The sequence below is a fragment of the Loxodonta africana genome, chromosome 25 (assembly GCF_030014295.1).
Source record: "Loxodonta africana isolate mLoxAfr1 chromosome 25, mLoxAfr1.hap2, whole genome shotgun sequence".
Lineage (NCBI taxonomy): Eukaryota > Metazoa > Chordata > Mammalia > Proboscidea > Elephantidae > Loxodonta > Loxodonta africana.
In genome coordinates this window covers 17,559,137-18,135,852 of record NC_087366.1, presented here as the reverse complement: position 1 = coordinate 18,135,852, position 576,716 = coordinate 17,559,137, and the positions used below count along the sequence as shown (strand labels likewise).

The window sequence follows — 576,716 nt, the reverse complement described above, 5'->3', positions numbered from 1 at the left end:
GAGTGAATGTTCCAAGAGACAGGAAGTAGAGCACACTGGTTTCTGAAGGCATGGGCCTGAAAACAGCACAGTATTACTTTTGCTGTATTCTATTGGCCAAACAGTCCCAGAGCCCACCCAGATTCAAGGGAAGGAAACAAACTCACCTATTGAGAGGGAATGTCAAAGAATAGGGCCATCCATAATGTGTCAAGCTCTGCGTCCAATCAAACCCCTTGCAATCCTTCCCCTGCTTCTGTGCCTTCTTACATGCCTCTGTTTGGTCTCGAATGTTTTTCTCCATCTTGTTCTGTTTTATGCTCATTCTTCAAGATTCTGTTCAAGACTTATCTCCCAAAAGCTTTCTTGATCCTGTCCCCTTGGGGTGTAACAAAACATCATAGTTAGCATTTATTATTCTGTATTGTAATTGTCTGACGGCACTAGGTTTTATTGTAATTGTTCAGTGGTATGTCTTAGCCACGAGACTCTGAGTGCCATGAAGGCAGGACTGTGTTTTATTCATTGTGGTATCCCCAGAACCAAGCACAGAGCCAGGTAAAGGACCTCAGTAAACATTTATTGAATAAGCTAATATTTTCTTATTTTAACCTCTCAATGGCCTATAAGGTGGAAGAAGTTGAGTATGATTCCTATCGTATTGCCCCCAACTTCCTTATCTTAGATTTAAAAAACAAACAAACATGACAAAGAGTAATTAAAGACCTTACCCAGAGTCACTCAGCCAAGAAGATAACCAGTTATAGTCAGTAGGACTTCAGTACCCTAAAGTAAGTTGAACATCAACCATTTAGGGGCAAAGCCAAGAGGACTAAAAAAAAAGCCCAACCATGAATGATTCAGTTGTTAAGCAGAAGATGCCTCTGGGGTTATCCACTATATTCTGTGTTTACTGGGAGAACACAAATGTTCTTCTGTATGCTGCCAGGAAACAGATAAATAACACAAGAAGAGAAGAAGGATGGTCTGATAGAATCTGCTGAAAAAGAGTGGGCATGGCGCAGCGCTTTGTGCAGAAAGGAAAGTTGAATCTAATGTAGACTCACAAAATGACTGTGGGAGAGCGAGAGTGTGCTAGTGATTCTCAAGTGACTCCTCAGGGCAGAGAGAAGAAGTTATTATCAGGAAGAGAGGCTGGGTCTAGAGGGGCAAGTGTTTGGGTCAATTGGATAATTCATCAGCTTTAAAACCTCAACTAAAACATCCCTCAAGGACGTTTGACTTCCTGTGCTCTGATTTCATGCTTAACAAGTCCCTTCTGTTCCCTAATTTGGTTTCATATACATCTCTTTATTAGGTAAATGTTCTCCTGGTAGTAGATGTGGGTAGCCCAGTCACTGGAAAGAAACCTTCCTCACTGTAAATCCATACACTGGTATTGTAGCTTTCAACCAAGTTTCTTTTCAATTTGGTTAGCTTGACAAAATGCCCTGCACATGGACGAATTGATTCTTGATTACCTTATTTTTTAAAATCACACAAATAATTCATATATATTTTCTCATTGTAAGAGAGCTGAACAATTGAAGTAAAGTGTACATGAAACCCCCTTTCACCACCATGCCCTCAGCCCATTCCCATCCTCATAGATCATCATTGTTAGGAATTCAATGTGCTCCCTTGAGTCCCCTTTCTCTGCATCTGCTTATAGAGAAGTGTGTTTGTTTATATATTAATAAATGTCCCTTCTGATTTTTATACAGTTGGATCACACTACACATTTTCCTTTTTTATTGACTGTATGCCATCAAGCTCTTCCTACATTGTTCTACAAAACTCTGTCTTGATGTTTTTTGTGATTGCATTTTTTAAATAGAATTATGTAATTATTCCCTTTCGATGGATAGTTTTTTCTTTTTACTATTACGAACACTACTGCAATAAAAACTTTTGATCATACTTTTTGGGCACATGTAAATGTTTTTCTACAGGATATATTCCTAGAAATGGAATTGCTAGGCTTGATAGGCAGAATAGCGGTACACCATTAGGACGTCTTTAGGCTAATTCGCAAAACCTGTGAATATGTTAGTTTACCTTTCAGTAGAGATATTATCCTGGATTCAGGTTGGGCTCAAAGTCATCATCGAAAACAAAAACCAAACCATTGTCATCAGGTTGATTCCGACTCATAGCGACCCAACAGGACAAAGTAGAACTACCCCGTAGGGTTTTCAAGGCTGTAAATCTTTATGGAAGCAGACTGCCACATCTTTCTCCCATGGAATGGCTGGTGGGTTCAAACCTCAGAACTTTCCCTTAGCAGAAGAGTGCTTTAACCACTGCACCGCCAACAGCTTAAAAAAAAAGTTGCTGTCGGTTCCAACTCATAGTGACCCTGTGGACAGAGTAGAACTGCCCCATAGGGTTTCCAAGGAGAGGCTGGTGGATTCAAACTGCCCACATTTTTGTTAGCAGCTGAGAGCAACCACTGTGCCACCAGGGCTCCAAAGACAAGGGTGCCAGCACAGGGGTCCTTAAAAGTGGAAGAGGGAATCAGCAGACCGAACCAGAGAGACGACAGCATGCGAAGGACTAAGCCAAACATTGCTGGGTTTGAAGATGGGGGAAGAGGGCCACAAACCAAGGAATGTAGGTGGCTTCCAAAAGCAGGAAAGGGTGAGGAAATAGATTCTCTTCTAGAGCCTCCAGAAGGAACATAGCCTTGTTGACTCTTGGTTTTAGCCCAGTGAGACCCAGTTCAGAATTCCAACCCCTAGAACTATGAGGTAATAAATTTATATAGTTTTAAGCCTCTAGGTTTATGGTAATTTGTTATAGGAGCAGTAGAAAACTAAAATTCTGGGTCATAGGAAATCTGTAGTTAAAATTTTGATGGATAATGAAAATGGTTTTCACACACTCACGCACAAAGCTTTTGTAATTTTATCACCAGTGAACAAGAATGCCCATTTCCCCACAAGCTCACCAAATACTGGATTTTATCAGTCTTTTTAATTTTTAGCAGTATAATGGGTAAAAAACTTTATACAGCTTTGTTGTTGAGATTGAGAATTTTCTTATATGCCTAGTTCCATATCTACATATTGGATGTTTATTTCTTATCAATTTTATACACAGTTAATGATCTTTTTTTCTTACTGACTTACAGGTGCTCTTTAAACATTGCTCCAAATCCTTTGCCTACTATAAAAAAAAAAAAAACCCAGTGCCATCGAGTCGATTCCGACTCATAGCAACCCTATAGGACAGAGTAGAAATGCCCCATAGAGTTTCTGAGGAGCACCTGGCGGATTTGAACTGCCGACCTCTTGGTTAGCAGCCGTAGCACTTAACCACTACACCACCAGGGTTTCTACTATATATGCTGCAATTACCTTCTCCCAATCGGTCACATTTGTATTAACGTTCATTGTCCTGTGGACGCTTTTTTATTTTTATTTAATTACGTCTGCCAGACATTTCTTTGGTGACTGGGTCTTGGGTCTTGTTTAGGAAGGAAAATATCTTAACTAGAAAAACTGCAGACATGGACTGTCTGACCTTAGTAATAAACAGCTTGAGTAACCTTGAGCAAGCCTCAACACTTATTTGAGCCTTAGCTTCCTTATCAGAGTAATGGATGTATTCATTTAAAAATTATTTACTGAGAACCCACCTTATGCCATGCTTGCCTAGATGCTGGGGAGTCGTGAATGCGTATGACCTTCAAGGTACATACTGTCCAAAGGGAGAAACAGACAATGAAACAGCCATACCAATAACAACCGAGAACCATGTGCTCTGGTAGAGGTCTGCGCAGAATCCCATGGAAGTACAAGGGAGCAATCTCCCACCCAGACCACGAGGCTCCATTGGGTTTGTTCAGGTGAGGCAGGAGAACAGGAAAACGACACTGGGCTGACAAGACTGCAGAAACAGAGGCTTGGGGGCAAGAGCAAGGAATGCCAACAGTTGATAGACTAAGGGCAATGCCGGGGGTGAGGGATGAGTCTGGAGAGAACGCTGCAGCTCATATCACTCAGGTTCGACTGTTTCCTGACGACACTAGAAAGCATTTGACGTTTGAAGTAGAGGAGAGCGAGTTTGGACTGGCCTTTAATGGAGACCACTTTCGCTATTCCGTGGGGCTGACAAGGGACACCATCTGAGGCAGGGAGGCCAGTGAGGAGGCTGTTGAACTAACCCAGGAAGGAGATGATGAGAGCTCGAAGTGGCGGCAAAGGAGATGACACACTAGGCAGGTTTGAGAGATTTGTGCCTGGCTTTCCCACCATTCCTGCGTGCTCTGAGTTAAAAAAATTTATATATATGTAGTGTTTTTCCAGGTTAAAATTCTTTGGAAGCTACAAAACCCCCTCTTAGGGGTGCAATTGCAGGTTCTGTGACAGGCTGGTGAGTGGAGATATTTCTGAAGAGAGAATACTTTCCAGGGAAAAATGAAAATCACTATACTTAAGGTATAAGATCATTATATATTCAGATTGGGCTCATTTTGTGCTTCATATTTTGATTTTTTTTATATGACTAAGAATAGCCCAAGCGACAGCCTGTCTACCCTCCCCTAGCCTCCTTTGTTGTTAGCTGCCGTCAAGTCACTCCAACTCATGATGACCTTACGTACAACAGAACAAAATGCTGCCCCAGTCCTGTGTTATCCTCACAATTACCAGCATGTCTGAGTCCATTGTTGTGGCTACTGTGCCAATCCATCTCATTGAGGCCTTCTCATGTCCTCGCCGGCCCTCTCTTTCACCAACTATGATGTCCTCCTTTAGCAATTGATTCTTCCTTATGACATGTCCAAAGCAAGTGAGCCAGACAACATTCTGTTGTGATCCATAAGGTTTCTAGTGACTAATTTTCAGAACTAAATTGCCAGGCCTTTCTTCCTAGTCTTTATGACATGTCCAAAGCAAGTTAGCCAGACAACATTCTGTTGTGATCCATAAGGTTTCTAGTGACTAATTTTCAGAACTAAATTGCCAGGCCTTTCTTCCTAGTCTTAGTCTGGAAGCACCAATGAAACCTGTCTACCATGGGCCACCCTGCTGTTATTAGAAATACCAGTGACATAGCTTCTAGCATTGCAGCAACATGCAAGCCACCACAGTAAAACAAACTGGCAGATGGGTGGCAGCCTTGCTTCCAACCAGCCCCTTATTCCTTATGTGGATTATCTTCCGTTGGTATAGATTAGGAAAGAACAGGGCTTATTTTATGTCTTTCCTGAGATTTCAACTGAGCAACTGCTTCTCCTGGGCACTCTCAGCTCTGCTCTTGGCCATCTTTCATCTCACTGCTGTTCACTATCTAGAAATCCTGAACCAGTTGATAAAAGTCTGCTTCCTCCACCAAAGATTCCATGAAGGCATGAATGTGGGAGAAGACCACTCCTCTGCTATTTTTATACCCCCTTGTTCTACATAACACCACATTGCAAAGTGATATTGGAGTTTCATACTTGACTGAAGCATTGAATTAGCCAAAGGGAATTACAGTATAGAAGAACAAAACATTAGAATTATAGACTAAATATGATTTTTACCTTGCTCCAAAGGACAAGTGCCTACATCCATTTTGCCTCTATCCTCAGCTCTGTTTCCTGCTTCCTGTTCCCAAGTGAATGACCAAACAACATGGAGGGGAGGATGTGTCCTTTGCCAGGAGCAAAGCTGTCTTTCCTTGCCACTGGTTTATTCTCTCAGCTCTTTGTTTCAGTCAGAAATGGGAGAAGTATTGAATGGCATTTCCCAGGGTCACTGCTGGCTAACAGCATCAACAGCTAATGTTGTATAAATCCATCCCAGGCAATGTGATGCATTAAGTGGAAGCAACTCGGTTAACATTTCCTCCCTTCCCTGGTTTTTCCACTTTATTGGGCCTGTCCTGCTATGAGAAGTGGCTCTATAGGACCGAATGTCTATCTGTGCGCACCAATAGCAACTGAAAGTGACTTCCATCTTAAGGCTGTTATTGACTCACTGGGGCTGAAGGCCCTTATTGGGCCTTCCAAAGAAAACATTGAGTTTGCTAACAACATGAGTTTATCACCCACTTGCATACGTTTATTAATTTTCTAGGACTGCCATAACTAAGTTCCACAAAGTGGGTGACTTAAAACAGTATAAATTTATTGTCTCACAGTCCTGGAGGGTAGGAGTCTAAAATCAAGGTGTCCATAGGGCCATGCTCTTTCTGAACACTCTATGGGAAGATCCTTCCTTGTCTCGTTGCTGTCAATCCTTGGTGTTCCTTGGCTTGTTAAATTCATCACTCCAATCTCTGCCTTCGTCATTGCATGACTGTCTTCTTTCTGTGTCTATGTGTCTCTTCTCTTTGTTTTGTAAGGACACCAGTCATATTGAATTAGGGTCCACCCTACTCCAGTATGATCTCATTTTACCTTAATTAATTACATCTTCAAAGACTCTATTTCCAAACAAAGTTACATTCACAGGTACTAGGGTTAGGACTTCAACATATCTTTTAGGGGAACAGAATTTAACCCATTACTCTAGGAAAAAGACAAGAGACATTTCAACTGACATTGTTACTATTTGATTGACATTAGTTTCGTCTATTTCTATTTCTCATGGTTAAAAGCAGTAGCTGAGTCATGGGTGCTTTGGAATAAAGATGCCCAGTCCCACTCATGGGACATCTGGCCTTAGTTGGCAATATGTAGAGTGGGTGAAGAAAAAACTGGAAATGCACTCAGAAAGTTGTAATAATAATCATCATTCACAATGTGTTATCCTACTTGATCCTCAAATGAGGTAGGTGTTGTTAACTCTGTTTTAGGGATGAGAAAACTGATGCTTAAAGGCTTTAGTAAGTTGCCCAAATTCATACATCTTGGTGGGAGGGGGTGTATGGATTTATGTGATTCAAGGCCTAAATGTTTCAGTATCCCATACTGGATCCTTGTGTCCCACTGTCCCTGGCCAAGGAGTGCCACTAGCCAAGAAAGCCAGTGATCAGGTCCAGGTCAGCTTTGAGTTTGGTTTTGTAGAAGGAGAGAAACAAGATCTGGAAACAGGAAGGAGCAGCGTTTGGTGGTAGAGGGTGGGGAGGTGGGAGCAATCACTTATAATGTCCTGGATGTTAAGTACACCTGTTAAGAAGATAGCATTAACCCTAAAGATCCCACCAAGGGAGGAGCTCCTGCATCCACCATTTCCTCAGGGAACTTTAGGGTTTAACCTGTGATCAGCTGAGTATTATGGACTGTTAACCTTTGGGTCTTTAAATAGCCACAGCCTCCATTACAATGGTCTCCAGTTTCATTAGGAATTGGGAACTGAGGAAAGACAAGACTAAGTGGGCTGGCTGACGGAAACCTACCCTTCCTGTTAGAACTTGAAAGAGTAGCCCATGTCACCACCAGGAGCACCAGCTGGGTGCCATGAGGCTATTTGAAGCTTGACAGCCTTTGCTGAATTATTAATGATCCTCACTACCTTGGGACCTCCCCCTTGTTAGCAAATTGCAATCCATATCAAAATTTAAAGAGGAAAATGAGTGTAATCTCTCTCCCTATTATTACCCTCTTCTTTTGCCATCTGAGCTCTAACTTTTAACTCAATCAGCCTGAAAGGCTTTCTTGGGAGATGGCACAGCTCAGAGAGCCAAGTCCAGGACAGGAAAGCCAAAGGCCACGAGTGAGACCATGACCTAAGTCCTGAGTCTATTAATGGAGTCTGTGTAATTCTGGCTGACCAAGTGCTGACAAACTCTAACGCGTTGAAACATGTATAAAGAAATGTTCTTTTACTGGGATAGCAATGGCCTTGAGCTGTCTACCACAGCCCAGAGGTTGGCTTAAAGCAGAGGGTGAAAACTTTTAGGTTGTGGATCCAGTTTGGATTTTGGACGTTTTAGTTAGCCTGCAGAGTAGTTTGTTTTGTTTTGTGTTTTTATGAGAAGAGTTACTAAAATGTAAAAAATCAGGAGATTTTCCAGAAATACCTGATTTTCTGGCTTCTTTTGAGACATCGTAGGACTTGGGCTTTGTCTGTACGTGGTAGCATTTCCTGGAGCTGATAGTGACTGTTCCTCTAAATGAGGCATGGCCTCTTTGCCTTGCCGTAGTTTCCACCAGTCCCTGTTATGTTAGAACCTGTGATGCTTGGTCTCAAGAAGGGATGGCAAACAAGTTTTCCACGTGCGAACTAAAATCCATTAGTGGGGCTGCCTGCAGTACCATTTAGATCTGAAGTCAGCTGTGGTAGATTGCTTTCGAGTTTGCAGTTGTTCACCTTCCCTCCCAATTGCTCAAAACCTAATTAACCTTGATATCTACTTCCATATTTACCTTCTATATCCTTTGGCCTATGGCATTGATTCTAATTTACATTTTGCATTTATAATGCCGATATTCACCAGACCCTTATAGTCCTTGATTAACCTGGTTGTCTTCTGAACCATCTGGTGGGAAGCATGGTAGTTATTCTTATTTAAGATATTCAAGGTTTGATTTGTTCATGGACCATATTTGTTTGAAAATATCAGTGATATACTAAATTCCAAGAGTAGGAATTTTTATAGTTTGGCATCTTTCAGAATTTTGGATGGTACTGTCTGTTACAACCCCAGGTCATCCCTCTGGATATAAAGAGCATTTTTACCACCTGAGAGACACCTCCATACCATGTCCCATCACAGCATCTGACAGGCATTTTGAAGGACAGAGACCAAAACTAAATGCGTGATGCTTGCTGGTGAACCACCATTTTAGGAGACGTTGGTTTTAGGGCAGAAGCTGGGCCCCTGGTGAGACTCCCTCTGCTCTCGGGACACTGGGGTCTGCTGCTGCACATGCACCCTGGGATCCTCAAGGATTTGGAAATGCCACGTCAGTGACTCACAAGGACAGGCAGGATATGAGGTAGGAACCACTCTACGTTTATGATAACTTCCATTCCCTGTGTTCCTCCATTATTTCAAATTGCTTTTTTTTTGAAGCTGAGCTTTTGATCTAGCCCCTTTGGATAATGGAAACCCATTCCATTGACTTAAAACTTGTTTGTTTTTTAAAGAAACTCTACTGGATCAGAGAGGCCTTGGTGGTTCAGTGGTAGGATTCTTACTTCCTGGCAATGCACCTCAAGTGCAGCCACCACCCTTCTGTCAGTGGGGGTTTGCCTGTCACTATGATATGAAACAGGTTTCAGTGGAGCTTCCAGACTAAGACAGACTAGGAAGAGAGGCCTGGTGATCTACTTCCAAATATCAGCCAATAAAACCCTATGGATCACAACGATCCAATTTGTAATGCATCATGGGGATGGGGCAGGACCGAGCAGTGTTTTGTTCCATTGTGGATGGGATCCCCATGAGTCAGAGGCTGACATGATGACAGAATCTCTGACCTTATAAAGTGGGTCAGGGCCCAGCAGGTTTACAGTTGTTTCCCAGGGGTTGAGGAGAACTTTAAAGAGCTGTTTGGAGTGGAAGCAGTGAGGCTAGAGGTTATTCTCATCTGCAGAGGAATCTGTACCCAAAGACACCAAATCATTCCCAGTGGCGTGATGAGGGTAGCCCTTTCCACACCAGTCCCACTCAGGACCAGCATTGCTTTGTGTTTTTTACAACCTCCCTATGTTAACATAGGAAGCTCTGGTGGTGTAGTGGTTAAGAGCTACAACTGCTAAGGAAAAGGTCGACAGTTCAAGTCCATCAGGTGCTCCTTGGGCAAGTTCTAGTCTGTCCTATAGGGTTGCTGAGTCAGAATCGACTCATGGCAATGGTTGGGGTTAATGTTAGCATATGAAATGGAATGGAACTCATAAAGATCGATATCCTAGGTATTAGTGAGCTGAAGTGGACTGGTATTGGCCATTTTAAATTGGACAATCATATAAGCTATGCCAGGAATGAAAAACTGAAGAGGAATGGCCTCACATTCACTGCCAAAAAGAGCTTTTCAAGATCTATCATGAAGCACAATGCTATCAGTGATAGGATAATATCCATATGCCTATAAGACCAGTTAATATGATTATTATTCAAATTTACACACCAACCACTAATGCCAAAGACGAAGAAATTGAAGATATTTACCAACTTCTACAGCCTTAAATTGATCAAACATGCAATCCAGATGCATTGGTAATTACTGTTGATTGGAATGTGAAAATTGAAAACAAAGAAGGATTGGTCCTTGGAAAATATCACCTTAGTGATAGAAATGACCCCTTATATGGCATAGTAGAATTTTGCAGGACCAATGACTTCCTTATGGCAAAGACTTTTTTTCAGCAACATAAATGGTGACTATACAGGTGGACTTCACCAAATGGAATACACAAAAATCAAATCAACTACATCTGTGGAAAGACACAACGGACAAGCTCAATATCATCAGTCAGAACAAGACCAAGGGCCCGGTACAGAACAGACTATCAGTTGCTCATATGCAAGTTCAAGTTGAAGCTGAAGAAAATTAAAACAAGTCCACGAGAGCCAAAGTATGACCTTTAACATATCCTACCTGAATTTAGAGACCATCTCAAAAATAGATTTGACACATTGAACACTAATGACTGAAGACCAGATGAGTTGTGGGATGACATCAAGGACATCATACCTGAAGAAAGCAAAAGGACATTAAAACCAAAAAAACAACAAACAAACTCATTGCTGTAGAGTCAATTCTGACTCATATAGCACAGAGTAGAACTGCCCCAGAGGGTTTTCAGGGAACGCCTGCCTGGTGGATTTGAACTACCAATCTTTTGGTTAGCAGCCGTAGCACTTAACCACTACGCCACCAGAGTTCCCAAAAGGACATTAGAAAGGCAGGAAAGAAAAAAAGATCAAAATGGATGTCAGAGGAGACTCCAAAACTTGCTCTTGAATGTAGAGTAGCTAAAGCAAGTGGAAGAAATGATGAAGTTAAAAAAAAAACAGAGCACAAGATTTCAAAGGGCGGCTAGAGAAGTAAACTATTATAATGAAATGTACGAAGACCTGGAGTTAGAAAACCAAAAGGGAAGAACACATTCGCCATTCCTCAAGATGAAAGAACTGAAGAAAAACATGCAAGCCTCGAGTTGCAATACCAAAGGATTCTATAGGCAAAATATTGAAAAACACAGGAAGCACCAAAAAAAGATAGAAGGAATACACAGAGTCACTGTACAAAAAAGAATTGGTCAATGTTCAACCATTTCAGGAGGCAGCATATGATCAAGAACCAAATGTACTGAAGAAGCTCAAGTTGCACTGAGGCAACAAGGAAAAGCAAGGCTCCAAGAACTTATGATACCAATTGAGATGTTTCAACAAATGGATGCAACACTGGAAGCGCTCACTCATCTATGCCAAGAAATTTGGAAGACAACTACCTGGCCACCTGACTGCAAGAGATCCATATTTGTGCCCATTCCAAAGAAAGGTGATCCAAAAGAATGCAGAAATTATCAAACAATATCATTAATATCACATGCAAGTAAAATTTTGCTGAAGATAGTCAAAAACAGTTACAGCTGTACATCAACAGAGAACTGCCAGAAATTCAAGCTGAATTCAGAAGAGGACATGGAACGAGGGATATCATTGCTGATGCCAGATGGATCTTAGCTGAAGGCAGAGAATACCAGACAGAAGATTATCTGTGTTTTATTGACTATGGCAAAGGCATTTGACTGTGTGGATCATAACAAATTATGGATAACATTGCAAAGAATGGGAATTCCAGAACACTTAACTGCACTCATGCAAAACCTGTGTGTAGACCAAGAGGCAGTTGTTTAAACAGAACAAGTGGATACTGTGTGGTTTAAAGTAAGGAAAGGTGTGTGTCAGGGCTGTTTACTTTTGCCATAGTTATTCAATCCATATGCTGAGCAAATAATCCAAGAAGCTAAACTATATGAAAAAGAATGGGGCATCAGGATTGGAGGAAGACTCATTAACAACCTGCGATATGCAGATAACACAACCTTTCTTGCTGAAAATGAAGAGGACTTGAAGCACTTACAGATGAAGATCAAAGACCACAGCTTCGAGTATGGATTACACCTCAGCATAAAGAAAACAAAAATCCTCTCAACCGGGCCAATAATCAACATCATGATAAACAGAGAAGAGACTGAAGTTGTCAAGGATTTCATTTTACTTGGATCCCCAATCAACGCCCATGGAAGCAGCAGTCAAGAAAACAAATGGTGACGTATTGCGTTAGGCAAATGTGCTGCAAAAGACCTCTTTAAAGTGTTAAAAAGCAAAGGTTTCACCTTGAGGACTGAGGTGCACCTGACTCAAGCCATGGTATTTTCAGTAGTCTCACATGCATGCGAAAGCTGGACAATGAATAAGAAAGACTGAAGAAGAATTGATGCCTTTGAATTATGATGTTGGCAAAGAATATTGAATATACGGAGGGCTGCTGAAGAATGAACAAATCTGTCTTGGAAGAAGTGCAGCCAGAATGCTCCTTAGAAGCAAGGATGGAGACACTTCATCTCATGTACTTTGGACACGTTATCAGGAAGGACCAGTCCCTGGAGAAGGACATTATGCTTGGTAAAGTAGAGGGCAGCAAGAGAGGAAGACCCTCGACGAGATGGATAGATTCAGTGGCTGCAACAATGGGCTCAAACATAGCAATGATTGTGAGGATGACACAGGACCAGGCATTGTCTCATTCCATTGTATGAGCCGGAACTGACTCAATGGCACCCCACAGCAACAACAACATGTTAACATTTTTAAAGCTCCAAGACCATTGGTAAATTTTTTTCAGGGACAAGGGGCACCTCAAAGCACCACACTCAACATGGTGTTCCCACCTCAGCTATCAACTACGGTCAAATTACCCCACTTCTCTCCTTCAGTGGGCATCACCTGTTTCCTATCCAGGAGGAATGGGAGTACTTCCTGTTTAAGAGGTTCCAACCCACTCACTCTACAATGGCAGCATTTCCTGTCGCTTTTTCCCTCAGAGGCTTATTGAGGTATTACTCGGGATGGACCAATGCCTGGCTGCCCCTTACCCTCATCCCCAGCCCCACATGATGAAAATAATTAAAAAACCATTCCTAATATTCTACATACGCTCTAGAATTGATAAAGTGGTTTCACACATATAATCTCATTTCTCTTTACTTTGGCATCTTTTTTTAATTCTGCTTTAAATGAAAGTTTACTTCAGCATCTTTTAAGGCAGGATTATGGGTGGTACAAATGGCTAACTTGCTGGCTGCTAACCAAAAGTTAGATGTTCAAATTTGCTCAGAGGCTCCTTAGAAGAAAGTCCCGGCAATCTACCTCTGAGAAGTCAGCCATTGAAAACTCTACTGAGCAGAGTTCTATCCAGACACCTATGGGGTCGCCAGGAGTCATAGTCTGGTTTTAATGTACAAGAAAGCCATGACTACCACAGGCTTCAGGACTTGCCCAAGGCCTCACTGCCATGAAGCAGCAGAGCCAGGATTTAAGGCAGGCCTTTCACTTGGAGTTCCTTCTCTTCCCAATATGGTTGGCCTCCTGAGGCCTGTGAAGTCTCATACGTACAAAGACCCTACCTTGGGGTTGCCCCCAGCTCCCATTTTCTCTCCCCAGCTGGTCCTAGATTAGCCTCCCAGCTCAGTTGGCTTCAAATACAATAGGAATCCCTCTTTGGCCTGGACTCTTACAGAGCATATCTTTTAAAAACTCTGCTTCTTTTGCAGTCTTCTCTGATGGAGGGTAAAGGAAGTGGTGGTTTTCTCTCTTCCCCACTTCCCTTTGTGTGTCTTCTCTTCCCCAAGTCTTTTCAATGACTCCTTACAACCCACCTGATATACCCATACTCTTCAGCCCTCCATGTAAGCCCTTCCTTCTAACTTGTTTCTATTTGTACCACTCTTTCTATGAACCCTGCATTCTAGTCGTCTTTCTTTGCTCTGTGTCCCTTACTTTCAATTCAGGGCTTAAAGGTCCTGCCTCTCTAAGGTGCTGCCCCTGACCCCTCACTTTTCTTCAGGCCCAGAGCACTTAGTTTGTAACCTTTATAAGTCATCGCAGCCTGGATTATCTGATTAGTTTTCTGTATGTGCATACGCGCATGTGCTCGCCATTACTAGTGAGGATAATCCTTGAGGGAAGGAATCCAATCTTGAACATCTTCGTGTCCTGCCTTATGCTGGTCCTTGCACACAGCTGATGCTGAAGAATTACTGGCTCAGTGACTGAGTAATCATATTCAGGACCTTGGCTCTGACGGTTGCTTCATTGACAACCAGACTCACAGTATGTATAGAGCTCAAAGAACCCTGGTGTCTACCTCCCAGGAGGGTTCCCCAACAACGCCTATGGTGTGTGGTGCCTGTCACAGAGTACACAAGGCCCAGATGGTCTCACTACTCATCAGTTATCCAAAATAGCAAGGTGCATGAAGAAAGATTTAAAAATTTATTGACAGATTATCTGAGATCTAACTGGGAAATATAGTAAGTAGTGGCTACTATTATGATGATTCAGCCTATAAGTATTATAACCCAGGGATAAAGTAAAAAATCAGAGCCCAAATTAAAGGAAACCCATCCTTTTTCCCCTTTTCTCTTAATCCCCTCCTGCCTCTAGCTGGTTAGGGGCAGAGGGATGGAGAAGGAAGACAAAGAGGCTGAGAGTGAGGCACAGGTGCATGAACAGGCACAATAATTATCTCATTAATATCACAACCAGTTGGAAACACGCTCATTTCAGAGGGCAGGGCGGGCCAGACTCCTCCCCTGGGTCTCCCACCAGCACTGCAACTCCTCTGCACCATGAGGCTGGCTCGCTTTCTTTCTCCAGCCCCTGTGGTTGTAGGGGAGCCACAACCACAATAGAGCCCCCATCTAATGCCATCTTCCATTCTCACCTTCTTCTAACTGCTTTAGGTTCTGGCGTAACAGGAGCTAACATTAGCCGTCATATCTGCTGCCTTATTGTAGGGCAGGCTGTACTAGAGTCTCCTCTTAGAGATGAAGGACCGACATGTGTGGACGAAGCTAAACAGTGAGGAAAAAAGTGAGAGGAGATCAAGCTCTCAGGGATGCAAGCTGCCCTTGAAGGAATCCAGAGTCTTCCACACTGGCCCCCTCACTTCTTGCCTCCAGTCTGCAGAAAGGTGAGGTGTCCCCACACTCCTTGTAGGTTGAGAGCCTGCTCATAGGTATGTACTGTTTCTACCAGGCCACACTGATTCCTTTCCCTTAGGGAAAGCCTCCGGGGCCTCCTCTCCCCAATAAAGGAACAGAGACAGCCAGGCTGTCGGGAGCGACTTGCTCAGAGTTACCAAGCATATTGGTGGCCCGTCCAGTCAGGATTTATACCCAAATCTGCTGATGACAGTGCCTGTCCTCCAACTACCAGCCCAGGCGGTTAAGTATCTCTTGATGGCATGCTTTTCTCTTTAGCTCCTGTGAGGGCACCTAATTGATGTTTTCTTATGTAATTAATTACTTTCTAGGTCATATGCTCCTACAGACTCACTCTCACTGTTGCCAGCATTTACAGCTTCCTTCACGGATTTCCTAGGAAATGCATATGCCCTGTCATTTAGCAAACGCCCACATAGGTAGATGGAGCCCTGGTGGCACAGTGGTTAAGTGCCCAGCTGCCAATCAAACCCACCAGGAGCTTCGCTGGGAGAAAGATGTGGCAGTCTGCTTCTGTAAAGATTACTGCCTTGGAAACCCTATGGGGCAGTTCTACTCTGTCCTATAAGGTCGCTACGAGTCGAAACTGAATCAACGTCAATCTGTTTGGGTCATAAGTAGGAGAGGCCTTTGTTATGTTTGTCAGTCTCCAGCCCCGTTCACAACTAGTTTTTCAAAACGAAATGAAAATGTTATTAAGCATGCTCGAAACGGAAGTCTAAAGAGGCCATTCCATCTATAAAGTTGTTTTCCACTCATTCAGCTCTGTGGCCCTCAGAGGGTCAGGGAGTGTGCGGTGGAAACCAGGGCTTCGCTGTAGCATTCCAGTTACGCATCCCAGTTACCTGACCTGGAAGAGCACTGGAGAAACAGCTAGAGAGCAGGGATAAGGAGGCTGGAGTGGTGGAAGGAGGTTTTATACAGTAAGGTCGAGGGATGTAAGTTCTATTCCTCAGTAGACATTGTATAGGATAGTAGACATATCATGTACCTCGTCTGCGCTTCAGTTTCTTATTTTGTAAAATAAAAAGATAATAATTTTAAATTGCTTGCCTGATTAGTAAGTGCAAAATTTTTTTAAAGCTTTTGGGTGTTCAGGTAAGCTGTGACCTGTGGTTAAAATGGGTTTAAGAGGGTGTATTCTGGCTATATGGAACCCTGGTGGCACAACAGTTAAGCACTAAGCTGCTAACCGAAAGGTCGGCAGTTCAAACCCACCAGCCGCTCCACGGGAGAAAGACGTGGCAGTCTGTGTCTGTAAAGATTACAGCCTAGGAAACCCTATGGGGCAGCTTTACTCTGTGTCCTGTAGGATCGCTATGAGTCGAAATCAACTCGATGGCACACAAGTCTGGCTATACCTCCTAATAATTATGTGACCTTGGCCAAATTACTTAACCTCGCTAAACCCCACTTCCCTCAACCAGAACAAGGGAACATGAATTAGTACCTACCTCATAGGGTTGTTGCGAGGTTTAAATGCGTCAATGTATATAAAGCACTTAGCATATGCCTGGCATTTAATAGTAATAGAACAAAGATGAATTCACTCAGATGTCTAGAGTTCTGGGACTAGTCCATTCATGCCTCATGGCATTTGACAAGCTGATCCTAAAATTTATATGATAAGCAAAGAACAAAGAATAACAAAGGGCAGTTTTGAAAAAGAGTAAGGTAGGAAACTTGCCTTACCAAGTATCAAGATTGTTACAGCGCTGGAGCAATTAAGGAAACCCTGGTGGTGCAGTGGTTAAGAGCTATGGCTGCTAATCAAAAGGTCAGCAGTTCAAATCCACCAGGCGCTCCTTGGAAACTCTACGGGGCAGAATCGACTTGACGACAACCAGTTTGGTTTTGGTTTTTGGGTAGCAACTAAGATATAGTAATTAAGACAGATGATACTGGTGCAGGCATAGAAAAGTAAACCAATAGAATAGAAAGGGGAAAAAAATCAATTTACACACAAATGAAAATTTGATACAATAGATTAGGAAAAAGTTGAACAATTTGTTATCTATATGGAAAAGAATAAAAACATTACACACACAAAATCAATTCTAAGCATATCAAAAAGGTCTGCGTGAAAGCAAAAATGTAATGCATTTAAAAGAAAATACAGGAAAGCGCCTATGACTTCAGGGCTAGGAAAGGATTCCTTGGACAATTCAGAAAAACATAAACCATAAAAGAAAACAGTGACAAATTTGACTACATTAGTGTTAAGTTTAAAACATCTTTTAATGAAAAACACCATAAACAAAGATTAAAAGGTAAGCCTGAGACCAGGAAAAAATATCAGAAATACAAATAACTGATGCAGGCCTGGTATCCAGGATTTTTAAAAAACTACAATAAGAAAAAAAAAATAGAAAATGCCAAAACAAAATGATATTTATTAATTACCAATAAACACATGAAAAGATGCTCAAGGTCCCCAAGAACTAGTAAACAACAATAACCCACTGCTGTCGAGTCAATTCTGACTCATAGTGACCCTACAGGACAGAGTAGAACTGCCCCATAGAGTTTCCAAGTAGCGCCTGGCAGATTCAAACTGCTGACCTTTTAGTTAGCAGCTGTAGCACTTAACCGCTACACCACCAGGGTTTCCATAAACAACAATAAGATACCATTATTCACTCATCACGTTGGCGGAAACTAAAAAGCCTCATCATAACAAGTGTAAACAAGGATATGAATAGATGAAAATTCTCCCACACTGCTTGTTAACATTGTTACAACCACATTGTGCCAAAGATTCCACTTCTAGGCATACAATCTAATAAAATTCTTTGTCATCTGCACAGGGAGATTTATGAATGAATGTCGATTGCAACATTGGTGATAATAGAAGGAAAAAAAAGAAGAAACTTCCTAAATGACCATCTAAACAAACAAACAAACAAAAAAAACCCCATTGTTGTCAAGTTGACTCTGACTCATAGCGACCCTATAGGACAGAGTAGAATTACCCATAGTGTTTCTAAGGAGCGCCTGGTGGATTTGAACTGCTGACCTTTTGGTTAGCAACCATAGCTCTTAACCACCATGCCACCAGAGTTTACAAATGACCATCTGTAGTGAATAAATCAGCTGTGGCAAGAGTTCTACAATGGAGTACTATGTAGGATTTAAAATCAATGTACTAGAATAACATGCATTAACATATATAAATCTCAAAAACAAATTGCTGAAGGAAAAATTGCAGAAGGATAGATATAATAGAATACCATTTATATAAAGCTTAAAAGGATGTAAATGAGTCCTATTTGTTACTTACAGATTTACACATAAAACACATGTGGAGAGTAATATAAAACATGAATAGGAACGATTTAGAATGATGGCTATCTGTGGAGTGGCTCAGAGGAAGGCTACATAAATTATCGTTGTAATATTTTATTATTAAAAAACTAAAGCAAATATGTCAAAACATTAAGATTTGATAAAGTTAGGTGGTGGACAGACAAGTGCTCAGTATGTTATGTTCTCTGATTTTGTACATTTTTACAAAATTTTGTAATACCTCAAAAAATATTTTTCTGATTGGTTTTACTTTCAACCTAAAGGAAGGTGAGAGTATAAATGCTTGCTAATAAGGTCCTGATGTATGACCTCTGTCCAATAGCCCAGGACAACTGTATCGCTAGCACCTAACACAGTGCCCGGTCCCACGTGAGGGAGTAATAAGTAAAGATGGAAAGAACGAAAGAAGGAATGAATGAATGGATGAATGTCCTGACCTTGGAAATAGAGACTGAGTCAGATGTACTCCATGCTCTATCGTTAAATCACACTTTGACAGTCCTTTTCTTCCCATCCACTCTTACTCAGCCTATGTTGCCACGGAGTATAATAATTCTGCCTCAGAAGAAAGGCCTGGCGATCTGCTGACAAATCAGCCACTGCAAACCTACTGGGGCACAGTTCCAGTCTAACACACATGGGGTCACCAGGATTCGGGGTTGGCTCTACGACAACTGGTTTACAGAAATTCAAGGGCATTGCATTTAGGGGCCATTGCTTGTGGGACAGCAAGGGGCTGCCATTCAGTCCTGGTCGTGCTCTGAATTCATTGATTTTCTAGCATTGTGGGCTGCTGAGAAGAATGATTCTCTCTCAGAACAGGACACTGGTGTCTTTCTCTTATCATAGTAATAATAATAACCAAAAAACCAACCCAAGGAAATAAAATCACCAGAGAGGACTTCCTCTTTAATTAAGGAATTCTAACGAGTCATAGCCCACCAAGCATGGGACTCAACTCTCCCTTGTAAATAGAGAAGTGTGAATGTCGTGTATGTTTTCTTTTGCAGCCCTCCTGCTGCTTCCCTTTCTTTTACTTCTCCTGGTGCTGCTGCTTCCCTCTGTACGATATGTCCACCAATGTGAACCATATGACATAAAACAGAGAGAGAACCAAAACCTTGTTATCCACCTAGGCAGCAGGAAGTCTGAAGATTCTTTATTTGTCACCCAAGAAAAAGTAATACAACTAGGTATCTTGACTGGTTGGTAAATGGTGCTAATGAAGGTGAAGTCCTAGATTCCATCCCCCAAAAAGCCATGTTGATTTCCTCTGTGGTGGTGCAAATGTTAAGTGCTCGGCTGCTAACCGAAAGTTTGGTGGTTCAAACCCACCCAGTGGCTCCGCAGGGGAAAAACCTGCTCCTGCAAAGATTGCAGCCTAGGAAACCCTATGAGGCAGTTCTATGCTGTCATACGGGGTAGCTGTGAGTCAAAATCGACTCAACAGCGTGTAACAACAACATAGATACAGAGGGCATCCCGAATGCTGGCAAATGTATTGGCGTCTATACAAGGGGGTCAGACAGGGCAGAGTGGCATGAGCCACGTCAACTGCACCACCACCACTGGAACTCCAAACTGCCCCTACCCTGATGAGTCTGTGGATTCCTGCCATGAAGATGGGAGAGTGTCCCACACGGGTTAAAAGGAGGAGTGATGTCCCAGATCACCTACAAAATGTGAAACTGAGCAAGTGGTCTGGGTGGAGATTCCCATCTTTACTGCTAAGGAGGAGAAAACAGAGACTTGGTCATTTTCACTGTCATTGTATGATTTTTCTAAATCCTACGAGGAAAAATGAGACACACTCAAGCAAAGAGAAATTTGGGCTGAACCTCAGGAGGAAAAAATCATCATGGTGAAATCCATTAGACTGTGTAATAGTTTCCCAAGAGGAATGACGTAAACCTCATCTCCTCAGTTGTTTAAATTTAGACTGAACCATGCACTTGTGAGCAGACCCCAGGGAACAATCCTGCATTGAAAAGGGGATTGGGAAAGTGATAGGCCAGATGACCTAATAGATCTTTTCCAACTTAATTTCTAGCATTGTGGAATCCTAATTAAAATGAACTCTATTGCCTATTATGAACCCATTACATTAATATTTTGCAAGGTCTCCAGGCAAAGCCAGAGGGGTTTCAGCTTTTTTTGTTTCAGTAGCTCCAGAGTCCACAGGCCACCTTAACCGCATAGTTGCTGCCCGAGCACAAGATTCTCGTGGCTGATAATTAGACTTACACTCTCTGAGAACGTACTATGAACTAGCATTGTATTCAAAGGAACCCAGTAGAATGAGAAGCATGCTTTGATAGCCTTTGAGATGTGCAGTAGCAACAAATAAATATATAATAAATAATGATACAACGGTGAACTGGCCCTATGATGGCAGCAGATGTCACCATGTCACACCCAGGGCTAAAACTGCCTTCTCGCATACAGCCCTAACTTTTCCTCATAGCTTCAACTGATGTTTTAAAAAATACATTGATATCTAGAGAATTCTTCACGGGGTACCGCCATCATAGTCCTGTTTGCCCTGTTCTCCATTAATATAGCCTCTCTTCCTTCACAGGAAATGGACTTTATTGAGGAGCTTCCTACAGGGCCCCTGGTAGGTGGGCTGGGGCTGGTCTGGAAACCACCAGTGAGGGGACAGAGGTCAGTTTGGCCCCCAAAGTAGCAGCAGTTTAGGGAAGGTGGAAGAGATAGGTGGCTTAATTGTCCCCATGTGGTATTTCAAGGGTCACTGGGTGGTGCAAATGGTTAACACATTTGGTTGCTAACCAAAAGTTTGGAGGTTCAGGTCCCCCCAGAGGTGCTTCAGTAGAAAGGCCTGGAGATCTTCTTCCAAAAAATCAGTCACTGAAAATCCTGTGGAGCACAGTTCTACTCCGACACATATGGGGTTGCCATGGGTCAGAATCAAAGAGCATTTCAGGTGAATGCAGCTGCGAGGTAAGAAGAAAGTGCGGTAAGATTCACCTGGTAAGTTATTTTTTCAGTTTTGTCCCATCCTGAAGATCCCCAAAAGGCTCTTAACGGGCCACAGAACTCTACCAGCAGGAAGCAGACACTGGCATGCATCAGAGAATGCTGAGCCATAAATGTATATTAAATTTATAATTTCAAGTCTAATTAGCCTGCAGGAAGTTTCCATGGAAAGTGGAAATATCTCTTTGCAGTGGCACAAGATCATGGCATCAGGTAGGGAGGCGGACTAGGAAACCTATTCTTTTAAGAATCAGCTTGTATCATCTCCACTATGAAATTGTCCTTGACTTTGGCAGATCCTAGGTGGTCCCACCTCCATTGTATAGTATTTCTAGTGCATGATTAAGGAGTACTGGTGGCCCAACGGTTAAGCACTGGGCTGCTAACTGAAAGGTTGGTGGTTCGAACCCACCCCGTGGCTCTGTGGGAGAAAGACCTGGTGATCTGCTTCTGTATAGATTACAGCCATGAAAACCCCCACAGGACAGTTCTACTCTGTCTCCTGGGGTTGCTGTGAGTTGGAATCAACTCAACGGCACCTCAACACCGACACAGCGCACACTTGTCAGTGTACATGTCTGTGTCCTACAGACAGGGGTAAGATGCATCGGTTTATGGGTTTCCCTCAGAGTATAGCTCAATTTCTGACATAGAAGGCATTTAACAAAATTTATTGCATTATTACAGAGATATCTTAGAACTTTGGTTTCTTTAACTGTAAAATGGGCATAATTATACACTTCAAATGCTAACTCAGATGGCTGTTCTGAGAGGACTGCGTACAGGAGCAAGTAAAGCACACAGGTCTGTGGCCAACACATAATAATGTGTAGTTCCTTTCTCCACATTTTTGGATTGTTTCTGGTTCTGATATCAGAAAAAGGTGCTTTTTAAAATAGTTCAGACAATGAGCAAATAAACCAGAATTCTCCCCATTTGTGGTCTGAATTTTGCATTGCAGGGTTTTATCGCTATGAGTCGGAATCGACTCAACGGCAGTGGAGTGGGTGGCACAGGTCAGTGTTTTGAACCTAATTAGCATGGCGCAAGTTGTGCCAGCTCCAGCTCAAATTCCTGGGCGTTAAACCTTCTCCTCATTACCTGCTTGGCCAGATAGAGACCATAAAGGAGTGAGATTCCTGAGATGTTCAGACTTGATTCTATTGCAGACATTCATGAAATAAACTTGAGAGTGAATAACTGATTATCAACAGGGATGGCAAAAATGAATATTGGAAAGTCGCCCTGATGATTGTTAGAATTTTACCTCTGTTGGCCCAGAACGCCTCCAAGCATTTCCTGAAAACTCTGGAGATGCCTCAGTTCTTCTTGGATGCTTTATTCTTACAAAACAAAAAGTACTTACACATCAACTTATAAAGGAAGTTGATGCAGTTAAGACACCCTGAGGTGTGATGCTGGGTTTGCGGGACCATCACGTGACTGGTGGGTGGGAACTCACATGTAGAATTGCCTTCTTCCAATCAAAGCCAAGATTTGGCTTCCCCACTGGCTCTGGGTTTACCTCTCCCAGGTGCGCCCACATCATTGCATGCCCTGGAGGTCGGTCTTCTCAGCTGTCCTTTCATTGCCATACCAGGCGCTGCACTCATAAGAAGCAACAGAGGCCTAGAGGCCGAGGGAACGCTGCCAGCACCCAGTTGCCCCCAAGGACATTTCAGAGGTCTAGTCTGCCCTTGCTCTGTCAAGAGCTGGGTACCTGACAATGGATGGGCCTCTCTACCCCAACCCCATGCCCAACCAGGTCTCTTATTCCTTAGTTTTGGTGCTCTGGGTTCTCCAGCTCTTCTATGGTCTCATCTCCCCCATATAACTAGGTTTTCCTGGAACCAGTGTGCAACTGCCTTCTCTCTTTGGTGTTTTTAATTCCAGTTGAACTCCTGACTTGGGATAATGAATTGTCATTGTTGGAATTGCCTCCTTGGAGGGCAGAAACTTCCCTACTCAGGCTCTGTTGCCACAGCTGCCCTCTGCTGGCCATAATGGTTACCGAGGTCAAACTGGAAGGGCCACTTTTCACCCATAGTATGTAACAGGAGCTGTTGCTTTGCTTTTTCCTATTTTTCATGTTGTCTGTTCTCTTATTTTCTTAAAAAAGTTGGTCGTACTGTCTCAGAGGTTTCCAAAGCAACATTGAAACGTCCCTCTTCTTCATGCTCCCCATAACCATCTCAAGGATCTTCCATAAAGCATCCTCTGTGGCATCCAGGACTGGCCAGGCACTTGGTTAAATAGATCCTTAGTGGCTGAAATGAGAAATTGTCAAAATGGTAGAGCTCCCTGGAGAACCGTGTGGGGTGTGTGGTTTGTAAATTGAAGGGCTTTCCATTGGAACAGGGTTCCTCAACATTGTTACTATTGACACTTTGGGCCAGATAATTCTTCGTTGTGTGGGTCTGTCCCATGCCTTATGGGATATTTAGCAGCGCCTCTGGCCTTTATCCTCTAAATACTAATCGCACACCTGCCCAAGTTTTGACAAACAAAAACGTGTCCAGACATTGCCAAATGTCCTGTGGGGGTAGGATGGGGGCCAAATCACACCTGTCAAGAACCCCTGCATTAGGGTGATAGGGCAGAAGACCAGGAAGGACTCAGATGCTAGAAGGCACAAGTCTGTACTCCGGGGCCAGTCAATGTTTTGAAGGGCATCCTAGTTTATTTTGGAGGTTGAGCCCCAGCTGCTAAATGTGTTGGAGAGTGTGTGTATGGGGACGGGGGCGGGGGAAGTGGTTGACTATTTCTCACACAGGCTTTCAACTTCTCCTTTTGTTTTCTGCTGCCTGCTGTCCTCCAGCTCGTGATTCTGTTGGGCCTGAATTCTGACTCTTGACCCTTTGGGAGCCTCACTTCTCACTGCATCCTGCAGCTGCTTCCCCCCCTCAGCACCACTGGTGCTCAGGGCAGCTGCTTCTCCATCCTTCTTCCCCAGTATTACTCCTCTGTCCACTTACTTTCTTTCATAGATTTGTTCAAAGTCTCTTGTCTGAAAAGCACCTCTCCCCTTCAATATATCAGTGTGAGTTTATACCTTTACTATATCTTTATAATCATTTTGCTGCAACTGTTGGTTATAATCAATTCTCTCCTGAGTCTCAGGAGAGCAAGAAGTTAACCATATGGAGCTGATCAGCCATCTTTAACCAGAAGTCCTTCCTCCAGCCACATTTAGCCTCCGTGACATCCCCACGGCACCCTGGGCTTACTCTCAATTTCATTTGCTGGCCTGTGCTAAGACTGTCTCTTGTCTATCTTCCTGGCTGGACTGTAAGTTTCTTGAGTACAGGCATGACGTCTTTTTCATCCTTAGCCTCTCCAGTGCCAAGCAGAGAAGTATTCACAGTGTGTTATTGTTGGGTGTCATCAAGTCAATTTTCCATTCATAGCGACCCCGTGTGACAAAGTAGAGCTGCCCAATAGGGTTTTCTAGGCAGTAATCTTCATAAGAGCAGATCCCCAGGTCTTTCTCCCATAAAGCCACTGGGTGAGTTCTAACTACCAACATTTTGGTCATCAGACAAGTGCTTAACCATTGCACCATCCAAGGCTTAGAACCTGTTCAGAATTTGCATTTCTAACAAGTTCCCAGGGATGCTAATACTCCTTGCTGGTTAGGGACCAGTTCTGAGAACCACTAATAGAGCAGTGGTTCTCAAAGTTTATTGTACATAAGAATCACCTGGGGATCTTGTTAAAATGTAGATTCTGATTCAGTATATCTGGTTTGGAAATGCAAATTCTCAGCAAGGGTTTGAACCAGAATGAACTGGTCTGAAGCCCCCATACCACTAGGGCTCCTTTCACAGTGCATAAGATGTGCTTGATAAGGGATTAGTGAACGGGCAAATAACTGCAGCTTTGGGGAAAAAAAATTCCTTAATTTAAATTCAGCAGAAATAGAGTTTTTTTAACTTGAAGAAAACTGAGAACAAAAGACTTTTGAACTCCTTATATATGTTTTCTCATCAAAAAGCATAGCTTTGCCTTACTTTGTCTGAACCTAACATTTGGCCTCTGGGGTTTACTCGAATCTTGGACTTGGAAGCTCCTGGCCTGTTTCTGGTCGGCTACATTCCACAATGGGAAGAAGCCTATTCCTTTGACATTGTGGTTGGTGCCTCATGTGGATATTCCCACAACACTGATGCTGCACATTAGGGACATATCTGGAGACACAGACACATTTTTTCCAGTTGTGACTAATGGAATATTGATGTTGTCCCCTTAGTCAACCATCTAAATAGAAAGCACTATGAGCTAAGAGGATAAATTGAAAATATCACTCTGTGGAAACAATGTTATTTGGGAGCCAGCCCATCTTTGTGGAAATCACTCAGAAAAATCAGACAAGTTCTTCACACTTTTATATTTGAAGAACCCGCATCATTATTGACTTCGATTAATACTTACTGGTGTGTAGTACAATTCATTTTTTTTTCTCTTCCCCAGGACTTTTGTGAAACTTCAGAACTGTTACCTTACAGATGAGGGAGCAGAGGTGTAGAAAGATTCAGACCACAGGGTAAATTCATTGTAAAGTGAGTCTAGAATGCATAGATCTTCAATATCCAGCTGCCTCACTGAGAAGGGCTATGCTTTCCTGTCAGCTTTGTGGGCTTCGCCTCACCTTTGCATGTCCCTCAGACAAAATGAGCCACCTGGTAGCTATTCCTCACCACTCGGAGAAGCCAGCTTTTGAAACCAAGAGCGAGCAGGCTTTCCTGACACATGTCACTTCTCTCACTGAAGGGAGACGTCCAAGGCTGCCTAGATTGTCCGTTGGGACATGTCACAGTCTAGATGGCATATGAAAGACAAAAAGCTTGCTCGTTATCTGCCTTTCACCCTACAGAGAGGCAGCCCTGGAAGTGCTGCAGGCCTGGCTGTTGTCCTAGCGGTGAGACGCTGCTTCACATATTAATTGGGAGAAACATATGTAGCATTTCTAAGCCAAGGGCCAATTGTAGCTGTGGCAGCCACACAGGAGAGAGTGAAAATTGTAGCTGAAAGGAGATTGGTCAAGGTTTAGAAGCCAGTTCCTAAGCTCAGATACTAAGATTGAATCAATGAGATCAAGAATGCCCACCTCGTTCTGGCTCACCTACCCCACCTCGTTCTTGCCCACCTACCCTACCTCGAACCTCATGCCCACCTGTGCTGTAATTTTGTAGCTGTGTGTGGATTCCCCACCCAATCTGAGGCTTCTTGCGCTAGAGCTGATGTTCTCATCCTCTGCTCTGTAGCAGTTGAGGTGGGCGAGGAAGGACTGGGAAAGCCAGTGGCCAATTGACAGGAGTTTCTCAACAGAAACGTGGTAAAGGCCAAGGGAAACTAGAGGATGTGACCACTATGCAAAGAGCACACACACCTGGGCCAAAGCAAGCCCCGGGATCAATGCTCGCACCTGGAAGTGCTGCTGAATGATGATATGAATTGCAGGCCCATTCCCGTCCTCCTCCTCTGCTCTGTGGACATGACTTTCTGTTAGCATTTATAAGGGGGAACTTATCCAAGGTCAGGGAGAAAAGTCAGATTGCCTCCTGCCCCTTACTAGCTGTGTGGCCTTGGTCTAGTCCCTTAACCTCTCTGAGCCTCCCAATCCTCAGTAAAAATGAGAATAATACACGTTTTATCTGTGATGTAGGGTTCTATAAGATACTGACTGTTGTATAGGAAAGCATGCGGTACAAATATGACTGATGATGATGATGCTTTTATGACTCAGCTACGACAAGGTTGAATTCTTGCTTTCCATATGAGAGACCTTGATTTGATTCCTAGCAAATGTACCTGAAGAGCGGCCACTGCCTGTCAGTGAAGGCTTGCATGTTACTATGATGATGAGCAGGTTTCAGCAGAATTTTCAGATTAATACAGACTAGGAAGAAAGGCCTGATGATTTCCTTCTGAAAGTCGGCCAATGAAAACCCTATGAATCACAACAGTCTCATCCTGTTACTCGTGTGGTCACCAGGAGTTGACAACAGACTCTATGGCAGCTTACAAAGACAACATATCAGGCATACCCTTAAAGTCTCAAGCTGAAGTTAAGGGATACAGGACCCATTAGGAACCCATGCACCATGATCATCCGTAATAATCATAATTATAAGGATTTGCTGCCCTTCTTCAGCCATTACTGCTCTGTCATGTAGAGGGACTGGGGTGCACCACCCATCATCCTGTTGTTAGGTGCCATCGAGTTGGTTTCAACTTATAGCGACCCTACATACAACAGAACGAAACACTGCCTGGTCCTGGGTCATCCCCATCACCCTAAAAAAAAAAAAATCGAGTTGGTTCCAACTTATAGCGACCCTACATACAACAGAACGAAACACTGCCTGGTCCTGGGTCATCCCCATCACCCTAGCAGATCTTTATTAAGTACCTATGGTATTTCCGGAGTCTTTGGGAGGTGCAGTTAATGCACTCGGCTGCTAACCATAAGTTGGAGGTTCGAGTCTACCCGGAAGCACCTAGAAAGAAAAAAATCAGTCACTGAAAACCCTACGGAGTATAGTTCTACTTTGATGAGCATGGGGCCACCAGGAGTTAGAGTCAACTCCACAGCAACCATTGGTTTTTGGGGGGTTTTTTTGATAGTGTTTCTACCACTGGGACAGACCTTGTGGAAGACATAACAGTAGACTGAACACAATCCCTGCCCATAGAGAATGAACAGTCTAAGAAGACAAGAAGAGTAAATACAGCATTCTCTAGTCCAGGAGTTTTTGGAAAAACCATGTCTTCTTGGGCACCGCAATGGCTAGAAGGTACGTTTAATACTGATCTGCAGCCCTGTCTCCTGTACATCACTCTTTGATGAAAGCTTTCTTTTCTTCTTAACAGAGGTGAGAAATGACCACATGCCTCAGATTTCTTTTAAGTAAAGTGACCTCCCACCCTGTTGCTCAGGATTGTCTCTGTGAGTTCTATTTATCTACACCTTGAAGTGAAGTTGAACAAATCCTCTCTCTTCCTCAGGTCTGTTGTCTGGGTGCCAGTGACAGCCCCCTGGCGCATTGCTCCTGGATCCTTTCCTTGCCAAACCCCTGTTTCCAGCTCCTTAAGCCTGTGCCCCATGACACAGGATGGGGTATTCTCTCTACTCTCCTTCGAAGTTGGCCTGTGTGTTCTCTACCCCTATTAAAATGCAACATGCAAAAAGCTAAAACCAATAAAAGATTTACACAACAGTCTAAGGCAATGGGGGATGTGTCACAAGGTGGTACATGATTAATTGCCAGCTGAACTGTACAGACAGCCTCGTTGCTATAGGAGCTGAGCCTTCTCAGGCCCTTTCCAGAAGTAAGCAGAACGTGCATTATGAGCAAGCATAAATGAGCAAGCAGGCTGAGGGAAAAGAGGATCACCTCAGGTCAGAGTGGGCAGAGGACAGCTAAGGAATTTGCCTCTGAATGACCAGTAACTAATGATGCCATACAGGGAAAACTGGGCCACAAAAGGATATTGTGATTTTGATAAGTCAAAAAGAGTTGAACACTGGCCATTTCATACAGTTCCATTTAAACATTTGGGGGTTTGGTAAACATTTTTAGACTAGGAAAAGTTAATGTGGTTCTTTATTTGGCTTTGCAGATAAATCGAGAATATAGTTTTGATACCTCATTTGGCCATTAGTACTGAGAGCTAACAGAGCATACTTACTATGTACTGTACCTACTTACACACTACATGAATTGTCTCATTTGATACTCACAATAGCCTCTGAATGTATTATTCTCATTTTTTATAGGAAACTGAGACTCAGAAAGTTTAAATAACTTGCCCAAAATTATGCCTCTAGTAAGTGGTGGAACTGAGACTGGGACTTGAACCCAGGGTGGATCTGATTCCAGAATCCACATCTTGAATGCAATATTGTCTCACATCTATCAGTCATTGCTTGATTGCCCAAACCTAAACCACTCAGTCGGCTTTCCTATTTATAGCTGGTGTTCAGCAAATATTTATTGAATTAAATGCAACATACACTTAAAGGTTCGGTCACCACGACCTCCACACGAGTGATTCTCAGATTGCTGTGTTAGTGTTCCAGGACTATCATAACAAATTACCACAAACTTGGTGGCTTAAAACAACAAAAACTTATTCATTGACAGTTATGGAGGCCAGAAGCCCAAAGCTGTGGTGTCAGCAGAGCCGTACTACCTCCGAAGGCTCTAAGGAAGAATCCTTTCTTGCATCGTCCAAGCTTCTGTTGGCTCCTGGCAAACGTTGGCGTTTCTTGGCTTGTAGCTGCTTACTCCAATCTCTGCCTCTATTTTGCATGGCCTTTATTTCTCTGTGTGTCTGCGTATCCTCCCTTCTTATTATAAGGAAACCAATCATTGGATTTAAGGCCCACCCTAACTCAGTATGATCACAACTTAACTAATTACATCTACAAAGCCTCTATTTCCAAAGAGACATTCTGAGGTTCCAGGTGGACATAAATTTTTAGGTGACGCTTATTCAACCTACTACAGTATACACTTATTACCCCTGTAAACCATGTACCACTCTTTGCTTCTCTTTACCTGGTTACTGGACAGCTCTGAACTTTACTTTCTCTTCTATTAAATATTTAGTGAGCACATACTACGTGGAAGGCCCTGTTTGGGAGAGCTCTTTCTGATTATCATGTCCTTAGTTTGTTTAAAAAAGAAAATATGTATACATATTTTTTCTTTTTAAAACAAACTAAGGACATGATAAGCAGAAAGAGCATATATATATATATATATATATAGACATCCATTATGTGCATATCTCTGTGTCCTGAAGACACAGAGATGAATGATGTCTTCTGCTTTCCATGAACTCAGGATCAAGCACGGGAAATAAACAAGAAAATCACTGTCCAGCAGAGTGGATTGGAGCAAATAACACAGGAATATGTGGTATGCACTAGGTAGAACGGAGGGAGAAATGATTAACTTAGGGGAGTCAAGGGATCTTCACAGAGAGAGCCAAGCTTGATGGCTCTATAACCCCAGGACATAGAGCCAGGCATGCAGTAGGCATTGAATACATTTTTATGTATGGAGTCACATTGACTAAACTGAAGATACCAGAAGAATAAAGTGGAGTTTTCAGGAAACATTTCAGGAAAAATGAGGAAACATTTCAAATGGACATAACATTCAAATGGACAAAACAGAAAATCACTTAAGTATGAAAAAAACACAGCAAGCTGAGGAACTCAGGAAATTTAGTGTCATCATGGCATAAATTTGGAGCAGGCATGACGTGGAATGTGGCTGGAGAGTTGACGTGTCTCAGCGGATGTTCTCTGGTGGGCGGTGGGGAGTCCTGAAGGGTTTTGATAGAAAGGCATGAGATCGGGTTTGCTGAGTGTGGCGCTGGCCAGTGTGACATGGCAAAGGAGGTGACGAGGTGACTATGCTGAATGAGAACATTCCTTGCCAATCTAGAGCAAGCACAGGATTGGCAGGGGCAGCAAGGGGCAGCAAGGGGCAGAGCCGAGTGCCATGCAGGAAACAAGGAAGGGGAGAAATTTTTCCAAGGCCACAAGCCCAACCTGCCCTGCCTGATTTCTTTCGGACTGCTCGGACTTCTTTCTTTACTGGATATTTAAATTTATATTCCACTTGCCAAATTTGAGATGATATACAATAAAAAAAAAAAAAATTATATATATATATAGCAAATTTATTAAAATAGAAATCAATTTATAAGATATATATGGAGAAATCAATATTCTAAAACTGCAGACAAGACCAGTATCATTACTATTGTCATTGTTAGTTGCCGTCGAGTCAGCTACAACTCATGGCGACTTTTGTACCACAGAACAAAACATTGCACGGTCCTGTGCCATGCTCACTATCTTTGGTATGTTTGGGCCCGTTGTTGTAGCCAATGTGTTATCCTATCTCAAAGAGGGTTTCCCTCATTTTCACTGATCCTCTACTTTACCAACACGATGTCCTTTTTTAGGGATTAGTCTTTCAGTTTGTTTCTAAGCTTTATTAATGTATGTGTGTGTGTATATATTTGAATATATGTATGTATATTTGTACGGCTATATATTATTAATATTTAACACCAATTTACAAATGAGGATATTGAGGTTCCAAGATTAAGTTTCCAAGCAACCAAAGCCAAAAAGTAAACCTCAGAGTTATTCAGTCCGCATCAGTTTTTGAGAGATACAAAATTTTTCCTGGTACTAAATTCTGAAACGTACTTTTAAAATCGGCCCTTATTCAAGGTGCTAACTTTGACACTAACTGCATTCAGGTCTGTCCTCAAACTCCGTCTGCTCTAAGAGCTCTTTCCTGGCTGCCAGGTATAAAATGGCACCCAGTGCTTGGAGCTAAAGGAAAGGAGCTCCGATTCTCTACTGTGCCTGGACCTGTTTTCTTTTGATTACATTATAAGATTATACCCTCAACCGCTGTCAGTTATGGGTATGAGCAATAGCACATGAAGAATCTCTCTGGATCTTCCCAAAAACTGCTGTTGGAAAACTCATTCAACAAATACTGAGTGCCCACTCTGAGCAAGACACTGTTTTAGCAATGAGCATTCAGCTCATGGAAACTGTATTCTATGGACGAGGCAGACAACATATAAACAAATAATATATTATGTTAGGTAGCAACAGGCACTAGGCAGAAAATAAAGCCGGGGTAAGGGAGAGTGTGTGCACTTTAGGTGGCTTGCTCAGGAAGTGCCCCTTCTTTACCTGGCTCACTTTTCATCTCATGTCCTTTTTATCTGACTACATCACCTTTTCCTTAGCAACAGAACACAGAATAAACATTACAGTACCAAATATTTCTCCCTGAGTTGACCACTAAGGGTGGCAGGAAAGTGTTCTGTTACTATTTGGGGCAGAGGCTTCTGCCAATATCTTCATAACAAAAATAACAGCCCACACCAGCCAAGTCATTTCAACAGGAAATCTAATCTGAACCTAAACTGCTAAATCCAAGCCCCTTCTGTATCCCCTTCCAAGGTGCCACAATAGCTACCATTTGTGGGGCACTTAGATCACACAGATTAGCTCATTGAATGAGATGCCAGGTAACCACACAAGGAAAGAGGCAGCAGAGCATATGCTTAGAAGCCTAAACTCTACAGCCAGGCTGCCTGGGTCTATATCCCAATCCCAAGACTTCCTTCTAAAGCCAGTTATTTAACCTCACTGAGATCAGTGTCCTTGTCTTATATCTCATAGGGTTATCGTGAGGATTAAACTACTTAATATATAACACTTAAAAAACATACGTGGCACATAACACTCAATAAGTGTTTATATATATATATACATATACACGGAAACCCTGGTGGCCCAGCTACCCTGGTGCTACGATTGCTAACCAAAAGGTCAGCAGTTTGAATCTGCCAGGCACTCCTTGGAAACTCTATGGGGCAGTTCTACTCTGTCCTGTAGGGTCGCTATGAGTCAGAATTGACTCTATGGCACCGGGTTTGGTTTTGGTTTTATATATATATATGTGTGTGTATTTATATATATACACACATACATATATATGTGTATTTATATATATACACACACACATATATGTGTGTATTTATGTATATACTTGGCTATATGTTTGAACATATATATGTATGTATGGCTATGTATTATTAATATTTAACTCCAATTTACCCTACTTACAAATGAGGATATTGAGGCTGCAAGATTAAAGAATGCGCCCAAGGGCATACAGATAGAGGGCAGAAGATTTAGGATTTGAACCGAGGTTTCCCTGACTGCCTGGTCAGTGCAAATGGCCAGTATGCTTGGCTGCTAACAAAGGTTGAAGGTTCAAGCCCACCAGACATACCTCAGAAGAAAGGCCTGGCAATCTACTTAAAAATCAGCCTCTGAAAATCCTATGGGGCCTCTATGAGTTGGAATTGACTCGACAGCAACTTGTTTTTTTTATTCCTTAGACTCCAAACTCCAAACATGTTCTTTCTGCTCTGACTGCCCCCATCACTCTTAATAGAAATTAAAATAATGCTATCCAAACAAGACCCAGAGGCAAATAACCATCAGGAGCATTCATGGGAAACTGAGACCATAATTTAAACTGATGAATTGATCAATCAGCAATATTTATCAAGTGCTACTGTGCTCAAGGCCTTCCACTCAATACTCAGTGGTAACGAGGCAAATGGATTTTCCCTTTGTGTGATAATTCACTTCATTCCTTCATTTGTTTGTTAGTATAATATTTACTGAGCTGTGGGGAATTCATAGGGGATGACGAAATAATACTGTACTCAATCTTGGGGAGAAGAGGGCAGAAAGCATGTAGAAATGACAAACCAATACAGAATATGACCAGATGCTCAGGATGGTGGGCCAGTTACAACAGGACTGGAATGAGAGGTGGGAGCATGGTTGGACCAGTGGGGACTGATCATGAGACTCTGGTCTAGACCTTGGAAGTGACCATCATAAATTAGCCAGGAGCTCTCTAAAGCAAGATGGTAAATTGAAGGCCTAGAAGGGGAAGTTGTCCTAAATAAACTACATGCTAAAACATCACAAATTCAGTGGATGTTTTGAAGGTAAGCTTTTATGTGATGGTTCTATGTTCTGTAAAATATTTTTTAATCTATTAGTATTTCCATAGTAAGAAATCTGAATTTGATACTGTCATTCTAAATAATTTTTTCCTTTGGTTCAGCAAGTGTATCACTCAGGGTTTAGTCAGGAGACAGAAATCACACCAGTAATTTTAACAGTAAACTTAAAATGAAGAATGTTAACTAGATGTAGTTGTTAACTGGATAATTAAAAGTACAAAAAGAACTCTGCAGTATCATGGAGGTAGCAACTGTAGGAAGCAGCTCTCACCTCTGGGCCTGGGAGAACAAGAGAAGAGGTTAGAATCATTAAACCTTAGAAGGTGGAGGAGGCACCAAAAGACTGGGACCCAGACCTCTGAGGAGAGGCCATTGGCCTGTGCTGGTACCTCTTGGGAACGCAATGAGCCTGGTGTTGAAAGGGTTAGAGAAAAGGTTGGAGAAACTGGATCCAACTAAGGCTTCAGGAAGGTGAAGATGCATTGATGAAATGATGCTCATCAGAACAAGAAGCAGACAAGAAACTACAAGAAGCAGACAGGAAGAAGACTTACCTTCCTTCCTCGAGCTTTGCAGCCTCTTTAGAAAGAGGGTCCCTTTAGCAGAGACTAAGAGAACCAGTTGGCAAAGCAGAAATACAAAGATGTATACTAATGCAATACAAAGATGAATATGGCATTATTTTACACGTCTGTCTTCCCTTTTAGAAGAGAGGACAGACATGTAAACCAGGACATACAATAGGTTAATACCAGAAGACTGCACAGGCTCTAGGCAGCACTGAATTAGAAGTGATTCTTAAGGGAGCAGATAGAAAAGCCTTTCTAGATAATTCTTAAACTGAGCCTTCAAAAATGAGCTTTGTTAGCCATGTCAACAGGCTCACTGAGGAGAAGATTTCACACAGGAGGAGCAGCCTGAACCAAGGCATAGAAGCAGGAAACAATCAGATGCATTCAGAGAACACGAAAATAATTTGGCATGGCTGGACTGTGGGGCATGAGAAATGGAGGATGTGGTAGGAGATAAGGTTGATGAGGTAGTCAGGGTCCAAATCATGAAGACTTTTCTATGCTTGCTGAATAGATTGAACTTGAACTGTACCCCACAAGCAGTGAAAGATTCAAATTAGGGACAGGAGAGGGGAAGGGGAGGTGGACAATGAAAAAGAAGACAGAAGAATTAACGCATTTGAATTGTGGTATTGGGCGAAGAATATTAGAAAGGACAGCCAGAATGCTCCTTAGAAGCAAGGATGGTGAGACTTCATCTTTGATTTTGAACATGTCATCAAGAAAGACCAATCTCTAGAAGAGGACATCATGTTTGGTAACATAGAGGGTCAGCAAAAAATGAGGGAAACCCTCCATGAGAGGGCTTGACATGGCAGCTGCAACAATGGTCTTAAATATACCAACAATCGTGAGGATGGCACAGGACCAAGCAACATTTCATTCTGTTATACATAAGGTCTCCATGAGTTGGAGCCGACTTGATGGTAACTAACAACAACAACAACAACAAGGGCAGAGTGGTGTTTTTGAAGAACTCCTGATTCATTATGGAGAATGGGTCATAGAAGAGCAAAGGAGGCCAGTGAGGAGGCTTGTTGTAATATTACAGTTGAGCAATGGTAAGACCCTGATCTATGACAGTAGCTGTGGGAATGGGGCTGAGGGGATGGACAGGAGAAAAGCTAATGGGGTAGATGTGAGAGAAGTGGGAGTGGGGGTGAGGAAAAATATACAAATCTGAGATGACTTCTGGGTTTCTTGTTTGGGTCACTGGGTGAATGGTGGTACCATTTTCCAAGGCAAGAGGCTGACAGAGGTTGGATGAGGGAAGAAATAAAAAGATTAAGATCGTGATTTTAGCTTTGAACACATGGCTTGAACAGTTCAAGTGATGAGAAGGTTATTGCCTTAAAAGGCAGTCGAGTTGTTGTTATCTTTAATAAAACTCTGTAGTGCAGATGACATCAACTGCTGCCTTCATTAAGAGGTGTTGCTCATTAAGAAGATGAAAACCATTCAGCAATTCCAGGAACAATCTCTGGGATCTTTGACACTTACAGAAGATGTCATCATCATTTCCCATATTATCATTTTTTCCCTTCTGTCCACATAAAGATGTTAAGGCCTGTGTGGGCAATATGGTAGATGACAACAAATATACACATGAGAATGGGCTGGTCCTGGTGTCTAACGACTAATGATTAAGTACTTAATGTAATTTCTGACCTGAATCTCCTCCTAAGTCCAGAAAATTCTTTTTAATTTTAATGTTTTATATTGTGCCTGAAGTGAATTAAGAGCTCAGATGATGATCTTATTGCTTTTCTTAAGTTCTTGGAAGTGACTGCTGATGCATTTTAGTCAGCTACTAACATAATTAGAGCCACATTTTCTTTTTCTTTTTTTTTTTTAAATCTTCCATAGCGAGGTAGCACGTATATACATAGAAGTAATAGAAAGTCAGCACTACAATTTAATTGTTCTCCTTAAGGGTTTCTAGAAGGTCTCCAAAGAGCTTTGTCTTATTTTTATTCACTCAAATTGTCTTTTACATGCAACATTGCTGCTTGAAAGAAAGTTGTAAGATATAATTTGGGGGCATGCAGAGGCTCTCTAAATGTCCCAGAAGGAATAGGTCCACCTCATCTATCCTTTCCCTCTACTCCTCTGACTTCCTTTCAGGCACACATTGACCTGTCCAGCCAGTCAGCACTATTCTCTCTGCAAAACCTGGTTCAAAACCACCTCTTCCTCCCTAACTACTCAAGCCCACAGCGATCCTCTGAGCTCCTGCAACATCAGTACTGAAACTCCCTTAGCCCTTAGATGTCAATAAAGAGTATCATATTCTATCTTTCTACATGTATAATCTGTCTTCCTGAATACAGCGTAAGCCCCAGGACGGCAGAGGTCCTCCCATGTAGCGCTTCATGTACCTGGTGCGTGTAGTAACAGGTTCTTGATAAATTACTTCAGTGGAAGCCTTGACCCATGTCTTCCTAGGGTAAGCCATAGAGGTCATCAGACATTTATTCTGTGACTAATCTCTGGCCTTTCTGCTGTTTTCCTCCAGGTAGTGACACTAGTGTCCTCTTTATAGCCCTGGAGGATCTTGCCACAGTACAGAAAGCATTGAGTAAACTGCTTCCTTTCTTTAATCACCCTGTTCATTTCATTTATTCCGCCCCATAGGTGAACCACTTTTTTAAAATTTACACCATATTTACTCTCTGTCTCCCAGTGACACGACACACACACCTCGAGGCTACACATAGTCTTGACAAATGGGGTGCACTACTGCTCTCAGAAGGCAATCAACAGTCATAAAAGTTAATGTGTTTAGTCCATTAAAAAAAAAAATCTCCCCACACACAATGCTGGCTTGGAAATTGGTGTATTCACCTTATGGCCTCATTTATTAGCCAGAATGGTGCCCTGTTTGATTTCTGAAATTTGTTTAGGGACATTAGCAAAGCACTCCTGGGTGTCACTCACTGGTGACTTACATACTAATCTTGTACCCAGGTCCTGGAAATGAAGACAAAAGAATTTTCTATGTCTTCTCGGGCATAATTTCTTCTCTTTTTATCTATCTAGTTGCTGACTATTTCTCAAGTTAGTTTATATTTATAGCTGCAGATTTTCCAAGCGTCTCAGCAAGTCTGTGTTAGTCTATTACACACACTTTGGGAAAGGCAGGGCAGTTACTAAGTGTAGAAAGAGACTATCTGGGGACATGATGGTTCCCTAGAAGAGTTAAAGTCATAACTGAGCTCTAATACGACACTGTTATTGTTAGGTGCGGTCGACTTGGCTCTGACGTTGTGACCCCAAGTACAACAGAATGAAACACTGCCGGGTCGTGCGCCATCCTCATAATTGTTGCTATGTTTGAGCCCATTGTTGCAGCCACTGTGTCAATCTATCTCGTTGAGCGTCTTCCTCTTTTTACTTTTAGAGAGTTTTCCTCTGAAAAATAAGAAGAGAAAAACACTAGCTTCTCTTTCTTTTGAGCTGCTGGCCATTAGAAATAGAAATAACTTGAAAGGGTAGTTGAGAAAATATGAGAAAACCTGTTTACTGTCCATTGTTTCTACATATGGTATCTTACCTTTTCTTTTAACCCTGCTTTTTAGCAATAACGTGTTGGGAATGAGAATATTTTTCTCTGTCCTGTATTTTAATTGAACATCTCCTATATGTCAAATGATATACTAGGAAATTATTCTCTAATATGGAGTTGAAATTTGCACCAATGAATTTTACTTGTAATACTTGCTGGGCTACGCCAGCATTGTTATCAATTTATAGCTACTTATTGATGAGGTTGAATTTGGTAAGTCCAGGGGTTGTTTGGACTTTAGTGGAGATTGAGCCAGTGGCTTAATGATCTGGTTTTTCTCCATCTCTGCATTCAGCTTTCCATGGAATAAGATTCATCTTAAAGCTGTCTCCCCTCATGGTGTCAACATGGCTGCAGAAGTTCCAGGCATCATATCCATGGAACATACCATCCAGAAAAAGAGAGTATTTTTCTTTCCAAATATTTTAATAAAGGTCAAATGTCCATCCCTGAATTAATGACTGTGGCTTGGATGATGGGCTCTGCTGATTGGCTTAATTAAACTAGAGCCCATTCCTGGAGCTAGAGGTACGGTTAGCTTCTCCTGAGGTATACTCAGGCATGCTCCTGAGGTATATGACATGAGGCATGAGGGAATGGTAAATACCTGAATAGTATCTAAGATACTGTTTGGAAGAAATAAGAGAGGGAGGTAAAAAAGTGTAGGTAGACAGTCAATCCTGTGGTGGCTTGTGTGTTGCTGTGATGCTGGAAGCTATGACACCAGTATTTCAAATACCATCAGGGTCACCCATGGTGGTCAAGTTGCAGCGGAGCATCCAGACTAAGATAGAATAGAAAGAAAGGCCTGGTGATCTACTTCTAAAAATTAGCCAATGAAAACCCTATGGATCACAACAAAACATTGTCTGACTCGCTTCGTTTGGACACGTCATCAGGAGGTATCAATCGTTAGAGGAGGACGTTGTGTTTGCTGGAGTGAAAGGCCAACGAATGTGAGGGAGACCCTCAGTGAGACGGATTGGCGCAGTAATCACAACTGTGGACTCAAACATCCTGAAAATTGTGAGGATGATACAAAACTGGGCAATGTTTTGTTCTGTTGTACTTAAGATTGCCATGAGTCAGAGTGACTTCAGTGGCAGGTATCTGTCTCTGTCTGTCTAGGCAATCAGCAAACCAAATATCTCCTGCAACCATCCCTCATTCTCATATCCTATTGCTCCAGGCCAGTCCTTATCACATCATGCCTGGGTTATTTGGGAATTTCCAAGCTGAACTCACTTATGCCTCTTTGCCATTAAGCCTGTATTAATTTATTTAGGTGTTGCTCACTCTTCTGTCTCTTCCTGTTACCTACATTGCGTCTTTACTTCCTCTTCTTAGGCATGTTCTGGGATTCTGTGTATGTTCGAATACTCTCTGTAGTATAGATTAGACCTCTCTTCCCTACTGGCAGTATTATTTTCCCATCTCCTTTTTCTTTAGCTAGAGTGTTCCTCAGCCATCTGCCAATTTTGCCTGTCCTATGGTGCTCCGAAAACATACCCTTCCTTTCCTATTCACTCATGCAGATGAAATGCAGATAATGAAGCCACATGCCAGAACACAGATAAATGGTGCCAAGACTAAATTTTAAATTTATTTTTGAGTCAAATGTAAACTGACTTGAGTTTACAGTTCAGAAATGGCTATGGTATATTTCCTCCACTTCAGTTCCTTTACACCTCTATTTGACCAGCACTAGCTCAAAACTGCCTTTCAAAAGTAAGCAAATCAACAAAAACTCAGACGATTGAATCTTGAATTCATGGGCTTGAACGAGAACCACAAATCTCACAATGAAATCAAGTCACATGAGAATCTAATGCAAGCTGGGATATGTAAAATATCTTGGTAATAGGAGCTGAGATGCTTATCTGACTCTCAAGATTGGAACTTTCTCTCTTAGGAACTTAGATTCCTCTAGGGTTTGTAAATCAGATGTGAAAATCTCTTTGGTAATTGTGGAATAGATTTGGGGCATTTTTCAAAGCCTATTATTATGACCATCATCCAAGAAATGCTCCTTTCAGATACTTCTCTGGCTTTGGGTCATTTCATTCAGTGAATTTTTCCTAACAACTCTTCCCCATTCTTCCAAAAGCAGTTTTCTGAAAAATCTATTTTAGAGACATAGTCAGAAATGATAGAAGTCAAGGAACTCATCAGAAAGAACAGATGGTTGCTTTTTATGAGAAAAGAATCCTTTAAAAACTTCTATTCAGAGCATTAACCAAGAGAGACTTTTCCAGTAAGGCCCAGGAGTTGGGTTTTTGTTAATGTTAATTTAAAAGATTTGAGTTCATTGTCAGAAAGTCTTTATAAACCCTGTAAGACGCAATGTTGTCAAATAGGAGGTTTGGACGAACCGACGGACGGATAGGTATGTGATAAAACAAATAAACTAATATATTAAAGATCAAATCTAGTGGTGTGATAATGGTATTTACTGTCTAATTCTTTCAACTTTTCTGTATGTTTAAAATTTTTCAAAATAAAATGTGGAAAAACAGGGCCTTGAACAACAGTAAGATAGGTGACACCATAGAGAGGTAGTACATGGACAGACCCTTGGAAGAAGCGGATAGCCCATATGGGGTTTTGGGGGTGGGCACTGGACAGAAGAAGAGGAAAGTAAACATCAAATAGTTCCTGTGAGAGACTATCAGAAGAAAGACAATAGATACAGCCAATGAAGGACAGATTCCCTTCATCACCATTCCTCCCAGTACAATCAAACTCCCCTTCTCTGAATTCTCTGGCAGGAGGGAACAGAAAGCCCTGAGCCCTGTGCCAAGTGCTTTGCCTAGATTGTCTCCTTTACTTTTTGCAGAAGCATGAAAGCAGGTTTTGTGCATTTGTTTTTTTTTTTGTTGTTGTTGTTTTGCCTTCATAGCATCTTCAGGTAAAATCATATCGGTTTCCCTAGGAAGACTAAATCTCCATCACTTTTAATGAGTTAGTTTATTCTTATCCTCACCACGACTCTATGAGGTATGTACTACTGTTTCTCTATTTTACCAGTCAAGAAGCTGACATTTAAAGGCACATAACTTACCCAGACTTACCCAGCTAGTCAGTGCCCAAGAGAGGACTCGTGTAGGTTATGAAGTCAGAGAGAATAGAGTACAAATATTGAATGACGACTTGAACCATGATACTTAATCCCTCTGAGCTTAGGTTTTCTTATTTTTATAATGAGAATTACACTGCATTTGTCATTTAGAGTTTTTTTGTTTGCAAGCAACAGAAACAATACTCACTGATCAAAATTACAGGAATCTGGAAAGTTCTACAGGATTCAGGTAACAGCAACTAATGAACACTTTCTCCTAGGCCTCCATGCTGAGATAAATCAGCTCTAGTTTTCTGTCCATGACTGACTGTGCTCAAGGTTCAAGTTCCCTGGAGAGAACATCCTCTTGGCCTCACTTGTATTTCTTGTCAACATCCTTAATCAGGTAGAATAGGCCACCAAGGTTTGAACCGCCAACCTTTTGGGTGGCAGCCAAGTGCTTAACCACCATGCCACGAGAGCTCCTTCTGTAAAAAATTTAGACTTGGAAACCCTATGGGGCGATTCTACTCTGTCCTATACGGTCGCTATGAGTCAGATTGACTCAATGGCGAACAACAACATTTAGAAAAGTGAGGGGAGGGTTAAGGAAAAACAACAAGGGATGAGGGAAGCACCCCAGGATGAGGAACAGCTGGTAGCTTTAGCAGAGGGCTGTCTGTCAAGGGCTGGAACGTCAATGTTTCCAAAATAGTGGTTGTGGCAGACATAGCCAACTCTTGCTCAGCAAGTGGGGAGCCAGGGAAATAAAAACCCTGCTGTTTCTCTCAGCTCAACCTCTAATATAGTGGCAAGGCCTTTAACTGGCCAAACCTAATCAGAGGACAAGGAAGCCTGGTTGACGCAGTTCACATGAGTCAGCTTCCAAGGATGCAAAGCCAGGTGGAGAAAGGCAGGGATTAAACCTGGGAGCACACTTCACCTCAGCTTCCTTCTGTCTGATTCCCAACACAGAGGACCCACAGAGGGAAGAATTGTATCAATTCATTCCTCCACTACTATGGACTAGGAAGGATTTCATCTGTCACAGTGATGACAACACTGGTTCAAAGGGTGTAGCCATGAAGTAACCATAATTTTCCCACCATTTCACTAGAAAGTGAAATAAATACAGTGGCAGTCATCACATTCAGGACAAAATGCTAGGCTGGAGGTGCACATAGTTTATACAATGCTTTTTCATCTTGCCAGTGGTTACTCCAGATACATAACATCATATTTTCCAGTAATTGAAATACAGGTATGGGTCCAAAAAGGAGGGAATACAAGTGAAATGATATGTGTGTGTCAGCCATTCACATGCCACTTGCATGAAAAAATTACAAAACCACCAGCTCAACTAAATACCAACTCAGAGAAAGGAGTTTTCTTCACAGTGGAGATGTTTCCAGGGAGAGACAGACACAGTTGGAGAGTACAGAGGAAATTCTTTTCTTTCCCCAAACCACCAGATAAAAAAAAAAAAAAAAAAACCACAGAGGTCTATAAATTCCTACCTCCAAAGTGTCTGGACGATAGGACATTACAGAAAGCAATTGCTCCCTTATTCAAAGTGAATTCAGGGAAGAATTGCACTTCCCGAGACTCCTGCATTGCCTACCAATTTTAAGGGTAAAGAAATAGTGAGAGCATTTAGACATACAAGGACTGCAGTCTCAGTAATTGAAGTCAAAGTAACTCCCTACCTTTGAGTGAGGATGGCTTCAAGATGACTCCAGCCCTAGCCATCATCGTCCAACTGCAACCACACAAGAGACCTTGAGCAAGAACTGCCTAACTGAGCAGTCAACCCCTCAAAACAGTGAGAGATAATTAGTGAGTGTTGTTGTTTTGAGCCACTGAAGTTTGGGGTTATTTGTGACCTAGCAATAGATTACTAGAACACTCTGTTGTGCCCCCCACAGGCATCTAAGGACAATAAATTACTAGAAAGGAAATGCCCTACAGTAGTTGATTATGCTGACATGTGCCAAAAGCTGGAGTTAGAAAACCAAAAGGGAAGAACACACTCAGCATTTCTCAAGCTGAAAGAACTGAAGAAAAAATTCAAGCCTCATTTTGCAATAGTGAAGGATTCCATGGGGAAAATATTAAATGAGGCAGGGAGCGTCAAAAGAAGATGGAAAGAATACGCAGAGTCATTATACCAAAAAGAACTGGTCAACGTTCAATCATTTCAAGAGGTAGCATATGATCAGGAACCTGTGGTACTGAAGGAAGAAGTTCAAGCTGCTCTGAAGGCATTGGTGAAAAACAAGGCTCTAGGGATTGAGGGAATGTCAACTGAGATGTTTCAACAAATGGATGCAGCCCTGGAAGCTCTCACTTGTCTATGCCAGAAGATTTGGAAGACAGCTACCTGGTCAACTGACTGGAAGAGACCATATTTATGCCTATGCCCAAGAAAGGTGATCCCACCGGATGCTGAAGTTGTGAAACAATATCATTAATATCACAGGCAAGTAAAATCTTGCTGAAGATCATTCTGAAGCAGCTGCAGCAGTATATCAACAGGGAAGTGCCAGAAATTCAGGCCAGATTCAGAAGAGGACGTGGAACCACGGATATCATTGCTGATGTCAGATGAATCCTGGCTAAAAGCAGAGAATACCAGAAGGATGTTTACCTGTGTTTTATTGACTATGCAAAGGCATTCGACTGTGTAGATTATAACAGATTATGGATAACATTGTGAAGAATGGGGATTCCAGAACACTTAATTGTGCTCATGAGGAACCTGTACATAGATCAAGAGGCAGTTGTTAGAACAGAACAAGGGAATACTGCCTGGTTTAAAGTCAGTAAAGGTGTGCATCAGGGTTGTATCTTTTCACCATACCTATTCAATCTGTATGCTGAGCAAATAATCCGAGAAGCTGGACTATATGAAGAAGAACAGGGCACCAGGATTGGAGGAAGACTCATTAACAACCTGCTTTATGCAGATGACACAGCCTTTCTTGCTGAAAGTGAAGAGGACTTGAAGCTCTTAATGATGAAGAACAAAGATCACAGCTTGGTGGGCAGGGCCAAGATGGCTGACTAGGCAGATGCTACCTCGGATCCCTCTTCCAACAAAGACTCAGAAAAACAAGTGAATTGATCACATGCATGACAATCTACGAACCCTGCCCATCAAACACAGTTCTAAAGAGTTGTCCTCAGTGACAGGTGAGCGAAAAGCTGCGCCCTGAACCAGCAACTGCTTCTGGAACCCGCAACTCACCCCACAGCCTTGAGCCCCTGCAGTTCCCTGGTGCCGAGTGGTGGGGCTGATTGCGGCTTGCTGATGCGGGGCAGGCACGGGACACAGCCCTAACCCCTAGCCCCCTGGGGTAACCTCCATAGAGACTCAGCCAGTGCAAGCAGGCTGCGCACTGACAGGGCCCAGGAGAGAACGAACAACCACGGAGAAGCAGCCATTGTTTTTGGAGCCTGGAGCCAGCATCCCAGTCAGAAAACCTTCGCACCGGGCTTTGGACTGGGCACAGGGGAGCTGAGCACGGCATCCTGAGACGGCACAAACATGGAGCACAGCCCTAGCCCCCTGAAGTGACCCCAGGGGAAGCCCAGCCAGTGCATGCAGGCAGCACAGTGACGGGGCTGACAGGAGGAGAAGTCACTGGGAGGCAGCGACTGATTTTGGAGCTGGGAGTACAGCATCCCAGCCGGGGAACCTTGGCGCTGGGCTTTGGACTGGGAGGGGAAGAACGGACCACGGCTTCTGAGACAGCACAAGCACCGAACGCAGGCCTGACCCTCAGGGGCAATCTCGACCCAGCCAACACACACAGGCTACACACCCCTCGGGAATCTCAGATAAAACAGTCATCACCAAACAAGATAAGTAACTTTGTCTATATTCCTGGTATTCCTGGGTGTACTCTCTCCTATCTATCTGATCCCTCCCCTCCCCTTCCCAGGCAGCTTCATTAACACTGGAATTTCCTGGGCCAGAAAGTGAACTGCTCTGTGTTTTTTTTTTCTTTGTGTGTTTGTTTTGTCTTTTCCTAACCCATTCTCCTGGCCTGAGAGAAGCAGCTACAAAAAACCCAGGGACCAAGAATCCTTCCCTGACTTCCCGAAATTGGAAGAAAAATACAGAACCAGCTCCAGCCAAGCATTTATGATCCACAGTCTTGGGCTTTCATCCCTATGGGGAACAAGGTGGCTATTATAATGCAAAGGTAATTCTGATAGTGATCTAACTGTAATTGTTTTAGCGGATTCCTGGAAAGACAAGTTTCCCAGGTCTGAGATCTCTGCGTATTCAACAGAGCCCTCACTGACCCACAACGGGGAACTGAGGGCTGAAGCTCCACCCAAACCACCTAACCTCCTGCCATAGCGGTCTGAGGATAGTGACATCTACCAATCTGTAGAGGTACATGCATTGGGTGCCTAAGGTACAGCTGCAGAGCCCACCCACCAAAGTGCTTTAGGAATAGAGACACACCTACCTCACTGGCACTTGGGGGAAGCCTGTCAGCATCCTGCCCCCCCTTGAATGTGACCCCCTGCTCCTGCTAGAATCTGGTGCACACAACTATCACCACTACTCCTCTAAGCAAATAGGTGACAGTCTACGCCACACACTTGGTGACCCCAAATAAGATTCTACTCAAGAATAGTGAATGGACTCTTAGGCCTATATTTCTGGTACCAGCCCAAACCACCTGGTAAGAGGACATAAGTGATTCAAAGCCTACAACAATCAAGACAGCGCAATCTAGTAGCCCATGTATGTATATTAAAAGAAAACAAAACAAGATGAGACTCAGTGAGCAAATATAAAATAAATTATTACAATATCTTATAGATGGCTTGGAGACAACAGTCGATATCAAACCACATAAAGAAGCAGACCATAATTGCTTCTACAACTCCCCAAATTAATGAATCAAAATCTTTCCCAAATGAAGATACAAACCTGGAATTGCCAGATGCAGAATATAAAAAGCTAATTTACAGAATGCTTCAAGACATCAGGGATGACCTCAAAAATGAAATAAGGCAATCTACACAAAAAGCCAAGGAACACACTGATAAAGCAGTTGAAGAAATCAAAAAGATTATTCAAGAACATAGTGGAAAAATTAATAAGCTACAAGAATCCATAGAGAGACAGCATTCAGAAATCTAAAAGATTAACAGTAAAATTACAGAATTAGACAACTCAATAGGAAGTCAGAGGAGCAGAATTGAGGAATTGGAATACACAGTGGGGGAGTTGGAGGATAAAGCAATTGACACCAATATGTAGCTAAAGAAAAATCAGATAAAAGAATTTTAAAAAAATGAAGAAACTCTAACAATCATGTGGGAGTCTATTAAGAAGAATAACTTGCATGTGATTGGAGTTCCAGAACAAGGGGGGATAACTGAAAATATAGAGAGAATAGTTGAAGATCTGTTGGCAGAAAACTTCCCTGACATCATGAAAGATAAAAAGGATATCTATCCAAGATGCTCATCGAACCCCATATAACACTGATCCAAAAAGAAAATCACCAAGACATATTATCATCAAACTTGCCAAAACCAAAGATAAAGAGAAAATTTTAAAAGCAGCCAGGGATAAATGAAAAGTCACCTACAAAGGACAATCAATAAGAATAAATTCAGACTACTTGGCAGGAACCATGCAGGCAAGAAGGCAATGGGATGACATAAATAGAGCTCTGAAGGAGAATAACTGCCAGCCAAGAAGCATATATCCAGCAAAACTCTCTCTCAAATATGAAGGTGAAATTAAAACATTTACAGATAAACACAAGCTTAGAGGATTTGCAAAAACCAAACCAAAGCTACAAGAATTACTAAAGGAAATTCTTTGGTCAAAAAATCAATAATATCAGATACCAGCATGACACAAGATCACAAACAGAACATCCTGATATCAACTCAGATAGAAAAAAATCACAAAAACAAAATAAGATTAATTAAAAAAAAAAAAACTGCTCAAAACAGGGAATCATTGATGTCATTATGTAAAAGATTACAACAATCAAAAAGAGGGACTAAATACAGGAGGCATAGAACTGCCATATGGAGAGGAAAACAAGGTGATATAGGATGATACAAGTTAGGTTTTTACTTAGAAAAATAGGGGTAAATATTAAGGTAACCACAAAGAGGTCTAACAATTCCATAACTCAAAATAAAAACCAAGAAAAACATAACGACTCAGCAAACATAAATTCGACTACTATGAAAATGAGGAACACACAATTTACAAAGAAAAATCTCTCGGCACAAAAAAGTAAGTGGAAAAATGAAACTGTCAACAACACACACAAAAAGGCATCAAAGTGACAGCACTAAACACGTACTTATCTATAATTATGCTGAATGTAAATGGACTAAATGCACCCATAAAGAGACAGAGAGTCTCAGACTGGATAAAGAAACACGATCCATCTATATGCTGCCTATAAGAGACACAACCTTAGACTTAGAGACACAAACAAACTAAAACTCAAAGGATAGAAAAAAATATATCAAGCAAACAACAATCAAAAAAGAGCAGGAGTAGCAATATTAATTTCTGACAAAATAGACTTCAAAGTTAAATCCACCACAAAGGATAAAGAAGAACACTACATAATGATAAAAGGGATAATTGACTGGGAAGATATAACCATATTAAATATTATGCACCCAATGACAGGGCTGCAAGATACATAAAACAAACTTTAACAGAACTGAAAAGTGAGATAGACACCTCCACAATTATAGTAGGAGACTTCAACACACCACTTTTGGAGAAGGACAGGACTTCCAGTAAGAAGCTCAATAGAGACACTGAAGACCTAATTGCTACAATCAACCAACTTGACCTCATAGACCTATACAGAACACTTCACCTAACAGCTGCAAAATATACTTTTTTTTTCTAGTGCACGTGGAACATTCTCTAGAATAGATCACATATTAGGTCATACAACAAACTTTTGCAGAATCCAAAACATCAAAATATTACAAAACGTCTTCTTAGACCACAAAGCCATAAAAGTGGAAATCAATAACAGAAAAATCAGGGAAAAGAAATCAAATACTTGGAAACTGAACAATACCCTGCTCAAAAAAGACTGGGGCATAGAAGACATTAAGGAGGGAATAAAGAAATTCAGAGAATGCAACGAGAATGAAAACACTTCCTATCAAAACCTCTGCGACACAGCAAAAGCAGTGCTCAGAGGTCAATTTATATCGATAAATGCACACATACAAAAAGAAGGAAAAGCCAAAATATAAGAACTGTCCCTACGACTTGAACAAATAGAAAGCGAGCAACAAAAGAATCCATCAGGGACCAGAAGAAAACAAATAATGAAAATTAGAGCTGAACTAAATGAAATAGAGAACAGAAAAACAATTGAAAGAATTAACAAAGTCAAAAGCTGGTTCCTTGAAAAAATTAACAAAATCGATAAACCATTGGGCAGACTGACTAAAGAAATACAGGAAAGGAAACAAATAACCCGAATAAGAGACGAGATAGGCCATATCACAACAGACCCAATTGAAATTAAAAGAATCATATCAGATTATTACAAAAAATTGTAGTCTAACAAATTTGCAAACCTAGAAGAAATGGATGAATTCTAGAAAAACACTACCTACCTAAATTAACACAATCAGAAGTAGAACAACTAAATAGACCCATAACAAAAAAAGAGATTGAAACGGTAATCAAAAAACTCCCAACAAAAAAAGCCCTGGCCCGGATGGCTTCACTGCAGAGTTCTACCAAACCCTCAGAGAAGAGTTAACACCACTACTACTAAAGGTATTTCAAAGCATAGAAAATGATGGAATACTACCTAACTCATTCTATGAAGCCACCATATCCCTGATACCAAAAACAGGTAAAGACACCACAAAAAAAAGAAAATTACAGACCTATATCCCTCATGAACATAGATGTAAAAATCCTCAACAAAATTCTAGCCAATAGAATTCAACAACATATCAAAAAAATAATCCACCATGACCAAGTGGGATTTATACCAGGTATGCAAGGTTGGCTTAATATTAGAAAAACCATTAATGTAATCCATCACATAAATAAAACAAAAGACAAAAACCACATGATCTTATCAATTGATGCAGAAAAGGCATTTGACAAAGTCCAACACCCATTCATGGTAAAAACTCTCAGCAAAATAGGAATTGAAGGAAAATTCCTCAACATAATAAAGGGCATCTAACAAAGCCAACAGCCAACATCATTCGAAATGGAGAGAGCCTGAAAGCATTTCCCTTGAGAACGGGAACCAGACAAAGTTGCCCTTTATTACCGCTCTTATTCAACATTGTGCTAGAGGTCCTAGCCAGAGCAATTAGGCTAGACAAAGAAATAAAGGGCATTCGGATTGGCAAGGAAGAAGTAAAATTATCTCTATTTGCAGATGACATGATCTTATACACAGAAAACACTAAGGAATCCTCCAGAAAACTACTGAAACTAAAAGAAGAGTTCGGCAGAGTCTCAGGTTACATGATAAACATACAAAAATCACTTGGATTCCTCTACATCAACAAAAAGAACATTGAAGAGGAAATCACCAAATCAATACCATTCACAGTAGCCACCAAGAAGATAAAATACTTAGGAATAAATCTTACCAAAGAGGTAAAAGACCTATACAAAGAAAACTACGAAGTACCAGTGCAAGAAACTAAAAGGGACCTACATAAGTGGAAAAACATACCTTACTCATGGATAGGAAGACTTAACATAGTAAAAATGTCTATTCTACCAAAAGCAATCTATACATACAATGCACTTCCGATCCAAATTCCAATGACATTTTTTAAAGTGATGGAGAAACAAATCACCAACTTCGTATGGAAGGGAAAGAAGCCACAGATAAGTAAAGCATTACTGAAAAAGAAGAAGAAAGTGGGAGGCCTCACTCTACCTGATTTTAGAACATATTATACAGCCACAGTAGTCAAAACAGCCTGGTACTGGTACAACAAGAGGCACATAGACCAATGAAACAGAATTGAGAACCCAGACATAAATCCATCCACATATGAGCAGCTGATATTTGACAAAGGCCCAGTGTCGGTTAATTGGGGAAAAGATAACCTTTTTAACAAATGGTGCTGGCATAATTGGATATCCATTTACCAAAAAAATGAAACAGGACCCATACCTCACACCATGCACAAAAACTAACTCCAAGTGGATCAAAGACCTAAACATAAAGACTAAAACAATAAAGATCATGGAAGAAAAACGTTAGGAGCCCTAATACAAGGCATAAACAGAATACAAAACATCACCAAAAATGACGAAGAGAATCCAGATAACTGGGAGCTTTTAAAAATCAAACACCTATGCTCATCTAAAGACTTCACCAAAAGAGTAAAAAGGCCACCTACAGATTGGGAAAAAATTTTCAGCTATGACATTTCTGACCAGCACCTGATCTCTAAAATCTATATGATTCTGTTAAAACTCAACCACAAAAAGACAAACAACCCAATCAAAAAGTGGGCAAAGGATATGAACACACACTTCACTAAAGAAGATATTCTGGCAGCTAACAGACACATGAGAAAATGCTCTCGATCATTAGCCATTAGAGAAATACACATTAAAACTACGATAAGATTCCATCTCACTCCAACAAGGCTGGCATTAATCCAAAAAACACAAAATAATAAACGTTGGAGGGGCTGCGGAGAGATTGGAACTGCTGGTGGGAATGTAAAATGGTACAACCACTTTGGAAATCTATCTGGCGTTTTCTTAAAAAATTAGAAATAGAACTACCATACAATCCAGAAATCCCACTCCTCGGAATATACCCTAGAGAAATAAGAGCCTTTACACGAACAGATATATGCACACCCACGTTTACTGCAGCTCTGTTTACAATAGCAAAAAGCTGGAAGCAACCAAGGTGTCCATCAATAGATGAATGGTTAAATAAATTTTGTTACATTCACACAATGGAATACTATGCATCGATAAAGAACAGTGACGAATCTGTGAAACATTTCATAACATGGAGGAACCTGGAAGGCGTTATGCTGAGTGAAATTAGTCAGATGCAAAAGGACAAATACTGTATAAGACCACTATTATAAGTTCTTGAGAAATAGTATAAATTGAGAACAAATTCTTTTGTGGTTACGAGAGGGGGGAGGGTGGGAGGGTGGGAGAGGGTTATTTACTGATTACTTAGTAGATAAGAACTACTTTAGGTGAAGGGAAGGAGAATACCCAATACAGGGAAGGTCAGCTCAACTGGACTGGATCAAAAGCAAAGAAGTTTCCAGGATAAACTGAATGCTTTGAAGGTCAGCAGAGCAAAGGTGGGGGTTTGGGGACTATGGCTTAAGGGGACTTCTAAGTCAATTGGCATAATAAACTCTGTTATGAAAATATTCTGCATCCCACTTTGAAGTGTGGCGTCTGGGGTCTTAAATGCTAACAAGCAGCCATCTAAGATGCATCAATTGGTCTCAACCCATCTGGATCAAAGGAGAATGAAGAACACCAAGGTCACACGATAAGTATGAGACCAAGACAGAAAGGGCCACATGAACCAGAGACTTACATCATCCTGAGACCAGAAGAACTAGATGGTGCCCGGCCACAACCGATGACTGCCCTGACAGGGAGCACAACAGAGAACCCCTGAGGGAGCAGGGGATCAGTGGGATGCAGACCTCAAATTCTCATAAAAAGACCAGACTTAATGGTCTGACTGAGACTAGAAGAATCCCAGTGATCACGGTCCCCAAACCTTCTGTTGGCCTGGGTCAGGAACCATTCCGGAAGACTACTCAGCAGACATGGAAGGGACTGGACAATGGACTGGAGAGAGATGCTTATGAAGAGTGAGCTACTTGTATCAGGTGGATACTTGAGACTGTATTGGCATCTCTTGTCTGGAGGGGAGATGGGAGGGTAGAGAGGGTTAGAAACTGAGAAAACAATCACAAAAGGAGAGACTGGAAGAAGGGAGTGGGCTGACTCATTAGGGGGAGAGTAAATGGGAGTATGTAGTAAGGTGTATATAAGCTTATATGTGACAGACTGACTTGATTTGTAAACTTTCACTTAAAGCACAATAAAAATTATCTAAAAAAAAAAAAAAAGACCACAGCTTTTGGTATAGATTACACCTCGACATAAAGAAAACAAAAATCCTCACAACTGGACCAATAAGCAACATCATGATAAATGGAGAAAAGATTGAAGTTGTCAAGGATTTCGTTTTACTTGGATCCACAATCAACATCCACGGAAGCAGCAGCCAGGAAATCAAAACACGCATTGCATTCGACAAATCTGCTAAAAATGACCTCTTTAAAGTGTTGAAAAGCAAAGATGTCACCTTGAAGACTAAGGTGTGCCTGACCCAAGCCATGGTATTTTCAATAGCATCATATGCATGCGAAAGCTTGACAATGACTAAGAAAGACTGAAGAAGAATTGACACCTTTGAATTGTGATATTGGTGAAGAATATTGAATATACCATGGACTGCCAAAAGAACGAACAAATCTGTCTTGGAAGAAGTGCAACTAGAATGCTCCTTAGAAGCAAGGATGGCAAGACTGCGTCTTACATACTTTGGACATGTTGTCAGGAGGGATCAGTGCCTGGAGAAGGATATCATGCTTGATAAAGTAGAGGGTCAGCAAAAAACAGGAAGACCCTCAACCAGATGGAATGACACAGTCGCTGTAACAATGGGCTCAAGCATAACAAAGATTGTGAGCATGGTGCAGGACTGGGCAGTGTTTCGTTCTTGTAGTACATAGAGTAGTTATGAGTCAGAATCAACTCAATGGCACCTAACAAGCACAACAACAGTTGATTATAAATGCACTCAATTTTTCCCATTAGATTGCTATTTGGTCTTTATGGAATCGGCATCTGATGGAAGCCTGAGAGACCCTTTAGTTATCCCATGGTTTCTTCGTCTCTTCCCCCTTCTTTTTCTATCCCCTGCCGTCCTGGCCTGACGGAACATGCTCCTGGCTCCATCTGGACAGGTTCTGGTGGAACCCCACACTGGAGTACCTGGTAGAAGAAGGCTGAGGCCTTTGGTATTTTTCAAGTAGTCTTTATAAGATGAGCAGACCTCTCTCAAGTTAACATGAATTTCCTCTCATCCTATAACATAAATGGTCTTCTTTCCTTCCTACCAGATGAGAGGAGAAAACCTTTCTTGTCACAAATGCAGCAATTGTTAGTAAACAGTATATGTTATTGTTGTTTGTGCCTGACTCAGAGTGACCATATAGGATAGAGTAGAACTGCCCTCCAGGGTTTCCTAGGCTGTAATCTAGGAGCCGATCACCAGGTCTTTTCTCCTAGGGAGCTGCTTGTGGGCTCGAACCATTAACCTTTCGATTAGCAGCTAGCGTTTAACCATTGAGACATCAGGGCCCCTTCAAACAGTATATAGCCTGTTCTATTGCTTAGGATCTATTTTTTTCCACAAAGTAACTCCTCAGACTAATCTCTCAGATAGACCTTAGACATTGCATTCTGTAGGAAAACTTCCTTGACTACCTCCCCCAGCTCTGAGGTTGTGGCTACTTTATGTTTCCAGCCTAGGTCCACCCAGAACCATAAGAACTCCTATTGAGAAATTATTACACTCTGCTGTTTGTTTTCTCTCTCCCACACTCAACTATAAGCCTTTTGAGGGCAAGGTCTGTGTTTCAGTTATTCTTCATTGTATCACTCAGCACCAGGCATAGTTCCCAGCACCTAGTAAGAACTCAATAAAACTTTTCCAATGAAAAATAAACTTTAAAAATTACCGAGTTGCTCCCTTTCCTTCAGGTTGGAAGAATATCTACTCTATTTCCAATGATCTCTGGAAGAAATTCTATTAGTTTGCTTGGTATATGTTTCTGATATTTTGATCTATAATTACAGAATTCAACCAGTCCAAAGTTTCACCAAAATAAGAAGACCAACTGTAGAGCGATGAGTGATACATTGCATGTGTCTCTATGCTATTGCTAGGGTTGCTAGGAAGGCCTTTTGCAGGTCCAGCTTAAGGTTATCTTCCTGTCCTTTCTGCTCCCTTGGCCCTAATCTGGTTTTTGGAGCAACATAGGTTAAGTCTCAGTCTTCTTGTTCTAGCCCACAAAATGATCCATCCATTAGGAAATCATATCTTAGAAATGACTCCCATCAAAATGGACATCCTCCACAAAAAGGATAATGCATTAAGTCAGTCAATATTTGGCTCAAAATTGCTGATCAGACAGGCACATTTTGAAGAGGAGTACATGTGGTAGGTGGAAGAAGGGCCCATCTGGAGTGTAGGGTCAGAAGTCTCAACGGAAAGGAAGTCTCAATGGTCAGAGAAGCAAGAGTCTCTGAGCACCTGGAATGTCTCTAAAAGGAATAAGAAGTCACAAAACAGGAAAGTGGGCAAATGTTGAACACAAGTGAGGTAGGCAGAATAATGCCTCCCCCAAAGATGGAACCTGTGCAGACCTTACTTACATGGCAGATGGTCACTGAGGTTGCAGAAGGAATTAAGATTGCTAATCACCTGACTAAGTAGCCAACAAATATTACTGCTTTGGAAAACCTATGGGGCAGTACTACTCTGTCACGTAGGGTCAATATGAGTTGGAATTGACTCAATGGCAATGGCTTTAATCATGGGACTATAAAATAAACAGATAATCCTGGATTATCTGGGTGGGTCCAGTGTAATCATATTACAAGTAGAAAAACCCAAAACCCCTTGCCGTCGAGTTGATTCCGACTCATAGCAACCCTATAGGACAGAGTAGAGCTGCCCCATAGAGTTTCTAAGGAGCGCCTGGTGGATTCAAACTGCCAACCCTTTGGTTAGCAGCTGTAGCACTTAACCACTACACCAGCAGGGTTTCCACAAGTAGAAAAGCTAGGTATATTTGACGTGAGAAAGATCCAGTTCCCTATCGCTGACTTTAAAAATGGAGGAAGGGGTCCACAAACCAAGGAATACAGATGGTCTCTGGAAGCTGAAAAGCCAGGGAAACAGGTCCCTCTCTCCTAGAGCCTTCAAAAAGGAGCACAGCCCTGTCAACACCTTAATTTTAGTCCAGTGAGACAGTGATGGACTTCTGACCTACAGAATTATAAAATAAATTTGTATTGTTTAAGCCACCAAGATTGAGGAAATTAATACAACAGATTGACCAACAGCTTCACTCACTTCGTGAAGCCTACTTCAAACCATATCTTCTATTGAGACCAGATTTCAAATAGAAGGTCCTATGAAATAAGCCTCCTAACATTCAACCATGTTCTGATAATCTCAGCCATTTTAGGGCAAGACCTCTAAGTGAAGAAAACTAAAGCAACGTGTTATTCCAGTGGTATTTTACACAAATATCCTGGTGACCTGAAGGTTAGCACCTTTGCTCAGGGGAGGGTGGGACAGGGCAAATGTTCTAATTCTGTCGTGCTCACCCTGGGAGCCCCAATCCTACTTCAAAGTCTAGAAACTTTCCCTCCCAAGTTCCTGGCATCCAGAACATAGGATATGCTCTAGGCAGGCAATCCAATCCTGAATACAGGGGAGCCTTTACCCAGGACAACTTCAATCATTTTCTGTCAATATCATTTAGTAGCTATGGAAAACAAACAACAGGTTTGTAAGAGATGAAGCCTACTTTAGAATATATTATTCAAAAGATAAACCCCAATGTTCCTGTGGTACATGTATCTTTGATCTGTGCAGGTATTTCTCCTCCTTCAGACTATGTGCAGATATGAAAAGAGACAAAAATGCATAAAATAAGGAATCAGTTCTGATTTACTTATGGACTTACTAAGGAGAAATGAGGATGATTCGAGGCCCTGGGTTTAGATGGTCTCTTTCTCCTTGTGCTGGGGAAAGAAGAGATCGCTCACTCCCCATCCCCCCATCCATCCCCAATCAGTATTGAGTAAATTTCCCAGGTCCTCTGGCAATAGCCCTTGAAAAAGCTCAGTCATCAGCTGTGGAATCAGCTGTTTGTTTCCTTTCTCCAGCGTAGGGAAAACACTAGGAGATAGTAGGGAAATATAAATCTCCTTTGTCTCAGTACAGGAGTGGAAAAAACGTAATTCTCTTGTTTCTCTTTTAGTGCCTTTGGACTCTCTTCCAGTGTTGGACACCAAACAGGTAATCTACAAAAACTTGTTTGAAAAAATTCTTCGTACTGACTTAACAAAAAAGAAGAAAATGTGGAATACACCCGGGAAACAAATTTTCTAGTTATCCTTATCTAAGGGAATCAGGTCCAAGTCAGTGCTGACTCGGCTAGAAATTCAGAAGTGAGCAGTCAGTCATTCAGCGAGGATGGCCTACTCAGTATAGCATTAAAGCTAGTGCTGTACAGAATTAATCCCTCACAAGGAGAAGCCGGAAATAGGAAAATCAGTTTCCTGAATGAGAAGCAAAAGAACCTTTCTAGGCTGGGGGTTACGAAGAATATCCTTGCTTGAGTCTATTCCTGAAAATGGGATATGGCAACCATTTAGTGACTAACCAAATAACAGTGAATAGTAACTAAAAGGAGATGATCTGTTTAAGAAAAGCTGAGAAGGGGTTATTGTTGTTAGGTGCCGGCCAGTCGGTTCTGACTCATAGCTACCTTATATGACAGAGTAGAACTGCCCCATGGGATAATAATCCTTACAGGAGCAGTTGTTTTCTCCTGTGGAGCTGCTGGTGGTTTCAAACAGGAAACCTTTCAGTTAGTAGCTGAGCCCATAAGCTTTGTGCCACCAGGGCTATTTTAGATCATATAAAATAAGTAGCAAATGACTGAATGGTTTGTACATGGATCCATCATTCAGTGACATTGAAGAAACGAGAAGTGTGGCATCTCCACTGGTGGAAGCTGTGTGTGTGTGTGTGTGTGTGTGTGTGTGTGTGTGTGTGAGAGAGAGAGAGTAACCGAGAAACTTTCCCCCAGATAATTAGATTCTTGAAATTTTAGGGTAGCATACTTTTCTCTTCATCCCCTTCCTAATCTTTCTACACATTTCCCAGAATTCTTGGGAATATATAAAATACAAGAGCAAGCACTTTTATATTTCTACCCATAGATAATATGCTTTGCCTGATTCTAAAGGAAGGATGGGTGTTGCCTTCTTTCTTTCCTCTCTCTTAATCTTTTTTCTTTTGGTGACCCTGGAGTAATTTTTTATTCATGCCAGATTTTATTTTCTCCACTTAGACTGCCAAAAACTTTTAGGCCCACTCAGTCTTTCAACTCTACCCACTCTTCATGGTATATTTCTGAACTACACTCCTATTACAGGAATAAGGCAAAATCATTAATAATTCCTCATCTGCTAATTCTTAAAGATACTAAAAATAGGAGGAGATATATTTCATGTTTAGTTTAGTTTCATGTGAAAGGGTACTAATTCTGGCTAAAGCCAAAAAAAAAAAAAAGGTGGGAGAGTTATTTAAAAGGTATTTATTAGCTGGGAATTTGAGGGGCAAAACTGGAATCAAAAGATAAAATTTTATCACCAGAAATCTTGATCTCCTTCCATCTCTCAATTTCTTGCACAATAGTAGAAAACCCAAGGGATCCCAGGAATTGTGAACATAACCAAGTTCATGCCCCAGGAATGATCTAGTTAAGAATTTACTGTCAGAGCCACCACTGGACCTGTTGCTAATATGTCTGAAATTGCCATAACTAGACACTTCCTGCTGTCATTGGATGTTTCTAGTCTACCACTGTGGTGGCAAATAATCACTATTCTTTCAGCATCTTTACATCACAAACTTTGTATTTGAAGTCTTGGATGGGAGAGTCTGATCGACTGAGAGTCAGACTGATTGACCGAGTCATAGCTTCCAGACGGTAGGGAGAGAGAATGTTTGGTCCCTTTAGTTACTTAAGCAGGAGGCAGTACTCTGCCCCCACCTCCTGCCAATGACCCCACATTAGGAATCTCGATTGAAAGAGGATTTGGATACTGGGAAGCCAAAGAGAGACAAATACCTATTATATGGACTCACTTCTTGTGTTGGACAAGGTATCTGTCAAGAGATCCAGCTCATATCTTCTCAGTTAGCAACCCAAGGAGAAAAAGAATGTCACTGTAATGATTTCTATTCGTTAAGCTCAGGAAGAATTTGATTGACCCTATGTGGGTGTTCATTGCTGCACCAATCACTGAGGTTATGAGAATTGGGTATTTTGACTGGTTCGGCCTGGAAAAACACATCCACATTTGTGACTGCAAGTAGTTGGGAAGGCACCACAATTGAAAGGCATTCAAAAACCCATGAAGTGAGGGGAGAGTGATTGCCCCAGGGAAGATACAACAGAAGGCAAAAATATAATGTACATTTTAAGAGATCTCATAATTATGTGATCTATATTTTAACAAACATTTCTTTAAAAAAATTTAGCTTTTATACCTTTCTTTCTCAGTCACCTGAATATCACCATACACTCTCAGATGTCATTACTAATGGACCCCATATTTCATCAGGTAGCTGTTTAAAACTGTAGGTAAGGCTTCAGCCAACGGACTAACTGGTATGGGATTAGCCATGAACTGTAATAAAACTGGACAAAATATATAAGGCAACCGTTTTCAGGCAGTGGATAATATACAGTGAAAAACTATATCCCTGAGAGAAGAAAAACTCATAAGGTGAGCCCCATGATTGCCATATCTCTCTGCTTGGGGACTCTTCAGAGTTTTGAGATGTTGAATTAGTAGGAATCTTCAGGCAGAGAAGGGCACTGGAGAGGCAGGAGCTGCACAGAGAGGAGATTCAAAAGTCTGGGTGGGGGTTCCCCATGAGTCATTGGTTAAGGACTGTGCATGAGATTACACTAGGTTTATCAGAGAGCGGCTGTTATAAGATTGAGAGGAGAAAGGGATATCAGAAATTGAGCAGTGCTAGGAGATGTTAGAGTGCTGGCCCACCCAGAGTGTAGACGCCTCATTAAACCCTGGGTATTCAGTTGAAACACCGGAAAGGCCATGTTTAGAATGTATCAGGTGCTTCTCCGTAGGCTACGAGAGTTCTCACAACATGACAACTTACTTTCCCCAGAGTGAATGTTCCGAGAGAGAAAGAGAGAGAGAAAAAGTACCAGAGATAGAAGCCAGTCTTTCTATAATCTAATCTTGGAAGTGACATCCCATCATTTTCTCTATATTCTATTTGTTGGAAGTGAACCACTAACTCCAGCACCCACTCAAGGGAAGGAAAATTAAACTCGGCCTCTTGAACCATGTAAACATATTGTTAAAACCACCACAAGAAGAAAGGAGAAAAACTATATGGTCCTCTCCATAGATGCAGGAAAAGTATCTGATAAACTGCAACATACATGCCTAATAAAAACTCTCAACAAACTAGGAATAGAGGGAAAACAGCTCAACAAAATATATACCAAAAATCCATATCTAACATACTTAACGGTGAAATATTAAAGACTTTCCCTCTAAGATCTGGAACAACAAGAATGTTCACTTTTAATACTTTATCTAATAATATGCTTCAGGTTTTAATCAGTTAAGAAAGGCAAAAATAAAAAATTTTATGTAATTAAAATTTATAGATTCTATGCAGTCTAAATCAAAATTGACAAGGGAATTTTAAAACAGAAATGTATTTTAGAAATTGACATGGAAATAAAAAAGACCTGGCATAAACAAAAAACAATTTTGAAAAAAGAACAATCTTGGAAAAGTTTTATTAGCTTAGGTAAAGTAGTCAAGATAGTATGATATCAGTAGAAAGAGTGACCTGCAGATCAAAGAAAGAGAATGGACTGTCTGGAAATAGACCCACAAATACCATGGTCAATTAATTTTTGAAAAAAAAAAAGAGTCAAGATAATTCAATCAGGAAAGGATAATCTTTACAAAAATGGTGCTGAAACAACTGGATATTCACATGAGGGGGAAGAATATCACCCCCTGCCTCACACCATACCCCAAATTAATTTGACCTAAATATAAACCTAAGATGATTAAAAATTATAGGAGAAAATCTTTGTAATCATGAAACAGACAGAGGCTTCTTAAGGCACAAAAAGAGTTACCATAAAAGAAAACCCTGATAAAGCTGATTTAATAAAATTTAAATTCATGTGCACTTTGAAAGACATCATTAAGCAAATGAAAAGGCAAAGCACAACTGGGTCAAAATAGTCACAATGCACATTACATATCAAAGGACTTGTATACAGATTATGTAAAGAATTATTCCAAAATCAATAAGAAGAAAATAAGCAACTCAGTTTTTTAAAAACAGGCAAAAGAATGAACACTTCACAAAAGCAAATACATGAATGGCAAACAAGCATATGAAAATGTTTCCAACATCATTAAAACTATAATGAGATATCACTTCCCACCTACTAGATTGACTAAAATTAAAAACTGACAATACAGTACTGGCGAGGATACAGAGCAACTTTAACTCTTACAGTATGCTGGACAGTATATAAAATGATGCAGCCATTTTAGAAAACAGTTTGGGAGCTTCTTGTAAAGATAAGTACGGGCTTACTAAATGACTCAGCAACTTGATGGCTAAGTATTTACCCAAGAAAAGAAAAACACATGTCTACGCAATAATTTAGATATGAATGTTCATAGGAACTTTATTCATAATAGCCTCAAACTAGAAACAACCCAAATGTGCATTAACAGATGAATGGATAAATAAGCTGTGTTATATCCACATGATGGAATACCATTCAGATAAGGAACAAACTACATGGATGTATTAGTTTCCAACTGCTGCTGTAACACATTACCACACACTTAGTGGCTTAAAACAACATGAATATGTTTTGTTACAATTCTGGATGTCAGAAGTCCAAAATGGGTACATTTTGTTGTACATAAATAAAACTGACTTCTAAAGCTAAAGGTAAAAGCTAATCAAGATAAGACTTCAAAAGTTCTAACTTATTTTCTATTATATTTTCACATCTTTACTGATTATTTTTGATTCATAGCAATCTGATTTTTGTGTTTTTCTCTAAAATAATGAACTGGACTACAAACTGAAGAGTGTAGACAGTCAAAGGATATATGTTGTTTGGTTCCCCACCCTCTTCCCGCCCCAGATTAAATGCAGACTTCAGCCTAGTCAAGTTTAGTCACACAAAATCCATGGACGAGACATCTTCCACTGCTAAATCTTTAATCTCTTAATAGAGTGCCTCAGCTTCTGAATCTATGCATTAAAAAAAAAAAAAAAAAATTTTTTTTATGCATCAGACATTACATATTCCTGTTACTGTATACTGAATAGCAGATTATTTAAAAGTCCAAATAAAACTCCATTTTCAAACTATTCATACATTATAAATGAATTCTAAAGTGCTGTGATGACAACGTGCTGTTTATAATTTGCCATTTTGTTTCTTACCTAATTATTTTAAAAGTTATAGCTTTGATATTTTGGATGTGAGGCAAAATCCTATTTTATTTTTTAAAAAGTGCTGAGAATTTTACCCAATACAAGCAAATTTAAGGTAATTCATGTGGGAGTAAAATGCTTTAAATTACTCAAGAGCTATGATTATTGGAATTAGTTCTTCCTTTTCAAAGAAGTGCCTTTGCTGTGGATGAAGGCAGATCCTGGCTGAGGGCTTGTGATATCAAATTAATGATTATAAAATGCCAGAAAAAGGCAGAGGAGGTATCGTCCCAATGCTCAGAACAATGGTAGCAACTAAGCCTATGAAGCTATTTTGGTCAGATCTACTAAAAGAAATGAGTCTATAGGAATAAAACAAGATAATTTAAGCAGAAAATAGTGCATTTGATAAAGTACATGCTGAGGTGAAGATCTGTTATATTATGCAATGCAGAGCAGGAGAAGAGTGGATATAAACCCAAACAATAAGGCTGATAGTAGACTGGCGGGTCTTTTACAACATAGCACTTGGAACCAGACAGACAAGCCCTGCTGGAGTAGTGGTTAAGAGCTTGGCTGCTATCCAAAAAGTCAGCAGTTCAGATCCACCTGCTGCTCCTTGGCAACGCTATGAGGCAGTTTTACCCTGTCCTATAGGGTTGCTATGAGTCGGAATCAACTTCACGGCACTGAGTTTGGTTTTTCGGTTTTGCTGCGTACTAGCTATGTGACTTCTGTATGTTTCAGTTTTTGTATTTCAAAAATGGCTCTAATAATATTCCTTGTCTCCTAGGATTAATGTGAAGATTAAATGAGATAATGTGAAGATTAAATGAGTGCACGTAGTCACTCAGTAAATGTTTACACATAAATGGTTACTCATCCCTCAATAGCAGTGCAAACACTTAACACACGCTCAACTGCTAAATGAAAGGTTGGAAGTTCGAGTCCACCCAGAGGTGCCTCAAGAAAGAGACCTGATGATCTACTTCCAAAAAATCAGCCACTGAAAACTCTAAGGAGCACAGTTCTACTCTGATACACATGGGGTCACCATGAATTGGAGTCAACTTGACAAAAACTGGTCTGGTGGCTTCAGCAGCAGGCTAAAAGAAAACAATCAGTATCTACCTAATAGGTTAATCTTGGTACAGGATGTTGCAAATGTCTTTCTTTCTGGCATTTACAAACTCGTAAAAATCAAGGTTTATGGAAAGGATGCCTGTCCTTGTGCTAGCTATACTTCACAAGGCCCAAATGCCCCAAAGCAAACCTTATACTGTACCCTAGATTTTCTTGGATCCGACCATTTACACTTTAGGAAGAAGTCAGAAGCAAGGTGAGTTTCTTCTGAATAACAGAGAAGCTGTCCTGTGTGCTGTGACGATGATGGTGACAGTGGCAGAGGTTTCCCTAGCCAACTTGACTATTGATGGAAAGTGAGTTTTTTGTTTTTGTTTTTTGCAGAAAAGAACTTCAAATTCTCCTGGACTCCAGATTTCCTGGAGCCATGAAGGTTGAATAAGCCCCTGAAACTATTGCCCTGAGATAATCTTTAAATTTTAAGCCAAAAATAAACCCTGAAATCTTCTTAAAACCAAACAACAGTTTAGCTTAACTAGTAAAAATCGTCTGCCTGAAGCATTACGCTCTTTTACAAACTATTTATATGGGATCAAATAGACAACAACAACTCGAAAGATGAGGCAGGAGCCTTAGGGGACAGTGAGTTTACGTTAACAGGGAAGGAACAACTGAGAAAAGGAGGGTGAGAATGGTTGCACAACTTGGAGTGTTGAAATGTACATGTAGAAACTGTTGAATTAGGTGTACGTTTCCTTGTGTATGTTCTCAACAACAACAAGAAAATAAATAAAATTATATATAAAAATATATATACTTTTTTTCCCCTGATCCCTGAAAAGCCTGAAGAGAAAGATAGGAAAGTGAACAGGCTCGAGATCTGGATGATGCCCACATCTGTGGCTACAACACACTCTTCTAATTGTTATGTCAGTGCAAATTAAATTTAATGCTTACAATATGCCAATGTCTGCACATTTTTATTTCAAGCATGAAATAATTTAATTATGACAGGCAATTAAAAAGGTGACTACTATATTTGTGTTTCTTTAAGAGACAGGCTGATTTTCTCATGCATTATGGCATGTTGTATGTGTGTGTGTATTATGACATAGGAAGTGGTGTCCTTTATGGAAGAAGTATGTAGCTACTGTGTTGTTAAGAAAAGAACTGCTGAATCTTATTTTATTAAAAAAAAACAAAACTTTTTTTGTTTTTATATATTTCAAACCATGATTTGCCTAAGATTTTTATCAAAACAACACTTTACTTTGTAAACTATCAAATAATAGAGATGAACTTCAGGAGACCAAGAAGGCTGACTAGGCAGAAGCTCCCGCTGACCCCTTTTGCAACAAAGACTTGGAAAAACAAGTGAATCAATTACATACATGGCAATCTATGAACCCTGACCAAGAAACTGAGAACTAGGGAATTGACCTGAGTGACAGGGGAGCGAGAATCCACTTGCTGAAGGAGCCAGCAGTCCCAGAGACTGGCGAGCCGCACCTCAGCCCTGAGCCCTCAGGGGAGCGAGAATCCACGTGCACCAGAGCAATGAGCAGTTCTGGTGACCGGAGTGCCGCCCCGCAGCCCTGAGTCCTCAGGGGAATGAGAATCTGCACGCTGAAGCACGGAGCAGTCCCGGAGATGGTTTTTTTTTTTTTCCTAATCCATTCTCCTGGCCTGGAAAAGCAGCAATTAACAATCAGGTGAAAAGTCCTTTCCTGATTTCTGTAAACTGGAATAGCAGTACAAAATCAGCACCATCCAGGCATAAGAGATCCACAGCCTTTGGCTTTCACCTCTACATGGAACCAGGTGGCTATTTTAATGCAAAGGCAATTCTTTTAGAGATCTGACTGTAATTGTTGTAGCTGAGCAGTGGAAAGGCAAGTTTTGGAGGTCTGATACTGCTCTACCTATTAAACAGAGAGACCTCACTGATCCACAGCAGGGAGCTGAGGGCTGAGGCTCCATCCACACCACTTAATCACATGCTAAAGGGGTCTGAGGATAGCGATGCCTACCAATTTTTAGCAGTACAAGCATTGGGTGCCTAAGGTACAACTGCAGAGCCCACCCGCCAGAGCACTCTAGAGAACATAGATGCTCCTTCCTCACTGGCACTTGGGGGAAGGCTGTCAGCACCCTGCCCTGCTTGGAGTGTGACCCCCTGCCGCTACTAGAAACTGGTGCATACAACCATCACAACTACTCCTCCAAGATAGTAGGGGAGAGCCTATACCACACACTAGGTGACCCTCTATCAGGACACCTGAGCTGATTCTACTCAAGAATAGTGAATGGACTCATAGGCTCATATACCAGGTAACAGCTCAAACCAGCTCATAACAAGACGTAAGTGATTCAAAGGCTCCAACAATTAAGTTAGTGCACTCTAGTAGCCCATCTGAGTGTACTGAAACAAAAAAAAAACAAGAAGATAAGACTCAGTAAGCAAATATAAAATAAATCATTACAATAACTTATAGATGGCTTGGAGACAGCAATCGATATCAAATCACATAAAGAAGCAGACCATGGTTGCTTCTACAAACCCCCAAATCAAAGATTCAAAATCTTTCCCAAATGAACATACATTCCCTGAATTTCCAGATGTAGAATATAAAAAACTAATATACAGAATGCTTCAAGACATCAGGGATGACCTCAGAAATGAAATAAGACAATCTACAGGAAAAGCCAAGAAACACACTGATAAAGCAGTTGAAGAAATCAAAAAGATTATTCAAGAACATAGTGAAAAAATTAATAAGCTGCAAGAATCCATAGAGAGACAGCATTCAGAAATCCAAAGATTAACAGTAAAATTACAGAATTAGACAACTCAATAGGAAGTCAGAGGAGCAGAATCAAGGAATTGGAATGCACAGTGGGGGAGATGGAGGATAAGGCAATTGACACCAATATAGTTGAAGAAAAATCAGGTAAAAGAATTTTAAAAAAAGGAGAGAGCCTAAGAATCATGTGGGACTCTATCAAGAAGAATAACTTGCATGTGATTGGAGTTCCAGAACAGGGAGGGATAACAGAAAATACAAAGAGAATAGTTGAAGGTTTGTTGGCAGAAAACTTCCCTGGCATCGTGAAAGATGAAAGGATATCTATCCAAGATGCTCGCCGAGCCCCTACGAGATAGCTCCCAAAAGAAAGTCACCAAGACATATTATCATCAAACTTGCCAAAACCAAAGATAAAGAGAAATTTTTAAAAGCAGCCAGGGATAAATGAAAAGTCACCTACAAAGGACAATCAATAAGAATAAGTTCAGACTACTCAGCAGAAACCATGCAGGCAAGAAGGCAATGGGATGACATATACAGAGCTCTGAAGGAGAAAACCTGCCAGCCAAGAATCATATATTCAGCAAAACTCTCTCTCAAATATGAAGGTGAAATTAAAACATTTACAGATAAACACAAGCTTAGAGAATTTGCAAAAACCAAACCAAAGCTACAAGAATTACTAAAGGAAATTCTTTGGTCAAAAAATCAATATCAGATACCAACACAACACAAGATCACAAAACAGAACATCCTGATATCAACTCAGAAAAATCACAAAAACAAAATAAGATTAATTTTTAAAAAAACTGCTCAAAACAGGGAATCATTGATGTCATTATGTAAAAGATTACAATAATCAAAAAAGAAGGTCTAAATACAGGAGGTATAGATCGTCCACATGGAGAAGAAACCCAGGCGATATAAGATGATACAAGTTAGGTTTTTACTTAGAAAAATTGGGGTAAATATTAAGGAAACCACAAAGAGGTCTAACAATTCCATACTTCAAAATAAAAACCAAGATAAACATAACGACTCAGCAAAAATAAATTCAACTACTATGAAAATGAGGAACACACGATTTACAAAGAAAAACTTCTCAGCACAAAAAAGGAAGTGGAAAAATGAAATTGTCAACAACACACACAAAAAGGCATCAAAATGACAGCACTAAACTCATACTTATCTGTAATTACGCTGAATGTAAATGGCCTAACTGCACCAATAAAGAGACAGAAAGTCGCAGACTGGATAAAAAAAACACAATCCGTCTATATGCTGCCTACAAGAGACACACCTTAGACTTAGAGACACAAATAAACTAAAACTCAAAGGATAGAAAAAAAGATCAAGCAAACAACAATCAAAAAACAGCAGGAGTGGCAATATTAATTTCTGACAAAATAGATCTTAAAGTTAAATCCACCACAAAGGATAAAGAAGGACACTACATAATGATTAAAAGGGCAATTTCCCAGGAAGATATAACCATATTAAATATTTATGCACCCAATGACAGGGCTGCAAGATACATAAAACAAACTCTAATAGCATTGAAAAGTGAGATAGACACCTCCACAATTACAGTAGGAAACTTCAACACACCACTTTCATGAAGGAAAGGACATCCAGTAAGAAGCTCAATAAAGACAAGGAAGATCTAATTGCCACAGTCAAACAACTTGACCTCATAGACTTATACAGAACACTCCATCCAACAGCTGCAAAGTGTACTTTCTTTTCCAATGCACATGGAACATTCTCTAGAATAGACCACATATTAGGTCATAAAGCAAGCCTTTGCAGAATCCAAAACATTGAAATATTACAAAGCATCTTCTCAGACCATAAGGTCATAAAAGTAGAAATCAATAAGAGAAAAAGCAGGGAAAAGAAATCAAACACTTGGAAACTGAACAATACCCTGCTCAAAAAAGACTGGGTTATAGAAGACATTAAGGAGGGAATAAAGAAATTCATAGAATGCAGTGACTGAAAACACTTCTATCAGAACCTTTGGGACACAGCTAAAGCAGTGCTCAGGGGTCAATTTATATCAATAAATACACACATACAAAAAGAAGGAAAAGCCAAAATATAAGAACTGTCCCTACAACATGAACAAATAGAAGGAGAGCAACAAAAGAAACCCTCAGGCACCAGAAGAAAACAATAAAAAATAGAACAGAATTAAATGAATTAGAGAACAGAAAAACAATTGAAAGATTTAACAAGGCCAAAAGCTGGTTCTTTGAAAAAATCAATGAAATTGATAAACCATTGACCAGACTGACTAAAGAAATACAGGAAAGGAAACAAATAAGCCAAATAAGAAATGAGATGGGCCATATCACAACAGACCCAACTGAAATTAAAAGGATCATATCAGATTACTATGAAAAATTGTACTCTAACAAATTTGAAAACCTAGAAGAAATGGATGAATTCCTAGAAACACATTACCTACCTAAACCAACACAAACAGAAGTAGAACAACTACATAGACCCATAACAAAAAGAGACTGAAAAGGTAATCAAAAAACTCCCCCCCCCCACCCCCCAAAGCCCTGGTCCTGACGGCTTCACTGCAGAGTTCTACCAAACTTTCAGGGAAGACTTAACACCACTACTACTAAAGGTATTTCAAAGCATAGAAAAGTACAGAATACTCCCTAACTCATTCTATGAAGCAAGCATATCCTTGATACTAAACCAGCTAAAGACAGCACAAAAAAAGGAGATTACAGACCTACATCCCTCATGAACACAGATGCAAAAATCCTCAACAAAATTCTAGCCGATAGAATTCAACCACATATCCAAAAAATAATCCACCACAACCAAGTGGGATTTATACCAGGTATGCAAGGATGGTTCAATATTAGAAAAACAATTAATGTAATCCACCATAGAAATAAAACAAAAGACAAGAACCACATGATTTTATCAATAGATGCAGAAAAGGCATTTGACAAAGTTCAACACCCATTTATGATAAAAACTCTCAGCAAAATAGGAATAGAAGGAAAATTCCTCAACATAATAAAGGGCATTTATACCAATCCAACAGCAAACATCATCCTTAATGGAGAGATTCTAAAAACATTCCCCTTAAGAGATGAACTTCAGAAAAGTGATATTTTCCCAGCCAGCCCTTGGTATATTCTCATGTCTTTTTACTGTTTCTATGTTTAGTTCTTCAGCTAGTTATTCCTTCAAATATACCTAAGACAATATAATTCCACAAATATAATTATAACCACTGGGGGCATAGTGGTTCAAGGGTAGAATTCCTACCTTCCTCTGGGAGACCTGGGTTCAATTTCAGGCCAATATACCTCAGGCACAGCCACTGTCAGTGGAGGTTTGTGTGTTACTATGATGCTGAACAGGTTTCAGCAGAGCTTCCAGACTAAGGCAGAGTAGTAAGAAAGGCCTGATGATCTACTTTCAAAAATCAGCCAGTAAAAACCCTACAGACCACAGTAGTCCGATCCACGACTGATCGTGGGAATGGCACAGGACCAGGCAGTGTTTCCTTTCATTGAACATGGAGTCACCATGAGTCAGGGGTAGGCTCAACAGTAGCTAACAACAACATACAAATTATAACTATATATCCCATCATCTTCCTAATGTTTAGTATTCATATTATTCTTAATTCTTCCAATAGTTACTTTTTTAATGTTAAATAATGTATTAAAATTATTTGTTTCCCATTCTGCATCCCACTTTGAAATGTGGCATCTGGGGTCTTAAATGCTAACAAGCGGCCATCTAAGGTGCATCAATTGGTCTCAACCCACCTGGATCAAAGAAGAATGAAGAACGCCAAAGTCACACGATAACTAAGAGCCCAAGAGACAGAAAGAGCCACGTGAACCAGAGACCTGCATCATCCTGAGACCAGAAGAACTAGTTGGTGCCCGGCCACAATCGATGACTGCCCTGACAGGGAGCACAATAGAGAACCCCTGAGGGAGCAGGAGATCAGTGGGATGCAGACCCCAAATTCTCATAAAAAGACCAGACTTAATGGTCTGACTGAGACTGGAGGAATCCCGGCGGCCATGCTCCCCAGACCTTCTGTTGGCACAGGACAGGAACCATCCCCGAAGACAACTCATCAGACATGAAAGGAACTGGACAGTGGGTGGGAGAGAGATGCTGATGAAGAGTGACCTAATTATATCAGGTGGACACTTGAGACTGTGTTGGCATCTCCTGTCTGGAGGGGGGATGAGAGGATAGAGAGAGTGGGAAGCTGGCAAAATTGTCACGAAAGGAGAGACTGGAAGGGCTGACTCATTAGGGGGAGAGCAAGTGGGAGTACCGAGTAAGATGTATGTAAACTTACATGTGACAGACTGACTTGATTTGTAAACATTCACTTGAAGCTCAATAAAAGTTAATAAAAAAAAAAAAGAGATTGACTCAAGATACATTGTATACTAATCCTGCCTCATTAACAATAAACAAAGACAATCCATTCCCAAATAGGATTAAAACTACAGGCATAGAGGATAAAATTTACAACACATATTTATGGGGGAATACAATTCAGTTCATAACAATAACCCTGATACCAAAACCAGACAAAGACACCAGAAGAAAAGTAAACTAGATGTCAATATCTGTTATGAATACTGATGTAAAAATCCTCAACAAAAAACCAGCCAACACAAAATAAACTCTATTATGAAAACATTCTGCATCCCACTTTGAAGTGTGGCATCTGGGGTCTTAAATGCTAACAAGCGGCCATCTAAGAGGCATCAATTGGTCTCAACCCATCTGGATCAAAGGATAATGAAGAACACCAAGGTCACACAACAACTATGAGCCCAAGAGACAGAAAGGGCCACATGAACTAGAGACTTACATCATCCTGAGACCAGAAGAACTAGTTGGTGCCCGGCCACAACCGATGACTGCCCTCACAGGGAGCACAACAGAGAACCCCTGAGAGAGCAGGAAAACAGTGGGATGTAACCCCAAATTCTCATAAAAAGACCATACTTAATGGTCTGACTGAGACTAGAGGAATCCCGGCGGTCATGGTCCCCAACCTTCTGTTGGCCCAGGACAGGAACCATTCCCAAAGACAACTCGTCAGACATGGAAGGGACTGGAAAATGGGTTGGAGAGAGATGCTGACGAAGAGTGAGCTACTTGTATCAGGTGGACACTTGAGACTGTATTGGCATCTCCTGTCTGGAGGGGAGATGGGAGGGTAGAGGGGGTTAGAAACTGGCAAAACGGTCATGAAAGGAGAGATTGGAAGGAGGGAGCGGGCTGACTCATTAGGGGAAGAGTAAATGGGAGTATGCAGTAAGGTGTATATAAGCTTATATGTGACAGATTGACTTGATTTGTAAACTTTCACTTAAAGCACAATAAAAATTATGAAAAAAAAAAAACATTATTTGTTTCCACCAGCTTTCTCCTCTATCATTCCAATTCAGAATGTGACCTTACACTTCCCTTTACATTTCTGCCTCCACACCACATTCCATCTTCTGTCAATTACATCTTATTTTACTTTGTCAAACATTTGTTAACAACTGCATGTTGTCCTGTAATTGCACCAATGCTCCTGCTTTTTCCATGGATTGACACTGAAATTTGAAAATGAATAAATTGTGTTTATACTACTATAAACAAACAAAAAAACAAACCACTGCCATTGAGTCAATTCCAACTCATAGTGACCCTACAGGACAGAGTAGAACTGCCCAAAGGAGCAGCTGGTAGATTCGAACTGCCAACCTTTTGGTTAGCAGTTGAACACTTAGCCACCGCACCACCAGGCTATAAGTCAGAACTGACTTGATGGCAATGGGTTTCTAGACTAGTAAAAACCAACCATATAAATACTGTTTATTGTTTGGCCAAATGGTGTATTAGGATTACTTTTTATTTCCTATAGGTTCAATTTCAGGGTTCTTGAACCAATTGAAAGAGACTATTCATATCATCAAAGCCAAATAAACTTTCTTCCATTTTGTCATTTGCCTAAATTATTGACACATCATGATTTGTTTCATATTTTGCCATACTTTTCTTATAGAGTTTTTGTTTTTCCTAGAGCCCTTCTTTCCCGTCTTATTCTGGGGAAAGAGTAACTTCAAGTTTTTATTAGTTTCCTATTACTGCCATAACAAAATACCACAAAGTAAATGACTCACAGGAATTTATTGTCTTATAGTTCTGAAGACTAGAAGCAGAATTCAGGACAAGACCAAATTCCACGCTACACTCTCTCTCTGTCAGCCTTAGGGGATGATCTTCCCATGTCTCTTAGTTTCTGGCAGCCCCAGGCATTTCTCGGCATTCCTTGGATTGTAGAGGAATCCTCACATAGTGTCCTCTCCCTGTCTGTGACTGTTCCTGTCTATTCCTGTGTCTGTCCTTCTCTTTTTTATAAGACACGACTCAAAAGGGATTAGGATTACTTCCAATCCTACTCTGGTATGACTTCATTAATTTAAATGATAACATCTGTAAAGAAAAATCCTATTTCCTCTAATAAGACCACATTCACAGGTGCAGGGGTTAGGACTTTAAAATACCTTTTTGGGAGCACAATTCAACCCCTAACATCTCAATTATTAACAATTTCAATCATACATCTTATTCCATTCACATTTCCCTCCTGGTATTCCCTGACATTTTGTTCCAATCTGGAGTAGGACACTCTGGATCTGCTGCAAATATCATCCTGTAAATTCCCATTGTCTTTTTACTTGGTTGAATTCACTGTTTCTTGACTCTCCCACATGTTTCTTTTTCTTCCTTATTCCAATTATGCTGGAGTACATCCTCCAATAGCTTTCTCCAACAAGTTGCTTTCAAATTACATTTTCTGGGTGCTTTTATGTTTGAAATATCTTTCATCTTCTCTCATTTTTGGCTGGAAATAGAATTCTAGGATGAAAATACTTTAGAGTCTTTAAAGCAAAGCATCTTTTGTTTTCTAGCATCCAGTGTTATTCTTCAGAAGTCTGACCATTGTCTGGCACACAATCCTTTGTGCATGAACTGTTTTTTAATCTTTGAAAGCTTTGGGGATCTACTTTTTGTCTGCAGTGTTCAGTAATTTTACGAGGCTGTATCCACGTGTAGGTCTTTTTTTGTTTATTGTACTGAACCTGTTACATATTCTTCAGTTCTAGAAATTCCTCTTCTATTTTTAATATAATTTTTTCTTATCTCTCTTCCCTTTTTGTAAGACCATTGTTAATAGAATGTTTTCTTGCATTGATCCTCCAGTGTCACATTTTAAAATTCTCAAATATTCTATATTGAGAGGTGGGGCCAAGACGGTGGAATAGCCAGACACTTCTGATGATCCTTCTTACAAAAAGACTCAAAAAAACAAGTGAAACTATTATATTCATGACAAGCTATCAGCCCTGACCGTCAAAGGCAAAGTTAGAAAACAGACTGAGCAGCAGGGGGAGGGAGAGATGGTTCAGGAGTGGAGAGTAGTTGCCAGATCTCAATTGCCAGGATCCCTCAGGCACCATTCCCAGAAGCAGCTGCGGTGGGTTGGTAGTAGCATTCGGCTGCAGTTTCCTCAGGGAGAAACAGCCAGCCATACAGCCTACTCACACCTCCGGAACCAGAGAAGAATGGTGCTCTCAGCAAAAGCGAAGTGCTCACATACGTTTTACTGCACCGCCAGCCCCCAAGCTGGCTTCAGAGGCTGTTGATTTCCTTGGGCCTAAGATAGGCCCTGTTGAATGCCAGGAGTGATTCTCCCGGCCTTGGAGAAGGAATAAATTCACAATTGCAGGTGAAATATAATTTGCAAGCTCTGCTATCCTGGGGAGCTCCAGAGAGAAGTGGCTCCTGTTGAGGCATCAATAGTCCATGGACTTTGAATACCTTTTCCCCACTGCATGGACCTGTGTGGGCCTATTTCAGGAGAATAGGCCATTGTTGGCAGACTGCAATTGTGTCAGCTGTGCAGTAGAGAGGTGGGTATTTGATATTTGACACAACTTTGCCTATTAACTAGGACCTCACCTACCCACATCAGGGTCATAAGGATGGGTGGCTCCACTCAGGTCGCCAGCCACCCACAACAGAGGTCCAAAGATAACTGGCACCTCCCAGTCCTTACAACCAGAAGCACTGGGGGCCCATGGTCCATCTGAAGATCCCACCCACCTGTACACTTTAGGGAATAGGGACCCACTTTCCTCACAGACTTTTGGGGGGTGGATATCAGCCCCCTGCCTTATTCAGAGCATGACCCCCTGCTGCACCCAGACACCAATACCTACAAAAATCACCCCTGCCCCTCTAAGACTGCAGGACAGAGCCTGTACCACGCACTTGATGACTAGCTACCTGGACACCTCAGCTGAATCCATACAAGAAAAGTGAATGGACTCCTAGACTGATATACCTGATAAGAGCTCTAGCCATCTGGTGACAGGATGTCCAAGCTTCAAAGGTGAAAATAATCAAGATAGCTCACTCAAGCAACCCATTTGGGAATATCAAAACAAAACAAAGCAAGAAGCTAGGATACATTAAGCAAACATAAAACAAACTAATATTATAACTTATAGATGGCACGGAGATAACAGTCAATATCAAATCACATAAAGAAACAGACTATAATCGTTTCAACAAGCTCTCAAAACAAAGAATCCAGGGATCTTCTAGATGAAAGTGCCTTCCTGGAATTACCAGATGCAGAATACAAAAGATTAATATACGGAACTCTTTAAGACATCAGGAAGGAGATGAGGCAATACACAGAACAAGCCAAGGAACCCACAGATAAAGCAGCTGAAGAAATTAAAAAGGTTCTTCAAGACATAATGAAAAATTTAATAAGCTGCAAGAATCCATAGAGAGACAGCAATCAGAAATTCAGAAGATGAATAATAAAATTACAGAATTAGACAACTCTATAGAAAGTTGGAGGAGCAGAATTGAGCAAGTGGAAGGCAGAAATGGTGAGCTTGGAGATAAAGCACTTGGCACTAATATATTTGAAGAAAAATCAAATAAAAGAATTTTTAAAAAGGAAGAAACCTTAAGAATCATGTGGAACTCTATCAAAAGAAATAACCTACCAGTGATTGGAGTACCAGAACAGGGAGGGATAATAGAAAATACAGAGAATTGTTGAAGATTTGTTGGTAGAAACTTTCCTGATATCGTGAAAGATGAGAAGATATCTATACACAATGCTCATCAAACTCCATATAAGGTAGATTTTAAAAGAGACTCACCAAGACATATTATAAACAAACTTGCCAAAAACAAAGATGAAGAGAGAATTTTAAGTGCAGCTAGGGATAAACAAAAAGTCACCAACAAAGGAGAGTCAACAAGAACAAGCTTGGACTACTCAGCAGAAACCATGAAGGCAAGAAGGCAATGGCACGACTTACATAAAGCATTGAAGGAAAAAAAATGTCAGCCAAGAATCATATATCCAGCAAAACTGTCTCTCAAATATGAAGGTGAAATATGGACATTTCCACATAAGCAGAAGTTTAGGGAATTCATACAAATCAAACCCAAACTACAAGAAATACCAAAGGGAGTTCTTCTGTTAGAAGATAAATAATATCAGGTATCAACCCAAGACTAGAACACTGGACAGAGCAATCAGATGTCAACCTAGACAGGGAAATCACAAAAATAAATCAAGATTTAAAAAACGTTCACAACAGGGAAACAGCGATGTTATTACATAAAAGAAGACAATATTAAAACAACAGAGAGGGACTAAGAAATGTAGTCATAGATCTTTCCTATGGAGAGGAAGACAAGAAGATATAAAGAAATAAAAGTTAGGTTTAAACTTAGAAGAAACAGAGATAAATATTAAGGTAACCACAAAAGAGACAAACTATCCTACACATCAAAATAAAGTACAAGAAAAAAATAGAGACTCAGCAGAAACAAAATCAACAACAATGAAGAAGAGGAAAAGACAATATATAAAGATAAACTACTCAGTACAAAAAATTAAGTGGGAAAAAGAAACTGTCAACAACACAAAAAAAGACATCAAAATGACAGGACTAAATTCATGCCTATCCATAACTATGCTGAATGTAAATGGACTTAATGTACGAATGAAGAGACAGAGAGTGGCAGAATGGATAAAAAAAAAAAAATGATTCACCTATATGTTGCTTACAAGAGACACACCTTAGACATAGAGACAAAAACAAGCTAAAACTCAAAGGATGGAAAAAATATATCAAGCAAACAACAATCAAAAAACAGCAGGAGTGGCGATATTAATTTCTGACAAAATCTTAAAGTTAAATCCACCACAAAGGATAAGGAAGGACACTATATAATGATTAAAGGGACAATATACCAAGAAGATATAACCATATTAAATATTTATGCACCCAATGACAGGGCTGCAAGAAACATAAAACAAACTCTATCATCAGCATTGAAAAGTGAGATAGACAGTTCCACAGTAATAGTAGGAGACTTCAACATACCACTTTCAGTGAAAAACAGGACATCCAGAAAGAAACTCAATAAAGACATGGAAGATCTAAATGCCACAATCAACCAACATGACCTCATAGACATATACAGAACACTCTGGCCAACGGCAACCAAGTATACTTTCTTTTCTAACACACATGGAACATTCTGTAGAATAGACCACATATTAGGTCATAAAGCAAGCCTTTGCAGAATCCAAAACATTGAAATATTACAAAGCATCTTTTCTGACCTTAAGGCCATAAAAGTAGAAAGCAATAACAGAAAAAGCAGGGAAAAGAAGTCAAACACTTGGAAACTGAACAATACCCTCCTCAAGAAAGACTGGGTTATAGAAGACATTAAGAATGGAATAAAGAAACTGATTGAATGCAATGAGAATGAAAACACTTCCTATCAGAACCTTTGGGACACAGCTAAAGCAGTGCTCAGAGGTCAGTTTATGTCAATAAATGCACACATACAAAAACGAAGGGCCAAAATCAAAAAATTATCCCTACAACTTGAACAAATAGAAAGAGAGCAACAAAAGAAACCCTCAGGCACCAGAAGAAAGCATATAATAAAAATTAAAGCAGAATTAAATGAAACAGAAAAACAGTTGAAAGAATTATCAAGACCAAAAGCTGGTTCTTTGAAAAAATTAACAAAATTGAAAGACCATTGACCAAACTGACAAAAGAAAACAAGAAGAGGAAGCAAATAACCCGAATAAGAAATCAGATGGGCGATATTACAAAGGGCCCAACTGAAATTAAAAGAATCATATCAGATTACTACAAAAAATTGTACTCTAACAAATTTGAAAACCTAGAAGAAATGGACTAACACAAACAGAGGTAGAACAACTAAATAGACCCATAACAAAAGCAGAGATTGAAAAGGTAATCAAAAAACTCCCAACAACAACAAAAAAAAGCCCTGGCCCGGATGGCTTCACTGAAGAGTTCTACAAAACTTTCAGAGAACAATTAACACCACTACGATTAAAGGCATTTCAGAGCATAGAAAAGGACAGAATACTACCAGACTCATTCTATGAAGCCAGCATATCCCTGATTCCAAAACCAGGTAAAGACATCACAAAAAAAGAAAATTACAGACCTATATCCCTCATAAAATTGGATGCACAAATCCTCAACAGAATTCTAGCCAGTAGAATTCAACAACATATTAAAAAAATAATTCACCATGACCAAGCGGGATTCATACCAGATATGCAAGAATGGTTCAACATTAGAAAAACAATTAGTGTAATCCATTATATAAATAAAAGATCACATGATTTTATCAATTGATGCAGAAAAGTCATTTGAGAAAGTTCAACACCGATTCATGATAAAAAGTTTCAGCAAAATAGGAATAGAAAGAAAATTCCTCAACATAATAAAGGGCATTTATACAAAGCCAATAGCCAACATCATCCTAAATGGAGAGAGTCTGAAAGCATTCCCCTTGAGTTGGGAGCCAGACAGGGATGCCCTTTAACACCATTCTTATTCAAAATTGTGCTGGAGGTTCTAGCCAGAGCAATTAGGTTAGATAAAGAAATAAAGGGCATCCAGATTGGCAAGGAAGAAGTAAAAGTATCTCTATTTGCAGATGACATGATCTTATACACAGAAAACCCTAAAGAATCCTCAAGAAAACTACTGAAACTAATAGAAGAGTTCAGCAGAGTATCAGGATATAAGATAAACATACAAAAATTGGTTGGATTCCTCTACACCAACAAAAAGAACATCGAAGAGGAAATCATCAAATCAATACCATTTATAGTAGCCCCAGAAGATAAAACACTGAGGAATAAATCTTACCAAAGATGTAAAAGACCTATGCAAAGAAAACTACAAGGCACCACTGCAAGAAACCAAAACAGACATACGTAAGTGGAAGAACATACTTGCTCATGAATAGGAAGACTTAATGTTGTAAAAATATCTATTCTACCAAAAGCGATCTATAGATACAATGCAATCCTGATCCAAATTCCAACGACATTCTTTAATGAGATAGAGAAACAAATCACCAACTTCACATGGAAGGGAGAGAGGCCCCGGATAAGTAAAGCATTGCTGAAAAAGGAGAACAAATTGGGAGGCCTTACTCTACCTAATTTTAGAACCTATTATACCACCACGGTAGTCAGAACAGCCTGGTACTGGTACAACAACAGATACATAGACCAATGGAACAGAATTGAGAATCCAGAGATAAATCCATCCTCATACGAGCAGCTGATATTTGAGAAAGGCCCAAACTCAGTTAAATGAGGGAAAGACAGTCTTTTTAACAAATGGTGCTGGCATAACTGCATGTCCATCTGCAAAAAAATGAAACAAGACCCATACCTCACACGATTCACAAAAACAAACTCAAAATGGATCAAAGACCTAAATATAAAATCTAAAACAATAAAGATCATGGAAGAAAAAATAGGGACAACACTAAGAGCCCTAATACCTGGCATAAACTGTATACAAAACATTACTAACAATGCAGAAGAGAAACTAGATAACTCCTAAAAATCAAACACCTATGCCCATCCAAAAGGGTAAAAAGACTGCCTACAGACTGGGAAAAGTTTTTAGCGGTGACGTTTCTGATCAGCGCCTGATCTCTAAAACCTTCATGATACTGCAAAAGCTCAACTACAAAAAGACAAACAACCCATTTAAAAAAGGGGCAAAAGATATGAACAGACACTTCACTAAAGAAGACATTCAGGTAGCTAACAGATACATGAGGAAATGCTCACGGTCATTAGCCATTAGAGAAATGCAAATCAAAACTACAATGAGATTCCATCTCACTCCAACAAGGCTGGCATTAATCCAAAAATCACAAAATAATAAATTCTGGAGAGGATGTGGAGAGATTGGAACACTTGTACACTGCTGGTGGGAATGTAAAACAGTACAACCACTTTGGAAATCGATTTGGTGCTTCCTTAAAAAGCTAGCAATAGAACTACCATACGATCCAGCAATCCCACTCCTCAGAATATATCCTAGAGAAATAAGAGCCTTTACAGAAACAGATATGTGCATACCCATGTTCAATGTGGCACCGTTTACAATAGCAAAAAGATGGAAGCAACCAAGGTGCCCATCAATGGATGAATGGATAAACAAATTATGATATATTCACACAATGGAATACTATGCATATATAAAGAATAATGATGAAACTATGAATCATTTCATAACATGGAGAAATCTGGAAGGCATTATGCTGAGTGAAATCAGTCAGTTGCAAAAGGACAAATATTGTATAAGACCACCGTTATAAAAACTTGAGAAATAGTTTAAACATAGAAGAAAATATTTTTTGATGGTTAAGAGAGGGGGGAGGGAGAGTGGGAGAGGAGTTTTCACTAATTAGGTAGGAGATCAGAACTATCTTAGGTGAAGGGAAAGACAGCACACAATACAGGGGAGGTCAGCACAACTGGACTAAACCAAAAGCAAGGAAGTTTCCTGAATAAACTGAATGCTTCCAAAGCCAGCATAGCAGGGGTGGGGGTTTGGGTACCATAGTTTCAGGGGACATCTAAGTCAACTGGCATAATAAAATCTATTAAGAAAACATTCTGCATCCCACTTTGGAGAGTGGCATCTGGGGTCCTAATTGCTAACAAGCAGCCATCTAAGTTGCATCAATTGGTCTCAACCCACATGGAGCAAAGGACAATGAAGAACACCAAAGACAATAGGTAATTATGAGCCCAAGAGACAGAGAGGGCTGCTTAAACCAGAGACTACATCATCCTGAGACCAGAAGAACTAGATGGTGCCCAGCTACAACCGATGACTGCCCTGACAGGGATCACAACAGAGAACCCCTGAGGGAGCAGGAGAGCAGTGGGATGCAGACCCCAAATTCTCATTAAAAGACCAGACTTAATGGCCTGACTGGGCCTAGAAAAACCCTGGTGGTCATGGTCCCCAGACCTTCTGTTAGCCCAAGACAGGAACCATTCCCAAAGCCAACTGTCCAGACAGGTATTGGAGTGGACAATGGCATAGAAAATGATACTGGTGAAGAATGAGCTTCTTGGATCAAGTAGACACATGAAACTATGTTGGCATCTCCTGTCTGGAGAGGAAATGAGAGGGCAGAGGGGGTTAGAAGCTGGCCGAATGGACACTAAAAGAGTGGAGGGAAGGAGTGTGCTGTCTCATTAAGGGGGGAGCAATTAGGACTACATGGCAAGGTGTATATAAATTTTTGTATGAGAGACTGTCTTATAAACTTTCACTTAAAACACAATAAAAATTTTTAAAAATTCTATATTTTCTATCTCTTCAACTTTTTATTCTACATTCTAAGAGATTTCATCCACTTTAATTGTTAATACTTCAATGGAATGTTTAATTTCACTCTTTTAATCTCTCAGAGCTCTTTCTCCTCTGATTGTTTCATTTTGGAGACCATCTGTGTCAACTATGGGAGTGCACTGCTCAGATTTCCCTTCAAACCTGCTGAGAGAAGTGTAGTTCATTGCTATCTCCAGATGCAGTACCTTGGGCCCTGAAGAGTCATGGCCCAGCACTCCCTGGGAAGGTCTCAGCTGATGGATGAGCATGGTGAGGATTCTAGAGCTTGGCCATTTCTGGCCCCTATAGGTAATCTTTCTGCCAGAGCTTCCCCACTGGGCCCGCTAAAACTGACTCAGAACTGTACTGCAGTCTACCAATTCCCTTTCCTTCCCTCTCTCCTTTCAAAGATGTTAGACCTGCATTGCAGCTTGAAGGCTTTCTCTGACTACTTCTTTTCCCTTTCCCCTTTATCTTTCATGGATGTTGCCCCCAGTACATCTCTTCTTGGCTTCTGCTTCCTAGAAGACTAGAACTGACACAGCATTCTATTATTTCTTTATGAATATACCATCTCTCTGAATATATTTTACTTATTCCTATAGCTCCCAATACACTTTCCAGCGTGCATTTTACCTAGTTTAATGAACTAGCTGGCTTAAGTAGATTCCATTTCAGTAAGCTGAAATTAACCAGAAAAATAGGTGCCATCAACACAACAAAAAGGTAAGGGAGAAGGCTAGATGCACACTCCCTTCCCACCAAATTTCAGAGAAGGAAAAATGTTAATAACACTAAGATAAAATAATAATAGTATGTGAAAGTATGATTATATTCTATGATGAATTCAATTGTATCTCCCAAAAATGTGTGTCAACTTGGCTAGGCCATGATCCCCAGTATCGTGTGGTTGTCCTTCATTGTATGATCCGATGCAATTATCCTATATGTTGTAAATCCTAACCTTTATGATGTTAATGCAGTCCTGATGGTGCAGTGGTTAAGAGCTTGGCTGCTAACCAAAAGGTCAGCAGTTCGAGTCTACCAACTGCTCCTTGGAAAGCCTATGGGGCAGTTCTACTCTATCCCATAGGGTGGCTATGAGTTGGAATCAACTCAATGGCACACAACAACATGATGCTAATGAGGCAGGATTAGAGGCAGTTATGGTAATGAAGCAGGACACAATCTACAGGATTAGGTTGTATCTTGAGTCAATCTCTTTTGAGATATAAAAGAGAGAAGCGAATAGAGAGGAGAGGGAACTCCTATTGCCAAGAAAGAAGAGCTGTGAGTAGAGTGTGTCCTTTGGACCCAGGGTCCCTGCACTGAGAAACTCCTAGACCAGAGGAAGCTTGAGGACAAGGACTTTCCCCCAGAGCTGGCAGAGAAAGAAACTTCTCATAGAGTTTATACCGTGCATTCAGACTTCTAGGCTCCTAAACTGTGAGAGAAAAAAATTCTGTTTGTTAAAGCCATTCACTTGAGGTATTTCTGTTATAGCAGCACTAGATAACTTAGATATATTCCACCTGTTACTACATAAAATTTTTATATTTTGTGAAAAGATCATCCAAATAATCTGCAGTAGGAATCATGCTATTCCTATTGTAGTACATGCCCAAGTATCACCTTGCCACTGGATTATACGGTTTTTGAGGGTAGAGATCATTTTGTCTCTTCAGTACCTGATAATAATAACGATAGTAATAGCTGTTATTTATTGTGTGATAACTATATAGCAGGTAAAAGGTAAGAATTTTATATCCATTGTTTTATAATCTTTGAAAAGAACACAGTTTTATAGATCTCACTATATCTCCAAGAGGTTCTATAAATGGCCCAAATTCACACAACTAGGAGGAAAAACACATTTGCCTGCCTCCAGAATTTATACTCTCAATTATATCCATATATATCCTCTGCTTGTGCCTAACACATAGAGGACACTCAATAGCCATTGATTGGTTAATTGAGGTATGTACATATACAAACAGGCAATAAAAATCTCATTTAATAGCATGTGATATGTGTTCTGGAGTCCCTGGGCGATGCAAACAGTTAAACTGCTCAACTGCTAACCAAAAGGTTGATAGTTCAAGTCCACCCAGAGGTACCTTGGAAGAAAGACTTGGTGATTTACTTCTGAAAAATCAGCCATCGAAAATTCTATGGAGCACAAAAAGACAAATAACCCAATCAAAAACTAGCAAAGGACATGAACACGCACCTCACCAAAGAAGGTATTCAAATGGTCAACAAACACATGAAAAGATGCTCAATGTCATTAGCCGTCAGGGAAGTGTAAATCCCTAAAACCATAATGAGATACCATTTCACTCCCACTAGGATGGCTAAGATAAAGGAAACAAAAAATGGAAAATAGCAAGTGTTGGAGAGGATGTGGAGAAATTGGAACATTCATCCATTGTTGCTGGAAATGCAAAATGGTACAGTGCTTTTGGAGAACAGTCTGGTGGTTCCTCAAAAAGCTAGAGGCCTTGCTGCCATGTGACCCAGCAATTTCACTCCTAGATATATACCCTAGGGATTGAATAGAAGTGACATGAACAGATATATGCACACCTATGCTCATTGCAGCACTGTTCACAAAAGCAAAAAGATGGAAACAACCTAAGTGCTAATCAACAGATGAATGGAGAAGTAAAATGTAGTACATACATACAATGGAATACTACTCAGTGATAAAGAAAAATGAGTTCCTGAAACATCTTCGAACATGGATGAATCTGGATATTATGTTGAGAGAAGCAAGTTACTCACACACAAAAAGAACAAATATTGTATGTTCTCACTTTTATGAAACTACATGATTAGGTAAATATACAGAAACTAATTGTTTTTGTTATCTAGTGCTACTATAACAGAAATACCACAAGTGGATGGCTTTAACAAGAAAAGTTTATTTTCTCACAGTCTAGTAGGTTACAAGTTCAAATTCAGGGTGTCAGCTCCAGGAGAAGGCTTTCCCTGTTGGCTCTGGAGGAAGGTTCCTTGTCATCAATCTTACCCCGGTCAAGGAGCTTCTCAGGCTCAGGGACCTCAGGTCCAAAAGATGCGCTCTGCTTCCAGTGCTGCTTTCTTGGTTTTAGGAGGTCCCCAGCTCTCTGCTTGCTTCCCTTTCCTTTTTACCTCTTCAGAGATAACAGGTGGTACAGGCCACACCCCAGGAAAACTCCCTTTATATTGGATCAGGGAGGTGAGCTGAGCAAGAGTGTTACATCCCACCCTAAACCTCTTAACATAAAATTATAATCACAAAATGGAGGACAACCACACAATAGTGGGAATCATGGCCTAGCCAAGTTGATACACACATTTTTGGGGGGACGTAGTTCAATCCACACTAATATTCATTAATGGTTATCAGGGATGGAAGGGGGGAGAATGGGATTCACTATTTACATAGTAGATACTTGGTATTTTGGGTGATAGAAAAGATAACACAGAATGAGGGTGAAGTGTACACAGCTTGGCAAAGATAAATGATGTCACAGCATATATATAATTTTATAACAACAGCAACAACAACCAAAAAATATATGTGCAGGTATATATGCATGTATGTAGGCATATTTGTGTATAGGTATGTATGTGCATATGTATAGATGTATATATATAGATGTATGTATATATACATGCATGTATATGTATGTGTGCCTATATATTCATACATATAATAAAGCATTTAAGTGGCACAGTTACAGATACTTCTTAGACATAACCAAATACCTTGCAGGATTGGTTTTCTGGGTTTGAAGCTTAGGACCATAGTCTTGTGGGACAACTCATTCAACTGGTAAAAAGTAATTCATAAAGTTCATATCCTATATTGTAGTTTGGTGAGTAGTGTCTGGGGTCTTAAAAGCTTGCAAGCAGCCACCTGAGATACAACTATTGGTCTCTACTCATCAGGAACAAAAGATAAAGAAGGAAACCAAAGGCTCAAAGAAGAAACTAGTCTACAGGACTAATAATCTACATGAACCATGGCCTTATCTACATTGAAGACGGTAAGAACAGTGGTATCCGGCTACCACTACCAATCGTTCTGATCAGGGCCACAATACATAGACCCTGATAGAATGGGAGAAAATGTGGAACAGAACCTCAAATTCTTTAAAAAAGAAATCCAGACTTACTGGACCAGTTGAGACTGGAGGACTTTCCAAGACTACTGCCCTGAGGTATTGTTTAAACTTTGAGCCAAAAATAGCCCCTGAGGTCACATTTTAGCTAAATAACAGATTAGCTGACAAAATGAAGAATATCACACATTTGTACTGTGCGCCTTTAAAAAAAATTGTCTATATGAGACCAAATGTCAACAATTAAAACAAAGAAGAGAAAGTAAGGGGAGAGGGGAACTAGATTAATGGAAACAGAACAGAAATAATGAGAATGTTCACACACTGTGAAGAATGTAACCAATGTCATTGAACAAATTTGTGTAGAAATTGTTGAATGGGAACCTAAACTGCTGTGTAAACCTTCACAAAAAACACAATCAAATATTATTTTTTAAAAAAGGAAAGAAAAGAAAACCCTATGGAGCACAGCTCTACTCTAACACATGGGGTCACCATAAGTCAAATTGACTCAATGCAACTGGTTTTACCATGTGTTCTATAGATCTGTGACGGTGAAGGATGGATGTTAAGGGCTAAGGAAGCCTCGTGCCTTCTGAAATGATTTTCCTGGGAAGAAGCACACTTTATCAAATCTTCAATTTCAAATGATATTCCCTGGCCCTCTGGAGCTCTAATAACAAGTAGCTTTTTTATCTTTGAAATACAAACACTCATTAGGAGACAGAACATAACAAGCCTTTTATTTTCCCTCTTATAACACGTTGTCTAGGGCCTCTGTGGGAGAGGAAGTAATGCATAAACATATGCATGCTTGCTCTCTTATAGGAAAACAATGCTATTTACCTGAGCTTCTCCTCATGCCCCCCAGAGAAGTAATTAAACCAAATTATTGACCCCTTTCTGGAGTAGCTCATGAAGCAGTTTTCTTTCTATAAAGGAAAGGTTTTGGAAAAAAGAAACTGTCATTGGCCCAGGGTCATCATAGATCAGTTTATGCGGAAAATTTACACGGGAGATTTGACAGCATCTTTTGTGATCTAGTTTTTCCAATATTCAGAAACGTGAACTTTTATAACAACAAATCCCTTTTTGTTCTTGGAATTCCTTTGTGCATGGCACATAAGTCATCAGAGACTGCTTGTCATGACAGATATGCTTGCATTCAGCTGTTTATCAGAGGGTTAGGATTTGCCCAGGGATTGAATACATGACTCCCCTCACTCTTTAAGGGCTAGTATTGTTATTTAGAAGCAAAAAATACATTTGTCTCCTTATCTTCTCTACTCCAGGCCCATAATGCTACAAAATGCAGGCTCTCCTCCCTCACCTCACCCCTTTAAGACAGGGAGCAAAGGCCTTGAGATTAGAGGGTGTCTGTTTGAGAAATAGTGAAGAGACTGGTGTGGTTAGAGGAGAAACAGGTAAAAGAGACATAGACTCGGCTGCTAACCAAAGGGTTGGCAGTTCAAATCCACCAGCCGCTCTTGGAAACTCTATGGGGCAGTTCTACTCTGTCCTATAGGGTCGCTATGAGTTGGAATCGGCTCAACGGCACTGGGTTTGGGGGTTTTTTTGTTTGTTTTATTAGGGAGGTGGAAACCCTGGTGGCGTAGTGGTTAAGTGCTATAGCTGCTAACCAAAAGGTCAGCAGTTCAAATCCACCAGGCGCTCCTTGGAAACTCTATGAGGCAGTTCTACTCTGACCTATAGGGTCGCTATGAGTCAGAATTGACTCGATGGCGAAGGGTTTGGTTTTCTTTTTTTTAATCAGGGAGGTAACAGGGGTTGAGTGCGGAACCTAGAGACTTAGTAAGACAGAGAACAGGGGAGCCTCCAAATCTGCAAACAAAATAACAAGAAATGGGCCAGAGCACAGAAACAAAGCCATTCCCCAGAACAATGGGGCAAGGTATCTAAAAATAGCCCACGAACTTCTTTAAAGTTGCCTTCCAGAATCAACTGGAGAAAACCAGGCCCAGAGACATGGGCAGAACATCCACCCGTGACCACTGTGTGACTTCCACCAGGGGCAAGGAGGGGCTACAGCCCCAGCTGGGGAATCGAACCCCAGGAAGCAAGAGGCTGCACAGGCGCGACACCCCGTACTAAGTGCTGCTATGAATCCCAGAGGCCCCTGGGACAGGAGCCATCTTGGAAAGCTACTGCTCCAGCACCTTAGTTAACATATCCCCACCTGTGCCTATGAATAAACACGAATCATTTCCCACCCACCCACCACTGCCGTCAAGTCGATTTGGACTCATAGCGACCTGTCCTATAGGGTCGCTATGTCCCACCCAAGAACTTTAAAAAACTCCGCCCATCTTTTGTTCCGTGAGATGAGGGTAAGCATTGCTCTAGGCCCTCCTTGTCTCCGCTTGCAAGCCTCTTCGGTAAAGCTTTGCTCATGTGGAAAATTCCCTGCCTTACCTGCTCATTCTTGACCAGTGAGAGGCAAGAGCCTTATTCCAGTAACACCTTCAGAAGTCACCAGATTAGCAGTCACAACCCCAGAACTGAAGTAGTGATCCCAATCCTCAGAATTGAGCTGTGCCATGGACAAGCTGCTGGCATGCAAAGGATGTTTGGAAACCAAGGCTGACTAGTGCCTGGGTACCATTCCAGTCGGTGGCCAATCTAAGTGACGGCAGAAAACAAAGTTGATGCGATGCTCTCGACTAAAGATGCGGTCTAGGCTGTCCCTTTCAGAGTGTCATGTCCACTAATCCGGACCTTCATGGAGATTTTTTTCTTTTTCTCAAACCTGACTAGACGCAAGCAAGATGTTTAAAATTTAAAACATTTTTCTAAGGCTTGCTATGAGTGTCTCAGGTGGCACCCGTCCACGCCTGCCTTCCTGTACCTGGTTGCCATGCCTTGCAAAACTGAGGAAGTCAAGGATTTTCTGCTTACAGCCAGGTGAACGGATGCCAAATCTGTCAAGATCAAGAAAAATAAGGACAATGTGAAGTTTGGTGCACCAGATAGCTTTATACCTTGGTCACACATACAAACGGAAGGCAGAAATTGAAGCAGTTCCTTCCCCCCAGGTTTGCCACTGAAGGAGCTGAAATGAACCAGACAAGCTGATTTGAACTGTAGTAAATATTTTAAATTAAAAAAAAAAAAAAACTTTTCTGAAAGATGAAATTGATCTGAAGGACAAGGAGATATTTTCCAATGAATTTGAAATTTGTTCATTCACTTTACAAATATGTATTGGTTACCTACCACCTTCAAGACACTGGGCAAGCAGCCAGGGTCAAATGGGGTAAATGAAATAAGATCGATGTGATCACTGCCATCAGTAAGCAATAAGAGGCAACACATTATATAAACAAAGATGAATTACGAAAGCAAGGTTCAGAGATCTATGAGAATGAGTAACAGGGGAAGCAATATCACTTGGGGGAGACAGAGAAACCTTCCCTTAGAAAGTGGCATTTAGGCTGAGCTGAGCTGAGCTGCAGTTAAGGAAGGAAGATTTGAGAGATGAATCCAGCTGGTGTGAAAGCCCCATGGTGAAAAGGAACCCGAAAGAAAGCCGGTGAGTCTGGAGCAGAGCACACACAGCAGAGTCTAGAGTTCTTCTCCCCGGGCCCCCTGGTAGTATCTGAAAGGCAGAGACTTCTATGACCACACAGAGCTAAATAAACCTCAGTTATGAAATGCTTGCAACCCACTGCTTTTAGACACACACTGCATACACAGCCATTTCCCGAGGTGCCATAGCACAGCACGGAGGGGGACTGCGGGCTCTCTCCTATAGACGCACTTGCACTCATGCAAAATGACATACATGTGATGTTATTCACTGCAGCATTGCCTGTCCTACCAAAAAATCAGATACAACCCACATTTCTATCAATAAGGGAAGCGTTAAATAAATCAAGGTACCTCCACACAATGGACTAACAAGTGGCTGAAAAAGAATGACTCTTTACAGAAGCATATGAAAAGATCTCTAATATATACTATTAAGTGAATAAAAGGTAGGTCCAGAAAAATGTGGGCCGAGTGTGACCACTTGTATTAAAAAAAAAGAAGAAGTGTACAAAGTAAAGAATATATTTGCATTTTGGTTGTATTTGCATAAAGAACTCTTGAAGGGTGCCCAGAAACTATTAAGAGTGGTTACCTGTGGCAGTGATGGGGGTGGGGCAGAGGGCCGATGAGGATGAAGGTGGGAGTGAGACCTTTTATTATATACCTTTTTATGTTGTTTTGGTTTATGACATGTGGGAATGTATTATCTATTCTGAAAATAAAATAACTTGAAGTGGGCCCAACAACCTCATTTTGATTCCCAGCACTGCACTGTTTATTAGCTGGGTAGGGTTCTAATACTGTCTAACTCTTCAGTGCCTGAATTTCCTCCTGGGTAAAATGGGGTTGATAATAGTTCCTACCTCACAGGACTGCTTTGAGGAGTAAATGGAGTAATACATTTACCGCCCTTAAATCAGTGTCCAGTAAGTGCTTAGTAGATCTTGGTGATCAACATGATGATGCTACAACCCAAAATATGTACTATTTCAAAAGGTATATGTGGCTTTCTCTGGTGATTGGCATTATGGGTATAATTGTGAGGGTTTTTTTTTTTTTTCATTGTGTTTACAGTATTTCTACATTCTCTATAAAGATCATGCATATGTGATGAGAAAAATCAGTTTCTAGAAATAAAAACAAAATTGTCAGTTCTCAGTCCTAAATACTGCCCACTGGGTTATGCCTTTGCCGGTGCCCTTCGAGCCAGCTTGACATACCCACTCACCTGCACTCTCAAGATTTTGAGATAATTATCCCTGAGGGTCGTACTCCAGTTCCCTGGCTCACTCTTGCTCCGAATCAGTCCTGCTCTGATTTTAGGATCCCAAATTCAGCCTTGCCTCTGGCTTTTAGAACTGGTATTTGCATTTATTTACCATTTGAACCTTGATTTTACATACCCGTGGGTGGGAATTCTCTTCTAGCTGCTTGTTATTAATTGCCATGGAGTTGATTCCAATTCATGGGGACCCCATGTGTGCAGAATGGAACTGCTTCATATAGTTTTCAAGGCTGTGACCTTGTGGAAGCAGATTGCCTCGCCTGTCTTCCGAGGTGTCTCTGGGTGGGTTCAAACCACCAACCTTTCAGCTAGTAGTTGAGCACATAACCTTTTGTGCCACCCAGCAACTCCCTTTCTCATTTAGTTCCCAGGGAACCAGCCCTGACAGTGCACACTTAGCTGCCCCCGTGACTGTGCCAACCCTGGCTACCCTCTAAGTTGGGGAGTGTTTAGAGGATGTCATGGCTGGGTATTGTGGAGTCTATTGTGACTCATAGCAACCCCATGTGACATAGGGTTTTCTTGGCTGTAATCTTTTCAGAAGGAGATCTACAGGTCTTTCTCAGGCATAGCCACTGGGTGGATTCGAACCGCCAACCTTTCACAGCCAAGCACTTAACCATTTTGCCACCAGGGTTCCTTTTTGGAGAATAGGATATTAATATAGTTCACATTATATGCAGAAGATACAATTATGGGCACAATGTAGGAGGTGGCATCTGGGCATGATTTCTAACCAAAGAAGTATGGAATTTATAAGAGAGCTGTTTGACTTTGTAATGTGACATGATAAGCATACCTTCTTGTAAAAAGCCTTTTACAAAAAAAAAAAAAAAAATCAGAATGGCACAACACCAGGCTGACAGTAGAGACAATTCCATCAACAACTGCTAGAACTGTTCCATGCAGCAGTCAAGGATTGCTTAATTTGGGGGAAAAACAAATGATGGAAGTGTGAGGATGAGAGAAGCATATGCTGATTGCTTAGGGTTTTAAGGAAAGAAGGTGGATGAGTTAGGGGGATGAGTTTGTCTTTAGCCTAAGACTACTGTTGGATACAACAGCCAGCGAGAACTTGTCCTGAGACTTGGTCCTACCTAAGATCTTATCCACGTTCTCTGCATTTCCAAGAAGCAGGGAAAATGAGACATCATGATGGTATTTTTTGACAAACACACTGATCAACAGGAAGAATTTGTGCACCAACATATGCTTGTTGTTGTTAGGTGCAGTCTAGTCAGCTCTGAGTCAGAGCTCCTGCACCATCCTCACAGTAATTGTTATGCTGAGCTCATTGTTGCAGCCACTTTGTCAATCCAACTCTTTGAGGGTTTTCTTCTTTTTTGCTGACCCTCTACTTTTTCACCAAGCATGATGTCCTTCTCCAGGGACTGGACCCTCCTGATAACATATCCGAAGTAAGTGAGACAAAGTCTCGCCATCCTTGCTTCTAATGAGCATTCTGGCTGTACTTCTTCCAAGACAGATTTGTTTGTTCTTCGTCCATGGTATATCCTATATTCTTCACCAGCACCATAATTCAAAGGCACCAATCCTTCTTCAGTCTTCCTTATTCATTATCTAGCTCTTGCATGCTTACGCAAAAGGCGATTGAAAATAACCACAGCTTGGGTCAGGCACACCTTACTCCTCAAAGTGACATCCTTGCTTTTCAACCCTTTAAAGAGGACTTTTGCAGCAGATTTCCCCAATGTAATACATCCTGCAATTTCTTGACTGCTGCTTCCATGGATTTTGACTATGGATCCAAGTAAAATGAAATCCTTGAAACTTTCAATCTTTTCTCCATTTATCATGATGTTGCTTATTGGTCTTGCGAGGATTTTTATTTACGTGGAGGTGTAATTCACACTGAGAGCTTCAAGTCCTCTTCACTTTCAGCAAGCAAGGTTGTGTCAGCTGTATATCACAGGTTTTTAATGAGTCTTCCTCCAATCCTTATGCTGCATTCTTCTTTATATAGTGCAAATTCTTGGATTATTTGCTCAGCATACTGTTTGAATAACTATGGTGAAAAGATACAACCCTGACACACACCTTTCCTGATTTTAAACCACACAGTATTCCCTTGTTCTGTTTGAATGACTGCCTGTTGGTCTATGTATAGGTTTCTAATGAGCACAACTAGGTGTTCTAGAATTCCCATTCTTCGCAAGGTTATGCATAATTTGTTATTAACCACACAGTTGCATACCTTTGCATAGTCAATAAAACACAGGTAAACCTCTTTGGAGCCCTGGTGGCACAGTAGTTAAGAGCTCGGCTGATAACCAAAAGGTCAGCAGTTCAAATCCACCAGCCACTCCTTGGGAAAAATATGGGGCAGTTCTAGTTTGTCCTATAGCATCACTATGAGTCGAAATCAACTCAATGGCAATGGGTTTGGAAGCGTCTTTCTGATATTCTCTGCTTTCAGCCAAGATCCATCTGACATCAGGAATGATATTCCTTGTCCCATGTCCTCTTCTGAATCCAGCTTGTCCATGTACTACTGCAACGGCTTTTGAATGATATTCAGCAAAATTTTACTTGAGTGATATTAATGATATTGTTCAGTAATTTTTGCATTCTGTTGGATCACCTTTTTCTGGAATAGGCACAAATATGGATCCCTTCCAGTCAGTTACCAGGTAGCCATCTTCCAAATTTCTTGGCATAGATGAGTGAGCACCTCCAGATGTTTGTTGAAACATCTCAATTAGTATTCTTTCAATTCCTGGAGCCTCGTTTTTCACCAGTGCCTTCCATGCAGCTTGGACTTCTTCCTTCAGTACCATTGGTTCTCAATATATGCTACCTCTTAAAATGGTTGAACATTGACCAGTTCTTTTTGGTACAGTGACTCTGTGTATTCTTTCCATCTTCTTTTGACGCAAAAATATTGTCATTCAATATTTTTCCCGTAGTATCCTTCAATATTGCAACTAGAGGCTTGAATTTTTTCTTCGGTTCTTTCAGCTTGAGAAATGTCTAGCGTGTTCTTCCCTCTTGGATATCTAACTCCAGGTCTTTGCACATTTCACTATACTTTACTTTGTCTTTTCAAGCAAAATGTATAGGTTTCTAATGAGCACAACTAAGTGTTCTAGAATTCCCATTCTTCGCAAAGTTATGCATAATTTGAAATCCTTTGGTCAGCTCTTTTACTTCCATTCACTTTTACTACTCCATGTTCAAAAGCAAGTTTCAGAGTCTCTTCTGACATCCGTTTTTTTTTTTCTTTCTTTCTTTCCTGTCTTTTTAATGACCTTTTGCTTTCTTCATGATGTCATCCCCCTACTCATCTGATTTTCAGTTACTAGTGTTCAATGCCTCAAATCTATTCTTGAGATGGTCTTTAAATTCAGATGGGATATACTCAAGATTGTACTTTGGCTCTCATGGATTTGCTCTAATTTTCTTCAGCTTCAACTTGAACTTGCATATGAGCAATTAATGGTCTGTTCTGCAGTTGGCCCCTGGCCTTGTTCTGACTGATGATATTGAGCTTCTCCGTTGTCTCTTTCCATAAATATAGTCAATTTGATTCTTGTGTATTTCATCTGGTGAGGTCCAGCTGTATAGTCACCATTTATGTTGTTGAAAAAAGGTATTTGCAATGAAGAAGTCATTGGTCTTACAAAATCCTATCATGCAATCTCCGGTGTCATTTCTATCAAGACTGTATTTTCCAACCACTGACCCTTCTTCTTTGTTTCCAACTTTCACATTTCGATCACTAGTAATTATCAATGCATCTTAATTGCATGCTTGATCAATTTCAGACTGCAGAAATTGATAAAAATCTTAAATTGCCTCATCTTTGGCCTTGGTGGTTGGTGCATAAATTTGAATAATAGTCATATTAACTAGTCTTCCTTGTAGGTGTATGGATATCACCCTGTCACTGACAGTGTTGTTCTTCAGGATGGATCTTGAAATGTTCTTTTTGATGATGAACATGATGCCATTCCTCTTCTTTTGTCATTCCCAGTATAGTAGACCATAGGATTGTCCAATTAAAAATGTCCAATACCAGTCCATCTCAGCTCACTAATGCCTAGGATATTGATTTTTATATATTCCATTTCATTTCTGATGACTTCCAGTTTTCCAAAATTCATACTTTGTACAATCCACGTTCTGATTATTAATGGCTGCTTGCAGCTGTTCCTTCTTATTTTGAGCTTTGTCACATCAGTAAATGAAGACCCTGAAAGCTTTACTCCATTCACATAATTAAGGTCAACTCTACTTTGAGGAGGCAGCTTTTCCCTGGTTGTACTTTGATTGCCTTCCAACCTAAGGGGCTCATCTTCAGGCACTATACCAGATAATGTTCCGCTGCCATTCATAAGGTTTTCACTGGCCAGTTTTTTCAGAAGTAGACTGCCGGGTCCTTCTTCCTAGTCTGTCTTAGTCTGCAAGCTCCTCTAAAACCAGTCCACCACGGATGACTCTCCTGGTATTTGAAATACCAGTGGTGGCATAGTGCCCAGCATCACAGCAACACGCAGGCCACCGTGGCATGACAAACCAACAGATGTGTGGGGAACATATCATGTTCATGCTTACAGTATTTTCCCAAATTTTCTAGAGAATGCTTAGCTTTAAATTGGTAATGGAATTTTCTTTTTTTTCATGGGCATATTTCCCCCAGTATAAATACAAATCCAGCCATTATGAAAGCAAAAATATATATTTTTGTTTTCATGTGTGTGTGTATATTTTATTGAATTTTTGAATAAGAGTAGCATAAGGTGTACTTAATATAGGGAATCATGGTAAACAGAATGCAAAGCTGTAGAAATTCAATTTTGATGCCCAACTAATAATAGTGGTAATAATTAATCAACAGTTCTAAAGTGCTCTGCAAACAACCCTACATGACAGGTGGATTGAATACCTGATTTTGCCTTACAGTTATTTCCTGAGTATCCTCATAAAAAAAGGGAAAACATATAAAGCCACAAAAGAAAATAAGAAGAGAAATAACACTTACCAAGTACTTGATGTATACCAGCCCTGTGCTAGGAGTATTACATGTTGCTAGCTGCCGCCGAGTCACCCACTACTCATGGCAACCCCAGGCCCAATAAAATATAAAGCTGCCTGGTCTTACACCATCCCCATGATCTGTTGGTAATCAGGTCTTTGTGATCTATAGGTTTTTACTGGCTGATTTCAGAAGTAGATCACCAGGCCTTTCTTCCTAGTCCATCTTAGTTTGGAATCTCTGCTAAAGCCTGTTCAGCATTATAGCAACATGCAAGCCTCCATCGTCAGATGGGTGGTGGCTATGTAAGAAATGCATTGGACCTTAACTCTTTCAGTCTCCACAGTGGCCATATAAGATGGGTACTAGTGTCCTGATGGAGCTGTGGTTGTACAGTGGTTAAGAGCCACAGCAAGCTACAGCTGTTAACCAAAAGATTGGGAGTTCAAATCCACCAGCTGCTCCTTGGAAACCCTATGGAGCAGTTCTACTCTGTCCTATAAGGTCTCTATGAGCCAGAATTGACTCAACGGCAATGGGTATGGGTTATACTATTTTTATTCCACATTTATTCATTGAATAAAGTTTTATTGAGTGCCCACTGGGTGCCAGACACTGTTCTAGGCACTTGAGATACATCAGTGAACAAAATACACAAAAATCCTTGCCCCTATAAACTCCGTTTGATAGAGAGTGTGGCACTGGAGACTCTCAGACAATACAGCTATAAATAGAGGTAATATATTGGAAGACAATAAGTACTATGGAAAAATAATAGACCAGAGAACAGGGCAGTGGGAGTCTGGGGATGGAGTTTAGTGTGCAATTTTAAATTGAGTAGTGATGGTAGGCCTTAATGAGAAGGTGATACCTGAAGCAGCTGAAGAGGTTGGCCATGTGGATGCTTGGTGAAGAGGACGCCAGGTAGAGGGAATAGCCATTGCAAAGGCCCTAAGGCAGGAAGGTTCTTTTCTTGAAGCCTTCAATGAGCAGCAGCAAGGCCAGAGTGACTGGGCAGAAGGAAGAAGAGTGGGCATAGGGAGGAGGTCAAGTGGTGACTGGGAGCCAGATTCTGTGGGGCCTTGCAGGCCTATGGAAGGAGGTTGGCTTTTATTCTGAGGAGATGTATATCATTGGAGAGATTTGAGCAGATGAGTGACATGGTCTGATGCACATTTTTAAATAATCACTCGGCTATTGTGTGGAGAATAATATTTGCCTTACGTATATTATCTCCTTTAATGAAACAGTTCTCTGAGGTTTCTAGGATTCCTGTTTTACATACGAGAAGGTGAGGATTGGAAAAAAAATCAAGTTAACTTTTCCAGGAGCAGCAGACCCAGGAATCAAACCCAAGCCTAGCTGACTTTCAAGCCTGGGCTTATTTCATAACTGCCTTGAAATAATAGCTTCTAGGTTCACATCAGTTCATGACAACTGGAATACAGATCTTAGGTGTAAGAAGAAGTAAGTTCTAACTGGCTTGATAAGTGGAGGGCAACAACAACAAAAAATAAATTCATGGACTAATTTAGCAAATAACATTGAACCTTTCCTGTGTTCATGATCATCTTGTAAAGTATTGGGAGGTATAGTCTCATCCCTTAGGCAGCTTGTGGTCTAAAAGGGGAGAGTTAGATACTAACGATAAGTATAACAAATAATTATGGTAATCATTAAAGAATCTGTAGGTTTCAGTGGGAATCAAATGGAAGTGGCTGATTCTAAGGGAGGGGGCATATAGTGTGTGGCTCTTTGCAGTTGGCAAAACATTTTCTCACATCTAATATCTTTTTTTTGTTTTAGTTCCCTGGCTCTGAGTTTAATTCAAATGGATTGAAAAGGAAAAAAAAAAATTTTTTTTTTCTCCTAACGTGTTTTCGGGAAAAAGGAAATATTTTCTTATTCGAGGCATTCTTTCTGGATCTTGCCACTAACTTTAGTTTTGCGGTTTCAGTCTGTTGCACTCTTCTGTCTGGGATGCAATGCAAAATATTAGAAACCCCCCCAAAAAACAGAAGGGAACAGAAGGCTGTCTGTGTGTGCCCATGGTGTCAGCGAACTATTTTGTGCTACGTGTGCGCGCGCGTGCACATGCCTGCGCATGTTTTGCGTGTGGGCGTGTGCGTGTGTGCGCACACATCTCAGATTCCATGAGAAGCCGTTCAGATCACATATTTTGTAACGGGCCTCCCCAAGGAAAGGCTTTTGTTTAAGAAGCTTAATCAGCATCACATAACCATGTTGGAGCTGGTGCCTCTATTGGATGAATGTTCATTTTACTTTTCCACTTTCCCCCATGTGAACTCTCAGCTCTCTCTTACTTGTCCATCCTGCTGTCTTGCTGATTCCCTTGGGTCTGATCCTCTCAAGATTCCCCTGCCAACCATGAGAGAGAGTGTCATGAAGCGAAACCCTGATGGGTTTTGGACAGTTAGCCTATCCTGGTTAGAATTCCTGGTACTACAATTAACTAATAAACTCTGTAACACTGGGAAATCCATGAACTTGCCTTATAGAAATATCTACTTTGCAGGGTTGTTGTATTAAATAAGATAAACTATACAATAAGCCTGGCCTATAACAATTGCCTGATGAGTGTTAGTTATTTGCGGAATTATTTTAGAGGCATTATCTTTTCACTTCTGAATTTATGGCAGTATGGAGTGCTGGGTCATTGCTTCGGCCAACAATAACAGCCTCCCTCCCTTTGAGGAAGAACTCCAGAGGACTGGGCTGCTGGTTCTGTTTATTATCCCTGCTGGAAGGGAGGGGGGCAGGAGGCTGGGGAATCACAAACCCCTTGCTGGGATTTCACCTCAGCCGGTTCCATCAGTAGCTTCACTCCAGGGATTACATAAATATTTTGTGTTCCCAGAACCTCACTCTGGGCACCGTCCCAAGGGAGCTCAGTCTAAAATGCTGTGTCCTCAGCAGTCTGGGTTCAGACTTTGTGAGGCAAGAGAAACTGCAGGAAACAGAGGAGCCTTCCTTCGAGTGTTTCTAGGGAGATAATGAGCACATCACCATCGTTATCAATAAGCATTTACCGAACATGCCCCCCACCCAGAATAGCATATTAGCTGCCCAAACCATCCAGTCCTTGGGATCAGCCTGGTGCTGTTCCTGTTAGTTTCTGTAGAGTCGATTGCAACTCATGATGACCCCATGTGTGCAGAATAGAACTGCTTCATAGTGTTTTCAAGGCTGTGAGCTTTTGGAAGCCGGTCGCCAGGCTGGGTGAGTTCAAACTGCCAATCGTTCATCTGGTAGCCAAGTGCTTAACCATATGAGCCACCCTGAGACTCCACTGGGGGCGGCCTACCAAAACCCATTGCCGCTGAGTGCATTCTGACTCCTAGCAACCCTATAGGACAAAGCAGAATTGCCCCATAGGGTTTACAGTAGCAGACTGCCACATCTTTCTCCCTCAGAGTAGCTGGCAGGTTCGAACCACTGACCTTTTGGTTAGCAACCACTAAGCCACCAGGGCACCTGGGGTTGGCCTAAAAGTGAAAAAAAAAAAAAAAAACTAAAAACCCAGTGCCATCGAGTCCATTCCTACTTACTTATTCCCTGCTCCACTTTGTGGTCACAGTTTCTTAATATCCCTTTTCCATGGTCCTCTAACTTGAGACAACAAGGACAGGCATCAACCCTTAGTGTTGGAGACGGCTGCTCCCTGATAGAGTTGACCACCAGCACATGGACTAGAAGCATGGGCTCAAGGAAGAAGCAGAACCATACTACTCAGCAGAACCCACAAGCTCTGCAACAGGGAGTATTGGAAGTTGTGAGACACACCAGGAAAGCAGAGTCATGGCCACACAAGCAGGGTCAAGATCTGAAGAGAAGGGCTTCCTTGGGTCAGGCATCCATTCCACAAACATGCAGAAACCATCCCTGTGGGCTACAGAGCTCCTAGTCTGGAGCCTGGAGAGGGGAGGAGGAGGGGTGCAGGTAAAACAGGTAAGGGAATAAGTACAAGACAATGAGATGTGTGCCACAATAGAAAAGAATGTACAAATGCTCAGGGAGGCCTGTGGAGGGTCAGGTTATCCTCACCACACCAGAAAAAAAAAAAAAAAAAATCCACACTTTCAGGAGTGCACTTTGGTGGGATCTAGAAAATAAGTAGTTACCCCAAAGATTTCAAATTCATTGAGCTATAAACTCCTGCAAGGGCAAGGAGTAAGCATCTTTGATTTGCTTTGTATTGTATCTGTCATAGAGTTGAGAACCTATGAACCTTGAATACAGTGGATCTGCTCCCATAGTAAAGAAAGAGTTGTTTGCTGGCTGTAGGGGTGAGTCGTAAGGTCTCATTGGCTCAGGGCTGACTGAGTCATCTCTCTACCTTCCAAATAATTTTCAACCGTCTTCAAAGGTGATTCAGGCTAAATCAGCTAAACATTGGGCTTTAACCTGTCTGTCCACAAAGTTGGAATTAGAACCCTACCCTCCCTCACAGAAGCATCAAGGAGGCTGCTAGTCTTAGAAAGACGCTTTGTGCTTCCACAAAGAAAGATATTTTGCAAGTTTGAGGCTTTATCCTTTGCAAGGTGTGACTCAGTAAGGGCATCGTTACACGAGGGGAAGAAAACCGCCCCGAGACACATGAGTTGGGAGAATGTGTTCAAACATGTCAGAAATAGACCAGAAGGTCATCCTCAGAAATAAAGCCCGGAGCGAGCAGGGTGCTGGAATGCATACCTAGAGTGGAGGCAGACTAAAGAGATCTTCTCTTCATACTCAGATAAAATCAGACCCCGCTAGGGTCATGTGTCTAAATTCCCGGAGCTACAGCTAAGAAGGCCAGCGGAGTTTGGATAGGCTTCAGAGGAAAGTTGTCAAGGTGATTGAAGGGCTGAAAACTAATACCTACGAGAGGAGGTGAGAAACTTGTCTGGCACAGACTGGCTGTGCGATTTTAAACAAGACACTTCCACTCAGAGGAGCTCCTTTCTCTTGTCTACAAAATGAGGATGGTGGCCTGGTTGAGTGTCCGATCCTTCCAGTCTTAACAATATTTTTATAGTCCAGAAGAAGCAAAAGCTAATCAGTATCTATTTCAGTTGGATGACCAACATTTACACATCTCTGTGTTCCTTATTCAAGATAGAGTAAGAGAAAAACGGTGAAAATGCAGATCAAGATATTTTACAGAAGCCAAAGCAATGCAGACAGCTTATTCCAATCAAATATGAAGAGAAAAATTCAGAAAAATAAAAGTACTTAAGCTTTCAAGTTTTTGCTTAAGATGACATTTTGGTCCTCATGTTTTCATAAATTATAAGCTGACTCTCCCACCTAGAGTTCTCTTCCCTTTTCTCCATCCATGTCACAAGATCTTCTGGTTTCCTCCACTTGGGTTAGGTGAGGTGGGAAGGATAATTGATCTGCTCTCAGGAGAGATACCAGTTATCTGTACCTGCATGCACTGATAACAATTCACCCTTGGAACAGGAAGTTCCATGTAAAAAGGGGAGGAGAGATGTACAAGCAGATACAAGGATGCGTTGTTAACCAAAGACTGCCTCCAGCTGTAGTCTGTTTATCTCCAAGAAGCCCTAAAATGTGACACTGCCCCAATGGTACTAATCTCAGGATTCTACCCCAATCCCTCTCCATTCCCTATCTCTTCTTCTCTCTAGAAGCCAAGGATTGGGAGCAAGAGCATAAGAAAAGTGGAAGGGTCTGTGACAATAGTTGGAAAGGGGAACCTTAGAGCCTATGACTTTCATTCATTGGCCACTCACTGCCTGGTGTGTGAGTGACTCAGCTTGGTTTAAAGGCACAGGGCCAAGTGGATTGAGTGTGGAAGACCAGAATCATGGCCATGTGGATCTCACGCCCTGTGTCCAAATGACCACCTTCTGGTAGTAGTGGTCTTAATCTGAACCGGTGGTCCTCAACTGGTGGCTGCACATTAGAATCACTTGGGGAGCTTTTTAAACAAACTCTGACATCCAGGTTCAGTTCAAGATGAATTAAATAGGATCTGTGGAATTCCAGGAAAAATTTCCTTACACTACAGACTGTACCACAAACTACTATATGCTTCCAGTCAAATGAACCTAAAACACACAAAATATCAGAAGATTCACAAAGGAAGAGAAAAACCTCACCTTGCAATACCACATCCATAACATGTAATATTCACCACATATTTGTCATAATGTAGTGAATTCTGTGTTGCTCTGTTGCTGGAAGCTATGCAGCCAGTAGTTCAAATACCATCAGGGTCACCCATAGCCAGCAGGTTTTGGCAGAGCCTGTAGACCAAGGCAGACCAGAAATAAATACCTGGAGATCTATTTCTGCAAATTAGCCAGTGAAAACCCTATGGATCACAGCAGAATAGTGTCCAACTCACTTACTTTGGACAGGTTGTTAGGAGGAAGGCATGATATTTGGTGAAACAGAAGGCCACAAGGGTAAGGAAGACCCTCCGTGAGATGGACTGGCACAGTAACTGCAGTGATGGACTTGAACATTCTGGTAATCGCCAGGATGATGCAGAACTGGGCAGCATTTTGTTCCGCTGCACATACAGTCACCATGAGTCAGAGTTGACTCAACAGTATCTATCCTCTACCTGTCTATAATATTCTCGAGATCTGCTTGTAGAAACGCTGTGTTGCTCTGTATTCACGTTAAGCATGCTTTTATACAATACCCTTTGACTTCCTTAGTGATGGGCTGCAGACAATTTGGTTGCAGATCAGTCTTGACATCCATTAATCTGTTGCTGCTTCTCCCAACCACTGTGATTTTATCACACTGCCTGGCACTTAATAGGAGCCAGTGGTGTCACTAGGGGGTTGCAAGAGGTGCAGGCCATACCAGGTGACAGTGTCAGGGGGATGACATCAAAACGACTGTTTATAAAAATATCACTGTAATTAGTTGTAACAACAAAAACATTTTTCATAAGCCCAGCTTACATGTATCAATATACCTACAGGACTAAAACTCTGTTCTAATTTACTTTTTGAATCTTCTAATGCCCTCTGGGCAGAGCTGTCACTATTACTCAAATACGTTGATGCTTCAGATCACACAGTTTCCTCTGCACATGCCCTTGTTTCCGTTGCTGCCGGTGTCTTTATACTCACTGATTTTGTCAAATTTTCTGTTTTTTTAGCTACAATATTCTGGTAATTAGTATCTGTAAACCTATATCAATAACTTTTTTGAGAAGAAAGTAGCGATAAAGGAAAAGGAGTGATATAAGGGAATTAGAAGTAACATTAGTACAAAAAACTTTACTAAGGATTCTGTATGGTCTGGTACGGGAGGAGGTCCATGGGGGGAGGGGTTGCCTCACTGGGTGACACCCACCCTAGTGACACCACTGGTAGGAGCTCGTCATGTTTTAGTTAGCTGAAGGGAAATCCTTGATCTTACCCCTGAAATTTTCAGCCTAGATCCTTAGATGGTCTTAGGGTAATTTCCTCAAAACTTAGAATAGTGATAGCTCTAAGTCATTCTTTCCTATCCATCAGGTCTACTGGCTACGGTCTAACTTTACAGAATTTCATTTCCATCTGTAGTTTTCCTGCCCTACCTCATCTGTCAGACAAACAAAAGGCTCACATTTGTATTCTCACCGCAGGATATTTTCCCCTGTCTGTCTTTATATGCATCATTAAATAGTTTAAGGTCAATTGCAGAAGAAACAAATTGCAATCATGTTCACTGTTTCGGGCAAATTTGGGAGCTGGGCTCTTGGATTCCATTTAAACCTGGTTTCGTTGCTGTCATTGTTGTTGAACATCCCTTTGCAGTCTGACTGTAGGTGCTGGCTGAAGGATGGGGCAGGAGTGTAACTCATCAAAGTATCAGCTGGCTTACAGATCACCAAACATATTACGGCAATCATTAGTACCCACTTAAAACCCCTGTTTCTCACTCCTATTCATCTTTGTTCAAGTTTTTGCTCTATTCATTACCTTCCTCTTCCTCCCACCAACTCTTGGTCATTCTTCAAGGCATCTCCTTCAGAAAGCTTTCTTTAGAACCTCAGTGTCCCAACAACATCTGCTGTTCCTTACTCTGACAACAACTACCACTGAATTTGAACTCCCTGAGGACAGAAATTATGTTTATTCACTTCTAAATTCATAGCATGCAGTAGATTATAGATGCTTGATAACTTTCAATAAATACATGAGTTCAGCATTTAATTGCCTGCCATCATTCAAATATATGATATTCCAAGAAAAGAGCATTTTTTTTTTTTCCTACTATCCCCTAAAGAAAATAAAAGTCAATCTTCTTTGCTATGAAAGTTCCCAGGCTGGGATCTTTGACTCCCTCCTCTCCCTGTAGTGTGAATCCTTTCTTCTTTGGGATAGCTCGTAGTCATCCTCAATTCTCCACTCCTTCCCTGTCATCCTAGGCCTTCACATTCTCACCTCACCCCTTCTGTAGTATGGCCCTCCTCACCTGCCTCCCCTGTTTGTAGTCTCTCTCACCTCCAACCAGCTTTGCAATCAGTTTCCACACTAATCTTCATAAAGGTGAAGGCTTGCTCTTGCCTTGCCCTTGCTCAAGAACCTATCTTGGCTCCCAGTTAGTGGTTATTTTTTTCTAAAATGCCTCTCTTATTAATTATCTGACCTTATTCTATCAACCTATCCTAAATCTATTTGCTACCCTCCTTCTTGCTCCATCCGTATATCACAGATTATCCACCGCAGTTTAGCCAGGTGTTTCCCTTTCCATGCCATCTACATGTCCACGCCTCTCCCACTCCACTCACTCCTGACATGCCAGGGTGAATTTTCAGTTGTGTGCCTTTGTTCACATTCCTCGCCCAGCAAACAATTCCATCACCTCTACCACATGCCCGATACCTTATCTATCTTACAAGGTTCATCTCAGCTCCATCTCTTCCAGGAAATCTATTCTACTACTCCAGCCCCCACGCATCTCTTCACTCCCTCGTTTCCCTCTTTGTTATTAGCTGGTACCATGATTGCTTATTCTTCTCTATATATTGTTAGTGTCTTTTCCCCAACTCAATTCCAAGCTTCTTAGACAATGTCTAACATTTCTCTATATCCTTAACTTTGGCTCACACAGCACATCCAGCTAACTTACTGGCACTCATGATCTCTCAGGAAGGAAAACATGCCTTATTCACCACAACTGATAGAAATGTTGTGAGACATCCATTTGAAAGGATATAAAACACTGAGCAACCAGCTCTCAACTCATATAGGAAAAACAAAATTGGTCCATGTAGAAGGATCACGTATATGATGATTTTGATATAATTAAGATACTTATTGGACCAATTATTTTGATGGAGCTCTAAATAATAGTTATAATAATAGTAATGATAAACTGCAACCATTATTTCTATTCAATTAATACATATGAGAGCTTTTAATGAGCATATACTATGTGCCGACATTGGGGTAGGATAGAGGTAGGGGATTCCACAAGTGCATAAACTGTAAGCACATAATAACACTACCAGGTTAAAAAAAAAAAACTGTATGTAATATAAAAGCAGCAAGTTTTTTACTTAATTTAAATATATTTTGGCTTATGGTTTACGGAAGGACTCATGGAATCAGGGTCTTGGCACAGACTACAGAGTTTTGACAGGGAGAGATAGGACCTTGCAGGGTATTGGATGGGGTAAAAGGAAGGGTGGAATAAAGTAATAATGGTAGAAAAAAGAAAAAAGGAGCAAATTGCACGGAATTTAAAACCACAGAGTGTTTTTAGAAAATAGTCATATGCCATTTAGTGAACCATACGGTATTGGCAAAAAAGGTGGGAGGAGCAGTCAGAAAATATGGAGGGGTAGAAAGGTACATTGGGACCAGATGGTGGAGACCTCAAGGGTTCAGTTTTTCAGGTAGGAAAAAGCAACCCATTGAAAGTTTTTTAAGCAAAGCCCTGATAGCAAATTCTTTCAGGATTTTTGGGCACAATTCCCTTCAGAGAGTTGGAGAAGTAAAAGCTTGGCCTAAGGCAAACAATTTCCTTTTTGCTTGAAACGTTAGACCTAAAAAAAAAAAAAAAAAAAATTGTTAAATAAAACTGAAAATTGTTGAACATCTCGGACAGCTAGCAGTTTGTTCTCTAATGCGTGGGATTTTGCTAAAAGGTATAATATTTGCATGTTTCCAATGTTGTCTTAGAAGCACATGGCATGTTTGTGAGAATGCAAATCTCTTCGGGTGTTTCCTGGCTAGTACAGGGCGTACTGTCCTTTGGGGAGATGAAGGTCTAGAGCCCGAACTGGGGCACACCTACACTTCCCAGGGTTGCAAGGATTGATGATGAAAGGTGGACCTTTAGCAAGATTGCCCGCTAATATAAAAATAAATCAAGGAAGTCGAAACCAAAAGAATTCATTTTCACTGACAATTCAATTTGCATTTATTTATTCAGAATTAATATTCACTAGAAGTAGCAATTTGTGTTCATTTTCTTTGAGTCATTAAAATAAGCAAAGCCAAAGACGCCCAGGTATCAACTAGAGCACTTAGCAATTATTGCATCATGGCTATCCTATAGCCCTTCACAGAAGCTCATTTTATTATAGTTACTGAAGACGGTCCTGGCAGTTCGAGGGTAGTGGTTGGAGAACTAGTGGTTCTAAGTGGCTTCTGCTTTCAGACAGACAGGGGGAAATGACACTGCAATGCAACTGTTTCAACCCAAAAGCATTTCAACACCTCGCCTAAACTAGTGGGGAGATTAAGATAACATTATGTTATTGTGGGGTACCATCAGGTTGATTCTAACTCATTGACACCCCCATGTGACAGAGTAGAACTGTCCCATAGGGTTTTCTTCCCTGTAATCTTTATGGAAGGAAGCCGCCAAGTCTTTCTTCCTGGGAGCCACTGGGTGGATTCAAACTGACACCTTTTGGTGAGCAGCTGGGAGCTTAACTGCTTGCACCACTAGGGCACCTTAGGATAATATTATAATAGTGGTAATTTTTTTTTAACTTTATTTTGGCTTATGGATTATGGAAGGACCCTTGGAAACAGGACTCTATACAGGATACCGCATTTTGATAGGGAGAGGTAAGACTTTGCAAGATATTGGGGATGAGGGAAAGGGTAGAGAAGAAGAGCAGAGTAATAATGCTAAGAAGAGCAAATTGCATGGGATTTGAAATTACATGATAAAATAAGAAATTTTCATATGTCAAGAAAATGTATGGTTAATTGTCCAATTTTAAGCATGAATACTTTAAACTTTAAGGAACTGTACTTACCAGAGTTCCATGAACTATATTTTGTGAGCTACCTCTTGAATTATTGATCACTGAAGACAAAGTTGAAGACCTATATTTAATAAAGCCATCACCTATCTGTCAGTTTGCCATACAGTGGTGACTTGCATGTTAACTGTGATACTCGAAGCTATCCCACCGATATTTCAAATATCAGCAGGGTTACCCATAGTGGGGAGATTTTAGCAGAGCTTCCGTACTAAGACTAGGGAGAAAGGCCTGGTGATCCACTTCAGAAAATTATCCAATGAAAGCATTATAGATCACAACTGAATATTGTCTAATATAATGCTGGAAAATGAGCCCTGTCGTAGATTGGAAGACACTACACCACAGCCACAACAAAGAACTCCGATACGCCAATAATCCTGAAGATGGTGCAGGACCGGGCAACTTTCTGTTCTGTTATATGTAATGTCACCATGAGTTAGAGCCAATTCAAAGGCAACTAGCAACCACATTCAATAATGCAGGAGGAGAAGTGAAAGGACAGTTAAGAGATAACTCTAGTGTGTGTTTTGGAGCTTGCCAGCCCTAAGAGTCTGAGCTTGGCTTCTTCTTGGAGGAGAGCCATGCGGGTCCTTGGGGAACTGGAAGAGGTTGTTCTTGACTTATATATTCTTGGCTTAGATGCCTCATCTTAGAGTCCTTCAAGTTCAAATCTGACCTAAGAGACGTGCTCTTTTTCTGCAATCGCTGCACCCTGCAGTGTTGTACACACAGTAGGTGTGCAAAAATATTTTCTTCAGCGAAATGAATGCCCAGAGACTTCAACTTCACTCATTTAAGTGATTCTGAACTTGAATGAAGAGATCACCATGTTTGCCTTAGATCCCTGCTTTGTTTGCCACAACAACAAGAGAACAAGCCCGTTGCCAACGAGTTGATTTCGACTCATAGCAGGAGCTAAAAGCTGAATGCTGACAGAGAGATTCTCTTTGTTGATTTGTTCATAGTTACCTGAGTTTTTGTTTGTTTGAATGTTTGTTTTACCTTGTTTTTGTTAAAGCTGGAATGGTTGCCAAGGTAAAATAAGAATTCCATCTTTCCCTGGGAGTTGTGTCCATTCTTCCAAATTGCCCTGAAAAACACAATTACTAGTTTTAGCAATGTCTGAAAAATCCTCCCTCTAATGTATTGCTGCTAAGGAACACTGAGGAAACCCTGGTGGCATAGTGGTTAAGTGCAACCGCTGTTAACCAAAAGATCAGCAGTTCGAATCTGCCAGGCGCTCCTTAAAAACTCTACCGGGCAGTTCTACTCTGTCCTATAGGGTCACTGTGAGTTGGAATCAACTTGACGGCAGTGGGTTTTTTGTTTTTTTTTTTTTAAGGGACGCTGAGAACTTCTTAAGCCTGGCCAATATGAAAGATCTAGAAAGAAATATAATGAGAATATCTAAAAGAATTTGTTCTCCAGAGCAAACTGGCCTGTTAAAGGAGGTAATAGCTTAGATATATTTTAAGTAACCATTTTACAGGGGAGTTACTTAAACTCTCATTGCCTTCATTTCCTCATCTGTAAAATAGAGATAATAAATAGTGTTGTGGGAATTCAATGAGGCAATACATATAAATGCTCAGAAGAGAGCCTGGCATATAATAAGGTATCAATAAATGTTAGCTACCACTATTTTTATTAATATTATTTTTTCCGAACTTGTGAAATAAATTTATGCAATAGCAACCACCTCTCTTTGGGGATTTAGAAATAACACCTACCATTTATTGAGCATTTATTATGTTTCTCACAACAATGCTATGGGAAAGGTATTATCGTTCTCATTTTCAATCAAGAAACTGAGGATCAGAGAAATTAAATAACTTGGCACACCTTATAAGGGACGGAGCAGGAATTTGAACTCAGGATCAAATGACTCCAAAGCCCATTTTTGCACCCTACTCTGCTACCTCTTTAAGATACTGAGAAAACTGCTTTGTATGCCAGCATATAACTAAACTCAGCTGAAGATAAACACATAGGCCAAAGACCTCTCTTCCTTGACTCCTGTCTCAAAGGGTAGATTATTTGGTACCACTTAAAGAATTTCAGCTTAACACACTGGGAGTGGCTAGCTTTGTGTCTCTGACCAGGGGAGGTCTGTGTAATTCAAGTCACATGTGGACATTTTCACTCCAATTATCATGTCAGTTCTAAATCTGTTAATATGTCACAGAGGCACAAGTTAAAACCCAGGAAAGAACTTGAGCTGTTACTGTTCCCAAGTAGAAACATCCTTAGAAGCTTATCTGAACAGAAGGCTAATCTGAAACCTTGGAGGCTTGCCCGGCCCCAGTTTCCTGTCTAACTGAAAGCAGAGAGGCCCAGACATGGAGCCAAGAAGTTCGCATTTGTGGGATTAGCAACCTAAATTCGAGAGAGAATTTGGATCAGTGAGACCAAATGCAGTGCCATGGATTGAATTATGTCCCCCAAAAATGTGTGTATTAACTTGGTTAGGCCATGATTCCCAGTATTCTGTGGTTGTCCTCCATTTTGTGATTGCAATTTTATGTTAAAGAGGATTAGGGTGGGATTGTAACACCCTTACCAGGTCACATCCCTGAGCCAATATAAAGGGAGTTTCCCTGGGGTGTGGCCTGCACCACCTTTTATTTCTCAAGAGATAAAAGGAAAGGCAAGTAAGCAGAGAGTTGGGGACCTCATACTACCAAGAAGGCAGCTCTGGGAGCAGAGTGCATCCTTTGGACTTGAGGTTCCTGCACTGAGATGCTCCCAGACTAAGGGAAGACTGATGACAAGGACCTTCCTCCAGAGCCGACAGAGAGAGAAGGCCTTCCCCTAGAGCCAGCGGCCTGAAAATTTGAACTTCTAGCCTACTGGGCTGGGAGAAAATAAACTTCTCTTTGTTAAAACCATCCACTTGTGGTATTTCTGTTATAGCAGCACTAGATGACTAAGACATGCAGCCTGCAGCCAGAGGCACGCTGGAGTCAGTACCCCAGTGGGCCAAAAAGAAGAGGGAAAAACTTACAAGAAAAATAAGGTAAGTGCTGTAAGTGAAAGAAAAACTAAATAAAAACCCCCCAATTGGCAGAGGACACAAATCCCCCTTGGAATTATTTTTTTTTAAGTGTTCTGCTATCTTTGGCATCCAGAAAAGATTCTTTGCTCTCCATGATAATGCTATACCTAACATGTACTGCCCCCATGTGTCTGTCAGTTTGTCATACTGTGGGGGCTTGTGTGTTGCTGTGATGCTGGAAGCTATGCAACCAGTATTCAGATGCCATCAGGGTCACCCATGGAGGACAGATTTCAGCTGAGCTTCCAGACTAGGACAGGCTAGGAAGAAGGACCCGGCACTCTACTTCTGAAAAGCATTAGCCAGTGAAAACCTTATGAATAGCAGCAGAACATTCTCTGATATAGTGCTGGAAGGTGAGCCCCCCAGGTTGGCAGGCACTCAAAAGATGACCGGGGAAGAGCTGCCTCCTCAAAGAAGAGTCGACGTTAATGACGTGGATGGAGTAAAGCTTTCGGGACCTTCATTTGCTGATGTGGCACGACTCAAAATGAGAAGAAACAGCTGCAAACATCCATTAATAATCGGAACCTGGAATGTACAAAGTCTGAATCTAGGAAAATTGGAAAACGTCGAAAATGAAATGGAACACATAAATATCGATATCCTAGCATTAGTGAGCTGAAAAGGACTGGTATTGGCCATTTTGAATCGGACAATCATAGTCTGCTATGCTGGGAATGACAACTCGAAGAGGAATGGTGTTGCATTCATTGTCAAAAAGAACATTTCAAGGTCTATCCTGAAGTACAAAGCTGTCAGCGATAGGATCACATCCATACGCCTACAAGGAAGACCAGTTAATACGACTATTATTTAAATTTACACACCAACCACTCGGGCCAAAGATGAGGAAAAAGAAGATTTTTATCAGCTGCTGCAGTCTGAAATTGATCAAACATGCAATCAAGATGCATTGATAATTATTGGCGATTGGAATGAGAAAGTTGGAAACAAAGAAGAAGGATCAGTCGTTGGAAAATATGGCCTTGGTGATACAAACAATGCCAGAGATGGAATGATAGAATTTTGCAAGACCAACGACTTCTTCATTGCAAATACCTTCTTTCACCAACATAAATGGCGACCAAACACATGGACCTCTCCAGAAGGAGCAAACAGAAATCAAATTGACTACATCTGTGGAAAGAGACGATGGAAAAGCTCAGTATCATCAGTCAGAACAAGGCCAGGGGCCGACTGTGGAACAGACCATTAATTGCTCATATGCAAGTTCAAGCTGAAACTGAAGAAAATCAGAGCAACTCCATGAGAGCCAAAATATGACCTTGAATATATCCCACCTGAATTTAGAGACCATCTCAAGACTAGATTTGACGCGTTGAACACTAGTGACTGCAGATCAGACGAGTTGTGGAATGACATCAAGGACATCATCCATGAAGAAAGCAAGAGGTCACTGAACAGACAGGAAAGAAAGAAAAGACCAAGGTGGATGTCAGAGGAGACTCTGAAACTTGCTCTTGAGCATCAAGCAGCTAAAGCAAAGGAAGAATTGATGAAGTAAAAGAACTGAACAGAAGATTTCAAAGGGCCTCTCGAGAAGACAAAGTAAAGTATTATAATGACATGCGCAAAGAGCCGGAGATGGAAAACCAAAAGGGAAGAACACGCTCAGTGTTTTTCAAGCTGAAAAAACTGAAGAAAAAATTCAAGCCTCAAGTTGCAATACTGAAGGATTCCATGGGGAAAATATTAAACGACTCAGGAAGCATCAAAAGAAGATGGAAGGCATACACAGAGTCATTATACCTAAAAGAGTTAGTTTATATTCAACCATTTCAAGAGGTGGCATATGATCAGGAACCGATGGTACTGAAAAAAGAAGTCCAAGCTGCTCTGAAGGCATTGGTAAAAAACAAGGCTCCAGGAATTGATGGAATATCAATTGAGATGTTTCAACAAACAGATGCATCACTGGAGGTACTCACTCATCTATGCCAAGAAATATGGAAGACAGCTTCCTGGCCAACTGAATAGAAGAGATCCATATTTATGCCTATTCCCAGGAAAGGTGATCCAACCAAATGTGGAAATTATAGAACAATATCGTTAATATCACACGCAAGCAAAATTCTGCTGAAGATCATTCAAAAACGGCTGTAGCAGTATATCGACAGAGAACTGCCAGAAATTCAGGCTGGTTTCAGAAGAGGATGTGGAACCAGGGATATCATTGCTGATGTCGGATGGATCCTGGCTGAAAGCAGAGAATACCAGAAGGATGTTTACCTGTGTTTTACTGATTATGCAAAGGCATTTGACTGTGTGGATCATAACGAACTATGGATAACACTGCGAAGAATGGGAATTCCAGAGCACTTAACTGTGCTCATGAGGAACCCTTACACAGATCAAGAGGCAGTTGTTCAGACAGAACAAGGGGATACTGATTGGTTTAAAGTCAGGAAAGGTGTGCGTCAGGGTTGTATTCTTTCACCGTACGTATTTAATCTGTATGCTGAACAAATAATACAAGGAGCTGGACTGTATGAAGAAGAACGGGGCATGAAGATTGGAGGAAAATTCATTAACAACCTGCATTATGCAGATGACACAACCTTCCTTGCTGAAAGTGAAGAGGACTTGAAGCACTTACTAATGAAATCAAAGACCACAGCCTTCAGTATGGATTACACCTGAACATAAAGAAAACAAAAATCCTCACAACTGAACCAATGAGCAACATCATGATAAAGGGAGAAAAGATTGAAGTTGTCAAGGATTTCATTTTACTTGAATCCACAATCAACAGCCATGGAAGCAGCAGTCAAGAAATCAAAAGACGCATTGCATTGGGCAAATCTGCTGCAAAGGACTTCTTCAAAGTGTTGAAGAGCAAAGATGTCACCCTGAAGACTAAGGTGCGCCTGACCCAAGCCATGGTCTTTTTAATGGCATCATATGCATGTGAAAGCTGGACAATGAATAAGGAAGACCGAAGAAGAATTGACGCCTTTGAACTGTGGTGTTGGCGAAGAATATTGAATATATCATGGACTGCCAAAAGAACGAACAAATCTGTCTTAGAAGAAGTACAACCAGAATGCTCCTTAGAAGCAAGGATGGTGAGACTGCGTCTTACATACTTTGGACATGTTGTCAGGAGGGATCAGTCCCTGGAGGAGGACATCATGCTTGGTAAAGTAGAGGGTCAGCAAAAAAGAGGAAGACCCTCAATGAGGTGGATTGACACAGTGGCTGCAACAACGAGCTCAAGCATAACGATTGTAAGGATGGTGCAGGATCGGGCAGCGTTTCATTCTGTTGAGCATAGGGTCGCTATGAGTCGGAATGGACTCTACAGCACCTAACAACAACAACAACATGTATTGAGCATTAACCTCATTCACGATACCGTGCTAAGTACTTCACACATATTATTTTAATGATGAGTGATTACAGTTCAGGTAGATCGTTGTAGCCGAAAAGGCCATGGTGGAGATTAAGGGCTTCCAGAGATGGTGTTATTTTGGCAGAATCTTTGCTAAAAAAGCAGCCACCCCCATTCTTGGAGCAGCACCACCTCACCTGCCTGCACCATTTTCTACAATCCAGCATGAGGTCACCTTGAGCCAAGATGCTTAGTTGTCACTGTGCCATGGCCATGGCTGCAGGAATAGCCTCGCTCGCCTACCCCTGGGAAGCAGAACTCCTGATGCACGCAGCACTTCACACTCCGCCCCCAGCAGATATTCCCAGCATAGCTTCAGCCCCTTCCCAATGCAAGCTCCGTGTTCTGGCCGCACTTTTAACCCCACAAATCAAACCATGTCACTCTTCTGCTGAAAATGCTCCTGTTGCTTCCCACTGCTCTTAGAACCAAATGCAAGGGCCTTGGCATGGCCCATGGCCTGGCTCTTCCTCCTCTGACTCCTCTCTGAATAGTCTCCCCAGACTTACCATGTCCCAGACACACTGGCCTCTGTGCCCTGGGTCCTTATTGGCTGACTCCTTATCATGCAGGTCTCAGCTCAAATGTCCCATCCTCTTTCCTGGCAACCTTCTGGAAAAGACAGTGCCTTCCCACTGGTGTTCCTCCGTATATTTTCCTGTTTCATTTCCTTAAGAGAAGTATCAGTATATCTTATTTATTTGTGTACTTCTTTATTATCTATATTTCCCACTGGACTGTAAACTCAGGAGGGAAGGACATTGTTTATCTTACTCCTGGCCCATGGCGGTCCCAGGACCCAGACTGGTTCCTGACATTTAGTAGCAAGTGCTCAATAACTTTGAAGGAATGAACAGAATCACTTATGCACTGTTCTCTGGACATGCCTGCCCTGCCCCTTTATGCTTGTTTCAGTTAGGATGCTTTCAGCCACCAGAAAATCTTGACTCACGGAGGCTTAAAGAGTAAGGAAAGGTATTATATCATCACATATTAAAAAGTCCGGAAATGGGTAAGATTTTGGACTGGTATAGCCAGAGTTTGAGACCTGCTGCTTGGCCATTCTCTTGTCTTCTTTCATGTATTAGATGAAGTTTCAGGAATCATATTTAGACAGAATAATGTCCACGGGGGAAAAAAGGACCATCTCTTCATGCATTGATTTCTTGGAATTGAGGAAGCTTTCCAAGGTACTCTGAAGAAGACTTCCCTTCATGCCTCTTGACCAGAATTTAACTATGTGCCCATTTCTAAATCTAACACAGGAAGTAGGACTGCCATGATGATCTTAGACTAACTGGAATCTGAAACTGGAGATGGAATCCTGTGAGCAGAAGTAGATACCTGACTATATCAAGGCTGGGAAGGAAGAGGTGAGGGGACTGGACTTTGTGTGGCTGCCAGCAGTGCCCTACATAGCCCTTCTTGTTTCAGGTATGTAGTATCCTCAGCTGGGAATGTCTTTCCCACCTTGTGCGCCAGATGAAATCTTACATTCCTTTAAGTATCACCTCTCCAGAGCTGAGTCCTGATGTTCCCAAGGAAACTAACTTGGTTCCTGTTTATGTCCCCATATCACTTTAAATCTATCTCTGCTGCAGCAGTTGGCACAGTGGTTAAGAGCTCGGCTGCTAACCAAAAGGCTGGCAGTTCGAATCCACCTGCCGCTGCTTAGAAACCCTATGGGGCAGTTCTACTCTATCCCATAGGGTCACTATGAGTTGGAATCAACTCAACGGCAATAGGTTTCTTGTTTTTTTCTACTACGGCACATACATTTTCTTTAAAAACAGGAACAAGAAATACTTATCTTTTTTTTACACACATCTCTCTCAGCTAGGCTATGAGTTCTTTGATCAGAGAGACCTGTGTTATACAATTTTGTATTTCCAGCACTTAGCATACTTCCTGGAGCAAATAGTGGTCAATAAATGTTGGATTGAAATGATTTCTGAATTTCTCTTATGAAATTCTGTTGCAACATTACCTAGGACGGGGACCGGTGCAGGTTTGGTTTAAAGGGGAGGGAGAGAAAGGAGGATGACTCTATTGGGTATTAATTTTTAATTAATTTTTAACCCACCTAACTCAGAACAGAGGATGTAAAGGGGCAGAGGTGCTGTGTGTAATGTGCTGTGCTGAACGTTACGTTTCCTGTGCTCCCAACAGCACGTGGACTCTGTGGTGATGCAGGTTGTGACCTCATACGCCCGTGCTCTGATTTAAAGACAAACATGTTTCCCAACGTGTCCAGGGCTTTGGCAGAGAAAACACAGCTCCCCAAACTCAGGTCATTCTAGTACAGCAATAACCAGCTGGGTTTTTAGCAACTTGGATGAAGCCATCTGTTTTCCTAGCCCACATAAAAATATGCACAAGAAGGGTGCAAATCAGCAAATCTCCAGCTTCCAGAGGCCCCAGCTGGGATGCACCCTCCCTTTGGAGACTACTGAAAGGTAAATCCTATGTCTAAAGACACAGGGCCAGCCGCAAGGCTAAGGAGCTCAGTAAATCCAGACTCTGTCATCTCTTTTCTGCCTTTGCCTCAAATAGGACCCATCTGGCTCCCTGGTCACGTTGCCATTGTGCTTGTGTTGGGGGCACCTCGGAACATGCTGAGTGCCCGGAAAATTACCAGAGGCCTCCTGCCTCTCTGGCGGGGGCCCCGGGAACTGGCCACATAGGAACTTGATTCTCTGATGCTCTTTGGTCCTCTGCCTGCCTGGTCAACCCTCGTGCTGCTCACATTTACGAGCTTGGTAAGCCCAGGGGTGGGAATAGAGGGGCTTTTTGTGTCCTGGTCTCAGAGAAGGGAGCCCCTGAGCTTTCCCCACATACCCCCTTTCCTGGCTGCAGCATCTCTCCCCTACCCTCCACATCACAGAAGAGAATTTAGAGCCTCCTTGGCTCTCTAGCTAAAACAGAGGACAGTAGATTTCACATGAAAACCAGAATAAAATGATGGTGCTGTTAGCCAGCCACCCAGGTGCAGGCGGGTTTTGGCAGCAGGACCCAGCAGTGATTTAGAGGGGTCCGTCTTGGAGTCATTACAGTTGATTGTCACAGCATTACAGGCTCATCGGCAGGCAAGGAACCAGCTCAAAATCCCCCGGGGAATTTCAGATGGATTAATAAACAAAGCGGCATGCATGTAAGGCAGCTGATTCCCTATAAAGAAATGATCCCATTATTCTTTATGCCTCACTTTTGGACCCAGCGCCTGTTTTACACTCTCCTTCACAGCTCAGGAGGCAACTGTCCAGCAGAGCTCTGGGTTGGACGAATGATTTTGTTCTTGCTTTTATCTAGTAACACAAACAAGTTCACCTCAGAACTAGTGGTGTTTGCATGACTCCCAGCTCATGTCCTAAAGATACATTTCAACCTGGTCATCTTCTTGACTTGGGGGCATTCTCTAGTAAGTTGAAATTCTGCACAGAAACACTGATACGGTCTTCACAATGGTCGCGTGAATGTCATCACCACCGGTTTACACGTAGAAAGCCCAGGCACAACTGGGAGCTTAACTGACATCATAAATAAAAACAAAACCAAAAACCAAACCTGTTGTTGTATAATTGATTCCCACTCACAGCAGAGCCCCTGTGTTACAGTGTAGCACTGAGCTCCATAGGATTTTCTCGGCTATAATTTTTACCGAAGCAGATAGCCAGGACTTTCTCCCACAGTACTGCTGGATGGGTTCAAACCACCAACCTTTAGATTAGTAGCCGAGTGCAAACCATTTATGTCACCCAGGGACCTTTAAACAGAAACACCATAGACTCTGTTCATTAGTGTCGAGGAAAAAAGAAACACAGAACTGAGTTTGAACATAACTTCCCTTTTCAGGTTCTTTTTCTTTGATTTTTATACTAAGGTCTACATCCTTAAGCCTGAAAAGCAGGAGTTTTCGCAGAAAGTATCCTGCTGTTTGGCATCCATTCCCTGCCTGCTCCCACTGCCCCACACGCCCTGCTCTTCCATACAGAGGAAGAGATTTGTGTATCTGCTAAATCCATGCCATTCTCTACCATCTGTACCTGGATTCTTCTTTCCTTGCCATTTGTGAATTTCCATTTCTTCTAAACCCTTTCTGCTTTACATAGCCCCAAGCATTACAGGTTAATAAAAAAATCAAGACCTTGACTTTATAATGCTTTCTAAAAGTAGAAACTAAGTGAATTAATAGCTATGCAGCGGAATAAAAAGTTTTTCTGAGCTGTTTAAAAGTAATGATTTAATTACCGTGTTACTCCTTAAAGATATTTTACTTTTTTTAGTGCTGTTTCCTGTTTAAATTTCTCAGCGTGGCTGAAGAGTTTATCATACCAAGTCCAAGCTTTCAGTATTTAAAGCTGTATGAAAGTAATGCAGAAAATAATTTGATAGAGTTGGCTTGCTGCCAGCACTTAAGCTGGCCAGGCAAGCCCTCTGAGGAACACTTTATAGCAGGAGTTGGCACACTTTTTCTGTAAAGGGGCAGAGAGTAAACAGTGTAGCTCTGTGGGCTACAGGGGCCCTGTTGCAACTACTTATCTCTGCCTTCATAGCAGAAAAGCGGCATAGACTCTATATATGCAGATGAACATGGCTGTGTTCCAATAAAACTTTATTGACAAAAGCAGGCCATGGATGTGATTTGGTTCACAAGTTTTAGCTTTCTGATTCCTGGTTTATAGCAAATCTCTAATAAAGTTTCTTCTTTGACTAACTAGTGAGTGGGTGCTTGCTACACTAGAGTCATTCTATCGGGATAAGACATCCTCACACGAGATGGTGGCCAACGTACAACATACGATGTTTTTTTTTTTTCATCTACCCTATAACAATGATAATAATTGACAGTTTAACAGCTATTTTCAGCTTAGAAAGTACATATCCACTTGAATTTCAAATTTCTGTATTTAATCTCGGCATAAAAGAGGTTATTTATTATTTTGTGCTTCCAGTTTCTGGTAATAGCAGGTAAGTTGTCCAGCTCTACCATCCTATTGAAAACAAACAAAGATGTTGAATATAATATAAAAAGCACGCACTTAATTGCATCCATCAGGCGCTGCTTGGAAACTCTACGGGGCACTTCTACTCTGTCCAATAGGGTCACTGTGTGTCGGAATCAACTTGACGGCAATGGGTTATTTTTTAAATGCATCCAAGAGCTAACAAGGTAGAAAAGAACTACCAGAACTAAGTGGACAGGAAATATGAAGCAAGCACAGAGGCAGCTTTTGCCCTGACAATATTTGCTGACTTTGGCAACATTGAACTTTCATTTTGGTGATTTCATGATGTGAACAGGATAGAAATCAAAACTTAGGGCGAACGCAAGGCAGAAAATCTGCTAAGAAATCCTCCCACAGTAAACTTTAACCTTTAATGGGATGTAATTTTTTTTTTTTTTACCCTGGTGTAAGAGGGAGCCAGAAATGGACCAGCCTTCCTACAAATAAGCAGATGGACTTCTCATCCACAGGTGGCTCAAGGATCCTCAAGCTTGAACTTGGTAGGAGCGGAGTTCCTCCAGACATCTTTCAGAAGCAAGTATAGATTCTCTATTCTTACAAATGATTTTTAAGCACATGGACCAAGCGTATAGTCAAAGAATTAGGTACAGAAGTAACCAAAGCATCAGAAAGTCAGTTGAAACAAAATTGCAAATACTCTCACTGTTAGAATTATCAGATACAGGCTCTAGAGCAAGAGTGCACATGATGCTTAAAGAACAAAAAAGCAGACTTGGTAGAAGAAAAGCATTAAAAGTGACAGAGTAGGTTTTTTTTAAAGAATCAATACAACTTCTAAAAAGGGAAAATAAAGCAACCAAAAAATTCAAAAGTTAATAATTTTTAATAGCGTATTAAACCCAAAACCAAGCCCCTTGCCGTTAAGTCAATTCTAACTCATAGCGACCCTGTAGGACAGAGTAGAACTGCCCCCTAGGGTTTCCAAGGAACGGCTGGTGGATTCGAACTGCTGACCTTTTGGTTGGCAGCAGAGCTCTTATCCACCATGCTATCAGGGCTCCATAATAGCCTATTGGACACTACAAAAGAGATAATTAGATATTAGCCCCATTTTTTAAAAGAAGTGTTCAATATCCCACAATTAACATGTGAAAAGGCCCAATAAATGATACATTTCTTTCCTCTAAACTAAAATCCCCTGAAAGTTTTTAATATGTGTCCAATTTTATGATAATTGTGTTTATATCACATGTGATTATATTCTTGGGGAAAAATCTCTTCTTCCTATCTTTCAGTTCACAAATCATCCCTTTTGTTGTGTCAATACATAGTCGAATCTTCTACTGAAATCTTAATTTCAGTTATTACATTCTTCAGTTCTAGAAGTTCCATTTGATTCTTTTGTAGATCATTTTCAATCCAGTTTTGAAGCCACATTTTGCTCCCTAACTATAAACTCCCCATCATGTCACTGGGGCGTGGATACCATTGTCTTATCTATGAAATCTGGTCCTATGGCCAAATTCACTTGATCTACCACAAAGGACATCAAGTTCTTACCTTTAGCTTCAGTTTGTTCTAGAAAACAAAACGAAAAAAGAAAAAAGAACAACCTGTCACTGATCAAAGGGCGATTGTGTTGAATAACCAAACATGAACAAAGCTGAATATAGATGGGGGAAAGCAATGAAAGACATGTCAATGAAAATATTTCTTCATCTAAAATAATTGAAAACTCTATGCATGAGGATTTTTATTCTAGTAATAGCCCCACAACTGAGGAAAAGGGCTGCTTAATCATATTCCCCAAACAGCCTTGACATTTCCCTCAGCCTTGTGTTTTTTGTAGACTTCAAGGCCCCCCACCCCCAACACCATTGTGTGATTAACTTCACTCTGAGCTCCATCGAGATGCCTTCACAAGGACCCTAAGGACTGGTTTGACCAATTCAATAGGGTTTTTTGTTTCTTACTTCCTGTAATAAACCATAAAACATTTTAACTCCAAACTGACTCAATTTTGTGTTGTTCTTGTCACAAATTTTAATTCTATATATATATTTCAGTCCCACTAAACAATTAATCGACTCGACAGCAATGGGTTTAATGGGTTAAACAGTTAATATGAGTTAGATTTACCATTTACTTTTTCTATTGCTGTACATCCTTCTTGGATTTCTAGAATAACTTTCCGTTTATCCAAAGAATTTCCTTTAGTATTTCCTTTAGTGCAGGTCTCCTGGTGAATAATTTACTGTTTTCCTTTGTATAGAAAGATGATTATTTCTCTTTCATATTTGAAGGATATTTCATTATATAAACAATCCCAAGTTGGCATTTTTGTTTTTCATTTTTCTTTCAGCACTCCATTGCCTTCTGGCTTTTTTTTTTTTTTTTTCTTTTGAGAAATCGATTGTTAACAGTCTTATTGCTGCTTCTTTAAAGGTAATGTATCTTTCTTCTCTGGGTGTAGTTTGTAGCACTTCTTTGATAACTTTTATCAGTTTTGGGAAAATCTCAATCATAATCTCTTTGAATATTGTTTCTGCCCTAGTCTCTTTCTCCCTTCACACCTTCAGTGACTCCAATTATATGTCTGTTGGACTTTTTCTCCATGTTGCACATACCTGTTATGCTGTTTTCTGCATTTTTCATCCTTTTCTCCCTGTATTGCAATCTGAATATTTTAATTGACCTATCTTCAAGTTAACAAATTCTCTTTTTTGTAGGGTCCAAAATACACATAAGCCCTCTACTGAAATCCTAATTTCAGTCATTGTATTCTTCAGTTCTAGAAGTTCCATTTGATGTTTTTATAGATTTCATTTCTTTGGTAAAATTCTCCCTCTTAACATTTGTTTTTCTTCAACACATTAATCTGCTTTTTAAAACTTCATTTCTTATGGTTCTAATTTTGTTTCTTGGTGTGCCTGGTAATATTTTATTGAATGCACACATTATTTATGAAAAATGGCAGATGCTCAGAAGGATCTTATCTTTCTCCCGAAGGATTTTTCTTATTCTCTGGAGGATGGCTGTAGTAAAGAAGATCACCTCAATAAAATCAGGAACTGAACTGACTCAAGTGATCTTTGTAAGGGCATGCATACCTTTGACATACCAATTGACAGTCTAAAGTTTTTACTAGAGCCCTTCTTCCTTGGAAGATCCTTGGCTCCATTTTTTATCTCTTCAACCCATCAGACTGTCCCAAACTTCTTTTGCTTTTTATCTGCTTCCTGCTTGACTTTTTAGCCTCTTGCCCTGTTGTTGTTGCTGTTGTTAGGTACCATCACGTCAGTTCCAACTCATAATAACCTTATGTACAGCAGAACCAAACACTGCCAAATCCTGCGCTATCCTCACAATTGTTGCTATGCTTGAGCCCATTATTGTAGCTACTGTGTCAGACCATCTTGCTGAGGGTTTTCTCTTTTTTTGCTGACCCTGTACTTTACCAAGCATGATGTCATTCTCCAGGGACTGGTCCCTCATGATAACATGTCCGAAGTATATGACATGAAGACTCACCATCCTTGCTTCTAAGGAGCATTCTGGCTGTATTTCTTCCAAGACAGATTTTTTCATTCTTCTGGTAGTCCATGGTATATTCAATATTCTTCACCAACACCATAGGTTAAAAGCCTCAATTCTTCTTTGCCCTTCCTTATTCATTGTCCAGCTTTTGCATATATATGAGGTGGTTGAAAATACCATGGGTTGGTTCAGGCCCACCTTAGTCTTCAAAGTGACATTTCTGCTTTTTAACACTTGGAAGAGGCCTTTTGCAGCAGATTTGCCCAATGCAATATGTCGTTTGATTTCTTGCCCTGTGTGCCTTAACAATTTAACAAAGCCTCTAGGTGAAAAGCAGAATATCCTTTTCACCTCTCTTCTTTCATATATTTTGGCCCTTCAGACCCTGCCTCCTTCTGTTCCAATTTTTCTCCTCCTGACTATGTAAGATTGCTGAAGCTCTATGGGATTGTCTGCCTCTTAGCATCCATGGTGTGCCCAGGTTCTCAGTCTTTCCTTCCATGTCATAAATTAGCAAATTCCCTAAATGTGGCTCAGATAATGTAGGGCTCACCTCAATCAATTTCTGTCTTCTGTGGTATCTTGGGTCCTCAAGTCCTGGTTATCTTGGCTGCTCTTTGATTCCTTATAAAAATATGTATTTTGTACTTGGTGTTTTATATGGATTTTCTAGATGTTTTCAGGAGACCTGATCTGTTGCAAGAAACTCCACCATAATCAGAAGTATGATAAGCTTCCTGTAATAAAAGCACATACTTTTTATCTTTCTGCTCCCGTATTTCTTCTTTTGTCAGGTACAATTGGCTCTAGGTTTCCTCTTGGATTCATGACAATCTTTTCCCAGTATTTCTTAAGTGTCTAATAGCTTCATTACTTTTGAACTGAGCCTACCTAGTTCATACTTCTAAATACGCCCGGGTCTTTAAATAAGAGAATATGGCTCACCACGTACTTCCTGAGGCGTGGGATTCTGGTCCAATGTCTGGAAAGACATACTTCTTTAAACACATTTTCAAGTTTAAGGTTAATCTCCACTAACTTCTAAATTCCCCAATTTAGCGACGGTCTTCCCACTGTTCAGAGATGTAGCTTTCTTATTTATTCTGTAAACATTTGTTTGGTCCCAACAATTTCTTGGGAATCTCCTCTTTTTAGCCTATAATTTTATTACAAATGCCTCAAAATTAGGAAAACACAAGATTCTTTGTAAATCTGTTTCTATACTCTTTGCTATCCTTGTCTTTCATTTATTACTCTTTTAAAAGTTACGTTTTAACTAACTATATTGAGAATTTATCCACTGAAACCTATTTATTACAGCTCCATTGGTGCCACATTAAAAAAAAAAAAAAAAATCAACTAAAATATTTCATTCAGTAGACATTGCATTGAGCCTAATATAAAATGCATATATTGAAGCCATAATGTACTGTTGTGTTGTTGGGTATGGTGGTTCTTCATCTGTTGCTGATAAACATGAAACTGTTATTAAAAAAAAAAAAGCCACCCGCAGCTGCTTTGAAAGTCAACTGACATTTTGCTAATTAGCATTTATTTACAATAGTTGAATAACAATATCAAATTATAATAAGGAACGAGCAGTTAACATTAAAAAAAAAAGGCTGGTGACATTAAGTTTCTTCGTGTGGCATCTAGTTGAAAACAGAAATTGTTTCAGGGATGTAAAAGAGGAATCATTGAAACCTGTTTAAATGTAAAATGAACTAGAGACAGGAGAGATTTCACATCTGTGAGGTTAAGATGTGGTTCTTGCGTTTTAGAACGGAACAGATGTCCTAACTGTTAGTGGAGTGGCCAGGTAAGCAAAACGAAAGAATAAGAAGGAGGAGCAGATGAAACTATTTCCTGATTACTGGCTTTTTAACCTGTGCACACCAAATCATCGCTGGCGTTTTCTCAGTGAGCAGATTCCAAATGACGTGGATGATCGAAATTAAGATGTCACTTTCAGCTCAGGCTCCGAACTGTTTTAACCATTCACATCTGGGCATGAAGCAGGCAGGGAGCGAGGGGAAAGGGGGCCAAATTTTTTCAAGAACATTTTGACATATAAAAACTTGACATCAGGAAAAAAAAATGTCACAGTTATGATCTCTTGCTTGCTTGTTTCCTCCTTCTCTATGACCTTTAGGAACCCAGAAAATAAAAACTGAAAGTGACTAAGACATTCAATGAAATACAGCCTCTGATATGTTACCAAATTTCTAGTTGATAATAAGTGCTGTTATCAATACATTATAATTTCACCAGAATCCATAGAGAAGCTCATTTGCCACCTCTGTATTTAGACCCTTTAATTAGCACTGGGGATCCCTGGTGCCACAGTGGTTAAGAGCTCAGATGCTAACCTGAAGGTTGACAGTTGGGCTCCACCAGCTGCTCCTTGGAAACCCTATGGGGCAGTTCTATCCTGTCTTATAGGGTCGCTATGAGTCGGAATCGAGTCAACAGCAACAGGTTTCTTCAGTTTGGGATTAACACTGGAGTCTCTGGGTGATGCAAACAGTTAAATTACTTGGCTGCTAACTGAAAGGTTGGAGGTTGAAGTTCATTCAGAGGCACCTTGAAAGAAAGGCCTGGTGACCTACTTCCAAAAACTCAGCCATTGAAAACCTGTGGAGCACAGTTCTACCTTGACATACATGGGGTCCCTGTGAGTAGGAAATAATGGCAACTGGTTGAATTAGCACCAGTGTGAAATGTTTGTTGACAAAGGAGAAAAAAAAATGTTCTGCTAGTTTCCATTTAGGAGTTTTAAAGCCCTCTCCAGCCTGGAGGTCCAGTGAGTCTGAGTTTTCATCTTAACAAGAAGGGCACAGCACTGCTTCCTCTCTCTTGAAAAGCACTGACAAGCTGGTTTTGTCTCACACTCACAATACTCTCTAACATTATTATTTTCTTCCAGTAGGAAATTAAAATGTATTGCCATAAATAGCTAATATTTCCATGATTGTAAGCATGTGAACAGCTATGCATTGTGAAATTAAATATCTCTTTTCTCATATTTCTACACGTAGGTTTAGTATGATTTTCCTGCCCAGCCATGATTCCCACCTGACAAGTAGGATAAGAATTAGTGATTCAGAAGACTGCCTGACACTACTGGGTGGAATCTTTGATTCTGCCTGTCTCACAGCTGATGTAAAAATTGGAGATACAGATATATAACTGTTAAACAAGGAAAAAAAAATCCATAAGCTTTCCAATTCTCGGGGTTATCCCCAGTCAGGTACAATAACTGACCAGAAGTTCAAAGCCAGCTTTTTAAAAACCACCCTCTTTTACTGAAAAAACAAATTTGATGAGAGACTAAATGCTGATTGCTTAGAGAGGTTTCACTCCACTGAAGCCAATAACTGTAGCTTAAAAAGAAACGGTGGCTTTATATTTTAATTATTAATTTCACTTTAACTGATGTGTTCTGAATCTCCCAGAAAGACTGGTTGGCTGAAATCAAGTGAATTGTTTCCCTTTCTGTGTATATAAAATCCTAGTAAATAAAATATTTGTGCTATGAAATATTTCTCTTGCAAGTATGATTAACTAATACCCACCAGTTTTCCTTAGGATTTTAGATGGGAGGATTTTAAAAATAATTAGTCACGTGCCATATGATAGCAGGGTACCATCTTATTTTGTTCACTGGCTCTCCTAATGTATTGGGTGTTAATATTCTTCCAGCTGGCTGTTGGCTTCAAGGCATGGAAATGTTTAATTTTTATTAAACAATTCCTCTCCTTACTAGCAACTTTTATCTGAACTCTGGATAGGCCTGAATTTCCCAACCCTTATGCTGATACACAGGAGACCAGTTACTTGAAAAATAAATTATATTTTTTCATACTGAAACATCAACCATTTTATATTAAATCAAACTGTGCCAAGAACTCTACTGTATACAGTCAATTCTAGTCCTTCGTGGAACCCATATTTATGAATTTGCCTAAAACCAAACCAAACCCGTTGCTGCCGAATGGATTCTGACTCATAGCAACCCTATAGGACAGAGTAGAGCTGCCCCATAGGGCTTCCAAAGAGCAGCCGGTGAATTCGAACTGTCAACCTTTTGGTTAGCAGCCAAACACTTAACCACTGTGCCACTAGGGTGCCAATGAAGTTGCCTGCTCACTAAAATTTATTTGTAACCCCCAAGTCGATACTCGTGGTGCTTTCATGGTCATTCATGAGCATGTGCAGAGCAACAAAAAATCTGAGTCACCCAATGTGCATGTTCTCAGCTAAGATCCAACAAGACGACACCCTGTCTTCTTGTTACAGCTCTCATATTGTAAACAAGTTATCTTTCGTGGTCTTTTAATTCCACATTTTTCACATATTTATCCTTGTTGTTGATGACTATGCTGTTTAAAACGGCCACTAAGCATAGTGCTGAAGTGCTAACTAGTATCCTGAGTGCAAGAAGGCTGCGATGTGCATTACAGAGAAAACACGTGTGGCATGAGTTTCGGTGCTGTTGGCTGTGAGTTTCATGTTAATGAATCAACAGTATACATTAAATAAGATGTCTTTAAACAGAAACACACACAAAACAAGATTATGTACTGACTGGTTGACAAATAATGTTGTGACCAGAGGCTCACAGGAACCTAACCCCATATTTCCCCTGGGAGCAATGGCTTAGCATTTACAACTCAACTTTTACCCAAATCCATTGCCATTGTGTTGATTCTGACTCATAACAACCATATGGGACAGAGTTGAACTGCTTCCATAAGGTTTCCAAGGCTATAAATCTTTAAGGAAGCAGACTGCCACATCCTTCTCCCGTGGAGCAGCTGGTGGGTTCAAATTACCAATCTTTAACTTAGCAGCCGAGTGCTCAACCACTGCATCACCAGGGCTCCTAATTCAGTGTTTATGGCAACTTTATAGGACATAAATACCATGAATAACATTAATTAACTATAGTATCTTCTTAAATGTAACTTAATCCCTCAACAATCTTGGAAATGAGGCATTATTATTTCTATTTTACGTATTAGGACACTGAGTCTCAGAAAGGTTAGAGAGGAGCTCAGAGGGACTCAACCGGAAAGAAGCAAAAGATGGCTTAAACCTCACTCTTATGATTCCAGTGCCAGTGCTTTTTCTACCACATGACAGTTTACTCATGTCAATTAGACAATCAGCAAGGTAGTTGATATTGTTAAGGCTCATATATGAAGCTCTTATGCTTAAGTTTCTAACTTAGTTTTGAGCCATGCTGCTTTTTTTGGAAACCCTGGTGGCATAGTGGTTAAGAGCTATGGCTGCTAACCAAAAGGCCAGCAGTTGAAATCCACCAGGATCTCCTTGGAAACTCTATGGGGCAGTTCTACTCTGTCCTATAATGTCGCTATGAGTTGGAATCAACTTGGCAGCAATGGGTTCGGTTTTTGGTTCGGTCTTTTATTTGAACGGATCTTCTTTCTTCCTAAAATCAAAACTGCTGCTGTATGCTTCATTATCACTAGAACAGCCAGAAAAGAACAGTTAGGCCCCCTGTTTAAACTGTTGGCAGCTTAGGAGGTATAGGAATAAAGTAGGCATATCTGCTATTGAGCTCTCAAATTCAAAAGTCGAAGTACATACAGAACCCAAAATGATCTCCTGGAGTTAACAAGAACTCTCTTAACCTGCTACACATTATTGATCTCTCTCTTTTTCTTCCTGCTTTCCCTCCCAAAGTCAAGCACATTTTACATTTTTTAAAGTATTCCTATATATGGAGTTATGATCTTTAATATTTCAAACACAGTGAAAACTAGCCCATTGAAGAAAGTGGATCACGGAGGACGGTGTGAGCTTCCCAACCTAAGCAGCTCTCTCGAATTCTTTTTTTTTTTTTTTTTAAATGCTGTAAGGGGTCACTTTCACTGGAGGACATGAGTGATTTTGTTAAGGAGCAGTTTAAAACTCAAGCTTTAAAGCAAAATTTTGTATATCCAAACTGTCCCTAGAAACACTCCCACTGTGACTGCTGGATGGTCTGGTTCCATGAAGCAGAACTGCAGAATTTTAGAGATGGAAAGATCTCAGCCCAACTTCTAATCAGATGCTGTATTTACCTCTACTTCACAAAATGAAAGGCATGTCCAAAAAAGAAGAGGGACCCAAGATCACTGTAGGATGCTGGCAGTAGGGCCAATATATTTAGGCAATAGCTGAAGGAGGAAGGAGGAGAAAGAATAGAGAGAGTAAAGAAAAGAGGAAGGAATGGGGGAAGAAGGGAGAAGAAGGTCAATAGTATTTATTGTGTACCTATTTTTGCCAATAGCTTTACTAATTAGACTATATAATTTATCTCAGCAAACCACTAATGAAAGTATTACATCATATATTTAGAGTTGAGGAAACTGAAGGCCAAGGAATGTAAGCTCGTATATTTCTCAGTACACTGGGAAAAAGAGGCGGGGACAGGAGAGGTGGAATTTCACTTGAAGGGGACTCTGGGCAAAGAAAGGATATGTGTGAGAGACTCGCACTTACTACATGCTTCCTACCTTTCACTACAGGGCTATAATGATGGTATCATGGCTATACCAGTGAGTTACAGAGATCCTGTCTGTGGCTCTGGGTTAACACTGACAGAAGTTAATTTCTTCTTTATTTGTCAGAGGAAAAAGGAATAGATTTATAGTGTTTTCCCTTCTACAAGCTCTAACTATTATATTAACATCTCCTTTAACTCCTCACCAATTATGGGAAGTGATATACAGATATGGCAGAAAATGATATAATACTGTTATATAATGTTAAAATGAGGAGCCCTGGTGGTGCAGTGGTTAAAGTGCTGGGCTGCTAATTGAAAGGTTTGCAGTTGGAACCCACCAGCTGCTCAGAGGGAGAAAGATGTGGCACCCTGCTTCTGTAAAGATCACAGCCTTGGAAACTCTATGGGGCAATTCTGTCTTACAGAGGGGTAGCTATGAGTCAGAATCTACTTGACAGCTGTGGATCATGTTAAAAAGGAGGAAAATAGCAACTCAGTCCAGGAATTGTTTGTACCCAGAGATGTGAGTTTTGATTACTCTGATTTTAGCTTGTAGAACAATAGATGCCAGGACTGCTTGGTTTAATCACCGATTTCAGGAGAAGAGAGACGACTCCTGAAGTACACTGTGTCTGCAGTTTGTAAGCAGGACTTTGCTGACACATTTTCTAAATAATGTAGAAAAAGTGAACCAACCCACAACCTACTTTCTTCAAGTCCATTCTGACTCATAGCAACCCCATAGGTTTTCCAAGGCTGTAAATTTTTATAGAAGCAGACTGCCACATCTTTCTTCCACGGAGCCTCTGGTGGTTTCAAACCACCAATCTTCCACTTAGCAGTCCAGCGCTTTAACCACCACATCACCAGGACTCCTCAGAAAAAAAGAAAACCAAACCAAACCCACTGCCATCAAGTCAATCCCGACTCATAGCAACCCTATAGGATATAGTAGAACTGCCCCATAGGGTTACCAAGGAGCAGCTGGTGGATTGGAAAGGCTGACCTTTTGGTTAGCAGCCTAGCTCTTAACCACTACGCCACCAGGGCTCCAGTCAGAAAAAGTGAAGGGCACTCAAATTCACCAGTGTCTCTTGCCTCAAGACACACAATTGTTTTTTCAGGATCTCAGATGTAATGTCGCGATGCTTTATGCAGACTTTTCTGGAGCATGTCAAGCAAATCGTTTAATGTCTCTGTGTTTCCGTTTCCTAGACAATAAAATGAAAAAGATGGACTGGATCTCTAAGGCCCATGCAGCCTCCAGCCTTCCACGGTCTTCTGAAAGTTCTGTGGAAGCAGTGCTGAACTGGCTCTTGATTTTTATGCACCAGTGCAGGGAAATATTTACACACAAAATTTTATCATGATCGTCAACTTTCACAGAGTATCTGTTACATGCTAAGAACTGCACGTATATTGTTTTGTAATCTTCACTCCAAGCCTTAAGGTAAATATGATCTCTAATACACTAAAGAAGACATTGCACCAGTTCAGGAGTTATTTGACAAGGAGTTTTAATTTGGGGATATGTTTTAAATAGGAGTTTTCAAAGCTGATTTACCTCAAAGTGTTTTTCTTAACTCTCTTTATTTAGGATTATTCACAAGACAATCATTGTATTTTCAAAGATATAAAGGTAAACACTTTCTCAAGGCTGCACAATCCTCAATCTGTCTACCAGGCAGGTCCTTATCTTACCTTCCCCAAAGAGAATGGACCACTTTATTCTTGGTGTCCCTTTTGGGAGACATACCTCTGTTCCAGCACCTATAACATTTTATGTAATTTAATCATTACATGCCAATCCCCCCTTACTAGATACTACCTGTGAATCCCTCAGAAAATTTTTTTTGTTTTTATTGGGAAAGAATATGTTTACATGTATTGCCCCCATCAGCTCAATAATGCCTGATATATAGTAGGCATACAATATATTTTGAATGAATTAATTAATCAATAAAATATTGATAAATTAGCCTTCAAGGTATTGTATAAACCTGAACTGCAAGCAAAAAATTTGAGTGTATTTTATCTTTACTATATTCACATCAACATGTTGGGCTGGTGGGGAAAGCACCCTTAGGAATTCCTTCCTTTCCGAGGTCCCACACTTCCCCTTCTAGTTCAGAAAACTCTTGTCTTTCCACTTAACTTCAAACCATCTAGCTATGCTCTGATTCCCAAAGTTCCTGCTTCACCCCTTTCTGTGTTCTACATCTTTGTCTCTTCCCTTATTATTGACAACCAGTTGGGCGGTTAAGCATTGCTCTGCAGCTTCCGTTGACAAGATCATAGACATTGGAGATTGTTATGGATTGAATTGTGTCCCTCAAAAATATGTGTTATAAATCCTAACCCCTATATCTGTGATTGGAGCCCTGGTTAAGAGCTCAGCTGCTAACCAAAAGGTTGGCAGTTCGAATCCACCAGCAGCTCCTTGGAAACCCTATAGGGCAGTTCTACTCTGTCCTATAGAGTCACTATGAGTCAGAATTGACTCGATGTCAATGAGTTTTTTTGGTCTTTATACCTGTGGTTATAATCTCATTTGGGAATGGGTTTTCTTTGTTATGTTAAGAGACAATATCCGTGTAGGGTGTGTTTTAAGCTAGTTACCTCTGAAATATAAAAAGAGCAGATTAGGACAGAGAAGTAAGCAGAGATGGGGGAAGATAGATGCCACACCACATAAAGATCACCGAGGAAGCAAGGAACAAGGACCTTTGCCCAGAGCCAGCAAGCACACAGAGAGCCTTCCCCTAGAGCCAGCGGCCTGAATTTGGACTTCCAGCCTCCTAAAGTGTGAGAAAATAAATTTCTACTTGCTAAAGCCATCCATCTGAGGTATTTCTAGTGTATATAGCAGCACTAGATAACTAAGACAGAGATAAAGACAGTTACCATCATATTTCAGCTTATATCATTATTTCCTGATCGATCAACATAAGATATTAGATTAGTTATTGAATATCTGCTAAAATAGGCTATGATTCAACTTACTTAAACCATTCTCCCCACTTCTCATCCTCCCTCTTCCCTATATATTTATTATTTTTATTTACTTAACTGGATAGAGCTAAGCCTATTTTTTCATCAGGTATAAACTCTGTCTTAGTTTATACCTTCAATTCACTGGAGTACATCCTTCAGTAACTTCTAAAGAAAGGTGCAAGTGAGGTAGATTTTTAAGGTACTGGTATATCTGAATATGTTTTATTATTAGATTGCCATGGCCTTGTAGTCTAAATTGAAATTATTTCCCTCATAATTCAAAGGCATTAATCCAGTTTCTTTTAGCATTCACTGTTACTGTTGCAAAAAAATTTTTTTAATTATTTTATTGTGTTTTAGGTCCAAGTTTACAGAGCAAATTAGTTTCTCATTCAAAAATTTATGCACAAACTGTTTTGTGACATTGGTTGCAATCTCCCCAATATGACAGCACTCTCCCCATTTCCCTTTCCACCCTAGGTTCTCTGGGTCCATTCATCCAGTTTTCCTGTAACTTCCTGCCTTCTCATCTTTGCTTTTGGGCAGGTGTTGCCCACTTGGTCTCATACACTTGATTGAACTAAGAAACACTTTCTTCATGTGTGTCATTATTTATTTTAGAGTCTAATCTTTGTCTGAAAGGTGGAGTTCAGGAGTAGCTTCAGTTCTGAGTTAGCAGGGTGTCCAAGGGCTATGGTCTTGGAGGTTTCTTCAGGCTCTGTCAGACCAGTAAGTCTGGTCTTTCGTTTTGTTCTGTAAATTTGATTTTTTTTCCCTACATTTTTCTCCTTTTCTGTTCAGAACCCTCTATTGTGATGCCTGTCAGAGTGGTTGGTGGTGGTAGTCAGGCATCACCTAGTTCTTCTGGACTCAGGGTGATGGAGGCTGTGGTTCATGTGGTCCATTAGTCTTTTGGGTGAATATTTTCCTTGTGTCTTTGGTTTCCTTCATTCTTCTTTGCTCCAAACATGATGGGACTGGTTGATGCATTTTAGATGGCCACTCGCAAGCTTTTAAGACCCCAGATGCTACTCACCGAAGTAGGATGTAGAACATTTTTTTTATGAACTATGTTATACCAACTGATCTAGATGTCTCCCAAGACCATTACCCCAGCCCTCAGCCTCAATAACTCAGTCCCTCAAGGTATTTGCATGTGTCTAGGAAGTTTCTATGACTTTGCCTTGGTCAAGTTGTGCTGGCTTATCCTATGTTGTGTGTCTTTCCCTTCACCAAAGTTAACTCATCTACCATCTAATTAGTGATTTCCCCCCCTCGCCCTTCCTCTCCCCTGTAACCACCAAAGATTGTTTTTCTGGGTGTGTGTAAACCTTTTCTTGGATTTTGTAATAGTGGTCTCATACAATATTCTTCCTTTTGTGATTGACTTATTTCACTCAGCGTAATGCCCTCCAGAGTCATCCATGTTGTCAGGTGTTTTGAGGATTCATCATTGTTCTTTATCGTCACATAGTATTCCATTGTGTTATGTACCATAATTTGTTTATCCGTTTAGTTGTTGATGGGCACTTAGGTTGTTTCCATCTTTTTGCTATTGTGAACAATGCTGCAATGAACATGATGTGCATATATCTATTCGTATGACAGCTCTTATTTCTCTAGGATATATTCCTAAGTGTGGGATTTTTGAATCATATGATATTTCTGTTTCTAGCTTTTTAAGGAGGCGCCATATCTTTTTCTGTAGTGGTTGTACCATTTTACATTCCTACCAGCAGTGCATAAGAGTTCCAATCTCGCTGCAGCCTCTCCAACGTTTGTTATTTTCTGTTTTTTTTTTTTTTTTTTTATTACTAACAGTAATGCTGGAGCGAGATGGCATCTCATTGTAGTTTTTATTTGCATTTCTCTAATGATGCAGAGCATTTCCTCATGTGTCTGTTAGCTGCCTGAATGTCTTCTTTGTTGAAGTATCTGTTCATACTCTTTGCCCATTTTTCAACTGAATTATTTGTCTTTTTGTTATTGAGGTGTTGAAGTGTTCTACAAATTTTAGAGATTAGACCCTTGTGGGATATGTTGTAGCCAAAATTTTTTTCCCAGTCTGTAGGTGTTCTTTTTACTCTTTTGGTGAAGTCTTTTGATGAGCGTGTTTAATTTTAGGAGGTCCTAGTTGTTTTTTCTGGTTGTTTTTTTGTTTGTTTGTTTGTTTTAGTTATCTAGTTTATCTTTTGGTGCATTGTTAGTTATGATTTGCATTGTATTTATGCCATGTATTAGGGCCCCTAGCATTGTCCCTAATTTTTCTTCCACAATCTTCATTGTTTTAGGTTTTACGTTTAGGTCTTTGATTCATTTTGAATTAGTTTTTGCTGTCCTGTTTCATTTTTTTATAGATGGACATCCAGTTTTGCCAGCACCATTTACTAAGACTGTCTTTTCCTCATTTAATGGACTTCAGTCCTTTGTCAAAGTTCACCTGACCATAGGTGGATGGATTTACATCTGGATTCTCAATTCTGTTCCATTGGTCTATGTATATCAGTACCGTGGCTGTATAGTAGGTTCTGAGATCAGGTAGTGCGAAGTCTCCTATTTTGTTCTTTTTCTTTGATAGTGCTTTGCTTATCTGGGCCTCTTTGCTTTCCATATAAAATTGGTGATTGATTTTTCCATCTCTTTAAAGAATACTGTTGGCGTTTGGATCAGGACTGCATTATATCTGTAGATCATTTTTGGTAGAATTGACATTTTCACAATGTTGAGACTGTTGCAAAATTTGAGGTCAATCTGGCTCTCATCCATTTACATGTGGCCTGCTCTCCACCCCCCAGTCCTGCTCCCACTGCTGGGCACTTTATGATCTCATATCCTGAATTTCACAATGATATTTTGGGTTTTATGTCTAGATGTAAATAATCTTTCATGGATCCTTCTTGGCACCCAAACATTCTATTAATAGAAATTTTGTAATTCTCTGTTGTCATTGCACAAATGTCACCTTCTCAGTGAGGTCCACTGTGACCATCCAGTTATCCAACTAAAAGTTGTACATCTGCCCCAGCTCCCCCCTTTCTTCCTTCTTTGCCTTATTTTCTATATACCATGTATCAACCTCTAAAATACTGAACAATTCAGTTACCTATGTTGATTACTTTTTCTTTCCCACCATTAATTAGACTGTAAGATCCAGGAGGGCAGGGATTTGAGTGTTTCATTCACTGTTGTATTCCCAGTGCCAAGAAATCTTCTGGGCACATAGTAGGTACTCAATAAATATGTGTTAAATAAATCTTAGTTTCGGATACAAGAAAGAGGCAATAAAAGCTCCATCAGCAAGTGTAAGGCTTGTCAACTATCAGACTTCATGTTAGGTTGAGCATATGGGTAGCTGTCCATGAAAGAAGTTAGCCATTAACACTGGGAAATTCCCAAATGAGAGGCTGGAGAAGAAATTACCCGGGCATGCAAACACCCAAATTGGCCCCAGGAAATTCATTCAGAAAAGTAATTGAGATATAAAAGTTTAGAGTATTGTAAGTAAATATCTTTAAAAATAATATATGTGTGTGTGTCTGGAGAGAGAGAGAGAACAGAAAGAGAGAGAATAGGGATCAGAAGTAACGCTACTTAAATTCTCACCCTCTTTTGCTGGGTTGTTCCTCCCCCGTTAACATAACTCACTGCACCCTATAAGCTTCCTATCTAACCTTTCAAGTTGCTGTTGTCACTTTGATCTCATATAGATAGTTCCTAAAAGAACATAATGCTCAAGACAGATCCTTTGGACTCTTTTAACCATTTGGAAATACTACTTTAATTTAGGCAGAGGTTGCTTTAAAAATCTTATATTTGATAAAATTATTAGCATTTCTGCTACCTAGGCAACAAAGTATGCACTGCCACTAACATCTTTTTCATTTTTAGCAAAGTGAAATCTTAAAAATCTTTTAATAAACTTGTAAAAATAAAAAGCAAACTTAAATATCTTCCTTTCTCATAAAGAGAGAAAAAAGTGCATAAGTATAAACAGTTTCATATATGACCATGTTTCTTGGAGAAATAGGACAAGTTTAGAGAGAGAGAGAAGGGTGAATTTTCAAAATAAAAAGCATTCTGGACCTCCAAAACAATATACTTCTAAGTTTCAATGTTTGACTTATTCCTTGGTGAGAATGCTGACCAGCTAGACATATTGCATGTTCAATACACGTATACACACATGCACAGTTTTTTTTTAGATTGTGGAAACAGTGCATTTTATCATAGAAAACTTGAAAGTCTTAAACATGTATAAAGAATTGAACTAAAATACCCTAACCTAAACACCAGAGATAATTTCTCCAGGGTATGGTTTTGAATTCTGCACTTTTACTTAAAAATTATATTGTGAGGATTTAGCACACCCGTAAGGTTCTTCAAAATTGGAATTTTATGGTAGCAAATATTTCATCTCACCAATGTCCCAGAATTTACTTAATCATTTGATTCAACCATTTAATATAATTTGCATTTAATTTCTTTTCAGTTTTGGGTATTATAAACAAAATGTAACAAGCATCCTTGTGCAAAAAAAAAAATGACCTGAGGTTTGTTGGTTTCTGGAAAATACTGCCAAATATCTCCCTAGGAAGCCTACAGTACTGGACGCTCCCCGCAGCTACAATGACAGCATCCACTTGACCCTCACTAGGCCTGAGTTGGCAATTAAATAGGTTAAACATGATATGTAGATTTGTGAGATCTAGTATGTGTATTGTGTCATTTGCTACATACATTGAATTATTTAGGTATATCTAAAATTGATTACGGTGTGACATATGGGATAAGGTACGGATATAGTTTGACATTTTCCAGACTTCTGATTATCTATATTCCATTTATTAAAAAATCCATCCATTCCTTTGTTTCATGTTGTTGCCTTTGTAGTATTTCAAGCCTTTTTATGTGATAGACTGGTTCTGTTTTGTTTTGTTTTTCAGACTGTTCTCTTTTATTGATCTATACTTGTGCCCATACCACTCTCTACTCTAGCTTTTCAATATATCTTCTGTCTAACAGAATAAGTTCACCTTTGCCCATCAGTCTTCTTCTTTCAGATTTACTGTTGCTATTCTTACTCATTTATTCTTCCAGAGAATCACCTACGGGAAAATGTCATTGTGAGTTTATTTGGTTGCATTAAACCTATAAATTAATGTGGGAATAATTGATATTTTCAGGATAGTTCACACAAACATGCTGTTTGTCTTTCCATTTATTTAATCCTTATTTTATGTTTTTTGGTAGAGTTCTGTGTATTTTTCACATAGGTCTGACACATTTCTTATTAAGCTCATATTTCTAGGTGTTTTATATTTCTATTACTATGCCGAAAGAGATCTTTCCCTGGTTATATTTTCTGCTTCTTGCTGGTATGTTTGAAGTACATTGGTATTTGTAGTCATTCATCTTGCTGACCTCTCTTCTAATTATTTTTAGCTGATTCTCTAGAGTTTTCTAGGTATATGATTACATCATCTGCAAATAATAACTTTGTTCCCCCTCTTCCAGTAATCACACTTCATATTTCTGTTTTCTGCTGTGATCAAAACTTACAAATAGTATTAATACAATAGGAGTGACAGCAGACATCCTTGCTTTGTTCCTGATGTTAATGGAAATGTCTCTAATGGCATTTTTCCAATGCGTAATTTTTTTTAATGATACGAGGTGTCAGTGTGATATATTCTTTAAGTTGTTAAGGAAGTATTCTTCAGTTCATAGGTAACAGAGATTTTTCCCATTAGAGTGATTGTAATACTTTTATCCGTGTCATTCAAAATCTGATGATCATATTATTTCTCCCATTTAATATATCAGTATGATAGAACAACAATCAAGCTTCTAATATTAAACCAAACTGATATTTTCTATTTGTTTTTGGTGGAGTATTCTTTTCAAATATTTTTTAAATTCAAATGAATGGTAAATTTAGAATTTTAAAATATATTAAGTATTTTCTTTTTATCCTGTCTTTGTTAGGTTTTATTATCAATAGTCCTAATAGCAGTTGTAATAAGTTCCTCAAGTTTGCCCTAAATACTTAACATGAATTTTCTTATGTAATTCTTACAACGTCTCTACAGATCAGATAGAGCATTATGTATATTTTGCAGATAAAGAACTGAGGCCCCGAAGAGGTTCTGAATTTGTTTAAAATCACACAGCTTGAGAGGAGAGCCTGTCTCTACAGCTTGTGCTTCATAGCATTGGGGAGCTAAAAATGAGTTGGGTAGTTTTTCGTGCTCTGGGATAGAGTTGAGAGAATAGGAAAAATCTGTGCTGTGAAAGTACGAAAAGACTAACCCATGTAAGGAGGCAAAATGAAGCTGTGAAAGCACATGGCAAATGCTGGGTTGAATTCTGGCTCTATCCATTCCTTAGCAAAAAAAAAAAAAACCAAACGCATCGCCGTCAAGCCGATTCCGACTCATAGCCACCCTATAGGACAGAGTAGAACTGCCGGATAGAGTTTCCAAGGAGCGCCTGGTAGATTTGAACTGTCGACCTCTTGGTTAGCAGCTATAGCACTTAACCACTATACCACCAAGGTTTCCCATTCCTTAGCAGCACTCACTAAAAAAAAAAAAAAAAATAGAAGCTATAATCATTTAAAAACTTCTTGCCCCAGAGCCTTCTTTGACAACATTTTCCCTTTGTATTATGGCTCTTTCTCTAATTTTTTCCATAACACCCTTTTGCCCATGAAATCATTGATTTTATCTAGATAAAAAAATGTTTTATTTCCTTTGTTGTTAGCTGCCATGAAGTCGGCTCTGGACTCATAGCATCCCTGTGCACAACAAAACAAAAAGCAGTCTGGTCATTGCAATTCATAGGTTTTAATTGGCTGGTTTTCAGAAGTAGGTCACCAAAACTTTCTTCCTAGTTTGTCTTAGTTTGGAAGCTCCCCGAAACCTTTTCAGCATCATAGCAACACACAAGCCACTGCCAACAGAGACGTGGCAGCTGTGTGTGATGTGCGTTGGCTGGGAATCAAATCTAGGTCTCCTGTATGGAAGGCAAGTCCTATGTATTTTTCCCTTATAGTCTTAAAAATTCTTTGTATCTGCTGCACAGCCTCCTTATTTATTTTATTTAATTGTGAGCTCCTTTTTTCTCTTAGATTTACTAAAAACTTGTCTATTATTTTTAATAAACTTTATTTTAGAATAGTGTGGTAGGCTGAATAATGGTCCTCCAAAGATGTCCACATCTTAATCCCCAGAACCTGTGAATGTGACCTTATATGGTAAAAAGGACAGTGCAGATGATTAAATTAAGGATTTTATGATGGGGAAATTATTCTGGATTATCCAGGTGGGCCCAGTATAATCACGGGACCCTCAGAAAAGGGACGTAGAGAGGTCAAGTAGAGGAGAAGACAATGTGATGACAGAAGAGCACTTGAAAGGATGTAGCTACAAGCCAAGGAATTCTGGCAGCCTCTAAAGGAATGAAATCTCTCCTGAAGTCTTCAGAAGGAACCATCCCTGTCGACACCTTCATTTTAGCCCCATAAGACTCATTTCAGATTTCTGGCCTCCAGAATTGGAAGAGAATAAATATTGTGTTGTTTTAAGCCACAAAGTTTGTGATAATTTGTTATAGAACCAATAGAAAACTCATAGAAAGAATTTCAATTTGCAGAAAATTGCGAAGATAGTACAGAATGTCCACACATCCCACACTCACTTTGCCCTATTGTTCATATCTTACATGTATGGCACATTTATTTGCACAAGTAATGAACCAACACTGACACAGTATTATTAATTTAAGATCTGTACTTCATTATGTTTCATCAGTTTTTACCTAAAGTCCTCTTTCTGTTCTAAGGTCCCACCCCAGACACAACATTACATGTATTTGTCGTATCTCCTTTAGGTTCCTCTTAACTGTGACAGTTTCTCAGACTTCCTTGTTTTGGTGATCCTGACAGTTTGAGGAGTACTGGTCAGGTATTATTTAGAATGTACCTCAGCTGGGATTTGTCTAATGTTTTTCTCGTGACTAGACTAGTGTTACAGGTTTTGAGGAGGAAGACCACAGAGCTAAAGTACTATTTTCCTTCCATCATTTAAAGCATGTACTATCAATATGACTTATCACTCTTGATGTTGACCTTGCTTATTTGACTGGGGTAGCGTTTGTCAATTTCTCCACTATGAGGTTAGTTTTATTCCCTCCCTTTGTCCATTGTTTTTCAAACCTATATCTTTTTTATTTATTTGTCAGTTCTACTGTTTTTATACTTTATAATTAATTAATTTGTATTTTACTTTGATTAATTCCTTCTGTCATGCTTGAGGTTCCCTTTCTTTTTATAAATTCTAGAGTTAAATTCTAAAGTTATTTATTTTATTTTATTTTATTTAATTACTTAAAGCATTTAAGTACACATGGCCTCTAGTTGGCAACAGTTTTTTTTTTTTTTAACATTTATTATTAATTTCCATATTTAAAGCATAGTGATCAAAGACCATACTTTATATAACTTCTGCAGTTTGGAAACTTGGTCAGTTATTATTTTTACCTATTACATGATTACTTGCTGTAACTCTTCCATGAATAATTTGAAAGAAGTTTTGTTTTCCATTTGCAGATTATAAACTAGGCTCTACATGTTGCATTGAACAGGAATATATCAATGGTAAGGTAATCAATGCTCACCATTGACTATCCAGCTCCTTGAACAGAGCCTGATACATAGTGGATCTTCACTAAATAATTGTTGAATAAATGAGTACAAAATTTTGACATCCCTAATTGTGTCTACCAAAATGTCTCCAGACATGGCCAACTGTTCCCCCGAGGAAAAAATTGACCTGCTGCTCTAAGGTGATATGATTATCCACACAGAACTTGAGAGAATCTGCACAAAAAGCATCAGAATTAATATTTGAGTTTAGCAGTTAGTTGATAGATATAAAATCAATAAACAAAACAAGATTCCATTTCTATACACATTAATAAACATTTGGAAAACATAGTTTTAAAATAAATACCAACAACAACAGCAACAAAATTATAAAGAGTAAATCTAATAAAAGATGGGTAAGAACTTTATCATGAAAATCATAAAAATATGATGAGAGGCATTAAAGACTTAGGAACAAAGAGATTTACCACGGCTATGCGTGAGAAGACTTGCCATTGTTGAGATGTTGTTGCTTTCCAAATTGATCTGTAAACACAATAAAATTTCAATCAAAACTCAACAGGAATTGCTGTGGTGGCCATACCAATCTACAGGTGTGTTAAAACTCAAAGAACTGCACATTGGGGAGTGGAGGTAATCAATTTTACAGTCTGCTAATTGTAAAAATAAACTCAACAGGAAATTTTATGAAACTTGACAGGCAGATTCTAAAATTTATATTGAACAACACAGAATAAAGACAGTTAAGACCTTTTTGTAGAAGAACAAGTTAAGGGTCTTGCTGTACTGAATGGCAGGTTTTACTCTAAAGTTATAGTAATCAATAATGTAGGCAAACACAGATAGATAAATAGAAACAGAAAACAAAGAGATACTTCATTTACAAACCTACACAGGTATGGAAACTTGATACACCTTGTCATCATTTATCAACTGTCTCATTTTCCAACATTTTGCGTTTATGACGATAGTAAAAAATCTACTATCCAACTATTTTGCACACTAACAACATACATCTGGCAGTAATGAACATCAAAGTACAAGGCAAGAGTAAAACTGGCTTTAGAGAGGAGAGGGCCAAGATGGCAGAGTAGGCAGATGCTTCTGGTGAACCCTCTTACAACAAAGACCCCAAAAAACAAGTGAAACGATTACATCTATGACAAGCTAGAAGCCCTGAACATCAAAGGCAAAGTTAGAAAACGGACTGAGCAGCAGGGGGAGGGAGAGATGGTTCAGAAGCAGAGAGAAGTTGCCTCAGGCACCACTCCTGGGAGCAGTTGCAGCAGGGCTCGTGGTAGGATTCAGCCACAGTTTCCTTAGGGAGAAACAGCCAGCCGTACACCCTACTCACACTTCCAGAACCAGAGAAGAATGGTGCTCTCAGCAAAAGCTAAGTATTTGCATGTATTTTACCACATTCCCAGCCCCCGAGCCAGCTTCAGGGGCTGTTGATTTCCCTGGGCCTGAGATAGATCCTTTTGCACACTCTGAGCCATTCTCCCGACCTTGGAAAAGGAATAAATTCACAATTGGGGGAAAGATAATCTGCCAGCTCCATTAACCTGGGGCGCTCAGGACAGAAGCAGCTCTTGTCCAAACATAAACTGTCTGTGGCCTTTGAATACCTTTCCCCCTTGCATGGACCTGTGTGGGCCAATTTCAGGAGAATAGGCCCTTGTTGACAGATTGCAACTGTTTCAGCTGTGCAGTGGAGAGGTGGTGGGTGTTTGATGTTTGACACCGTTTTGCCTATTAAACACTGTCCTCACCTACCCACATCAGAGGCATAAGGACTGGTGGCTCCACTCAGGTCACCCAGCTACCCGTGACAGGGGTCCAAGGATAACTGGTACCTCCCAGTCCTTACAACCAAAAGCATTGGGTGCCCAAGGTCTATCTGCAGAACCCACCCACCTGTGTGCTCTAGGGAACAGGAACACACTTTCCTCAGAGACACTTGGGGGATGGCTGTCATCCCCCTGCCTTGTTCAGAGCATGATCCCCAGCTGCAACCAGATACCGGTACCTACACCAGTCACCCCTGCTCCTCTGAGACTGTGGGACAGAGCCTGTACCACACACTTGATGACCAACTACCTGGACACCTGAGCTGAATCCATACAAGAAAAGTGAGTGGACTCCTAGGCTCATATACCTGGTAAGAACTCTAGCCATCTGGTGACAGGACATCAGAGCTTCAAAAGTGAAAATAATCAAGCTAGCTCACTCAAGCAACCTATTTGGACATATCAAAACAAAACAAAGAAAGAAGCTGGAATATAGTAAGCAAACATAAAAAGAGTAACGCTGGCTTTAATGATTAAGGTTACGTGTCAACTTGACTGGGCCATGATTCTCAGTGGTTTGGCAGTTATGTAATGATGTAATTTGGTAGTTATATAATGATGTAGTCATCCTCCATTTTGTGATCTGATGTGGTCATCCTTCATTTTTACATAACACTGATTTCATGTAACGACCTGTTCTTTAGACCATAACCATGCCGATAAGTGAGGAGAGGGTGTATACAGCTGAGGTGGTTTTTAAAACTGTGGGTGTAGGATATAAAATCCTGAGGTAAATGGACACATATCTTGAAAAATTCCTTTTATGTGTTTACTATCTCTTTTTCCATTAGAATGTAAGCTCCATGAGGGCAGGGATTTGTCTGTTTTCTTCACAATTATATCTCCAATGTCTAGAACAATCTAGATATGTAGTAGATACTCAGTGGATGTTTTTTAACTAATACTGAAAAGATCCATTTTATTATTTTCAATTGTTTTTCCTATTATTATGTAACAAAATATCACAGTGTCTATGAAGGTTTTTTTTTTTTTTAAGAAGGTTTAGAAAACAATATTTCTCTTTTTTTTATATTTCCCAAGAGCTCAAAACTAATATAGCCAGATACAGTTATGCAATAAATACCCCTATGTCAATATTTTCTGGTTGTTGTGTGCTGTCAAGTCTGTTCTGACTCATAGAGACCCTATAGGACAGAGTAGAACTGCTCCATAGAGCTTCCTAGGCTGTAATCTTTGTAGGGAGCAGATCGCCAGGTCAGCTGGTGGGTTCAAATTGCCATCCTATTAGTTAGCAGCCTAGTGCTTATCAGTGTGCCACCAAGATGCCCCTGTAATAAAACTCTACATGCAGATATTCAAATTTACAAAACAAACAAGTGAGGAAATTTTTATTTTAAAGACTTTTCATACTACTAAAATCATAGATTTCCTTTAAATATTTACATAAAAATATGATTCAACCCATAGAAGCATAGGAATAAGCCTGATGTGCAAAGTAAGGTAGCTCACCTGTATTCCTTATGAGAATTTGAATTAAAATAGTACAAGTAGTCCCCCGACTTAAAACAGTTTCACTCCAACAACTACTTCATCATAAATCGGCTCTGCCTTAAGATGAATACCTATTTTTTTTTTGTTTTTTAGTTTTCATTATTATTGCCTTTTGTTATCTGTATCTTTATAAATCCAGCCTTTGTCTTTGGGGATTGGAAACATTACATCTGACAATGATAACATCAGTAAATTATGCACTGCAAAATTGTATGTAGTACATATTACTGACAAAAAGTTGTTTAAAAAAAAACAAAAACAGATGGTCATAAGTAGGGCTCATAGAAACCCGAAAACATCGTAAATCGAAGACTACCTGTACTATCCTATAGGAACTTAATTCTATGAAAATCTTCTCTTGGATACTTCCAGCAATATAGTTCTATTTTTTGATGTCCTTTTTTTTTTTTTTTTTTTTTAGCATATTACGTTGTTCCTGGTTGTGCTGCTTTATTCACCATACAAAGAGTGCTCTTGTTCAGAAGAAAAAAAAAAAAAAGGCTTCTTGTCTTATTAGTTCATTCAAGGTAAAACAGCATGGCATAGCACTTACAAGTGCAATTCTGAAGTCAAAATGCGCTTTCTAGCTATGTGACTTTGATCTATTTGCTTAACTTAAAAGCAGGAATAGTCATAGTACCTATCTCACGAATAATTGTGAAGATTAACTTGGTTAATACACACGAAGTGCTTAGAAAAGTGCCTGAAATAAATATGTAACCAAATATTAGCTAGAAAAAAAGAGAACATTATAACCAGATCATTACACTTCATAAACAGGTAGAATTAAATGATAGCGGTGAGACAAGTCTGCCTGATAAAACTCCACGGATCTGTTGTTAAGGTAATAGTACTAAGATTGATTCATGTTGTGCTTACACAGTGTCAATATTTTGTCAAAATTGAAAAAAGGCCTGTCGACTCTTCATTTTTCCAATATCCAAATTCAAACATCAAAAAATCGACGTAGTATTTCTGTTTTCTGTTCAATGTTCCATGTCAGTTTCCTCGCAAATCCAAGAAAATGGTTTTATTTATGTTTATATCCCTAGCCTTGAGCACAGTGTCCGGACGTAAACCAAGGGTTTGTTGTGAAACACAGATCTTGCATATGGCAACTATGATGCACTTGGCAACATTAATTTATGCGTTAATTTATTATTCATTTGTTAAATGTTCATTAAGGGCACATTATGTGCCAGGCACCGTGCTAGACAGATGTATAACCCTCCTATCATCTTTAGTGTTTGGTTTATCCCTGATTGGCATACATTCTTCCAGGATAACCAAGCGAAAATTTGGCTATGCATATTTAAAGACAGAACAGATATATGGGAACTGGGGAGAGCTGTGTATGGGTGAGCCCACCTGAGTCCAGCACCTAAAGCCTTGTAATCCTAAACCTTCAAGCTATGCTCCAGAGGTGACTGCTAAAGTGCTAAGAGGATCTTATCCATTGACTCATTCATTGGCTCAACAAATATAGCATATATTGAATGCTGACTCTATTCCACAAATGTGCTGGGCACATTATAGATTCAAGGGGGAATAAGCCAGGCATGATTCCTGCTTTCCTGCACTCACAAAGCTTAAAAACTATTGGGAGTGTCTTAGGCTGTGTCCTCTACAGCAGAAAAACCAATGAAGCACCATCTATATATGCAGAGAGAGAGAAAGAGATCAAGGAAATGGCTCATGTGCTTGTAGAGGCTGGGAAGTCCCAAATCCGTGGGTCAGGCTGGAGGCTTCTCCCAACTCACATAGCTGCAGGGGCTGGTAAGCCCAAGATCCAGAAGGTGACAAATTCCAAGACTGGCAGGTAAACTGCCAGCTCAAGACTCAGGAACTAGAAGTCAGATGAACGGGAACCAGCTGCAGGATCCAGAGGGAGCAAAAGACCCCAGCATTGCCAGAAAGTACACCTATATTGGATGCAGACCACACCCCCAAGGCGACTCCCTTTCAACTGATTGGCTACTCACAGCGGATCCCATCATGGAGGTGATCATATTATATCAAATCTCATCACGGAAGTGATCACTCCATTATACGACTGCTAAACTACATCATAACTGCCAAACCACTGAGAATCATGGCCCAGGCAAGTTGACGCACAACCTTAACAATCAAAGGGAGATACAGATAAGAAGAGTATCAGGGGTGACTTCCCTGAGGAGCTGATGCATTTGTTGACATATAAAGGAAGAGTAGAACTTAGTCATGCAGAGAGAGAAAAGGAATGGTGGGTGGAAAATACCCCAGGCAAAAGAAACTGTAGGCTAGAGAGAGTATGACACATCAAAGGAACTCAAAGAAATTTATGGCTAGAGCGTGAAGGATGACAGATGAGACAGGACCTTGACTGTAAAGAGCTTTTAAAAGCTGTAAATTGCTAATGCAGTTTATCATTTTAATGCTAAATCCTTGGAGTTATAAGTTCTAAAGCACTATGTAGCAAAGGTTGTAATGGATAATTATTGCTCACTTACATTATAGTTCCTCAACAAATAATTTGCTGTTGTTTTTGAGAGTTTGCAGCTTTTATTCTTAAGAGAATCCTGCAGGACAAAGTGTTACACATTTCATTATTCAGCACTGCTTCTGATTGGGTAGATCATGGTTCTTGTGGATACGTGAACAGTAGCACTTTATGTTCCTGAGTGATTTTGCTCACATTCAGAATGGTCACCTTAGCTGACTCAAGCATGGCAGTCATCAGGCCAGCACCAGGCTGAACCCGTAAATGGGACAGTCACTTAACACGAGGAAAGACATTCACACATGACACCCTCAACCAGTCCACTCTCTCACATGTATAGGTCTAAGAGAGTTGTCTAAGAGAACCAGGTAATATTAAATATCTCAATTTAAATCCATTAACCCTCCTGGATAATTGAATCTATCTACATGTTTCCCAAACATTATTCATTCATTTATCAAGAATTTGTTAGCCCGTATTGCTGCCAAGTGCTACCAACTTATTCATACTTCCGAATCCGAGAGTTATCTTTTCCATTACAGGGTCTGAGCACCTCAGTCAGCTGATTTATCATGTTCAAGATCTGAAACAGTGAATAGTGATATAGCGATTTGGCAAATGCCTGGAAATGGTTCCCTGAGCCTTTCAGGTTGAATACAAACACCTAGTATTGAAGGTCTTCCTTCATCTAGACGCAACAAGCCCCCTCCCCATACTGCACAACAGGCCCCTTACCTTCCAATCACTCTAACATTTTACTGTCTGGTGAGCAGCCCAGCATTATTTCTGGTTCCACGCTTCCACTCTAGCCACTGCCTCGATAGGAAGATAATCCACTTCCTCTGTGCCGATCCAAATCCTACTTTCCTTCAGGGTCCGACTACTCTGAGCAGTGCATCCTTGGTGAATCCAGGGCATTTGGGGGCTGGTACCCCTCCCAGATTCTGGGTGGTCTCTTGGTGCTTCATGGGTTAGTCTAAAAATGATAGAATGAATGTCCACTCCTGGAAAGAAAATCCCTTTATGTTATACAGGAATCCCTGAGTGGTGCAAACAACATGCCTGGCTACTAACTAAAAGGTTGGAGGTTCGAAGTCCACCCAAAGGCATCTAAAGAAAGGCCTGGTGACCTACCTCCAAAAGATCCCAGTCGTTGAAAACCCTATGGAACACAGTTCTACTCTGGCACACATGCGGTCACCATGAGTCAGAATCTACCAGAGGGCAACTGCTTAATTTTATAGACTAGAAAACTAATATCAAGAACAATTGAATGTCCTATTCCAGAAAACAAAGCAGTAGCACTAGAAATAGGAGGTAGTTGAGCTTAGTGAAAAGCACTTGGTTCTCTAAAGATCTGAAATAGTAAATAGTGACACAGTGATTTGGCAAAAGTCTTGAAATGGTTCTGTCAGTGTTAGAAATGTCTAAATTTGAATCCTGCTTTGGCAACTTACTAGCTGAGAGACCCCAGGCAGGTTACTTCACTTTCCTGAACCACCTTTTTCTTACTTATAAAATGAGAAGAATGCTATCTTCTTTTCAAGATTGTTGTGAAAATAAAAGATAAAGTATATAAAACGTCTGACAAATACTACATTGAATTGTAGGATCCTAGTTTTTTCTTAACTTTATAATAGAAAAATGTGTGCCTTTGTCTACAAGACTGCAATTTTCTTGAAAGCAGGATCTGTGTCACATCAGGCCACTATATTCTCCGTAACATTCAACACAGTGCAGAGCATACGGTGTGAGCTTTAGAGATATTTTTTAAATGAAAAAGATTGTTCTTTCGAAGGACAACACAATGTAAGTGAATGTTCCTGGAAGTACAGCATTCACTTAAGCGAACAATGAATTTAAACCTACTTCCTTGTTTTTCCCATTCTTATTGCTCCATTATACCTTCTTCTTTTTTTTCCTTGTTTTTCCCATTCTTATTGCTCCATTATACCTTCTTCTTTTATATACGTTTCCACATGTGACAAAATATTCCATAAACAAATAAAATGTTAGTAATGTGTGAGACTTCTAGACTGTAAGAATGTAGTATTCTTGAAAAAGACTTCAGGCTTGTATAGTTTTAATTCATGGAAAAAGTCATTAAGTTCTTCTGCATGTTAATCTGTGTTTTAGCACACAAACCCCAGATAGCAGAATCAAAAAGATTTCCAGAATCATATCACAGGGTGGCTTCTAAGTTTACTATGGCACAGTGCCACTTACAGGGTGAGAAAAAGTTGACGGTTTCCCATTGTGTGAAGTCACATGCACAAAGTTCTTTCGTCCAAGTGGCCCTGTCATGTGAGACTGCTAAATATTTTTCACTTGGCCTTCCATTCAAGTCCAAAGTGTCATACCCTTAGAAACGACCTGATGTATGAATAATGGAAACTGGAACTGAAGTTCAAAGGAGCCGCCGGTTTGTAAGAATCATAGTGTGACTACAGAACCAAACACAGACATCTTCAAAGCTCGCTTAGTGTACACAAAATGAGGAAAATTCAAATTAAGAGCCAAAGTCATTTCCAGGATAAGTGGTGAAAAGTGAGTACTGATGAGATTATTGGAGGTCAAAGAGTAAATCAATTTGAAAACAGGGTTTGGATCAGAATAGAGTTCATAGCATTTTAGGACTTATTCATTTCACCAAAAAGAAATAATAATAAGCTCATAATTTATTAGAGAGTAGATTTAAAAAGAAAAAGGAGATGTAATTTCTTACACGGCATGGGAATTAACTCATGTAACATTTTTCCTGTTTTAAAAAATAATCAAAGATGAGGAGTTATTGCTTAAAGTGTACTGAGTTTCTGTTTGGGGTGATGGAAAACTTTTGGAAATGGATAGTGATGATGGCAGCACAGCATGGTGAGTGTAATTAATGTCACTGGATTGTCTCTTAAAAGTGGTGAGAATGGCAAAATTGTTTGTTGTATGTATATTTACCATAACAAAATGTTCAAAAAGAAAAAGGAATCAGGTGGACACTTGAAACTGTGTTGGCATCTCCTATCTGGAGGGGGGATGGAAGGATAGAGAGAGTTGGAAGCTGGCAAAATTGTCACGAGAGACTGGAAGGGCTGACTCATTAGGGGGAGAGCAAGTGGGAGTATGGAGTAAGGTGTATACAAACTTATATGTGACAGTCTGACTTGATTTGTAAATGTTTACTTGAAGTTCAATAAAAGTTAAAAAAAAAAAAAAAGGAAAAAAAAAGTTGCCAAAGATTGTTGAGGAGGAATATTATTTTGTAATTCCTGCTTTAAACAACATCGTTTTTGCCTGCCTAAGCATTCCTTGCCTCTCAGACCAGAGCCAGTTCCTCTAGAGCCATTTAATCGTGTGAGCCCACAAAGGCCTGTGTCCACGAGTTTTATTCTGTAGATCCTCACCCAGCCCTCATGAATGCTTGGTTTGGCACTGCTCTCTTAGCAATTCTGCGTCTACTTACCCAAGCTCCTCCTTTCCACCATTAACAAATCTTCATTAAACTTCAATTTTCAGCCATTTAGACTCTGACTACACATTTTAGAATATGATCTAGCTCATCTATTTGTCAAAATTAGATGGTAACTTTCTCAATAAAAGATAGAATTATTGTGACATATCACCACCATTTACATCAGTTAAAGCAGTATTCTCTAAGGAAAACAGCCTGCATTTATACAGTTGCCATGGGAAAGGGAGAAGATTTCTTGAGAAGAGACCATGTTCCAAGTCCTTATTACATTCTCTAAGAGAAATAGAAGAGAGAGAAATTGTAAGCAGACGAGATGTTCCTCTGGTGGTATTAATTATGGAAATTATTTCTGGGGCCCTGATGAAATCTGCTGGATTTCATCTGCTTTCCTGGCTCATGGAGTGAATAGCTCTAAGGCCACTTTGTGAGAAGCATGACACAGGTCTTCCACAAATCTCTAGGAAGTGTCCAACATTGCTAATCATCTAGTCCTTTCTTATTACCCAGGAGGTCACAGGGAACCCAGATCCTCTTTTCACAGAGCCCCTGTGAATATTGGTCTTATTAGTTTAAAAATGATGATGTCAGAATTTCTAAAGAGAGTAGTGATCTGGTTGAGGAAAGTGGTGTTTCTTGATCCTGAATAAATTTTCAAAGAAAATTGAGAAGATATCAGCTGTCCACTTCAAAGAATGGTGTTTGAAAAGCTTATGGAGATTAAGTGGTTCAAATCTACCCAGAGACACCTAGGAAGGTAGGCCTGGTGATCTGCTTTGGAAAAGTCACAGCCTTGAAAACCCTATGGGTTTTCATGGGTTGGAATTGTCTGACAGCAACCAACAACAACAGAAACCCCAGCGGAGCCCACGGGTGGTACAAACAGTTAACACACTTGGCTGCTAACCGAAAGGCTGGAGGTCTGAGTCCACTCAGAGGCACCTTAGAAGAAGGTCTGACAATCTACTTCAGAAAAATAAGCCATTGAAAACCATATTGGAGCACAGTTCTACTCTGACAACACATGGGGTTGCCATGAGTTGAAGTCAACTCAGTGGCAACTGCTTGAGGCTTTTTGATTTAGAGACCCCAGTATCTCACATACACTGGCTTGTATTCCTTTTCACCTCCTTGATAATAAACCTACTACCTCCCCCACAATCAATCAGGCTGAAAAAACCTACTTCACCACAGTTCGAAGAACAGTTCATGCTGTGTTAATGTAGGTAAATTCCAGGAATTATATGCTTTTGCATAGTCCCGCTTTGCCCAGTTTAAAAAAAAAAAAAAAGAGCCTTTTTTTTTTCTTTCCTTGTATTTGGCACATGGAGCTAAGACCAATATGATGCCTTTAATATTTTATATTTGAATCTGAGTTTGTATTGCTCTTTATAGCTTACAGTGTGCTTTCTTTTATGTAGGCTTGTTTCTCAAACAGAGATAATCTGCAATGTGACAGAGGACATACAAGACCAAAGAATTAGAAGCATCAATTCACTTTCCCGCTGGTAAGACATTTAAAAATGTTATTTATGCATTAAAATAAACATCAATCTATTATGAAATACAATGTATAATTCACATAAATTTCTCAGATAAAACATGAGACTTCAAAGAAATGTCATGCCTGAAACTGGTAGCTGTGAGCTTTATCTGAAGCCTCCTAAAAGCACTAAGGGTATTAGGTCATAAATTTGAGTATCATGTATAAGCATTTTTCTTATTTTGTCTTTCCAACAAAATGTACAGGTGATAACTTGTTTATCATTATCATTCTCACTTTACAAAACACAAAACTTCTCCAAGTCACACTGCAACAAGGAAACAGCTCATGAAATTTTAGAGGCTGGAATGTCCCAAGTCTGTGGATCAGGATAGAGACTTCTCCTGCTTCGTGTAGCTGCAGGGCTTGGGAACCCAAGATTAGCAGGTTGGAGAGCAGGGCTCTTGCTCACAGGCTGTGAAGACCAACAAATCCCGAGATTAGCAGATAAGCTGCTAGCTCAAGTCCCAAGAGGTGGAGGTCAGAAGAAAAGGAGGCAGCTGCAGGATCTGGAGCAGGCAAAAGCCAGAATGTCCACTTATATTTGGATGCAGGCCACAAGCACAAAGAAACTCCTTTTCAATTGATTGGCTACTCACAGCAGATCCCATCATGGGAGTGATCACATATAAACACTCAGAATCATGGCCCAGCCAAGTTGACCATCTTAACCATCACATCTACACTGGTGTCTAGGTTGTGGTAGATTGAATAATGCTCCCCCTCCAAAGATGTCCACTTCCCAATCACCCAATCCTGTGAATATGTTACCCTGCATAGCAGAAGGAGCTTTGCAGATGTGCTTAAATTAAGGATTTTGAGGTGTAGAGATTATCCTGGATTATTCAGGTGGGACCAGTGTAATCACAAGGGTCATTAAAAGAGGGAGGCAAGAGGGTCAGAGTCATAGAGAGAAGATGTAAGGATGGGAGCAGAGGTCAAAGAGGAAAGAAGATGCTACATTGCTGGCTTTGAAGGTGGAAGAAGGGGCCACAAGCCAAGGGAAGCAGAAGCCTTCTACGAGCAGGAAAAGGCAAGAAGATAGATTTCTCCCCTAGGATCCCCAGAAGGAATGCAGCCCTGCCAACATTTTAATTTTAGCCATGTGAGACCCATTTTGGACTTCTGACCTCCAGAACTATAAAAGAATGAATATGTGTTGTTTTAAGCCACTAAGTTTGTGGTAATCTGTCACGGCAGTAATAAAAAGTGAATATACCTACTACGACTCTGAAGTCCCCAAATTCTGTTTTCTCTCATCCTTGTGCCTATTATAAATGGTCACTTTATGACTTTGTTTTAATAATTTTATTTTATCAATACACATAGATTTTAGTTCCATTAAAAATTTCATAGCTTTTTAATTCCAGTAAAAGACAAATAGAACAAAAAAAATTTTAAGTCAAAATGTAATAAAACGTCAGCCCCTTTTCCTACCTATCTCTACATCCCAGTTCCACTGTCCAGGTGCTACCACTTAAAAAAATTTTATTTTTGGATAGCAGAGTATTTGCATATTTCCTGCATCTTCTCAAATAACATGCCTACAGTGTACTGTCATCTCTTGATTTATAAATGTAGACATTACCTACTGACTTCCAATTACAGTAAATGAGAAATTACCTCTATTTTCAGCAATCATGTTTTCAATATCCAAGTGCTCTATCTTGCTCTCTGACTTTAACAGTTTTTACAGTAAACTATTCTTCTTAATAGATGCAATGTCTTTTCCTTCTGAGACTGTACATTACAATTATTTTAAATTTTATTCTGCTCCTTGCCTTGCTTCTGTTTTATTCATTTTTTTTCCTCCTACTTATTTGTTCTCTTTTCTGTCCTTCATGTTGAAAACTCTCTTCAAATGTCTGTGATCCTTGACTGTCTGTTCATATTTGGGAACAAGGCACTGAAAAGTTGGCTGGTAGTTCATATCATTGCAGAGTGATTACGGCCAATTGGCACTTTTGTTAGGAAAATTCATACATCAGTATCTTCGAGTCTTTTCTCTGAGGACACTCAGTTTCTGTAGAGAAAAATTCTTCCAATTCCAGCCTGGTTTTGTGTCTGTGTATGGAGGAGTGGGGGTAATATACCTGACTGCTGGCTTTCCAGAGCCTCTGGGTGGTGTAAACTGTTAATGTGCAACTCAGAAGAAAGGCCTGAGAACCTACTTCTGAAAAGTTGGCCATTGAAAACCCTATGGAACACAGTTCTACTCTGGCATACATGGGGCCACCATGAGCCAGAATCGATCCTATGGCAAGTGGTTTTACTGGCCTGTTTGGGGTTCCACGGCCAATTATTTACCTTGCCTTCCGCTGTGTGCCTTTCTGAAGTCCAACTATCCTGCTTAAAAAACCACATGGAGAGGTCCTGAGACTTCATAGAGTACGAGAAGGGCCCAGCTGAGCCCAGCTTCTAGCCATCCCCTAAAAGACGCCAGGTATGTGAATGAAAATGTGTTGTGCCTTCCAGACCATGCCAGCCTGGCGGGAGTCAGGACCGGGCAACGTTTTATTCTGTTATATATAAGGTCACCATGAATTGGAACTGACTCAACGACTAAAAATGATAATAGTTGTAACATATATTCACTTGTATTATTTTATTTCCTAATTGTATTTTTGTTTGTAATTGGTCATTTGCTCTGATTCCATTCTCCTTCTCCAGGTTATAAACTGCTGGTCTCCTACAGTCACCTAACTGCTAACAGGCCAGGAAAGGGCCTAGGGATGTAACAGATTTTCCTCCAGTGGCACCTATTTCCAGCCTCTGGCTTCATTTCCGCCTTTCTCAGCCCCTGGTGACTTTCAGAGTACTGCCAGGCAGTGAGCCTTCTCAGCCGCGTTCCTTTCTGCTGGGACTTGGGTCACTGCTCCCTTGTCTCTGTTATCCTCTATCTATGAGAAACTTGCTGTCATTTCTTGCTTGCTTTTTTATTCCTTTATTTCATTTTAGTGGAGCTCTTATAGGGAGATAAGATAATGACGAATGTTTGAGTTTTAATTCCCCAGTTTAACTGGAAATCAGATGCATTTGCTTTGGGTGGGGTATACAAAACTCTCAGTTACCATGTCTCCTAATTTCCTTAATAAAGAAGGTCGATATGAGTATCTGAAATTTCACAGCTGGGGAAATGTAAATTTAAATAAAGTAAGTAACTTGCCAAATATCACACAGCTGATATGTGGTGAAGCCGGGATTTGAACGTAAGACCCTTAACTCTAAGCCCAAAGCTCTTTAATAATAATAACAGTATAGTGAAACCTGTGAGAGCCAGAACTCAACGGGACTGCCTTGTTTTTCCCGGTCTCGGAAGTTTTTTACCTTTGACAGGGTGTAATCTTTCCATTTTTCTACCACTCTCTATTAGTGGAAAATATTTTAGTTTTCTTTCTCTGACAGGTTTCCACCTTACACAGGTTCTGGCTTTTGTGGATTTTACTGTAATACTTTTAATACACTTAGTACATATGATGGGCAAACTAATACCTGTACCCTTTGCTGTCAAGTGGATTCTGACTCATAGTGGCCCTATAGGACAGAGTAGAGTTGCTTCATATGGTTTCCAAGGAGTGGCTGGTGGATTTGAACTGCCAACCTTTTGGTTCACAGCTGTAGCTCTTAACCACTACACCACCAGGGTTTCCTGGCAAAATAATAGCCCGCTCCCTCCAAAGATGTTCACACCCTGGAACGTGTGAATATGTAAATTATAATTATTTTAAATTTTGTTAATGTTGCAGATGGAATTAAATTTGCTTATCAACTGAATTTAAGATCGGTATATTATCCTGGATTATCTTAAGTGTCCTTATAAGTGCAAGAGGGAAACAGAAGTTCAGAGTAATGCAACGTGAAAATGACTTACCCTATTCAGCCTATACTTGCTAGCTTGATGATGGAGGAAGGGGGATCACGAGCCAAGAAATGTGGGCGGCCTCTAGAAGCCAGAAAAGGAGACAGATTCACATCTGGAGACTACAGGAAGGATTGCAGCCCTGACAACATCTTGGTTTTAGTCCAGTGAGGCCTGTGTCAAACTTGTGATGTCCGTAACTGTAACATAATAAACTTGTGCTGTTTAAGCCTAAGTTTTGTTAATTTGTTACAGCAGCAATGGAAAACTAATAAACCATGTACCAGGAATTGTACTAGCGATTTATGTATATTAACTTATTTAATCCCTATAAAAATCCTATGAGGTATGTACATTACTATTGTCCCATTTTTATGATGAGGAAACTATGGCATAGAAAATATGACAACATGTCTAAAATATTTGAACAAATACATCACAGCAAAAGATTTAAATGCCAATAGGTACATGAAAAGATGCTCAACATCATTAGTCATCAGGGAAATACGAATTGAAATAATAATGAAGTATCCTACATACCTATTTGAATGGCTAAGATTAAAAAGACTAAAAATATTAAGCACTGACAAGGCTATTGAGCAAGTGGTGCTTCACATGTTGCTGATGTGGAGTGTAAAATGGTAAAAATCACTAGGAAAATGGTTTTTTTAGCTCCTTAAGAAGGTAAACATACACTTACCATAACACCCAGCATTTCCGCTAGGTATTTACCAAAGAGAAATAAAAGCATGTGTTCTCACTGAGACTGACATGAAAGTTTCTGGCAGCTTTATTCACAATAGCCCAAAGTGGAAATAACTCAAAAGTCCATCAACAGGTAAATGGAAAAACCACAGTTGGTATATCCATATAATGAACTACTTCTCAGCAATAAAGAAAGGAATACTGGAACATGTAACAAAGTGAATGAATCTCAAAAGCTTGCTAAATGAAAGAAGTTAGGTGCAAAAGAGAATATACTATATGATTTCATTTACGTAAAATTCTAGAAGAGAATATCTAATCTGTAGTGATAGAAAGCAGAGCAGTGGTTGCCTGGGTTGGAGTCTTGGGGAGATTAAATGCAAAAGGCAACAAGGGAACATTTTAGAGTGATGGAAATGTTATCTTGATAGTACTGGTGGTTACGTAGGTTTATATATTTGTCAGAACTCATGGAAATAACAACCTTAAAATGTATGCATTTCGTTACGTGTAAATTATACCTGAGTAAAATTGGTTTTTAAAAAGTTTACAAAGTCGCACAGCTGAAGTGGTATATAGGGCTAGGATTTGAAACCAGACCCTCCAAATTTAGAGTCTGTGCTCTCACCCCTACATAATGCTACCTACCTATCAATGCTATTTGGGCACTATAACAACCCAAATAACAATCCCTTATTGTATGGATTAAAATTTTTTCAAACTTCTTCCATCAAGAGGTGGGGTCTATTTCTTCTCCCTGTGAATCTAGTCTTGCCTGTGGCCACTTTGACTAACAGTCTTAAAAAAAAAAAAGAAAATTGCCTTTGAGCCAATTTTGACCTATGGCGACCCTATGAGTACAGCACAATGACACGATTCCAGTCTTGGACCTAACCTTTAAGAAACTGGTAGCTTCTACATTTGTCTCTTGGAGCCCTGGGCTACTGTAAGAAGTCCAACTATTCTGCTTGAAAATCCACATGGAGAGGACTTGGGACTTGATAGAGTAGGAGAAGAGCGCAGCTGAGCCCAGTTTCTAGCCATCCCCTAAAACACACTAGGTATGTGAATGAAAATATGTTGTGCCTTCCAGACCAGACCAGCCTCTCAGAAGTCAGGACTGGGCAACATTTCATTCTGTTATATATAAAGCCGTCATGAATTGGAACCAACTCAACAACTAAAAATGATAACAACAGTTCTAATGTATTTTCATTTGTATTATTTTATTTCCTAATTGTGTTTTTGTTTGTAATTGGTCATTTGCTCTGATTCCACTCTCATTAAACAATATTCTGATACATCATTATTCCCTAGGTACCTCAATATCAGAAAGAACAGCAAGGGCAAAAAAGGTTTCATCTTGCATGCCAGCACAGATTGATGATAATGACTGCCTGGAGAAAGACCTTAAGAAGGAAAAGAGTGCTATGCTTGATTAGCAATGTCTGCCCTGAACATGGTAGTAGAAATTGTTGGGATATTTGTCAGGTATTTGATATCCATGTCTTAAATAGAATACACAACTATTCTAATAACAAGAAAAGTATAAACAAGTTAAAAAATTACTTCCCAACTTATAAACCAATGATTTGTGAGTTTCATTAACCCAAATCCATTTTCTAAAGTATAACTGCACTTTGTAAAATGAAAAAAAGAAACAGATTCCTAAGCTTCACAGAAAAATGGAATCTTTTTTTTTTTTTTTAAATAAATCCACTAGTACTGGTCTCATGAGTAGGCAAAATAGGCCTCTTTCTACAAGGGGAATATTTTAGTTGTCTAGTGCTGCTATAACAGAAATACCACAAGTGGATAGCTTTAACGGACAGAAGTTTGTCTTCTCACGGTTTAGGAGGCTATAAGTCCAAATCCAGGACACCAGCTCTAGGGGAAGACTTTATCTCTCTGTCAGTTCTGGGGGAAGGTCCTTGTCATCAATTTTCCCCTGGTCTAAGAGTTTGTCAGCACAGGGACCCTGGGTCCAAAGGATGCTCTCCACTCCTGGCTCTTCTTTCTTGGTGGTAAGAGGTCCCCCTCCTCTCTTCTCATTTCTTTCTTTTATATCTCAAAAGAGATTGACTCAAGATACAACCTAATCCTGTAGATTGCACCCTGCCTCGCTAATACAACTGCCTGTAATCCTGCCTCATTAACATCATAAAGGTAGGATTTACAACACAGGAAAATCACATCAGATGTCAAAATGGTGGACAACCACACAATACTAGGAATCATGGCCTAGCCAAGATGACACACATTTTTAGTAGGCACAACTCAATCCATAACATGGAGATTTAAGGAACTTGCCCCCCATATCTCTCTCCTACAGTCTTTTCAAGATATGAAAGTTTACAATTAGAGAATCATTTATTTGGATTCTAAAAGCTCTTAATAAGTCCTTCACTAAAAGACAAATAGCCCTGTAAAGGGATGATACTTTAGAGCTTATCAGCTAGTTAATTAGTTGACTGCCAGTTAAGAAGGAGATGGGAAAGTGAAGGTGGAGGGATAGGATGGGAGGATATGAAAAGTCTTAAGAAGGGGAGTCTACCGTTCATCTGTCATTTTGTTGTACTGTAGTGGCTTGCATGCTGCTGTGATGCTGGAAGCTGTGACACTGGTATTTCAAACACCAACAGGGTCACCCATGGTAGAAAGGTTTCAGCAGAGCTTCCAGACTAAGACAGACAAAGAAGAAGAACCTGGCAATCTATTTCTTAAAAAATTGGCCAGTGAAAACTTTATGAACAGTAGTGGAACACTGTCTGATATAGTGCCAGAAGATGAGCCCCTCAAGTTGGAAGACACTCAAACTATGAATGGAGAAGAGCTGCCTCCTCAAAGTAGAGTCAACCTTAAAGACATGGATGGAGTAAAGCTTTTGGGACCTTCTTTTGCTGATGTGGCAGGACACAAATATGAGAAGAAACAGCTATAAACACCCTTTATCAGAACATGGAATGTATGAAGTACAAATATAGGAAAACTGGAAGTAGTCAAAAAAATGAACTAGAATGCTTGAAGATCAATATCCTAGGCATTAGTGAGCTGAGATGAACTGGTATTGGCCATTTTGAATTGGACAATCATATGGCCTACTATGCTGGTAATGACAAAATGAAGAGGAATGGCCTCGTATTCATCATCAAAAAGAACATTTTAAGGTCTATCCTGGAGTACAATGGTGTCAGTGGTAAGATAATACTCATATGCCTACAAGACAAAAACAAAAACAAATCCATTGCCGTCCAGTCTATTCTGACTCATAGTGACCCTTTGGACAGAGTAGAACTGCCACATAGGGTTTCTACGGAGCACCTGGTGGATTTGAACTGCCAGCCTTTTGGTTAGCAGCCGTAGCTCTTAACTACTATGTCACCAGGGTTTCCACACCTACAAGGAAGACCAGTTAATACAACTGTTATTCAAATTTACACACCATCCACTAATGCTAAAGATGAAGGAATTAAAATTTTTTTTTACAAACTTCTACAGTCTGAAATTGATCAAACATGCAATCAAGATGCATTGATAATTACTGGTGATTGGAATACTAAAGTTGGAAACAAAGGAGAAGGATCAGTAGTTGGAAAATATGGCCTTGGTAATAGAAACAACTCAGGAAATCTCATGATAGAATTTTGCAAGACCAACAACTTACTCATGGGAAATACTTTTTTTCAACAACATGAACAGTGACTATACACCTGGACTTTGCTGGATGGATACACAGGAATCAAATTGATTACATCTGTGGAAAGAGACAATGGAAAAGCTCAATATCATCAGTCAGAAGGAGGCCAGGGGCCCACTGCAGAACAGACCATGAATTGCTTATATGCAAGTTCAAATTGAAGCTGAAGAAAATTAAAACAAGTCAACAAGACCCAAAGTACAACCTTGAGTATATCCCATCCAAATTTAGAGACCATCTCAAGAATAGACTCAATAACTCAATACATTGAACACTAACGACTGAAGACCAGACAAGGTGTGGGATGACATCAAGAACATCATACATGAAGAAACCAAAAGGTGATTAAAAATGCAGGAAAGAAAGAAAAGACCAAAATGAATGTCAGAAGAGACTTTGAAATTGCTCTTGAACGTAGAATAGCTAAAGCAAATGGAAGAAATGATAAAGTAAAAGATCTGAACCAGTGACATCACTAGGGTTGATGTCACCCATTGCAGTAACTCATGGTGTCACTCCCTGCCCCCCCCCCCATGGACCTCTCTCATACCAGACTGCAGAGAATCCTTAGTAATATTTATTTTCAATTTTAATCAAAGAATAATATGTGATAAATACAGCTGTAAATTGCTTAAATGTAGTATTTCTTAGATTATATGAATAGTAACAACAAAATTGTTTTGTAAAATCTTTCTACATTGAATTATAACATTATTAGTTACAATATTATTAGAATCTGAGCAGAAGCCTTTTTGTATTTTTCTCCTTCTTTTCCTTTAATTACTGTTTCATTCTCAATAGAGTTATTGATATATGTTCACAAATACTAATTACGAAAATATTGTAACTAAACACCAGAAAATTCAACGAAATCAGTGACTGTAGAAACACTGGCAGCAAAGAAAACAGCCGGTGCTAGTAGTGTGCACAGACGAAACCACGTGATTCGAAGCCTCATTGTAACTGAGTAATAATGACAGCTCTGACCGGAGTGCATTAGAAGGTTCAAAAAGTAAATTAACATAGAGTTTTAGCCTTATAGGTATATATTGATACACCTAACCTGGGATTATGAAAAACATTTTTGTTGTTACAACTAACTACAGAGATATTTTTATTAAAAATATTAATTTTTGCTGAAACAATGCACAAAATTTTATAGACAGTCATTTTATTGTCACCCCCTCTGATAGTCTCACTGGATGTAGCCCACCCCCACACACACCTAGTGACACTACTAAGATGAACAGAAGATTTCAAAGGGATGCTTGAGAAGACAAAGTAAAGTATTATAATGAAATGTGCAAAGGCCTGAAGTTAGAAAACAGAAAGGGAAAAACACACTCGGCATTTCTCAAGCTGAAAGAACTGAAGAAAAAAGTCAAGCCTCGAGTTACAATTTTGAAGGATTCTGTGGACAAAATATTGAATGATGCAGGAAGTGTCGAAAGAAGATGGAAGGAATATACAGTCACTGTACCGAAAAGAATTGGTTGACGTTCAATCATTTCAGGAGATATCACATGATCAAGAACCGATGATACTGAAGGAAGAAGTCCAAACTGCAGTGGAGGCATTGGTGAAAAACAAGGCTCCAGGGATTGACAGAATTCCAACTGAGATGCTTCAACAAATGGATGCAGCATTGAAATCACTCACTTGTCTACACCAAGAAATTTGGGAGACAGCTACCTGGCCAACAGACTGGAAGAGATTGGTATTTGCGCCCATTCCAAAGAAAGATGATCCAACAGAACGTGGAAATTATTGAGCAGTATCGTTATGTCACATGCTAATAAATTTTTGCTGAAGATAATTTAAAAACAGTTGCAGCAGTGCATCGACAGGGAACTGCCAGAAGTTCAAGCCAGATTCAGAAGAGGAGTTGGAACCAGGGATATCATCGCTGATGTCAGATGAATCTTGGCTGAAAGCTGAGAAAAGCAGAAAGATTTTTTATTGACTATGTGTTTACCTGTGTTTTATTGACTATGCAAAGGCATTCAACTGTGTGGATCACAACAAATTATAGATAATATTGCGAAGAATGAGAATTCCAGACCACTTAATTGCGCTCATGAGGAACCTGTACTTAGACCAAGAGGCAGTCTTTCAAACATAACAAGAGAATACTACAAGGTTTAAAATCAGGAAAGGTGTGCGTCAGGGTTGTATTCTTTCACCATACCTATTCAATCTGTATGCTGAGCCAATAATCCAAGAAGCTGGACTGTATGAAGAAGAACATGGTGTCAGGATTGGAGGAAGACTCATTAACAATCTGCATTATGCAGGTGACACAACCTTGCTTGCTGAAAGTTGTAAGAAGGGTCCCTGTGAGTAGGAACCAACTGAACGACACCTAACAACAATGACAACAACATATCACTAGCCTCAGCACCCCCTGAGAACTTGTTAGAAATGCAAATATCTTCTCAGTTTCCCCAGACCTACTGAATCCAAAACTCTTGGGGTAGAGTCTACCTATCTTCATTTGAATAAGCCCTCTAGGCAATTTTGCTGCAAAATAAAGTTCGGGATCAGCTAATCTATACCTTGAGTTCTTTTTCTTCCCCTAGTGCAGTGGTTCTCAAACTTTTGCACACAGCGTTATCACTAGAGAGCTTATTAAAACACAGATTTTTGGGCCCCACCTGCAAAATTTTTAAAGTAGGTCTGGGGAGAAGCCTGGAAATTTGCATTTTTAACTAGTTCCCAGGGATGCTAATATTGCCGGTCTAGGGACCACATTTCAGAAAATCATTGCCCCAGGGGTCTTAGCTCCATAACTACCAATTCTCTTCCTGCTACCTCTCCCAATTAGACTCATTTGATTCTTATTGCTAATTTAATAAAATATTTTTTCTAGAAATCTCTGTATATAAACATACGGGTATATACATATTTCTTTCCAATCCAGAATCATCACCAATTTGACATGGGCGTATACTAATTGTTATTACAACTAACTATAGAGATGTTTTTATAAAAAATAATAAATAAGTGTTTGAAAGCCAAGATCTGATGCTAGGCTAGTTTTTCAATCCCAACCCTGCCACCCCCAGTTCAAAATTTCAATAGCTAGTCTATCTCTAGGATATTCTACAGACCCAGAAAGAGAAAAAAACCCACTGTTCACCTTGTAAGCGCTGCTTTTGCAAATAGCAGTTCAAAGTTCCTTCGGCTTCTGCTCTAACCCCAGAATGAGGAACGTACTAGGCAAAATACGGCCCTTAAAGACATACAAGAGTCAGGCAGGAGAGATGGATAGGAGAGTTGGGCACAAATGAGTGAGCAAACATTTCTGAGAGTCAAATATGTTTCTTTGAGGTGAAGGCTTTTTGTCATAGGTTGAAGCAGAAGGGAGAGACAATTTAACACCATAAAATCTCGTAGTTCAATTCATGGCTCCAAGATCCCCCGATTCAAGTGGAAAAGACAGTGGCCACCATCTTCCCTTCCTGCTTCAATCCATTGCCCATGGAGTCAACCTGGGCTCATGATGATCTAAACACATGACAACCCCAACTCATGGCAACTTCATGTGTGTCAGAGTAGAACTGTGCTCCATAGGGTTTTGAGTGGCTGATACTTTGGAAGTATAGTCAGTCCCTAGGTTATAGATGTCTGACTTACATACAACCTGTGGTTGTGAACCAACCCCCGTAAAGCCTATTATATTAACAATTCAAGGTACATATGATAGTCTGTAATAACAAACGGGCACTACTTTGCAACAAGTATCAAAACATTATTATTATTATTACTGTATTATTATGTTAAAGATGTTTTAGTGTATCTAGAAGTTCTTCTTTAATGTTTTTTATACATAGAAAAGTACACTATATACCATACACTAAGACAAACACTGGAGCCCTGGTGCCACAGTGGTTAAAAGCTCAGCTGCTAATCAAAAAGTTGGCAGTTCGAATCCACTAGCCACTCCCTGGGAACCCTATAGGGCTGTTCTACTCTGTCCTATAGGGTAGCTATGAGTTGAAATCCCCTCAACCGCAATGAGTAAGACAAGCATTTGACTGACGTTAGATACGAACCGTACCTAATTATTCTGAACATACAAATTTGACTTAAAGGCAGATTTAGAAACAGAGCTTGTTCATAATACAAGGACTGCCTATAGACAGCTAACTTTTTCTTCAAGAAGCCTCTGGATGGACTTGAACCTCCACCCTTAGGTTAGTAGCAAGCAAGTTTGAGCCACCCAGGGACTCCCATTCCTACTTAGTTGTATTTAAATCCACTTCTTTGCCTGCAGCATAATCAAGGTCCCCAAAGCCCAGGATTCCATTTAGTTTTGCTCTTTACCTGGCTTCCTGAAGAGAAACAAGCCTTTCTTTTGCTTAATTAAACAGAACAATTACTTCAAGTCTGCAGGGCACAGCCACACTCTCAACTAGGCAAGGAGCTACTCCAGAGAACTGCTTACCCCAGATTTGGCCTTTTTTTTTTTTTTTTTTTAACAATATTCTATTTTGTTAAGTGTCCCACGTGGCTTGGGATGAAAGTATCAACCAAATAACATGCTGATTATTAGTTATTACAATTATTTGGATGGCTTAGCATCATTTATTAATACTTCCAAGCATTGCTGTTATTAGGATGGTCCTAAGAGTTCCTAGAAATAGGACTATTTTACTTAAGGCAACGTTACAAAGACTTCTTTGTGTGAAACACCACTCCTATTGTTATTACAGTAATAGGTAGGGATTTCTTTCCTTGTGTTCTTCAAATATTTGCTGTGATTCTCTACCTCCACCTTTGTACTCTGCCCAGCACTGAGCACAATACCTTACTCTTCTTCATAGGCAATCAATAAATATTTATTGAGTTGAACTGAATTAAAATAGTTTGTTCTTGTTAGGTGCCATGGGGATGGCTCCGATTCATGGTGACCTTCCGTATAACAGAACAAAACATTGCCCATTCCCATGCCATCTTCATGAACACTGGTATGTTTGAGCCCATTGTTGCGGCCATTGTGTCAATCCATCTCGTCAAGGATTTCCTTCATTTTCACCCATCCTTTTTTTTTACTAGCCAGATATGATGTCCTTTTCTAGGGATTGATCTTTCCTGATGATGTGTTCAAAGTAAGCAAGACAAAATTGTAGACTTTCAAAAAAAGATTGGAATGATGTCTTTTCTACTTCACTCTTCTCTGTGAAACCAACAATAACAAAACAAAAATAACACACCACAGAAAAGAAGGTGAAATAAGGAAGGAACAATGCCAGGAAATGATAATCTATGGAGAATGACTGTCAAATATGGTAAGTAATATGTGGGCCAAACATAGAAACCAGAGCAAGAATGGACACAAACCATGACAGATCTTGGGAAGCATATGTGGCTGGTCCATGCTGAGGGGAAAAACTGTTATTTACTTATTTGTATCAGTAAGTCTGGTAGAGTGGAGGTGGGTTGTGGGAGCATCCCAAATGTGGCTTAACACAATAGAGTGGCTAATGGAGGGACTGAATGATAATATGTGAGGACCTGCAAATTCTGCAAAAAAAGCTATCCGTTTGACGGAGTGGATGAGAGAAGGCAAATGACAACCAACTCTGCTACTGCTGATAACTGACAAAGAAAAATGATCACAAATAATTATTAAATCACCATAAAAATAACCATAAACAAACAAAACACCATGGCATTCTGGAGATACATGGACATTCCAGTTACTCCAAAGGTGACTCTAGAACACAGAATTTGAGAACACGTAGTGGAGATATACATGTGGCGAAAGAGTGTGATAAAGTCCTAAAACCATATACTAAACTCAGACTACCTCTGGTTCTACTCAGTTCCTGAGCTCTTCCCACAAAACCTTTTGAAAGTAACTGTCCTGAAAAAGCTGACTTCATTCAAAGTTGAGTCATAAGCAGAAGGCAGCCAAAAAGAAAAAGGTACATGGCAAGCAAAAATAAGATAAAGAACATTGACCAGAAAAAGACTCAGGACACAGAATACGTATTTCCTCCTGATATCGTACAAATTAAAGAAACTGTGGTCTTTCAAAATATGATATGAAAGAGGAGATATGTGTTCAAATATAAGGTGAAAGAACAGTAAAGAAGCTAAAGAGTGAACAGGAAGATACAGAAGACAATGAAAAGCTACCCTTGCTATACTTGAAGAAAAGAACAGAATAAATGGGAAAGAAAAAAGTGATAAAAGGTATAATAGAAAAAGCTTTAGAGAGTGGCAAAGACCTGAATCTGCTCACTTTCTTGAGATCTCTGTTCAAGTTTTGTCTTCTGGTTGGGGCTTCCCCTGATGGCCATATTTAAAACAGCAACCCCGTCCACTGAGTTCTATCTCCTTTTCTACTTTATTTTTCTCAATACAGTATCTGAGATGAAAATTACACTGAATGGAATTAAAGCAACTTAAACATATCAAAAAAAAAAAAATCAGTGATATTTGAAGACCTAGCATTAGAAACTATCTAAAATTAAACAGAGATCAGGGAAGACTTGGGGAAAAAATTAACAGAACAGCAGCAGTATATGTGTAATTGGAGGCCTAGAAGCAGGGGGGAAGAAGCTGAAAAAATATTTGAAGAAATAACGGCTGAAAATTTTCCAAATTTGATGAATACTTCAAATTTCCAAATACAAGAAACCCAACGAAACACTGATAAAAGAAACACAAAGAAAACCACACCAAGGCACATTATAATCAAATCATTGAAAACTAGTGATAATAGAAAAGCTTAAGAGCAGTCAGAGGGAAAAAAGACACAATGTAGAGAAGAACAAAAATAAGATAGCAGACCTATTGTCAGAAACCATGCAAGCCAGAAACAAAGAGGTGATGTCTTTAAAGTACTGAATGAAGAAAAGTGTCAACCTGGAATGCTATAATCTACAAAAATATCTTTCAAAAATGAAGATGAAATGAGACTTTTACAAGGCAAACAAAAGCTGAGAGAATTTACTGTCAGCGGACTTACACTACAAAAATTGTGAAAGGAGGTTTTCAGGCAGAAGGAAAATGATGCTAGAAGAAATTTGAATCTACACAAAATAAAAAGTACTGGAAATGGTAATTAAGTAGGTAAACATAAGGGACATTTTTCTAACTTTCAAAATCTGTTTAAAAGATGATTCACTGTATAAAGCAGAAGTAATAACAATATACATGTGGTGAACTAAAATACAGCAAGTCCCTGGGTTACAAACCTCTGACTTGCCCCTTAATGTTGTGTAATTTTGCCCTCACTTTGAAACAATTGAACCAACCCTACATACAACAAATTCTTTATCACCATCACCCTCAATTGTTGCATGTACAGTTTTTAAATCATTGAAAAGGCTTTGAGCCTTTTTTTGCACTAAAAGAAGACTAAATAAGAACCGTATGCACCTGTTCTGACTTACCTACAAATTTGATTTAAAGGCACCCTTAGGAACGTAACCTGGGGACTACCTGTATGTGACAAAGATAGCACAAAAGGATGTGTGTGCGGGGGGGGGAAAGGGGAATGGAAGCATACTGTTGTAAGATTCTTACAATGTATGTGAAGTGTTATAAAGTTATTCAAAGGTGGACTGTGATTAACAGAAAGATGTATATTATAAGCCTTAGGGCAACCACTACAAAAAAAGGACAAATAGTTAACAAGCCAATAGTGAATAAATGGAATCCTAAAAATTAAAAAAAAAAAATGCAGAAAAAGGAACAAAAAAAATAGATGGAACAAATAACAAAAGGGTAGATTTAAAGCTAATCATATTAATAATTGCACTAAATGTAAATGGCATAAAAGATTTATACAAGAAACCCACTTTAAATATATAGATAAAAAAATATATAGATACGTATAGATTAAAAGTAAAAGAATGAAAAACACTAAAGAATGCTGGAGTGGCTATATTAATTTCAGACAAAACTGATTTCACAACAAGGAATATTACCAGGAGTAAATAATGCTTTTCCATTTGTTGTATGACTCTGTTTAATTTCTAGACTCTTGGAAAGGTTGTTTTTGACAATTATGTGCAGTTTTATTATTGTTTTTTGGGGCCAGTGTTTATTGAGCTACTCATTAAGCCATTCTAGGAGTCCCATCTGCTACTTAGAGTATTATAGGCATGATTGTTGAATTTATTAAATGTCTTTTCACAGCAGCTTTGATATGATAATATATTTTTCCCTTTTTGTACTTATGAATTACGTTGATACACTTACTAACTTGCAACCGCCTTTGCATTCCTTGAATAAGTCCTAATTATCCGTGTTGTTTTATTCTTTTGTTACAACGCTGGATTCTATTTGCTAATTTTTTAAAAAGAATTTTGCACCCATACACATAAGTAGATGACAGTATTCTGTTTCTCTATCTTCCTTACAAAGTTTTTTCGCATCCATACACGTAAGTGAGATTACAGAGTTTTTTCTGTTTGTTTCTGTACTTTCTCTACAAAGTTTTATTATTAAAGTTGTACAAACCTTATAAAATAAATCAGGAACTTTGTATGTCTTTTCTATGGCCTAGAATCATTTAAATAACATAGGAACTAGGAGTTCTTTAAAGGTTAGATTTTAGCTATGAATCAGTAGGTACCATTTTAGGTGAAAGATCTTTTTGACCTTTTCAGTGTCTTCTGGGATAATTGGAAACCCTGGTGGTGTAGCGGTTAAGTGCTATGGCTGCTAACCAAGAGGTCGGCAGTTCAAATCCACCAGGCACTCCTTGGAAACTGTATGGGGCAGTTCTACTCTGTCCTATAGGGTCGCTGTGGGTCGGGATTGACTCGATGGCAGTGGGTGGTCTGGGATAATTGGCCTATTGGAAGTTTTTCATATCTTCTTGATGGGTTAATTTTGGTTATTTATATTTTACTAAGAAAATTTTCATTTCTTCTAGATTTGTAAATTTGTTGCCATAGAGTTGCATGTAATTCTGTCTTAAGGTGTTTTTAATTATTTGTTTCGTTTTCTTTCTATTTCTCAATTCTAATCTAAAAAAAAAAAAATTTTTTTTTTTAATCTCCTGTGTGTTTACTTCTACTCTTATTTTCTTAACCAAATTTGCAATAAGTTTATATATTTTACTGGCCCTTTTGAAATAACAGCATTTGGCTTCATTTATATTTCTACTAATTTTTAATTCCCATTTGGTAAGGTTAAACTTTGACCTCTATAAATTCTGTCTTCCTAAATTGTAAAAAAAAAAAAAAAAATTCTAATTTCCTGGATGGACACCAGGTGTCCATCTTTTATCTTTCTTACTTAATAATAAAAACATTATGGCTATGTATTTTTTCACCTAAATACATTTTTTTTTCTTTTTGCTGCAGCCCATAGTTTCAAGAAGTGTTCTCCTTTTTTATTGCTTTCTATTGTTTATTTTTTGCTTTCTATAGTTTATTCTACAGTTTGTTTTAGTTAGCTGTGTGATCTTTTTGATGTACTGGCTATTTTGAAATTTGTTTCTTTTTCTTTTTTTAAGTTAATTTTTTTTAATTCCTTCACCATAAACAAAAACTCGCTCTTTTCCAAACAATGACTCTCCCTTTCTACCTCCCTTCCATCTCTGTCAACCACTAATAAAACTTTAATCTCTACACATTTTCTTATTCTAGGTATTTCATATAAGTGAGATCATACAATATTTGTCCTTTCATGATTGATTTATTTCACTTGGCATAATGTTTTCAGGTTCATCCACATTGTAGCATGTATCAGGGTTTCATTTCTCTTTAGGGATGAGTAAAACTCCATTGTATGTGTGTATGTGCATTTTGTTTATCCAGCCATTGGTTGATGGACATTTACGTCATTTCACTTTTTGGCTATTGTAACGCAATGAACATTGGCATATTAGAAGTGTGTTTCTTAATTTCCAAGTAATTAATGTCGTTTCTTTTTGGTCAGCATTTATTATTTATTCCTAATTTATTGAGTTATTTCAAACCCTAACTTACAAAGTTTTCTTTATGGATATGAACATGATCGATTTTCGTAAATATTTTATGGTCATGTGAAAAAATACATATGTATATACTTACCACTGTCGGTTTCTAAAGTTGTTCTCAGTATTAATCAAACAGGATTTTTTGATGTACTATTCACTTTTTCCTCATCCCTATTTTTATTTGAGTACCAGATTCTCTGATTCTGGAAGAAGTATACTGACATGTCTTACTCTAATTGCATTTGAAATAGGCTTAAATGGGTTCCAGTACATTTGCTATTTGTATCTGGTTCCTATGCTATTTGGTGTAAGCAAGTTTATGACTGTTATAACTTCCTCATAAATATTGCACTTTTTATCTTCACATTATGCTAATTTGTAACCTGGTTAGTGCTTTTTAACCTTACGTTCCACCTTGCCTGATTTTAATATTGCCACTTCTGCCTCTTATTTATTTTTTATTTGCCTTATAACTGTTTTCCCATGTCTTTATTTTAAACTTCTCAGAATCACTTTGTCTAAAATGTTCTTGTCATGTTTGGGATGCCCCTAGAGTTTTCAGTTATTCCATTGTGACAGTTGCCTCTTTTGTAAATACGTCATTAAATTATACACATGTACAAGTCATAAGACTCTATGTAGTTTATTGAATTTTTAAAACATGAACCCACTCCTGGAACCACTCCCCAGATCAAGATATAGGACATTACCAGCACCCTTTAGAAGGCTCTCATGCCCCATCCCTGTCCATCAATTGCAAAGGTAACCACTACTCTGACTTCCTTAATCATAGTCTAATTCTCTCTGTTTTGAACTTTGTACAAATGGAATCATATTGTAGGTACTCCTTTGGCTGGTTTCTTTGGCTCAACACTATGTTTGTCCATTTCATCTAGGTTGTTGTATATAGTAGTTTTTACTGTTTTTTATTGCCATGTAGAGTTTCATAGTATACCAACATTTCTTTAACCATTCTATTGTTGATAAACATTAAGGTTATTTTCAGTTTTTGACAATTATGAATTACATTTCTGTGATAACTTTTATACATGCTTTTAAGTGGATATATGCAGGTTTTGATTCAGCATTTCTACTCCCAGATATATGTTGTTGTTGTTAGTTGCCGTTGAGGTGGCTCCAGCTCATGGCGACCCTGTGTATAAGAGAATGAAACATTGCTGGTCCTGCGCCATCCTCATAATCATTGGTATATTTGATCTCATCATTGCAGCCACTGTGTCTATCCATACCACGGAGAGTTTCCCTCATTTTCAATAACCTTTATCTTTACTGAACATGATGTCCTTTTCTAGAGATTGGTCTTTCCTGATAATGTGTCCAAAGGAAGCAAGACAAAGTCTCACCAACATTTCTTCTAAGAAGCATTCTGGCTGTACATCCTCTAAGACTGATCTGATTTGTTTGTTCTTCTGGCAGTCCATGGTATATTCAATATTCTTCTTCAACCCTACAGTTCAAATGTGCCAATTCTCCTTTGATCTTCTTTTTCATTGTCCAGATTTCACATGCATATGACGTGATTAAAACTACATGGCTTGGGTCAGGCATACCTTAATCTTCAAAGTGATATACCTAAGAGAAATGCATAAAAATTCATAGAGCTATACACTTACATGTGCTTTTCTGTGTGTATGTTACACTTCAATAAAATGTTTACTTAATAAAAGATAAAAGAGAGAATGCAAACAAAAAACAAAATTGAAAAGGAGAAAAAATATTAAACTCAACAGAGATGTTAAAAAGTGATAAAAAGAATTTTATAACATTTTAAAACCTGTAAGAAAAACACAAATTCCAAGAAAGTACTAGATGCCAAAATTAGTCCGGGAAGAAAGAGAGGACTTAAACAGACCAGTGAATACCAATAATTGCTTGTTGAGATAGCATTTAAAAGACAGACCATCCCCTCAAATCATAAGCACGGATGAATTTATACGTTATTGTTACCAATAGTTCAGAGAATAGACAATTTCTATCTTATGCAAGCACTTACGGAACATAAGAAAGAGATTACCCTGCTCATTTTGTGAAGCTGCTGAAAACTTGACTTCATAAGTAGGTAGAGATAACACACAGACACAAGTATACAAAAGAAAATTATAGGCCTATTTCACTTATGATCATAAATTCAAAAACTCTAAATACAATGTTAGGTATTCCGTCTATTCCTGGAATGAAGGGATGGTTTAACATCAGAAAATCTGTGAACATAATTCATCACATTAGTAGACTGAAGTCTAAATATTATATGATAATACCAACTGATCTAGGAAAAACATTTGATAAAGCATAAATAAGTCATACCTATAGGGTCACTATGAGTCAGAATCGACTTGAGGGCAAGACGTTTGGTTTGGGTTTTGCTTATTTATCATAAACTATTGGCAAACGAGGAAGGGAAAAACCCTCTTTGTTTTAGTTATCTAGTGCTGCTGTAACAGAAGTTTATTCTTTCACCATCTCGTAGGCTAGAAGTTCAAATTCAGGGTTTCAGCTCCACGGGAAGACTTCCCTCTCTCTGTCGGCTCTGGAAGAAGGTCTTTGTTATCAATCTTCCCGTGGTCTAGGAGCTTCGCAGTGCAGTGATCTCAGGTCCAAAGGACACACTCTGCCCCTGGGACTACTTTCTTGGTGATAGGAGGTCCCCCTGTCTCTCTGTTCCCTTCTCTCTTTTATATCTCAAAAGAGATTGACTAATCTTGCAGATTGAGTCCTGCCTCATTAACATAACTGCCTCTAACCCTGCCTCATTAACATAACAGAAATAGGATTTACAACATACAGGAAAATCACATCAGATGACAAAATGGTAAACAATCACACAATACTGGGCATCATGGCCTAGCCAAGTTGACACACACTTGGGGGGACACAATTCAATCCATAGCACTCTTTAATATAGTAAAGTTTTATACTGAAAACCCACAGCAAAAACTATACTTATGAAGACACTCCAGATGCAGTCTCTGTAAAGACTAAAAAAGAAAATGATACTCATTATCACTGCTCCCTAGAAACCCTGGTGGCATAGTGGTTAAGAGCTACACCTGCTAACCAAAAGATTAGCAGCTCAAATCCACCAGGCACTCCTTGAAGCTCTATGGGGCAGTTCTGCTCTGTCGTACAGGGTCACTATGAGTCAGAATCAACTCAATGGCAATGGATATCACCACTACTGTTTAACATAATACTGGAGGTCATTTTCAATGCTACAAAAAAAAAAAAAAAGAGGGAGGGAAAAGACATGCAAGCATTGGAAGGGTAATCGAAACCCTCACTGTTTGCATCCTGAGATGAGAAAGGACTTCATAAAAAATTCAGACAGATGACATTTTGAGAGAAATTATTTTCATTACCTAATACCGATAAGGGACCTACACCCAGCATTTACAAGGGACTCTTCAAAAATCAGCAAGAAAAATCCAGGAACTTTAGTGGAAAAAACAGGCAATTTGCAGAGAGGGAGTCTAAAAGGCTAATGAGCTTAAAAAATGCTCAAATTCATTAGCTATAATAAACCTTACACCTATTTGCGTGGAAAAATCCAGAGAGCTGAATAATGCTTAATTTTGCCAGGGATGTTGAGAAGAATGCTACTTAGAAGTAAGGATGGTGAACCTTTGACTCACTCACTTTGGATGCATCACCGGGAAAGATCAATCGCTAGAAAAGAACATCGTGTTTGGTAATGTAGAGACTCGGCAAAAACGAAGGAAACCCTCAGTGAGATAGACTAACACAATAGCCACAACAATTCACTGAAGCATATCAAAGAATATTAATTAGCACCATTATGCACTGGTGGTGGGAATATAGACTGTAGGCATTCTGGAGAGCCACCTGGCAGTATGTTTTCAAATTAAATATATAAGATAACCCAGCAATTCCACACCAATCTATGTATATATATAGGAAAGAAATTCTCACAGAAATCTGCTAATAATGGGATGTTTATACTTGGGTTGGTGGAGAGTGGAAGATAATCTAGTCTGCATGTCCAAAACCGAATGGGATGGAGAGGCAAAAGGTGTCGGATACACCACAGAGTATGACTGAGCAGTGAGAAGTTAGGGACTAAATGGACAGCGGGCAACATGAATGAATATTCAATACATGACATGGAATGAAAAAAAAGAAGTAGAACATGACTCATTACACAACGCCATTTACATAAATTAAAAATACACGTATACAAAACAAAAATACACAATTTATAAGAATACATACAAGTCAAACATATTACAATGGTTGCTCACCCTGGGGAAAGGAAACTTGAGTGGGGAATTTGGATAAAAAGAAATAAACAAGCCAACTGACTAACAAACAAGAGAGAAACCAAAGATGATAATGCACTGTGAACTAAGAAATATTACGGACTGAAATTTCTGCCTTTGGGTTCCCCTGTCCAAACAACAGCAGTGACAATAATAAAAACAAAAATAACAAAGAGCATGAGGTTAAAGAATAGCAGGGATGCCAGGTCAAGTATATTTTGGTGACTATGGTCAAGAGTGGCTTTCATTCTAATGGGAGGAAGTCACTGAAGGGTTTTAAGGAGTGAGTGATAACTCTTTATAAGGACCACTGTACAATGAATGGAGGAGACGAAGCAGGGATACCAACCAGGAGACTCTTCCAGTGGCTCTGGTGGGAGACGAAGATGGCTCTGATTAGGGTAGCAACAATGGAGATGGAGAGAAGTGAGCACATTCTGGCAGGGGCAGATTAACCAGTAAGAAAAGTATGCACGGGCTAATCTGTAGTACACAATTTCACCTGTTTTTCACCAAGTCAAAGACATAGTGAAACCCATGTGAGGGCAATCTGTCCCTGCTTGGGACACATACTACTGAGTGACCTTAGACATTACCAAATGAAGAGAAGAATCAGCCAGCAAAGCCCTGCCCAAATTCCTCATCCACAAAATCATGAGCTATAATAAAAGGGCAGTTGTTTTCAACTACTAAGTTTTGGGGTATTTCGTTACACAGCAATAGTTCACAGGAAAAATGATCAAAGGCATTCCCATTTCTGCTGCCACTGGGATTTTCCAATGCTTCCTGGCAACCTTTCTTTCTAGTCTTCCAGATGTGATACCATAATTATCCTGCTCATGGGCAGGACAACTGAAAAAATTACGGGGGTGCGTCTTTACTTGTTACATCAAATCTATGTTGTTGCTGTTAACTGCTGTCGAGTCAACTCCAACTCATTACAACTCCGTGTACAACAAAACCAAATGTTGCCTGGTCCTGCGTCATCTTCACAATCGCTGGCATGTCTCAGTGCATCATTGTGGCTGCTCTGCCAATCCTTCTAGCCAAGGGTCTCCCTCATTTTGGCCCTCCACTTCACTAAACATGATATCCTTGTCCAGCAGCTGATCCCTCCTAATAACCTGTCCAAAGCAAGCTAGTCAGACAATGTTCTCTTGTGATCCTTAAGGTTTTCATTAGCTAATTTATGGAAGCAGATAGCCAGGCCTTTCTTCCTAATGTGTATTAGTCTGGAGCGCCACTGAAACCTGTCCACCATAGGTGACCCTCCTGGTATTTGAAATACTTAATGACATGCTTCTAACATCATAGCAACACACAAGCCACCACAGTATGACAAACTGAAAAAGGGCGGTGGCGTCAAATCTGTAAATACAGAGAAGTGTGAAATCGGAACTGCCAGCATTCTCAGCTCAGGTTACTGCATCTGGGCTGCTGATGGTGATTCACTGCGTTTAAAAGAATGTATAGGTGATGCATGGCACACCTATTTCAAAAATTAAACAGCCTGAAGTCTTTATGCAGTAACTAGATATTTGTGTAATTCTTCTTCTATGCAAACTATCTTTCCTGAAACACTGCAGCACCTAGAATACACGTGATTCAGTGGGCACATCACAATGAAGATATTTTCTGAAATGTCGGGCACTGTGTTCTAACTTCAGGATAACAGAATGTGTTAACCCAGTATGATAACTAAACAGCACTGATGCTTCTCTCTATGAGGCTGGAACTCAGCTAAAAATGCCAGCTGTCCCTGAGGCTCCAATTGCTTACTACTCAAGAACAAATTCAATGTACAAAATTGAACTGTGCACACACTGGCAGAGAAGCCTTTGACAATACTGCAGATTTGAGAGTTGCTGGAACTCTCTCTAATGCCTTTCAGATTAAAATGCTACCATTTATGATCATTTTGAAGCTTATTTTCCAGAATCAAAGTACTGAGGGGTTTGTTTATTCATTATTTGTTTGAGTTTTGGTACTTATTACAACCTCCTTTATCTAGCAGTTTACAAAAGCAATGTCGAATGCTAATACTTAGATGATTTGCCAATACTACGAAAAATGCCAGATCCTGTCACTCCTTTCATAAAAGCCCCTAATGGAGGTTCATTGCAAACCATTTACACTGGCCTAAAAACTCTGGCATGATCTCTGCTGACATTTTTGCCTGATGCTCTCTCCCTCTTCACTATCCTCCAGTCACAGGGGCCTTTATTAAGAACTTAACTATGTGCCAAGCTGTGTGCCAAGTTCTTTAGATGCATTATCTCATTGAATATTCATAACAACTCTGGGGAAGAGTTTTCATTATTGCCACTTTATAGGTAAGTAAATTGAGACTCAGAAATTATGTAACTTGACCAAGGTGACATAAATACTGAGTGTTGGAGACAGATATTTAATCCTCTGTGCATTGATTTAACTCCCAAATGTCTATCTTCCCTGAATTCCAGACCATATGTCCATCTGCTTTCTTGATATCTCCACTTGAATGTCTAACAGACATATCAGTCTTAAAATGCAAGTAAGCCCAAGTCAGAAATTCGGATTTCCCCTTTGCCCTCCCAGTCTCCCTAATCTCAGTCAATGGCACCACCTGGGTGCTGAAGACAAAAAGTTTAGGAATAATCTTTCATTTCTGTCTTTCCCCTCAGTACCCACATCCTATTTAACAATTCATGTCAATTTTCTCTCCAAAAAATATCCAGAATGCGAGGATGGATTACCTAATAACCTGATTTTCAACACATGAGGTGTGTACCTTGCTTACTGGTTAATCTGCCCCTGGTCTTGTGCCATCTTCATAACCGTTGGTATGTTTGAGTCTATCGTAATGTCCATCTCATTGACAGTTTCCTTCATTTTCACTGATCTTCTACTTTATCAATCATGATGCCCTTTTCCAGTGATTGGTCTTTTCTGATATGTCCAAAGTAAGCAAGCCGAAGTCTCATGATCCTCACTTTTAAGGAGCACCCTGGTTGAGTTTCTTTTAAGACTGATTTGTCTGTTCTTCTGGCAGTCAATAGTATGTTCAGTATTCTTTGCCAACACCACCATTCGAATGCATCAATTCTTCCGTCTTCCTTTTTTATTGTCCAGCTTTCACGTGCATATAAGGTGATTGAAAAGGCTATGGCTTGAGTCAGGTGCACCTTAGTCATCAGAGTGACATTTTTACTTTAAAACTTTAGAAAGATTTTGTGCAGCAGATTTGCCCAATTCAATACATCATTTGATTTCTTGATTGCTGCTTCCATGGATGTTAATTGTTGACTCAAGTAGAATGAAATCATTGGCAATGTGGGCTTACTCTATATTAATCAGCAAGCAATCAAAAATTATCTCTATGTTAGAACTAGAGAATTACAAAAAGGATAGGAATTCAAGATAGGGGAAGAGCATGGTTCTATATAATTAATGTCATTAGAACTTGACATGAGTATTCTGGCATCATAAGTTAAAAACAAGGGGAAAAAAAGGAAAGGAGGGAGGGACAAAAATACAGAAGGAAGGAAAGAAAAGTTTTTGGAATATCACATGAGGGACAACAAATGATTTGTTAGAAAATGTCCTTATTTATATGAAAAAAATGCACCAATTAATTTTATAAGGCTACTTGCTGGTATTATCTTCAGTAAATGCCAAGGGCATAAGCCTTAGGCATAATTGAATGCAGTTCTTTAGTGGGTCAAGATCGTGTGTTCGAATGTGATCCAAGAAAAAGAATCTAGATTACTGAAAAGTGTGGGTGGATAATCTCAAAAGGAATTTGACAGTTTCTCAGAACATTTTCTAAGCCTGGGATATAACTGCCAATCCACTACATAGTATAACTTTCTAATGACTCTAAGACCAAAAAAAGAAAAGTGTCACTGTTGGCTAAGCCCTGACAAAATATTACTTTTTCTCTCTCCCTTTTAAGTAGCCCATAGTGTTCACCAGAAACTTTTGTCATTGCATTCCCTCACAACATTGCTATGTCCTATATTAAGGCCTTTCTGGAATAATTGCTTCTTGCAAACATATGAAACATATTAAACTGATAAAGTATCTCTACTCTTAAGCATAGCAGTTGTAACTCTAATCATTTATAATCAAGAACAATTCCTTGCACACATAGATGATCAATAAATATGTGAATGTCAAAGACCCCCGTGTATTACTTTTCTCCCACATACTACAGGTTGAAAGAGTTGGTCTTCTAAGTAATTTGCATTTGAATAATAATAAATTTGGTTTTTCAGATCAGTATGATATAACTAGTTTTACATCCTAGACTTAATATAATTAGAGTCAAATGCAAAGAAAGATGACATTTTAGATGCAGCAAACTTAACTAAATAAAAACCTTCTTGAAATTAACTTCGACCCTGTTAAGTCTGATTTTTTGTGCTGTTTGATTGTTACAGACTTTCACTTATAGGGAATGAAAGGCACTTCCTGGTCTTGGAATGTTACTTTACTTTGGAAACTCCTCTCTCAATGATATGTACACGATCCTTACCTCAAACTATAAACCAAAATAAATTCCAGAGGAATTTAAGAGGTAATTGTAGAAAATGAAATAACTTTTAAAACCGGAAAGAAAATTTAGGTGAATATTTAGCTTACTTTTGAGAAAAGAATATAAGCATAAAAATATTTTTTAAAAATTATAGATGTTATGACACAAAAGTTAAATTCTTCTGCACATGAAAAATACCTAAAGGCAAACAAAAAAGTAAAAATACATTTTCATTAATATGTAAAGATTTAATAGCCTTCATTTGTAAGGTAACCTTATAATCAATAAGAAAATTAATTCCTCAGTTAGAAAAATTAGCAAAGGACATTGACAATTTTAAGAAGGAAAGATAAAAATATCCATTAAAGGTTTTAAATAACCAGCATTAATAGTAATAAAAAAATGGAAATTAAAATGAGATACTGTAGCACATAGTTCAAAAATAATAATACTTAATACTGGCAAGTGTGTAGATTTTCTGGAAAGCATTTTGGCAGCAAGTACCAAAAACCTTTAAAAATTTCCCAGCCCCTCTAGGGCAAGGATATATGCACAAAGATGTTTCTCACCATGTTATCTATAATGACGAAAGCTGAAAAAATTTAGATGTATAGAACAAAAAGGAATGGCTAAAGTGATTAAACCATGTAATGGAAGAAATTTCGATGACATTGTGAAAACATGAAAAAAATTTATATGAAATAATGTTAAATAGAAGCAAAAACCTGTGTACACAGCTATACATACATCATAATTTCAGTTATCTAAGACCCCAACATCTGTGTTGTTGCTAGGTGCCATCAAGTCAGTTCTGACTCGTAGCAGCCCCATATGCAACAGAACAAAACACTGCCTGGTCCTGCACCATCCTCATAATCGTTGTTATGCCTGAGCCCACTGTTGAAACCACTGAGTCAATCCATCTACTTGAGGGTCTTCCTCTTTTCTGCTCACCCTCTACTTTACAAGTATGCTGTCCTTCTACAGGGCCTGGTGCCTCCTGATAACATGTCAAAAATATATGAGACGAAGTCTCGCCATCCTCTCTTCTAGGGGACATTCTGGTTGTACTTCTTCCAAGATGTATTTGTTCATTCTTCTGGCAGTCCACTGTACATTCAATATTCTTCACCAGCACATTTCAAAGGCATCAATTCTTCAGTTTTCCTTATTCATTGCCCAGCTATTGCATGCATATGAGGTAATTGAAAACACCATGGCTTGGGTGAGGCGCACCTTACTCCTCAAAGTGACTTCTTTGCTTTTTAACACTTTATAGAGGTCTTTTACAGTATATTTGCCCTGTGCAATTTGTTGTTTGATTTCTTGACTGCTGCTTTCATAGATGTTGAGTGTGGATCCAAGTGAGATGAAATCTTTGACAACTTTAATATTTTCTCTGTTTATCGTGATGTTGTTTAATGGTCCAGTTGTGAGGATTTTTGTTTTCTTTATGTTGAGGTGTAATCCATACTGAAAGCTGTGGTCTTTGATCTTCATCAGCAAGTGCTTCAAGTCCTCTTCACTTTCAGCAAGCAAGGTTGTGTCATCTGCATAACGCAGGTTGTTAACGAGTCTTCCTTCAATCCTGACGCGACGTTCTTCTTCATACAATCCAGCTTCTAGGAGTATTTGCTCAGCATACAGATTGAATAAGTGTGGTGAAAGGATACAACCCTGATGTACATCTTTCCTGACTTTAAACCACGGACATCTATATAGGTTAGAAAATTTCAGGAGAAAATATACCAAAATATTAATTCTGGATTGTACTGACATAAATGATTTTTTTTTCTTCTTGGTCCTTTTTCCAAATTTTCTACAATGATCATACATTATTCTCCTAAATTTTAAAAAATACCTTATGAAATAAGAAATGAAATGCTGGAACTAAATGGCAGATTCCAGGATGCTTCCATAGACACATTCCAATCTTTCTAGATGAGTTATCTCCCAGCACATTGTCTGTGCTCTCTGGTGTGAGGTCATGTGCCCTTAAGCTGCTCTCAACTTATCTCCCCAGAGACAAGTACATTTCAGTGATGGCTGATACCATTCCTCTAACCCGCTAACCCAGTGCCGTCAAGTCAATTCTGACTCATAGCGACCCCATAGGACAGAGTAGAACTGCCCCCATAGAGTTTCCAAGGAGTGCCTGGTGGATTTGAACAGCCAGCCTTTTGGTTAGCAGCTGTAGCTCTCAACCACTATGCCACCAGGGTTTCCCCATTCCTCTAAGACCACCTAAATTACTAAAAAAGCAAGGTCAAACCTGAGGGGTCAGATCTGTGGATTGTAGTAAGAAAAAAGGATAGTCTGCCACAAAGAAATAGTTAAAGGGATCACTGTCAAACTTCAGAAACAAACTTTACACTTGGTATCCTCTCCCAGAAGCCTTCCTTGGATCCCCGCCCCCAGCCCTCTGAGGGTTTGGAGTTCCTCTTCTGGGCTCTTCTGATGTCCTGACTTGACCTCAGCATTTACTGCATTGTACTGAGATCATCTGATCATCTGTCTTTCTCCCCTTGGCTGGAATTTCTTGTGCATAGGTCTCTGTTTTACTCATCTGTCTGACCTCCGAAACCAGTGCTGGGCAATCAGAAAAACATTTCTTGCCTTAGTGGCTTCCTCTGAATCTCAACCCTTAAAAATTAATCTGATTGAGCAGTGAAAAAAGTATCTTGAAGCTAAGATTAGTGAATGATGCTGAATCCTGCCTGCTTCCTTAACAAGGCATGGCAAATCGCACGTATATGAAATTGGTGGTTTCAGATTATTCTGGCCAAAAATGGCTGTATGAAACCTAAACCTTGTATCATGATCACATGTTCATTTACGACTCTTCCTGCCCATCAACAGACTAATCATTAACTTAAGTAGACCCTTCTTTTAATAACTTTGCTTGGAAATGACTGCATAAAACCATGAAATGGAGTTGGAAGTATCTCATTTCACTGAAACTGGACCAACTTTCACTGGCACACAAGAACTGCTGTGGTCACTGATTTTTCTAGTGTCTAAAGCCGGGGGCGTCTTCTCTGTCAGCTGCCTTAAATCCATTGCCTTCTAGTGGATTTCGACTCATAGTGACCCTATAGGACAGAATAGAACTGCCCCGTAGGATTTCCAAGGCTGTAATCCTTACGGAAAAAGACCGTGGAGCGGCTAGTGGGTTTGAACCAGGGCTTCAGCCACTGCTGTACTGGTGGGTCTCAGAAGTGATGGGAAACCGGCATCATTAGCATTGCCTGGGAATGCAAATTCTCAGCAGGAGTTCAAGCCAAACCAGTTTGAGGCCCTGGTTCCAATCGCTGACCTTTCAGTTAGCAGCCAACTTCTTAGCCATCACACCACTAGGGCTCCTTGTTGGCTGCCTTAGGCCGTCTCTTGTGGTACATTCAGGCTGAGGTGACGTTGAGGTCTATTGCCTAGAGGAATTCTGGGAGACTCTTCAAGCAAGTAAAATCCTTCCATTTGGGGATTGCCTATATTAAGGCATCAATGCTGTTTATCCTGCCTAGAAAACCTTCCCATGCCTGTCCATCTGGAAAACCAGGGTCCTTGAAGGGTCTTCTCTGTGAAGTCCTGCCTCACCACTCCTTCCTTTGAGCCCCTACTGGACCTTGAATCGGTTTCTTCCCATGTCTGTTTTTCTCACTGGATAGTAAGTTCCTTGAGGGTAGGGATAATATTTCACAGATATTTGTAGCACAATGCCTGGAACAATCCGTCAATAATGAATTACATTGAACTACTGAAAAAAAACAGCAAATATTTTTGTTGTTGTTGTTGGGTGCTGTCGAGTTGGTTCCAACTCATAGCGACCCCTATGCACAACAAAACGAAACACCAGCCAGTCCTGTGCCATCCTTACAAGCATTGTTATGCTTGAGCCCATTGTTGCTGCCACTGTGTCAATCCACCTCACTGAGGGTCTGCCTCTCTTCCGCTGACCCTCCACTTTATCAAGCACGATATCCTTCTCCAGGAACTGATCCTTCCTGACAACATGTCCAAAGTATGCAAGACCGAATCTCGCCATCCTCACTTTCAAGGAGCACACTGGCTGCAGTTCTTCCAAGACAGGCCTGTTCGTTCTTTTGGCCGTCCATGGTATATTCAATAGTCTTTGCCAACACCACAATTCAAAGGTGTCAGTTCTTCTCCAGTCTTCCGTATTTGTTGTCCAGCTTTCACATGCATAGGATGCGACTGAAAATGGGTCAGGTGCACCTTAGTCTTCAGGGTGACGTCTTTGCTTTTCAACACATTAAAGAGGTCCTTTGCAGTAGATTTGCCCAGTGCAATGCACCTTTTGATTTCTTGACTGCTGCTTCCACTCATGTTGATCGTGGATCCAAGTAAAATGAAATCCTTGACAATTTCAATCTTTTCTCTGTTTATCATGCTGTGGTTTATTGGTCCATTTGTGAGGATTTTTGTTTTCTTTATGCTTTTTTTTTTTTTTTTATGCTGAAGTGAAATCTGTACTGAAGGCTGTGGTCTTTGATCTTCATTAGTAAGTGCTTCAAGTCCTCTTCACTTTCAGCAAGCAAGGTTGTGTCATCTGCATAACGCAGGTTGTTAACGAGCCTTCCTCCAGTCCTGATGCCATGTTCTTCTTCATATAGTCCAGCTTCTCGGAATTATTTGCTCAGCATACAGATCGCATAAGTATGGTGAAAGAATACAACCCTGAGGCACACCTTTCCTGACTTTAAACCACTCAGCACCCCCTTGTTCTGTCCAAACAACTGCCTCTTGATATATGCAAATGTTTTTAGTGCTTATTATATTTTTAGAATCACTCCAGAGGTTATAACCACTTGCAATAGAACTTCAAGCTTTTTCTAAGTCATTGTGTGGTTGGTAGGAATAACACACCTGGGTCTGAATCATAGCTCTATCACTTATTAGATTTATATGCTAGCAAGTTAATGTCTCTTGAGCGTCAATTTCCTGATCTATTAAAAAAAAAAAAAAAAAAACCCCAGTGCCGTCGAGTCGATTCTGACTCATAGTGACCCTATAGGATGGAGTAGAACTGCCCCATAGAGTTTCCAAGGAGCGCCTGGCAGATTCAAACTGCTGACCCTTTAGTTACCAGCCATAGCATATAACCACTACGCCACCAGGGTTTCCTCCTGATCTATAGAATAGGAATAATGATAATAGTATTGTTGTTGGGATTAAAGGAATGTATGCCACTCTCCTGGTACATAAAAACCAAACCCACTGCCATCGATCTAGAGTAGAACTCCCCATAGAGTTTCCAAAGAGTTCCTGTTGGATTCGAACTGCCAACCTTTTGGTTAGCAGTGGAGCTCTTAACCACTGCACCACCAGGGCTCTTGTCCATCGGGATTCTTAATTTTTCTGTCAGACTTCATGATCCTCTAGAACAGGGGTTGACAGATATTTCCTGTTAAACTTTGCTGGCCACATGGTCTCTGTTGCATATTCCTCTTTGCTTTTGTTGTTGCTGTTTCTGTTTGTTTCTTCACAATCCTTTAAAAACGTAAAACCATTCTTAGCTCATGGACTGTACAAAAAAAACACTGTACAAGGATTTGGCCCATGGTTTACTGTTTGATGACCCCTGCTCTAAACCAGTAGTTCTCAAAGTGTGATCCCTGACCAGCAGTGTCGGCATCATCTGGGAACAAGTTAAAAATGCAAATTCTTGGGCCCCACCTAAGAACTACTTAATCAGAAACTCTGAAGTTGGGCCCAGCACTCTGTGTTTTAATAAGCTGTCCGGGTGATTTTGATGTAGGCTGTCAACCTTGCTTGCACAGGAGAATCCCCCGGGGAGTTTTAAAACATTTGAGTACCCAGGCCTCACTCTATACTAATTAAATCAGAGTCTCTGGGGGGTGGGACACAGGCATAAGTGTTTTCTAAGCCCTCCAGATGATTGGATGTGCAGCTTCTGTTGAGAAACCCTGGTGTAACCTGCTGGGGACAGCTTTAGCATCTGCAAAGAAAGATTCAGTGCTAAGAATATTGCCAAGGTGTCCATTACTTTGATCCATTACTTGGCAATCTCTTCTTGTTATGTTAATTTCTTGACAAACTCACACTACAAGCGATTATTCAAAAGGTAACTATTCAGTACTACATATAAAGCACTGTGTTAGTTGTGCTGGGGATAGTTTTAAAAGTATATTAATATGGTGCCTTCTTTCTTCAAGGAATTTGAATATAAAATGGAACTTTTCCATTTCAAAGAAGCTCATAATTTTAGTTTTACAAGGAAGGACAGACTCCAGAAACATTAGCCATCTTAATTTTCTCACTGAGCCTAAACCTGAGGAATTTCTTCTCTGGTATGTTTCCCAAACTTTCTCACCAGTGCTACCATGGGTGGGGTCTCAGTCTTTATTTTCCAAGTGGAGTAAACTGTAGGGTGTTTCGTTTTTGTTTCAAAAACACATTTCCCCATAAATGTTCTATGGAAAAGCCTTGGTATGGTTTTATATTGGTAAGGTCATTGTAAAGTGCCACTTTTGACAAATGACATCAGCTTGCCCGCCCTAGCCATAAACCATTTTAGACCTTTGATGCATAATTTGGCCTCAGGTCAAGGTGGCGCAACATGAGCCAGCAGAATATACAGCACGGTGTGTCCTCAGCAGCTATCTTAAAGTTCAGCAAAACACATTCCTGTAAGAGAAGCTCATCTGCAAAGCAAGGTCAAGCCTGATGGTCATCAGGGCAGGATCCCTGAACTGGAATTGCTCCTGGCCTGAGGCGCTTTTGACTTGCAACTCTGCTATGCTGGACCCCCTGGTTGTCTACCCTATACCATTCCCCCCTACTACCACCACTGGCACCTCCTCTTTGCTATAAGTATTCCCATTTTGTTCTGGAATCAGACATCCAGGTGTTTCAGGGAGATTGGCCTTCTGTCCAGTCTGAGGTTGAATCTTGATCATTTAGGTAAATCATGGTAATTCCATTTCCTTTGGCAGTGAAATTCCATTCCTTTGGTTTAAGAATAAGCACGTGACCCACAATTCTGGCCAATCACACCTGAGAGGGAGTTTTCATGGGGAGCTTCTGGAAAGCTATCCTTGCTATTCACAAGGAATGCAAAGAAGGATGTTTCTTCTTAGACCTTTGGATGTAGTTTTGTGAGGATATAATTCTTACAGCTGCTGCAGCCACACCTCAACCATAAGAAAATGCCTGAAGCCAAAAGCCAACACAGTGAGGATGCTGTATTAGTCTGGGTTCTCTAAAGAAGCAAAACCAGTGAAGTGTGTGTATGTGTATTGCCTGTTGCCGTCGAATAGATTCCAACTCATAGCAACCCTATAAGACAGTGTAGAACTGCCCCATAGGGTTTCCAAGGAGCAGCTGCTAGATTTGAACTGCCGACCTTTTGATTGGCAGCCAAATGCCCCACTTCACCACCAAGGCCCCTCTTCATGTATATATAAATATAGAGAGAGAGAGAGAGAGAGATTTATACACAGGAAATGGCTCACCTAGTTGTAGAAGCTGGAAAGTCCCAAGTCTGTGGGTCAGGCTGGAAGCTTCTCCTGACACATAGCTGCAGGAGCTGGCAAACCCAGGATCAGCAGGTAAAACAGAAGGCTTCTGGCTCACAGGCTGCAGAGACTGACAAATCCCAAGATCAGTGGGTGAGCTACTAGCTCAAGTCCCAAGAACCAGAGGTCAGGTGAGGATCCACAGGGAGCAAAAGCAAGCTTTGCCAGAGAGTCCACATGCAGGCCACACTCCCAAGAAAACTCCCTTTCAACAGATTGACTGCTCATAACAAATCTCATCATGGAAGTGATTACATTATGTCAGATTTCATTATGGAGGTTATTACATCATTACATAGCTGCCAAACTACATCATAACTGCCAAACCACTAGAATCATGGCCTAGTCAAGTTGACACATGACTTTAACCATCACAGATGGTATAATAGAAAGATAGAAAAAATCTGGGTTCCTGATGAACTTGTTGAGCTGCTGAATTGAAGACCCCAAAGCCACCTGACCTCAGAATTCAGCTAGTGGGGTAATAAATATCCTTATTATCTAAATTACTTTCAGTGAATTTTTCTCTTCTACAGTCAAAACCATCCTAACAAAAACCATCCTAACAAATACATCTGTTGGCCACATAACCAGATGTGAAAGAAATCTTGTTTTATAGTTAACGTCTGATTATTCCAAGAACGTGCACATTAGCACTGGGGATTTTTCTGTCAGGAGAAAGATTCCTTACTCATTCCTTTCTTCATTTTCTTCGTTACTGACACAGCTTATCTCCAATACAAAGCTATGTCTCACTGAGTACTTTACCTCTCCCACTCTTATCCATTAAGACCTGATGAGCCTTTAACATGGATATTACATGAATATAAAGTAGAATGGATATCATTCTTCCGTCAGTTTGCTGTACTGGGGTAGTTTTCGTGTTTCTGTGATGCCAGAAGCTCTGCTGTCAGTATTTTAAATACCAGTGTTGTCACCCATGATAAACAGGTTCCAAGAGCACATCTAGACTAAGACAGACTGAGAAGAAAGGCCTGGTGAACTACTTCTAAAAATTAGCCAATGAAAACACTATGTATCACAACAGAACACTGACTGACCAATTGGCTTTGGACAAGCCATCAGGAAAAATCAAAATCACTCAAGGAGAAGATCATGTTTGGTGAAGCAGAGGGCCACCAAGGGGGAGGGAGACCCTCCAGATGACGGATTGCCACAAAAGCTGCAATGATGGACTCAAAGATGCCAGCAATTGTTAAGGTGCTGCAAGACCAGGCAACATTTCACTCCTTTGTACATGGGGGTCACGATGAGTCGGAGTCAACTGTAAAGCAGCCAATGACAACAGCAGAGCAGAATGGCGGTCACATACCCACCAAATGTAGATACGACAAAGGGTGCAGACGCAGCCTTGTTATTATTTGTTTGTGATTGTCAGCCTTGTCATTGTCGTTACCACAGCTACCAGTCTGTGCTTCTCAAATGGTTCTCCATCTGCCCAGGACTTAACGCATAATAAATGTTCAATAAACGTTTGTTTGGATGAATGCACGAATGAACTCTAATTGCAAATAGTATGTCAAGGAGGATTCAGAGAGCTTGAGGATATTTGAGGCTAAGGACTAACTAGTCTTTCTCTGTCACGTCTAGTTAACACCAGAAAGAGAAACACAGTAGCTCAGTTTTTAAGAATAAAGTGCCCTCTCTCTCCCTTTCTCTTGCACTCTGTTTGGAGGTGTCAGAACTTAAGTGGTATGATCCTGTGAATATTTTTAAAACCAATGTTTTCATGTCTACAAGATCCTTCTTTGAAGTCCAAAGAAATCCACCATTGCCAGTTATAAGCCTCTGACACACCAGGGTGCGTGCATGTGTATGCGTGTGTGTTTGCATTTGGGATGGATATTCATTTGTGAATAGCCTGGGGGGCACAAGCAGTTTGCAATCGACTGCTAGCCTAAAGGTTGGCCATTGGAACCCTCTCACTTAGCAGCTTCACAGAAGAAAAGCCCGGTGAACAGATTCCATTCAGTTACAGCGGAGAAAATCCTATGGAGCTCAGTTCTATTCTGTAACACGTGGGTCGCCATGAGTCAGGGGAGGAGTCAACAGCAGCCAAAATCAATGACAATTCAGTTCGGTAGGTTCTATAGTAACTAGTTGATTGGATGACATTCAAGGCACAAACTGTATATAACATTGCTTTGAAGAAGTGCCTTCTCTATTGGATGACGTTCAAGGCACAAACTGTATATAACATTGCTTTGAAGAAGTGCCATTATTGGAAACAGTTCATCCACAGACTGACTTTGGTAGCTACAGTAAGGAAAAGTTGGCTGAGTTCATGGTCCTGTGCATCTTTCCCCAGAGAAGGGCAGATTTGTGACATCCAGGGTGAGCCCAGGTAGGGAAGAAAATGTCCTTCCACTTTCTTGTTGAAACTTCATCATCTGTCTCAGAGAAAGGAGCCTGCTTCCTGCTAAGATTAAATGTCTCAAGAACCAGATTCTACTCAAAGATCGAATGACCTCGAAAGAGAGAAAGGAGTGTCTTGCTGAGACCAGACTCTTCTGAAGCTAATTCTGCCTCAGAAATTAGTTTCTTGGTGGACACCAATTCTGCAATAGTCCCATGAAGGAGAATATGCTAGAACAAAGGAAATGGATGTGTTAAGTGTGTTTCCTGAAGACTCTTTTCATGCATGTGAGGATACAAAAATTATTGATTAAACCCCGTCGATTAGTATTAATCCTCCCACAGCAGATTGCGTCCATCTCTACCTAACACTTACTTCAAGTTTCCTTACAAAATAGTGAGTTGCTTATACCTCTGTCTTCTTCCATTAAATTGCAGGTACTTAAAAGTCTGGTCTATGTTTCAAGTCTTTGAACCCCAGTGCTGGAAATACGTTCTTACAGTAGCAGGCACTCTGTAAATATTTTGAAATTGAACTAAATCATTATGTAAAAGTGAAAAGGCCCAGACTCAGGCAGTTGACAGGTCTTTACTAAGCCTAAAAGAAATAAGTCAGAGGCTGTAAATAAAGATATTTTGCTTATATCACGCGAAGAGACTAGGATTTGGAGCCAGATGGAGCTTGTTTCAAATTCCAGCTTTGTTGCTCACTAGTTATTTTACTTTGAGTTACTTACTTAACCTCACTGTGCCTCAATTTCATCCTCTGTAAAATGGGAGTAAAAACAACTTGCTCAATGAGTTGTTGGGAGGATTAAATGAGGTGGCATAAATAAAATAAAAGGGCAGTGCCTGGTGTATTTGGTATTCAAAATCTGGTTTATTCCTTTCTGTGTTAGACTTTCATGGAAGTTTATGTTTAAGAATGATGACTTTGGCCACGGGTAGGCATTCAGTATGAAAGGAACAACTGAAAACTATAATGGCTGATGATATAATTATTATGTTAAGAAGATTGTTTATTATAAGTCAGAATAAAAATATGAAGGAATGTCATTACATGGTTTGAAAAAGATGTCCCTCTTTCAAAAACTACGTTTTCGAAGTTATTTAAAAAATTTTTTTTCTCTTATTTTTCTTCTGAAAGTTAGAAATAATGACAACTGAGAACGGTCTTTGCAATATATCCTTACAGATAAAAGAGAACCAACGAACCCAAACTGAAATCAAACAAAGCAGGGATGTCCTCAAGAGTCTGCTTTCTTATAGGTTGGGAATAACCTTCTATGGTTTTGGTAGACAAAGTACGGTTAGTTTCTTCCTTGATTTCCCAAGAGAAAAAGAGTCTTTTCTTCCCATTGGACCTGAGATGTAGCCATTCATTCATCCAGCAAGGTTTCTGACTGGGCCTTCTGCTTCACTCTACTGCTGTGTGTTGAGGGGCTGTGGTCTCCTCCTTTGAGAAGCTCTCACTATGAGAGAGACAGATGGGCAGACTAAGAAGTGAAATGAGCATTCAGAGATTCAGGATGGTGGTGTTGAGAGAAGCATCTCTGCCTGGGGAAGATAAGGAGGGCCTCACAGAGGGACTACAATGAAATTCCATTTTGAGGTATGAGTAGGAGTCTGTCTGCTTAAATGATATAGAAAGCCCAGGTGAGGGGTACTGAATTTAGTGTGAGGAATCAGGGGGACCTCCCTGAGGAGGAAGTCTGAGCAGGGATTTGAAGGAAGAATGGCAGCATGGAACCCCATGGTGAAAGCAGGGTAGTTGAAATGTCTTAACATACCTGGACTGTAAGATTCCAGGCAAGGAGACACAGGAAATGAAGCTGGAGGTGTTGGCAAAAGCAAGGTCATGAAAGGCCTTGTTGGCCAAGCTATGGAGCCTAGACTTGATCCTGCTGGCAGGATATAATTTTAAACAGATAATTGGCCTTTTCATATGGTGTGTGGGGGGTAGACTGAGTGTGGCAAGGCCAAGGGGCAGGGAGGCAGGCTAGGATATTGTCACAATATCCACGCAAGAGATGGTGGGTGCTTAAGCTGGAGCAAATAGAGAAGGAATGGAAAGGAAGGCTTATTTTAGGAGGTAAAAGCAACAAGATTCTGGTGACGGTGTAGAGAAAAAAGAGGGAGAGAGGAGTGTTGGGAAACTACTTCAATATTTAGCTAGAGACAATGAGGGCCTAAACTGGGGGAGTTCACACAAGGACAGAGAAGATGGGGCAGATTTGCGGGGACTAAGTTCTAACTGGGGGTCAGTGGTAAGATTCTCCTCTTCCATGTGGGAGGCCAGAGTTCAATTCACAGCCGATGAACCTCACGCACGGCAACCACCTGTGGGTCCCTGGAGGCCTGTGCATTGCTATGGTGTTGAACGGGTTTCAGCAGAGCTTCCAAACAAAGAGGGACTAGAAAGAAAGGCCTGGGGAGCTAACTCAGAAAACTGACCAGGTAGCATTTCTTTCCACCATTGTGCATGGAGCCGTCAGGGGCTTACTCGACAGTAGCTAACAACAACAACAAGTTCTAACTGGTTGGAGTGGTGAGAAAAAAGAAGGAATGATTAACGATTCCAACCTTGGGCGACCCGGTAAAATACTAACTTAATTTACAGTTAACAGCCTGCGTTAAATTAGCCTTTGACATAGTCTATTTTAGCTGCGTTGACTCCTGGAGTAGGATGGTTTAGTTGACCCTGTCCTCAATCCTCCTGCCCACCCTTTCCACTAGAATGATCTCTTTTTATAAAAGTAGCTTCCGTGATTGATCACTGCTCACAATACTAAGCTCAAACCCTCTTTGGAAGTGTATGGGTAATAAACAAAAGTGAAAACATAAAACCAGCTTCAAATCTAGATTGCCACTTACTAGCGTTGTGACTTTAGTAAGTGACCTAAACTCCACAAGCTTCCATGTCCTAGTCTGTTAAGTGGGTAAAATAATAATACTTTCTTCATGGAGGTGCTCTGAAGACCATATAGAAATGACGCAGGCCAAACACTTAGCACTGTGCCTGACACACAGAAAGCCCTCAATGCACATAAAATGTTGTAGTCATTGCTATTCCATCTCCATATCCAATTGCAAAGTCCTGTTGGACCTAAAACAACTTGGAGGCTATGGGGAAACAGAGTTAACAGCAGCAGTGAGGGGCAATACTGCAGGCTAATTTCCCTCTGGAGTCCCTGCATGGTACAGTTAACACTCCCAGCTGCTAACTGAAAGGTTGTAAGCTCAAGTCCACCCAGACGCACCTTGGAAGAAAGGCCTGGTGATCTACTTCTGAAAAATCAGCCATTGAAAACCCTACGGAGCACAGTTCTACTCTGACACACACAAGATGACCATGAGTCAGAATCGACTCAATGCCAACTGGTGAGACTCCCTCTGGCTCTTCACTTAGGGAGCATGAAGGAAGAATTATGGCCCTAGAGTCTGAAAACCCTGGGTTTAAATGCCAAGTCTTCTGCTGACTAGCTTTATGGCCTTTTCTGCTTCTTAAGACCCAAGAGGGCATAACAGCAGACCAGTCCAGTAGTGTGGGGGGCACTAGTCCCAATACTCCTCGTACAACTTTGTCACTGAGTTTTACCTGTCTTTGGAGGAGTTGCATACAGTGGAAGGGGCAGCTCTGCCCACTTGGAGCCCAGATCCACAGAAACAGCCTTGAATCCCTGATGCACAGGAATGTGCTAGCACCAACTGGGATGACACAGAACTGCACTCCAGAATGTTTAGGGTCCCGGATAATAGAACGAACACATATTCCATATCAGAGCCCACTGATCACTACAGGGAGGGGTATCCCCTGCAGCGTGCTCCTTCCTTCAACTCTCACTGGATGTGACACCACAGAGGGCTCATCTTGGTGGCCATTCTGAACCTCAGGCAAACCTCAGGAAGAGCAGGTTACGGCTGTGGTGCTGTGACAGGGCCTCACAAAGGGACTTCCTAACAGGCTCAAGCTGTCCACAGAAGGTCACAGCACTTCTAGGGCAGAGTGGAATGACTTTGACACTGTCAAGTTTAAATAAGTATTTTATGCCCCATGGACTCAGTTAGCAATGGTGATGTCAAGTACTTAAAGGTGTGGTGCTTGATCTAGATATATTTTCTGCAGGGAAACATTTAACGAAATCTATCTGGCTGGCTGTCTAGAGATTAAGAAATCAAAGTCTGAAACCACAGGATTTTAATATTTCTGAGGTGAGCTAACCCAAGTTTTGAAGAACATATGAAACTACCCCTCTCTTGCAAAGGCAGTGTAACAGCTTCTATGGTTTTGTTTGTTTATTTAATTCCCTTATAAGCACTCATTAGTTTGTCACTGTGTTGTATTTTGTCTTCCTTCAAAGGAATTCCATAGACTGGAAGAATATGTAATACATATGCTCTAAATACACAAGAGCAACCAAGAAAATCCTATGGGGCAGTTCTGCTCTGTCACATGGGGTCGTTATGAGTCGGAATTGACTTGAGGGCACCTAACAACAGCAATATAAATATTCACCAGAAGTATTCAGACATATTAGTCACAAACGTGGATGTTCCACAAGCTAACAGTGACCCGCACACTTTTTAAAATTTAAACTTATCACTGACATTAAAAACTGGGAGATTTCACATAAAAATCCAGTGACAGTCTGAAGTGTCTTCTCTTTAAGATCTCTACCCAATTCAGGTTTTCAAAGCAGAAATGATACAGTATTATTACTGGAGTGACAGTCAAATCAATGTTAAATATAACAATAATCACCCTCGAGGTTGTCACACCAACAAAAACACTTAAATATTCCCAGTATTTCACACTAGAACACATACCTTTAGTACCACTCTGCTAGATACGCTGATAACAAAGGTCCAAGGATTATCAACATGATCTATGAATATGTATCTCTCTACATGAATAAATATATACACACATACTTTTTTAAAAAAAGCAACTCTAAACGTGTTATTTATAGTACAAGCTGAAGCACCGAGTAAGCTCGCAGTAAGCAGAATGCGGGTTTGAACTAAAAACCTTGAGGGCCACTTCTAACCCCAGTATCCTATACTTCTCTAATTGTTCTCAGGGAAGAACGCTTGAAGGAGTGGACTGTTTTTCAAACACGTTTTTCTTCGACTATAAAAGGAAAATGTTCTTTGTACAAAATGTGAAAAATAGATTTTAAAAAGCAACCATTCAAAATCCTAACACATAGAATTTGCCAGTATAAACATTTTAATATTTTTCTCAAATCATGTATGTAGGTATTTTAACTTATTTATAACCATACTATAAAGAAATGTGCATATTTATATATACATATGATCGTGTTGTTGTTGTTGTTGGGTGCCGTCGTGTCGGTTCCGACTCATAGCGACCCTATGCACAACAGAACGAAACACTGCCCGGTCCTGTGCCATCCTTACAATCGTTGTTATGCTTGCAGCCACTGTGTCAATCCACCTCGTTGAGGGTCTTCCTCTTTTCCGCTGAGCCTATACTCTGCCAAGCATGATGTCCTTCTCCAGGGACTGATCCCTCCTGAAAACATGTCCAAAGTATGTAAGATGGCAGTCTCGCCATCCTTGCTTCTATGGAGAATTCTGGTTGTACTTCTTCTAGACAGATTTGTTCCTTCTTTGGCAGTCCATGGTGTATATTCAATATTCTTTGCCAACACCACAATTCAAAGGCGTCATCTCTTCTTCAGTCTTCCTTATTCATTGTCCAGCTTTCACATGCATATGATGCAATTGAAAATACCATGGCTTGGGTCAGGCGGACCTTAGTCTTCAGGGTGACATCTTTGCTCTTCAACACTTTGAAGAGGTCCTTTGCAGCAGATTTGCCCAATGCAATCCGTCTTTTGATTTCTTGAGTGCTGCTTCCATGGTTGTTGATTGTGGATCCAAGTAAAATGAAATCCTTGACAACTTCAGTCTTTTCTCCATTTATCATGATGTTGCTCATTGATCCAGTTGTAAGGATTTTTGTTTTCTTTATGTTGAGGTGTAATCCATACTGAAGGTGGTGGTCTTTGATCTTCATTAATAAGTGCTTCAAGTCCTCTTCACTTTCAGCAAGCAAGGTTGTGTCATCTGCATAACGCAGGTTGTTAATGAGTCTTCCTCCAATCCTGATGCCCTGTTCTTCTTCATATAGTCCAGCTTCTCGGATTATTTATTCAGCATACAGATTAAATAGGTATGGTAAAAGAATACAACCCTGACGCACACCTTTCCTGACTTTAAACCAATCAGTATCATCTTGTTCTGTCTGAACAACCGCCTCTTGATCTATGTAAAGGTTCCTCATGAGCACAATTAAGTGTTCTGGAATTCCCATTCTTCGCAGTGTTATCCATAGTTTGTTATGATCCACACAGTTGAATGTCTTTGCATAGTCAATGAAACACAGGTAAACATCCTTCTGGTATTCTCTGCTTTCAGCCAGGATCCATCTGACATCAGCAATGATATCCCTGGTTCCACGTCCTCTTCTGAAACCATCCTGAATTTCTGGCAGTTCCCTGTCAATATACTGCTACAGCCGTTTTTGAATGATCTTCAGCAAAATTTTGCTTGTGTGTGATATTAATGATATTGTTCTATAATTTTCACACTTGGTTGGATCACCTTTCTTGGGAATAGGCATAAATATGGATCTCTTCCAATCAGTTGGCCAGGAAGCTGTCTTCCATATTTCTTGGCATAGACGAGTGAGCACCTCCAGCGCTGCATCTGTTTGTTGAAACATCTCAATTGATATTCCATCAATTCCTGGAGCCTTGTTTTCGCCAGTGCCTTCAGAACAGCTCGGACTTCTTCCTTCAGTACCGTCGGTTCCTGATCATATGTCACCTCTTGAAATGGTTGAATAGAAACTAATTCTTTTTGGTATAATGACTCTGTGTATTCCTTCCATCTTCTTTTGATGCTTCCTGGGTCGTTTAATTTTTTCCCCATGGAATCCTTCACTATTGCAACTCGAGGCTTGAATTTTTTCTTCAGTTCTTTCAGCTTGAGAAATGCTGAGTGTGTTCTTCCCTTTTGGTTTTCCATCTCCAGCTCTTTGCACAAGTCATTACAATACTTTGTCTTCTCAAGAGGCCCTTTGAAATCTTCTGTTCAGTTCTTTTACTTTATCAATTCTTCCTTTTTCTTTAGCTGCTTGATGCTCAAGAGCAAGTTTCAGAGTCTCCTCTGACATCTATCTTGGTCTTTTCTTTCTTTCCTGTCTTTTCAGTGACCTCTTGCTTTCTTCATGGATGATGTCCTTGATGTCATTCCACAACTCGTCTGATCTGCAGTCACTAGTGTTCAATGGGTCAAATCTATTCTTCAGATGGTCTCTAAATTCAGGTGGGATATACTCAAGGTCATATTTTGGTTCTTGTGGCCTTGCTCTGATTTTCTTCAGTTTCAGGTTGAACTTGCATATGAGCAATTGATGATCTGTTCCACAGTAAGCCCCTGGCCTTGTTCTGACTGATGATATTGAGCTTTTCCATCATGTCTTTCCACAGATGTAGTCAATTTTATTTCTGTGTGTTCCATCTGGCAAGGTCCAAGCGTATAGTTGCAGTTTATGTTGGTGAAAGAAGGTATTTGCAATGAAGAAGCCGTTTGTCTTGCAAAATTCTATCATTCGATCTCTGGCATTGTTTCTATCACCAAGGCCATGTTTTCCAACTACTGATCCTTCTTCTTTGTTTCCAACTTTCACATTCCAATCGCCAGTAATTATCGATGCATCTTGATTGCACGTTCCATCAATTTCAGACTGCAGCAGCTGATAAAAGTCTTCTATTTGTTCACCTTTGGCCCTAGTGGTTGGTGTGTAAATTTGAATAATAGTCCTATTAACTGGTCTTCCTTGTAGGCGTATGGATATTATCCTATCACTGACAGTGTTGTACTTCAGGATAGATCTTGAAACATTCTTTTTGACGATGAATGCAACACCATTCCTCTTCGAGTCGTCATTCCCAGCATAGTAGACTATATACTATGCATATATATAAAATTTTATATTCTTGTTTATATTATAATGGATCATAAACATTATTCTGTATAATTAAAAGCTCCTTAGCATGGTACATGTTAGTGTACATTTTTGATTATTTCCTTACGATAAATTCCTAGAAGAGTAGTAATTGCTAGAGCAAAGAGTATACCAATTTCTAAAGCTTTAGATACATACTGATAAATTTACTCTATCAGCAGGGTATGAGAGTGCCTATTTCCCTGAACCTTCCTCAACTCTAGAAAAAGTAATTTTTAAAAAAAATCTCTGCCAATTGGGTAGGTAGAAATTGGTGTCATATTTTTTATTTACTTTCTCTGCTTTTTAGTAAATTGAAATTTTTCATTTAGTTTATTAACAATTTATATTTCCTTAGTCAGTCACAAAAGGACAAACATTGTATGAGACCACTATTAAAAGAACTCAAGAAAAGGTTTGAACACAGAAGAAAACATTCTTCAGTGGTTACGGGGGTGGGGAGGGTGGGAGAGGGGTATTTACTAACTAGACAGTAGACAAGAATTATCTTAGGTGAAGTGAAGGACAACACACAATACAGGGAAGTCAGAACAACTGGACTAAACCAAAAGCTAAGAAGTTCCCTGAATACAACCAAGCACTTTGAGGTACATAGTAGCAGTGGTGGGGGGCTGGGGACCATGCTTTCAGAGGACATCTAGGTCAATTGACATAATAAATTTTATTAAGAAAATGTTCTGTATCCTCCTTTGGCGAGTGGCATCTGGGGTCTTAAAAGCTAGCAAGTGACCATATCAGATGCATCAATTTGTTCCAACTCATCTGGAGCAAAGGAGAATGAAAAACACCAAAGACACAAGAAAAGATATTAGCCCAAGAGACAGAAAGGGCCACATAAACCAGAGACTCCAGCAGCCTGAGGCCAGAAGAAGTAGATGGTACCCGACTACCACTGATGACTGCCCTGACAGGGAACAAAACAGAGAGTCCCCGATGGAGCAGGAGAAAAGTGGGGTGCAGAACTCAAATTCTAGTAAAAAGATCAGACTCAATGGTTTGACTGAGACTGGAGGAACCCTGGAATTCATGGCCCCCATATTTTCTGTTAATGCAAAACTAAAACCACTCCTGAAACCAACTCTTCAGATGAAGATTAGACTAAACTATCAGACATAAAATAACACTCGTGAAGAAAGTGCTTCTTAGTCATTTAGTCATGAGGCTAAAATGGGTAGCTCCCATTAGAAGGCCAGATGAGATGGCAGAAAGGGACAGAAGCTGGTTGAATGGACATAGGAAATCCAGGGTGGCGAGGAAGAGTGTGCTGTCATATTACAGGGAGAGCAACTAGGGTCATATAACAATGTGTGTATAAATGTTTGTATGAGAAACTATCTTGAACTTCAAACTTGCACTTAAAGCAGAATTAAAAATAATAATAATTTGTATTTCCTCTTTTTTGAATTTTTCTTCATATCCTTGATGAATTTTGTATTGAATTTGTATCTTTTTCTTATTGACTTATAGGACTCTACATATTCACCATACTAACTGTTTATCAATCAAATACGTTGTAGCTATTACACTAATGTGTCATGTGCTTTTCATTTTTGTTTATGATGTTTTTCTGATATGCAATTGTTTTATGCATTCAAAACTAGCAGTCTCATCTTTCATTATTTCTGCTTAAATATACCTTGCCTATTTCAAGAATAGAGAAAATGTTACCTATGTATTTCCTTTTATTTAAAAGAATATAAAAATGGCCTTATTTCCCACATTTAAATATGTCATGCAGAATTCCTAGAAACACACTACCTACCTAAACTAACACAAACAGAGGTAGAACAACTGAATAGACCCATAACAAAAGAAGAGATTGAAAAGGTAATCAAACAACTCCCAACAAAAAAAAGCCCTGGTCCGGACGACTTCGCTGCAGAGTTCTACCAAGCTTTCAGAGAAGAGTTAACACCACTACTACCAAAGGTATTTCAGAACATAGAAAAGGATGGAATACTCCCAAACTCATTCTATGAAGCCACCATATCCCTGATACCAAAACCAGGCAAAGACACTACAAGAAAAGAAAATTATAGACCTATATCCCTCATGAATGTAGATGCAAAAATCCTCAATAAAATTCTAGCCAATAGAATTCAACAACATATCAAAAAAATAATTCACCATGACCAAGTGGGATTCATACCAGGTATGCAGGGAAGATTCACTTTAGAAAAACAATTAATGTAATCCACCATATAAATAAAACAAAAGATAAGAATCACATGAGTTTATCAATTGATGCAGAAAAGGCATTTGACAAAGTTCAACACCCATTCATGATAAAAACTCTCAGCAAAATAGGAATTGAAGGAAAATTCCTCAATATAATAAAGGGCATTTATACAAAGCCAACAGCCAACATCATCCTAAACGGAGAGAGCCTGAAAGCATTCCCACCGAGATCAGGAACCAAGCAAGGATGCCCTTTATCACCACTCTTATTCAACATTGTGTCAGAGGTCCTAGCCAGAGCAATTAGGTTAGATAAAGAAATAAAGAGCATCCAGATCGGCAAGGAAGAAGTCAAAGCATTTCTATTTGCAGATGGCATGATCTTATACACAGAAAACCCTAAAGAATCCTCAAGAAAACTACTGAAACTAAATGAAGAGTTCAGCAGAGTATCGGGATACAAGATAAACATACAAAAATCAGTTGGATTCCTCTACACCAACAAAAAGAACATCGAAGAGGAAATCACCAAGTCAATGCCATTCACAGTAGCCCCCAAGAAGATAGAATACTTAGGAATAAATTTTACCAGAGATGCAAAAGACTTATACAAAGAAAACTACAGTACACTTCTGCAAGAAACCAAAAGAGACTTACATAAGTGGGAAAACGTACCTTGCTCATGTATAGAAAGACTTAACATTATAAAAATGTCTTTTCTACCAAAAGCAATCTATACATCCAATGCGAATCCGATCCAAATCCCAACAACATTCTTTAATGAGATGGAGAAACAAATCACCAACTTCATACGGAAGGAAAAGAGGCCCTGGATGAATAAGGCATTACTGAAAAAGAACAAAGTGGGAGGCCTTACTTTACCTGATTTTAGAACCTATTATACTGCCGCCGTAGTCAAAACAGCCTGGTACTGGTACAACAACAGATACATGGACCAATGGAACAGAATTGAGAATCTAGACATAAAGCCATCCACATATGAGCAGATGATATTTGACAAAGGCCCCAAAACAGTTAAATGGGGAAAAGACAGACTGTTTAACAAACGTGCTGGCAGAACTTGATATCCATCTGCAAAAAAATGAAACAAGACCCATACCTCACTCCATGCACAAAAACGAGCTCAAAATGGATCAAAGACCTAAATATAAAATCTAAAACTATAAAAATCGTGGAAGAAAAAATAGGGACAATGTTAGGAGCCCTAATACATGGCATAAACAGTATACAAAACATTATTAAGAGTGCAGAAGAAAAACTAGATAACTGGGAGCTCCTAAAACCCAAACACCTATGCTCATCCAAAGACTTCACCAAAAGAGTAAAAAGACTACCTCCAGACTGGGGAAAAGTTTTTAGCTATGACATTTCCGATCAACGTCTGATCTCTAAAATCTACATGATACTGCAAAAACTCAACTACAAAAAGACAAGTAACCCAATTAAAAAATGGGCAAAAGATATGAATAAACACTTCGCTAAAGAAGACATTCAAGTAGCTAACAGATATATGAGGAAATGTTCATGATCATTAGCCATTAGATAAATGCAGATCAAAACTACAATGAGATCTCATCTCACTCCAACAAGGCTGGCATTAATCCAAAAAACACAAAATAATAAATGTTGGAGAGGCTGTGGAAGAGATTGGAACACTTATACACTGCAGGTGGGAATGTCAAATGGTACAACCACGTTGGAAATAGATTTGGCGCTTCCCTAAAAAGCTAGAAATAGAACTACCATACAACCCAGCCATCCCGTTCCTCAGAATATATCCTGGAGAAATAAGAGCCTTTACATGAACAGATATATGCACACCCATGTTTACTGCAGCAGTGTTTACAATAGCAAAAAGATGGAAGCAACCAAAGTGCCCATCAACGGATGAATGGATAAATAAATTACGGTATAGTCACACAATGGAATACTACGCATTGATAAAGAACAGAGAGGAATCTGTGAAACATTTTATAACATGGAGGAACCTGGAAGGCATTATGCTGAGTGAAATTAGTCGGTTGCAAAAGCACAAATATTGTATAAGACCACTATTATAAGAACTTGAGAAATAGTTTAAACTGAGAAGAAAACATTCTTTTGTGGTTACGAGAGGAGGGAGGGAGAGAGGGTGGGAGAGGGGTATTCACTAATTAGATGGTAGATAAGAACTACTTTAGGTGAAGGGAAAGACAACACACAATACAGGGTAGGTCAGCACAACTGGACTAAACCAAAAGCAAAGAAATTTCCTGAATAAACTGAATGCTTCAAAGGCCTGTGTAGCAGGGGCAGGGGTTTGGGGACCATGATTTCAGTGGACATCTAAGTCAATTGGCATAATAAAATCTATTAAGAAAACATTCTGCATCCCACTTTGAAGAGTGGCGTCTGGGGTCTTAAATGCTAGCAAGCAGCCATCTAAGATGCATCAATTGGTCTCAACCCACCTGGATCAAAGGAGAATGAAGAACACCAAGGACACAAGGCAATTACGAGCCCAAGAGACAGAAAGGGCCACATGAACCAGAGTCTACATCATCCTGAGACCAGAAGAACTAGATGGTGCCTGGCTACAACCAATGACTGCCCTGACAGGGAACACAACAGAGAACCCCTGAGGGAGCAGGAGAACAGTGGGATGCAGACCCCAAATTCTCATAAAAAGACCAGACTTAATGGTCTGACTGAGACTGGAAGGACCCCGGTGGTCATGGCCCCCAGACCTTCTGTTGGCCCAGGACGGAAGCCATTCCCGAAGCCAACTCTTCAGACATGGATTGGACTGAACAATGGGTTGGAGAGGGATGCTGGTGAGGAGCGAGCTTCTTGGATCAGGTGGACACTTGAAACTGTGTTGGCATCTCCTGCCTGGAGGGAAGATGAGAGGGTAGAGGGGGTTAGAAGCTGGTGAAATGGACACAAAAAGAGACAGTGGAGGGAGAGAGCAGGCTGTCTCGTTAGGGGGAGAGTAATTGGGAGTACGTAGCAAGGTATACGTGGATTTTTTATGTGAGAGACTGACTTGATTTATAAACTTTCACTTAAAGCACAATTAAAATTATTTAAAAAAAAAAAAAAGTCATGCACCTGGAATTTATTTTTATGTATTGCTCAAGGTAGGAATATAATTTTGTTATTTCACAAGTTGTTGCCAGATTGTCCTAGCATTATTTCATAATCTGTCTTTTCCCATTTATTTGGATTTTCACTGGGATTATACACAATGATAGTGTTCTAAAATTTTCTGTGAGCTTGTTAAATCCCTTTATTATTCATTTCCAGTTTTATTGCATTGTCATCAGAGAATGTGGCCTACACATTTTTCCACTTTGGGGAATGTATGAGGTGTGTTGCAAAGTAATTTTTGCTACTAATAAAACATTTAAGCTGTGAATGGTGTACATTTTTATAAATTAGAATGTGTTTGATGTCTCACCAGAAATATCATTCTCCTTCACTAGCATTCATCACAGTGGGATGGACAGGCGGAAGTTATGTGGAATCAGATCAGTGTTGGGTTGCAGCTGTTGATGTCCCTTGCCTTGGTGTCCATGAAGCCTGGTCATTCCAGGCTTCTTCTTAAATTTTCATAAGAACTCAGAGATTACAATGATGCTTGCCATGATGCTCCAGAGATGACAATTACAATTTTCTTGATCCTTTTGACTGAAGCTAGTATGATTAAGAAAGGCCTGACTAAAATACCATGTATATCCTTCAGGAGGAGCCCTGGTGGCGCCGGGGTTAAGCTCTTGGCTGCTAACTAAAAGGTAGGTGGTTCGAATTCACCAGCTGCTCCAGGGGAGAAAGATGTGGCAGCTCGTTTTTGTAAAGATTACAGCCTTGGAAGCCTTATAGGTCGGTTTTACTCGTCCTATAGGGTCTTTGTGAGTCCAAATCCACTCACCGCCAAAGGGGTTTGTATCTTTAGAGCTGGAGGAAGGGACACAGGCTCCAGATCGGTAGTCTGAGGGGATGGGTATGGAACTTTATTTAACATAGATATCTAAGGCAGGCAGCTTGGCAGAGCGGAGCCCTCCATTGAGCAGCTGTGTTTGTGGGGTAGCTCACAGATGGGCCAGGCCCTCTCTAACAGCCCCCTGAGAGCTGGAGGTGAGCAGTACTGCAGTGGGATCTGCAGTCTGATCTTTGTAACACGGTAGACTTCCTGGAAGGAGTTCTGGTAGCCCAAGGGCTAAGCCCTGGGCTGCTAGCCGAAAGGCTGGTGGTTTGAACCTAGCCAGCCAGAGAAAGACCTGGTGATCTGCTTTGGTAAACCCTCTAGGGTAGTTCTACTCTGTCATGTGGGGTCCCTGTGAGTTGGAATCCACTCAATGGCGGGAGGTTACACCAAGATTCCACTGCAGATCCGTTTCTCTTGCTCCTCTACTCTTTCTCTTGCATTTGGTGAATTGAGCATCCCTCTTCCTTTCTTGGAAACCCGGTGGCTTAGTGATTAAGTACTACAGCTGCTAACCAAAAGGCCAGCAGTTGAAATCCACCAGGATCTCCTTGGAAACTCTATGGGGCAGTTCTACTTTGTCCTATAGAGTCGCTATGAGTCGGAATTGACTTGACAGCAATGGGTTTTTGTTTTTTTCTTTTCTGTAAACTGAGCCTCGCTTTGCTCAAAGGGGTTTGGTTTCTTTGCTCAAAAAGACTATCTAGCAAACACTCTTTAGAGCTTCTGGAATGTGGTAGCACCTCAACTGAGTTTCTTGGATGGTTCAGATTTCTCCCCGTAGTTTTATTTCATTTAAAGTGGACCTTGAACAGTATAGGGGATGGTGAAACCCTGCCTGTGCTCGAAGCACCATCATTATTGGAAAATTATTTTTTCCATTTTAATACTTTTTCTCATTCAAAACTAACATGTTTTGATTTTTAAATAATACCCCATTATTGAACCTACTCAAGCAATTCGGAAAAATTTATAATAAAATCAGTTGGTAGAAATAACAGGACATTTTTAATAGCTGAATAAGCCAAACCAAAAAAATAGCTGAACAGCATTATTAAATATAACTTGGGTACACTTGAATAATAATGAATTTGAGCATTGAGCCAAGAGTCATTTTATTATTTTTCTCTTCTTGGCCTTGCTTTTATATAACTTAATACCTTTTGACATATCCAAATTAAAGGTACCAGGAAAGCAAGACAAAATACATTGTTTATAATTTCAATACAACAGTAAACAACAGACAGTTTCAGACACGACATCCACCTGCTTACTTTCATTGTGAACTGTAACATTTAGTTCCACGTAAAATGTGAAACCAAAATTTTCCTTTCTGTTTTTTCAATACTACAAGTATGATAATTTAATCAAATTGTTAGATATATTGCTATTAGCCACAGAGGAGTTTTAATTCGATCAGGCCATATAGCTGTGTAGGCACACTGGAAGAAGCCCAGTAGAGGTCTGTGAAGTACTTCACTCAATATCAGAGGAAATCCTTGGGGTCAAAGGATTGGGATTACAGCTGATACCTTCCCAATTCTTGGTACGTATGTCTTTCCTCTAAATGTACAATTTTTCTCATTTGTTTATTGTGGAGGCTGAAATAACCATTAAGAAATCAATTTTGGTCAATTTCGAATCTGAGCATTTAAAGATGTCCAAATTAATCCCCGATGAAAGAGGACCAAGGCTGTGTTACCAAATTCTGTGTTAAATTGAAGGGCAAACTAAATACAAGTAGTAGCCAAACCGAGGTCATTTTTCTCATCTCTGCAAATTAGCCGTGTGTGTGTGTGTGTGTGTGCGTGCGTGTGTGTGTATACGTGTGTGTGGTATTTTAATGCTTGTAAATGAAAAATAATCATAGAATTTTCAGAGCTAATAATTCTCTGAATTCCCTACTGTCTTTCGAGGTGGAAGAACAAAGAAATAAATTAAACTATCAGAAAATTTTTACCTGGGTCTACTAGCTATACTTTAAGCATCTCCCTGACTTCCTCCTTTATCTCCCAGTTTCTCTTTGTGGGCTTCACGGGAGCCTTAAGTGGGGAGTGATTTAGTAAGCACGGAGTTTTTGGGTTTTGGGGGGGGAGGTGGGAGGGGGTGAAAATGTTCTGGAATTAGATAGTGCTGATGGTTGCTCAGAATGTGAATATACCAAAAACCACTAAATTATACAATTTAAAGAATACTCTTTCCTGGTGGTCCATTAGTTAAGCACTTGGCTGCTAACTGAAAGATCAGTGGTTTGAATCCATGGGAGAAAGATGTGACAGTCAGCTTTCATAAAGATTACAGCATTGGAAACCCTACGGGGCAGTTCTACCCTATCCTATAAGGCTGCAATGAGTTGGAATTGACTTGATGGCAATGAGTTTTTTTTTTTTTGTATTAGAATTAGTTAACTAGTTTAATAAAGGAAACCTCAAAGGCTTAAAAAAAAATTCAGAACTTCAAAAGAAGAGGGGGAGCAAAAGCTTGATTCTGATGCGGGGGTTTGGAAAACTTCTTGGAAGAGACAGCGTTTAAGTGAGACCACAAAGAATAAGTGATAATACAATAATGGCCATTTACATTGCATCCATATCTGCTCTGTAAATGTCCAGAGAGCAAACTCTTTCTTTCTGACTCTTATTGTACATATCATGGCCCTGTTGTTATAGATGAAGTAGCCAAGGCTCAGAGAGGTCAAGAGAGCTTACCCAAGACACAGTGCTAGTGAGTGGCATGGCAAGAGCGGGGTTGGCTGAGAGGAAAGATCTTGAAATGTGTAGAGGATGAGTAGTCCATGCAGAGAGAATACCACGTGCAAGGGCACAGGGTAGAAAGTAGCAGAGTATGGATGGAGATCAGCCAGTCAGCCAGGTGGCTGGGCTAGCCATCCAGCTGGCATTTGGGATGGGAGATCAGTCTGAAAAGGCAAGCAGAGGTCAACTTACAGAAGATTCTGTGTGGGCAACACAGAGGTTTAGACTTTCTTCTGTACTCATCAAAGAGCTGGAGCCAAGCCTTTTAAGCAGGAACCTGAGATCTGTGTTTCACAGAAAGGACTCAAACAACAACAAGGATGATGTGTGGCAGGAGATCCTGAAGTCAGGAGACCAGTCAAGAGTCCTGGAGAGGAAATGAAGGCCTGGACTGGGTTTTCAAAACTAAATAAGGAAGACAGGAGGAAACTAACAAAACCACCAATCGAATTGGCGAAAGCACTTGAAACGTTTGCTCTAATGCTTACCTTCCATTGACCCTTGGCATTTTGAATAAGCCAAAGCTCTTCTTTATCAATAGAGTTATTTTGGACCAAGGACTGATTTAATTAAACTGAGTGCTGAAGCATGGAAATGCTGTCTCGTTCTAAGCCTTCTAGCCACCTTTTGCTCTGTAATCTCCTACCTTGGTTAATTGTCCCATGGCTAGGAGAACCAACAGGAAGCTTCTGATTGCCTAGCAGGTGTCATGCTCTGACAGTGCTAATTCTCTTTTCTTCATCTTGGACCCTCATGGGTTATAAAGACCACGTGGGGGAGCTAAGAAGGTGGAAAGGGTACCAAGGATACCTACCATTCAGGGGGCTCCCAGAAGATAAGGTTGTTCTTTTTTCTATTCCCACCTCCCAGAGTCACAAAGCTCTGGTAGCCACCATTAGTACGAGGTAGTAGTTAAGCACCCAAACTAGCATCAAATCCCAACTCTGTCACTTATTAACTATATAACCTTGACCTTGGCCTAATTACTTGAATTCAATATTCTTCAGATTACACATCTGTACAAGGGAGATAATAATAATAACAACAGTATCTTCCTAGCATTGTTGGGAGGCTTAAATCAGTTTAAATATGCAGGGGAGTTTAGAAAACTACTTCATACATGCTAATAGCCAAAAATTGTTAGAAACTCTTGCTCTAGAATTTTTCAACTTCTTTCCCCCTTTTTTAGGGTACGATCCGAATACAGTAGTTTGCTTTTATGTCGATGGTAGCAATGTGTTCGGTTATCTCTTAAAATAATTTAATTATTACTAACTGTATTTGAAATCAGCCCGTAACATCAGAACCATTACATCTTTTTAAAAATGTATCACAATCAGTGCTTAAGTTTAGGGAGTCCTTGCTTAAGAATTCTATGCTGAATGGAGCTGCAACTTTATTTCTTGTCTTTACCTCCTCAATATTGTAACATTTTCTGAAAAGGATTAGGGGAAGGAAAGGGCATTTTCAAACAGGTAAGGTGTTATTTTTTTGTTTCTGCTGCTTCTGCCTCTCATCTTTCCCTTTCCTTTAGCCACATTCACCTGACTTCATCAGAGTTGCTGAAATTTTTTATGTTGATATTTGCTTTTCATCACCACTAAGAGGAGTCCTGGGTGGTGTAAATGGTTAACATGCTCAGCTACCAAATGAAAGTTTGGGGGTCCCTGACAGAGTGGGAGAAAAATTGCAGAATGAAAACTCAGATTCACAAGAAAGACCAAACTTACTTCTCTGATAGAGACTAGAGGAATCCCCGAGACTATGACTCTAGGACACCCTTCTGAACTGGCACTGAAGCCATTCCTGGAGACTTCCCTTCAGTTAAATCATAGACAGGCCCATAAAATAAACGATATCACCCGAGAGGTGCATGCTCCATAGACCAATCAATTGTCCAAGATCAAAAGGGCAACATTTGCACAATGGCAAAGATGAGAAGGCAGGAAGGAAGATGGAAATGCAGGGAGTGCTGGTACATTGTGGGGAATAAAACCAACGTCATGAACACTTTATGTACAAACTAGTGAATGGGAAACAACTTTGCTCTGTAAACTTTCATCTCATGCACAATAAAAAATTTAAATAAATAAATGAAAGGTTGGAGGCTACAGTCCATCAGAGGTGCCTTGGAAGAAAGGCCTGGCAATCTACTTCCATAAATCAACCATTGAAAATCCTATGAGCACAGTTATACTCTGACACACATAGCCATAGGGTTGCCATGAGTTGGATTCGACTCCAAAGCAACTAGCTTGGCTTAAGAGGTGCCCACATAGCAACTTAGCTGGTTGGTCTATCAACCTCTAAGGGTGTATTGAGGCCCTGTTCTTGGGCCTGGGCTCTGTAGAAACAACAAAGTCTTCTGTTCTCAAAGAGATTACAGTCAATTGGAGACACAAGACTAATGGGTGAAATAACAATGCTATTTGCGCATATAAGCTATGAGCAGGACACTAAGCAGATCTCAGTAAGAATCAGATGACGAGATTCTGGGAATTCATCTGTTACACACACAGTGGTGGAGCTGTTGTGTGACCAGGGAAAATAGGTCTCCATACTAGAAAGCTAACTTCTAATATCTGGGCAAAGAAAAGGCCAAGATGCAAAGAGGAGAAAGCAGACATCATGACAGACTTAGTTCACCCCTCATGGGTGTCTGGAGCTCCCCTCCCTCATCTTGGGTTTTCCCTTTTTGCTGTGGCTGAGTGAGCCTCACTTCTTGGTTATGGGTTCTTTTCACTCCTTGCTCCATGTGACTGCTTTCCATTTTCCATCTAACAACTACCCAAATTTTGAAAATGAGATTAAAGGAAAAACATACCCTAACTATGAAATAGATGTAAGAACCATAGTTTTCAAACCTAGAAAAGCAGATTACTCAAAGTAATTCATGCATCATTGAGAGGCCAGTTAGGAATCTTTAGCAAACTGTTAATACTGACTTTAACTATCCACTCTGATTTAGACCTGAACCATTCAGAAGGAGCTATGTGGTGTTACCAGAATTAACTATGATAAGTAAAAAATGTAAACAAACCTCAATCCACAACTGCTTGTTATGTGCTTTCCAGCTCCCCAATCTCCCCCTCCCCCCCAAAAGTTTTAAATAGACACACACACACACACACACACACACACGCTATTCAGTCTCCAACCTCTACCTACTGATCTTTTTCTTTTTTTTTTTAAATAATTTATTTTATTGTTGAAAATACACACAACAAAGCATATAGCAATTCAACAATTTCTACACGTACAATTCAGTGACACTGGCTACATTCTTCAAGTTGTGCAACCATTCTCACTCTCCTTTTCCAAATTGTTCCTCACCCTTTAACATAAACTTACTTCTCCCTAAGTTTCCTGTTTAATCTTTCAAGATACCGTTGTCAATTTGACATCACATGGATTAAAAAAAAAAAAATGCCCATTGCCGTTGAGTCAATTTCAACTTATAGCAACCACACAGGACAGAGTAGAGCTGCGCCAAGGAGTAGGTGGTGGATTCGAACTGCCTATCTTCTGGTTAGCAGCTAAGCTCTTAACCAGTGCGCCACCAGGGGTCCTCCATATAGATAGTTCTTTAAAAGGGCACAATGCTTAAGGTAGGCATTCATTACTAATTAAGCTAAACTGTTGTTTGGTTTAAAGACTTCAGGGAATATTTTTGGTATAAGATTTAAGGTTTAAAGATTATCTCAGAGCAATAGTTTCAGGGTTTATCCAGCCTTAATGACTCAAAGTCTGGGCTCCAAAAAAATTTTAAATTCTTTTCCACATTTTCCCCCTTTTGCTCAAGATTCTTCCGTTGAATGCTTCATCAAAATATTCGATAATCTTAGCTTGGCATCATCCAGTTCTTTTGATCTCATGGCAAAGGAGGCAATTGTTCATGGAGGCAATTCTAGCTGCTGGCTCTGATGGAAGAGTTATCATACAAGATGTGAAAGGATCCCCAACAGTGTAAGACCATAAAACTCCAGTTAAGTACAGAGGACTACGGATACTCCAAAAGTTCAGAAACTCGGAGAGCTGGGATTTCTGAGATAGGCCTCCACTGAGGATCTAGGGTTTGAGCCTGGCTTTGAAAAAATAAGTAAAATTGAAGCAGACAAACAGAGGAAACTGAAGAGAAATGGTTAAGAGTGTGGACTCTAGGATCTGACCAGTAAGAAGGAACCTTGGCTCTGCCGTTTGGCCTTGCAGTAAGTACTTCCTTCTCTGCCTCTGCTTCCACATCTGCACAAGAATGATGATAATATTAATACATACCTGATTGTATTGCCACGGAGATGAGGTGCGTTAGTTCCTAAGCATTAATGATGTAATCCTATGCTGGACACACAGTAGACACTAAATCGATACTAGGTGTTACTGCATGGAACAAATGTGAAGAAAACACATTTTGGAGTAGTGCTTATGTTAGGATCACTTATTTGTGAATAATCCTGTCAAATGTACTCTAAACCTGACTACTTAGAAAAATTAACTTGATTAGAAAAACTGCTTTAAAAAAAAAAACACACAATGTAATTCTTTTTGATTTATATGAGAAGGTATGGGAGAGGAGTATATTGCTTCTACTGTCTTTCCCCCCACCCCCAATCAACTTGCCTTTCCTTGGTTTTCTTTCTATAAACCAGATGTAAGAAAAAAAAACCAAACCCACCGCCACTGAGTCGATTCCGACTCTTAGCGACCCTGAAGGACAGAGTCGAACTGCCCATAGGGTTTCCAAAACTGTAAATCATTATGGAAGCAGACTGCCACATCTTTCTTCTGCGGAGAGGCTGGTGGGTTCAAACCGCTGGCCTTTTGGTTAGCAGCTGAGAGCTTTTAACTACTGTGCCATCAGGGCTCCCTTCTTTCTATAAAAAAAAAAGTCAATGGTAAAGGTAAGCTATACTTAAAAGGAACAAAAAACTCAAATTTGTATGTTATGACTGATCCTATAGAGCCAAGTATTTATAGGCTATAGTTTTAGGAATAAAAGATAATTCATTATGGTAGTGGTGTTTTTGAAGATTAAAATTTAACTTTTCTGGGCAAAAAATAATATCAATTTTTGAAAATCATATTTAGAGTGTTTGAAAATATGGAATTCAGAGACCCTAGTGCTGCTAAAGGGCAAAGAGGTGATGTTTTTATTACTTGATACTGGGGAAAAAAAAAGTCGTTCATTCTTTTTATGTTAAGTGTGTATATATCCATTGCTGGCGAGTCCGTAATGACCCCTAGTGACCCTACAGGACAGAAGAGAACTGCTCCATAGGGTTTTCAAGGAGCGGCTGGTGGATTCGAACCACCAACCTTTCTTTGGTTAGCAGCTGATCTCTTAATCCCTGTGCCACCAGGGCTCTAAGTATGCATATAGTCATTTTAATAACTATAAGTAGCTAGAGAGGTTATTCCATGATAACATGGCTAGTGGATTTAGCTTATGCTGACCAAACAGATTTGCCAGCAACTCCTGCGGTAGTCAATACAGGCCCTAAGGGCCCATCCTGTCTGCCTCCTGCCCCTCTGGCTCTGCTCCTTCTACCCTCTCCTCTGCTGGTCCTGGAAGCCCCAATAGTCCCACTGCCCTAATTTGGTGGGGAAAGGGAAAGAGATGTGTTGAAGGCATTCCAGGTGAAATGAGGAGCCAGTTAAATGCTACAGAAATACTAACATCAAAGAGGGTTTACTAAGAAGCAAAACCATTGTCATAGAGTTGATTCTGACTCATGCTGACTCTATGTGTTACAGAGTAGAACTGCTCCATAGGGTTTTCCTGGCTGTAATCTTTATAAAAGCAGTTTGTCAGGTCTCGTAGGAGTAGAGACGCAAACTGCTTGAGCCACCCAGGCTCCTTCTTGGCCCCTCGTTTACCTGAGCCCTTCCAAGGAATTTTTGTAATTTTGTCTTCTTTTTCTTAAAGGCAGCTCCCCAAACTGTAAGAGCTTCAAGCCCTACAAAACGTGGATTGCTTCTGGTCAGCACTGTCATTTAATTACAGGATTGTTTTCACGGGACTTTGCAGGCTATCTTGAGACCTTCGCCATCATAGAAAATATTGCTTCTAAGGGATAGTTTCTACTGAGAAACAAGCAATGCTTACTAACAGCATATGATCTGTTCTCAGCCCTGGTAAACTTGTCAGGTCTGTAATTAGGCACTTAATAATGTTTGCTGATTCGGCCATCTATTGGTCTGTACTCGTCGGGAGCAAAAGAGAAAGAAGGAAACCAAAGACTCAAAGAAGAAACTAGTCTACAGGACTAATAGCCTACATGAACCTTGGCCTCATCTACCCTGACACCAGAAAAACTAGATGGTGTCTGGCTACCACTACTGACTATTCTGATCAGGACCACAATAGATTGGCTCTGATAGAATGGGAGAAAAATGTGGACTAGAACCTCAAATTCCTAAAAAACAAACAAACCAACCAACCAGATTTACTGGACCGGTTGAGACTAGAGAACTCTCCAAGACTATTGCCCTGAGATACGCTTTAAACCTTGAACTAAAACTAGTCCCTGAGGTCACCTTTTAGCTAAATAACAGATTGACTTGCAAAATAAAGAATACCACCCGTGAGTACTGTACTCTTAAAAAATTATTTATGAGACCAAATGGCCAAAATCACTTTAAAACAAAGATGAGAACATAAGAGGACAGGGAAACTAGACTAATGGAAATGGAACAACCAGAACGGAAATATTGAGAATGTTCACACATTGTAAGCAATTGTAACCAATGTCACAGAACAATTTGTGCAGAAATTGTTGAATGAGAACCTAAGCTGCTGTGTAAACTTCCACTGAAAACACAAAGAAATATTATTTAAAAATATGTTTTTTGGTTGAATAATGATGAAATGAATGGGGGGAAAAGCACTTAATAAGTGCTTCTGTCTTCATGATGGGATTATTATGATTTTTATCAGTCTTCATATGTAGCTGAATGTTCTAAATGTCTACACGTACCATTTATAATAATTAAAAATTAGCTTTAAAAGTTCATAGTATCAAGCTGGCTGAATGGACACGGACATAGACGGTAGAGAGGAGTGTGTTGTCTCATTGGGGGAGAGCAACTAGGAGTATACGGAGTATATAGCAAGGTGTATATAACTTTTTGTCTGTGAGACTGACTTGGTTTGTAAACTTTCACTTAAAGCACACACACAAAAAAGTTCATAGTATCGATGTACTTTCATCTAGGCAAGTATGAAGTGCTTTCTCTGTGGCCTTCTGTTAGTTCCAAGGATACCAGGTCAAAGGCTACCCATAGTTCCAGCTCTCAAGAAACTTACAATGCCAAGTGCTGTTCTCAGCCCTGAAGAGATAGAATACAACACAAATCAGCATTTATAAAGCTGTTCTATTCAGGGTGGTCTATGTAGATGAGGGAAGGAGAGAGGAGGGAAAAGGACAAAGCTTGTAGTCCTCAAGGATTCTTTTGTATAAATACAGATATGTAGACACACACACACATCTTCTTATATTTCTCTCATTTTACCACAGAAGGTTTCAGGCATGGCCTAAAAAACTGAAAGGGTGACTACATTTGGATGAACTCAGCAGTTATGGGTTGTTTTTTCCTCTGACTTTAAGAGCGAAAGTAAAGAGGGAAAAAGAAAGTCTACCAAATTTTGAGTTAAAATACATTTCTGAAATAATAGCTCACATTTGCTGAGTTCTTATCATGTGCCAGACACCATACAAAGTCTTCTACATGCATTACCATCTCATTTTATTTTCCTTTTACTTTCACAACAAGCTCATAAAGCAGGCACTATCATTATCAGTCCCATTTCACAGATACGGAATGGAAAGTTAAAAAAAATCAAACAAGTGGCCTAAGGTAATAGAGAAGGTGGCTGACAGCACCTGACTGGAATCCCAATTTGTCTTCCCTCCCTTCTTAACTATGCCCTCCCTCCCCACCTCCCATCCCCGTGAAGTGTTTGGGTTTCAAAGACAAAAACGAACTAGAATGTAGATAATTTTTTAATGGAAATAAAGGGAGCTTCAAGAACAATGTGATACTAGCCTTTTAAGTTGAAAAAGGGAGAAAACTGGAAAACAATTTCTTCAAAAAGGCCGACTTCCTACTCAGTAATGGGTGATTACTAACTTATTTTATGAAATTAGGAATTTGCTTTTCAATTGCCTCATCACTGTCACAGCTCTGGTGTCCTTTTTCATTTTCCAAGTTCATCTTGACCGAAAACTAGGAAATGATTGGATTTGTGTGCAATCCCTGAGGCCCTGGGAAGGATCTTTTGCCCTATTGTTTTCTCGGGTGTCCTCACTGAGGGCCTGACATTCCTTGGTTTTCAGGGCACTGAAGGAGCAGGGAAGCGCGGGGAAGCCGCACAAAAAACATCCAAACGCTATCCAAGCAGAAAGATCAATTCAGTAGGCACACGGGACACCCAATATAACCGGGAAGAGGAGAAAAGTACCCTCTCCCAGAGTGGAAAATTGCTTGACCTCCTGTGACGGTCCATAAAGAACTGGAGATATGAAGTGGTGGACAGCGATCTCCTGTACCCCCAACCATCCCGGACGCGCCCAGCAGACGAGGCCTCGGCTTTAGGTCTTAGGAGGCCAGGAAGAGGGGAAAGGGAAGCGCAGGGCGCGAGGCCGGCGGCGCACCCCTCTCTTTACCCCTAGAGTTGCCTCGGCCGAGTCGGCGATATTTCATTCATCTTTGCAGCGCAGCGGCTCCCGGGCAGGGCGGAAGCGGATTGTCGGCGCGGCCCAGGGCCGCAGGGCTGCGCCCGCGGGTCCAGCTCGATCTGGGAGGGGAGGGGGGGCGCGGCGGGCGGAGGATGCCCGGCCTTCTCTCCGTTCGGTCCCGCCGGACGCAGCCCCGCGGCAGGGCCCAGAGGCTGGCCGGGATTTCCCGCAGAGCTCGGCCCGCCTCGCTTCCCGAGCCTCTGCCCAAAGCCGCGGCGTGTCAGGCCGCTCCCACGGCGTTTCCCGGGTGACAGGCCCAGGAAGGCCGGTCGGGACGGAGCCTTCCAGCTGGGGTCTCCTCTCCCACTCACCCGCCGGCGTGGGGTGCGCACCCTGGCGAGCGCGCGCACCCCCACCCACACACATATACCCGCCCTCGCCTCCCTCCCGTCCCTGCAGCCCCAGCAGCAGCCGAGCCCGCACGCCCAGTCCCTTCCTCTCGGGTGCGCGGCCCCCTCGCAGCCACCGCAGGCCCCTCCCCGGGGGAGGGAAGCGGGACGCGCGCGGGAGCCCGGCGCGGGGAGGGACCGGCGGTGGGGGAGTGTCTGGCTGCCCCCGCCCCTCGAGTGAGTGACTGGGCGAGGAGGTCTCCTCCTTCCCTCCCTTCTTCCCGGTCCCCACCCTCGCTCGCTCCCTGCCCACTCCCGGGGGGACGTTCAGTGCCGCGGCCGCTGGGGCCGCCGCTTCTTTCACACTTTACTTGGGAGCTGCGCGCCGCGCTCAGTTACTGGAGAGCTGGGCGCGCGCCGCCGCCTCCCGCACGCACGCACGCGGGCCCGGCTCCGGTGTTTTCGGCTTGTACTTCAAGCAGCAGGGAGGAGGGGGAGACCCGGACACACCGTGGGGAGGAGGAGGAAGAGAAGGAGGGAGGAAGAAAAAAGGCGAGGAGGAAAGGGGCGGGGGGCGGGAGGCTTGCAACCTTCAGCCCCCCCCGCGAGCGCCCAAGGTAAGCGAGAGCCCATCGCCAGCCCGGGGCGGGGGGAATTGGCGGCGCTGCCCGCCCGGCTCCGCTCTCCCGGCACCCCCGGCTTGGCAGGGAGGGAGGCCTGCGGGATGTCCGCCGCGCGGAGGGGATGGGAGCCGCGGTCCTGGCGCTGGCGGCTTGGGGCCCGGGCCGGGGCTCCTGCTGGTGCGGGGCTGGTGAAGCTGCAGCAAGGACGGAAGCTGGGGTGGGGGGAGCTGCCGGGGGCGTCTGCTTGCTGGGGCGGAGGGACTAGAATGCGGTTGGGGCTGCTGACGACTTTCGTCACACTGAGGCCTGGGTGGCTGGTGTTAGACACCCCTCCCTTCCCACCCGCACTCCCCGCCGCCCTCAGCCTTCTTGCTCCTCTCTAGCTTTGCATGTAGCCACCGTACTTTGCAAGCCAGAGCTTGAAAGAAAAAAAACAAAAATTCAGAATCCTTTGCTAAGTCTCCAAGTCCCTTCTCCCGCGTTGACTGATCGATGTGTTTGTGTGGGTGGTGTGATCCCCGGGATTTCTGAAGTTTTGACCTTTTCGGGGTGGCTTGTTTCGGTGCATCCGTTTGCCCACTTCAGTGTATTTATTGTTCGTGCCCGTGCGAGGCAGCCCGAGGGTGCTTAGTTATTGTACACGGAGCAGATTTCACCCCCCTCTGCAGGCAGTTCGCGAAGTGCCGCCGCCGCGGCTGCCTTTGGTCTGCTGGTTAGTGCCCTTCCCCTATCATCCACCCTGCCCCCTCCCTCTACAGAGGGATTTTTTTTTTTTTTTTCCACGTACTGTTTGAGTGAGAGAAGTCCCTGAACTTAAGGGCTCTCGTCTCCCATTCATTCCTCTTCTAAAGCTCTGAATTGGCTCAAGCATGTTGGTAAAATTTGGGGGTGGCTTGCTTTGCTCCAAGCGTTGCATGGTTAAAGATATAAATATACACACATAAACACGCATTAATCCTAAGAGATGACAAGCACAGAGAGTGATTTGTTTCCAAAAGGAAGTTGACAGCCTATGAGCTATCTGCCATTGCATGTGGCTAAGGAAAATTGTTTTAAAATAGATACCTCCGTAAGTTCAGCTATTGGAATAACTCTGAAAGTGATACACCCAGAACCTCAGTAAAGACACACACATACTCTGACTCCGGCTCGAGGTGGGGCTGACACACCATAGATTACATATAGTACTTTGTCTTTTTTTTTTTTTTTTTTTTTAGGAGACAATATGGACAGTTTGGGGAAGTGAAAAAAAAGTACATTACACAGACTGTCGTTCAAGGGGGTGGATTCAACTCTACCTAATAAAAATAATCTTTCAGTTTGGTAGAGTTGGGATGTGCTAGGGTGGGAAGAAAAAACACCAGCAGAGTAATCCTGGGTTACTGCCGCTGCGTTTGAGGGGAGATGTTATTTTTGGAGGGTCTTCAAAGCCAAAATGCTCAATTTGGGGGTTTTCTCTGCTTTTCTGTTCTCCTAGAGCTGGGTTGTAGGAACGTGTTCTGTGTTGGCTCTCTGAAAATGCAATTGATTAGACTTGAAAATTAATTTGGGCTGGATCACCTCATTTTGTTTTGCTACTTAAGTAGGAAGTGCTAGAGATAGGAAAATTGATTGTATTTATCTGCATTAAACCAGTGCAGGGACTAGCACCTCACAGAGGCAGCACTGAATCCTGTCTCCCCTAAGGTTTCCTGCTGTGCAAACCTGATTAAGAGAACAGCCCTGGATGGGCTACTAGGGAACACAACAATCCGAAGTGCACTGGGCACTTGGGTGGTAGATACCTGAGAAGGGTTAGGGTGTTTCTGTTGTCAAGCACTATCTCCCTTTGGGACTTTTTCCCCTCCCGGGAAAAGGGACCAAGAAAAATGCCCTTGGTTGGTAGGAGATCTCAGATCCCCCCAGTGTTAAAAGTTCACCCCAGAAGTGTCCTGAAGCTCTAGCTTTTCCTCTTCAGAACTGACTCAGTTTCACTCTGAGTTGAGACAACTGGTTATTTTATTTCCTTGGCTTGTAATTTATCCCTAGCCCCTCTGTCATCTCACTTTGTCATTTAGCATGGATTTCTGAGAATTAATAGGCTCCTGCCTGAAGTGGTTTGAGCTCCTTGGAGAAGCACAGGGTATAAATCAAGAGCTTGCCCATTAATTGGTATTATTTGCTATGACTGATTCCCAAACTCTGCCAAGGAGGGTGTTTTGCATTATTGTAAGTACCATTTCCAGGTCGATGTTGCCCCAGCACTGCTTTGGTTTTGCAAACAGGCAAACCTTGACTGTTACATCTCAGTGGCTCCTTTTTCCTGCTGGATATTTGTGCCAGAGAAGGAGACAGACACCCCAGGCTGGAAGAGGAGGTATCCTGCCTCTGATTAGGGCAAGATGTAAAGCAGGAGACTCATTTGCAGAGGATCCTAAGCCTAACGGCTTCACTTGAACATACCCATCAACTTGGAGCCATAGGAGGCACTTTCTGTGGCCCACACATTTAAGTACATAGGTCATGACGTTCTGTTGTCTTCAGAACTTCCAGCTGTGTTTCAAGGATGTCCCTAAGGAGATAATGTGACAGTACTTCTGGAGGGAGAGTAATTCTGGAAGGAGAACTCTTGTTGAGAAATTGGTCAAACCTCACTACCTGTGATACCAGGTTGTTGGAATCAAATATAGGGAGTGGGGGGTGGGGGGTGTTACTTGGAGCTACATGTAGTTCCCCTGCTGTTTGCAGACATCTACAATGTGTGGGTGCTGCACACACGTTGTAGTTTAAACTGATAAATTCTAGACCTCTGAGAGTGTGGAATGAAAGCTTACCAGAATTGTTAGGGGGAGAATGGGTTGTAGGGCTCCAGCAAGCCCTCTGAGCAGCACATCGTTGATTGATTATCAGTCCAAAGTGAATGTATGGTATGTCTGATAATATTATGCAAGCTTATGTGAAAATAATTTACATAGAAAAGTTGATTTGCCGTCAACTTTTTAGGAACATTGACTGTGCAAATCAAGTTATACGCCTAAACCAAACCAAACCAAACCAAACCAAACCAAACCAAACCAAACCAAACGCACTGCTGTCCAGTAGATTCTGACTCACAGTGACCCTCTAGGACAGAGTAGAACTGCCCTGTAGGCTTTCCTAGGCTGTAAATCTTTGGGAAAGCAGACTGTTAGATCTTTCTCCCTTGGAACGGCTGGTGGGTTTGAACCGCCCATCTTTCGGTTCGTAGCCAAGTGCTTAAACCCCTGTGCCACCAGGGCTCCTTTTAAGTTATACATCTAGTAAATAGCAGTTTACTCAGAGATTCTTTTTATTGGGTGGCTCAGTCTTAGTTTCATGAAAATACACTTTTAAAAAAAAATATTAATTTGGCAATGGAGATAGTAGAACCTCTGTCCAAGGGTCGGGTGGGTTATATGAGATAACGTGGTGTGAGGACCCAGCATAGGGTACGCACTGGCTTATTAGTTTCCTAGGACTGCCATAACAAAATATGACATCCTTGGTGGCTTAAAACAGCAGAAATTTATTCTCTCACAGTTCTGGAGGCTAGATGTCTGAAATCAAGATGTGGGCAGGGCCATGCCCTCCCTCTCCCCCGCAGGGCTCTAGAGAAGAATCCTTTGCCTCCTACTAGCTTCTAGTGGTTGCCAGCAATCCATGGCATTCCTTGGCTTATAGACTCATCATTCCTATCCCTGCCTTCGCTGTCATATGACATTCTCTGTATGTCTCTGTCACTGTGCCCAAATTTCCCTCTTCTTATAAAGATACCAGTCATATTGGATTTAGAACCCACCGTAATCCCATATGATCTTATCGTAATTACTCTGCAAAGATCCTGTTTTCCAAATAAGGTCATTTTCACAGGTTCTGGACCAACAGGAAGTTTTAGGGACACTGTTCAATCCATTGGAGCCCTGGTGGCACAGTAGTTTACAACTCAGCTGGTTGAATCCACCAGCTGCTCTTTGGAAACCCTGTGGGGCAGTTCTGTTCTGTTCTGTCCTTTAGGGTCACTATGAGTTGGAATCCATTCAACGGCAACAGGTTTGGTTTCATTTTTTTGGTATTCAGTCCAGTATAGTGGGTATTCAGATGTTTCCTTTAGAAGTGTTCAGTGACTTTTTTTTTCCCTACTTTATAAAGGTATTTTTATTTTATTGTGTTTTTATTAAACACGTGTGTTTTGGGCCATTTTATGGTCCTTCTTTGAGGTTTCATTTTGGAAGTCCCGTAGCAGGGAGAAGTAAAAGTTGTGCTTAATTAGGTTATGGTTAAAACATGAAGAGCAGATTGCAGTAGACCAGTATAAAATACTGTTGAAAAAACTGAGATGACAGGGATAGGGCTTGTATGCAGGAAGAATTACAACACAGAGCACTATTTTAAAAATAGTGACAGTGATGATTTTAAGGAATCATAATTCAAGAGCTTATCTGAAGTGGTACGTAAATTATATACATACATATTTTTAAAGTAGGCAATTATTTAGCTTGACTATCTCTGTTCTGGAGTTTAGTTTTACAAGTTACAGTTGCAACAAGCAACAACATGACATGCCGTGATTATGCAATTATGACAGGTGTGGTTGAACATAAACTGGGCCAGGCTGTCCTCGCCATAGAAAGTAACACGTTGAGTGTCTGCAGTCACCAGGTAGTAAGACATTGCTTTACTTTTTTTGTTAAATTATGTTCCCCTAAGTGGTTCGGTGATAGCATTCTCACCTTCCGTGTGGGAAGCTCAGGTTCGATTCCCAGACAAGGTACCTCATGTGTAGCCACTGTCAGTGGAGGCTTGTCTGTTGCTGTGATGCTGAGCTTCCAGAGACGACTATGGACTAGAAAGAAAGGCCTGGCAATCTACTTCCAAAAACCAGCTGCTGAAACCCCTGTGGATCACAGTCATCCAATCCCATTGTGCATGAAGTCGCCATGAGTCAGGGGCCAACTCAGTGGCAGCCAACAACAACAGCAAAGTCTGTTCATATGAAGAGCACTTCTTTACACTTGGGAAAGGACGTACAGCTTCCCCAGTCTGAAATGGAAGCTCATAGGATTAATTGACTAAGCTACGAGAAGGCAGGGCTGTCTTGCTCATCTCTGCAACCCCCAGAGCAGCCTGCACACTACCTTACATTTGGAAGTCGCTTAATGAGCGATTGAATTAGATGAACTTAACCCAATTAACTAGAATCTGTAATGTGTCAGAACCTTCTTGGAAATGCATTAGATACAGACTTAATTCTTAATAAATCTGTGGTAGTTTATTAAGAGTCCCATATTTTACCTCAGATAGGATTTTTTAAAAGTTGAAAAATATCTGACAGGAAAGTAAACATACCAAGCATGATGTCTTCTCAAATTACAGGAATTTCTAGTTAGGAGTGTCTTGATTTGGAATATATATACTTTCCAAATGTGACGAGTATTTCTTCCGCCATAATTTTAACTCTGGTCTTCAAGTTATTTGAGGGAATCTGTGAATAAAAATGCCTCATATTTAGAGTGTGCTTCGTGGTTTTCAAAGTCCTTTTAGGTACCCTGTCTCATTTGACATTCTGCTGTAACCATAGCAAACAGGGTTTTCCATCCTGGGACCTCTCCAAGAACGTGTCTGGATCCCGGAATGGCAGAGAGGTCCCAGGAAAGTTCAGGTAACCCCACACTTGATTTATTAGGGCAGAGTAGAACTACCCCATAGGGTTTCCAAGGCTGTAATCTTTACAGAAGCTGACTGCCACGTCTTTCTCCCTTGGCCCAAAGGAGGTGGTAATCAATTTTCACTGCTGCTCCCTCTAAAAGAACTACAAAAGTAAAGCCAAGACCTGCTCCACGCAGTGAGTTCTCTCAGCTCCCAACATCCCAGGTTCTCCCACTAAATCTGTTCTCTCTCTGGGTGAGCTTTTTCCTCTTACTTCATGTTTTTCTCCCCACAGATTTCCATGCATGGACCCTCCTGCTCCTTATCCCACCACCTTTAACGTTTGCCTTCAAGGCTTAGGTTTTATGTATGTGAACGATCTTTTCAAATATTTTAACTCTGTCTCTAGACCCACTTTCTCTCTGACTCCTCCCACCTCTCTTCCCAACAGTAGACTTCCTGCTCTCAGCCCAGCTTCTCCCTTCTGCCCTCAGGGCCCCACTGCTGCTGGCCTGGTTTGCCCCACACCTCCTCCCTGATTACTCCCACCCACTTCTCTCCATCAAGCCTTCAGATCTTCCAGCGCATACCTGCCTCTGCCTGTTCCACAGACTGGTGCCATCTCAGCAGATGTGTTTACAGCATTGATGGGTTGAAGTTCACATGCTTTCTGCCTTGTAGAAAAATGGAATTAGAGCCCGGCCTCCCCCAGTTGAGGATCCTTCTGCCTTTGTTATCACTTTTGATTCCACTGTGTTATATTTTTGACTTTTCGAGGCTCTTAAGCCATTTCATAATAGCTGAAGTACTTTGCTTCTTCCCTTCACTTAGCTGTTATATCCTTTGTTGGATGGTAGATAAAGGAGCTATCTTGATGATTATTGTTATTTTTAGAGATTTGGACAACACGTCTTGAAAAACATGGCAGAGATTTTCATAATTGCACACTGAGAGGCATTACTGTGCGTCAGAATCTACTTACTAATCACAGAAGAAGAATGGTGTATAAGATTTCAAGTATACCCATGGTCACCCTCATTACCTTAGGTTTCTATTCTGCTTTGGTTAAATAAATGTTACTGTAACTTGAACCAAAGTTTTTTCCGTTTGTTATGGTTCTTATTGTCCTCCATGAGAATTTTATAAGCTCATAGGACACATTTATGCTGAGCAAAAATTCTTTAACTAAGAAAATGTTCTCCGTTCTACTTTGGTGAGTAGCACTGGGGTCTTAAAAGCCTGTGAGTAGCCATCTGAGATACTCCACTGATCTCACCCCTTTGGGAGCAAGGGAGAATGAAGAAAGCGAAAGATACAAGGGAAGGATCAGTCCAAAGGACTAATGGACCACAACTACCATGGCCTCCACTAGACTGAGCCCAGTACAACCAGATGGTGCCTGGGTACCACCACTGACTGCTCTGACAGGGATCACGGTAGAGGGTCCCAGACAGAGCTGGACAAAAATGTAGAACAAAATTCTAACTCACAAAAGAAGACCAGACTTACTGGCCTGACAAAGACCGGAGAAACTCTGAGAGTATGGCCCCCAGACACCCTTTTAGCTCAGTAATGAAGTCACTCCTGAGGGTCACCCTTCAGCTAAAGATTAGACAGGCCTATAAAATAAGACAACACTAAAGGGGCACATCAGCCCAGGGGCAAGGACAAGAAGGCAGGAGGGGACAGGAAAGTTGGTAACAGAGAACTCAAGGTCAAGAAGGGACAGTGTTCACATGTCATGGGGTCATTAACCAATGTCATAAAACAGTATGTGTACTAACTGTTTAATGAGAAGCTAGTTTGCCCTGTAAACCTTCATCTAAAATATAATTAAAAAGAAAAAAAATTCATTAGCTACGACCTAGCATTATTGCTTTCTCATATGTTTGTCATCTGTGTTGGCCCTCCCTGTCAGTCCTGTCAGTGGGGGAAAGGGTAGTAAACTGAGGACTACTATGGGAAAAACGTGTCCCATTGACTCGCTGCATATGAATTTGAATTGGTCTTATGTAAAACTGCACTTCCAAAGTAAATCCAACATTAGTTACGCAACATCCTGAGTGCTTCAGGGCTTTTGGAAAAAGGTGCTTTAAAGCCGAGAAAGGAGTGATGGTTTTTAAGTGAGATTTCCCTTTCTTTGATGGATCCACATTTTAATTGGGTACAGTGGATACTGCAGTAGTTTTATTTGTTAAACCATATGCTGGGATGTATTCTACCTCTTTTGATAGCTATGGTTTTCCCCACATGAGCTGGGCAGGGAAAGGGGAATGAGAAGTTGGTAGTCTTTACTGGAGCGTGGAGATGTGTTTCATACCCTACATCACAGATGCAAGTGGTAGGTGAGACATGCAGGACAACCCGAGAAATACAGTTTGTATTGCAGCCACTTCTCAGAGCTTCTCCCAGAACCCCAGAGTTGACAGGGAGGTCTGCCTGTGGTTGTTTACAGCGCAGTAGAGCCCCTGTATCAACACTAATATTTCTTTCGTGAGAAGGCTCAGAGGCCATGTGTAGAATAAGGTGCTGTGAGGCTGTGGAAACCCAGGTGGCGTAGTGGTTGAGAGCTATGGCTGCTAAGTAAAAGGTCAGCAGTTTGAAACCACCAGGCGCTCCTTGGAAACCCTATGGGGCCGCTCTACTCTGTCCTATAGGGTCACTATGAGTTGGAATCAACTCAGCGGCAACAGGTTTGGTTTCTACATGTTTTTATTTTTTTGGTGAGGCTGTGGTTTGCGGGGGCCTTCATGAGAGAACTTGTTAAAGACACAGATAGTTAATATAAGCAGGAGGGCCACTTCGGTAGCTCTATATATGGAAGTCCTTTCAAAAGCAGTTTTCCTGAAATGATTTTGTAGCAGTTCTTAAAATTAAAAAGTTATAAAGGAAACCAAAGATGAGAAGGCAGGGAGGGACAGGGAAACCAGATGAATGGAAACAGGGAACCCGTGGAAGAAATGGGGAGAATGCTGACACATTTCGGGCATTGCAACTAATGTCGCAGAACAATTTGAATATGAATTATTGACTGGAAAACTAATTTGCTATGGACACTTTCACCTAAAGCCCAATAAAATGTTAAAAAAAAAATTGTAAAGGAATAAGTAACTTATATGTCATTATGTCATTATATGTCTCAGGCAGATACTTTTTTGATGAAGGAAGTGAAAATCCAGGAACCTCTCTGAGTTTTGGTTTCTGTGCTAGGAATCCATGACCGTGGAGATACAGCCCCCACAATAAATCTTGTGCTTACTCTTGATGGTCTCCCCAGTTCCCATACCTGCTGGCTTTAGGATAGCCTTCCTCTGCTGCTTCTCTTGGAAACCAGGCTTCGTAAGTGTCAGTTCAAACCCCATCTGCTCCAGGGGTCCTTCTCTAACCGTGGAGCGCTTTCTACCTTACCTTCTGTGGACTGGTCTTACACTTATTTGATGTTTACTTATTTTCTTTTGTTATAAGTTTTGATTTTCATTTGTGTATGTTTTTTGTTGCCTACCCCCTCCTCCCCGCCCAAGTTATGAGCTCCTCTCTCACATCCATTGGGCCTTAAGAGTAGATTGGGATGAATAAGTAGCTGCTGGTTGTTTGGAAGCTGGTCATTGACAGATAGCCTGAAGGTTGGAATTTTTCTGTATGAGGACCTTGGTCCCGTTTTAAACTCTGTTTAAATGAGAAAGTGTAGGATGGAATGAGAAAAAAATAAAGGGATTTTTTTTTTCCATCATTGGCCCGAGTTAAGGCATCTAATGTTTCTTATTCACTGAGATAATTTATTGAACAAACATTTACTTTGTGTCATCTCTGTGCCTGGCACTGGAGAGATGCTGGAGATGCAGAGATAAAAAGGCCTGGAACTCCCTTTGTGGAGTTATTTCTCAGACAAGAGCAGGAATTGACATGCAAACACATAGTATGTGGTGAACAGACAAAGGCGCTTTGGAGTTGAGAGAAGAAAGCACCCAACTCTACCCAAAGGTGTGGCGAGTGTACCTCCCAGTTTCTCTGGGACATCCTGGTTTATGACCATTGTCCGGTATAGTACTCCCTTTAGTCTCAAAAGGAGCCCTGGCGTTGAAGCGATTAACTGCTCAGCTACTAACTGAAAGGTCTGTGGTTTGAACCCACCAGCCACTGCATGGAAGACAGATGTGGCAGTCTGCTTCTGTAAAGACTATACCGTCTGAAACCCCAGTGGGCAGTCCTGCTCTGTCTTGCAGAGTTGCTAAGAGTTGAAATTGACTTGATGACAACAGGTTTGGTTTACTCTCAAGGAATCCCTGGGTAGTGCAGATGATTAAAACTCTGGGCTACTAACTGAAAGGTTGGAGGTTAGAGTCCTCCCAGAGGCTTCACGGAAGAAGGGCCTGGTGATCTACTTCTGAAAGATCATAGCCTTTGAAACCTTATGGACTATACTTCTGCCAGGACACACATGGGGCGGCCATGAATTGGAATTAGCTCCATGGCAACTGGTTTTGTTTTTGTTTTTTACTCTCAAAAAAGTCACAGTTTAGACAATCAGTTATATGGTCCCTCAACAAAGAGAAGTCATAGAAGACTTCATAGAGGTGGAGGTATTTGGCCTAACACTTGAAAGATACACTGGAGTTCTCTACAGTACTGGTTACATTTCTAGAAATATTGGGGTACTAACATTGGTCTAAGGAGCCCTGGTGACACAACAGTTCAGTGCTCTGCTGCTAACCTAAAGGTTCGCAGTTCAAACCCACCAATCGGCTCTGTGGGAGAAAAACTTGATGATTGGCTCCTGTAAAGATTGCAGCCTAGAAAAATGGGGCAGTTCTACTCTATCACGTCAGTTGCTATGAGTCAAAATTGAGTAAACGACACCTATCAACAACAACAGCATTGGTTTACTAACCTTTTATTTTTCTCATTTTACTATGGAGTCAAGTGACAGTGTCACAGTCCACAGGCTAGTTCATGGATTGGCATTTGGAGATGAAAGGGTTTGGGGACAGATGGAAGATGAAGTAGGGCATTCCAGGCAGATGATAAACAATAGTGTGAAGACATGCGAATATGGGTCAGTGTGCCTGGAGTTTTATAGTATGTGATGGAGCGTGGTGGGAGCTGAGACTGGATGAACTATGCAGCGTCTTATAGGTCATCTTAAAGAGTTTGGATTTATTACCCAAAATGTAAGCAATGGGAGGCCCTGAGAGATTGCAAACGGAGGAGAGACATAATTCGCATAGTAGATGATTCCTATAGGCGTCTGCATAAAAGACTGGAGGAGGACTGAGGCTGGAGTCAGAACAAGTGAACTCTAGAACCAGCTGAGGTGAGAGATGCTGAGTGGTGAATTAATACCTTGAAATTGGAGAAAAGGGAATAAAAAGGAGAGGTACATAGGAGGCAAATAGGGTCGCTATGAGTCGGAATCAACTCGACGGCAGTGGGCTTTTTGGTTTTTTTATAGGAGGCAAAAATGACAAGGCTTGGTGACAGATTAGGCATGGGGAGTGATGCGTGGGTAAAGAATAATCCCAAAATTTCCAAATGGATCATACTGCCACTCACTGAGGTGGGAAATACAGGCATTGGGAGGAAAGACAATTGGTATAGGGTATGTCATGTCAAAAGAACTCAGAAGCCTATTTAAAAAATTTCTTACTGGCCAAGATAGAATAATTTAAGCTTCAAAAATAAGCAAGTAAGTAAATAAATGACTACAAGGGATCGAAACACATCAGTTGTGTTAAAACCGGTGAGTTCATAATGATACTTAAAAAGATGTAAAAGAACCTACTCATTATCTGAACACTGGTAAATTAAGAAAGCCAAGCATTGACATTCCTATACAAACTGTACCTCAAAGTAATCAAATAGCTATGGTTAAGTTTCTTTTGATAGAAAAATTCCAGCTATTATGCAGAAGAGATGATAGAGTATCACCATTTTGCAACCATTACTGTGAAATCACAGATCTAGGTAATGATCATCTTTTGTCTGCTAACCAAAAGGTTGGCAGTTTGAATCCACCAGCCACTCCTCAGAAACCCTTTGGGGCAGGTCTACTCTGTCCTGTAGGGTTGCTATGAGTCAGAATTGACTCGACGGTGGTGGGTTCGGTTTGTTTTTTTTTTTTTTTTTGTAGGAAAACTTTACAATGGAAAGATCAGGCTGACAACATTTGAGTACACTAATCAATCTTAAATTAACCTGGGGAGGGGAATATTAAGGCATTGTAGACCTCCTAACGTGATGTAATTGGAAGTATAAAATAACGCTTAGGATATAATTTTGTCAAAATACCAAACCTGAATCTGATCAAACTTCTAGTTTACCAGTTCACAGGACATACAGGAAACTCTGGAACATAATAAAAAAAAAAAAAACAGCAAGGAAGAAGATGCGGCCAGCAAACTACAGAATGCAGAAAATTTTATACAACAAATCCCTCTTTCTTTAACAAATAAACAGGTAGGGGAAAAAAAAACTTATACTGGGTCCCTGGGTGGTGAAAACAAGTTTGTGCTTGACTACAAGCCTAGAGGTTGGCAGTTCAGACCCACCCAGTGGCACTGTGGGAGAAAGGCCTTCTTAAAGATTACAGCCCAGAGAAACCTATGGAACAATTCTAGTCTGTAACATGTAGCGTCACCATGAGTCAGAATCGACTTGACATGAAAAAAGTTGTTTTTTGGGGGGTGACAGCAACAAGATTGGTTTTTTGGAGGAGGATGCCATACTAATTTGCATCTGTGGGTACTATGCTATTTTGCATTCTCACTAGCAGAGTATGAGGGTGCCTCTTACCCTACAGCCTCACCAGTAGACGTGTTGTAAAACCTTTGGGTCTTTGCCATCTAATAGGTGAGAAATGACACTGTTAGAATTTTAGTTGCCGTTTCTGTTCTTATGAGATGGGTTGAGCTCCTTTTCATATGTTTAGGGGCTGTTTGTGTTTCTTTTTCTGTAAACTGTCTCTCATATTTCCTGTCCATTTTTTGAGATTGTAGGTCTTTTTTTTCTTTCTGTTTATCTTTGGAAGCTTTTTATATATTGTGGATATTAGCCCTAATATTTGCCAAAATTGTGCCTAGTGTAACATTTATTTTTTTATTCCGATTATGGTGGTTTTTTTAATGTAAATTTTTTTTCTTTGATGCAGTCAGTTTTATGGAGTCTTTTCCTTACTGCTTCTTGGTTTTGAGTCCTAGTTAGAAAACTTTTCTTACTCCCAGGTTATAGAGCAGCACTGTGCCATAGAAAGATAATACGGGCCACATTAAAATTTTAGTAGCCACATTAAAAAATCAAAAGACACAGGTGAAATTAATTTTAATAATATATTTTATATAACCCAATATATTAAAAAATCAATATTTTAAAATTACTAATACCATATCGTGCATTCCTTTTTTATGCTACATTTTCAAAAACTCATTTGTATTTTCTACTTTTAGCACATCTCAGTTCAGTCACTCAATTTCATCATAAATACTTGATTTGCCTTTAGAGTTCATAAAATTTCCAGTTGAAAAATAAATTCACTTAACCAAGTTATTCCAGGCATACTTAGAAGTTTTCCAGTAACTGAACTGAATATCAGTTTTTCAATTAATTAACATTAAATAAATTAAACATTCAGTTTCTTAGTCTCACTAGCCACATTTCAAGGGCCCAGTAGCCATATGTGGGTAATGGCTATCTGTTTGGAAACACTGGTGGCGTAGTGGTTAAGAGCTCAGGCAGCTAACCCAAGGTCAGCAGTTGGATCCACAGGGTGCTCCTTGGAAACCGTATGGGACAGTTCTCTGTCCTATCAGGTTGCTGTGAGTCGGAATCGACTCCATGGCAATGGGTTTGGGTTTCTTTTGCTTTTTGGACAGCACAGTTATTGTGGACGTCACCCATATTTTCTTTTAGTACTCATGTGGTTTTGTCGTTAACATGTAAATCTGTGACCCATTTGGAATTTATTCTGGTGTGTGTGGTATGAGAAATGAATCCGGACATGTTTTTTCATGTGGTTGTTGGAGTATCACAGCCACTTACTAACAAGTCCACCTTTTCCTCACTGATTTACGATGTGCTGCTATCATATACTTAATTTTCATAAATAATTCACTGTATTTCTGGATTTTATATTCTTTTATTGGTCTGTCTCTTCATATGCCAGGACCCTGCTATTTTAATCATAGAGACTGTATAATATGTTTTAATATTAAGACCATGATGAGATACCATTTCCCATCTACCAGATTGACACAATGTCATTAACATCAAGTGTTGGGCAAGGACATGGAGCAAAGGAAGTATGCATACACTGCTAGTACAGTGACTTTGAGAAGAAGTTTGAAGTACCCCATAAAATGGTACTGCTCTCCTTAGGTTTCAGGCTAGCAGAGTGATCTGGGTGGGAGCAGCCTTGTCTAATAACTTTATTTGCCCCACCAATATTATCATTTTCTATATATGCTTGGTTGTGGAAAAGTTGGTAAGCACTACCTGAGAGAAACTCTTGCGCAAGTACAAGCAGCACTGTGTAATAGCAAAGCACTGGAAACAGCAGTATATTGAATAAAGAAATTGTGGGGCGTTCATACTAAACAGCAGTGAGAGCAAACTGCTATGTGTGTCAGCAGAGATGGATCTCAAAGTATAACATTGAGTGGAAAGCAAGATAGAAGAATAATGCAGTATGATTCCATTGGTGTAAAGACCAAAAAGTGCTAAAGCAGCATTATCATTTAGAGATAGATGCACATATGGGAAGACTTATAAAGAAAAGCAAGGGAATAATTACCATAAAACTCAGGAGGATAGTGTCACTTCTCGGAGTGTGATTGGGGAGGGCTAAAAGGTACTTGTACTATTCTGTAGGTGGGTACATAGACATTCATTGTGTTTTTATACGTTAAACTATACGTGTGTTGTGTGATTGTTTCATAGTAAAAGAGAAAGTGACAAAGATCTGTATACAGGGATGGGCTAACCAAAGGTCAAATAATTAAATTATGCTAGAGAAAAACTTCTGTTAGATGTGAAACACTTGGATCTTTTTATTTCTTACTTAGTGGCAATGATTATTCATTCGGTGTATGAAAGATTAGAGCCAGAAATTTGCTCATACTGCCTGAGTGAGACAGTGAGAAATATTTTATGGCATACACACACAAGCGACCGTTGTATCACCAGACATGCTGCAAGCAGAGTCATGGGCACTTTGACACCCAGTAATTTTGTTTGTACCGTTTAAGTAAAATGTCATCATGGCCAAATTTAAAAATTATCCTGAGAAAGAAACTTTTTAAAGGGATAACATCATAAATAACAAATGTTTATTAAGTGTATATTATATGCCAGATGCGGCATGTACATTAACTCATTTAATCTGGGTAATAGTCCTGTGGAGAATGAGCTACGGTGTTCATCTTACAGATATACAGACTGATTCTCAGAGAGGTTAAGTAACTTGTCCAAAGTCACACAGGAAGTACGTGATGGAATATTAATACAGATGCAGCCCCAGCCCCCAAACCCATACTTTCGACTTCTGTTCCAGACTATTTTGTAAGAACTTCGAGGTGCTGATCCATCTGTTTGCTCAGTGGAGGCCTATCACAGAAAGTTAGTATTTTCTACCCTTGTCTTAACATTTCAGAGAAGGAAATCCCTGAATATATTGTGGAAGTTCTGCACAAAGTCTAAGTGAATTTTTAAGATCTGTTTAAGCTTGCTTCTCTTTAGTAATGGATTCGTTTCATAGGGCTGCTGTGCCAAAATACCATAAATTGGTTGGCTTATAAAAACAGAAATTTATTGTTTCACTGTGCTAGGGAGTCCAAAATCGGGGTATTGGCTATGTTGATTCCTTGGGAGTGCTCTAAGGGATAATCTGTCCCATGCTACTCTACTAGCGTCCTGCGATGGCTGGTGTTCCCTAGCTTGTACATCACTCTAGTCTCTGCCTCAGTCTTCACATTGCTGCTGTTCCCCCCCCGCTCCCCCCCCCCGTGTCTTTCTGCCTTTGTGTCTCTTTTCTTTTATAAGGACACCCCACTGATTGGGTTAGGATCCACTCTACTCTATTATGACCTCCTTAATTTCACTGATAATGCCTTCAATGACCCTATTTCTAAACAACATAACATTCACAGGTACCAGGGGTTAAGACTTCAGCATACCTTTTTGGGGTATACAATTCAACCCATAATTAGTAACATTAAGTGGTTGCTCTCTACCCTTTTGTATGCTTTGTTGTTTCATAGACTTGGTGGCCTTAAAGAATTTGGTTGACTGGGTAGTGGGAGACGTGCTAGAGTTTCTGTTTGTTTGCTTTCTGATATGAAGCCGTCCTCAGTTTTCCTTCTTCAAAATTAGCCCAACCCCAAAACCTCTCCTGGCTATTCATGTACAAAAAACCTTGGCAGCCCATTTTCCCTTCTTGAGTTGAGATTATATGTGTCTGTATCTCCAACTTGTCAAAATTTTAAAACCTTGTTTTCTCTTGATTCTTCAAGTGTTACTTTGTGTATCCCATATTGTGATAACAGCAAATGAAACGTTTATTCCCTGGCCTCTTACCTGAGTCTTTATTTAGCATGTTATTATCAGAGCCTTGTTGTTAGGTGCCATCGAGTTGGTTCTGGCTCATAGCAACCTTATGTACCACAGAACGAAACCCTCCTGGTCCTGTGCCATCCTCACAATTTTTACTATGTTTGAGCCCATTGTTAGAGCCACTGTGTCAGTCCATCTCATTGAGGTTCTTCCTGTTTTTCCCTGATAGACTTGTTCCTTCTTTTGGCAGTCCATGGTATATTCAGATATTTAGTATATTCAGATCCTGTGTTTCCCAAATTGCGATATTGGTAAATGTAGCATTTATTCCCCTGGCCTTTTATCTGAAACTTTGCCTGGCATGTTATTATCAGATCCAGGACTAATAATTCTTATTAGGGTTTGAGGTTATATCGTGTCTATCTTTACAGTTTCCCCATTCCTACTACCCTTTCTTTCCACTGGTATTTTTACCAGAGAACACAGCCCATGAACCAAATAAGGTGGGAAGGAGCATTCAAATGAGTATTTGGTTGCTAGGGAAACTGGTTTATTCAGGAATTGTGACTTCCCAAAGTTCTGTAGAGATTATCACAGAGCTACTTGGAGTCTCTCTCTGGTCATGCATTCCTCCTAGATTGGTGAGCCTCTGGCTTTGGAGCTGCCTGGAGCCCTTCAAGCTGTTCAGCCTCCTTACTTGGGGACTGTTAGACTTGCTGTTTCAAGAGAGTCTATGTGGCAAAAAAAATTTTTTCTAATAAAAATGAGGGCAGTGTAACAGTGAAGATGGCGAATTCTCAACTCATCTTCTGATCTCTGAAGTGTTTGTGTGTCTCTCCAAGCCCCAAGAGGACAACCATTTTTATGTCTTCCTTCTTTTTTCATTATATTTGAGATTTTACCAAGTTTGTCCTAGGTTCAGATGTCAAGGAAAATGCTTTCTCTTCACGTAATCTCAAATGAGAGTTTTATGATACTGTGTCCGGTGATAAAATCCTTTAAAGTGTTTGTTCACTTGTATCATAACACCTAAGACTACTCAAGTTAAAAATGAATCAGAATCAAATAAATTCCCATGATTTAGCAAGGAAGTAAAATGAGTATATCCACAAATGAAATGGGTGTGAGACATATCTTGGTTTTCTGCTCCTTGGTGAGATTACCATACTTTTCACAAATAACGTGCCCACGTAAATAACACGCCCTTCCTGTTGCTCCCCTCCCCTCCCCTCTCCCCACCCCCAATGTACAGCATGCCTAGGAAAATAATGGGAGAGAGGATCGCGTGGCCGGCAAAAAACGTGTAATGCTTGGTTATTCACATAAAAGTACAGTATATAATTACCACTTTTCCAGGCTCTTCTTTGGACCTTAGATGTTGTCATAAATGTAAGGATTGAGGAGTAGAGTGAGGATGGGGGAGTAATGTCCATGGATGAGAAACACTTAGGAACATGAAAATTTATAGTAGATTTGTAGCAGATTATTTGTTAAGTGGCGTAGAGGATCAGAATTGTAAGGGCAGTTCATCTCAGTTAGAGCTGATTGTCTTCTCCATATAGCCTGAAGACAGCTTCGTAACTTACAGGAATACATTTGGGATGCATTGTCCTGATCGCTCCTTTAAAGAGCTGTTCAGTAGGATCTGGAGCTTAACTCTGTCCTTTACACTGTAGGTTAATGGGCCAGCTGCACCACCATCACCAGGTGCTGTGAAGTCAGTTCCGACTCATGGCAACCCCATTTGTGTTAGGGTAGAACTATGCACCATGGGGCTTTCAGTGACTGACTTTTCTGAAGTAGATTGTCGGGCCTTTCTTCCAAGGTATGTCTGAGTAGACTCGAACCTTCAACCTTTCGGCTAACAGCCGACCGTATTAACTGTTTGCACCACCCAGGAACAGGCCAGCTGCCTGTGTGTGAAAGGGTGGGAGAAGCTTCTAGCGCATATGGTCTGAATTTGGATGCATTTGTGAGTATAAGTGTTTTTTTTTCCTTTCTACACTGCCCCCCACTCCGTGGAATTGTGCCTTTGATGTAGAGCTAACTGTGGCTGTAACATTTTACATGCCTAAAATGAATAGGAAAGAATTAAATAGGTACTTAACTGGCATTTCCCATAATTGAATGAGTATACAGTTGTGTTCGTGTAGTAACGTTTAATATGAAAAACTTATAAAATCTCTCAGGTAAGATATTGTTTCTAACTTAAACGACACTTTCCCCATAGGTCACATCTGGTGCTCTGCCAAGTCCACTTATAGTTTGGGATATGCATCTGTTAAACAAATTGGTGTACCTTAGTGTAGAAATCCACAAGCCCCCTCCTCCCCCACCCTTCTGCAAGCAAATAAAATACATCCTCTTGGGTTATTTTGAAAGCTCTAATAAATTCTTACCTGCTTACCTTAGAAGCATAGTGCTTTTTTTGTTTGTTCTTTGACTGGAACATATAAGGAAATCTACCAGGTCTTTAGCAAATCATTCAAGACTAATAGAATACAAAATGAAAATGATGTTTGGTATGGCTATTTTTTTTTTTTTTAAATCAAGTATAAAGAAATCAAAAACAAAAGGTTATATAACTTCGTAGCACTGATAGTCACGATAAGCAGGAAGCGGTTTGAAGAGGACCCCCGGTCTGGTTTTTCACTCCTTGGGTACAGGGATTTCATCCCACATGTGCTAACAGATGTCAGGTGAGGAAGGAGGGCCATAACCCTCCACTATCAGGGTAGAAATCATCAGGCGGGCCAAGGGAAGTCTGGGTTCTCAATTGTCTTTTTACTCACCTGGCCTCTTACTTTCTTAACCTGGGGTAACAGACACAAGAAAGGGCAGCTAGACCATTAATAACTCAATAATAATAATTTTAGGCAGGTAAGAATGAGAAAAGTGTTGTAAATAGGAATTGTAACAATTATTTCCTTGCTGAGTAGGTAGATAAAGACCTGGGCTGATCGTTAAAATTGCTCTACTGAACCTGGAAAGTGGGAAGTATTAATATTGTTACACTGCAGTGGGGAATGGTTTATTTTTGTTGGTGGTGGTTTATTTGCAAATCAAACAAAGCCTGAACCGCAACCTTACTTTTCATTAACTGGATGGAAAGTTGAACGCACAGAGAACGGGCAGAGTGATTCATTCTGAGCAGCGGCCGTGGGCATGAGGGTTTGTGCTTGTGGCAAACCCTGTCCCTAAAGAGGTTTCTGTGACCCACCATTGATACTTATCCTATCAGGGAGAAATCACTGCTATACTGGATATTTTTGTTGCCTCAATTTTTATCATACATTATTTTGAATCCAGATCAATGAAGCGCTATTATTTGAGTCATTTGCTAGGTAGGGCCTGCAGTGAGTTTAGGTCCCCTTGGTGGTGCAAATGGTTTGTGCTTGGCTACTAACCGAAAGGTTGGCAGTTTGAATCCACCCAGGGGTGCTGTGGAAGAAAGGCCTGGCAATCTACTTCCATAAAATTACAGCTGCTGGAAACTCTATGGAGAGCAGTTCTACTCTGATATACTCTGGGTTGCCATGAGCTGAAACTGACTGACTCGATGGCAACGGGTTTGTATTTTTTTTTTTTTTTTGAATGAGCTTTGCTAAGTTGCGCTCCAAGTTAAAATATTTATCATTAAAGAGGAATTTTTTTTTTTTTAATAGGTGTTTAGGTTATGTATGAGGAATCCGTGATAAGCATTTAGGAATAGTAACTGGGCTGCTGAATAATGGTAGAGTGTGAAGGCGTGTTCCCCTGAAGGGTTTACCATCCTTTGAGGATAGTCTGACATTTGAAGAAGCACTTGTCAGGCTGGTCAGGTTTCACTGCCTTTTCTCTCTCATCCCAATCTGATGAAGTCTCTTGCGTAACGAAAATGGCAAATTACGGTCCTTTTATGTAATTCTAACAATGCTCCATCAGAAATTTTTAGAACAAAGTCTGTGTCTTAATAACACAGCTATGCTCACAGTGACCTAGTGGGTTTGAATGTCAGCATTCTTTCTGTATTAGACAACCAAGAGTTATTTCAGCTGGGAAGGTGATATACGGGTAGTTTCCAACATTCCCATCTCCTATTCAGCACTTTTTTTTTTTTCATTCTTAATTTTCAAAGACTGTTTGCTTCGGAATGTTTTGTAATGTTGGGATGACCTCAGGCCAGGAGTTGGCCAAACTAGGGCGGGATCTTGCTGTAGTTTCTTCTTGGTCCAGGTGAGTCAGAACTGAGGGGGCCAGAAATAAATCTGCTCTATTTGTGCTTTTCAGTGAGTAGGTTCCTCTTGGAAACCCTGGTGGTGTAGTGGTTAAGTGCTATGGCTGCTAACCAAAGGGACAGCAGTTCAGATCCACCAGGCACTCCTTGGAAACTCCACGGGGCAGTTCTACTCTGTCCTATAGGGTTGCTATGAGTCGGAATCATCTCAGTGGCACTGGGTTTGGTTTTTTTTGGTTTTAGGTTCCTCTTATGTTTGAGGGATTCTGTTCTTCAGCTTTTGTAGAAAGAAATCAACACAAAGTATAAGGGGGGAAGCAAATGAAATGAGGTAATGATGGAATGTGTGTGGAGGTGTGGGAGTATGAGCTTGAAGTGGGGGTTGGTTTGTTTTTAGTTCCTGTCCAGTGGATTCCGACTTACAATGACCCCACCTGTGCAGAGTAGAACTGCTCCATAGGGTTTTCAAGGCTGTGACCTTTCAGAAGCAGATTGCCAGGCCTGTCTTCCAGGTGCCTGTGAGTGGGTTCGAACTGCCAACCTTTCAGCTAGTAGTTGAGTACCTAACTGCACCACCCAAGGATGGGAAGACTGCAGAGAATCTTGGGCAGGTGGATTTTTAACACGAGCCCCTTTCAGATGTTCTGTTAGACTAAATGGATTCATAAAAATGAATCTTGGTAAATTAAAAACAGAAACAAGAAGAAGAAAGAAAGCAGTATTTGTCAAAGGAACATAACTTTCTCTGTCGTGAATTAATAGCTCCTTCAGTCAGTTGCTGTGGAGTTGACTCCCACTCATGGTGTCCTCATGTGTGTCAGAGTAAAACTGTGTTCCACAGGGTTTTCAGTGGTTGATTTTTCAGAAGTAAATCATCTGGCCTTTCTTCCCAGATGGCTCTGGGTGGACTCGAACCTGAAACCATTTGGTTAGCAACCAAGTGCACCATCTGGGGACTCCCATTAGCTCCTCCCCCAAACCAAACCAATCCCATTGCTGTTGAGTCGATTTTGACTCATAGCGACCCTATAGGACAGAGTAGAACTGTCCCATAGGGTTTCCAAGGCTGTAAATCTTATGGAAGCAGACTGCCACATCTTTTTCCCTTGGGGCAGCTGGTGGGTTTGAGCCTTTCGGTTAGAGGTAGAGCGCTTTGACCACTGTGCAACCAGGGCTCCTAATAGCATCTTAATCAAACCAAAAAAATCAAACCCATTGCTGTCGAGTCGATTCTGACTCATAGTGACCCTTTAGGGCAGAGTATAACTGTCCCATAGGGTTTCCAAGGAGTGGCTGGTGGATTGAAACTGCTAACCTTTTAGTTAGCAGCCAAGTTCTTAACCACTGTGCCATAATAGCTCCTTACAGGATACAAATTAATAATTCCTTGCAGAGTGAGCACTTTGGTCCACATGCCCTACCCTGTCTTTGTAACTTCATTGTCTACTTCATACACCATTTTGTTGTTGTTGTGTGCCATCCAGTTGATTCTAACTCACAGCGACCCATGCGACAGAGTAGAACTGCCCTGTAAGATTTTCTAGGCTGTAATCTTTACGGGAGCAGATCTCCAGGTCTTTCTCCTACGGAGCCGATGGGTAGGTTCGAACCGCTGACCTTTCGGTTAGCAGCTGAGTGCTTAAATGTTGTACTGCCAGGCTCCTTAGTACACCATTAAAAAAAAAAAAACAGACTTGTTGCCGTCGAGTTGATTCCGACCCATAGCGACCCAAAGGACAGAGTAGAACGGCCCCATAGGGTTTCCAAGGAGTGCCTGGTGGATTCGAACTGCTTACTTTTTGGTTAGCAGCCATAGCTCTTAACCACTACACCACCAGGGTTTCCAACTACACCATAGGCCTCAAGAAATATGTCTGAATTGAATTAAATGTTACAGTGATTCCAGGGGCTGTGGGTATTCATTGTTTCATTTCCCTTCCCTGTGGGTTACTGGATAATATGGTTCTAAGATGTAGTCCCAGTGGCTCTGCTCTTATTTATGGCCTTCCTCTACCAACAGAAGAGAATCAAAACACTTATATAAATTTGTATAATGTCAAGGAAAGACATATAGCAGAATAGGTATAAAATATGAAAAACAGGCCAATTTATAAGAAATAAAAGTGATAGATTAGAAATGCTCTATGGAGAAGAAAACGTAGGGACAGTAGGAAATTTATTTTTTCAATATAATGGGAATGAAGTATCTGTTATATTGTGAAATAATATCTAGCAAATATATTGCATGGTTCTCATTGAAAAATTTATTTTTCTGGTAAGTAAAAGAAAGAACAAAGAACGATGTTAGATACAAGATCTGTGAATCATTTATTTATCTAGGGAAGTATGACTTTGGAAGCAATGTCCTGGTAATTAACTGTGTCCAGATAGGCGAAGGAGGAGCCCTGGTGGTGCAGCTTCTAACCCAAGTTCGATTGTTTGAATCCACCAGCTGCAAAGCAGGAGAAAAATGTGGTAATCTGCTTCAGTAAAGATTATATCCTTGGTTGAGAAGGGAGAGTGTTGACGTGTTGTGAGGTTGGTAACCAGTGTCACAAAACAATATGTGTACTAATTATTCTAGTTCTGTAAACCTTCATCTAAAGTACAATTAAAAAAAAAAAAAAAAGATTATAGCCTTGGAAGCCCTATGGGGCAGTTCTACTGTGCCCTGTAAGGGCTGCTGTGAGCAACAGTTGACTCAGTCAACTTAAGGAGCCCCAGTGATGCAATGGTTAGGCACTCGGCTGCAAAACAGTAGGTTGATGGTTCATACCCACCCAGGCTTTCATCCGTAAAGATTAAAGCCAAGAAAACCCTGGGGCAGTTCTGCTATGTCATATGGGGTGGCTAGGTGTCGGAATTGACTTGACAGCACCAAACAACAAGGATGGATAGATGAAGGTGTTCCAGGAGTGTAGAATTTCTCTTGGGTGGAATGGTTTTGATGAGATAAAGGATGATTTTCAGGTGAATGTCTTGGATTTCATACTTTGATCATAACATTTGAAGATGTTGATCGATTTTGGTCAAATTTAGACTAGTGCAAGAAATATCTGAGATTCAGTCTGTGGTTTAGCATGCGATCTTGAAACAATAGTTTCCAATTGGCTTTCCATCTTACTTTCAAATTAGGGTGTGAACAATTCAATGCTATCTTTTCCTTAAGCCAACCTAACCAAAAGTTATGTGAGTTTCTTTTAGAATGCCTCATTCTGAGTTTATTAGGAAAAGTTACCAGGTTCTGGATATTATTTCATAAGCTAAAATGCGACTCTGGTTCACTAGGTTTGCCTTGCAGGGTTCCGGACCTGTGTGAGAGATACAAAACTTACTTGATGCTCTCTTGGTGCTGATAATATAGTTAAAAAAAAAAAAAAAAATCATGGAGAGATGAGTGTATATTTAGAAAGTACTTGATTATGGCTGGTCATCATCTAATAAAATCTCAAAGAGAACCGGGATGGAAAGGTTTTACAATCTACTTTTGTAGAAGTACAGGTGGCTTTTTAATGTGATGGATCCCTTGGTGAAGATTATATCATTGAATGTTTTTTTTTTTTTTTTCAATTTTTATTGTGCTTTAAGTAAAAGTTAACAAACCAAGTCCATCAAATGCTTTTTTATATTTCCACCTTTTAGTTTAGTTATCTTACTTCTTTGACCCTATTTCCCAGTATTTCTGTCAGATAAAATAAGGGTTTTCCTGGGAAACAATGAAGCCAGGTTTAATTACCACTTGAAATAGAAGTCTGCATTACCACCAGTCTGTTGTTTGGTGCTGCTGTAACAGTAACACCACAAGTGGCTGGAAATTTATTCTCTCGCCGTCTAGGAGGCTAGTAGTCCCAATTCAGAACACTGGCTCCCAGGGAAGGCTTTCTCTCTGTATCGGCTCTCTATCTCTCTGTTGGCTCTAGGGGAAGGTCCTTGTCATCAGTCTCACCCTGGTTGAGAGTTTCTCAGCGCAGGGACCCTAGGTCCAATGGACACAATTCCGCTCCTGATTCTTTGTTCTTGGTGGCATGAGGTCCCTATTTCCCTGTCCATGCTCTCTTCATTTATCTCTTGTGAGATTAAAGGTGCTGCAGGCCACACCCTAGGAAAACTCCCTTTATGTCAGATCAGGGATATGACCTGAATTAGGGTGTTACGTCCCACCCTAATCCTCTTTAACATAACCTAGTCTTGCCTTATTAACCACAGGCAGAGACTAGAATTTACAACACAAAGGAAAATTACATCAAATCACAAAATGGAGGACAGCCACACAATCATGTGGGAATCATGGCCTAGCCAAGTTGACACACTTCAATCCATAAAACCACCCCACTGGTAGGTTGAGGGTGCCCTGGTGGTACAGTAGTTAAGAACTCGGCTGCCTAATCAAAAGTTCCACAGTTTGAATCCACCAGCCGCTCCTTGGAAACCCTATGGGGCAGTTCTCTTCTGTCCTATAGGGTCGCTATGAGTCAGAATCCACTCAGTGGCAACAGGTTTGGTTTTTTGGTAGGTCGAGGTGACGTCACCCATCATGATTGTCAGCAGACCAACAGTGGGTTTTCTAGTGTGAGGGACCTGTGCTTGGAGATACAAATGATAGATTCAGGGTAATGTGAACGTGTTCCCATGTTCGGGAATGTCCTCACAGATGGTGGACATTCCTTAGGGGAAGATTCATCCACGGTAAACAATACCTAGCTTCTCATTTGTGGGGGCAATGGTGGTTCAGTGGTAGAATTCGCAGTCTCCGTGTGAGAGACCTGAGTTCTATTCCCGGCCAGTGCACCTCATGCATAGCCACCACCCATCTGTTTATCAGTGGTGGTTTGCGAGACCAACTCGGTGCACCTAACAACAACCTTTATTATAATGTCTCCTGGTTCGGACTTTGAGACTGACCTCTGATGGCCTAGACAATGTGGAGTCCCTTGAGTGGTACAAGGAGCCCTGGTGGTGCAGTGGTTAAGAGCTCACCTGCTAACCTAAATGTTGGCAGTTCGAATCCACCAGCTGCTCCTTGGAAACCTTATGAGGGCAGTTTTACTCTGTCTTATAGGGTTGATATGAGTTGGAATCGACAGCAATGAGTTTTTGGGTTTTTTTTGTGGGGGGAGGTTGGCTGGTGCAAACAGTTAAGCACTAGGCTGCTAACTGAAAGGTTAGAAAAATCTGCCATTTAGAACCCTGTGGAGCACAGTGCTACTCTGACACACATGGTGTCCCCATGAATCAGAGTCACCATGACCACGACTGGGTAGGAACTTACTTATTTGCTTGTTTCTTAAAGAAGCACAATAATAAAGACAAAGACATGAAAACAGAAATGGCCTATGAATCAAACAGCTAAAACGAGAGGAGAGTTAATATCCAGAAATATGTTATGTAAGGCCCTGCCTGATTATATTAAAGGTAGTCTGCAAATCTGGCCCCAAGTTTCCCGGTAGCCATATGAAAGGAGGAAACACTATCGGTTATAAGATTCGTTATGAGATAGCTGAATAAGTGCAACTGTGCTTGCTGTTCAACACAGAGAAATTTCTCCTTATGAAGGGGACACTGAGTGATGACAATTTAACTTGGCTTAGGAAAATCCAAATTTCTTCCCAAGCCTTTTCTCAAAATAATTCTGTTGATTACTCCAGGCAGGAAGCAGTGGCAGACACCACATTTTATACCATCCAGAGGGATTAACTCTCAGGATACAGCCAATTCTAAGACCCCGAGAGCAAATGAAAGAAAATCTAATCTCTGCTGTTTTCCCCATTATCTCTTCAGTGGGCTCGTGTTGCTGAGGTGATCCTGTGGTGCTCACCTTGAGCAGTTTCTTAACGTTCTTTAAGGGAAGGAGTGATTGGGGCTTCAGCCATGCTGCAGTATGTGTGTATATTCATATATAACACAATGTATGCAGGAGATAATTTTAAAATGCCAATCTTTGTAATCAGATTCCAGAGGTGAATTTCATCCTCAATCCTAATAAAAGTTTTACACTGTTTTTGCAGTCAGCTCTAGAATTTATTTGAATGAAACCTCATGGTATTAATGATGACCAAAATAAGGGAGTGAGTGTTTGTATATAACCAGGATAACCTGTTGCCATCAAGTTGATTCTGACTCATGGTAACTCTGTGTTTGTCATTGGGTTTTCAGTGGCTGATTTTTCGAAAGTAAATTCACCAGGCCTTTCTTCCCATGTGCCTTGAACCTACAACCTTTGGGTTAGTAGCTGACTGCATTAACCATCTGCACTGCTCAAGGATTCCCTATGATCAGGATGAAAAACCACACTGAACCCATTGTCACTGAATTGATTCCAATTCATAACCACCTTATAGGACAGATTAGAACTGCTGCACAGGGTTTCCAAGGAGCAGCTGGTATATTCAAACTGCTGACCTGGTGGTTAGCAGCCCACAGGTTCCATATTAACATGTTACCGATGCCAGAGCTCTTTTTAGGTTCATAAATGTGTTTGAAATCTGTAGACTGTTTCTTGTTTCGACTAGCTACAGTTTGGCAGTTACTCTCTGAAGTAGCTAGGGCCTAATCTGAGTTTCCAAGGAGTAGGTTTCTGAAAAACACCCAGTACCCTGAGGGAGGCATGAATTTTGTGGACATGCTTGGCTGTCTTCACTGACCACTAGTTTACCAAGAGCACAGTGGGAACCTTGGAGAGGAATGCAGGAAGTGAAGTGAGAGGGTGTGTCAGCTTTACACTTATTCCTAGAACCTTGTGAGACTTGTCTCTGCCTCTGAAAATATGGCCTCTGTGTGTGTGTGTGTGCGCGCGCGCATGTGCATGCGCACGCGCAAGGGCACCCTCAATCCTGTTTTTCAATCTACACTTTGCCGGAGAAGTCGAAAGGAAAAGGAAGATGGAGGAGTCCCAAAGTTAGAGACCAGGAGCAAGGGAAGGTCACTTGGCCTCCAAATTTACCCATTTTCCTAAATAAAAGTCCCCTTTGCATGGAAACTGTTGGTGTAGTGGTTAAAAGCTACAGCTGCTAACCAAGAGGCTGGCAGTTCGAATCCACTCCTTGGAAACTGTGTGGGGCAGCTCTACTCTGTCCTGTAGGGTTGCTATGAGTCGGAATCGACTCTACGGCAATGGGTTTAACGGGTTGTATATACACTACATTTGGCTGCTAACAGAAAGATTGGCAGTTTGAACCCAAGAGGCACTCTGTGAAAGATGTGGCAGTCTGCTTCCATAAAGATTACAGCCCTGGAAACCCTATGGGGCAGTTCTACTCTGTCTTATAGGGTTGCTGTGAGTCAGAAACAACTCGACAGCAATAGGTTTAGTTTGGTTTTATACCATACATAGGAGCACTGATGGCAGCTAAAGTGCTCAGCTGCTAACCGAAAGGTCAGCAGTTCGAACCCACCAGTGGCACCGATGTGGCAGTCTGCTTTCATAAGGATTTACAGCCTTGGAGACCCTATGAGGCAGTTCTACTTTGTCCTGTAGGGTTGCTTATAAGTCAGAATTGACTTGACGGCAGCAGGTTTCGTATACATTGTAGTTGCTTTCTCTTTCTTCCCAATTAAATCTCTTGGCTGTTGTGTACCTTTCTTGAGTAATTTATAATAATAATATAATACATACACAATGAAAGCTATTGCTATAGAAAATGTGACTTGAGAACTGTAGGGCCTGGACATCTTTCACTACTCCCCTAGAGCCTAACACTGGGCCCAGAAGTTAATAGGGGGCTCAGTAAATGTGTGTTGAATTAATCTGGTTATAGGCCCTGGGAAAACCATCTTTGGGGTGCTTCGGGAAGAGAGTTGAAACATGACTCAGCAGAGTACCTACCCATAATGCGCTGGTCATACTGTGGGAATGACGGTCTGTGGACACCAAAGCTTGAGCATGTGAGCCTGAAGTAACTGGCAGAGCCTTTCAAATGGAAAAAGTCATATTAGAAAGACAAAATTGGAAACTTTAACCAAATTTTTTTTTTTTTTATGGGTTTGGCAGCAAATGTGTCAATTGCATGGTCTTTTATTTTTATTCTCTTACACAGAGCTTTATTTAGCTTCTCAGGTTGACTTCCTTTTTGTTGTTATTGTTTCTTTGTTAAAACCTGGGGAAACTTTTATTTAAGCTTTATAGATTAGGAACCAAAACGAATATTCCTAATTACTAGTTTGCTGATTCTCTTGGCTACCTTTGGATCATTTCTGTTACGTTTCTTCTTTGTGGAGGAAAGCTAAGCATCTTCGCCTCCATTATTTCATTCCTTAGCCTTTTAGATAATTTGTTTTGTTAGATCAGAGGTGCATTTGATGAAAATCAATACTTTTGAAGAAGATTAACACTTTGATGAAGATCAATACAACATGCTAGGTGTTGGATTGGCCAAATGTGTCATTTGACTCCTATCTTTTTGGAATGTTCATTTTAAAATGATGATACATACAGTCCTGTGGTTCTTTCTAGCCCTTACCCAGACATGAGCCTGTTCTAGGCACTGGAGATACAGCATTGAGCATGGCATTGAGGTGCCTGCTGTCATGGAAGGTACAGTTTGCTTGGTTACTTCGAGATTTCTTTACTTGGTATCAATTGCTTTTGGATTTACTGAGGCAGGACAGATATTTAGAGGATCATAGACATTTTGAAGGGAGCCCCTGGTGCAAACAGTCAAGCACTCAACTACTAGCTGAAGGATTGGCATTTTGAACCCACCTAGATAGGACAGATAGACTTGGCGATCAGCCTCTGAAAGGTCACAGCCTTGAAAAGTCAATGGAGTGGTTCTGCTCTGCGCATATAGGGTCGTCATGATTCAAAATCAGCTAGATGGCAACTAACAACAAAAACAACAGATGTCTTCATGACAGAGTAAGGTGGAATAATGGGCAGTAACCAGAAAGGCAGGAGGCAAAGCTCCAGTGTCAACTTTGCTACTAAATAGCAATGTGACCTTGAAAAATCGCTTAGCCCCTTTAGACCTGTTTTCTTATGACTCATCACCAGATAATGGTGGACTAGTACTTGGTTTTCTGTAACTTAAGTAACATCAGAATCACCTGGGAAACGTACTGAAATGATAATTCCTGGGCCCTGCCAACAGATATTCTGTAGTTCTGGCATGGGGCCCAAGAATTTGCTTTTCTTGCCTTTTCTGATGGAGGTGGCCTATGGGCCACCCTGTCAAAAACATATGGTTTTGGGCAGTATTTTGCAAACTGTGGGAGGTGACTGGTTAATGAATCATGAAATCAATTTAATAGATTCTGAAAAGCCTGTAGAAAAAAAAAATGAAACAGAAGAGAAAATATCAGAGGCATCGTGTCGTGTGGTAAAGTTAGAAAGCCGCCTTCTAAATTTTTAGAATTCTAAATTTCTTATGGCAGCACCCCACTTCGAGGCATCTAGAAAAGCCTGTTATGCTTACTCACTGCCAGTTGACTTGAATGTGCTAATAGGTTTGGAATTCTTCTTTTTCCCCCGAGGTGAATTTATGGTAGAGATAGGAATTTTAATACTGAGAATGTTACCAGAACTGCCCCAGGATGTTGTCTGTTATCATTGAGTGCCATCAAATTGATTCCAACTCATAAGAACCCCATGTGACAGAGTAGAACTGCCACATACGGTTTTCTAGGCTGGGTTGCTATGACTTGGAATCAACTCGATGGCAATGGGTTTTTTGGTTTTGATAGTCTTTACAGGAGCAGATTGCCAGATCTTTCTCCTGTGGAGCTGTTTGGTGGGTTCAAACTGACAACTTTTTGGTTAGGGAAAAGTGAATGCCTAACTGTTTTGCTACCAGGACTCCTTACCCAGGATAGAAGTGTTGATCTCACTACTGCAGAGGAAACGTTTTTTTCAGTATCATCACGTTGAGTAAGAAGATCATTGCTAAGCCTTCTCAGGAATGTAATAGGAAGCCCTACTCCTTTCTACTTACTGAAGACAACTTGGATAATAAATAAATAAATGTCAGTCCCAGTCCAAAGAGATTGCCAGATATAAACTCCATTTTCTCAAGAGTAAAATCATGTTCCTAAAAAGAGACGATTTATTGAAAAAAATCTAGATGGTTACTCTTGGCAAACTGAATGTCTCTGACTTTGCTAGCATTTGCTCAATAAATATTTTTTTGGGTGAATACTCTCTAAATTCTAAGAGAAAAATTCTAATTTTTAGCATCAATTCTAAGATGGTAAAGCTTTTCTTTCATTCATTCAGTGATTTGTTCTTTGAAGGAATCATAGTTTTAATATTTTGTTTTCATTATAGTGAATGATTTTAATTTTGAGAATGACATTATATTAGGAGGTAGTTGGCAGATATCATTAATTTTGTTTTATTTTATATTTTTCTCCCCATTCTCTCGTCTGTCCATCCCCTGATAACTACTAATTTTCTCTTGTTTAGTTGGATTTACCTATCTTAGATATTTCATGCAAGCGCTTTTGTGGCCCTTTGTGTCTGATTTATTTCACTCCATGTTTTCAAGGTTCATTCATGTGGTGGATGTATCAGAACTTCGTTTCTCTTTATTGCTGAATAATACTCCATTGTATGTATATATATATTTTGTTTATCCATTCTTCAGCTTAGGTTGTTACCACCTTTTGGCTACTGTGAATAATGCTGCAACGAGCATTGGTGTACATGAGTTACTGATGTCAAGCCTTTTAGGAATATACCTATGGGTGGAATTCCTGGGTCATATGGTAATTCTATGTTTAACTTTTTTTTTTTTTTAATTTTTATTGTGCTTTAAGTGAGAGTTTATAAATCAAGTCAGACTCTCATACAAAAATTTATAAATACCTTGCTATATACTCCTAATTGCTCTCTTCTTAATGAGACAGTACACTCTTTCCCTCCACTCTCTTCTTTTCGTGTCCATTAGGCCAGCTTTGGACCCCCTCTACCCCCTCGTCTCCCCTTCAGACAGGAGATGCCAACACAGTCTCATGTGTCTACTTGATCCAAGAAGCTCACTCTTCACCAGCGTCATTTTCTATCCTATAGTCCAGTCCAATCCCTGTCTGAAGAGTTGGCTTTCGGAATGGTTCCTGTCTTGGGCTAACAGAAGGCCTGGGGACCATGACCTCCGGGGTCCTTCTAGTCTCAGTCAGACCATTAAGTCTGGTCTCTTTTACAAGAATCTGGAGCCTGCATCCCACTGCTCTCCTCCTCCCTTAGGGGTTCTGTGTTGTGTTCCCTGTCAGGGCAGTTTATGTTTAACTTTTTGAGGAACCGCTATACTATTTTCCACAGTGGTTACATCCTTTTACATTCCCACCAGCCGTGTATGAGTGTTCGTTTCTCCATGCCCTCACTAACACTTGTTATTTTGTTTTCTGATAATAGCCATCTTAGTGTGTACTAAGTGGTATCATCTTATTGGGATTTTGATTACGCATTTCCCTCATGACTAATGATCATTAATTTTACTTTGTTGATTATATGTACACGTATGCATATATCCAGATGGGAAATGTTGTCTTGAAAGTAACTTTAGTGATTTTGAACTTTTTCCGAAGAAGCTGCCATTATTTAAAAATTAACAGAAAACAAGACTATCCATCGCCAAATGCTTTTGAAACTCTTTTAAATTTGCCTTTAGAGCTAGCTTATGACCTTCATTGTTATGGAAACAATGTTATCTAACGTGATTACCCACCTCATTTGCCATACTTGGCTCTGAATGCCTGTTGGTTGCTCCCCAAAATCAAATGCATCTTCAGGGAATGACGGTTTACTGTCACTGGGATATTGGAATGGGACACAGACTCTGAAAGCAATTCAGAAAGAAGACTTCAAACGTATTTGAGCAATTGCCGTTATTGTGTTACAGCAAGAAGTGTTAGCTTCTGAAGGTGACCGCTTTGAAAGGCCAATACTCTTAAATGAAAAATTTCTGAAGCATTTGTTTAAAAAAAATAAACAAAACAAAATCTGGTTACACTTGATGATTTTGATTGACAAGTTGCTAATGAAAGGTCTGGGAAAAGGGAGATCTGGAATTAAGCCAATTTAACTAGTGATAAGGACCTGAATAGGGCTTGTCTGTGTTCAAGGAACGAATGATTGAATGAATGGAAATCATCTTTTTTGTGTGTGAATACTGGCATTCTGGCAGATTTCCACTCTACCTGTATGCTTTTGGCTCATGAAAAAGAGCAGTGCTTGAACAGTAAGAGGGAAGGGTAACTGTCTGGGCAAGGCAGGGCATGCTGCAAACTAGGCGGATTATCGTCAGAGCACTTTTCAGTGAAATGAAGAGCTGCATACAGAGAATATGGCCTTTGCTAGCATAAGGAAAAGCAGTCAAAATTTAGAGCTGCTTCCATAGCGACAATGCTATTTTTCAAGTACAGTTAGAGCCTCGGTACACCCCTCCCCCAAAGACATCCGTACGTCACGACAGCGCTCAGGGTGGTTATGGAATACTTGCGAAGCTTTTTAAATTAATTTTTTTTCCTCAGGACAGCCTGTTTATTGCATATTACTAATAAAGTAAAATTTCTGCAAATTATAGACCTCAACAATGAAGACCTTAGGGTTGATATTTTGCTTAAAATAGCTTAAGCAGGGCTTTTAAATTTGCGGGTTTTAACAGATATTACAAAAGGAATTCTTGGCACTTATGTGTAATCTAATTTTGGATCTTTGAAATCAAAATATAGAATTATCAAGTAAAAAGAAAAGACTTCCACTAGCCTCATGATACTTTGAAGTTTCAGATATTTCATCTGCATCAGGCAATTTCAAGCCTCTATTCCTAGTTACCAAGGTTGCCACCTCCCGTCTCGGAAAGGTGAAAGCAGGTGTTTTCTTCTGTAGTTTGTGGTTGAATACCACCAAGAGAATTGGGAAGAAAAGAACTAATGAACTGTGTTGGAATAAAGACAGGTCTGACAGGTGACCGAGCATTGTCCTCCTCTATGTGTGGGAATCAGCTAAGCTCTTGGTTGGCCTTTCTCTTTTCCTTCAGTGCCTTTGGCTCAGGTGTTGGTTAAGGCGGTGAAGTAGCCTCTGGTTGGCCATTCCCAGTCTTGCCTAACCACCCAGACTGTTCTAAGCCAAACCAGTGGATGACTGGGCTGAACTGTTTTCCCCTTTTCCATCTCTGCCTGCAAAGGAGCTGACCCTTCCAGGTTCTGTCTTCTTTGTGGCTTGGTGTCAGACGAGACTTTGGCCCAGTGCTAAGATGAATCAGGAAAAGAGTCTCCAAGTAGAATTATCATAACCTGTTTTTTTGCAGCCCTGTGGGGAACTGCTGGATTTAGGCTGAGCTGACTTAGGTTTGCTCTGTTGGGCTTGTAAAATGGCTCTCAGACTGGTCCTACCAACCTCAGAAGTTGTGATCAAGAGACAATTGTGTTTACAGCATACGTTCCTCCTGTAGATTCATTTATTTTGCACATAGATTTTTCTCATTTAGTCTGTACATCTGCAGGTGATAGGTGAGGTTGAGTTTCATGACTCCTGTTTGTTGAGGTTCAGAGAAAGGGCCAAAGACTATCCTGGCCACATGGAGAGTCTTTAGGGAGACCAATGCTGAATTCAGTAGGTCATGCCATCTTTCTTACATGTTCTGTTATGGTTAGTTTAATTATTATAGTATCAGAATGATTTTATTGGGATGACTGTATGTTTTATTATGAGTACAGCTTTTCACAAAGTTTTATTTATTTATTTAGTTCAGATTTTCTCTGTGTAATTGAATGCACCCTGGAGTCTGTCTCTAACATGTCTGAGGGATCTGTTATCTGGTCCTGCTGGAGAGGTGAATCAACTTTATAATGAAGGGGACAGAATGAGAGTGTTGACAGTCCTGGGTTTGCAGAAAGCCCAGCATAGGACTGCACCAGCTGTGTGGCCTTGGGTTATTTAACTGATCTTTGTGAACCTAACTTTTCACCTCTGTAAAACTGTAATAGTAACGTCTTCCTCACTGGCTTATAAACAAAAAAACCAAACCCGTTGCCGTTGAGTCAATTCCGACTCATAGCGACCCTATTGGGCAGAGTAGAACTGCCCCATAGTGTTTCCAAGGAGCACCTGGTGAATTTGAACTGCCGACCTTTGGGTTAGCAGCTGTAGCTCTTAACCACTCTGCCACCAGGGTTTCCCACTGGCTTATAGTAATTGTTAAATGAGAAAACATATGTAAAACACAGTAACGGGCACATAGTAACTTCTTAGTAAATGGTAGCAGTTAATCAAATGTTTTTGTACTTTAGTAATGCAGTTTCCTGGGGTAGTTTCTGTGGGGGAAATAACTTGTTACCAGCTTACTAAGAAGGTGGTACTGGATGCATCATGGAATCATAAGAAGTTCGAGCAATAAAAGATCTTATTCATTCGTTCATTCATTCTACATACCAGGCACTTGAGACACAGCAGTGAACAAGACAGATAAAAATCCTGCCCTCGAGGAACGTACACTGTAGCTGGGGGAAATGTACAGTAAACAATAAACACAATAAATAAGTCAGCTGTGCAATTTGTTGGATAGTGATTAGTACCATAAAAAAAGAAAATAGAGCTTAAAGGGGATGTGATTTTTTTTTTTTTACAATCTTTATTGTGCTTTAAGTGAAAGTTTACAAATCAAGTCAGTCTCTCACATAAAAACTTATATACACCTTCTACATACTCCCAATTACTCTCCCCCTAATGAGACAGCCTGCTTTCTCCCTCCACACTCTCTTTTCGTGTCCATTTTGCCAGCTTCTAACCCCCTTTACCCTCTCATCTTCCCTCCAGGCAGGAGATGCCAACATAGTCTCAAGCGTCCACCTGATCCAAGAAGCTCATTCCTCACCAGCATCCCTCTCCAACCCATTGTTCAGTCCAATCCATGTCTGAAGAGTTGGTTTCGGGAATGGTTCCTGTCCTGGGCCAGCAGAAGGCCTGGAGGCCGTGACCACCAGGGTCCTTCCAGTCTCAGTCAGACCATTAAGTCTGGTCTTTTTATGAGAATTTGGGGTCTGCATCCCACTGTTCTCCTGCTCCCTCAGGGGTTCTCTGTTGTGTTCCCTGTCAGGGCAGTCATTGGTTGTAGCCAGGCACCATCTAGTTCTTCTGGTCTCAGGCTGATGTAGACTCTGGTTCATGTGGCCCTTTCTGTCTCATGGGCTCGTAATTGCCTTGTGTCCTTGGTGTTCTTCATTCTCCTTTGATCCAGGTGGGTTGAGACCAATTGATGCATCTTAGATGGCTGCTTGCTAGCGTTTAAAGACCCCAGACGCCGCTCTTCAAAGTGGGATGCAGAATGCTTTCTTAATAGATTTTATTATGCCCATTGACTTAGATGTCAAGGGGATGTAATTTTAAATAAATTTACTTGGGAGGGAAGCATTTAATCAAAGATTTGAAGATGATAGAGTTAGCCACGCACACCTATTTGGGAGAAGAGCATTTCAGCCTTGTGAACAGCTCTGCAGAGACAGGCTGGTGTGTTTGTGAACTTCATTAAGGCCAGTGTGGCTGGAGGGGGTGAGCAAAGGGAAGAAGACTGGGAGGTGAGGGCACACGGACCAGAATATGTAGGGCCCTGGAGGCCGTTCTAGACTTTGATTTTCACTCTGAGAAAGAAGGTGATTGGAGGATTTTGAGCAGGGGCTGCTGTTCTTAGCTGCCGTCGAGTCCATTTCCGTTTCAACTCATAGTGACCCCATGTGACAGAGTACAACTGCCCCATAGGGTTTTCTAGGCTGTAATCTTTACCGAAGCACATCCCCTGGTCTTTCTCATGTGGAGCTGCTGGGTAGGCTCAAATGGCCAACCTTTCAATTAGCAGCTGAGTGCTTAACCATTGTGCCACCAGGGCTCCTATTGAGCAGAGGAGTGACCTGATTTGATGTAGCTTTAATAGGATCTCTCTGGCTTCAGTTTGGAGATACAGTGGAGATGGGGAGGAGTGGCTCTTGGCAGTGACCCAGTCTAGTCTTTTCATGTTAGTTAACACAGAATTGGAGTCAAGGTTCAAATTCTAGGTCTGCTACTGTAAGACCATGGACGTCAGAGATCCAAATACAAAGAAAATCTTCAGGGAAATCCTGAAACTATCCTGTTGCTCTTTGAGAGCCAGGATTATAGGCTGTGCAAGGAAGAAAAAATACTGATACCGTTTATTTTATTAACAATGTATCTTTGGGGGATAAAAGCTGAGGCATTTTTGTATTCTAAATTACTTTAGGGGTATTTGTTCATATAGCTTTGAGTTTATAGATGGATACTTAAGAGATGGGATTTCATTAGGTTGGCTGACATTTTATTAGACTAAAATTCTCTGGATCTGGTTAGCTGTAAAGTTAGCTGTCAAGCAGTATGGAACCAAAATACTTTGTTTTTATGTTGTTCAGTTTTGACTCATAGCGACACTATCTATGTACAACATATTGAAACACTGCCTGGTTCTGCACCATCTTCACAATTGTTGCAATGTTTGAGCCCATTGTTGCAGCCACTGTGTCAATCCATCTCATTGAGAGTCTTCCTCTTTTTTTGTTGACCCTCTGCTTTACCAAGCATGATGTCCTTTCCAGGGACTGGTTCCTCTTGATAACATGTCCAAAATACATGAGACAGAGTCTCTTCATCCTCACTTCTAAGCAGTATTCTGGCTGTACTTCTTCCAAGGTAGATTTGTTTTTCTCGCGGTCCATGGTATATTCATTTTTTCCACCAACACCATAATTCAAAGATACCAATTCTTCGTTGATCTTCCTTATTTATTGTCTGGCTTTCACATGCATACGAGGGGATTGAAAATACCATGGATTGGGTCAGGTGCACCTTAGTCCTCACAGTGACACGTTTGCTTTTTAACAGTTTAAAGAGGTCTTTTGTAGCAGATTTGCCCAATGCAATATGTCATTTGATTTCTTGACCACTGCTTCCATGGGTCTACTCTGTCCTATAGGGTTGCTATGAGTTGGAATCGACTCGATGGCAGTGGGTTTGGTTTTGTTTTTTTTTGGCTTCCATGGGTGTTGATTGTAGATCCAAATAAAATGAAATCATTGATAACTTCAGTATTTTCTCCATTTATCATGATGCTACTTATTGATCCAGTTGTGAGGATTTTTTGTTTTCTTTATGTTAAGGTGTAATCCATACACAAATGCTTTAGTGGTATTAAAAAGTAAGGTTTGTGATAATACATCATTTTACCTACAGAAAGATTGCACTGCTAAGGTATCTAATTTTAGACTGTTAGGAGGAAAAGAATGACTTAGTTTGGTAGGCTTGCCTTCCCGTTGGGGCTTTTTCATTTTTAATCATGGTCAGTATTTGATACCCTCAGTCTTTCTGCCTTATCTCTGCCCTGAAGAAGCTCAAAGAAATGTCTTACTTGGCATCAAAATGCCTGTTGTTTAACCTGAAGTGGCTAAAAAAAAAGTTAATGCCTAAAAATAAGATTAATCCCATCTCAGTTATAATTTTCCAAGTGTTTTTAAACCCATTTTTTTTTTTTAAATAAGGAAACCTGTAACAAATGCGCATATGACAAGCTGGGGAATGAGTGATTATCTAGTTTTTTATCATCTTGGTTTTTTTGTTTCTTTCTGCCCCTTTGCCTGCCTTGTAACCACAGTTTCATCTCCCTCTCTATGTTGTTGTTGGCTGCCATTGAGTTGATTCCGACTCATGGCAACCTTATGTACAACAGGACAAAATATTGCCCAGTGCTGTTTTGGTTTTTGGTTTGGTGTCATCCTAACAATTGCCATCATGTTCGAGTCCGTTGTTGCAGCTATTGTGCCAGTCTGTCTCACCGAGAGTCTCTTCATGCTCTCATTAGCCCTTTGCTTCACCAAACTTGACGTCCTTCTCCACTGACTAATCCCCTCTGATGAGCTATCCAAAACAAGCAAGTAATACAGTGTTCTGTTAAAATAAGGGTTTCATTGGCTAATTTTCAGAAGTAAATTGCCAGGCTTTTATTCCTAGTGTGTCTTAGTCTAGAAGCTCTGCTGAAGTCTGTCATGAGTGACTCTGCAGGTATTTGAATGCCACTGGCGCAGCTTCCAGCATCAAGCAACACAAAAGTCCCCACAGCATGACAAACTGACAGCCCTCTGTAATTGGGTGAAAAGAGGGAAAAAGAGATGAAATTCATGTTTGTCCATTTTCATCCATTACCTTCACAGTTTTACTATATGTTTGTGCATTTTCTCTCCATTTTCCCCCCGACTTGCTATTATATTTCTGTTTGATTGCATTCATAAGGTATTTGATCGAAAGGTGGCCATGAGAAAAATAAAATTCCTCCAGGCTTTAAAACAATATTTGACATATGCTGGCATTAGGAAAATGGTTGTTGTATTTCTAATAGTTTTCATTTTAACATTTCTTCCCACTTTCTTCCACCCAGTTTTACAATTAAACCAGGAGAGCAAATGTATTAGTTTCTGATAAATATGTATTTGGGAGGATGGAGACCTCTTTGTCTTAAGTTCTCCTTTTCTGTTTTTTAACTGCTTAGATGGAGTTGCAGGTTTTAAATATTGAATCACAGTTTACTTCCCCCATTGGTGAGAAATTGAAGATGGTGAGTCAGGATGAGTAGGAACTATTGTTTCCAGTGGATCTGTCTGCAGTTTGGGGATGGTTTCTAGTTTCATCTTTGGAACAGTAATTAGTATAACAAATATCTGTGACTTGAGCCAATGATCATTGTGGTGCTTTATAAAGTATGCGGCAACATGAGCAGAAGGCATTCTGGAAGCCCCGTGAATGTCTGTTCTTATGGGTGCCTGTGTGTGTATACTCCTGTGGATGAAATTGTGTAAATACCACTGGATACTCAAGGCTGACCCTGACAAGAGCCACAAGAGAGGTATCAATAAGTGTGTGGGAGAAAGAGCGGGGGCTATTCGTGAAAGAAGTGTGATGGGATGGCTTTGTTGGCTGATGCATGGGATTTCAATGGATCAGGGCTGCAGGAGAGGAGATACCAGGCAGAGAAAAGAAAGATCAGTAGTATAACAGTGGGGCAATATGGAATGTTGGCTGTTCCCATTGACCGTGGTGTCCTCTTTTGCTCTTATCCTTTCATTTGCCTTTCAAAAGCCATTTCAAGCATCCTCTTGTTTTAGATGCATTCCTGAGAAAGACTTTGTAGCTTAGTGAGGTGGACGTTGGAATCTAACACTTAACTTGTTGTGCTCTTTGGCAAGTTATTTAATAATTAGTGAAATTGATTTAACTCTGTATGTCAGGCAGTGTTCTTAGTGCCTCATATAGGTTTAGTCTTTTAACCATTACAACATCCCAGTGAGGTAAAAACCGTTGTTATTCCTGTTTTACAGATGGGATCATTGAGGTACAAAAAGAATAAATAACTTGCTCAAGGGTGTACAGCTAGAAAGTAGCAGTACTGGGAGTTGACCTTGACACTTTTGACTCCAGAAGCTGTGCTCTCAAACATTGCACTATAACCTTGTTAGGCTGCTTGGGTAGGATTTTATAACACATTCAGCACGCTCTTCAGCCTTCAGTATATTCTTGGTAATTGGAAGTTATTGCCGTTATTAATGTTTACTGTCTCCAGTTTGAGATATTTTTCTTCTTGTACATACCTCTCTGATAGCATTCCTTGCACTGAACCGTAATTGTTAACTTGTCTGTTTCTTACATTAGCGTGTGGACTTCTTGAGGGCAGGAATCAGGGGCGGATTACCCAATAAGCAAGATAAACACGGACTTACCTACTAATCTGTAGCGAGCAATTCCACATGGATTTCACCACACCAAATTAAAGTGAAACCCATGTGAAATTGTTCACTACGGACTAGTAAGTAAGCAGAAGTAAGCCTATGCTTAACTTGCTTACTGAATCATCTGCCCCTGGCAGGAACTCTGCACTCAACCCCTGTCACCTAATGGCACAGTAAATGCTTGCTGAATGAGTGACTACATAAAACGTTTTGGCTGCCATGGATGGTCCTGCTGCAGGAAAAACAGCACAGTGGGGTGGTTCATACCCAGGACTATAAGCCATACAGTAAGGAGCGCTCGTGGCACAATGGTTAAACACTTGACTGCTTAACCGAAAGGTTGTCAGCTTGAACCTACTCAGTAGCTCTGTGGGAGAAAGGTCTGGCAATCTGCTTCTGTAAAGATTACAGCCTAGGAAACCCCGTGGAGCAGTTGTACTCTGTGATGTGGGGTCCCTGTGAGTCTCAATCAACTCAACAGCACACAACAACAACAAGCCACACAGTGCAAGGTTAAATCCAGCCCCTATCACTCACTGGCGTTGTGATTTGTGCAAATTATTTATCCTCCCTTAAGCCTACATTTCTTTGTTTAATAGGGGCAATAGAGTTGTTATAAAGATCCAAGGAGATAACACAGGAATTTAATGAACTGCCTAGTCTGTGGTAGTAAATAATTCCTATTATTAGTACTGAGTAACTGCTGGAAGTCAGGTATTTTGCTCCTTGGTAGGGGTACAGAAACAAAGATTCCTCTCTTAATCAGAGAGCCCTGGTGGCACTGTGGTTAAGAGCTTGGCTGCAAATCAAAAAGTTGGCAGTTCGAATCCACCAGCCTCTCCTTGGAAACCCTATGGGGCAGTTCTACTCTGTCCTATAGGAATCAACTCAACAGCAGCGGGTTTGGTTTTTTGGTTTTCTCTTAATCAGGGACTTCATGGTGTCCTGGAAGAGCAGAGTTGTACCCAAACGCATTATAATGGTGTGCAAAAATATGCAGAATAGACACAGCTGAGATAAACTGTGTGTGTGTGTGTGTGTGTGTGGTGGAGGGAGGTAAAGAGCGGTCAGCTTCTTGATAAAGGAGATATCTAAGTTGGGTTTTAAAAAATGGATTAAGAGTACTTAAGGCAGACCAGGAATGAAGTCCTCAAATGCCAGGATTGTGGACTTAATTGAATAGGCAATGGGGAGCCACTGAATTTTTTTGAGTAGGAGAGTGACATCAACAGAACTGTCCTTTAGGAAGATTAATCTGACAAAAATATGTAGGATGAGTTAGTGGGGAGTGAAGTGAGGAAATAAATATCACATAGACTTTTAGTAGAACCTCCTACACGGGATAGAAATCTATTCTGCAGCACCCTTATAGATGGTCATCCATCTGATGCTGGAACACACCAAACAATGGGAAGTCCGCTGGCTTCTGTAGCAGCTCCCTCTTGGCTCCCTCCCTCCCTCCCTCCCTCCCTCCCTCCCACCTACTTACCCATCCATCTATCCATTCACCCATCTATCATTTTTTAAGAGTTTTCTATGTGCCAGTTACTGGGTGGGCTAGGTGCTGGGAGTATAATGTTGACTACAGTTTAGTCCTGCCCTTGAGTATATCACAATCCAGTGGTCACATTTGATGTCTGTTATTGAATAATTTTTATTTTTGGAAACTCCGTTTTTTCTTAGCCTGAGACAAAATGTGCTTCCTTTTAAGCTTCTCTTCTATTGGTCCTATTTTTCTCTCATAAAACAGAATGAGTATACTCTTCTTTTATGTGACTACTTTTATCATAACTGCAAACAATATTATGGAGCTCCTTAATCTTCTCTTCTTTTAGAAAATCACCCCCCGTTCACTTAAGAGTTCCTCATAAAGCAAGATTCCTAGAACTTAAGGACTATGGGAGCTGAATGGGACTTTAGAATTCATACCTCAACTCTCATTACCTTACAGGTAGGATCTGAGTCACAAATATGTTGTGACTTGCCTAAGATCACAGAGCAAGTTAGTGACAAAAGTAGGACAAGAACTCTGGCTTTCAGGTGTCCAGACTTGCAAGACTACTGCTTTCTCAAACCTTCTATCCTGATAACCCTTCTCATTCTGTAAATTTTTACTATCTCTCCTAGAATGCAGAACCAAAAGTTGTGTGTGGTATCTCAGATGTGCTTTGACCTCGGCAGAGCGCTGTGATGAGAGTTAATAAAGGCCAACATTAACAGAATGTGCTGGGCCTCATGCCCGCCTCATCACCTGCATATTCTCATCCAGTCTCCTGACAATTCTTATAGGGTGGGTTTGTTCTTCAATTTCAAAATGAGGAAACCAAGCCTCAGAGGAGTGAAGAAATATCCAGTCCGAGGCCACACAGCTTGTAAGTAGAAGCACTGGAAATGGAACTGAGAGCTGTCCAACCCCAAAGTCAGTATGCTGACCCTCTGCCACAGAAGGGCCATTATTCCCTATGATCTTCAACTGTATGTTAAAGAAGTTTGCATTAGCCGAGCACAGTATTTGTCAGCATGTGTTGAGTTTGTCGTCATCAGAATGCCCAACCCTTTATTACACGAATGGGGCACAGTTAGATGGTCTCCATCCTGCATATATGGAATTTTTTCTTTTTAACCTAAATAAACTCATTGCCATCAAGTCAATTCTGACTCATATGATCCTGTAGGACAGAGTAGAACTACCTCATAAGGCTTCCAAGGCTATAAATCTTTCCAAAGCAGACTGCCACATCTTTCTTCCACGAAGTGGCTGGTGGGTTCAAACTTCTTTCGGTTAGCAGCTGAGTGCTTAACCACTGTACCACTAGGGCTCCTTTTTAATCTAAATAAGAGGTCTTCATTTTTATTTCTGTCTGGGACGTTGGTGATTCAGTGGTAGAATTGCCAACTTCCATGCGGAAGACCCAGGTTCGATTCCTAACCCATGTACCTCATGGGCATATGCCACCTGTCTGTCAGTGGAGGCTTGCATGTTGCTATGATGCTGGACAGATTTCAGCAGAGCTTCCAGACTAAGACAGACTAGAAAGAAAGGCCTGGTGACCTCTTCTGAAAAGCAGCCAGTGAAAACCCTATTGATTGCAAAACTTTGATCCCCAACCAATCATGGGTCCAATCCTCAACTGCTCATGGGGCTAGTGAAGGTCTGGGCACCATTTTGTACTGTTGTGCATGGTGTCACCATGAGCCAGGGACTGACTAGATGGCAGCTAAGAACAACAACGTTTTTATTTCTATTAAATGGCACGCTGTTGGTTTTGCTCAGTCTTATTGGTTGAGAGTGGAATGAGGCTCATGAATTAGGTCAGAACAGTTGGGTGTAACGCACATGGGTTGGAACCCGTATGAGGAGCTGCAGTGTTCTGAGATGTCAGTCAAGATCAGTTGTCCTGATCTGTGTGGAGGTGAGATTAAGTGACACAATATACATAGAAGGATTTTGTAAACTGGCAAGTTGATGCCAATCCTGATGTTTAAAGATGTGGACTGTGGCCTGCCTTGCCCTTAGGCTCCAGCAGACTTGCTCTTCTCTATTCTTGCCTTCCTCACAATTTTCCCGATGCTAGGAATGCACCTTACTTTCCTTCCCCCATCCCTCAAAGTGTTACTCAGCCTGAAAGGCCAAGGAGAAACCTTCGCTTACTTTATGCCAGAATTAATTTTCTTGCCAGTGCACGTTCATACAACTTTGTTTGCAGAAGTGGTATAGCTCTTATCTCAATCTGCCTTGAATTAATACTTGTTATTTTTTTTATGCTCAGATTTCCACCCCCTAGCCTGAGATTCCTTGAGAATGGAGACCATATACTTTGTGTCTTTGTGAACCTTCTCTCCCCCAGAGTGTATAAAGAGAGTCAAGTGGTGTGGTTCAACTGGGTCTTTCACATTGAGTTTGAGTTATCCCTTCCATAGTTATGTAATCTGCAGCTTTACTCATTTACCTACTGGCGTCATCCCCATCAAGATAAAGATGTTGGAAAGGACAGGAACCCAGGGCTGAGCCAAGGAGAAATTTTGACCCTGTGCTATGAAGTTCTTCCTCCAAATTATTATCCAAGCAGGAATTAACTCTTGGGTTATTGTTATGCAGTGGTGACTCCTCAGAACAGTCTTACTCTCCATTTGTCTTTCCGTTCAGAATTTCCCAGGATGACTGCAGGAACCTCCTAGTGGGCGTTCTTCTGGTCTTCTCCCACTTTTCCACTCCAGCTTATTCTGCACACACGGCCAGAGTGGTCTTTTTAAAAAAACCTGTCTGATCATGTCACTTCCTCCCACTAAAGCCCTTCAGGCGTGCCCCATTACTCCCATAGCTGACTTTCTCACCAGCCCATCTCTGGACATATTCTGCTGTGTTCGTACTCTTGGACTTTTAAAATTCCACGAATGCTCCTTGCTTCTTCCTGCCTCAGGGATTTTACACAGGCTCTTTCTTCTTTCAGACATATTCTTCTCTCATCCTTTAATTTGCTAACTTCTACTTTCTTGATTCTTAGCTTAAATGTCATTTCCTCAGAAAAGTCTTCCTGAATGCCCCTTCTCATAGTTCAGAGCAGTGACTTACTTAATGTAGCCCTTGTAGCCATAGCCTTTGTGACTCCCACACAGTGATTGGGTAGGACTATGCAAATAAAGTATGTGGACTCTGTGATGGCTAAGATTATGTGTCACCTTCACTGGGCCATGATTTTCAGTCTTTTGACAGTTATGTAATGATATAGTCATTCTCCATTTTATGATCTGATATAGTTATCCTCCACTTTGTGATATGTTATAAATCCTAGCCTCTATGCTGTGGTTATGGTCCCAACTGGCAGTGAGCTGTTAATGAGGCAGGATTAGGATGAGATGTATCTTGAGTCAAAACATTACTAGAGGGTGTGACTCAAGTCACCACCCGTACCCCAGTCACCCCCCTTACCACTCTTTTTCGAGTGAAGTCCTTACTTGAGTCACACCTTTTATCTTACGAGAGATAGAAAGAGAAGCGATCAGGCGGAGGGTGGGGAGAACCCACTACTCCAAGAGGAAGAGCTAGGAGTGGAACACATCCTTTGGACCCAGTATCTCTGTGCTGAGAATCTCCTAGACCCAGGAGACAGAGAGCTGTAACACCAGAGACAGCACAAGATGGTGAAAAGCAGTGGCACGACAGAAAACTGGAAGCAGCAGAACCAGGAGACCGGTACAAGATGGCACAGGGGGCTTCCTGGCCTACGGAGCAAGGTGGCTACAGTGGGTGTGCCAACCCATTGAGCAAGAGAGTTGATTGCCTTTGGCTGAGGCTTGTTAGTGGAGTAGGGTGCACCTGGGCACTTTTGGTGGCCCCGAAGAGCTTTGTAATACTTGCCTGAGCAGGGCAGAGGACGGGCCAGCCCAAGAGACCTGAGGGGCCAAGGGCTGAGAGCCAAGGGCTGAGAGCCAAGGGCCAGAGACAGGTCTTCTTGTGCTCATGGCTGGGAAGAGGCTGTCCTGATTAAGAAATGTATCCTCAGTTGTCTCTGATCCTGAATTGTAACCTGTTACCTCTCCAATAAACGTGATAATTGTGAGTATTGTTTGAGAGTTCCGTGTGGCCATTGTATCGAGTTATTGAGCCCAGCAGAGAATTAAAGAGTGCTGTTGGAGGGGTGGCTGGTGTCAGAATTGATGAAAAGATTGGAGAGAGGAGGTGTGTCTGACCTCTGCTTCATAGGAATCAGCCTTGAGCTGAAGCGGATAACGATTCTCTCTCCTTCCTCTTGTGAAGCTAGATGAGAAGGTTCAGTGCGGCTGCCATGCCATTTTGACACATGGCATCTGGTACTTTCCCGTCAAAACGTCTCAAATTATTTGTATGATTGTTTGCTTGTTGCCTGTCACTCCCACTAGACTCTAAACTCCCTGAGGGCAGCAATATGTTAACCAAGGCACACCGGGTGCTTAGCACAGTGCCTGACACATTGTAGATGCTCAATAGGTAATGGCCAAATAAACGGAAGTATGAATTCATTCATTGCCCGATACTTCCTGAGCTCCTCTGCGTGCAGGGAGCTAGGGCTCCATCAGCTCCCAGTCCACGTAGGAGACTCCAGTAAGTAAACAGACCACAGGAAGATGTCACTTTGCTAGCAAAGTGAGTTCACAGTTTTCTGAGAGTAAAGACAATGGGTTTCTAGTTCTGCCTTGGGGCTGGCAAAGGTGTAGTAAGGTTATGTTTGAGCTGAATCCAGTTCTTATTTTGCTGTCTTATTCACCAGGTCTCAGACTGCCAGATATACTGCCAAAATCTTGCCACCCTAAGTGGACCAGGCTTCTCCTACTCACCAAGAACTCTGTTTAAAACAGGATGTAAAGTTAACTTGACATGATATTCTTAGTGAATTCTTGTTAGTGCCTAGTGCTTACAAGAATCTGTTAAAACCACTTTTCCGCATTGACAGAAATCTGTCTACTGGGTTTAGTTTCCTGAATCTACCCAACTTGGGAAAAAAAGAAAAAATCTGACATGTCTACTTTTGTTTGTAGGAACTTCTCTTGTTCTTCTTAGTGACTCCCCAAAGAGTTCTCAGAGGATCTCGGAGGTCAGGATCTCCTTATCTGGCTGGGATTCCTTTTTTTTTTTTAAACTCTTAGTTATTTTGCTTTTCACTTTTCACTACTGCTCCGTCCTTCTGGGTCCAAAGACCATTTAATGGGGCAGGCCCAGAGAGGGAGTTAGGGGTAAGACAGTGAGCATTGAGTGGAGTCTGGAGGCCTGGAATGCTCTTCATCTGGGTAATGTTGGGCAAGTGATTTAATCTTTCTTGGCCTTGGTTCCCCATCTGTTAAATGAGGCGCTTCAAATGAATGCACTCAATGGCTCCCTCCAGCTCCTGGTGTTAGGAAGCTCCGGTTTCTAATACAGGGATTCCCCAGCTTCAAAATAGAGGCTGAGGAGCTCTGTCTTCTCTTTGAGGGGTGTGTCTTACCTTCCCCATTGTTTCCATTCCCCTTGCTTAGAAAAATCTGTTTTGGTTCTCTCCTCCTCTTCCCCTCAGACTTAGCTCATTTTGGATATGGCCATCTTAACATTCTTACAGGTTTGAACCACTCTTGTGTAGTGACCTTATGACCACTTGACTCCAGTGCTGGAGTGCTCAATTACTTATCTAACACAGGATCAGATTGCCCAGGTTTAAGTCCTGGCTTCGCTACTAGCCCCTGTGTGACCTTAGGCAAGATACTTAACCTCTTCGAGTCTCAGTTTCCTTGTCTCTAAAATGAGGATGTTGTGAGGTGTCAGTACCTCATGGAGCACAAAGTTTCTGTCTCAGTTTCCTTGTCTCTAAAATGAGGATGTTGTGAGGTGTCAGTACCTCATGGAGCACAAAGTTTTGTTTTAACTACTTCAGAACAGCATCTAGTCTGGTGAGCACTCTTTAAAAGTTAGCCATTTTAATCATTGCCTCTCTTTTCATTATCTAACCATTGGACTTTTCCCAGCAGACCTACACTGCATTCTTTTGATGTCCCATTTGGTATATCACTGAGCAGGGGACTGGGCTTAACACTTTGCAGGTAGACAGATTTGCTGCAGAAAGAAGCATTTTGAATCTGGACGTTACTGCAATGAGTACCTTAGAGGAAGAAGAAGGTATGAGGCTGGGAGAGGCCAGAAGACCTGATTCTTTTTCTAAATGTTGCCAAAGGTGGTCTACCAGCTGAGTCCCTTTGTGATCAGAGCAGCTTCTAATGGGAGGGAGAAGTCCACTGAGAATGTGGAGAAAGCTGGTCACATCTCACATTGTGTCAGAATTAATAAAAGGTACCCCCGCCTCCCATTAAATACGATTTATTTTTAATGATTTGAGCATCGAGTTGCAGTTGACTGTTGGCAGAAAGTAATGTTTTGTAGACATTTAAGCAAACACTTGTTAATTTTGATTTCCTTTTGTATCCTGGAGCTGATTTTTTTAAACTCTGGTTGTGAATGTTCTTATAAACCCCTTGCTGTGGAGTCAATTCCAACTCATAGTGAACATAGGACAGAGTAGAACTGCCCCGTAGGGTTTCCTGGGAGTGCCTGGTGGATTTGAATTGCCTACCTTTTGGTTAGCAGCTGTAGCTCTTAACCACTACGCCACCAGAGTTTCTGAATATTCCTATAGGTGGTTGAAAAGCTGGTGGCCCCTGGCCCTGGGCCTGTGCCTCTGGTGGTGAATAAGTGGGTCCTGAAAGGGGAAGAAGCTTGGTCTGAGGTGAGCCTGGGCTGAGGTAAGGTTGCTTGCCTGAGGATCCAAATACAGGAAGTGACACTTTCTCAGCATCATTATTAGGAATGTGACAAACAGCAGGACCTGGTTAGGAAGATGGACTGAAGGCAAAGGCTGTGGCCTACCTTCTCCCGTCACCTTGCCCTCAGGCTTACTGAACACTGACGTGGTTCCCCATCCGATCCTGCCCTCCGCCACCAACAGACACTTAGTCTCAGTGACTCAAGAGCAGAAATGTCATCACTCATTCATTCATCTAATATTCATTAGGTGCCCATTGAGTGCCATACACTTGGGTCACATATGACACTCATTAGGTCCTTGAGGAGCTCACAGTCCATTTTTCTATTTATATCACCGCTTGTGAAGATGGCACTTAACAAGTTGCTAACTTTGGAAGAATAACTAGATTCTGGGACTGGAGAGACATTGGTGTCTTTTTAGCTCCCCTGCGTGTGTTATTCACATCATTCTCCTTACCTCCACGCTTGTAACTGGTTGTAGGAAAGTTCTTTGCATTAGTAAATGACGTATTTTTTTTTTCCTTAAAAAAAAAAAAGAATCTTTGCAATTCTCCAATTCTGAAATTCTGTGATTGTATGATTCTAAGTTAATTTAAGAAAGCAGGCAAATAGCTTAAATGTGTCTCCATGGACACTGTGGATGCTGTGCTGAGGGGCCTGCTTAGTCACATTTGGCACCATCTGGTGTAAAATAACTACTGGATGTTGGTCCAAGGGTAACTCAGGTACTTAGAGGGATCTGATACTCTTCTCATATTCAGTTGAAAAAAGTTCTAGCAGCTTAGCGTAACCACTAGGCAGCATTAGATTTGCCAAATAAAATATAGGACATGCAGTTAATTCGAATGTCAGGTAAACAACAAATAATTTTTTCTTAGTATAAATATGTCCCATGTGATATACTTTGGAACATAAAACAAAACCAAACCCATTGCCATCAAGTCGATTCTGATTCAGTGACCCTAAAGGACAAAGTAGAACTGCCCCATATGCTTTCCAAGGAGTGCCTGGTGGATTTGAACTGCCAACTTTTTGGTTAGCAGCCATAGCTTTTAACCACTGTGCCACCAGGGTTTCCATTTTGGAACATACTTACACTAAAAATTATCCATGGTCTGTGTGACATTCAGATTTAACTGGGTGTCTGTTGTAGGGTTCTCTAGAGGAATAAAAAAAAAAAAAAAGGATTTTTTTTTTTTTTTTTGAGGAATAGAACCAGTACATACACGTATGTATACATATATAGAGAGAAAAAGAGGTTTTAAGGAATTGGCTCATGTGATTGTGGGGTGCTGGCAAGCTCAAAATCTGTGGATCGAGAGACAGACTGGAGATTCCTGCAGTCTTAGGTCTCAAAATTGTAGGTCAGGTGATGAGAAGAGTGAAGAGTACAGGCATTCTGGCAAAATGTCTGTAGTCTGGAGGCAGAATATAGCCTAGGGAAAACTTCTTTTTTGCTCATAAAGGCTTCAGCTGGTTGCATGAGACCCACCCATATTGTGGAGCGTTATCAACTTTACTTAAGGCCAGCTGATTTACTCTCATGTGGTTAAGCATTAGGCTATAGGGTCAGTATGAGTCAGAAGCAACTCAATGGCAATGGGTTTGTTTTTTTTGTTTTAACTACTTCAGAACAGCATCTAGACTAGTGTTTGACCAAACAACTGGGCACCATAGCCTAGTCAAATTGACACATGAAATTAATCATCACAGTATCCTTTTTTGAGGAGGGAGAGGGGTTAATGCAACCCTAGTCAGCACCTATCTATAATCTGTGATCTTGGGAACGTACCAGTACAGGCAGTAACACTGCACTGAAGTGTTTATTAAATGATAAGAAACTGCTTCAGTCAGTTAACCCTGCTTGATGTTCCACTGAATGTTCTCCTCTTAGCTCCCATTCTCGATAAAAAACCAAAAACCAAACCTGTTGCCATCAAGTCGATTCTGACTCATAGTGGTCCTATAGGACAGCGTAGAACTTCCCCATAGGGTTTCCAAGGAGCGGCTGGTAGATTCAAACTGTGGACCTTTTGGTTAGCTGCCAGGCTCTTAATTCTTGATACAAGGAAATGCTATTTTAAACGTGACACATTTTACTGTTTGTAAGACTTCGATTAATCTTTCTCTTTCCTCCACTATTAATGTGGTGACCAACAACAATTCTATTAAGATTCTTAAAATGCTCATAAATACTATTTGTATCTAAATCAGCGGTCACTTTTATTTTGAAAAATAGGCTTTTTTAATGAAATAATACTTGGTGAAATTTGAATTTACGGCAATTCATGACTGCTTTTTTGGCTCTGTTTTCTTATCTGATAAAATAGCTCTGTAATTTTTATGGGGTCAAGAGCTGTTAACTCAAGCGCACACCGGGATCTATTCCCCAAATACCAGGTTTTGTACAGCTCATCTTTGGTTCTCATTAGCCTTGGAATATTCATAATTATACCCATTCCTCATTCCTTCTTTTGGGATCTGGTGCCTCTGTGAGAAGGAAGGAAAAATACAGCCCCACATCCTTGCAAAATTTATAGACTTTCGGTGAGTTAAGATATTTGCTGAAGTCCGAAATGCAGAACATGAGAGGGTTGCAAAATCCTTAATATTTTTAGGGACTCCCCTGCTTTGCTTTTGCTGTTTTTAGTTAAGGAAAGGAAAATTAAAAACACAAAAACAAATAAACAAAAAAACCCAGCTGCCGTAAAATCAGTTTCGACTCATGGTGACCCCATGTGTGTTTCTGAGTAGAACTCTGATCCATAGGGCTTTCAGCGACAGACCTTTTGGAAATAGATAACTAGGCCTTCTGTCTGAGGCACTTGTGGATGGATTCGAACCGTGAATATGGAGTATGAATTTGCTATTTTTTATTATTGTGTTTGCTATCAAAAGCCAAGTCTCAGAACCTTTTTTTTTTTCTTTTAAACCTTCATTTAGTCACAGAATTTTTGATACTGGAATACGTAATTGGTAGTATCCAATCCTGCCCTGGTGGTGCAGTGGTTAACAGCTCAGGCTGCTAACCAAAAGGTTGGCAGTTCAAATCCACCAGCTGTTCCTTGGAAGCCCTATGGGGCAGTCCTACTCTGTCCTATAGGGTTGCTAGGAGTCAGAATCGACTCGACAGCAGTGGGTTAATCCAGACCCAGGAGGAGCATGTGATTGTTCTTGCAAGTTTGTAGAGTGAGGAGCCCTTGTGGCGCTCTTTTCTGAGCTGTCCCCAGATACAGATGGATGGGCTTTTTTCAGGGGTCTGGGGTCACCCTCACCCTGGGCATTCCTTAGGCAGGTGTCTGCCGTGGTCCAAGGCTGCAGTGCGTGGCCAGCCTCACTTGGCCTTAGGTGGCATGACAGGTCTGGCAGCTCTTCATCTGGTGGGAGGTTAAGAGGTGTGTGTGTGTGTGTATGTGTGTGTGTGTGTGTGTATGTGTGTGTGATTGTCACCCATGCCCTGGAATTTTCCCTCCACTGGTCCAAAACCATAGCCATGGGAAATCCTTTCTCCCTCTGCACAGGCTGCCAAGAGGGGTGCCCAGGGCTCTCTGTGGGATGGCAAAGAGAAGAATAGGTATGCAGGAGATTTTCTTTCCCAATCCCCTCTTTCCATGGGACCCAGGGAGGACTACTTTAAAATATGCAGTGCATATGTGGTGACACCTATATGCTTATCTCTGCAAAGTGCAGACTTGAACATAATTACCTGCCCACATAGGTGTTTCCAGTGGTTCTTGTTACCTAAGGACGGACTGACCTTGGGATAACCTCAGGTTACGTAGTATTATATGGAAACACTTTATGACCAGTCTCTTTATCTTTCTAGACCATTGCTTCCGATAGAAAGATAAATGCAAGCCATGTATGTAATTTTAAAATTTCTAATTGTCACATTATAAGCAGATTAAGTTAGTTTTAGTAATATATTTTATTTAGCCAAGTATATCCAAAATATTATCATCATGACGTGTGGTACTAGGCACACTCCCTGCACTCCATAGCCGCATGTCGCTAGTAGCCACCATATAGGACCAAGTAGTTCTAGTCTCCTGACCTTCATCTCCCATGTGGTCCCTGCCCCCACCTTCCCTTTAATCCTACTAACAGTGCCTGTTTCATACTTGGGAACGTTTGCACAAGCTGATCCTCTCTCGTACCTGAGAAATTCCTGACCTTTAATACTTTTATCACCTTTTCTGAGAACCCTTCCCTGATGGCCCCTGGACAGCCTTTAACTCAGTTACTGAAGTCACTCCTGAAGTTCACCCTCGAGCCAAAGGTTAGGCATGCCTATAAAACAAGCAATAACACACGTGAGGAATGTGCTTCATAGTTCAGTGAAGTGTATGAGATTAAAAGGGCGCACCACCCCAAAAACAAAGATGAGAAGGCAGGAAGGGACAGGAAAACTGGATGAGTGGAAATGGGGAACCTAGGGTGGAGAAGGGGAGAAGGTTGACACATTGCGGGGTTGGCAACCAATATCAGAAAACAATTTATGTATTAATTGTTTAATGAGAAACTCGTTTACTCTGTCAACGTTCACCTAAAGCACAATTTAAAAAAACTTAAGCACTTAAAAATAAAATAAGAATCTTTCTCTGAAAGCCCCTCCCTGCCTACCCCCCTCACCAGGGCAGGCATTGAGAGGGCACCATCCCCAGTGCTCCTGTAACCCTTCACTCTCCATCAGGATGCCTCTCTCTGTATTGTAATTATTTTCCTGATTCTGTATCCATTCCTCACTAGATTGTGGCAGGGACTGTTTCCTATTTATTTTTGCTTAATCAGCCCATAGCACAATGTTGGATTATAGTTGGCATTCAATGACTCGTAAATAAATACTGGGGTAAAAGCACCAGTGTGGTAATGATAATAACAGGCATCTGCTGAGCATTTACCAAGGCCTGTGTGGTGTCAAGCACTTTGTATACACATGGTCTGATCCTGACATTAGTGTGGCAGGCAGATACTGTTGTCTCCATTTACAGATGAAGAGACTGAGGCTCAGTCAGTCAACTAGTAAGTGTTTATTGATCATTGGCTACAGGCCAGGTGGTATGCTAGACCTTAGTGGCTCCAGCAGTGGACAAAAAGGACAGAGAAAAGAGACAGCCCCTTTAGGGCCTTCTGTCTGGTTGGGGGAGGCAGGCTGTAAGTATACAAGCAAAGAAGATCGTTTCAGATAACTGAAAAATGCCAGGAAGACAATAATAGGGTAGAGTGACTGGGATGGGGCGGACCTCCCTGAAGAGGCGACATTGGGGTGAGAACTGAATGACGAGGAGGAGCATCGGTGCAGAAGTCTAGGGGAAGAGCCAGGATGAACAATTTGTGTACAGGACGTCACTGGGAACAAGCTGGGCACATCAAGGAACAGAACTAAAGTGTTCATTGCTGAATTCTGGTAAACAAGGAGAAGAGTTGAGGGAATTAACGTCAGAAAGGAAAGCAAGGCCTTGTAGGGGTTTGTTGAAGGAGTTTGAATTTTATTCTAAGTGTCCTGGGAAGCTATTGGGCTTTGAGCCTGGGAGTGGCATGATCTGAACTTAAACTTTAGAACGGTTACTTTCCTGGCTGTATGGAAGGTGGTTTATATTACTGGGTGACCATTGGTATGGAATAAATGAGAGGTAGATAATGGTTTCAACCAGGTTTGGAACAGAGAAGGTGAACACTGGTCAGATTCAGGAATGAGTACTTACTGATGGAAATTATGAGGAAAATCAAGAATAACTCTCTGGGTTTATACCTGTGTCACTGAGAGATGAGAGACATTTGTGATGACTTTTTTGTGTGTGTGTGTGTGTGAAAATGTTTACAGCAAACATATACCAGTTTGAGACTTCCTATATGTACAGCTCAGTGACATTGGTTACATTCTTCAAGTTGAGCCACCTTTCTCGATATCCTTTTCCAAATTATTTCACCATCATTAACACAAACTCACTGCCCCCCGCAAGCTTCTCATCTAACCTTTCCAGTTACTGTTGCCACTTTCATGACGTACAAATAATTCTTTAAAAGAGCACAGTGCTCAAGGTACATATTCTTTTCTAATTAAGCTAAATTATTGTTTGTTTTAAAGATGATTTCAGAGGATAGCTTAGATTCAAAGTTTAAAGATTTCCTCAGGGCAGTAGTTTCAGGGCTCATCCAGCCTCAGTGGCTCCAGAAAATCTGGTATCCATGATAATTTTAAATTCTGTTCCACATTTTCCCCCTTTTGATCAGGATTCTGTTGTAGAATGTTTGATCAAAACATTCAGTAGTGGTAGCCAGGTACCATCCAGTTTTTCTGGTCTCATGGCAAAGGAGGCAGTTGTTCATGGAGGCAGTTAGATATGCATACCAGTTCAATTTGAGGTGATTTTGCAGGGAGGGGAATCCATAGCTCTGGTCTGATCATGTTAAGCTTGGGATGGATATATGTTGAAGGGACATTTGGATGTTCCACTACTGAGCTCAGGGAATTGGCCTGGGTTTCAGGGATACACGTGAGAGTCATTTGTGTATCAATGGTGTTTGGAATAAGATATTGACCCAGAACTGAGCCCCAAGACCCTCCAAATTGGAGGGGTTGGGTAGAAGACGAGGAGATAGCAAAGGACCCTGCAAGAGGAACCAGTAGGGATAGAAGCAAAGCCAGAGAGTGTGGTATTACGTGGGCAGCAGATGGAGTATAATTTTCTTCATTGGGAAGAACAAAATCTGAAAATTGTGTTTTCCAAATGAAACAGAAGAAGAAATGATGAGTTGCCACCTGTGTGCATAGAGGTAGAGTAACATGTGACAAAAAAAGCATTGCCATTGTTGTTGGCAAGAGATAAGAATGATTTTAGCTGCATGGTGGGGACCAAAGCCTAATGGGGTGTGAGAAGAAGAGACTAGACTGTAGGATAATTGCAGGAGAGAAGTCCTTGGTGTAGGTAAGAAGGAGTGGAGAGACTGGCCCAAGAAGCAGGGACACTGTTTGCATTGTAACAGGTCAGAAGGTAGAGCGTGGAATAAATGCAGCTAGTTTGGTGGCATTATTGTTGGAAAGATGGAGGAGTTCTTATCTTATGGCACCTGTTTTCATCATAAGGAGCCATGGTAGTGTACTGGTTAAGCACTTGGCTGCTAACCGAACCACCAGCCGCTCCAGGAGAAAGATGTGGTAGTCTGCTCCCGTAAAGACTGCAGCCTTGGGAATCCTATAGGGACAGTTCTACGCTATCCTGTAGGGTCGCTGTGAGTCAGAACCAACTCCTCGGCACATAACACATCAACATTTTCATTGTGTGTGTTATGATATTGGCCTAGGGCATGGGTGCAGCCTTTTAGGTTTGAGGATGCAGGAGCAGTCAGCACAGAGAACGGGAAGTGCCTGTACAGTGGAGTGTCATAGATGTATGGCAAAAGTGAGGGCCATCAGGAACATTCAGCATAAAGAAGAGTTGTCACTTACCTGGGTTGGAGGCTGAGTGGCCTTGGAACCCAGTTCTTCCTAACTGGAAGAAGCCTGCGGCTTAGCTGCATGCTTCCCCGAAGGCCAAATAGTCGATTTGATCAGTGCCATGCTGCTTAGTTAAGTTTTCCTCCCCTTTGCCCTTTCTGTAATTTCTTCCACCCTCTCACCCCTTTAGCTTTCCCTTACCCATTCACTCCACAAAGGCTTATTGAACACTTAGCAGTGGCAGACTGTACTGTGTGCTGGGACTACAGCTGTGACAAGGCAGACAAGGTCCTCGGTCTCATGAAACACCAGTTCTAAGAGAGGACGGGAGCGGGAACCAAGTAAAGAAATAATTCACATGATAATTTCAGATACTGTAAGTGGAGTGTGATTGAGTGACTGGGATGGGGGGAAGGGCACTTTAGAAGGTCTCTATGAAAACATGACATTTGAGTTGAGACTTGAAGCATAGGACAAAGCCAGCCATGAGGAATGTGTGACAGCGAGGAGTCCCTTTCTGTCCATTGCGGGAAAGAAGAGACTAGATGAAAGAGAGAGCCTGTTGGGACCAGGGTGAGAAAACCTTTTTGACTTTTTTTTTTGTTGTTGTTCAGATAACTAAAATGTTAAAATGTTTAAATCTCATCATGGGAAAAAAAACTTTTTTTCCCCCCTCTCCTACATTTCAACAACTCTTCATTTAGGGAAACAAAATCATGCTGGAGACACAAAAAGGGGGTTTGGCATGCGGATCAGGCCCACTCCAAAACAAACTCAGAAAATTGACCTGAAACACAAAATCACATGTCTTTTTTTCCGTAAAGCCAAACAAACTACGGTAAATAAGGAAATCTTCCTCAGAGGTGCACCCAGACCTCCCCTTAGCTATTGTTTTTCTTCTTATCTTAACTCTGTTTGGTTCCTGTCTTAGCTGAGAGCTTTGTTTTCTTCTGATGCCACACCCTGAGTATAAAGATGGCAAGTCGCTGTGGCATAAAGGTGGGCGGGAAGAATCCAGGTGTCAAGTGGTTTGTGTGCTCACTGGGTGGAGCCTAGCAAGTGCTAATATTTATCCTGCAGCTATAACACCATTTTATGGACCTTTCAAAAAGGAAAGCTAAAGAGTTCAGCCTCCCAGGAGCTCTCAAAAATCTTGCTCTCCTCGTTCCTGATAAATACAGTATAGAATTTAGCTCAATTCCAAGCTTTCTGTTGCCCTGGGAGTCTTGAGCAGGTGCTACTCGGAGAAAAAGTGTTTCATTTGCCAATTGTATTTCCAGCTGAGGAATTCGAACTTTGGAAAGGATCTTAGAGCTCGTCTGGGAGGTCCTGTAGTTCCCCTTCCTGGGACAGTGCTTTATCTGGTGACTTGGTGCCGGAAGAGAGAGCAGACTGGCTCCTCTAGTAGTCCCTTAAGGCGAGGTGCTTCCCAACGCTTTTTCACTTGACAGCACACATAGAAAATGATAGTACTGGTGAGGCACGTTGGGGTACACAGACGAGGTTGCTCAAAGCCAGGAGGTTCAGGAGGGGCACAGGGCAGAGGGGATAGAGTCTCCGTGCACTTATAATCCATTGGTGACCTTCTGGTTGGGAAGCTTTGCTGACGGATCGTACTACTTCGTTAGATTGCATGCTTCTTGAGAGGAGGAGCTGTTTTGGTCATTCTCGAATACCTCACAGGCCCTGGAAAAGTTCTTAAGGGTACTGAATCTCTGTTACGGGTGATGAAAAAATTTGGAGAGGGATGTTGGTGATGGTTGGACAACAGGGTGAATGGAATTAACGTCGCTGAATTCTACACATAAAAAACGTTGAAGTGGCAAATGTTCTGTTAAGTGTATTTTTATCACAATAAAAAATTAGAAAAAATAAAAAGTTCTTTATAGCTGATAGAGAGTCCATGAATATGGTTACCTTAAACGCCGCCACAAGGATACCTTGAGTGGGAAATAGCTACAGAGAATTCTTTCTGAGCTTCGCTCATAACAAAAGACATATTGTCGGGCTGCCTCCTGTTCTTTTCTTCTGTCTGTCATGTTTGTGGCATCCCTGGGTGATGCAAATGGTTATTAATGCATTTGGCTGATAACCAAGAGGTGAGAGGTTCTAGTCCACCCTGAGGCACCTTGAAAGAAAGGCCTAGCAGCCTATTTCCAAAAAATCAGCCATTGGAAATCCTGTGGATCACAGTTCTACTCGGACACACCTGGGGTTGCCATGAGTCAAAGTTGGCTTGAAGGCAACTGGTTTTGGTTGGTCATGTTTGTGCAGTTAGGCTCGGAAGTCACACTTTGCAGGTTTGAGTCTTGCTCTGCCACTTTTTGGCTCTTTCACCTTGAGAAGACTGCTTCATTTCTCAAGGCCAGGATTTCCTCACTTGTACCCTAAAGACAGGAGCCCTGGTGGCACAGAGGTGAAGCATCCAGCTACTAAGCGAAAGGTCGGTGGTTTGAACCCACCAGCTGTTCCATGGGAGAAAGATGTGGCAATCTGCTTCCGTAAAGATTACAACCTCAGAAACCCTCTGAGGCAGTTCTGCTCTGTCTTATAGTGTCACTATAGTTGAAATCGACTAGTTGGCAACAGGGTACCCTGAGAATAATAGTGTTACCTAATATGTGATAAAATCTGGACCCTACCCCAGGGCTATCAGATTCCAAAGCCCTGGCCCTAAATTACTCCTTAAATTCCCCATGTAGAAGCATTTTATCAACACCACCAGATTTATAAGACACTGGAGAAGTCAGAAATTACATTCTTTGAAAGATTTTGTGATTTAGTTAAAATAGATATTGGCCAACAATGCCTAGATTTGTAAAGCACTTGAGCTCAGTCAACATACATTAGCGGGCATTCATCTTGTGGTTTGGAGTTACAATAACGGCCAAAAACAAAGATGGTATGAAAGAGTGGAATACAAAAGTGAACGTCTTGTGGTTGTTGGAAAAAAATAAAGTGAAATGAAAACTCAGCTTGGTAACAAATTTCTCTAAAGGAGTTGAATCCAGAAAATATTAGACACTTTTCTTGCTTGTGTGTCTTCTGTTCCAATTGGGGCTGAGTCTCATGAGAGTGAAGAACAAGGTCCAAATCTACTAAGCTGGATTTTGAGTCCCTGGGTGGTGCAAACAGTTAAGCGCTCAACTATTAACAGAAAAGCTTGCTGTTCAAATCTACCCAGAGGCACCTCGGGAGAGAGACCTGGCGATCTGCTTCTGAAAGATCACAGCTTTGAAAACCCTATGGAGCAGAGTTCTTCTCTGATACATTATGGGGTCGCCTTGAGTGGGAACTGACTGGACAGCAACTAACGGCAGCAAGTGGCTGTTGAGAAGTGATTTCCCTCTTCACAGTACATGTTGATTCCTTTGGTAGAAATTAACGTGATTGAGGTTTGCTTTTAGATGAATTGTTGTTGTTAGCTGTCCTTGAGTTGGCCCCTCCTCAAGGCGACACCATGCACAACAGGATCAGACCGTTGTGATAAGATGAATAGCACCAGAAAATATGTCTGTTTCCTTCTCCCCTTTTTTTAATATTAGAGGAACCTGTCTGAATATTTTGCCTTGGGGAAATCTGATAATTCCGAAACCTTCTTTGAAAGAAGTTTGTTAAGAAGTTGAACAAACATTTCGGTATAGGAAGTTTGGAAAAAACATCTCTTGAGAGTTTAAAAGGCCACAATATGAAAATCAAATATGCGTATACACACACGCATATACACACACGTAGATGTACCTGTAGATGCATACATGTGTGCATATGTGTATATATGTGTGTGTGTGTGTGTTTTGTAGAGCTTGTGAAGTGCATACCGTTTAAAAGTATTATTAAGTTATGCATTCAGGCTTCATGTTAAAGAAATATTAGGAAACCTGGTTTACTCCAATTAAAGGGACCCCAGCTGCTCGCCAGATTCTTTGTTTTCTGAGAAAATCAAGTCCTGGAAAGGTTATAATTCCTTTCGAATGTTGGTGCCAGAGATACATCAAAAAAAGAGGAAAAAAATCTTACCATGTTCTCTGCATATTTTGAACCGAAGGGTCCTATTTGTTTTTTTGGAGGGCAGGGGGTGGTTAGACTCAAATGTCCTTGGTAAACTGAAATTCCACCTACTCCCTTTGGGGAGGCATCAGTGAAGTACCTTCTTAAGATTCTAAGTCTTCTGATAGAAGTAAGCTTATTCTTTTGGTTACTGGAGATTGCTATTTCCAGGATACATATGATTTTTACCTCAATTCATCTTCCTCTTGGTTTCTGTGATTTTGTTATTTTTAATGAATAACCAAGTTTTTCCTCACTCCCTGTTTAAATGCTGTGTCTTTTCCTTCTCTTTCTCCATTAATTAATTCTACAGCTCTTTTCTTAAACCTTTCCTACCCTAGAAGACAGTTTTTATTATATAAATTTTTTTATTATAAATCATATTTACTATTTTTATTATAAGACAGTAATGTTTTTTATGTTCTTCTGAAAAAAAAGGGCAGAGAGAGACATTTGATTTGTCTGCAAATCAGACCTGCCTCCAAATCAGATGTTTGATTCCAGGCTTGCTTTTTGTGTTTTGAAACACAATTCAAGTTCATTAGCAAGTTGGTGAGTTCTTGTATTCTTACTCAACCTAAAGGAACCTTTGTGGTTTGGGTCCCAATTCTAAAGTAGGAGGGCAATAGCCATGGTAGTAATTGAAACATTACTGTGTGCTTATTGGGTGACTTCTTTTAAATCTCACACAGCAGTCCTGTGAGACAGGCAGATCATCTCACTCTATAGATGAGTAGGTAGAGCTAGTAAACTTAACCACTGTCTTTATACTAAGCGCTAATATTGTATTGTCACTCTACGGTTCAGAGCTAACAGGGTGTTTATTTGTGTATTTGGTTCCATGGTGGAATTCTCACCTTTTGTGCGGGAGACTGAGGTTCAGGTCTTGGCCTGTGCACCTCATGTACAGCCACCACTTGTCATTGGAGGCTTATGTGTTTCTATGATGCTGAACAGGTTTCAGAGGTGCTTCCAGACTAAGATAGACTAGGAAAAAAGGCCTGGTGGTCTGCTTCCAAAAAGCAGCCAGTGAAAACCTTATGGATTCCAACACCCTGGTCATGGGGATGGTGCAGGGTTGGGCAGCCATTTCCTCTGTTGTACATGAGGCCTCCGTGAGTGGGGGCTGACTTCACTTCAGCTAACAACAACAACGTAAGCCCAAGATAATCTTAGCTGTTTTTGACCCAGTTTTGACTTGGGCATGCCACAGAATTTGACAGTAGTAATTAAAAGAAATATGTAGGTCCCTTTTGCGGTGGTTCAAGTCCAGCAGGTATTGAGGGCTTACAGGGCTTACTACTCATCGGTAATATGATGAGTGGGTATTAGTAAATGTCAGAGTCAGACTCCTGGACTCCGTTCGGTTATGCTGTCGACGAAGAGTGCAACAACCCTGTGGTTAAGAGCACAATGGACTTTTCAGGTCAAACAGAACTTGATTCACATCCTGACTTTGTCCCTGCTCTTGTATGACCTGGTAAGCTAGTCAACCCTTCTGTGCCTCAGTATATTAATCTGTAAAATAGGAATAATAACACCTATCTATGGCTGTGATGATGGTTAAAATTAAATGGGAACGTGTATGTAAATTGCTTAGAGCTTTGCACATAATAAATATTCAATAAAATGATAGCTGTTAATAATAATTGTCATAACCATAGAATTTCAGAGTTGGGAAGGATCTTAAGGGTCAGACAGAATTTAGTGTAAAGATCTGATTCTACTATCAGTATAACCTTAGCCAAGTCATTTTACCTCTGAGTTTCCATTTCCTCACCTGCATAATGGGGGTAGTATTTAGCACGGGACTACAATAAAGATATGTGAAGTGTGACATTTGTAAAGTTTGACCCCTTCCTTTTGGCTGACAACCTCTGGGGACAGGGCAGCTCCAGGGAGCTAGAAGTGATTAAAAAAAAAAAAAAAAAAAATTTTTTTTAGAAAGCTTTATTTATATTGAACACTAATTTTCCCGTGAGGTTTACTGATTTGACTCTAATCATGTGATCTGAGTGATTGAGGGAGTTATTTTCCCCCTCAGGGTCATGATTTTGGTTACATCTAGAAATACCACAAAGATCCCAAACCACTTACTTGATTTAAGATTAAGGTTCTTATCCTTTTACAGTTGATTTCTTATCTCTCTATTCCTGGATACATTCTGTGCTGAACAAAAATATTTGCACACGTGGGGGAAAAAAAATTCTAAATCAGAGGAACAGGACAGGCGGCGTACCAGCTTACATTAACGTGTAAGTTAATTGGGTGGCCCAGTGACCTGATGGGTTGTTGCCAGTGATTCAGAATTTAATATGGAGATCATCACCGTTTTAAATGATTTCATGGTAATTGTGACATTGTGGTTTATTTTTACCTCTGCTGCATTCTCCCTGCCTGCCCAACTTCATATGAAGCATGATAGTTTGAAGTCAGTAGTAACCATAGTGATATGCTGGGCTTTGGGTGTAAGAAAATGTAAGCAAAGCAGCCAGATAAAAGACTTGTACCCTGCATTTTCCTGAAGGGAGTTCCATGCTTGTCTTCCCTGAGGTTTAGGTGCAAAATCCCTTGAGCAGACACTTAGCATTTCTACTCCTTAACAATCAGATTTATTTATTCCTGGGGGCTGTTCCTGTGTGCCCTGCGTGAAGCCTCTGGGTGAGATTATTATGTGTACTGTTAGATCTTACCTGAGCAGCTTCTCGCTGTTTTGGAACTGGGAGTGCAGTAGCCATTCTGGTGTGAATAGTTACCCACTTTTAAAATCCAGTACTCTGTTCGCCACTGGATGCCGGGTTTTACATTCTACCAGCTAACAAAACTGTAAATACCACGTTAACTTTTCTCTCTTCTTGCTCAGAAGGAGACATTACCAAATTTAAAGAGACGCTTCCTCTTCTCTAACAATCATTGTGAACATACGCCATGCAGTGGGCTCCTGGAGCCCTCAAAGCAAAATTTCCTCTAGAAATACAAAAAAAAAAAAAAAAAAATTTTTTTTTTTTAGACCAAGCCAAATCCATTGCCGTCGAGTCGATTCAGACTTAATCAACACTGTAGGACCAAGTAGAACAGTCCCACAGGGTTTCCAAGGCTGTAAATCTTTACATAAATAGACTGCCACATCTTTCTCCCACGAAGCCAGCCTGTAAAAAATATAGTTTATCTCCTTGGTGTTATTTAAGGGACAAAGGTAGAATTCTTGACTCCAAGTTCTCTTCCCCATTAATTATGCTGTTGGTCAGGTGGTTCACATCTCTCCTCCTTACCCCCTGTGGTTCCCTGCAGGGATAGTACTTAAGTCCCTGATGTTGTTAGCTGCTGTCTAGTCCGCCACTGACTCCTGGCGACCCCTTACATGATGGAAGAAAACACTGTGATCCATCGGGTTTTCACTGAGTAATTTTCAGAAGTGGATCTTCAGGCCTTTCATCCTGGTCCGTCTTAGTCTGGAAGCACTACCGAAACCTGTTTGGCATCATAGCAACACAAAAGCTGCCACTGGCAGATGGGTGTAACTGCTCTTGAGGTGCACTGGTCAGGAATCGAACCTGGGTCTCCCACATAGAAGGTGAGAATTCTACCACTAAACCACCAAGTGCCCTTACTTAAGTCCCTAGTACTTTATTCCATTATTTCCCTTTAACTAGCTCTCTTATCCAGAGCTACAGAAGGGTTGTCAGGGCAGGAGTGGGTTACTTTTGGTCTAGAGCCCATTAAGTGAGGCATGCAAATTTGAGCAAAGCTTGAAGCACGCTGCACTCCGTTACCTTTGGAGACCTCCTGTCCAGGCGAAAGGCCTAATCCTGAGATTGGGGCTGTATGTGGGTAGCATTTTCCATAGTGACCAGAAGTAAATCACGGCCTTTTAGACAGAGCTGGTAATTGAAAATTTTTGCAATTAAAGAAAAAAAAAAATTATTTCTTCTGGGGGAGTCCAGCCTCCTAAAATGCCTTTCATCCCAAGTTGGCTGACCTATCCTGCGTGGAGGGCTGTGTTCCCCACTAAAGACAGTCTTGGAACAAGATCCCAGGGCCTAATGGTCATAGTCTTTTGCAAGGGAGGATTTTGAATCTTTCTGCAGTACTCAACAAACACATAATAAGAATGAAGTAGAGTTTATACTAAGTACTGAGGTATGCCACCATCTCTGTCAGTTTGTGGTGGCTTGCATGTTGCTATGAAGCTGGAAGCTGTGCCACCAACATTTCAAATACCAACAGGGTCAGCCAGGGTGGACAGGTTTCAGTGGAGATTTCAGACGAAGACAGCTTGGAAAGAAAGGCCTGGTGACCTACTTCTGAAAATTAGCCAATGAAAACCTTATGGATCACAACAGAATATTGTATGATCTTGTGATGAACCTCAGATTGGAAGGCAGGGTATAATAGCCGCAACAATGGAGTCAAACATGCCAGTGATCATGAAAACTACACAGAGCCAAGCACCATTTTGTTCTGTTATTCATAAGGTGGCCAAGAGTTAGAGCCTATTTGACTGCAGGTAACAACCACACAGAAGTGTGACATAGTCCCTTATTGAGGGAGGCAAAGAGAATGCTTCCAAGTGAAGAACATTCCTTCTTCCTTTCTTGTATCCTTGGTGTGTAAGCACATAGTATAAATAAATAATTTGTTGAATCGTCATGTATAGAGTGATTTGTGCTGTAATATTGTATGTGAAACAGTACGGGAGAATAGACAACGGATTAGTACTTCCACGTGGTATGGAAAGACCTTCCAGAAGAGGTAATGTTTGAGTTGGATCTTGAGGGACAAATAAAGTTTTGTGAAAAACTTGACTATGTTAACCTGTTTTTTTTTTCATTTCACAGTAGACTGTCCCCACTCACTGACTCTTTTTTCTTTTTCCTTTCCCTGGTTTATATCCTCAGCTTTAATTTCTTTTCTAACTAATTTTAACTTGTACAATCATCCTGATAAAATCACCTACAGATGTGTTTGTAAATGCGTTAAAAACAGGCTTGCTTTCAGATTAAAGTTTTTAGAATATAATATTTTACAGTGAAAAATCTGTCAATTTTCTGGATCCTTTTTACATGGCGTTCCTGTACTCTAAATTAAAAAGCTCTTTGTTTTTAGGCCTGGCATTTGTTTCTATTGGCAGGGTAATTACAGTACAGGGGGACACTCACTGAATTGGAACATACTTGCTATAGATGTTGAAAGAAAATTTGTTCTTTTGAGGCAAGGATGGAAGAAAAGTCACAGACAGTGTGGGCAGGCTTTCCGGAAGGGGCAGGATGATGGAATGAGTTCGTCCCTGAGTGGGGAACTGTAGTTAGTGGAGCCTCATGTTCCTTACAGGTGTGTTTAGTCAAATGCAAATTTTGGTCCCTAGAAAAAAATTGTTATGTGAAGATAATAGAGAGAAAGGAAAACGAAGGGGAAAAAAAGGTGTGCAAAGGGAACATACAGATTAAAAGAGACCCCAGAAACTTGTCAACCAATTACATGTATGGACCTATTTGGATCCTGATTTTAACCAATTAAAAACAAAATCAACTATTTTGAGGCAGTTGGGGTAAATTGAAGACTAACTGGATATTTGATGATTTTAAAGGTTACTTTTTTGCGATGTGATAATGGTGTTGTGGTTATGTCTTTTTTAGTGGTCTTTTTAGAGATAGATACTGATATTTAGGGATGATATAATAGAAGTGGATAATTGTTGAAGTTCATAGATAGGTACAGCGGGCTTCATTATATGGTTCTCTCTGCTTTTGATTATGTTTGGAATTTTCCATAGTAGAAAGTTAAAAGCAAACAAACAAACCAAACAAACCAAAACTTTTGTCTGTAGATGGAAATGTGCATTTTTTTCAGGGCTAGGCTATGGCTTTGCTTGGTGTTTCAATAAGGTTAAGATCCACCTCATTGCACACTGTCTTTGAACGATCACATCCTTGGTGTTTTTCTCTACTTACCTGTTTGATTTTATATCTTATCTCACCCACATGTTTGTTATTTTATATCTTATCTGTAGTCCGCAATTTTGTCCTATGTTTCAGCCCTGTGAGTTCGTTTGTCTGTTCCTTGTCTTCACTAACACCTCACATACGACACGTTCGGGTGAATGGTTTTCCATTTACCCAATGACTCTTCAAGTCAAATACCTTTGAATTAGCCTCCATTTCACTTTTTTCCTTTCCTAAATATGCACATCCAAATAGTCATCAAACTTTTGAGTATTTTACTTCTTAAATTATATAAATCATCTTCTTATCTGGTTTACCAGGGTCTTCATTGAGACCCTCACTATCTCTCACCTGGCTATTGATCTATCAGTGTAAACCTCAGTAATCTGCTTGCCCTGGTCCCTGCTGTCTACAGGAGTAATGTCACTGACGCAAAAATCTGGTGTCTCACTTCTCTGCTGACATTGGTGGCTTAGAAGGTTTTAGGTTTTAGGCAGACCTTCATTATCCAAGCCTTATCTACTTCCCCAGTCTCACTTCCTGACACTCCTTCCACAAGCCTATTAAGACAGTGACATTTTTGTCACTCCTAGGCTTTGCTTACATATTCACTCTGCCTGGAAGTCACTCTGCTTACCACCACCCTGCCCTACCCATCTTGACAACGTGGGAAATACCACGTTATCCTTCAAGTCAAAGAATGACCCTTCTCTCTGAGGCTTCCCTCATGGTTCCCCAGAGCACTAAGGTGCTTCTTCTCAGTTGTTCACCCTACCCTTTACATATACTGCCATTAAAGTTGTTTTTGTTTTTTTAATTGCCTCTTAATTGTTTATAGGGCTGCAGCTAACCTGTCCAGTCCCTTCAAGGCATCTTTGAGAATACCTAGCTCTTGCTCAGTACTGACAGTATGAGTAGTCAATAAATATTTGCTGAATGCATGTTGACCTGGGTCTTCGCAGACTCTCCCTGTCCTATTCTTTATGTCCAGTTCTTCTGCTCCTTTCCCTTCCTACATGTGGATGCCACCATGACAGTAGACCATATGCTTTTTTTTTTTTCCCCTCTTGGATCACATGTCCTGAAGAATGAAGAGGTGTCCTGACTACCTGCTGGGAGGGGTAGGTGAGAGACATTTTTCAAGAAGTTTTTCTTTGGTGACTTGTTTATGGTTTTCCCTTTTAGATTCCTCTAAAAAAACAAAACCTGTTGCAATCATGTTTTTTCTGACTCGTAATGACCCCATGTGTGTCAGAGTAGAACAAACTGTGCTCCATGGGATTTTCAGTGGCTGGTTTTTCTGGAGTAATTCTCCAGACCTTTCTTCCAAGGTGCCTCTGGATGGACTCAAACTTCCAACCTTCCATTAGCAGCCAAGTGTGCTAACCATTTGGAGCACCCAGGGCTTCTCTAGTTTCTTTTATTCCCTCCCATTTCTTATTGACCCCTTTAAAATATATGTGTAAAGGCTTTGAAAGAAGACTGCTCTTTTCCTAATCTTTGTGCCTAAATATATGATTTTTTTAAGTGGTTAAGGCAATCAAATTTTATTTTTAATTCATTTCATAGTGTTTTTAGCAGTGAAAGTAGGGGTTCAAGTAGATATCTTAATACTTAGGAACCACTGAAGTCTTGATAGTGGACCTATTTTCCCAGGAAATTAAAATTTAAATCTTCTGAGAACAGTTTTAGTCTGAAAAGGTTTTGTCAATGATCTCAACATTATACATGTAATACCAGTCAAAATTAAGATCCCTATCTCCAATATATTTATAAGCCTACAGATTAGCAACTGTCAGTTTGTATCTAATTGTGTGACCATATATCTCTGCACAGCTTCCCTTCAGTGTTTAATAACCTCATCATGTCAGGTCTATGATAGAGAAGGCAGAGTGGACCAGCCCGTATTAGTCCTGAAAGTAGGAGGGAGGCTTGCGTTGGATTTTGGCAATCACAGAAAAGTTTCCCACCTGGTGTACAGGGTATGGATAACAGACTGAACACAAGATGGAGGGAGGGATTTTTAATTAATTAAATTTTTTATTGCGCTTCAGGTGAAAGTTTACAGAGCAAATTAGTTTGTCATTAAAAAATTTAAGCACAATAGTTTTGTGACATTGGCTGCAATCCCCACGATGTGTCAACACTCTCCCCTTCTCCGCCCTGGGTTCCCCATTCAGAGGGATTTTTATGATAAGACTGTGTATGTGGTGTCTTAAATTTCAGGCATTTGAGTCAGTTGTTTGGAAGGTGGCACAGCGAGGTCATTGATGGATGCCTAATGTGGTCATGATGGGATGGTATGTGGGTTACCTTGCAGGAAGGTCACATAAAGAGTTGTCATTCAAGGTTCAGTCGGAAAAGCACCTCTTTAGTAGATTCACTGGGGTCAGTGATACGGAGAGCAAAGCCACCAGGCTGTGTGCAGGCTTGTCAGGAGCCCTCCAAACCTAGTGCCCCTCCAAGCAGGATTCTAAGATCTGCCCTTTTGCTGGACTCTTCTTCTCCCAGTCAGAACTTGCTAGATGACTAACAGTATATCCGAGAAGGGTGTTAATGGTAGAATATTGCCCAATCATATATGCATTTTAATGTATGTCAGCAATGCCTAATACAGAGAATGAGAAATCTGTGAGTTTCATGATGACCAGTGTTGTTGTGTGCCGTCCCACTCATACTCATTGCTGTCAAGTTGATTCTGACTCATAGCGACCCTATAGAACAGAATAGAACTGCCCCATAGGGTTTCCTAGGCTGTAACCTTTACGGAAGGAGCCCTGGTGGTGCAGTGTTTAAGCCCTTAGCTGCTAACTGAAAGGTCTGCAGTTCAAACCCACCAGCCGCTCTGTGGAGAAAGAAGTGGCAGTCTGCTTTGTAAAGATTCCAAAAACCAAACCCGTTGCCGTCGAGTTGATTCCAACTCATAGCAACCCTAAAAGAGAGTAGAACTGCCCCATAGGGTTTCCAAGGCTGTAAATCTTTGTGGAAGCAGATTGCCACATCTTGCTCCCACAGAATAGCTGGTGGGTTCAAACAGCTGACCTACTGATTAGCCGCCGAGCGCTTAGCCAGGACACCAGCAGCCTTGGAAATCTTATGAGGCAGTTCTGCTCTGTCGTGTAGGATTGCTTTGAGTTGGAATTGGACAAACGGCGATGAGTTTAATCCTTATGAGAGCAGATCACCAGGTCTTTTCTCCCACAGAACTGCTGGGTGAGTTCCAGCTTCCAACCTTTAGGTTAGCAGCTGAGTGCTTAATCATTGCACCACTAGGTTCCTTATGATGACAAGTAGCAGATGTGATTTTCCCAGTGAAATATGTGCTATGTAGGTTGTGGCATCCCAAAACGTGTACACACAAACACGTGCGCAAGTGCACACACGCACACAGAGCCAGATAAAGGTTATCACATCAGAATAAACATATGGCCAGACTGCCTGTCCTTTTGTTTTAACATTCCTGTTCTCTACCATGTCCCTATCAGTTTTACACTTAATTAAATTTCCTGTGGACGAAAGTCTTTATAAAGGTCAGGGAAAGAGACGAACTCATTTTATGTGTTAATAAGTTCTTTTGCTCTTTAAAATAAGAACTGAGGATGGAGAAAAAGAAGTTTCAGGTAACCTCTGAATTCACTAGTATGGAAGTTGGCTTTTATTAAAACTATGATTTTGAAAAATTAATCACATAAAAATAACTGTCATATCTGTTTTTTTTTTTTTTTTTTGGTAATTTTATATTTTAACCTAACTTTGGAACCTTAATTTTAATTTCAATAGTTGTAGTATTGTGCTTTGTGGCTCTAAGACTGCTGTGTGTGTGTGTGTGTGTGTGTGTGTGTAAGAAAGCTTTTCTCTAAAGAGTTAGGCATGGGTGTATAGCATGCTCAAGAACAAATGAGTTAGAAATTAGCTGCAGAATTTCCTTCCAAGTGAGACTCTTACACATTGGAGGTCTCATGTGCTCCAAGTTCAGAAAAAGGACTTTAGCAAGATATAAGCATCTGAAAACTGAAGTTTTCCATGTTTATAAATTCAGTGAGCAAGTGTTCTATTGAGTGATTACATCCTATGTAAATAGTTTTGTTTTCAGAAATAAATGTTAAGGTTAGTTGGTTACTGGAGATGGATAAAAACGCTAATCCATCTACAAGTCATCTTTTGCGTTCCCTGGAAGGAGAAGTATTTTTTGGTAGTGAAACCTCAAGCCAAAGCCAACTACTGAAATGAAATTTCTCTCTGGTTAGTGTGTGGGATGCATTTTAAGCGTCTATTTTTAAGCGCCTATACTTGTGCATGGAGCCCTGGTGGCGCAGTAGTTAAGAGCTCAGGCTGCTGCCCAAAAGGTCAGCAGTTAAATCCACCAACCACTCCTTGGAAACCCTGTGGGAAAGTTCTACTCTGTCTTATAGGGTCGCTATGAGTTGGAATCAACTTGATGACGATGGGTTTCTTTTTTTCATGTGTATATGTGGTGTAGAAGTGTAAATGTTGTGAAAGCTTTTGTGGGGGAGCGTGCTTCTTGTTTGGAGTTCTTGGGTGGTATAAATGATTAACGGTTAATGCGCTTGACTGCTAACCCGAAGGTTGGAGGTTCAAGTCTACCCAGAGGCACCTCAGAAGAACGTCCTGGTGATCTACTTCTGAAAAAACCAGCCATTGGAAAACCTATGGAGTACAATTCTACTCTGGTACACATGGGGTTGCCATGAGTCGGAACTGATGCTACTGTAACTGAGTTTACTTCTTATTTAAGGGACTATTTGGATTGGCAGGAGAGCAGTGAGGGTTGATGGTATTGCCATGTCTGCTGTGAAGGCATTATTCCTTTTGAAAGGATTTTGGTTTCCAGAGCCCCCAAAGTCCGGTGCAGAGCAAAATTTTCCTTCTTTGCAAGTGTGGGTTTAAAAAACAACTCTCCATCAGTCTGAAGGGAAAACCCACTTCTCATCTCGTTAGTGGCGTCACCATTAGATGTGGTTCATTGGCTACCATTGTGTTTGTCAGAAACAACAGAGTTGATTGTACCCAAAATGAACTCTGTGTTTTCCTGCCTGTGAAATAGGTCATATTTGCCCCATGTAATATCAACCTGACCCCATCACGCGGCGAGAAGAGGGTGTAACCCCTTACCTTTGTTCATTGCATGTAGGAAGGGGCTTGACTTGTACTTTTTATGATATGCTGCGTAGTTGATGGCTCAGAGCAAACTTTGGTTGGTCTTTTTGTAGACAAATACTACAGAGAAGTTCTATAAATCAGTCTTTTTATGGTGCTACACAGGATTGATCAAATGATTCAGGGTATCAGGGTAAAAGCAAAACCCATATCATCCTTGTTTATTCTCTCTGCCAATGCCCTCTTGAGTCCCGTCTGTCTTTCTTGTGACCTGGCATAGTTTTGTTATAAAATCTCGATTTGATGAGAAAGTTTTTAAGGCCTTTAAAAAATTTAGTAGCTTTGCCTCACCTCTGTTGTTTGTGCCTTAAAAGCTTTCCCTGGCCTCGTGAATGGAAAACTTTCAGTCCAAAGGGAGCACAAAGCCATTCTCTGGGAGGATTGCTGTGTTCCAGAGGCAATGGGTCTTAGTCAACAAGGGCCATTCTCTCCTAAACTGTAAACAAGCTGGGCTACAAAGAGCTATAACCTGTTTCCAGAAAGATCTTACTACTACGAAGCACACCTTGAAATGTCTCTAAGTGCTGAGGACCACAGCCACATCGCTGTGGGGAGGGGGAGCCAGAGTTGTGGTGCAGCCAGGCTTCATCTGTGGAGCAGAGGAGAGAGAGCTCAGTTATCCCGCTGACTTTTGCCTTCAGACTTTTCTGTCTGTGCAGCCCCAGGTAGGTAGATGCAGCACTGCCTTGGGTGCAGGTGGAGTAGAAAGCAGTATCTTACTTCATTTTGTGGTTTTTTCTTTGTCTTTCACTACATTTTGCAGTATTGACTAATACATAATTCAGTAACACATTTTTGCTAGATCGGCCTTTCTACAGGAAACTCACGTAGACGTTGGTCTGGGTTTCAGTGTTCCGTCTTGTCACTAGGTTGTTGAATGTAGTGATGTTTATATCTTCTTTTATGTTCCAAAGCCTTGACTTTGCTTGATACTGCCACCTATTTGCACTTTTAATCTCTGAAGAAATCTCAACCAAAACTGGCTCTTTATTAGGGTGATTGTTTATATGTGCCACATATGACTTGTTCTTCAAGAAAAAGCTGTTTTCATGTGTGAAACCTCAGGGATTAAGGGGCACTGGATGTCAGATACTTTCCAGCTTTTGTCTACATAAATTAAAGGTTGAATGAAGCTGCTTTCCCTGCCCTGCCCAGAATGCACTTTTAAAACAAACAACAACAAAAAAAGGGGGCGGGGGGAGGGCTCTGAAAGAGAAGAGAGATTACATTTAATCTGTCTTTCCAGTAGGTGAAGAGGTTGCAAAACTTGTCTCAGACACCTGCATTCTTTGGAGGAAATCAAACAAACAAGCAAAAAAACCAAACCTGTGCTGTTGAGTCAATTCTGAGTCATAGTGACCCTATAGAACATAGTAGAACTGCCCCATAGGGTTTCCAAGAAGTGACTGGGGGATTCAAACTGCTGACCTTTTGATTAGCAGCCGAGCTGTTAAGCAGTGAGCCACCAGGGCTCCAGCTGGAGGAATTAGGAGTTGGTAAATATGTTTCTTTATACAGACCGTTTTAAGTTAGTTAATTATATTTTTGTTTCAAACCGTCCAGATTTGGAAAGTAGGAGTTAGAGTTAAGTGTAAGGTGTCATGTATGTCTAATAATACAACTTTATTCTGTCATCTGAATTTTGAATTTCTCAAGATTCCACTGTTACAGACAACAAAGATGCTTATAGGTTTGTCCCTGGTCTTACGACCTGACATTTTAGAAGGTCAAAGGAACCCTCTCCAGACTTTCACTGCCATTGTTGTGGCAATGGGCTAGATGGAACATTGATCTCATCCTGAGTGGTTTTTTGGGTTCTCCTTTGTAGAAACTGGCCCTTTGTGGAGACCTCCTTACCCATCTGTTAACGAGATCAATTCTGTTCAAAGTGGGCCATTCGGAACACTTGGGCCATTCAGAAGAGACATCATCATACCCAGGCCTATATGTAAACTCGTTTCCCAGTGTTTCTTTGCCATTTCAACTCATCAAAGACAACTTCTCAAAGCCTGGGTGTTAGAAAAGTTGGAAGGAGCCTTGGAGGTCTGATTCAGCCACAAATATAAGGTGACCTATCCTGTGATTGATTTTTATAAATAAAACCTACTAGGGCAGTGCTTCTAAAATATCCGTGTACATACAAACGCACATTCTGAGATCAGGGTAGTCCTGAGGTGCTGCGTTTTTAACAAGTTCTCCATGTAAATCCCAGTCCTGTTGGTCCCCAGTCCACACTTTGGGTAGCAAAGTATTAAAAGGTGAGACATCCAACTCTCCCTCATCCCCTAACTTAGGAACTCTCCTTTTATGTAGTCTTCCTTATAGATGTTTTGCTGGTTGTGAATATTTCCCCCCATGGGGATAGCAGGGAAAATACAGCCGTAAATGGCTACTTATTTTGTTCTCGAATTGCCAATATTAAGGTTTACTCTCAAATGCTTTCAAATTACAACTTAAAAGTCTCATGTCATTCTTTTTTAATTGAGATATAATTCATATAGCATAAAATTCACCATTTTAAAGTGTCCAATTCAGTTACTTATGTGGATGTACAACCATCATTCACTACCACGTAATTCCAGAACGTTTTCATCGCCCCAAAAGAAACTCCTTATTACTCCCTATTTTCCGCTGTCTCCAGCCCCTGGGAATCACTATGTACTTTCCGTCTCTATAACTGTGCCTCTTCTGGACATTTCATATACATATAATATGTGGCCTTTTTATCTACTTTCTTTCACTTGGCATTTTCAAGGTTCATCCATGTTGTAGCATCCATGTATCAGTGCTTCATTCTTTTTTATGGCCGAGTAATATTTCATTGTATGGGTAGTAAACTGCATATTGTCTATTCATTTATCAGCTGATGGACATTTGGGTTGTTTCCACTTTTGGGGTATTATGAATAATGTTGCTATGACTATTCGTGCACAAGTTTTTGTGTGAATGTATGTTTTTAGTTCTCTTGGGTATATACCTAGGAGTGGAATTGCTGAGCCATAAGGGTTCAGATTTCTCCACATCCTTGCCATTTGTGTCTTGCTTGTTCACGTCATATCTTGAGCACCTATGGTCCCTGAATAAATATTTGCTGAATGAGTTCATGAATGGGTGAATAGATAACGTTCAGACTTTGGGCTATTCAGAGTATATTCGTTATTTTGTTTTCATTGTCAGTATTTTAGTAGTTCCTGGAAATACAGTAAGAAGTTATATAATTCACTACGTACAGGCATAGAGTATATGTAACTGAAACCTGGTTATCGCTTGCTGTGGGTTGTTAGATTGAGACCTGATCTCTTCAGTGCTTCTTGCTTAATTGTAACTTTCTCTTTAGCTAACCAAGTTAAATAATTTCCCGTCATAGCTAACAGTTTTGTATTTTTCCAGTTGGGTTTTTGAATATTGGAAATGGAATTTGAAAATTTTACTTCTGAGTTAGAAACTTGATTTTCAAAAAGGTTTTGGTATGTTTATATTCTTTCGTGGTGAAGATACTCCTGCTTTTCCTCTTTTGGAAACTGATATGATTGTAAAAGTCCCAGATGTGATATTTTTCATGTTAAAATTCTCTTAAGTTTTACTAACTAGACAGTAGATAAGTGGTAACTTTGGTGAAGGGTAAGACAGTACACAATACTGGGAAAGTCAGTACAATTTGACCAAGGCAAAGTCATAGAAGCTTCAAAGGGAATGAATTACTGGGCTGAGGGTTGGGGACCATGGTCAACTGGCATAACGTAGTTTATAAAGAAAATGTTCTACATCCTACTTTGGTGAATAGTGTCTGGGGTCTTAAAAACTTGTGATCAGCTATCTAAGATACTCTACTGGCCTCATCCTGTCTGGAGCAAGGGAGAATAAAGAAAACCAAAGACGCAAGAGAAAAATTAGTCCGAAGGACTAATGGACCACGAGTACCACAGCCTCCACCAGACTTGAGTCCAACACAACTAATTGGTGCCTGGGTACCACCACCGACTGCTCTGTCAGGGATCACAGTAGAGGGTCCCAGACAGAACTGGAGAAAAATGTAGAACAAAATTCTAACTCACAAAAAAAGACCAGACTTTCGGGTCTGACGGAGACTGGAGAAACCCCAAGAGTATGGCCCCTGGACACCCTTTTAACTCGGTACTGAAGTCACCTCTGAGGTTCACCCTTCAGCCAAAGATTAGACAGGCCCATAAAACAAACAGTAATACACGCAGCTTAACCATGTATACAAGACTAAATGGGCACACCAGTCCAGGGGCAAGGACAAGAAGGCAGGAGGGAACAGGAAAGCTGGATGAATGGAAATGAGGAACCTGAGGTCGAGAAGTGGAGAGTGTTGACATGTTGTGGGGTTACACAAAACAATATGTGTAATAATTGCTTAATGAGAAACTAATCTTCTCTGTAAACCTTCATCTATATAGCACAATAAAAAAAGTTAAAATTGTCTAAGTTTTAACTCAAACCTATCTTTTTTAAAAAAATATTTTATTGTGTTTTCTGTGAAAGTTTACACAGCAAATTAGGTTCCCATTTGACAATTTCTACATACATTTTTTCAGTGCCATTAGTTACATTTTTCACATTGTGTCAACATTCTCTTTAGTTGTATTCTGGTTGTTCTGTTTCCAGCACTCTAGTTTCCCTTCCCCCTTATCGTTTCATCTTTGCTTTTTAGAGTAGTTGTTGATCTTTAGTCTCTTATAGCTGGTTTTTTAATGGAGCATCATATTCACAGACAGTATCCTTTATTTTGAGTGCCAATCTGTTATGTTGCTAAAAGATGATCTCAGGGGATAGTTTCAGTTCCAGGTTTAGACAGTGTATCAAGATGATAGTCTCAGGTAGCCCTCTAGTCGCAACTAGTCCAGTAAGTCTGAACTTCTTAAGAATTTGAATTTTGTTCCACGTTTTTCTCCCATTCTACCAGAGTCCATCTGTCATGGCCCTGATCGGAATGGTCAGTAGCGGTAGCCAGGTACACTATCTAGTTCTTCTGGTCTCGTGATGAAGCCATGGGTCCTGTAAGCTATTAGCCTTGTAGACTAGTTTCTTTTCTGAGACTTTGGTTTCCCTGTTTCTCTTTTGCTCCTAATCTTCACAGTCTTTCTTGAATCTGTCCAGGAATACTTTATATTTTTATCTCCTGTATGTAATTTTTATGTTAGCTATATCAGTTATTGTATTGCAATCCTTTACGTGCTCATCTTTTACCTTCTGATTATCAGTTCTTTGAAGATAAATACCTTTCACATATGCTGTTGTCGTTACTTTCCATCTAGTCAGAGCCGATTGACAGCAACTCTGTGTACAACAGAATGAAACATTACTGGGTCCTGTGCCATCCTCACAATCGTTGTTATGCTCGAGCCCATTGTTGCAGCTACTGTCAGTCCATCTTGTTGAGGGTCTTCCTGTTTTTTGTTAACCCTCTGCTTTACCAAGGATGATGTCCTTTTCTAGAGACTGATCCCTCCTGCTTAACATGTCCAAAGTATGTGAGACGAAGTCTCGTCATCCTCGCTTCTAAGGAGCGTTCAGACTGTACTTCTTCCAAGACAGATTTGTTCATTCTTTTGGCAGTCCGTGGTATATTCAATATTCTTCACCAACACCAGAATTCAAAGGTGTCTGCCCAGCTTTCACATGCATATGAGGCAATTGAAAACACCATGGCTTGGGACAGGCACACCTTAGTACTTAAAGTGACATCTTTGCTTTTTAACACTTTAAAGAGGTCTTTTGCAGCACATTTGCCCAGTCCAATACATCTTTTGATTTCTTGACTGCTGCTTCTGTGGGTGTTGATTGGTAATCCAAATAAAATGGAATCCTTAACAACTTCAGTATTTTCTCCATTTATCATGATGTTGCTTATTGGTCTAGTTGTGAGGATTTTTGTTTTCTTTATGTCGAGGTGTAATCTGTACTGAAGGCTGTGGTCTTTGATCTTCATCAGTAAATGCTTCAAATCCTCTTCACTTTCAGCAAGATAGGTTGTGCCATCTGCATAATGAAGGTCGTTAACGGGTCTTCCTCTTAATCCTGATGCCCTGTTCTTCTTCATATAGTCCAGCTTCTTGAATTATTTGCTCAGCATACAGATTGAATAAATATGCTGAAAGGATACAACCCTGATGCCCACCTTTCCTGATTTAAACCACGCAGTATCCCCTTGTCCTGTTTGAACCACTGCCTCTTGATAATGTGTACATGCTCCTCATGAGCACAATTAAGTGTTCTGGAATTCCCATTCTTTACAGTGTTATCCGTAATTTGTTATGATCCACATAGCTGAATGCCTTTGCATAGTCAATAAAACACAGGTGAACATCCTTCTGGTATTCTCTACTTTTAGCGAAGATCCATCTGACATCAGCGATGATGTCCCTTGTTCCACGTCCTCGTCTGAATCCAGCTTCAGTTTCTAAGTGTGTCCAAGTGTGCCTAGTACAGTGCTGTCCCATACCAGCAGTAAATGTTTACTAAAAGAATGAACGAGTGGTTTGAACATTTGAGAAGAGAAAAGAACAAACTAGGCAGAAGTCATCCAGGGCAGCTTCGTAGAGAAGGTGATGGTGGTCATTTGGTTTAGTACTATTTCTTGCCCTATACTTATAATAGCATTGCCCTAGTATTTTAGAGATGTAAATAAATGTTCCATACAATAATAATGTTTCTGCATCAACAGTAAACTGAAGATACGTATAGAGTAATTCTTAATTCTTACTCATAGGAAAGAACTTGGAGACCAAGAAGTGACTAGAATTTTATCTGTAGTTTCGAAAGGTAATTTGGTGTATTTGACAAATACTTATTGATCAAAAATGGTTAACACTGGTTATCTGCTTTCAAGGGGCTCTACAGCAGGACCCCTGGTGGTGCAGTGGTTAAGTACTCTGCTGCTAACCGAAAGGTTGGCAGTTTGAACATATTCAGCGGCTCCTTGAGAGAAAGACCTAGTGATCTGCTCCTATAAAGATTTATGGCCTAGAAAATCCTATGAGATAGTTCTCTGACACATGGAGTCGCTGTGAGTTGAAACCAGCCCCTAACAACAACATACTCTGCAAACGCGTAGATCAGTCAGACTGCTGAGTGTGACTGTGATGGAGCAAACACGATGCTGTGAGAACCAAAGGAAAGAGACATGATGTCAGCTGGAGGTGGTAACTATTTGGATTAAAAAAAAAAAAAAACCAAACCCATTGCTGTCAAATCAATTCCTCCTCAGAGCAACCCTAAAAGACAAAGTAGAACTGCCACAGAGTTTCCAAGGCATGCCTGGTAGATTCGAACTGCTTACCTTTTTGTTAGCAGCCATAGCTCTTAAACATTATGCCACCAGGGTTTCCAAACTAGTTGGATAGAAATACTTTTTACATAGATTCCGTTTCTCTTGCCTTCTTAAGCGACGTCAGTCTCCGGCAGGCAGCTTGACCTCTCTGTGAACATCCTGATGGACATTGGTTATTGGGCTTCATCGCTGAAAGCGACTGTCCTTGTACCGCCTTTCTCAGACTCTCTGGACTCTCGCGTCTGCTCGTGGTTCTTTTGTGCCTCTTTGATGTTGCCAGCTGTCAGTGTGCTTGGTTCCCCTATTCTCACTCTTCAGTCTGATTTGTTATGGGCTGTAGCACAAATAAAGGAAAAGTGAGATTGCATCAGCTTTGTGTCCGGAGGCGTTTTTACAGGAGTGACCTTTAGTTTAAAGATCCTTTAGGGAGTAATAGCCATTTTTATCGTTTAAAAGTGTGTTTACTTCCTGAATGTATATTCACTTATTTATTTATAATGTCTTATAACTTCCTTCTATTAAGTACTTAATAAGTGCTTGATGGGGTCATGCCAGTTGCTTTGTAGCCATTGTTTCAAATCCTCCCAACCCTCCTACAAGGTGGTTGGTGTTTTACCAATTTGATGGAAGAGGAAACTGAGGTTTTGAGAGATGAACTAACTTTGCCTGGGTCTCATAGCTGGGAAGCAGCAGAGCCCGATTCCACCCCGGCCTGACTCCAAAGCTCAGCTTCTCTGAACTGGTTCATTCTGCCTCTTGGTAGGTGGTGTTGAGTATCCTGTGCTGGATGTGGCAAGTACATGACTGAGGGAGCACCCACAGGGTGCTGACTGTTGGTGTGTGCTGTGGAGTCGATTCCAACTCTTAGAGACCTTATATGATAGAGTAGAACTTCTCCATAGGGTTTCCTCGGCTGTAATCTTTACCGGCGTAGACTGCCAGGTCTTTTCTCCCTTGAAGTGGCTAGTGGATTAGAACTGCCAATCTTTAGGTGAGCAGCCAAGCACTTAACTGTTATGCCACCAGGGCTCCTTGGAGCTATGAGTGAAGACCACGCATTTGAGGGACTGGATAACTGATCCCATAGACGTAATACTACTATTTCGTTGTGCAGAGTACAGATTGTTCCAAAGATGCTGGCCCTTTGTTCAATCCCCTGCTATTATTTGTTCCAAAGGTATGTAGGGGAAGGTTTGTCAGTTTTCATAGTCATTCATTGATCATCCAGTTCAGCCTTCCTGAGTTCTGGGTCCAAATTACTGTGCTGGGCCCCATGGGGGAAACAGATAGAAGGAATCTTTCCTAAAGGAGTTAATATATATACTTCTATATCTAGACCGGAGCCCTGGTGGCACAGTGGTTAAGAACTCAGCTGCTAACCAAAAGGTCAGCAGTTCGAATCCACCAGCCGCTCCTTGGAAACCCTATGGGGCAGTTCTTCTTTGTCCTGTAGGGTCATTATGAGTTGGAATCGACTCAACGGCAATGGGTTTTATATCTAGAGTATTTGAAGCAGTTAAAACTACATATTATGCCTGGCACATGTCTTCTAAATAGTAAATTCATATGGTTTTTACTCTGCCATAGTTTGAAACAACTCCAAAAGTATTTCAATTTTTATATTTTCATTCATTTATACCAACTCTGGCTTTTAAAACAATCTGGACTGTTGCCAGCTATCACAAGAGTTTGGTTGTTTTATCATGACGAAGTTAATATTAATGCATTTCTAAATATATGCCATACAAAGATTTTTGAAAGAATCCAATTTAGAGAATTCAGAGCTTCAAGGGCTTTAAAGTTTGTGTCAGGCAATCAACTGACAAGAAAATGCAGGAACTCCAAAAAGAGAGACATTAACTCTTGCTTAAATGATTTTGAGGCAAATTTAAAGAAATAGGAATTAGGGTTGTATTCACATTTTTATTACATTTCTTGGTTTGAGAGAGAATTCTATCAAAGATTTTTCCTATTCCTTGCACAAAATTAAGGATCTGTTTTTTAAAAAAAGAAACAGACTGTCTTAGTAGTTATCATATTTGCTTAAACATATCTCACTGCCTTCTATGTATATCACATTGTGCTGTTTGTTTATGAAGAATTTTTGTTTCTGTATATTGACCCCTTTCTGGGAACGTTGACACTTTAGAGACTTTTCCAGGGTTCCAAATTTTTCATGTCAGCCATTTCCCATCTTCACCAGAAGAGTATTTTAGAAAGTGTCCTGAAGAGTAATTTATTTAGCAAATAATCTGACATTCAAGGAGTTCATCACTCTAACATAATGGCTATGTTTTTCCAATGTGTGAGTTGTTTCTGAAGAGGGTGAGGAGTAAACCAGACTTTTAAAGTTTGCCTTATTGCTTTTAGGGCCGGAGTGTACAAGGCATAAGGAATTGATGCCAGTTATAAAAGTGTCTAACTTGGGCTCGTGGAATATCAAAACTGTGCTCAGCCTTCTTTTTTTATTTCCCAGTGACTGAATGGCTTCCCTTCTTATAACAGAAGTTTATTATGCTGTATATTGGTTTAAGATCCCAAAGATGCCCCAGGATTGTTACGACCCATATCCGTTCATTAACATTTTCTACCTTTTTAAGATTCATCTGTGTTTTGGTAAGCATGTGTTGAACACCTTCGTTGCATCGGTCACTGTGCTAGGAGTTGGTGATAGACTTTTTTTTTAAACTGAGTACAAGAGAGTGTCTGCTTTTGCAGGGCCTGCGTATTTTACGGGAGCCTGGGTGGCGCAAATGGTTTGCAATCACTAATCAAAAGGTTGGTGGTTGGAAGCCACCCAGCAGCTCCACAGAAGAAAGGGTTGGTGAACTGCTTCCATAAAGGTTACAGCCAAGAAAACCCTATGGAGCAGTTCTACTGTGTAACACATGGAGTCGCCATGAATTGGGAGCAACTCGATAGCAACAAGTCTTTTTTTTTTTTTTTGGCTTGTTTTGTGGATTTTGTGTTGTCTAGTTGTAGAGACAGACACATCAATGGGCTGTTAGAATACACTGCAGGAAGTACAGGGAAGATCCCGAAGCACACAGGGCTGGCAGGTCACTGAGAGGATCACAAAAAGCTTCCTAGAAAACTGATGCTTTGAGCTAAGTTGACCTGGCAGGGAAGAGAGGACATAATAGCTTTCGTATCCATTCCCTCTCTTTTATTTTTGTTTCTTTCAGTTTTTCTCTGGCTGCTTCCAGTTTCCTTAGCCTCCCATAGCTGCTCAGTACATCTTCTCCTTTCACCTATTTCTTCCAGCTTTTTTTGTTGTTCTTTGGGACTTTTCTACACTGGGACTCCACACACGGCCTCCTCCCACATCAAGGACAGGAGAGCGAGCAATGGAACACACTGAGAGAAAAAGCTATTTTCTCTGTGGTGGAGTGGAAATCCTCACTGCTTTTCTCTAGAGATTCAGCCACAGATTTTCTTCCGAATCATGTTGGCAGGTAGTAATAGAAATGGGTTAGAGGTGGGAGACTAGTAAGGAAAAAAGTCACTCAGTCTGTCCCCAAATCCCTGCTTTCACCCTGCTCATTCAAGCAGAAGCTACCGTTGTCGAGGGATGCCGGACCCCATTATGGCTGTTCCCATCAAAAAGAAAATGCAGCTTCCATAGACGGTCAATAGAAATTGAGTTGTGGGCGTGCCCACAGGAGGAAACAAGGGCAGTGATGCTATAAATACCATTGACTATGCTCCCATCACCCTTTTTGATGCTGTGTTTACTAAAACCCTGTTACTCTCAGCAGAGAGGAAATCAAAATGGGAAGGACTACCCACTTTTTAAAATAGTATCACTGCCCCTTCTTCACCTCACTACAGGCACCCTAAGTCTGGATTAGTTTTACTGCATCTAGAGCTGTGTGGTCAGTGTTTTCTAAATCATATAAGACCCTGGTGGTCAATAGAACTAACGTATATGAAAGGCTCTGCAAATAGGTAGGTAAGTGCTGTGTAAAGAGTTGCTGGCGACCCCATGTGTATCAGAGTAGAGCTGTGCTCCATGGAGTTGGATGATTTTTCAGAAGCAGATCACCAGGCCTTTCTTCTGGCGCACCTCTGGGTGGACTAGAACCGCCAACCTTTCGGTTAGTAGCTGAACACATTAACCGTTTGCACCATCCAGGGACTCCAAAGTGGTAGATACATATCAGTTATTTGACATCTGTGACCAGCACATGCTCTCAATATTTCCTAACTCTCTGTTATGGATTGAAGTATGTTCCCTAAAAATGTGTGTCAATGTGTCTAGGCCATGATTCTCAGTATTGTGTTATTATCCACCATTTTGTCATCTGATGTGATTTTCCTAGTGTTGTAAATCCTACCCCTCTGATGTTAATGAGGCAGGATTAGGGGCAGTTATGTTAATGAGTCAGGACACAATCTACAAGATTGGGTTGTATCTTGAGTCAGTCTCTTTTGAGATATAAAAGGGAGAAGTGAGAAGAAAGACAGAGGGACCTCATACCACGAAGAAAGTAGTGCCAAGAGCAGAGCATGTCCTTTGGACACCAGGGTCCCTGCTCTGAGAAGCTCCTAAGCCAGCGGAAGGTAGATGACTATGACCTTCCTCGAGAGCCCACAGAGAGAGAAAGCGTTCCCCTGGAGCTAGCGCCTTGAATTTGGACTTCTAGCATACTAGACTGTGAGATAATAAACTTCTGTTTGTTAAAGCCATCCACTTGTGGTATTTCTGGTATGGCAGCACTTAGGTAACTAAGACACTCTCCATTACTGTTTGACGTTGAGAACAGGTGACTTTCCTTATCTCCAGCTGTGGAGAAAATACTGATGCTAGCGTGCCTGCCGTCATCTTAAACTCTACAAGAGCCCTCTGAGAATCGTTGCTATCGGTAGTATTTTCAGTGTCAGCACATCACCCCACCCACTGACCCAGGAACACCCACCCACTTGTTCTATTGGCCAGACCTCTTGCTTAGGACCCCAGAGTACTTGCTAACCAAGGCTTGAACTGGCCCATTCCTTGTATGCAATGTGGTGACATAGCCCATCTACTAGACTATTCGAATGCCAGTAGAAGAGGCTTCCTAGTGCCTTACACACCCTGTCTTTGGTCTTCTAGACAGAATTACTAATGTCCACCTTCTAATCACAGTATTGGAGAGGAGGGAAACACCACCAAATGCAGTGGCGCCAAGATGTTGGGCTTTAAGCACGCCACGTAGGCAGGTTTGTGTCTCCTTGTCCTGTGGCAGTACAGCCAATAAATCTCCTGATCCTTGTGGCCACCCAAAAACGTGTCTTATTGGTGAGCCCATTTCCTACACAATAGGGCCAGAGCCACCAGCCAGGAGTCTGCTGATGTTTAAGAAGGATGCGTGTCTGGCTGCTGCATTTCCTGTCTTGTAGATTGATGATCTTTGGCTGTTTTGCTGATATCATTGTACACCTGTTTTTTGGAGTGAGTGTAACAGGGAAGAAGAATGGTTAATCTAACAGGAACTCATTACACTATGAATGATGAAGGGTAGGCTCCTATTTTATTCCTGTTTGATTTGTTTGCTTCATTGGGGAAAGCAAATGATCGCGTCACCCTATGGAGAATTTCACTTTCTCTTTGACATACGAATAAACAGCCTCCCACGTTTCATTTATTTTTGCCACTGCTAGAACGGTTGATTAAACAAAACAAAACACATAATGCTGCTTTCCTATGGCATGACCTTCACTATCAGGTAGGGGAGGGAAATCAATACAATATGTATATATTTTTTAAGAAATAAAAGAACCTTAATAAATGCCCATTAGAAACTAACAAATTAGTTGCCGTCGAGTCAGTTCCAGCTCATGGCGACCCCATGTATGTCAGAGTACAGCCGCTCCATAGAATTTTCAGTGCCAGATTTTTCAGAAGTAGATCATCGAGCTTTTCTTCTGAGGCACCCCAGGTGGATTCTAACCTCCAGCCTTCTGGTTGGCAACCTCCAGGGACTCCGTTAGAAACCAGGGTCCATTAAAATGAGATGGACCAGCAGATAGCAAAATAAAACTGAGCAACAGGGAAGAGATCATGAGTCCGTATTTTATTGTTTATAAATGTGTCATGGAGATGAGGGTTCAACTTTCTTTAATTCATTAAAACAGAACATAAAAGTGTCCCCTTTTCTTCTCTTGTCTTCTTCATTTGGCAGAATGTACCTAGTAATGGGTACATTTGTTCATTTCCAGTAAAGCCTGTGTTCAGTCTATGGCATATAAAATAGATGTCAGGTGTTGGTTGTTATAGGGTTGTATACTATTTACCAGTTGCCATCAAGTTGACTCTGCCTCGTGGCGACTCCATGTGTGCCAGACTAGAACTGTGCTCCATATGGTTTTCAGTGGCTGATTTTATCAGATGTAGATCACCAGCCCTTTCTTCAGAGGTGCCTCTGGGTGGGTTAGAACCTCCCACCTTCAAGTTAGCAGCTGAGCATGTTAACCATTTACACCACATAGGGACTCCTTGGAAGTTTATACTAAAAACCAAACCAAACTCATTTCTGTCCAGTCAATTCTGGCTCATATCCACCCTATAAAGTAGAGTAGAACTGCCCCATAGGGTTTCCAAGGAGGGGCTGGTGAATTCGAACTGCCGACCTTTTGGTTAACTGCCAAACGCTCAAGCAGTGATGGCAGCCAATTTGTGTTTTCCCAGACAAAATCCTAATTGGCAATTTTGTGGCCTCTGGATCTGAGTAATGTGCACACTCCCTGTTTATATCCTTTGACACTCAGGTTTTTGAAGTACAGCAAAAAGACCCCTGTGCATTGCAGTTTTTCCACTGCAGGCCAATATCAATTTGTAATTAGCCAAACCTGACTCGGGCTCATGTCTTAAGGGTATGGAGTATTTGGCAACGAAGGACCCCAAATAGAAGGTCTCTTGACATTCTGTGGCTAAATGACTGAACCCTGAATTATTGAACCTTGAATACAGCATTCATATTCTGAAATTATTGCTTGTGGTTGAAAGCAGCTGCTATGAATATTTGGGGGAGGGAGTACAGTGAGATATAAAATAAATAAAACTAAATAGTTAGACTTAGTCCATCAAAAGAGTAATTATAGGGAAATGTTTCTGGCAAACCAGGTAAAAGAAACTGATCTCCCCCAGGACAACATCAGGAGAATTATTGTGTTCAGGTTCAGGAGAGTCATCAGGCCGGCCTTAGTGGATCAATGGTATTAACTCACTCATGGACTTGTAATGAAGGTCATCTGATGCCGTTGTGGGTCCTGTGTGCCAGCCCTCTTGACCGTGGGCTGGAGGTGGTGGTGTCAAGCATGGATGTATGTTTTTCTTTCTTTTTTGTCCTGTTCTGCTTAATTTTTTCTTCTATTCATAACTTTTTATGGTCTGGACAGAAGTTTCTATTTAAAAATAACCTTTATTCAGAAGGTAATTTTACCCAAATTATGGTGTAATTATACTATCAACATTTGACCTTTTTAAACAGCCTCTAATAATCAGAAATTTTCAGCTGCACTTTTGGCAAGAGTTTTTTTTTTTAATATAATTCCCACAGTTCTTTCATCCCGCACACTTTTGTTTTCTAATCAACTTGTCACATAACAGGTATTTAATGATCTACTTTGTGCAAAGGATTTCACAGGACCAAAGATATCGAAAGCATGACTTGTTTTGAAAATTCTATAAATGAATTAGGACTGCAAGACAGATGCGCAAAAGTTAACAATATAAAACGATGGTCGGGTGATGTTCCAAGGGTGTGTATATAGTTATTTCCTAAATGAGAGATAAACGCTAACCTCAGAGGGAGAGACCCCTGTGGGCCAGCTTAGACTGAGATGGAGAGATGACTGCAGACGTGTAGCAACGTGGATAGGTGAGGAATGGGCCATGTGGACACGTGCTAATGAATTCAGAGAAGGAGGAAGATTCATGTGGCCTGGAGCAAGTTTCTTTAGTGGTGATGAGATTTGTAGATCTTGGAAGATGGGTAGAATTTGAATAACAAGGAAAGATTAATGTAGAGAGCTTCAAAGACTCTGAGAAGAGGCAGTGAGAATATGAAAATAAGGGTCAGTAGCTAGAGAGTAGGCTGGCTAGAGCAAGGTGCCTATAGAAAGCTAGATGAGATTGGAAATGTAGATGGAAGTCAAATGTTGGAAAGTTTTGAGTTCCATGAGAAGGAGTTTAGACTTTCTTCCAGAGACATTCATTCATTCACTTATTTATTTATTCAGCACTTATTCTGAGCCAAGCATTGTTAGGAGCTGGGAACAAGAAGTGAGGAACAAGAAACAAACCATCTATGTCCCTCAGGGAGTTTACAGTCTAGACTAGTGGAAGTGATAGACAGGTATTTAAGAATTAAGGCTCTTGCAGTGCTGATGAAGGGTTGTGAAGGGGTAATTATCAGGTGCTCTGGGACCTTTTGGGAGGGATAGCTCACCCAGACCAGAAGAAAATAGCCAGGCAGAGGTGAGGAGGGAGAGCCTGCCAGGCAAGATGGTAGCACGTGCAGAGGTTGGAAGACAAAGAGAGCCCACTGCTCGCCATTTTGAAGAGACTTTATTGAGTTCCTACTCTTTGCCTACCATGGCACCCAACATTGCAGGTGAGGCAAAATACAGGACATGGTTCCTGTCCTCAAAGCATTTCCTATCTACGGAGAGATGTCTAAGAAAGACCAAATGATTGATGTTATAATAAGAGTTTAGGGAAGAGAGAAAACTAAGAGAAGCCATGGAATACATGGAGGCTTCTTCCTGGGGAAGTATAGTTGTAAGCAGAGTGGAGAGGTGAGGATGTGAACAGAGTATTGAGGAAGAAAGGTGGTCTGTGACTCCCACCTGATGTGATGCAGGCTAGTTACCTGAGACCAGTAAGGAGAGGGGACAATGGGTCAGCTGGTCTGGGTCCTGGCCCTGATCCTGGGGAGACCCTGAGAAAGTCATAGAAACTCTTTAATCTTCAGTTTTCTTGTTTGTAAAACTACAAACTTAACTTCAGTAGTCCCTGAGGACTTGTCTAGTTGAAAATCCAGGGTATCTCAGACTTTATCCTGGAGACATTGATAAGTCACGGAAAATTTTAGACCAAGGCAAGGACCTGACAGAATCAGTGCGTTAGGAACATTAATTTGTCTTTGTTATAGGGATTATATGTGATAATTATGAATTTATGAAAAATAGGGAGTTGCTGGGTGGTGCACACTCAGCAGCCAACCGAAAAGTTGGCGGTTTGAGTCCATCCGAAGGTCCCTCAGAAGAAAAGCCTGGATATCTACTTCTGAAAAATCAGCCACTGAAAACCCTATGGAGTGCACTTCTGCTTTGACATACATGGGGTCACTGTGAGTCAGCATTGACTCACTGGCAACAGGACACAGGCATAGGTTTTTACTAAGAACTTTAATCTTGTCCTGGTGCTTTTAAAACTGGTGGTAGGACTGATGTTTGTTGAACATTACCATGTGAGTTTTTGTCTCTTTCAAAAAAGCCAAAGACAAATAAACGGCAATGGGGTTGTATATATATGATGTAGAAGAAGCTGATGAGTAAGTGAGAGGTTTTAAGGCTAGGTCCAGAAAATGATAAATGATCTACAAAGTATTATTTGAATCTTTAAGATTCCTTAAACTTTTTAAGGAGATGACAGAATTAGAAAACTTGTCTTTTATTTTTGCAGTACTGTTCCTGGGGTGGTAATGGCAGTAATGTGATGGGGTGGGGGTGGGCTGAAATCCTCCCAGGCACAGGGACATTAAGCAGTTGGTCACATATACCTTTGTCATATTTAGGAATGTGGCTGACACAACCTGGCCACCCATTGCATGTCCCACAGAGATGACAGCTGGGGCAAAGGCCTTGTTAGAGTAGGATGTGATCAAGGTCTAAATATAACTCATTTCCATTATTTGTTTGTTTATCGAGTGCTGTTGAGTTGATTCTGACTCATAGTGACACTGTGTGACAGAGTAGAACTGCCCCATAGGATTTTCTTGGCTGTAATATTGACAGAAGCATATTGCCAGGTCTTTTTCCCAGAGAGCCACTGGGTGGGTTTGAACCAACAACCCTTTGGTTACTAGCAGAGTACTTAACCATTGCACCACCATGGCTCCTTCATCTCTGCTATCCCTTTCTCCTATGAAAGGGTTTATCGTCTAGACATGCATTTAATGCTCTATTCAGTTAAAGGCAAAACTTTCATGTGTCACAAGGGAAAGATTAGTCCAAAGGACTAATGGAACACAACTGCCACAGCCTCCACCAGACTGAGTCCAGCCCAGCTGGATGATGCCTGGCTACCGCCACTGACCGATCTAACGGGGATCACAACAGAGAGTCTTGAACAGAGGTGAAGAAAAATGTACAACAAAATTCAAACTCACAAAAAAAGATCAGACTTATTGGTCTAACAGAGACTGGAGAAACTCCAGGAGAATGGACCCTGGACACCCTTTTAACTCAGTACTGAAGTTACTCCTGGGAGATTCATCCTTCAGCCAAAGATTGTTGTTATTGTTAGGTGCCATTGAGCTGGCTCCTATTCATGGCAATTCTGTGTACAACAGAATGAAACACTTGCCAAGTCTTGCATCATCCTCACAATTGTTGTTATGCTTGAGCCCATTGTTGCATCCAGTGTGTCAATCCATCTCATTGAGGGTCTTCCATTTTTTCGCTGACCCTTTACTTTACCAAGCATGATGTCCTTCTCCAGGAACTGATCCCTCCTGATAACATGTCCAAAGTATGTGAGACGAAGTCTTGTCATCCTCACTTCTAAGGAGAGTTCTGACTGTACTTCTTCCAAGACAGATTTTTTCGTTCTTTTGGCGGTCCGTGGTATATTCAACATTCTTTGCAAACACCACAATTCAAAGGCATCAGCTCTTCTCTCTCTTGTTCATTGCCCAGCTTTCACATGCATATGAAGTGATGGAAAACACCATGGCTTGGATCAGGTGCATCTTAGTTCTTTAAAGTGATATCTTTGCTTTTTAACACTTTATGAAGAGGTCTTTGCAGCAGATTTGCCCGATGCAATGTGTCATTTGATTTCTTGACTGCTGCTTCCGTGGGTATTGATTGTGGATCCAAGTAAAATGAAATCCTCGACTACTTCAGTCTTTTCCCCGTTTATCATGATGTTGCTTATTGGTCCAGTTGTGAGGACTTTTGTTTTCTTTATGCTGAGGTGCAATCCATACTGAAGGCTGTGGTCTTTGATCTTGAGTAAGTGCTTCAAGTCTTCTTCACTTTCGACAAGCTGGGTTGTGTCATCTGCACATAATGAGTCTTCCTCCAATCCTGATGCCCTGTTCTTCTTCGTATAGTCCAGTTTCTTGGGTTATTTGCTCAGCATACAGATGGAATAAATATGGAGAAAGGCTGCAAACCTGATGCAACCTTTCCTGACTTTAAACCACGCCGTATCCCCTTGTCCTGTTTGAACGACTGACTGCCTCTTGATGTATGTACAGATTCTGCATGAGCACAATTGAATGTTCTGGAATTTCCGTTCTTCGCAGTGTTATCCATAATTTGTTATGATTCACACAGTCGAATGCCTTTACATAGCCAAAGATTAGACAGACCTTTAAAACAAACTAATACATGTAGCTCAACCATGTATACGAGAGATTAAATGGGCATACCAGCCCGGGGGCAAGGACGAGAAGGCAGAGGGGACAGGAGAGCTAGACAAATGGAAATGGGGAGCCCGAGGTAGAGAAGGGAGGAGTGTTGACAAGTCTTAGGGTTGGCAACCAGTGTAACAAAACCATGTATGTATTGTTTAATGAGACTAATTTGCCCTGTAAACCTTCACCTAAAGCACAAGAATCAAACTTTCATGTGTCAAACTAGAACTGGGTGGGTCTGTTGAAGCGTCTCAGCACATGAGGTGCTGGTTGATGCCTCTTGATATTCAGCTGCGACTCCCTGTGAGTCAGCTGCAGTCCTGTTGCTCTACCCACTTGTCCAGTTCTACTGGGCTTGCCACTGGGACCTCTTTCCCTAAGTGCATTTTGCTGGCCAAGTAGGAAAGAACATCATGTTCCCTGGTTATGCTACTTCAATGGGAGAACATTGGCCTGATTCAAAATAATTATTTTAGAGTAGATAGCAATTTTGGGTAACATTTACAATGTCAGAGTAGCTCTTAACCTGTAACCCTATATGGTCTCTAATAACTTTTCAGTGGCTGAAAAATAGTGGCAAGACTGGGGAAGAGCACCTTGCCCTCACTTTTATGTTTTTATTATCTCAAAACCTTCTGAGCATCCCAGAAACGACACTAGGTACAGTGGAAAGAATCTTCAGAGGAAAGCCATGAGCAGATTCGCCCAGAGCAAGGGAACATCTGCTGGTACATTAGCTGACCTTGCTTTGTCCTCCTAGGGATGATCTCTCAGCTTCTTACTTTTTGTTTTCTTTAAATAGATGATTGCACAGAATGTGTTTTTGGCTGAGCTCTCCAGAATCGATGAAGTTTCCAAAAGTCTTGTGTGTCTCATGACAGCAGCATGAGAACAGAGGTGCCTCCCCCCTCCCCACTCAGTAGGTTAAAGAGGCATTGATTTGTGCTACCTGCAAATGGTATTTACGGTTTCAATTTGCTTAGTCTTCTAAAAAAAAAAACAAAAAACTAAGATATCCTTAAATAGTTCTTTGTCAAGGAAAGCTAATCAACAATTTACATTAATCGAAGTGAGTTTTCAGGGCATTTACGTATTTTGGAATCTGTGGTCCCTGGTGGAATGGTGAGAAAAAACTAAGTTCTAAAAAAAATGATTGTTGAAATAAATACATCTCACGATTTTCCAAGGCATATTAACCAAAACGGTTGTCCTTGAGTTGATTCCAACTCATGGTCACCCCATGTGTTACAGAGTAGAATTGCTCCACAGGGTTTTCTTGGCTGTAATCAGATCGCCAGGCCTTTCTTCTGCGGTACTGCTGGATGGGTTTGAACCACCAGCCTTTAGGTCAGTATGGAGAACAAACCATCTGTACCAACTAGGAGCCCTCGGGGACAGATTAGTGCCAATCTTAAACCAGTTGCTGGGGAGCTGATTCTGACTCACGGGAACCCATCTGTATCAGAATAGAACTGTGCTTCATATCGTTTTCAGTGGCTGATTTTTTGGGAAGCAGATCACCAGGCCTTTCTTCTGAGGTACCTCTGTGTGGACTTGAACTTCCAACCTTTCGGTTTGCAGCTGAGTTCATTAACCGTTTGTGCTACCCAGGGACTCCAAGCCAACCTTACAAGTGCCAAAAACATTCAAAATTTTATTATGCTATTATAATATTACCTGTTGCCATCACATAGATCCCGACTCATAGCAACCCTATAGGACAGAGTAGAACTGCCCCACAGGGTTTTGGAGGAGTGGCTGGTGGATTCTAACTGCCGACCTTTTGGTTAGCAGCTGAGCTTATACTAATATTACTTTATGTCAAATTTTTAGGGGTTATGTATTGAACATAATTTTAAATTTTCTATGATGGCGCCAATTCACATTTTGAACTTTAGTAATTGGTGACGTACTAATAAAGTCGTTGCCCACTCAGGAGGCTGAAGACATGGGCTGAGCAGAGCTCTTTCTGTAAAGGTCCCCCATGCCTTTTTATGAAAAGAGGTTGCTAAGCAATTACTCTATTCAACATCTGTTGCAGACCTACTGCGTGCCTGAGACTGTGCTGCAGTGAATGTTGTTGTTGTTAGGTGCCATTGAGTTAATTCAGACTCAGGGTGTCCCCATGTGTTACAGGGTAGAACTGCCCCACAATGTTTTCTAGGCTGTAATCTTTACAGAAGCAGATGGCCAGGTCTGTCTTTTGTGGTGCAGCTGTGTGGATTTGAACTGCCAACCTTTTGGTTAGCAGCCAAGCACTTAACCCTTTGCACCATGAGGGCTCCTTGGAGGGAACATAAAACCCAGAAAAACCAAACTCATTGCCATCTAGTTGATTTCGATTCATAGCATCCCTATAGGACAGAGTAGAACTGCCCCATAGGGTTTCCAAGGAGCAGCAGGTGGATTTGAACTGCTAAACATTTGATTAGCAGCTGAGTTCTTAACCACTGCGCCATCAGGGCTCCAGAAGGAATATACCAAACCAAAAACCAAACCTGTTGCCGTGGAGTTGATTGTGACTCATAGCAACCCTATACAGTGGAATAATTAGGACATGGTCATGACTTTGGGCCTTGGAGGAGACATATAAACACACAATCTCAGTAAGTTATAAACTGCACACTCATGGAGGCTCTGACAAAGCTTGGTAGAACTCACTGACCTTCAACTTGTCTGCACACAGCCTTTGCCTTGGGACCCTTGGGATGTGCCACATGGAAGCTGCAGAAACATCTTGTACTCCCCAGGGCTGTTTGCAGGTGCTGCACAGGGGCCAGGTGCTTCTCCTGTCCACAGAACTGCTGGCTCCTTGTTTCTGTCCGTGTCCAGTCAGCCTGCTTATCCTTGGTACAATTCCTAAGAACCATCAAGTGGCCACAATTAAACACTGTCATCTCTCCATCTCTTCTTTATAGTTTCTTTGCTTCTGCTTCTTCCTTCTTAAAGTTTATCACCATTCCATTAAGTAGTAGTGGCAACAGTGATGATAATGACAATAGCAATCACGTATTGATTGCTTACTGTGTGCCAGGTACTGTCCTAAGCAATTTTCATTTTGATGTCTTTTTTTGTGTGTTGCCAGCTTCTTTTTCCCACTTGATTTTATGTGCTGAGTAGATTTTCTTTATATATTGTCCTTTCCTCATATTTGTTGTTGTTGATTTTGTTTCTGCTGAGTCTGTATTTTTCCCTTGTGTTTTATTTTGATGAGTAGAATAGTTTGTTTCCTTTGTGGTTACCTTATTATTTACCCTTATTTTTCTAAATTTATAACTAACTTTTATTTCTTTGTATCGCCGTATCTTCCTCTCCATATAGAAGGTGTATGATTACATTTCTTAGTCCCTCTTTATTATTTTAATGTTGTCTTCTTTTATATAATAACGTTGCCATTACCCTGTGTTGGGCTTTTTTTTTTTAATTTTTTTTTAATCTTGCTTTGTTTTTTTTTTTTTTTTCCTTTGGATTTCCCTGTCTGGGTTGACTTCTGGTTGCTCTGCCCAGTGTTCTAGACTTGGGTTGATACCTGATATTATTGATTTTCTAACCAAAGAACTCCCTTTAGTATTTCTTGTAGTTTTGGTTTGGTTTTTACGAATTCCCTCAACTTGTGTTTCTCTGGAAATGTCTTAATTTCACCTTCATGTTTAAGAGACAGTTTTGATGGATATATGATTCTTGGCAGGCAGTTTTTTTCCTTCAATTTTTTAAATATGTCATCCCATTGCCTTCTTGCCTGCATAGTTTCTGCCAAGTAGTCCGAGCTTATTCTTACTGGCTCTCCCTTGTAGGTGACTTTTCTTTTATCCCTCACCCCTCTTATAATTATCTCCTTTTCTTTGGTTTTGGCAAGCTTGATTATAATATGTCTTGGTGACTTTCTTTTAAGATCTACTTTATGTGGAGTTCAATGAGCATCTTGGATAGGTATCTTCTCATCTTTCACTGTATCAGGGATGTTTTCTGCCAATAAATCCTCAGCAATTTTCTCTGTATTTTCTGTTATCCCTCCCTGTTCTGGTACTCCAATCACTCATAGGTTATTTCTCTTGATAGAGTCCCACGTGATTCTTAAGGTTTCTTTATTTTTTTTAACTCTTTTATCTAATTTTTCTTCAAATATATCAGTGCCAAGTGATTTATCTTCGAGTTCAGAAATTCTAGCTTCTACTTGCTCAATTCTGCTCCTCTGACTTTCTACTGAGTTATCTAATTCTGTAATTTTATTGTTAATCTTCTGAATTTCTGATTGCTATCTGTCTATGGATTTTTCCAGCTTATTGAACTTTTCATTATGTTCTTGAATAATCTTTCTGAGTTCTTCAGTTACTTTTTCTGTGTGTTCCTTGGCTTGTTCTGTGTATTGCCTCATTTCCTTCCTGATGTCTTGAAGGGTTCTGTATATTAAACTTTTGTATTCTGCATCTGGTAATTCCAGGAATACACTTTGGATTCTTTGTTTTGCGAGCCTGTTGAGGTGATCATGGCCTGTTTCTTTATGTGACTTGATATTGACTGTTGTCTCCAAGCCATCTATAAGTTATTGTATTAGTTTATGCTTGCTTACTGTGTTGTAGCTGTTTGCTTTGTTTTGTTTTGGTATACCCCTATGGGTTGCTTGAGTGAGCTAGCTTGATTATTTTCTCCTTTGGAGCTCTGGTGTCCTGTCCCCAGCTGGCTAGAGCTGTTATCAGGTATATCAGTCTAGGAGTCCATTCAGTTTTCTTGCGTGAATTCAGCTCAGGATTCCAGGTAGCTGATATCAAGTGTGTGGTACAGGCTCTATCCTACAGTTTTAGAGGGGCAGGGGTGATTGGCATATATACCCGTATCTGATTGCAGCAGGGGGTCACGCTCTGAACAAAGCATGGGGCTGAGAACCGACCCCCAAGTGTCTCTGAGGAAAATGTGTCTCTGTTCCCTAGAGCGTGCTGGTGGGTGGGCTCTGCAGAGGGACCATGGGCACCCAAAGATTTGTTGTAAGGACTGGGAGGTACCAGTTATCCCTGGGCCCCTGTCGCGGGTGGCTGGGTGACCCAAGTGGAGCCACCAGTCCTTACATCCCTGTTTGGGTAGGTGAGGACCTTGTTTAATAGGCAAAGCAATGTCAAACATCAAATATCCACCTCTCCACCACGTAGCTGAAATGGTTGGAGTTTGCCGACAAGGGCCTATTCTCCTGAAATAGGTCCACACAGGTCCATGCAGAAGGGAAAGGTGCTCAAGGTCGACGGATGGTTTATGCCTGGGCAGGAGCCGCTTCTGTCCTGAGCTCCCCCAGTTAATGCAGCTAGCAAATTATCTTTCCCCCCCAGTTGGAAATTTTTTCCTTCCCCAAGGCCGGGAGGACGCCTCCAGGTGCTCATCAGGGCCTATCTCAGGCTTAGGTATTCAGCTGCTGAAGCCAGCTTGGGGGTGGGGGAGGACACGGTAAAATATACGCGAGTACTTAGCTTTTTCGGAGAGCACCCTTCTGCTCAGGTTCCAGAGGCGTGAGTGGGCTGTGTGGCTGGCTGCTTCTCCCTGAGGAAACTGCATCCCAACACTAGGACCAGGCCGCCACCGCAGCCACTCCGGGAATGGTACCTGAGGGCTTCCCGTGATTCAGGTCCAGTAACTCCTCTCCACTTCTGGACGGTCTGTTCTTTCCCCTGCCCGTCAGTTCATTGTCTAAGCTTGCCTTTGATGCTCAGGGCTCCCAGCTTGTCATAAATATACTTGTTTCACTTGTTTTTTCGGGTCTTTGTTGTAAAGAGGGCTCGACGGAAGCGTCTGCCTATTCCACCATCTTGGCTCCTGCAATTTTCATATATGATCTCATCTTCTCACAAAATTCATGAGGTTTTGTGGAGTCAGTAACTTGCCCAAGGTCACAGGACTCCTTTCTCTCCTCAGGGAAACTGCATCAGCCACATATTATTGGATGTAATCTTTACATCTTTAGAACTTTTATGAGTATGCCTCTGCATGTGTGTGTGACAGAAATAGACTAAGTCCTTCATCAACAAAGAACTTTTATCTGTGCTTTCTCTAAGTTTTCCAAATCCGAGGTGTTTTGGAGCTTGTACATTTCAGAAGGCAGAATTTCAGGTAGCCATGGCTATCCCCTAAAAAAAAAAACCCGATGCCTTTGAGTTGATCCTGACTAATAGCAACCCTGTAGGACAGAGTAGAGCCTGCCCCACAGGGTTTCCTAGGAGCAGCGGCTGGTGGATTCAGACTGCCAGCCTTTTCGTTAGCAGCCAACCACTGCACCACCAGGGCTAGATTCACTTATTCCAGTAAGCAGCCCTCTGCCCAGCAGGATGGTGGCGGGTGTACCGAATCACTGAACCATCGCTGACTTCTCCTTAGACCTGGAAGAGTGTGCCTGAAGCAGAGCACAGGGAGAAATCGTAGACTAGAGTTTGCATCAGTCTCTCTCCTGGTGATTTTATTTTCATAGGGAGGGATAAAAGGAAGAAAGAGGGTTGGGGGCGGGGTGGGGGGGGGGCAAAGGGCTATGTGTTAGATTTTTGAGGATAGAAATGTTTTCCCATATCTAGGATTTAGGTCTTTTCTAAGTGTTACTTCCTTGTTTGTTTAGAAGCATTTAAAAATGTGAAATTAAATATTTCTGTACTCAAGTATCAGTACCAAAGTGTCCTCAAATGAAATGTACTCCCCGACTTATGATGTGTTTGAGTTACAACAAACTGCACTTAAAACCATCTGTTTTATTTTTTTGTCCATCTTATCCTTAGTAATATGTATTATATGTTGTTGTTGTTAGGTGCTGTCGAGTTGGTTCGAACTCATACATGTAATGTTAAAATATATCTGTAAGTTTATATGTAATGATGTAATGTTTCCAACCCCAAGGAAAAATGGAGATTGGATTTATAAAGATACTGATAATAAAGGGCAAGAATAATGAAAACTAAAAAAAAAAAAAGTGTTCAATTTATGCCAGAACTGACTTATGGCGGAGTTGTTGGAATGGAACCCTACCATAAGTTGGGGACTACCCGTATAAGCAAAAATTGGTTTTGTAAATTATTCTCACATTTGGTCCTCATGGTTAGCTTAGATAATTTATATCTTTTCTAGCTGTTGATCGTATTTCCTTTTATCTGCCACAGTAGCCAGAGTTTGGAGTCCCTGGGTGGTGGTTCAAGTCCATCCAGAGGAGCCTCAGAAGAAAGGCCTGGTCATCTGCTTCTGAAAAACCAGCCGTCGAAAATGCTGTGGAGCACAGTTCTGCTCTGACACACGTGGGGTCCCCATCAGTCAGAATCGGCTCAACAGCAGCTGGTTTTAAGGTTGAGGTACAAGCAGCGTCAGCGGGATGTTTAGGAGTTGAACTGAATCAAGATGTGGAACACACTAGACTTGTAGGAAAGTTGAGGCTTTCTTATTCTTCGGTGAAAGCATCACAGGTGCCTTTCAGATAGGTTCATGGGACACAGGACCAACGGTGTTAACGCTTGCGCTCTGGCACCATGTGGGGAGCGTGCGGGCTACTGAGGCGTTCACCCGGCTGCACTTCTCTCTTGTAGTTTATGGTGTTAAGAAGGCTCAGCAGCTCAAAACTGACATGACAGCCGTTTCAGTGTCATCGTCATGAGCAAGTACGCACTGAGGAGCTGCTGAGAGGAGCGTGTTACGCTGCGTGTTCCTGTGGCTCTTGTTGGATAAAATAAACCCGGGCATGCACTCATTTAATTAGCTTGATGTATGCTCTGACTTTCCGGAAAATCTCTGATCCTTTCTTTTCCTGCAGGTCATCGTAGTCATTACAATTTTATTTTGCTATATTGTGTTTTTGGTCCAAAGGCTAATCCTTCAAGGACAGAAATCATGTCTTTTTTTTTTCCCCTCTTTGGCTTTGAAGAAACAAATTTATTCTCGCACAATTCAAGAGACTAAAAGTCCAAATTCAGGGCTTGGCTCTAGAGAGAAGTCCTTCTGGTAGCTTCTCTAGCTGGCAAGTCTTTGGACTTCCTAGGTTTATAGATTCATCTGCCTCCTTGTCAAGCAGTGCTGTCTGCCTTCTGTGTCTGTCTCTGTGTCTGTGCTACTCTTTATAAACTCAAAAGTGATTCGGTTTAGGGACCTCAGCTGATTGGTTACATTAGATTAGATTAGATTATGGGTGATGATTACATTATATGACATTATAGAATGTAATTATATTACATTACATGTAAGGTCATTACATTACATCCACAGGTACAGAAGTTAGGATTCCAACATGTATTTTAGAGGGCTACAATTCAATCCATAACATATGTATGTACTACATTTTATTTATCCATTCCCCTGTTGATGAACCCTTGGGTAATTTCCACCTTTTAGCTATTATATGAATAATGCTGCAATGAATATTGATGTACAAGTTATCTGTTTGAATTCTTGCTTTTAATTCATTTGTGTATATACCTAGGAGTGGAATTTCTGGGTCATATCAACTTTCTTTTTTTTTAAATAATATTTTATTGTGTTTAAGGTGAAAGCTTACACAGCAAATTAGGTTCCCATTTAACAATTGGTACACAAATTATTCAGTGATATTGGGTATATTTTTTCATAATGTGTCGTCATTCTCATTCATTCCATTCTGGTTGTACATTTCCAGTTCTCTAGCTTCCCCGTATCTATTGTTTACAAATATATTTCAACACGCAGAGCACCCAGGATGCTCTTCATTGACTCTTCAGGAAGGATCACTACTTGAAATAATTTCTTCTTTTGGATTTTCATATTTGTGTAGAGTACAATCAAATTGTGCTTTTTAGCAATTTGTACCTATTCCACCTTCATTTTGTGGTCATTTCTGGATTTTTTTTTTCTTTCCCTTTCTATCTATTGTCTCATTTTTCTCCATCCATTTCCTGAATGCTAGTGGCCTGGGTATGCTTGGGTTAGGCCAGTGGGGCTGCCTGCAGGAGCCCTCTGGGCAAGGCCAATTCCACCCAATGCTCATTAAAAGCCTTGGGCCTGGCAGGTAATGACCTGCACCTGGCATAGCAGAGCACACACACAGCAAGAATATTACCTTGCATTGATAAGTGCTTTTCGATGTATTTTCATTATCTACTTAGATTTTCTAAACAATCCAAAAAGCGAGAGAAAACAGGTGCTGCTATTATTATTTTTAGAATATTGGCAAAGAAATCACATGGATTTGTCCCGAATGACATGATGAACAAGCAGCATGGCTGTCAAGAGGCTGTCTTCCTGTACCTTGACATGCCAGTCGAGAGTGTTCTTACATAAAAAGTGGTACAGAACCCCCCTGCAAACACACATGATCCCAACCCTCCCAGCCCTGCTGACACAGGTCGATACCAAAACCAAACCCACTGCTGTCGAGTCGATTCCGACTCATAGCGACCCTATAGGACAGGGTAGAACTGCCCCATAGAGTTTCCAAGGAGCAGGTCAATAACTGCCTGCAATACCCCTGGTATTCCGGGTCTTGGGGGAGTGGAAAGAGTAAAGAGAACTCAAAGTCTGGGAATATCTGCCACTGGCCTTGATCACTAAGAAGCTAATTTAGAAACAGTGTAGTTCTTCTCCATCAGTTCACCCTGGTATGGATGGGTGCCTGAAATCAAGACCTGGTGTTTGCCTCTCTTGCCTTCCTGGAAATAGTGTCAGCTATGCATGAATGCCTGTGAACATACACAGGTGATGCAAGAGTAGAGTTTTCAAGTGAAGGATAAAGGCACCAAACTCTGAAATCCTTAGCTGAAGAACAATTCTCTAGCATATTTCCTCAAACTTTCTCTAGCCATCTCCTCCCTACAAGAAACATTTTTAAAATTAATTTTATTTACTAAAGGCAGGATAGGGAAGAGGAAGTTGAAGAGCTAAGCTTTGTTCCTTTTCTTGACTTAAGACCACAATTGAAATCAGCACCCTCTGACCAAAACATCACTGGCAATCATCTTTACACCTCTTAGGGCTTCTTGAGAATTTTGCAATTTGAGGCTTGCAAAAGTTTGTCGGAATTGGATAAGTGTTGAAAACAGTGTAGGTGCTTACGTTGAGTCTGGGTAAGAAATGGCCTTCTCAATACTTGTAATTTCATCCTTAACATCACTTCGTGAACGTATGTTTAGGTCAGTCATAGGGTCAAAGAAAGAGGCTCAGAGAGTTGAAGCCCCAGCCTTGTTACCGCTGCACGTGAGTGACGGCAAGACCAGAACTTTGTGTTCTCACTCCCACTCCAGTGCCCTTTCCACTTGCCACCGTGCCTCCTCGTCACCACACCTTACTACAGAAATCCAGCAGAAATGTATCATCTTGCGTAGGACTTGTTATTGTTATATTCCTGAGAGCTACCTCTGTACGATTATTATTCACAGAAGTGAGAGTTTTTCCATAAAGAAGGTAGAAGCCAAGATCCACCTCTCTTTGGCGTTAATAGCACACTGTCGATTGTCCTGCCGCTGAGTGAGGGTTGAACATGTTCTGTTATGCCAGCAATTGCTGGGTAACGGGAAAGTTTGACTCTTCCAGATTATCCTCCTGTCAAATGTGACATCTCTGTAGGTATTATTTTTAACATTCACAATGCAATGTGAAATGGTGTTAACAGTACCCCAAGGACACCAAAGCTTCAAGATTAGAAAACACTTTAAAGCTCCCTTTCTTCTTCCCCCTGGTGGGCTGCTGTATTAACACTCATTATAGTGAAACACAGCAGATGGGCAAACAGACTGATTAGTTATTTATATATATATATATTTTTTCCTTTATAGCACTTAGATGTTGGCTCTTTCTTCAGTCAAAGAAAGGAGTTTTTAGACGTCTCCTTTTGATTTCCCTTTTTAAATAAGAGGAAGAAAGGGGGGCCCTTCGCTCTTGATCTGTTAATAATGCAGCTATATACTTTTCTTAACTGCTGGCTTCATAGCTCTGTGCATACCCATTGCAATCAGAATTTGATTTCTTTCCAGTCCTCCAAGCCTCATGTGGTGTACTCATGTTCATTCTAGCTTAGGATTTCTTTATGGAGTTTATCACTTTTAATTCTTTTTTTTTTTTTTTAAGTGTCGTTCTTGACTATCACAAAGAATTTTTTGCAGTATTTTTGGCTTTGCCATCCAAAATGAAATGAAAAGGCCTATGACTAATTAGTGGAAAGTGAAATTACCCATGATGTTATGTAAATAGAAATATTTTCCTCTAGCCTGTTTTAAAAAAAGGTCAAATGACTGTTTGATTTTTCTCAAAAACATAATTTGCTTATTTTTTTCCTTCCCAGTTTAAAAAAAAAAAAAAAAGTGGGTCTTTTGATGAAGCCATATATGTACGCTTTCAATTTAAAACTTAAGGTTAAAAAAAAAAAAGCCATTATAATCTTTCCTTATAAAAGGACAGAGGTATTAGGCATATGTAATATATATTCATATAAAAGTAAGGGATTAATTTGTGGGGAGAGAAGAACTTTCTTATGTTGCAGGAGGAAGCATTCTGGGACATTAATTCCCCTTAAAGGTTAGCTTGCTATGGTGTGATACTAAAGTATTGCCTTGAGAGGCTTGAGGCACGTGTAAGGAGAAGAAAGATAAACATAATGTTTTTTAAAAATTTAAATTGGATTGAAATAAATTCATTGATGTATTTTATCAAAAGTGGGGAAAAATCCTATAAAGATGGCATTAAATCAGGGTAGCTCATGACATTGTGAATCAGAATTAAAACTTCTGATTACATGGTTGGAAACCCTGGTGGCGCAGTGGTTAAGAGCTATGGCTGCTAACCAAAAGGTCAGCAGTTTGAATCCACCAGGCGCTCTTTGAAAACGCTATGGGGCAGTTCTGCTCTGTCCTGCAGGGTCACTATGAGTCAGAATCAACTCGACAGCAACAGGTTAATTACATGGTACAGATAAAGTAGCTGCTTTAGGATAATTTTACACAAAGCCATAGACAATTCATTGGAGCCTCATTTTTCAGAGGAACCAGATGATCTTATACAGAGATTATTTAGGTGAAAAAAAATCATCCTCAGTGGGAGTTAGTATTAGAAGACTGCATTGAACATCAAAGAGATGCTTCGGTTTAATTCTCACACTGTGATCTGCGAGTTCAGAAATAGCATCCTGTTAATAACAATACGTGAAAACGAGACTCTCAGATCTGCTTGGTATTGTGGTCTCCTCATGCTTGTTTGCACCATCCGACTTACCTCTCTAAGTGGCGTGGTTTCAGGGAGGGAAATGAATAGGAAGTGTGGGGGGTTGGGAGCGAAAGAAGCTGAGCAAAGCTAGTGGAAAAATGGAAGCTAAAAAAAAAAATTCTAGGGTTAGTATGAAGGATAGTACAAACCAAAAGGAAACATTTTTGAGCAGGTTTTTCTAGCTTTCTTTAAGGGGACAGACCTGCTCACTTTCAGATGTCAGGTAGATGGAAGTCAAGTGAGAGAATTTTCAGTAGAAATGAAACCTTAACATCACGCCAGGCTATAAAAGAAGTGCAGTTCAGGGTGTTTTGATGACATTTCCTTAGCAGTAGTCAGATCTCAAACCTGACCTCTCCACACCCTTCCCTCCCAAGGATGGGTCAGGTACCTGCGAGGTGAACTCCAATGTCATCCTATATTTAGCTGGCAGCAGCTGCGTTGTATTGCCGTGTAACTGGTCTTTTAATTGTCCACTTCTCTGAACTTTTACATTCTGTGGGGATAGGGAGGAGGACCATATCTTACCTTGTTTACTCTTACACACCCGGTGCCTACCAGACACTGTTTGTCACTTAGTAGTTGCTCAATAACTATCTGTTGATTACATGAACCGAGTGATTGGATGTGTGTTTATGTGCAGAATCCAAATGGCATAGTAAACAACTTCTCTAGTGATCCATGATTACCTTTGTGAATTGGAGATCTTTTGCTTCTCAAATGACTTCATGTTTATCACTCTCAAAATGGGCAAATTATTAAAATACGTTTCTGTTTTGGTAAAAATGTATACAACAAAATATACACTCATTCAACAATTTCTCCATGTACAGTTCAGTGCCATTGCTTACATTCTCCACATTGTGTCACCATTCCCACTATCTCTGCCCATATTGTTTCACCGTAATTAACTTACTTTCTTTGCCCCCTAAAGTTCTGATCTGTGCTTTAGAGTTACTCTTAACTTGATTTTGCATCGATAATTCTTTAAAAGAGCGCAATGATCAAAGCCAGCATTCTGTATCAATTGAGTTAAACTGTTGTTTAGTTTAAAGAGGACTTCATGCAATAGTTTCAGTTCAAGGTTTAAAGATTATTTCAGGACAGTAGATTTGGAGGTTCCCCCGATCTCAGTGGATCTAGTAAGTCTGTTTCCATAAGAATTTGACGTTCTGTTCCACATTTTTCCTCATTTTGATCAGCGTCCGTCTATTGGGTCCTTGATCAAAATGTTTGGTAGTGGTAGCTGGGCACCATTTCTTCTGTCTCAAGGCAAAAAAATGTAGTAATTTGTGGAGGCAGTTAGATCTGCAGTCCGTTTCCTTCTCTGATTCCTAGGTCTCCTTCCTCTGCTGTATCAGATGAGTAGAGACCAATTATTGTATGTTGAGTGGCTGCCCACAAGCTTTTAAGAACCCAGCCACTATCCACTGAACTAAGAGGTAGGACAGAAACTCTAAAAACGATGTTAGGCCAATTGACTTGATAGATCCATGAAGCCATGTCCCTAAACCTTTGAACCAAGAAGTCTAATCCCATGAGGTGTTTACTTGTACCTAAGTAGTATCAACAAGTGAAGCCTTTTTTTTTTTTTAATTAGGGGAGGCTCCATTGTAAAATTATATATAACACTGTATTTGCACTTTGCCCTTTTTTTCTGATGTAAAGTTTAGCAATTAGTTACATTAATCAAGTTGTATAACCATGACCTTTAGTTGATGCTAATTTTTCCATCACCATAGACAAAAATTCACTGCTTCCCAGAGAATGACCCCTCTGTCTCCCTCCCTGCTCCTGCCCCTGATAACCATGAATAACCATTGGTCTGTATATTTAACCATTCTTGTCATTTCATTTAAGTGAGATCATATAATATTTGTTCTTTTGTGATTGATTTCTCTCACTCAGCATAATGTATTCCAGGTTCATCCATGTTGTAGCACGTTTCAGGACTTTATTTTTCTTTAAGTCTAAGTAGTATCCCGTTGTATGTATGTACCACATTTTGTTTATCCATTCATCTGTTGATGGGCACTTGGGTTGTTTCCACCTTGTTGCTATTGTGTTTAGTGCTACAGTGAACATAGGTGTACATGTGTCTGTTCATATATTACTACTTTTAGGTCCGTAGGATATACCCAGGAGTGGAATTGCCAGGTCATATGGTAGTTCTATTTCAAATTTTTTGAGGAATTGCCATACTGTTTGCCACAACGGTTGTACCATTTTACAATCCCACTGGCAGTGGATAAGCATTCTGATCTTCCCACATCCTTTTCAACGTTTGTTTTCTGATCATTGCCATTCTAGTAGGGGTGAGGTGGTATCTTAATGCAGGTTTGATTTGCGTCTTTAATGACTGATGATGATGAGCATCTTTTCATGTGTTTGTTGGCTTCTTGAATATCCTCTCTGGTAAAGTGTCTGTTCATGCCCTTGCCTATTGATTGGCTTGTCTTTTTGTTGTTAAGTTGTAAAAGGTTTAAATATGTTTTGGATATTAGACCCTTATTAGATATATGGTTCCCAAAGATTTTTTTTTCCCATTCTGTAGGTTATTCTTTTAGTCTTTTCATAAAGACTTTTGATGAACATATTTAATTTCATGAGATTCCAATTATCTATTTTTTTTCTCTTCTGCTATTTGTGCATTTGTTGTTTTATTTGATAATCTATCATTAAAAAAAAACTAGGTCCCATAGTTTCTCCCCTAAGTTTTCTTTCAAGAACTTTATGGTTTTAGCTTTAGCATTTGATTTCCTTATTCATTCTGAGTTAGTTTTTGTGCAGAGTATGGGTCCCACTTCATTTCCTGCAAGTGGAAATCAATTTTGCCAGCACCATTTGTTGGAGAGACTGTCTCTTCTCCATTGAATGGATAGCACCCTCATCAAAAATCAGTTGTCCACAGATGTTTAAAATATACTTCTGATGAAGTTAACTTAAAAACCTCGTTCTTACAATTAAATTACCACTTAAAAAAACCACAAGATCATCTCAATTAATGCAAAAAAGGCATTTGATAAAATCAAACCCCCCTTGCATGATGAAAACACTCAACAAACTAGGTATACAAGGGAATTTCCTCTACATGATAAAGGGCATGCAGATATGAAAAACTCACAGCTAACATTATACTCAATGGTAAAAGAATGACAACTTTCCCCCTAAGATCAGAAAGATAAGGATGCCCACTTCCACTACTTCTATTTAGCATTGTACTTGAAGTCCTAGCCAGGACAATTTAACCCCCACTCAAAAAAAAAAAAAAAAATTCGCTGCCATCAAGTTGATTCTGACTCATAGCAACCCCATAGGGTTTCCCAGGCTGTAAATCTCAACGGAAGCAGACTGCCACATCTTTCTCCTGTGAATTCGCAGCTGGTTTTGAACTGCCTGCCTTTCGGTTAGCAATCAGTCGCTTTAACAACTATGCCACCAGGGCTCCTTGCCAGAACAATTAGGCAAGAAAAATCAATTAAAGGTATTCATATTGGAAAAGAAGGAGTAACGCTATCTCTGTTTGCAGATGACATGATCTTTTTATAGAAAACCCCCCAAATATCCATGAAAGAGCCACCAGAGGTAATAAACAAATTCAGCAAAGTTACAGGGTACAATGTCAGACAAAATCAGTTGTGTTTCTACTATATACAATCAGTGAACAATCCAAAATGGAAATTAAGAAAACAATTCCATTTACAATAGCATCCAAAAGAACAAAATACTTAGAAATAAATTTAACCAAGGAGGCAAAAGATGTGTACACTGAAAACTACAAAACACTTCTGAAAGAAATTAAAGAAAACCTAAATAAATGGAAAGACATCGTGTGTTTATGGATTGTGATTTACAGATTCCGTGCAATCCCTATCAAAATTCCAATAGCCTTATTTGCAGAAATGGAAAAGCCAATCCTCAAATTCATATAGAATTGAAAGGGGCACAGAATAGTGAAAACAATATTGGAAAAGAGCAGAGTTTGAGGAATCACATTGTCTTTTTTCAAAACTAACTACAAAGCAGTAGAATCAAAACAGTGTGGCAATTGCATAAGGATAGATTAATGGAACAAAATTGAGAATTAGAAATAAATCCATGCGTCTATGGCCAATTGATTTTCAACAAGGGTGCCAAGACATTTCAGTGGGGAAAAAAAATAGTCTCTTTAATTATTTAACTGTTTAAATGGTGCTGGGACAACTTAATGTCCAAATGCAAAAGAATGAGGTTGAACCCCACTTCATACCATATACTAAAAATAACTCAAAATGGACCAACAACCTAAAAAAAAAAAAAGAGCTAAAACCATAAAACTCTCAGAAGAAAACATAGGAATAAAGCTTCATGATCTTGTATTTGACAGTGGATTCTTAAATACGACACCAAAAGCACAAACAAGTAGAAAAATCATTAAGTTGGACTTCATCAAAATTTAACACCTGGGGGCATTACAGAACACTATCAGGCCACAGCCCACAGAATGGGAGAAAATATTTGCAAATTGTTTATCCCATAATGGCCTAGTAACCAGAATATATTAAAAACTCTTACAACTCAACAACAAAAAGACAAACAATCCATTTAAAAATGGGCATAAGACTTGAATGGACATTTCTCCAAAGAAGATGTCCAAATGGTCAGCAAACACATTAAAAAATGCTAAACATAATTAGTCATTAGGGAAATGCACATCAAAACCACAGTGAGATACTACTTTGTGTCAATTAAGATGGCTATAGTAAAAAAAAAAAAAAAAGAAAAGTAGAAAATAACAAGTGTTGGCAAGAATCTAGAGAAATTGAAATACTTGTATATTGCTGGTGGGAATGTAAAATGGTTCAGCTGTTGTGAAAAGTTTGGTGTTTCCTCAAAAAATTAATCATAGAATTACCAGATGACTTAATTGCAGTCCTAGGTATATACCAAAAGAATTGAAAACAGATACTCAAGTATATGTATACACATGTTTATAGCAGTATTATTCACAATAGCCAAAAGGTGGAAACGGCCCAAATGTCCATCCACAGAAGAGTGGATAGACAAAATGTGGTATCTCCATACAATGGGCCATTATTCACCCATAAAAAAAGAATTAAGTGCTGATATGTGCTCCAGCGTGAAGGAACCTCAAACACCTGCTAAATGAAACAAGCCAGATACAAAAGGTCATATATCGTGTGATTCCATTTCTATGAACTATCCAGAATAGATAAACCCATAGCGACAGAAAGGAGACTAGTGATTGCCAGAAGCTGAGAAGAGGGTAACAGGAAGTGACTGCTCAGTGGGTTTGGAGTTCCTTTACGGATGATGAAAATTGTCTGGAATTAAACAGTGGTGATGGCTGCGTAACATTGTAAATACACTAAAACCACTGGATTGTAACTTTAAAAATCTTAAAATGGTGAATTTTATCTCGAAAAATTGAAATTACAACTCTAAAATATATACGGTTACGTTACATGAGTTTATGATTTGGAGAGAATTCATATTGAGCAATAATGCTTTTTTAAAATGTAAAATTAAATGGAGACTTTCTGAGTCATCATTTGAATTGGGAATAAAACATGCCTGATCTCTTTGTTCACATCCTCTAACCCTATCCACCCCCAACCCCATGCACGCATCCACAGAGAGGTGCCTTGAAAAAAAATGCCCTTAATATGTTTTGTTTGTTAGTCTGTGCCAGTGTATTTGATTTTCATGTTAATTCAACTTTTTAAACTCGAATAAGATTTTTTCGATGCGAGTAACACCATGGAATGCTTTTCAGCGTAGCAAAGAATCATGCATGTTTCAGATTCTGACATTTACTTCTTGGATAGCATTTTAGGCACAAAATTGAAATGAGTAAGAGAAAAGCAAGACTTCCCCCAAAGAGGATGATTTTAAGTTGTCTCTTGATTCCCAGTGCGCTTCCGTGATTTGTTAGGGTTTCCCCTGTCCTTTCTATTTTTACACTCCCGTTTTATTCTGAAGAGGTGGCAACAGAAAGAGAGGCGAGGCCAGGCTTCCCCTCTCACTTCTGTCTTCTCTTCTGTGTATGCGTGAGGTTGTTTCCCTACATTTACTTTTTGAAAAGGAGGGAATTCGTGTCTGGAAGCCCACACCTGTTACTTCATGTGATAATTCTGAAGAGATGCCCTTGGGTGCTGGAGAGGAGGAATGGGGGCGCTGCGTCTGAGAAGGTGCTCACTGGGTGTGCAGAGTCACAGCCGCAGCAGCAACACAAACAGCAGAAACAACCACAGCAGCAATAATAATACAGTAACAACAGGACGGCAACAATAACCACAGCAACAACTCTCAGCAGCCTCCTTGCTAGGAAGGTTTTTTCTTTCTCCTGCCTTTAGAGCTGAATCCCATCTTCTATCCTTGCCACATGCTTCAGCGGTGATGTTTCTTCAAAAAACATGATAAATTGACAGAATGGACTTCTACGTTAATTTAATATCTCTGAAAGTGGGCTCAGACTTGACTTTCGGAATCTTATGATGTTTTACGGTTTATCTATTAAGTTGGATAAAGTCAGCAAGACCCCCTCCGGGCCCCTCATAAAGCATCGCCAATCCAGTTCTCTTCCCGGCCCCTCCCCTACAACAATCACACTTGTGTATGCCATGCTTTCCCATGTGCTAGGGTCGCAATGCAGACTGTTCCTTCCATCTGGATGATGCTACCATCCCTTCAGCTTGGCAGATTTCTCCCAAACCTTTACAACTCTAAAAAAAAATGCCACTTTCTCTTTTAATTCTTGCCTCCACCCAGTCATAATTTAATACGCCTTTTTGGATTCTGCATGGTTATAGATCCCTGGGAAACCTCTATTCTGGCACTTGTCTTTAATGTTTGCCTCTCTCCCTCATCAGGTCCTTAGCACTCAGAGGGCAGGTTCTGAGATTTAATCTCATTTTTCAGTTACTAACACTTAACACAGTATCCGGTACACTCAGGCACTCCAGAAGTGTTTGGTGTATAATAAATCAATAAATAAATGACTGTTTCTGGAATCACGTGTGTATGTGTGTGTGTGTGTGTGTACAAGCAAACATACATTTTGTGCTGAGAACTTGCATGTAAAAATAGTAACAGTTCACTATTCCATAGCTTTCCTGTTGTCCTGATTTACACAAATGTGTGGTTTGGGCAGCCACTTCTCTGATGCTTCTTGCATGGCCTGCTTCAGGTTGATGATGACCAGGAAGTGCAGAGTCTGGTTTGGTGAGAGGCTGTGTCGTGCCAGCTGGGAGCCACCGAATGGCTTGTTGCACTGCAGCAGCATTTCCACTGTCTTTGGTGTCAAGTTTTTCTAACTTCTAACGTTTCTTTTGTATTTGACATATAGACTGACCATCGATATATTTGAATGAGTCTTTTACTTATCACTGGCATTTGCTTGAAAATGTTGATAATCCAAGACTGTCTATGCCCAGGCCACTTCACTGGTGTGACAGTCGACTTCTGCTTGCATTTACAAGGATTGACCTTTCCTCTCTAAAAACATGTCCCCTGACAACTCCCGTTCTGATTGGCCGTAGAATTTTACCAAGCAAATGGGACTTTCCCACCTTCCTTTCTGCCTCAGGCACAAACTGCCACTGTGTAAGGAGAGGAAACGTGATCAAGACAAATTATGCAAATCATATGGGCTTCTGATTAAAAGCTTTAACCCATGAAATTACATTAAATTAGATAACCTTCTGAATTAAAGCTTGTAGGACAGAGTAAAGGGACCCCCGAATATAAATACTGTAGCTTTAAAAACGTTATGGCTAAAATGTCATAAAAGATGGCAGGGGCAGTGAGATGCAAGTGCTGATGAAGATTTGGAGACCTGAGCTTCCTTTGCTGCGCTTGAGCATGAGCAGGTGGGGCCTGTTCCGCAGTGGGATGGGTGGACAGGAAGGAACGGCTAGAGAGGCATTTCAGAGGAAACATCTTCAAGACTGGATGAGTGCTTGGAGAAAGATGATGACAAAACAAAATAAAAATGAACAGGACGAGCCTAGCGAACCCTGAGAATTTGGGCCGGACCTTGGGTGTCAGGCAAGTAAGGTTAGCTCAAGTTAGGTAACTTGAGGATTATCTCCTTGTGGTCGATTACAAATACTCTTTAAATTTTTATTAGAGGTCAGTAGAGGTTTGATTTCCAGCCAGTGTGCAGCCACCACCTGTCTGTCACTGGAGGCTTGTATGTTGCTAAGGTGCTGAACAGTTTTCAGCAGAGCTTCCAGACTAAGACGGACTAGGAAGAAAGGTATGGCGATCTTCTGAAAATCAGCCGATGAAAACCCTATGAAACACAATGGTCCATTTCGTTGTGCACGGGGTCATCATGAGTCGGGGCCAACTGAATAGCAGCTAACAACAACAGAGGCACACAGGCTCTGACAAGAGGCAGACAACTGCTTTGTTTTCATTTCTTCATATTCCTACATTTTTTGCTCAATCTTTTAAACCATTCAGCTAGCTAAGCAGAAGAAAAAAAATTGGCACCTAAAAATTGGTGCTCCAAACAGTGTCACTTCAGGTAACATAAATATTGGACTGTTTACAGAACTCACCAGGAATGTATAAACTCACCCATGCTTCAGTCTGAAGGGAGAGACTCCCTTCTCCCAGGTGTGGTGTGAGGCGCTGGGCTGGGAAGAGCCGGCCTGCGAGGCAGGATAGGGAAGATGGAGAACTTTTCCTGGCCTCCTGAATTGGGTGGATCTCAGTAATTTCCTTACTTGGAAATTTTTTTGAGATTCTAGAACATTGACAGACATAGGAACTTTAACTGTACGTGTGGCAAGTAAGGAGCCCTGGTGGTGCAGTGGTTAAGAGCGTGGCTGCAAACCAAAAGGTCGGTGGTTTGAATCCACCAGCCGTTCTTGGAAATCCTATGGGGCAGTTCTGCTCTGTCCTATAGGATTGCTATGAGTCAGAATCAACTCAATGGCAACAGCTTTGGTTTTGGTTTCAGGTGGCAAGTAGTGGTACTCAAATATTTATTTGAATAAATATGTATGTATTTTTTTGTATTGTCTTCAAAAAGTTCTATCAGTCGATGAATGGATAAGCAAAATGTGGTGTGTGTATATATGTATATATACACACACAAAATGGAATATTATTCAGCCATAAAGAGAAATGAGTTCTGATACATGCAACAACATGGATAAACCTTGAAAACATTACACTAAGTGAAGTAAGTCAGACACAAAAGGACAAATATTGTCTGCTCCCACTTATATGAAGTATCTAAACTAGGGAAATACATGTAGAGACAGAAAGTAGATAGTTATTACCATGGACAGAGGGATGAGGAGAATGGGAGGTTAATGGTTTATGGGTAATGAGTTTCTGTTTGAATTATTAGGTTTCTACATCCATAGACATTTTTAGTGGTCCTAGGAAGAAAAATCAGTTGCCGTCAAGTCAGTTCCAGCTCACAGCAACCCCATGTGTATCAGAGTAAAACTGTGCTCTGTAGGGTTTTCGATGGTTGATTTTTCAGCAGCAGATCACCAAGCCTTTCTTCTGAAGACCTCTAGTTGGACTAGAACCTCGAATCTTTTAGTTGGCAGCTGAGCACCTTCACTGTTTGCACCACCCAGGGACTCCTCTTAGGAAAAAGGGCTGATGAAAAATTTTGGAGACAGATAGTGGCGATGGTTACATTAATTACATCATGGATATAATTAATGCCATTGAATTGTACACTTTAAAATGGTTAAAATGGCAAATTTTATGTTATATACATTTTACTAAGTTTTTTTAAAAAGTTCACCCTTCAGGCGTTTGGCAGGAGGCATGCCTTCTGATTTTGCTTTCTGAATGGGAATTGAGTGAACGTGCGCCACGCTGGATTTCCTTCTTCAGCACCCTGTCATGAGTCCTGTGCAGTGGAGTTACTCAGGGGTTCTAGCCCGTTGCTGGTTACCTGGCAGGGTGAGAGACTGAGGCATGGGTGTTGCTGAGGTCATGCCTTCTGATCTAGCTTTCTATTCTTGCAGGTGCACACATCTTGACCAACTCAGCAGGAAGGTGGATTTTTCTTTGTGTTTAAAGAAAAACAAAAAAAATGTCCCTGTGTCTGTAGAGATGATTTGCAGTTCAGCCCGGCTGAAGCTGACCGAATGAGACTATGGGCTGTGCCTCTGCCAAGCATGTTGCCACTGTTCAAAATGAAGAGGAAGCCCAGAAAGGGAAAAACTACCAGAACGGAGATGTATTTGGCGGTGAGTGCTATGGAACTCCACTCTTCAACTGTTGCTTCTAGGCTTTTCACTCTCACGGGAGTGAAGAGGTGTAGTGATACTTGTGTTATGTTGTTTGCGGGGTGCTGGTAAAGGGGAGATGAGATATGATGGAAATCAATGCAGATCTTTTACGTTGGGCGGTTAGCATTGTAATTTATATATAGGAGGCTTTGGGGAGGATCAGGGGAGGTTTTTATGAAGGAGTTAGCCTTTAAATCAAGCTTTAAAGAACTGGTAGAGTTTAAATAGGTATGTGGAGCAGCAGCCAGGAGGGAATCCTGCTGGGGGAGAACTGTAGAACTGAAAACATAGAAGCCCAGAGGTGTAGTGACTGAGGGTTTACAAATGAGGAAGTGAGGTATTTTTTAGAGTTAATAAAAGGTATTGGGGTTATAAATTTCCATAAAAAAATACAAATACAATGAATATAGATAATCATGTTTAACCTTACTGTGATGATTCAAAGTGACTTCATAATATGTAGTGCCAAGGTCACAAACGGCCATCCCACAGCCACATCTGGCCTATAAATATATTTTCTTTGGCCCCCAAAGAATTTAAAACTAAAAAAGCAAGTCTGCCTTCAAAAATCAGAATGTTTAATAAAACCTAAAAACCAACCTGTTGCCGTCAAATTGAATTCTGACTCACAGCGACCCTCAAGCACAGAGTAGAACTGTCCCATAGGATTTCCAAAGCAGACTGTGGGTTCGAACCACCAACCTTAGGGTTGGTCAGCAGCTGAGCACTTAACCGCTGCTTCACCAGGGCTCCTCAATGTTTTAATAAAACCCTAACTTTCTAGCTTCCCTTCAAAAGTCAGGAGATCTGGCAACGCTGGGTCTTCATTCTTTGAGGCTTCAATCAGTGGAGTGAGGTAGCAGTTGCCCCTTAGGTCAGGCTGTGAACTTCTAGTGAACTGCTAACCCTTCTGGAGAATGCACCCAAGCCCCGTTCACTCATTTACATTACCTGCCTGGCCATTTTAGAATTTGCGTAATATTGACTTTGTTCTTTGGAAGACTAGTTATTGCTCTGATGAAGCATGGCCATGGGTTCAGTGCAAAATTCTGGTTAGTACCAGGCAGAGAAAGCTGCTTCTGCGTGTGACTTTAGCAATAATACTACTTGACATTTGTGTGATAGTTTTATTCCTAAAAGCACCTTCTCATCTCTTAGTTGATAAGGAATGTCATTGAGATAATGTTTACGTGTAAAAGACTGAAGTTAGACCGTTCGATCACCGTAGTACAATCCTATGGCGTTTAGAATCCCTACTGTTTGATGCAGTGTAGTGGTTGTTCCAGTTCACTGGTAGAGAACTGGGGGGGCTGTGGCAGTGCTGATGCTGCTTTAAAAGTGGACTAGTACACGTGGGGAGGAGGTTTGTTTTGCTTTGTTTTATTTTAAGGAGATGCATTTGTTGCCTGGAACAAATTTACTTCTAGTGGTGACTACCTATGGAATTTAGAATTATGGAGAAAGTATCATGTGGACATGTGAATAAAACTGGAATTCAGATCATTGAAACCACTGGGAAAAGAACTAATTAGAATTTCTGTTAAAACTAGAGTCATTACTGTCACTCTCAAACAATGAACTTTTAAGAGAAAATAATCTAGCATCGGGGATTTGTTTAAACTAACTTCTGGGTGATACTCTGTGTCATTGTCATTTTTGTAATGGAGCTGTGATTTATGGAGTCTCCATTCTCTGTCAAATACCGTGAGTCATTTACCTTCATTCTCATGTTGAATTTTCAGAACAGTGCTGTGAAGTAAGTGTCCTTATCCCAGGTTTACATATGAGGAAGGTGAAGCACAGAGAGACTGGTCCAATGTTGCTCAGCTACTAAGCAATAAAATCCAGACCTCTAGCCTCCAAAGTGCACATATGTTTCTGGATATCATTTCCTGGTGCCCTGCTGCCTCCCATTGGCCACTTGTTCTTAGAAGGTCTGTAAGGGGTGTGGGTCCTGCTAAATGCTGTGGAGGGTGCAGAGGTAGATAATACATAAACCTTGCCTCCTAGGACCTTATAAGAGGATAAGAAAGCGTTATGAGGCAGAATAAACCAAATTTCCTAAGAGGGAAGGCCACACACCATGATAAGAGTCAGGGGATGGAGAGACAGCCTTAAAGGGCGGGATCAGAGAAGATTTCGTAAGGAGGTGACATCTGACCATCCTCTTAAAGACTGGAAGAATCTAAACGCGTCAGATGAAGTGTGTAGGGACTGGATGAGGAAAGACCAGAGGGAAAACAGCATGAGGCATATTCAAGAAATTATAAATAATCTAACTTGAATATCAAATACGAGTGGGATGGAATTGGCTAGAAAACTAAGTTAGGGTCAAATTATGGAGAACTCTGAATACCAAATTACAATTTTTTGAAAGATAAGACTTTAAGAAGAAGATTTGGTGATATTCAAAATCCTCTACTTATATTCTGCTTGATGGTGAGACTACCTAAGCATTGGTTTCCAAATTTAGTTACGATTTAGATAGCCAGGAACATTTTCTATTGTTCTAATGTTCCATGTGTGTTTTGCAAAATTTAGCAGCTAATAAAGGAGACGAATTAGTCAACTATTACTGAGTACCAGACAACCTCAAAATCTCAGTGGCATTTCTGTTTTGATCCTGAGTTGGTAGATCAGTTGGGTGGCTCTGCTCCAGGTCTCTCTCCTCTTCCTCCTGGGACTAGTGACCTAGTGGGGGCATGCTCTTCTTTCTCACAAGGGAAAGAGTGTACATGCAATGCTTCTTAAGCTTGGACGTGAAGCTGGCCCACTGTCACTTGCACCCACATGGCATTGACCAAAGCGAGTCATGTGAACAAGCCCAATGTCAAGAGGCAGAGAAATGTACTCTGACCACAGTACATCCATGAGAGGAGTGTGGATGCAGGAAAGGGTCCAGAACTGGGGGTGATAACTGAGTCTTCCACAAGCCTGTCCAACCATTGCTCTCTGTGTAGCTCCACATACTCCGTGCCATTAAAGCGTAGTTAGCCTCTGCTAGTTTTTCTTTGAGTCCCTGGATGGTGCAAATGGCTAATGCACTCAGCTGCTAACCGAAAGATTGGAGGTGCAAGTCCATCCAGAGGTGCCTCAGAAGAGAGGCCTGGTGATCTACTTATGAAAAATCAGCCATTGAGAATGCTGTGGAGGACAGTTCTACTCTGACACACATGGGGTTGCCATGAGTTGGAATCGACTTGACAGCAACTGGCTTTTTTTTTTTTAACTTTTCTTCATCCTCCCAATACTCATGTTGAAGTTTTATTTACTCAGCGTAAACATTTCCAAGTTTGTGGCATAGTGTTAGATAAAGCAGAAATACAAGGAGGGAGAAAGCTTCACCAATCAAGAGAGATACTTTTTCTAGTTCTTCTGGACTCTGGGGGTAGAATGGTGAGAATCCAGTGTGAGCATCATCACCAGTGGCCTAGATGTTACTACTGCTAGAGCTTGACTATGACAAGAGAAGGTCCTGTCTGTGTTTATACTTTGTCTGTGTTACTACTTGGCAAGGAGAAGTAGTATACAAAATCCCAAGGTGGTCACAGATGAACGGTTGATCTGGCTCACTTTTAACCATTTGGTATCTTTTGTCACCCATTGCTTCAGTTACCTATTACAGCAGAGCATCCCCAAAACTGAAGGGCTTGAATGTACAATGATTTATTATTTCTCATGATTCTGTGGGCTGCCTGGGGCTCATCTGCTGGTCTTGCCTGGGCTCAATCATATGGCTGCCTCAGCTGTTCGAGATGGCCTCAGGCCCTCTCCATGAAACCTCTGTTTTAATCTGGGTAGTGAGACTTTTCACCTAGTGGCTGGCTTCCAAAAAAGGAAGTGAAAGCTGCCAGGCCTCTTAAGATCTGGGCTGGGAAGTCCAAGTGTACCACTTTTGCCTCATTCTGTTGATCAAAGAAAGACATAAGACCAGCCCAGATTCAAGGGCAGCACAAAGGCACTCCACCTCTTGAGTATAGGGGCCGTATGTGGAGACTGGCTAATACACCTATTGAGAGTAGCAATTAGAACTCCATAACTGGAGTGTATTCTACACTGGACAATTGCATTCTGCTTTGTGTATCACCCCTCTATTTTTCACTGAATAAAGTGATCTCATTCACTTTTTAAAAGCTAAATGTTTAAAAATGTTTTTTAAATGTTATTACCATGTGCTGTTGAAGAGTTGACAAAGTCTGTGAAGTGTGACATATTTGGGGATGGCTCTGAAGTGTGTGCCTCAGAGTGTGTGTACACCCACACATTCGATCCTTTTTCTAAAGGTGTTAATTTAATTTCATAGCTTCTAAGACATGCTGGGGAGCGTTGATAAGCAATGTCTTTTTACAAATGGTAATTTCCATTTGTACTGAGCAGTTTGGTCTCCTCAGTGATGTTTTGGTTATTTAGGAAACTGGTCACTCCACATGTGTGCAACAGAATTTCTGGAGAATGTTCTGCCATTGAGCGCTAAGTGGCAAATGCGAATTTGGACTCCTCTAGATTTCAGGGAGGAGAAACTTTATCACTGACATTTACCATAGGTTTTATTTTAAATGCTGAAGCTTAAAAGCCGCAGATCTCAAGTTCTGCCTCCCAAATGTGGCCCCTTCAGAAGTAAAATCCAGGCCAGAAGACTCCATTTCTTCCGAATTGGAGTTTTCTTCCCCTCAGTGGGCAGTACAGATGTGAATAACAGTCAGTAGATCTGTGGAGGTCATTTGGAGGATAGCTGAGCAGATTGCCAAGACCAGCTTGCAAAAAATAAGTGACAACCAGTTCAAGTTATGACTGGTTAAGCAAGTTCCATAGAAAGCCAAGTGCTTATTGGAGTTCTTTCAACAGTCATTGCTTAGACTATTAAAGTAGGTGTACAGGACAGATTCAGGAGTTATTAGGGAAACTAACATGTCAAAACTTGAGATCATTATCTCTTCTGCAGCCCATCCCTGGGTGGGGAGGGAGGGGGGAAGCTGTTTAGTTATATTGATTTTCCTATTTGCGTGAAGGTCATTACCATTCTTCCAATAGTATAGGCTGTAAACTTGAATCACCTTTGGTTCTTCCAGTTAGTTCCCAGGTACTGTGAGCCTTCCCATTTCATAGCTTAGCTTTTCTTATCACCACCATAATTTAAATGAGCCTTGGTGACTCAGCTCTTAAGTGCTCAGCTGCTAACCTAAAGGTTGGCAGTTCATACTCACCCAGTGGCTCCGCAGGGAAAGACCTGGCAATCTGCTTTTGTAAAGATTACGTCCTAGAAAACCTCAAGGGGAAGTTCTCCTCTGTCCCATGGGTTGCTATGAGTCGAAAACCAATTCAGCAGTGGTACCTAACAACAACCACAACCGTAGTTTATGTTGTTATTGTTCATGACCTGGAGCCAGTGTTTGTACCATTGTCAAGTTCATCTTTTAAAGTACTTTTCTGGCCCTATTAACTCTCCTGCTGTGGACTGTTGTTCCTAGTTCTCGGTCAATAAAATCCTAAATCCTTATTTAACATTCAAGGCCTCTGAAGATAGCTCCACCTTAACTTTTCAGCTTTGTTTTATGTCCCTTGTTCTTCCACCCTCGTGGCACAGTGGTTAAGAGCTTGGCTGCTAACCAAAAGGCGAGCAGTTCGAACCCACCAGCCAATCCTTGGAAACCCCATGGGGCGGTTCTACTCTGTCCTAGAGGGTCGCTATGAGTCAGAATCGACCTGACAGCAACAGGTTTTTTTTTTTTGGTTCTTATCCCACCGCTGCCAACTATATGGAAACCCTGATGGCATGGTGGTTAAGAGCTACATCTGCTAACCATAAAGGTCTGCAGTCCAAATCCACCAGGTGCTCCTTGGAAACTCTGTGGGGCAGTTCCGCTCTGTCCTATAGGGTCACTATGAGTCGGAATTGACTCGACGGCAGTGGGTTTGGTTTTTTTTTTTGTTTTTGCCGGACTGGACAACTCACCTTGTAACCTAACCGCACACCTCCTGGTCCCCTCGTCCCCTTGTACAACATGACCCCTGCTCAGCACAGGCCTTTCTCCTGCCTTCATCCCTTTAAATCCTACTCTTCTTACAGGTGTAAACTGTTTCATGAAGCCTTTCCTAATACCTTCAGAAGTTATCTCTTTCCGCCATCCCAGAATACTTTTTATACGTCTGTATATTTGCTTGGTTTGGTTTTTTTTATATATATATTTGCTTATATGTCAAATCTTTTTTAAAAAAACTATATATATCATATTCCTTATGAGCCAGTAAGCTCCCTGAAGACAGGAATTGTATTGCCGTAAGAGGACATAAGATTCCCACAATGCCAGGGAACGGGAGGCAGGAAGACTGTTCAGAGATTGTTTTGGGCACGGACTGGGCCATCTCCCCCTAGATGAGTAGGTGGCCTTGATGATGCTGAGTTTGGTTTAAGGATCAAGAGAGCTAGATATTTGTGAACACTCCCTTAATTGGAGGCCCTTAGATTATTATGATAATTTCTGGACCAGCGCTATAAGACTGAGTATAAAAGAGCGGTAGTGAAGCAAGAATTTGACTGATCCCTTCTGCTTGAGCTTGATGTTGCAAGGTAGCTTCGGTGGAGTCCTGTATCCTTGGCTGCATGTAGCAAGTTTGTGTGTCTTGGTGGTGGTGTAATGCCAATCTGTTACCCATCTGAAATGCTCTAGCAACTTAATTCACAGGGTTATAAAGATTCAATAAGAAAATACATCAGATTCATTCAGAAATTCAAAGCAGTTGGAGGCAAAGTAATAATTCTCTGTTTCTTCCTTTAATAATTTCTGGTTGCATAAAGATTAATTAAAGGTATCAGTGTTTGTGAGACAGTAACAGAGAGAAGAGAATGTTTAAGTCTGTGTTATCCAGCACAGTAGCCACTAGCCGCATGTGGCTACTGAGCACGTGGTAGCGTGGCCAGTCCAAACTGAGACGTGCTGTACATGTGAGATACATGCTTGATTTTGAAGACTTAATAGGAAAAAGTAATGTAAAATAACTCAATAATTTTTATTGGTTACCTGTTGAAATGATTATATTTTGCAGAAATTGGGCTAAATAAAATATATTATTAAAATTAATTTCACCTATGTCTTTTTAATTATTTAATGTGGCTCTGGAAATATTATAATTACGTATGTAGCTCATATTTTATTTCTATTGGCCAGAGCTGGTTTAAGTTACTGAAAGATAATGTTGGTGTTTAGGATTTTCTTCCTTTTCAAATTTAAATTTTGGAGTTTATATATTACATGATCTAAGAGAAAAGGGGGTTGGGTTGAAGCCAGCCTTCTTTTATTGTTTGGACTCTCCATAAAGTGGAAGGTGTATCAAGCCAGAACCTGTCTTGTACACTTATTGAGGTTTGTGGGGTGCCGGGGCGAAGGGTACACAGAGAACCACGAGAGAGCAGAGATTGTCAGGCATCTTGGCAGATGAGGGAGGAAGAGCAGCGCTTTCTAGCTTACTGATCTTTCTATGCTAATTAGTGGTAGTCTCTAGTGGGAGACCTGGTGGCGCAGTGGTTAAGAGCTACGGCTGCTAACCAAAAGTTGGCAGTTCGAATCCACCAGCAGCTCCTTGGAAATCCTATGGGGCAATTCTACTCTGTCCTATAGGGTTGCTATGGATCGGAATCGACTTGACAGTAACAGGTTTGGGGTTTTCTTGTTTGTTTGTTTTTTGGTTTAATGTTAACTTTTTTGCTAACCTAGGGAAGCTTCTGTTGTCTTCTGAAGTTAAAGTGCTTAGCCAAATGTCTGACTCAAAGAAGGTGCTCAAAAAGTGTTAGTTTCATTTCCTTGTTTTAGATGGTTCCCGTGGCCATTCTGGTAGGTGCTTGCTTTGACTATAGAGAGATGGCACAAGTGCGTATGGGTAGCACCATAATGTAGTGGTTGAAAGTTCTAGCTTACTAACGGGGGTTTGATTCCAGCTTTACCACTTACTACTTGTGTTGTCTTCACCAGGTTAATTAGCCCCATTTGTGTCTGAATTTCTTCACCTATAATATGGAGTTTAAAAAGGGTGTTCACCTCTTGGAGTTGGTGAGGAGAGTTATTAAAGGCGTTAACAATGGAAAGCACCGAGAACAATGAATGCCTGGTGCACGATTAGGACCCAGGCATGAGTTGTAAATATAAGTAAATTGTCCTGAGTAGAGTGGGCCAATTTCCTTACTCTTGTCCCTGTTCCCACCACACTGCGCTAGGTGCCCTTTCATACAGTTTTATTCTAGCTGTGATAGTGCCAGTATTAATTTCTATTTGGAAAAGTTTTCTGTGACAGAAAGCCAAGAAATGCCTTAAACTTTCTATATTTAAAAGAAAAAAAATTCCAAGTGCTACTTTAATTTCCCTTGCCAAGTGGTGGTGTGAGCTTTTTCTTTTAATGCTACATACAGTGATGAGTGAAAAATAGGACCATTTGTTATTCCCTGCTTCAAGACAGCCTTAGTGTAAGGTGACGGAGCCTGTGAGTTGTCAGAGGTGATTGGCAGGGGCATCCTGGAGGGTCCTGATGTCCCTTCAGTTTTATGTCTTGAGGGTTTCCTTTAGTTGCTCTCTTTCCCCTCCAGGTGTCTGGTATTGTCTATAGCAGCTTGGAGTCCTTCCTCAGACAGAAGACAAGAATACACTTCTTATTGTTGTTAGCTGCCATTGAGTCGACCCCCAACTCCTGGTGACCCCATGTGACAGAGTAGAACTGTCCCATAGAGTTTTCTAGGCTGTAATCTTTACAGAGCGGAAACCCTGGTGGCATAGTGGTTGAGTGCTATGGCTGCTAACCAAAGGGTCAGCAGTTCGAATCCACCAGGCGCTCCTTGAAAACTCTATAGGGCAGTTCTACTCAGTCCTGTAGGGTCGCTATAAGTCAGAATCGACTCGACGGCCCTGGGTTTGGTTTTTGGGTTAATCTTTACAGAAGCAGATCTCCGGGTCTTTTCTCCCAAGGAGCCACTAGGTGGGTTCAAACCACCAACTTTCGGTTAGCAGCCCATCACAAACTGCTTGTGCCACCCCGTTGCTTAGAATAATACACTTAGCCCCAGAGAAAGCAGTGGAGAAGCTGCTGGGTGCCTCCCTGCCCCTCTGGTACCATCAGTGAAACGCATGTAGGATAGGAGCTGAGGGCGGGACTTGCTTTGTGCCTTGGCAGAGACGCATCTGGCAAAGTTCAGAAAAATGTGACTCAGCAACAGGAGAGGGGGTGGGAGGGATTCCTTGCCCACAGCACTTCACGGAGTTATTTTCTCCCGAGCTGACATCACAGAATTCAGAAATTCAAGCCAATAGCGTCTTACTGGAATCCTGGCTGGTATGACGGAAGGGGCCTGCTTTGCCATAAGCATCTGCCTGACAGCACCCACCTGGCAGCTCCCACCTGGGTGTGTACCTCATTTAGGCCCTGGCTCTCCTCCACAGAAGCCAGCACAGCCCCTGCCTTCTGCACCTGGGGCCTGAATGCAGTTGTTCCTTTTGTCCCTGAATTGTCACTTGGCATCAAAAGCACAACTATTTGACTCATGCTTTGCAGTATGTAGGGCAGGTTCACATGCAATTGCTATTATTGTGCCCACTTGATAGATAAGGAAACTGAGTCTAAGAACCATGCTCAGTTCATTTAACTAAAGATGCGGGACTGTGTCTAGACTTGAGATGCTGACTCTTGACTAAGAGAGATTTTCCCCTCAGCTATAAGATATCTATCTTTTGCATTAAGTCTAAACCAACATTTACTCAGGGGTCTTTGGGAAGTAAATGTTAAATGGCCACAGAAGCTCAGCTTAGATTTTTAAATGAGGATGTCTGGGCTTTATTAATAGAGATTCCTATAAGGTCTTGCATGATTAGTTGGAATCAACTCGACAGCAATGGTTTTTTATTTTTAATTGTGGTAATGGAGCCCTGGTGGTGCGGTGGTTGAGAGCTCAGCTGCTATCCAAAAGGTTGGCGATTCGAATCCACCAGCTGGTCTTTGGAAGCCCTATGGGGCAGTTCTACTCTCTCCTATAGGGTTGCTGTGAGTTGGAATCGACTTGATGGCAACTGGTTTACTGTGACAATGGCGGCTGTTTACAGTGGACCTGAGATACAGAGTCACGGTCAAGCAGACAGCTGTGGAATCTGACGAACCGGCTCCAGATCCTTACTCAGCTACTCATTAGCACGTAGTCTTGGCGAATGACCGAGGCTCTGTTTGGCTCAGGTTCCCTTTCTGTACAGTGTGGGGGATACTAGTACTTAACCTGCCTTTATAGGGCTGTTGTGATTCTTAAATGCAGTAATGCATGTAAAGCCTTTATAATTGTACTTCCCACCTGATAAGCACTTACCAAACAAAACAGAACAAAACTAATTGCCCGTCCAGTCATTCCTGCTCATATTGACCCTACACAACAGAGTAGAACTGCCCCATAGGGTTTACAAGGAGAGGCTGGTGGATCTGAACTGCTGACCTTTTGGTTAGCAGCCAAGTGCTTAACCACTAAACCACCAGGGCTCCGATAAACACTTAATGGATGCCATTTATTATTAAAAATTATTATCCTTATATTAGCAGGTTGAAAAACCACAGACCTCTGACCTGTACAATTGCCAATTCTGAAAGTAGTTGATTGGCTCCCCTTTATTACACTGGGTAGAAAAGCATAAAAAACTTATTGCACACATGTAACTTTTTAATCTTCAAAAGTTTGTCAGTTAGCCACACAATAAGTATCTCTTTGTTTTAGATTTTTAAATACTTGTGTTCTTATGGTTTGTTCTTTCTGTTTAGACCTAGAGGAGCTTCTGTTCTGTGTAAAGTGTGAGACTGAGTTGTGTATGTGTGTGTCTTTAAATGAAAAGACCAAAGTATGATTTAGGAGTGTTGAATATAATTTTATGCTGTATTTCTATGAAAGAATGGCTTAAAAAAATACTCCCACCACCAAAAACCCATTGCAGTCTAGTCGATTCTGGCTCGTAGCAACTCTATAGGACAGAGTAGAACTGCCCGTAGTGGTAGATTCGAAGTGCCGACCTTTTTGGTTAGCCGCCAAGCTGTTAATCACTGGGCCATCAGTGCTCCAATCCAACCACAGAAGTTAATAAATCTATATTTTATTTATCAGACATAATTCTGTATATAAGTGTGTGTGCGAGATCCAGAATTTTTCTACTTTGGGGTTTGTCATGCCCTGGTGGTGCAAGAGCTATGACTGCTTGCTGACCTTCTGCTCCTTGGAAACTCTCTGGGGCAGTTCTACTTTGTCCTATTGGGTCCTATGAGTAGGAATCGACTCAACGGCAGTGGGTTTGGTTTTTTTTTTTTTTAGTGAAGATGTTTGTAGAGGTGAGGACATTTCATTGTGAGGTACAATGGAGAGGATAAATGCATCCATAACTCACTGAAGAGGTAGAAAAGATGTACAAATGAGGTATTATTTCAACTCACATTTTATTCTTTTAAAAAGTCGTGTTATTCCTAAGCTTAGTATTAAAAATTGAATTCCCTAACTCCTCCCTTCATAATAAATTTTTCAGGTGGATCTAACTGTTAAAAAAAAAAAACCACAAAAGTACTATAAAAATATGGGTGAGTGTTTTTATAATCTTAGGTTGCAAAATGCCTTTCTTATAATGCCACAAAACCCCATGCCATAAAAGAAAAAAAACTATATTTGACTATATAAAAGTTTAACATCTCTGTGTGGCAAAAAGCAAGCAAATAAATCACCGTAAACTAAGTTAAAAGACAAATGTCAAATTGAGAATAATATTTGCAGCACAAATACCAAAGCTAATATGACTAGTATAAAAAAAGACTCTTAAAAATCAGTAAGGAAAGAACTAACACCCCAGTGGGAAAATGGACAAAGTTTGTGACCAGGCAATTAAAAGAGAATAAATACAGAAGGCCAATAAATGTGCAAAAAGATATTCAAATAATCTTAGTAGCCAGATTAAACCTTAGTAGCCAAATAAACCACACCAAAAAACAAAACAGGCAACACTTTTTCATCCCTCTAATTGGCGGGAATGCGCATATGTCTCATGCTATAGCTGGGAATGTCAAACCAGGACAATTTTTCTGGGTAATATAAATGAAAAATTTAAATGAACATGCCCTTTGCCCCAACAGTTCCACTTCTAGGAATTTATCATAAGGAGATAATTGGAGAAGTGTGCAAACGTGCATACTCAAGGGTCTTTTTCTCTGAAAAAATAACGCATTGGAATGCAACCTTTAAAAAGTAAGGCACTCCTTATTTATTAACATGGAAAGAGGTCTACAACATGTTATTAAATGAAAAGAGTAAAGGAACTTACATAGACTATCTTGTTTATAATTTTTATTTGTCTAAAATATATGTGAAGTTCTTTGCACATGTGTAAGAAAAATGCATGGAAGGCTGTTCACCAAGACATTAACAATGCCAGTCTCTCTGTTGTGAAGTTTCAGGTGATTTTTAACTTCTTTGTGTTTTTCTGTTTTTGAATCTTTTATGATTAACATATAGCATTCAGTACAACTGTTTCTTTTGATAAATATAATTTAAATGTTTCCATCTGTGGAAGACCAACAGTTGTGCTTTCAGGGCAATGTGAAATCTGTCCCAGAGGAGAAAGCTTTTTCTGTCACTGGAAATAGCCCCAGGGCAACATGGCGCCACCTGATGGGCTTGTTTGTCCAGGTACACAAATGGGGTCTGATCCCTGGGCTTGTTGGTTTCATTTGAAATCTAGCAGGTCACTCCAGTTGGCCTTACTGACTGCCTTGTGTGGCTCAATTTAAGCCCTGTCCTACAGGGTCGCTATGAGTTGGAATCAACTCGAGGGCACTGGGTGACTAGATGCTAAGAATGTAAAGGTGGATTGAATCCGGTCCCTGCCTTTAAAGAAGTGATAGTCATGGGACAGATGAATATCTAAACAGAATTTCAGCATCACCTGGTGAGCGATAATGCAGAAGGGTCTCTTATCCCAGGAGATAGGAGAAGGCTTGTGAAAATAATGATTAAGGTCTCAGCTGAGTCTTGAAAGATGAAGTTGGACAAAGGAACAGAGGTGGGACAGGAGTTTTAGGCTGAGGGACAGTGAAAAGAAAAGCTCAGAGGTACACTCTGCATCAGGTACCTGAGGGGTCATGGGGAAGCTTTACTCCACCAATGGGAAAAGAACTTTAGAAAATCTCATGTTAGGACAGGAGTCCTAAATATTTGGAAATTTACATTGTGATTTTTTTTCAAAACACTAAAAAGCTCAACACAGGAGCCATGATTATGTTAGGGATCTGGAAGTTCACTGAGTGTTTAAAAAATACTGGACAGATAGTCCAGTATTTGATCCTTTTTTCTTAAGGTATCTAAGTGGTCACCCTCAATTTCAGGTTTGATAATTATGGATCCTGAAATAATAAATACCAGAACACGGCCTAACCTATGTATTGGGACTGTATTATGACTAAAGCATGATTGAACCAGCAGAAAGTGGGTATACTGGCGGGGCCTTTGCCTCAAATGGGAATGAGAATATGGCTGTGTTCTTTATTATTGCACACTGGTGGTGTCTCCAGAGTAGATTCTGTATGCACCATATGTCCAGTGTAGAGAGACATTCTTCATATATGGTAAAATGAGAAGTAGAACATAGAGATCTTTATGCCTTGAGAGGAAAGTAGACTCTTGTTGCTACAGGGAAGTCCTGAGACTTTGTCTTAATTTTTAGAAGGGATGATTGGGATGCAGTGGGTGGTAATGATAGCATGTCCATTCCCATGGGACTGGGCAGAAGTAGGTTCTCCCATTCTACCACCTCTCCTTCCCTGAGTACTCTTCAGCTTATAAATGTTTCCAGTTGAGTAGTTTGTGATCATAAATTGGTGTCACAGCTTAATTGTGTTTCTGATAACAGCATTCTAAACAGTGAGGAAAATTGCTTCACCCAATTAAGTACTCATGAGGTGATAATGCTTCCAGTCAGGATTTGCTGATACAGGGTTAGAATGGTTCCCTTTGAATCAGTGGTTACAATCAGGTACTGTATTCTTGTGGGTGGTGGGTACAAAAGAAACGAAGTCAAACGTCCTGCCCCCAGAGTTTACCCTGTGTTAGAAGAGACAACATTTATGCACAGGGAATAATTAAGCAAGAAATGAGAGACTTGAAAACATGTAGTGAAGTGCTGCGTTGAATGGCCATTGTGGCACAATCTCCTTGAGTGCTGTGGGCAATGGAAATAATCAATGTGGGTCTGATCTAGGGATGGGAGGAGAGTAAAATGTGATGAAAAAATACATTTCCTTCTTTGAGAAAATCTGGTTATTCTTCACTAAATCATCATGATTTTCTGATCATTGACTGTGAGCTCAATGAGCCCTGGTGGTGCAGTGTTTAAAGTGCTTGGCTGCTAACCAAAAGGTCAATAGTTTGAACCTACCAGTTGCTCCATGGGAGAAAGATTTGGCAGTCTGCTTCCACTACAATTCCAGTCTTGGAAACCCTATGGGGCAGTAGGGTCGCTATGAGTTGGAATCGACTTGACAACAACGGGTTTGGTTTTTAGATATAAAATTTAATTGCATATCACTACCACCTGGCCTAACGTAGTGCCCAACATATAAGCAATTTGATAATCAATGAACTGATATTAATAATAGTAGCTGTTCTTTGTTGGGTGGTGCTGTGTCCAATTTATAGCTGAGGGAGCAGAAGCTAGGAGAAAAGTAAGTTGCCTGAGTTTTCACAGATCCCACATTGTGGAATCTGGTTGGGAACCCAGCCTGCGTTTGACTTCAGAACCTCAGTGAACCAGTGAACAGATGTGTGCTTTTGAATGATTGTTTTGAGAAGGCAAGGGAAGTGCTGTTAGACACAACAAAGAATTAAAGTTTTAAAAAAAGGTACAAGTGCTGTTCCTTGCAATCTAATGGCAGAACAAAGCTTTCTCAGCAGGGTTGTTGATTCATCAAACACTGATTTATTGGGCCCCCACTATATTTGAGGCCTTTTTGTCCCTGGCCCCATACCAGGTGGACTGACAGTAAAGTTATCTGGCCTCAGTGCTGACTTCGTGGCTATGAGTCGGCCACTGACAGTGATTTTCAGAGCTCTGAAGAAAGAGTGCACAAGAATTATAGATCATGTTTTAAACTGAATTTTTGTTGTCGTTGTTGTTGGAGCTCACAAATTACTAATTTGAGTTTGAGCCATCCTCAGGCATTTCCTTTGTGACTTGAGCCTCAGTTTCTCAGGTTTTCTTGAACTTTCTAGTGTAAGTAATTCTTCCATTGCCAGAGTAACTTTGAAGACATGACTACTCTTTGAGGTCATGGTGGGCTGTGTAAGGCATAAGCTTTATTAAAACAAAACAAAACAAAACAAATGGCTGTAGCCTAGTAAGACCAGTTTATAGAGAAGCTGTGGATTTGGTAGCTGGAGATTGGGGTTATGTTGGATGTTTTGATTTTGTGGCAGAGCAACAGCTCAAGGTGACCTCTGGGCTCAGTTTCTGCATCTGGACAGGGAGCAGTTTTGAACTAAGTGATTGCTATAGGAGTATTGACCGCTAATGTTCAAAGGATCTACTGCTTCACCTGCTCCCCAGACTATGGACATTTCACTCACCTTTGTGGCCTCAGTTTTTCACAAGTCTTGGAGCCATTGAAAAGATTACTTATGATATTGTTGTAATGGTTTATTTAATTTTTTAAGAAAAAAGAATGGTGGTGTTCAACAGTCAACATCTTAGCTTTATGGTCCAAAGTTAGCCATGGTGTTGATTCCGTTGTGATACCCTTTTTTTTTTTTTATTCTAAAAAGTTAGAAAGAAGTATCTCCAATATCTTCTGTAGCTTTAAAACATTACCATGAGCTTGAAGGTGGGAAAGCTTGAAGTGTGCGGGATTTTCTCCCTGCTTCCATCTCTGCTGGCTGTTTTTTTTTATCTTTCATCCAGCAACATTTGACTTGGTGTTTGAAGCTGCTGATCATGAGAGATACAAGCTGCTGACTTTCTGGTTTAAAGTTTGTGTTAGAAGTAGTGGTAGAGTAGATTGGCTCTGTTAGCTGAAAGGGATAATGAAATTTATAGTAGAAGAGAGCTTTAAACAAAAGTCTAGACAAGAGGGGAATATTTCATTTCCCAGGTTTCGGACTTTCTCAAGAACTACTGTATTGTAATCTGGTCACTTTCAGAGTGTGATTTTGTTCATTAACTTATGTAGCTGTACTGTAGTTGTCCAGCCATACTATAGAAGGGCAAGAAAAGTCAAACTAAAAGAAAGTCCTATTCTAAAGGATAACAGAATCTCATGGTTATAACATTACATATTGACATTACATGCACACACATATAATATTCTGTCATACTTTGCTGCTATGTAACCAACAATCCATTTTTAAACTATGAATAAAAATTACCTTTGATGATTTTTAAAAGGAAAATTGTAAAAGGTTATAGATTAAAGTTTCTCACAATAGAAGGACCATAGCAGGAGGAGGAGACTTTGGAGAGAGAGGAAGACCTTGTTCGTAGAAACACAGTGTTTGTAATCTACTTCCTTAATACTAATAATCCATTCTCAGCTACTAGCTGAAAGGATGGTAGTTTGAACCCATCCAGAGGCACCTTGGAAGATAGGCCTCTGCACATATGGGGTTACCATGAGCTGGCATCTACTCAATGGCAAATAACAAGTTATAATGTAAATGGATATTTACATCTTCATTTAAAATATATTTTCAAGAGCTATGTTTATGGTTATTAAGAACTAAGGGAAAGAGATTAAGGGTAGAATGAAAAAGCATGGTGTTAAAATAGCAAATCTGTGAAACTAATGAATTTCTTTTCAAATTGCAAAATAAAGTCAAACAGGAACAAACCTCTACTTAGACTATGTTTCATTTCCATTTTGAAAACCCATTCAAGACAAACCCCTTCTAGCTACAGGCATCTGTGCTTCACTGTGTAAATATCACTGTTGATTTTGATCTATAACCAAAGAAGAAATTGTCAAATTATGTATGAAATAGGATTTTATTTTTCATATGTTGCACCAAGCATTTTTGCGTTCATTGTGTCAGCTGTTTAGCACTATTTTTCGTCTCTTTTTTACTTCTCATTCTCTTCTTTCATTCAAGAAATGTCTTTTTATTTAAAAGTATTTAGATCTTGAGCTTGACTATGGCTTTCTTCTCTTATCCCTTCTCTCATTTTCCCCGATGCATTTGTTAAATTGCACAAGTGTTAAAACAGAAAACAAAAAATGTTTTTGGCTCTGATGGAACTCTGAAAATCACAGTTATTCATTTAATAAATACTTATTGATCGATTACCATAAACATGCTTTTAACAGGGGGTGTAGCAAGTAATAAGACAATGGCTGCCCTCGTTTTTCGTCCATCCTAGGAGGTGAGACAGGTAATAAACAAAGAGACATAATCATACACTGTCAGGTAGGGATAAGTGCAAGAAGAAAAATAAAGAAGGGGATAGGGAGTGGCAGGGTGGCTATTTTAGATTTGTAGGTCTGAAGAGATCTGTCTAAGGAGTTGTCCTTTCAGCAGAGACCTGAAGGTTGCAAGCCATGAGAATATCAGAGAAAAGAAAATTGCAGGCAGAGGAAAAGGGCCAAGGCCCTGAGAGGGAGCTGGCTGTTGGATTCTAGGAAGAAGCTACTTTGCCTTCTTTTTTACAGTCTACTTCACCATGTGCCAGGAGAGTGGTGAGTAATAAGCTCAGCGTCCCAGAATCAGACTGCATATTGCCCTGTAGCTCAGGGGAGGACTCTGAATTCTATCCTAAATGTAATGGAGGGAGCCAGCAGGGAGTTTTAAAAGCAAGAGAATTATGTGACCTGACTTTGAATTTTAAAGCATTGCTCTGTCTGCTATGGAGAGAATAGGCTGCAGGAGGCAAGAGGAAAAGCAGGCTATTTCTGTAGCCCCAAGAGAGGGTGGCGATAGGACTGTTGTTGTTGTTAGGTGCCGTCGAGTCGGTTCCGACTCACAGCGACCCTGTGCACAACAGAATGAAACACTGCCTGGTCCTGCGCCATCCTTACAGTCGTTGTTGTGCTTGAGCTCATTGTTGCAGCCACTGTGTCAGTCCACCTCATTGAGGGTCTTCCTCTTTTCCGCTGACCCTGTACTCTGCCAAGCATGATGTCCTTCTCCAGGGACTGATCTCTCCTGACATGTCCAAAGTATGTAAGACGCAGTCGCGCCATCCTTGCTTCTAAGGAGCATTCTAGTTGTACTTCTTCTAAGACAGATTTCTTTCTTTTGGCAGTCCATGGTATATAATATTCTTCGCCAACAGCACCATTCAAAGGCGTCAATTCTTCTTCGGTCTTCCTTATTCATTGTCCAGCTTTCACATGCATATGATGCAATTGAAAATACCATGGCTTGGGTCAGGTGCACCTTAGTCTTGAGGGTGACATCTTTGCTCTTCAACACTTTGAAGAGGTCCTTTGCAGCAGATTTACCCAATGCAATGTGTCTTTTGATTTCTTGACTGCTGCTTTCATGGCTGTTGATTGTGGATCCAAGTAAAATGAAATCCTTGACAACTTCAATCTTTTCTCCGTTTATCATGATGTTGCTTATTGGTCCAGTTGTGAGGATTTTTGTTTTCTTTATGTTGAGGTGCAATCCATACTGAAGGCTGTGGTCTTTGATCTTCATTAGTAAGTGCTTCAAGTCCTCTTCACTTTCAGCAAGCAAGGTTGTGTCATCTGCATAATGCAGGTTGTTAACGAGTCTTTCTCCAACCTTGATGCCCCGTACCTCTTCATGTAGTCCAGCTTCTCGTATTATTTGCACAGCATACAGATTAAATAGGTATAGTGAAAGAATACAACCCTGCCGTACACCCTTTCTGACTTTAAACCAATCTGTATCCCCTTGTTCTGTCCGAACAACTGCCTCTTGATCTATGTAAAGGTTCCTCATGAGCACAATTAAGTGTTCTGGAATTCCTATTCTTCACAGTGTTATCCATACTTTGTTATGATCCACACAGTCAAATGCCTTTGCATAATCAATAAAACACAGGTAAACATCCTTCTGGTATTCTCTGCTTTCAGCCAGGATCCATCTGACATCAGCAATGATATCCCTGGTTCCACGTCCTCTTCTGAAAAACCCAGAAAACCGGCCTGCATTTCTGGCAGTTCCCTCTCGATTTACTGCTGCAGCCATTTTTGAATGATCTTCAGCAGAATTTTGCTTGTGCGTGATATTAATGATACTGTTCTATAATTTCCACTTCGGTTGGATCACCTTTCTTGGGAATAGGCATAAATATGGATCTCTTCCAATCAGTTGGCCAGGAAGCTGTCTTCCATATTTCTTGGCATAGACGAGTGAGCACCTCCAGCGCTGTATCTGTTTGTTGGAACATCTCAATTGATATTGCATCAATTCCTGGAGCCTTGTTTTTCGCCAGTGCCTTCAGGGCAGCTTGGACTTCTTCCTTCAGTACCATCGGTTCCTGATCATATGCCACCTCTTGAAATGTTTGAATATCAACTAATTCTTTTTGGTATAATGATTCTGTGTATTTCTTCCATCTTCTTTTGATGCTTCCTGCATCATTTAATATTTCCCCTATGGAATCCTTCACTATTGCAACTCGAGGCTTGAATTTTTTCTTCAGTTCTTTCAGCTTGAGAAACGCGGAGCATGTTCTTCCCTTTTGGTTTTCCATCTCCAGCTCTTTGCACATGTCATTATAATACTTTACTTTGTCTTCTCGAGAGGCCCTTGGAAATCTTCTGTTTAGTTCTTTTACTTCATCAATTCTTCCTTTTTCTTTAGCTGCTCGACGCTCAAGAGCAAGTTTCAGAGTCTCCTCTGACATCCACCTTGGTCTTTTCTTTCTTTCCTGTCTTTTCAGTGACCTCTTGCTTTCTTCATGGGTGATGTCCTTGATGTCGTTCCACAACTCGTCTGGTCTTCAGTCACTAGTGTTCAATGCATCAAATCTGTTGTTCAGATGGTCTCTAAATTCAGGTGGGATATACTCAAGGTCATATTTTGGCTCTCGTGGACTTGCTCTGATTTTCTTCAGTTTCAGCTTGAACTTGCATATGAGCAGTTGATGGTCTGTTCCACAGTCGGCTCCTGGCCTTGTTCTGACTGATGACATTGAGCTTTTCCATTGTCTCTTTCCACAGATGTAGTCAGTTTGATTTCTGTGTGTTCCATCTGGCAAGGTCCAAGTGTATAGTCGCTGTTTATGTTGGTGAAGGAAGGTATTTGCAATGAAAAAGTCGTTGGTCTTGCAAAATTCTATCATTCAACCTCTGGCATTTTTTCTACCACCAAGGCCATATTTTCCAACTACTGATCCTTCTTCTTTGTTTCCAACTTTCGCATTCCAATTGCCAGTAATTATCAATGCATCTTGATTGCATGTTCCATCAATTTCAGACTGCAGCAGCTGATAAAAATCTTCTGTTTCTTCATCTTTGGCCCGAGTGGTTGGTGCGTAAATTTGAATAATAGTCTTGTCTGTCAGTTTGATGTACTGTGGGGGGTTTGTGAGTTGCTGTGATGCTGGAAGCTGTGCCACCGGTATTCAGATACCAGCAGGGTTACCCATGGAGGACAGGTTTCAACCGAGCTTCCAGACTAAGAATGACTAAGAAGAAGGACCGGCAGTCTACTTCGGAAAAGCATTAGCCAGTGAAAACCTTATGAATAGCAGCGGAACATTGTCTGATATAGTGCTGGAAGGTGAGCCCACCCCCCAGGTTGGAAGGCACTCAAAAGATGACTGGGGAAGAGCTGCCTCCTCAAAGTACAGTCGACCTTAATGACGTGGATGGAGTCAAGCTTTCGGGACCTTCATTTGCTGTTGTGGCACGGCTCAAAATGAGAAGAAACAGCTGCAAACATCCATTAATAATCGGAACCTGGAATGTACGAAGTATGAATCTAGGAAAATTGGAAATCGTCAAAAATGAAATGGAACACATAAACATAGATATCCTAGGCATTAGTAAGCTGAAATGGACTGGTATTGGCCATTTTGAATCGGACAATCATATGGTCTACTATGCTGGGAATGACAGCTCAAAGAGGAATGGTGTTGCATTCATCGTCAAAGAGAACATGATTGGACTAGGGGGATGTCAGTGGAGGTAGACGTGGTTGGGTTCTGGGTATGTTGGGGAATGATAAAGTAACTACCTGCTTTATTAGGGCACATCTCATCTGTAAGTCTTAGGGAGTAACAGTGGTAGGTGGGATTTTGTATCAATAGAAGCTCCTCTTTAGTGGCTCACAGGATGCAAAGTTTTTTATGTCCTGAAGCAATGACCATGTTCTGAGGCTTAGCAGCTTGGGATAATAAAGGATACTATAGTATTATTAAAGACTTAGGCATCAAATTGGGACTGTAAGGTTTAATAGGGCCAGAGTTCTACATTAATGTTTTTTGCCCTGATTTTTTACCTTCTTGAGGTAAATTCTATTTGATGTTAGCTGAGGCATAAAAAGAGAAGTATATTTTCTTTCTTACTTCAGTTTACTATGCTTGGCCAGTACTCAGGCATAGGGTATGGCCCAAGCGAAGAGAATTGCTTAGGGCTGTAGAATCTCTAGGGACTGGGGTTTTAACTGTGCTTCTGTTCAGCATTTCATCTTCTCTAATAGGAACCAGTTATGTTTCGTTTCATTCAACCTGAGTGTGAAGGGATTTTAGACCTGACTTGTCTTTTTCATTTTTAGGAAGTTGGCTCAGGGACAGAGGTACCTGAAGAGGCATATTTCTAGTTCTACCTCCCTCTCCAGTAGTCATTTCTCCCCTCATACTGGATACCTGCCCACACACACACACCACCTGACACACTCTTATTCCTATACTTTTTTCTTCCTCATGTAACTCTGAGCTCCAGTTTCTTCTCTCCCTGACCTGCTCTAGGATTTGGCCCCTTCTCTTCTTTCCTTGGATATACCCACCATCTCAACACGATTATCTTTCCTTCTGCCCAGGATAACAGTAATGTCCTGAGAGATGAGAAAACTAAAGGTCAGAGAGAGGGAGAAGCTGTCTGTTTTATGATTTCTGTGACATACAAAGAAACATAGTCTTCTATGGAGGCAAACCAAGCCCGCAGATAATTTTCCATTATGAGTCTCTTTTCCCAATTTGTGTTTTTACCTTTTAAAGTTGGAATAATGTCAATACACTTACTCATCCTTCTCTTCCCCCAGCATCTACTAGCATCACTGTTCTTAGGGTGCTCTGCAAAAGACATTCTTCTATGCCCAGGAGAATCTTACAGAAGAAAAAATCACCCATAACAAGATACAGTAGAATGTGTAACCTTCATTGTTAGGTACACTCACTTTTTGTATACGTTGGGCTTTGGTTTAAGACTGGAGAATTAAGATGGAACCGATTGTGGGGGGAAGAGAATTTGACAGAAGATGGATCCTGGAAGACAAGATTATAAAGGGAGTCAGAGGGCTACCTAGAAGGGGTGGAAAAGTCTGCAGGTAGCAAAGGGATGATTAGATAGGAACTTGGTGTAAGCCAAGGGAGGGTGGTGTCTGCCTCCAGAATACCCTGAAGAAGACGCAAATGAATAATCTCTAAGCTTTCTCCAGCTTAGGGGAGATGCTGAAGCCCTGGCACAGGAAGGATTTTAAGGCCTGGAACCCAGACATTAGGGTAAGCGATGTGGCCTGCTCGGTAGTGAATAGTCATCTCAAGTAGTGATACAGGCTATTTCTGGAAGCTGACATGGTAGGTGCATATAAGGCAGCGAGCCTACAGTTCTTGCCCCTCTGATCTGGCAAATATTTCGGTGGGTATGGGCTGCCAAGACCCCGAGACTTGGGGTGCACCTCTCTCAGATCCAATGGGAGCAGTGGGGAGCCATATTCACCCACTAACCTTTATCCCCACAACTTGTCTGTCAATTTGCCATACTTTGGTGACCTGTGTGTTGCTCTAATGCTATGCCACCAATATTTCAGATACCGGCAGGGTCACCCATGGCACACAGGTTTCAGCAGAGCTTCCAGACTGAGACAGACTAAGAAAAAAAGGCCTGGTGATCTACTTCTGAAGATTAGCCAATGAAAACCCTATGGATCCAAATATTATCCAACATAGCGCTGGAAGATGAGCCCCCTAGGTTGGAAGGCACCCAAAATACACAGTGGGCACAACAGTGGATTCGAGCATAACAACAATCATGAAGATGGCACAGGACTGAACAGCATTTCATTCTGTTATACATGGGGTTGCCATGGGTTGGAGCCAACTCAACGACTAACCATAAGGACCTTTATCGTGTGAAAGGCCTTGGCACTGTATATCTGCTGTAAACCAAAGTAAAAGAAACTCTGGACCACATCCAGAGGTCATCCGTCATACTTGAAAAATCCTTGAACTTTGAGATTTTGCCTAACTCAGGCCTTTGGGCACAAGTGGTGTCTCAGAAGCTTTTTGCCTTGGTAGAAGGCGATACAGAAGGTATGCTAAGGAACGGTGGCTGTTCTGCACCTCTAGTGTGAGCTGGCCTCCCAAATTCTCCTTTGGCTGGTCTGTATAGAATTCTGTGGGCTTCTCATACTTTTCTGTAGGTTGAAAATGTCTGCTTTAAATTATCCAAAGTCCTAGAAATTAAAGTAATTTTTTTTCTTTTTTTTTTGCTACTCTACATTTCGCAACCATAGCGTCCATATAGGACAGAGTAGAACTGCCCCATAGGGTTTCCAAGGCTGTCATCTTTGTGGAAGCAGACTGCCACATCTTTCTCCCACAGAGTGGCTGGTGGGTTCAAACCACCAACGTTTTGGTTAGGAGCTGAGGGCTTTGCCCACTGCAACACTGCGAGCCGGAATTGACTGGACTGCAATGGGTATACATCTCACCTGAAAGAGCAGAATGGAACTCTTGCTTTAAGAACTTTCAGTAGATCTTAACCTACCTATAAGTGATGGAGAGTGAGGGTTCCATAAGGACCTGTCTCCACCTGCTTTGTATCCTCAGCCTCTCTCAGTGAAAGACCTGCCTCTTTCCCTATGGCTACTCCACACAACCTCGTCGATCTGAATTCAATTGAACCGCTCAGATGCCCTTATGAATCCTCAGCCCCAAAAGATAGGTACGCAAAACTGCTACCACCTTTTACAAACAAATTGAGCCACATTTGTTACTAAAATAGGTGTGTTCGCAACTTGACCAGGTTGTGGAAAACAGTGTGTTCTTATTTACTGTGCTGCTTGCCATTAAGCTATCGCCAAACGGCTGTTTCCCCAGCTAGCCAAGACACATTATTCCTAAAGAGTTCTTCTTAGTTGCTGTTGGAGCACACTTCAGACTCTGAGGAGAATAATGTGGTGATTCATATCAACTGGAAATGATCTTTTGTTTTATGTCAGTGAAACTCTTGTGAGAAGAGGTACTTGTCAAAAAGGGAGAAGGAGCGAGAACCCGCATCCCCCCATCATACACAAGGGCGGATAACTGCTCCCACTAGCATTCCAGGCCTTTCTTCGCAAATATGAACTCTTCTTTCATGAGATCTGCAGTGGAAGTCAAATCTTTTGAATATTTTCCGTAAGTAGAGAAGCTGTACTATTTTATCATAGATTGTGTTTTCGGTGTGCTTTTCCATTTTGAAAATTCAGTGACAGTGCTTATACTGAGTTGCTTCAACTTAAAAAAACTCCATCCAGTTTCCTATTCTTGTTACTGATTTGCTGGCACGGAACTATTTCTAATAGTTGTGTAACTCTGATAAAGCCAGGCTCCCCTTCTCCTCAGCTGGAAGCCAGCTTCAAGCCAGAGACACATTAAAAGAAACACCAAAGATCATAGAAAAGTAACTTAAGTCTTTACTGAATTAGTTCAAAGAATTCCAAAGAGATATCCCATTCATAAACTGTAGCACAACGTACTGAAATCCACTCCCCGATGAATCTCTAGCTCTCTGCCACTCTGGGGGCTTCCTGTCTGTCTGTCCATCTTTCTTTTGCGTGCCCCAAAAATCTCTCCCTTCCCCTCTCTAATCTTCTGCAAAAGCTTTTCTCCAGCCCAGCCCACTTGGTTTTCCCGCTTCTCTCTGTCTTTATTCTTGTAAACCCAGACTGCTGCAGTTCTCCCATTAACCTCCTCACCCCATCACTGATCTGCATCACAAAAGCGCACAATCCCATCTGGTCACACAGGCCTCTTCTTGGCTAGGTGGCTTGGGGATGGGGGTGCTGGGAATTCTCAAATGCTAATATTTTTCTCTGTCATGGTTATTATCTGAGAATCTTTTCCTTAATGGAAATTCACTTAAATCGGAACCCAATTAAAGTCAGATTGACATTAAGATATATTTCTTTCTACATACATAGACACACACAGACCCACAGACTCACAGACACACAGACACACACACACACACTCTCTCTCTCTCTCTCTCTCTCTCTCTCCTTTGGCCAAATTGTTAAATGTTTGGGATGACTGTCTATGGCAGCCACACTAAACCTAGGGAGAGTTTCTGGACTGGTGATAGAATTTACTAATCTTGACCAGTCATCCTGTAAATTCATGACCATTGACCTTGGACAGCAGGAAAGAAGTGACTACAGATGAGTCAGCAGATATTTATCATCAGTTCTGGAAAAACAACTCATGTTTCAGGGCCTCTTGATGGTGGAGCTTTATCAACTTCATACACAAAGGAGGGAACATGAGGCACTGTATTAGTATGTTTTCATATTTGGTGTTATTGCCTTATAGCTTACCCTGAAAAGAATATTAGTGTTTATGTTTATTTTAGATCCTATTTTATGATAATATATTGTTTAATTCCTGATCTGAGAAGTCATTCTTAAGGATTTGTGAAGTATAATAGTACTGTAGGTTTTGTAATGGAATCAGCATGCGAAAGGAGTTCTCTTTTTGTCAGAAATTCACTTTGCTACACATTTTGTGGGACGCTTATAAGAGCTTGGGCTCTGAGTTGGATCGCCTGGGTTCAAGACCTGGCACTAGTATCACTATTAACTTGTCATGTGGCTACATCGGGAACTCCCTGTGCCTCAGGTTTCCTTGTCTGTATGATGGAAGCATTAATGCTTCTACTTCTAGAGTGGCTGTGAGGATTAAGTGGGATGTGGTAGGCCAGCCTTTCAGACTGGATCTGAAACATTGAAGGGCTTCATAAATGTTAGTTCTCATCTCCTCTCCCACCCCCTCCTCACCTTGGTGACATAAGAGTTCCCTGATTTTACTGTTTGGTTTTAATAATAAGATTATATATCAAAATTATAGCAGTATTGCAGAAAGCCTTAATGTTATCCTTCAAAATAATGTGTGGTGCGATGGATCGCTTTTGTGTGGCTTTTCTAGCCATGGTCTTGTAACTTCCACCCAAGTAATTGGGTGGGACTGTGTAAATAAGGTAATTGTGGCCCACCAAGGGAAGTGGTCAGTTTTACCATTCCTCTAGGCTTAACAGAGAGTCAATTCGAGAGCAGAAAGAGGATCTCATTACCACCAAGGTAGAAGAGCCAAGCGTGGAAAGCATCCTTTGAACCCAGGATCCCTGCGCTGTGAAGCTCCTGGAACCAGGAGACACAGAGAGAGAGAGCTGTAGCACTGAAGACGGCGAGAAGCAGTGGCAGAGAAACAGTGGCAGGAGATGGTACAGTGGGCTTCCTGGCCCACAGAGCAAGAAAGCTGAGCGCCTTTGAGCCAAGGCTCACTGGCGGAGTGGGGTGCCTCTGGACACTTACTGGAAGAGCCAAAAGGGCTTTGTCACACTTGCCCGATCAGGGCAGAGGCCGAGGGGCCAGAGAGATGTGTGTCGGTGGAACAGCTGAGAAAAGGTTGTCCTGCTGCAAAAACTGTATCCTGAGTGTTCCTGAACATAAATTGTAACCTGTTACTTCCCTAAAAACCCCATAATCTTGAATATTGTCTGTGAGTTCTGTGCGTCCATTGCAATGAATTATTGAACTCAACAGAGATGTAGAGAGTGCCGTGGGAGGGGCAGTTGGTGTCAGAATTGGTAAAGATGTCAGAGGGAGGATGCATGTCTGACCTCCACCTCATAGAAATCAGCTTTGGACTGTTGATCCTGGTTCTCCTTCCCCTCGTGAAGGTAGAGGAGGTCAGATGCTGCCCACTTGCCGATTTACAACAGGTTTTATAAAAATGTTGGATTAATTAGTTGACTGTATATTGGAGAAAACTTTAGTTTTCTTCTGTTAAATGCAGCAGTGGTCAAATAACCATTTTAAGAAAAGGTTTCACAATATTTCCTTTGATATTATATTAATTCCCCACTTAAAGGAGCATGGTGCTGGTATCTTTCCACAGGTAAAGGCTCCACAGACGTGACGAGGGAGGGTCTAGTAGTTTTCCTGATGAAGGTTAGAGGTATTTATATGGTTTTCTTCTTGAAGATTAGAGGTATTTATAACTTTCATTCATGTGTCTGTGATTTATAAATTTGTCCAAATCCTTTCTGAATCCATTCATACTTCATGCCTATATAATCGCCTGAAGAAATTATTTCCTGACCCACAAGTGTGCTTTGCAGTTAAAAAAAAAAAACTGACTTGGTGACTAAGAGCCTAGTTGCGGATGCAGACTACCCCAGTTTTGAACCCCAGCACTGCTTCTTGACCAGCCAAGTCAGGGACTAGTCTCTCTGCACTTGAGTTTCCTCAACTGTAGAAAGGAGGTTATAATACTGACCTCTTTGGACTGATGTGGGGATTAAATCAAAGTAGGAGAGAGGATGGACAACTGGACAGGCTTTTATCCGGAACTTTTTTTTTTTTTATATCAAGGAGGACAAGGATCCTACTAAGAAGAGCAGAGCGGATTTACCTGGCCTGAATCTTTTCAAGCATCCCAACAGTTCAGCGGTGGATGGAGAACCAGCCACCACTGTCAGAGCAAATTAGACAAATCTCTGAGAAATTAGATAAATCTGTGTCAGAACCGTCACACCCACCCTTCCCTCTCTGGGAGAGGCTCTGAATCCTCCTCAACCACTCATTCTATTTCATGAGTGAACGGACATTCATACTGCACAGCATAAAAATCGTACCCCCTCCCCATAGGAAAAGCCTTGGTTTGCGGTATGCAATCCTAAAGGGATTCCATCTGAATTTGGATCTGGTTGTATATCTTTTGTCAGAGATTGTCAGAAGATGAATGTTCCAGCCCCTTTAATGACTGGATAATAGTCCCCTGGTCACTGAATAATGAACCCCAAATGGATGAAGGAAATATATTGTCTGGCTTCTGACATGAATAAATTATTTAGGAATGGGGCCTGGAGGTTTGGTCTTAATTATTAAAGGTGCTGTAGTGAGAGAAGCTTTGTCATTTTTGGTCCGTCCTATGGAGCCTCTGAATTGTAAGGTCACCCTCTCCTCCTTGCAGCTCTGGGTGCTTGTCATATTGTTCTCTTATAACATGGACCAAGATTCTGTGAATGGTGAGAAATCATAGCAATCTGTTCACGTGAACCTCAGCTCATTCAGTCCACATAGAGAGGTCTAGTACTCTGCCTCCACTTACACAGCTGGGAGGTCACAAGGCCAGGTCTAGACGAAAAGGTCTTTTGAAGCCAGCCCTCTGTCCTTTGTGATTCGCTGCTGTCCTCTCTCAATGTCCATCAGAGGAGAGGAAGTTGGGATCAAGACTCAGTAGCACATTCTTTTGCCCCTAGAATAGATTATGAACCCTGATCTGAACTGCTTCCTATTCTGAGTGCTGCGACCCTTCCCTTTGCTGGTTGAAGACATACCTGTTGAGGGAGGCAGAAACAAGATTCTGGCAGATATTGCATCTGAACCTTCATCCCCACCAGCCCCAACCAGCTGATTCAGTACGTCGAGATGGTGGAATCAGCCTCTTGATGTAGCTGTGGCTTGTCTCTGGCCCTTCCCCATTCTTCTCGACATGTTCTTCCTGACCTGCCGCAACTAACTGGTCCATCTTAGTGTGGAAGATCTGCCTTTGCCACGCGTTCTTTCAGAGGAAGCCTTGGGTCAAGCTGGTCAGTGTTCCTTCGGAGAAGATGGTCGAAGGCAGTCCAGAGGAAAGAGGCTTAGCCTGTCACGGGGGCCTCAGTGCCAGGCACTAGTGGAATAGTCCATATCATCTTCAGAGTGGAACCTGGCTCTTCCGCAGAACTTGCATATGAGGTCTTCCTGGGATAGCCCAATTAGCCTTTTCTCTTTATATATTTTTTATATCCCCTGGACTTCTGTGGCTGCTGTGTTGAGCTACTCACAGTTCCTCCTGTTTGCCATGCGCTCTCTGGCCTTTGAAGTTGGTGTCTCCTGGCCTGACCTCCCCTTTAACACACATCAGTGTTCCTCAGGACTCCACTAAGATATGGCACTTCCTGCAAAACTCTCTCTAACCTGGTATAAGGATCCTTCCTTTCTAATTCTAAAGCCACCGTCCCACACATGTGCTTCTCATGGCCCTTAACACAGGGTACTCTACTTGCCCTTCTAGTCTCTCCTATTGGCTATAAGTACCTTCAGAACAGAGACTGCTTCCTGTTCCCAGATGTAACCTCAGGACTGAGCATTGTCTCTGGCACACAGTTGCTCAATAAATATTGTCAAAACAGAGAAGGAAGAGGGCATTAGTAGTTCAGTGGTAGAACTCTCGCCTTCCAAGTGGGAGATCCAGGTGCAGTTACCAGCCTCTGTACCTCAAGTGCAGCCACCACTCACCTACCAGTGGAGGCTTGAATGTTGTTATGAGGCTGAACAGGTTTCAGCAGAGCTTCCAGACTAAGACTAGGAAGACAGGCCTGCCTGATCATCTACTTCGAGCGTTTCATTCTGTTGTACAGAAAAAGATTTCTGTCCAGAAAGGACAACAGGGGATAGCTCAGCACTTGACACAAGGCAGAACTACTACTTCCTCTGTCTGAACTAAAAATCAAGAAATATGTTTGCCCAGAGCCTTTTGGGCCAGAAGTGTGTCTGTAAAATGGTGTAGTTTACAGATAACTCATAGCAGTCAGTAAGAGAAATATTATAATTCCCATAGAAAAAAGGGGCAAAGCATATGAATAGATACTTCAAAAAGAAAGCAGTACAAATGAATGCAAAACACGGGAACAGTACACAGTATCATGAGTAAATTTTAAAAAGACAAAGTAAAACAAAAATCCGATTCTATTTTTACCTGAAAATTCACTGCGTATATTTTAAAATGAGTGAAAAACCCCAAAACCAAACCCGTTGCCATCAAGTTGATTCCAGCTACAATGGGTCCTGTACCCCTAGGTCAGGAGTAGATAGAACCAAGCACCACCATAACCCTTCCCTCTGGTTTCCCAAATCAAACAAGCTTTAGCTTTTCCAGCCACTAAGGGTATAAAAGGCCCGTGAGAATTACTGTGTTAGTGATACTAACATTTTTGGATTAGGAGGTATCATAGAGAAAGATATGTATGTATACCTATAATCTTTATACTTCCCTCAGTAGAAATCCGGCAGCTAGACACTGCTCATGTCTAATCTCTGCATATTTAAAGTCTAAAAACGTGATTTTACTGCCTGTTATTTTCGAACAACTTACATTTTTAGGTCATCAGAACTTAACGTATCAAACAATCTTATGTTGAAATTAGTTTTATTTTACTAGGTTGATTTGAGACAAACTCTTTGAAGAACTGAGAGTGGGTTATATTAAATGCACTAGAGTCTTGATTTAGAAAAGTCCAAAACCTTTAAAATGGGCAGTTTATAATTATCCCTAGAAATTGCTTAATAATAACTATCGCCTTGTAACTATGTTGCTTTCTGTAAGTGAGGATACAGTAATTAGGGGACCGCCTGACTCAGGGAATTAATAATGGTCTGTGAAGTCCTTCAACTGTGTCTCTGCTTTGTGCATAAGGGTCGTTCCAAGTTTAAAGTCAGCCCTGGTGAACTGTGGCAGAGTGAAACATGGCGAGTCTTTGGGTGCTGGGAAATGTGCTCCAAGTAGAATGAGGGCGTGAGCCTTCCACTCAAGACAGCTGCTTTTCCTTAGGCGCTCTTTCCTGGCCTCCTCCGCCCCCTTCCCTCCACAAGCCCTGCATTGCTTTTCAAGAGCTCAGCGCATAGTAGGTACTCAGACTATACCTAGTAAATGCTTTCCAACTGAGGAGAGTTCAGAAATGAGCAGGGTTAGATATGCTGCGGTGATCAAAGCCTTACTATTCTCTGCTCTTGAATGCCTCGGCAACAAAATTCTGTTCAAGGCAACAAGTATCTGTCAGGCACTGACCTAAACCCATGGCCACAGAGTCGATTCTGATTCATAGCGACCTGATAGGACAGAGTAGAACTGCCCCATATGGTTTCCAAGGAGCGTCTGGTGAATTTGGACTGCTGACCTTTTGGTTAGCAGCTGTAGAGCTTAACCACTGTACCAGGGTTTCAAAAATGAGAAACACACAAACTGTATTTTGGAGATTAAGATGATAGGAAGGGTGAGACAAGATTAAAAACATAGCACAGTGGTATAGTAGTTAAGGATGTGGGATCCAAAGTCAAACTGCATGGGTTCTTGTCCCAGCTCCACCATTTACAAGCTGTGTGACCTTGGGCAGGGAAATAAAATTCTTTGTTCTTTAGAGTCCTCAGTTGTAAAGTGGAGATAATAATGCTACTCACCTCTTAGAATTCTCTTGAGCATTAAAGGAGTTGAAACGTGTGCCTGGTGTATTCTGTGTGCTCAGTATATGACGATATTACCATTACCATTGCTGCTCCTGCTACTACTAATATTGCTATTATCTTTCCTTAAAAGTACACAGAGAATCAATTTAGGGTAGTGATTGAGGACTGAAGTTCAAGAATCTGGATCACTACTTGCTGTGTGAGCTTGGGCAGATAGTCTCTGCCTCACTTTCCTGATCTGTAAAATGGGGATAATAGAAATCTCTGCCTCATAGGACTGTTATGAATACTAAATGAATTAATATATGCAAGTACTTAGTATCATGTCCTGTACACACTAAGTGTGTAATAAATGTCACCATTACTGCTAATTACCATTACTTACAACTACTTAAGTGTTATAAGAAGGATATAAACGGAAAGCCCTGGCAATTCAAAGGTAAGAGAGATCACACCCAGTATCAGGATCAGCAAACTTCATTAAGAGATTGAGACTTAAGAGGGTCATGAAGGATGAGCAGGATTTCTTTAGGGAAGGGTATTCCATGTAAGGGGAATAGCATGGACCAAAGCACAGATGGAAGTGGTAAAATTCAGTGGTTATTTGGGGAGCAACCACCTACTCTTCTAAGTAGAGTGCCACCTCCTGCCCTGTTGTAGTCCTAGACACAGCCAGAGCACCTTTGACTTTGAAAGCTTGCCCCTGTGCCATCCCAGGAACTTGCTCATTACTGGCAGAGAGGCGTGGTAAATAGAGCATGGCCTTTAGCTCCTAATGGACCTGGAATTGAATCCAAGTTCTGCCACTTAATAACAGTGCAGTATTGGGAATTGGGAAATTTACTTAACCTCTCTGAGTCTCAAACTCTCCAGTTGTAAAATAGAAATAATAATTCACCTTGCTGGTTGGTATAAGGGTTTAATGAGATTATGTATGTAGTGCACCCAGCAGATAGTAGGTTCTGTACCTATCACGATACCTGGCATTTAGTAGGGCCTCTGTAATCTTTTAGTGAGTAAATGATCTATGTTTTCTAACAACCTCCATCCATCCTGTTTGACCTCCCTATCTGCTGATGCATGCTAGAGCCTTTAGAAAATGTAGAAAGCCAGAGAAAGGGAAGAAATGATGAAATACAAGAGCAGCTTCTGAGAATTGACCAATGGTCAGGCAATTCTGATAATGGTGGAGTAGCTGATACTGGACTAACCCTCCTGCCAATAACAATGATAAACTGTGGACAAGATATTTAAAAAATTAAAACTGCTCGAAGGCACTGAAGAGCAATCAAAAGCAGGGCGAAACTGGAGGAAATCTGACTCTTGAAAAAAATAACTACCCTGGGCATAATCTAGATTTATATGGCTTTTCCGTCTGCTAGAATTTAACTACCTGCGAGAATAAAATTCAGCACTCTCCAGAGGAAGCTAACAGAATCCAGAAGCGCTACAAAATTGCTAACCCAGTTATGGTCTCGGCCAGCACTCATTACGAACTTCCTGTTGTGAGTGAGAGAGCTTTTGGATGATTCTGGCCCTCAGCCATGGAGCTGCCCCAGCTGATTCTTAGTGGAGCAGAGTCGAGCAGATCTTTGAACAAATTGCAGATTTGTGAGCAAAATAAATATTGATATGTTTTAAACGACTAATTTCTGGGATGATTTGTTGTGTAATCTAGTATCTAGAACAGATTTGATACTAGAAATAGGGTGCTGCCATAACAAAACCTAAAATGTGGCTTTGGAACTAGGTAGAGAGCAGAAGCAGGAGGACCTTGGAAATAGGGCTAGTGAAAGCCTAACAGATCTCAAAGAGATTGTTAGCAGAAGTACTAGCCTTCCAGGAGGCTGTCAAAGAGACTTTAAAGGCAAATGTTATTGGAAGTTAGAAGAAAAGGGACTGTTATTGTGAAATGGAGGTTTATCAACACCAGTCACTGACCAGACGAAACTATTCACTTCTACAAAACATTGCCATTGATTTGATTCTTATTCTTGGAGACCCCATGTGTTTCAGAGTAGAACTGTGCTCCATAGGGTTTTTAATGGGTGTGATCTTTTGGAAGTAGATTGCCAGGCCTTTCTTCTGAGGTACCTCTGGGTGGATTAAATCCCCAACCTTTGGTTAGTAGCTAAATGCTTAACTGTTTGCACAACCCAGAGACTCCTCCATTACTGACAGGATAGCTGTTGGCATTTTTGGCTTCCTTACTTTATGGCCATCTCACTCTAATCTCTATGGTCACATCACATTCTTCTCTGTGTCTTCTGTCTGTCTAATCTCCCCTGTGTGTCTCTTTTATGGACACTTGTCATTGGATTTAGAGTCCACCCAGATAATCCAGGATGATCCCTTCCTCTCTAGATTCTTAATTTTATCTGCAAAGATTCTTTTGCCAGGTAAGGTGGCATCCACAGGTTCTGGGAATTAGAATGTGGACATATATATTTGGGGATACCATTTAACTCATTATGGAGTGCTTCAAAGTATTTAAAGGACATTATTTCACATCAGCTAAGGTAGAGAAGGACTTAATTCAATTAGATTTGTGGCTGTGACTTTTTTCTAATGAAGTAAACTCCAGTAAGATTCATAGGAAATCTACAAGATTTTTAAGAGAATTGTGTTGACAAGAACACCACTGGCTTGGATTAAAAGGATCAGAGACAGTACAAAATGAACAGAGTCCTTTGGCTCTCTAACCTACTATAGACAGGAAGCTGGCTGAGAAAACTCTTCACTTGCAAAATCTAGTAATTACTTTATGAAAAAGGGAGGATGATTCAAATGACAGGATCGAGAGCCTAGAGAGCAATGCCAAGAGCCCTAGAAAATCACTCACAAGTTTAAGATTGAACCCTAATCAAGAAACTGGCGACATGTGACCAGCTGGATTTCATTATTCTGTCTCCCCTTTCCCAGGTTTTTAATGGGAATGTCTATAGCAGTTATCCTATTCTTGTCCCACCATCAGGTGTTGGGAATATGGGGAGTAAATAACTTGTCTCTTTATTTCAGAGACCTTCTTATTAAGAGAAACTGTACTGAAGGAGCTGTATTTGAAGGACTATGCCCAAAGAATCTTATTCACACTTGGACCTGATTTGTTTCATGTGACCCTGAACCTTAAGCCGGAGCCTGGTACAGTAGTGGGAGAGATACAAAATCTTGTAGCCACAGATGAGATTGTGGCAGATTATATTTTCAAAAATGGCCATAATATTTCTAATCCTATATGCTCTTCCAGAATTTTACCACTCTTATCAAGAGATGAGTCTATTTATCCTCTCCTTGAACTTGGACAGGCTTGTGACTGCTTCAACCAGTAGAATAGAATAGAGGTTATGCTGTGTGACTTCTGAAAAAAAAAAAAAAATGAGGCTAGGTCATAATAAGGATACTGCTTCTGCCTTGCCTTTCTTTCTGTGGGGATTCTTGCTGTTGGAATCCCACCACCATCAGACATGTGAATAAGTACACCTTCAGATAGTTCGAGCCACCAGCCTCCATGCCACCTGGGCTGACACCTGTCTCCACTGAGTCCTGACCAAATTGCAGGTTTTTTGAACAAAAGTTATTATTTTAAGTCACTAAGTTTTGAGGTAGTTTATTATGCAGTCGTAGTAACTGGAACAACAGATTAATAGAAACCATCCAAATTGAAGCATAGAAGAAAAAAAGGTTAGGAAAGAAAAAGTCTCAGTAACCTATGGGATGGTGTCAAGCAGTCTAACATAAAAAAAATAAAAGTAAAGCCCCAGAAGAAAAGAGAAGACAAAACTGGCAAAAAGAAAGAAGGATAAAGTTCAAAAGCCTGAATGCACCGAGTCAAGAATCTCACACGGAAGACCTTTACAGACTAAAGGTGCACTTGAAAGAACCGTTTCCCACCCACTGCACTCTGTTCTGTAGTGTGGCTGTGACTCAGAACCCACTCCAAGGCACCTAACAACAGCCCCAGCAGCACTTAGATGTAAATGTGCAAAGAATGGTGTTGGTATTTTTTCTCATTAGAGATCTTCTTACTTCTCCCTTGGGGGGTGGGGGTGGGAGGGAGTCTATCAGGGGGGGAAAAAAAAATGGGTTCCTGAAACAAAAACTGAAGCCCTGATCAGGAGAAATATTTACTTATTCTTCAACTGAGGTCAGCTTTCTGATTTGTCTTCAATCAGAGGGCATCAGAGGGAGAAACAGTTCAACAAATATTTCTTGGTTTCTTCTTATGTGCAAGGCTTGCTTTTAGACAAACTTCCATTTTATGGTGATTGGGCTGTTTTAAGAGTTTTGTTCCTTCTCTTTCTCTCTCTTTTTAAAGTTTTAGTATGCCAGACACTTTGAATAAAAAACCAGGCCCTCAGGAACCAAGCGTAATGGACTACATCAGGGTGAGGCCCTGAGAAAAGACCAGGGCTTAGCACACAGTAGACGTTAGTTAAATGCTTATTGAATGAGATCTAACAGAGACATTAACAACTGATAAGAAACAGTCGTCTGAGTAAGAGGCCACATTTTCCCAATGAAATTGATTCATCTATCCATCTTCGGTTTGTGGTACCAAAGAGTCCTGCCCCTCTGTCCTTCCAGTGTTCAATGGCTGTGCTTCCACAGTTGGCGTCCTTAGTTAGAGCAGCCTCCATCCACCCTGCTTGCCTGAGTACAACCAATCTGTCTGTTTTAATTTGGAGCCTCACCAGTTCACCCAGTTTACTCTTATTGTGCACTCACGGTAGACTAAGAGTAGGAGCCATGCCAGTGGCACTAATTGAGTGAGGAAATAAAGAGAGATACAAAAAAAAAAAAAAAAAAACCCATTGCCGTCAAGTCGATTCCAACTCACTGCAACCCTATAGGACAGAGTATAATGGCTCTGTTGGAAACCCTGGTGGCATAGTGGTTAAGAGCTACAGCTGCAAACCAAAAGGTCAGCAGTTCGAATCCACCAGGCGCTCCTTGGAAACTCTACGGGGCAGTTCTACTCTGTCCTGTAGGGTCGCTATGAGTCGGAATTGACTCGACAGCAATGGATTTGTTTTTTTATAGGGTTTCCAAGGAGCAGCTGGTGGATTGAAGCTGTCAACCTTTTGATTAGCAGCTGTACCACGCCATAGCTCTCAACCACTGTGCCACCAGGGCTGAACCCTGGTTTCGGAGCCCTGGTGGCACAGTGGTTAAGCATTTGGCTTAGTCACATAGTCAAGCACTTAGCTGTTTGCGCCACCTAGGGATTTCTAGTACTAACATTTTTATAACCCTGGCATTAGTAACTCATTGCAGCATCCTATCTTTATCTGGTTGATTCCTTTTAAAGTCAGTGCTATTAATTACAGATGTAACCTTGTTGCAGATCATCTGTCTGCAAAGCTTGGGAGAGCTGGGATGGGGCCAGTGCATACTTGGTAATGGAAAATGGACAGGATCCAGAAAATGGGGATGATTCTACCCCTGCCTAAAGCAGGTTCAGCCAGCTGATTTCTTGAGATGCCGTCTGAAACCTGTGTGTCTGTGTGATTTAGGTCATAAGTAAGGTACAGAGATATAATGGGAAACAGTGTGTCATATGGCCACCAAAACAATCCCAGCCCTTCTCTGATGTAATCTAAGGAATAAAATCCTAAATATATCACCAAAGGAAAGCTTTTACCCCAGATCTATTCTGACTAGCACAGCCTGCAACTGTTTACATGGAGAGAATGGGGAGCAGGTTTGGAATGGGGAGTTGGCCTACTGTTCCTGACGTGCATTTTAATAAGCCACCTGACAAGATCAACAAGAATAAAAGAAAAATCATGGACAGGTGTGAGGGAGCCAGGGAAAGACGGTCTTGCTTATTCCTTCTCTTAGTTAAGTCAGCATATTATTCTATTGCCAGGACTGTCTGGCTTGTAACAGTGACTGTGCTAATTGCCTTCAGTGTGGGCTCTGCTAAAGGGGGACCAAAGTCCCAGATGAATCCCCGTGTGCTTAAACAAAAAGAAAACTGGGTTTCGATAATGACCATCCTGCTGTCACAAGCCGAAATGCTCCATTCGTCTGCCCAGGGGCCCTTTGGAGAGTGCCATTTCTGGTGGCTGCATCACCATGGAAATGTGACACATTTGTTGATGAGTTGTCTGTTTCCAGATGGACATCTTCATTCCCAGCACCAGCCTTTGAAAAATCTGACAGACCATTTTTAAGTATTTGCTTTGCACAAATTGTGGTTTATCTAAGGGTCTTGTGGCTTCTTTGTTTTATAGACCATGATAGATTTTGTGCAGGGTATTTACGTGTGAGTAATAATAATGATAGGTCTGGCTTTGTAGTCTTGGCTGTTTTTTCTTTCTTTGTTTCTCTAACATAGCACTAGCTAGACAGCAGTGGTTGTTAATGACACATTTAAACCTCTTCTCCTTCTAAATTGGTGGAGATTCTTTCTTGATGTCTTGAATGTAGCCAGTAGCTATTCCATTTCATTGAAGGAAAATATTAGAAAAATATTAACAGTTTGTCTACTACTTTCAATCCATTTGCATTCCCTGGAGGGATAAGAAGTCTGAATATACTCAGAGTGCTCAGAAAGCATCTACACTGGACTGTGGCTTGGCAGAAGGGAAAGGACAGTGGGCAAGGAAGGGACAGCTTTATGAGCCCTATATGATTACCAAGACCTAGATGCATTAACAAGTTAATCAATGGATTCTGATTCAGAGTTACAACACAAAGAATTTTTAGGGAAGACCTTTCCCTCTACCACGGACCAAGGGCCATTTGGTCCTTAGAAAGTTTGCTTAGACCTTAAAATGCTGTAATCTTCAACTTATCATGCAGGTGCTTGGGCAAAATCATAGACTCCACTGGAATTACATTAAATAGTAATAATTATTTATAATTAATTGCTCACCATTAGCAATAAGATCAAAATTTACTTTAGTTAAATAGTCGCGATTATCCCAGTGACACGTGGTTATAAATACAAGTGTCCCAAACTGAGGTTGAGGAGGCCTGTCTAATTTTTAACCTTTATTTTTATCTCTGTCATCATGAAGATCACACAGAACTGGACAATGTTTTGTTCTGTTTTACATAAGGTTTCCATGAGTCAGAGCTGACTCGATGGCAACTAACCACAACAATTGTATTGGAGGCCTAATTTGTCAGTGTCTGGTTTTTTTTCCCCTAATTATCAATTGTTTTTCCAACTTGTGGATAAATAATCCTTAGTTAAATGTGTCTGTTTTATTAATTTACCTTCAGATTTTCTCTTCTGAGCACCAAAATGGAATGGGAAATTTTTTTGTCTTGTAATTGTGGATCAGAATCCATTGATTAACTTGTTAACGCACCCAGGACTTGGTCATCATGAAGGGCTCATTACTGTAAGCTCGCACCAGTCTTGCTAATTTCTTTGGAAAGAAGCAGAATCAATGTATTGTCAGGTGGAAGGAAACAATTGATTTAGCCGTGAACATGGAGTCTTTATTCAAATATATGCAGATGTACTACATTCATACAGATGATAATCTTGAGAAGCATTTGAACAGCACAGTTAACTTGGAGTAATGTTACTGTAACAAACATCTTTGGGGATAGTATGTTAAGGGATAGTATGAGAAAGCCTGAAACTGCATTAATGTAAGTGGTGTTAAGGCAAGAGATTACGTAAGGATATAGTCATTGTACCAGATTAATCACAGGCAATAAGAAAATATATTGTAACTACCTGAACTGAAGTATAAACTCTTTTCGTGATAGACATCCGTCTTTCAGATAGCCTACATCATAGTTAAATATCACCCACATTTGTGATAGGCAGTCATCAGTTTTGTTGGTTGATGAATTCTTATTGCATGATTCCTGTAATTTTTTTTTTTTGCCACAAAATGTATTTAAGATGACCCAGAGCCACGTCTGTTTTTGACCTTACTCTGCCCAAGCCATTTCCTGTTGACAAGAATCTGATGAAAATGTCATAATCATCACCAAACCTCTACCCTGGAAAACTTTAGCTGCAAGTTTTCCTAAGTTTGTACTATGAATGTGTATCACTATTGGGATTTATTTTACTCTACCTGGGTATGGTGAGGTCTAGGTCCCATCTGTGGCTCATGATACTCTCCAGCCTTGAGTGATATACCTACCAACTAAAACAAAACAAAACAAAAAAATTGCTCTGGAGTCCACCCCAACTCATGTGACCCCGTGTGTGTCAGAGTAGAACTGTGCTCCACAGGGTTTTCAATGGCTGATTTTTTTGGAAGTAAATCACCAGGCCTTTCTTCTGAGGTGTCTCTGAGTGGACTCACCTCCAGCCTTTTGGCTAGCAGCCGAGTGTGTTATCCATTTGCAACACCCAGAGACACCTGCCTGTTAGGCATATTGACATATGACTCTTCAAGCATGTGACTTTACAGAGAGATTAAAGTGTGTATGTGTGTATAACAAAATAACATTAAATGTGTGTATAAAATGTATGAAATGATTGAAATAATATCAAAAAGCATATAAGATAATTACAGACAGCTCCAAATTTAATATGGGGAGCACAAAAAGGAAAATGTCTATTTCTAGTTGTTTAAATCATGTTGTTTATCGATACAACCCATCAATCTTGAACAGCGCTTTGTTTTTCCAAAAGGGAAGTTAAGATGTGGGTGTACTGCTAGAAACTGCGGCCACGGACATTCTGAGCTAATATTCTCACAGGGAAAAACAGCTATACTCTCCTCAGTCCTCTGTTAGACTATTATGTGGTATACCCCAGAGAGAGGAGATTTCAAATAGTTTTCAGAGATGGAATAATCTTTTTCCTCTGTCACCTTTTGCTCTCTCTGTGATAGGACCAGACAGTGACACTTTCATTAGCTGCGTTCATGGTGCTGAGCTTTTTCCAACAGACAGAGGAGAGTGCCTCATAAAAAGATCCAAGATGCCTGGTTAAGCTTCTTCCAGACTGTTTCGAATGAACTACACATAAAAGCAGCAGGGAAAAGGCTCTCATAAATTCTGCGACTGGGCTTTTCTAACTGACACTTTTCTGCCATTGTGGAAAGAGTTATAAAATGTCTTTTCTTTTTTTTGGTACTCAGATGAGTATAGGATCAAACCAGTGGAAGAGGTCAAATACATGAAAAATGGAGCAGAAGACGAGCAGAAAATAGCAGCCAGGAACCAAGAAAACTTGGTAAGACTCGAATTTCTCATATAACAATGAATTTTGGTGACACCGTTGTAATAAAATCTGCCCTGCATGTTGAAACTGCAGCTTACAGGCTGAAAGGCGATTTCTTGAAGATGCTGTGGCTATTTATAGCTTGCCTGGAAGCTGCACCATCACTCCTGTATCCTGTTTGTCTCTGAATAAAGCTCTTCTTTAATCTCAGTAGAATATGCTCCGGGGGGGGAAACACAGCCACGTGATTAATGTTTTAAAGCAGTCAAATTCAAAGGAAAAAACGTGAAGGAGGATTAAGATTTATGGGGGGAAGATTTTTTTTTTTTTTCTTTTCTCCATCTCCTTTAACTCTTAGTCATGTCAGGTTGAATGGTTAGGTTTTATTATTCTGAACATGCAGTGTGGTTGAGGAAGTTGCCTTTTAAAGGAAAACGATGTACTTCTGAGGTGGATCTCTATCGAAAGCGCCAGTCATTTACATTCACAGTGTTAAAGGTATTGTGAGTTTTGAGTTAATATGAGAATTGTAAGGATCTGAAGCAGGAAGCTAGGAACCTCTTTCATTAATATGAATCACTGCGTACCTTCAATCTCAATATTCTTTCTCTAGAAGATATGGGTAGAAGATATTTAGCTCATTTCATTAAAAAAAGACCTTACAAATTGTCGAGAATATGCATTTCTTCAGTTGGGTTGAAGCAAAATTGTTTTTATATTTTATTTTGTATGGAGTATTTGCTATTTTTTTTTCATATTTGAGTGAATGCATTTCTTAGAAGCCTGCAGTGTCATAAAATATTTTCACTGACTTAAACTGCTTTTTCCTTTATGTGCTTTGTTTTTGTTTTTTGGATTTCTGGTACAGCAGAGGGAGTTGTCAGAATATTAACCAATGTTCATGAGTATTTAAGGCTGTCATTTTCCATGAAACAGTAATGAACATAATAGGCTAATTCTTTGCCTCTATCCTTTTCTGAACATATGATCTACAACTGGCAATGCTCAAGTATCAACAACTGATCTCTTTTTAGATCTCTTCTAAAGGAATGAAAATATTCTATATATAATAAAATTTCACCTTATAAATGGAATTTGGATTTTAAACTATCACATAGATTCATTGTACCTACAAAGATTTTTTTTTGTAGCATTAACACTTAAATTCTAGAACAAGATAAAAAAAATGACTAAACAGTAAAAATTAATATTATCAGACTTTATATGAATTTTTCTTTTTACTTTGAATGGATAAATATAAGACCTGAGTAGTCGAAATATCAGTGGTCCTTTTTTCACTTTGTTCTTTTGAAAAGCAGAATTTATTCTTGCTTGATAGAGTTTTGGCTTGAGTTATAAATCTTATCTTCAATGATAATAATAATTCCATCAAAGGCTAGAGAGATAGTGGTAAGCAGTGTGGAAGTGTCTGCTCCTTGGATCTACCTTGGTGTGTGTCTCTACTTCACGTGCTTGTATCTCTGGACTCCTGAAGGAAGCAGCGACTTTTATAGCTTATGAGCTTCTTCTCATTATGCTCCCATCATATTTAGTGCCAATGCAGCTTTTTTCTTTCTCTGTCAGTTTCGCAGTCTGTCAACTCTGCTTGGTGCTAGTGTATTCCTTTCCAGCTCCGTGGTCAGAATTAGCAGGTGGAATGAAGATTCAAAAGAGAGAAATTTCTAGTCATTCTTACTTATTTGTGGATAATCTGTGACAACCCCACATCCCTTTACTCTGCCTCCCAGTCAGGGTCCAGGCTGTCAACAGGAATTTGAAAGTGTGAAGAGGTTTGTATAGGGAATGGAGAATAAATGGTTATCCTATCCTTGATTTTGAGACAGCTTTCCAAAATTCCATGACTTTCAGTTCTCCGGTAGTATGTCGTCTTTGTCACCTATCCATCCTTTGGGATGCAGGGTCAAATATTGACCATGCACGTTGTTTGAGAAAACTAATCCCCTCTTAAACATGAAGCTTCTACTGGGAGATGAATGAAATTGCTCTAACAATTCTTTATTTTTACATTGTATAAAATAATTTAGGAGTCAAAAAGTTCTTAATGTTACAAAGAATGAATTTAAAATCTAAGTCGAAGTATTTTTTACTCAAACTGTTGAAACTAAGGTGTTCAGCAAACATAAGCAAGGCAGTGTGGCATGGTGGTTAAGACTGTGGGCTCTGGAGGCAAAAGCTGCCTGGGTCCAGATCTCAGCTCTGCCACTTGCTAATAACTACATGACTGAATTACTTTGATAAACCTCCCACTGATCAAATGGGGAAAAGGGTAGTGCCTAGTAGCACTGTTGTGAGGTTTGCATGAGATGATCCTTGTAAGACATTTAATACAGTGCCTAGTACATGATAAGCACCTAATAAGAGTTAGACATTACCAAAAAAAAAAGGGGGGGGGTGGAGAATAAAGAATGCTAGCATCAGCATTTCTTTCCTTTTTCATTTATGTTACTTGGTGACAGGTTTCTAAATGAATGCTTTAGGTTAGTCCCATGTCACATGTATTCCAAAAACTTGTGCTCTGGAACTATGAAATTATTTGAACAAGTATGTTTTGAACACCTATTATGTACAAGATACCAAGTATTGAGAAATCTCATACAGTGTTTAAAAAATCACTGTCCTCAAGGAGCTTACAGTAAAGTTGGGGGAACAGTTCAGTTGAACAAATATTATTGATTATCACTTATGTATTAGGCACTTTACTAGACTTTGCAGAGAAACTCAAAAATAAGGAAACCACAGACCCTCACCTCAAGGCACTTGTATTCCAGGAGACAAAGTTGGTACAAATGACTCTTAATAAAACAGAGTAAGATAGATTCCAAGAAAGAAATTCAAAATGCTGAATACTTTCAAAGGAAGCAGAGTGTGTCTGTTTGGATGTCAGGACCTACTTCACGAAAGAGCTGGTGGCGTTTACAATGGCCCTAGAAGAATAAGATGAGGAAGGCATAAGCAGAAGTAACAGAAATGGGAAATATAATATGCATTTAATAAAAAGCAAGTAGTCCAGTTTGACTGGGGAGCCGGGGGAGAAGATGTCAGTAGAGAAGCTGTAGGAAGTTAGAATACAAACATACATGTGGTTATGTATAGAGCCTTGATATCCAGGCTGAGAGATCTGAACTTAATTAAGTGGATAAGAAGGAACCTTAAGGTTTGTAGTGAGAGATTGGCAGAATGAGGTTATGATTCGGGAAAGTTTAAGTGGCAACAGCAGATGTAATGCGGATTGGTGTGGGTAGCCCAGATGGGAGACTATTCCTAACAGTTTTTGCAAAGGCAAAGAGGCCTGAACTAAGGTGATGTCAGGGAGAACAGAAAGAGTTTGGGTGAAATTTCAGAAGTGAAGCAATAAGATTTGACAACTAACTAAATATTAAAAAGAGACAGAGTAATCAGGTAATAATGGCAATCCAAGATTTCTACCCCCTGGAAGGAAGATTGGTTCATGGTGGTGGAATAGGTCGTGTTCTCATTGAAATGGTGAAATCAATAGGAGGATTGTGTTGGAGGCAAATTTAAGATATTTGTTTATTCATTCATCATTCATTCTTGCCCACCCTTAAAAAGCTCACCGCATAGTGCATAAGAGAGGATGTGAAACCATCAATCACACAATGTGTGATAAATGCAGTAACAGCACCTGTAACCACCAGGTTCTTAATGCTTTGGGCTCTTGGGGACACAAAGGTGCATCAGACATAGATCCTGCCTTGGGAGCTCAACAGTCTGGTAGCAGATAGAAAGTATGTGACCTATATGACCATCATTTAAGGTACAACGTGAAGTAGAGGTTGGTTTTGAGCAAGCAAACCTTTAGAACATCCACATGGAGAAGTCTGGCAAAGGGTGGAAATGAGGGTCTGGAGCTCAGGGGGATTGCCTGAGGCAATATTAGGTGATCAGTGTATTTCATTTGTCAAATGAACAAGAGTAGCTGGATCTATAGGTATACATTTAGATTGAGTTGCTAGACAAGCAAGGAACCCTGCGTGCACAGTGGTTAAGCACTCACTTGCTAACTGAAAGCTTAGTGGTTTGAACCCACCAGCCGTTGTGCAGGAGAAAGATGTTGCTGTCTGCCTTTGTAAAGATTATGGCCTTGGAAACCCTACAGGGCAGTTCTACTCTGTCCTGTAGGGTCACCATGAGTCAGAATTGACTCAACAGCAACAGGTTTTTTGTTGTTGTTGTTGTTGATAGCTGAACACTTGGTTGCATGGGAAAGCCAAAGGAAAGAGAAGAGGTGTGATGGCCAAAGAAAGCACCTTGGGACTCCCAGGTTCATTTCAAGGCCCTATGTTGTCTGTGCCCCATGGAGGTCTTCTGTCTTGCTCCTTTCCTCTTTGCTCACAAAGACCCCATTGGTCTTCTTTCAGTTCTTCTGAGGCCCAAATACTTGCACGTCTTGGACCCTCAACACTTGCTGTTTCTTCTACCTGCAGCGGTCCTCTGCCTTTCCCATGCCTCTCTCTGTCGCTTTTGCCTGAGTTACTCTTCTTCCTTCTTGAGACTGCAGCCTCAGGGAAGCATTTCTACATCTCACCAACTAAATTCATTCTCCCTTTTTTGCTCTGATTACCTTTGTGATTCTCTTTCGTAGTACTCAGCACTACTATTTTGGAATAATTATTGTGCACCATTTGTTAAATTTTTGTTCCTCTTTTAGACTGTAAACACATGAGGTTGAAGACTTTAATGTTTATAGCTGAATGTCTAGCATCTAACAAACAAACAAAAAAACCCAAACCCATTGTTGTCAAGTCATTTCTGACTCATAGTGACCCTATAGGACAGAGTAGAACTACCCCATAGAGTTGCCAAGGAGCACCGGGGGATTTGAACTGCTGACCTTTTTGTTAGCAGCTCCAGCACTTAACCACTACGCCACCAGGGTTTCCAGTATCCCAACAGTACATGGCAAATATTAGCTGCTCAGTAAGTATTTATGACCTTTGTAAGTGAGTTCTTTGACCACAGTTTCTGTGGGAGGAGGAAGTTATGCTGGTTTCCTGAGGCAGATGATGAATTATTTTTATGTCAATCATTTTTATGTACTCTCAGGACAAAGAGGTACATTTATATCCATTTTTGTCATTGCTTAAAGTCTATATATTTCACTTCTTTCAGACTTTAATTCCTACTTAAGGAAGGTCACGTGGAGTAGTAGGATTGACTTCGGAAATTATGATATAGATAGATATCAGTCTAAATCTCAGTTTTACCATTTATAGTTTTATAATTTTGCTCAAATACCTAAAACTCCTGGACTTCAGGTTCCATTCTGGAACACTGGTGGTGGGGGGGGGGGGGATCAAGATTATTAAAGTGTTAGAAGAAAATATGGGAGAATATGTTTAGAACCTTAGCTAAAGGAGCCTTTCTCAAACCAGACATAGAAAGCGAAAGCTGTAAAGAAAAAGAATAGTTTATTTCATTACATCAAAATTAAATAGTTCTGTGAAACAGAATAACAGCAACAAAACCAGTTAATAGACAATAGCCTGGAAGAAAATATTTATGGTGAATAAAGGAGGATTAACATCTGAAATTTATAAAGAACTTTTGTGAGTCAGTAAGAATAAGATTATCCATTAGAAAAGTAGGTAATGAAGTGAACAGATGGTTCACAGTAGATGAAGTTGGGTGATAAGCATATGAAAAGCTGTCCTGCATCACTAGTACAGGAGACAGTCTGTTAATCAACTCACAGCAATGAAAGGTTCTCACTAGTCACTCTCTGGAAGATACAGTGGCCCAAGGCATGCTCGCCCGGATGGCTGGTAGGCCACTCTCTAGAACGCGCTTGTGCCTCGGCTCCCACAGTTAATTGTATGTTTGCCAAAACTCCGGTATCCTGTTCACCAGACCTGTTTATGCTGGTTGAATGTCATTGTAATTATGTAATTTAATTTAGTTAAATAATATGTAAACCGATGAAACACGAGTGTGGAAAGAGAGCAGTTTCCATGGAAATTAAATTCAGTGCTTTGGAAAGTCTCAATGAAGGCAAATCACTAAAAGCCTGCTGTGAAGTTAAATTAAATCCTGCACTCAGGTTATTTCACAAGGGTCTTTACATTCTTACTTTACTTAAGAAACCGAATCAGAATCTTAGATGTGCCTGTGGGTGTGGCTAATGCAAGATGGGGATGTGAAGCCCCAGTCAGTGGTTTCTTAAAGGAGGAGCCTTGTTCCTGCATCAGAAGATTGGTGAAGAAATGCACATCTGTATATTATAAAATCAAATAATAGGCTTAATGTGTGTATATCATTTTTATGTCACCCTGCCTTAATTTACTGTATTGTTTAATTACCAGTCCAGATGATGTCGCCGAATATGACTTTTGTTATAATCAGGGAAATGCAAATTAAAACAAGATTCCATTTTTTACCTATTACATTGGCAATTTGGGCATTATTATAGAGAAATGTGTGTTTGCATACTGGTTGTAAAGCATCTTGGAGGACACTGTGGCATCATCTGTTAAAATTTGAAGATGCACACCATGGCCCAGCACTTCCACATCTTGGTATTCACCCAAGTATCTGTGCATAAAGAAGCTTGCACAAAATTATTCATTTTGCCGCCATTTATAATAGTGAAAATTTGAAAATAACCTTCCTGCTTATCATTAGGATGATGATACAGCTGTATTAAAAAAAAAAAAATTGCCATTGAGCCAGAATCAACTCATAGTGACCTAACTCATAGTGTCAGAGTAGAACTGTGCTCCATAGGATTTTTCCCAATGGCTGTGATCTTTTGGAAGTAGATCACCAGGCCTTTCTTCCAAAGTTCTTCTGGGTGGACTCAAACTTCCAACCTTTTAGTTAGCAGCTGAGTATGTTAACTGCTTGCAACACCCAGGCACCCCATACTATATGAAAACCCAGTTGCCATCAACTTGATTCCAACTAATGGTGATCCCATGTGAGCCAGAGTAGAACTGTCCCATAGGGTTTTCAATGGCTGTGATATTTCAGAAGTAGGACACCAGGCCTTTATCTTGGGCTGCCTCTCAGCGGATTCAACTGGCCAACAGTTAATAGCTGAGCACTTACCCATATGCACCACCAGGGACCTGTACTGTACTAGATGGCAATTAAAAAAAATGAGTTAGCTCTGTATGAACTGTCGGGGAGATACCATGCAAATTGTAGAAAGTATGTGTATCATAGATACCATTTAAGGTTTTTTAGTAAAACAAAATAGCAATATTGTACATTTTCTATGAGTACCCATGTATGTACACGAATTCATAGAAAAACCCATACATGTACATGAATTCAAACTGATAACGGTGTTACCTGAGTTGATGCAGACTGCAGCATGCTGAGTCTCAGTTTCCTCCTATGTAAAATGGGCATAATAATCAAACCCACCTCAGCAGGAAGTTTTGAAAACTAAGATATTTCTGTAAAGCTCTAAGCACAGTTTCTGGCGTAGAAAATGCATTATTGGCTATTGTTACTGTCACCTGTATTAATAGAGTTGGGTTGGGTGGGAGCAGAAGAGACAGGAATTGAGTGCGATGGTCAAAGAAGATTTTTATCCTTAAGCTTAAAGTTTTTTTTTTTTTAACATTTTAAAGAAAAATATATGAGTATATTATTTGTGTCATTTAAAGGTGATTTTTTTAAAGTGGGGTGATAATAAAACTCCAATTTTGAACTACTTGGGAATCCTTAGGTAGAATCATGTCATTTTCTCATTATCTGAAATGCCCTCAAGTTTTTAGTCATTCTCTGATGCCTGACTAACAAATGAGGACAAGGCAGTTAGAAGGAAGTGCAGGCATCACCCAGCTTCACATTATATAGGTTAACAGTTTTACATATAAATAATTTAAAGCTAACTTAGTCCAGACTTGGCAGGAGTCCATCCCTTTGGTCTCTCTGAAGTAAGTATCTTGACAAAATAAACATTAGGTTTCAGTTATAAAATGCTCCCTCTTACTATACACCAAAACATTATCTTGTTTTCCTTAATTATGTTTGTAATTTTCTAACGGTACTCCCTTAAGGGTTATTAAATCATTGGATGGTGACTTTTTTATTTCTTTGGTATGTGTTTTCTAGATTTACATCTGTTACAATGGTTTTGATTTGCTATTTCTGGACATCTTTGTGTAAATGAGAAGATTCTTTTTGAATCAGATGACATATGACATAGTTGGGTGAGACTCATTCGTAGAGTTGAAGCTGATTTGAAATGCCCTTGTTTAAGCCACCGTTCCTGGATACAGTCAAATGACAAAATTAAAAAAAAAAATAGAGTGTTATAAGGCTGTTAGCAGGGGGAAAAAAAAAAACAAACCCGTTGCCATCGAGTTGATTCTGATTCATAGCAACCCTATAGGACAGAGTAGAACTGCCCCATAGGGTTTCCAAGGAGCACCTGGTGGGTTCGAACTGCCAACCTTTTGGTTAGCAGCTATAGCTCTTAACCGTTTAGCAGGAAAGGAGCGTGGAATCAAGCTTTAGGCGTGGCAGTTGAGTTCGTGAGCGCTCCTATACCTATCTCCAACGCATTGGATTTCTAGTAAATGTCAGCACATCCAGTTGCATAAATGAAGACTCAGAGGTTAGGAGATACCTTTGTTGCTTCAGAGACCTGCCAGAGCTCTCTTTGGAGCAGCAGCATCCCCCTGGTGAAAGATGGGAAGGGGTACTGCCCACGGGATACCACACAGTGCTGCGGTTGAAGCAGTGCCCTGAGGGAACTGGTATTCTCCAAAGCACTGGATTGATTGACAGCCTGAAACACAAACCACAGAATACGCTGCAGTTCTGTTCACTAACTGTAAGTCAAAAAGAAAGCTCAGTGCCCAAGACTGCAGTGGCGATATCACTGTAATTATTAGCGTCTACTTTATGAGTTAAAGATCAAAGACCACAGCCTTCAGTATGGACTGCACCTCAACATAAAGAAAACAAAAATCCTCACAACTGGACCAATGAGCAACATCATGATAAACGGAGAAAAGATTGAAGTTGCCAAGGATTTCATTTTACTTGGATCCACAATCAACAGCCATGGAAGCAGCAGTCAAGAAATAAAAAAGACACATGGCATTGGGCAAATCTGCTGCAAAGGACCTCTTCAAAGTGTTGAAAAGCAAAGATGTCACCCTGAAGACTAAGGCACACCTGACCCAAGCAATGGTATTTTCAATCGCATCATATGCATGTGAAAGCTGGACAATGAATAAGGAAGACCGAAGAAGAGTTGATGCTTTTGAATTGTGGTGTTGGCGAAGAATATTGAACATACCATGGACTGCCAAAAGAACAAACAAATCTATCTCGGAAGAAGTGGGACCAGAATGATCCTTAGAGGCAAGGATGGCGATACTGCGTCTTACATACTTTGGACATGTCAGGAGGGATCAGTCCCTGGAGAAGGACATCGTGCTTGGCAGAGTACAGGGTCAGCGGAAAAGAGGAAGACCCTCAATGAGGTGGATTGACACAGTGGCTGCAACAATGAGCTCAAGCATAACAACGATTGTAAGGATGGCACAGGACCGGGCAGTGTTTCGTTCTGTTGTGCATAGGGTCGCTATGAGTCGGAACCGACACGACGGCACCCAACAACAACAACAACACCTTATGAGTTGGACCCGCAATGAGATAGATTGACACAGTGGGTACAAGAATGGGTTCAGGGCACAGGGCTGGGCAGTGTTCCCTTCTGTTGTACATAGAGTTGCTATGAGTCAGAACCGACTCGACGGCACCTAACAACAACCTTATGAGAAATAAAATGCATGCAAATGAGTGTTGTAAACTTAAAATCATTAATAAAATGTTCACTATCATAAGATACATTTCCATATAGAGGTTCTCAAAATTAAGAACCCTCTAAAAATGCATTTGAACTCTTTTTAACAAATGCTAGTAAGTTTACCTTTGCTGTGAGCCTGTAGAACAGCTAATGTAATACAAACTTACTTGTCTGTTGAGAGGTTGTTCCTGGGGAACTTAGGAATGACTGTTTACATTTGTGTGCTCATCTTCAAATGGAAGGTCAAGTATTGATTTTTAGGAACTGAATAATGCAAAAGACCATGACTTTGAATTGTCGCATTTTCCCAAGCCACTTAAACACTCCTAGCACTCTTGAGACTAAGGTAAAATAAACTGACACAAGTAAAGCTGATATTACAGACAAAATGTCAAGCTATATGAAAGCACCTCTTCTCCTACCCTTCACCTCCCTCCTAGGGTTGGGGTTGAGCTCAGACTGGGGCTGGGATGGGTTACAGGGGAAGGTCTGGACATGAAGGAGGTACTTCCTGATTTGAGGGACTTCTAGAGGACAGAAGACTTCCCAAAACCAAAGTGGAGATAGAAAGTGACCTTGGATATCTGATTTAGACAAGAGACACCCTTTCCTATTAAAAAAACTCGTTGCCATAGAGTCAGTTGCAACTCACAGTAACTGTGCTCCCTAGGATTTTCAATGACTGATTTTTCAGAAGTAGATCACCAGGCCTTTCTTTTGAGGTGCCTCTGGTGGACTCAAACTGCCAACCTTTCAGTTAGCAGCTGAGCACATTAACCGTTTGCACCACTCAGGAACTCCCCCTTTCCTGTAGCAGCTTCATAAACATCATTTTAGCACCAGTCTCATTCCCAAAGATCCCCTACTTAAAACTCAGTGGTCTCCTTCCCTGGTCTCTCGTGCATGGTATGATGTTGCTCTCAGCTCAAGTTCTCCAGATAATTAGAGGAATACCATCAGGATCCTCAATACAGTCTACCTGGAGGTTTTCATTTTTTAAGGAAATAAAAGCTCATGTGAGTCAGGGACGGATTACCCAATAAGCAGGGTACACACCGACTTACTTGTGCTCACTTACTAATGTGTAGTGCGCAATTTCACCTGTTTTTCACCACATCAAAGATGTGAAATTGCGCACTACAGATTAGTAAGTAGGCGCGAGCCCATGCATACCTTGTTTACTGTAAGCCGGTACATACTTTGCTTACTGGTTAATCTGCCCCTGAATTGTTAGTAGAGGGTTTTGTCAGTGTCTTTCTCTTCTGTTACGTTTGTTGTGCCGTAGAAGGAGGGAAGGATAGAACCTTTCTGTCGATCTTGGAAGACTTGCTTTATCCTATAGCATTTTTGTGTGACTTGAGCCAAGCACATTCACGGCCTTACAGATTATTCTGGCAGTGGGGTATTTGTTTTAGGGTAGAACAGGAGTGGAGTTCAACTCTCTAAGGATGAAGGATTTGTTGAATCACCCTTCGAAGTTTCAAATGTTGAACAGAAGCAAAGTTCCTGATTCAGAGTAAGAAGAAAATATTGTGCCCAAAAGTGCTTTGTAAACACAAAGCCCAACACACATTGTAATTTATTAATTACTACTAGTTAAAAGAACAACTGGATCTGTTTCTGAAGTTACTTGCTGTTTTTTGGTGGAACCAAATTTCTTCTACTCGTCCTATGCAAAAGTCAATACTTTTCCCTTGAAGAGAGAGTTACCATCTGTCTTAGTCACCTAGTGCTGCTATAATAGAAATACCACAAGTGGATGTCTTTAACAAAGAGATATTTATTCTTTCCTAGTCTGGGAGGCTAGAAGTCCGAATTCAGGGCATTAGCTCCAGGGGAAGGCATTCTCTCTCTGTTGGCTCTGGAAGAAGGTCCTTGTCATCAATCTTCCCCTAGCCTAGGAGCTTCTCAGTATAGGGACCCCAGTTCCAAAGGACCTGCTCTGCTCCTGGCAATACTTTCATGGTGGTATGGGGTCCCCCTGTTTCTCTGCTGGCTTCTCTCTATTACATCTCAAAAGAGATCGACCTAACAACCTAATCTTGTAGGTTGAATCCTGCCTTATTAACATAACTGCTGCTAATTCCACCTCATTAACATCATAGAGGTAGGATTTACAACACAGGAAAATCACATCAGGTGACAAAATGATGGACAGTTACACAATACTGGGAATCATGGACTCACCAAGTTGACACACATTTTTTGGGGGGGACACAATTCAATCCATAACAGCGTCACAGCCCACAAAGAAACAGTGGTGTGAAAGTGTATGCTCAGTTTAAACATACACAGAAATCAATGACTCGGAAGTGGGTTTGGAGCAACTACTGCAATCATCCGAAGACCTAGGCATCGTGGAACATGACTGAAATCCAGTTTCGTATGGCTTTCTCTTTTTTCCACACTCATACACTGAACTGACCTTATGCAGGTGAGTGGGGTATTAGGATCCTAATGCAACATATTTCCTGAATAAATCCCTATTTCAAAGTACTCAGTTCTTACTGTCAATTAATCATTATATGGGCACTGAGGGAATATAAGGATTAACAAAGCACAGCTGTAACTCTCAGGAAACTCAAGGGGAGACAAATACATTGTTGTTGTTGTTAGCTGCCCTAAAGTCAGCCCTTGACTCATGTGACCCCGTGCACAACAAAACGAAATGATACCTGGTCCTGCGCCATCCCTATGATCAAGTACGGATTTGACTTTGTAATCCATAGGGTTTTCATTGGCTGATTTTTGGAAGTAGATCATCAGGCCTTTCTTCCTAGTTCATCTTAGTCTGAAAGTTCTACTGAAACATGTTCAGCATCACAGCAACCTGCTGAGTCTCCCACAAGGAAGATAAGAGTTCTACCCTTGAACTACCACTGCCACCGCACATACATTGTAAATCGTCTAGTAGAGGCCCTAATAAAGTCTTATGGGAGAACAAAGAATGGAATGGTGAACTCTTAACTGAGTGACTGGAGGGGATTTGCAGAGTTGCTGACATCAGAGCAAGCCTTGAACAAGATCAGGTTTTCGTTGGCAGATGAGGTCGAGAAAGGGATTTCAAGCAGAAGGAACAGTGTGAGCAGAGCATGGAGACGTGGCATGAATAATGAGTGGGTTGGGGAAGCTGATGGAGTGTTCTTACTTGGTTAGTTGGCTTGTTTCAGCTTTTTTTTTTGGATCGGTACATTCATTTCTGGTTTGCGAATAGGCACATTCTTTAGCCAGTATGCAGCATTCGTAATTACAGAATAAATAGAACAGACCTCAGCTGGATAATTTAAAGATTGAGGGTGTTGATAATGACTTCCCTTTTCCCAGCATTGTTGCAAAATGTGATTGATTTTCAACATGCTTCCCTTGGATCTAAGGTGCTGTCTAAAGGTTGTTGGACGTGTTTACCCTTGACCTTCTCTTGCCCAGTGAAGGATAGCTACTAATTTGTTCCCCGAAACTTTCTCTGTTTAACTTTTGGAAACACAGAAGACACAAGCAATTATCTTAGATTTAACTTTGGCCTCTTCTCTAAGTAAAGAATGCTACCCTGATATTTATGCAAAAAGTGCGAAGCTTGATTCCTGTTTATTCCACATGTTCATTTTAGATATTGATTTATTTATCTTGCTAGAACATGGACATTTTTTAACTCAGGTGGCTCAGTTATGGGCACCTGAGGTGGGGGAGGGATGGATGACAATTGAGAGGGCCACCTAACACTCAACCATCATTATAGGAGTGCCTAGAACACTAATTCAGTGGTTTGCCTTTTCTACGTGGTGCTCGGATTTCTCTCTTCTCTCCTGTGTGATGCTAAAAATAAAACCAGAGCATATAAGTTTCACTCATCTGTTGGTAAACGTAGTGAAATAGCCTCACCGGAAATTAATAATTTATGCCTTGGAGTTGAGAGTATCAAAAGAAGCCGTCATGTTTCTAAGAGCCTGTGCTCTGGTGGGTGCCTCTTTTTGTGGACTTCATTTGTGAGTAAATAAGGCACAATACTAACAGAAGCTTTACCTATCTCATTATGGTTTGTTTTTAAGAGGTTCTTTGTACTTCTGAGAGTGGATTCTATACTTGTCATTTAGAAAAGATAGAAATAAATAACCAGGCATAAAAAATTCATACGTCTTCTTTGGAAGGAAGAGAACGTATTGTTTAGCTTGTCAATGTTGTAATTGATATATGAAGATGCCATTGTAACTGCCTGCTTCATGTTCATAATAGAGCTAATTTAATTTATTTACTCAGTGCTCTGTTCGATAATAGATGCGAAATTTCTTCCTCCTCTGAAAAATAAACCGATTGATTGTGACAACAGTATTCCTCAAAACTTAATAAGCTGACTCAGTGTTTTTGTCCACGTCATGGTGTGATGGTATACTAGAGATTTTCATTTACCGACAAACTTCTGCTCTTAATTACATAATCTGAGGGTTTGCTTAATTTGAAGCAGACCTTTTCTTTTCATACCTCTTTTAGGGATTTTTACAGTTGAAGGCACTTAGACAAGAAATGAGATGGGAATCTGGTTATTGAAACTAAAATACCAGATAGGGGTTGGGCTCAGAAACAAAGCAGAAAGTTCGTTATTAGAACTGGGGTGCAGCAGGGCTGATATGATTCTGGGTCTCCCAAATGCTAACCGGGGTTCCTTTACTTCTCCAGAGTCTAAAATGGGCTGAACCTGAAAGGAAGTGTCAGGGAACACCAGCTGTGGAGAGAGAGAACAGGGAATCACAGTCAAAGGCTTCCCAATCCTTGGGATGCCTTAACACCCACAATGTTTAAGGTCCCGTCAGAGAATCTGCCTGCCAGGAGCTGGTGGTTCAGTGAAACAAGATAAACAACACAGAGCTATTGAATTTGGTTTATTCCTTTTATTCTCTTATTTAATTTTATTTTCTTAAATTAACTTTTTCATGATTATAAACGTACTACTTTTTAAATTACTTGTAAACATACTTGGGAAATACAGAAATGAATAAACTAAAATCAGACATAAACCCCACCACCCAAAAATAACAACCATTTATGTTTTTAGGCCCAATAGACATAGAAATATAATTTTTTCTCAACAAAAACAGATCTGAGTTTTTTACAAAACTAAACATAGTCTTACCATATAACACAGCAGTTATGCTCCTAGGGTGTTATGGATTGAATTGTGTTCGCAAAAAAATATGTATTGTAAATCCTAACTTCTCTGTCTGTGGTTATAATCCCATTTGGAAATGGGTTGTCTATGTTATGTTAATATGGCACTATTTGTGTAGGACGTATCTTAAGTTTATTCTTACAACATATACAAGGAGCAGATTAAAGGAACAGAGATGGGGGAAGATAAATGCCAAGCCAAATGAAGAACTTCAAGGAACCGGGAAACGGAAGCTGAAGAGTCAAGAGAGAAAGAAAGAAACCCTTCCTCTAGAGCCAGCATCCTGAATTCACAATTCTAGCCTCCTAAAGTGTGATTATAAATCAGAATATAAAAATACTGATATAAATGATTGAATAAATAACTGGAGGAGAATTGATAAATCTCCTATGCAGAAACCATATCGAGTAAGTTATGTGAGTATGTGAGTAATGTGCCTCCTTAAACAATGAACTGTATGAGAGCAAACGGTCAACATTTACCCAAAGGCGAAGGTGAGAAGGCAGGGAGGGGAAAGGAAGCTAGATCAATGGAAACAGAGCAAACAGAATGGAAATAATGAGAATGCTGACACGTTGTAAAAATTGTAACCAGTGGCGCAGAACAATTAGTATAGAAATTGCTAAAGGGAACTCAATTTGTTGTGAAAACTTTCATCTAAAACACAATAGAATATTTTAAGAAAGAAGAAAATGAAAAAAAAAAGTACAAAGTCATTAGTTATCAAAGAAAAGCAAATTGAAACAAAAAGATACAAAGTAGCAAAAACTAAAAATTGTAACATTACCCATAGTGACAAGGGACCAAGTGAAAAGGTCGCTCTCATTCTTTGCTGGTGGGAAGGCAAGTTGGTATAAGGTTTCTTTTTTGGAGAGAGGGTAATTTGGCATACAAATCAAAAAAGCCTTGTTTGTCTCATAATCCTACATATAGGAATTTATCCTAAGGGAATAATTGCAGATACAGATATTATGGAAAATTGTTCATTAAAGTATTAGTTAAATTATGGTATATTCAAACGGCATATTCACAGTGTGTATAGTATGAACAATGGGCTCAAGAATAACAACGATTGTAAGGATGGCTCAGGACTGGGCAACGTTTTGTTCTGTTGTACACAGAGTTGCTATGAGTTGCAATGAACTTAACGGCACCTAACACAACAACAAAAAAATAGTTTGAATCCATTTTCTTATAATTAAATAAACTCTATATTTTATAATATATATTTACAGTAAAGTTGTGAAGGTAGTACAGATCCCAAATGTACCCCCATATTAACATATTACATTAAACTCTGTCACCATCAAGTCAGTTCAGACTCATAGTAACCCTACAGGACAGAATAGAACTGCCCCATAGGGTTTCCAAGGCTATAAATCTTTACAGAAGCAGACTGCCATGTCTTTCTCCCACAGAGCAGCTGGAGGGTTCAAACTGCCGAAGATTAGGTTCCCTAGTTTTGACCCTATGTTATTTTCCAGGAACTTTATAGTTTTAGCTTTCACATTTAGGTCTTTGAACCATTTTGAGTTAGTTTTTGTACATGGTGTGAGGTATAGATCCTGATTCATTTTTCTGCATATGGATGTCCAGTTTTGCCAGCACCGTTTGTAAAGGAGACTGTTTCTTGCCCCCTTGAATGGATTTTGACTCTTTGTCGAAGATCAGCTGCCCGTAAATGGATGGGTTTATGTCTGGGTTCTTGATGCTATTCTGTTGGTCCATATGTCTGTCATCATACCAGTACCAGACTGTTTTGATTACTGTGGCTGTATAGGAAGTTTTGAGATCAGGAAGTGTGAGGCCTCTTACTTTGGTCTTCTTCAGTATTGCTGTAGCGCTTTGGGGCTGCTTTCCTTTCCACAGAAACCCTGGAGGTGTAGTAGTTAAGAGCTATGGCTGCCAACCAAAAGGTCAGCCGTTCAAATCCACCAGGTGCTCCTTGGAAACCCTATGGGACAGTTCTACTCTGTCCTATAGGGTCGCTATGAGTTGGAATCGACACAACAGCAACGGGTTTGGTTTTTTGGTTTAGCTTCCTTTCCATATAAAGTTGGAGATTAGCTTTTCAATTTCATTAAAGAATGTTGTTGGAAAAAGACGAATAACACAATTAAAAAATGGGCAAAGGATATGAACGTGCACTTTGCTAAAGAAGACATTCAGCTAACAGATACATGAAGAAATGCTCACGATCATTAGCCATTAGAGAAATGTAGATCGAAACTACAATGAGATTCCATCTCACTCCAACAAGGCTGGCATTAATCTAAAAAACACAAAATAATAAATGTTGGAGAGGTTATGGAGAGACTGGAACACTTATACACTGCTGGTGGGAATGTAAAATGGTGCAGCAACTTTAGGAGTTGCTTTGGTGCTTCCTAGCAGTCCCACTCCGTGGAATGTATCCTAGAGAAATAAGAGCCTTTACACAAACAGATACATGCATATCAATGTTCATTGCATCACTGTTTACAATACCAAAAAGATGGAAGCAACCAAGGTGCCCATCAACAGATGAATGGATAAATATGGTATATTCACACAACGGAATACTACGCATCGATAAAGAACAATGATGAATCCAAGAACTATTTCGTAACATGGAGGAATCTGGAAGACATTATGCTGAGTGAAATTAGTCAGTTGCAAAAGGACAAATCATGTATGAGACCACTATTATAAGAACTCAAGAAGTCGTTTAAACAGAGAAGAAAATATTCTCTGATGGTTACGAGAGTGGGGAGGGACGGAAGGAGAAGGGTATTCACTAATTACATAGCAGACAAGAACTATTTTAGGTGAAGGGAAGGACAGCACACAATACAAGAGAGGTCTGCACAGCTGAACTAAACCGAAAGCAAAGAAGTTCCCTGAATAAACTGAATGCTTCGAAGGCCAGAGTAGCAGGGGTAGGGGCCTAGGGACCATGGTTTCAGGGGACATCTATCTAGATCAATTGGCATAATAAAATCTATTAAGAAAACATTCTGTATCCTACTTTGGTGAGTGGCATGTGGGGTCTTAAATGCTAGCAAGCAGCCATCTAAGGTGCATCAATTGGTCTCAGCCTCCCTGGAACAAAGGAGAATGAAGAACACCAAAGACACAAGGTAATTATGAGCCCAAGAGACAGAAAGGGCCACATGAACCAGAGACTACATCAGCCTGAGAGCAAAAGAACTAGATGGTGCCCAGCTACAACCGGTGACTGCCCTGACAGGGAACACAACAGAGAATCCCTGATGGAGCAGGAGAGCAGGGGGATGCAGACCTCAAATTCTCGTAAAAATACCAGACTTAATGGTCTGATTGAGACTAGAAGGACCCCAGAGGTCGTGGTCCCCAGACTTTCCGTTAGCCGAAGGCTGGAACCATTCTCAAAGCCAACTCTTCAGACAGGCATTAGACTGGACTGTAAGATAGAAAATGATACTGGTGAGGACTGAGCTTCTTGGCTCAAGTAGACATCTGAGACTATGTGGGCATCACCTGTCTGGAGGGGAGATGAGAAGGCAGAGGGGGACAGAGGCTGGCTGAATGGACATGGGAATACAAGGTGGAGAGAAGGAGTGCGCTGTCTCATTGAGGGGAGAGTAACTAGGAGTATATAAAAAAAAAAAAAAAAGCAAGGTGTATATAAATTTTTGTATGAGAGACTGACTTGATTTGTAAACTTTCACTTAAAGCACAATAAAAAAATTTAAAAAAAAATGTTGAGATTTGGGTAAGGATTGCATTATATCCATAGATCACTTTTGTAGTATTGACATTTTCTCAATGTTAAGTCTTGGTTACGTGAGAATGGAATGTTTTTCCGTTTATGTAGATCTCTTCTGTTTTCTTGCAGTAATGTTTTATGGTTTTCCTTGTATAACTCTTTTACATCCCTGGTCAGGTTTATTCCTAGGCATTTTATCCTTTGGGGCGCTATTGTAAATGGGATTGTTTTCGTGATTTCCTCTTCAGACCCCTCCTTGTTAACGTAGAGAAACCCAATGGATTTTTGTGATTTATCTTGGATAAATCACACTTTGCTGAATCCTTCTATTAGTTCCAATAACTTTCTTGTAGAATCTTTGGGATTTTCTCTATACAGGGTCACATCATCTGTGAATAAGGACAGTTTTACTTCTTCTTTTACCGTTTGGATACCATTTATTTCTCTTCCTTGCCTTATTGCTCTAGCTCAGACTTCCAGTACAGTATTGAATAAGAGTGGTGGAAAAGGGCATCCTTGTCTTGTTCCCGTTCTCAAGGGGAGTGCTTTAAACCTCTCTCCCTTCAGAGTAATGCTGGCTGGTTTTGCATAAAAAATGCCCTTAATTATGCTGAGAAGTTTCCCTTCTATTCTATTTTGCTGAGAGTTTTTATCAGGAAAGGACTTTGGGTTTTATCAAATGCTTTTTCTGCATTGATTGAGATGATCATATGATCTTTTCCTTTGTTTAATTTATGTGATGAATTATGATGATTGATTTTCTACTGTTGAACCATCCCTGCATCTCTGGTATGAATGCCACTTGATCACGATGTATTATTTTTCTTTATATGCTGTTGAGTTCTGTTGGCCAGAATTTTGTTGAGAATTTCCGTATCTATATTCTTGACGGATATTGATCTGTAGTTTTCTTTTTTTAGTGGTGTCTTTTTTTTTTTTTTGCCTGGCTTTGGTATCAGGGTTATGCTGGCTTCATAGAATGAATTGGGGAGTACTCCTTTCATGTCTATGTTCTGGAATAGTTTCAGTAAAATTGGTGTCAACTCTCTTCTGAATATTTGGAGGAATTTTCCAGTGAAGCTGTCTGAGTTGGGCCTTTTTTTGTTCGGAGTTTTTTTTTTTTTCAAATGACTGCTTTAGTTTCTTCTTTTGTTATGGGTCTGTCCAAATTTTCTACCTCTGTTTGTGTTAGTTTAGGTAGGTAGTGTGTTTATAGAAATTTGTTCATTTCTTCTAGGTTTTCAAATTTGTTGGAGTACAGTTTTTCATAATATTCTGTCATGATCCTTTTTATCTCATTTGGTTCTGTTGTAATGTCACCCATCTCGTTTCTTACTTTGATTATTTGCATCTTTTTTTTTTTTTCTTTGTCAATTTGGCCAGTGGTACCCTGGTGGCGTAGTGGTTAAGTACTACGGCTGCTAACCAAAAGGTCAGCAGTTGAAATCCACCAGGCACTCCTTGGAAACTCTATGGGGCAGTTCTACTCTGACCTATAGCGTCGCTATGAGTTGGAATTGACTCAATGGCATCGGGTTTGGTTTTGGTTTTGGTTGTCAAATTTTTGATCCTCTCAAAGAACCAATATCTAGTCTTGTTGATTCTTTTTATACTCTGTTTTCTAGTTCATTTTTTTCTGCTCTGATCTTTATAATTTCCTTTCTTCCAATGACTGTCTAATTCTTTTGCTGCTCCTTTTCTATTTGTTCTAGTTGTAGGGTTAAGCTATTGATTTTGGCCTTTTTTTTCCTTTTTGATGTATACATTTATTGCTATAAATTCTCTCCTGAGCACTGCTTTTGCTATGTCCCAAGGTTTTGGTATACTGTACTTTCATTCTTATTCAATTTTAGGAATTTTTTATTTTTTAAAAAAATTTACTCTGTTACCAGTAGTTTTTAAGTAAGGTGTTATTCAATTTCCATGTATTTAATATTTTTTCTTGTCTTTTTCTGTTTCTGACTTCTTGTGTTATATATAGCATTATGATCAGAGATGGTACTTCGTGTTATTCTGATGTTTTTTAATTATTGAGGTTTGTTTTGTGGCCTAAAATATGCTCTGTTTTGGAGAATGATCCACATGCATTGGAGAAGAATGTTTACTGTGCTCTCTTGGGTGGCATATTCTGTATATGTCTATGAGGCCAAGTTAGTCAATTATGTTATTTAGATCTTCTGTATCCTTGTTGAGTTTCTTTCTAGTTCTGTCCGTCATTGAAAGTGGTGTGTTAAATTCTGCTATTATTGTAGAAGTCTCTGTTTCTCTTTTCTCTTTTGTTTGAGTTAGTTTTATGTATTTTGGAGCTCTGTTGTTGGGTGCGTAAATATTTATTTATGATTATGTCGTCTTGGTGGGTTGACCCTTTAATCTTTATATAATGCCCTTCCTTTTCTCTTATGAATTTTGACTTAAAGTCTATTTTATTAGAGATTATTATTTCTACTCTTGCTTTCATTTGGTTACTGTATGATTGATATATTTTTTTCCATCCTATGATTTTTTACCCATTTAAGGTGCGACTCTTGTAGGCAACATACTGATGGTGCGTCTCTTGTAGGCAGCATATTGATGGGTCATTTTTTTTATCAATTCTGCCACTCTCAGTGTCTTGACTGGTGCATTTAAACCATTTATATTCGGCGTGATTATTGATAGGTATGAATTTACTGCTGTCATTTTGTTATGCCTTTTTTTTGTGTGTGTGTGGTGTTAATGATTCCTTTGTTCCGCTTAATTTTCTGTGCCGATTTTGTGTTTTCTGAGTGTTTTTGATTTTCTTCTTCTTTATTTTTGTGAGTAGATTTGTTAATTTTCCTCATGGTTACTCTAATATTTACCCTTTATCTTCCTAAGTTTCTAACAGTCAGTTATATCTTGATATTGCCTTGACTTCCTCTCCATATGGAAGTTCTGTAACTACACCATTTATTCCCCCTTTTTGTTTTGAAGTTGTCGTTTAAAGATTGATATCTCTGGTTCTCTGTTTTCAGTTTTGCAGCTCTAGTTTGCTTTTGAGACTTCTTTTTCTGGATTGGTACCTGGGTGATCCTGTCATGTGTCTTCATTTCAGGTTGTTTTCTGATGTCTTTGGTTCTCTGTCTGAAGGACTCCCTTTAATATTTCTTATAAGGTTGGTCTGGCTTTTCCAAATTCCCTTAATTTCTGTTTGTCTGGGAGTGTCCTGGTTTTGCCATTGTATTTGAAAGACAGTTTTGCTGGATATTTGATTCTTGATTGGCAATTCTTTCCTTCATGGTTTTATGTATCATCCCATTACCTTCTTACATGAGTGGTTTCTGCCGAGAAATCAGAGTTTAGTCTTATCAGTGTCCCTTTGTAGGCGATGGAAACCCTGGTGGCATAGTGGTCAAGTGCTGTGGCTGCTAACCAAAAGGTCAGCAGCTTGAATCCACCAGGTACTCCTTGGAAAGTCTATGGGGCAGTTCTACTCTGTCCTAAATAGGGTCGCTATTAGTTGGCATTGGCTCCATGGCAATGCGGCTTTTTGAGTTTTGTAGGTGATATTTCATTTTTCACGAGCTGCTCTAGAATTCTTTCTTTCTCTTTGGCTTTGGAAAGTTTGATTATGATGAGTCTTGATGACTTCCTTTCGGGTTCTGTCTTGGATGGAAGGTTTATTTTTTGTAACATTAGGGAAATTTTTCTGCCAATAAATCTTCCACAATTCTTTCTGTGCTTTTTTTTTTCTCCTCCTGTTCTGAAATTTCAATTATGCATAAATTATTCATTTTGATTGTGTCCCACATAACTGTTAGGGTTTCTACATTTTTCTTCATTCTTTTTTCTGATTGTTCCGCAAACAAATTAGCATGAACGGATTTGTCCTCTGCTTCTCTAATTCTATCTTCCATTGATTCTGTTCTACTTCTGTGTCCTTCTGTTGAGTTATCTATTTCTGAAATTTTGTTGTTAATCTTCTAGATTTCTAGTCGTTCTTTTTGTATGGTTTCTTATTGTCTATTTTGTCACTTTGTTCTTGTACTGTTTTTCTGAATTCTTATAGGGTTTTGTCTGTGTTTTCCTTGATCTCTTTGAAGATCCTGTATATAAGTCTTTTGAATTCTTTGTCAGGTAGTCCCAGTACAATTTCTTCCTCATGAAGGGTTTTTCCCCTTTGTTTTGCACTAGTTTGAGCCATCTTATCCTGTTTCTTCATATGATTTGTTATTGTCTGCTGTCTCTGAGGCATTAAATTTGGTGCTCGCAGTTAATGTGCTCTCTGGAGGTCTGGGTAGGACTTCTCCATATCCACTGTGAGGGAGTGCTGCCCAAATGTATGGGGTAGGCCCACTGTTTGTTTACAAATTGGCATGTCAGTAGGTGGTAAGGTATCAAGGGGTTTCAGTGCAAGTGCACACAGCCAACAGGAACTATTTGGGTATGGAATCTGTGCTCTTACAGCCAGGTGGACATTAGAAGAGGGCACTAGGATCTCCCGCTCATCATTTGGCAATGTCAGTGTGTGACTGGTGTTGCTGGTGAAATGGTCTGTCTGCCTGGCCAGTCAAACTGGGTTAAGTGATATGTATGCACATCGCTGGTTGCTGGGTGATTGGGGTGAGGGTGCACAGATCACCAGTCAACAGGTGGGTGGCATGGGAATTCATTCACATCACTGGTCATTGGGTAGGCAGAGTGGTGCAGGGGTGGTCGGTGTGAGTAGGCATGAGCCTCCAGTTGCAGGTCCAACAGACATGAGCGTGTGCCTCAGATCGCCAGCAGGCATGGCTGTGCACCAGTGGGCAGGGGCAGCCATGAGCCTCCAGTTGCTGATCCACTGCCATTGGAACACACACTGCCAATCGCCAGCAGGCGTTGCTGCACAGGTATGGGCCAGGGCAGGTATAAGCCTCCAGTTGCAAGCCTGAAGGTACAAGAGCATGTGTGCCATGGACACCAGTTGTGTAGGGAGGCGGGCTCGCCACTGGTCATCAGGAGGTGGTGGGGGAGAACGGGAGAGCATGTTCTCCCAGTCTCTGGTGTGGGTGCCAAAGCACTCCCCACAGAATGCAGCCAGTGATCAGGACCTGGCCCCAACCAAAAGCGAGGAGGGGGGCACTATCCAGAGTCCAGTCAGGTGGGGGATCTCTAATAGCCACTCCATAGATCTCCACTCCACCAGAGCCACCCACCCAAATGATCAGGGACCACTGCTAGTGAGTAGTTCTATCCCTATTTTCTGGCCCCCTCCCTGCTCTGTGGCTGCCTGAATCCCTAGGGCTCTTGCCTGCCTTCCTATACTTTCCCTCTTAGATTCAGTTCATGTTCTACTCACCTTGCTTCACTCTGATTTTGTCTACATTATCTCTGTCTCCTGTTGGGGATTCCGTGAAGTTGCCTTCCTATGCTCCTCACCTGGGAACACTGTTCATTTTGTCTCAAGATGGCCATGCCGTGTCGGGCCAGCTGGTGGGGTGCCTACAGTCCATAAGTCTCCTGGTTTGCCATTTTCATTTAGTTTTTCTCCCCTTAAGTATGCATTTTAATTCTTCATCTGTCCATTTGCTATTCTGGGTACCCAGATTGTCATCTGTATCTTCTTCACTGTGTCGATTCTTTGCGGCAGGGGGATGGCAAGATGTGTATGACTAAGCCACCATCTTGGGCTGTCATCAAATTTGTACTTTTTTGATCTGTTTATACACTAAAATCTAAGATCCGTAAGGGTGAGTTTCTTATCTATTTTATTCAGCACCTGACATCAAGCAGCTACTAACAAATATTTGATAAATGAATAGATTATATTTCTTATGTTTTCCTTTTGCTGGAATCTTATGTTTCCCTTCATTGGAATCTGGAAGCAAAGCAGGACAATAGAACAGATTAATGATAGTTAAATTTACTTTCACACATGAATACAAAATTATAAAACTGGGTATCTTCATGAGGAATTCCTAAGTAATGGTCTCTTTGAATCTGAGTCAGATAAATTGGCCAATCTTCATGATGATGCATTTGAATTTGAACCAAGGTAGTGCCTCACAAGAACGGTGCATAAGAGAGGAGGAATCATAACATTTGGGGAATCTTAACATTCGCTGAAGTTGCCCCAGATTAATATTCTTTTAGATTCAACCACCCACCCGTCCACCTGTATATCCTTCCATTCATTTGGGTTTCTGTTGGAACTATGGTTTTGAAATATTCATCAGTCATCCCAATAGTGTTGAATTAAACATATAGACACAGCTGGACAGCATCACTTCACTGGAAGCTAGTTGATTTGGGTCATTGAACAGGTTTCAAACTCCTAGTGTTGTGGACTGGAAGCATAGGAACACACTGAGAGAATGAATTCATTGCACTGAGAGTAAAATTCCGAAGCTGGTATCATTGGTTTTATTCATTTTGTCTTTGAAAATAGTCTCAAAAATCACTTCCTAAGTTATCCATCAGTTTGGTGAATACACTGAGGTTGTCTACTAATATGGAGATTACAATGTTTTCTGAGTTGGAGGAATGACAACAGTTAAGAACTCTTCTGTGGGTATTCACAAGATGGTGAAATTTTGCATTCTTTTTAGACAAAAATAAACATACCTATAGAGATGATGGGAAAATAACATTTATTTTAAGTTTAGATTTAGCTATTAAAAACCTACTTTATTTTATATTTTTATATAAATTTTGGTCATTATAATAATTATTTTCATATCATTGGTTTCCATGGAAAATTGACTTCTAGCTGTACTATCTTAATGTGTCATCAAATTATCATAAAATCAACACAGTGTACTCTTCCTACTATATTTCAGAGTGACTAGATCATAAGCTTCCAGTTTTATCTACTTGTTTTAATAATGTCTTTTTTCATTGGTGAATTGACTCGATGTCATTGGGTTGGTTTAATTTTTTTTTTTTTTTTTTTTTTTATTGGTAACGTCCTTCTTTTCTATCATTTGGGTGTTTTTTGTTTTTAACCAAGAAATCGTCCATACCAGCATTAAGAAAGATTGCCTAAGGGTTCTGATTGTGTAAGCAGAAGCCATATATATCACTGTTGTGACATGAACAGAAATTTTCTCATCAAATCCTAAATTGCAACTAAAGAATAACCTACAACAGAAGTTTGCTAGTGTTAACTGACCAAAAAGGTAATAGGGTGATAGGAGCCTATCTCTGTGTGGCAAGGTTATGAAAGATACTTCTTTTCTTTTTTTTTTTTGCATTTAAAATATTTCCCTTGTTTTGTCAACATTTATTACTTTTAAAACTCAGGAGAATGAAATTATACAAAAAGCATTTAAAACATAAGGATTTACAGCTGGGCAGAAGCACTATTTTTGTTTTGTTTTGTTTTTTCCTCCTAATGGGCACTTGTGTGATAGAGGGAAAAAAGCCATTCACCAGATTTCCAACACAATTGAGAATTTACAGTGGCAACTTCGTTCTGCAAGAGGTAGGGTGTTAAATTAATGAGTACAGCAGAATTACTTTTCAGGGTTCTGTAAACTAGGAAGGTAAATACATTCACCATGTAGACAAATTGGTTTAACTTTTTAGGAGCTCTTTAAAAGATGCAGTAAACGTACTGTTGTGTAACTATTTCAGTTATTTAGGAAAATAACAATCATTTTTTAATTTTGTTATTAGAGTTAGTGACTGAAAACTTGAGTTAACCAAATTGGCTGGAAAATGGAGCATGTGATCAAGCATCATAATTCCTTTATTCTTCTTGTTAAAAGTCTTTCTGAAATATATTTTCCTACTCTTTGTTAGGAAATGCTGAAAATGAATAAAATTTTTCCTTGATGATTGAGTGTCTTGCCTGGCCTTGAAGTCATGGTTTAAAAACACCAAGCACTGAACAGTAGATCCAGAAGTTGATGAAATTTGGCTAAATCAGTGCTAGTCTCTGACATCTTCTAGAACAGGTTTATTTTGTATGTAAGCATTATTTTCTACTTATACATAACCTACAAGTATTTTTGGAGTATTGTTCTATCCTCAGCCTTATGTTCTTTTACTTGGGATCATTAGCACTGAATTCTCTCGCATCAGCTTGGGTAGACTTTGGCAGGTAAAACAAACATAAATCAGGTTATTGGCATTCTGAAACTGTTCCGGGACTAAATCATGTTTGGTTAATGCATTTTGTTAAAAAAAAAAAAAGACAAATAGGAGTTGCTTGACAGTTTCATGGAAAACTAATTCCAAATATATCCATTCCTTTTGCTGAGAACTCACTCTGTTTTCTGGATAAAAATAAAGCCATCAACTTAGGAATAACACCTCTCTATTTTTTTTTTATAGCCAATGCATTGAGAAGTAGCCCAAAATGTAAGCAGAATGTTTATAAAGGTACATTTTCGTAGTCTCCCAATTCCTTAAGAAAATAACCCTCAACAAGAGAATTTGCTGACTTCACCTACCTCTTAGCCACCACTTCAGTTATGTATGGTATTTCAATATATCCCCCCAAAAGCTACTCCCACTTGCTTCAAAGAAATACAGTTGCTTCACCCTAGAAGGAAACCAGCAACATCAACACCACCACTGTTCTCATTATCTGTTCTTGCGTAACAAACTACTCCAAAATGTAGTGACTTAAAATAACAAGTTATATTATCTCACAATTCCGTGGGCTGACTGAGCTCAGCTAGACAGCACCTGCTTACAGTCACTTGTGTACTCGCATTTAGTTGTTGGTTGAGGTCACAGTCATTCTATGGCCCAATTGGACTGGATGTTAAAGATGGCTCACTTACATGGCTGGCAGTTGGTGCTGGCTGTGAGTCCAAGAGGGGCTGTTGACAGATGCCTACATAGGACTTTTCCACGTGGGCTGGGGGTAGTCACACCTCTGTTAGATAAATGACCCAAAGATGGCCTCTGTGATTGGCCCCAGGTTGTTTATTTCCTCATAACAGGCTGAGGCTCATTAGCCCCAAAAGCCCACTGGCATCAAATGCAAATCTTTACACATCCAATTGTTATATCCAATGTTTATATGTGTATACATATATATATCCCAAATAAGCAGAATTTTAGCCACTTAGAGCCTGTCCGCTTTGCATACTCCATGAAACTGTACCTAACATCTGCTAGCTAGAGATAAGATAAACCCTGTAGTTATAAAGACCCCAAGTTCCTGCTGCCCTTTGGAGCTTTCCGACCCAGACACTCCTACCTTGCTGCTGAGGGACATCACCTAGACACTTCATCTCCCCCTCCCTTCTCTTCCTTCTTCCCCTTCTGGTGGCACCCTCTGTGCCACTTATCTGCTGAAGGTTTCCCGCTGTGAGGGACTGCCCTATCCACCCACCTCTACTCCCCTTATATTACTACCCTCCCTCCCCATCATGCAAAACCTATCAAAGTGTTGGCCCCAGTAAATACCTTGTAGTGCAGCACTGCTATCCTGTAGTCATATCTTTGGCCTTGATCAGCCCTGAACTCCCTCGAGCTCATTGCAACTTCTCATCTGGCAATTGGCTTCCTAGAGGCAGCTGCACTGCTTCCTATTCTACTGGTCAAAGTAGTCACAGCGCCTGCCCAGATTTAAGAATGTGAAAAAAGTAAGACTCCACCTCTTGATTGGGGAGTAGCGAGGTTCTATTGCAGAGGAGCACATGGCATAGGAGATACTGTGGTAGCCATCTTTGGAAACTACAATTTGCCACAACCACTAACCTGTTCAATTGTCAGGGTGAGCAGGGACCACTTCCTGTGAAAAGCATTGTGGGAAATCCCTCTGACTTCAGAAACCTGGATTGCATCCTTGGATCTAATGTCTATTCTAAAAGAAAAACTGACAGAGGAACACATTCACCTCATGCTTGTGTCCTAAGGAAGACACCTTTGTAAATACAGATACCCAAAAAGGTAAACATACCTAATCCAGGGAAACAAAGCAATTGTGGTGTTCGTAAAAAATCTTCTCAGGTATACGCCGACATCTGTAATGATGCCTTTGGCATCAAACCTCACCAACCTTCTTTTTTTTTCTGTAAGAATAAAAGGCTTTTTAATCTTGTGTTTATTAATAATAACTCACCAAGCCACTTTCTAACTGGATGGCTGTACTCAAACTCCGTGAGCCTTGATCCCTCGTCTATAAGGCAGGCATAATGATTTCTCTCTTTCTGCATTGTTTTGAGGAATAAATTAGATGATTTTTGTGAAACACCTAGTAGACTGTGGCACACAGTAAGTCCTTAACGAAAGCTAGCTGCTAGTCCTCGTATTTCTATTTTCCTGATTTCTATCCATACCATGTGCCCCCTAACCTACCAGTTATAGGAGGGTTCCAGAAACTTCAGTGTTTGTCAGCTGTTGAATTTTTTTTTTAAGTTGGATCTTCTAATTAATTCCAATTTCAGGCCTTTGAACTTAAAAATATAGTATCATAGTCAGTATTAAGAATTTTTTTACTTTCCTGAGTTTCCCAATATGTCAATATTGGATCATTGTGTTTTAAGGGGAAGATCCCAAGTCTTAACTGCTAATTTTCAAGTTTAAATTAGTTCATGTTATAGGAATCCAAAGAAGAACAACTAGAAAGGACTTACAGTAATAATGAAAATCCATATTTACCTAGAATTTGTCATCACTCATTAATGGGGAAAAGCTTTACCTGTCTCTAGGCAGCACCCTTGTCTAAAGAACCCACTAATTAGCTAAATGTTTGGCATAGCTCAGTAGCCCCTGTTGTCCATATAATTAAAATTAGCTTTGAAGACACAGCATCCCACATCTTACCTCCTTTTTTGAAGGCATCTTCATCAACTGAAAGCTTTCTCATAATAGTTCCTCAGCACCGAACTGATCTGCAGATAAAGAACATGTCCACCAAATGAATCTTTTTTATCCTGTGTGATTTCTAAGAACATTTAAGTGGGAAATTTTTTTTACTTTCTCAAAAGCTTCTGTTCTGTTTTTAGAGAACAAAAGTCCTCCATGGGGATGGAGCTCCCAGTGATTTCCCAGTCATTGAAGAGAGTACAGAAAGGTCTGAAATAAGTAGACAAGTAGTTTAACCTTTTAAATTGCTTGTTTAATTTTTACATGAAATTCAAGAGGTGCCATGAAATTGAGAGGTCTTTTAAGTGAGGCGCTGGAATAGTGGAGCATGCTACAGGCTGAAGTATTTTACCAAGAACCTTGTTGTTAGGTGCCTTGAGTCAGTGTGAGTAGAACTGCCCCACAGGGTTTTCTAGGCTATATAGTCTTCACATAATTAGATGGCTAGGTCTTTCTCTCTCAGAGCCACTAGACGGGTTCAAACTGCCAACCTTTTTGTTAGCAGCTGAGTGGTTAACCCTTGTGCCACCAGGGCCCCTCATCAAGAGCCTACCCCCAAAAATCAAACCCAACCCACTGCTGTTGAGTTGATTCTGACTCATAGTAACCTTAGAGAGTTTCCAAGGCTGTAAATCTTTATGGAAGAGGACTGCCAGATCTTTCTCCTGCAGAGCGGCTGGTAGGTTCGAACCACTGAACTTCTGGTTAGCAGCTGAGCACTTAACCACTGTGCCACCAGGGCTACTTAATCAAGAACCTAGGGAAAGAAAATGCCTCAACCCCATTTATTCAGTCATTCATGCACTCAACAAATATTCATTAATCACCTGCTTTGTATGCTGGCTCCAGGCCTTGGTTTGGGGGATTATAAGAAACATCACACTGCTATTCTCAGGGAGTTCACTGCCTAGAAGGGTGAGGCAAGCCAGCGAGTGCACAGTTTCCATGGAGTATGCTCACAGGTCTAATTGACACACATGGTACTGTGCACACCTAACCCAGACTTAGTACATTGAGGACGCCTTCCTGGTGGAAGTGTCCCGTTCACTTTCTCATTTAGCTCTATTGTCTTCAGCATGAAAACTGTGAAAGACAGTATAGAGAAATATGGGCTCCTCATGTCCTGTCCTTTCCACATAGCGAATGCTGCTCCTATGTTGACCAGTGATTCTTGGGAATATCCTCCAAGCTGGGAGAACACATTCAACTAGGAATTATTATGCTCTTTTTTTTTTTTTATCATCTGCTGTGAACTGTGCTTAAACCCGTAACTCATTGCCTTTGAGTTGATGCTGACTCACAGTTTCCCTATAGTACAGAATAGAATTGCCCCATAAGGTTTCCAAGGAGCAGCTGGTGGGTCTGAACTGCCAACCTTATGGTTAGCAGCTGAGCTCTTAGAAGAATATAAAGGTATGAAAATAATGTAAAACATGGCCTTTGCCTTTGCAAAACTCATAGTCAAAAGGAAACAGACTGGTAAAGAAGTATAAAAACAATATGGTACCTGCAGCCCTCTAGGTACAGATTGTTGTCTAAAAGAGCAGCAGATAAGGGAACAATTAATTATGCTTCAGGAATTGCAGTAAAGTGGGGCCTTGAGGGATGAATAGGAGCTTTCAGAAAGTCCAGGTGAGGAACAATAGAAGCAGAGGCCAGGAACTTAAAAGATCATGGTGTCCACACAGAACTCTCCATGATAAGGTATGAGGAGAGTATGGGTAAGATTCAGATTCTGAAGGACTTCATACATTGTCCTAACAAAATTGAATGCACTGCCTTGTAGTGGTGAAGCACCTGGCTTAGAACGCAGACAGACTTGTGTTCAAACTTGGCTCTTTTGCTCACTAACAAGTTGCTTACCCTCTCTGAGCCCAAGTTTCTTAAGGATACAATGGTAGTACCTACCTACCTACCTCATAGGATTGTTATGAAGGCTAGATTAGCACAGTGCTTGCCACAGAGCAGGCACTGAATAAATGTTAGCAGCTGCTGTTACTGCTAGATTTTATCCCAGGGACACTGAACAGCTGCTGAAAGATACTGTTATCTTGCTGCTGTGACTGTAGAATTCTAAACCTCTTTGTGCATCATCGTAAAATGTTGTTTTGATGATTGTTGTTGTTCAGTTGCCATTTAGTTGATTCTGACTTAGGTGACCCCATTTGTTCAAAGTAGAGCTGCTCTTCAGGGTTTTCAAGGCTGTGACCTTTTGGAAGCAGATCGCCAGGCCCGTCTGGCACCTCTGGGTTTGAACCGCCAGTCTTTCAGCTGGTAGTCAAGTGCTTAACCACAAACAAGTTAGTATTTGTAAAGTGCTTAGAATAGTGCCAGCTACATAGTAAGTGCTATGTAAGTGTTTATTAAATAAACTCATTTAATTTAATTAAATCTGCAATGGGATAGAAATATAGATTTCCATTTCACGGATAAGTAAGGTGAAATTCAAAGAGGTTAAACTGTTAGTCTAAAGTAATATAGCTAGTAATGTGTGGAAGCAGTAGTCAACTTGTATCTCTGTTACTGAAAAACAAAACAAAACCCATTGCCATCGAGTCCATTCCGACTCATAGCAACCCTGTAGAACAGAATAGAGCTGCCCATGGGGTTTCCAAGGGGCGGATGGTAGATTTGAACTGCCGACGTTTTGGTTAACAGCCGAGCTCTTAACCGCTGTGCCACCAGGGCTCCATCTCTGGTACTATGGTACTCCTTTCCTATTGTAGAAGCTACATCTTACATTTTTATTTTAAAAGACATACATAGCTCAATCATCCCAACACATTTTTCACTTTTGTGAATTTTTGTGAAGTGCTTTCTGTCTTTGCCCAGGTACTAGTGATCATTTTTCTGAGTTGTCATTATAGCCAGCATATGATTTTGTATTCTAATTTTTTTCTTAGCATTATACCATTTTCCTTTATAGTCACCATGTTAAACTTTAATGGATGCATGACGGCACATCAAATTGATTTTCCTGAGCTTTTATCCTGCTGTTTGGTGTTAGTCTATTTCCTGTTTTTCATTATTGTGTAGTATATAATGCTTTGGTAAGTATACCCCCAAATATATTTTCTTCTGTTGATTTATTTCCTGAGATAAGCTTCCAGGCTTCGGATCATTGGGTTGATGGTTATGAATAGTTTTATTGTTTGATGTACATTGCCTAGTGCCTTCCACCAGCAGTGTGTGAGAACTGCCGGTTTCAACTCTGCCATGAGACAAAATGACAGCCTCATCAGCCATGAGCATTTTATATTTTAAAACTCTTGCTGATTTAATTAAGCATAAAAATGATATCTTGGGGCCATTTTACTTTTGCATGTTTTGATTACTATTTACATTCTTTAAAGTGGATTGTCATCTAATTTAATACCCTCTTTTATGCTTGCTTTCTACTCTTGTTCACATATATATACATCCATATACGTGTATTTCATTGGTAAATATTTCTTTAGTACCTACTCTGTACCAAACATTATACTACATGTTTCGGTTATAGAAGTAAAATGAAAGATACAGAATTTTACTGTCTGGTGGGCAAGATATACAAGCAAATAGACAATTTCAGCTTCATGACATAAAGACTACAATAGGTATCCTCATAAGCTAAGAACACAGACTAGGGGAAGATGAGACAAACCAGGCAGGTTTTTTGTATGCAGCGGCTGTTTAATTCTCGTCATAGGTGCCCTCAAGTCAATTTTTGACTCATAGTGACTCCATGGGACGAAGTAGAAATGCCCCATAGGGTTTCCTAGGCAGCAGTCTTTATGGAAGCAGATCAGCGGGTTTTTCTTCCGCAGAGCCATTGGGTGAGGTCCAACTGCCACCCTTTTGGTTAACAGTCGAGCATTTAACCATTGTGCCACCAGGTATACACACGCGCACACACACACACGTTGTCGCTGTTAAGGTTTTGTTGAGTCGGTTCTGACTCATAATGACCCTGTTTACAACAGAACGAAACACGGTTCGGTCATGCGCCATCCTCACTATCGTCGCTCTGCCTGAGCCCACTGTTGCAGCCACTTTGTCGGTCCATCTCATTGCAGGGTGCTGTTCTTTTTCACTGGCCCTCTACTTTACCAAGCATGATGAACTTCTCCGGGGATTGGCCCCTCCTGATAACATGTCCAGAGTACATGAGACAAAGTCTTGCCATCCTTGCTTCTAAGGAGCATTCTGGCTGTACTTCTTCCAAGACAGCTTTGTTCATTCTGCTGACCTTTTTGGTTTGCAGCCGAGCCTTTAACCACTGTGCCACCAGGGCTCTGTTCTGGCAGTCCATGGTATATTCAGTATTCTTCACCAACACCGTAATTCAAAGGCATCAGTTCTTCTCTGGTCTTATTCATTGTCCTGCTTTTGCATGCATATGAGGCAATTGACAATACCACGGCTGGGTCAGGCGTACCTTAGTCCGCAAAGTGACATCTTTGCTTTTTAACACTTTAAAGAAGTCTTTTGCAACAGATTTGCCCAATGCAGTACATCATTTAGTTTCTTGACTGCTGCTTCCATGGGCGTTGATTGTGGATTCAAGTAAAATGAAATCCTTGGGAACTTCAGTATTTTCTCCGTTTATCATGATGTTGCCTGTTGGTCCAGTTGTGAGGATTTTTGTTTTCCTTATATTGAGGCGTAATCCATACTGAAGGCTCTAGTCTTTGATATTCACCAGTTAGTGCTTAAAGTTCTCTTCACTTTCAGCAGGCAAGGTTGTGTCATCTGCATATCGCAGGTTGTTAATGAGTCTCCCTCCAATCCTGATGCTTCATTCTTCTTCATATAGTCCAGCTTCTGAGAATTATTTGCTCAGCGTGTAGATTGAATAAGTATGAATAAGGCTACAACCCTGATCCACACCTTTCCTGATTATAAACCATGCAGTATCCCCTTGTTGTATTACAGTTACTGCCTCTTAGTCTATGTATAGGTTCCGCATGAGCACAATTAAGTGTTCTGGAATTTCCATTCTTCACAGTGTCACCCATAATTTGTTATGATCCAGACAGTTAAATGCCTTTGCATAGTCAATAAAACACCGTTCTGGTATTTTCTGCTTTCAGCCAGGATTCCTCAGACATCAACAATGACATCCCTTGTTCCGCATCCTCTTCTGAATCCAGCTTGAATTTCTGGCAGTTTCCTGTCGATGCACTGCTGCAAATGCTTTGGAATTGTCTTCAGCAAAATTTTACTTGGCGGGTGATATTAATGATGCTGTTCAATAATTACTGCATTCTGTTGGATCACCTTTCTTTGGAATGGGCACAAATATGGATCTCTTCAGTCAGTTGACTGGGCTGGTGTGTGAAATGTTGGTGGCATAGCTTCCAACATCACAGCAACACGAAAGCCACCATAGTATGACAAACTGACAGATGAGTTGTGGCACATACACACACACACACACACACATATACACACACATACATATGTATGTATTTTTCAGGCAGATATATATACATATGTAATGTATGAATATTACATATATATTCATATACATATGTGTATGAATATGTGACTGTATGCATACATACCTGTCTATATCAGGACAGATATCTGGAGTTGTGTAATGTTTGAACACCATCATTGTGGAATAACAAGAGGCATGCTTGTCCAAAGAGAAGAGCACCAACAATAAGGGGGCGGGCAAAGACAGAGCAGCCCAGTAAAGGAGAAAGAAAAGGGAAGACCAATCTGGTTGAGAGGTAAATCAGAAGTCAGTAGTAGGAGGAGGGAGTTAAGAAGGGAGGAGTGGTAAGCTCTGCCAGATGATGGGGAGGGAGAATTGGGCTACTAGGAGGTCATTGGTAACCTTGGCAGAAGCAGTTGCTGTGCCTTTTGAAAAATAAAATTTTTCTGATATGCTTTTACCTTTTAATGCTGTTCAGAATGTAGACATCCTACCCTGTATGGGACTTCGCATAGTGCAGAAGAGCTAGCCTGGGCTTCACACGGACCCTGGTTTAGATCACAGCTTTGCAGCTTACTCTCTGGGTAGCTTTGGGTAAGAATCTTAATCAGTAAACCCTGCAAAAGGTGGAAACATGTGTAAGGTGGAAACCTGTCAGAGAAAGAAAACTCATATTTTCCACAAATAGAGATTGATAGAAAACTGGTAAGACTGCACCCTGTCAAAGGCAGAAAACTTGCAAGACTCCCGAAAAACAAGGCAGTTCTGCCGAGTTCCGGCTCTTGCATGTTTCTCTGCTCCTTTACAAGCTTTACCTTTCCCAGAGCTTGTTGATGTCTGTAAAATGCTTAAGGAAGTGCCTGGCACATAACAGGTCCTCTGCAAATAGTAGTTGCTGTAAGACTATTGTTACTTTAAATGTAATACTTTAAAATGTATCCCGCACAGGCCCTTATTCTAGTCATAACTGGTCACAGGAAGGCAGGAGAGTATTGCAGTTAGGGGCTGGATCTGAATCCCACTTAGCCATCTCTGGGCCTTGGGTAAGTTACTTTATCACTGTGGACTTCCCTTTCATCAACTGTGAAATGAGGACAAGCACCCACTGCATAGATTTGAGAATTACAACACTTAGAACGGTGCCTGCTGCATTGTAAGTACTGTGTCCATCAGTGATAGCTTTGACGATGACAACTGTGACAATTATGATGATGGTGATAATGATGATAGCTACCACTTTGGACAAGTAATTCCTTTTTTTAAGAGTGTAGATAATTCTGTGCCTTTTGACTTTTTCTGTTTACTCTCTCCTTTCCCAATACTTCATTAATTTATCCTGAAGGTCTTCAAATTCTCTTTTTTGTTTTGTAGTTTCACCTGTATTTCTCTTTTGTTTGAATAATTTTATCAGTTATAGATTCATTGGACTTGATATTTATGACCACTTGTTATAATATTCTTTATCAGCAACTGTCCTTCTCTGAATTGATGATCTTGCTTACTTACTGCTGAATAGAAAATCGATCCCAGTGGTCACCCAAACCTTTTTCAACATCAGTATCTTCCCTTTAAGAGAATTTCTGTTTATTCCGGGTATTTAGGTCAACAGTTTCATTTTTGTAGAAGTGGTATTAGGGTGATATGATCCTTTTAGAAAGCAGAGCTGTCTTGGGGTACAGCTATTTAAATATTCTGTAGATTTCACGCACCCCATCCTCTAACCCTTATGCTCTCCTTCTCCTATGGTCTTTGTTCGACTCCTTCTTTACAGTGAGACAATCTAAAACTATCCTAGTTTCCAACTGTTTGGATGCAAACTGGTTTTCTGGCTTTAGACTTAAGAATGCTTTAGTTTACCTTTGTGTCTTAAAGAGGTGCGCCTTAGTGTTTTTTTGTTTGTTTTTTTCTCTGCTTGTAAGTATAACATAGAACACAGTGAACATTTCCAATCTCCAGTGGGCAGGTTTTTGTATTTGGCTTTGGTATTAAGTTCTGGAAAACCAGTTATCCTTTGTTTGTTCTCCTTCCTTTAGAGACTCCCGTTGCTTGCAGTTTACCTCTCCAAGCTCTGTTTTCTATGTCTGCCATCTACTGTCACGTGCATTTCACATCTGATTATTTTTTTCAACCTCCCATATATGTCTCGTGTAGCTCTTTTGGGTTCACTAGCCCAGTTGTCTACAGCGCTGATTTTATTGTTTACTGTATGCAGTGCTGATCTTATTTTTTCTATCTGAGAATGTTCCCTGGTCTGTTCCTGTGTCTTAACAGAGAATGTTTCTTTTTTATCTCCCTGAGAATAATGACTGTTTCCTAGAAACTTCTCACACCATTTCAAGGGGTTATAATTCCTTCTAAGATCTTCCTAGTTTCCCGTTTTTCTTTTGGGCTACGTAATTTTCTCACTAGGGACAGATTTTTTTTCTCTCTTATACTTCCTCTCCAGTTAGGGGAGTATTTAATGAACTTTAAATTCCATTTCCTCCAGTGTGGGAGTTTGGCGCCAGTCATTCGGAAGTGATCTCTTCTTTCTCCACTAGTCCTACCTTTTCAAGTAGTCGGCAATGCTCTTTCCGAAGTTGAACTTGTAGATCAGACCCAGGAATGTTTTTCTCTTGTCCCAGTCATGTGGTCATTGACAATGTTTGTATTCTGAAACAGGTTAGAAGAGCATTTTTCTTAATTTTGCACCATTAGTGTGGTCAAAAAAAGAGCCCTGGTGGTGCAGTGGTTAAGCCAACCAAAGGACTGCTAACCAAAAGGTTAAGCTGACCAAGTGGCTGCTAACCAAAAGGTCCTCAGTTCAAACCCACCAGCTGCTCCACGGGGAAAAGATGTGGCAGTTTGCTTCTGTAAAGATTACAGCCTTTGAAACCCTGTGGGACAGTTCTGTGCTACCCTATAGGGTCACTATGAGTCAGAACTGACTCAACCAAAATGGGTTTGGGCTTGTGTGTGGTCAGTTAAAAGAAATTTTTTTTTCTTAATTTTCTCAGCACATTGCTCATTGTAGCTATGTGTGTTTATGTTTCTTATGTTATAAGTCTAGAGCCAGCATGGCCTGGTGGAAAGGCTTAGAGTCAGAGGGAAATGACTGTGAATCCCAATCTCATTTAATGACCTGTGTGACCTTAAAAAAACCAAACCAAATCCGTTGCCATTGGTCAATTCCAACTTACAGCGACCCTGCCCCGTATGGTTTCCAAGGAGCACCTGGTGGATTTGAACTGCCTACCTTTTGGTTAGCAGCTGTAGCTCTTAACCACTGTGCCACTGGGGTTTGTGACCTTAGGCAATTAAAAAAGAAAATTACTGAGCCTCAGTTTTTTTTTTTTCCGACTGTAAAACAATAAAAATAATACTTACCTGACAAGATTACTGTGAAGGTTAAAAATGGAAAGCACCTAGCAAGGCACCTGGCCACGGCAGGTTCCTGATGTAAATGATCACTGCTAATATTGTTTGCATTATGCTCAGAGTGTCAGGAAAGCAGTCAGTTCTATGATTATGTAGTTGTGAGGCAAAGATTGGGAGAGCTATGACTCCAAACTCACAGTTACAGTGTGGAGGTTGATATTATTGGAAAAACAAAAGACAAAGCCCTGGACCAAGAGTCAGAAAAACTAGATTCTGCCAGTATCTCGCTGTGTGGTCTTGGTCAAGTTACTTGACTTTTGAGGCTCAGTGTCTTTGGCCATAAAATGAAGGGATTGTGTAATAGTCATGACTCCGACTTCCATCCCTGGCAGTTCCCTGTATTTCTTCCCACTATCCTGGGTATTAACGTCATTTTATTATTATTATTTCTATTGTACTTCAGATGTAGGTTTACAGAGCAAACTAGATTCTCATTAAACAATTAATACACATATTGTTTTGTGACATTGCTTGCCAACCCCACAACATATCAACACGCTCTCTTTCTTGACCTTGGGTTCCCCATTACCAGCTTTCCTGTCCTCTCCTGCCTTGTCATCCTTGACCCTGGGCTGGTGTGCCCATTTGGTCTCTTTTTGTTTTATGTCCCTGTCTAATCTTTGGCTGAAGGGTGAACCTCTGGAGTGACTTCATTACTGAGCTATAAGGGTGTCCAGACACCATGTCATTGTTGTTATTAAGTTCTGTTAAGTCAATTCCAACTCATAGCGGCCCTGTGTACAACAGAATGAAACACTGCCCAGTCTTGAGCCATCCTCACAATTCTTGTTACGCTTGAGCCCATTGTTGCAGCCATTATGGCAGTCCATCTCATTGAGGGTCATCTTTTTTGCTGACCCATCTACTTTACCAAGCATGATGTCCTTCTCCAGGGACTGATCCCTCCTAACAATATGTCCAAAGTATGTGAGACATAGTCTGGCCATCCTTGCTTCTAAGGAGCATTCTGGTTGTACTTCTTCCAAGACAGATTTGTTCCTTCTTTTGGCAGTTGATGGTATATTCAATATTCTTCTCCAAAACCACAATTCAAAGGCATCAGCTCTTCTTCTGTCTTCCTCATTCACCATCCAGCTTTCACATGCATATGAAGCAATTGAAAGCACCATGGCTTGGGTCAGGCGCACCTTAGTCTTCAAGGTGACATCTTTGCTTTTCAACGCTTTAAAGAGGTCTTTTGCAGCAGATTTGCCCAATGCAATGTGTCTTTTGATTCCTGACTGCTGCTTCCATGAGTGTTGATTGTGGATCCAAGTAAAACGAAATCCTTGACAACTTCAATCTTTTCTCCATTTATCATGATGTTGCTTATTAGTCCAGTTGTGAGGATTTTTGTTTTCTTTATGTTGAAGTGTAATCCATACTGAAGGCTGTGGTCTTTGATCATTAGTCATTGCTTCGGGGTTTCTCCAGTCTCTGCCAGACTAGTAAGTTTGGTCTTTTTTTTTCTGAGTTGGAATTTTGTTCCACATTTTGCTCCAGGTCTGTCCCGGACCTTCTATTGTGATCCCTGTCAGAGCAGTCAGTGGTGGTAGCCGGGCACTGTGTTGTGTTGTGGTCCATTAGTCCTTTGGACTAATCTTTCCCTATTGTCTTTGGTTTTCTTCATTCTCCCTTGCTCCCGATGGGATGAGACCACTGGATTATTTTAGATGGCTGCACGGTTTTTGTTTTTTTAGTGCATACCTGATCATGCTAACCAATTGCTGTTCAGTAGATTCTAATTCCTGGTGACCCCATTTGTGTCAGAGTAAAACCGTGCTCCATAAGATTTTCAGTGGCTGATTTTTTGCAAGTAGATCAGCAGTCCCCTCTTCTGAGGTGCCTCTGAGTGGATTTGAACCACCAGCTTTTCGGCTTGTAGCCAAGTGCTTAACCATTTGCGCACCCAGGGGCTCCTTAAAAACCCCTTCCCATTGAGTTGATTCCAACTCGTGTGTCAGTGTAGAACTGTGCCCTATAGGGTTTTCAAGAGCCATAATCTTAGGGGGAGAGTTCCCTGGGCGGCCCAAACTGTTTCCGCACGACTGTGAACCAAAAAGTTCGTGGTTCAGGGAGCACAACAGAGAACCCCTGAGGGAGCAGGAGATCAGTGGGATGCAGGCCCCAAATTCTCATAAAAAGACCAGACTTAATGGTCTGACTGAGACTAGAGGAATCCCGGTGGTCATGGTCCCCAAACCTTCTGTTGGCCCAGGACAGGAACCATCCCCGAAGACAACTCAGCAGACATGAAAGGAACTGGACAGTGGGTGGGAGAGAGATGCTGATGAAGAGTGAGCTACTTGTATCAGGTGGTCACTTGAGACTGTGTTGGCATCTCCTGTCTGGAGGGGAGATAGGAGGGTAGAGAGGGTTAGAAACTGGCAAAATTGTCATGAAAGGAGAGACTGAAAGGGCTGACTGATTAGGGGGAGAGTAAGTGGGAGTATGGAGTAAGGTGTGTATAAGCTTATATGTGACAGACTGACTTGATTTGTAAACGTTCACTTAAAGCTCAATAAAAATTATTAAAAAAAAAAAAAAGTTCATGGTTTAAACCCACCCAACTGTGCTGCAGGAGAAAGGACTGACAGTCTGCTTCTGAAAGGTCACAGCCATTGAAAACACTATGAGGAACACAGTTCTACTTTGACGCACATTGGGATCCCATGAATCCGAATTGACTCAACAGCAACAGGTCTTTTGGTTTTTTAACCTTAGGGAAGTAGATTGCCAGACCTTTCTTCTGTGGCATTGCTGGGTGAATTCAAACAGCCAACTTTTAAGTTAGTAGCTGAGCACGTGCCTTTTTTGCAACGGCTTCTTGTTGCTCTTGACTCATAACTGGAGCAGCCACAGGATGACCCCTTACCACCTCTCCAGCTTCACTCTCCTCCCTCCTAGCTCATGGTCTGGCCAAGCTCCTTCCTACCCAGAGCCTGCACCTGTGCAGTCCCTTCCCTGACTGCTGTCTCTTTCCCCCTTCCCTTGGGCTGTTCTATCTTTCCTTCTAGTCTCTGCTTGACTGTCCTTGCCTCTGAGAATCACCACTTCCATCCACCACCCAATGCCCCACAGATTACATTGTAGCCTGGAAATCTATGCTTCTTCTTTATAACCCTTATCACAATTGTAATTTAAGTTACTTATCTATTTGCTTTAGGCCACTCTGGTTGTTTTTGACTGTTTCCCCAGTCCCTTGCCTACTGCCTGGCATGCCATAAGTGCGAAATAAATATCCGTTGAATGAATGAGTGAATTTAATCTTTAACATAACATTATAGTCCAAAACTTAGCCAGGTTGAATACTAAAGAAAAATGCTTGATAAACAATTTCAAAAATAAACGTCCTGGTATGATTTTTGCTTAGCTATTGGTTCTTCATGCAAGACAGAAGTACGTAAAATTGAATTATATTGCAATCTGCATTTCAAGTAAGAAGTAACCAGCCCTGCTATACCCAGTCAAATTGCAAATATCCTGAACCTTTTGGAAACCCAGGCAACATAGTGGTTAAGAGCTACAGCTGCTAACCAAATGGTCGGCAGTTCAAATACACCAGGCACTCCTTGGAAACTCTGTGGGAGAGTTCTACTCTGTCCTATAGGGTAGCTATGAGTCAGAATTGACTGACAGCAACGGGTTTGGTTTTGGTTTTTTTTTTTTTTTTGCTCAGCACGAAAATAATAAACCAAACCAGTTGCTATTAAGTTTATTCTAACTCATGGCGACCCTTGTGTTTCACAGTAGAACTGCATTCCGTAGGGTTTTCAATGGCTCTGATCTTTCAAAAGTAGACTGCCAGCCCTTTCTCCTGAAGTGCCTTTGGGTGGATTCAAACTGCCAGCCTTTCAGTTAGTAGCCAAGTGGTTAACCATTTGCACCAACCAGGGACTTATACTCCGCACAGTCATCCATAAACCCTCTTTAGGGAAGTTTGGGTGCCAGCCAGCTCCACTGGGGTAAGGGAGATAGGTGCTGGCGGAGCCTTATCTTCAGTCTTCAGTGTATGGCTTGGCCTTGGAGATGCACCTGTCCCTTCGCCATGTCTAGACTTGTCCTCAGCACCTGGGACTGCAGTCGGTTGGCAGACTGAAGTGAAGCAGGTGGTTCTGTGTCCCCCTGAGAGGAAGGTGGTGTCCTCATCAGAGGTGTTCACCAGGGCAGCACTGAGACTCCAGTGTTTCTTCGAATTCCTAATGCCTGCTACCTTTTCTGGCCCATGGTAACCACCCAGAAAAGGACTGTTGAGTGAAAGTGTTTCCTTTTCCTTGCCTTCCATCATAATAAATACCTTTCATTTTACACGTCATTGTATAGTTTATGGACTGCTTTCTCAGCTGCACACACTGTGAAGTAGGCATAGCAGATATTTTAATCTCCATTTGAAACTAATTTAAAAATGGAAAAGAAAAGCTCAGAGGGATGTTCATTACCAGCTATTGCCTGAGATTTACTTTGGAATGAAGTGGGATTTAGATTTTAATTTTATGTATTCAAATTGCCCCAAGTTAAGGAGACAGAAAGTGGTAGAGCTGAGATTCAAATCCAGGTCTTCTGATTTCTAGAAAGATAACAATTGCTTCATATCTGACTCTTCAGCACCATAAACTTTTTTGCTTCTATTTCAGCCTAACAGATGGAACAAAAAGGCACTTTTATGAATTATGATTTATTTTCACATTTGCTTGTTTGACTTTTTTCTTTTCATTTCAGTGACCTAGCTTGGGATTCTTCCCCCCCACCCTTCATTCCAGCGGTCATTCAGCAAACATGTATAGAGCGTCTTCTCTGTACCAAGGGCTGTCCGAGATGCTAGGAATAATATCAGAACATGGTCTGCTTTTGAGGTGTCCACAACTTAGGAGGGAGCTATGGATTCAAAAAGAACTAAAGTACAGTTAAACAGGTGGTATTGTGGGGGTAGGAAGGCCCAGGGAATGGTTATTTCTAAGCAGGGGTAAAAGAAGGGCAGGCAGAACAAACACTTCATGGAGGAGATAAATTGAAAAGGGGGATGATGTCCAAGGTGGTTTTGACAAAGAGGAACAAAGGTGGGAGGTGGGCCTGGAGACACAGGTTGGGGCATGTTCTGAAGGTCTTATCGTGTTCTGTACCACTCGAATTGACTCAATGGCAATGGGTAATAACCACTCTCTAGGCAACAGAAGGGTCCCTGGTGGCACAGTGGTTAAGCATTTGGCTGCCAACCAAAAGGCTGGCAGTTTGAATCCACCAGCCACTCCTTGGAAACCTTATAGGGTAGTTCTACTCCATCCTATAGGGTTATGAGTCAGAATGAACTCGATGGCAATGGGTTTGGTGTTTTCTTTCTTTTTTTTTTTTTGTAGGCAACAGAGATCCCTTGGTAATTTTTAAAACAGGTATATGACATCAGATCTAAAACGATAGCTGCTGTTAATGTGTTGCCTCCTGGCAATTCTGAACTCCAACCTGAAATTTTTGAGAGCTGGAAGTGCTTTGAAACAGAGAAACAACAGTTTGTTGTAGGAAAATGAACCCAAGTCACGCTAGCTGCCATTTCTGCTAGTAGTAAAAATGACTTAGGGCGGCTGTGCAGGAACTCGGAAAGAAGGGTGGATAAAATCAAACTGAATGGACTCGCATTCTGATGGCTGGTCCAGTGAGATTTTAGTTGTTCCTGACTCTGATGATGTGACTCAGTATCAGCACTCTAAACAGGAAAGCGCTAAGTAGAATTTAAAAGAAATGCTCCTAAAGTATATTCCTGAGGAGAGAGATCATTCTTGTTTTCTATAAACTGTATCGAAAGCTTAAGTCAGTAAGGTCAGATGTTTCTACTCTTTGAAACAATGCTAAGCCATTTCCCAACTCCTTATAGCATCAAATGCACGAAGTACATCCAGCAGCAGAATTCCTGTTGACTGTCGTTTTAAAACAGCAAAAGGAAATGGTGAATTGGGAACACTTGCTTTCTCCTTTCCTATGAAAAAGTTTACTAAAAGCAAATGTGGTACAATGAGTGGACTTTACTTAATTAAGGCCGTGGTTTCGTGTATGTCTGTCAGAGCCAAATTCCAGTCTCGTCTGCAGGCTTACTGTTCCTTCTCAGAAGGAAGTGCAGACACAGTACAACTCACTGACCATCTTCCTGTGGATTTTGGAAAATGTACTTTGAGAATATCTTCCAACTGATTGGCCGTTTCCTCAACCAGAGTCTTCACAATTTCCTACTGGTTTTGCACCTTGGCAATCTACACGGAATTAACTGATTTCTATTAATAGGACATGTTGATCATTCTAAAAAACTTGAAACAATATAGTCCTTAGCGTTAAGTCCTATTTTTCCCCCTGCTGAGTGTGACATTAAATCAGTAAAGAAGGAATTGTAAGAAACTTCACTCTTATGAGCACCCACATGAGAGGAGGCTTCTCCATCATTTTACTGATCAGTGTACAGGAGATAGCTATATGACCTTGACCACATCTTTTTAATCTCTCTGGCCTCAGTTTCTTCATCTGAAAACAAATCTGAATCAGCCGACATAGTATCCTAGTTATCTAAAAAAAATCCGTTGCCATTGAGTCAATTCTAACTCATAGCAAACCTACAGGACAGAGTAGAACTGCCCTTTGGGTTTCCAAGGAGCTGCTGGTGAATTTGAACTGCCAACCTTTTGGTTAGTAGCTATAGCTCGCTTTAGCTGTCAACCACTGTGCCACCAGGGCTCCTTTAGTGATCTAGTGCTGCTATAACAGAAATACCACAAGTGGGTGGCTTTAACATTTATTTTCTCACAGTTTAAGAGGCTAGAAGTCTGAATTCAGGGCGCTGGTTTTTGGGAAAGGCTCTCTGTGTCCTCTGGGAGGGGAGGGAGGTCGTTGTCTCTTTTCAGCTTCTGTTCTGATTCCTTGGCAATAGAGTGGCATATATCTTCACCTCCATTTGTGCCTACTTGCTGGATTTGTCGCCTCTTCTCTTTTCAGAGCTATCTATGTGAGATCAAAGTGACAACAGCAACTCGAAAGATCATGTAGGACCCTTAGGGGGCAGTGAGTTTATGTTATGAAAAAAAAAAAATTTTTTTTTTTTTTCCATAAAAAAGGAGGGTGAGAACAGTGGAGTAGCCCGAAGAATGTAATCAATGTCACTGAATTGTACATAGAAACTGTTGAATTAGGGTATGTTTTGCTGTGTAGTCTCAACAACAATAACAAAATTAATTTTAGAAAAGGCAGGAGAACCTGAAAAAAATAAATAAAATAGATGGATTTAAGACACACCCCGCACTAATACTGGCTCCCTAACATAACAGAGGAAACCCATTCCTAAATGGGCTTATAATCACTATGAAAAACCAAAACTAAACGCCTTGCCATTGAGTTAATTCCAATTCATAGTGAACCTATAGGGCAGAGTAGAACTTCCCCATAGGGTTTCCAAGGCACAGCTGATGGATTCAAACTGCCCATCTTTGGATTGGTAGTCGAACTCTTAACCACTACACCACCAGGGCTCCATAACCACTATGAACCCAAACCCATTGCCATCGAGTCAGTTCCGACTCATAGTAACCCTATAGGACAAGGTAGAAGTGCCCCATAGGGTTTCCAGGGAGCAGCTGGTAGATTCGAACCACCAACCTTTTGGTTAGCAACTGAGTTCTCAACCACTGTGCCACCAGAGCTCCGTAACCACTATAGGGGTTAGGATTTACAACATATATTTGGGGCGGGGGGCATAATTCAATCCATAACACATGGGTATAGTTAGTGTTTTATTATAGATGTTTGTTTCTCCCTCACACACAGTTCTCACATATATATTCCAGAGTTGTTACAGAGCTCCATAGATTCAGGAACCCTGGTTCTTTCTATCTTGTTGTTTGGTAATGCTCAACACACAGCTTTCATCCTATGCTTAAAAATGCTGCTCCAGCTCCACCAGCCAGTGAAGAAAGGAGATGGGCCAGGAGGAAGGGAGCAACCTTTCTTTTAAGAGCATGATCTAAAAGTGACCTACAACTTGGACTCACACCCCTTTGGCCAGAATGTAGTCACATAGTCACACCTAGCTGCAAGAGAGACAGGAAATGGCTGTTACTTCATGTCACGTAGTTGTCATGTACAGCTACAACGTGTGGACAGAGGGAGAGGTAGATATCTGAGGACAGCCAGCAGTCTCTTGCCACAGCACCTGTAGTCCTTCCCAGTGTTAAAAACAAATAATAATAAGCTCAAGTCCCAGGTTGATTTTCCCATCACCCTGCGAAAAGTAACTCAGATGGTGTCCCTCTTCTGCAGGTGTCTCGGTTTGAAGGTGTTGATGGCAGAGGAGATAGGCAGAGAAAACCTCTGAAGAGGTTGACATGGTAAAACCCTAGAGAGTGGCTGGCTGCAGAGCATTCTATCTGTGTGTGAAAAAACTGATTTTGTTCGCTCAAAAAGGGAAAACAAGAATCTTATTTGTTTCTCCGTATACTTAGCCTGGGTGGTTAAGAGCTATGAAGATGGCAGTTCGAATCCACCAGGTGCTCCTTGGAAACCCTGTGGAGCAGTTCTACCCTGTCCTATAGGGCCACTGAGTCTAAATCAGCTCGACGACAACGGGTTTTTGATTTATACTTGCCCTGGAGTCGGAATTGACTCGACGGCACTGGGTATTGGGTCTGGAAAACGCTGGTGATGTAGGGGTTAAGAGTTCGGCTGCCAACCAAAAAAGATCGGCAGTTTGAGTCTACCAGGCATTCCTTGGAAACCCTATGGGGCAGCTCTCCTCTGTTCTCCTGTAGGGTCACTATGAGTCAAAATTGACTCGACAGCAATGGGTTTGGTTTGGTTGGTATACTTACCCTGTAACTAAAGGAAACAAATTAAATGGGTCCTTAATTTCTTCTTACCAACGTCCAGTTCGTTTTGCATCAAAGGGGGACTCAAGTTAGTTCCTGTTGGAAACAAATCACTAATTCTCTCCCTTGCGTGGCCCGGGATATGGATATATACCAAGAGGGCATTGTAAAGGTAGACATGTTTTATGTCCATTGTGTGAATTATATATAGCTGCATGTTCTTAACCTTTAAAGGGAAAGAATCCTGCATAACAACGTGAAAGTCACTGGGCTATTCTAAGTCTTCTCCCTCTGGGTACATGTGGGCTTTTTTTTTGCCTCTGGGTGGCCATGTGACTTGTTTTACCTAATGGAATGTGAGTGGAGGTGATTCTGCATGTTGCATTTTGCCTGCCGTGGTCACCAGCAAAGTTCCAGATGGTGGTATCTCTTTTAGCCTGCATCCCTGAGTGAGAGCATGGAGCGGAAATAATCCTCTGTTGTTTGAAGCCGTAAGTTTTGGAGCTGTTTGTTAGCACAGCATAACCTCCTGGCTGATACAAACAGAAACTAAAAATACCTCACCTATGAATGATGAGTGATCAGTCAGTACTCTGTGCAAGTGAGGTCATTAAACAAAGACCCATCATCGTTGCTAACAACTGCCAAAGAAATCCGGTGTATAATGCTTAAATCGTTTGGTTCCTTCTAAAAGTCCTTACGCAAATACTAATAACTAGCACTCAGATTATTAGCTCGGTTTTGTGCTATGGTCTTTTCATAGAAGTTGTACATTTACTTTAAATATTACTAATGTGGCTGCAATAATAAGCTCAAGCATAGCAATGATTGTGAGGACGGCGCAGGACCGGGGAGCGTTTCCTTCTGTTGTACATAGGGTCACTGTGAGTTGGATTCGATTCAATGGCACCTACCAACGTTAGTAATATTTATATAACTAATATTATTAAATGTACATGCCTATCCTGTCGCCTTCACATACTTTTTAGACTGTAAGATATACCAGGTTTTTTAAAGAAATTTTTCTCAATATTTGGGGCTATAGAAGTTTCTAATCTAGTTTTGGAAAAAGTTAATTATGCTGAAGTGTTCTGTTTGTAGTTCTGATGATCCTGCAATTTGGAGCAGAAATGGCATCTATCTGATCTGTGACCTGTGAATGGTGTGGCCACAAACAATGTAAACACCACAGTACCGGTTTTCTCCCAGATGTTTATAATTTTTAACCATTGAAAAGACGTATCCAAGCATACTTCTAAAATTTTAAATAATTTTTTTAATTATTTCATTTATTTGAAAGCCAATTCCAAGAACAGTAACAGCTAACATTTGTTGAATGCTTACTATTTGCCATGTATTCAAGTGTTCCACCTTGTCTTATCTCATTAAATCTTTATAACAATCTTTTATATGAGAAAATTGGAGCTCAGAGAGTCCAGAAAATTTGCTCAAGCCACCATAGTCAGTGAGTGAAGGAACTGGGATTTAACGAGAGCAGTCTGGCCCCCAGGGAGCCCTGGTGGCTCAGTGGTTAAGCGCTCAGCTGCTAACTGAAAGGTTGGTGGTTTGAGCCCACCAGCTGCTCCTGGAGAAAGATGTGGCAATCTGCTCTCGATTTATAGCCTTACAAACCCTGTGGGGCAGTTCTCCTCTGTCCTGTAGGGTCACTGTGGGTCAGAATTGAATCGATGGCAGCAGGTTTGGTTTTTTGGTTAGTATGGCCCCCCCCCCGGACCTCCGACTATATCTGTTGTGCCATCCTGCCTCCTGGAGACTGGAGACTGGGATGTACTTGTGTCCACTGTTGATTTTTCCTAAGTGGGTAACAACAGTGCAGAAGAAATATAAATTACACTTATTTCCTCACTTTACTGTTACACAACTAGCGTAACATCTTTTTTCAGGAACCACTAAAAGCCAAACTGTTGCCGTCGAGTCAATTCCAACTCATAGTGACCTTATAGGACAAAGTAGAACTGCCTCTTTATGGTTTCCAAGGAGTGGCTAGTGAATATGAAATGCCCATCTTTTGGTTAGCAGCTGAACTCTTAACCACTGTGCCACCATACACAAATTCTAATAACTAGTGCTCCAATTATTAGCTCAATTTATTTGTTGTCTTTTCATGGAATCCCTATGTGGCATAAATGGTTAAACCCTTGACGACTAACCAAAAAGTTGGCAGTTCAGACCCACTCAGGGGCCTCTCAGAAGAAAGGCCTGGCAGTCTGCTTCTGAAAGGTCACAGCCTTGAAAACCCTGTGGAGCAGTTCTGCTCTGCACACATGGGGTCGTCGTGAGTCAGAATTGACTCAGCGTCAACTAGCGGTGGTGGCAGTCTTTTCAGAGTCATTTTTAGTAATATTTTAATTAAATGTGTATATACTCTCATCATGACATAATCCTAAAAGTAATATGCTTCCCATCCTTAGAAGAAACAGCCTTGACGCAGTGACCTAAGGTACATTCCACCCACACTTCCCCATCCCAGCAGACAGAATCATGTCCTCACCTCTTGAGGCCCTGGGTGAGGACTGTTCACCAGTGTCCTGTCTAGATCAGTGGCCTGTCTGGATGTCTTCATTTGACAGGATAAAGATGCAAATCTTGTGTTCAGACCCTGGCAGAAATGACAGGGAGAAAATAGCTGATCCTTAAATATTTACTTAGCAGTCTCATCATGGCCCTCTGAGGATGTTAAGGGCCCACACAGCCTAAATTGTTTATAGTGCTTTCCAGATAACACTTTAAGAGCAGTGGCCTGGGTTTCTTCTTTTGCCTGATAAGCCAAGCCGACATGGCAGTCCGGATGGGAAGCTCATTATCTTGGTAGGCTTTTTGAGAAAGGCGTGCCAAGGAGTACATCTTCACTCAACAATCTGGAAGCAAGGGGATATCACACAGACAGGGGTGTAGAGCTGCTCATTCAAAACCGCCTGGACTTGAGTGGGAAGGTGACAACATTCCACATGGCTTTGGGCAGGTGTGGCGTGCCAGCTTGGCAAGCTATCCTCTTACTATTTTTTAAGTGCAGAAATTCCCGAAATTTGCTAAAGTTGAAGGTTCTGGGAAAGGAGGGATGAGGATGATTAATTGCTTGAAATGTGTTCTCATTTTTGCTTTCAGGCAAATTCCTCCTCCATGCAGGGCGCAGTCCTCTTTAGCTTGTCAGCATGGTATTGTCCCAACTTGCTGGGAGGATCATCAGCTTAGCTACTTACAGCTGTGTAACCGATCGTAAGAAAGCCCCAGCCCTTCTTCTGGAGCCCACAGCCCCAGACGTGGGGCTGTTGAGGTACAGGCGCAAATGGTTAAGCTTGACTACTAGCTGAAATATTGGTGGTTCAAACTCACCCAGAGGCACCTCGGAAGACAGGCCTAGAGATCTGCTTCTGAAAGATAGAATCCTTGAAAACCCTATGGAGCAGTTCTGCTCTACACACATGGGGTCACGTGGAGTTGCTATGAATTGGAATGGACTCTACAATAACAACATTCACGTGATAACACTAATAACATACTGTGTGCCAGACACTGTACATGTATTAGCTTATTTAATACCAATAACAACCTATGGGAAAGGTGCTTTTAGTATCCCCACTTTACAGACAGGGAGACTCTTTAAGCGCTTAGGTAACTTGCCTGAGGTCATGCAGCCAGAAGAGAGCAGATCCCAACCCAAGCAGTCTGGTTCCAGCAGCTGGAATGACTCAGGCACAGTTTACAGTAGAAGTCACTCAAGACTATTAAATTAAAAAATCAATAATAACTCAGGAAGGAAGGAATTTTTTAGCAAAATATATTATTATTTTTTTTTAATCATCTGGAGGTTATAGATGATGTATGAGACAAGTATGTCAGAATTCTACTAGATTGCTACTAGATTAGAAACTCACTTTTGGGGTAATCCTTTATCCCCCCCGTCTTGAGAGTTAGCATAGTTAATGGGCACAATAACAGATAACAGATACGTGTCTTGTTGTTTTGTACCGGCAAGTCGATTCTGACTCATAGCGATCCTACAGGACGGAGTAGAACTGCTCCATAGGGTTTCCAAGGAGCGGCTGGTGAGCAGTCGAGCTCTTAACCATCGTGCCACCAGGGCACCTTTATATATACATAGGTAATGAGAAAATCTATATATAGTACATGCCCTGTGTTGAGCATGTATCAAACACAAACAGGGATGACCTCTTTGTGTTTGCCTGAGGATCCAGCTGACTTCTGAGGAGAAAGAATGAAGTTCACTTTGATGGGTACAGACCTCCTAACTCTCCCAGCATTCCTCCCAGAGCCTGTCTCCCATGGGTACAACATCCTACAGGAGGACAGGAAGAGCCGCGATTCCAGCGCCCTATCCCTAGCCCTTTTTCTCTGTGAGCAGGGAGAAGTGGCTTGTGTGTGACACCGTGTAGTACCAGTAAAATATCCTCCCACCAACCTTTGAAAAATGTGTTCCACGCTTATCAAGAGACAACTGAAGGAGAACTGAAAACCTAGCACCCACCCTACTTTAGGAGCAAATAAAAGGGCTGTAATCCAGAGGGTCACTCAGAGATCAAGGCCACATTGGTCGGTGGCCCAACTGCACACTGCTGGGGACAGGTACTCCTTCACCTCAGGGAGAACATGTGCATGGTGACAGAGGGGAAGTGTGGCTAGAACCTGAGAGGAGAGCCCCTCACGATGATAGAACAGCTAGGCCAATGCAGAGCCAGGGCAGATGGGGCAGTGGCAGTACATTAGAGATGCCCCCGGAAAAGTGCAGAGCAGCAGAAAAGCTTTAATATTCCACCCCTCCATTTTCCTGCCAGGCAAACTGGGGAGGAGGGCTGGGAGTCCTAGTGAGTCTCCTGAAATATCCTTCAGTCCAATCCAACTTGATGATGTTCATGTCTTTACCCACACGCTTTGATTTTTCTTCCTTCGACGGGTATAGCCTGGGGAACCAACAGTGATAATTAAATGATATTTTCACTTATTTGTCATGTCCTAAGTGGGAAATCAACTAGTTAGTTTAATAACCATATAAGGCCTTCTAAATTGCTCATTTGTGTGATTAGAGTGATAATTTGATACAACGTGCAGCCAATTTGTCTTGGTTTTAGGCCTTGGATACTTAGGAAAGGCTTTTCAGAATTTTTGTGGTATGTAAGTCCACTGTATCTTTACAAGGGGTAGGTTTATTTTTATAAAAATGATTTTTATAACTTCCTGTAGTAGAAACAGGATGTATGTAATAATTTAGTGAAATGTCATTAAGAATAATGTTTATTTTTTAAAATACTAAACACGCATTTGTCTTCGCTGTTATGGAACTTGGCGTTGCTGGAGGTGGAAGACCTGTAATGATTTCAGATGCATTTCTATAATGAGGAGTGTTATTTTGTTTCTCTCAAACTTCACTGAGTTCCAGTCCTCTTCATAGCATAAGGTAGTGGCTAAGGGGTGGAGGCACGTGACCATGATCTCTCATTTTTATAATAAATGATTTGAAGCCCTCCCAAGAGATACCTCTGTCTTTCTGATGATGCGTGGTAGGTATCCATAAGAACTTATAAAATTAAAGAAACACAAATCAAAGCAACCAGGCACCATTTTTCACCTACTAAAAATCTTTTACATTTGAAAATAACCGTTCTGGTGAGGATTTAGGGGAACAAGCATTCTTAGGCTTTGTTGGTGTGATTATAAATTGCTGCTGCCCCCTCGGTATTCAATTTGGCAATATCTTTCAAAAATTTTAATATATATACCTTTGATCTAGGTAAGTCTCCTGCTAGGACTTTACTGCCTGTGATGTATTCATTATCTATTTACTGCATAACAAATTACCCTAAAACTAAGCAGCTTGAAATAGCAAATATTCATTATCTCATGTAGTGTCTGATAGAAACCCTGGTTGGCATAGTGGTTAAGAGCTCCAGCTGCTAACCAAAAGGTTGGCAGTTCAGATCTACCAGGGGCTCCTTGGAAACTCTATGGGGCAGTTTTAATCTGTCCTGTAGAGTCACTATGAGTCAGAATGCACTCGATGGCCGTGGATTTGGATTGGGGTTATAGTGTCTGAGGTCAGGATTCAGGAAAGGCTTAGCTGGGTGGTTCTGACTCAGGGTCTCTCACAGGCTGCAGTAAAGCTGCCAGCCAGGGCTACAGTCATCTCAAGGCTGGACTGAACCTGCAGAGTTCGTTTCCAAGGTCTCTCACACATTTGTTAGGAGTCCTCAGTTCCTCTGTGAGTGGTGCCCAGAGGCCTCCTTTCCTCACCACCAGAGTCCCTCCGAGTGTGCTCATGAAATAGCAGCTGCTTCCCCCAGAGCACAGGAACCAAGAGGGAGAGCAAGGAAGCGAGAAAGTGCCTCACCTGGAAGCCGAAATCTTTTATAATGTAATCTCGGAAGTAACACACAGGGTGGATGACCCAGTAAGTAAGGTAAGCGTGGGCTTACTTGTGCCTTCTTACTTACCTTACTTACTGAGTCATCCCTCCCTGTTAAGGATTGTAAATTTGAAGAGGCTTTGACTGTGTAGGAAGGTGCTGTGGGGTTGGGAGAGAGACAGATGCCAGCTATTCCTACAATCAGAATCTTTGGTGTGGTGAAGAATATGAAATTGTTCACTACAGATGATATGGTGAGCAAGGTAAGCAGCATGCTTTCCTTGCCTATCGGGTAATCCACCCCTGGTAACACACCATCACTTCTGCCATAGTCTACTGGTCTCCTCCACCAACCCTGGTACAGTGTGAGAGGGGCCTACACAAGGATGTGAATACCATGGGGCTGGGTTCCTTGGGACCACCTTGGAGGCTGCCTACCACATGTGGCTACTCTAGAATCAAACAAAAACCTGAGATATGTTATCAACCTGAATGGCAATCTATCTATACATCAAATAAATAGTGTTACCTCAGACTGTGGGACATGTTGGAGCTGTTAAAAAAGAATAAGAAAGGCCTGTGTGTACAGATATAAAAATGTATAATGTAGTAAATATACTATGAAGTAAAAAGAATTATGGACTTGAAGGACTCTTAATATTTTATGTTGTCCTGCTTCTTATTCAAAAAAGCATATACAGAAACTTTAATAGAAGTCTTTGTTTACCACTGACTCTCAGCATGACAGATTTCAGCGGAAGTTTTTCGTCAAGGGATATCATTTTATTGGAAGTGCAGTAATCCGTAGTTTCAAAGCGATAGGGTGCCCAAGTGGTGGCAGTAATTCTCAGGGCCTCAGTAGTTTCCAACAGAGAACACATGCCATAAATATAGAAGCTCACTCTTGGATCAGGTGGACCCTTGAGACTATGTTGGCACCTCCTGCCTGGAGGGGAGATGAGAGGGTAGAGGGGGTTAGAAGCTGGCAAAATGGACACAAAAAGAGACAGTGGAGGGAGAGAGTGGGCTGTCTCATTAGGGGGAGAGTAATTGGGAGTATGGAGCAAGGTGTATATAAGTTTTTGTGTGAGAGACTGACTTGATTTGTAAACTTTCACTTAAGGCACAATAAAAATTGTAAAAAAAATATATATAGAAGCTCATATTTGGATGCTAGTTAAGATTCCTGTTTAACAGGCACAAAAATACAATCCAGGTAGAACTCCATTTTTTAATATATAATTTATAATTAATTCCTGTCACACACCTTTTGCCAATTCAACAGATGTACAACTTATTGAGAGCAATTACATTAATAGGCTATGCAAGGCTACCCTTAATCAGTGCAATTTTTCCATCACAATAAACTGAAACTCAGTACTCCATGAGGAATAACCCCCCATCTTCCTCCTCCCTCCTGCCTCTGGTAACCATTAAGAAACCTTGGTCTCTATATATTTGCCTATTCTTGTCTTTTTGCATAAGAGAGGTCATATAATACTTGCCCTTTTGTGATCAACTTGTTTCACTCAGCACAGTATCTTCCACCTCCGTCCATATTGTAGCAAGTATCAAGGCTTCCTTTTTCTTACTGGCTGAGTAGTATTCGGTTGTATATACATACCATATTTTCTTTATCCATTCATCTGATGATAGGCATTTAGATTGTTTCCATCTTTTGGCTACTGTGAACGTGCTGCAATGAACGTTGCTGTATGAGTATCTGGTCAAGTCTCTGTTTTCAATTCTTTTGGAGCATAGCTAGGAATGGAATTGCTGAGTCATATGCTAATTCTATTTTTAGTTTTTTGAGGAACTGTCACACTGTTTTCCACAATGGCTGTGCCATTTTGTATTCCCACCAGCAATGGATAAAAGTCCTAATTTCCCCTTATCCTTGCCAACATTTATTTTCTGTTTGTTTTTTTTTAAATCTTAGCCATTATAGTTAGGAAAAAAAAAAAACCCACCTGAATTTGGAAACCATCTCAAGAATAAACTTGATGCATTCGACACTAATGATCAAAGACCAGACAAGTTGTGGGATAACATCAAGGACCATCATACATGAAGAAGGCAAAAGGTGATTTAAAAGGCAAGAAAGAAAGAAAAGACCAAAATGGATGTCAGAATGAAACTTGCATAGAGTAGCTAAAGTGAATGGAATTACACAACACTTGATTGTGCTCATGCAGAACTTGTACATAGACCAAGAGACAGTCATTCAAACAGAACAAAGGGATACTGTGTGGTTTAAAATCAGGAGAAGTATGTGTCAGGGTTGTATCCTTTTACCATACTTACTCAGTCTGTATCTGAGAAGCTGGACTATATGAAGAAGAATGTACAATCAGGATTGGAGGAAGACTCATTAACAACCTGCAATATACAGATGACACAACCTTGCCTGCTGAAAGTGAAGAGGATTCGAAGTATTTACTGATGAAGATCAAAGACTATAGCCTTCAGTATGGATTTCGCCTCAACCTGAAGAAAACAGAAATCCTCACAAATGGACCAACAAACAACATGATGATAAAAGGAGAAAAGACTGAAGTTGTCAAGATTTCATTTTACTTCAGTCCACAGTCCCGTGGAAACAGCAGTCAAGGAATCAAACAATGTATTACATTGGGCAAATCTGCTGCCTGAGACCTCTTCAAAGTGTTAAAAAGCAAAGATGTCACTTTGAGGACTAAGGTGCATCTGATCCAAGCCATGGTATTTTCATTCGCCTCATATGTGTCCAAAAGCTGAACAATAAATAAGGAAGACCAAAGAAGAATGGATGCCTTTGAATTATGTTTTTGGTGAAGAATGAACTTAATTTTTCTTGGAAGAAGTAAAGCCAGAATGCTCCTTGGAAGTGAGAATGTCTCACATACTTTGGCCATGTTATCAGGAGGGATCAGACCTTGGAGAAGGTCATCATGCTTGGTGAAGTAGAAGGTCAGAAAAAAAGAAGAAGACCCCAATGAGATGAATTGACTCAATGGTAGGATGGCACGGGACGGGCAGTGTTTTATTCTGTTGTACATAGGGTTGCTATTAGTCAGAACAGACTTGTCAGCACCTAACAACATTGTGTCAGTCAATCTCATGGAGGGTATCCCTTATTGTCACTGATCCTCTACTTTGCCAAACAGGATGCCCTTTCTGAGGATTGGCCTTTCCTGACGATGTGTCCAAAGTAAGTGAGCCTAAGTCTCCATCCTCACTTCTAAGGAGCATTCTGATTGTACTTCTTCTAAGACTGATTTGTTCATTCTTCCGGCAATCATAGTATATTCAATATTCTTGGCCAACACAATTCAAATGCATCAGTTCTTCTTCAGCCTTCTTTTACCATTGTCCAACTTTCACATGTATATAAGGCAACAGCAAATACCATGACTTGCATCAGGCCTACATTATTCATCAAAGTGACATATGTGCTTTAAAACTTTAAAGAGGTCTTTTGCAGCAGATTTGCCCAATGCAATATGTCATTTGATTTTTTTCTTTTCTATTTTAAAATATTTTATTGTGTTTCAGGTGAAAGTTTACACAGAAAATTAGGTTTCCCTTTAATAATTTTTATATAAATTGTTCCATGACATTGGTTACAATTTTCAAAATGTGTCAACATTCTCATTTTTTTCCTGATTCCGTTGATCTAACTTCCATTCTCCTCCTTGCCTTCTCATCTTTGCTTTTGGGCAAATGCTGACCGTTTGGTCTCATATAGTTGATTGCTTAAGGGAGCACATTACTCATAGGTGATGCTCTTTATTTTATGAGCCAATCTATTATTTTGCTGAAAGGTGAACTCGAAGAGTAGCTTCAGTGCCAGATTCAAAGGGCATCTTTAGGGTGATAGTCTTGGGGGTTCTTCTAGTCTTTATTGGCCCAGTAGGTCTGGCCTTTTTTAGAAATTTGAATTTTATTCTACATTTTTCTCTCTTTCTATCCAGAACCTTCTATTGTTTCTCTAGTCAGAATGGTCAGTGGTGGTAGCTGGGCACCATCTACTTCCAGTCTCAGGTTAGAAGAGGCTGCGGTTCATATGGGCTGTTAGTCCTGTGGACTGGTTTCTTCTCTGAGTCTTTGGTTTCCTTCATTCTCTTCTGCTCCAAACGATTTGGTTTCCTTCATTTTCATTTGTTCCAGACAACTAGAGACCAATAGTTGTATCTTAGGTTATGTTGTTTAATTTCTTAGCTGCTGCTTTCATGGGCGTTGATTGTTGATCCAAGTAGAATGAAATCCTTGACAACTTCAAGACCAGTGATTATCTTTCATTATTGTCTTTCCCTCTGTTTCCCTAATGAGTCATTCTGAAAAAACTTAGAATTGGGCCACCTGAGCCTCACTCTGCACTGATGTTCCTTTTGCCCTGCCTCCCATCAGTGCCTGAGCCCTGCACCACACAGATCCTTCATCTCCAAGTCCCTGAGCACTGCAGGAGTTGCTCGGGCTGTAAACTGTTCTTACACTGGCCTCAGCTTTTCATTTCCAGCCCATTTTCCTGTTTTTCAGTGTGCTGACTGAGTGGTACAGATAGTCTTTCTACCTCAGTGCCTTCAGCCAACTGAGCAAGAATTTTTGTTTCAACAAGCTTTGCAAGTTTGAAAATGCCCAGTCTAAGTATACTTGGAATCTCATGAATCATTAGATTTTTGTCTCACTCAGGTTTCCTCCCAGCTTGCTATCCTGTCCAAAACCAAAAACTCTTTGCTGTTGAGTCGATTCCGGCTCATAGCAAGCCTATAGGACAGAGTAGAACTGCCCCATAGAGTTTCCAAGGAGTGCCAGGTAGATTCGAACTGCCAGCCTTTTGGTTAGCAGCTGTAACACTTAACCACTACTCCAACGGGGTTTCCATCCTGTCCAAAGTGCCCTTTATTCCCAGTAAGCCCTTTAGGCACTGTCAGCCTGACTCTGCTTTCTTCTCGAAAGCAATAGGTTTCTTTCTAGCCCTAGGGTAAAATGCTTCGAGGAAAATTCTGCTTCAACTGATGAACTTAAGACATCTGTCTTTTGGTCTCCCAACTTCTGCTTCTTCCTCTCAGTTGAATATTCTCATTTATTTATTTTATAAGTAAATATTCACTTTCATCCTGCCTCAAGTCCAGCTATTTCTTTCATTACAACATCTCCGTGGCTCTTCTTTTAATTAATTCATTCCATAAATATATATTTAGTACCACCTCTATGCCAGGCAGTGTGGTAGGGATTGGAGATAGAATTGTGAGCAAAGAGCTACCTACACGGACCTTTCAGTCTTATGGCGAGGATCTGTGTCACTCAATGAAGCATACGAATCAGTGATTACAGATGTCAGTAAATGCTCCCATATGACGAAGGAAAAGTCCAGTTGCATCTGTAAAACAGGGACACTTGCAGGGCCAATGCTAGGATATACTGTGTCCTTTTGCAAAGTTGAAAAATGTAAAAAAAAAAAAGGAAGCCCATGCAGGTATATGCAAGTCAGCAGGCACATGGTTTGATTAGCTGATGGAACCTTTTTCCAGGTGGACACAGACCAGCACCAGTGCGCATGGCTTCCCCCAGTAGAGTAGCTCCCGCCCCTACCCCTTTGGCTAAGAATCGCCTTGGCTTTTTTAGAGCACAAGCTATTCAACCAAATGCCATGACTCTGGGGCCCGGCCTATCCGGAGGATCAAGGAAGGCTTGAATATGTCCAAGCCCAGCCCAGTGCCATCAAGTCGATTCTGACTCATAACGACCCTATAGGACAGAGTAGAACTGCCCCATAGAGTTTCCAAGGAGCATCTGGCAGATTCAAACTGCCGACCCTTTGGTTAGCAGCCGTAGCACTTAACCACTACTCCACCAGGGGATGAGTAGGTGTTAAATAGATGATGGGAGAGGAATGATAGCAAAGATCCATGAGGGCCTTCTAGACAGAGAAAACTGCATGTTAAAGAGATATGCAAGTAGGAGAGGGCCTAGTGCACTCCAGGAAGTGAGACCACAAAAGGAGAATGAGGGCAAGGGTAGGCTGAGATAAAGCCAGAGCAGCCAGAAGCAGCCAGACCATGCAGGGACAGGACCTTGTGGTACCTGCAAGGATTGCTTCCAGCAGCCACACCCAGTGTTTTCAGGAAACCACTAGGCTTCCCAGTCCATTTCCTCAGACTGCCCATGATTCTTTGTTGCTTGGTGGCCACAGCCCCAGGCCTGCTGTCATCATCCCTGCTACGCCTCACCTACCTTGCCCTCTGCTGGCCAGCAGTCTCAGCCCAGGAGCTGATGTTTTCTCACTCTCTGCCATCTCTTCCAACCTAAGCCTCTCTGTATCTGCTTTTTGTATGTAAAAATAAAATTTGCAGTCTAGACGCTATAGGGCTTCATTTCTAAATGGGCTCTTAGACCTGATGTAATAGTCCTCCTCTATTGAACGAAACTCTGAAGAAAATGTCTGTCTGCGGTGCACTGAATTGTTCCCTGCATCTATATTATTCGTTTTGGAGATCCTCTCCTTCTGGTGACGTACATAGCAAGTGCTCAGTTAAATTGTTTTTTGAATTATATGATCTTGAGGGTCAGCAAAAAAGAGGAAGACCCTCAGCAAGATGGACTGGCACAGTGGCTGCAACTATGGGCTCAAACATAACTACTGTGGTGAGGATGACGCAGGACTGGGTAACATTTCGTTCTGTTGTACATGAGGTCATTATGAGTCGGAGCCGACTCAGTGGCATCTAACAACAATAACAGTAACACCATCTTGAAAAGGTCTTCAGGTACCTAATTCAGTAAAATCTGAAACTTGCTTGATTTTTTTTGCATGTTATAACTTGTTATGCTTTGTTATCTTACAGTAGATATACATCTAGTAATCCCCTAATGCTTTTTTCTTTGAAGAAAGCAAACTGGCCTAAGTGCACACTGCCAATATTAACATCTATGGTCATAGAAAAAGATGGGAAAGAGTCCATCTTCCATCTTCATGACTTGCAGCCCACCACACCCACACTCACCACCAGGCCCGCACCAGCTTGTTTCCCCTGCACACAGTTCACAAGCAGAAGTTTGGAACATTCTTCCCAGAGTGTTTAAGAATTAAAGATACGATGGGAGTGTGGAGCCATCAAAGGATTCTGCTGGAAACATACCCGGCTTCTTTCCCTGTAAGCACCTTCCTACCACGTCAGCTGTTGGGAGGAATGTGCAAGAGACAGAAATGGCTTCTGCCTGTGAGGGAAACAGTACACAGAGCATGGAACAGTTGAAGAATTTGAAGGTTAGGGCACAAAGCACACAGTGAAGGGTTAAAGGTATGAGAAAAGAGAGGCCACCAAGGGCTGGAATGATCAAGGAATTCTTGACAGAGGAAGCAAGATTTAAGTGGACTTGGAAGGGTGAGTGGGTTGAAATGAGGGAGAATATTCTAGGTGGCAGGGATGGCGTGTGCAAAGGCTTGAGGTGTCTGGATGATGTGACATACAGGGTAGGGCCAGATTAAGCAAGACCTTGAATGACAGGCTGAGGAATTTGAACTGGAAAATCCTCCTTTTATTTATATAAGGGTCTTAATGATTTTGTTCCCTTTTTGTCTTTGAGTATAATCATTCTTTGCTTATTTAAATTTGTGTTTATGATCCTACTTCCTTGCTTGTCAGTTAAAGATATATACAAATTTATTCTTTTCTCTCTTTTAAAAAACTGCAAATAGCACTCATGCTCAAGGCCAATTCTTGAGTTAGCTGCTAGGAACATAGTTTCTGAGAGCACAAGAAGCAAGTCTAGGAAATCATAAGTAAGAAGCTCTGTTTCCTTCCGCACTGCCCTACCACACCACACACGCGCGCACACACAACCAGAGGAATGTTCTTCCCACATACAAAATCGATAAAATAAAGCCAAATGTGTTTATTTTATTTTGGCAGCATTTTAGATATTTAAAATTTTAGCTAACATTTGAAGTTAACTTTAAATATTGAATAAGTTAAATGAACACACATCCCATCATGTATGAAGAGGCTCATCAAAGTGAATTTAGTAGTTTTTCTTTAGGAGGGTGTTGTGGGGAAATATCAGGCAAGAATCTCAGTAGTGATAGTTTGACATCTGTAACAATCTGAGATACTGGCCTAGGGCATCAGAAATGGGAAGCCGCAAAATGAGTGAGCGCTGTGGTGGGGACCAGCTATTGGCCACTGCTGCCTCACTTCCCCCCTCTGCTGTCTCCTGCCCCTCCTGCCCACCGCGAAGCTTGCTGCAGCCTTGCTAAGACATTCACTCTCTGCTGGGCCTTGCATCCTTTCTTCCTTCTCCAGGCATCTTCACAGGGCCTATTTCCCGACGACCTGGTGGTACTGTGGGGCTGAACATTGTAAAGAAGAGAGGGTCAGATGGTATCAGGCACTGGTCAGGGCTGGTATAAAGGTGCCTGTTGGAGGTGTAGTCACAGGCTTTCTAATATATACGCACACAGACACACACACCGTACATAGTCAGGGAGGGTAAGCTGGACCCAAGAAATTGGCCCTGAAAGAGGAAGTGAACCATCAACCTGTAGTGTCTGACACCCTGCTCAGCTCAGGATTGTCCTGGAAACTTCCGTTTATTCATTCGTCTGACTCACACTCATCATGGACTTATAGGAGTCTACATGATATACACAGGAGTTCTTAGCCAGGGTCTGGTTCCCAAGGTCGATAGATAGAATCCATGGAGTCCCTAAACGTAAAGGGTAAAAAAATTACCACTTGGTTTTCACTAACCTCTGACTGAAATTTAGACATCTGATAGGAAACTACATGGTATACACAGGAGTTCTTAGCTGATATCTACAGACAGAATCCATGGAGTCCATAAATGTGAATGGGAAAAAAATGCTTGATTTTCACTAACCTCTAACTGAAATTCAGACTTCAGATTTGGACAAATTTGAAGAGTATTTTCTTTTAGAGAAGGTTATAAATTATTCAGCAACTTAAAAACGCTTTTCTGAGAAGAGGTTCATAGGCATCATCAGGTTGCTAGAAGAATCCATGGCACAAGGTCAAGAACCCCTGGTGTGGTAGAAAGCGCTAGAGCTCAGGAGTCGAATTTTGCTCAGTCATCTAGCTGTGTAGCCTAATTACTTACCCTCGCTGCGCCTCAGTTTCTTCATCTGTAAAATGGACTCATAATAGTCATGATTTAGGAAGACAGGTATATAAGACATCCTACACAGAGGAAGTCAGAACTTAACAAAGTTGGTTCCTCTTGTTCTCTCCTTTCCTTAACGTGTGTCTTGCATTGCACTAGTGACACGGGAATAAATAAGAGAAGATCCTTTCTGTCGGTAAAAATAACATCCAAGCACAGTGTTTTTAGATGCTCTAGTGTGGTCTAAGATCGTCCAGTATGGTCTGTGTGGGCTCTTGGGGGAGCCCCCAATCTAGCCAGGGCAACTCACAGGTTGAGAAGGCTCCCAATAAAAGTTAAAGAAATTTCTGGATCTTAAATACTGGTGTTGGTGTCAGGGTTAACTTCGTATAAAAGACAATCTCTTCTGGCTACTTTTGAAATATGGGCACAGTTAGTAAGGATCAAAAGAAAAACTAGATCAGTTTTCACCACATGGTCATGAAACGACCAAATTGGTAGATAGTGGAAACATGACTGTGATCATGATCACTATTTAATTCTCAGTTGTGGGTGTGCATGTGTGTGTGTACCTGTGTGTATACCTGCGTGGTTACAGAGTGAAAAGCTGAAGCAGGTTTCCATGCTGATGGGAAAAAGAGAGGGAGAAGTAAAGGCTTGTGTCGGAGGTGAGAAGGGACAGAATCAAGCGTGCCAGCGGGGGGACATTGCTTACGCTCAGAGAGCGGAAGACAGCGTGGGTGTGGGCACGGGTAAGTTTGCAGGTCTGATGGTGAGAGGTGCAGGTAGTTCTCTGTGAGGAGGAGGTGCATTCAGCTGCCAAGACCAGGAACATAAGGGGCAACTGATGGTTTGAGGATAGAGGTAGGTGGGGAGAAGGAGCTGGAGAAGCCTCTTTAATAAAGCAGGGCTTCCAGCAGCAGGGTTTGTTCAGGTTTGAACCCCTACTGAAAATGTGCATTTCAAACAAGTTCCCAGGTGATGCTAATGCTGCTGGTAAGGGACCACTTCTGAGAACCACTAGTAGAGCCCTTGTTCTCAACATTTATTATACGTAAGAATAACCTGGGAATCTTGTTGAAATGTAGATTCCGATTCAGTATATCTGGCGCTGGAAATGCAAATTCTCAGCAGGATTCAAACTGGAACGAACTCGGTTCGAAGCCCTGATTTAGATCTGTAAATAGAATAGCCCCAATAGAATAGACCAGTGGTTCTCAACTTTTAGTGTGTAGCAGGACCGCCTGGTCTACTACTACCTCTTGCCATCCAGTCTACTCCAACTCATGGCAACCCCATGTGTTACAGATTAGAACTGAGCTGCATGGGTTTTCTTGGCAGGGCTTTGAACCAGTTTGAACCGGTTCAGTCACGGTTGCCAAAGCAAAACTAGAACAGACCCAAATATTTACAATTTGGGTGAACTGGAACAGAAGAAATTATGAGTCAAAGCCCTGGAACGGGAGACTTAGAAGAGGCATAGTGAGCCCTTTCAGAAGCCTGATGTATAAGATTGGATTATTGACAGAACTGTGGAGAGTAACATACATTCAAAGCAGCATGGTCAGCCACCATCTTTGACTGCGGCATTGCAGTTTCCTACTCAGCTCAACATCTGATGGGCAGGAGATTTGGTTGCTGTGCAACACATATGCTGCCCTTGTTTTCTTTTTTGCCCTTGTTTTCTAAGAGGGACATTTGATTTCTAGCAGGGCTTTGATCCATAATTTTTCCCATCCCGTTTGTCATTCTGGTTCACCCAAATTTTAAAAATTCAGGTCTGTTCTGGTTTTGCTTCCTCAGCCATGACTGAGCCGAGAAGAACCAGTTTGAAGCCCTGTTTCTTGATTTATGGAAGCAGATTGCCAGGCCCTTCTTTTTCGTGGCACCGTCGGGTGGGTTTGAACCACCACCCTTTCAGTTAATAGGACAAACCATTTGTGCCACCCAGGGACCTGAATCACCTGGAGGGTTTTTTATTCAGAGTTTCTGACTCAGCAGGTCTAGGGTGGAGCCTGATAATTTGCATTTCTAATAAGTTCTCAGGAAACCCTGGTGGTGTAGTGGTTAAGAGCTACGTCTGCTAACCAAAAGGTTGGTGGTTCGAATCCACGAGGTGCTCCTTGGAAACCCTACGGAGCAGTTCTCCTCTGTCCTATAGGGTCACTCTGAGTCAGAGTTGACTTGACGGCTGTGGGTTTAATAAGTTCTCCGGCAATGTTGATGCCGCTGGTCTCAGCACCACACTTTGAGAACCACTGAACTAGGGAACTATTGAAGGAGACCAGAAAGCTTTGAGAAATATTTGAGACCATGAATGTATAGTGGCACAAATCTATGTATTGTGTGATTTTCGTAGCAACCAGTCTATAGGAAGTGGTTGGTTGGCTTTGTCCAGGGCAGAGAATTGACAGGAAAGGTCCCTAGAACAGGGAACTTGAGGCCATGAACTGAGGTTCTCGTGGACCAAAGAGGCTCTGCTGAGAGGAAGGAATATTAATTGCTGTGGGAGAATGGTTGGTGAAGGAACGCAGGGTGGAATGGAGAAGGTGAGAGAAAGAGAGAAAAGAAGACGAATAGGATGTGTCAGAGGTGGGTGGGGCAGTTCAAGATGACAACTGGCTTCAGGGTATAGACGTGGAAGGTGGTGGCTGGAGTCCAGTTCCAGGTGAAAATCCCAGTCAAGGAGAGGACTTACTCTTCTCCCTCTACTTACACTAAAAGGTGTGAGGCCTTGTCTAGAGAGTACTTTGCTTGTGAATTAATAATGTGGCATCATTAAGAAATCACTTAAAATCCTTCTTTGCACTTTGTTTCTCTGTTAACATAAGTAATTTTAAAATATATTTAAGTGTATCTATTAAATATATAAAGTCTGTTGCATTTTTAAGTCCTTGAGTCTGTAGTTTTCTGTTAAGGAAATAACATTGTACTCCCCACCCATTCTCTGCCTGTAAGATAAGATCTTTATGGGGGGGGTTTCTATTTTTTTAGGGAAACAAATAGCCCACACACACACACACGCATTGGAACACAACAAACTAAGCCATTGGGGATCACTCAACAAACCATATACCAAAATAAACTCTAGATGAGTCAGAGACTTATGTATTTTTAAAAATCATGTTTTAAAAAAAAATCTAAGAGAAAAAAAAGCAGGTGAGTATTTAACCAGTACTGGGATGGGAAAAGATTTTGAAATAAACAGCGGAAGAAACCACAAGGGAAAGAATTATTTTACTTCATCATGTTTTGGTAGAGACTGTCCTAAGGATAAGGAACAAAACCAACTCAAATGACCACATGTAACTGGAGATCTTACTGTGGTGGGATCTCAGGTTAACCCAAGGGCAGGGACTGTGGTTGGATTGGGCCTTCCAAGGCTGAGATGAAGAAGTGACTCTAGATTCTTGGAGGACCAGGGATCTGAGTGATGGGTCTCAAGGTCTTCCCTCGCTGGGCCCATCACTAATGTAGCTCAGTTATACAACCTGCGTCTGCTTCTTTCTGGCTAGGTGCCCATCCTTGTGCCTATCAGCCATGGTTGGTGGGAGAAGGGACCCATTACCTCTTCTAGGCAAGAGCAAATTCTCAAACAATGTGAATTGGAAAAAAAGAGGCTCTGGGCAGGGCAGGGGTAAATCATGCCTGTTGTTGTTGTTGTTGTTGTTAGTCTTGGGTGCCGACTCGTAGTGACCCTGTAGAAACAGAGTAGAACTGCCCCATAGGGTTTTCTACGCTGTAATCTTTACAGGAACAGATCACCAGGTCTTTTCTTCCACGGAGCCACTGGTGGGTTTGAACTGCCGACTTTATGGTTACCAGCCGGGCACTTAATTGCGCCACCAGGGCTCCTTGAATCATGCCTAACCTAGTAAAACCCATGCCTAGTATATACAAATTTGAAACTCCTTAGATCAAAAAGCAAATTAGGCATTAAAAGATAAATACCAGCCAGAAAAAATACTTGAAACAAATTTTACAGAAAAAAAAATTAGTATCTTTAAAATAGAAAGTGTTTTTTGTCAGACAATAAGGGTACCACTAACAGTCCAGCTTTTAAAATTGGCAAAGGACATCAGCAGACAGCACAAACAAAATAAGAAAGAAAAGGCAATAGTGTATTTCTTATACTTTTAGAAGTGTAAATACTTACAGTTAATGAGAAGCATTAACCTGGTTAGTAGTAAAAAATACAGATTTAAGAAAAGAATAAGATAAATTTTTTTGCCTAGGAAATTGGTGACTTTTTTTTGTTTTTTTTTTGTTTTTTTTTTTTGGTCTGTTTGCTTGCTTTTTAAATAATACTTTCAATGCTGGAAATGGTAGAGTGGTCCAGACACTCGTATATCCCTGTGAGGGTGCGAATTGGTGCAACCTTTCTGAAACAGTTTGGCAATAGGTATTGCAGATTGTAAAGATGCTCAAATCGTTTGATCCAGTAATTCTTCAAAGTGTCTATCCTAAGGAAGTCAACAGTGGGTGCAAAGATAGTTATTAGAACTTTATTTGTAATGGTGAAAAACTGAAAAAAAAAAAACTTAATCCCCAATATTACCATACTGGTTAAATTAATGGTTTATTCATATAATGAAATAGTATAAAACCATTAAAAATCATTTGTTCCAAGAATGTTTAATTACATAGTTCCAATTCTGTAGATTAATAGCAGAGAAAGAGAGAAACGTAAAATCAGTGTAGAAAACATTCCAATTTGTTAATGGCTCTCAACTGGTAGGTTAACAGGTGGTACATTTTCTACAATGGGAATATTACTTTGGTTATCAGAAAAACAACAGCACATTAAATATCTATATCAAAGGAAAATGCACATTTTTATCATTTGGCCTAGAGAAGGGAACATATCAGCTCAAGAGTGAAGTTGTTTCCATATATTCCTAGCGTTTTGGTTTGTTATTGTTATCAGGTGCTGTCGAGTTGGTTCCGACTCATAGCGACCCCACGTACAGCAGAATGAAACACTGCCCAGTCCTGCGCCATCCTCATAATCATTGTTATGCTTGAGCCCATTGTTGCAGCCACTGAGCCAGTCCATCTACTTGAGGGTCTTCCTCTTTTTTCATGACCCTCTACTTTACCAAGCATGATGTCCTTCTCCGGGGACTGGTCCCTTCTGATAACATACATGTCCAAAGTGTGTGAGATGAAGTCTTGCCATCCTTGCTTGTAAGGAGCATTCTGGCTGCACTTCTTCCAAGACAGATCTATGCGATCTCTGGCAGTCCGTGGTGAAGGATTAAATTCGAGAAAAGCTCTCAGTTGTGCCTGGTACTCATAATAGGCGATCAGAAAATGTCAGGTGTACATTCAAATCCCAGATCCCTGTTTCCACATGTACAGAGGGCTCTAAAGCCTGCTGAGTATAGCTCCTCAATTCTGAATGAGATCTAGATACAACTTCTCACAGATACCAAGATGAGGAAAGGTGTATCGTATTGTTTTTGATTGAAAATAGCATTTCACTTTAAATCCTATTTATTAATAGACCCAAAGGAAACTGATTCCATTTTTTTCTTGAAAATGTCTGCTAGGTTTCTGTTAATAATCGCAGACCCAGAAGTTATTTCACAGGCCATCTTTAAACATTTTATTTTTAAAAAATCAGTTTAGAAATCACGTAAGACAGGGAACACAACAGAGAGTCCCTGATGGAGCAGGAGAAAAGTGGGTGCAGAACTCAAATTCTAGTAGAAAGACCAGACTCAATGGTCTGAGACTGGCGGAACCCCAAGAGACACAGCCCCGGAACTCTGTTAACCCGGAACTGGAACCATTCCTGAAGCCAACTCTCCAAAGAGTAAACTGGAATGTAAGACATAAAATGATACTTATGAAGAGTGTGCTTCTTAGTTCAAGTAGATACATGAGACTAAATAGGCAGCTCCTATCCGGAGGCTAGATGGGAAGACAGAAAGGGACAGGAGCTGGTTGAGTGGACACGGGAACCCCGGGGTGGAAAGGAGGAATGTGCGGTCACGTTATAGGGATAGCAAATAGGGCCACATAATAATGTGTGTATAAATTTTTGTATGAGAAACTACCTTGAGCTGTAAACATTTACCTGAAGCGCAATTAAAAAAAAAAATCACATAAGTAGCATCCTATTAATTTGTTCCTTAAGATAATTACTGCCTGTTCACTGTGTTTTATATTTTTAAAAAAGTTGAGAAATCCCATAAGTAGTGGATGCTACCTCGTTGATTCTTAAAAAAGAAAAAAAAAATTTCCGCCTGCTTACTGCCCGCCCCGCTCTGAGCCGCATGCTTTAAATGGATTCTTTTATCTTCACGACCCTATGGTTCTTACTCCCATTTTATAGAAACAGAAGCTTAGAAGTCAGGTGAATAAGTGATGGGTTTGTACTCATCTGTTAACTGGGCTATAGTGCCTCATTCACTAATTCATTCAATAAAAAAAAGAAAATACTAATTCGGAGAAGTCTGTGTATAACAAAGATTTGCAAACCTTAGTTTATGGCCCACTGCCTTCATACCATATAAACTAAAATTTAAGCACAATTAAAAATTATGGAGAGTTCCTTAAAATTCCTTGTAACTTAAGTTGGTCTATAATAGAATTCTTTTAATTTGATGGCTGGAAGATTCTTGAAAATGGAAACAAAAATGTAACCCTTTTTTTATTGTTTCCTATATAGTTCACTGTTTGCAGTTGCTATCAAGTTGATGCCGACTCATAGCGACCCTATAGACAGAGTGGAACTGCCCCATAGGGTTTCCAAGGAGCACCTGGTAGATTTGAATTGCCCATCTTTTGGTTAGAAGCCAAAATTTTAACCACTGTGCCACCAGGGCTCCAGTTCACTGTTTAATGTTTATAAAAATATTCCCTCAGGCCATACCAGCCTAGAATGTTTTAAAAAGTGTACGTGTGTGTGTTTCTGTGTGTCGGTAATATAAACAGCATTTCCCTAATTTTGAAGACTTTGCCTAGCTCTGGTGGCCCAGTGATTAAGTGCTATGGTTGCTAACCAAAAAGGTCAGCAGTTCCAATCCATCAGCTGCTCCTTGGAAACTCTGTGGGGCAGTTCTGCTGTGTCCTGTAGGATCGTTATGAGTCAGAATTGACTTGGCAGCAATGGTTTTGGTTTGGTTTGGTACTAGCTAAAGAGTAGTTTCTTTGTACCGCCCTCCATTCTCTACTATCCTGTCGTATTTTCTTAGCATTTCTTACTACATGAAATGGTATTACTTATGTCTTTGTTCATTTTTTATTGTCCCTTACCTTTAGTGAAATGAAAGCTCTGTCGGGGCTTATAGAGCAATGCTTGGCACATAGCTGGCACTCAACTCCATTTTTGTGGAATGAATGACTGAAGGAAGGCTTCTGCCTTTATTTGTTATTGAGGGACCAGATCCCCCTCCCCCAACCCGTATGGAGGTTCCTGAGCTACATCTGGAATTTCCAGGAGGTATCTGATGGGTCACACTGCCATATGACACTGTCATTCCGTGTCTCTCCCCCCCTCCCCCCCCCGTCCTGGTGTCCCGAGGGAGCGTCTGCCGGATCTCTGATAACCAAGAAGCCATGGGTGCAGGGCAAAGGCCCCTGAGCTGCTACCGAAGCCTGCGCCCATGCAGCCCCTCAGGGCCTAGGCCGAGGGCTCTGATACTTCCTTGTGTAAGTATCCTCACCAAAGTCCACTCTTCTGTGGAAGTGTGCGGTGGTGGATCTTCTCTGCTGATGTGGGAATGAGCCCTCCTCCCATATATGCACACGCACGCACGCAGACACACACACACACACACACACACACACACAGTGGCACCTGTTACCTTCCTCTCCCAGACTCCTTGGCCAGAGCTGCCTTGTGCTCCCAATTTCATTCCACGGTTTTGGTGAAACCTCACTTTCTGTTTTTAGTCCCAGGCCAGGGGGTGGGAATAGGTGAGGGAGTATTGTGGGGTGAGGGTGAGGCTGATTAAATCAGAAGAATGTCTGGGTGAGAAAAATTCCTCCCAGCTCCCCTCCAACACTGAGACATTCTTCAGGCAAAGCTAAACACTCCTTTTCGCAAGAAAAATAATTTCCCTGAAGGCAGCTCCAGTGCCTCCTGCAAATTGTCACTGCGTGGAGCAGCCCACTGGGCACAATGGACCCCTGAGGTGAACTCAGTTTATCCCGAGGCTGGGAGTCCTGCTCAAGGGAGATAAAGTTTTGCTGTTTCCTTACTTCTTTGTTTTGAACTATACTGTAAAAGATCTGTTAGAAACGTTATCCTTGTTAGTGATCACTTGCTTCTCTCCCTCACCTACCCCCAACACACACAGACACCCCACGCAGCGTTCACACTGTTCGCCACACAGTTTTATTTGACTTTTTGTGAAGTAAACTGAGGCAGGTGAAATGTTGACTAAAGCCGTGGGTGAGGTCCGTAGAAGTGGCAGGATTCCAACGTAAGGCTCCAATTTTCTTTGGAAAAGGAACCTGCGGTGACTGTTGACATGGCCTGTGCCGTGTGTGCTTCTTGCATGTAAACGAACCAGTTGCCATTAAGTCTTCTCTGACTCACAGAGACCCTACGTGTGTCAGAGTGGAACTGTGCTGCGTAGGATTTTCAATGGCTGATTTTTCAGAAGTAGATCTCCAGGCCTTTCTTCTGAGGAGCCTTTGGGTGGACTCAAGCCTCCAGCGTTTTTAGTTACCAGCCAAGCACATTAACCATTTATATCACCCAGGGACTCCTGCGTATTAATAAAGCGTACCTGAAACCCATAGTTGCTTCCAGAGCAAAGGAGAGTCATAGAGACTCTGCTGGTAAAGGAGGTTGGTTCCACAGAGGCTGGCATCTCTCAAGGGTCTGGCAGAGGGGAAGAGCAGGAGGCCTCTGCCAGAGGTTAGGCCAACTCAAAGAAAGGAAGTGGGAGTAGGGGAAGATGGCTCCTTAGTTACTAAAAAACAAAAGAGGAATGAATGAACCTTCCACCCTCACAACCGTTGTTGCTGCTAAGCGTTGTATTTTCAGGCTCCCCCCAAAATTGTAAAGCGATTGTTTTATTTTGGAATGATTCAGTATGTTGAGGACAAATGAAGGAAGGGAAACAGAGCCAGACTTAGAAATAGCAGAGAGGTGACATCTGCATAGTAACTAAACCCAGGAGGACCAGGCTGAGGAAGAAACATACTGAACACTTTGAAAAAACCTAATTCTTATTGATAAGGAGGATGGCTGTAATTTTAGAAAGGAAAAGATGAATGGAAGACTGCCTTGGCTTAGAAAATCCATTTCTATTTTTCGTCCAACTGAATCACTCTGGGATAAAAGCAGCCAGAGTATCACAAGATAAAGTAACTTGTATGTCATTTCCCCTCACACTCTGTTCCTGAAAATACTAGTGTTTTGTTTTTCTATCAGTTTTTATCTTGCTTCAAACAGTATTTAGGTCCTCCTCACGGGCAAACTGTACATCAGTTTATGACTTATCACTGGTTTGCTGGCATGCCACATACTACCATCCCTGTGCTATCAGATTTTAGATTCTCAACGTATATGTCTTAGCCTCCAGACTCTTAGGAATATCAGATAAGAAACCAAACCTGTTGCTGTTAAGTCCATTCTGACTCATAGTGACCCGAAATGACAGAGTAGAACTGTCCCATACGGTTTCCAAGGAACGCCTGGTGGATTCGAACTGCTGACCTTTTGGTTAGCAGCTGTAGCTCTTAACCACTATGCCACTAGGGGTTTCCAAATATCAGGTGGACGTGATGAATCTATCACTGTTGCTCTTACAGTGTTGAGTTAGCATGAGAAGCTCAACTTAAAACATCACTCTCTTCAAGTGTTAATTTCAAGTTAAAAAAAAAAATTAGTTATACTGATTTTTCTACTCTTTGATTATATATTGTTTTCTTCAAAGTATTTTTATTTTAGTTATTCAGCCATAAAGAGAAATGAAGTTCTGATACATACTACAACATGAATGAACCTGGAAAACATTATGCTGAATGAAATAAGCCAGACACAAAAGGACAAATACTGTATGATCCCACACATATGAAATGTCTAGAACAGGAAAATGCATAGAGACAAAAGTAGATTAGTGGTTTCCAGGGTTGGGGGAATTGGGGAGTTATTGCTTAATGGCTACTGAGGTTTTGTTTGGGGTGATGAAAAAGTTTTGGAAATAGCGGTGATAGTTGCACAACGTTGTGAATGTAGTCAATGTCATTGAGTTGTAAACTTAAAAAGAGTTAAAATGGCAAATTTTATGTTATATGTGACTTACCATAATCAACTTTTTTTTAAAAAAAATTGTTTTGTTTTAACTTAAAATACCACCACTGATAGCATGGCATCACTACCACAAATCTAGCTGATGAAGCCTTGCGTTCTAGATAAAATCATTGTGATTTGGGCATAGCTACAGAGCCCTGGCTGTGCAGTGGTTAAGAGCTCAGCTGCTAACCAGAAGGTTGGCCGTTTGAATCCACCAGCGGCTCCTTGGAAACCCTACGCAGCAACTCTGCCCTGTCCTATATGGTCGATATGAATCAGAATCGCGACGGCAACAGGTATTCAGATGTGAGTGCTTAACCATTGCATCACCAGGTTGACAGAACTCACCATTGGCTCCATGGTAGAAAAGACCTGGTGATCTCTGCTCCCATAAAGATGACAGCCTAGAAAACCCTATGGGACAGTTCTACTCTGTCGTATAGGGTGGCTATGAGTCAGAATCGACTCCATGGCACACATCAGCAAAAACAACATTTACAGGTGAGGTAGAAAATCCTAGTGGAACTTGACCGGCGTGCAGTTACCCCAAAAGACTTCATTGCAATAAATCCCTCTGTTTCATATGAGTTCAGGCATATGTCTATATACAGAGTCTACAACATGTCCTGCTTTACCCTGTTTGATATTCAAAGTTAATAAGAACAAAGGACAGGTGGCTGCAGTTTCCATGGCCGATTACTCCAGCCCGTTTGCTGGGCTCTTTTCCTTAGTGTCGTTAGTTGCCGTTGAGTCTGTTCTGACTCATGGCGGCCCCATGTGTGCAGAATAGAATTGCTCCATAGGGTTTTCGTGGCTGTGACCTTTTCAGAAGATCACCAAGCCTATCTTCCAAGGCACCTTGGGGTGGATTAGAGTTATCAACCTTTCAGCTAGTAGTTGAGTGCTGAACCATTTACACCATCCAGAGATTCCTTCTTCCTTTAAATCGTTGTTGTTGTTGTGTGCCATTGAGTCAGTTCTGACTCATAGCAACTCTATAGGACAGTAGAACTGCCCTATAGACTTTCCTAGCTGAAATCTTTAAGGGAGCAGATTGCCAGGTATTTTCTCATCCTTACTAAACCCAAAAAAACCAAACCCAGTGCCATCGAGTCAATTCCAACTCGTAGCAACCCTATAGGACAGAGTAGAACTGCCCCATAGAGTTTCCAAGGAGCGCCTGGTGGATTCGAAGGGCCAACCCTTTGGTTAGCAACCGTAGCACTTAACCACTACACCACCAGGGTTTCCTTATCCTTACTAAAAAAAAAAAAAAAAAAAAATTTTTTTTTTTACTGCTTATTAATTCATTCACAGCTGTTTAAGTGGAATTCACCTTAAATTTCTGTTTTCAGTCTCACCAGTTACCTCTTCACATCTCCGCGACACCAGTAAGAACCTTTACCACGTATGTCTCAGAGTGTAAAATCTTTAATATACATCAAAAAATTACCAGGCCTTTCTTCTGTGGAGCCAGAGTGGGCTCAAACCGCCAACCTTTAGGTTAGCAGCTGATTTTTAACTGCTTGCGCCACATAAAACAATCACGATTAGTCATAGTTTCTGCTTAGTTGTAACTGAGAGGCCAAAACACAAGGTTATGTTTGCTTGGCCTTAGGAGTTGATATAGCACTGGTCCTGGTCACATTGGTACTTAATAAATACTGGGGTTATTTTCCTGGTGGTGTAGTGGTTAAGTGCTACAGCTGCTAACCAAAAGGTCGGCAGTTGGAATCTGCCAGGCGCTCCTTGGAATCTCTATGAGGCAGTTCTACTCTGCCCTATAGGGTCACTATGAGTCGGAATTGACTCAACAGCAGCGGGTTTGGGGTTATTTTACTCAAAGAAAAGTAAAAGAAGAATTCAGGGTTGGAGTTTCTAAGAACCAAAGAAAGGATACTGAAAGATTTTTACAAACCTAGAAATTAAAACCTTTTGTATTAACCTATTAGAATGTGTAACATGGTGCATGTAAGCTCAGAATTTCTAGTAATATTTCTCTTCAGTGATAGCAAAACCACACTGGTTCGTACAAGCCAGAAGAAAAGGCAAATCAGAATATTTGTAAGGAAATTGAAAGTTTTCCTTTCAAGTATTAAAGTAAGTCTCCCTTCCTGGAAAATCCATAAGTGGCTAGAAGAATCAGAGGAAGATGCCTTTTCTGCAGTTAATGAACACGTAGCCAGGGCAGTTAACCTCTTCCCAGCCACCAGCTCCAAACACTCCACTGACAAGTCATGAGCCCCGACGAGAAGTCTCCAGGATCCTCAAATGTAATAGGTACGATCCCTGGCTCACTGTCTTGAAAAGGTGTGGGTCCCTGGCAAGGTTATACCAGCTGCTGATTCTTACTCACGGCAACCCTGCGTGTTGCAGAGTAGAACTGTGCTCCACAGGGTTTTGAAGGCTGTGTTCTTTCAGAAGCAGATCTCTAGGCCTTTCTTTCAAGGTGCCTCTGTGTGGGTTCAAACCTCTAATCTTTTGGTTAGTACTCAAGCTCAACTGTTTGTGCCATCCAGGGACTCCTGGCAAGGTACCACAATGAAATTAATTCTTTAGTTTACCATTCTTTGATCATAGATTAATGAGACGGTGACTAATGGCAGCTCTTAAAATGCCTATTTTAATGAATAGGTAGGATTTTTTTTTATTATTATTGTGCTTTAGGTGAAGGTTTACAGAGCAACATAGTTCCTCATTCAACAATTTGTACACATAGTATTCTGAGACATTGGTGGCAGTCCCCTCAATGTGCCAGCACTCTCCGTATTTCCGCTCTGGAATCCCCATTACCTTTTATCCTGTTTTCCTACCCCTTCGTTCCTTCTTGTCTTTGCATTTGGGCAGATGTTGCCCCTTTGGTCTTATAACTAACTTTTCTAAGGAGCTCATTCCTTCCAGGTGTTAAACTGTTTGTTTTGTAGGCCCCTCTGTTGTTTGTTTGAAAAGTGGTCTCCAGGAAATGTCTTCAGTTGCATATTAGAAGGGTGTCGTAGGGCCATAGTCTTGGGGGTTCCTCTAGTCTCTATCAGATCAATGAGTCCCATCTTTTTTATGGATTTGACTTTTGTTCTACATTTTTCTCCTGCTCTGTCCCAGAAGACATTATTTCAATTAGTGTTCCAATTGTCTCTATGTAAATGACGTTTTCTGGTGTGCTTGAAGGCCTTTTGAAAACAGTTTATTTGCTTAATTCTTTTAAACATTGCCTGAGCACTTTTGTTTACCATGCTATTTGGGTTCTCTATGAGAGCCCTTTTGCTAAGTAGACATACATTTGCGGCCTTTGTGGAATAATCCAATTTTAGTGGAGATCATATTGACGAGGACATTTACCATATTTAGAATAAATTGCAGGGCAGCAGGCTTTCCTAGCCCCAAGTGAGGCCACCAGGGCTAGAGTGAGAGGCATTTTTATCTATTTCAGAGCTGGTTCTCTCAACTAACCCTCCGTCCTCCTCAGAGACAGGCACACATCCCCCAGCCCCAATTTCCATGGCTGCTGGGGTGGAAAGGCTACCCACTGAGCCTTGCTGACCATGAGCAGGACTACAGACCCCTCACCTAGATACAGTCAGGTAGATGTTCCTGGGGTGACAGCATATATTCAGTGAATGACAGGATGAAGCCAACATTTGGCATTTTAGGATCCATGAACACATTAAGTCAGTTAAAGGACATAATCAGACCATGTGCATTAGCCCCAATACCACACTCAGTGTTTTCTCTCCTAAGTCCTTTAAGTTTTCCCCTAAAAAGTAACTTTTGGTCTCAAAAAGTCTGACTTTGTCTATTGAATAGATACATTTTTAGGATTTCTTTAAATATGACCCTTTGGGGATTTTTTCCCCCTTAGCCCATTGCCATCAAGTCCATTCCAACTTAACAGCAACCTTGTAAGGACAGAATAGAACTGCTCGTCCGCCGCCCTCCCCCCATAGGGTTTCCAAGGCTGTAAATCCTTAGGAAGCAGACTGTCACATCTTTGTCTCGAAGTGCAGCTGGTAAGTTCGAACCACAAACCTTTCAGCTAGCAGCCAAGCGCTTTAACCACTGCACCACAAAGGGTCCTTTTGTCCCATTAGTTTATTTCTTTATTTTCTCAATCTAGGAGTCTGTTTTCACCCACGAAAAGACTCTTAGGGTTTTATTTTTTCAGTCTATATCCTAGAATCGTACTTTCAAAGTAGCAAACTGAAAAAAGACCAAAGTGTTGTATGTGCAGCTGAGTTATTTTCAAGAAGTACAAACTAAATGGTTCTAGAAAACTAGTACATGGAGTAACTCAAGTGGTTTCTTGCATAGCAGGAAAAACCACTTCGCCTCAGTACGCCAAACAGCGTCAGGTCTTCTAATAAGTAACAATCACCTTGGACTTGAGAACTAAAAGTAATTTTTTAGATCACCAGCAAAAGTTCAGAGAAGGATATATATTTATTTGTTGTTGTTAGTTGCCCTCAAATTGGCTTCAGCTCATGGTGACCTTATGTATAACAGAATGAAACATTGCTCAGTCCTGTGCCATCTTCATGGTTGTTGGTGTGTTTGAGTCCATAATTTGTGCATAATTCCTACCTGTGTGATCTTTGGAACCCTCTATGTTGTTTGGCCTTTTATGTAGCTACATCATTTTTTTCTATTTTAGGCTGGGCCTGTGTGGCCAAAATTGTGTCAGTTTGGCATACGCATTGCTGTGCTTTCTAACCTTCCTAATCCTGTATATTTCCTTCACCATGAGTTTTTAACAAGTCATTCAGCTTTAGCATGGAACAAGGAAGTTAGCACCAAGATTTCCCGATTGCTAATGCTTGGGTTCCACTAAACAAAAAACCAAACCAAACCCAGTGCTGTCGAGTCCATTCCGACTCATAGCGACCCTACAGGACAGAGTAGAACTGCCTCATAGAGTTTCTAAGGAGCGCCTGGAGGATTCGAACTGCCAAGCCTTAGGTTGGCAGCCATAGCACTTAACCACTATGCCACCAGGGTTTCCTGGGTTCTGCTAGCTTCCTTAAAAATCACAGATCCTATTAACTACCATGGGATCCCAAGTCTTTCTACCATCACTGATGCTCCAGAGCTAGTGCCACCTTTGTCTTTGGGTTTAACACGTACGTTTCATTATCTTCTCATTAAATTCTTGGACAAGCAAGTAGAAAAGAAAACAATGAGTGATTAATGCTTCTGTGTGGATAAGAATTAACTCTACAGATAATGAATGTAACTTATTTTAAAATTTCTTCTGCAGTAAAGGTATTGTGTTGGTTAAGAGATACTAAAAAAAAAAAAATACTAGGCGGAGGTTAAATAAATTTTAATTAAAAATTACAAGCTCATCCTACATCAAACACTATAGCATGCAACTAAAAACACCAAACGGACAAACCGCTATAATTGTTCAACAGCACCCCCTAGCCTATATAATTTTAGACTGTCAGGCTGGGAAACAAATTCTAGTTGTCATTTCCTCTCTAAAAAGTATGTGTTTTTATATGTCTAGCCATATGAGAACGTTCTTGACATTATTCCTGAATTAAATGTCTGAAGGTAGCTGTGAACAGAAGATAGCATAACCTAGCAGAATAATTTCTTCAGCAAATCTTTTCAAAATGGTTTCACTTTAGCTCTGGCTGCCCTCTGCCCCTTGTCTTTGCTTTGGGTGACTGGTCTGCAAGGGGATTTTCATTTTCTTTTGGAATAAGCCATCTCAGAAAGAGAAAGGAGAGCTGGAGGAAGTTACTAAAGTAGATCACGGAAATCTACTCTGTAGAAACGGTCTCTGTATCATACTCTGTCTTCGGTCAATGTTAAGAGCGCAGCCTCTAGGGCCAGACAATGTGGGCTTGCATCTCAGCTCTCCACCATTAATAGCTTTGTGATCTCAGGCAGAATTCCTTAACCGCTCCATGACTTAGTTTCCTCATCTGTAAAATGGGGTTAGTAATAACAGCTCTTATCAGAACAGTTATGGTTAATACACACAGAGCACTTTGAAAGTGCCTAGCACGTAGTGAACGCTCAGTGACTGTTGGCAGTCATTGTTTTATCGTTGACACCTGGACGTGGTCATGATCCAGAGCTCGGGCTCTGACATCAGAGAGACCTGAGTTCAAACCCTCTGTGAGTCCTTGGCCAAGTCACTGAAACTCATTTTCTTCACTCTAAGCACTGGGTTTTGGTTTTTTTTTTTTTTTAAGTGGGGAAAATAATAACAACTCCTTCATATTAGTTGTATAGTAGAATCAGACAATGTACAGAAAGTGCCTCGCCTAGGTAGACCAGGTAGAACACACCAGTTAGCCTCCATTTCTTTCTGAAATATCAATACAACAACAGTTAAAGGGACTTTACACAATAACAACAGTCCCTTAAGACTAAGAAAACAGGAAAGGAGGCAACAGCCTCAACATGCTGAAAGCTTTTAGAAAGCAAAGAATGGAAACTGACTTAGCAAACTCAAGAAAGCCAATTTACATGAATCCACTCGATGGCAGTGGGTGGGTTTAGAATGAACAAAAGGCTCAGGAATTGCTAGCACCAGGTATCTCTGGAAATGGAAATAAAGATGGGGCTAAAAACAAGAGAATTAATTCTTTTTAAGAAACAGTCAGAGGATTAAGGGAAAGACTCCCAGGTCCCCTTCCGCTTTCCTTGCAGCCAGGCACAGTCAAGGCACCGGGATGCCAAAGGGAAATCAGAGCTGTTAAGTAAAAGTCTAGATTCCGAATGCCAAGACCTTTGGTTGTATCCTCCTATCTGGCTCCAGGGATGCCAGCAGGGAGGTTTATACTCTCCAGGCCAGAGATGAGATGCCTTTTCTAGGGATTCTGGACAGCCTAACTAAATAGACCCAAGGACAATGTAATACTAAATTAAAACTAAAAACATAATTAAAAAGCCCCTTCAAATCCATGAAGCCCGCAGTCACATGGCAACCTGTATGCGTATTGCTTCCTGCCAGCTGTCTCCCTTGCTCCACTCTTAACTACGAGAGAAAGACGGGGATCTCCAGACCCAGGTCTCGCTGGGGTAGATTATAGTGGCGTGTACAGTACGGCACATTATCTGATGATGCTGTGCGGGGTTTCTAAGATATGCTTATTTACGTGTTAAGATCCATTAGGTCCTTCTTTCCTAGCATGTTCCAGGATACTCCTGGGTTTCTCCTGAGGTGTGTCCGGCACAGAGTTAGTACTCAGTAAATGTTAGAACAAAAGAGTTGCCATCAAGTTGATTCCAACTCCTGGCAACTCCACGTGTGTCAGAGTAGAACTGTGCTCCGCAGGTTTTCAATGGCAGATTTTTCAGAAGTAGAACACCAGGCCTCTCTTCCAATGTGCTTACGGGTGGGCTCAAACCTCCAATCTTTCAGTTAGCAGCTGAGCTTGGCAACCATTTGGATCACCAAGGGACTCCCAGTAAATGTTAACTGGTGTCATTACAGAGCACATGGTCCAGAATTAGAAGGTAAGATTTGAACACTCAACTGATTTTGTGACTCTACCATTTACAGAAATTCCGTAGTAGAGAGGACGGAGCCTTGCATTAAAGAACAGGTTTTTGATGCCGCCACTGACAGTATGACCTTCATCAAGTCCTTTAATCTCTCTACACATTAGTTACCACTGAGGTAAAATGAAGGGGCTAGACGAGACCATCTTTGTTGTCGTTATTGTTGTTGTTGTTAGTTTCTTTCAAGTCAGCTCTGACTCATGGCGACCCATGTGCAACAGACTGAAATGTTGCCCAGTTCTGTGCCATCTTCACAATCGTTGGTATGCTTGAGTCCATTGTTGCAGCCGCTGTGTGTTTTGATTGCCTTCCAACCTAAAAAAAAAAATATATATATATATATAGGGCAGTATTCTGCTGTGATTCATAGGGGTTTCATTGGCCAGTTTTCAGGAGTATCTTGTCAAGCCTTTTTTCCTAGCCTGGAAGCTTCACTAAAACCTGTCCACCGTGGGTGACCATGCTGATATTTTGAGATAATGGGGGCATAGCTTCTAGCTCACAGCAACACACAGGCTACCACAGTACAACAAAATGACAAAGAAGTGTTGGATGCCTTTCTTGCCCGCCCCATGAAGACAAAACTGATAGATAGGTGGATGATGGGTGCCTGCGTTCTTCTTGGACAGTCCATGACATTAGAACGGAAGTGTATCAGGATAAGACTCGCAGGTTGACCTGGTTACTTTTCAAATTGAAATGACTTAGAATAATGATATATTATTATTGCTAATAATAATAAATTTAGAAAAGAGCACTACATCATGGAGAAAAATGATAACACTAAGAATTATGGAGTAGCTGCCATTGCCATTGCATATCTAATCTCATTTAATGAGATCACAGTACCTTATGACATAGATTCTGTTATCTCCATTTGACAGAGAAACCAAGCCTCTGATGATCAAAGTTCATTGCAAAATTTACAGACCATAGTGGCATCTGGTTTTTGAAGGTCTTGCCACAGGTCTCTGGCCATCAACACGCACCTCTTTTCTGAGCCCTGTTTCTTACTTCCCCAGTAAGGCCATTCCACGCATCCCAGTTCCCTCAGCTGCTTTGCCTTTTCAGTCTGATTTTATTGCCTCTCACTGGACAATGATTTGGGGTTTTCCCCTATAAAGTGGCACAACATTAGAGTCATAAACAAGCCAAGTTCCATATTCCTCTCACAAAGTTGGTTTGCTCTGAGCTCTCAAAATCCACAGGCATATAAAGGACTCTGTATGTGTGAGATTACACATTGTTAAATTCCGGCAGAGCTAAACCCCTCCTTTATGGGATGTGTAGTTTTTCCCATGCCATCAAGCCTGCACATCACTGTCACTGAATGGATTATATGATGTACCAGTTGTCCTCTGAGATTACAGACTATCAGTTTAAGAGTAAATATTATAACAGCTCTATGTGTGTAAAGCTTTTTTCTGTTTAGTGTTGATTCTGGAGTTTATAAAAATAAGGAGAGGACATTTAATAGATTCGATGAAGCAAGGAAGAAAATCTTTTAAAAGAAGCTTGGGGAAGTCTGGAGCTGAAATCTTCCAACCTTTGCTGTGCATTCTATACCAAAACAAACAAACAAACCTGTTGCCATCTAGTAGGGTTCCAACTTACAGCAATCCTATAGAACAGAGTAGAACTGCCCCATACGGTTTCCAAGGAGCAGCTGGTGAATTCCAACTGCCGACCTTTTGGTTAGCAGCCATTGCTCTTAACCAGGGCTCTGTACATTCTCTAGAAAGTCTTAAATGACATGATCAGTATTATAAATGAGAGTAACTGTTGACATCTATTGCCGTTATTAACAAAAAAATTTATGATAAAATATATTTCAGAGATATTTAGAGTGAAATGAAGTATATTAAGCACTTTTTACTTCCTTGAAATAACTTAAAACCTATTTAAAAAAAAAAAAGCATCCCGAGGTTCTTATAACTTCTTAAAAGTGATGTTGCCAGTGTGCTTGGACAAATGCTGCTTGTTCCCTGCTCTCCTGTTTTCACACAGTGGCCTCAAATGAGATTTTAGTCAGTGTTACTGGTTCAGTGGTGGAATTCTCATCTTCCGTGCAGGAGACCTGGGTGCACCTCATGCATAACTACCAACCGTCTGTCAGTGGAGGCTTGCGTGTTGCTATGAGGCTGAACAGGCTGCAGCAGAACTTCCAGACTAAGACAGCCTAGGAAGAAAGGCCTGTCCATGAACTTCTGAAAATCAGCCAGCGAAAACCCTATGGACCGTAATGGTCCAGTCTGCAACCAATCATAAGGATGGCGCAGAACCAGGCAGCATTTTGTTCCATCGTACTTGGGTTGCTATGAATTAGGGACCAATGTGACGGCAGCTAAACAACAACAACTATTGTAGCATCATTCTTTCTTCCCTCTGTTAGTCCCTTCCCCATGCCTCAGTGCCAAGGTATTCTCCTGCCATTTCTGTGCCCAGCTTCATTTTGAGTGAGATTAATGGCCCTGAACAGTGTAGCACACGGGTCAGGGGTGGTGAGTGTTCGTTCATTCATTTCTCAAACAAACCTTTACTGCGTGCCTGCCATTGACACCAACTAGGTACAGAAAAGGAGCCCTGGTTGCACAGTGGTTAAAGCACTCAGCTACTAACCCAAAGGTAGTTCGAACCCACCAGCTACTCCGCAGGAGAAAGATGTGGCAGTCTGCGTCTATAAAAATTCACAACCTCGGAAGCCCTATGGGGCAGTTCTACTGTGTCCTGTAGGGGCACAATGAGTCAGAATCGACTTGACAGCAGTGAGTTTGGGTTTGGTTTAGGAACAAAGATAAGACACTACTGCTGTCTCTAAGGGACTTACATTCCAAGGGGTTGAAACCTTTAAAACAACTTAGGGTAAGAGGAGAGAGATGAGCTCAATAAATGCTGAGACATACGGAAATGTGTACCAAGAACAGTGAGGGAGAGAGTGATTCCACCCAGGAGGGTGAGGGATGATGTCATAATGGCATTCGTTTCTTTTGCCCTTCTTCACAAGGCTGATGCAATGTTTCGTGCTATCCTGACTTGCTTCTGCAGTTCCTATTCATAGCCTCTGAGTGGATTTGGAATTGTTTGAATCATACACAAGCAGTTGAACAGATGGTGGTTCGTTAATTTGGACAAGGAAGCAGGAGTTCCCGTTGCCACTTGCCTCTAATTTCCATCCTCAGAGATCATTAAATGGTCGTGTGAAGATTTTCTGGAGCATGGTTTTAAAGCCCTGTTACACGTGGATTAGCTGTATTCTGTTATTTGCCTCACATTTGGTCAGAGGCTGAACTTTACTATTCTCTTGAAGGTTAACCGAGGAAACACTAATCCATTTCCAGGTTACAATGTTCTCCTTTCAAAGAAAATCCCTAAGTAGACAACTGCCTGATTCGAAGGGAATAAATAGAGCTTCTTACAGGACATCGTGATGATAGAAACTGGCCAGGTGCTTGTTTGGAGATTGGGGCTAGAGGTGACAGAACAGTGAGCTGGGATGGGTAAGGCGCTCACTGTCATCAATGTGTGAAGAGGCCACCATGATGTAGAAAGAACCATGGCATAGCAGTCTATCCTAGGGCATGAGCTTAAGAAAGCCAAGGATTTAGGTCTCTTTAGCTCAACCCCATTTTTAAAAAGTAGGCATGTTGTAATTGCTGTCAGTAAGTTGTACACCTATAAAAAGTTGAATGGGCAAAAGTTGTGTGATAGATATACCTACAAAAAAAAAAAAAAGTAGCAGCTAACGCTGCTTATGTACAACCAAAAACCTCATGGGATTTGATTCCTTGGTTTAGCATCACAGTTTCATGAGACATCCCAGTTAATTGGCCTAGTAATAGCTTTAGTGTTTCTGTTTTATTTCCTAGTTCATTGCTTAGTGCCTGGGGTCTTAAAAGCATGCAAGTAGCCATCCAAGGCAGGACAGTTGGTCTCTATTTGCCTCAAGCAACCGGAGAAGAAAGAAAGTCAGAAAGAGGAGAAGGATATGGCACGTGTGGCTAATTGCCTCCACGAACAACAGCCTCCTTTGCCATGAGACCAGAAGAACTGGATGGTACCTGGCTACCTTCACTGAACATTTCGATCAAAGATTTGTAGACGAATCCTGATCAAAAGGGGGAAAAATACAGAACAGAATTTAAAATTCTTATGGATTCCAGACTTCCTAGAGCCATGGAGGCTGGATGAACCCCTGAGATTATTGCCCTGAGATAATCTTTAAACCTTAAACCAAAAATATTCCCTGAAGTCTTCTTAAAACCAAATAATAGTCAAACTTATCTAGTAAAACATGTCTGCCTTGAGCATTATGCTCTTTTAAGAATTATCTGTATGGGATCAAATTGATAGCAGCAACTCGAAAGATTTGATAGGAACCTTTGGGGGCAGTTAGTTTATGTTAATGAGGGAGGAATAACTTGGAAAAGGAGGGTGAGAATGGTTGCACAACTCGAAGAATGTAATAAATGTCACTAAATTGTACGTGTAGAAACTCTTGAATATGTTTGCTGCGTATATTCTCAACAAGAAGAACAAAATAAATAAAATAAAAAAGTGCTAAGACTGCACTCTGTCGAAGCAGAAAACATGCTAGACCCAGAAAAACCAGGCAGTCCCATCAAGTTCCAGCTCTCACAGGTTTCACTGTGTATCATTTGAGGGCATTTGCAGCTCTGTAGTAGAATTCTTCCCTTCCACGCAGGAGACCCGGGTTCAATTCCCAGTCGATATGCCTCAAGCAAAGTCATCACCTGTCTGTCAGTGGAGGCTTGCATGTTGCTATGATGCTGAACAGGCTTCAGTGAAGTTTTCAGACTAAGAGAGACTAGGAAGAAAGCGTATATACTTTCAAAAATTAGCAAATGAAAACCCTAGGAATCACAACAGTCCAATCCCATTGTGTATGAGGTCACCATGAGTCTGGGGCTGACTAAAGGGCATTGAACAACACCATTATATCGTTAATAAACTCCTAATTTGAAAGCTTCCCAATAAAAGAACCTCAGACAAAAGGGAAATGAGCAGCAGGGGAGGCAGACCATGCACTCTGGCTCTTTTCTTCCCAGCACACTGCTCTCATGCCAACTGTTGAAGGGGCCCAGTCCCAGCACTGCCCCATCAACACTAAGTGTTCCGCTCAGATGTCTTGGGGAATGTATACCAAACTCGGGGGCAAATATGGAGAAAGGTCACTATGGACTTTTTCTAGAAAGTTTCTAAAAGGCTGAAAAGATTAGCAAATAAGGAAACTCATGGTAAAACACATCCCTTTAAAGTATTTCAGGATTAATTCTACTTGCAAAGTTCAGAAGAGGTTATTTCTAGCAGTACATTTCTCTAAAATGAGAAAAAAAGAAAAAAGAATGGTGCTTCCTCCTTATTGCCTAAATACCATATTTCAATTTTAAAGAGCTTTTTCAATCCAGAGTGTAGCTACAACTGGTCTTTTCCTAGCAGCCTTGGGCTAAAAGAACATCAATAATAGAACAGCGCCAGATTTCATTACTGACTGTCAAGACTGTGTACAGAAATCTAGTGACTGACTCCACACTGTGAAATAATCATACCATGACAGGGCTGACACTTGTATAAGCTGGAAAGCCTGGGGGCACTGTTAAAATGTCACTTCCCCTCCTGTACTCTGACTTCTGATGGGAAGAAGTTGCAGAGGGTATGGAAGAGAGTGGATGGGTAGGAAGCTAAATTTAGAATTAGCCAATACTAGTCATAACAACAAACAACAACAACAAACATATATACATACACACACACGTATGTTGTTGTTAGGTGCCGTCAAGTGAGTCAGTTCCAACTCATAGCAACTCCATGCACAACAGAATGAAACACTACCTAGTTCTGCACCATCCTCACAATCGTCAATTTGCCTGAGCCCATTGTTGCAGCCACTGTGTCACTCCATCTTGTTGAGGGTCTTCCTCTTTTTCGATGACTGTCTACTTTACCAAGCATGATGTCCTTCTACAGGGACTCATCCCTCCTGATAACATGTCCAAAGTACGTGAGACAAAGTCTCCCCATCCTTGCTTCTAAGGAGCATTCTGGCTGTGCCTCTTCCGAGACAGACTTGTTTGTTCTTCTGGCAATCCATGGTATATTCAGTATTCTTCGCCAACACCGTAATTCAAAGGCATCAGTTCTTTGATCTTCCTTATTCATCGTCCAGCTTTTGCATGCATAGGAGGTGATTGAAAATACCATGGCTTGGATCACATACACACGTACTATATATATATATATATATATATATATATATATATATATATATATATACACGTACACACATATATAAGCATATATACATGTGTATGTACATATATATGTATTTGTGTGTGTATATTATGTATGTGTGTATCTGTGTGTGTGTGTATATATATATATACTTACAATATTCTGAAGTATAAATCACAGATTTTGCCTATCTTCTTGTGACCAGGTGGCATTTAGCATAATTTCCTATCTTTATCCACTGGTCAGCTAGCAAAGTAGTTTCAGCTTTGTTATGAAGTCAAAACTCTGAATGGCATTTCTGCCCAATTTAAATGTTTAATACTAAGTTTTTTCCATATTTCTATGAGAACAAACCAAACTTGTTGGCCGTTGAGTCGATTTCAACTTATGATACCCCCACATGTTACAGAGTAGAACTGTTCCATAAGGTTTTCTTGGCTGTAATCTTTACAAAAGCACTTAGCCAGGTCTTTTCTGCTGAGGAGCTGCTGGGTGGGTTCAAACCAACCTTTAGGTTAGCAGACAATCGCAATGGCTTGGGCCGCCGAGCCTCCTGTCTATGAAACACTGATATCTTAATGTAAGTAAGATACTTGATGAAGTTGTGCATCAGACAACTTGGAAGGGGAGACCTCCATGATTAATGTTAGATAGATTCTGTGATCAAGAAAACATACTTATTTTTTAAAAATTAGTATTGTGGTAGTCATTAGATCTGTTCATAACTGCCCTCTTGAATTTAAGTGTGATCCTATGACTTGCTTTTGACCAAGTAACTGTGAGGGATTAACCATTTTTCACCTCCAGCCTTCTATCCCCTGCCACATTGATCGTGAAAGCGCTTGTTGACTTGAGGCCTCCTTCCACCTGAGTCCCTGAGTGATTAGGATAAGCAGAGAGCCCTCCTGCCAGCCTACACTGGTCACATAGCACATGCAAGACATAAACTTATGTTCTTATTAAACTACTGATGTTGGGGGGTGTTTCTTATTGCAGCATAACCTAGTCTATCCTAACTGATACAAACATCTCAGGCAAAAATTGAACATGGTTCTTCCAGATTGGTTGATTCTCTCAGTGTGTTTTTAAAACTTTGAATTATAATCATAGCTTTACTTTTTTCATTGATGTAGGGTTTGTTTGTTTGTTTGGGGAGGAGTAGCTATTTCTGAAAACTAAAATATATGGTCCATAAAAAAATGTAAGCCTCAATACTAACATGGAATTTGAAAAACTTAGAGACACATCACTTTATATTTCCCAGTGAAATTTATAATAATGCTATATAGCTTGCTTTTTTAATTACTAAAATTGTGACTTAGTGACACAGTGTTCTATATTTGTTGGCATGAAATTAAATCTGTTCTGAGCAAGTTCTTACAACCCTGTTTACTTCTAAAAATAATTTTAAATGTTTTCAAGCTCCCTTGAAAAACAACTGTGTGAAAATGTTGTTGTGGTCATTAGTTGCCATCGTGTCAATTCCAACTCATAGTAACCGCATGTGTGCAGAGTAGAACTGCTGTATACGGTTTTCCAGGCTGTGACCTTTCAGAAGCAGATTGCCAGGCCTGTCTTCCAAGGTGCCACTGGGTGGGTTCAAACCACCAACCTTTTGGCTACTACCCACTAAACCCCCTTTGGCTACTAGTTGAGTGCTTAACCATTTGCGGCATCATCCAGGGACTCCTATGAAAAATATTAGGTGTTTTAAAACTGATTTGTCCAACTTAACATTTCTTTGATATAAAATAAAGTACATGGCTATATTTTAATTTATAGGAAAAGAATTTCCATAAAACCAAGGCTTTCCCTACTGATTTTATCACAACTAAATAATTCTTTTAAAAACCTTAATTCTAATAAACTCCTTGGACAGATGCTTGTAATGGAAATATTGACTTCACTTATTTATAATGATGCTGGTGAATCGTAGTCAGTAGTTTCGTGTGTAAACGTAGGTCTTGCCACTTGTTAGCATGCAGAATTTTAGTAGAGGGAAGATGGCCCTGCTGATCACCATCAGAAGACAGAGGATAAAATTCCTTTTTCAGAGAAGCTGTTTCCAGTGTCTTGTAATGTTGTCGTTAGCTGCCGTGGAGTCAATTCTGGTGACCCCATGTGTGCAGAGTAGAACTGCTTAATAGAATTTTCAAGGCTGTGACCTTTCAGAAGCAGGTCACCAGGTTTATCTTCCGAGGTACCACTAGGTGGGTGGGTTTGAACCACCAGCCTTCTGGCTAACAGTCAAGCATTTAACTGTTTGTGCTATACAGGGGGGCGCCTCTCCTGCTAATACCACTTGAGAAATCAACTATAAAACATCAAATGAGTTTGCTTCCTTAGAGAGTGATGAATGGGAGTTTCTGGGAAATAGCCCATGTTAGTATACTTTTTATTCTTGACATGGCAATATTAGAGTTTACATTTTTTGTGGACCATATATTTTAGGTTTTAGAAATAGCTACTCCCTACCCGTTTAAAAAAATCAAAATAAAAAAGCCCTACATCAATGAAAAAAAGTAAAGCTATGATCTAACAATTAAAATAAATCAGAGTTTTCATTTCAAAGATGTCATAATAGTCTACCGCCTCTCTGAGCTTAAACAAAGTAGGTTCTTGTGTTAATTCAGCCCCAGACTCTTGGCGACCCCACGCACAAAGAGATTAGACCATTGTGATGCATAGAGTTTTTATTGGCTGGTATTTCTTATAGATCTCCAGGCCCTTCTTTCTAGTCTGGCAGCTCTGCTGAAACTTGTTAAGCATCATAGCAACATGCGAGCCTCCACTGACGGGTGAATATTGGCTGCTCTTAAGGTATATTGGCTATGAATCAAACCGAGCCTCCCTCACGGAGGGTGAGAACTCTACCATGGAACCACCACTGGCCCTGCACTTCTCACTTAAAACTTCTCACTTAGCCTGCCTTAAATGTATTTTCTTATCTCGAGAAGATTGTTTGATTATAGTTGCCTGAGTGAAGCCGAACCCCCTAGTATTATTGGTGAATCAATAATATAGAAACAGATCTCCTCCAAAAAAGCTTCTGATTCAAGTTATCAAATTATTTACCTTTTCTACTTTTCTTGTACTTTCTTAAATGCAGTGGCTCAAATTTGTGTATCTGATACATATATGTATATATATATATGTACATGTCTATAGTCTGTATATAAATATTACTTACAACATACGTACATATACAATCTCTGTGTGTAGGGAAAGCCTTTGAGGGCTCATATTTAGTGCTTTTGTGTCTTCACTCTGTGTAGGCCCCTCATTAGCAGCAAGTCCCAAGAGCTATTGCTTCAACTCCTACCACTCTTCTCTGGGCCTCCAGCTTCTTACATCTGTCTGGCCTCTGGGATTTCTCTATATGACAGAACTTCTACTGCTGGGCCAGAAAAGGAAAAATGAGATTTCTTCCCACACTTCCAACCCAGAACCAACTCATAAAGAGAACCTTACAGGGCTACAGCTGAGTAAATCCTCTCAGTGGGATAAAAGAGGCAAAGAAGGGTTGGGAGAAGAGACATCCCTGCTCACAAACAGGGAAGGCATCTCTGCAGCATCCCCAGTGTGTTGTGTTGCTTCCTTGGGAATTAAGGAGGCGAGGTCTGAGGGAATCTTTTAAGAAAGCTGACAGTTCCTCTTGGCACCATGGCCTTCCGTTTGGGAGACCCCTTCGGGGGACCAGTGAGCTCACTGCAGCAGCATAAATACAGTTGGTTTGACTGTCTCCAGCATGAGAGAAACTAAGAATGATAAGTTTACTCTAGACACTGACAAGTGTGTTCTGTTCTTAAAGAAAATTATTTCGAGCAAAGGAGAAATTTGCTTGATCTGCTGATTAAATAAACCTCCCACTACCTGACAGTAGCTTGCAAACATTTTTGAGAAATGAGTGGATGCTTTTTTCAATTGTCAGAGGCCGTAGGTAGGAAACCATTCAAGAAGTTGATGCTCTATGGAACCCTAGGGCTTTGTTTGAAAAATGCTCTGTGGAAGGCCAGATGGGGGACTCCTGAGTAGCTAGGTATCTTTTCTCTGAAATAGAAGTTCTCAAATGTTTTTGAGTAAGAAACACCTGGAGCTGTTGTTTAAAATGCAGATTCCTGAGCCTCAGCCTAGAGATTCACACCTGGGAAGTCGTGAATGGGGCCTAAGAATCCGTATTATAACAAACACCCAGATGATTCCAATAAAGTGTAAATGGATCATAACTTGAAAAACACTGCTCTAAAATTACCAGAGGGCCCTTTCAATGGCTTCAACTTAGTCCCAGTTGGACCTAGTTTATTTTAGATACTTAGTTTACAAGTGTCACACACCATTGTAAGAGTTTTTGCTCCCTAAGGGAAACAATATCTTAGCTACCTCTTCCGTCATCTCTTGATTTAATTCTCTTTTCCTGTTCCTGGAACACCCCAGACATTGCATGACTCTCAGCCCCTCTACTGGATCTGCTCCATCTAAGCTGCTTTTACTCCTGAACCACATGTTCCCACCAGTGTTTCCAACAATCAGCCTCTTGCTTCCTGCAGCCCTTCTTAGTTTTGTTTGCTTGTTTCTTTCTTTCTGTCTCTCTCTTTCTAATGAGGCAGATCTCTTTAGCCCTCCCGTTTTACCCTAACAAACAAATCCCAAAGTAGAAGTTAAACAATGTTCATAAACAAATATAAAACTGACTTTTTAATGCAAATGCAGCCAGCCAAAAAGTATGTATATGCTCCCATGTAGCAAGGTGCACTGGTGACACAGTGCTTAAGAGTTTGGCTGCTAACCAAAAGGTAGGCAGTTCGAATCCACCAGCTGCTCCTTGGAAACCCTGTGGGGCAGTTCTGCTCTATCCTATTAAAAAAAAAAAAAAATAGGGTCACTATAAGTCAGAATCGACTCACCAGCAATGGATTTGGCTTTTTGGTTTGGTAGCAAGGTGCTAGGTGTTGTAAGGATACAAAGAAATATAAGAACAAATCCAAATAAACTATGTATTTAAAGTGAATAAAGCCCATAGTGAAACACCACTACACACCGACCAAAGTGGTGATAAACAAAAGGACAATACCAAGTGTTGGCAGGGACGTGGAGACTAAATCATCATGCATTGCTGGTGGGAATGTTTTCCGCTTTGAATGCAGTTTGGCAATACCTTAACTGGTTAAATATGCAGTTAGCACATTTTTGTAAGACGTGTTTGTGAGTGTTCACAGCAGCATTCTTCATAACAGCCACAAACTGGAAACAATCCAAATGTCCATCAGCTGGTGAATGGATAAACAAAATGTGGTACGTCCGTACAATGGAATATCATTCAGCAATTAAAAGATATGAAATACTGACATATGCTACAACATGGATGAACCTCAAAAACCATTAGGCTTAGTGAAAAATGCCAGACACAAAAGTGCAGATATTGTTTGATCGCATGTATATGAAATGTCTAGAAAAGGCGAATTCGTAGAGACAGGGCCTGAGATTGGAAACAGGGCCTAACTACAAATGCGTATGAGGAAACTTTTTGAAGTGATGGCACTGTTCTGAATCTGGCTTGTCGTGATGGTTAAACAACTCTATAAATTTACTCAAGTCATTAAATTGTAGTTTTTTAATGGGGGAATTTTATGAAATGTAAGTTAAACGTCGATAAAGCTGTTAATTCAATAAGGCATATACCATAATGAAATATTCTAGTTCTTTTCTATGCAAAAGAAATAGTATGGTCAAAGTGTGGTCTGTAAATTCTAGGGGTCCCTGAGACTTTCTCAGGAGTCCCTGAGGTCAGATCTATTTTCAAATAATTGAAAGAAGCTATTTGCTTTTCTCACCGTGTTGATGTTTGCATTGATGGTGCAAAAGCAACTGTAGGTAGAGTTTGTGGTTCTTTAGCCTAAATCAAGGCAGTGGCACCAAACCTCATTAGTGATCATTGTATTCTTCACCACCATGCACTCATAGAAAAATAAATTCCAGTTTCACTTAAGAATGTCCTTGATGATACAGTAAAAAAAAAATTATTTTTATTAAATCTTACGCCTTGGGTGCACATATTTTTAATATTCTGTGTGATGAAATAGGAAGTACACATAAAGCATTTCTTCTGTACCCAGGGAAGGTGGCTGTGTCCAGGAAAAGCACTTCTGCAGTTGTTGGAGTTGCAAGCTGAACTAGCAGTTGTTTTGCATGTGGACTAAAACACCATCTCTGCCTCAAAAAGAAAAAATGCCTGACAGACAAGTCGTGGATAGTCACACTTGAGTATTTGGCAAATATTTTTGGCTGCCAATAATAAAATTCAAACTTTGAACCAAAAATTAGAATTTTGGAAAATTCGTGTCCACCACTACAAGCTTGACAGCTTCTCAGTACTCACAGCTGTCCCGATGAGATTGATGGTGATTTTCATAAATGTGATTTTTCCATTTTGTATAATGAAATGTATCAATATTTGGAGAGTTTGGGTCCTGATACTAAAAAGTATGAGAACTGCTGACCCAGTGGCTAGTAGCATGAACTCTGGGGCCGGACTTCTTGGGTTCATATTCCCAACACTACCTCTTATTACATGTATGAATGAGCTCAGCTAAATATGTCATCTCTCTATGCCTCAGCCTTCTCATCTGTAAAATGGGCATAATACTACTGTGTCAGAGAGGTATTTTGGATATAAAAATGAGTTCATATATGTACATATTTATGAACATTAAAATGAGTTAATATAAATAAATCACTTAGAATAGTGCTTGATTCGTAGTTAAGTGCTAAGCGTATTATTGATTTTGGTGAATGGAAATTCATAACGATGAGTAAATATATTTCAAATGCATAACAGAAATCTTTACATAGTCATATGCATAAATCAAATATTTCTTTCTTGAAACTAGAAAATCTGGAGCTGCTTTCACTTCCTTTTGCCTCTGCCTTCCCTTTGTTTCTCCTGCGTCTTCTGAGTGATGTAATGAGGCATAGTTTGTTCTTTGCTGGGCAGCACTGCCCTGCTTGTAATTGAGTCACATGTTGTTTGCGGGTTAATTCTTTTCTTAGGAACCACAGAATGGGTTTTTAAGAAAGATTTATTGAGGCAATGTAATTATGATGGGTACAGTTTAATAAACTGGACATGGACAGAATGCAGTGCAGACCATCTGTATTCTTATAATTAGAAGTCTCTTTCTTGCCTTGGTAGTGTTTAAATTATGGTGTTTCTTTTTTTTTTTTTAAGCTCGAAGAGTTTGGGAGATTATGTGGTAAGAAAAAAAGTACAAGGTTCTGTCATATCAAATATGTCCATTTTCAGTGTTTTGTGCCAAGCAGGCACCGAGATTAAAGTTTAATAACTAACTTGGAGGAAACCTACATCTTCAGTCTTCAAGAGAGCCGAATTTGAGCTATTTTATTTCTAACTTTTAAAAATAAGTTAACCATTCAACAACAAAAAGGCAGACAACCCAGTACAAAAATAGGCAAAGGACTTGAATAGACATTTCTGCAAAGAAGATATACAAAATGGTCAATGAACACACGAATAGATGCTCAACATCATTAGTCTTCAACCAAAAAAAAAAGGCCACATCCGTTGCCATTGAGTCAATTCTGACTGACTCTCATAGCAACCCTATAGGACACACTAGAACTGCCCCTTAGGGTTTCTAAGGCAGTAGGTCCTTATGGAAGCAGACTGGTACATCTTTCTCCTGTGGAGAAGCTGGCGGGTTCGAACCACTGACCTTTCAGGTAGCAGAGGACCACTTAACCACTGCACCACCAGGGCTCCCTCATTAGTTATTAGGGAAATGCAAATCAAAACTGCAGTGAGATACCACTTCACACCCACCAGGGTGCCTATTATCAGAAAAATTGAAAAATAGTAAGTGTTAGTGAGGGTGTAGAGAAATTAAACCCCTCATCCATTGTTGGTTGGAGTGTAAAATGGTGCAGCCACTGTGGAAAATAATGTGGCAGTTCTTAAACACAGAATTACCACATGACCCAGCAGTCCCTCTCCTAGGTATATGCCCCAAAGAATTTAAAGTAGAGACTCAGATACCTGTACACGAATGTTCATTTCAACATTATTCATAATAGCCAAAAATGCATGGATAAACAAAATGTAGTATGTATTTAAACAATGGAATATTATTCAGCCATAAAGAAAAAAGAAGTTCTGACACGTACTCAAACATCAATGAACCTTGAAAACATCCTGAGTAAAATAAAGCAGACACAAAAGGACAGAAAATGTATGATCCCACTTGTATGAAATATCTAGAACAGGTATATTCTCATCTTCATAGAGACAGCAGTAGAAGTGTTTACCAGGGGCTGGGAGAAGGAGTAATGGGGACTTATTGCTTAATGGGTACTGAGTTTCTGTGCGGGGTGCTAAGAAGTTTTAGAAATAGTGGTGATAGTTGCAGAAGATGGTGAATATAATTAATGTCACTGAATTATACACCTAAAAACAGTTAAAATGGCAGATGTTATGTTATATATAGTTTACCACTATATATACACATAGAAAAGTTAATCATTTTTTGTTATCATTCGTTCATTTCACCAGTATTTCCTGAGCACTTCCCATAAAGTGCCAGGCCCCATACTAGACACTGTGGCCATCAACTCCTCCTGGAGTTCAAGTTCCAGTACATTAGAGTTTTCTGATCGCTCTCCCCTTCTTTGTAAAAACTAAAACAGCTCATCTTTTGTTCTCTGACTGTGTTTATACAGCTTAAATGTATGAAAAAGTATATAGTTCATACTTTTAAAATCTTTGTGAAAACATGCTTGAGTTTAGCATAGGAAGATAAGATAGACTGCATGGGAATTATGATTGTTTCTTTTCCAAGAAGAATACAAACAAAATTACCATAGTTTATAGAGTACCAATGTTAATACAGGAGTCCCTGGGTGGTACAAACGGCTAACGTGCTCGGCTGCTAACCACAAGATTGGAGGTTCAAGTCCTCCCATAGACACCTCAGAGGAAAGTCTTGGTGATCTATTTTCAAAAAATCAACCGTCGAAAACCCTATGGAGCACAGGTTCTGTGGGGTTGCTATGAGTCAGAATCAAGTAGATAGCAACTGGTTGAAAGTTACACAGATAAGCTTCTGTTTGATGGTAAATAACAAATAGCCAAGTCCTGTAAGCCAATGAAGTTTTACCGACTTAAATGGCTTTTGCTAGCCTAGGAGAAATAGGAACTCGGAAGAGTTCATTTGGACACCATTGGTTTTATGTGTCACCCCACAGTTGCTCTGCATGTAGTGAGAACGTTGGGTCAACCCATAGATGTTTTTATTCCTCACCGTAGACTTGCTCTGTAATTGTTGACATGACCTCAGAATCCTTAGGTTATATACAGTTACCTATAGAATAGAATGGTCTTTCCTTTGAGTTTAGGGATGTTTTTTGCAAACTAATTATAAAGCACCTCAAATAATTTTTTAAGCTAACGTAAAAATACAGAGCAGCTATATTATAGTGTATTTACTGATCCACTGCTATTTTAAGATTCAAGAATATTTCTTTCCCATGTGACTAGCATACTGGGAATAAGAAATCAGGTTGGATTAACAACTAAAGAAGTGTTTCTTCAATACAGGATAGTATTGAATTTTAATACTTCAATTAAATTCAATTTCAGTATTTAAAAGAAAGTAATGGGTTGAAAGTACTAGCTATTTTTAGTCACATTCTTGTCCCTGCCACTGCTAGGGCCTTGTGCAAAGTTTATATCTCAGTAACCGCAGTTGTCTTTGGTAAATAAAAAGCATTGAAGTTGAAGTCAGTTAACCTAGGCAAAATACACAATGGCTGTGATTGTACTGCTGCTCCTCCTTTGCTCCTCACTGTGACACTAGACTCTTCTGTTCTTTGATTCTCTTGCTATTTTCAGTAACCCCACCTAAAAATTAAATATTAGGTGCACATTGTTTTCTAAACAGAGTGATAGTTGTTGTGAAGTTAATTCTGCTTTTCACGACTTAATGTTCCCTGTTAAAATGTTTGACAGTGTCTACCTGTACCCTGTTACATCTTTACAAGGACATTTGTCCTTCTAAAGTAGCCAGCTGTGGAAAGTCCCAAACACATCTAACATCTCTGTGATGAAAACGCATGCTATTGCTTAATGGCTGATTCTGATCTAGTTTTGTTTTTTTTTTACATGTGTGTGCTTATGTGTTTCAGGAAAAAAGTGCCAGTTCAAACGTAAGACTTAAAACTAATAAAGAGATTCCGGGATTAGTTCATCAACCCAGAGCAAAGTAAGTTCTAGTTCCTATTTTCCTTATGTTATTTTTAAAGATAAAAATGCTTTCAGAATGACTTCCATTTTTGCCTACCATGTACCAAGATTTAGTATGAAGCTTCAGTAATTGAGACGGTGAGTGAGGTTTCATGTAACAGCGCAGAATGGAGAACCTCCCACCCCCAAACAGACCTCAATACATGACAAAGCTGACATTGCAGTTCAATTAGGAGAAAATAGAGGGGAATGTCTTTATGACTTTGGAGTAGGGAAAAATTTTAATAAGATACAAAAAATGCAGATCATAAGAAAAATGACTGCACTGAAATTAAGACTTTCTGTTTATTGAAGTATACCTTAAAGAGAGTAAGTGGCTCCAAATGGGGGAAGACATTTACCACACGTATAATTGGTGGCATATTACCTTCCAGAATATACAAAGTAATTGTACACATCAATAAATAAAAGACAGAGAACCCATAGAAAAATGGACTGAAGACATAGACAAGCATTTGACTGAAGAAAAATGCTGCACCTCATAAACCTACATTGAGTTGCCATTTGGCTGGCAAAAATTTAGAAGTCTGACAGTACAAAAGGTTGACCAGTATGTGGAGTAACCGAAAATCTCAACCCCTGCTGGTACGGATATAAACTGGTAAAATTACTCTGGAAAACAATCTGCATTATTTAGTAAAATTGAACCTAGGGATACCCGGCAACTCTGCCCAAGTTTACGCTCTAGAGAAACTCTTCACATGCGTATTAGGAGACGTATTTTTAAACGTTTACTGCAGCACTGTTTACATAAGTCTTTAAGGCAAAACCAAACTCTGTCCTAAATATAAGGAATGAAACAAAACTGTGGCATATTCTTAGGATGGGAATATGACACATCAGTGAAAATGAATGACCTCCAGATACGCATATCAAATAGACGGATCTCAGAAATACAAGGCCGAAGCAGTGAAGTTGTAGTCCATATCTACATATTGTTCCATTCATATAAAGCTAAAAAACAAGCAAAACTAGGCATTATATTGTGTATGTGTGTATGATAAAGCAATAAAGAAAAGCAAGGAAATGAAAAGATATTAAATTCAAAACAGTGGTTCTTTCTGGCAGGAGGAAAGACCATGGGATTAGGAGCGCTATTTCTTAATCTGGGGGATGAGTGTATGGGTATTCCTTTAATTATTATTGTTCAAAAATGTAGAAATAATTTATATGTTTTCTTTTTACAAGTTGTATGTTTCACAATTAAAAAGATAAAAAGAAGAATGAGTATGAATCAAATCATGTTCTGGAGAGGTATAGTTTTTTATATCGTTCTAGAGCTGAATCTACCATGGCAGTGAAATGTCCTTTGTGTGACTTTGAGGCAGTCCTCTCTTTCTTCCAGAAACAAAATAAAACCAGTTGCTGTAGGGTCGATTCCAACTCATATCACAATCCTATAGGACAGAATAGAACTGCCCTATAGGGTTTCCAAGGAGTGGCTGGTGGATTCCAACCACTGACCTTTCTGTTAGCAGCCAAGCTCTTAACCACTGCGTCGCCAGGGCTCCCCTTTCTTCCAAGAGGCTGTGTTATCCCAGAGGCTGGGACCTACTAGGGTGGTATTTCACCTAAATATGGATGAATTCCCTGCGAGTGCTGATAACACTGGTAAATCTAATACAGTCATGTCCACCCCAAAATAAATTTGATGATTACTTCCATATATGTAATATTAGCCCCATAAATCAAAATCAGGAGACCCTGGGTGGTCCAAAGGGTTAAGCACTAGACTACTTGCCGAAAGGTTGGCGGTTCAAACCCACCCAGAGCTCCTCAGAAGTAAGGCCTTGAGAACTGCTTCCTAAAGGTCACAGCCTTGAAAACCCTATAGAGTACAGTTCTACTCTTGACACACGTGAGGTCTCCAGGAGTCAGAATTGATTCAACGGCAACTAACAACAACAAATCAAAATCATAAGCAGAAAAAGATGTTATCTCTGGATTCTTCCCAGGAAACTGACACAGAAGTAACCTAGTTCGTAATCACTTTAACCTGGCTTAAGGTCTGTGGAATTGCTATAGCCGAAGCCACCATGATGTGGGCTCAGTGATTTAATTTTTACTTTCAAAAAAAATGTAAACATTTAAAAATCCGCTTATCACTTATAATGTCAGTGTCATGTTACAACTGATTTTTTCACCCTTAGGTAACCTTCTTACTAGGCTTCACCACTAATCACCTTTGGGGATAGCAGATATCTGGTAGCTCAGCCAAGGCATCTTTACGTGGAAGCCACTTGATATGTGCTGTTTTTAACTGCTTCCCTTACCTCCGAGTTATACAGAGAGCCTATATTGAGAAGGATTTTGATCCTTTAGAGAGACTGCTTAACTTTGATATACTGAAACAGCACACTTCCCAAACTGGCACATGCTGAAGCTTTTAGAGAAGTTTATTAAAACAGCTCATGTGTTTACAGTCAAATCATAAAGAAAATCTACTGCTTTCCACAAAGCAGCGTGTGTGTGTGTGTGTTTTAAACAGTGAGTCAGAACGTTGGGTGCCCAAAATTCAACTAAGAAATCTTTCTGAGATATAGGATCAAGGAAACCATCATTTACTATGCAACTGTATGAAGAAAAAAAAAAAAAAAAAAAGCCCTGTTGCCGTCATGTCAATTCCAACTCACAGTGACGCTATAGGACAGAGTAGAACTGCCCTATAGAGTTTCCAAGGAGCAGCTGGTGGATTTGAACTGCCAATCTTTTGGTAGGCAGGCATAGCTCTTAACCAGTGCACTACCAGGGCTCCATATGAAATAATGAAATATTCCCCCCCATGAGTGGAAGGACAATCCGATATCATAAAGGCAGGCAATCCCATACCTTTGTTTTACGTAATGCATGGAGCATATCCTTACTGGCTTTGTGACCTCAGGCATGGGACTTCCTGTCTTGAGCTTCAGTTTTCACAGAGGAAAAAGGGAGTGAAAACCCCTGTCTCCTAAGACTGCAGATTAAATGAAACAATGTATGTCCAGTGCTTATTACAATGTCTGGCACTTAGTAAGAGTTCCTCATTAATGAGAAGTAACCCAAATGCCCTTTACCAAGAGACTGGGTGAATGAACTACACTAAATTCATACAATGGAATATTAGTCAACAATTAAAACAAATGTAGTGCCCCAATACACAACACTGGGTGAACCTTAACAAGATAATAGTAAAAGAAAAAGCATTAAGTTCCAAAAGATTACATACAGCGTGTTGCATTCTTTATAAAGTTAAAAACAACTGAAATAAATAATATACTTTTTAGGCACACTTTATAGAAAAAGTATACAAAAGGAAAGTGAGGAAGTGGTGATTGCCTTGGGTTAGGGGAATCACCAGTATGGGGGTGGAGGAAGATAAGTTGTTCTTCCGTGCCATCAAGTGGATTGGGACTCATAGTGACTCTATAGGACAGAGTAGAACTGCCCCATCGGATTTCCTTGGCTGTAATCTTTATGGGAGCAGATCGCCAGGTCTTTTCTCCCTCAGAACCAAACCAAACCCATTACCTGTCGAGTCAATTCCAACTCATATCGACCCTAGAGGTCAGAGTAGAACTGCTCCATAGGGTTTCCAAGGAGTGGCTGCTAGATTTGAACTGCTGACCTTTTGGTTAGCAGCCGTAGTTCATAACTGCTGAGCCACCAGGGCTCCAAAAAACCAAACCTATTGCTGTGGAGTCAATTCTGACTCATAGCGACCCTCTAGGACAGAGTAGAACTACCCCATAGGGATTCCAAGGAGCAGCTGGTGGATTCGAACTGCCAACCTTTTGGTTAGTAGCTGAATGCTCAGAGCCTCTGGGTGGGTCCAAACCACCAGCTTTTCTGTTAGCAACCTGGTACTTAACCATTGCGCCACCAGGGCTTCTTGGAGGATAAGTTGGCTATAGGTCAATGTCAAGGTCCTAGCCTTTGTTTTTGATTTTGCTTTCATGGGTGCTTATTATACTATTTAAAAAAACTAATTAGCTAATTACATAAAGAATATTGAGCCACACATAAACTGTTGAGAGAAGTGTGTCATGAAATGGGGATTAGGATTAATGCAGTTCCCTGAGGTCCAAATGAAAAGTAAGGATGGTGATCATGAAGAAATAACTGTGTGGGGGCCAAGCTCTACCAGGAACCCGCTGGGTAATTGAATTTTATCTCTGCAGGTAAAATGTTAGGGAATTAGGACCTTGCTTTCTCATACTTGGGTGGTGTGGGTTTTTATTTGAAAACTTTACTAAATATTAAAGCCACTTATCTTCTAGTTCTAAAGCTCATTTTGCCCACCACTTGTTAATTTGACTACACTGCATTAAGATTCTACAGTATTCTCGTCCCTAGTCTTATGAAGCTGAAAAGTCACAGCAGGAGGAGCCCGTGACCGAGCAGCGTTAACTCACAAGAGCTTTGCCAGTGCTAACTGGTGGCTACTAACAGTGCTCCAGCAGTGTCTTGTCTTGGTTTCTCCAAGGCTGTTTCAACTATTAGAGAGAAACAGGAATTACCAAGGTGGTTAAGCTTTATTTCTTAAATCAAGCACCAACATACAGGCTTTTAGAGAAATTTTTACATCTAATGAATATTTAAAAAAAAAAAGAAAAACATTGCTGTCAAGACAATTCTGACTCATAGCCATAGCTCTCAACCACTGTGTATCAAGTATTCATACTCTATAAACTACGTAAATCGTATGCAATTCAGTTATCCCTTGGTGGCACACTGGTTAAGAGCTTGACTGCTAACCAAAAGGCCGGCAGTTCCAATCCACGAGGCACTCCTTGGAAACCCTATAGGGCAGTTCTGCTCCACCCTATAGGGGTCGCTATGAGTCAGAATCGACTCAATGGCAACAGGTTTTTTTTTTTTTTTTAATATCTTGAAGAAAGAAAAGTCAGCATGCCTTCCGTTCTTCTCCCTCCCTTACTCAAAATCATGAAGTTGTGCATCAGGAAGGATTTAAGAATCAGGTCGTTTTTCAGGGACTGTTTCTCACACTGCAGTTGGTACTCTTGAAGGTAAAAGCTAATATACAAGCCATTGTGTGGACAGGGTTTCCATATGGGAAGCGTGCATAGTGTTTACGTAGGTGGTGGTAGGTCTGCCCTCGCTGAAGAGTTTATGGTGCTTGTCTCTAGGATTAATCCCTGGGGAACAGCAGAGTAAGGCTTACGCTTTCAGATTACACTGCACCTAAGACAGCCCACAGGAACCGAGGCCCTCGAGTGGGCGTTGGCTCTGTCTGGCAGTGTCTGCTGCGCTTCAGTGACAGTAGAGTTTATCTCCAAGAGCTTATTTAGTGCATTGTGCTTTGATAATAAATTGCTCTTCCATGCAGTCTTTTCCGACTAACACAATCCACATACAATATTTCAAAGTGGCAAGATAGTGAATCCAGCTAGTCAGTGGCTCTTCTTCGTAGGTTATGAAATGAAACAGAGGCAGGCAGGGACGGTGGAACTCCCCTAAGTGAAGGAAAAGCAGGCACCATCTCTGTATTAGTGGGGTGTCATGGGGGAGATGCACCATGACAGGACCAGCAGCCTTCCGTGGGTTAGAATCCTTTCTCACATGTGAAGATGGAAGTTTCCTGAAGTCAGGTAGTACTTAGTTCAGGATGGAGGTGACGTTGAAAATACACTGCCTTGTTTAATTAATTGTGCGCTGATGGCTTTTGTTCGGTTATTTTAACCAAGGGTATATCTATATATATTTGTGTGAGTATATATATATTTTTTTTTTTTCTGGTTAGTATGTATGTAGTTAAACTCTGCAAAGCTGAAACCATTGACGTTTTTGTGTTTGTTTTACCATATATGCATCCTGAGGTCCTCAGCCATCACCTCCAGTCTCTAGCTCCTGATATAGTCCCCTGAGCCTGTGTTAAGTGCATTGTCGATCACAGAGACTGTAGACACACTTTCAGAGTTGCTTTTACTTCAGATCTCGCCACCCCCCGTCCCTCTAATGTGCCTGTATATGATTACTAACCAAACGCTTATGTTTTCACATTGTGATACAAACACAAAGAAGGTAATGGCAGCTAGTAACAACCACAGAGCATTATCAGCCTGGAGGCCCCTTGATTTGTCCATGCTAACAAATTGCACTGTCTCCGTGACAGGTCATAGCACAACAAATGTCCATAGAGAGTACTCTGTCACTTAATTACAAATACGTATTGCCCCCTGTTATATTCAAGGCAATATGTGCTAAAAAGTCTAACAAAGTGTCCACAGCGAGCACCAACTCACAAAAATGTATTTTTGTGGAGTCTCTTGGGATTTCCTAAGAAAACTATATATACATACCTTTATGCCTTTCTATCTGGAACCCAGGACTGTCCAGCAACCTCATCTTTGGAGAGCTTGGCCAAGACCAGGAAGGGCACCCAAAAGATACCTGAGTAGCCAAAATGGTTGACAGAACACTCATGTCGAAAGCCCCCCGGCTGTCCCTTGGAGCCTGTTTATACTAACTCTAGTATAAACTTGGCTCTAACAAACTTGGCTGTGTTGTTTCCAACTAGAAAGAAAGCTGAAAGGGACTGAAAGTTTCACTGACAGGAAAAGCTCAAAAGCAGGCAAAGAACAAAAGCACTGGAGTTCAAGGCCATTTCGCTGAAAGAGAGCCAGCCCTACCCATCTCGGTAGACTCTCGTGGTATCAGAGTTTTACAAGAACCCACTGCCGTCAAGTATTACAATTTCAGTTGATAATAATGGCCCCTAGTCCTTAAGCGAAAGCTGACTAATGTTTGTGACATATCCTCTATTAAAGAGCATGCAGTTTAGAAAGATTTGCGTGCAAACTCGTGCTCCAAGAAGAACATCCTGAAGAATCTGGGAAAGCTCAGCTATTTAAAATGGCTTTTCTGCCCAGGGTTCTACAGAGATGAGGCTGTGTAATATATTCTCATCACCCCAAAGGGTAGGAGAGGGCCTGTTTCTCAAACGGAACCTTCACCTTGTTCACGTGATCCTATAAAGGAAGGCAACTTTACATGATATTTGTGAACGTTCTTTGTAAACAGTAAAGGTTGATTATTCATATCAAACACTTCCATTGTTTTCCCTTTATAATCCAAGTCCATGTCATCATGCTCACAGATTTTAAGTCTTGGTTTTACACACAGGAGAAGACCTCCTTTGAGACCAGCTGTCTGTAACAGGAGACTTGAAGGGTTTAGGGTCTCTATGCCACTCTCAGTGGCCCCTAAAGGGTGATGCGTGATGCTAAAGGCTGTCTTAGGTAGGCTTCTCACCACACTTAGGCTGTTCCAGAGCCCACCCTCCACTTCCCACCCCCAGCCACTACACCCAGTGGGTACTAATAGGAACTGAAAGAAACCCGTGTAATACATCGCTTACTTCAGCATCCTTAACCTCCTTGGAACACCCATGTCTATTTGCTAGGTACAAACCACCATCGTTAAGACCTGATTACCACAGAGGCCCTTTCCTCTGCATGCCCTTCCCATCTGCGGTTCTTCTAACTGTCCTTACCTTCTTAGGTTTTGTCCGTTGTCAGCCATCCAGTAGTGTCACTAGGGTTGATGTCACCCAGAGCAGTAACTCGTGGTGTCACCATCCCATGCTAATTATCACAATATTGTAGCTAAAACACCAAAAAATTTGACAAAATCAGTGACTATAAAAAATACCGGCAGCAATGGAAACTACAGCGTGTGCAGACAAAACCATGTGATTTGAAGCGTCATTGTAATCAGGTAATAATGACAGCTCTGACCAGGTTCAAAAAGTGAATTAGCATAGAGTTTAGCCTTGTAGGTATATTAATACATGTAAGCTGGGCTTGGAGCCCTGGTGGCATAATGGTTAAGAGCTTGGCTGCTAACCAAAAGATCGGCAGTTCAAACCCACCAGCCACTCCTTGGAAACCCTATGGGGCAGTTCCACCCTGCTCTATAGCGTTGCTATGATTCAGAACCGACTTGACGGCACCTAACAACAACAGCAAAGCTGGGCTTACAAAAAAATTTTTTGGCGTTACAACTAACTACAGGGATATTTTTATAAAACGTAATAAATTTGTGCTGAAACACTGCACAAAAATTTTACAGTCATTTTGGTGTCACCCCCCTGACAGCGTCACCTGATGTGGTCCGTACCCTTCTCACCCTCCTAGTGATGGCACTGGGACCAGCCACTAAGAATGCTATCACGTAGCATTTTGCTGTTAGGTGCCATCGAGTCAATTTCAACTCATAGCAACCCCATGTGACAGAGTAGAACTGCCTCATAGGGCTTTCTTGGCTGTAGTCTTCACAGGAGCAGATCGCCAGGTCTTTCTCCCGTGGACCGCTGGGTGGTTTTAAATCACCAACCTTTCCATTAGCAGCCACGTGCTTAACCATTGCACCACCAGGGCTCCTGACAAGTGGCATTAAAAGAAACCATTGCTGTTGAGTCAATTCTGACTTACAGCAACCCTATAGAACAGAGTAGAACTGCCCCATAGGATTTCCAAGGAGTGGCTGGTGGATTTGAACTGCCACCCTTTTGGTTAGCAGCCATAGATCACCATAGCTCTTAACCACTGTGCCACCAGGGCTCCAGCAAGTAGTATAGGACAAGCAAAAAGACAACAAGTGCTTCTCAAACAGGCTTCCTGATTCACTCCCACATTCCAGTGGCACTTCAATTCCAAAGAGGTGCGGTTATTCTTGCTAGTGCAGAAGTCATTCAGGGGCAACATCAAGTCATCAGAATGTTCTCAGCTCATTTGCCACCAGCCTCCACCTCTACAGTCAGCTGAATATCATGCTGATGCTGACAGCCTTTGTAAAACATACATTTCAATATAATAACCAGGATATGTTTTCTTTTTATGGTTTCACACAAGGTTGAAATATGCCATGTGCTGCTTGCCCGTGCCTTTTTTTTTTAATCACAAATGTGTGTCTGAAGAAAAAAAATTGGCACACACCTCCCAGTAACATTACTATAAATAACATCTGTACCTTGAAAGGAAATTGTGTTCCTTAAATCATAGGCACTGATAGACTATTATGAAACACATTTGTAGGAGTACTGTAATGACATTTATCCCTAATATAACTTCAGAGTGTTGCAGTGGAAAAGCCTGCAATAGATAAACGTCTGTCCCTGAGTTTAGAGGCTCAGCGTTTTTTATTTGAGGGAGCTAGGTTTAAGAAAGCAATGAAGTAGGCCCTTAACTGCTCTTTGTTTTTCAGCATGCATATCTCTGAAAGCCAACAAGAATTCTTCAGAATGCTGGATGAAAAAATTGAAAAGGTAAGAAGTAAAACAAATTCAAATTAAGTATGTGTTTCAAGGGAATTGTACTATTGCCTGGTGAGTTAGGGTAACAGTGTTCTTGTTTCTTTGTTACAAAGCTATTTTTGTAAGGGGATGGGTTAGAGTTAAAACAAAAGTGGCCATCCCCCCACCCCCCACTGGCCCCTACCTTTCCCCAAACACATACACACAAAAACAAGTGTGGCTGTGGAAATGTTTAATGTATGATAGAGTCTCCCAGGATCCTGGGCTGCCCCACCCATTTAAAGCCAGATTAAAAAAGCAGAACAAAACAAAACCCGTTGCCATGGAGTCGATTCCAACTCATGGCGACCCCACGTATTACAGAGTAGAACTGGTTTTTTTGAAGATCACTGCCTGTGATCTCTAACACAGAGTCGCCATGAGTTGTAGTCGACTGACAGCAACTAACAACAACAATCTTTACAGAAGATTGCAAGGCCTTTCTTCCACGGCACTGCTGGGGGGTTCGAACAGCCAACCTTTAGGTTGGTATATTGGTTAAGTATTCTAGCACAAACTGTTTGCACCACCCAGAGATCTAAGCAGCCTTTGCCTAGAGACAGGGCGTTCCTATCACTGTGTTTGGTGCCATGCTCTGACCTCTGTGACTGCCAGGGGGCCCTTAGTACTGGCCAGAACCTGTCAAGTGCCTACTATGCACATGCCAGACACTGCTCTGAATTCTTTACAAACATCGCATGCATATTTCAGTTAATACCTGCCTCAAGGTCGTGACTATAAGACAGGTATTATCTGCATTTTACAGACAAGGAAACTGAGGCTGAGAATGCTTGAGTACGTTACCCAGGTTTGCAGGGTTATAGATAGCATCAAGTTGGAATTCCAGCCCAGGTCTGTGTGACTCCAAAGCAGAGCCTCCAAGTTGCTTCTCTAGTAGTGTGTGAATTGGCAATGACTGTCTAATACAAAATTGTTCTGTGTGGAAACCAAGCCCATATATTTGATATCCATATTGTTGTTAGGTGCCATCGAGTCGGTTCTGACTAATAGCAACCCTATGTACAACAGAAGGAAACACTGCCCAGTCCTGTGTCATCCTCATAATGGTTGCTATGTTTGACCCCATCGTTGTAGCCACCGTGTCAGTCCATCTTGTTGAGGTTCTTCCTCTTTTTCGCTGACCATATACTTTGCCAAGCATGATGTCCTTCTCCAGGGACTGGTCCCTCCTGATGACATGTCCAAAGTACCTCAGACAAAGTCTTGCCATCCTCACTTTTAAGGATCATTCTGGCTGTATTTATTCCAAGATAGATTTGTTTGTTCTTCTGGCAGTCCATCGTGTATTCGATATTCTTCGCCAACAGCATGCGTATGAGGTGATTGAAGATATCATGGCTTGGGTCAAGTGCACCTTAGTTCTCAAAGTGACATCTCAGTAGTGTCATACGATAATCAGCTGAAGCATAGAATATGATAATTAAGGGCTTACATACTTGCAGAATTTAAACTCGTCGCTGTAGAGGGGTGAATTTTAAAGTATTAGGTATAAACCTTGTTTTATAATTTATGAACTTTATCCTAAGGAAAAGCGAAATCCTAAACTCAGAACCTATCACAACTAGGATTAAGACATCACTGATCAATTTTACCTTTAAAATCATTTGTGTTTTAAATTTTGTTTTTTTAAATACCTTTTCTTTTTTTTAACCTTTTTTTGGTTCTTTCATCTGAGCAATTCTCGTTGCTAAGTTATGATGATATGTATCACTCAATGAAATATGATGAAGAAGGTTTTCAATTCACTACTATTTCAGCAGTACAGCCTCACTCTGAGGCAACCCGCAAGAGGATAACTGTATAATCTCTAATGCACCATTAAAGGACCAGCAAATACCATCAATGTGAAAAACAGACATGGGCAGTGAATTAAAATGAGAGTTTAACCTACAGTGTTCCCTGGCTGTGCGTAGATAATTATTTAAGAGTATAATGATTTATTGATTTTTAGTGAAATTTGGCTTTGTTCTTAGTAGATTGTGCCTAACTTTTCAGTTTGAACATTTCACCTAGAAACAATTACCAAATTTTTTATGTTGTGTTTAAAAGCTGCTCAACTTGCCAATAACATTTTTAGTAAAGAGAAGCATTAAAAAGAAACGTTTTTTGTTCCCGCTTTAATGGTGAAGATCTTTTCTTTTGAGATTTTCCCCCACTAGCTTTTTGGCAGTAAACAATCTGTTTAGTATCTGGGGTAGTCTGTAAAATTTGAAACCTGGATTTTTAAGTTATCTCTATAAGCAATATTTATATACACTGACATTTAAGATGACTTAATTCCTTTCCAGTTATAAAGATGGCGTGGTGGCATCAGAGGTCCTCTAACTTAATGAGGGAGAGAGAGAGAACCAAGATCAACATCAGCCCAAAGCTGATGCATGTAAAGTGGAGGTCAGACATACCTCCTCTCTCCAACCTTTTTACCAGTTGTGACACCAGCTGGACCTCCTACAGCACTCTCTCTTTCTCTCCTGGGTTCGATAATTCACTGCAGTGGCCACACAGAACTCACAGACAATACTCACAATTATGGGGTTTATTAGGGAAGTAACAGGTTACAGTTCAGGATCAAGAACACTCAGGATACAGTTCTTCGAGCAGGAGAGCTGATCTCTTTTCAGCTGTACCTGCAGGCAGGCTTCTCTCTGGCTCTCGGCCTCTCGGCCTGGCCTCTGCCATGCTTGCGCGAGTATTACAAAGCTCTTTAACTCTGCCAATAAGTGCCTGGAGGCACCCCACTCTGACAGTAAGCCTCTGCCCTCTTTCTTGTCCCATGGGTGGCAAGCCTAGCTCCACCAACGAGTGCCAGAGACAACCCACTCTGCCAGGAAGCCTCCTGCCTGAAGGCACTCAGCTCTGTCGCTCCATGAGTCAGCACACCCACCATAGTGCCTTCCCTCTGTGAGGTACTTCTTCCATCTAGTGCTGTCTCTGGTGTTACAACTCTCTCTCTTTCTGTCTCCTAGGTCTAGGAGGTTCTCAGCGCAGGGACCCCAGGTCCAAAGGATGCTTTCTGCCCCTCGCTCTTCTTTTTGGTGGTAGCGGTAGCGAGGTTCCCCCATTCTGCCTTAAAAAAAAAAACTTTTTTTTTTTTTTTTTTAGGCATGGCTTATTTTAAGCCTAGTGGGATGGCAAAACTGACAAATTCCTTCATTAGGTTCCATATACCTTATTTACATGGATCCACCCCCACTAAGGTGCCATGTACCTTATTTGCATTATTAGCAAACTGTCCAGTCCCCGTGGTGGGCCACAAGCACCTTATTTGCATAGCCTTACCCAATCATTTGGTGGGAGATACAAGACCATGGTGAGAAAGGCCGTATAACTGTCTATCACACTGCACCACTGTATTTCCATAACTGAAATTCTGTTGTTGTTAGTTACCATCAGATCAATCCCAACTCATGGCAACCCTATGTGTGCAGAGTAGAACTGTCTTTCAGGGTACCTCTGGGTGGGTTTGAATCACCAACCATCCGGCTAGTGGTCAAGCACTTAACTCCTTTTAATCAAAACTGAAGTTGATTGCTTCCATATGAAATTCTTTTCCTCTTTTTCTGTTTGCATCCACGGTGTAGAGTATGATGTGTTTACCACAGCAAAAGCAAAGTTTATGGTTTGGTCATTTATTCAGTGGAAACTTTCCCTGGACAAAGGAGCATTCATAGATTCAATATAAACAGTGTTCCCACTATTGACTACATTATATTCAAAGAAGAGCTGTTACATAATATAATCTATGACATGTGCTGTTGCAAATTTCTACAGAGAGTTTTCTGTCATCCCTGAACCATGCTTTCCTGTTTCTCCTCTGCTACTAAAGTTCATGCTTCCAGATATTTTGAATACACTATCCTATCCATTTAAACATTAAAAAAAAAATTAAAATGCTTCTTCTTAACACATGTATTTGACTTACTGTAATGTTTGCTGTAGTTTATATAACTAAAATTGAAAGTTGGATTCTTACAAATTATTTTCCTTGGCTTTTACCATTGGTAAATATTTTAGAGTCCTTGGTTGGTACAGTTAACACATTCTGCTAACTGACAGGTTGGAGGTTCAGTTCCACCCACAGGCACCTTGGAAGAAAGGCCTGGGGACCTATTTCTACAAAATCAGTCATTGAAAACCCTGTGGAGCGCAGTTCTATTCTGACACACATGAGTCACCACGAGTTGGAGTCAACTTGACAGCATCTGGTAAATATTTCTTTGGTCCAGCTAGTCTGAGGACAACCATAAATGCACTCGAATCTATTCTTAGGTCTTATAAGGTTTGTTTTTTTTTTTTTTTTAATGACTTAATTTTTAAACTCACCTAAAGCTTCATGCTGAGAGATTGGGCCTTGAGTTTTAAGGTTTCCTCTCTCCCAGAAATGTCCAGGAATTCCATTTTTCTTCCATAAATTGATAAGAAGCAAAATGGACTGAACCTGTGGAGATTTAAATCCTCCTGCCTTTGACTCATACCCTTTGTACTGAACGGCTGTAGGGCAGTTTCAGTGGGTCATTCAACTCTCCCCTCTGGATACTAAAAGAAATTCCTGCTCTTTCGTTCTCAAAATAGACCTAAAAGTACCGTTATTATAAAGAAACTAGCACTGTTAGATGGTTTAACATTTATAGTAAAAATCTGGATTCCTCTAACTCAGAGATTATTACAGAGCAGACCTGCAATTCCACCTTGTACGAGCCATGCAGGTGGTTTGCTAAGAAGTTCACGGTGACAAAGAAAAGCAAGTAATAAGAATGCAATTAAAACAAATTTATTCAGCATCTAGTGAGAACCAGGCATTATGTTAGTTGGTCAGGATTCAGAAATAAATAGAAAAGCCATCCCTTGCCTTGACAAGCTCAATTTTAAAAGTGAATTTCTCAAAAATGTAATTATTTTACCGATTGAGAGATAGTTCATCCATCATGACTCCCCCAAACGTTTGTCACTATGAGTCAGGTTCATCTGTATTGAACACAGGTTTTGCCTCCTAAGTTGGGTCAAGTCTGTAAACTTTAATTCCATTAACCAGGCGGTTGGGACAGTTCTTTGGACACTTGGTACCATCTCACTGTGTTGGTTCATAGAAGACCAGGACACTGTTGCGTCTGGGGATGGCCAAGGAAGGAGTGCCGCCAGGAGAGCAGCCAGAGTTTAAAAAAGCTTTGTGACCTCACTGGTTCACTTCTTCTTTTCCCTTTGGTAAGAGCGCCGTGAGCAAGGGATACGCCTCCTTTATTTTTACCTCCTTTTCTTGTTTTGTTTTGCTTTGTTTTTTTACTTTGATGTTGTTGTTGTTGTTAGGTGCCCTCGAGTCGGTTCCGACTCATAGCAACCCCATGTACAACAGAACGAAACACTACCCGGTCCTGCGCCAGCCTCACAACCATTATGCTTGAGCCCATCGTTGCAGCCACTGTATCATCAGTCCACCTCGTTGAGGGTCTTCCTCTTTTCCACTGACCCTGTACTCTGCTAAGCATGATGTACTTCTCCAGGGACTGATCCCTCCTGACAACATGTCCAAAGTATGTAAGACGCAGTCTCGCCATCCTTGCTTCTAAGGAGCATTCTAGTTGTACTTCTTTTAAGACAGATTTGTTCGTTCTTTTGGCAGTCCGTGGTATATTCAATATTCTTTGCCAACACCACAATTCAAAGGCGTCAGCTCTTCTTCGGTCTTCCTTATTCATTGCCCAGCTTTCACATGCATATGATGCAATTGAAAATACCATGGCTTGGGTCAGGTGCACCTTAGTCTTCAGGGTGACATCTTTGCTCTTCAACACTTTGAAGAGGTTCTTTGCAGCAGATTTACCCCATGCAATGCGTCTTTTGATTTCTTGACTGCTGCTTCCATGGCTGTTGATTGTGGATCCAAGTAAGATGAAATCCTTGACAACTTCAGTCTTTTCTCCGTTTGTCATGATGTTGCTCATTGGACCAGTTGTGAGGATTTTTGTTTTCTTTATGTTGAGGTGTAATCCATACTGAAGCCTGTGGTCTTTGATCTTCATTAATAAGTGCTTTAAGTCCTCTTCACTTTCAGCAAGCAAGGTTGTGTCATCTGCATAACGCAGGTTGTTAATGAGTCTTCCTCCAATCCTGATTCCCCGTTCTTCTTCATATAGTCCAGCTTCTCATATTATTTGTTCAGCATACAGATTAAATAGGTAGGGTGAACGGATACAACCCTGCCGCACACCTTTCCTGACTTTAAACCAATCAGTATCCCCTTGTTCTGTCCGAACAACTGCCTCTTGATCTGTGTAAAGGTTCCTCATGAGCACAATTAAGTGTTCTGGAATTCCCATTCTTCGCAGTGTTATCCATAGTTTGTTATGATCCACACAGTCGAATGCCTTTGCATAGTCAATGAAACACAGGTAAACATCCTTCTGGTATTCTCTGCTTTCAGCCAGGATCCATCTGACATCAGCAATGATATCCCTGGTTCCAAGTCCTCTTCTGAAACTGGCCTGCATTTCTGGCAGTTCTCTGTCAATATACTGCTGCAGCCATTTTTGAATGATCTTCAGCAGAATTTTGCTTGTGTGTGCTATTAATGATATTGTTCTATAATTTCCACATTCGGTTGGATCACCTTTCTTGGGAATAGGCATAAATATGGATCTCTTCCAATCAGTTGGCCAGGAAGCTGTCTTCCATATTTCTTGGCATAGACGAGTGAGCACCTCCAGCGCTGCATCTGTTTGTTGAAACATCTCAATTGATATTGCATCAATTCCTAGAGCCTTGTGTTTTACCAATGCCTTCAGAGCAGCTTGGACTTTTTCCTTCAGTACCATCGGTTCCTGATCATATGCCACCTCTTGAAATGGTTGAATATCAACTAATTCTTTTTGATATAATGACTCTGTGTATTCCTTCCATCTTCTTTTGATGCTTCCTGCATCATTTAATATTTTCCCCATGGAATCCTTCACTATTGCAACTCGAGGCTTGAATTTTTTCTTCAGTTCTTTCAGCTTGAGAAACGCCGAGCGTGTTCTTCCCTTTTGGTTTTCCATCTCCAGCTTTTTGCACATGTCATTATAATACTTTATTTTGTCTTCTCGAGAGGCCCTTGGAAATCTTCTGTTTAGTTCTTTTACTTCATCAATTCTTCCTTTTGCTTTAGCTGCTCGACGCGCAAGAGCAAGTTTCAGAGTCTCCTCTGACATCCACCTTGGTCTTTTCTTTCTTTCCTGTCTTTTCAGTGACCTCTTGCTTTCTTCATGGAAGATGTCCTTGATGTCATTCCACAACTCCTCTGGTCTTTGGTCACTAGTGTTCAATGCGTCAAATCTGTTCTTGAGATGGTCTCTAAATTCAGGTGGGATATATTCAAGATCATATTTTGGCTCTCGTGGACTTGCTTTGATTTTCTTCAGTTTCAGCTTGAACTTGCATATGAGCAATTGATGGTCTGTTCCACAGTCGGCCTCTGGCCTTGTTCTGATTGATGATATTGAGCTTTTCCATCGTCTCTTTCCACAGATGTAGTCAATTTGATTTCTGTGTTCCATCTGGCGAGGTCCACGTATATAGTCGCCATTTATGTTGGTGAAAGAAGGTATTCACAATGAAGAAGTTGTTGGTCTTGCAAAATTCTATCATTCAATCTCTGGTACTGTTTCTGTCACCAAGGCCATATTTTCCAACTACTAGTCCTTCTTTGTTTCCAACTTTTGCATTCCAATCTCCAGTAATTATCAATGCATCTTGATTGCATGTTCCATCAATTTCAGACTGCAGCAGCTGATAAAAATCTTCTATTTCTTCATCTTTGGTCCTAGTGGTTGGTGTGTAAATTTGAATAATAGTCGTATTAACTGGTCTTCCTTGTAGGCATATGGATATTATCCTATCACTGACAGCATTGTACTTCAGGATAGATCTTGAAACGTTCTTTTCGACGATGAACGCAACACCATTCCTCTTCGAGTTGTCATTCCCAGCATAGTAGACTATATGATTGTCCATTTCAAAATGGCCAATACCAGTTCATCTCACCTCACTAATGCCTAGGATATTGATGTTTATGCATTCCATTTCATTTTTGACTATTTCCTATTTTCCTAGATTCATACTTCGTACATTCCAGGTTCCGATTATTAATGGATGTTTGCAGCTGTTTCTTCTCATTTTGAGTCATGCCACATCCGCAAATGAAGGTCCCGAAAGCTTGACTCCATCCATGTCATTAAGGTCGACTCTACTTTGAGGAGGCAGCTCTTCCCCAGTCATCTTTTGAGTGCCTTTCAACCTGGGGGGCTCATCTTCCAGCACTATATCAGACAATGTTCTGCTGCTATTCATAAAGTTTTCACTGGCTAATGCTTTTCAGAAGTAGACTGCCGGGTCCTTCTTCCTACTCTGTCTTAGTCTGGAAGCTCAGCTGAAACCTGTCCTCCATGAGTGACCCTGCTGGCATCTGAATACTGGTTGCATAGCTTGCAGCATCACAGCAACGCACAAGCCCCCACAGTACGACAAACTGACAGACACGTGGAGGTTTTACTTTGATCCAAAAAAAGACAAAAGATATCTAACCATTATTCCATTGGACCTGTAATTGTTGTTCTGCTTGACAATTCACAGGCATCTGGAGCCTTATGTGAAGTGGTGACATTTGCCTAATTTTGCAGCTTAAAGAAAATGATGGTTTGCTGCAGGACAAGACATTGATTTTAAAACGTAATCTTTCACTGCATCTAAGGAGGAAGAAGAGACTGAGATTATTAAAAGTTGGGCTTATAGAGGGATTTCTGAATGTAGGGCCAAGCCAGGTCACAGCAGATTAGAAGACATGCTTTCTACTATAGGTTTGGATTTACTTCTAAGAAGCAGAAAAAGTAAAGAATTTCTTTAGTTATCTGCAGTAATAGTATATTCCCCAGGCTTTAGAAGGTTGTAAGAACAGCTTATGACCAAGAAGTCTTTTGCCTTCTCCAAGTGGACCCTGAATATGAAATAAATAACAACGCCTCAGTACAGTGCTATTTGCATCTGGTTCATTTTCCTGATGCAAGGCTTCTTAAACTTTATAGAGTCGTGGACATCTTTTTAGAACCTTCTAAAATCTATGAAAACGTTCCCTGTAAAAATGCACATAATATTACATACACAAAAATTCTAAATATTATTTCAAAGTTTTGTAACTCGGAGGTGGGGCCAAGATGGCTGAGTAGGTAGAAGCTACCACGGATCCCTCTTGCAACAAAGACTCTGAAAAACAAGTGAATCAATCACATACATTACAATCTACGAACCCTGACCATCAAACACAGATCTAAAGAGTTGACCTCAGTGACAGGGGAGCAAAAAGCCGTACCCTGAAGCAGCAACCACTTCTGGAACCGGCGTCTGACCCACAGTCTTGAGCCCTTGTGGTTCCCTGGTGCCAAGTGGCGGGGCTGATAGTGGCTTGCTGAGGTGGGGCAGGCATGGGACACAGCTCTAACCCCTAGCCCCCTGGGGGAACCCCGGTAGAGACTCAGCCAGCACAAGCAGGCTGCACACTGACGCGGCTAACGAGAGAACGAGCAACCAAGGGGAAGCAGCAACTGTTTTCGGAGCCTGGAGCCAGCGTCCCAAACTTTGACACTGGGCTTTGGACTGGGTGCAGGGGAGCTGAGCACGGCTTCCTGAGACAGCACAAGCACGGGAAGTGAGCCTGACCCTCGGGGGCAATCTGGACCCAGCCAGCACACACAGGCTACATGCCCCTCACCCCTCGGGAATCTCAGATTAAACAGTCATCACCAAGCAAGATAAGTAACTTTGTCTATATTGCTGGGTGCTACTCTCTTCTATCTATCTGATCCCTCCCCTCCCTTCCCTGACTTCCCTAAACTGGAATGAAAATACAGAACCAGCTCCAGCCAAGCATATGAGATCTACAGTCTTGGGCTTTCATCCCTACAGGGAACAAGGTGGCTATTACAATGCAAAGGCAATTCTGATAGAGATCTGACTGTAATTGTTTTAGCGGATCACTGGAAAGACAAGTTTTCCAGGTCTGATATCTCTACCTATTAAATAGAGCCCTCACAGATCCACAATGGGAAACTGAGGGCTGAAGCTTCACCCAAACCACCTAGCCACCTGCCAAAGGGGTCTGAGCATACTGATGCCTACCAATCTTTAGAGGTACATGCATTGGGTGCCTAAGGTACAGCTGCAGAGCCCACCCACCAAAGTGCTTTAGGAATAGAGACACGCCGACCTCACTGGCACTTGGGGGAAGGCTGTCAGCATCCTGCCCCCCCTGGAGTGTGACACCCTGCTGCTACTAGAATCTGGTGCACACAACTATCACCACTACTTCTCTAAGTGAATAGGTGACAGTCTACCCCACACACTTGGTGACCCAAAATCAGAACACCTAAGCTGATTCTATTCAAGAATAGTGAATGGACTCTTAGGCTTATATATCTGGTAACAGCCCAAACCAGCTGGTAATAGGACATAAGTGATTCAAAGACTACAGCAATCAAGGCAGCACAATCTAGTAGCCCATCTATGTACATTGGAAGAAAACAAAACAAGATAAGACTCAGTGAGCAAATATAAAGTAAATCATTACAATAACTTGTAGATGGCTCAGAGACAGCAGTCGATATCAAACCACATAAAGAAGCAGGCCATGATTGCTTCTACAACTCCCCATATTAAAGACTCAAAATCTTCCCCAAGTGAAGATATAATCCTGGAATTTCCAGATGCAGAATATAAAAAGGTAATTTACAGAATGCTTCAAGACATCAGGGATGACCTCAGAAATGAAATAAGGCAATCTACTGAAAAAGCCAAGGAGCACACTGATAACGCAGTTGAAGAAATCCAAAAGATTATTCAAGAACATAGTGGAAAAATTAATCTGCAAGAATCCATAGAGAGACAGCATTCAGAAATCCAAAAGATTAACAGTAAAATTACAGAATTAGACAACTCAGTAGGAAGTTAGAGGAGCAGAATCGAGCAATTGGAATGCAGAGTGGGGGAGCTGGAGGATAAGGCAATTGACACCAATAGAGTTGAAGAAAAATCAGATGAAAGAATTTTAAAAAATGAAGAAACCCTAAGAATCATGTGGGACTCTATCAAGAAGAATAACTTGCATGTGATTGGAGTTCCAGAACAGGGAGGGATAACAGAAAATACAGAGAGCATAGTTGAAGATCTGTTGGCAGAAAACTTCCCTGGCATCATGAAAGATGAAGGATATCTATCCAAGATGCTCATAGAACCCCATATAAGATTGATCCAAAAAGAAAATCACCAAGGCATATTATCATCAAACTTGCCAAAACCAAAGATAAAGAGAAAATTTTCAAAGCAGCCAAGGATAAAAGAAAGGTGTCCTACAAAGGAAAATCAATAAGAATAAGTTCAGACTACTCAGCAGAAAACATGCAGGCAAGAAGGCAATGGGATGACATGTATAGAGCACTGAAGGAGAAAAACTGCCAGCCAAGATCATATATCCAGCAAAACTCTCTCTCAGTTATGAAGGTGAAATTAAAACATTTACAGATAAACACAAGCTTAGAGAATTTGCAAAAACCAAAGCTACAAGAATTACTAAAGGAAATTGGTCAGAAAATCAATAATATCAGATACCAACACAACACAAGGTCACAGAACAGAACATCCTGATATCAACTCAAATAGGGAAATCACAAAAACAAATTAAGATTAATTTTAAAAAGAAAAAAATGCTCAAAACAGGGAATCATTGAAGTCATTATCTAAAAGATCACAAAAAAAAAAAAAAAATCAATAAGAGGGACTAAATACAGGAGGTATAGATCTTCCATATGGAGAGGAAAATAAGGTGATATAGGAAGATACAAGTTAGGTTTTTACTTAGAAAAATAGGGATAAATATTAAGGTAACCACAAAGAGGTCTAACAATTACATAATTCAAAATAAAAATCAAGGAAAACCTAACAACTCAGCAAACATAAATTCGACTAGTATGAAAATGAGGAACACACTATTTACAAAGAAAAACTTCTCAGCACAAAAAAGTAAGTAGAAAAATGAAATTGTCAACAACACACACAAAAAAGCATCAAAATGAGAGCACTAAACTCATCTATAATTATGCTAAATGTAAATGGACTAAATGCATCAATAAAGAGACGGAGAGTTTCAGACTGGATAAAGAAACACGATCCGTCTATATGCTGCCTCCAAGAGACACACCTTAGACTTAGAGACACAAACAAACTAAAACTCAAAGTTTTGTAACTCCCTAGAGCCTGTCCTTGGTCCCCAGGCAAAGAACCTGTACGTTTGCTTAGGATGTATTTCATTGATGTGCAGGGGCGGATTAACCAGTAAGCAAGGTGTGCACGGGTTTACAGTAAGCAAGGTATGCGCAAGGTTAATTTTGTTTAATTACTAACCTGTAGTGCACAATTTCACATGGGTTTCGCAGTATCAGAGATATAGTGAAATTGTGCACTACAGATTAGTAAGTAAACATAAGTAAGCCTGTGCGTACCTTGCTTATTAGGTAATCTATCCCTTTTGATATGCATCCCTCAGAGCTGGGGCTCAAACTGCACCCATGAGCCTGGCCAGTGACCTCATCCATACTCATCTTAGACTTTAAAGAGGATTGGGAAACTGAGTGCAGATGACTCCACAGAAACCCATTCTCCTTCCTGTCTTTGTTCTTCTCCTCCTAAAAAATAGCTCCAAGTATTTCGCCCCTGAGGGGGACCCATCAGCATGCCTACTGTATCTCTCATATTCCTGTATGATTTTGAGACTCCAATTCTGTTAACTGGAACTATTCAATGTGACATTTTGAGGAACATCTGGAAAAAGCAATGTGTGGATTCATCTCAGCTGATTTTACAAGAGATTTAGCTGTAGACCTCTACATGTATTGAAAATCATTTACACTTAGGAAATGTTTGGGTTCCTGAAGTAGCCTGATTCCCTTGGCCCCAGAATTAATCTTGTTGATGAGAAAGACCATGGTAAGTCTGCATTTATAAATTTATTGGAAGGGCTTCTTCTTTTAATAGTACGAGGTCAGTCTGACTCATGTTATCAACCTGTGTGTCAAAGATCAGTAGATGTTTGCTTTTCATCTGGTCAAGAGTGGCTTGCATGTAATTATAAATGGTGATGTTTGGTTCTATTTATAAACTATTCCTGTAGTTGACAATTTAACTTCAGAACTGCTATAGAACCAAATGCAGTGGTATTTGGTAAATGCCTCTGATGTGACAGGTGTTACTTTCTGGCAGTGTTTAAAGGTCTTCTCAGTGCCTACTAGTAATGAGAAAACCTGAGACTTATGTCAAATTAAGAATATTACATGGCCTGTTCCAGGCTCTGCAGAGGAAGTCATGGCATGTTCCTCCCGCCAGCTGGTTGTCACTTTCAGTAACAACCCCTGTGCACTGGGGGAGAGATACTCTTGCTGGCCTGTGTAATTTGGCAGTGGTCTGAGCTGCCAAAAAAAATCACAAAACTGGATCAATAAGCTACATCATGATAAATGGAGAAGAGATTAAAGTTGTCAAGGATTTTATTTTACTTGGATCCACAATCAACGCCATTGAAAGCAGCAGGCAGGAAATCAAATGACGTATTGCATTGGGCAGATCTGCTGCAAAAGACCTCTTTAAAGCGTGAAACAGCAAAGATGTCCCTTTGAGGACTAAGGTGCATCTGACCCAAGTCATGATATTTTCAGTCACATCATATGAATGCAAAAGCTGGACAATGAATAAGGAATACTGAAAAAGAATTGATGCCTTTGAATTATGGTGTCGGGAAAGAATATTGGATATACCATGGACTGCCAAAAGAACGAATAAGTCCCTCTTGGGAGAAGTACAGCCAGAGTGCTTCTTAGAAGCAAGGATGGAGAGACTTCATCTCACATTTTCGACATGTTATCACTAGGGACCAGTCCCTGGAGAAGGACATCATGCTTGGTAAAGTATAGGGTCAGTGGAAAAGAGGAAGACCCTCCACGAGATGGAGTGACACAGTGGCTGCAACAATGGGCTCAAACATAGCAAAGATTGATTACAAGGATGGCGCAGGACCAGGCAGTGTTTCATTCTGTTGTCTGTAGGGTCACTGTGAGTCCGAATCGACTCAGCGTCACCTAACAACAACAACTGGGCTGCCAGTATCATTCAGCTAAACAATTTCTTGCTCCAAGGTAAACATTGTATGGCCTTGGCTTTTGTTAATAACCAAACCCTTCTTTGTGTCTCCTTTCCCTTCCTCCCCTTGCTTTCCTTCTTTCTATCCTGCTTGTGCTTTTCCTCACTTAACAGCCAAATTAAAACTATAATTACAAAGGGTAAGGTTGTGACTCAGTCCTGTTCTGTTTTTATCCCTACTGCCAAGCTTTATGGAGATGACTTCTTAATAGTCATGATGATATGGCTGGTGTAGGAACCACTTCACACTGGTGAATGTGAGCATATTCTGGGCTTTAAGGATCCTAGCATTCCCATCCAGCTAATGGTAATAAAATAAAAATGGTAATAGGTGATGCAAAAACAAAAAAAACAAACCTGTTGCCATCGAGTCACTGACTCATAGCGACCCTATAGGACAGGGTAGAACTGCCCCATTTGCGAACTGCTGACCTTTTGGTTAGCAGCCGTAGCTCTTAACCACTATGACACCAGGGCTTCCAGTGCAGCCATGGAAAATAAATCAGGCGACAAGCCTGGTGGAAGAAATACAACACATTCAGCCTCGGCTCACTTTCTTTTTTCTGAAGGCTTCTTTTCCAGAGAATTTTGGGAGCCCTATCAGCCTGGCTTTTTAGGGAGCAACAGGAAAGGAGTTTGCGTTTGAGAGCAATATAGTACATGAATGCAAATAAGAGTATGAGTGAGGTATGCTGGAGAACTCAACAACAATGTGGGGTGTAATCGGTGAATGGTGTCATTTTGCCAGAGGTGCAAGTACTTGGTCAAGGGGAGGCAGCAGAAGGTACCACTGAGAGCAGTGGAGACAGTGATGTTAGTATGTCTCACTCCTTTAGCTTGTTCCTACCCAGCTGCTTCTTACCTTCCTCTTAGCGGTCTTTCCCTTCCTCCCCGTGGCGCTACCATGCTTTGAGTTAGGCAGCCATACACATGGCTTTAGCCCTAGAAAGAGCACTCCAGGATAGAGAGGGCACTGGCCTCTGTAACTATGCCCTTTTCTATTTAAGAATATCTTAAAGGACTTAAATCTTTAAACTGGCCAGACCCCTAAGGTAAAGAAAGGGGTCTCGCTTGTTTTCGCTTCCCAAGAACTCATACAGAGCCTGGGACAGGATGGATACTTGATAAACTACTTGTTGAAAGGTGCAAATAAGCCCACTGAGCTTAAAGCAGAAATGAGAGCGTGCAAAGGAAGGAAACACAGTTGGCTGACTCCTGTGGTAGAGGGCTCAGCCATGGTAACCCAGTGCCGTCAAGTCGATTCCGACTCATAGCGACCCTATAGGACAGCATAGAACTGCTCCATAGATTTTCCAAGGAGCACCTTGTGGATTCGAACTGCTGACCCTTTGGTTAGCAGACATAGCTCTCAGCCATGGTAAGAGGTGCACTTTTCAACTCGGAGCAGCATATCCAATACAGTGCCTGGAACCTGGGTTAAGAGCAGTCCAGGAAAGAGGCAGCGTGGTGCTGGAGAAAGAGCGTATGCTTGAATCTGGGCCAAATTCAAGGACTGCTGGGTATTCATAGCTTTGTGACCTCAGGCTGATTGTTAACCTTTCCAAATCCTCCATTTCCTCATCAGTAGAACTCGCAAAATAATACTAACTTCTTTGAGAAATTAAAGAACCAGACATAGAGTCTCTAGCATAGTGTTTTTTTATGTTGTACACGCTCTGTAATTGGCAGCTTTTATTTTGGCTGAAGTCGCCTGTATCCGTATCATCAAGGCCGTTAATAGAGGAAGAATTTTTTTGGTCTGACACTGAAAATGCAGGACATATCAGTTTGAATCTTGCCTGAACAGGTGTGTTCCTGTGGTACTGATGTCTCCTTGTAGAGAGAGTGCTAGAATAGGGTGCTCCCCAGTGATTATCTCCCTCTATCCCGTGTGGCATGAACATGTTAAGGACTTAGATTCTTGTGAACACTTACGAAACCATTAAATAACCCATGATGGCTTTTAAGCAGGAAGTCGCTGGGTTGTAGAAACAGCTAAGCACCGCGCTACGAACCAAAAGGTTGTCAGTTTAAATCCACCAAGAGTGCCCTGAAAGAAAGGTCTGATGATCTGCTAACATCACGGCCATGAGTTAGGATAGGCTCTATGGCCAGCTGTTTGGTTTTGGCTTTTTTGCTTGTTTTGTCTTTTGAGCTGTGGTTACTGAATGAGGCAATGAGTCAATAGCATGGGGGTACAGCTGAATCCCTCTATTTTTTTCTTTTTTCCCTGTTTGGAAATTTCATTCTTTTTTAAATCTTTTATTTAGTTTTTTTTTTTTTTAAGAGCCTGCTTTTAAAAGCCTTTCAAAAACATTCATTAATATCAGCCTCAAAACGCTTGAAATAACAAAAAGTTAAGAGACTGGACCCCCCTTCCCCAAAGTCATAGAAATTGTAAGACTGACATCTTTGATTCACTTAAAAATGTTCTCTGGACCCAGAAATAAGCCAGGGGCCATGGGGGTGCATAATGAGGGATTAGAAAACGGAGTCCTTTTGCCTTTAGGGAGCTCCTAATCTCCAAACATAACATTCTGACTTGGAAGGTACTGTAGAGAGCGTCTTATCCAGTTTACCCCTGACTTTTTCACCTCCCACTAAACTGAGCCCTCGGTAACAGAGAATGAGGCATGACATTTCTTTCAGCTGGGAAGGAATGATGTGGCAGGTTATCTTCTGTTTATTTCTTGAAGAATTTTTTCTGAGGTAGCTTGTTCTTTGGGGGATGATTATAACCCTCTCTTTGATGTTCCATTGAGTAGAGGCATCTTTTGCTCCGTCCCTGCAGAAAGCAGTCCTGGAGCAGACACTTCTAGACTGCCTTTGTTTTAATCCCATTTGTCTAAATAGATTCAAAAGAGGAGTACCAAAATATTTTAAATTTAGATTCACAAAATTGGTTGTTGGAGGTTTGGAGATGCTTAATCATACCCTGTCTCCCCTCTAGGTTCTTAACAAATTGAAAATAGACGCAAGGAGTATCATGGGTCAGTACACATCTTATTAGTGAGTCCAGTAATTCCCAAATGCAGGGCTTCTAGTAAGCTAGTTTGGAATATATTTGCAACACTTACAACATCGAAAGGATTCGTAGCCAGAGTATATATATAGAGGCACTACTAATAAAAACCATGAATTAAAGTTCTCGGTTTTATACCCTAGAAATACTCTTACGCGTGTACAAAAAGTTTCACTGCAGAGTTCTGTATTCAGTAGCAAAAAAAAAAAAACTGAGACTAACGGTTCATCACTAAGGGAATGAATAAATAAAATTCACTATAATCCTGCAATGGAATGTTTTGCAGCAATTAAAAGGAATGAACCAAGTAAATATAGAGCTATAATTATAGATCTCATATCATACTATTAAATGAATAGAGAAACATGCAGGATGATAAAAAGTTGGATGGTACCACATAAATCAAAAATACCATACATCGTTCATGGATATGCAGTCAGCAAGTGTTTATTAAGCATGTGCTTTATACGAGGCACCAACTCACACACAGTTATGGTATGTTTTTACATGATATATTTATAAATGACATGTATTTATATCTGTTACATATTTAAACATTCACACACTCAAATAAAAGTATAGTGTATATATGATAGCAATGTAATATGAATATTAAAGTATCAAAAATAAGCTGGAAGGACACATACCAAACCCTGACCATGGTCGCCCCTGGAGATGGCGGAAGGAGGTGGTAGTTTTACTTCTTACGGGGATTGGGGTCAAGTGAGGAGAAGGCTAGAAGCAAATGTTACAAAATGTTAACAGATTTTTATGTCTGAGTGGTGGAGGTATAGTGTTTGGTACATTTTTTATAGTTTTCTGTCTCTTTTTACTTTCTCAAAATTAAAAGGAGTTTCTGAAAACATAGGAATAAGTTTATGATAAAACGTCAGGGGGAAAAAGCAGATGACTCAGTGGTTATTGGCCTTGCTCACCCCTCCCACTGTATTTCAGAGGTGCAGTTTGGTGGAAAAAGACCTGCAGAAAGCACTAATATGTGAGTGCTGAACCCTGCTCTAAGTCACCTGAGTCGCTCTTGTAGTAGATTTCATTTGAAATTGCTCCTTTTTCCCAGGGCTCTGATAGTTACTGCTGCAGGTGCTATTTCATTGCCTGGCCTGTATTAATTGCTATTCTTATTGGCCAGTTGACCAAATTTGTGATAACTATTAATTTAATCAGGGCTCCATAACCCATTTGCTGGAATGTTATTGTTGTTGTTGTATTCTGTCGAGTTGATTCTGACTCATAGTGACTGTATATGACAGAGTAGAATGGCCCCGTAGGGTTTTCTTGGCTGTCATCTTTACAGGTTTTCACTGGCCAGTTTTTCAGAAGTAGACCTCCAGGTCCTTCTTCCTAGTCTGTCTTAGTCTGGAAGCTTCACTGGAACCTGTCCACCAAAGGTGACCCTGTTGGTATTTGAAATACCAGTGGCAAAACTTCCAGTATCACAGCAACATTCGACCCACCACAGTACAACAAACTGACAGACCCATGGTACCATACAAGCAATGGTATTTTCAGTCCCCTCATATGCATGTGAAAGCTGGACAGTGAATAAGGAAGACCAAAGAAGAATTGACGCCCTTGAGTTACTGCGTTGGTGAGGAATATCAAGTATACCGTGAACTTCCAGAAGAACGAACAAATCTACCCTGGAAGAAGTATAGTCAGAATGCTCCTTGAAAGCGAGGATGGAGAGACTTCGTCTCACATACTTTGGACATATTATCGGGAGGGACCAGTCCCTGGAGAAGGATGTCATGCCTGGTAAAGTAGAGGGTCAGCGAAAAAGAGGAAGACCTTCAACAAGATGGATAGCACAGGACCGGGCAGTGTTGTGTCCTGTTGTACTTAGGGTCGGTATGAGTCAGAACCAATTCAACAGCACCTAACAGCAACAACAACAATCCTTACAGGAGCAGATCATCAGGTCTTTCTCCCGTGGAGCCTCTGGGTGGGTTCAAACAGCCAAATTTTCATTTACCAGCCGAGCACATAACCATTGCACCACTAGGGCTCCTTATTAATTGGAATTAAAAAAAAAAAAACCAAACCCATTGCCGTCGAGTCGATTCCAACTCATAAGGACCCTATAGGATTTCCAAGGAGCAGCTGGTAGATTCGAACTGCTGACCTTGTAGTTAGTAGCCAAGTTCTTAACCACTATATCACTAGGGTTGAAGAAGAAAAAAAAAAAAATTTTTTTTTTTTTTCCCCCAACCCTAGTGGTATAAAAAAGTCATTCAGCTTGGCCTTGCTTCTTACATGTCCTCTGGGCCTCTCTCAGGTGTCATCCTCCTGGAAGTGCTCATTCCCAGGAAATGTGTTAGGTTAATCAGGCCAGCAGGAGCCTCCGAATCCATGATGAATTCCCAAGGTCCCTACCTTTCTTCCTGTTCTGCAGTGCAGCTTAGCCATGCTAGCCCAGCCCTGGAAGAGGACTGGAGCCAGAAAGATGCGTTCTCCCCAGCCCTGGGCCCAGCACTCGCTCTTCACTGCCATCTGGTCTTCTCTCTCTCCTGTGTGGCTAGTGCATTGCTCTGTGCCTTCTGTGGTCAGGTACCTCCTGTCAATAGCAGCAGTCCCCCTCCTGGCCAAGCAGTCCCCCTCCTGGCCAAATGCATGTGCTTACTGTTGTGAATACAAAGAGAGAAGAAAGGGAAGGTGAGCAGTGTGATCCAGCAAACAGCCCCCCTTCCTGTGAGGACAGAGGAAAGCAACCAACTTAAGAAGCCCGTTACCCTGTCTCGCCCTCTCTGATCTGCCAGCCTGTGGATCAGCAAGAGAGGCAACCCCACCATGATTCTGCCGTGACTGGGTGGGTAAAAGGCCTAAAGGTACATGTGTTGGGAGTTGGGGATGGAAAAAGAAGCTTCTGGGTTCTATAATCCAGAAAGAAAGTTGATCCCCATCTGACTCCTTCTGACTCTTCTCAGGTAAAAACTGTAAGGGAAGCAGGCATGTGATTAGTCTCCCCAAACCTTCAGCCATTTTTACCATTAATTCTAGAGTATGAGCAAATAGTTCGGACAGAGTACTCCAAAGAGTTTATCTGAAAGGTACATCTGTCAAGAGACAAATGCATTGAAATCTCAGACTTGCTTAAGCCATTGTCCTAAAGGAAGTGTGGATCCTAGACGAGATCCATGAATCTTCAATCTACCAAGTGAGTTGTTGTCCCAGATTTCCTGGGTTGGGGAGCAAGAGTGGTAGTATTTGAATCTTAACCCTTACACTGAGAATACACTAATTAAGACTTCTGTCAAATTGCCTGGAAATCTCCCACAAAGAATTCTACAAAAATTTACAGTGCACCTTTTTGTCATTACAAGGAATCAGTCACCAACAGGGAAAAATTTTATAAGATAATGTTAACCCATTGCTGTCAAGTCAATTCTGACACATAGCAACCCCATAGGACAGAGTAGAACTGCTCCATAGGGTTTCCAAAGCTGTACCCTTATGGAAGCTGACTGCCGTATCTTTCTCCCGAAGAGCAGCTGGTGGATCCGAACCACCACCCTTTTGGTTGGCAGCCAAGCACTTTAACCGTTGCACCACTAGGGATCCTTAAGATAATGTTAAGCAAAAGAAAAAAGAAAAAAACCTTTTGTCACTGAGTCGATTTCAACCCACATAGGCTCCGTGTGTGTCAGAGTAGAACTGTGCTCCACAGAGTTTTCAATGACTGGTTTTTCGGAAGTAGATCTCCACACTTTCTTCTGAGGCGCTTCTGGGTGGACTCAAACCTCCAACTTTTCAGTTAGCTGCTGAGTACCTTGCACCGTTCGGGGACTCTAAAGCCAAAGGAAAAAAAGTAAAACGCAAAATTGTATCTGTCACAGAATTGAAACTTTATAAAAACTGGTACACATTTGGGCAGAGATGCCAATAAAACTTCAGAGTTCCTGTGATTTATTATGGAGATGAGATTCTAAGGTGAATTTTTTATTTTAATTTTTGCTGATGGCCTTCCTGTTTGTAAAATACTAACAATTTTATAAAATAACATTTTGGAGTAAAATTCTGGCTCCAAGGTGAAAATTTTCTCTGCTGTTTGAGTTCCTAGGAAAAGAGCAGAACCCTTGAACAGTGTTAGCCTACAAATCAACTGATGATAATCCTATTTTTCTAGGCCAGGGTTGAGCAAACTACCGCCAAGGCTAAATCCAGCCCACCGCCTGTTTTTATATAGCTCATTAACTAAGAACGGTTTGTACATTTTTAAATAGTTGAAAAAAAAAATCAAAAAAAGAATATTTGTAACATATGAAATTCGGATTTCAGTGTCCATAAATAAAGTTTTATTAGAACACAACTACATTCATCCTTTTTTTTTTTTCCTTTCGGTATCTTGGTAAAAATATATATAACAACAAAAGGAGGGAAATGTAGAAGAGAATGTTGAATTCTCATGGATTCCAGACTTTCCGGAACCATGAGGCTGGATGAACCCCTGAAACTGTTACTCTGAGATAATCTTTATACCTTAAACCAAAAATATCCCCTGGAGCCTTCTTAAAACCAAACAGTAGTTTAGCTTAACTAGTAAAGCATATCTGCCTTGAACACTGTACTCTTTTAAGAACTATCTGTATGGGATCAAATTGGCAACTCAATAGATTAGATAGGAACCTTAGGGAGCCCTGAGTTTATGTTAATGGAGAGGAATAACTCAGAAAAGGAGAGTGAGAGTGGTTGAACAACTCAAAGAATATAATCAGTGTCACTGAATTGTACGTGTAGAAACTATTGAATTGGTGTATATTTTGCTGCATATATTCTCAACAAAATAAATAAAATTATGTAAATATACCTATATATGATATTTAAATATCAAAACATTTGCCAATTCAATAATTTTTCCATGTGCAGTTCAGTGACATTGGTCACATTAACCATGGTATACAACCATAGCCACTATCCTTTTCCAAAGTCCACTAAATAACAGAAACTTACTGCCCCCTAAAGAGTGATTCCCCCGTCTTCCTCCCTCCCACCCCTGATAAGCACCAATAAACTTTGATTTCTATATATTTGCCTTTTTCATGTAAATGGGATTATACAATGTTTGTCTCTTTGTGACTGACTTCACTCAGTGTGTTTCCGTGGTTCATCCATGTCGTGGCATGCATCAGAACTTCATTTCTCTTTACGGCTGCATAGTAGTGGTATCCTGTTTTATGTATATACCACATTTTGCTTATCCATTCATCTGATGATGGACATTTAGGTTGCTTCCACCTTTTGGCTGTTGTGAATAGTGCTGCAAAGAACATTGGTGTAGAAGTTTCTGTTTGCATTCTTGCTTCCATTTCCTTTGAATGTATACCTAGGATTGGGATTGCTGGGTCATATGGTAATTCTATGTTTAAGTTTTTGAGAAACCAACAAACTTTTCCACAGTGGTGGTACCATTTTGCATTCCCATGAGCAATGGATGAGGGTTCCAGTTTCTCCACATCCTCGCCAACACTTGTTATTTTCCAGTTTTTTGATCATAGCCATTCTAGTAGGTATAAAGTATTATCTCACTGTAACTTTGATTTGCATCTCCCTAATGACTAATGATTTTGAGCGTCTTTCATGTGCTTGTTGGTCATTTGTGTATCTTCTTTGGTGAAATGTCTGTTCATGTTCTTTGCTCTTTTTTTTTTTTTTTTAATTGTCTTTTCATTGTTCAGTTTTAGGAGTTCTTTATATACTTTGGAGCCCTCATGGTGCAGTGGTTAAGAGCTTGGCTGCTAGCCAAAAGATCGGCAGTTCAAATTCACCAGCCGTTCCTTGGGAACCTTATGGGGCAGTTCTACTCTGCCCTATAGAGTTGCTATGAGTCATAATCGACTGGACAGCAGTGGGTTTGGTTTGGTTTATATACTGTGGATATCAAACCCTTTTCTAGATACATAAAAAACTAAAAAAAAACCAGATATATGGTTCCCCAAAATTTTCTCCCAATCTGCAGCTTATCTCTTCACTTTGTCGATAAAGGCCTTTGATGCCCAAAAGTTTTTAATGTTGATGTAACCCAATTTATCTACTTTGTCTTTTGTTGCTGGTGCTTTTGGTGTCATATCTAAGAATCTATTGTTAAAAGTTAGGTCCCAAAGCATTACCCGTATGTTTTCTCCTAAGAACGATCAATTTTTAGATTTTACATGTAAGTCCTTGAATTAATTTTCGTATATGGTGTGTGGAATGGGTCCAGCTTCCTTCTTTCACATGTGAGAATCCAGTTGTCGCAGCACCATTTATTAAAGACATTCTTCTTTCCCTATTGAATGGACTTAGCACCCTTGTCAAAAATCAGTTGGCCATAGATGTATGTATTTATTTCTGGGCTCTAAATTCTATGTCGTCGGTCTATATGTCTGTCCAGTACTAGGCTGTTTCGATTACTGTAGCTTGAAATCAGGATTGCGAATCCGCCTACTTTGTTCTTTTTTCAAGATTGCTTTGGCTATTTGGGCCCCTTGTCATTCCACATAAATTTGATGATTGGCTTTTCCATTTCTACAAAGAAGGCTGCTGGAATTTTGATAGGGATTACATTGAATCTATAGTTTGCTTTGGGTAGTATTGACATCTTAAGTCTTCCAACCCATGAACACGGAATGTCCTTCCATTTACTTCAGTAGTGTTTTATAGTTTTCAGTGTACAAGTTTTAAGTTTCCTGGTTAAATTTATTTCTTGGTATTTTATTCTTTTAGATGCTAATGTAGATGAAATTGTTTCCTGAATTTCCTTTTCCATTCCTTTACTTTCATCTGTGGCTGCTTTCATGCTTAAAACAGCAGAATTGAGTAATTGTGACAGAGACCATATGGCCCACAGCCTAAAATATTTACTGCCTGGCCCTTCACAGAAAAAGTTTGCTGACCCTTGGTCTAGGCCATCAGTTCAGTCTGGCCTGGAGAGCATGTCCATCCCAGGCCTTGACCAAAAGCTGTCTTTCTTTGTCCTCACTCTCACTTGCCTCCTTGTGGAAAAGAAGCATCATTAAAGTCATCAAAGTGCCACCACTGGATAAAGCCTCAGATATATCTGCCTTCAAGTTTCTAAAATATCCTCCTTTTGGTTGGTAGAATGGGGATTAGGGTATAATAAACACTTCATGGGGGTTTTAAAGCTGTTTAGTTAATACTTATTCTCTCTTGGAAATAAAAAGGCTGATATACTGATTGTTGTCACTGCTGTTAGTATCATGGTAATCATTCCTATATATGGTCAAAGAAACAGTCAGAGGCTGTCACCCTCCCACCTCTCATTACAAAGGAGACCTTTTTCCAACTGAACTAATAACGTGTGAGTCTAATTAGAATAAAGCTCATTAGAGACGGGGACTGCCATTAATGCCTCGATTGATTTTTCTAATGAAGTAAGCCGGGGGAGGAGACTGGAGCACCACAGCTAATTATTTTTGCTTTTCTTCAGCATTTCCTCAAAATTGTTGTTATAAATTGTTGTTGAACTATAAATGAAAATGCTGCAGAGAAGCTCATAGATGGAAGAGGCTCTGACACTTGCCAGCCCCACAGCCCTGCTGGAGGACGCTTAACCCAGCAGCCACTGGGAATGTTGCTCATTTGACTTTTACACCCCTTTCCAGCCCCCTTCTAATCCATTGTTCTGTAGTCTAACCAGTCCTTCACAGATGCTCAAGCTGTGGCATATGGTTATCCTGCACCTGTATTCCTGGTTCGAGGACAGAGCTTCCGAGGCCTGATTCTCCTAGAAACTTGGATTTACCTCTGAATGGTGATACATGAAGGAAAAGGGTTGGGAGAAAAGGTCAGAGGTGGGAAGAAGAGACAGAAGATGGTCCATTAAATTTCTGCACCAAAATACTCTTGGGGCGATGGTGCTTCATGAATCAAGATGCTGTTCGTCACCCAGAAAGCCTATAAATCCCACAGTGCAGAGTAGAAGTGTTGAGGAGGAATAGCAGTGACTCAGTAAAGTGAGATTCAGGAAGCACACACTTAGGAAGGGAGAGGAGGAAGAGTGGTCGTGTAAAGCAAACAGACAAAAGATGTAATGTTGTTAGTTGCTGTCCAGTTGGCTCAGACTCACTGCAACCTTACGTGTAACAGAATAAAATGTTGCCTGGGTCCTGTGTCATCTTCATGATCGTTGGTATGTTTGAGTCCATTGTTTTGGCTGTTGTATCAATCCATCTCATTGAAGGTTTCCCTCAATTTCTCTGACCTTCAACTCGATGTCCTTTTCTAGTGATTGGTCTTTCCTGATGACATGTCCAAAGTAAGCTAGTTAAAATCTTGCCATCCTCCCTTCTAAAAGGCATTCTGGCTGTACTTCTTCTAAGACTGATTTGTTCATTCTTCTGGCAGGCCATGGTATATTCAGTATTCTTCTCTACCACCCGTCTGTCAGTTTGTCATACTGTGGTGGCTTGCATGTTGCTGTGATGCTGGAACCTATGCCACCAGTATTTCAAATACCAGCAGAGTCACCTGTGGTGGACAGGTTTCAGTGGCACTTCCAGACTAAGACAGATGAGGAAGAAAGGTCTGGCACTCCACTTCTTAAAATTAGCCAGTGAAAACAAACAAGAGATAGGAGAACCAAAAAATACACAGACCAGAAACTCACAGAGGTTCCCAGTATCCTCCAGAGAGCTAAAGGAGAGGAGGGTCAGTTCTTCAGTCTGTCATTCAGCCAGTCAGCAAACAACAAGAGCCTCCTTTTCAACAAGTGGAACAGCTAACACTCCTAGACAGAAATAAACTTCATTAAAGCAAACTTCTGTAATAAGCCTTCCTTATAAAACATCATGTTTGTTTACTCCAAACATGAAAATCTTGACTGGAATATTCCCTTACCTGACTCCATAGCAGAGTCGGGGTTTTTAACTCGGAGCTTTCTGATGACAACAACAAATGACTGCGTTTAAGATGCCTGACTGGGCACTTTGGAAGAACTAGACATAACTCCATATGTAGTTTACACAGGATTTATTTATATAAATAAAAACGATGAATAATGGACCGTGGGATTCTAACGTCAGCTTCTTTACCGCCTTGTTGCAGTTCGCCCCTTTCCTGAGTTCCAGACTGTTCTTGTAACCAGGCCTCTGCCCCAATCTCTGCTTATACTTTTGCTCAAAACGTATTCTTTTTCAGTTGTATTGTTAAAGACAGCTGCTTCTTCCAGCATGATCTGTAAAATGCTTACAGCTTGCCTCGATTACTAAAATACCAGGACACTTCTCATATAACACCATTAAACAGCCTCCCTCCCCCCAGTGCTGCCTTCCTCCCAACACAGGGGTATCCATGACCATTGTGATGTGGCTACGCAAGGATTCTGTTTGCTATCAAAAAGACAAAGATGAATAAGAGACATTTCCTGCTCACTCGACTGAGAGAGGCAAACACTTAGGTTAAAATCTCTGTAATACATGGTATGATGGAGGGAACCCTGAGAGGGGAAGAGAATGATTCTCCACAGAGCAAGTGGGGGAAATGTCACTAGAAGATATGATACTGGAACCAGATCCTAACGACTAAAAGGCCAAGTAGAGAAGGCTGGGGAACAGAGACAAAGAAAGAGAACAGTACGTGTGAAGGCACAGCATTGGACAAGGAGGACCTGACAGTGTGAGACACAACGGGTGACTAGTCCTGCTGTTTGTTTGGTAGTAGAGAGTGGATAAACCATAGCTGAGGTAACCATTTTCTCTTTGAGATATTAGATTGATTTCTTTTTTTATGCCTAATGAAAATATTTGTACATATATTTTTAACAACTTTCTGGAAGATAATTGCCATGCCATATAATTTACTCATTTTAAGTATTCAATCCGGTGATTTTAATAAACTTACCAATTCATGCAGCCATCACCACACTTGTCTGAGAACATTTCCATCACCCCAATAAGATCCCTCATGTCCGCTTACAGTCAGCTCACACCCCCATGCTAAGCCCCAGGTAACCAATGTATGTATTTTTAAAATACATACATTTGGGGTTTTATCTTTGATACTGATTGCTATAATGAAGGGTATGAACATTTTTGTGACTTGTAATACGTATCACCAAATTGCTTTTCCAAGAAGCCATACAATTTTCCACTGCTGTCAGCAACGTAAGAGGGTTCCATTTTGTGGTACACTCTCAAGAATTGGGTGTCACCATTGTTAAACAAGATCTCATTGTTTTAATTTGCATTTTTGATTACTGAAGCACATCATTTTTCCATTTGCGTGTTTACTGGTTTTATTTTGTTCTGACTGAGTTTTTAGTTTATGCTCTTTTCCTCTTATTAGGATCCCCTTGCTACTAATTTTTTTTTATTTGTATGAGCTTCTCGTATGACTTTAATCATTTGGACATTTATGCCACAGGTATGTTTTCCACTGTGAGAGTTGCCTTTTTATTTTGCTTTATTTTTTTATTTAATTTGAGACCCAAAGCCTCATTTTTACATAATCAAATGTGTTCATCTTTTTAGTTTTATTTGTGATTTTGCTGTTGTTGTTCCTTCAAGGCTAAAAGAGTTATTCCCCTTCCCAGGGCTTTGACAGAAGTTCTATTTTATGTTCTATTTATTGATTCTCTTGGAATCTGGTGACTTCCTTTGTCAGATATTTAATTCTTACATATCTGAGGCTGTATTTCTAGGATGTCTTATTCAGTGCTGGTGAGGGTTGTTGTTGTTTTCTTTTTACTTTTTTGATGGGTCCATTTAAAAAAAACAAAATGGAAAAACTGACATACATCCAAAGGAGGAAGACTTATATGGAAACCATGTTATTCACGAGTAATGGAACAGGGATACTGTCGTTTGGGAAAGACTTACCTCCGGCTCACAAAATCAAGACTAAGCCTTTCTGTGGGAGTTACAGAGAGGCAGGATTTGGGCTCAGATGATTAACAGTTTCATGGGCTGCTTGGAAAAGTATCTGACATTTTGAGCAGAACAGAAAGCTCCCTGTCCAGAATGTGGTAAATGGAGGCCTCCCCTATGTTAGATGGAAGATAAGGTAGGAAAATCTCTAGGTAGGTCCCCTTCCAGCTCCAAAATTTCAGAATTTTGTAGATATTTTTTAGCTGTTCTGCATGTTTCAGGCATTGCTTTAAGCCCTAGGGATGCGGCAGTAAATAGACCAAAGTTTCTGCTCACTCAGAGCTTCCATTCAAGGGGGAAGATAGTCAGTCAAGAAATAAATTAGTATATTAATAATGTCAGGTGATAAGTAAAGAAAAATGAAGCAGGGAATAAAGTACTATCTTACAGAGTGTCCAGAGAAGGAGGAGCCCTGGTAGCACAGTGGTTAAGCACTTAGCTGCTAACTGAAAGGTTAGCTGTTTGATCCTACCAGCCACTCTGAGGGAGAAAGATGTGGCATTCTGCTTCTGTAAAGCTTTACAGCCTTGGAAACCCTATGGGGCAGTTCTACTTAAAGGGTCACTATGAGTCAGAATCCACTCCGGGGCAATGAGTTGGTTTTTGGTTTTGGTGGATTCAGGGAGGACTTTTCTGTTGAGGTGACCTTTGAGTGGAGATCTAGGTGAGAAGTAATGAATGGATGGATATGGGGTGGGAAGCTGTCTAGCAAGGAGGAAGAACAATCACCCAGGCCCTGAGGTGGATGTGCCTGCCTTTTTGAGGATTACTGGCGCAGTGGTTAAGAGCTATGGCTGCTGACCAAAAGATCGGCAGTTCAAATCCACCAGCCACTCCTTGGAAACCCTATGGGGCAGTTCTTCTGTGTCCTGTAGGGTCACTGTGAGTCGGAATCAACTTGATGGCAATGGGTTTGGTTTTGGGGGGGTTGGAACCAGATATGGACCCAGTTTCTGACCTGGATGGTTTATTAACTCTTGGATCTATGGGTCTCAATTTTCAATATAATCATAAGAGCTATAATTTATGGAGCACATACCATGTGCCCAGGTTTGCTAAACACTTTGTATTATAATTCCCACAACCTTCCAAGTTATAACCACCCCATTTTACAGATGGGGAAACTGAGACTCAGTGCTTCCTCTCAGTAATTTCCATCTAGCCTACTCTAATGGGAAAATAAACTCAGTTCACGATTGATCATTATATGCTTAAAGCACACGCATTAGACTGAATGCACACAGAAATGTACTAAAGACATGTACTAAAGATAAAATCATGCCACTGAGTAGCCACTCCCAGACTATTTGCCTATTTTAACTGTAGGAGAAAAAAGACTAGGTACACTGGAGGGACAGTTTATTTTGAAGTCACTCCTTGAGCTCTTTCCCTGTGAACTAGTAATATTTAAAGTTAGAATAATGTCCTTTCTTTTTATACTCCTTAATCTTCTCTCTAATTCATGGCCTAGGCACTTAGATAAACAAAAAATTCTCACCCTATAGAACTGTAGTTAAAAAAAACATCTTTAGATTTCCAGGAAAGCTAATACAGACAACATGGTAGCCCAAACACAGGGCCAGGGCTTGGTCAGAGAAATTTGAGGAGGTAAAGCTCCTTGCCCTGGTGGTGTAGTAGTTAAGAGTTGGGCTGCTAGCCAAAAGGTTGGCAGTTCGAATCCACCAGCCACTCATTGGGAACCCTGTGGGGCAGTTCCAGTCTGTCCTATAGGGTCAGTGTGCGTCAGAATTGACTTAACGGCAAGACAGCAACAAGTTTCGTTTTTTGTTCTTGTTTTTAAGCTCCGTAGAAGCTTTTAGAGTCTATACCAGAATGCCCCTGTGGTTCTTTCAAACAACCCTTCCTTGTCTGTATCCTTGGGAGTTTCCATTCTTCCAGCTTGCTGAGGCCTCATGGGGATCTTGCTCTCTGTAGCATTCAGTGTGTCCTTTGCACAAGGGTGAGATTGTGTCTAACAGTCCCTGATTCTAACTGTGTAAAGCATCTTTACAAAGACTTCCATTTTGTGGTCCCTTTAAGGGGAAGGGGCATGCTTCAGCTAAGAGAATTGCTGTGTATTTCCCAAACTGGGCTCACTCCCACTTCCTGCCTTCTGACAGCTGAAGGTTTTAAGCTTCTCTTTTTAGCACTGTTCTTTAAAAATTTAACAGAGACATGAAGTCATGTTACAAAAGGGATCTCACTATCTTGCTCAGGGGGCCAGTGAGAACGTGAAGCCCCATGTGATGCTGAGATGGAGCCCCTTCAACAGCAGGGCTTCCTCAGGCTCCCCTTTCTTAAAACTATACCCAAAGGCCATATGGTAGCTCTTACTGTCAATGTGTTTTTGATTTCCAAATTTTCTGTTACTAAAATATTTGGTTCTCGGAGCTGCTGACAAGAATGATAATAACAAAAGTGAACCTGATTTGAATTTGAATTAAGTTATCAAGTCATTGCAAATATAACAAAAAAGACATGGACCAGCCCTTGGTCTTGGGCCTTCCCCAGCTTCTTTAAGGTTTCCTCACAAGTCACAGGGCCACTCCTACCTTGCAGGATTGGTGTGGATAGTAAATGACATCATATCCGTGAAGCCCCTACCTCCTTCTCATGGCAATCATAATCATTTCAGAGGAGCAAATGCTTGGGAAATGAAAGTTGCTCAGTCTTCCATTTACAGAAAGGGTTTCTATATACTCGTTCCTCAAAAGGGGGCATTCTGATGGTAGCAGACAACTTGGAAGGTCTGAAACGCCCCTTTGGCTACATAACCCTGTAGGCCATTTACAGAGTCGGAGACACTGCTTCATCAATGAGTAGAACTGTTCATATGTGTGTGAGTGATGTGTCTGTGTATATTGCTTCCATGTTCTGCCTTATGAATGAGGTGCCCTCTGAACCCCACAGTGGCTTGCAGTGCCTTTGATTTAAGGACTCACTTAGACCTAAGAAGTGAAGGGATTTCAGTTTCTGCCACAGAAGCTTTATTCATGCACGTGGGATTCTGGAGTCTGGAGAATAAGGCTGAGGTGGGAGGAAGGAGCTCCCTGATACCTGTCAGATCACAGCCTATGACGATGGTCCTCACCACCTGGCAGCCACAAGCGAAGGCCCCCATTCTCCTGACAGGGGACTAAACAAGCACAGGGTTTATAATAACAACTATTAGAATGATAGTAGTAACAGTAATGATAGCAGCAGCTAACATTTATTGACTATGTGCCACACACCGTATTTTTCCCATTTAACCCTAAGAAACAAAAACCATAGTTATCCCCAGGAAACCAAAGCCCAGTAACTCACCCAATATCATTCAACAGCGTACGTGCCATACCTTCACTTAGAAGGTCCTCTTTCCTTTTCTGACAAAACATCTACAAACACTCCACTAAGCCCCACCTTTGTGCTCCAGCTGAATGCCCAGCGCCCACTTGCTAGTCCTCTCTCTGAACTGCATGGGTTGAGACTATGTGGAAAGCATCATTTGTATTCACGTTCATATGTTTGTATGTGTCCTGATCCCCATTTGAGAATAAACTCCCAACCATCAGAGACCATGAGGTTCTCCTCCTTTCTGGTTCTCCACCCTGGGCCTCCTGAGTGGTCTGAGCCAAGGCTAGGGCCAGCGTCACAGAGAGACTGCCAAGGGGGATGACTGCTGAGATCACTCCTCTGCCCAGGAAGATTGGTTACACATTTTCTCAGCCAAGGAGAGGCTTTATGCAGCATGTAAAAGACGCCTGAGATGACTGAGCTTGGGCACTCTGCGAGAGGTGAGAGTTGGCAGTCTGATGGTGGAGGGAACCACAGCACGCCAGTTAGTGAATCACATTCAAAAAGAACAAGCAATCTATGGAAGCGGGCAAGCTCCCACACTTTTGCAGGCCCCGAAGACTTCATTGTATTAAAGCATTTTTTAATTTATGGAACATACACACATATGGCACCCAAACTCACTGCCATGGAATCAATTCCGACTCATAGTGACCCCATAGGACAGAGTAGAACTGCCCCATAGGGTTTCCAAGGCTGTAATCTTTACAGAATCAGACTGTCACATCTTTCTCCCATGGAGCGGCTGGTGGGTTCGAAGAGCTGACCTTTTGGTTAGCAGCCAAGTGCTTTAACCATTGCTCCACCAGGGCTCCTTATACATCACCCAGATACTTTTTAATTGCTTTACTAATAGTATCTCATTTAATCTTCACAGCAACCCTGTGAAGTAGGTACTATTGTTATCTCTATCTCCACTTTACAGATGAGAAAACTGAGACACAAAGAGGTAATTCGCTCAAGATGCCACAGCTACTAAGTAGCAGAGCTAGGATTAGCACCCAGCCACGTGGTACATAATTCATTATGATGATGCTTGAATATTAGAAAATGTGAATTATTTCCAAGGTAGTGTGACAAAGACAATATAATTCATTTGAGAAATAGTTATATGAAAAATTATTTTCTTTAAGTATTAGTATGATTTAGGAATAAGTTCTATTTAAGTTGTTTTTTAAAAGGAATAGTCCCCCCAAAACTGAACATGTAGTGTGCATTAAAAAAAAATGTGTGTGGTTATACTACACAAATGTGTATATGAGCATATGTGTATATGGGTATGTCTGTGTGGGTACATATGTGTGCATAGACAGATGTATCTATAGGTCTGTGTACATACAAATACGTATGTGTGTGCATGTATATTCATATATATAATAAACCCACATATGCGCCATAGTTATGGATACTTCTTAGATATAACCAAATACCTCGCAAGATTTGTTTTCTAGGTTGAAGGCTTAGGACCATAGTCTCATAGACAACTCAGTTCATTTGCACAGTATAATTCATAAAGTGTATGTTCAACATTCCAATGTGGTAAGCAGTGTCTGGGATCTTAAAAGCTTGTGAGCAGCCATCTAAGATACGCCTGTTGGCCTCTACGTATCTGGAACAAAAGAGAAAGAAGGACACCAAAGACTCAGAGAAGAAACTAGTCCACAGGACTGTAGTCTACATGAACCATGGCCTCTTCTACCCTGAAACTAGAACAACTAGATCGTGCCTGACTACCACTTACGACTGTTCTGATCAGGGCCACAATAGATGGACCCTGATAGAACAGGAGAAAAATGTGGAACAGAACTTAAACTCTTAAAAAGGCCAGACTTACTAGACCAGTTGAGACTAGAAGACTCCCCGAGGTTGTCACCCTGAGATACTCTTTAAACCTTGAACCAGAAATATCCCTTGAAGTTACCTTTTAGCTAAATAATAGATTGGCTTATAAAGAATATCACCCATGAGTAATGAGCTCCTTTTTTAAAAAATCATCTATATGAAACTAAATGGTCAAAACTTACTTTAAAGCGAAGTTAAGAAAGTAAGAGAGCAGAGAAACTAGAGGACTAGAAATGGTACAACCAGAATGGGGTGAATGAGAATGGTGACACATTGTGAAAGATGTAACCGATATGACTTAATAATTTGTATAGAAATTGTTAAATGGGAACATCATTTGCTGTGTAAACTTTCACCTTAAACACAATAAAATATTATTTAAAAAAAAAAAAAAACTTGGAAGGGTGCAAATAGTAATAATCCTTGACTTTTACAAGCCCTCATCTATGACATTGTCTCACTAGAGCCTCACAACAGTGCCGTGGTGCAGGCAGGGCAGGAACTTTGAGTCCTGTGTTGTATGTGACTGATTACATGTATGTTTGTGTAGTTCAGTCACATGCAACTGTCACATACATTTGTATGTGACTGACAACCCAGTTAGGTCGGATGTGGAGTCTAAATCCTAATCCTAGCCATTCCTACATGGAATATATACAACCCTAGTGGAGAGAGGAAGAAATAGGTCAAAATGAATGATTGTATGTAGTCCTTAAGCCTTCAGGTAACCTGTTTTGTTAGAAATGAATCAAAAGCATCTTTTTCTTTCTTGTGCATCCATCACATACCAAGTGTAAACCTAGCTATGTTACACATATTCAATGAATCCTTGTGTGTTTATTTTCTTAATCCCTGTGGTTTAATTTAGAGCAGATTTAAAACTATGACTTCCCTGGATTATACCATCTCCCTTTGTCAAATTGTTGAAGTTCCAGGCATAAGAATATAGCCTATAGTATGTGTGCAGCCCCTGCCCAGGCTGAGAGTGATTTGTTTTTGCATTTTCTTGATAAGAAATTGGGTTCCTGAATAAATATCCTTTTGGTAATTTCTTGGTGAATGGTTAAGTCTTATGTATGCCCACTATAGTGTGCGTTCTTACCAACACAAAGGACATAATTGAGGCATAGTAAAACTCCCATGCCTTGAGGTACATATTCTACAACAGTGTCTTTCAAGTTGATTATGATTCATGTGTGTTTCATGTGTATCAGAGTAGAGCTGTGCTCCATAAGGTTTCCAGTGGCCGATTTTTTGGAAGTAGATCACCATGCCTTTCTTCCAAGGCATCTCTGGGTGGACTTGAACTTGTACCCTTTCAGTTTGCAGCCCAGCATGTTAACTGTTTGCACCCCCCAGAGACTCCATAAGGTTCACATAGTTTCTGCGATCAGCCAACAGGTATTTATGACGTAGTCACTGATAAATCCTGGATTCTTTCTCACAGAGACAAATACTGAGAGCAAATTGATTACAAATAACTGTTTCAGGCTCCGCTCTGATTTACATGTTGTTTTTTTCTTTCCCTAAGGGTCGAGATTACTGTTCCGAAGAAGAGGATGTCACATAGCGCCAATTCTACCACTCAAACCAGGAACTGCTACTGTGTAAATAGGTTATACCTCCCCAGTTGAAATCTTTGCAAAAGTCGGTTCTCTTCAGCGAACAGCACTATAACAAAAGAAGATCGTTCCATATCGTATGCCCCATTAAATTACAGTGTTTCTTAACGAACTTGCAAAGGAATCTTGCTAAAAACAAACAAAAAACTGTTATCGAACTTTCTTTGTTGCTGCTAGTTAAAACTCGTTGCAACTTTTCACTTCTCTTGTGTCCAGGTATGCAGCAAACTTCTGCAGTTTCACCTTAAAGATACTGTTGGTTTTACAGATGCTCTCCAACCTATTTTCTATAAGGTGAGGTAGTTGTGAACTCAGATATCAAACTTCTGTTCTAAGATGGCTCCGCTTCTAAGACAAGCGTCTCCCTCCCTCTCTGCTTCCTCCCCATCTCTCCCGAGCAGTCCGGATGGACTGAGCCTTGTTTCTCACTAGCAATGTTGAGCTTTGGAGATGGGATGGTGGCTATGGCAAGGCTTGTTTCTCTGCTACGAAGAAGTAGAGAAGCTATTATCGATTAAAAGCATGTTATGACATGACTCCTGGAAGTGACCCAGGAGCGAGCAGCAGGTTGTTTCATTTAATAAGTATCTTAACCAAGGATTAAGCTTGCAACATTGGCTTTGCTCAGATGCTAATGGAAGTATGATCACAATCACTTTGAATCCCTCTTCCCCACTTTTTTTTTCTAAGAAAATAAACATTTTACTGTTTTTATGTATCTTTGTCTTCTACCATTCATCCCGCTCAGTGTTTTCAGATGATCCTGGGTACGGAAAGTGGCGCCCTCCTTTGCAGTGACACTGATAATGGGCCTCAGCATCTCCCTACCCTCCCATGAATCATCTACCAAGCATTAGCAGGGCTCTAAGTGGTCAGAAGAGATAAGAGGACATCCCAAGACTTCTCAGGAGGGCCTGAGACCACCCGGTTACCTTTCCTTCTGTTGGCAAATAAACCATCCTATCTCCTTATTTCTTCCCTTCATAATGCTACATGAGCCTTGCCACGTCCTTTTTCTTTTACTTCCAGCACTGGATACCAATACGGCAAGAAGCGCTTGCCTACTAGAAAACGTAGCACATTGACACAGGTGGTGATATCTGGAGATGTGAGAGCCAAAAGCCCCTGGGCGGTGGAGGGGGGAGGTTGGCTGTGTCTTTCTGTAGAGTTTATTTTTCCATATTCTATGAAGAGAATGAGCTCTTCTTAAAGACAGAAGTAATATTTTTAGCAAATATTGTCACAAGTAAATAGTACTCAAAAGGGATAAAAAAATAACTTTTGTATTTTTTTAATGAGCCTGATAGCTTTGATGAGGGTTCTCTTTGTTATTTTTGAGGGAGAGGGGCACCCTATTAAATGTCACGCCAGTAGTACAGGTTTGGGTTTGTCTCAAAACACAGTAGGAGCGGCGTTTGTTTCTCTCTTTGTGGGTTGTGAATTCGAAGGGCCTTCCCCTTCGTGTCAGCCACAGGGCCACTCCAATTGTCAGTAGTTTCAAGACGTCCTGGCTCGTCAAGAGACCACAGGCCACACTATAGAATAAAGAGCTAAATTGGTTCTTGCTGAGAAGATGAGCCTTGACTTCGGAATCCATCCACATAACTGATGACACCGTTGATGTGCTAACGATATTTTTTATCTCCTTTGAGACCAAGGGCAGCCAAAGTGTGGGGCAAGAAATTCAGTCAAATGCTGTAGAAAATGGACTCAAATGTTAGCAACAAAAGCCCTTGATTCTTTCAGCTAGCAGGAGCTATTTTAGGGAGCAGCTGTGGTTGTTACATAAATAGAGATGCAGCCAAAATTGAAGGCTTTTTTTATCCTGTTTCAAGCAGAAAAATGCAGGGAGAGCCCAATAGCCTAGGCTTTTAAGTTTCCTCCCTATGTATGGTTTTTGGCCAAGAGACTAAAATAGTTTTCCTCAGCCGTAAACGAACTGCTAAGCCCCACCTCAGACGTGTTCACTAGGGACTTTGTTCACAGTTATGTGGATAGGCTTTTTCCTGGGATTTCTTGTTCTTATCAAGCTTATGAAGTGAACACTGAACGTCTTCCATTTGACTCGGTGTCTCAGACCCTGTCTTCCCAGAAAATCACCACCTTCTTCTACCCGAAGATGAAACATCTTTTTTCTTACAGTCATGTTTAACATTTTGACATGTTAACGGCACTGGGTTGGTGGTGGGTACACAGAACCAAGTGCTTCTTGGGAACCTGATGTTTTTTGTGTTTACTAAAACCAGAAGTGTTGTTCCCATGAACCAGTGGCTTTTCCTCTAGAGCTCTGTCTTCTGTATTGAACACTGCATACATCCTTGATGTGTACAAGTGATTTCATCTTCAGCCACATTTGGTACATCTAAAAATAGATTTGAGAAACAGCGTGGTTGAGCTGGTTGGCATGAAATGCTTAATTGTTAGCAATGCTCAAAATTGTCTGTTTTCCATTTGTTGGTGTTAATCATAAAATTGTCAAGTGATTTGTGTTTGTACTTTTTTTTTTTTTTTAATGCCTTCTGAAAAGATCTGAAGCAAAAATATTTGGCCTTTTTTTGTGTCCAAACATTTTTTTGTGTGTCCAAACATGAAAAGGGTAATCCAGTATACATGGTGATGCATTCTGGTTAACCCCAAAGGACTCAGGGAGATGGAAGGAGGGGAGGGAGGGAGATGGCCCCGTGGATGGAGACAGAAATGGGATGAGAAATGGCCTGAGAAGCCTTCAGCAGAGAGTTGATAGGATGGCTATGTGCCGGGTACAATTCAAAGTCCAGCTGCCTGGCGGCCAGTGGGTGGGGCAAGACTGTCACCAAGATTTACAGCTGTATTACACACGCCTTCTGTACCCTGAGTCGTAGAGTTGTAAAAGTTCAGCAGTGTATATGACGCTTTCTTTTGGTTGGCGGAGATTCAAGATCATGGAGTACTGCTCTCATAATTGAATGTGTGTTTGTTGCTGGCAGCGAACATTAAAAGAGGCTTTTACCTCAGTGATGCCTCTGGCCCCAGGCTTGAGCACAGAGCACATAGTGGTGTTATGGTCTGTTTAGGGACAAAGGAGCTACAAAGTCCAGAGACAAGAAAACTAGGTCAGCCCTCAGAAGCAGCAGCAGCCACCAAACAGCCTGCTGGGAAACAGGTCTCTCCCCGTCTGCGCTGCCCATGTCTGAGACTGGGCTTTGGTGACTGGAATCAGAAATGATTTGACTGAGGAGTAGCCTTGGTTCTTTAGGCCCCCAAGCAAGCGCCTTCACCTCAGGTGCTCACCAAGACGCACACTGGCTGTTGCGTCAGAATCAGCCACACCTGCAACCTGACAGCACCCAGGAGCATGCTGGGGGCTAAAGGCATCCACTTCTTGGTTCCATATGATCCCATCCCCCACTCTGCATTTTAATTTAGTTCTCCTGCCGACCTCATCGCCACATTTTTTCTCTTAGGGACAGATTCTCCCATAAGCCAGGGCCTGCCTACTACAAACAGAGATTATACCTCTTAGGAATTTCACCTCAGTAGCCTGTGCTGCAGGTGGGTGTATCGATTAGAAGTCCTCTTTAGACACTGCACAAGAATTTAAAAGAGTGCTCCATTTCTACTAGTCTTCGGAAAGGAGCTTGGTTAATTAGGCTGGTTTTTTAGGAAGAAAAATGATTGATTTCTTACTCTAGGAAAACATTGACTCTGAATTTTGGACTCTTGGACTCTGATGTGTCCTTTATTCAAAGCAAAACAATTGGTATTCAAGGTTTTCTCCTTTCCCCTCCCACAAGCCTCCAAAGCAGAGGTGGGGGAGGAGGCATTAGATTACACTTTAAAATTTTACATATAATTTGCCTTCTGTGATTTTCCCCCTGAAAGGCATACTCAAAGCTTATTTCTTTGTATCTCTCAGAAATTGGACTTTTTGTTAAGTTGTGTAAAACTCCATGAGAAAAATAAGGTTGGGTGGGGAGGAGAGAATGTGTATTTAAGGACGTAATGAAAAGGTGGTTTGAAGTGGGAGCTTTGGCTTCATTTCTTCATGGTGGATTGCTGGAACCCTGTGCCCCCGTGTGAAGTTGAAAGACAATCAGCTTTCATACTGCAAATATCCCTGCAGCTACAGCTTCTAGAATTTCATGAACCCATCTATGAATTGCTTTTTGCCGATGAATAGACCTGTTTTACCAAGGGGGACAAAATGTCCTTGACTTCAGCAGTCACCTTTTTTTATGTCTCTGGAAAAGGGTCAAAAGCTGTGGTGCAAAATAAGGCTTGTGGGTGGATATATTTAATTTTGTCACAAACCTTAGGACTCTGTGCCATGTTTTCCAGGTAACTCTTGTACCTTATCTAGAATCTATTCTAATCTGAGGGGAAGCGGAAAAAGGAACTAATATTATTTACTGACTGTGGTGCCAGATACTGTGCTAGGCATTTTATAATTGTTTAAAAAAAAAAAAAATTATTTCTTTTTTTTTGTATAATTCTCCCAATAATTCTGTCAAGGGAGTCTATTACTCCCATGTTCTAAGAAGTGTATCATAAGTGTAGAATGCATCTATCCAACCTAAATGCTCATAGTTGAAGAAGGAAAGATGTCATTCAATTATTTTCCAGAAGTTTTTATTAGTACTATGTGTGCCCTTTGCAACACTGTGAAAACATCCCGTTAGGGGCACCTACCTTCTGGGATCCGTCTTTGGCTCATCAACAGCTTGGCCTTCTCGTGGGGAGTGTTTTACTTGGCTATCCCTTATCTGATGAACGACACACAAACCAGGAGAGGCCACTGGCTAACAGGATGGCTTTAGTGCCCAGAAGGAAAAGGCTTTGGGAATTAAGGCACGTCTCTCCCTTTGAAATCCTTTTGGCATTTGGAAAAAGAACCTGGCACTTATGCAGTTAGGTACCAAATGCAGCCAGGACAGGCTTCTGGGGACTGTGATTTCTCTCCTGGCATCCCAAGGCTTCCTGTTTGCGACCTCCAAAACCTTGTTCTTACAGGGAGGTTTGATAGAATCTGACCTTCAACAATGGAGGAACGATAATGCCTGGACATTGGGTTGTATCGAACTCCTCATATGCCAACTGCCTCTTTGTGTGGACTAGAGTTTGATGTCTTTCTTTTTTGATCTTTGGACCAGGGAATCTGTATTTTCCAGGCTGGTTTAAGTATTGAAACTAGATGCGAATCTCTTTTAAGACCTTAAGTGGTTTGGATAGTCAGACAGTGACTTAGACAAGTCATTTAAATAAGTTTTAGATAATGTTCTGCCCTCCACAACCCATGGCTTAGGTCACCCAAAGAGGTCAGTATAGTCAGTTTCAGGGCTGGGAGTTCACTCCTCACTACAGAAATGCCAAGTTGCTTGTTGAGATGGTTCATCCTGATGTCTCCTCCAACCCCCACCCAGACTTCATTTCCTTTCCCCAAGCTGTTTGAATCCAAGGGCTATAACCTAGGTTGTACCTGGTTTGGAGCCATATAGCAGACAGCTTCTGGGTCACCCTGACTGTCCTTAGAGGCACCAAGGCTAAAAATACCTCTTGGGTGCAGGCTGGCCTAGGCCCAGGGATGAGGGAACACCCTAAAATAAATACATGAGAAGCAGCAGAGGATGCTCCTGTTTAGTGTGTGGCGCCTGCATCTTCACCAAAGGCAGCTGCCCTCTGACAGCACTCCCCTGAGCAGGTTGCCCACGGTGGCTGAGCCTCCACTGTGTCCAGAGTGCACAACTGAGCCTGCCAAAGAAGGGGGATGTTAAAAAAAAAAAAAAGAAGAAGCACAGATGACATGTATGCAAATGCAAACTGCCAGCAAACCTAGACTCCTGTCAGGACACCATGGTGAGTAGAGGCACAGGGGCAGGGACAAGGAAGCCATGGAGCTTGGTGGGTGTGGGTCAGCAAAGGCCCGGAGACTAGTAGAGTCCTTTACGGACACAATTTGTGGTGCCTTTCAGGTTTTCCAAAGAGCCTATTCAGTGTTTAAAGCATTGGGTTTTTTCTTTTCCTTCCTTTCCTTTTCTCTCTTCCTAGAAAATTAGGAGAATTTATACGGATGCAAAAATAAGCATTAGATGGATCAAAATACTAGCTGTGAGCCAACATGGTTTTTACCAACCCAAGAAAAAGCCTCAAAGAGGTGATGTAATCCCCCTGAAAGTTTGGAGGAATTTTTGGCTGAAGGCAATTTTCTTAGCAGAGTCACTGTGGCCCTCTGCTCAGGGACCCCAGAAGGCCCTCTTTGCTCCTTGAGGCTGATCTATCTTTCAAGACCCCTGCACCTTCCCTCCTGAGTCTGCCTACCATGTCCCACAGGACCACTGGCTTCTGGACCCTTGGAAATACCTTAGCTCTGACACCCGCTCTTCTCCCAGATATTGCTCCAGCTCCTCACTTGAGGAAGGTCTAGTTCTGGTCTTGTGGTTTCCACAGAGCTAGGTGTTTTCAGTCTCATTTGGCCTGTGGCAACCGTGATGCTGGGAACTGACAGAACATTGGCCTCCCACACACCCACTTTGAAATTCAGACCCTGGTGTGTGGTCATGGAACACAGGCCAAGCTTTCCCCTCACAGCCCCTCCTGCTACCCTGGTGGGGCCCTCGCCCCTCAGGTGTGCTTCTCCCCTGGCTCACTCACCTCCACCTCAGCGCCATGAAAGGGTGGAAAACGCCTCCATGCAAGAGGTCAATGCTGTGTGTTTGTTCTTCCCAAGGGTGTTCACATTTTATTTAGGAACAAGACCTTACATTCAAGGAAAATCTAGTGACAGGATTGCAAGGCACCTGCTCTCAGGTCGGGAAGGTCTCTTGGAGCCTAGCTCTTCTGGGCACCTGCAATAGCTTCACCAGGTGTGCACATGAACACCGAAGGCTGGCCCCCAAATTGCTCTGCCTGCATGTGGATTCTGTCAAGCAGTGGGCTTCCATCTGTTCAGGGGGCACCACCTCTATGAGCAAACACTTGATGAGATGCCCTCCCCTTACAGCTTTATTTATTCTTTGTTTATTCAAAGTGCATATCCATGTACTTCTGTACTAATATGTCAGGCATATTACTTTTAAAAAGTACACAACATAGAAATTGTCAAAGAATAAGATACAAAATATCATAAGCAGAATTTCTGCTGATTTCTCTCTGAAGCTCTGAGGGAGACTTGGGTGCCCCCAGGTATGTGCACAGCCCTCCTTGGCCACCAGTGCTTTACAGCAAATGAGCCCACCTTGCTGGCATCCCAAACCCTGTGCCAGCCACTCGGCCTGCAGAATAGGATGGTGGAAATCACAATCCCTAGGAGCTTCTAATCTGGGAGATGAACTAAGCAAAATCACAAGCAACATAAATTTAAGTAAATCTCCAAATTCTGACAGGAGAGCTGTCTTAGGCAGCAGTGGCTGCAGGTTCTAAGAAGGTCAGGGAACCCTGTACAGAGCTGGGGCGGGGGGGTGTTTCATCAAGGAAGATGGCTTATTTTCCCTCTTTGGATCTCCAGAAGAGGACATTTTGCAATGTTCCCAGATCTCTGATGATTTGAACACTTTGAACCCCCCAAGTGCTACAGCAGTACTGCTCCCCACAGCCCCAGTGGGCCCATGTAGCTGGAATATTATTTTTGGTTTGACCACCAAGATGTTAGGATGATTCTGTTCCATTTTGAAAAGGGTCTGAGGAAGTGTACAGGTCTAATTATATATAGATATTTATACATGTGTATTTTTGTTTATTGTTACATTTTGACATTGAACTTTCTATTAAATAATTTTTAACAGTTGGCTTCACTTTGTTTTTTTTTTTGTATTTTTTAATGCCTCTCTTCTTTCCTGCATCTCAGGGAAGGAGGAGGGTTTCTTTTGTATTTCTGAAAAAGACTTTGCTGGTGTCCTTGCTGCTGTACATAAGGGCTTCCCCTTTCCCTTCCTTTGTGTTCTCCTGTTTTCATATGTGCTACTTCTTGCATCTAGTTTTCATGTCCTCTGACTTTCAGGGACAGCCCAATCTGCCCCATCAGCTTCCTCAAGTTCACAGACTTGATAAGCTACAAGAATAGTAGTGATAACAAATGATGCTATGAGCCTTTTCCCTTTTGTATGTTCATTCCCTCTCTCTTCCCCTTCTTCTCTCTCTCTCTTTCCCCTTCTCCCCTCCCTCTCTCTTTCACTCCCTTCCGCCTTCTTCCCCTCCAGCTCCCCCTGACCCTTGTACACACAGGGTCCTAGCTGGAGGACTTAAACAAGTATCTTAACCTTTCTGAGCTGAGTGTACTTTATCAGTAAAACAAGTACTTTCTCATAGCTTTGTTTTTGAGGAGATCCCATACAATGCTTAATAAACATCTGTTTCATTTCTCTTTCCCCTCTTCACCAAGGCTTTTTTGTTTATTCATTCTACTCATTCAGCAGCCAATACTCATTAATTGCACAATGTGTTCCAGACACTGGGGTCTCCCAAGTAGGGGGTAAGAGATGCGAAGTTTAAAGTAATTCCTCACCCGAAAGTCTAAGGCCAGAGGTCTGTGCCTTATGGCCTCTATAATACCCAATCCTTAATCACTGTGACTACCTGGCATATTTTTGAAGCTGAAAACTACCCACTGCACTGGCCTTCCAGGATCTGTTGAAGAGAAACGGGCAAATATACACACACACACACACACACACACACAGATATTCAGAGCACGTTGTCAAAACGAAGCCAAGAGCAGCCTCCGGTTGTCCTCCCTGTCACGTCAGTGTGTTCATCCGTGACCAGCATGGGTCTGATGAGCCAGCCCCTGAGCCCCCTGCCCTCCACCCTCGCTCTTGGGAACAGATTTGCTTTGAGATTTCCTAATAGTGTGGTGGTGAGAGCAAGGGTGGGGTTGATGGAGGGAGAGGAAGGGTCAGCCAGCAAGCAGGGAAGGAGTTGATAACTCTTCCCAGGCTTTTTTCCTCCAAGAAACAGAGCTAGGGGTTCAAATTTGCTGCTGAGTTTTATGGGCTGTCAAACAAGGCAAAAACCCAAGTTTCTGCTCCAAGTAAACCCTGGCCCCAAGCTTGTCCTTTCAGAAGCACCAAACCCATTTCTTCCAGCAGAGGCTCACTTGAAATCACAAAGGCCAGCCAAGCTTAAAAAAAAAAAAAAAGAGTTCTCTAATTCCACCCGCCCAGGCACAGGTCACCCAATAAGCAAGGTACGCAAAGACTTGTTCTTTTTTACTGATCTGTAGTGCACGATTTCCCATGGTAAAGATGTGGTGCAACCCATGTGAAATCGTGCACTAAGATTAGTAAGGAAACACAATTAGGCACATGCTTACTTTGCTTACTGGATAATCAGCCTCTGCACCCACCCTATCCCCATACACCAGGTGCTTCCTTTAACCACAGATGAAGGGTCAGGCTTGGGAGGAGACCTCTGGACTGCCACCTGGTGCTCACTCACCCACGCTCTACTTAGAGACAGTTTCCAGTTTCCTGGCAAGAGCTGGACAAAAGCCCAAGACCAGTTGCCTGGAGTTCTCTTGCTTGGAAGCAAGAGTGGTGGAAAGTGGGATGTGAGTGATGGAGGGAGGAGGAAGTCCAACTTAACAGAGGCTCAACACTCAATGGGCTGGAGAAAAATGAGGGAGTAGACCACAAAAGCCCAGGAGCAAGCTGGTGCTAAAACTCAGCCTGGTCACCAGGATCACTGTTGGAGATCAGAGCTTCTGCTCATAACGGGTCTCCAGGTGACCACCATCTCTGCCACTGGCACTGCCCATCCACCATTTTCCTTCATAAAAATTTAAAGAAAAGAAATGGTCTGGCAGTGGAGACAAAGCTACAACTACCTCAACTCATATCATGTTACCACCCAAGACCCCACTCTCCAACAGAACCAGCTTCCAGTGCACCAGGCGGCTTTCTGCTCCACACTTAACCCTTATACTGTTTTCCCTCACCACAAAAATGGGCTCATTTCTCCTCTTCACCATAAACTTCACAATCCAGTTCAAATTTGCCACAGGTACGAGGCCTTGTCCTATGAACCAAAGACACACCAATCTTTCCTGCCAAAGAACATCCCCTTTCTGGAGGGACCAGGTGGGGCTAGGGAGGTTGGGGTAGGGAGGCGACTAGGCTTGAATCAGGATGAGTTTTGGTGTAAGATCGGGTCTCCAAGAACAAGATGGGGCCTAGAAACCAGGCCCAAATCAAACACTCACTGACTGAGAGCCAAGAAATCCAGCAGCCACATTGTCAGTGCTGAGGAATGGCGACCACAAAGTGGAGCCTGGCCCAAGAGGGCAGCAGGTCCAGAAACCACAATGGTAATGGAGAAGGGAATATGAGGAGGGCCTGGAACACGCGTGCACAAGTGTACCAAAATACACATTAAAAATAATATTGTAACATTATTTATAATGGAGAAAAATTGAACACAATCTTAATGTCCACTGAAAGGAGAATGGATAAATAAATAGTAATGTAGTCAGTGAAGGAGCCTTGACAGCACAGTAGTTAAGTACTCAGCTGCTAACCAAAAAGGTTGGCAGTTTAAACCCATTAGTCACTCCAAAGCAAAAGACGTGGCCATCTGCTTCTGTAAAGATTACAGCCTTGGAAAATCCCTATGGGACAGTTCTACCCTGTCCTACAGGGTCGCGATGAATAGGAATCAACTTGACATCGATGGGGGAATGTAATAAAAAAAAAAAAATTTTTTTTTTCAATATGAAGGAACCTCAAAAACAACAGTGAATGAAAAACTTGCAGAAAATATGCTACAATCTCCCAAAACCATATAATGTGTGTGGATGCCTACATCCATAGTAAAAGTATAAAAACATGCATGAGAAAGATAAATACCAATTTCAGGAAAGTAGGAATAGAGGGAGGAAAATGGCACAAAAGGGTTAATATTTTAGTCTTTTAAAACAGTAGGTGAGGCAAATAAGGGAGAATAGCATATCTGTGTATTTGAATAATATTCTCTGTGCTCTTCTGGGAAACCCTGGTGGTACAGTGGATAAGATGTATGGCTGCTAACCAAAAGGTTGGCAGTTTGAATCCACCAGGTGCTCCTTGAAAGCCCTGTGGGGCAGTTCTACTCTGTCCTATAGGGTCACTATGAGTCGGAATCGACTCGACAGCAACAGGTTGGGTTGGGTTGGGTATAGTCTTCTGTGTGCTTGTAATATTTTTAAAAGAGTGGTCCAGGAACAACTTCATGTCAGTGGCTAGCTGCAGTTGGTTTAGACTGAGGGGCCACAGTAAACCACAGATGAGAATATTAAAGGTACTGATGGGGAATGACGGTCCGCTTCTCAGAGCCCTAGTGCCATTTAAAGTCTGTGCTCAGCTCATATTTCTCTGTAGTTCTCTCTGGTTTTCCCATCTAGATGATAGCTTCCTTGAAGTCCAGACTGTGCTTTCTTTGAAACTCCACACCCTCTAGCAATGAGCTGAGAGTGGAATTGGACCCCATGCAATTCCTTTTGAGCAGATTTCTCTCATCATTTTGGCCCTGGATGAAGCCCTATCTAACTTTCTTGAGTGTGTCCCAAGTTGGCATAAAACACCATTTCTGCATAGATATCCCCTGGGCTACTCAATCCACCTGGACCAGTTCATACACACACCCTCAGACTTCCCACAATCACCGTAACATATCAGAGGCTCGAGGGACAGAGCACTTTCAGTGCCTAAAGTGTCTAAAAGCTTTAACCAGCATGAGTTATCCAGCCAAGATGGCCTAGCACAGTGAGTCCTATCCTGCAATGCATATGACTCACCCAATGAGATCTTAAAAAAAAAAAAAAACCCTCACATCTGACCTCCAGAAATGACTGATTTGTCATTTCTGGGGGGGTTGATTCAGACAGGGACTGTTAGGATTGAATTGTGTCCCCTAAAAATAAGTGTTGTAAATCCTAATCTCTATGCCTGTGGCTATAATCCACCTGAGAATGAGTTGTCTTTGTTATGTTAATGAGGCACGATTAATGTGAGGCATATCTTAAGTCAGTTTCTTTTGAGATATAAAAGAGATTAAGCAAGCAAGCTAGTAAACAGAGATGGGGAAGAGAAATACCAAGCCACATGAAGATTACCCAGGAGCAGAAGCTGAGACAAGGACCTTCCTCCAGAGCTGACAGAGAATAAAAAAACCTTCTGCTAGAGTCAGCAGCCTGAATTCAAACTTCTAGCCTAAACTGTGAGAAAATAAATTTCTGTTTGTTAAAGCCATCCTTTGATGGTATTTCTGTCACAGAAGCACTAGATAACTAAAACAAAATTTGGTACCAAGAAGCAGGAGTGATACTCTAACAAAATGTGGAAGCAGCTTTGGATTTGGGTAATGGGTGGAGGCTGGAAGAGCTTTAAGGTGCCTGACAGCAGTGGGCTTTAAGAGTGAAAGCCTAGATTACCTTGAAGAGACTGTTGGTAGAATCGTGATCATCAAAGCCAATTCCGGTGAGGGCTCAGAATGAAGTGAGGAGAGCTATAGAGAAAGTCTCTGTCATCTTAGAGACTACGTATGGTGTCAGCGACAGAACATTGCTAGAAACGTGGATGTTAAGTGTGTTCCTGGTGAGACTTTAAAAGAAAATGACGAATATGTGATTGGACAATGGAGGAAAGGTGACACTTTTTATGTAGTGGCAAAAAACTTGTCTGAATTATGTTCAAAGTTTTGGTGGCAGGTAGAACTTGTAAGGGATGAACTTGGCTATCTGGCTGATGAGATTTCTAAGCAAGATCTCAAAGGAGCCACAAGGTTTCTCCTTGCCACTTATAGCAAAATGTGAGATGAAGAGATGGACTTAAAAATGAATTGTGCAAAATGAAAACAAAACTTACAGATTTGGAAAATTTCTCTTGTACAAAGTAAGGACATGTGTCCTAAAATATTCACCAAAGACATGGCTATACAATCTTTTGTTAAAGCAATTAAGCCTGTGACTGATGGATCTAACCAACTAACACAGCAGATAACCCATCAGCTTAGACTGAAGGAGACAGTGAAAAGGAAAAGGAAAGAACACTGTCTACCTCTTGGAATTCTACAGGCAGGAAATAGGCCAAAGAAGCCACATCTGTTGACCTCCAAGAAAAGGACCATGCCTGGAGCAGCTCAGAGATCAGCAGAACTGCTGGAAGGAACACAGGAAACAGGGTCTTCACAGTTTCAAAGAGTGGGGCCAAGGTCCCCGTATCTCAAAGGGTGAGGCCACAGCCTCCTAGGTTTCAAAGATTCAAATCTTCGCCAGCTCAGTTCCAGAGTGCAGGGCTGCTGTTAAAATGTGCCAGGGGGATGGGGCCACTGCCCAAAGCTCAGGAGGTGGGGCTGCTATGCCAAGGGGCAGAAAAGGGGCCCACCAGGGCCAAGGGAGTGGGGTTGCCACTCAGATAGACTAGGATAATGGAACCACCTAAAGCCAAGGGAGCAGAGTTACTGTCCCAGTGGGCCTGGAAAGCAGGGCTGAAGCCCAGGGTCAAGGGGCTTCCGCTCAGAATCCAGAGGATATGGCCAATACTCAGAGTCTGGAGGGCAGGGCCAAGATGGTCTCAGAGAACAGAGGATTATTTTCAAGGCTTGAGAGGTAATGTAAATTGTTCTGCTGGGTTTTGGACTTGCTTGGTGCCCTTTGTTCCTTCTGTCCCTCCAGTTTCTCCCATTTGTAATGGAAATGTCTACCTTGTACCTGTTCCACCATTGTACTTTGGAAAAAGGTAATTTACAGTCTCTAATTTCACAGGTTCACAGAGAAAGAGGAATTTTGCCCCAGGATAGGATATCCCTAGAGCCTCACCCGTATTTGATTTAGATGATTCAGAAGATGCGACTTTGGACTTGGAGTTGATTTAAGACTTTTTAGATGATGTGGTGGGCAAATGTGTTTTACATGTGGCAAGAATGTGAATTTTGGGGGACCAAAGGGTAGAATGTTAAAGATTGAATTGTGTCCCCCCGAAATATGTGTTATAAATCCTAACCTCTGCCTGTGGTTATAATCCCATTTGGGAATAGATTTTCTTTGTTAATGAGGCAGGATTAGCATAGGGTGTATCTTCAGTCAGCCTCTTCTGAGATATAAAGAGATTAAACAAGCAAGTCACTAAGCAGAGATGGAGGAAGAGAGAGGCCAAACCCCATGAAGATCACCCAGGAACAGAAACTCAAAGAGACGAGGACTTTCCTCCAGAGCCGAAAGAGAAAGAAAGCCTTCCCCTAGAGCTACCATGCTGAAATTGAACTTCTAGCCTCCTAAATTATCATCTGCATATCAAAGATTGTTAATGAGTCTTCTTCCAATCCTGATGCTGCCTTCTTCTCGGATTATTTGCTCAGCCTACAGATTCAATAAGTATGGTGAAAAGATGCAACCCCGATGCATACCTTTCCTGTTTTTCAACCATGCAGTACACCTTTGTTCTGTTCAAATAACTGCCTCTTTGTCTATGTACAGGTTTAGCATGAGCACAATTAAGTGTTCTGGAATTCCCATTCTTTGCAATGTTATTCATAATTTGTTATGATCCACACAGGTGAATGCCTTTGCATAGTCGATAAAACACAGATAAACATCTTTCTGGTATTCTCCATCTTCAGCTAAGACCCATCTGACATCAGCAGTGATATCCCTTGTTGCATGTCCTCTTCTGAATTTGGCTCGAATTTCTGGCAGTTCCCTGTCGGTGTATTGCTGCAACCATTTTTTAATGATCTTCAGCATAATTTTACTTACATATGATCGTCATGGATTGAATTGTGTCCCCCCAAAATATGTGTCAACTTGGTTAGGCCATGATTTCCAGTATTCCTTGATTGTCCTCCATTTTGTGATTGTATTTTTATGTTAAAGAGGATTAGGGTGGGATTGTAACACCCTTACCAGCTCACATCCCTGATCCAATGTAAAGGGAGTTTTCCTGGGGTGTGGCCCGCACCACCATTTGTCTCTCAAGAGATAAAAAGAAAAGGGAAGTGAGTAGAGAGGGGGGAACTCGCACCACCAAGAAAGCAGTGCCAGGAGCAGAGTGCATCCTTTGGACCCGGGGTCCCTTCGTGAAGAAGCTCCTGGTCCGAGGGAAGATTGATGGGAAGGCCGACAGAGAAAGAAAGCCTTCCTCTGGAGGTGACGCCCTGAATTTGGACTTTTAGCCTACTTTTCTGTGAAGAAATAGATTTCTCTTTGTTAAACCCATCCATTTGTGGTATTTCTGTTATAGCAGCACTAGATGGCTAAGACAGTGATGTTAATGATATTGTTTGATAATTTTTACATTCCTTTGGATCACCTTTCTTTGGAATGGGCACAAATATGGATCTCTTCCAGTCAGTTGGCCAAGTAGCTGTCTTCCGAATTTCTTGATATAGACAAGTGAGTATGTCCAGAATTGCATCCATTTGTTGAAACATCTCAACTGTATTCCATCAATTCCTGGAGGCTTGATTTGCACCAATGGCGTCCATGCAGCTTGGACTTCTTCCTTCAGTGCCATCAGTTCCTGATCATATGCTACCTCCTGAAATAGTTGAATTCTTTTTAGTATGGTGACTCTGTGTATTCCTTCCATCTTCATTTGATGCTTCCTGTGTCATTCAATTTTTTTGCCCATAGAATCCCTCAGTATTGTAACTCAAGGCTTGAATTTTTTCTTCAGTTCTTTCAGCTTCAGAAATGCTGACTATGTTCTTCCTTTTTGGTTTTCTGACTCCAGCTCTTTGCACATTTCATTGTAATACTTTACTTTTTCCTCTTGATTTGCCCTTTGTAATCTTCTGTTTAGCTCTTTTACTTCATTATGTCTTCCTTTTGCTTTAGCTACTCTATGTTCAGGAGCAAGTTTCAGAGTCTCTTCTGACAATCATTTTGGTCTTTTTTTTTTTTCTTGTTCTTCTGTCTTTTTAATGACCTTTCATTTTATTCATGTATGATATCTTCAATGTTGTCCCACAACTCATCTGGCCTTTGGTCATTAGTGTTCAGTGAATCAACTCTATTCTTGAGATGGTCTCTAAATTCAGGTGTATACTCAAGGTCATACTTTGGCTCTCATGGATTTGTTTCAATTTTCTTCAGCTTCGACTTGAACTTGCATATGCGCAATTGATGGCCTGTTACATAGTCGGCCTCTGGCTTTGTTATGACTAATGAAATTGAGCTTCATCGTCTCTTTCCACAGATGTAGTTGATTTTGATTCCTGTGTATTCCATCTGGTGAGATGCACATGTATGGTCACCATTTATGTTGTTTAAAAAAGGCATTTCCAATGACTGTGTCATTGGTCTTACAAAATTCTATCCTGAGATCTCCTGTGTCATTTTTATCACCAAGGCCATATTTTCCAACTACTGATCCTTCTTCTTTGTATTCAGCTTTCACATTCCAATCACGGGTAATTATCAATGCACCTTGATTGCACGTTTGATCAATTTCAGACTGAAGAAGTTGATAAAAATCTTCAATTTCTTCATCTTTGGCATTAGTGGTTGTTGCATAAATTTGAATAATACTTGTATTAACTCGTCTTCCTTGTGAGCTTATGGATATTATTCTATCACTGACAGTGCTGTATTTCAGGATACATCTTGAAATGTTCTTCAACAACATGCAATATGCGGATGACACAACCTTGCTTGCTGAAAGCAAAGAGGACTTGAAGCACCTGCTAATGAAGATCAATGACTTCAGTATGGATTACACCTTAACATAAAGAAAACAAAACTCCTCACAAACGGACCAATAGGCAACATTCTAATAAACAGAGCAAATATTGACGCTCTCAAGGATTTCAATTTACTTGGATCCACAATCAACACCCATGGAAATAGGAATTGAGAAATCAGACGACTTATTGCATTGGGAAAATATGCTGCAAAAGACTTCTTTAAAGTGTTAAAAAGCAAAGATGTCACTTTGAGGACTAAGGTGCTCCTGACCCAAGCCATGGTATTTTTCAGCTGCCTAAAAAAAAAAAAATGTGAAAGCTGGAAAACGTATAAAGAACAAAGAAGAACTGATGCCTTTGAATTATGGTTTTCACGAAGAATGCAGACCGACAGAAGAATGAACAAATCTATCTTGGAAGAAAAACAGCCAGAATACTCCTTAGAAACAAGGATAGTGAGACTTCTTCTCCCGTACTTTGGAAATGTCATCACAAGGGACCAGTCCCTGGAGAAGCACATAATGCTTGGTAAAGCAGAGGGTCAGCAAAAAGAGGAAGGCCTTCAATGAGGTGGATTGACACAGCAGCTGCAAAAATGGGCTCAAACATAGCAGTGATTGTGAGGATGGCACAAGACCTAGCAGTATTTTGTTCTGTTGTACATGGGGTCGCTATTAGTCGGACCTGACTCCATGGCATCTAACAATAACAGCCTCTTGAACTGTAAGAAAATTAATTTTTGTTAATACTACTTATTTATGGTATTTCTGTTATAGCAGCACTAGATAACTGAGATAGGGACCATGTTTGGGGACCATGGTCTTAAGTCCAGAAAGTTTTGAGAAAGAGGTTTGGTGGGTGTGGAGTAAGCCTGGAGAACAAGTGAGAGAATCCAGTGTGTTGGGCAAGAATCTTGTAAGTCTTGGTGAGTTATTCAGTGTGGTTCCAAACACACCAGAGAAGAAATGCCTGCCAGAAGCTTTCCTTCTAGAACTCAATTCCTGAAGAGTTTTTTAGCTCTAACAAAGGCTACGAACCAGGACTTCAAACTGGTTTGTTCAGGCTCAAACCCCTGTTGGGAATTTGCATTTTTCTACGAAGTTTCCAAAAAAACAAAAAAGCAAATCATTGCAGTCAAGTTGATTCCAACTCATAGTTACACTACAGGACAGAGTAAAACTGCCCCATAGGGTTTCCAAGGAATGGGTAGCAGATTCAAACTGCTGGCATCTTGGTAAGCATCCATAGCTCACTGTAGCTTTTAACCACCAGGGCTCAGAGAAGTTCCCAGGAGATGCTAATGCTGCTGATTAGGGACCAATTCTGAGAACCATTAGTAGAGCAATGGTTCTCAAAATTTTATTATACATGAGAATCACCTGGGGATCTTGCTATGATTCATTATTTCTGGGGTGGAAATTCAATTTCTCAACAGGGGTTCGAAGCCCTGGTATGAACAATGGTATGGATAAATACCAGGGGTGGATAGGGGTTGAGAGTTCTAAAAAAGAATAAGAGATGTCACCTGGACAAAGCTGCCTCACTGTTTTATTATAAGATGTTGTTGTTGTTAGGTGCCGTCGAGTCGGTTCCGACTCATAGTGACCCTATGCACAACAGAACGAAACACTGCCCGGTCCTGCGCCATCCTTACAATCGTTGTTATGCTTGAGCTCATTGTTGCAGCCACTGTGTCAATCCACCTCATTGAGGGTCTTCCTCTTTTCCGCTGACCCTGAACTCTGCCAAGCACGATGTCCTTCTCCAGGGACTGATCTCTCCTGACAATATGTCCAAAGTATGTAAGACGCAGTCTTGCGGTCCTTGCTTCTAAGGAGCATTCTGGCCGCACTTCTTCCAAGACAGATTTGTTCGTTCTTTTGGTAGTCCGTGGTATATTCAATATTCTTCGCCAACACCACAATTCAAAGGTGTCAACTCTTCTTCGGTCTTCCTTATTCATTGTCCAGCTTTCACATGCATATGATGCAATTGAAAATACCATGGCTTGGGTCAGGTGCACCTTAGTCTTCAGGGTGACGTCTTTGCTCTCCAACACTTTGAAGAGGTCCTTTGCAGCAGATTTACCCAATGCAATGTGTCTTTTGATTTCTTGACTGCTGCTTCCATGGCGGTTGATTGTGGATGCAAGTAAAATGAAATCCTTGACAACTTCAATTTTTTCTCCGTTTATCATGATGTTGCTCATTGGTCCAGTTGTAAGGATTTTTGTTTTCTTTATGTTGAGATGCAATCCATACTGAAGGCTGTGGTCTTTAATTTTCATTAGTAAGTGCTTCAAGTCCTCTTCACTTTCAGCAAGCAAGGTTGTGTCATCTGCATAATGCAGGTTGTTAATTAGTCTTCCTCCAATCCTGATGCCCCGTTCTTCTTCATATAGTCCAGCTTCTCGTATTATTTGCTCAGCATACAGATTAAATAGGTATGGTGAAAGAATACACACCTTTCCTGACTTTAAACCAATCAGTATCATCTTGTTCTGTCCGAACTGCCTCTTGATCTGTGTAAAGGTTCCTCATGAGCACAATTAAGTGTTCTGGAATTCCCATTCTTCGCAGTGTTATCCATAGTTTGTTATGATCCACACAGTCGAATGTCTTTGCATAGTCAATGAAACACAGGTAAACATCCTTCTGGTATTCTCTGCTTTCAGCCAGGATCCATCTAACATCAGCAATGATATCCCTGGTTCCACATCCTCTTCTGAAACCAGCCTGAATTTCTGGCAGTTCTCTGTCGATATACTGCTGCAGCCATTTTTTGAATGATCTTCAGCAAAATTTTGCTTGTGCGTGATATTAATGATATTGTTCTATAATTTCCACATTCGGTTGGATCACCTTTCTTGGGAATAGGCATAAATATGGATCTCTTCCAGTCACTTGGCCAGGAAGCTGTCTTCCATATTTCCGGGCATAGACGAGTGAGCACCTCCAGCGCTGCATCTGTTTGTTGAAACATCACGATTGATATTCTATCGATTCCTGGAACTTTGTTTTTCGCCAATGCCTTCGGAGCAGCTCGGACTTCTTCCTTCAGTACCATTGGTTCCTGATCATATGCCACCTCTTGAAATGGTTGAACATCAACTAATTCCGTTTGGTATAATGACTGTGTATTCCTTCCATCTGCTTTTGATGCTTCCTGCATCGTTTAATATTTTCCCCATGGAATCCTTCACTATTGCAACTCGAGGCTTGAATTTTTTTCTTCAGTTCTTTCAGCTTGAGAAACGCTGAGTGTGTTCTTCCCTTTTGGTTTTCCATCTCCAGCTCTTTGCATGTGTCATTATAATACCTTGCTTTGTCTTCTCAAGATGCCCTTTGAAATCTTTTGTTTGGTTCTTTTGCTTCCTCAATTCTTCCTTTTGCTCTAGCTGCCCGACGCTCAAGAACAAGTTTCAGAGTCTCCTCTGACATCCACCTTGGTCTTTGCTTTCTTTCCGGTCTTTTCAGTGACCTCTTGCTTTCTTCATGGATGATGTCCTTAATGTCATTCCACAACTCGTCTGGTCTTCGGTCGCTAGTGTTCAATGCGTCAAATCTGTTCTTCAGATGGTCTCTAAATTCAGGTGGAATATACTCAGGGTCATATTTTGGCTCTCATGGACTTGCTCTGATTTTCTTCAGTTTCGGCTTGAACTTGCATATGAGCAACTGATGGTCTGTTCCACAGTCGGCCCCTGGCCTTGTTCTGACTGATGATATTGAGCTTTTCCATCATCTCTTTCCACAGATGTAGTCAATTTTATTTCTGTGTGTTCCATCTGGCAAGGTCCACGTGTATAGTTGTCGTTTATGTTGGTGAAAGAAGGTATTCACAATGAAGAAGTTGTTGGTCTTGCAAAATTCTATCATTCAATCTCTGGCATTGTTTCTATCACCAAGGCCATATTTTCCAACTCCTGATCCTTCTTCGTTTCCAACTTTTGCATTCCAATCGCCAATAATTATCAATGCATCTTGATTGCACGTTTGATCAATTTCAGACTGCAGCAGCTGATACAAGTCTTCTATTTCGTAATCTTTGGCCTTAGTGGTTGGTGTGTAAATTTGAATAATAGTCGTATTAACTGGTCTTCCTTGTGAGCTTATGGATATTATCCTATCACTGACAGCGTTGTACTTCAGGATAGATCTTGAAACATTCTTTTTGACGATGAATGCAACACCATTCCTCTTCAAGTTGTCATTCCCAGCATAATCGACTATATGATTGTTCGATTCAAGATGGCCAATACCAGTCCATTTCAGCTCACTAATGCCTAGGATATCGATGTTTATGTGTTCCATTTCATTTTTTACTATTTCCAATTTTCCTAGATTCATACTTCGTACACTCCAGGTTCCGATTATTAATGGATGTTTGCAGTTGTTTTTTCTCATTTTATGTTGTGCCACATCGGCAAACGAAGGTCCCAAAAGCTTTACTCCACCCACATCATTAAGGTCGACTCTACTTTGAGGAGGCAGCTCTTCCCTAGTCATCTTTTGAGTGCCTTCCAACGTGGGGGGCTCATCTTCCAGCACTGTATCAGACAATGTTCCACTGCTGTTCATAAGGTTTTCTCTGGCTAATGCTTTTCAGAAGTAGACTACTGGGTCCTTCCTTCTAGTCTGTCTTAGTCTGGAAGCTCAGCTGAAACCTGTCCTCCATGGGTGATCCTGCTGGTATTTGAATACCAGTGGTATAGCTTCCACCATCACAGCAACATGCAAGCCCCCACAGTACGACAAACTGACAGACACGTGGGGGTTATTTTATAAGATAGGATTTTATTAATATTCTTTTCTGGTGGATCTCAATGGTGGCTGAACGTTAGAAACACCTGGGCACTTTTTCAGAATACCAATGTCCAGGCCTCAGATTAGCTCATTCAGAATCTCTGGGGATAGGCCTGGGCACTGGCATTTTTAAATATCTCCTCAGGCGACTGTGAAGTACAGTGAGGGTTCAGGAGCCACATGTCACCGTACTCCACATGCCACTGAGTTGGGCACCAGCAAACAAAGATGGACGGATTAACCCTGCCCCAAGGAGTCATGGACTAGAAGGGTGTCCACTGTAAACACAACACTACCCAGGGCTCCAAGAGCCAGGAAAGGGAAATGCTAACTCTACCTGGAGAGAATCAGGGAAAGATGGCGAGAATGAGCAGGCCCTGCTTAGGGACTGCACAGTGATACATGAAGGCAAGACCTTTGTTGATATGGGACAAGAGAATGAGTCACCACCTAGAAGACCAAGAGCTCAGACTAGAAAAGGCCTCAAGGATTCACCTGATCTCCAGGCATGATTTTGCTCAGTCATTCCAAAGAGAAAGAGCCTCATGGAGATGGCTTGACAGGAAACCTGTTTGTCACCTCCGTTGGCAACTGGGCCCATTCTGAGCAGTAAGTTTACCTCTCATATGTAACCTCAATGTAAGCCTGTCCCTGCCTTGCCTGTTTCTGAACCAGCTGCTCCTATCCCTCAGGACACGGCTTGCTATGGTGGGCACATTCCAGCTAAAACACTAGCTACCAGTTGCCATTGAGCCAATTCTTATTCATAAGAACCCCGTGTGTGTCAGAATAGAATTGTGCTCCATAAGATTTTCAGTGGCTGATTTTTTTGGCAGTATATTGCCAGACCTTTCTTCCGAGGCATCTCTGGGTAGAATCAAACTCCAACCCTTCAATTAGGAGCTGTGTTAACTGTTTATACCACCCAGGGAACACAGCATCCAGGAACTAAGCCCCCCTCCCAAACACACAATTAGGAAGACAAATCCTAGCCCCCTGGAAAGCCTTTGTGTGAAAGAGGGATCCTAGGCTGCCAGGGACTGAGGGCAGTGGTTGCTCATTCTCTCTGCAGAGACACACTCAGCTGAATAAACAGGAAAACTGGATTCACACACCCAATTCCTTCGGGGCTTTGTAATTATTTAAATGGAAGTTGCAGTGGTTGAATTCCACGAAGGAAGATCATCCTTGGGAATTGCCAACTGGTGTGGTGTCCAGAGCCTACGCATCTCCCCACATGGAGCAGCCAGGCTCACAGCTGGGCTGTCAAGCACTTGCTCCAGTTGTTTGCAGAGTTTTGCTCATTGGTATTCTCCACAGTGGTTCTACTTGGTCAATGACCCGACGCTGGAATCTTGTGGCTTGCTGGCCTATCAGGGACTGAGCTCCTTGCATACAATCAACACAGAGAAGATCATATAGAAAGCAGCTATAAAGACTGAGCTGCCACCCTCCTTCTCCCAGGGGCCCAGCCCTGGGGCTGCCAGGAGTGTGGTGCGCTGGTTTCCCCAGTCTTTTTGTGTCCACTGAATGCTGTCCTGGAAGGTTCCTGTCAGTCACACACCCAGGCTGGGGCCTACAGAGATGCGAGTCTCCCAGGAGCAGACTGGAATACAAATGGGGTTTTAGATTTAAAGATCAGGTTTGATTTTTTTTTTTTAATGGGGGGCGGGGGGAGCCTCCTGGGAGGAGAAACCCCCTACCCAAAGCTTCATCATTCCACAAGTGAAAATTCAAGTCCCTAACAAGGATCTGTCTGTTTTTCGTCCCCACGCCACCCCCAGGCCTTTGCCCAAAAAAGGAATAGGGGAAGCTTTAACTCAAGTCATCCTAAATCCTGTTTTATCCTTGAGATAATCTGTCTGGTATTTGTTTCTCCGCTTATGTCGTGGGATTCTGGGGCCCCAGGCCCTTTCTGCTCCTGCCACAGGCCACAGATATTGAGAGTGGCCTCAAACAATCCCTCCTCCTTTCCACAATTGAAGGGAAAAGCTTCAGAATCCTCTAATCTATAAGTAGCCAAACAGTTGCTGATGAGTCAATTCTGATTGATGGTGACCCTGTGTGTGTCAGAGTAGAACTGTGCTCTGCAAGGTTTTTAGTGCCCTTCAAGGCTGTAATGTAATGGAAGTAGATTGCCAGGTTTATTCCTCTGAGCTGCTTCTGGGTGGGTTCAAACCGCCAACCTTTCCGCTAGTATTCGATTAAGCCACTCAAAAACCCAAAAAACCAAACCCACTGCCGTCGAGTCGATTCCGACTCATAGCGACCCTCTAGGACAGAGTAGAACTGCCCCACAGGGTTTCCAAGGAGTGCCTGGTGGATTCAAACTGCTGACCTTTTGGTTAGCAGCCGTAGCAGTTAACCACTACACCACCAGGGTTTCCTAAGCCACTCAAGGACTCCTAATATATAAATTGTTGTTGTTGTTAGTTGCTGTCCAGTCAATTCTTCTTATGGTGGCCCCATGTGTGCAGAGTAGAACTGTGCTCCACAGAATTTTCAACACTGTAACCGTTTGGAAGCAGATCCCCAAGGCTGCCTTCCAAAGCACCTCTGGGTGGGTTTGAACCACTCACCTTTCAGCTAGTAGTAAAGCACTTAACAGATTGCAACACCCATGTACAAATATGTACAAAGAGGACCTTAATTAGGAACACCCTGGGGCAAACTAAAGCCTCTTCACACACCGAAACACAGCTATGGTCAGCCCTGAGTTCTGGCCCTTGAGTTACAGTGAAGTGAGTTTTTTCACAGAAGCTGAGTCTGCCAAATGCTGGTAGAGTCCACATCATTTAGGGGAAGTCAGGCATCAAAGCCATCATTTGGTTCCCAACCCATCCACCCTCGTATTAGTCACGACCGCTTACTGAGCAGTGACTAAGTGTTCTCTCCTGCAATCCTCCTGATAACCCCTATGAGGTACGTGCTAAGCCCTCATTTTACAGTTGAGAAAACTTAGAGAGATTAAATAACTTGGCCAAAGTCACACAGCACTAAGTGGTAGAGCCAGGATGACAATTCAGGTTTGTGTGACCTGGTGGCTTGTCTCTTAACCATTGAGCTATCCTGCTGCTCACCTATGTGCCCCTGGTCAGGGTCCATCATCAGCACCACCACTGAGCCACCTCCTCCACATTCCTTCCTTTGTACCATAGCCTCGTCTTCCCTAGGAATCCCTGGGTGGTATAAACAGTTAGCACATTTGGCTACTAACTGAAACGTTGGCAGCTGAAGTCCACCCAGAGGTGCCTTGGAAGAAAGGCCAGGTGACCTACTTCTGAAAAATCAGCCATTGAAAACCCTACGAGCATAGTTCTACTCTGACACACATGGGGTTGCCCTACTAGTTGCCTTCCCTCAACTGAAACAGCCGTCCTAAATTTGTCCATCCTGAATTAAATCCCAGGAGTCCTGGTGGTGCAGTTGTTAAGTGCTCAGCTGCTAACCAAAACGTCAGCAGTTCAAACCCACCAGCCACTCCTGGGACAAAGGCGTGGCAGTCTGATTCCGTAAAGATTTACAGCCTTGGAAACCCTTTGGGGCAATTCTACTCTGTCCTACAAGTGCCTCACTCTCTGCCCACATCATTGCTGAGAGGCTTATTGCCATGACAGAGTCAGTGTAGGGTTGTGCTCAGCCCAGGACTTCCCACAACCCTCAGCAGACACTGCTTTTTTCAATGAAACTTTGCAGAGAAGCTGTTAAGTGTCGTCACTGAATATGTTCACATTTGCGATGGGTCTCATTAAACTAAGGGACAGTGAAGGCTGGTGTCCTCTGTACCCACAGCTGCCTCTGCCCTTCTCCCTAACTGGCTGAGAGCTGACAGCCTCTGAGAGCACATGACAATGAGTAGCCAGTCAGTACTCCCCACACTTCAGTGGACTGGTTTTGTTTGCTGGGACAGAGGAGAAGCGGAGGCAGACACTGGACTTTACCAGATTAAACCTGGCTGGTAAAAATGCTCAGTCTCCCAGCCTCCAGAGTACTCAGTGGTTTTCAGGCTGGTGGGTGGTTGTTTTTCCTCCAAAGCCCTTGGCCAGCCCTGCCTCTAACCCAAGGGCTGGGGTTTGGGGAATGTTTTAACATGAAACATTCAGACCTGTGGTGGTATTTGGAATTGCAGACTCTTCTGTGCTAGAAGAAAAAATAAATGGTCTGTTCAGAACCTGCTAACAATTCACAGTATAAAGAACATACAATAATTCATCTGCTGACATGCTGGCTTTCTGAGGGGAACCCTGAGGGAAAATGGCTGTGTGGCTATGTGGCCTGAGCTCTGTATAGTCCATCTGGCAGACCCCCGCTGGTGGTGACAATGCTTTCAGAAGATTGTGCCCTTGTCCTGGCTTTTTCTCGGTCCTTCTTAAACCCTCAGGGAATACTCTCCTTCTGGGGCCTGTGGTGTTCTTCTTGGACTGTGTGAGTGAGAGCACTTTTCTTAAACCAAATGGACTTTGCTCTGGGCAAATAAAGAAAGGGGGCATCTCTTTGGGAATGCCTAAAACAGCTCCTCTTGGGTCTGGGTTGTGTGATTTTACCACGCCATCACAGACACAGAGAGCTTAACCAGGAGAGGAAGCAGGCTTTTCTCTTAGGACAAAATGGCAGCGCTTGGGGCCTTGAATGGACTCCAGGGCATTTCCATTGTCGGAGACCAATGCTTCGTTTCATTCCTCCTAAGATCAGAAGGGTATCCTTGGATCCTTGGGTGGTACAAAGAGTTAACTAGCTCAGCTGCTAGTTGAAAGGTTGGAGGTTTGAGTTCACCCAGAGAAGTCTTAGAAGAAGGGTCTGGAAATCTACTTCTGAAACATCAGCCCCTGAAAACCCAATGGAGCAGCTCTGTTCTGACACACATGGAGTTCTGATAAATAAGAATGGACTCAATGGAAAATGGTAACTGGTAGGATAAGAAGAGAAGATGAGAATCGTGAGCTTCTAAACATTCAGCCTAATTAAAAACTGACAAATTTATTGAAATACCAGAAGCTTGTTTCAAAGAGTATCCACAACTAAAGGTGGTGTTGCTCTAGTTTATAAAAATGAATTCCCTTCTAGATACAATCGCAACCAAATCCCAGTAGGTTTTTGTGTAGAAGTTGGCAAATTGATTTTAAAATTTACATGGAAATACAGAGGATTTGGAATAGCCAAAACAATTTTGAAAAAAAACAAATTTGGAAGACTAACACTACCTGATTTGAAGACTTACTATAAAGCTACAGAAATCAAGACAATGTGATATTGGAATAGGATAGTGGTGCAGTGGTTGAGAGCTATGGCTACTAACCAAAAGGTCAGCAGTTCAAATCCACCAGCTGCTCCTTGGAAACCCTATGGGGGAGTTTTACTGTGTCCTACAGGGTCTCTATGAGTCAGAATCTGCTCGATGGCAGCAGATATAGACACCTAGATTAATGGAACAGAGTAAGTGTTTGGAAATCGGCCTACAAATATATTGTCAATGGATTTTAGACAAAGGTGTCAAGGTAATTCAGTGGGGAAAGGATAGCCTTTTTAACAAATTGTGCTGGTTTAAAAAAAAAAAGTGAACCTGACCCTTACCTTGTACCACACACAAAAATTTATTCCAAGTGGGCCACAGTCCTAAATTTAAGAGCCAAAATATAAAACTTCTGAAAGTCAAATAGAGGATAAACCTTTGTGACCTTGGATTAAGTTAAGATTTCTTGGGACACAAAAAGCATGAATCATTAAAGTAAAAACTAATAAATTAGGCTTCACCAATATTTAAAACTTGTAAGTTGGAATCAACTCAACAGTAATGGCTAATGGGGGTCTTCAAAAGACACTGTTAAAAAAAAGGAAAAGAAGTTACAGACTGTGAAAAAATATATGTGGAACATATGTCTTCTGATAACGATGAAAACAGTATATGTATCTGTCTTAGTCATCTGGTGCTGCTACAACAAGTGGATGGCTTTAACAAGAGAAATTTATTTTCTCACAGTCTAGTAGGCTAGAAGTCCAAGTTCAGGGCATCAGCTCCAGGAGACACCTTTCTGTCTCTGTCAGCTACGGAGAAAGGGCCTTGTCCTCAATCTTCCCCTGGCTAAGGAGCTTCTCATGTGCAGGGACCCTGGGTCCAAAGGATGTGCTCTGCTCTCAGTGCTTCTTTCTTGATGATGTGAGGTCCCCAACTCTCTGCTTGCTTCCCTTTCCTTTTATCTCTTGAGAGATAAAGTGTGGTGCAGCCCACACCCCAAGGAAACTCCCTTTAATTGGATCAGGGAGGTGGCCTGATTAAGGGTGGTGTTACAATCCCCACCGTAATCCTCTGAACATAAAATTACAATCACAAAATGGAGGACAACCACACAATACTGGGAGGCTTGGCCTAACCAAGTTGATACACACATTTTTGGGGGGACATAATTCAATCCATGACAGTATATGTATTTGATAATATGCTCAACATCATTAGTCATTAGGGAAATACAAATTAAAATCACAATGAAATACTACTACACATCCACTAGAATGACTGAAACTGAAAAAGACTGGCAATACCAAGTGCTGGCAAGCATGTGGAACAACTGGAATTTTCATATTTTACTATTAGGGGTACAAAAAATGGTAGAGTTTAGAGTTTCTTAGAGAGTTAAACATCCGCTTACCATGTTGTTATTGTTAGGTACTGTCAAGTTGACTCCGACTCCTAGAGACGCTATGGGACAGAATAGAACTGCCCCATACTGTTTCCAAGGAGTGGCTGGTGGATTTGAACTGCCAACAGTTTGGTTAGCAGCTGACCTCTTAACCGCTACGCCACCAGGGATCTCTACTTACCATGTTGTTGTTGTTAGGTGCCGTCGAGTCTGTTCCGACTCATAGCGACCCTATGCACAACAGAACGAAACACTGCCCGGTCCTGCGCCATCCTTACAATCGTTGTTATGTTTGAGCTCATTGTTGCAGCCACTGTGTCAATCCACCTCATTGAGGGTCTTCCTCTTTTCCTCTGACCCTGTACTCTGCCAAGCATGATGTCCTTCTCCAGGGACTGATCCCTCCTGACAACATGTCCAAAGTATGTAAGATGCAGTTTCGCCATCGTTGCCTCTAAGGAGCATTCTGTCCGCACTTCGTCCAAGACAGATTTGTTCGTTCTTTTGGTAGTCCATGGTATATTCAATATTCTTTGCCAATACCACAGTTCAAAAGCATCAACTCTTCTTCGGTCTTCCTTATTCATTGTCCAGCTTTCACATGCATATGATGCAATTGAAAATACCATGGCTTGGGCCAGGCGCACCTTAGTCTGCAAGGTGACGTCTTTGCTCTTCAACACTTTGAAGAGGTTCTTTGCAGCAGATTTACCCAATGCAATGTGTCTTTTGATTTCTTGACTGCTGCTTCCATGGCTGTTGATTGTGGATCCAAGTAAAATGAAATTCTTGACAACTTCAATCTTTTCTCCGTTTATCATGATGTTGCTCATTGGTCCAGTTGTGAGGATTTTTGTTTTCTTTATGTTGAGGTGTAATCCATACTGAAGCCTGTGGTCTTTGATCTTCATTAGTAAGTTCTTCATGTCCTCTTCACTTTCAGCAAGCAAAGTTGTGTCATCTGCATAATGCAGGTTGTTAATGAGTCTACCTCCAATCCTGATGCCCCATTCTTCTTCTTATAGTCCAGCTTCTCGTATTATTTGCTCAGCACACAGGTTAAATAGGTATGGTGAAAGAATACAACCCTGACACACACCTTTCCTGATTTAAACCAATCAGTACCCCCTTGTTCTGTCCGAACAACTGCCTCTTGATCTATGTAAAGGTTCTTCATGAGCACAATTAAGTGTTCTGGAATTCCCATTCTTCGCAGTGTTATCCATAGTTTGTTATGATCCACACAGTTGAAAACCAAAAGGGAAGAACACGCTCGGCGTTTCCCAAGCTGAAAGAACTGAAGAAAAAATTCAAGCCTCGAGTTGCAGTAGTGAAGGATTCCATGGGGAAAATATTTGATGTAGGAAGCATCAAAAGAAGATGGAAGGAATACACAGAATCATTATATCAAAAAGAATTAGTCAATGCTCAACCATTTCAAGAGGTGGCATATGATCAGGAACCAATGGTACTCAAGGAAGAAGTCCGAGCTTCTCTGAAGGCATTGGCGAAAAACAAGGCTCCAGGAATTGGTGGAATATCAATTGAGATGTTTCAACAAACAGATGCAGCGCTGGAGGTGCTCACTCGTCTATGCCAAGAAATATGGAAGACAGCTTCCTGGCCAAGTGACTGGAAGAGATCCATATTTATGCCTATTCCCAAGAAAGATGATCCAACCAAATGTGGAAATTATAGAACAATATCATTAATATCACGCACAAGCAAAATTTTGCTGAAGATCATTCAAAAACGGCTGTAGCAGTATATCAACAGGGAACTGCCAGAAATTCAGGCTGGCTTCAGAAGAGGATGTGGAACCAGGGTTATCGTTGCTGATGTCAGATGGATCCTGGCTGAAAGCAGAGAATACCAGAAGGATGTTTACCTGTGTTTTATTGACTATGCAAAGGCACTCGACTGTGTGGATCATAACAAACTATGGATAACACTGTGAAGAATAGGAATTCCAGAACACTTAATTGTGCTCATGAGGAACCCTACTTACCGTATCACCCTGCAATCCCATTCTTAGGTATTTACCTAAAAGAAATGAAAACCTATGTCCACAAAAAGACTTATACTCATAGCCCCTCTATTTATAATTGCCCAAAAGTGGAAACAACTCAAAGTCTATCAACTGGTGAATAGCTAAACAAATAATGGTATACCCATACAGTGGAATACTACTCAGTAATAACAAGGAATAAACTACTAGATGCAGCAACTTGAGTAGATATCAAAAGTATTATGCTAAGTAAGTAAGTATGCTAAGTGAAGGGAAAGGAGCCCTGGTGGTGCAAAGGTTAAGTGCTCAACTGCTAACCAAAAGGCTGGCAGTTTGAACCCACCCAGTGGCTCTTTTGGGGAAAGACCTGGTAATCTGCTTCCATAAAGATTACAGCCATGAAAACCCTATGGGGCAGTTCTCATCTGTCACATGGGATCACTATGAGTTGGAATCGACTCAACAGCACCCAACAACAAGTGAAAGAAGTCAATCACAAACGATTACATACTATACAATTCCATTGATATGACATAATGGAAAAGTCAAAACTGTAGGGACAGAAAACAGAGTAGTGATTGCCAAGGCTTGGTGTGGAGGAGAAAATTGATCATACAGGGCACCTTTCGGAGTGATAGAAATGTTCTATATCTTCATTGTTGTAGTAGCTACATGACTATATAATTTGTCCAGACTAAATGGACACTTCAAAATGGTAAATTTATGTATATCTCAAAAAAACTAACTTAAAAAAAATGAATCCTCAAACCATCTTGGACAATAGAAATTCATTGATTTGAATCCTTGTTATGAATTGAATTGTTTCCCCCCAAAATATGTGTCAACTTGGCTAGTTCCCAGTATCATGTGATTGTACACGATTTTGTCGTCTGACGTGATTTTCCTATATGTTGTAAATTCTACCTCTATGATGTTAATAAGGCAGGATTAGAGGCAGTTTATTTAATGAGGCAGGATTCAATCTACAAGATTAGGTTGTATCTTGAGTCAATTTGTTTTGAGATATAAAAGAGAGAAATGAGTGGAGACTTTGGGGGACCTCATACTGCCAAGCAAGAAGAGCCAGGAGCATGCATTCTTTGAACTCAAGTTACCTGCCCTGAGAAGCTTCTAGACCAAGGGAAGATTGATGACAAAGACATCTCCCCAGAGCTGACAGAGAGAGAAAGCCTTTCCCTGGAGCTGGCACCCTGAAATAAATTTTTCTTTGTTAAAGCCATTCACTTGTGGTATTTCTGTTATAGCAGCACTAGGTAACTAAGACACCCGTGATTCATATTTAGTGACAATTTATACCCAAAGGAGATAAAATTTACATTTGTTCCATCAAAAACGGTTATTTTGTGTTATTATTTCACTAGGGGGAAGAAAGAGGGAGTTCAAATTAGTAGCATGATACTGTCTGTCAGGCATCACACTATGCATTTTTTAAATTTATTGTGGTACAAAAAAAATTTATATATATATATGTAAAAAACACTTGCCAGTTCACCATTTCTTACATGTACAATTCAGTGACATTTATCACATTCTTCATGTTGTACAACCATCACCACCATCCTTTTCCAAATTATTCCACCACCATTAACAGAAACTCAGTGCCCCCTAAGCAACGGCTCTCCCTTTCCCCCTTTCTCCCACCCTGGTACCCACTAATAAACTTTGGTCTCTATACAGTTGCCTATTGTAGATATTTTATATAAGTAGAATCATGTAATATTTGTTCTTTTGTGACTGGCTTATTTCACTCAGCATACTGTTTTCAGGGTTCATCCACGTTGTGGCATGTATCAGGACTTCATTTCTCTTTTCAGCTGAGTGATATTCCGTTATATGTACGTACCACATTTTGTTTATCCATTCATTTGCTGAGGGACATTTGGGTTGCTTCCATCTTTTGGCCATTGCAAACAGTGCTGCAGTGAACACAAGTGTACAAGTATCTGTTGGCATTCTTGCTTTCAATGCTTTGGGTATATACCTGAAAGTGGAATTGCTGAGCATGTAGTAATTCTATGTTAAGTTATTGATGAGCTGCCCAACTGTTTTCCACAGGAGCTGCACCATCTTACAACCCCACCAGCAACGGGCGAGGGTTCTAATTTCTTCACATCCTCACCACCCTCCCACCCCTCCCCACCACTCAGATTGCAATTCTTCTGGAATCCAAATTGGTTTTCTCTCATCCTCAAAAAATCTGCCCTGCTTTTGCTCAGTGTGTGTTGAAGCGATCTGAACAATTGAATAGAGTAATAAGATTTCAGGAGGCAGGATAGTACCCAGCTATTTTCCAGGACAAAATAATATCACTGATTTTTATAAACAGTGAATGTGATCGTGATAACTGATACCTTCACCCACCCATCAGGCTCTCCCTGAGTGTCTGTGAGAGCTGGGCCCAGTGCAGTCACAGAGGATCCTGAGGGGTGGCTCCCAGCCCTTGCTCACAGGCAGGTCTTACATGGCCCATGCAGTGAACGCTTTGTCAGCCTAGACATTCCACAAATATTTATGGAGCACCTACAATGTGCCAAGCACCGGTATTCACAGTTCAGTTTGGCAGACAGACGCTATAGAAAAAAAAAAAGCAAACAAGTACTAATTTAATTACAGGAGTTGGAGGTACCACATAGGGAGCTGTGACAGTGTTTATAGTTGGGGGTCTTCAGCCAGTCTGGGGAGGATAATCAGAGTGGCCTCAAAAAATCCTTTTACTTGGTTAAAACTAAAAGTTAAATCTTTAATTTTTTTTTCTCTCTTTAATAGACAGGTAAACTTTGGCCCATTAGAATATTTGAGAGGCCTTGTTGTTGTTCATTTGTTTCCTTTTTTAAAATCAGACTTTTATTTTTTCTATTCTGTACAGAGAAAACAGCCTGGAGCCGAGGGTGTTGTGTTCAGAAATGGAGAAAGTGCCGGTTTTACCTGACATCTCCTAGAGGCAGAAACAGACCGCTTGCTCGCTTTTGGGTACCAGGGCCCAGCAAAGAGTGAAGTTTCCAATACAAGTTTGTTGAAGTTAACTAAATTTTTAAAGATTCAACCACTCTGGGTGGGAAGCAGCCAGTCCCAGGGAAGTAACTAGCTGTACTTTCTAAATTCGCCTCAGGATGTCAGGTGAGTCGGGCTGCCCTGAGAGATGTCATCTGCTTAGCCATGAAAGGACCCAGAGGCCCTGGCAGCCAGCGGCCCCACAGCATCTGGCTCCTTTGGGGTCATTATTTACCCTATGAAGTGCACTTTTTCTCTCCTGAAATCAACTCTCTGCGTTTGCAAGATCCCCTGTAGGAACTGGACATTGAAGCTGGTGTCTCCAAAGGATGCTGTTTCCCACCCCTGGTTATATCCATTGTTTTTATACCATCTGGTAGTTTTCTGAACATAAAAATAACCCATGCTTGTAGAAAATTTTACAAATCTAAAATATAGAGAAAACGCAAAAATCACAAAGCATATGGTTTAGTTATATCTGTCCAGTCTTTTTTCTATGCATATGCACTTAAACAGGAAGGGTTCTCACGCTGTAATATTTATCCTTATTCTAGTTCCCCCTCCTCCATGCCCCACCACTGCGATTAGCCCGAAACCATGGGCAATTTACTTCTCTTCTCTGAACTTCAGTTTTCTCATCTGCAAATGGGCCTATCAACAATCCTATCTCAGGAGATTCTTGTGGAAAAAATTAATGGTGTACAGAAATGACTTAGAAAAATATCTATAACATAAGAATTCAAAAACATTCCTTAAAATCTTTCTATTATTTGAAAAATCTTCCCCATATCATCAAAAAGTTTTAGGAAATTTTTATGGCATGTCAGGCAGTGTGTCCCTGGGGTGGAGATAAGTAGATGAAGGATACATTCTCTCTCCTCAAGTTCTTCACAGTCTAGTAGGAAACATAGGCAAGAAATAGCTATCCAGGAGGATCAAAATAAGCCACAGGAGCCCACATCCCACTCCTCGTATGCATTCTTTCTCTTTATCCAGGCAGGGATGTTGTTTTGCTCACACACCATCAGATTCCCTACACCTAACGTTGTAGGGAAGGTCCCCAGGTGGTGCAAACATTTTGTGCTCCACTACTGACCCAAAGATTGGCCGTTCAAACCCATTCAGTGGCACCATGGAAGAAAGACCTGGCAATCTGCTTCTGTAAAGGTTACAGCCAAGAAAACCCTATGGAGCACAGTTTTGCTCTGTAACGCATGGGGTCTCCATGAGTTGAAATCAACTTGAAAGCAAGGGGTTTGGTTTTGGTTTAAGGATGTGGCTGGCACATAATAGGACTCAAGAAATATCGGTTGAATGCATGAATAAATGTCATGTTCACTGCCATATTCCCATCTCCTAGCACTGCACTTGGCTCAAACATTCTTGCTACAAAAAGAATGAATAAATGAGGGAGGGATGATCAAGACTGGGGTTTGATGGATGGATGGAAATTAACCAGCTAAGGGGCATGAAAGGAAAGGGGCAGGAGAGCCCAAGCACTGATAGAGTGCCATTTGTGAAGACAAGTGAGAGTGTGAAGTTTTCAGGAAACAGTAGCATGCTGGAAGTGGCCCATTTTCCAAGAATGAGCTTTAGCAAGGCTTTACAGAAAAGTAGCAGAAGACCACCTAGGTTTTCTCACTTCTTTTTCCTCTGCCACTCGCTTATCTGCTTTGATCATTAACAAAGTCACAGGGCCCTTGCCTGTGACAACTTGTTTGCAATGACAACTTGTTTGCAAGTGATTGAAACTTAATTTAACAAATTCAAGCAGAAGAACTTAGCAAGTGTAGGGGCTGCTTCCTTTTTCTCTTCTCTTCACTTCTCTTCTGTCCTCTTCTCTTCTTTTCCCTCCCCTCCCCTCCCCTCCCCTCCCCTCCCCTCCCCTCCCCTCCCCTCCCCTCCCCTCCCCTCCCCTCCCCTCCTTTACCTTTTCTTCCCCTCTCCCACCCCTTCATATTTTCCTTATGGAGCAGCCTCATTCTCTCCTACTCAGACAGCTTCCTCTTTGTAATCGAGGGTAAAGGCTTACACGGCCCTGCTTCGGACCACCATTGGGAGAACAAAAGAAAGCTTACCTCACCTAACATTCATGTAAAAATTCCAGGAAAGGACTTTGATTGGCTCTTCTTGGATCACATGCCCACCCCAGAACAACCCCTATGACTATGGCCAGCCTGGGTTGTGTGTTCTCCCGTGAGGGACTGCACTGTGACTGGCAGACCCAGGAAAAGAGGAGTGGTTTCCCAAAGGAAGAGATTCTGGGCAAGCAAATAAAAATTACATGTCCCATCCCATCAGCCTTGCAGATCTCCCAGGGAGCTGTATGCTGTGTCTAGTCATATCACAGGCACATTCGCCTGTCCTCATTCAGCATGTTGTTGTTTTCGCTGTTATCGAGGCACTGCCAACTCATGGCAACACCATATGTTTCAGAGTAGAACTGTGCTCCAAAGGGCTTTTACGGCTGTGACCTTTTGGAAGCCGATCACCAGCCCTGTCTTCTGAGGCACCTCTGGGTGGTTTGGGCCACCAATCTTTAATCAGGAGTCAAGTGCTTAACCATTTGTACCACCCCAGGACTTATTTAGCATACTCCCCGCCCCCCACCCACAAAAAGAAACAAATTCATTGCCATCGAGTCAATTGTTACTCGTAGCTACCGTATAGCACAGACTAGAACTGCCCCATAGGGATTCCAAGGCTATAATCTTTACAGATGCAGATTGCCACGTCTTTCTCTGGGGCAGTGGCAGGTGAGTTCAAACGGCCAACCCTTCTGTTAGCAGCCAAGCACTTAAACACTGGGCCACCAGGGCACAGGAGGGGGTAAACTTGGAATATGCACTTTTCTCATCTCACTGAAACCTCTTTTCTGGGCCTTAGCTTCTTCATCTGTAAAATGAATATGTCGAGCTAAATTAATCTTTGAAGATCCCTTGCAAATATTACATTCTACCATTTCTGTCTTAGAAGAAGTATAACCAGACTGCTCCTTAGAAGCAAGGATGGTGAGACTGCATCGTATGTACTTTGGACATGTTGTCAGGAGGGATCAGTCCCTGGAGAAGGACATCATGCTTGGTAAAGTACAGGGTCAGTGGAAAAGAGGAAGACCCTCTACGAGATGGATTGACACAGTGGCGGTAACAATGGGGTCAAGCATAACAACAATTTTAAGGATGGTGCAGGAGCAGGCAGTGTTTCATTCTGTGGTATATAGGGTCGCTATGAGTTGGAACCAACTTGACAGCACCTAACAACAACAATAAAACTATTTCTGAGATGTTCACATTCCAAGACTCACTAGCTTATCTTGGAAGATGGAAATGTCTGTTTTCTTGGTTGATTAATTCATGAGGTAGGTTTGAATATTTTATCTACGTTGTTCTTAACCAGTCTGCCAGTTGCCCTCGAGTTGATTCCAAGTCATGGTGACCCTATGTGAGCCAAAGCAGAAATGTACTCCATAGCGTTTTCAATGACTGAGGTTTTGGAAGTAGATTCCCAAATCTTTCTTCTGAGGTACTTCTGGATGGATTTGAACCTTTAACCTTTCAGTTAGCAGCTTAACGAGTGCATTTATACCCCCCAGGGACTCCATGTTTGTCTTAGTTTTTTCAAAACCACTTGATTTATTGTTCAGCAAAGGAATCTGTTGTTTCCCACTGTGTTGTTTTTGTTTTGTTTTTTCACTCCCGTTCTGAATATGGATTATTTGGATCATACTCTTTATTGGGGCACAAGAACTTTAGATTCCAATTGTTAATCCTCAGGTCCAAACATTTCTTAATTTCTAATTGATCCTGGGAGCTATAGGAAGGGAAATAATTTTTTCCTAAGTTGATTTGGGTCCCACTTGACTTTAGTAGAGAATATTCCAGGGTGAGTTCTCTGAGCCTGGAACTGTTGTTATAGTAAAACTTGCAAAAGCTGGAAAGCATGTAAGGTGGAAACCTGGCAGAGAAGGAAAACTCAAATACTTTGCACTAAAATGAGCAATAGGCGGAAAACTTGTGAGACCCGAAAAATGAAGGCAGTCCCATCAAGTTCCGGCTGTTACAGATTTCACTGTATTTTACTGATACCAGGGGCAGATTATCCAATAGGCGAGGTAAGCACAATGCTTACCTTGCTTGCCAGATCACCTGTAATGAAAAATTTCACATTTTTCACCACACCAAAGATTCTGCTTCTAGGTATGGCTGGCATCTGTCTCTCTCCCAACCTCACAGTGCCTTCCTGCTGAATCAAAGCCCCTTTTTAAACTTAAACTTACAAGCCCTGAAAGGGGTAGATGACCCAGTAAGCAAGGTAAACATGGGTTTACTTGTGCTTACTTACTAATCTGTAGTGAAATTGTTCACTACAGATGATCCGGTAAGCAAGGTAAGCACCGTGCTTGCCTTGCTTATTGGATATTCTGCCCAACTGATATTATGATGTGCTTGAGAGGTGCAGGGGAATCAAAATGGATGATGGCGTTAGCCCTTCACAGAGGTATGGGACTCTGTGCCTCTCCCAAGCACATCCATTTGGCCCACCCTCCCAACTACCCTGGGCCAGAAACAGCACGGGTGCAGGAAAGAGGGCACAATCACAGTCAACAGAGGGTTGGTAAAGCTTGATTTTAAAATTCAAGTCTCCCAACCTCCAGTCAAGTTCTCCTTCAGCATGGTCATCCTCTGTCTCCCCTTCACCACAGCCATAGCCAAAGTCTTCTTCCCCAAGACCTAAAACCAAGCCCCAACCTTTCCTCACCCCCAGCTCCTGAGGCCCAGGGTATGCTGTGACCCTGATCACCAGCCGTGCTGAGTCTGCCGATCTTGCCTCCCACACACATCTTGAGTTGGCACTGTGACTTCCAGGAACCTACTCTGTTTACAGAGAAAGCCCTCTCCTTTAGCTAAGCCTAATGATCTAAATGTATACTCCCTGAGGCTTCCTCTAGCATAGCCAAGCCTTTGTCGACTGTGAAGCCTGAAGCTCTCTGTCTGAGGCCCACCATCCTCAGCCCCAATCACCTGTACACAAAGAAGACCTGTTTTTCTCTTTCATAACTGCAAGGATGTGGCAGCAGGTGCTGGGGCACCTGCCACCACCTGGGGCTGAGGAATTCTTCACAGTCTGGCTGATGTGACTGGCAAGGTCAGCAGCTGGGTTGGTCCTGGCTCACAGAGGCTGCCTTCTGTCTGGTGTTTCCTAGATTGTTGGCTCGGGCAAGGGGTGGTCAGAATTCTTCCTGATCCTCAACCCAGGGGAACCCTATTCCTCAAAGATCCCAGCTTTCTTTAATAGGCTTGAGTGGCCAAGGCCTTAAAAAGCAACCAAAAACTTTCTAACTTAGGAAGAACCTCAACTGTCCTCAGTCATTTTTCCAGGAAGTCTAGTATAAGCCATATCCAGTCAGCCAGCCATTTATTCATTTATCCTTTCACTCACAAAATCATTATTTGACCCTCACGACATCCCTGGCATATTAATAAAGCCAGTATGCTTTTCCAGAATATTTGTTTTCCCCATCCCACTCTGAAGTGTCTCCTAGAATTTCTATTTTAATTCCATTTAACATATATGCTGTGGCTCCCAGGTGCTAGCACCACGCTAGGCACTGAGAATACACAGGTGTACAAGACATAGTCCCACCTGTCAAAGCTCTCACAGTCTAGCAGAAAGACACATGGGTACATGAATAAAGTGCAATTGACCACGGCGTAGACAAGGACTGGGCATGCATTTGAGCACCTGGGCATACGGATGGCCAAAGGTAGCACGGGCAGACAAAGGATGAAGTTAGCTAGGGAAGAGAGAGTGGTCAGGAGGCCTTTGCAAAGAAGCTGATGTATGGGATGAATTTCGAAGCACAAACTGGGGCTTACCACACACAGAAGGGTGGTGATAGTGGGGAAAGGGCATCCCAGACAGAGGAGGCAGCACGTGCACAAAGTGTGACCTCTCCTGCCTCTAAACTCCACAGAGCTTTGTGTTCTGGATCTTTAGAGAAGGTGTCTATGGCACCTTGTATTTTTCAAGATGGCTGCAACCACCTTTCTCATCTCACCTGGTCTTTTAAGATTGTGGTCATAGACCACACCTCCATCAAGAGGTGTGGTCTATGACCTCTCCCTTCAATCAGTGTGAGCCTGTAACTGCAGTGAAAGTGATGCTATGTGACTTCTGAGGCTAGGTCATAGAAGGCAATACAGCTTCTGCCTAGTCTTCTTCATTCTCTTGCTCTTGGACCCCATGATAAGCAGAGAGGCCACATGTAGGTGTCCTGGCCCCAGCTGACAGCAAGCTCCGACTGCCAGACATGGGAGTGAGGGAGCTTGTGAAACGACTCCAGCCCTAGCTACCATCTGATTGCAACCGCATGAAAGATCCCAAGTTAAAACCACCCAACTGAGCCCTGTCAGTCCCCAAAACCATGTTGTTTTTGTTGTTAGCTGCCTTCAAGTCAGTCTCCAACTCATGGTGATGCCACTCACACCAGAACAAAATGCTGCCTGGTCCTTGGCCATCCCCGTGATTCATTGGGGACCAGATTGTTCTCAGTCAGCATGAGGTCATGCTGGAGTAGGGTGGGTCCTAATCCAATCATAGTTGTATCGCTATAAAAGAGGAGAAGAGACACAGACAGAGGAAAGATGGGTCTGTGAAGATGCATCTTCACATGAAGGAACATCTGGGACAACTAGAAGCTGAAAAAGACAGGAAAGGATTCCTCTAGAACCTTTGGAGAGAGCATGACCCTGCCAATACCCTGAATATGGACTTCTGGCCTCCAGAAATGTGAGACAATATGTTTCTGTCTTTATAAGCCATCCAGTTTGTGGTGCTTTGTTACAGCAACCATAGGAGGCTAATGCAAGCAGAATGTCTAATGACTTCTCTGGAGTCCTGGACTAGGCTTCCACTGGGCAGTGAGCACTCAGTGCTGACCTCCCACTTACACATACTGGGTTTCTAACAAATAATTTTTGATTGACTAATGTGACTCCAAATCCTGTATACGATTTTCACATGCACAAGAATATGAAACTGTAAAGAGGAGGGAGGGAGCAACCATGATGGCTGTTGAGATTCCTTCATCCATTTATTTATTCATACATCCATGCATTCAGCATTTTCAAGGGCTCACCTTGATCTCATCGCTGTGCTAAGCACGGTGGTTACTGTGGTGAATGAATCCCAGGCCGTGTCTTCAGGAGCTCACAGTCCATGGAAAACCTGTCATCTGACAGTGGAGAGACTATGGGCTTTAGAAGATCTGGGCTCTTTTCACAGCTTGGCTGCGTACTGCTAAGTGACCATGACTCTCTGGTTCAGTTTTCCCCTCTATAAAGTGAAGGAGCTGGGCTAGATTTCTAAGGCCACTCTAAGCTAGGCCCCTTCATAGTAGGGTGACTTCTAAATCCATCTCCAGTCTTGATTTCTCTTCCATGTTGCCTTCCTATAGCCTCAACCACTTGGGCTGCTATTTTAGGGGTTCTCCATCATGCCAGACCCATAAGTTCTTAGAATTGGAAGGGTATTAAAGGTTATCAAGCCAACTGATATGTGGCTCCCCTTCAGCTTCCCCTAGTGGTCCTTCAGAGCCCAGAAAATTCTAGGGGGCACCTACTGGGAGTCATCACATCCTCTTCTGAAATGCTGCATACCAATTCAATCCTCCAGGGTTCACTGCTCATTGCTGTCTCTTCCACTTAAGCCTTGCCTTTGTGACTGGTACTGCAGCTAATTCTGTTAGTGCTGGGCTTGACTTCAGCTTAAACAGTCCAGAATCATATTTTCTTATTTGCCACTCCCAACCAGACTCCCCAGTACCATCAGCCTTTCTAAGCCCATCCTCCAAAAGGATCTCTTCTCCCTCCCTCTCAGGGTACTTCAGAGGCAAGCCAGCCTATCTTTTCACTGCTTACTTCAGCCTGCTGAACATTATAACCAGATTTATCTTCCTAACAAATCACCATGATCACGCCTTTCATGAATGCACTCAAAAGCATGCAGTAATTCCTGACTGTTCACAGGATTCCCTCACCCCTTCATCAAGTATTTATTGAGCACCTACCACGTACAAATTACTCTACAAGACCCTGGGGATACACTGGTGAGCAAAATAGAATTGCATTCTAGATGGGAAGACAAAAATAGGCAAGCAAAAACAGGAAGCATGATTAGCACTGTGATGAGGGAAGCACGTATAGAGTTATGGGAGTGGACAGGAGCACCTAAACTGGCCTGGGAGGGATTTTTCAGGAGGTTTACTGTGGGCTATTGTTGTTGTTGTTGTTAGGTGCCATCGAGTCAGCTCTGACTCATAGTGACCCTACGCACAACAGAATGAAACACTGCCCAACCCTGCGCTATCCCTACAACCGTTGTTATGCTTCAGCCCATTTTTGCAGTCACTGTGTCAATGCTTCTCCTTGAAGTTCTTCCTCTTTTCCACAGAAACCCTGTACTTTATCAAGCATGATGTCGTTCTCCGGGGACTGATCCCACCTGACAACATGCCCAATGTATGTAAGACGCAGTCTCGCCATCCTTGCTTCTAAGGAGCATTCTGGTTGTATTTCTTCTAAGACAGATTTGTTTGTTCTTTTGGCGGTCCATGGTATATTCAATATTCTTTACCAACACCACAATTCAAAGGCGTCAATTCTTCTTTGGTCTTCCTTATTCATTGCCCAGCTTTTGCATGCACATGATGAGATTGAAAATATCATGGCTTGGGTCAGGCACACCTGTGCTTTTCAACACTTTAAACAGGTCCTTTGCAGCAGATTTGCCCAATACAATGCGTCTTTTGATTTCTCGACTGCTGTTTTCACAGCTATTGATTGTGGATCCAAGTAAAATGAAATCCTTGACAACTTCAATCTTTTCTCCGTTTATCATGATGTTGCTTATTGATCCAGTTATGAGGGTTTTTGTTTTCTTTATGTTGAGGTGTAATCCATACTGAAGGCTGTAGTCTTTGATATTCAATTATCAGTTAGTGCTTCAAGTCCTCTTAGCTTTCAGCAGGCAAGGTTGTGATGATATCATAGGTTGTTAATGAGTCTTCCTCCAATCCTGATCCCTTTCTTCTTCACAGAGTCCAGCTTCCTGGATTATTTGCTCAGTATACAGATTGAATAAGTATGGTGAAAGGAAACAACTCTGATGCACACCTTTTCTGATTTTAAACAACTCAGTACCCCTTCGTTCTGTTAGAACAGCTGCCTCTTAGCATTGGGATGACATCAAGGACATGATACATGAAGAAAGCAAAAAGTCATTAAAAAGGTAGGAAAGAAAGAAAAGACCAAAACGGATGTCAAAAGAGATTCTGAAACTTGCTCTTGATGAAAGGAAGAAATAATGAAGTAAAAGAGCTGAACAGAAGCTTTCAAAGATCAGCTTGAAAAGACAAAGTAAAGTATTATAATGACATGTGAAAAGACCTGAAGTTAGAAAACCAAAAGGGAAGAACATGATTGGCATTTCTCAAGCTGAAATAACTGAAGAAAAAATTCAAGCCTTGAGTTGCAACATTGAAGAATCCTGTGGGTAAAATATTGAATGATGCATGTAGCATCAAGAGAAGATGGAAGGAATACAGAATCACTGTACCAAAAAGAATTGGTCAATGTTCAACTAATTGATCAAGATCCAGTGGTACTAAAGGAAGAAGCCCAAACTGCACTGAAGGCATTGGTGAAAAACAAGGCTCCAGGACTTGATGGAATACCAATTGAGATGTTTCAACAAATATTTGCAATGCTGGAAGTGCTTACTCGTCTACTCCAAGAAATTTGGAAGATAGCTATCTGGCCAATCGACTGGAAGAGATCCATATTCATGCCCATTTCAAAGAAAGGTGATCCAACAAAACACGGAAATTATCAAACAGTATCATTAATATCACACGCAAGTGAAGTTTTGCTGAAGGTAATTCAAAAATGGTTGCAGCAGTACATCAACAGGGAACTGCCAGAAATTCCAAGTTTCAGAAGAGGACATTGAATGAGGGATATCATTGCTGATGTCTGATGAATCTTGGCTGAAAGCAGAGAAAACCAGAAAGATGTTTACCTGTGTTTTACTTTTTACTGGGTTGGATAGTATGCCCCCAAAATTCATGTCCACCTGGAACCTGTGAATGTGACCTTATTTGGAAATGGGGTCTTTGCAGATGTAATCAAGTTAAGAGGAAGTCATACTGGATTAGAAAATCCTTTCTGACTTATAGTGACCCTATAAGACAGAGTAGAACTGCCCCACAGGGTAAGGCTGTAAATCATTATGGAAGCAGACTGCCACATCTTTCCCACAGAGTGGCAGATGAGTTCCAACTGCCAACCTTTTGGTTAGCAGCTGAGCACTTAACCACTTTGCCACCAGGGCTCCGGCGTCTTTACAAGAAGAGGAAAATTTGGACACAGAGACACAGACATAGACAATGAGGCCATCGAGTGATGATGGAAGCAGAGCCAAGGAATGCCAATGATTGTTAACACCACATGAAGCTAGGAGAAATGCATGGAACGGATTCTCCCCTAGAGCCTTTAGAGGAAACCAGCCCTGCCAATACCTTCATTTTGGATTTCTGGCCTCCAGAACTGTGAGAGAATAAATTTCTGTTGCTTTAAGCCACCCAGTTTGTGGTAATAGTCACGGCAGCCACAGGAAACTAATACATCTTCTAAGCTATGTCTCCTAAGAGTGTTTCCTCTGACTATGCCATCCTCCCCAATTTAAACACCTTTCTTCTCCTCCCTTCCTCTTTCCTCCATCCCTTTTTTCTGAATTCTTTCTCCATGTGTGGAACTTAAATCTCCGACTAAATCGTAAAATCCAGCAGAGTAAGGCAGGTGGCCCTTAAGCTAAGTCCAGCTCCATGGTCTGCACAAGATTGGTCCAAGTTATGTATTTAAAATTTTTGAATTAGGTGCTCTGGCAGAGACTGCCAGTTTGTAGTCCAGCATATGGTTGCCCAGCTAAGGATTACATTTCCAGTCCCTTGGTAAGTAGGGAGACCATGTTATTAGGTTTTCACCGATAATAGAACATGAGCAGAATGAGGTGGGCCTCTTCCTAGTCCAGGCCTTAATAGTGTTGTATGTGTTCTCCTCCACGCCCTATTCCCTCTTCTACCAACTGAAATCCAGACATGACAGTGGTCCAACCTTGACCACATGATCTTTGAAATAAAAGTCCTTGCCCCTTAAGGCATTGTATTGTTTGTTCATTTTGTCAGAGCAGCCCGGCCTTACCTCCAACTAATGCAGTTGTCGTTGTGTCAGATTCCGTCTTCCTCAGGAAGCACAGAGATTCTAGCAAGGCTGTGCCTGCAATCCTACAGGGCAACAGTCAGCAGGTGCCAAGTCCCTGTTCGTCATAGCCGCCATGGTGCCCGGTGAGGCTGAGAGCCAGTGTTCCTGTACCACAGCCCTTGCACTGTGGCTTTTCTGACCTTGCCTCTTTTCGATGGCCTACCTGACTCTAAAAAACTCGTTGCCATCAAGTCGATGCCAACTCACGGCAACCCTTTAGGACAGAGTAGAATTGTCCCATAGGGTTTCCAAGGAGAAGCTGGCTTGTGGATGGAACTGCTGACCTTTGGTTAGCAGCTGAGCTCTTAACCAGGTTGTGCAGTGGTTAAGAGCTATGGCTGCTAACCAAAAGGTTGGCAGTTCCAATCCACCAGCCACTCCTTAGAAACCCTATTGGGACAGTTCTACTCTGTCTTATAGGATCTCACAGTTTTGTTTTACCTGACTCTAGCAGGCAGCTGTGTTTTCAAAACCGTCCTGAAATTTGAAGCATTTGAACCTCAGAGCAAAACATGATCACAGGGAGTCCAGTTGCTGATGATCCACCTACCTGGGTCTTCTCTCAGGCGGCTGTGTCATTTTAAAACTGAAGCTAATGATCTTAACTCTCCCTGGTTTAGGACCTGGATCAGACCCAATGCCTTCCCTGCCGCCAACAAATATTCTGCAAGGTCCCCTTTTATATTCCTGAAATTCAATTAATAAAACCCACTTACATGCACAATCTTTAAAATCCATATAATGCCCTAAATGAAATATAAAGAGGGATATAAAAGTTATTTGTCACAACATCACGTGTATTCCAATACGTAAATGTTTGGTAGGACTACATTAGAAGACAGAATGAGAGTCAGACGCTGGCATCCAGAAATAGAATCACCGTGAATCTGAGGGCTACAAATGCAGACTGATAACCAGCATGTAATTTTGTTAACTGAAATACCACAAGTCGCATTGCCATTAGAGATACGGTTTTTCCAAAGGCAAACAACTCTTGGTAAAGTCCCAAACCAAACAAAATTCAATCTTTCCTTGACTTCCAGGAAAATTTTGTGTATTTGAAAACATGCCACAAATATTTTATGTTATGAGTAAAATGGAGTTTGGTTTTGGGTTCAGGTTATTCCAAACATATTCTCCTTCAAGAATGCGCAGTGGGGTGCTGAGCAATCACACGGGACATAGGGCAGTTCTTCACTGGGTGACATCCTCCAGGGCATTGCAGGCCATCTAACATCTCTGCCCTTTCTCCACTCAATGCCTAGCCCACTCACTCGCAACCATAGAGACAATCACATACACCCCACACATTCTCAAAGTCCCCCTCGGGGCAAATGCTTCCCCAATGAGAACTGCTGCTCCAAATCAAGAGGATACACAGAGAGCTGGAGAAGATATTGAGCTTCTGACCGTTATTTTTCATAGCTTGGTGAAAATGAGGCAGCACCACAACTTGGTTTAAAGCTCATATGCTTAGAGAAGGCTGTAATGAGCCTCCAAGGTAAACCCAATTGTTGCTTTTCCCCCCTTAGACCCTTGGAGAAGAGGAGGGCAAGAAAGGGCGGCCGCTGGGTGGACAAGCCCTTCTCTCCTCACTCCACTCAAAGCCCAGTCAGACAAGATTTATCTCTTGACTTCTGTTTCTAAAAAGGAGGTATAAATAACGTGAGAAGCTGAAACTGAATGAAATTCAGTTCTGCTATTCTTCTCATCTCCTGTCTATTAATAGCCTTTTTGAATGAGTCACATGGAGACATCTATTCATACCTCTGAGAGTGCTTTTACCTGAAATAATTCCAGAGCCATTTTTCTATGCTTCTGTGGGGCTGGAGCAGCCATGACAGACACTTTCTCAAAGAACCATGTATGTTATATCAGGTTTTTTATACATACGTAAAAAACAAGTAACCTATAATGTCTTCTTTTTTGGCCTGTGCTTCCAAGAAATCTCAGAGCTAAATTCTGTACCCACTAATGGTTTGTAATCAACTCATCTTAGGGGTCTGGGTGGGCCTCAGAGTTAAAACATCAATTGGCCCCTCACAGACTTAGAAGCCTGGGGGCACGGACACTTCATCCGTGGACACTTCATTCTTCCCCAGCTCCCTGGCTTTTCTTCAATGAAGGAACACCTCATTTTCTCAGAGGCCTTGGTGTTGTCTAAACTCTTGCTTTATGGCATTGGCGAAGAATATTGAATATACCCTGGACTACCAGAAGAACAAACAAGTCTGTTTTGGAAGAAGTACAGCCAGAATACTCATTAGAAGCAAGGATGGAGAGACTTCGTCTCATGTATTTTGGACATGTTACCAGGAGGGGTGAGTCCCTGGAGAAGGACATCATGCTTGGTAAGGTAGAGGCTCAGCGAAAAAGAGGAAGACCCTCAATGAGATGGACTGACACAGTGGCTGCAACAATGGGCTCAAAATAACAATTGTGAGGATGACGCAGGACTGGGCAGTGTTTTGTTCTGTTGTGCATAAGGTTGCTATGAGTTGGAACTAACTCGGTGGCACCTAACAACAACAACAACAACAAAAAACTGTCCCATGTTTCATTAAATGGCCATTTAGAACAAGCGCTGTAGTGCCTAGAGGTATGTATGATGAGGGAGGAAACCTGGTAGCCCAGTGGTTAAGTGCTACAGCTGCTAGCTAAAAGGTTGGGGGTTTGAATCCACCACGTGCTCCTTGGAAACTCTATGGGGCAGTTCTACTCTGTCCTATAGGGTCACTATGAGTCGAAATCAACTTGACAGCAACAGATTTGCTTTTGGTTTTTATGATGAGGGAAAGTGAGGGAGCTGTTCTTTCTCTCAGGACCATAGGGCCAGAGGCTGCTGCCTTCTTATTCCTCAGATTTTAATTCCCTTTGAGCAAGTCTCACCCTTTCCTCATTTCATCCCTCCCCACCATCTCATTTCCTCCTCTATCCCAAGCCATTTTTAACTGTCTGACCAGGAAAGATCTGACCTGACAGGACAATTAAATATTAATACCTTGATTGAAGAGTCTGCGTGCAAATCCATTAAAAGTAGTAGATATGGGCCTGAGATGTTTAATCTATTTTTTCTTTCTGTCACAGGAAAGCTCCTGCCATGTAGCTCAGACTCCAGTGCCTCGTGGCTGGAGTAGGTCCTGGAAGGTATGGAGGCCTGCTGGGTAGTCAGACACCAACCACCCCCAGGCCAGGGTGCAAGCTGATGTGCTGCTCAGATAGGGAGTAAGGGCTGACATGGCTTTTGTGGCTTTCCTCCTACCACGAGGATGGGTGGGGACTCTGTGCACAGAGCCCCTTCTCTGGCAAAGTCTTCCCCAGAGCCAGCTGTCACCCTCTTTGGGCTCCTATCCTGTGCCAGCTAACATCGTATCTGTAATTATCTGCTTTTTTGTTTGTATTACATCCTAGACTGTGAGGGAACATTTTGAAGGCAGGAACTGGCCTTTTCATCTTTCTACCCAGATCCCCACCGTGCCAATAACCTGGTGAGCATTTAATAAATGTTTACGCAATGAATTCACAAGATAATGAACTCTGCCTCTTGTTACTGCCTTGTTTTGAATGCCAAATCTGCTGTGTGACGATCAAAGCTTCATTCTTCTACTCACTTCCAAGTTGACTCGAGGTGGTATATGGGTGAAAACTGCGTACACTGAGAAAGTTCAGGACAAATGAGATGTCCATTTATTTCTATAAAGAATCAGGACGGGCAGCTGCTCCCAAACCCCTGAGATGAGCTGATTACCAACAGTCGGTGGGTATGGAACTTACCTCTGAATTTTCTGGAAGCCCAGGCCAAAAGGGAGACCAAAAAAAAAAAAAACCTGTTGCCATCAAGTTGATTCCGACTCATAGCAACCCTGTAAGACAGAGTAGAATTGCCCCATAGAGTTTCCAAGGGGCGCCTGGTGGATTTGAACTGACAACCTTTTGGCTAGCAGCCATAGCACTTAACCACAATGCCACAAGGGTTTCCAAAAGGGAGACATTGTAGGTTAAATGAGTTTAATCTTCTCATAGAAAAGAACACAAAATCTGCAGAGACGAGTTTTCCTAAAACTCAGTAACTCAGGGAGGGTTTATTATGTGAATCCTTACATAGAAATCATAAAGTGTCATTTTGCTCTTCCTCACATAAGCCGCACTCATTCCTACCATAGGACTTGTCCCTTAGCCTGGAACATTCCACAGAGCTTCTCAACATTCACCTACCTGCTAACTGTTCCTTGCAAAGTAGCCATCCTTGGCTTTTCTCCCCTCCTCCCCAGCATCCCCCCTCCCACTACCACATACTCTGTCCCTTTGTTAGTGTTGTTAGCTGCCTTGAAGTGGCTTCGACTCGCAGAGGCTTTATGTATAATGGATGGAAACATCGCCCGATCCTGCAATCCCGCACTACCTTTATGGTCGTTGGTATGTTTGAGTTCATTGTAGTGACCACTGTGTCAGTTTTTCTCAGTGATGGTCTCACTCATCTTCACTGGCCCTCCACATTACCAAACATGAAAGTCCTGGCCAATATTCTGTGATCCATAGGATTTTCATTGGCTAATTTTGGGAAGCTCTGGAAGCTCCACTGAAACCTGTCTACCATGGGTGGCCCTGCTGGTATATGAAATATTGGTGGCATAGCTTCCAGCATCACAGCAGCATGCAAGCCACCACAGCACAACAAACGGGCGGTGATCCGTCCCTTTACCCTCTTTTGTTTTTCTCCATGGCACGTTACTATTTATTTACCTGCTTGTTATCTGTCTTTCCCACTAGACTGTAAGGTTCATGAGGGCAGGCGCTGTGACTGTTTTGTTCATTTCTGTATCCCCAGACCTTAGATTAGCAGCTGGCACCTAGCAGGTTTTAAGTATATTTTAGTTCAATTGTGAATCAAGGACATATTCTTAACTAGGATTTTTGAGAGACACAGAAACACTATAATTATGAAGACACTCTGATAAGCATGAGAAAGCATATTCTAGGTACTTTGCTTTCTTATAATAAGGTTTCATACAGGAATAGAACATTCAAAAAATGGATTATATTAATAATTTCATGGATCTGTCATCTGCCTTGAACATCAGAGGCCTCAGTGCTTTGGCAAGTCTTCATTCAGTCTTGGTTCTTAAATGGAGTCCCCAGCAGGCACTGTAAGTAAAACTCTTCAAGGTTGATTAAAGTGAGAGCCTTCTGGTTTAGCTGTTAGACAGTGATGCAAAGTGCTATTCACCTGTAAATGGTTAAGAGCTGGACTTGCAGTCACTATGAGTCGGACCACTTGCAGGCAGTGGGTTTGGTTTGGCTTTTGATCACCTGCTGGGAACTTGTTTCCTACAGCTCTGGCTGCTCTTAATACTTTGGAGTGGTTGTTGTTGTTAGTTGCAGTCAGGTCGTTTCCTACTTAAAGGCGATCTCATGTAGAACTGCTCCGTAGGATTTCCATGGCTGTGACCTTTCAGAAGCAGATTGCCAGGCTTGTTTTCTGAGGCACCTCTGGTCGAGTTTGAACCTCCAATCTTTTGGCTAGTAGTCAAGCATTTGTTTGTACCACCCAAACCAAAAACCAAACCCATTGTTGCCCTACTCATAGTGACCCTACAGGACAGAGTAGACTTGCCCTACAGGGTTTCCAAGTAGTGGCTGGTGGATTTGAACTGCTGACCTTTTGGTCAGCAGCCATAGCTCTTAACCACTGTGCCATCAGGGCTCCACACAGAGATTCTTAATACTTTGGGGTAATGATGCATATTTTTTAGGTGGGATAATTCCCTTCAAATTGATAGCTTTCAATGTCACTTCCACTTAGTGTTTGGGTCAGAAAAGGAAATAAATGAAAAAAACAAACAACAGTTTGTTCTATGCAGCAACCCTCTGGCTGAATGAGTTTGGGACTTTTCATTCAATGCCAAAGGCTGGTAGTGAAATTAAAGACTGAGCACAAGACAAAGGGAGACTCTTGAAGAAAAAAAAGTTCACTGGAGAGAGCCAAAATCCAATACTTCACATCAAAATCTTCAGGAGAAAAAAATTGCCCTGACCCATCCAGAACAATCCTCTTCCTGGGTAGAAAACGTTCCTTTTTACTTCTCATGCTGGTAGCTGGTGAGACAGGGTCGTTCTGGGCCAGACAACAATTTCCTTTTCCAAATAGGTTGCAATACTACATTTTTCATATAGTAGATTGTATAACTGTATATATTGAGAGCTGTTTTTTGGACTCCTTGTGTTTTTCCAGTGATTTTACTCATTTATTTCTTATTCCTATGCCACTCTGTACTGTTTGTATTACAGTAGCATTAGCAAATAATTATTTTCTGGTAGGAAAGTCCTCCTTCACTATCTTTTGCTCACCTTTTTATGGTTATTCTTGGACTTTTAACCTTCTGTATGAGCTTTATGAGTATGTACCCAATTAAATAAAAACTCTACTTAGAGTCTAATTAGAACTCCATTAATTATAAAAAAAAGAAAAAAAATTTTTTATACATGTTAGTAATGAGGAAAAGGACGTTTTTATGGTACTAAGTTTTTCCTTCCATACTTCATCTTTTGATTTTTTTTTCTGATCTTGCTTTATATGGTTTGATAAGGTATTATATAGTTTTGTTCATACAGCTTCTGTATCTTTCTTGTCTATATTTACATCCATCCACCTTACACAATTTTCCTAATAATTTCAATAGTTTTTATGAAATTTCTTGCATTTTCCATTTCTATACTAAAGACAGATAAATTTCATATCTCCTTTTCTAATAGCTATACAAAATACAGATTTCAGTTTATTCTCTTATGGCATTTACTAGAACCTCAAAACAAAGTTGAATTATAATGGCAGTAATGAGTCTGTCTTTATTGTTCCTGATTTTAAAGGTAATGACATTCTCACTTTGCTATTTATAATGATACTTAATAATCTTTATCATATTTACATGCTTTCCTTCTATTTATATTTTACCTGGAAGGTTTTTTTTGTTTGTTTTTTTACTAAAATTGTGTTAATCTATTGACATAATGTATTATGTTGATAGATTTATTGATGCTGAATCATTCTCATATTCCTGGAATAAACCACACTTGGCCAAAGAATATTATTCTTATAGTATATTGTTTTAGCTACTCATTTTTTCTTTCCAGTTTATGCAATAATACTTACTGGCATGATTGGAGTATAGTTTTTTCTGCTTTAAACTACTTAAAGCTCCCTCAGACAAATTAGTCTCTCCCTTTATTCATTTTTTTTTCTTAATTTAAAATTATTTGTATTTATTATGGTAGAATTTGGCTCCTTTTTTTTTTTTTTTAATTCTGTGAATAAAAGCTGGAGAAAACAGGGATTTTGAAATTGCAAGCTGCTTTTTCCTGAAAAGATTGAAACTCAAATTCACCTTTGGTAGGCTATCCTTTTGTTCTTGGAAAACCACTTTGGCTTCATAAAGCTCATTCTGAGGAAACTGTAAAATCATCCTAACCCCAAATGTAGATATTTCGACTGATAGAAGCTAAACGTTCTGTAGAGTATTGAGAACCCAAAGCTCTTCATCTGCTCAGTTTTTGGCGACTTGGCTCTGTTTTCTTTTTTGGGGGGTGTTTTGTGTTTGTTTTATGGCATAGAGGGAGGGAAAGGGAAAAATAGGAGAAATGTTTCTCTTTTCGGAATGAATTTAGAGTGCACCCTGTCATAAACTGCTAAGGATGGTTTAGGCATTGCTTGTAAGACATCAGTGAAAAGAAACAGACTGGTCTTGGGGCAACTCAACCTAGACTAATCTGTAAGATGAAACAACCCAGAATCTACCGAAGAGAAGCTACTGTGAGCAGGATCTGACCTCAACCCCCATCCCCACTCCTTGGGTGTAAAATGGAGCTCCTGTGAAGGGGATGGTCATTCCACTTTGAGTAATCCTGGCAAGGGGAAGATCCCAGGACAAGAAATGAAACCTGTGGAGACTGGCTTTAAGCTGGGTTGAGGCAGAGAACATTTACTTCTCTCTTGAACTTCAGCAGTTGGACCTCAACACAAAGGCATCATACAGGGCTGAGCAGGCCCAGAGGGCAGAGTCACCCGCATGGCCCTCTGTGACCACCCCAGGACAGGCCTGCCTGGACCAGTGTGCCCAGAGAGCGGCCACATCTCACATTAGTTATGACATTCTTTACTGTCCTACTTCCCTTCTGATGTCCCTAACCCTTCAGAAAGCCTTTCTTAAAAGATGCAGCCCAGGTGCAGCATTGCTGGGTGAATTAAAGGGCTGTTCCTTCATCAGAAGGTCTCTGGGTGCCACAAATGGCATGCACTGACTACTAACCTAAAGGTTGGTGTTTCAAACTCTTCCACCCGGTGGCACCACAGAAGAAAGGTCTGGCAATTTGCTTCTGTAAAGGTTATAGCCAAGAAAACCCTGTGGAGTAGTTTTACTCTATAACATATGGGTTTGCCATGAGTCAGAATTCACTCCACGACAATGGGTTTGGATTTTGTTTTTGTTTTTTCCTCACTGGGGATGGAGTCAGAAAGGAGAGGGCAGTGCTTTTACTACCATTCCCTAACACAGTCCAGGTGTGAGAGTACAGCCTCTAGCTGCCAGCTCCTTCAGGTCTTCCTCAGCAACAGCAGGGAGCTGCTTGTCCCAGGTCATGCCCTTCTGGGCAGCTCTCATCTGAGGACTGCGTGGAGCAGCTTATAAAGGCCCAGCCCTGGCAGCCTGACATGGAACACTTGAACAGCAGTACTTATCCCGTAGATCCCCCACCTGGTTGACTGAGTGTTTACTGGGTCTGCATTGAAGTTCTACCTCTTACTCTGTCCTTTCCATCTTCTTTCTCTTCCTTTCACGGGTGTTGATCTCTAACAAGGAGTCCCTGGGTGACGCAAATTGTCAAACACTCAACTTTTAACCGAGGTGCCTCGGAAGGTAAGGCCTGAAGATCTGCTTCCAAAAAGTCACAGTTATCAAAAATCCTATGGAGCACAATTCTACTCTGCACACATGGGGTCACCATCAAAGATGGAATACCCAATAAGCAAAGTAAGCATACGCTTATGGCATCAACAAAACAGGGGCACCACTTGTCCAAAGCAAAGACTCATAGATGCCAAGCAGACAGGACATAAGGAAAAGTGAGTGCTGCAGTAGAAAGGAACTGGCAGGACACTAAATGAAATTGATACCAGCTCCAGTGTGTGAGAATGTGCTGGCCAGAAATAAAATTCAGGCAGGGTCACAGAGGCACCCACACACAAGGTTGTTTAAGCTATGAGGCCTCTACCACTTCAATACCTTCGTTGACATTTGTCTCCCGAAGCCCCCCACCCCCCGCCCCGCCCAGTGTAACTCCTTATCTTGGTCAGTCTCTTGGGAGTATACCACTTCTTTCTAATAAACAAGAGGTGGGGATGCGCTGTCAAGTCTAACCCTTGCTACATTCACCCAATATGCAACTGGATCCGACATGAGCAGCCACTGGACAGGGACAGATTATATTAATAGACAACAGGTCTCCGATCCATTTTGAGAGAACCGTCTTCTAGGTTCAAATCTGCTGATCCAGCAGTTCCAGCCAGGAGGGCCAGCAATGCTCTTTGTCCTGATACAAACACAAGGGTATGCTATTTCGCACATCCTGGTAAACAATCAATGGGAACTCTAGCCCCAGATGATGAACAAAAGTGAAGGAACTTGAATATGTTGACCTTTGCAATGAATTCATTGAAGTTACTTTTTAACTGTATAGCATTTATGTACAGTTATGTCCTAAGTTTTGTAAACAATAATATTTATAATATGTTTAGCATACACACAAATGAAATCTACCATACATTTAATATAATACTAACATGGGCAATAATTTAATACATAGCAAACACTCAAAATATACTGAAAATATTAATATTTATCTAACATGAAACATTTCAATTTATGTGGCAAGTGAGTTTCATTTTTTATTGTCTGTTGCTCGGGACAGCATTTGATGTTGTTAGGTGCCGTCAAGTCGGTTCTGACTGCTACCGACTCAGTACAACAGAATGAAACACTGCCTATTCCTGTGCCATCCTCACAATTGTTGTTATGTTTGATCCCATTGTTTCGCTGACCCTCTGCTCTACCAAGCATGATGTCCTTCTCCAGGGATTGGTCCCTTCTGACAACATGTCCAAAGTACGTGAGATGAAGTCTCGCCATTCTCACTTCTGACGAGCATTCTGGATGCACTTCTTCCAAGACAGACTTATTTGTTCTTCTGGCAGTTTATGGTATATTCAATATTCTTTGCCAACACCGCAGTTCAAAGTATCGATTCTTCTTCTGTCCGGCTTCTGAAGGATCTTCAGCAAAATTTTACGTATGTGTGATATTAATGATATCATTCAACAGTTTCCGCATTCTGTTGGATCACCTTACTTTGGAATGGGTACAGATATGGATCTCCTCCAGTCTGTCGGCCAGGTGGCTGTCTTCCAAATTTCTTGGCATAGACAAGTGAGCATTTCCAGTGGTGCATCTGTTTGTTGAAACATCTCAATTGGTATTCCGTCAATTCCTGGAGCCTTGTTTTCACCAATGCTTTCAGTGCAGCTTGGACCTCCTCCTTCAGTACCATCGGTTCTTGATCATATGCTACCTCCTGAAATGGTTGAATGTCAACTGATTCTTTTTGGTACAGTGGCTCTGTGTATTCCTTCCATCTCCTTTTGATGCTTCCTGCATTGTTTAATGTTTTCGCCGTAGAATCCTTCCATATTGCAACTTGAGGCTTGAATTCTTTTTTCAATTCTTTTAGCTTGAGAAATGCCAACCATATTTCTTCCCTTTTGGTTTTCTAACTCCAAGTTTTGAACACATCATAATACTTTATTTTGTCTTCTCAAGCTGCCCTTTGAAATCTTCTGTTCAGTTCTTTTACTTCATCATTTCTTTCTTTTGCTTTAGCTACTCAACACTCAAGAGCAAGGTTCAGAGTCTCTTGTCACATCCATTTTGGTCGTCTCTTTCTTTTCTGTCTTTTTAATGACTTCTTGCTTTCTTTGTATATGATGTCCTTGATGTCATTCCACAACTCGTCTGGCCTTTGGACATTAGTGTTCAATGTATCAAATCTGTTCTTGAGATGGTCTCTAAATTCAGGTGGGATATACTCAAAGTTGTACTTTGGGTTCTCATGGACTTGTTCTAATTTTCTTCAGCTTCAACTTAAACTTGCATATGAACAACTGTTGGTCTGTTCCTCAGTTGGCCCTTGGCCTTGTTCTGAGTGATGATATTGAGCTTCTCCATCACCTCTTTCCACAGATGTAGTTGATTTGATTCTTGTGTATTCCATCTGGCACAGTCCACATGTGTAGTCACCGTTTATGTTGCTGAAAAAAGGTATTTGCAATAAAGAAGTCATTGGTCTTGCAAAATTCTACCATGCAAATTCCAGCATCATTTCTATCACCAAGGCCATATTTTCCAGTTACCAATCCTTCTTCTTTGTTTCCAACTTTCACAGTCTAATTGGGCCAGTAATTATCAATGCATCTTAATGGCATGTTTGATCAATTTCAGGCTGCAGAAGTTGATAAAAGTCTTCAATTCTTCATCTTTGGCCTTAGTAGTTGGTACACAAATTTGAATAATAGTATTAACTGGTCTTCCTTGTAGGCGTATGGATATTATCCTATCACTGACAGCATTGTACTTCAGCATAGATCTTGACATGATCTTTTTGACAATGAATGCAAGGCCATTCCTCTTCAAGTTGTCATTCCCTGAATACCAAACCAAAAAAAAAAAAAAAAAACCCATTGCCGTTGAGTCAATTCCGACTCACAGAGACCCTATAGGACAGAGTAGAACTGCCCTATAGAGTTTCCAAGGAGCATCTGATGGATTAAAACTGCTGACCTTTTGGTTTCCAGCTGAACTCTTAACCACTACACCATCAGGGTTTTCCCTGGCAGAGTAGACAATATGATTGCCCAATTCAAAATGGCCAATACCAGTCGATTTCAGTTTACTAAGCCTGGTATATCAATGTTTATGCATTCCATTTCACTTTTGACAATTTCCAATTTCCCCAGACTCATACATCATACACTCCACATTCTGATTATTAATGGATGTTTGCAGCCGTTTCTTCTCGTTTTGAGTCGTACCACATCAACAAATGAAAGTCCCAAAATCTTGCACGTCATTAAGGTTGACTGCACTTTGAGGAGGCAGCTCTTCCCCACTCGTCTTTTGAGTGCCTTAAGGCTCATCTTCCGGTACTATATCAGACAGTGATCCACTGCTACTTATTAGATTTTCACTGGTTAGCTTTTTTCAGAAGTAGACTGCCAGTTTCTTCTTCCTAGTCTTAGTCTGGAAGCTCAGCTGAAACCTGTCCACCATGGGTGGCCCTGCTGGTATTTGAATACTGGTATAGTTCCCAGCATCATAGCAATATGCAAGCCCTCGCAGTATGACAAACTGACAGATTCATGGTGGTCTAAATGGATATTTAGATAGTAAAAATTATATAAATATATTTTATTTTCCATTTCCCTTCAGACTGACTTTCTTTTAAGAAATTGATTGATACTATTATGACTTGCAAAACAAACTTGCTCGAGAAGTGGTGTTATTGTTACATTCATTTTGTATATTATCTTTGAATATGGTAGTTGAATAATTCCACACAGAAAAAAAACATACATTTTATAAATTTTGTATATGGTAACAATTATATTTTCCTTTTCATTTTGGACCAATGGGGTATAACCTCACATTAATTTCTCTCTTGTCACTCACATAGGAACTCACTAGCAGCACTATGATCACATGATTTGTGACCTATCTGGTCCTGTCCTTTGCAAAGCAAACCAAAACGTATCTTCATATTGAGCATACACTATGAGTCAAAATCGACTTGATGGCCACAGGTTTGGTTTTTTTTTTTTTTTGTATTTGTATTTGTATCATGCTCTTTGTGATTGCTCTCTCCCCTGTCAGTATCAGCAGTAGTCCAATGAACAGTGAAGATGCAGCATCAAAGGATGGAAAGAGAGTGCACAAGTTTTTAAGTATTACTTCAAGACAAGAAACACTCGTGGAGAGCTGCAAAAGCCCCACCAACAAACATCATACAACAAAGGAATAAAATTATTTCTGACTGCCTTGTAAGTACTATTTCTTTTGACATCTCAGACCTGCAGAACACAATTAAATTTTCCAAATCAATTTTTTTACTTACTAATTTCAAATATAAATTTTTGTGCTAATATCCAAATTTGAATGTGAATTTTATTTTATAAACTTTGCTTGTTTTGTAAAATTTATTTTCAATTATTCATAATTCAATTATTTGATAAAATAGAACCAAATTTAAAAACTGACATAAATTTATATCCAGGTAAAATGAAACAGCAACAAGTAAGTGGAGCACAAAAATGAAAGCTTGCAGAAAATAAAAAGTATTTTTAAAAGCCTAAAGACAATTCCAAAATTAACTTCCTTTTTAAAACTTAATGAATTAGAAGTGGTTTCTTCCATTTAATGCTCGAGTTTAATGGATGCAATTTGTTGTGTTAGTACTGCTATTGCTGAAATTACTAATAATAATATGAATACAACAGAATTTGTTCCAAATTCTGCATCCATTCCTTGCCATAGTAAAAAAATTAATAATAATGGTGTAGAAAGTGAAAATATTTTAGAATCTGAAATTGTTGCATCTGCAGACCCCATTAGTAACAGAAATACAGATCCTGCTTTGTGCAATAATTTTTCTCTAATGATATGAATTACTGGATAAAAAGAGGGCCAAATCATTGTCAACATCACAGTGGATCATTTGAAAATTCATGTCAAAAATTTCTGGATGGTAAACAAACAAGGTTCTGTAGCCAGAATATATTTCTAGGGGGAAAAGCTAATAGTGCAAATTATAACAGGGAGCGGCTACTGTATTCTCCAGCTGTCAGCTCTGTGTATTGCTTTGTTACTAGCTTAAGAAGTCATACTGGTGAAGAAATTATAAATCAAGTACTTCACTATTTATGTGAAGTTTGCAAAATTCATTTTTCTAAGTGCAGAGGCCAGTCCTGTGACAGTGCTGACAATGTCAGGGTGTTATAAAACCAAGCAACAGAAAATTTTAGAACGTAATGAATATGCCACTTTCATTGCAAACTATTTAGTCCTAAATCATTTAATTCTCGATTTGCTATGGATGGATTTAGCGATTGGCAGGACTCGAATATGATTGATCAACATGAAAACAGTTCAATTCACAGAGATGGTATGTTGTCATATTTAAACCAAAGACACGGTTTTGGCTTAAGTCATGAGCTGGAAACACAAATTAAGGAAGAATGGCAGTCCTGGAAAGCTGTTTTGCAATGTGTGTTTGCTGTCATTGTAACAATCACTGAACATGGACTATTTTTTTGAGGAAGAAATGTTTAGGTCCCCCCCAAAATGGAAATTCTTGGAGTTTACTTGAACTTGTTACCCAGCTTGACTCATTTTTAGACAGTCACATCTCAAAATAGGTCAACACAGGAAAAGGCAACCCATCATATATGTCTAAAACAATGTGTGGAGAATGAATAAACTTAATAAGTGATAAAGTTCAATTGTTTTCAGTGAAATATGTATAGCTCAATATTTCAGTTTGTCTCTAGATTCTACTCTTTGTCTTTCTCATACAGATCAACCAAGTATTGTTTTAAGATACATATCTCCAATAGACAGAAAACCTGTTGAGCGATGATTTGTCACATTTACTAGCTTGAAAAGTCATACCGGTAAAGAAATTGCAAATCGAGTGCTTCACTATTTATGTGAAGTTTGCAAAATTAATTTTTCTGGGTGCAAAGGCCAGTCCTGTGATAATGCTGCCAATATATCAGGGTGTTGTAAAAGCATGCAAGAGAAAATTTTAGAACCTAATGAATGCCATTTTCATATTGTGCATTCACTTAACCTTGTAGGATGTGCTGCAGTAGAATGCTGTCCAAAAGCAGTTGATTTTTTTCTTGTTCAGTTACTCTACACATTTTTTTGCCGTCTCTACTCACTGATATCGACGGCACTGGGTTTTTTGGGTTACTCACTGATATCCCACATGTCTGCCAGTTTGTCACATTGTGGGGGCTTGCTAATTCCAGAACACTTAATTGTGCTCATGAGGAACCTGTGCATAGATCAAGAGGCAGTAGTTCTAATAGAACAGGGAGATACTGCGTGGTTTAAAGGCAGGAAAGATGTGCGTCAGGGTTGTATCTTTTCACCATAGTTATTCAATCTGTACACTGAGCAAATAATCAGAGAAGCTGAACTATATGAAAAACATGGCACCAGGATTGGAGGAAGATTCATTAACAACCTGCATTATGCAGGTGACACAACCTTGCTTGCTGAAAGTGAAGAAGACTTGAAGCACTTACTGATGAAAAGCAAAGACTACAGCCTTAAGTAGGGATTACACCTCAATATAAAGAAAACAAAAATTCTGATAACTAGACATCATGATAAACAGAGAAAATATTGAAATTGTCAAGGATTTCATTTTACTTAGATCCACAATCAACACCCATGGAAGCAGCAGTCAGGAAGTCAAATGACACATTGCCTTGGGCAAATGTGCTGTAAAAGGCCTCTTTAAAGTGTTAAAAAGCAAAGATGTCAGTTTAAGGACTAAGGTGCTCCTGACCAAGCCATGGTGTTTTCAATCGCCTCGAATGCATGTGAAAGCTGGGCAATGAATACGGAAGACCAAAGAAAAATTGACACCTTTGAATTATGGTGTTGGCAAAGAATATTGAATATACCATGGACTGCCAAAAGAATGAACAAATCTGTCTTGGAAGAAGTACAGCCAGAATGCTCCTTAGAAGTGAGGATGGCAAGACTCTGCCTCACATATTCTGGACATGTTATCAGGAGAGACTAGTCCCTGGAGAAGGGCATCATGCTTGGTAAAGTAAAGAGTCAGTGAAAAAGAGGAAGGCCCTCAACGAGAAGGATTGACACAGCAGCTGCAATGATAGGTTTAAGCATAACAATGATCATGAGGATGGCGCAGGACAGGACAGTGCTTCTGTTGTACCTAAGCCTGCTATAAGTTGGAACTGACACTACGGCACCTAACAACAACTCACTGATGGGCTGTTCTTAAAACATATTTAGGCAATGATTGAGTATTAAGATGTCTTTCTGATACATGTTGGGAAGTACCTGCTGTAGCAATGAGTGCAACCCTGGAATTACACACTCAGATTTTAGATGCCTTAGATGTCTGAAAACCAGACACAAAAAGGAGATACCGGGAGACCTCATACTACCAAGAAAGAAGCACCAGGAGTATATCGTGTCTTTTGGACTGGGGATCCCTGTGTAGAAACACTCCAAATCCAGGGGAAGACTGATGAGAAGGACCTTCCTCCAGAGCCAACAGAGGCAGAAAGCCTTCCCTTGGAGCTGATGTCGTGCATTTGGACTTCTAGCCTATGAGACTGTTGAAGCTCTTGATGGACTCACTCCAGTATTTTGCTGCTCCAGAAAGATCAGTGATGGCAGTTTTCCCAAACTCCTGCCTCCAGTTGTCTGCTCACCCTCATTCTCCTCTAGCTGCCTAAACTGAATTCAGCTCACTTTGACATATTGGACACTAGTAGTCCATCCTGGCTCTGGTGGGTGAAGACTCTGACCTACCTTGTTAGCTCTTCCCAAAGGAGAGCGCTGAGCACATGGAGCTGTGGTGGTTCCTAAAAACATTCTCGACGCAGACAGTGCCGAGCAGGAAGGAGAGCAGATGGGGGAGTGCCGAGGGAGAGCCACACCGGTGAAGGACCATATTTCCCCGTGACGTGTGGCTGTGAGGATCCACTGGGTCAGGACCTCTGATGAGAGCATGTATGGAGCGTGTAAACAAGTCTACGAAGAAGGCTTCATGCATCTGAAAGTGGCTGCTCTAAGCTCTGATCCTCACATCTATACGGAAGTTCAAGAGAGTGGTGAGATCTGGCTGCAGTACTCCTCAGTGGGATGGCACCCAGAGCCCCAGATGCTGTGGAGATCTCCCAATGGAGAGAAGTTTCCACCCATGTCAGAGTCCAGCAATCCTAATGAGGAAGGCCTGTTCCCTATGGCAGCTTCATTGATTATCAGAGACAACTCCCTGGGAAGTATGTCCTGCTGCATCCAGAACCACCATCTTGGCCAAAAGAAGGAAGTAGAGATTTCCATACCAGAATGGAAAATGGACCAATTTCATGTAGGTCAGTGACTTGGCACTTCTCTGGGTTCTGAGACCTTACCTTCCAAGAATGCAAAGACCTAGGATAAGTGGAGATGAAAAGGACTCAAATCCATTTGAGTGATGACGATGGAGAAACAGAAGTCATGGAAAGTAGCCTCAATATTTCCTTGAGGCATGTAAAGGGCCCTTAGAAGATGGCCAGGAAGTGATGTGTGCCACATTTCCTTCCCCAAGCTCCCTCTGAGAGGGTTCTTTTAGGCACTGCAACCCTCAAGACAGCCAGATCTTACTTCACCCTGTGGGTGCTGATCAGGGAGAGAACCTGGGGGCAATGGAGAGAACTGAGCAGGCCAAACAACTCTCCTCCTGAGGAGACCTGTCAACTCCTAGAATAGTGCTATATTTCTTTCGAGAAAGAAGAATAGGTCCTGTGACCTCTAGTATTCACTGACCCTCTGACTGACTCTCTCTCTTTCTCTTCCCCATTGATGTAACTCGGGATGCAGACACAGCCCACCCCCACCTGTTTCTGTGTGAGGTTTTAAAATCTGTCCGACTGGAAGATTCAAGGCAGAAATTGCCTGAAAAACCAGGGAGATTTGACTCCTGGCCCTGCATGTTGGCCTGTAAGGACTTCACCTTGGAGAGACATTACTGGGAGGTGGAGGTGGGAGAAAGGACTAACTGGGTGATTGGAGTGTTTAGGGAGAATGTGATAAAGAAAGGATTCAAATCCTTGACTCCTTAGAATGGGTTCTGGAGTATGGAATTGTATGGAAATGAGTACTGGGCTCTCAATGACACTTGAGCCACTCTCCCATTGGCAAGACTCCCCCCCTGTTGGATTGGAATTTTCCTGAACTATGAATCAGGAGACATTTCCTTCTATAACATGTCTGATGGATCCCATATCTATACTTCCCTCACAGTCTCTTTCTCTAGCCCCCTACAGCCCTCCTTCTGCCTATGGTCCTATTGTAAAAAGCCCCTAATCATCTGCCTAACTGTTAACTGGCCTGAGGAGTCACAGTCATTACTGATGTCCATGCACACACATACTTGTTGCTGCTGTCAAGTGGACCCCACGTGTTACAAGGTAGAACTGCTCTGTGGGGTTCTTCTGGCTGTAATCTTTACAGAAGCAGGTCACCAACCCTTTCTTCTGGGACACCACTGGCACAAATTGTTTATTCAACCCATGCATGGCAGCCCTACTTATGCCCAGGGCCTTTCTATTTGTTCCTGTGATATGTTGTACCAGTTTACCAGACTGACTGTAATATTTTCAGGAATTTAATGTGCTCAAATAAACCATAAGAGGTGTATTTACACCACAGAAACTGGCAAACAATACAATTTAAGGCTTTTTCCCCCCATAGGTTAGCATATCACTGCCTTATTTTATAGTTTAACAAATCCCTATTTTTCTTTCACAGAAGAAAATCTCAATACTCCTATTTTTCTTATATTCCTTCTATCAAACTACATTCACGTACATTAGGGTAGATTCTTACATTTACTATCAAGTTTGCCTTATTTATTAGGAATAAACATATTGGTTAACTGTTAAAATTAATATTACTATTATTTATGTTTTTATTAGTGCTCTGAAAATAAACTTGCATGTGTTTTTTTAGTTGTCTGAACCAACTCACAGCGGAATAAAACTAGAATTCAATTTCTGAAGGAAAAGTGAAAATTTCACAAATATTTGGAAATTAAACAGCGTGCTACTAAACAACACTTGGGCCGAAGAGAAATCACAAGGAAAATCAGAAAATACTTAAGAGATGAAGGAAAAGGAAAGCACAGCATGCCAAAACTTAGGGGTACAGCAAAAACAATGCTCAGAGGGAAATTTATAGCTGTAAATGCCTACATTAAAAAAGAAGAAAGATATCAGATCAATAATTTTATTTCTGTGAGGAACTAAAAAAGGAAGAGCAAGTAAAGCCCAAAGAAACCAAAAGGGAGAAAATAAGAAATATCGTAGTGGAGCTAAATGAAATAAAGAATAGAAAAACAATAGAATCAAGGAAACCCAAATTCAGTTCTTTGAAAAGATCAGCAAAATTGATAAATCCTTAGCTAGACTGACAAAAAGAAAAGATGCAAATAATTAAAACCAGAAATGAAAGTGAGGTCGTTACTACCGACCTTACAAAAATAAAAAAGATTGTAAGAGATTAATACTAACAACCATATGCCAACAAACTATTATAAATAAAATTTAAAAAAAATAGCATAGATGAAATGGAAAAATTCCTAGAACCACACAAACTGTCCAGAAAATCTCAACAGACCTATAACAACTGAGATTAAATGTAATCAAAAACCTCCCAACAAAGAAAGTGCAGGACCAGATGGCTTCACTAGTGAATTCTATTAAACATTTAAAGAATTAACATTAATCCCTCTCAAACTCTTCCAGAAAATAGAAGAGAGGGGAACACTTTCTAACTCATTCTATGAGGCTGGCATTGCTCAGATGCCAAAGCCAGAAAACATACCGCAAGAAAACTACAGACCAATGTCCCTTATGAACACAGATGCAAAAATCCTCAACAAAATAGTATTGAACCAAATCCAACAGCATGTTAAAAGGATCATACACCATAACTTAGTAGAATTTATCTCAAGAATGCAGAATATAAGAATGGTTCAACATAAAATCAGTCAAATGTTGTTAGTTGCCATGGAGTCAATTCTGATTCATGGCAACCTTATGTGTGCAGAATAGAACTGCTCCATAGGGTTTTCAGAAGCAGATCTCCAGGTCTGCCTTCCAAAAAACCTCTGGGTGGGTTCAAACCACCAACCTTTCAGCTAGTAGTCAAGTGCTTCACGATTTGCACCACCCAGAGACTCCCTTCATAATGACACTAAGATATTATTTGCCTCTTTTGGAAAAAGGCATTCTCTCATGAAAGTGGAGTTTTCCAGATGCTAAATAACATGTGATGGTGTCATCACTCTGACAACTAATACAATGTGTGCTTGTATATTTTTGTATTTAAAATGTTCTCACCCTTCCATACAATGAAATGCCATGCAGGTGCCCAATTTATGCTGTGGAGTATTTAATGATACCAAAAGATATTTGCCCTCTGCTGTAAAGATATACACAAAAATATTAACTGCAGTTGTTTTTGGCAGTGGGATTATGTATGTCTTTTATTTTATTCTTTTTACATATCAATATTTTCTAATGTTTCTACAATGAATATGTATTACTTGAATAGAAAACAATAAAAATTACCTAAAAATTAAAAAAGGAGATACCAAAAGAGGAGCTGAAAACATTGATAACAGAATACAAACGCTAAAATATGTACTTATGTTGGCTATGTTGGAAACCCTGGTGGCGTAGTGGTTAAGTGCTACGGCTGCTAACCAAAGGGTGGGCAGTTCGATTCTGCCAGGTGCTCCTTGGAAACGCTATGGGGCAGTTCTACTCTGTCCTATAGGGTCGCTATGAGTCGGAATCGACTCGACGGCACTGGGGTTGGTTTTTGTTGACGTGGAATAATATATTGCAGCATTTTCATTGAATGAGTCAAGCTCTCCAAGATTCAGAAGTAAATTTAAAGACGTGCACTGGTCTCTGCCAGTCATTAACAAGGTATTTACATAATTTAAGAGAAGATTTTGAAAACACAACAAAACGAATCCTGATTATCAAGCCGTTCACCGTCACAGAGCCATTAGAAAGAAACAAGTAAACAACGGAAATGATTCAGAAGTATTCAGCGCCAGAGATCAATTTCACATAACCACATACTACACTATCATCGACACACTTGAATCTTATATGAAAAGAAGGGTGAAAGTGTAAGAAGTTCTTTCAAATAAAATTTCCTCCTTAAACAATGTGGTTATACCTGATGAAGAACGCATGAAGGCATCCAAGAAATTAGTGCAGGCTCACCCTGATGGCTTAAATACAAACCTTTACAGAGAAGCGTGACAATTTCATTCTTAAGTGAGAACGAAATTTACCAATTCAGGAAAGACAAATTTTACTCATGTAGGCATGTGTGATTCCATAATAGAAGATAAAATACAATGTATATTTCCCAACACTGAAATTGCTTTATGCCTACTAACTTTAACGATCAAAAAGTACACAACAGAACACTCATTTTCGTCCCTGAAGAGACTCGAAAATTCTCAGCATACAACGATTCAAGAAAGACTCAATTCATTATCCTTATTATGTATGGAAGTAGATATTGTTAAGCAGCTTAATTGTGATGAAATCACTGAAGAATTTGTAACAGCAAAGAATAGAAAGAAATGTTTTTAATTATCAACACATTAGAGATGAAATATCTATCTTATCTAGCAAATGAAGAAGGTAGACCAGTACTCTGCAAACCTTTCTAGCGCATGGATGCTATGATAATGACCCCTGCTAGCTGACTCCTTGCTCTATGTTGAGAGACTTTTGCATCCTTGCATTCTTCAAGTCCTTCCCATAGCCTTCTCTTGGGCCAGAGTGCCTCTCTTCCCCTGAACTTCCTGTTCACTTACTCTAATAGGTCCTTGTCATGCCAAGTGACAAGTATCTTTGTCTCTTGCAGTCTCAAATTCCCTACTCCAATTATTTCTGTTTTAGGGGTATAAACAAAAACTCCCTTTCTTGCCCTTTCAGGTTTCCCAATGCTATGCTTCACTCTGCCACCTTCCAGTTAAAGCAGGAGCAATCAGACCAAGACATCAGCTCCTGTTTATCACACACCATCTTAATACAATCTACAACATCACACAAACCTTGGAGGAATTTCCTGCAGGGCTCCACCACTGTGAGAAGCAGCAGACCTGTCTGTCTTTGGGTTGTCCTACTAGTAGTGTGCTGGTAAACCAGATCTCTGTAAAGTTTTATAAAATTAAAAATCAAATAGCCCTGGTTTGCAGCATTTGTAAAATTTCAATTTCTTTGGAGTAAATATTCCCACTATGACTGATTACATGCTACCAAAGGTTTAACAGCCTTCAACTACCAGATTACAAAGTTCCTGAGTATTAAACAATTGGCTTTCAAGAAGTCTTATTAGCTGGCTCTAGCACACCACTGACAGGGCTGTCTTCCTGTTCTCCAGGTCACCCCCAGTCAAAACCCATCTTGTTTCCTTGCATTGTCATTGGTTGACACAATTACATCACTTCAGCACTCACCATGGCCTGTGCTCCCCTAGGGACATGGCATACCTGATCTCATTTAATCCTTACAAAAACAATTATCCTTATCTCCATTTCAGTGTCCTGGCTACTACTGAGGGATTATCACCCTCCATCTGACCTGAGCTACACCCAAAACATAGGTCAGTGCATCCATTGGGCAAAACCAAAAAAGCCCAGTGCCACCGAGTCAAATCCAACTCACAGCGACCCTATAGGACAGAGTAGAACTGTTCCACAGAGTTTCCAAGAAGCACCTGTTGGATATGAACTGCTGACCCTTTGGTTAGCAGCTGTAGCACTTAAGCACTACGCCACCAGGGTTTCCCCATTGGGCAAAGTGGTGTCCAAATATATATTTTGAGTTCTTTAAAGTATACATTTTTTTTCATTACACAAGGGGTGAAAAACAAATTGGTTGCCATTAGGTCAATTCCGACTCATGACAACCTCATGTGTGTCAGAGCAGAACTGTGCTCCGTCGAGTTTTCAGTAGCTGATTTTTCAGAAGCAGATCACCAGGCCTTTCTTTTGAGTCCTTCTGGGTGGACTTGAACCGCGCTTTCAGTTAGCAGCCAAGCACTTTAATTGTTTGTACCACTCAGGGACTCCACAAAAGGAATGAACCACTTTGCAAAGAAAATTGGAAAGCAAAAATTAAATCTCATGGGTTTTCAGATTATTTGATGTCATGGTAAAATGTTTATGATAAATATTATTGTATTTAAAAAGTGGAATATAGTATATATGCACAATATACAATTCTATAAAATCCTGTAAAAAAGCTAATATATTAATGAAATACTGGAAGTAAAAAAAAAAAACAGTTAACCATAGTTGTCTCTGAACAGTAGAAAGTAAAGGTTTTTTTCATTTTCTTTTTTACAGTTTCTAAACTTTCCATAATTAACACATCCACAAGTATTACAATTATAATAAGAACTTATAATACTTGTTATTTTTGTTTAGAAAATATAAAAATAAAACTCATGGCCTCTCTATTCAGGCTCATCAATTGTTAGGTTTTGATTTAATGTAATGTTTCCAAGAGGTTTAATTTCAAACAAATAAGAGCAATAAGCATTGACTTTTCCATCTGTAGAGGCGTCTGAGAGCGCCCAGCCTCCCTCTAAGTGCCCAGAAAGGGGCTGGGGACTCTCCTCAGACCTTAGCCTACATGACCTCTTCCATGTGCCTATTTGTGTTATCACTAATCATTACAAACCCCTGCAAGGTGAGTATTATTATTCCCATTTTAGAGATGCCAAATTAAGAAACTCATTCTCTATGAGGACAAGAGCTGTCTTCTATGTCTTGTCCCCACACAAAGCTTCTTTATTATGGGAGGCCTAATACCCCTGGGGAAACCCTGGTGGCGTAGTTGTTAACTGCTACAGCTGCTAACCAAAAACGCCGGCAGTTCAAATCCACCGGCAGTTCAAATCTACCAGGCTCTCCTTGGAAACTCGATGGGGCAGTTCTACTCTGTCCTATAGGGTCACTATGAGTCGGAATCGACTCAACAGCAACAGGTTTGGTTTTTTTCTTTTTCTTTTTTTTTTTTTAATACCCCTGGCAGTGCAGTGGTTAACTCTTTGGCTGCCAACCAAAAGGTTGGCAGTTCAAATCCACCAGCTTCTCCTTGGAAACCCTATGGGGTAGTTCTACTCCATCCTATATGGTCGCTGTGAGTCAGAATCGACTCCACGGCACACAACAACGATGGTCAAGGGCATGGGCTTTTGGAAGGCAGAATTAAGTTTTGGGTTGGGTGCTGCCACTGTCTAGATATGTCTCCGTGGGCTCTTTTCTTATTTATAAAATAAGAATTAAAAGCTAATTTTCCTTGTTTAACATAGAAGTATCATATGATCCAGCAATTGCACTCCTGGGTACCATATACCTAAAAGAATTGCAATCAGGGACTCAGATACCTGTACACCAGTGTTCATTGCAGGACTATTCATAACAACCAAAAGGTAGAAACAACCCAAGTGTCCATCAACAGAAGAATGGATAAATAAAATGTGGTACATACGTACAATGGACTATTGCTTAGCCATAAAGGTAAATGAAGCCCTGATACCTGCTACCACATGGATGAAGCTTGAAAACATGGTTTATGACATTAGCCTGACCCAGAACAGCAAATAGTCTATGATCTCACTTACGTGAAACATCTAGAATACGGAAATGCATGGAGACAGAAAGGAGATTAAAGGGTACCGGGGCTAGGGAAAGGGGAGAATGAAGAGTTATTAACAGGTACAGAGTGTGTTTGGGGCGATGAAAAAGTTTTGAAAATAGTGGTGATGGTTGCACAGTATAGTGAGTGTAAAATTAATGTCACTAAATTGTACCCTTAAAATGGTTAAAAGGGCAAATTTTATGTTATATATATTTTACCGCAATTAAAAAAAAAAAAAAGATAATTTTCCTGAAAGGGCTGTTGGGAGC

At 41.0% G+C, this 576,716-nt stretch overlaps 1 protein-coding gene, 1 non-coding gene and 2 pseudogenes across 2 annotated transcripts; 3 read left to right on the top strand and 1 right to left on the bottom strand.

The window, feature by feature from the left end:
- Window positions 1-212,795: 212,795 nt before the first annotated feature.
- Window positions 212,796-508,158, top strand: C25H1orf21 (chromosome 25 C1orf21 homolog). Its single transcript, XM_003410845.4, has 6 exons — window positions 212,796-213,121; window positions 325,209-325,433; window positions 366,195-366,289; window positions 463,111-463,187; window positions 472,433-472,493; window positions 507,358-508,158. Exons 2-6 carry the CDS (start codon window positions 325,340-325,342, stop codon window positions 507,394-507,396), a joined length of 366 nt encoding a protein of 121 aa, XP_003410893.1. The 5' UTR covers window positions 212,796-213,121; window positions 325,209-325,339; the 3' UTR covers window positions 507,397-508,158.
- On the bottom strand, window positions 276,520-276,591 carry TRNAR-UCU (transfer RNA arginine (anticodon UCU)). The gene has a single exon. It is a non-coding gene; the product is annotated as a tRNA-Arg (tRNA).
- Window positions 508,159-568,389: 60,231 nt separating the features above from the next.
- On the top strand, window positions 568,390-569,564 carry LOC100660483 (butyrophilin subfamily 1 member A1-like; annotated as a pseudogene).
- Window positions 569,563-570,375, top strand: LOC135228645 (butyrophilin subfamily 1 member A1-like; annotated as a pseudogene).
- Window positions 570,376-576,716: the final 6,341 nt, after the last annotated feature.

What these genes read in the sequence shown, in the direction of transcription:
- C25H1orf21 (XM_003410845.4), top strand. Translation starts at nt 325,340, where the DNA reads ATGGGCTGTGCCTCTGCCAAGCATGTTGCCACTGTTCAAAATGAAGAG. An exon ending in CCAGGAACCAAGAAAACTTG is followed by an intron (nt 366,290 to 463,110) that starts GTAAGACTCGAA and finishes TATGTGTTTCAG; the next exon opens with GAAAAAAGTGCCAGTTCAAA. An exon ending in TGGATGAAAAAATTGAAAAG is followed by an intron (nt 472,494 to 507,357) that starts GTAAGAAGTAAA and finishes TCTTTCCCTAAG; the next exon opens with GGTCGAGATTACTGTTCCGA.